The 576716-nt window shown below is 48.4% G+C and overlaps 5 protein-coding genes and 2 long non-coding RNA genes across 9 annotated transcripts in view; 5 read left to right on the forward strand and 2 right to left on the reverse strand.

Annotated features, from left to right (window-relative positions):
- Positions 1-347, reverse strand: part of LOC128073814 (uncharacterized) — a 9970-nt gene extending 9623 nt beyond the window's left edge. The window contains exon 1 of the long non-coding RNA XR_008202898.1: positions 116-347. This is a non-coding gene — a long non-coding RNA (uncharacterized LOC128073814). The remainder of the gene's footprint in view (positions 1-115) is intronic.
- Positions 348-15728: 15381 nt separating this feature from the next.
- On the forward strand, positions 15729-188318 carry PAPPA (pappalysin 1). Its single transcript, XM_052669628.1, has 22 exons — positions 15729-16144; positions 40561-41629; positions 67477-67622; positions 71786-72079; positions 75871-76063; positions 81941-82062; positions 87361-87868; positions 102218-102346; positions 103855-103946; positions 114839-115035; positions 133315-133428; positions 133846-133981; positions 137793-138006; positions 146356-146524; positions 152307-152490; positions 155270-155480; positions 156060-156231; positions 159554-159701; positions 162633-162742; positions 168947-169018; positions 172656-172754; positions 182720-188318. Exons 1-22 carry the CDS (start codon positions 15748-15750, stop codon positions 182825-182827), a joined length of 4884 nt encoding a protein of 1627 aa, XP_052525588.1. The 5' UTR covers positions 15729-15747; the 3' UTR covers positions 182828-188318.
- A 5352-nt stretch (positions 188319-193670) lies between these two features.
- On the reverse strand, positions 193671-451298 carry ASTN2 (astrotactin 2). Of its 2 annotated transcripts, none has more exons than XM_052669629.1 (23): positions 450962-451298; positions 414085-414272; positions 394837-395221; positions 381962-382111; positions 376496-376603; positions 365912-366058; positions 354421-354588; positions 345811-345895; positions 345577-345651; positions 345340-345477; positions 320018-320168; positions 311482-311648; positions 309911-310099; positions 297411-297535; positions 297227-297331; positions 295665-295844; positions 275580-275845; positions 266066-266199; positions 264912-265060; positions 221216-221357; positions 201827-201927; positions 200483-200666; positions 193671-194582 (listed from the first exon to the last, which is right to left on the reverse strand). In XM_052669629.1, exons 1-23 carry the CDS (start codon positions 451296-451298, stop codon positions 194345-194347), a joined length of 3912 nt encoding a protein of 1303 aa, XP_052525589.1. In that variant the 3' UTR covers positions 193671-194344. The 2 variants fall into 2 exon arrangements, with proteins under 2 accessions (XP_052525589.1, XP_052525590.1); XM_052669630.1 differs by lacking the exon at positions 450962-451298 and adding an exon at positions 414493-414563.
- LOC128074097 (uncharacterized) lies at positions 200745-203046 on the forward strand. The gene is made up of 2 exons (XR_008202978.1): positions 200745-200920; positions 201580-203046. It is a non-coding gene; the product is annotated as an uncharacterized LOC128074097 (long non-coding RNA).
- TRIM32 (tripartite motif containing 32) lies at positions 283852-290874 on the forward strand. 2 transcript variants are annotated; one of them, XM_052669632.1, is made up of 2 exons: positions 283852-283938; positions 286135-290874. In XM_052669632.1, exon 2 carries the CDS (start codon positions 286202-286204, stop codon positions 288143-288145), a length of 1944 nt encoding a protein of 647 aa, XP_052525592.1. In that variant the 5' UTR covers positions 283852-283938; positions 286135-286201; the 3' UTR covers positions 288146-290874. The 2 variants fall into 2 exon arrangements, with proteins under 2 accessions (XP_052525592.1, XP_052525593.1); XM_052669633.1 differs by lacking the exon at positions 283852-283938 and adding an exon at positions 284207-285288.
- Positions 451299-520537: 69239 nt separating the features above from the next.
- LOC128074095 (CMP-N-acetylneuraminate-beta-galactosamide-alpha-2,3-sialyltransferase 4-like) lies at positions 520538-529206 on the forward strand. The gene is made up of 11 exons (XM_052669634.1): positions 520538-520634; positions 522204-522258; positions 522716-522796; positions 522928-522984; positions 523693-523820; positions 524437-524500; positions 525312-525407; positions 525943-526135; positions 526483-526611; positions 528055-528201; positions 528574-529206. The coding sequence occupies exons 1-11, from the start codon at positions 520538-520540 to the stop codon at positions 528679-528681; spliced, it is 1155 nt and encodes a 384-aa protein (XP_052525594.1). The 3' UTR covers positions 528682-529206.
- A 5076-nt stretch (positions 529207-534282) lies between these two features.
- TLR4 (toll like receptor 4) lies at positions 534283-539187 on the forward strand. The gene is made up of 3 exons (XM_052669631.1): positions 534283-534462; positions 535365-535531; positions 536504-539187. Exons 1-3 carry the CDS (start codon positions 534358-534360, stop codon positions 538761-538763), a joined length of 2532 nt encoding a protein of 843 aa, XP_052525591.1. The 5' UTR covers positions 534283-534357; the 3' UTR covers positions 538764-539187.
- The last annotated feature ends 37529 nt before the right edge of the window (positions 539188-576716 follow it).

A 576716-nucleotide genomic window follows, 5' to 3' on the forward strand; every position in this document is an offset into this window, starting at 1 on the left:
CAAATTGGGAGGAAATTATGTTGTATTACCCCTTAAAAAAAAAAACAAAACCCAACACAACAATCCAAACAACCTCACAGCTGTTTCAAAATGAAACTCTCAAACTTCCACTTACACAGACTTGATGTTGGATGACGGTGGGGACCTCACTCCTGTATTGCTGACGCGCATTTTACTGGAGCTGCATTTGCACCTCGTGCCCTGTTGCATGGTTTTGGAGCTTCTGCACCTGAGCTACCAATGCATGGCAAAGGAAGAGCTCTCTCTGTTAATCTGTCTGTACTCTCGTGCAAAAAATACAGCTTCATTTTCTCTCCAGTTCATTCCTGGAGCCAGGATCTGTGTGTGGAGTGAGGCAGAGGTAAGCAGCATGTGATAAGGCAGCACATGATCACAGCGTTCGGGAGGTGGCTCTTAGAGTGTGTGCATATGGGGAACAAATTTTGATTGCACAATCAAGCATAATTCAGGGATTTCCTAATCACTGAAATCTTGACTCTGCAACCTTACGGATTTTCTTCCATCTGTGCTGGTGCAATTCATTGCTATAATTGCAACAGATGGCTGCTTAAAAAAAGAATGTAGAAAACATGATAAGGCGAAAAACTGAAATAGTAAAGAAATGGAGTGACTTGGCATGTGGGACATCATACACTGTGTGAAGTGTCATTTCTGATACAAACATACATTTAGCACCCACCTGGCTATAAAATGCAATAGTCCGAATTCATCTTAGAAAATTCTCTGCTCATTTTTTTGATAGTGTGTAGGACACGAAATTTCTCCTGGGTAGTGGCAGGTAGCAGGAGCACTTGTCACTGTTACAGCTCATTCAGCTCAGCTTCATGGGATGCATCATCATCTCAGCCTGTTTACACAGAGCAGAGACAGAACAAAACTGGTATGAATGTATGTCTGTCTTGTCTGTCTTGCAGGCTGTGAGGGATAGGTGACACCATTTTGGAGAAAAGACAAGTAGCTATATATATGTAATAGCTACAGAAGAGTATTACTGGTAATGAAGCAAAACAGAGCTGTTTGCAGGATGCTGGAGGGCTGGTGACATTGATACAGCATGCCAGTTCCTGCCCAGTGTGTACGGGAGGGCAGGAGAAAAGCTGTGCTTGGTCTGAGCTGGAGGTAGTGGCAGGTTGAGAGCCAGCAAAGGTAGCCAAAGAAGCTTTGGTGAAAGACAACATAAGGGAAAGCCTGTATACCTACATGACTGCCCTGTTTGGCTCTGTGCTGTGATGTAGCATGGTCCTGTGGACTTCATGTTCCTCATGGTTCTTTGGGGGCTTGGTGTTTTGATGGCAATTTTTTTACTTCTGTTTTTCAAGGAACATAAATCCGTCAGCTGAAAGGTTTCCAAGTCTGTGCTACTGTAGATTTTGCTGGCAATTTTGGGCTCCTCTTGTACACAATTTTTTGAGCATCATTCAATAGAGGTAAGACAAACTTTGGGCCACCATTACCCACCTCCTGATACAGGATGTAGAGCTTTCCTAACTTTCCTTCTTACCTGTAGTGCATACCACAACCACAGAGAATAATGCCAGACAACTAACAGTAACACTTTCAGATTTTCTCTCTTAATGCAATCTCTTGAATTCATAACTGACACAGTCTGTGACATCCTTTTAATCTAGTAATGGTATAACTCTATAACAATATATTTGAAGTGCCAGCGTTAGGGAGGGAGAATGAGCTGGATAGCCGGAAAATGCGCTCATCTCTAATGGAATTATTAACATTTTTAAAATAAATTGTTCAGAAGGAGTGTGAGTGAATTATACAGGCTGCACAGCCAAAGCTTTTCCTCCACCTAGGGATCTGTTTTGATCCCTGGTGGAGGTGTGGAAGAAGGGAAGCCAAAGCAGTGACTTAGCTTCTGCCTTCAGCCATCGCTAGAAAAACATCCTGTTACACCTAATATCCTCCTCAGCAATCACTTCATTGGCGAGGACCCAGAAAACCTTCCCTCTGATGCCAGAGTCCTCCTGCTTAACAATATCAGATACTGTTGACGGCCACGCGTGAGGTGTGGTTCTGACTCACGCTTCGTGTTCCTCCTGCATGTCCACCCCAAAACGCAAGTGGCCTTTGGTCACCTGCTCTCACAGCCGAGCCTGGGGCCCATTCCAGCACTGCCGTCTGCTGCTGGGTCTGCACTTTTTCTGTTTTGCTTGCTTGTGTCACTTCTGGAGGCCTCGATGCTCCCTCCCTCTCATGTCTGATTGAAAAACAAGGCGAACGTCACTCAAAGGTGCCCTAATCCGTAGCAAGCGTGCAGCCCATGTTGCAGGGCAAGGTGGGCGCTGGCAGTGCTGCAGCCACTCCCTGTGTTGCTCAAGGGCTGCTAAGAGCTTGGTGGATGCAGCAGGAACTTTCTGTGCTTCCCATCACCTTTCCCATTTGGGCATTGCCCTTGAAACCTGGGGTGGAGTGCTTCTCCTAATATGTTGATTTTTCTAAATAGGTTAAGAAGCACAGGCGGAAATCAGTAATGCTGGGATTATTTTCAAGCCATGCTTTATTCTTAGTCAACTATAATGGGACTGCAGGAGGCTTTATGATGAGCAGTAAAAAACTCAGCTGAGTGAGGTGCCTTAATGGGCACGGGGACTTTCAAAAATGAATACAGTTTATTTTTCTGTAGCATCTCTCTTTTTTTTTTTTATTATTTTTTTTTAAGAGAGAAAGAAAGATCAGGAAGTATTTTATGGAACAGCAGTAAAATAGGCACTGAATGCTTCCAGGAGCTGGATGCCGCTTTGGAAGGAGAAAGGATGAAGTAGAATATAAGGAAGGACAGGTACCATTCACAAGTGGGAAGGATGAGAGGCAAGAATGGAAAGTGAGAGTAATGGGAGAAAGAAAATGAACGTGGAGGAGTTGGACAGTAAGAGAGGAGAAGGATGCAATTATAGACAAGGAAGGAGGAAGTGGGGTGAATATTACTTTGGAGGCTAGAAGTATAGGAACAAGTTTTAGCAGGAGGGGAAGGGATAGGTTTAGAAAGAAGAGGCTTCTGGGAGGGAAGGGAAGGTGGTGGGGGCTGTAAGTAGAGGGGTGATGGGTGGGTGAGATGTTCATAGGCCGCTGGTTTCTGCATAGGAGCGTACTTTCCAGGAAAAGCCTGTCTCTGTATGGGGTTGGCATTCAAGGAAAGGTTGCTATGTGTAAGCATCCCAACTTATCTCAGGCAGACTAAGCATCCAGACTCCTCTCAGTGGTAAGATTGCTTGATGTTAGTACTGTCAGAGTCCTTTGTGATTTTAATCGTAAGTGATAATCTGGCTTCTGCCTCTTGCCCTGTGGCAGCAAGCATCAGCAAAAGGTGAAATCCCATTGGAGGTAGGATTTTCACCTAAATTCTAGTCTTCATGTCTTCAAAATTAACTAAGAACACAGCTGCCATAAGCCCATCAAGTGCTCAGGTCATGAATGCTTGAACAGAAAGACTTAGCATGTAGTGGGGTTGGAAGGGCGTAGAAATGTGGTACCAGTCAGTCAGCTCCTGCTGCATAGTACCTCCAGCCAAGCACCTCCTGCTCTTCTGACAGGAATTTTAGAACATTTTTTGAGTCAATATCCAACAAGCAATCAGAAATGACTGCTGAAATCCAGCTCCAGAGTATTTCAGTTGCAACCCATGTTAGAAGCCTGTTGTTAACTCCTGCTAATGCTAACTTCATTCCAAAGAGCCCATAGGCAGATATGTGGTGAAAGGGAGGTCTGGAGCCATTAACAAGTTGAGGCAAGGAATAATTTTCCTTCCCTTGCATGTGAATGAATTTTATGTGGACACAGTATTTTGTAAAAACAAAAACTGAGGATCTTTGTGACTGGAGAAGGAAATAGTGAGAGAAAATATGAAAGAGCCTGAAGGCCATAGAGCTTTTACTCCTCATTCTGAGTAACTTAGGCTTAATGGTCCCAGGAGAGGGGATAAGGAAGCTACAAGCAACAGAAGTAATTATAGTAAACTGTGTAGAAAATTAGTCTGTGTAAATGGGGATGCATCACGGACATTTATCAGTGAGTAATCTTAGCTTCTGCTCTGGATGCTTCCAATCTGAGTTTCCTTTTGAGTGACATCCTTGGAAGCCTGGAGCTTTCCTTCGATGGGATGGGAGGCAGAATGGATGGGCAAGGAGTGCCCTTTGTGCAACTCTTAGAAATCAACCTATGGCACAGCAATGGGAATAGCACTGCAAATTGCTGTTCAGTGTCTTTTTACTTGAGATGAACCACTGAGGGAAAAAAATGCAAGAGAGAAGTACTCTGTTCCTGTGACCTGCTTCCTACCCAGGTATGTGTGTGTTGCCTACCAGAGGCATTAAAGCTGTAAAAGCTTATTGTCAAATCAATTCTGCTCTTACTGAGGCCTGGGAGACCAGGCGTGTGCCTTGAAAGACTTTAAAACTTGCCCCTCCCTGATGATTTGCAAAGTTTAATTTCTGTAATGGGCTCTGGTGACAGAGGCATTCACTGTTTTTTTTCCAACAGGAATTGCTGAATGTATGAATGAGTCATTCTGTAGGCGGGAGATATAATGGCAGCCTTCGATATCCTGATCTAAGGGTGGGGAGGTTGTGTGGGAAGGGAGGAATGGGGTACACTTTAAGTTAAATTATCCACCTTGCTTCCCTGCATCAGGCTGCCCCTCCTTCTTTCAAAGTCCCTTGCTGGCCCGGTGTCAGGATGATGCTGAAAGAAGGAAGGAGAAGACTGAGGGCTCTCCTGTGGGAGATGGAGTTTATAATATATGCATTTGCCTGGAAATGCCATAAGAAATTAATATTTGTTACAGAAACAGTGGGACTGCATTAATATTTAAATATTAAATGAATATTTAATTTGAAAGCTTTGATTTGAAAGTGAATGAGACAGCCATGACATGAACAGTTGTGCTGTTCCTGTTAAGAAATGTTAATGATTTATTGACAATGTCGGTAGCAATAACTTTACACTGTTTCAGTTACATAATGCCTTCGAAATTTTGGTAAAGTGATTACTGAGAACAGAGAGCAGGCTGGCTTCAGCAGCCGTTTTGGGAAGAAGTAGTGTTGGAGAGAAGTGCCATTTCCTCCTGAGAGAGGTTCCCACCCATTCCCCAGGATGCTGGCCAGCCGTGCTCTCCCCAGTTGTGTTCATCTCTTGCCCACAGGCTGAACATGGAGCAGCTGAAGAGCTGAGACCCTCAGCCAGCTTCCCACAGTGCCTCCTGCCATGGACCTCCAAAACGGACTGCACTTGAGTTTCTTACAGCTTTTCTGGCTGAAGCTGACTTAGGGGTATATGCTAATTATCATGCATTTAGTAATCCTTAACGTCGAGAATGTCTTAATCAGCGACCAAGTTTATTCTGTACCCTGAAAAGAGTTATTGAGGCTGTACCCACAGTTTCAGGGAGCTCTATTAGGATTTTACTCCTGGGTGTGGTGGCAGCGAGTGAACAGAGAAAGGCAAACAGGTTGTTGCTGTTGCCTTGTGAGCATCCTGAGTTTAATCTTAAGTTGCAGCTGAAACTGGAAGGCGTTGGCTGAATGTGGCTCTGGTGAACCTGAGCTGGGTGCCTCCAGCCCATAGGTGTTGGTTCTGAAACTCCTCTGCGTGTAGTTTTTAAACCCCTTGAAAACTTCGAGAGAAGGTTCTTTGCTGAATAAATAGGGATGTGGAATGTTCTTGTGACATGATCTGTCATGGGAAATTCATCTAAAAAATAACTAAAAAGGCACTCTGGCATGGTATATGGAGAACTGTACCATGTAGTAGGTTCCCAATTCCAGAAATGTGTTTCTTCTTAAAGCCAATCTTTGCACAAAATTGAGAGAAAAATGAAGTCTAAATTCACAGTGCGACCCAAGCTAAACAAACAATACGTGTTTCCTCTTTTACCCCTTTTCTCTTAGTTTTATGCCATTGTTGCAATCAGCCTTATTAAAAGTAAGTTATTGGAACAAGAATACCAAACAAAAACAACATAGGATGTGGTTTAAAGTTGTCTTGTTGAGCCTGTTGCTCCTCACTTTTTATTTGTGCTCTCCTGATGGCTGTCTTGGTGATTGTATTCATCACTACTGATGGCAAAAGAATCTAGACGTGGAAGGGTGAAGGCTGGAGCCTTCTGTGTGCTTCACCTCTGTTGCGGTCCCTCTGCTGCTCCTGGCAGCATTCTAGGTAAGGTTCTGAGGAGTGCAGGCTCATGATGTCTTCCAACAAACCATGTCACTGAAAGCCATCGCAAGCAACCGGATCAACTTACTGACCTTGGCTGGAAAACAGTTGAGTGTGTAAGCATCAACTCTTCATTAAATCCATTGCTTGCACTGAAATAATTGGAAAAGTAGGTGCAAATACGCCTAGATAGCTCTATATTTTGTTGGATTTGCCCCAGCTGTACAGTGGAGCTCATCACCTCACTCACCTTCAGTGCTGCCCACACTCCCCGTGAAGTAATTGCTGTCGACTCCACATACATCATTTTCTATTAAAGCCTGGCAGGATGCTATTTGCTACAAAGCATGCAGTGTTTTGGTGCACACGACATTTTAGGAGCTGAAATATTGTGAATACTCCTAACAAAGTTGATTTCATTTGCGGACATAAAGCCGTTCTATTTTTCGCTGTAACTGTTCAGAGCTCTTTTCTGAAAACAATTCCAGTCTGATCAAATTAAAATCAGACCAAACTGTTTTATTCTTTTTTAAAAACTGATGCCTGAACTAAAGATTTTGGGATTCTAGAAAGAGTTACTAACATTTCTGGGTGGGTCATATAGCATTTAATAACAACGGGTACCTTTTTGTATAAATATCATGAACTATGGAATTTAATGAGATTTGTATTGCACTATAGAAATGTACTTTAGAAAATTAAGTTTAAGTCTGTAGGTTTCAAGGTTTTCTATGAATATTATTGAATTTATACAGGGCTTTGCGATTCAATGCCTATTTAGTTTAGGAGAATATTTTCATGTATTATTTGGGTTTTCATTTGATACTCTTTTCTTCTTCCTCGTTCTTTTTTTAAAGCATTGGTAGCAAAGAAGTGAAAGGAGGCTATTTTTTGCTACAGGATAAATTTTGATATTTCAATTCTAGTTTTTGCCTCCTGAGAAATTCTCTGTTTTCCTGAGATTCTTAACCAGGTCATTGCCATGCTCACTGGTTGTTACCTGACTGGGCAGCGTATCTGAAGTGCAGCTACCATGGGTCCCACATTTCCACAGTCCTGTTTATGTCCAGTTCTGCACACAGCTGTCCTTGTGCAGCAGCAAGCAGTTTTAAAAGGAAGATTCATGAAATATCCTCTGCTACAAACAAAGTTACCCTTTTCTCAGATGCAGTTCTCTGCAGCTTTTATAGCTGTCCTGCAGCGTTTTCTGTTTTCTATGCTGGTGGGCAAACAGGGTTTGACACTCAGTAGTGAGCAGTGCTGCATCAGAGATCTGCTGCCTGTCGCTGGAGAGCCGGGTATCGCCTCAAAGAGCAAAGGCAATTTTTGGAAATCCCATTTAATGCCTTAACCATGAACTGGGGATGAAGTCAGAATCTTGCTTAGACGTTTCGATTGAGAGTTGCCATAGCCAACTGTAGCCAGTGGTGGGTCTTGGCTGAAAATGTATTTGTACATGAAGGCAGATAGAGATGGATTTCACTAGCTTAAACTTAGCTTTAGTGCAGACGAAAGCAATAGGGGGTGGCTGGGAAAGCACAGGCTGCCACCACCCTCACATATGGCAGTCGTTTCCTATAATGCTTGCTATATTGTATTATGTCCCGCAGTGAAATATCACAGAAAGCCACCTAGGCCAAATTCTTAACCAAAGAAAACACACCCAAAACCCAAAAAACTACAGCTCTTAGTGAGAGCTGCCCTCCAACTTATTTGTGTTTTGTTGTTGGTTTTCTTTTCCCTTCTGCTTTTCGTCTGCCTGGTTTCTATTTCCACCCTTTCTGTTCTTTCCTTCTCAGTTTTGTTTTGTCTTGGTTTTTTTTTGTGTGTGTGTGTTTTTTTTTTTTTTTGAGGAATCTCAGTTGCACCAAGAAGCCTGGGAGGTATGAGTGGAATGTTTTGATTTAATACATCCTTACCCAAACTTTCTTTTGACAAATCAATTCATATCAGTGGATTCTGGTGGCAGAGCACTCGAGGGGCACAGGAAGGTGAAGGCACTGGGTACAAGGCAGCTGGGAGAGCTTCGCTTGGGCGCAGGGGGATGACAGAAAGTTGTGAAGCGTCACTTAAGCACATGACTGAAAAGTGCCTATATCTTCCAGGCAGGCTGATAACTGCATTGCTCTGTGATTTTGGGGACCCACACCTGGGCGAGGAGCAGGTTCTTTTTCCAGTTTGGGAGCATTGGAGCCAAGGCACAATGCTGGGCCTGGTGCTGTGCTGACACACCGGGCTGCTCGCTTCAGAGCTGCTGAGGGCTGTGGGCCTGGCTGGAAGGGTTCCCCGCTTGGCTCCGTACCCCATGTGCATGGGACTTCACAGCTGTGTTTTTCAAATGCCATTCAAATGAAAGCAGAAAGGGGAAATCCCGTTTCGCTGGGAATTGCTCTCAGATGCATTTCTGCTGAATTCTGTCTTCTGGCTTTCTTGTTGCAGAATGACACACAGCGTCTGTCTGCTGATCAATTTGTTTATCATTTGCTTGATTATCTTCTTCAATAGCAAGACACAACAGGTTTCTCTCGTTAATCCTGTTAGTACTGGCATTGAAGCAGAAATTTGGTTTAGGAAAAACATTTAGGTATGTTGAACTTTCTTGTAGATGATGCCTGCAAATACCAAAACATGGCCCGATATGTTTGGATTTTCTAGATTATTCCTAGGCCACATATTCCCATACGAGTTCTGCTGCTTGTCTCTCCTGACACATATGTATGTGCCAGCACCTTGCTTTCCTCCTGGCTTTCAGGGCAGTTGGCTGGCTCTTCCAATGAAGTACCACAGCATGCCAGCTGCAGTGAGCAGTAAGCAGATCCCCTTCTCTGGCTCCTTGTCCACCTCCAGCATGTCACATCGGGTGAAGGATGCTTGGTTTCTCTTAATGCTTCCTGTATTGGCTTGATGAAGATGTCAAAGCAAAGCACTGGAATAGTGATAGCATCCATGTATCTTCTGAACAGGTACTCGGGTAGCAGAGGCCCTGTTTTCCTTCCCAAAAAAGCCCCCTTCCCTCTCTGCACCTGTGCATGTTATTTATCTTGTGGAAGAAAAAGCATCAGTAGATCTGAGAGGATTGTTTAGGCTCCACAGCTTGTACAGTACTTGACCTCCTGGCTGAGACTTGCCCACGGGACAGCAACTAATTGCCAGCAACTGCAGCCATGTTTTGGGTTATGGACACTTGCTTATTGGATGGAGCATCTCTTCTGATGTCCCGTATGTTTACAAAAGGAGACCCCAGTGAAATAAGGCTGTCTTTTCCTTGTTACATTTGTTTAACGGTGCAGTGCTGATATTTCTTTGGTTCAGTGGGATGGTCCTTCCTGAACAAATCGAAAGTGCTCAGGAGTGAGTAAAGCAATGGCCCCGTGCTCTTTTTGTCTGTAGGTCAAAACCCAACCACCAGAATTTACAAATCACTGGGAGATGCCAGTCTCTTGGCTTCTTATCTTTTTCCCCTTTCCTTCCCAGCTGGGTCCCTCAGATAACTCAATAGAAACTTGTGTTAGTATAACACAGGATTTTGGGCAAAATACCTGAACTCTTCCACCAGCATTTAAGCCAACTCCCCAGAATAGCAGAGAATACTTGGCTTTTGAATGAGATGGTTTGAAAACCATACAGCACATCTTACATTCGGTAAATCAGGATGTCTGTGTCGGTACTCTCCTAGGTTTTACCTGTCTTTTCAAGGAAAATGCTGCTAATACTGCATCATCATAGCCTCTCAGAAATTTCTCATTGGAAGTACAGAAGCTAGTTCTGCAGTTCTAGGTTTCAGCACCCTGATTTCATCTGAGAATCCTAAATCAGTGGGTAAAGAGCCTTTTACAACAGGCATTCCCCTTACATGAGGGGGAAGGTGAGGCAAAGTGTTTGTGCCCTTGTTGAGTTTCAAACCCCTGAGAAGAGGAGGCTTTGGGTGCAGAGGTGATGCTAGGAGGTTTGGGAGGGTGCTGGGAGCTGGGTCCCACTGAGGGTAGTCAGGGAGCCGCTGGGTCTGGGGACACTTTTGGGACCCAGGAGGTCCTTCCTCCGCTCACATCTCCTGCTATAGGCTGGGATTTTGCTGCCCCCATCAGTCCGCCGGGTTAGGAACCTGCCTCCCTCACCCTGCGATGCTCTCTGGGTGGGGACATGGCCCCACAGACCTGAGTGCGCACCCGGGGCCACGCCATGGACCTTAGGGACGTGGCTGAGGGGTATTGGGGTGCACCTGGCCATGCTCTGTGGTTGTTGGCTCCTTGCACCCACCGAGGGTTTCAGTCACATGATCTGACCCCAACACCCAGCTTCTGGCATGCAGGCCGAGTGAAGATGGGCCCGTGGCATTAATTAGAATTTATGGAGTTTAATTCAAGGAGGAAGGATTTGCCCCATTGTTTAAATCCTCTACAGTGAGAAACATCACTTTTTGCTCTCCTTACAGCGCTGTAGAATAGAGATTATAGCCCAACCCCCGAGAATGTATTTCAAGAATGTGGTGAAAAAAAAATAAAATACAAAGAATATGTAACTTTTCTGGAAATACGATATTTCATGTGGGAAATTTGGAGGATAAAGTAACCGAATTCCAGGCGAACAGGTATCAGTATTGTTAGGTAATACAGCTCTCTGCAGGGCAAAAAAGAGTGGCATGCCAGGTTTAAGTAGGAATTTATAGCCACTGACTGCAAATTACTTTATAAAATTACTGATACCTTTGTAAAGCCATCAATTATGTGTTTAGTCTTGATTGTCATTTATTGCAGTTCTTTCTTTATTGTCCAGGCAACTTTTCTGGATTAAATGGCATATTTCAAATTGACGTGAGGCTGTTTCATTGACGTGAAGTAACAGCATGTGTGTTTCACACGTGGGGCAACTGGGGAACAGCAGTTGAGTCTCCTGCCCACTAATAAAGGTAACGTAGCGCTGGTGTTTTGGTTCCTGTGTTAGATGGCATTGTGAAAACACAGGCAATAGAAAAGCACTCAGAAACTCGGGGTTTTTGTGAGCATGGAGTGCGACATTTAATTCTCCGTCCTTTTCAAGACACGATGAGAAAGGACAGATAGAGAAAACAGCAAAAAAAAAAAAAAATTGGCAAATTTTCCGAGTCCAAATGAGGTCTTCTGTTAAATCTTTTCCAGGATTCAGCATATGTGACATTTGTTTTTTGTTGTTTCTCCAGTTATTAGCGTTTGTTTTCGTCGCGAGGGGCAGAGGCCAGGTTCCACGTCACGCCTGTCTCACCGCTCGGCAGCCGAGTCCATGGCTCTGTGTGCATGGAGGTGTTGGGCCGTGTGGGGTTGGCAGCCCGGAATGCCCAGATCCCCATCGCTTTTGACGCTGCTCTCGGCTCTTTGGGTTTCATTTCTCGCTATTCTGTGGAGGCAGCGTGATTCCTATCATACCACTGTTGATTGCATAAAATATTCCCTGAATCCAACACGTTGCATTAAAATCTGGTGTCTGGGCCCTGTCTGATTCTGAGCAGCGTCGCTGTTGGATTGCGCGTCAGCCATCTCCGACCCAGGCCAAGTTCAGAGAGACTTGATTGGGATGTCGGTGAGGGGTAAAAACCATATAAACCTCCTCTGTGATTGATGGAGTTGTGCGCAGCGAGGACGACGATGTACAAATACTTGCTCAGAATAGTAGGGCCTCAATTCAGCCGCATCTGGCAGACTTTTCAGCTTGCCTTTCAAGAAACATTGCTTTTAATTGACCTTCACATGAGTAATTCGAAGATTCAACGCCGTTCTTGCCGAAGAAGATTTCAAACTGTGGAGTCTCCCGTCATATGTGTAATTAGTAATTTTACTATACCATGAGTGATTAAACCTGACCCCCAGGGAGCCAAGAATAATGCTGTGTGACTTCCTCGCCTAATTGCCGCAGAACAAATGTGAAAATGTGTACATTGCGGCAAATTGTGTGCTAATTGGCCTTAAAGAAATTCTGAATATGAGGGAGAAATGGGCATGTAATTTCAAACATATTTGCGAGGTTCTGCAGTCAGCTTGCAAATAGGAGGGGGAAAAAAGTCAGAATTTGACAAAACCATTATTTGTTATGATTTATTCACTCAGCTCTAGTCTTGAACCTGGGAGTTATTGGCAGCTTCAGCTAAGATTCCTGCTGAGTATTTCTACTTATAATGACTGCATGCAGCATGTAGCTCAGTGCTATTTTTTTGGCATAATATCATAAATATCTATTTTAATTCTTGTCTCTATATATGTATCTAGGGTTTGGTGCTTTTTTTTCCCCGTTTTCTTGTGAAAATCTCTGTACATGCAGGACAATATCCTGCTCCCTTTACTTAAGAGAATACTCCACTCGAGTTCAACAGGAGGATTATTCTCCTTGGGTAGAAACCCCCCTGCCAGAAGGCCCGTACATCACTTAAGTACTGGCTTAAGCAGAAAATAAATGTCCATCTGTGCAGGGTAGAATTTCATCTGTTGTCAGGGAAGTTAGATCTGACCCATGGACTTAAGGAATCCCAGATTTACTCCCTATTCTTAAAATCACATCACTCTTCTACTCTCTGTTCTTTGTCGTTCAGGACTCGGGAGTTTATGCACCACTTTTTCTCTACGCTTTTGCAATGTCTTGGAAGTAAAACTGATTGAACTTGTAATTTGTCCTTTAGAAGTAAATTCCATCTCTTCATACTTCCTTCTGTCCACCATACAGGAAGTTGAGATTTGAGCATTTTGCTTGTAGCAGAAACGCTACTGAAATTGTTACAGGAATTGTCATCCGTTGCATTGGAAAAGAGAGCATGGTCTCAGTGAAGGTCTTGCTCTTGCCGTTGCTGTTTTAAGAGCAGAAGGTCAAGTATGTACAAAATGAAATGATGCAATGCCATCAAACTGAAATATTCCAACAGTTGTCTTTGATGATTTCAGCCAAATCGCAATGCCCCAAAGAAACATTCTGATTTTGCAGGATTAACTTTCTCCACGGGAAAAACTGGAAGTTGTTGAAGATGCAGGGCCTGTCCTACCAGCCAGGGCAGAGTTCCCCTGGACACTGGGTTTTCCAATGAGGAAAGGAGTGTCTCGGGCATCACAACTCTTTCTGGTTTAGCTCTTATTTGAAGTTGAACCCGTTCACGTTAACTTTTTGATTTTCAGCATCCCTTATGTGCTGAATTACAATAGTAAAGTGGAACACACGGGTTCTGCTGAGTGGACGTGTGTGTGTGTGTAAGTGGCTTTTTTGCATCCCTCTGAGTTCCTCGGGGTGTTTGTGGGGGTTTAGACCGTGCTGTCGTTTGTTTGCTACCTAACAATTTCCTCTTGATTGGCGAGAGGCTTGATTTCTTTGAGGTCTTGTATTCAAAACCTCATAGATGTTGCTGGTATTTTTATCTTTATTGCCATTAGAGCTGCACAGAGGGAAGTCATGCGATTGGAGGGGCTGGGCAGCTCTGATTCTTGTTGAGTTCTGTGGATCCTTGTGGCTATGTGCAGCATCGCTGAAAATCAGATGGCAGCTATACATTCCTGAGTGTTTGCACACTGGCGAGGAGCTGGAAAACCATCTGCTGGAAGCCTTGAAAATATGCAACAATTCTTCCACATGACAGTATTTACTTTCATTAAGTTTATCAGGTATATTTCAAGTGCAAGTGGCCATAACAACTTGTACCAATAGGGCAGTCTGCAAAAGCAGCGATGTTACAGTCCCAGGAAAACTCTTGAGAGATTGTCTGTAGGAAAACAAGGAGTGACAGCAATGAAGTTTGACATGAGAGAAGAGGGTGATCAGAACTCCTGGGTTTGAGGCTGAATTTGCTGTAACTCAGCTCCATTCTAGTGGGCTTCATCTGAACGGAGTAGTGGCCAGTAGGTTCAGCGTGCTACTATTTCCACTTATGAAGTACTTAGAAAAATACTTTTTGTTGCCATCAGGGGGAGCTTTTGAGATCTTTCAAGAGTGAAAAAAATATTATTTAAAAAAAAAAAAAAAAAAAAAAAAAAAAAAAGGAAAGGAGGAAAAAAAAAGAAACGTCCCAGCTCAGAAAGAGATCTTCAAACCAGCAAGCAGCCAGAAGCTTACCTGTGGCTACAACTAAGCCAGGGAAGCCAGGGGAGCTGAATTCCTTAGACTGAATAGCTAGCAATATTGAGAGAGGATTTTTTTTTACTCAGTCCACCAACAAAATTATAATTTTTTTTTAATTACTTTAAAAAAAAAAAAAAAAAAAAGCCAACCAACCAACAACAACAGGAGTCTTTGGGAGCATTCAAAAGCCAAATCCTGCTCTGTTGCTGCAGCTTCTGGAAGGCAATTGCTCTCCACCAAGCTTCTCTCCTTTTAGCTGCTCATGACTCGATGGGGACCTTTTGATGCAACATTTGGATTAGCTGCACACAACCGCTCTGAGGGGGACCACAAAAGGGGGAGCCTGGCTGATTGCATAACTTTAAGAAAATAATAAGAGGAAAAGAAAGAATTAGAGAAAGAGAGAGAGAGAGTGAAAAAGAGAGAAAGAAAGAAAGCAATTAAAAAAATATCTGAGACTCAAGTTTCAAGACTCTTTATGTGCTGCAGAGGAGCATAAGGTTTACCAGCAAAGTGCAACGGGGAGTCTGAGAGGAGAAATAGCTTTCTCTTTTGCCAAGAAAAAAAAATAGGAATGTGTGTTTTGGACTGGACTGAGAAAGAAAGCTGGGGAGACTGCAAAAAGGGGGGTGCAGCATTTTTGTCACATTGATCCATTCCTCTTGATTGTCTCCTTGAAAAAATAAAAAATAAATAGGAGAGGAGAAAGTGATAGGGGGAAAGAGGAAGAGGAGAAGAGAAGGGGAAAGAAAGAAAACAGCAAAATTGTTTGAACCTCTGGAGCTATCTGCTTCTTCAAGCTGATTGATTAGTCATGATCCCTGCAGTTTTAATGGGAATCATTCAATTGGGAAGGTGGAGCACCCTAGAGTAGATTAGCATATTCTTGTTTACTCATCTTCTGAGGGGCTTTTTCTCTTTTCTTTCATTTTGTGGAGAAGAAGGGAGGGGGGGAGGTTGGGGGGAAGGAGGGGGTTGTGGCTTATGTTATAAAGGAGGCCAAAAAAATAAATAGATTAGAGCATCTTTTGGGGGGAGGGAAATCAGTGGGTCTGAGTCTTGGAGAAAGCTTGGGGGGTTGCTTTGGGTTTTTTTGTTTTGTTTTGTTCTGTGTGTGTGTGAGTGTGTGTGTGTGTTTTTTTTAAGAAGAAAAAAATAAAGGGAAGAAAATCCAGCAGAGAAAAGAAGAGAGAGGAATTCCAGCTGTGGAGGAATAGAGGAGAAGAAGACAGATAGAGGAGGAAGAACAGAGAAATACATTTCAACCAAGAAGGAGTTTTGATTTATTTTATTTTTATTTGTTTTAAGGGGAAAAAAAATCTATAAGCAGGAAAAAGAAAGAAAGAAAAAGAAAAAAAGAAAAGAAAAAGCAACTGAGAAGGGTTATAAAAAGAGCAAATACCAAGAAGGGTGAACAAGAGAAGAAAGTCAAGGCAAGGAGGAGCCCAAAGCTGGCAGATCGGGAGGATTTGCAGGGGAGAAGGGGGGGGAAGATTGGAAATGCAGCTCTGGAGTTTGCTGCTGCCTCTTGCGCTTCTCTGTACAGCCCTAGCCAGTGGACCCGAATGTGGGATGGACGAGCGCTCCCGCAGGGCGAGAAGGGACACCAGGCACAGCCGCCAGCTCCTCTACACTGCCCCGGGCACCTGTGCCACCAGGTTAGCCCGAGGAAGGCGCTCCACTGCTGGGCTGGAGCCTGGGCATGTCCCCCGCAGGAGGCAACAGCGGGAGGTAGAGGACGGCGAGGAGTCCCTTACCCCGAGCAGGGCGCTCTATTTCAGTGGACAAGGTGATCAGCTGCGGCTGAAGGCAGACATTGAGCTGCCCCGAGATGCCTTCACTTTGCAAGTGTGGCTGAAAGCTGAAGGAGGACAGAGATCTCCGGCTGTCATTGCAGGTAGGTCGCTCGCCGTGCCCGGGGCTGCAGCATCCCTTTTACGTTTCGGGAGCCGGCAGAACAGCCAGCTGTAGGCGTGCGTGTGTATAGGATACGTGTGTGTGCATTTAAATGTGCCTGTGTGCCTTGCAACGTGCGGACGTATGTGAGTGCATGTGTAAACACGCACGGGTGTGTTTATTATCCATATATTCTGTGGAATACTGGAGCTCGGCAAACTCTCTGAAAGTATATGCTGGCAGGAAAAGTTATGTAAACTTTTACACAGGGAAATGGCAGTATCCGGGCTAGTTTCTGTATTTCTGTGTGTATGGATTGAGATGCAGACAGGAGGGAGAGCTCTTACGGTGGGTTTTTAACTCATTTGCAGGTCAGAAAACTGTAAGTAGAGCATTTAAAAGTAGCTTATACGTATGTATGGAAAGAAACGTATGTCTAGCGTGTGGCTGCAGAGAAATGCATGTGTAAGGTCCCTGTACGATTTCCTTAGTTTTATGAGCTCTTTAGCGTACTTTCACTGTTACCTTTTTAGATGCTATGTTAGCATGTGGTTTCCAAAAAGCTATAAAGGAACTTTTGGCTATTGTGAAACCTCAAATGAATCAAATGAGTTTATAAAGTTCCCAACCCCTCGGCACTCAGCTGGGGCTGGGACTCGCGCTGCAGCTAGAGGATGTCAAGTATTTTCGTCTCCCCTTAGAAACGGCAAGTGTAACACAAATGATTGTAAGGTCAAATAGCCCTATAAAACCATTTAGTACTGAAAGCAGCTACCAGGCTGAGCTGTCTGAGCTGAACAATAATGAGGAATATTGCACTTTTCTTGCTGAAATTTTACGAGCCCATCGTGGATTTGGGTCCTTTCCCCCCGCGCTCGCTCCCGCTCCCCCCCCTCCAGCCATCTCCCTCCCTCTCCCCGCTTTAGTGATAAAGTGCAGCAAAGTTGTCGTGAAATCGGATACTTTTTGGAGGGTTACAAACCCTTATAAATGTCGCCACATCCATCTTTGCTCCAAAGGAAGTCATAGAAAATGGAAATGCCCTTAAAAAAAGGAAGCAAGTCAGAAAGAGAAACGGGCCGGGCGGGGAGGGGGGGGGAAGGAGGCGGGGGGGGGTGAAAGACATGTTTTACAGCTCTTTTGGCAAGGAGATTCCCTGAAAGCACAAAGTTTCCATGTCCTAGGATGCCTTAAAGAGACAGGGAGGATTTCCCCTTTCCCTTTAACTGGAGGCACTTCCTAGAGCAGGCGGATGCTTTTGCTGGTGGCACCGCTGCCCGCCCCGCTCGCCCGTCCCTGCTGTCCGCTGCCATCTGCTCCATCCCCGCTGCCCCGTCCCTGACCCGCACCGCTGTCGCCTGTTGGTGAAGTTGCTTTGTCCGAAGCAAAACAAAAACTACGATGAACTCAGCAATGCATTTCCTTAACTTTCCCCAGTCCCAGCTGCTCTGCTCGCGGTGGGGAGAGGGATGCAGCGTGTGTGGCTGCTGGGGTGGGCAGGAGGTGCCGGGACTGGGATGGCTTTCAGTAGGGCAGTCAGACGAGTAATATCATAGGAGAAGGCATTCTCGTGCTCCGCTCTTCTGTTTCCCAATCTTAACTTAAACCCTGGGCTCAAAGCGCTTCCCTTTCAGCTTAGTGGAGGCAGAATTTGGGTTTGCACAGATCTCATCAGTGGCAGAATACGATCTGTGTTTTTGTTTGCATGTAATCCGGGATCTAAGACCCCATGTCTGCCTTTGGTGTGAGTATCTGCAATTCATACAATAGAGGACCTAGACAAACACACACCAAGATCATTTGTAGTAAAATACTTTGATTGGCTGGGGGAGGTTGGGTTGTTGCCTGTATAAAACACTTGACCCATTTTATGCACGGAAATAACATTCCGTGGCGAAAAATGAAAAGAAATGCCCCAGTTTAGCACTGTGGAGCTTGCAGCTCTGCTCGGGAGGACTTTGTGATTTTTATTTTATTTTTAAACTCCCCCTTCCCCCTATCACACACTCTTGAAGAGGAGCCAGGTTTGGCTCTGTGTGTAAACACCTGGAAGAAGTCCAAGAGGAACTCACTCGGAGTATCCTCTGCACACCACAGCCTCCCAGACCTGCAGCAAGCTTAGGGAGAGATTACGCTTCCCTCCGTGAGGAAATCAAGGGTTCTGGCTGCCAAAACGTTTGGCTTTCTCATTTTCACTGTTTTGGGATGTGACAGACTCCGGAGCCCTGTTCTGCTGCCGATGTTACATCTGTAGTACCTTGCTGAAAGCCAGAGCTCTTCTGGGTGCTGGGTGGGCAGGGAATGACTCTAGTTTACAGACAGTGAGTTTCTCCCCAACTTCTGTTGCAGCTGCAAAGTGGGAAATTGTGTTTGCACAGATCTGAAGGGGAGGGCAGGGCTGGCTGGAGAGCGCCTCATTTACAGAGTCCTGCCTGTATCTTCATCTGCTTTCTGCCCCTATCCTCTTCCTGTGCTGACAGCTCTTCTGCGATCCCTCTGTGCCGGCACAGGAGTAGTCGCCACAAGTCATATAGGAGCCACACACCCACACGTGAGCCTATAAGGAAAGCCTGTCTGTTAAAAATTTCATGTAGGACTCGAGTTGTTATCAGCTTCCATGCCTGAGCCCTGATATGAAGGAGCTCCTCTGCTAATCCTGCTACAGGAGTTTCTGTTTCTGTCTGGAGCCAACTCTCCTTACGTCACCCTCTGCTGCAGTATTCAATTTGTTTTCATAAATGGCTAATTTTACAGCGCTGTTAAGTGGGTTCGTCATTGCGCCGGGCCGTGCCCTGTCTCTGATCATAGGCAGTCCTCAGTGCCAGGCTCTGCCAATTTTCACGCTGGTTGGCAGTGATGTTATTGCTGCCCTGTTTGACTTCACTCATATCTGTTCTGGCATTTCTCAGGGAAAACAGTTGGGAAACTGGAAGTCTGACCCATTGATCCGTGTTACGCAAATCCTCAGCAGTGTTTTGGGAGCCGGGCCGTGCCTCATTCGCGTGGCTCCCGCCGCGCGGCTCTGGGTTGTGCGTGCTTGGGTCTGTCCCTGGGCCACACTGTTCTTGGACAGACACTCCTTGGAAGTGCACACCTATTGGCACAGTACATCTCTCTTACAGATGCACGCATGGGCACATGGCATTAATCACTCGACTTCGTGTGCTTTCTCCTACAGTCTTTGAATATATCTCCAGTTGTCGACGAAGGAGTTAAGGTCCGGGCTGTAATCAAGTTAGATAACACGCGTGCCATGCAAAGTAGAACGCTTCAAAGCACCACTGACCTTGCTTCTGTTGTAATCAAAGATATTTCAGTTCTACTGTGGAAACGCAACCGCATCGTGAGAAATAGGATCCTCCTGAGTCCCTGTCAGGGTGTTTTCTAGCGTATGGCTCAGGAGCAGGAGCTCATGTTTTTGTAGGAAGGAGATGTTGACTCTTTGCTGTCTGGGAGCTGAGAGGAGCGGGATGAATGATCAGCGGCGGGAGCTGGAGTAGGAAGGCGTGCCTGCTCTGAAGAGGGAAAGTTATTTGTGTTTTGTTTTTGTTTTTTTTTTTCCCTTCCCAGTTTCATTCTCCTCTGTCTCTCTATTCCTCTGCCTGCCAACAGAGAGCATGATCCCAACTTAATAAGGCTTCATATGTAAGGGAGTGCCTATGTTTTCCCAACTTCGGTCCTTGGTGAACATAAAACTGCAGCAGAATCCAAAGAGAAGGAAACGCCAAAATCAGCACAGTGGAACTCACTTAAAGCCACAGCTCTTGCATGTGAGAGACTGAGAAGCATCTATGTCGGAGACCAACCATTGGGCAGTAATATAGATGTGTAACTGACACTGTGTTGGTCTGCTTCCTCCTCAGGGCTTCAGAATATCTGTTTGGAGTTTGGTTTCATTTGGTCGACTTCTGGAGTTTTGGAGTCTGTTACTGAATTAATACACATCAGGTGGGCGCAGTCAGCTGGGTCTCATCCCTGAAGCCAATGCTTATAGCAGCTGCTCAGGATGCTCTTTGACAGTGAGTTTACACTGAATTTCACTGGGTAGATGGATAGATGGTAGATGGATAAGGCATCATTTTTTTCTCATCTTCACAGCCTGTTGCCTTTTTATTCCACGGATTTGCTTGTTTTGATCCGTAATGAAGTACTGACATGAAGGACTAGAGAATGATTCAGTCATAAAGCTCGTCGTTAATTAGCTCTGGTGTGCGCCAGGTCCCAGGGGATGGGATGGCAGGGGCTCAGGTCTGCATGGATGCTCCAGCGTAGTGACAGCCCCCAGCACTGTTCCCAGGGGACACAGGTCACCGTGCATCTCTGCGTTCCAACGATTCCCCACTTCACAGCTACAGCTCTGGGTAAGCAGTGACTGATATGGCCACTGAAAAAATATGGCGTGGTTTGTCCTTTACTAAATATTCGTGAGCAGTTCACTTCCTCCCTCCTGCAGAAGCCCGGACGGGAGAAATGGGAACTAAAAAGAGATTTTTCTTTCCTTAAGACTTCCAGTTTCAACCAGTGTCATTCTTTCAACCAGCTACACACTGGAGTCAGAACCATACAGTCTGAAGAACATGTTCTATTTTTTTCAAGGCACTTCCTTCCAGGCTGCTCTAATCAATAAAATGGTAGTAAAGAGGGAAGTTTGCTTTTTGACATGCAATGATCGGGTTAGATTCCTCAGTGATGTGTGGCTGCCTGCTGTAGGCACCAAGCTGTGTCCCAGGCTGAGCTGGCCGCGCTGAGCTTCACTTGGGCCTGATTTACTTCTGGGATGTGCCCAGAAATTCCATGTCCACGAGGTCTTACTGAGTGCTGGAGCAGATGTAAAGAGGCCTATTCTGCCTCACCCCAAAGCCTTTCAGCTCTTTTGCAAGAGGGATGTGTGCCTGGGTGACCCGAAGGCAGGAGGACCCTTGGGCCAGCAGTGCTCAATGCTGTCAGACTGTGGGGTTAACTGGGTGTGTTCACCTTGGATTTCTGGAGCTCAGGTTGGTCTGAGCAAGAATGCAAAGCCAAAATACAGCATCTATTTTCAAAAAAATGTATTTGAGAAAAAAAATTAAAGCCTTCCGCGAGGGGTCAGCTGAGATGTTCCCATATAGTAGTTTTGCTTCCAATTTTAGCTGTTGTTTTTCAGCCACTCTTTTCTTTTCTCTGAAAGAAATTACAGGAGCACAGGCAGAGAAAGGACCTCCTGGGTTGCCAAATTTAGTCCCCCGCCATGTCAGGGATGTAACAGTAGATAATTAGTTCAAGCATTCACAGAATATCCACTTTGTTGGTTCTGATATAGCACAGGGCACAGAAAATTTCCCAGCACTCTACTGTAGACCAAAGATCTTTAGCAAAGACCCGGATGTAAGGCCGGAAGACAGACAAACAAACTGACAACATCTTAAGTACCCAGAAAACCTAGGCATTGATTTAGAAAAGTGTTAACTATGTCAACTATGAGAAAGAATAACATCTTCTGGTGTCAGATACTGGCTTTCTTATTTTTGGAAAGTTACAAACGAATCAGGTGTTTTGACAGTTACAAAACTTCTATTGAAATTTTAAGTTAGAATATCTGCCAGATCTGATCCTTTCCCACAGATGATCTGTTTTGATTAATTTCCCATTTTCCTGAGAAAAATATTTTATCAACCATTTCCCACCCTTCTCTGATCGTCATCCGTACAACAGTTCCTATATCTCATCATTGCAAGAGTGAACACATTCGCTTTATTACATTTTTGCTTCTTTCCCCAATATTCTGAATGTGGATCTGAAAAGTCCTGCTTGATCAAAACCCTCTGCGTTTTTCTCTAAGCTATATCAGCCAGTCTAATGTCATCCTTCCCTTCATTTAACCATTATACATTATGTATTAATCTTTCATTATATATTAATCCTTCTATTTCAAATAGAGAACGGGCGCTAGATTTTTCTATTCCCTGGTTCTGGGCATTTGTTAAAGTGTTGTAGGCACAGGGCAGTTGAGTACATCATCTTTTTCTTTTCGTTTTTGCCTCAAAATGAGACTTCTAAAAATTAAGGTGTACCTTTCTTCTGATCTTATGTTGCTTTTTGAGCATTTCCCTACCTTATGATAACTGGCATCTGACTGGGAATCTTAGTTTTATTTCAGCTTTCTGTGGAGGAGAAATCCTTGGTTGATCTGCTAATTTCTGCTTGTCCCTAACCTCTTTATTTTCTCTGGTGTGAGCACGCATGCACATACACACACAATTTCCAAAGCACTTTTGATTTTTTCCCCAGATCAATAGAGCATTTAAACTCCAATGATCAAGGAAAAGCAGCTTGTTTATTTCCCTATGTATCCTGACACAGGTGGCAGATCTTGTAAACTGCTTTGATTTGATGGTAGCGCCTTTCATATAGTTTGCTCTCCCCACAGCCATCCATAAAGTCAAAGCGCTCTTACTCTGAACAAGAGAAGAGCACAGCTCTAGAAGGCAAATAAAAAGAAATTAAGAAGAGAATAAGTGAGGATCTCATCCCAGGATGTTTCTGCTATCATTCTTCGTCGCAATCCGAGCAATTTGCTTAGTTGGGAACTGCTCTGTGTCCGTAAGGTTGCAGCACCAAGTGAAGCTGCAGTGTGTATCCATAGTTAAAACTGTGAACAAGCGTAAATACAAGTCAGCTTATCCCTTAGTGAGAATGGAGATGTATTCATGTTGCTAGACTTACGCACGCAGCATGGATTTGATCCTAAACCTATCCAAAATCATGAAAAATACCGTTGACCTTGGCTGACTCTGGTTTAGGCTCTGATTTTAGAGTCTTTTGCATCCCTCCTCTACATCCCAGAGCGTTTCATGGTCCTTGCGTTATCATCTTTTATTTTGCTGTCCTTTCTTGCTTTGGATACCAAAGAAGAAAAATTGCAAAGCTCTCACGTCAGAGAAATTGGCCAGGGGAAGGGGACATGTTTATTTTAGTTGTTTTTGCTATACTCCAAATCTCACTTTGGCCTTCGTCTCTGTCAACCTTTCTCTCTTTTCTTCAGTGTTAAAACGAGCGCATGTTCCAAACACGCTGTCTGATTTTCTGTTTTGCTGGGTGATGTGTGTAACTTTCCCGTCCAATCTCTCCACCCTCTCTTATCACCATTGTAGTCTCAGTTCTTTCTCCACTATCTGATGTCCTTGATTTCTCCATCTTTCCCTTTTTCCTGCTCTGCACAACTGCTGTTTTCTTCCTCCCTGTCAAACCCATGTCATGCTCTCTGTAGTTGTCCTTTCCTGTCTCCATGTGAGGTTGGTGTTCCCTCCTTGCAGACTCCCATGTTGGGTGGCTCCCATGTTGTTGGCTGCCGTGTTGGTGGCTTCAGCCACACAGTGTATGAGCGGTGTGGGAACACAGGGTAAGCAGGCTTCGTGTTTGTGTGCTTGGGCAGGCAGATGCTCATGCATATTTTCTGGGAATTATCGGTGTGGTTCTGTTTAATATCTATTGTAGTGGTGCACAAACAAGGAGCGGGCAGTTGTTCTTGCAGTGAGGGAGGGAGGGTGAAGTGAAACTGAGACGCATCTGGAACTGGCCTGGGGAGGCAGCATCTGAGAGATATGACATGACACCAGCTCAAGAATTGCAGTGTTGGAGAAGAAAACCAGCCTGTTCTTTGCTGATCAGCTCCTGGGGTCTGTTAGGCTTTCCTCGAGTCTTCTTTTAGAGTGATGCTTAAGGCCCTCTGCTGTGATTTTCCTCCTTTTCCTTATGTAGCTTATTATTTATTTGCTTTAAATCACTTTCCCATATGGATTTCTCTCCTCTGACCGATCTTCCCCTCCTTCATCTGATTCCCCAGAGTCTTCTATTGTCATGGAGCTGGGAGAAGAGCAGGCCTGCTCCCAATGCAGAGCATCAGCTGCAGGCTTCTCTCCTCCTTCCTTCTCTTCCTTGCCTATTCTCTGCTGTTAGTGTTGGAAGCATACTCACGAAGATCATCCATTGGATTGAGGAAAGAGATCTTATCACCGTTGTTTTGTTTGTTTTGTTTGTTTTAAGACAGTGAGGGAAAGGATGGGCCTTCACTGTTACCAGTGTTACTTCGTTTTGAATGTAGGTTCATTTTCTCATGTCCTAACATATTTTGATGCAGTTGTTTTCTTTGATCTCGCAGTAAGATTGCAGTTTTGTGGTCCTGGTAACATCCTCAGAACATTCTGCTAATTGTGGTGATACATTTGTCAGGTGGGAGACAGCACCGCACTTCAGGAAAACTGAGGAACTGCTCTGATTTGTCTGAGTGTTGCTGGGTGTTTGGGTCAGAGCTAGAAACTGATTGCAGCAGGCTTGGCTTTTTGTTAACCCCATTTTTGGTGATGGTAGCAGGTAATCTTCAGCCTAAATTGTTCTGCATGTGGAGCCAACCTTAATTCCTGTAGGCTGGCTCCAGTTGCTGTTGATGATTCTTTGCTGGGGGGCTGCTTTGCTGTGCAGTGGTTATGAAGCCTTTCGCTTACCAACAAGTGACATGAGCTCTTGGCACATGGTGGAAGATGAGACAGTCTTGAGTTTATCTCTGATCCCGATGTGCTGGTGTGGTTGGCATGAGCAGGAGTTACTGTGTTTCTCAAATGCAGCAGTGTATGCAGCCCGAAATGAGAGAGAAGAGCATACATCAAAGAAGCCCCTCTGTTCAGGATACTTCTTCTCGAGCTTGAATGCTTTCCTACTTTTGATACATCTGCACATTGGTCAGTAGGTTGACTCAGGAATGCAAAAAGCCTGGCCCTGGATAGCTGAGGGTATTAATTAAGGTCAAAACCAGCTAATTTACCCCACAGTTACATCTGAAGCAGACATGGTTGCAGATGGAGTTTTGCACACAGTGTGTCAGTGCCCCAGTAACTGCAGCCTGTTTTTGGGAAGGGTTAGCACCCCCTCATGTCTTAACAGCCTGTGCCTCCATTGGAACTGCCAGCAGGAAGGCTGTGCCTCGTGTGAGCCACTCAAATTGTATTTTGCTCTGAATTCAGCAGCATCTGTACTTATAAAGGCTGAGGTGCTAAGGTTAGAATCTGGAGCCTGCACTACTACTGTCTTTCTTTGCTTCTGCCTTGCGGATAAACCAAGCAGCCTCTCTGAGCTCAAAACAGCACCTTCCACCAGTGATAATTTAATAGGAATTATTTTCAGCACAAACTAGACGAGAATTGGAAGCCTCCTGTGCTGTAGCTCATGAATGGAGATGTTCAGGGAGAAATGCAGTACCAGGAGAAAAAGCAAATGTTAACTGAATGTATTACGCACACGGTTTTGAAACATGTACTTGGCAGAGGCAAGAGTAAGTAGTACAAGCCAGATTCTGCTGTTGAGCACACCAGTGCAAACTCAGAGTTACTCCTTTGGAGAGGAAATCAGGGGGCTGCTGCAGGCTGGCAATCGTGTTGAGAGTGGGGCGGATACAATTTGTGCAGTGGGGAAAACAAACTAGCTGAGAAGTGGATGTTATGGAGAACAGCCTCCAAGCACCATTGCTTTGTGTAACGGTTATGATGCAGTGGGAAATGTTTGTACAATGTGGGGTTGTTTTTACTTCTTGGAGCACTTTCTACATACACCTAACCTATTCCCTTTAGGCTGTAAAACTAGGCCATATACCACTTTTACAGTGAGTCCTTTGTGTTTCCAGCAACAAACACTTCTCAGCTCTGCTCTCCAGTTTTGTGGCTCTAAACTCCTTCACCCCTTCCCATACTCTTCCATCTCCAGCAATAATATCCCCTCCTCTGTTTATAAACAAACACCCTCGGAGGAAGTTCACAGGAAGACAAGTTAGTTAATGAAAATCAACCGTGCACTCAGGTCCAAGCTGTGGGCTGGAGCCAGCAGGGTTACTGGATGTTTCCTACTCTACATCTGCTTGGAGGAGTTTCACTGATGAGATGTCAGCCTCTCTATATGCGCTTCTCTTCTTTTCCCACTGTCTTGAAAAACAGAAAAAACGATGGAGGCAAATTATGGTGGCAATTTGCTTTAAAGCAATGCCTGGACAGTAGGCTGAGAACTCCAAGCAAAGAGACAGGCTTGAATGAACTTGTTTTCACATGCTCCAGAGACCCCCCAGCACAGGGGACAGCCAAACAAAAGGTCGTTGTCTTGAGGCTTCTTCTGGCTTGTGCTTCTAACAGTGTACCTTGGTGGTCTCAGATGGGAGGTGAGGGAATTACCTGTTTGGTTCCATCCAGGAGACAGTGGAATCCTCTATAAAGCCTTTCCAGCTCCTCAGGATGCATGGGAAAGTGATGGGATGAAGAAAGGCTCTGTGAGTGAGGAGGTTGCAGCAGTAGGGCTGTGGTTCCTCACTTGCACAGAGATGTGGTAGCTGTGCAGCGTTCCTGTCCCCAGGAGTGCATTTCCAGGAATTCTAGGTGTGAAAATTGTGATCCCACTTTTAATTCTGAGCACCTTGAAGATGTAGATGTGTTACAAAAGGTCTCCAGTGTTAGCAGGATCTCTGTCCCTTAAATTGCGATGGCTTCCGACAGTCTTATCTGTTGCTTTTTGTTGAAAGAGAAGTTCTTCTTATTGCACAAATATTTTCTGGCATGTAATTAATAGCTTTATCTGTAAGACAGTTCCAGAGTGGTCTTTCCACCTCCCCCTCTCAGACAGTCAGAAATGGGGATTTTGCACTGCAGCGTGGGCAAAGTTTATCAGACGTTGCACAATCTCTTTGTCCGTGAACAGATTAAAAAAAGAAGGGAGAAAATAGACCTGATTTATACTGGTGAGCTTCCTCCAGGAATTCCAGGGTAACCATCAACAATTTGTCCCATGAGGAAAGTTGAGTGCTTCATTTTTGCCCTTTGGAGAGCTCTGAATTAATGAAGGATGGAGTACCAGCGTATCTTCTGCTCGTCTTTGAGCTGGGAAAGATTGGAATTCCCCAGAGTCCTCTTGTTAGGGATGCTTTAATCAAACAGACTGTTTACATTCTTTGTCTCACCAGAGGCAATGCTCAAACTGGGGTGGTCTTCAGCTATATGCCATAATACTAGGAGTTTATTTTATTTTATTTTAAACATCAGCATGTAACCAGTTTTACTGGGAAAGGGCCGTATCCAAACACCTGCAGGCTCCATGGAACAAGCCAGAAAGAAGCAGCAGCTGCATCTCACATAGGTGAAATGATCCAGGAAAGGGATCTGTGTTTCTTCTGCAGCTTGCTGTCTGCTGGGCTGAGGCTTCTCAGTGAAGGTGGGCCAGGAGCACTTGCACTGAGAGAAAGACACCTCCCAGCAGTAGGAAGGTGAGCAGCAAACTCTTCCCTTTGCCTCAAGCACAGAGGGCAGAAAAGCATGGGCATTTTTGCACCAACCATGTGTTTTCTATCCCACTTGTGATGGCCAGACAGTGAACATCCACTCTGACAGTTTCTGTGCTCTGGTACTAAGTGAAATGGGGGCTATGTGTTTCCTGAGAGAGAAGGAGGAAGGAACTGAGATGGGGATAGGTTTTCCTACTATCGCCTGTCTCTCATCACATTTTTCTCAGGGTGAACATCTCCGTCAAGAAGTCAACACTTTATTGCACAACTGTATTACTGTAATGGGCCATAAACCTTGAAATGGGATCTAAAATTCTCTTCAGATACAATTGAAAAAAAAAAAAGCACAACCTGTGGTATCTTCTGGAAATGATGTATTTCTGCTCCCCACGCTCAGGATCTTCAGTGCATCGCTGAGAAGTACGCACGTAAACGGGTAATGCGGACAACATTCTTCTGAAGCCAAGCGCTCCAACCAGCTGTTCAGCAGCAACGTGATTTATTGAGAGCTGTCAATGTTTTCCACACATGGTGTCCTTTGCACTGATGAGCTTGCAGCCTGGCTTTTATGGGGTTTCTCTGACAGTTGTCAAACACTGGGGACAAGGCAAGCTTGACGAGACACACGTTTTTATGGGAATGTTATGGGCATTGCAGCAAGATGTTCTGGAAGGGAAGGACAGTCTGAGAGTAACTGGCAGAGAGAAAAACAAAGGCAGTTGCAAAAGGCTTCCTTTTTACTGGTGGTTTCAAGAAGAGAACAGCAATTTCCTCCAGCAATAAATTAGATGTTTTGGGAGAAAGAAAGGGTGTTTGGTTAGACAGTGGTGACACTGCCTAGAGATAAGTATGCTCCCTCTCCTGCAAATTCAAGTTTCTTGTTTTGTGGCAGAGTAGTTGGGGGGGTACAGGTCGCTGTGGAGTTTTAGTTCCTTTAGTACTGCAGCTGCTCTGTGGTGTCCTCAGCTCAGTCCTTGGATCGGTGAGGGTGGGAGATTGGCTCTCAGCAGCTCTCAGAGAGACACTGCATGTGAGGAAGCGGTAATTACACCAGTGCAGCTCTTCGTTGATGCAGTTCATGGCGAACGCCACACTGTTGTACAAAGAGAAAGAAATGCTTGGCCAAGAATTCCCATCAGCCAGGGTCACACTAGGTCCCTGCAGCTCTAAAATGGGAACTGAGGTTGTAGAATGCTGAAGAGACAAAAAGGCAGATGCAGTTCTTGCCAATCTCAGCTTGTCAATTTGTCTTGACTTGTGTAAGCTTGTACTCGTGAATATCACAGGTATTTGTTTTCCCCCCACTGAAAAACAGAGCTGTTGCCTGAACAGTGACTCTGGCCACGTTCCCTCCTATTCAGCACAATGCAATCTTGGCTCTTTACTAGTTAATATTTTCTGTCAACAACCTGCAAGAAAACATAAAATCAGTGCTGATAAAATTTGCAGATGTTGCAGAGTTCAGGGAGTGGTAAACAATGACCAAAACAGGACTCTCATTTGGGTGTTTTCATAAATTGAGAACATGCAAACAGTATGCATCAGAATAAAGCCAAATGTGAAGTCATACATATAGAAAGACAGGAGGCAGGTCATGCATAAGGGATGGATGGTGGGGGAAAGATCTTTCACCTGGAAGCTAAGCGTGTTGGAGTGACTCTGTGTCAGAACAGATAAAGCGTCTGAATGTGAACTGCCAGTGTGATGCTGTGGCCAAAGGTTTCGAGTCATCCTTAGCTGTGTAAACAAGGAAATGCTGAACAGGATCAAGGAGGTTGTGTTATCCTCGTGTTGACAATGGAGAAGCTGCTGCTGAGGCACTTTGTACAGTTCTGATGTCCGTCCACAGCTTAAGGATGTTGTATGCGAGAGGATTTAGAGACAAAAAAAACAAACAATCATGAGCATGATTATAGGATTTGTAGCAAGTCCTAAAGCATTTGACTCGAGAAGATTAAGAGGTGAGTTGGTCATCATGATCTTTAAGTATATGTTTAGGGAACATTAATCTGATAATTGGAGTTTGGAAATCTAATAATAGAGGATATGAGTAAATCCAATGAATGCACACGGAAACTAAGTAACTTCAGAATAGAGAGAAAATGCACTGTTTTGGTGAAAGTATTCAGTCATTGAGAAGCCTTTCTGAGTAGAACGGTGGAGTGCCTGTCACCAAGTTCTTTTAAATGAGAATTCAGTGTTTTTTCAAATTCTTATTTAAAGAGGAGTTAATTCAGTCCTCACCCCCTATTGTGTCTGAGTGCTTCTAATGTCGTATCACTCTGGGGTTTTCAGTTATTACTGCAAAAACAGGAATGGCATGAAACTGCGTCAGGAGAGGTTCAGACTGGATATTAGGAAAAGGTTCTTTACCAAGAGGGCGGAACAGGCTCCCCAGGGCAGTGGTCATGGCACCAAGCCTGCTGGAGTTCCAGAAGTGTTTGGACAACACTTTCAGACATATGGTTTGATTTTTAGGTAGTCCTGTGTGGAGCCAGGAGTTGATCCTTGTGGGTTCCTTCCAACTTGGGATACTATACGGTTCTATGATTGCAACTAATTGAAGCAAACAGTAGGATGCTGACTTCAAATCCTGTAATATTCCATTGTAACTATGGATTTTTCTTGACTCTGGGCACTTTGTAGGGATTCCTGGGCATTGCTCTGCTTGTCAGGCTTAGTGTGACTTGATGTTCTTCATCTTATTTAGGTTTTGTCACCCTTAACCAGGAAAGGTTGCCTCAAAACATACAAGTGTGTTAGTGTGAAGGCTGGCTCAAAACTAAGACTAAAATCTTTTCTCATTGAAGGTACTGAAGGCTGGATGTGGCTCTGGGCAGCCTGGTCTAGTGGTTGGCAACCTGCCCACAGCAGGGGGGTTGTAACTAGATCATCTTTGAGGTCCTTTTCAATCCAGGCCATTGTATTCAGACTCGTAACTGTTATCTTCACTCTGACCAAGATCTTACCTTCAGAATGCGACCTTCAGGGAGCAAAATCAAGGGTGCCCACTGCAAACTGGAGCACTGACAAAGTCAGGACCGTGAAACATCATTTAAAAAGAAGAAGTGGATGAGAAAGCAGAAAATAAGCTTGGGGTGACTTTTGCTTGTCATCTCCTTGCTGGATGGTCTGTCTGTCAGTCTCAGGGCAGAACAGCAATCCAGAAGGACATGTAGGCTCTATGCTGAAATGACCTGTTCCTGTGATCACCTATTCCTGTGATTTTGACCAAGTTGAAAACACAAATACAGAACAAAGACCTAACCAAAGTAATGAAATTCTGTTTCAGAACACTAATTGTGTGATCCAAACTCATTTGGAGATCTTCCCTTACAATAAAGAACGAAGCCCAGTGCTCAAAATGCCCCAGCCTGCTCCCTCACTCCCATGTGCGTGTGAGTGCGTATGCACACAGAAGGTAGTACATGTACATGCTTTTTGGTTAGTCTTCATTTCTTTGGTTCCAGATTTAACCGAAAGTGGAAGGGCTGAAATAACATAAGAAGGGTTGAACATATGATATTTCCTGCTGCTCAGCTAAACACAAGAATTGCCAACAATCTTCCAAGGTAGCTTGTTTCTTTTACATTTTTTTCTCCCAGTTCTGCAGACTTGAGAAGGTCAATTACTTTTGAGAAGCATTTGACTTTGGCAACGCTCATGGAAAGTGAACTAGAATTATGACCTTTTGGAGGTTTGCCCATCGCTGTCCCATCCTGTCCTTTAGGAATTAAGGGCTGCGTGTTAAGCTCCAGCCGTCGGTTTAATAGGTGTGAATTTGCATCTGTACACCTCTAAGACGTTGCTACTATTTACGTGAGAATTTCTTGTTAGATATCCATTTAATTGTGCTCACAGATCAAGGGATCACTACTATTTGTATCACAGAAATACACACTCAGGTATTTCCAGGAGGAAAATGATGCCCAAACGAGTGACCCCGGATTCAAACTGAGCAGAGAAAACAGAGCTCTAAGATCATGTACTAAAGTTAGTGTGTAGTGACTACAGCCTATCTGGAATGCATACTATAGTAGTTATATCATGTCAGGCAGATTTTTTTCTTCTTCTTTTTTTTTTCTTTTTTCTTTTTTTTCCTTTTTCAGCAGGATGTTTCCTAGAAAGCAAAAATATCTCTGTGGTTTGTGTATGGGTTTGGAACTTATATGCAAGTATGGAGAGGGGAATTTGAGGCCTGAAATAGTCGTGATTAGAGAGGACCCGGATCCCTTTTAAAAGGGACAGCATAACAGAGGCATAGTGAGCTCTGCTCCGCCTGCTGATACTGCACGCTGTTCTGTACTGCATCTGCAGCTTTCCTGTAGGGGTGGTAGGTCCTTTGGTTGCTTCTATGAGTATAGGAAAGATGCAGTCATATGGGAAAGCCAGATGCGGTAAGACATTTGAGTCTGGATTAGATCTAAGATACTTTTGCAATAAGAGATTTAATTCTCACAGAGGCCAAGATCTCGCATGGTATAAATCAGTGCAAATGCACTGGAACCACTGAGTTCTGTGCTCACAAAGTGTCTGCCCAAGAATGTTCTCAAAATCCAATTAAATAACTAGAACTGTTTCATGTGGAAATGCCCCTCAATTACAAAGACATGTCTAAGCTATCATGATGTGATTTTTACAGTCTCCTTGCAGGGTGCCCTAGTTTGCATTCATGGAATTTTTTGTTTTCGTTTTGTTTTTGTAATATTGTGGATATTGGCCATCTGTCTGATCCCAGAAAGGTTGTAAGGTTGTTCCCGCTCCCCAGGTTCTCTTCCCTCTCACTCACTGATCATAACGTTTGATTTAGGTGCCACTAGATTTCCTTCTTTGTTCTCCAGCCCTAACCTGCCCCCTACAAACACACACGCATTGTGCAATGGTGTAAAAGCTCTTCTCTCTGCAGCTGGGAGTAGTAACAGCTCAGCTGGTTCCAGCGCTGCCCTAAAGCTGCTGTAAAGGTCAGTGACTAGGGAATTCTAAAAAGCAAAACAAGCTGTGTTGTTGTCCCCCTTTCAGTTCTTGCTATGTATTTTGATCAGCACCACAAGCAGTCTCATGCGCAGACCTCCCCTGCTTGCCGCTGCGTTTTGCTGGCTGTGGTGAGGGCTCTGCAGGGCAGCATGTCGGGAGACTTTCCAGCACAGCTCCAGGCTCAGCCACTGCTGCAGCTGATTGACTTGCAGTGCTTGTCAGGCACAAAGCACATTTTGAAAGGAAATGCCATATTGAACTCCCAGTGAGCTGATGGGTATTGTGCGCGGTCATCTGATGGCACAGATGTGCCCCTAATAATCCTTCCAGGAGAGCGTTTCCTCCTGGGATGCTCTGGCCATCTGATCTGCTCTGAGGTATACTGACCTATCTTGACCCAGTTTATGATCAATTCTCTCTGCTGTTTTCTGAAAGGAGACCAGAAATACCACTTTATCATTTAGATTGCTTGGAAGTTGTGGTAATTAAGTATCTGTCCCTTCCATGGAAGACATTCTCTGTTTGCTCTCAAGCATTAACTCTTACAAATGGGAGGAAAGTCGCTCCATGTTAGCATGCTCAAAAGTAAATTTGTCAATAGAGCTTGATATCTAATCAGTGTGTGGCTAATAGCACAGAAGGGAGGAGGAGACCTGGAAGCAGAGGTAGCGGATGATGCTAGGGACAGTTCCCTGGCATGCCATTGCATTTATGTCCTTTTTGTAGGTTTTGTGTGATTCCAGTTCATTTCTACGTGCACGTGTGAAAGATGGAAAATGTTCACGCATGTCTCTTGATGTGTACCCATATGCTTTGCAATATGCACTTACAAAGGGGGAAAAAAAAGCTGAATTTCTCTAAAGGTGAACACACTGCCTGAGCTACAATGGGATGGTTAATTTGTAACCCAGTTCTGCTGATCAGTGAGTGCAGGTAAGCTTTGAAGCCAAGAAGTTTTCAGATTGCTTTCAGTTAAGCCAATAAACTGTTGAGGGTTTTCCATTCCCACTCTCTACTTGAAGTTGGGTTTTCATCAACACCTAACTGCTTTATTATCAGTGGGCCACAGCAGTGTGTCTGAAGCTGGCAGCCATCAACCTGATTCTTGTCCGGATCAAACCTGGAGAAAAGTCTTCCACGTTCATGACATACACCATTGATTCTCTGAAGGAGCGTGGTGATGACTGCACTTGCAGTGGTATCCCAACAGAGACTGCCTGTGCCATCTTAATTACTATTCCCATGTGTGCTCTCATTGTGATCATCTCTAATAACATGGGCACATACAGGTTTTCCAACCTCATCCCAAAAAACTTGGTTGTTTCTGAGAACAAGGCAGGAGAAATAAATTATCCTTCAGGTATTAGAAAATTCTTATCCTCATTCTATGGAATGTGTTCCTATGCTACTGGGCTTTATAGAAGAGCCTAAAGTTTGACCCTTGTGAAGGATGTGCGTTTTCCATTCATCTAAAAGCCTGCCCAAATGTAGTTATTGGATTACAAGCAGCCACAGTTTGTTAACCAAGTACCAGTCTCCACTGGCTCTGCAGCTTTATTGTGAAATGCTTAGGGAGATCTAGATAAGAAGGCACCCTTCCTGCTAGTACTTGTTTATGCTGATCCTATATACAGAGCAGCCCTTGCAAAAGCAGTGCGCGGTCCAAGGATGACCCTGTTACGATGCTGCCAGGCCTGGAGCTCACTCCTCTGTGCCACATGGTTATGCAGTTTTGTGTGTTCGCTTACACCTCAAAATCCCCCACAATCTAATAATTTCTCACCAACCCCAGCCTACCAGATCTGTTTGCAGTAAGCTCTTATATACTGTTAGTGGGTATATTCTCACAATGGGCTCAGCCAAGTGTCACTAACATGATTGTCCATGCCAGTGGCTGCTCGGCTGCAGCCTACATGATTTTCTTATCAGAAGGGAAGGATTTATGTATGTTCATAGCTAACCAGCAACTACAAATTCATGTGTTGCTGTTGCAGCCTTTCTCACCTCCCTGTTTTCAGGCTTCTTGTTGGGCATATGAGTGTCTGGGAATTTGAAAAATGGTACAGAAAATATGTGTAGTTCAGTGCTAAATGGCAATGATATTTATATTTTGATACTGAGAAGAGCCTTGTACCAAATTCTCAGCGTTAGATAGGCATGGCTGCATTAAGGCTCTGTATTTCTACAGAATGAAGATCTTGCCTTTCACGTCAAAGAATTCCATCCTTCTGTCTTGGATCTGAATCCTATTGCATAGCTTGGAAATGTTAATATCTTGTCTGAAATTAGTTGGATTGATAGCAGTGGCAGACATCCCCCTTTTCCTCGCTTGGTACATTGCCACCTGAGCAAGTCTCAGGTGGTTTGCTTGAGACATTCCTGGGCTCAGGGGATGACCTCAGGAGGCCTCTCAGCTGCATTGGAAATAGTATAGATAGAGATGTTGCCTTAAGTACTCCAGATTCTGAATTATTTAACTATCGTGGAAGGAAGCTGGGGGCTGGGAGAAGCACGGCAAAGGAAAGGAGAGATTATTTCTCCCCTTTGTAAAACTGTATTGGGTTCAACATCATACCATGAAATATCCAGTGCAGAACTCAAGAACTGCTCCAGTGGATCTTCGCTGACTTATCCAATTGCATGGAACATGGGGATACTTAACCCAAATCTGTCGGTTTTAATTATTTTCCTCTGGACAGATAAAAGCTTTCTATAGGTTCCTGTAGAATATTTGCTCTTTCAAGCGTTCCTCTGTGCTTTGATACTAAACGATTAAAGCATGCTAAAGAAAAAAAACAGCCCCAACCTTTAGCTCCCTGTTCTTGGGCCCCCTGACTGCGGCTTTGATTGTTGACCTAAATTCCCCTTTCATAACAGTCCTGTCACCTCTGGTTGTAGTCTCCCAGCAAAACAGGCACAGCCAACTTCCAGAAGTGCAGAGCACCGCTTTCTGCTCCGTGCGGCCGGGACGGCTCTGCAGTGCGCCCGAGGTGGTCAGCATCGAAGCAACCTCCTCCTTCCCCTTCCCCCAGCCTCAGCTCCTGGAAAGTAAAGCAAAACAAAGTCTCAGTTTTATTCCTTCCCATTGCTCAGCAAAGGGGGGAAGCTTTTTTTTCTGCGTAGAGAAATAAGTTCTTAGGTAATTCTATGGCTGGGCTGATTACCGGGAAGCATGCTGTTAGCAAGATGCAAGAGCTGGCACTGAAGGGGCCGAGGGAGGCCTGGAGTCTGTTATTGATAATGTTAAAACGAATTACAGCAGCTTGCACGGGCTGCTCTGGCCTCTTCTTTCAAACTCTGCCCACAGAGAGCTGCTTATGACTTGCAGCCTCAGCCTCTAGCTGTGAGTTCCCGACTCTGCGGCTCCTGACAGCTCCTGGGAGCTGTGAGCTCCTGTTGGCACCACGAGGATGCAGTGCCCTGTGCCCAAAGCCAGATCTTCCCTCAGAGTTCAGCAGACAGTGTTGCTCATTGGCCTCATGCTGCCCCATCCCATCCAGCACACGGGGCTCAACAGCACGGCTGTAAGTTTCCAGTGGGATCCTAAGAACAAACTAAGGTAGAAATCACCATAGAATCATAGAATGGCTTGGACTGGACCTCTAACCCATCCAGTCCCAACCTTTGCTGTGGTCTGGGACCCTCCCCAGCTCAGGCTGCCAAGGCCCATCCACAGCCTTGGGCACATCCAGGGATGGGCACCCGCAGCTCTGAGCCTCACTGCCCTCTGAGTAAAGAAATTGTTTAATGCTTCCTTTAATGCTTGCTTAATGCTTCCTGAATGCGATCAGGTTTGACGAGCAGTTGTATTTGGGAGCAGCTGTGGCTTGGTAGCCAAAGAAGTGACATTTCACTTCAGAAATAAAGGGAGAAACTGTACTACTGGTTTTCCATGTTTGACTGTTGGCATTGGGCCTTCGGGGTTCAGTTTTCCAGCAGCACCCACTATCTCGTTGCCTAAGAATTCACTTTTCCTACAAGGGACAGGTATCGTGGGGCTGGAAGGAGTCCGGTGGGCCTTCCATGCCCTGGCTGAGCACAGGAACGTGGCATCATGGTGTGTTCATGCGCTCCTCACTGCTTGTGGGGAGGGACGGTTACCAATGACTCTTACTGGAAAGCTGAACTTGTGCCTCTTCTTTTTTTAATGAAAGATAAATTCGGTTTTAATCCCTTGGGCTTCAGGAACAGGAGCTTTGCAGGGGAAGAAGTCCCTCAGACGAGGGGTTAGCAGGGCTGTCAGTGTTCTCTCAGCTACCGCTCCGTCCCTTTCTAGCAACTCAAGGCGAGCAGAAGTGAGGAAAACTGTTTGCTGCTGTATGAAACTTGTACATATTTTTTTAATCTAATTGCTGTGGGGAAAACAAACATCAGTTTTATTTCGCACCATTTCTTGGCTCAGGAACTTGAGGCACATTCGCCAAATTGTGGTTTTGCAGTCATTGGATTGAGTCTCATTTACCATGAGGCCTCTTTACACCGCTCTTGGTTTCTTGAGGGACACAAAGTAGCTAAAAATGTCCTCTGCGACGTTATTGTAAAGAATTCTCTGTGTAAATGAGCATCTACACTCTGTATGTTTTTCATGTAAATGTTGGTTGCGGTCACAGCTGAATTTTGAAATTCAGTGTGAGCCATTGTGAGGGGGTGATTTTGCTCAAAAACAGCCTTGTTTGGGGTAAAAGAGGCCTCTTCATGTTTAAAGTGTTCTTAATTATGTCTAAGAAATAACTCATGGCTATGGAACCTTTTACTAAATTGAAATAAATTGTGAAAACATCAAATTATTCAGTTTTCAGAAGTTCTGGCAATTATCTGACATGTCCCTCTTCCAATGGTTTTGCCCTTATTAGTTGTCACAGAAGAAGTAATAAATTCTTTTATTATGACATCCAAAGTCCCAGCTGAAATGAGTTTCATTGTGCTGGGGACAAAACGGAAAAGTGACACTCCCTTAGCCGGAGGAGTCGTAGTCTGAAGCCAAAAGTAAGTGAAGGAATGGGAAAGTAGGTACAGCATACAGGCAAAAGAGGGTCATAAAGAAGTGGTACAGCTCTGCAAGTTATAGGGAGTGTGTGTTTCTCATCCCTATTCTTATTCTTTTTCCTTTCTTTTAAGAATAAAACGAGTCTTTCTGCTGAAGGCATTGGGATCAATCCATCTTTTCATCAAGAGTTGAATGTCTGTAATAGTAAAAGTTTAAGAAAAGAATACTGGATTTGGCATATGGGTTCAGTAATGACCTTCGCCCTAAACTAGAAAATGTAAGGAACTGGAATAGTAGACTGTTCAGTTCAGCAGCTTTCATACTGGCATGTTCAGTGGTGTCCCTATTGTCACTGCTTTTTTTCTTTCTCTGCCCTCCTTTGGCTCCCTGTAAATCTCGAATTGGTGGCAGCTGTTTGAGCCAAACTCAAGACACGTTGCATCACATCAGGGTTTAAGTGCTCAAAGGCAAGGGAGGATTGCTACTATTCCGTAGTATTCCTCCAGCAGCTCCATCTGTTCAGCTGAGGTCAATCACTAGCATCATGCAGCACTTCAGAGAGAGGGGAAGATGTTCTTTAATCCTGGCCAGGAAACTGAATTTCCATTCCATGATAATTTATTCATTCTCTGGGGGAATATTTCCAGCCAGTTGGAACAGAAAGCCCCAAAAACTCAACCCTGGCAGACTGTGTGGTGGACTTCAGCCCTCCACCTGACAGTGGGGATGTGGGGCACTTTGAGAACCAGGCACTGGGCTGCAGAGGTGGCGAAGATGGCATTGGGTGCAGTGCAGCAGGCTGACTGCTGCACCAGGGTCAGAACCCAGCAGGGCCTTGGGCCAGGCTGAGACCCACAGCTTCTGGGGGGCATTTGTTAGGACTAGCCCATGTCTGCATCTCTTCTGCTTTCACCAGGTTGGTATTTGGTGGCAGGCAAAAACTCCATTACAAAATGTCTGACTGGTTCAAATGGCCTTGTTATAATAAAGAGAGACCGTGGCGTACCTATAAAAAGGTCTCCTTGTTAAGGGAGGTGGCTTTCTTTCATGCTGGGTTCCTTTTATATGATATGCTTTTACTCTTTTTCTTCACTATTTCCCACGCTGGAAAGAAAGATATTCAATAACAAAAAGTTATTGAAACAGAATGGACTCCCCTGGGAGTTTAATTTTGCAGAACTGGGTATATTTTGGAACATCCCATCTCTTCACCTTTGAGCCCTGGTTTACATGGATGCCATACCTCCATACAGAGCGCATTCAGGTGTTTCTCTGGGGCAGAGGGGAGAATCAATAGAAGTCACTGCCAGAAGAAGAGAGTCTCTCTTGTAATGCCCCCTCGCACCCAAGGACAACTGTTTCCATGCTTGCCCAGCTCTCAGGGACCTCTGCCTGCTATACTGGCAGGGCAACTTTTGAATAAAACATCATTTTTGGCACTTTTTTTTATGACTTACTCAGGAGAGGGACTTGACTTGCCAACTGTCTTCTCATTCATTGCAGTATTATCCACACACTACTGCTGGACAATACCTTCATTTGAGTTTTATAAAAATGCAGACCTTTATGGGCTGTCATACATCTCAAAAACGAGTGCCTTCTAAAAGTGTTTATTCCATTAAAAAAAACAGGAGGTCCCTGACTCCAGAAGGTCATCGGTAGCTTTGGCTTTCATATCGTGAGTTTCTCAGGTAAACATCCATCCCAGCAAATGTCGGGAGTCTTTTGGCGTATTTGTTTTTTCCTTTGCTGTTCCTCCTCCTCTCCTTTCCCGTGATCAGAAGTAGCAGCATAAACTAGAAGCTGGTCTCAGAAAGGTTTTGAACTGAGTGCGCCCTACAGATGAATAAACACATTACCTTCCGAACCCTGGGATCTCTCTTCCAAGGGAAACAGGAAAAGGGGGAGCTCAGAGTCCCTAGCAAAATACCAGCGTGCAGAAAAAAAACCCTGTTTAAATTTTTTTGACTTTCCCATCAGAAGCCTTTTTTGGAGGGGGGGGTGGGAAGGGGGAGGAGAAGGGAAGGGTGTGAGGAGAGGGGGGAAGGTGGGTGCTGGGAGAGGGGAGGAAAAATACAGTGAATGCTCCTGTAACCTTTGCTCTGTTGATACTAGACAAGACTGCACTGTTAATGAGTGATTGTTAACAGATGGCTGTTGAGCAACTTAGTCAGAAGCAGAAGATGTTATTTGGTTGTAGTGCTGGGAGGGTTAGGGTGCAGAGGTGAGGTAAGGGGATATTTAGTCTTTTCATGAGGACTGAACTGTCAGAGATTTATGATTTTTGGTTAGGTTTTTGGAAGTGAAGGCTTGGGGGAAGGAGTTTCTGTGAGCTGGCAGAGGAAGGCCATTGGTGCTGAAGGCTCTAATGATTATTTTTGCAGTCAAAGGGTCTCACCGCAGCCTGTGGCCTTTGAGAACTGAAAGATGGAAATATACATCTTTGACTTGCCAGCTCTCATGTCCCAGGCTGGGAGGAACGAGGTTCTTTCCATCTCTTGTTGGTGAGGATGTATCGAGAGAACTTAAGGTGTGGAACTGCACTTTGTATATGAGATAAATTATTCATGGACACCACTGTGTACCTTTTTTGTGCTGTTTTTTTTTTCTTTTTTTTTTTTTTCCATGGATATGAGTTTGAAGGCTGCCTGAAAATGTTACACTTGCTCTCAGCAAATTTTGGGTATTTGATCATACCAAGATTATTCCAAACTGTGCTGTTAGTTGGATTTCGTATCTACCTGCCTCTGGCCCTTGCTAGTTAAAGGGTTCAGGGGTGTGAGATATGAGTGAGACCGACAAGGATCGCTTCTCAGGAGCATTCTTGTTTTCAGCCGGTGATGTATGGCTTGAATGAAGACAAGACCAAATGCACAGTGCAACTTCCTACTGATAGGAATTTGCAAACAGTGTTTGTCTTCAGTCAGAAAAGGGGAATCCCACTCATACATGCCACTGGCAAATCTTTAATAGCGAATCTTAACATGACCTCCCACAGCTGTGTGCCGGATGATTTAATGTCTTTCTTGTACACTAACTTTCTAACGTGTATAGATGAACGTGTGTTTATACATATCTAGGGAGAGATTTATACAATATGAAGACTAATTGCTTTATTTGCTCTGTCATCCTTATTTATCCGTATTTCTCTTTTGGGGGCACGTAGGACTGTATGACAAATGTTCTTACACCTCCCGTGACCGAGGATGGGTCCTGGGGATTAACACCGTCAGTGACCAGGGGAATAGAGACCCCCGCTATTTCTTCTCTCTGAAGACAGACCGTGCTCGCAAAGTGACCACCATTGCAGCACATCGCAGCTACCTCCCCAACCAGTGGGTTCACCTGGCTGCCACGTACGACGGGCACCTGATGAAACTCTACGTCAATGGTGCCCAGGTAGCCACAAGCGGAGAGCAGGTGGGCAGCATCTTCAGTCTTCTGACATTGAAGTGCAAGGTGCTCATGGTTGGAGGAAATGCCCTGAACCAGAACTATCGGGGCTATGTGGAGCACTTCAGCCTCTGGAGGACAGCCAGGTCTCAGAAGGAGATCTTGTTGGACATGGGCCAGGCGATTCACAGACAAGACATGCCTCTACCTCAGCTAGTTCTTCAAGACAGTTTACTGAATGTGAAAAACACCTGGTCTCCCATGAAGGACGGCAGCAGTCCTCAGAGCAAGTCCAGCTACCATCACGGCTATTTGCTGGATACCAGCCTAGAGCCTCCTCTCTGTGGACAGACAGTCTGTGACAACACGGACGTCATTGCCAGCTACAACAAACTCCCCAGCTTCCGCCGTAACAAGATCGTTCGCTACCGTGTGGTAAATCTCTACGACGACAAACACCAGAACCCCACAGTCAGCCAGCAGCAGATCGAGTTCCAGCACCAGCATTTAAACGAGGCTTTCAGCCGCTACAACATCACCTGGGAGCTGGAGGTGCTGGAGGTGAAGAACTCATCCCTTCGGCACCGACTCATCCTGGCCAACTGTGATATCAGCAAGATCGGGGACGAGAACTGCGATCCCGAGTGCAACCACACCCTGACCGGCTATGACGGAGGAGACTGCCGGCATGTACGCCACGCGCTGTTCAACAAGAAGAAGCAGAACGGAGTGTGTGACATGGATTGCAATTACGAGAGGTACAACTTTGATGGTGGGGAGTGCTGCAACCCGGAGATAACAGAAGTCACCAAGACGTGCTTTGACCCATATTCTCCGTACAGGTAGGCGATTTTTTCAACGAGCTTTTTCCATTCATATTAATGAGCATCTGTCTAGGTATTGATCAGCCTGCTGGCTGCTGAACCGTTGTGTTATCGACGTTATGAGTTGGGTGTTTTTAATGCATTTATTTTTTTCTTGGTATTTGGCTGACATTGCAATTACTTGAGTGCAATCTCAGTAATGGTCTCAACTGTGTATTACCACTGAAATCTTAACAATGTTGGAAGACCCATTAGTTGTTGGTTCTGAACAGTATGTTGTAGCAATGCCTAGCTCACTTTGACCACAGACTAGATTAGATGCCATAGGAAGCTCATATGGTTTCAGTCACTGTCCCTGGGAATGTTCAAGAAATGTTCAGATATTGTATTAAGGGACATGGTTTAGGGGGGAAACATTGGTGGCAGGTGAGTGGTTGGACTGGATGATCTTCGAGGTCTTTTCCAACCTCAGTGATTCTATAATTGTGTGATTCATGTGTATTTACAGAGTGAAGAGCTCTACAAGGCGTGTAACATAAATATTCCCAAGTAGTCTTAAATTTCGTAGGATGCCTTTGAAGATGGGCAGGTTATTCTATGTTCTTAAAGCTGTGAGAGTGCAGATTACTGTAAGAACTGCTGTAAGGGGCTGCTGAGTCTGTGAGTTATGAGGAGGGAAGTAGGTACTCGGTTCTTGGGAGCGCCGATGCACATGGTGGGTGGATAACTCAGCTCTCCATAAACATGAAATCAGCAGTAATGCCACCTTCCTACAAATGAGGGAGCAGCCTTCTGTGGATGGATATGAGCTTATAAAACCTGAGATTCCCAGCTACAGCTTCCTCATGTTGTAGTTTAAAGGGGGCATTCCTGAGTTACTTGCATCAGTTGAGCACTGCATAGCTAGAGTTATTCCAACTGCTTTTTCATCACTTTCAGACAAGAATTAGTGTGTTTGGTTAGAAAAAAAGTTTCTTGTTGGTGAGCTAGTGATGTAAATGCACAGGAGATGGAGGTGAAGGATAAAATTCTGTTGTCTGTATCCCATGTTACTGTTTTCAAGGGCAGTTCATGGAGTCACAGTGAAAAGCCTTAAGACAGAACACCCTGTGTCGTCAACACTGAAGTTCAGGTTAAGAAGGAAAGTATGAGCTGTTCTGGAGTTCTAATTATATCAATTCAGGCTATATTTGTAATTTCCTTAGTAGAGAGAAGTTTTTAAACAACATTATCTTCTCAATTGGAGCTTAAAATACACATAATTAAGCTGCAAAGAAACTCTTCCATTCCTTTTTTTTCCTCCACTCTAGTGAGTTTTTTTTTTAAAAACATCCGTATAGCTCAGCTTGACTTCAGTCAGTTATCAGTGAACAAGGCTCAAATGGGAAGCTACTTTAAGCACTAATTATTGAAAATATAAAAAGAAAAAATGCCAGTCTTTTAATGCTGTTCAACTGGAGAGGAACACAACTGAGCAAATATCATCAAAGGCGCAATGCAAATGTGGTTGTTTTAACACTGTCGTTCTGAGAACTTGAGGTGTTAGTTATAACAGCTATGACAATTTTTAGAAAAATACATTATTTTTAATCTGATAGTACCCTTTTATCACTTGTACTGTGACCAGCATAATACCCATGCAAAATGAAACAAGAAATGCCTCTTAAATTGTAGTTTTCAGATTTAAAGCTGTGCCTTAATGTTATTCTGATGCTCCTATTGTTTCTACTCCAAATGAAGTTTCTTTGCTGCACAGACTGTACTAGCACAAGCCCAAGCTAGGAATTTAATTCCAAGATCTTCAGTTACCTTAAGACAGCATACTTGCTTCTCATACCCATGTGTATGTTGTTTTTGGAGACAACCACCTTGCTTGGCTCTTCTGGAGGATTTGTGTGCAGCACCTATTCTCCAGTGACACACATCAGTCACTATTGGAGGCCTTGAAGTTCCTCTTCCACACCACAGAACTCGAGTATATCTGTAGTCCATCTGCAGATTTGTTTGCAGCGTTTAGATTTATTTGGCTTTGCCTAGGAGTTGTAATGCAGCACTCACCGTTGGCAGTGAGACCAAAGGCAGCAGAAGGCAGCCCTCTCTCTGGAGCCTTTTCCTGCTGGCTGAGCTCCTGCCTACACGGTGCTGGGTGCTCACAGTCGGTGTTCCACAACACAGCACTTAGAACTGTAGATTTGATCAGTGAACTTGGTTAAGATTGAACTCTGCTCGGAGTGTTTGAGCTAATGGGTACAGTTTTAGGGCAGCGGCTTTGTTAGCAAAGATTTCATTGACTAAAAGGGTGAAGACTCAAATCCTGTGTTTGGCTGAGGGCAATCATCACCATCCCCTGAGAGAGATTTTGGTGCCAATTAGTGACTCAGTCAAAATGTGTGACTTAGTTGGCACCATCTGGGCCCATTTGGCATCACCAGCCCCTCTTGTCAGCACTTTCACTGGCAGCCCTCAGTCCCCTGTACTGCAGGCCTTGCACTGCATCACTGAGGGCACCTCCGCAGTGCCGAGAGCTCTCATCGAACTCCAGGTGTTTCCTCTGCCACAGTTCAGTCTAACAACAGCAGAAGAAAGAGAAATGAGCCCTTGGTTTGATACGGCTTCAAATAAAGTAAGATGGAACAGATGTTACCAATACAGAGTTCCCTGAGCTTTACGTTGTAGAGGCTCTTCAGCCTTCCTTGGTACTGGGAGTCTTGAGATGCTACTGGGTTTTGTTCTTCCTGCATGCTCAATGTCAGCAGTTGTAGCCAGCTGTTCACCGTGCGGAGTTTATTCCTGAAATAATTCTGCTCGTTGGAACCAACCAGAAAGTGCTAATGTTTGATTAATGCTGTTATAAACAGGAACCCTCTTCAGTGCCTCTTCATCCCCAAAAGGAGGTGGATTCATTTCCTGTCTCTTTCCTTCTTGTGTCAGTCTCAGTGTGACCATCTCAGCCCCAGCCCTTCCAGCCTCCATCCTGGGATCTCCTAATGTTGCTGTGGATATCTGTACAAAAAACTCTGTGTCTGCCTCTTGATGAGTTGTAACCCCAGATGCAATGGTACTGGAAAAATTGAGGCAACTCCAGTCTACATTGTAAGTTGCTTGTGATTTTTTTGGCACCTTGGACTAAGTTCTCAGGTGCTCTGGTGGTGTCCTTCAGCCACTGATGTGGTGCAGCTCAAGGGTGTTGTTTTTTTTTTCTCCCAGCCTCTCCTTTTGACACCTATGCAAAACGTTTTCTTCGAAGAGCTGAGATTCTGTGCCATATTCAGATAGTGGGGGATGTTGGGGATGGAAATTTAATCTGCAAAGATGTTTGCCAGAGGGACAGTTCAGAGGGACAGCGCTGATGGATGGGGCTCTGCTGCTCTGGGAGCTGCAGAGGAGAAAAGCTGTAAACACTGTTACCAACTAGATCATCTCTCCTCTTTATTAGCAGCCTGCAGGGCAAAAAACCCAACATGACTGGTTATCATTATTCACATAACAGGCTCTATCCGAGACATCTGCCTAACTTCTTTTCACTAATTTCATGAGAGCGGGACAGAATGTGTTTAGACCCAGCACAAGGTTTGCAAATACTCTTCAGCTTTTCTTTATTTCTGCAGTTCTGGAAAGATGAGAACATGCTAAGATCAGGCAGCCTGTCCCAGTACAAAAGCAAGGAGCAAGGATAGACGTAGTTGCCAGAGAGACACATTCCTAGTGTTGTTTGGGATACTGCTGGTTACAAAATAGGGAAGACTGAGCTCATGACACCTACTATGGCTCCTTTTCAAAAAACTTGAAACAAACAGCAAGGGATCATAGGAAATTATCCTCTGTAAGTGCCATTTGATGTGGTGAATTCTTGCACCATACTATGGTTAACTGAACCATTCCTTTTATGTAATATTGGGTTTTCACATCAGGCTTCACCACAGGATTGCATATACAGATAAGAAAGCCTCCCTCTGATGGCTTAGGAAAATAGTGATGACATTCCTGAAACAGTGCAAGCTACTCCCTCGATTCAGACAATGCACTGAATACTTGTTGGAAATCTCTTCCAGAATAACTCATCATGGGGACAGTTTTTCTCAATATCCACATATGTGCCCTGAAGGCTCCTGTAGACCTTCTGTTCACCTCAAGGAGGGCAGAACACCTGCCTGCAAGCTCAGAGCAACATGGAGCTGAAGAACTGGAGCCCGGTGCCCTGCTGGTCCCAACCCTTTCACTATACCCTCCAACTCTTGGCCTGTGCAGCTTGGCCAAGCCCTGCATTGCATTTCACCAGCTCAACTCATAATTGAGGACATTTCCAGTCATACACGAAACAGACTCTAAATACACATTTGAACCATTTGTAAAAACTTCTCCTGTGGTAGTTTTGAACTGCAGTAGCTGTGACAGAGCCTGAAGGACACAACGCGCTGTGCCATGTGGGACACATGAGAAGCAGGAGGGGTTGGCTCATCCTCAGCCTAGCTCAGCCTCATGCAGGTAGCGAAGTGGCTGCACGTCAGGGTTTTTCCATGAAGCTTCTGAATAAGTCAACCTCTTAACTGCCTTTCTTTCTTTTCCATTGAAAATCCTTTCACGAGGCTTCTTTGCAAAACACGGATCAATTTACTTTGGGGGAAGGAGGCACATGCAGTGCCTTCTTCTAGGAGCTGGGAGAGTTGTAAGAAATACTCCTTGATTCCCAAGAATGAATTAATTTCCACCTAATCCAAAACACTGAAAAGAACAGAAGAAATTCATCAAAGCTGTTCATTTCAAGAAGCTTGAGGACTTAATCCCCTGCCTTGAAGAGGCCATTGTACAGCTCTTGACATCAAGGATTCTCGCACTCACTCAGGTATCAGCAGAACTATAGCAAATATCTGAGTTTTTGTCTAGGGATTCAGTGCTAAATGTCCAGGTCTTTCCAAAGGGCTGTTTAGAAGGTGGAGAGATAATGCTCTCAAGGACAAAGTTGCTGTATCTTGGTAGTTTGCACCCAACAGCCAAGTCCCAACAGGAAATCCTCTGCTCTCTGTTTATTCTGTCCTCTATTCCAGATGTCAGGGATGTTAATCAGCTGGGAGGAATTGCATCTGTTCCCATGCTAGCAACTGACATTTATAAGTCTACTATTGAATTCTGATATAGTCAGGATTTCATTGCTAAAGAAACTATCCCTATGTATGCAATTGCACACTCTCAAATCGTTAGGAGTTTGCTCTATTTAGATTGTCCCACAGTCATCTTTTCCAACAGCTTTTTTTCCAGAAGCATTTTTTCCTCAAGACTCATAGGACTCACGGTTTCTTTCATGGACATTATCCATTATGTAAAAAGATCACTGTCTGGTCAAACTGCAGGATGCTTGGAAAGGAGACAGCCTATAAAATCTATGGAGTAAACTATCAGAGATGATGAAAAAACCTTGTAGGAGACAAGAGATGAAAGTCTTATACTCTCCAGTGCCAGTGCAGGCCCATTTGGCTCTGGAATCCTGGGTGAAGGTTGGTAGGGACCCTGCAGCACTGGCACCAGTGCTCTCCGTAACCCCTTTACCAGTTAGGGTTCATCCCCCCCACACGTTCTGGAATGCAGCAGTCTGGGTAAGGCTGGTTTGTTCCCTTTGCTGGTCAGTGCAGTTGATACTGTTTAACCCATCCAGTTTGGTCATGGCCAAAATGCCTCTTGGAATGCTGTGGAGCTCTGTGTTTATCACCATTTTCTCCCATACCCAATTAGGTACCACCTCTCTTCAGCAGGGTGTGTGTTGTGCCTTGTGTTTTTAATTAGCAGCAACCCAAGCCTTCCGTAAATACAGGCGGTTGTCCCTTTCACACCGAAAGATTCAAAGCACAGGTTATTTCTATGCCAAGCTTATCCTGCACTTCCATTTGCAATTCCAATCCTACCTTTCTGAGTTCATTTTTGATAGGAATTTAAATCCATTTAGTGCGAGCAGAAGCTGCCCACTGAAGAAACACAGAGCAGCCACCTCCACCGTGCTTTGTTTGCATCATGGAAGAGCACAGCGCCTTTGGCTTTGCCCCTCACGTGCAGTGCTGCATGTGGACAAACAGTACTTGCGCTGTTTGTTTTTCCTAGCAATCCCTTCTTGTCACTGCCAGTGGAAATGTACAGAAATCTTTCAGGAGAGAGGATGCTGACTTGTGTTATCCTGGGGGAGTTCGCTCTGTGCAGCCGCACTTCAGCATGCCTCGTGCCTTCATGTAGCAGTTCACAGGATTCAGAATTTTCTTTATGCAGTCTCGACTGTAAATGTTGATGCGAGTGGGGGCATTAATTCTGGCCCAGCAGCTCTGCCTTTGCCCAATATCTGTGAACTTCATGCCAGGGAAGAAAGCCAACCCAATAGCGTGATTACTCAGGTAATAGCAGTTTCTATGAGTAGTTTATATTTTGGGGTAGAAGAATACCTTCATGCCACAGAGGACTTGCCTGCAGCCTCAGTAGATGTGATGGCAAGACTGGGAAAAGGGATGCAAGTTCAGAGCAGAATAAAGTGCTGACACTGTGCGAGTGCTGCGATTCGCAGAGCAGCAAAGCTCTGACGCACTGTGAGAGCTGCAGCTCAAAAGTGAGACAGGGGGAAGGGCAGCTTGCCTCTTTTTTAAGCCCATCCACAGTGTAAGGACAGAAAGATAAGAAGAAGACAAAAAAGGGATTGGACAGCTGGACCTGATGATCTTAGAGGTCTTTTCCGACCTTAATGATTTGATGATTCTGTGATTCTGAGGGTTTACGAGTTTAAATTTTGTCCTTATTTTTTTTTTTCCCCAAATTAATCAGTCTATTGTTTAAAAAAAAAATAAAAAATGAGGTCACTTTCAATAAATCATTGCTTCTGATCTTTTTTCGGGCTTTCTGCTTTTAGTTTGCTGGCCTGTTGGAGGATTTCAGAGGTATGAGAAGGAGTGTGTGTGGCAGGGGATTTGGAAGAGTGTGTATGTTTAAGTTTGATAGCTGGAGCTGAGTGAAGAGGGGATTAGCTAAATGGAAAGGTGAGGGGAAAGAGGAAGGTCTTGGAAAAGATTGAAGGGGAAGGGATGCAGAGGCAGATCTGTAGGCAACAACCCGAAGCACAGTTAGTGTCTACTGGCCCTCGTTTGAACTTCTTTGGCACCAGTTCCTGAAGCTTTCAGTCCCTGTTTGCCTCCTCCACGTTCCCTCCTTGTCTCCTTCTTCCCCCCATTGCAGGCAGCCCAGCCCTTCAAGCTCTCCCTCTGCCTGCCCTGGGGCTGGAGGAAGCCCAAGAAGTGATGTCTCCATTCAGGAGTTGTTCCATTCCTTTTTCAGCCGTCCACCACAGGGAGAGGTTGTGCACGGAGATTGATGCAGAGGAGGGGATGCCTGCTCTGTTAGCTGTGTGTCAGGACACCCACTGCAGTCATCACACAGTGCTCCAGGTTCCTCTGTGTGCACATCTGAGATGAAGTGTGTGAGTTGCCAGTAATCATTTCCTTACAGCTCTCAGGAAAGGCAGCGATGCAGGGCCTCAAGACAGGTATTTTAGAATTTTGATACTGTGAAACCAGTTCGATATTTATAACACCTGCTTATGCAGGCTGTGTCATAGAACAGCGTGGTGCGGATAGCAGCGGTCATCATTCATCCATTAGGGCCGGATTTGTGGGCTGGATGTATCCCCATCCACAACCTGGAGGGGTGTCTGTCAAAAACTATTCCCTGTTTGCTGGCTGAAGCACAGTTGTGAGACCCACATAGAAGAAGACATGAGCATTTGTTCTGCTGATGTCAATGTAATCCCGTCCTTCGGTTTTGTTCTGAATAAATGAGCAATGTTGGAGTTTTTCAGAGTAGCCAAACTGCAGCTGCGCAGTGTGCACTCAGCCTCAGCCCCCAGGTTGGCATAAATTGGCAAAAAAATCAGGTTTTCAGGTTCATCAGTGAGGAATGGGTAGCTTCACCATCACAGTGCTGATGCTGTTTCCAAAAGGCTCGGGGAGAGCCGCACTGAGGAAACTTCTTGGAGTACTTAAATGTTTGGGGTAGGAAAGCCTAATAAACCTCCAAAAAGCCAGGAAATTTGGAGTGAAGGCTGAAACTCCATACCTCGTGCACCCTACCGGGACTTTGTATTTCAGAACCCGTTATGTTTGTTCGCTGAAATGTCTCCAGTATGAGGCTCTTTAGGGTGGGGTTTCACCTTTAACTCTAAATTTCCTGGCATGTGTGAGTTTGAAGCACACGCTTAACTTCTCCCCAGTGCTGTTTTTCAGTTTTAATTTCCTTTTTCTTTTAAAGGAGGGACCCTGCTAGAAGGACCCCTGCTAGAAAGGGACCTCGCTGAAATCAAGATTGGAGTTTCTGGCCTAATTTGATCTTTCTGAAATTCTTCAGGAGAACGAGGTTCAGCATTTGTTTGTTCCCAGCCATTGTTTTAAAGACTCCTGTGGCCAATCCACCCCGGTGAAAAAAAAAACTGATAAAATCTGCACCCTGCAGACCAATTATTTGCGAAGGTACCCAAATGTTTGGGTAGTATTGAACAAAGCGTGGAAACATGGGAGCATCTCATGGAAATTCCACCTAGAGATCTGGTCATGGCCACAGATACGTGTGAGCTGTTTCTTGTGAAATACGTTATTTCCTTTAATTCAGTAATTGCAGAATAAGCCCACTTGTCGAGTTACATCAGTGATAGCAAAATAGTGGAAATAGCAGTGGTTTGGAATAACAGCAATGGCAATTACCTGCAATGCTTTTAAAAATAATTTTGGCCCCAGACATTGAAAAGATGTGTCATCACTGATTTGCGTGAGGGCAGCTTCAGCAGTGTTGAATTACAGGGCTTGGGAGAATAAAATTCTTTCTGCTTCCTCAAAATTCATCTTTTGAGCTATACTGACAGTAGATAATATGGAATAAATTTGCTTCTCATGCCATGTCCTTGTAGTGTCAATAAATTGAGGACTTCAATGAGAAGCTGTGGTTCTCGTTTTCCTCGGCACAAGGCTTCATTTTCATATCATTCCCATCAGCTTTGCAGGAAGAATTTATCTTAGTGAAACATCCTAGGGAAATTGGAGAAGCACTGAAGTTATGTGGCATGGGCTTTTTGAGTGCCTGCAGCTCAGGCAAGGTGTGCTGCAGTGCTTGCAGGGCTCCACGATGGTTGTGGCATGGCATGGACTTGATGTGGCCATCCCTGAGATTCAGCAGTTCTGCAGTACTGTCAAGAGCTTCACTTCAGGACTTCATGCAAATGACAATTCAAAGTGCACATGATGCTCTGTCACCAACCAGCCTGCCATGGTGGGGACAGTACCCTGCAGTGCTGAGATGATGGGAATTCATGGGATCACAGAATCATTAAGGTTGGAAAAGACCTAAAGTCATCTAGTCCAACCATCCACCCACCGCCAATACTGCCCACTGACCACGTCCCTCAGTGCCACATCTGCATGTTTCTTGGACACCTCCAGGCCTTCCAGTACTTGAAGGGAGCATATAAACAGGAGTGGGAATGGCTGTTTGTGGAGGTGGATAGTGATAGGGCACGGGGAATGGTTTTAAATTGAGACAGGGGAGGAAGTTTTTCCCCCAGAGGGTGGTGAGGCACTGGCACAGGTTGCCCAAGGAGGCTGTGGATGCCCCATCCCTGCAGGCATTCAAGGCCAGGCTGGATGTGGCTCTGGGCAGCCTGGGCTGCTGGTTGGCGACCTGCACACAGCAGGGGGTTGGAACTGGATGAGCATTGTGGTCCTTTTCAACCCAGGCCATTCTATGGTTCTGTGATTCTGTGATGACTCAACCATCTCCTTGAGCAGCCTATTCAGTGCTTGATCACTCTTTCAAAGAAATATTTCCTAATATCCAGCCCTGTATCTCCTCTGCTGAGCTGAGTGCTTCTCGATCTGACACATGAAAGCCCTTCCTCACTCTACTCGGAGGCAATATTCCGCTCCTTCCACGCTTTCCAGTATGGCCCCATCACCATCCTTGTGTGTATTTGTAATGACTTTGTAATACGGATCACAGCTGGTCGGTTTGAATTTCCCCAGAGTTACCCAGGATGCCGCTGAAAGCACGGGAAGAGCAGAAACGCTTTAATCACTTAAATCAATCAAACAGAAGAAGTAGACTTAGACCTTAAAATGTACCCCGCGACCTTTGGTGCTGGCTGCGATGACGTCTTTGTTCTATTTCTTCAAGTGCAAGAGTTTGCGGGGACTTGGCAGGAGGGTGGAGCGAGGAAGACATGCGTGGGGGTGGGGGGGGGGAGGAGGCGGTTGAGTTAAAAAAAGAAGATGTCAGTGAGAAAATGGAAATACCCTGATGCTTCTGCAGCCCGATGCTGCAGCCGCTCTCCCCTCTTTGCAGGGAAGGGGCTCCTTTTCCGTTCGCTTGGCTGTGGCCTTATTTAATCAGTTTGCTCTGACGTGGAGCCAAGAAAGGGCTTTGCTGTGCGATGCCGGGTCCTGCATGCGTTCAGGCAGCCGCAGCTGCTCCCTACCAAGGACTGGCTGTTGACTACCGCCGTATTTTTTTATAGCCACAGAGGGCAACTATTAATAGATGAGATTTACCAAAACACAGAGCTACGCAGCGTGGTGTGGAAGGGAAGAGGGAAACCTGTGTGATTTATGCCAGGAAAATTCCATGTCAAAATTATGCTGAAAGACACAGTGCAAGCAAATGTGCCAAGAAGGGGATTTAGGCTGTTACTTGGGCCTTGCCAGCACTTCTGCTCCAATAACGATTTGCCCCGTCGCATGAAGCATGTTGCTGAATTATTTCTTCAGCATTCAGCAGCACAAATACTGGGGGCAGAGATAAGGCACGGACCGAAACTATCGACTTCTCTGAGATTTGATTAGGCTATGAGAGAAATACCAAAGGAAGCAGAGGCATTCCTGACCCCGAAGACATTTCAGTTTGATCAGATGCGGGATTAGGGGTAAAATGTGAAGAATTCTGCACTGTGTGGTAGGAGCAAGCTGATCAGAGCTTGCCTCTTTGCTTATTGATTCATTTCTAATTTCCATGATAGGATGTAATGAGACTTGTGCCCTTGTCAGGCTCGCGAAGAGTATCTGTGTATCAAAGCCGACAGGCTGGGGAGCATTGGGCAGAAGGGAATGAGGTTGTCAATTTAAGCTTCTTTTGCAGTCAGAGCTCAGACATTGATTAAATAACATAAAATCCAGAGGATAGCAATTAATAGGCCCATTACTGTAACTATCTACACGGCTTTTGTGCTCTTTCCAAAGGCACAAAAGGGAATTATTTGCTTAGAACAGGACTCACAGGTAGCATGTGGGTATCAAAAACCCAAGGCATTTGGAAAGTGTTGCCTTAAGTAATTTGGTATTTGTTTTTAATTAAAATGAGACAGGGAAAGATCGACTGGTGAGAAACAGTACGTAAATGAAGAATTAAGGATCTTGAAAAGGCCGGGGCGTAGTTTGTTTCAAGTGAGCATCAGAGTGTGAAAATATTTCCAAACAGCCTGAACTGCTTATGGTTGCAAAGCTGGTTGAGAACAATTGCAAAATGGCATTTTTTGCTGTGATCTCCTGATTTCCGTGAGCTTGGCAATGCTCTATTCCTGTCTTCCCTGCACAAATGGAGACAAACTAAGAATGTCTGAGGCATATTTAGAATAACATAAACTTGTGTTATTCAAAGGACCTTAATATGTCTGCATCGTACATTTCTAGCAAAGGGTTTTCAGCTTACCTTCATGTGTCTGTGAGGACTATGGGCTGCTGATTCCTCCCAAAATGTGTCGTTGCAGCTTTCCTTTAGCACTGGCTATTTGTGGCTGTTGCTCAGTTAGTTCCTAGGGGAGCAGTCGTGCCATCTGCTTGCAGCACAGACAGACTTGCAGCATAGGCACAGGTCAGAGAATTAAATCTAAAGTCTTCATAACTGCTGGAAGAAGGTAGGTACTTCCACTACGATCTGGAGCACCTAGGTTAGCAGATGGAAATAGGAATGTAAATGCCATGCACAACTTACATCAGGCTTCCCCATCACACTGCATTCCTTAACAGTCATTCAATCATTTCTATTTTTACGTGTGTAATATTGTTCCAAGTGTATGTTATGCTTTCTGTCTGGAGTAAGTTACGCATCCCAAGCTCTTTGAAGTCCCAAGAAAGATTGAACTCCAACAGACTTTGGCTTGGATCTCCACATCCAGAGCACGTGCAAGGTCGTGAGCCTTCCTGAAATGAAGGGCAATAGCTAAAAGGGAAGCTCCTACAGAACAGCACTGCACTGAGTAAGTGGAAGAAATGTTTTGGGTAAGGATTGATGGCAACAGTTCACAGCATTATGAAAATTACTTCCCTTTTGCCTCCAGCCTTTTTACCACTGCTGTGTCGGTGCCAAAAACCAGAACTCACTCACTAATTCTTCCAGAATTGATCGGTCATGATAAACTTCCAGACACAGAGTAAAATGCTTCCGTCAGACACATCAGAGTGTTTCTCCCACTTTGCCTGAAGATATTCATGTCGTTTGATTCCCCCTCTGCACCCAGTTGGATTCAGATAAGGGATAGAAGTTCCTGGCTTTCTCCTCATCTGCTCAGAATTCCTCTGATAGTTTTACTTCTCAGGATATGTTTATTCACATGTTTTGCCTCCGAATGTCTTGTTTTGCCATGAAAGTTCAGGCTCACCCTTGTCTTGATCAGACACAAAATTATCTTTTTATTTATATCTCAGAATGATATCCAAAGAACCTTGAGTTTTTGATATAGAAACCCATCAGTAGGAAATACTCCAAAAGGTGCTTCCAGGTAGCTTAGCAGGTGCCTTCAGCACACTTTCTGCTGCACCCAACTGAGTGACCAAGGTGGGATTTTAGACTTTAAAGCTCTCAAGACGTGCTCGGACTGGCCACAGAGGAATTGGAAAAGCAAGGAAGTTCTTCATCAGGCCTATAATGAGCAGTGTACCCCAGGGTGGGTACTGGACCTGGTCTTGTTCAACATCTTCATCACAAGCGTGGATGAAGGGATAGAGTCCACCGCCCTCGGACAGTGCAAAGCTGGGAGGAGTGGCTGACACAGCAGAAGGCCGTGCTGCTGTTCTGCAAGACCAGGGCGGACTGGAGAGTTCGGTAGAAAGGAACCTGATGAGGTTCAGCAAAAGCAATATGGAGCCCTGCACCTGGGGAGGAAGGACCACATGGATCAGTACAGCCTGGGGGCTGACCTGCTGGACAGGAGCTGTGCGTCCACATCTGGAGTACTGTGTCCAGGCCTGAGCTCCCCAGTTCAAAAAAGACAGGGATCTCCTAGGGAGAGTCTGGCAGAGGGCCACGAAGATGGTTAAGGTCCTGGAACATCTCCCTTATGAGGAAAGGCTGAGAGCCCTGGGGCTGTTCAGCTTGGAGAAGAGAAGGTTGAGAGGGGGTCTCATCTCTTTTTATGAATATCTTCAGCTTGGGAGTCAGATGGATGGGGCCAGGCTCTTTTCAGTGGTGAGCAGCAACAGGACAGGGGGTGATGAGCGAAAACTGGAACATGGAAAGTTCCATACAAACATGAAGAAGAATACTGTGGAGCTGACAGAGTCCTGGAATAGGCTTGTGGACTCATCTACATGAGATATTCAAGGCATGCCTGGATGCTTTCCTGTGCAATTTGCTGTAGGGCACCTACTTTTTGGCAGGGAGTTGCAAGACATTTCATGCTAGCATAGATTTATAAACTATGAGTTTGTATGATTTGGAGTCTGTGTGTAGGAATCAGTGGACAAAAATTATAACGTGCACATTTGCTGGGTGCTTTGCACAGCTAGATTTGTCGTCATCAAGATCTTAAGTCCTCTAGGAGCTGTTAGTGACATGTCACTGATAAATTACTGCAGAAAACCAGAGTGAGTGTTGATTGAGATGCGTGGTTGAGTTATGTAAGTTGGGTTGCAGCGGTGCCACTGTCATGGAGAAGACCAAAGTCAGACTATGGCCTGCTGACAGTGGTGATGATACTCATGTCGAAGGTTGGTAAAGAAATCTGGCACGAAGGAAAATCATTTTTCCCCCTTATCTTTTGACAATGGGTAACAGATCTTTGCATTCTCATAGCACTTTGTTAGGGGTCTGTATTTGATTCAACTGGATCCACGGTCCTGTGGTGCCAAAACAGGCAATTTCTGCACTCATGTCTGAAGGCCAAATATATGGGTATGATTTCCTCTAGTTTACTGTTACATGCTGGATCAGTATTGTACCTTTCATAATCTGCCAGTCCAATTTTGTAGGGTCTTGGGAAATGTGTCCTCCGGGGAATGCTTACAATCAGTCTTATGTTTGGGACTGACAGTGCCTGCTTTCTGGTGGACGTGTTAGCAGATCCATATGTGAGACAACAAAAACATCCTCCCATCCACCTAATAACCTTCCTTTTGATGTGTCTGCTGCCCGTGCTTATATAAGGGGTTGAAGACCTTTTGTGCTTGACATATCCTTCAGCTCAAGAAATGCCTGCTTGCAGAAGCACACAGGTACAATGCCTTTTCCTTTACCTCGTGTCTTTGTGGAAGATGCAGGTCCTGCAGGGGTTTAAATACAACAAAGACCGATAGTTCTTGAGTGCTTGGAAAAGACACATTTGCATCTTTCCTCCCACTGATTGTATCTGCCTCAGCAGAGAGAAATGAGAGGCAAGATTTTGATGTCAGGGAGTCAGTTATCTTTGCCGTTCCCATTACCGCCACTGCTACCAACATGTTCCCCCTCCCAAGAGCAGTTTCTTGACAAAGTCATCATCTGTGAAGTCCTCTCTCCCACACTTTTCCCTTCTTTCTGTCTTCCTGCTCAACAAGAATAGAAAATTTAAAAACAAGGAACAAGTCAGATTTAGAAAATACACTCTGCACAGCCTGTTCTTTCTCCAGCTCTGAACTGTTTCCGTTGCAGGTGTGTTGGTGTTTCTGCCAGATCACCTGGCAATATACTGTGGATTCTGGGAACTTCAAAGCTGAATGTTCTTATGTGAAATTTCTCTTTCAGATTGACATTTTCTCTTTCCTTGTAATCTGCTTATTGTTGGGAAAGAACAAGAGTAACCAGCTTCAACAGATCTCCTAACACTTAGTGGTTAGTAAAAACTGCATCCAGAACATCGCCATTGAAGAGAAAGACTTTCGGGTATGACTCACCAGTAACCCTCACAAAATAGAAGAGAAAACCAATAGATCCAACTATTCTTTATTGAAACTGTTCTTTATTGAAAGAGAACAAGCCTGTCTCTGGAAGGGTGGAAACCTGAAGCTTTTAGTGTCTGTGCATAAGGTTTTCTGAGCATCCCTGGAGTGAAGTCTCCTTCACCAGTATATTCTTTGCAGTTGTATTTTGGTGTCTCCTACTGTTTCCTGCATGAGATGGAGCTAGAGGAAATTTCAGCTAGACTCACTTGAGTCAGGTTTTCATTTCTTTCTCAGAAAAGAGGAAAATTGGGATTATCCTAACTCTAAGCCATTGACGATCTGCCCACTGCAGCAGGACCAGCTTTATGCACAGCACTGCCAGAAGGATAAGAAACGAGATTTGCAAGTTCATGAGTTGTAAAAACAAAAACAGAAAAGAAGCGGCATCTCCAAAGAAAAAGTGATGTTTTGCAAGATGCATATTTGGGCTGATTATTTTGGCCCATCATCTCCAGAAGGATCTGTAATAAACTTGCTGGGTCCTTTGTGGTTATATATGGTTTTATTTATTTTTTTGATGATGTCGGCCTGATTCCAAGTTTCTTTTTGTTCCAATAGCAATGTATATCTCACTTTGTGGCACAGGGTTTATGTGCAGGGAGGATTAGTGTCAAAAAGTGAGATGAAAGGAGCAAAGAATTTGATCTTGTTCTTTTTTTACCCTTCATTTTTTACTGCATGTTAATTAGAGAAGATGCTAACGGAGTAGCTAAATGTCCAGTCCCCTTAAAGTCCCAGCTGCACACCCCTGCAGGGACAAAGCAACGTGTCACCCTTCTGAAGGAGCTGGGACTAATTGCAATCTCATTACGAGAACCCTGAGGCTACAGCACAGTGTTCAGCTTCCAAGAAATGACAAATGTCCCCATGATAGGTGGCCCAGCAGGGCTGCTCCAGGCATATTCCTTGGCTCCTTGCTCTTCCTCACTGCCCATATGGATGCACGGAGGGCAGCAGTGGGTGCTGCGGAGCTCAGCATGGAGCAGGTGTACCCCACACATAGGCTTTTGGTGTTCTTTAAAGACAGGACCCAGTGAGCATCCCAGTGCTTCAGAAGTGCACAATCCTGGGTCACTCCAGCCATGACTCCCAAGGGTCGCTGTGGCACTGGTTGTGGCAAGGCTGTAAATGGGATTTCGAACCTCAGAGTCACTAGGATGGGACAAGAGCCACTGGGATGGGACAAGAGAGACAAGGCCGAAGTTGAATATTAACAGTGAAAATTGTTTGGCAGTCCTAATGTAGAGAGTTGCTATGAGCTACTCCTGTAATTAAAGGAAATTCTGTGTCAAAGCTTCAAGTTTCCTCTTGATCTCTAGCTTCAAGTCTGATTAACAGAGGCTCTACCTAACTCTTGACCTGATTCAAGGCAGCGATGACAGGCTGCATTCCTGGTCTCTGGTGCTTTTCATAAAAAATCAGGTTTGTTCTGGTGACGGAAACCAAAATGTCCTTTACTTGAACTGTTGTGCAGTGTGCTATGCACGTATCTGCTGGTTGTTCTTGGAAGCTCTTTGGGATGAGAGCTGGTATGTAAATGCCAAATATCATTAGAACGGTGGCTGCTCACTCATTGAAAGCAGAGCCCTGGTTCCACAAGTAAATCTGTTTATGAACTGAGTGTGCTGCATCGTCTTCAGAAACAGCCAAGGGATTCAGGAAGGACCGGCTTACTGTAGGGAGCTCTGATTTTCCATCTGCTGGGCGCCGGACCTTTAGAATGTTTTGGAGATTGTAAAATATGAGTAAAAGATTGTAAAATAAGATTGTAAAATATGATTAGTGGCCACCAGCAGAAAACTTGAAGGATCAGTAACACAAACCACCGCTTATATAAAAGAAAGATGGTCCATGCTATCAAGGAACGTAGACTAGAGACTGAGTTTCTAATCCCAACTGTCACACTGAGTGATTATGTTCCTTTGAACAAATTATTGCATTTCTATACCTCTGTTTTCTTCTTTGCATGACAAGGGAAGTTTTCTTGTCTTCCTATTTCATGGCTTCCTCAGCTGTAGGAGAAGTTCTTGTGGGGAGGCCCAACGCGACGGTTCCTGTCCCACTTTAGGACCACTTAAACCCTTGGATGGGATTTGGAGCAGTGCAGAGGGCTCGTGTCAGGGCTTTGACCAGAGTGGAATTTCTCTCTTATGTTTAGGAAGCATTTTGAGGCCCAGAGGGGAAGCACTGTGGAAGTGCCAAGCAATATAACTGATGGTTAAAATAGCCTCAAGTATATATACCTTCCTATACTGTTTTAAATTCACTATTATATGTGAATGAGGCTTGCTGCAGCCAAAAGGGGTTTTGGAAAAGCGGCAAAGGAAATCTGTTTTAACAACCGGTTCCTGAAAATATCCTTACGCCACTTCTTTCTTTATCGTTTGACTTTTCTCCTTGTTACACTGGTTCAGCTTGTAGAGTCTGGAAAAACATCAGGGTAACCAGGGCAGAGGGAATATCAGATGGAGATGAGGGATGGATAAGAGACAAATTACAGCACATTTCTCATGGGTCATTTGGCTTTAGGCTTGAAAAGGAGAGAGAGAAAAATCCCAAAGTAGTAAAAGAAAGAGAAAGAGGCAATCAAAACAAATAAACCTGCCAGTGTTGCTGATTTCAAAGGCCTGTGAAATGTGCATGTATGCTTCATAATGCTTTGCTATTTTAAAGATACGTTTCTTGAGATGTTCCATGCTTTCATCCTACTCACTGTCTCAGAAGTTGATTGTACAGTAAGATCACCCTTCTCTCTGCCAAGGCTTTCCCTTTGTTTTCTTTTTTTCTCCCTGCAAGTTGGCTGGCCGGCAGCTCTTTTCCTACTACTGTGGAGTTGGTTAGCTTAATTATTTTTTATGGTTGTTTGAGGAAACGGGGCTTTTTGGTTCTTGCTGCACGAGTGAACTCAAATGTTCCTCTGTTCTTGGATGTAAACCCTGCAAAGGAAGAAGGCTCAGTGATCACATATTTATGGTCTGTAGCACTGCAACTCTGTATAACCCTATAAAAAAGGTTATATAAAGATGGGGTCTCTGGTATAAGCAGTGGGCAGCGCAACCAGGGAGGATGAAAGGGAGAGTGGGGATGAATCATCTTCTGAGCATTAACAGCCACCCCAAACTTTTGCCCAGAGCTCAGACAGAACGTGTTTGACATTTGACAATTTTTGCATCATCTTTTTCCCCATTTTTTTTTTTTTCCCCCCTCGGCCTCTGCTCTTTCTTCTCCTGGCCAGAACCAGCAGCAAAAGTGCCGGGGAAAAAAAAAAAAAAGAGAAAAAAATCTGTTTTCACTGTATTTCTGAATCTGAGCCCAGGTTTGCGAAGGATTTGGCAAGGATTTACAAACCTTTGAGAGAATCCGTGTGGAGATCTGAGGAAACCCGCCTCCCTCCTTAAAAAAGCAAGTTGCGTTGGCCAGAAATTGGGCAAAAATTGGTTGTTTCAACTGAGGTTTCCTTTGAGATTTTGGATTTGAACCTGAAGCAGCACTTTGAGAATCAAATGTTGCTCTGACTGACTCTGTATTTACTGGAACAAATACATCACCCTCAGAGCTGATGCTCAGTGCACAGCGCGGTGTGGAGCTGGCTCCAAGTGAGAGCTTGTGTGACCCAAACCAGAAGAGGACCCAGACCAAAGTGCAGAGCAGTCCAGGTTTCCTCCAACCTGTTGTTGTGGTTCAGCTCATTAAACAAATTTACATTCACATTTATGACATCCAGAAGTTACCTATAGGCGATGGTGTGTAATACAGCTGTATTTATTAGTGGTCATCTTTGTAAGAAAGGCTGCTAGGGTTGAGCAAGGGTGGAGTGTTGGGTGGTATTGGTGTTAGTATTGACGTGGGAATTTAGCAGCAAATAACGTCCTTTAAGTAGGGGTTTGTTTTCCTTGCAGTCCTATGGATTTATAATGCTGGATGTTACAGTAGAAATGTACTTATTTCTAGGATTGTCTAGAAGTGCTGTTGGAAAGCCAACATTTCAAGGCAAATGAAACGAAACTGATGACTTCACAATTGTAAAAAATCCCTACTTTAGACCAAGGAGCTGCTCTCAGTCTCTGTTCCAGGATAAGGAAAAGCCAGACCCAAATGAGTCCCATATTTAACATAATATTTTTTTTCCTTTTTTCTTTTTTTCATGGGGTGTGTAAAGCCTGAGTCACCAGCATTACGGTAGAAGTAATTCAGGACATCCTGGGATCACGAAACACCCAGACTTCTGTACCACCATACACCCACACTTTTCATAGAATCCCAGAATGGCCCGGGTTGAAAAGGACCACAGTGATCATCTAGTTTCAACCTCCTGCCGTGTGCAGGGTCACCAGCCACCCATGGACTTTTATTTTGTACTATGTTTCTTAGGGATGGTCTTCACTGCAGGACACCTAGACCATCATTAACCAGCTGACATGGATGCATTCAGTGTCACCACAGTGATACGGGGTTCTGCACCAGCTACTGAAGTTACCCAAGAAGCTGGGTCTGTTTGAGCACTTGTGCTAAGTGTCTTTTCTTGGATGCTAAACATTATTTTTTTTCTTTTCCATAAACGCCCTCTTTCTTGTAATGGGAGATCAGACTCGGGGGCTGTAGAAGACGTTTTGCTGAAGCAGATAAACCAAAATTCTTTCAAAGCTGCCAAGCCTACATGTGCTGACAGTGCTTGCGATTTATGCCTGTGGACCTGACCTAGTGGCTGCCTGGTTTGGACGCGGTCAGAGCTGCAGTTAGACACTTGGATGTCAGTGCGGATACAGGCAGTGATCTGGATCTAAACTGGGACCAAAAACCTTTCACTTGTAATGTTCTGGCTCTACTCTATTTCAGGCTCTTTCCCAATCACTGAAAGATTTATACCTTTATCAATAAATTATCATGACTTTTACTACGCTTACACCAGTGTCTTAAATTAACACTAAACTAAATGTAGATGAGGCACACTTCCTGCTTCACATGATTTATGGCAGTCCGTCTGAAATGAGGAGTAAAATTAAATTTGCCAACAAAGGCAGATCTTTAACATGAGGTCAGACAAAAATTTTATTGCAAGTCGACTGCTAAGGAAGGTTTGTAGCTGTCCTTTTTTGTTCAGGTTTTTGATAGACCTGGAGCACTTTAGACAAAGAAGAAGAAAAACCGGTAGGAGCATTTGTAGGTCTGAAAGCTCTGCTGTGTATTTTATGTCAGGATGAAGTTGAATGTAGCAGTTATATAGCACTGATAATCTCTTGGCTTGAGGACTCTGTCTACTTTAATGACCAGCCTTTAGGAAAGATACAGAATGTAGATGAGAGCATCAAAAATGACCAGAAGTCTTCAAAGTAGGACCAGCAGGGACAGACTGAAGAAATAAGGCAGTTTTAACCCCCAAATGAGATAATTTGCAGGGGACATTGTAAGCTTTGAAATAGGTAATAGATTAGTTAAAGCAGAAGGAAATCATCTAACCTTCCTGTCTGTGGGGAATGGCACAAGTGGTCGTCACTTCTATTGCAGCAAAAAGCATTCAGGGAGATCTTATGAAAAGATCCCTGACAGTAAAGGAATCAAAACATGGAATTCTGGCTGCTGAGGCAATTGCAGAGCCTTTGTCATCTGTGGTTATAAGCGTGAGCTAGATAACCATTCCATAGAATCATAGGGCCATAGAATCATTGAGGTTGGAAAGACCTCTAAGATCATCAAGTGCAACCCCAACCCATCCCTCCGTGCCCACTGACCTTATCCCTCAGTGCCACATCTCCAGGGTTCTGGAACACCTCCATGTGACCCCAGCACTGCTGGACAGCCGGTGCCAATACCTCACCATTACCTCATTTGTTTGGTACATTGGGATGCTCCTGCTCTGGGTGGAGAGCTAGCAGTGATGGTCTCTGGACATCTTGTCCAGACTTGTTTTCCTCTGACTCCATGACATAAGACAATAGGCAGCTTAGAAACTGGCTTCAAAGCAACTTCTCCAAAAGAAGAGTTCTGTGTCTAACCACCCGGAGGAAAAGCTGAAGTGAGACAGTGTGTGCCTGCCAATGGGCAGCATTTCAGGGTCAGCTTTCAGCTCTGTGAATCCATGCATTTGCCATTTGCTTCAGAAGGAACATCATTTGTCTCAAAGCTATCCTTGCTGTTCACTGCAGATGTTTGAAAATCTCTAGGTGTACCCTAACGCCTTGGCTCACCAATGCTGAATGGATGAGATGGGCTTTCTCTGTGCCTCCTAAATTGAATGCCATGGTTCAGGCTGGGCTGCCAAATGGCTGCACCAAATGAAAGCACAAACAAGAGATCTGGGAAAGAGAGTGATACTCAATCCGTGTGGATCCACCAGATTTACTCTTCCCTGCCATGTGCTGACCCCATTTGGTAAGGGACAGGACACTGTGTCACAAGGCAAAAAGGGAGACTTTTGAGGCTGACTTCCCAAGACAATGCTGGTTTGCTTTTTTGTTTTGTTTTGTTTGTTTGTTTGTTTTTGTTTTAAATGGTGAAATGCAGTGCCTTTTATTCCTAACCAACCATCAGACAGTTGGAGACTGTACTCCATACTGAGCAGATAGCTGAGTTCTTACTCTTTGTTTGTGTGGGGTCTTGCAAATAATACCCTAAGTGCCCTGTTTGTTTTCTTGCTGCAAAGTGACATTTATCTTTGAAGGGAAAAAAAAAAAAAACACAAAACAAAACAAAGACAAATAGAGAATAACTCAGAGCAAACAGTAGAAAACATTTCCTAACAATGAGGGCTGGAGGACTCTGTCTTCCATGCAAAAACAACCACAAGAGCAAAAGCTGCACCTTGGCTGTGTTAAGGAAACACGGGCTGCTCTCTGCCTCTGCACTAGGAGAAAAACAGAGCAGGAGGAAGAGCTTCCAACCCTCTTATAAAACCAGATTTAATATGATTGGATCTGATACCTGATACATCCAAGTGCAGGAGCCCTTGGCAGCTGTGTGTGCAGTTAAGAGCAGGGGTCTGAGGCTGGTGGTGAAGCTGAGGACCCGTAGTAGGCAGCTTTGCCCAGCAGCCTTGTGGCCAGATGGGCTCTGGGGTGGGGGTCCAAGCAGAGCCCAAACAGAGAGGAAATGGGCTTGGCAGATGAGGCAGGCATGGGGCTAATGGCTCTGTGACGGATGGGGCAGGCTGCAGCACACTGAAGACCCATTAGACTGAAACTGGAGCACTGGAGAGGATGCATCTCCCTGATTGAGGTCTGGGCTTACTGGGTAAGAGCAGGCTGCTGTACAGCACAGCTTTCGGAGTGGATGAAAAAACAACAAAACCAAAGATTTGCATTGAACAGATAGTTCAGAGAAAAGACCTGGGTGGGAACGTGCTTGTTGTCTGATAGGATTCAGTGTCCTAAATGGCCTGGAGCAGACCATAGAGTTTCTATGTCTAAAACACATTCCAGGAAAAGAGACTTTTTATGATGCACTAATAGGCTCATTAGGATTTCTTGAGCTAGGCATGCTCACGGCATCGTATGTTTTTTCCATTACAGGAATTACACGTGTTTTGTTGTGCTTTGGGTTTTGTTTTGTTTTCCACCTAGACTTGCCCTGACAATTCCCCCCCATTCAGGTTTATATTGGAGGTACCATCTCGAGCCAGTGAATTTGATGAAATATGTTGCTGGCACTCACAGAGAGATGCATAAAGGAAATATTCTAATGACAGTTAGAAAGGCTTTGATCCCCTTCCAAGACTGCACTCATGTCTTTGAAATGCAAGTTTGGCAGTGTTGGAAAGGCTGGGCTCTTTGGCTCTCTTTGGCACAAGCCCATGTGACAGACATTATGTCCTCTATCAGGGGACCCACATATCCTTGAGAAGTGTAAGCAGTGCTCACACATTGCGTTGGGTCAGATAGTCTGGGCTGATAACAAAGCAGCCACAGCAGCAGGGGGGAGTCAGCCCAGTCCAACACAATAACTGAAAGCTGTTCTGACCTGGTAACTGTTGGGTCTGCTGCCTGCGGCTGCGAAGTTGGACATGAACTGCAAAAGTAGTTAATTTATGCCTCCTTGAGTGTAGGAATGTGGTGATGATGGATAGGGATGGGAGGTTATTAGAAACATGGGGAGGAAGGAGAAGATGGAATTCCAGCTCATGTTTTTATCTCTTACACACACATACGTTCCTCTGCATACATATCCTTGGCTGGCTTACATGTGTGCACAGTCCAAAGCCTTGCTTCCACTCACACCTCCATTCATGCACGCACATGCAGGCACATGTTCACACGCTTGCAAGGGATTTGCCTGAGATAAATGCTTTAGCATGTTTGCGTGCTGGGGGTTGCAGGGTGCTGTTACAAGGGGGTTTGCATTTACTTCCTCCCAAACTGTGAGCTGTTTACACTTACTTTTGTGCAGCACCTTTGCTAAAAATCCTCTTAGCATTCTGCTCTTACCCACTAGAATACATCCTGCTCCTCTGCAGCCTTTCGTTGGCTCACAAAGAAGTTGCAGACAGAGAAATACTATAAAGATAAGTCTGACTGACTTATTACAGTGGATTTACGTAGGGCACGAATTCAGTCTCAGTGATGCACTGACATCACTGGCCAATTAGTTAAATGCTGTCTGCAGTAATAATCCATATACAGAACAGCCCTAGATGGTGAAGCACATAGCCTGCATGCACCTAACTGAGAGCATGATTGTGGCCGTGCGTCGAGGATATAGATGGGGAATGGATTGTGTAAACAGCAAGAAAAAGGCAGCTGAGAATAAAGAACTATCAGCTTAAATAATTTGAAGCCATTAGAGAAGAATGGGAATAAAGCTGGTAATCTCAGGAGGGGAGTTTGATTATAGTAACTGCTACAGGCATTTGCACTGGCAGTAAAGCGTCTGCATCCAGAGTCAACAACTGCAGTCTTAAATACATACAGTGGGCCTTTCCTTCCCACAGTGATACCAAACACAAACATTTTTCTGCTCAGGGGTATGCAGTGCTTCTGTTCCTGTCCTTTTCTCTCTTGTCCAGAGTATCACATCACTCCCACGTTCTCTCTTACACTTTTACTCACTGCCTTTTACTGATGCTATCAGATGTACAGACATGCACATTGTCACCTCTGTACACACACATCTCCCATCACGTTTTCCCACTAATACATTTTCATTTGGAAATGCTCACTTGCTCTCATATGTGATTTCAAACTTTGTGCTTCTGGACACGTTTTACTGTGAGCCCATGTTTGGAAAAGATGTTTTCAAAAGCGCAAATAAGATCCTGGAAATAGATTAAGCACAGGCCCGGATCACTGTGCAGATACATGCAGGACAAGCTTGAGGAGCTAAGGGAATGATCTGTGTATTTTAGGAAGATGTGTTGGGAACAGTGGAGAGATGAGGAATGTGTAAAGGGTCACAGTGCTGACCTGTCCTTCAGGATGTCATCCACATTGACTGGAAGATAAACACTGTATGGAATGGAAACATACCCTTCCATCGGTGTCCCCAAAGAGTACGTCTTCCTCCATGAGTCAGTGAGGGCCTGGGGACACCCAGCCATGAGCTATTTTGGAGACAGTGACTTCAGCAAGTGGCAGGGGAAGCTATTGTGGAAATAAGAATGTGTTTTCCATTGGGGAGTCCTCCAGGGAAGGACAGAAAGATCCTGGTGCTGAGCCAACTCCCCTGGTTGTTTTTTTTTTCATCCCTCTGGGAGCGAAAGCCTTGTAAGATATGCAAGGAGCCCTGCTTACCGAATGGGAGCGTGTTTGGTTTGTGAACCTGTGTGGATTTATACATATCACATAGATACGGAAACGGGGTTTAAGCAAGAAGGAATCAACTGCTCAGGACCATAACGGTGTCCTTCCTAACATGCCGGCCAACCATGTTTGACTCGGTGTGCCCTGCCCTTCCAATATTCCTACCTGTCAGGTGGAGACAGCAGAACTCACCCATATTTTAGGTCTCACGTTAGCACAGCACTCAGTGTCAAGAGGCGATGTGAGCTGGAGACGAGGAACAGATGGGTTTCATCTTAGGCTGCAGCTCTGCTCTGAGTTAGAGCGTGACGGTGCCACTGGCACCAGCGTGGCACCAGGGATGCACTCGGGCAGTTCCTCCCGTGTTCTGGTATCAACAAAATCTACTTCTTTTAAGAGGTTCCAAAAGGAACCTGGAAATAGCAATTCCCAACCAACCAACCCGTGTGAGGGCTAGGCTGAGTGCATCTCAGCAGGAATAATGCCACTGGTGTCACAGGAGTAATGCTGGGAGCTGGTGCCAGGCTGAAGGCGTGGAGCTTCGTGTGGGGGAGAATAGCAGTGTAGAGCACCAAACAGCTTAGAAAAAACGTGCAAGGTAACTGCTGATATAGGAAGATTTACTGGCCATAGTACACGGTTAATTACATTCATAATAAAAAGATTCCTATACTTATCTTGGGAATATAGACAGCTTTATGTATTTACCTTGGGTTTTGTAGCCATAGTTAAGAAATGGCTGGAAGACCTCAGATGAGATTCACTGCATGAATGTGAAGTAATTGAAATTTGGGAGTGTGTTATTAAAATATTTCAGGTGACTGATACGCAGGATATTATAAGATCTTTGCTTGGATTGCAATACTTCAATACTTTGTTGCTTTTTGTGCCACTTTTAGAAAAAAAAGTGGAATTTTCCCTTTTTTTTTCTTTTTTTTAATAGAGCATACTTAGATGTCAATGAACTGAAGAACATCCTCAAACTGGATGGATCCACACACCTCAACATCTTCTTTGCCAACTCCTCTGAGGAAGAGCTGGCTGGAGTGGCAACTTGGCCCTGGGACAAGGAGGCCTTGATGCATCTAGGTGAGTGATAAAGATGTTTCTCTTTTGTAAAGCATTCTTTTGAGGCGCTAAGAAGGCAAGACAAATATGCACTAAGCTCTGGTCTGATTTCTTATCATTCCTCTAACATATAGTCAGGGGAAAAAAAGTATTTCATGATTCCCAGATACTGGCTCACAACCAGGAAAATATTAGGTTATAAACCCAAAGCATATTATGGTATTTGTAGATGATGTCAATCTGAAAGTATTTCACCTTTTAAGTGAAGCTACTTTACAGGGCATTTGCTCCATGAGAGCACTTTGCAAAGAGGGCTGGGGGAGATAGGTGAGGGAATGCTAGACAGACATGAATGTTTAACCTTAACCTGTTACGTTATGATCCCGAGTTCGTTACTAAGCGAGCATCCAATTAATTTTCCTCACAGATGACATTTTGTTGCTATTTTTTTCCACCACCGTGCAAAAGAACAAACTGCCAAGAGATTGTATTTCTGATGTTTGTTTGAGTGGAACGGGGAAGAGTTTGCTGCCCTGCAGATGGGCCTGCACACTTCGTAGCAGATGCTTTCTCCAGCCTGGCCAGGCCTCTGTAGGCAGATGATGCCCAATTTCAGCCATGTTCATTCAGCCTTTATAGAGGCTGCTTCAGCCATCTTTTGTTTTCATTATTTAAGCCCACAGTGAGCAAAACAAAGATGGGCAAACATAAAGCCCAGAAGAAGACAGCAAATATGGTTTTTATTACTCTGAAGCATACTAAACATACATCCCATAAGAGCTGAACTACAACTTCACTGTACTCAGAACTGCATTACTTCAGACACTGATGTTAACACTTATCTGTAGTGACCCATCTCTATGACTGAGAGGGACCGTGGTCAGAGCAAGCAGCAGGAGCTGGCTGCCCTACTGCAGTTGCCAGTGTTTCACTATGACATCCAGCTCTGCAGCTGCTTGGAAGCAGTGTGAGTGTTCCTCCCCACGAACCAGCACTGACACACATCCAGACATCACCTCCTTCTGAGCAAGGCTGGAAGTGAAGCCACTTCCACTGACTTGCCTCCAGCCCTATCTCTGTGGGCTCTGGCTGGAAGCACCCAAAACAGAGGGAGATGGGAATGTCTGCTGGTGAGCCTTCCCCCCGGCTACATCTTTTGGCAAAAACAAAGAAATTGTTAACCCCCAGGCTCCACCGTTCCCCATGCTGCTGAGATTTCTCTTTTTGCAGTACTACAACCCCATAGTCCTCCATCAGCCCGCAGCAGTTCTGGTTGATGTTAGGAAACACCACCCCTAATGTTACTGCTGGAGTGAAATAAGGCTGGAGTAGATCTGCCCCTAAATGAGTATTTTCATAGTTTCCCTTGGTGTTGCCATGGGAGGGAGCAGAGAACAGGGAAAGAGCTCCAGAAGGCAGAGAAGAACCTTCTGCAAGAGGGCTGGGGCTTGCCCAAAGCCCTGATGGGTTCCTCTGTCACTTCATTAAGCTAATTGCTAACATCATGCCTGAGCAAAACAATTTAAATGCAGCTCCTACAGTGTATTGGCAGAATCCATTGACGAAAAAAGAGATCATACCAAAAAGAAAAAGAAAGAAAGGAAGACATAGCCAACAGTTTAAAGTTAACTTGCAGTGGAAAAAAAGTAAAAATAAATAAATAATGGCCATAATTTCCTGTCATAATAGCCCTCCCAGACCTGTGCTTGGTCTGTAAGAATTCATCTTTAATCTTTTTTACTCTCTTCTATAAATCCAATATGTACTTAATAAAAAATATGAAATATGTCCTGTGGTGCAGATCTAAAGGCTGGGATAGAGATTGTCTGGGTGCAGGAGTTTATCTTTTCTGTAAAACTGCAATTGATTTAGATTCTTGACAGCTGTGAAAAATATAAATTTTCAACAAAGGCAAAAATAAAATCTCCCTCTCCAGCTGCCTCAGGGCTGCCCAATGCCAGAACCATTTGGCCAGCCTCTATTATGAAGGCTGGGGAATTTCACCAATACTCCCACCATTTAAAAACAAGCTCTGAAAGTACCTTTGAGAAAGAGAACAACCAAACAACGTGCCAAGATTCCTTCTGAGTGTGAGTGGATCCAGCTAAGTGGAACCCAAGCACTGGAGGGATCAGAATATGTGTTGTATAAAGGGGGAGAGAAGGATGCCAGGAGCACGGTGATGGCAGTAGCTGCGTACTTCTGTGCACACCAAGCTTGTGGAGAACTAGCGTAAGGACCAGCTCCGGGTTGTGGAAGGGATGTGCAGACTCTGAACGTGCCATAATAGGCATGATGTTGCAGTATGATGCGTTTTATTTGCTCTTTAGTGTTTATACTTAACTTTGCTATTGAGTTATTTGTGCTAAATATGTATTTATGCATGCACATGTAGCTCCACTGTGTGCATACATTCACATCTGCCAATGCACAAAGTGAAAGTCTTTTTTTCTCTCTCTATTTGTGCATATACCTTTGCAAGACAAATAAAGTGGTCCTCCTTCTCTTCAACACTGATACCACGAAAGCTGGAGCACTGCATTGTATCTGGGCACTGTATTTGGAGGAAAACGTGAGACAACTGGGTAAACAAAAGAAGAATGGTCAGGGAGGTCTAGAAGAAGAATTGAGCTGCATGGGAATGTTGAATGGATTATGGCTATTCGTACTAAAGGAAAAAAAGCCTGAAGTTGGGATGATAATAATTGCATAAAAGCTGATGAAAGGAGAGGAGAATCTTCTGTTCCTTGAGTCTGTGTGAGGCAGGACTTCAAGTAATGAACTTAAATTGCCAAAAAATCAGTTCAGATTAGATGTGAGTTAAATCCTTGCAGCCGTGATGGCTGCTGAAGTTGATTGCCAGGGTGGTCACATCATTGGAGTTGTAAGGAGACATCAGTCCTATGGGTGTGAGGGATGGTATGGATGTAACTGGTCCCATGTTGTTCTGAGAACTTTTTGAGGTCTTCTGAGTCTTATTTCCCTGTAATTCCATGGTGTTACAGCAAAAGTCTCCAAGCAGATGAGAATGAACAGCTTACGGTGCATCAGAAACCTGGTGACCTCATCTTCCCTATGCTGCAGTCACTGATAAAACTCCTCCTGTCAAAGTCTGTTCCCTCCTTATTGTCACTGATTTATTAGTGTAACATATCCAAGATTTATTTTCCCACTATTACTTTTTCAAAGCGAACTCCCATTCTCATGGAAGGTAATATATACAAAGAGTTTTAAATAAAAGGCTTGGAAAAGTTGAGGTCAACAAGCTAAATAAAGAAAATTTGATGCATGTCATAAATCCAAAGGTACATCTAGCTGAGCTAAAAATATAATGCTTATGATTAATTCAATAAATTGTCAAGCCTCACAAATTTACTATTTGCTCATCTACCCATCCCATAATTCACACAACAACAACAAAATCACCACTGCTTCTCTTTGCACATGTTTAACAGCCACGCAGTTCTTTCAGAATTACCACGTTCCAGGATTTAATATTTTTTTCACACATTAGACTTATGTATATTCATCAGTGGACTGTGTGGCTCCGACCAAACGAGGCTCATCTGAGTATCTGAGCAGTGTATTTCTCACTGTTACTGCAAAACTGTCTGCGGGATCAGAGCACACCCCACAGATACCTCCCTCTTTCCAGCAGTGAGCGCATTCCACTTTCTTCACCCAGCTATTAGTTTGCAAATATCAGTGCAACCTACTGCAATTTTTAGCGTGTTTAGCTGTGTTATATTTTTACCCTGTGGAATAATGAACTGAGGGCTCCAGGTATGTTTTGTTTGACTCCTGGTGTGAAATGCATTGCTTGCGCTTGTCTGGGCAAAATCGTTCCTTCTAAGCACATGAAATGATCTGAAATTGCACAGTATGAGATAATTGCATGTAGGATGTTTTTTCTGAGCTAAAAACACACAAACCAAATTAAGCATATTCAGTGGAAAGACCAGTTGTCACTGTGGCTTTGGTGCTGTGGGACTTTGTCCCATGGTTTCTCAACCTTAGGCAATCCCACATCACGGTGAGCTTAGACCATGCTGTGCGTGTGATGTGTCCAGCTGTGCAAAGTCAGTCTGCGTTATGGAGGATCCAATGAACAGCTGCTGGATCTTTCTCTCGCTGTTCTGAGGAAGGCAGATAAACGTAGAAGCTCTTTTCTTTTCCCCTTGCAGGTGGCATTGTGCTGAATCCTTCCTTCTACGGCATTCCTGGCCACACGCACACAATGATCCACGAAATTGGGCACAGCCTGGGGCTCTACCACGTCTTCCGGGGGATCTCAGAGATCCTGTCCTGCAGTGATCCATGCATGGAAACAGAGCCCTCCTTCGAGACCGGGGACCTCTGCAGAGACACCAACCCTGCTCCTAAGCACAAGCTGTGTGGGGATCCCGGACCTGGCAATGACACGTGTGGCTTTCACAGTTTCTTAAACACACCGTTCAGTAACTTCATGAGCTATGCAGGTACCTGGGCTTCCTTGGTTTGTTGCTGGGGTCTGTGGTTGGCTGGGAGTAGAGAGCAGCAAGGTTATCTCTGATTTCTGCAGTGCATTTCACATGGGGCTTTATGCTGGTTGCATCATGTCTAGATTTAGACCTGACAGTTCTAGGGCCAATCTTGATGGACACTAAATTTGATGGCCTCAAGAATTCCTTCCACATCTCCTGTTTTTCCTAAATTTCCCAAACTGTACATAGTTTTGTGTGGTGACTGGGTAGGTCATCACACGGGGGAGGAAAGAAACGAGTCGAGCATTAAAAAAACAGCACCTAAAAGCTCTTCAGCAAATCTGACACTCTATTTGACTGAGAGCTGGATGTCTGATCTAGGAATTCTTCTCTGAAAAACTCAAGTTCAGAGATTGTTTACACTCTCTCCAGGAGATAGCAAATGTCAGATGAATATTGACACCACCAAAGCTGTGGGATGTAGCTGTGATAGGCATCTAATGAGGCACGGCTCACGCCTCTGTGCAGCCGTTCAAATATCATGTTTGCTGTTTGATTTAGACTCTGCCTTTCAGCTACAGTCATTCCCATCAGCAGCTGCATGTGAATGCTCAGGTAGCACCTGGATCAGGAGTGTTCCTGTGGTCAGGGGCTCTCAGCACATTGTGCTGCTTTGTGCTGGGAGTGCCGCTTCTTGATCCGCTCCTGGAAGTTCAAGGGGAGGTGAAGGATGCTCTGTTGTTTCTCAGAAGGAGCAGAGGATGGCTGGGCTTGTATTTTCTTATTTCAGGCCTTGGGGTCTAGCAGTGCTGAAGGTCTATGGCAGCACGTTAGCAGCATCCACAGCACTTCAAATGTGACCAATACAAGCAGAGGCACTGAAGGGCACCTTAACAGTACAGGCAGAAACACAGATCGCCCACTCCAAAGGTTATAAGAGTGCTTGTTCTGTAATAAAACTGTAGGAAAGCAAAATGTTTAATGTCATCTGGGGCATGGACTGAAATGATTTATAACATAAATGCTTTCATGCCCTTCGTGGCACTAGCTGAAAGTGGTGCTTAGTTTCCTCTTTATTTTTCTATTCATTTAGAGGGTGTTTTCAGGGGCAACATACAAGCAGTGAGTCAAGTCCTAAATGTTGTTATGCACTTCTGTACATGTGGTAGGGCAGAAAGCCTTTATGTCTCAAGCAATCTTCTGTCTGTTCCACGCAAATAAGTCAGTAATACTTTGTATTTACAAAATCCCTCTGCCAAATCTGCTCGTGGGTACACGAAGAGGGGTGATGAATGCATGTTTCAAAACCCTGAGGTCTCATCTTCCGAAGAGAACTTGCACTGCCAGCCGTGTCAAGAGATGAGACAGAGCACAGCGATATCTATCTGCTGTTGGGAGCTACGTGTGTGCTGGTGTTCTGAGCAGAACCCTTTTTTTTTCCTTGAAAAATTAAGTGAAGCGACATGATAGGTATCTCTAGAGCTCATGCATGAATCTGTTTGCTTTTCTGTTGTTGCCAGCGGAATAAAAATCATATCAGGATATTAAATCACTGTGGAAATACCTTTGAAACATGTTGGTTGAGGTCACGCAGCCCTAAACATTGCCTTGCCTTTTTCTCTCGCTGCCTGCATGCAATTGTATCACATAGTGCTTGTCTATCTATCATCCATCTGTCCAGTCACTCCAAATTTTAGTGAAGCAGCAAACAAAACTTGACTTCTCATCCCCCAAAACACCAACTTACAAAATCTAGAAGATCAAGAAGTGTGAGGAATGCTTTTATTATTTTAAACATCCAACTAGCTGTGGTGCTCCTAGGTAAAAATATAGGTTAATCTTTTAGACCACTCTCCACAAAGTCAGCGGGAATTCTACCTCTGAATTCTGTTGGAATAATCATCCCAGCAAAGTGCATTCTGAATTCTGAAAGAACTGCGTGCAAAGTGCATTGAATTTCTCTAATTATAATTATATTTGAGGCTCTTCAGCCCTTCTTGAAATTGAGTGATCAAGTGAAACATCTCTGCCCTCGCCTTCTCCCTCCCCCAGGACACAGCCTGTGCTGCTGTTTAAACAGATTGAAAATGCAGGTCATCTTTCTCCTGTGCCATTGTCTCACTGCTTTGTCCTATATATGTTTTATTGTTCCTTTATGATGGCTATTAAGGGCCTTTTGTCTCCTTCTGGGCTTCCGTGAAGAGTATTTATGGCTTTTACAGCATGCTCAGGGATAGACCATGGGCAGTTATTGAGGATATGTAGAGATGTCATATTAAAGCTGCTTTTTGCATAACCACGGGGATTTGTGGAGGCTCTCAGGCTGGTGATGCCTGTCAGCCTGCTGTGCCTGTCTGGGCAGGGGAGGGTCCCTGTATCAGGAGGGAGAGATGAGGATGTGTAATCGGAGGTGTCCTGATGGGACCAGAAGCAGCAGGGCTGCACTTGGGGCTGCAGTCTGAGCAGGGATCCCAACCAGAGCCGACTCCTTTTCCTTGTGGTTCAGGGAAGATGCAGTAAGGTTTTAATTTAGCCACCAGATTCACACTTCTCTTCAGAACACATTCATATTCTGTGAGTTTCGCAGGGCATGGACTCGAAGACACGAGAGCATCTCGTAATGCTGTTACAATATCAAACTGCCAACTTGCGTGCACGCAGGCGATGCTCCAAACAGCCTTTGGTGACCTGCATCTTCTCCAAGAAGTGTATTACGTGACCTGTGCAAAACTGTCATTGTTTGTATTGTGGCAGCATGCAGAGGTCCCATCTGGGCCTGAGATTTACTGGGCTGGGAGCTCTGCAGTCATACGTGAAGAAACACTCAGGGCTTTCAAGAGCTATTCATGTGATGAGAAGAGTGGCAGCAAAACGGTTGAAGTGCCAGCACCAAGGTCTTCAGCACAGCTTTTCTGGGTGTTTGCACAATGCAGTTACTCTTTCTGTGATCTGCCCAATGGAGGATTGGTAATTTTCTGCTTCTCCAGGGCATTGCAGTTGTTAAACTGTACGATGTTCAGATAGTACGAGGCGTGTTCTTGTTGCCAAATCGTGTTTGTGAAATGCAGATGAAATAAGACATGAGAAATGGGTATTTATGGGAAATTATCCAGCAAATTATTTCTCCATGTTGAATGAAAAAGAAACCTGACATATCAAAAATGTTTCTGAAAAGTTCAGAGAGATGAGAATCTTACTGATGGGGGAAGGTTGTGGTACAAATAAAGCTATTCTGCTGCACCAAAAATATCCATTTTTAATCAGTATGAACTACTTTTTAAAGCTGGTCTTTCAGAACGTTTTCCTTTGCTCATTAGAAAATATAATAACTTGTAAAAGCTATTCAACTATTTTTTAAATTTGAATTTCTTTTAATTAAGAAAACTGTCACGCTGCATTGCACACAGTTTACATAGCTGCCAGTCAGTGCTTTATCCTAACACTTGCTATCCTTTGCCCTCCTGTATCGTCTCGGTGATGTTTTCCCAGGCACAAAGTTCTTCCAAATCCAGTGGTGCTGCACGGTGCCTTCACCTCCGCCCTGGTCCTGGGATGGCCTCTGGGTGCTTCACGCACATCCCAGTTCAGAGGGATGGAACGTGTATTTATTTATTTGTTTCCCCCATTTACCTTTTTTCCTCCCACCCACCTCCACAAGTGGTGTCTGCGTGAATTTCTTCACAGACCATTAACTTCTGAGGGCTGTGAGATCCCATCCTGTGCCATGCAGGAGCTCCCCTTCACCGGCTTGTAATCCTCCCACTGTCAATCCCATGCAGCTGATGTGGTTCCTGCTTCTGTTTCAGACGATGACTGCACCGACTCCTTCACACCCAACCAAGTGGCCAGGATGCACTGCTACTTGGACCTGGTCTATCAGAGCTGGCAGCCAGCAAAGAAACCGGCTCCTGTCGCCATCGCCCCCCAGATCGTGGCTCGGACCCCCACCTCTGTCACCCTGGAGTGGTTTCCACCCATCGATGGGCACTTCTTTGAAAGGTGACCACGCGCTGCTCGGTTCTCTTGTGCTCACTTGGGTGGGCAGGGGATCGGTAAGCAGCCTCAACATGAGCTGCACTCAGCCTGGGCTGAGGCTCCTTCCTAAATTGGTTCGTATTGAGGGGATTATTGATCTGTTTTCTGCTCTTCCCTCCTCAGCCTGTAGCACTCTGTTGAGAGTCATTGATTTGCCATATAAAGGGCAAATCTTTTTCCGTATGCCACGGGAGGAATTTTCAATCAGCAGTTCTGGCTTTGTGATTCCTTCTTATTGCTGCTCACAAATACCTGTTGGCTCCAGCTCTGCCCACACATTCCCCCTCCTATTGCATGTTTCCTTTGCAAGGTCATGGGGAATCTTGTTCCTCCCCCCGTGGCAGCACAGGGCTCGTGGGCAGTGGTGGTTCACAAGGGGAGGAGGTGGCAGCACCTGGTACAGAGCTTGGATGGGCTGCAGGAGAACTTCCTTAATAACTGACCTCACATTGTCATTAGCTCATGTCTGTGCTTGCATTTCCTCTCCCCTTCTTGCTTTAATACTTTACAGAAAACAAACTTTGAGTGTCCTTCAGGACTGGAGCAGTATGTATTGCAGGAGACTAAATTTACAGGCATATTAGCACCCAAAGAGCTGCCTCAGCACTGCTTTGTTCAGTGAGAGCACCTTGAAAGCCACCGTCTTCAGCATGGAAGAAACTCCTTCCAGCACTGTAAGGACAGCGTGGCCATTTCAGTGTCCAGCTTGCACTTAATTTGAGTGCTCAGAGATGTTCCCTTTTTATTGCAGGTTAATATGGGGAAGAGGGGAATCAAATTATATTAGAAGGTGATGAAGAAAGACAGGACTCGTGCTGTTTTAATTTCAGTTTTGCAACTGAATCCATTTATTCCCTACGTGTGAAAAGGACTTATGTGAAGTTTTGAGAATTAATTTGGAATTTTTTGGCCCATAATCGTTTTTAGGTAAATTAAGTTTCTCCAATTTAATTTAGATTTCAGAAGATACTGTCTGTGCGTTAAATAAATACCATCTGCCTCTTAAAACACACTGGTACAGAGTTAATTGTTATGTAACCAAATATGCCTTTATTACATATTTCTTATAACTCGATCAATATGTTCTTAATAACTCTTAGTTAGTTGCTTCTTAAATGACATACAGTGAATCGCTTGCTAAATCTAAAATTTCATAACAGAGTTATGTTAAATAGTGATTTCTAGAAAAAATATCCTTTGGGTTTTGAAATGTGTGTGCCCCGTTTTAGTGAGGAGATTTAAAGAGGCAGTTGCAAATGCAAACACAAGGCCAGTTCCATTCTGAAAGGAGATTCCCACTTCTAATGAATGTGGAGATGTTGCTGTGACTGTTTTAAAACTTGACTGACATGGATCAGTGAGCCTAGATAGATCAATAGGCAGAGCATGTATAGATACAGTAGGTCAGTGAGCATGCCTATGGCAGCCCATGCTCCTGATGTGTTAATCAAAACAAGTTTGATAGCAGTGTTGTGGGGACAAACTTTGGAAGCTTTCAGTGCCCATGTGTCCAGCACTGCTTTCTTAGGGATGCTTGCCTCTGTCAGCTCCTAAAATGAGGTCACTGTGCAAGACGTGTAGGAGGTAAAATTGGCCAAGTATAATCTTATCTGTGTGTGGGAATACTGTAAATCTTTGCAGATATTTTTACACAAAGTGCACACCATGGCCCACATTTTACTTGCCTCACTTGAATGAATAAACTCATTCACTTCAATGGCACTATTCATGTAAAAAACAGAAGACTGATACTCAACTGCTGAGTGCCTTGAGCCTGGTTTCTAATGCACGGAGGCCCCTTCCATGGTGTTTTGACAGTGTAAAAAGGCCTTAAAAGGATGAATGGTTCTGGCTACATTAGCAAGCATTGTGGCTCAATATAATTAGATCTCTAGTGCAAAACATTTGTTAATGAAGACCTGCCATTGGCACTGCAGGGGTGTCGGGGCGCTTGCTGCAGGCTGGTGCATGGCTGGGACATTGGTGGTGCTGGGGCACATCAGTGTGGTCCTGAGGCACAGCTTCCTCTCTGTCTGCAGGCTCTTCCCTGCTCAGATGCAACTGATGTGTCACAGGTGCTGCAGCTTTTGGTGCTTTTCTCTCAACGCCTTGGTTCTAGAAATTGCTTGGTTAGTGCTGTGAGCCTGAGCACAGAGTGCAGTGCTGACTCACTGTTGTGGATGTGTGGTGGCTCCCATGTCACAGAATCACAGAATCATTAAGTTGGAAAAGACCACTGAGGCCATCTAGTCCATCCAGCCAGCCATGTCTTCACACCTTGGCGAGCGTAGCTGCACAAGCTGAGCAGAAACTGAAGTCTTTCTGACAGACCCTCCTCACCTCCGTACTGTAAGCCATTGATGGACACTGTGTTACTCCATAGAGTCATTTACCTGCACATCAATTTGCCCATACGTGTTTGGCCCTAAACTCTAGCAGCTAGTTGAGCTTCTGGCCATCTCTAATTACCAAATATATAAGAACCCAGCATTTCTTCTTGCAGCTGCTATACATGGGGTTGCAATACTTGTCCTTCTCCATGTTACTTCAAAAACAAACAAACAAACAAACAACCATGAGAATGTGGCATGCACATATAATAATGTCTAATAATAAAATAATAACAGAGCCAACAAAACAAGGGAAAACAAGCAAGAAGAAGAAAACTATTCATTTCCTGACTGCATCTATGAGATGCCTTCATCTGCTGTCGCTAAGCATCCATTCATGCTCCTCCTGTTTGATATGCGGAGGCGGGATGTCAACAGTTATTGTCACAGAGCTCTGCAGCTAATTCTGCTTGGACAGAAAACTTTGAACGCCTCTGCTCCTCCAAGTTTTCATTGAGGTGACTGTATTAATTTCCATGCATCTGATGCTATCTCATTCTTCGCAAGTGAATATCTTGGCCAGTATGGTTCCCAGCTCTAGATGGCTGGGCTTGATAACTGCTTGCTTGAATCTTGCTGGAAAGTTTCGGTGACATCAGTGATACAAATTCCAATCAGGTTTTATACCAAGCAGGTATAATTTAGACTGGAAACAGGCATTTATTACCAAAAGGAAAGACAGATTTTTACTGGTTTTGGGTTGCCCCTAAACTGATGCCAGTACTGATGAGAATTGGTTTTCACTGGTATTCTTTATGTTTTGAATCCACTTTGCTGGGATATCATGCTGTAGGAATGAATCCCTCCTGTGCTCTGAACCTCACGAGTTGGAATTTCCCCAGTACTTGCCTTATTAGAGAACAGCAAAGTCCAGATTGTTCACTACCCTTCGCTTTCAGGAATCATGTGCCCAGTGTAGAAGGTGTCAGATATGCTATCATTCCTATTTAATGATGTTTTGAACCATTTTATGCTCATTTGGTCTTGATGTCATAGGCTTTGTAAGGTGTAAGGGTCTGGCTTAGATTTTCATAAGCCTGTATATGCAATTCTGTAATTAGTTTTGACATCCATGGCTGTTTGCAGGATTTATACTCAAGAAGCTGCAGATGAAAATCTTCAACCTAGGAGTCATCCCCTGTGTAACTCCTTTCAGCCAGTGCAGTTACATCAGGGTTGAGTTTGGCTCCCAAACTGGAAAAGTAAAAAGAGAAATTTTGCTCATAGCCTTTCCCACATGATGCTCCTTGTGATTCCTCCTACCTCCAAATCCTTGCTGGTAAAAGGAAATGTTTGTCCATAAGCCTACAGTTTTTTCCACCATGGCAGCCTGTGATGAAATTGTATAGCTGCTAATTTGAGTAGAAAGCAGTCCTAATTGTGGAAAGTTGGCTTTCAATTCTCTGTCCTCATCCAGGACTGAACAGTAATGCAGGAGTTTCTTTGTAGAGAAACTGAAAGATTATTATTGCAGGGATTTCTCTCCACTGTTGGTGGATGTGTCTGAAAAAAAAAAAAATATATATATACCACAACAAAAAACCTGCACAATAGTGATTACGTGTTTTTATTTCTCAATCCCATTTTTTCCAGATTCTTCATTTTTTTTTAAACATATATTATTTGAGCAAGCTGAATTAGGCAATTAAACCATTGCTGAGCAGCCAATTGCGAGATGAAATTAGCAGGTAGTATCATAACAAGAATACAAGTGGGTGAAGAGAGACAGAAAAAGTGGAGACGTGATTCGCAGTGTGCCCAAATGGATTCGGTATGTCTGGTACAGGGCATGCGGGGAAGGGGAGAGCACCTTTGCTTCCTATTTCTCTGCTCTTCCCCATTGCCACACTTCATTTTTCAAGTGTTTCCAGCAGGTGCATCCCTCCCCGCGATGAGCTCGGTCATTTGCTGTCTCTTGGCAGGGTGGCAGTGGGCCATACTGAAATGGATACGAGTTTTGCTACTGATTTCATTCCAAGTCCCCCCCGTTGACAATCCCTGCTTCCGCCTAATTAAGCCAGCAGAAAGCCGACTTTCACACAGATCCTTGTCAACAAATAGGAGATGCTAAGCCAGAGAGCAGCTGAGCGAGAGTTGTCCCTGGTGCCAAATGGAAACAGGGACAGCCTAGGAGAGCAGCTCCCCTGTCCCAGGGTCCTCTTCTGCCCATGGGTCACAACATGCTTTGCAAAGTGTGCTGAAATAAATCTCACTATGGGAGATGGTTGAAATTTGCATTTCTGGTGGTAATAATTGATGGCTTAATCTGCACTTGGGGCATTTAGAGAGTGCACAGTATTGCTCGCCTGAAGTTTCTGTCCTTTCCTAAGTGCTTTCCTTCACTTAAGATCAAGAATTCTTTATTCCATTTTGGGTGGCATCATTCCTTAAAGCAGAACAGTGAATTGTGAATGATGAACAAGTTTGGGGGATCAATAACCACACATTCTGGGTCGTATGTTGTTCCAAATCGTGTGACTACAAAGGAATGCTAGGGATGAACCGTGTGAGCCACATCCTCTGTTGATATAAATCAATTCAATGTTACAGAAGACATTAGAGCTACACCAGCTTAAACCCTCACTTTGTGAATGTGTTTGCACAAATGTTGGTGAAGCAGTGTTTAACTGGGTTTTCCTGTTTGGCAGTTTCTGCTGACAGTGCTGTAGTGGCAGTAGCTGGTTTTAGGCTTGTTGTCTAGGCGAAGCAATCTGGCACTGGGCAGCAGAGTGCCTTTCTCAGTGCCCTGTCGTGCCATCCCATGGCATGGGGCCAGGAGGGTTTCAGTTCAGAAAGAGCCATCTGCTGGTGCTGAGGATGCCAGGTACTGAATCCATTTTCCCCCGTGGAAAGGACTGTGGGCATGTTCCTTGCTGTATAATCACGGCCTGCCCTGTTTCCAGACTTCTGGTGATCTGGGCAGTGATCCACTCCAAAAGCAGGTCCTTGCACATGGAACTGAGACGTGCTTCTCCAAGCAGCTCTCTGATGTTTGTAGATCTGGGACTTAACTCTGTCTCTAATCAGTGGTAAGCCTAAGGCCTTTAAAGTCCTGAAGATGCTAGGAGTTCATGCAATAAACCCATGATGGGAGTAGCAATTGGTCTGATATTTCCTGAGGCCCGTTTCTCTGCTCCAGCCTCTAAATAACACGGATTTTCTTTAGATGGATTTGTGAGGGCAAAAAAAAACCCCCGACAACCTTACAGCTGAGAGTAGTTTCTAGGTTGCTATCATTTTGTATGGGATGATGACTCACTCTGATGCCATCTTCCCAGCCGTTAGCACAAACCTGCCGAGCCATGGCCAGAAAACACTCTCATCCATGCTGTAAGAAAAGAGGATTAAGTGGCACTGAATTCCACATCTTACTGTTTTTAATATAGTTGAATAAGCTGCTCATTCAGCTGTTACTAAGGTGGTGTGTTTTCCTGTTTTCCTGGCCTCCTAGAGAAGTGGGATCAGCATGTGATCTGTGCGTGGAGGGAAGAGTCCTGGTGCAGTATGCCTTCAGCGCCTCGTCCCCGATGCCCTGCGATCCCTCGGGGCACTGGAGCCCACGGGAAGCAGAAGGTAAGCAAGGGGCTGGGGCAGAATTGTGGCATGGGGGAGGTCGGGCCGGAGCAAAAGGAGACCACAGAGCAGGTGGGGACCTCTGGGGAAGGGTGGCTGGTTGTATTTGAGAGTAGCGAGAAGAAAACGAGAGGACGGGTGGATGCCCTGTGTTCCTGAAGTAATACCTCCCGTGTTTTGGTCCCTGTGTCCTGACCCTGCCCATGAGTTCAATGAATTTCGGGAGCTGAACTTGAACTTCAGAAAGCAGCAGAGTGCCAAGAAACACTGACCATTCACTTCTGCCAGATGAATTCCTCAAGGGAGCAGTTTAGTCCTTCTGCTCTGACTCCAGAAATGAAGAATTGCATGTTATTTCTTTGGGCTTGATTTCTGCTGCCTTCACTTATATTGAATTACTAACAGGCTGCACCAGCAGTCACACTGGAAGGAGCAGGGACTGCCTTTTGGGCAAGAACTCTGCGGGTGACTACATCATGTTCAATCTAGTGCAGGGTGCTCTGCATGCTGTGCTTGTGGCTCCTCTAGAGTACATTGGAGGAAAAATGGTCTGCAGAGACAGATGTACAATACCATTAAGTTGCCATCATCAACTCTACCCCATAGAATCAAGAAGTTTGGAAAGACCACAAAGATCACCAAGTCCAACCATCAACACATCCCCACCATGCCCACTAAAGCATTTCCCTCAGTGCCACATCTATCCTTTTCCTGAGAGCACCTCCAGGGCTGGTGACCACCACCTCCCTGGGCAGCCTGTTCCAGTGCCTCACTGCTGTTTCTGAGAAGAAATTGTTCCTAATATCCAACCTGATTTTTCCTAATATCCATACCTCCCATTGTGTACGTAGTTGGATGTAGTGGAGTGTTTAAATGTGATTATACCAGGCAGAGGTCAGTAATCACAGTTTACAGTTTGAGAAGAGCAGAATGTTAATTCAGTCTGTCCATCACAAGCTATTTCTTCAGGCACAGCATGCTCTGAGCCCAAACGTACAAGAGCTTCATTGAACACAAAGGTTCACACCTGGAATTTGCTAACTTTTAATACAGATGTTTTCTTATGTTAAGGGCTTCTCTGTCCTTCAGCTAGAATACATGGGAGTTAATCTACAAGGAAAATTATCTATTAGTTAATATGGGAATACGTTTAATCTTGGTACCAAGAGTCCTGTTTACTCCTCAGGTCAGTGTGTGCAATACATTGTTTCCCTGCTTTGTGATGGCACAAGATGTACATAATCAAAGTGTTTCTTGCCCTGAATGCCCAGACCCCAGGTGGGGGCCCACTGGGGGCTGCAGTTCATTCCAACCCAATAAAAATTTGGACATCCAGGGCCAAAGCTGCTGAGCCCAACAGAGTGCACCTGCCCCTTGCATGGAGGTTGCAGAGGAGCCCCATCCTGGGAAGCAGTGCTCCAGCCACAGGTGTGACCTGATTGTCAAGTAAACAGAATTAGCAAAATTTGGATGGCTTGCAGTTGTAGTGCAGAGTGGAGGACTGAATTTCCACTCCGCCAACTCTTAGAAGACTTTGAAACCTGGTTTTGTTTGGAACAAAATCTGAAACTTTTGAATTTCTCCATGAAGGAAAATTAAAAACAAAAAGTGTTTGAGGCTGGCCAGAATGTTTTATTTAGCTTATGTAATTTCTCTTTCATGAACTTCAGTTCAATTATGACATTTGAAAGTGTCTCCTCTTAGTATATAATCTAGGGCAAAAGCAACTTTTAATATCAAAGTGAAAAGTGTTTGAAAGTACAAAAGCTAAATGAATTCTTCCAAAAATGTCAAAACACAATGTTCTATTATTGTTAGAACTTTCTTGCCATTTTCTTTTCCAGAGTAAAATTTTGGCCAAATAAATCCAATTTTGCAAAGTGTTTTGATTTTGAAAGAACTCTGTATTCCATTGAGATGCTCAGTTCCATCAAAATTTCTCCAACAAGCTCTGATTTGAAAACTTCTAGATCTCGCACGTCTTGCCAGCGGCATCATTCCTAGAGAAACTAAGCTTCTCTAAGATTTATTACTCAGCTGCATTTTGCATTTAATTTCCTCTTTGTACAGTGTGTTCCTGCATATTCTTAACTGTGAAGGGTGAAGTCTGATCCTTATCTGTCTCATTCAATTGCTGTTTTGCCATTGCTCTGGAAAGAAAATTTGGGAATTCTATCTTTTTACTACATTAACAAGTTGTTTTTGCTTTAGGGTAGAAAATAGACCAAGTGTATGGTATTTGTTGCTCTCTAATTTTCTGTCATCTCTACCAAAGTCCCTGATGTTCAGGATTTCTATCTGTTTGCATTTGGTCTGAGTTAAGATAGCACAGTTAGGTCATTTTCTGTCATCTTCAATTGTCTATCTCTGGGTTCTCAAGCATGCAAGCATTAAATTCACTTTCTACAAATGTTCATCTATGTAAATCTCCACTGGTTGAGCATTTGTGGAAAGTGAGTACAAAAGAGCAGTAAGCTTGGCCAACATGAACTCATTTTAAAATCTGAGACGATACTCACGAAAAAGGACTTAAAGTACTCACAGAATCATGAAATCATTAAGGTTGGAAAAGACCACTGAAATCATCAAGTCCAACTGTTGACCACTAACCAACGTCCCATGTCATTACTCATCCAGCTTTGTACCAGCACATCACCTTTTTCGAGTGTCCCAGAAGCAGCTCTGGACCTGGTTGGTCTGACGGCGCTTTGCTGAGGTCCCATAGCATTGTTATGCTGCTCAGGTACTCGCGTTGATCAGGACCACTTGTGAGCCATGACTAGAGGTTGCTTTGTCTTGATCAAATTGGAAAGGTCAGGGGTGAGTTTCTAGCTGTGACAGCAACAGGCTCCCTAGAGGCTGCTGGTCCCGACTCACCTCTCTGTACAAGTGCCTCACTTCTCTGTCTTCATGGCAGGACAATGAGGGGACGTGGGTCTCTGCTCCCACTTCATAATGAGGGCTTGCACCGACACACCAGGCTGAGCATATACATATTTTGAAACCTCCCTCCCCACCTCCCATCCCTGTATAACTGGAGATGGGACTTGCCACATCCTCACAAACCCCACATTCACATCTTACTTGTGTTTGGCCAGATGGGAGGCCATACAAAATGTCATTTGACAATTGATCTTGCTCATGTTCTCATAAGCTAAAGGGTTTTTAGAACTTGAGAACACAAGCATATGATGTCCAATCCATCATTTCTTTTTATATATAATTATTTGTAATTTTCATAGTATGCACCCATGTCTGGAAACCTAGATACATGGAGTAAGGTTTTGATGCTGTTCCACAATTGAACAAACATTTCAAGTCTGAGTGTCTATAATCTTTAAGAAAGGGACTATTTATTTCAACTTTTTTTGGTTTTTAATTTCATTTTTTTTTATTTCAACTTCAGTACTTCATTTCAGTTTTCAGTCCATGCCAGACTATGGTCAAACTTCCATTCTTGCCAGGCAGAGCTGTTCTTACTCAGTAGGCAGCAATGATCCACTTTCAGCTCCCTGCAGTGCACACTGAGTTTGACTTAGCTGAACACAGAGGGTCTCTTCCTGTTCTACCAAAGTATGTAGGTTTATTCTCTACTTAAGTCTTACAGAGATTTTGAACAGGCAGAGGTGAATTTGCAGGAACCCAAGGGGAGCAACATCAAGGCTGTGAGCCATTAATCCACTCCATTTTCCTATTGGCAAGATGCTAGCATTAATGCAACTCTTTCAAAGCACATGAGATACTGGGGTTAAAACTCTCCTTCTTCGGGCTGCAGTTACAGGCTCACTGTGGATGTTGGAACACCATTTGTTGGCCAGCCAAGCACATGTGGATGGCAGCAAGCACTGTGGGATGATGTGGCTTGAGTGGGGTTCTCTCTGCTCACAGGGATTACACTCTTAGTCCTTGTGAGCTTGGCAGAAGGAACGTCTGAGGGTGTTCACTGGAATTCTGGCTTCCTGCATGGTGGATGGATGCTCTGGTCTGCCAGGTGCTGGGTTAGTGGCAGTGCTTTGTGCCATGTGAAGAGCAGGGGAGAGCTTAGGGGCAGAACATTGTGTTGGTTTTCTGAGAGGACTGCTGAGATACAGGGAAATCTTTCTGTGTCTGGGTTCATTTGGTATGAACAGGAGAACTCCCTGGGCTGTGTATCTTTGGCAGAAAAGGCACATTTCTATCACTTCATTGGATCACAGACAGTAAGAATAACCTTCACACGTTGCCCTTTTCTCTTTAAATTAGCAGTGATGTCCTGTTTGTCTGTGTTTGCCCAGTGCTTTATCTCACTTTCTTCCTCAGTTGCCAACAGCTGTGCTCTCCCTCCCTCATTTTCTCTTTCCATCTGCATTTTTCTCCTCTTGTTACCTTTATCTTTTCTTTTTCCTCTCTTCTTTCCTATACTTTGTCTTCTCTCTGTTCTGCTTGCTCCCTCTTTGTTTGATCATTTGGGAAGGAAGAGGGAATTTATAGCACTCACTGGATTCTGTTACCAACTGTTCCACCCATCTGACCTCTCTGGATCTTGCAGTCCACGATTCTGTGCCAAATTGTAATGTTACCATTGTATTTGGGATCCCAGCAAGCACTGTGGCTTTCATTAGTCCTTGGTAATATCTCCCATGAAGCTGAACATAGCCAGTGGTGAGACATGTAAAAGCACAAGTGCCTGTTGTTTCATCACGACAAGTGCAGAGAGCCAACTCAAACCTGTGCTCAGTGTGCTTCCAAAAAAGGGATCTTACACAGTGTACAAGATGAGCCTGTAAAGACGTAGGAGTGAGCTGAGTATTTTGCTGCCCCACAGCACAATGTAATGACTTCATGGAACCAGCAGAAGCTCTTGCCTTTGTCTTTGCTGAAGACAAGAGGAAAATATGATATTTTAGATTACAGAGATGTAAGAGGAACACTAGAGTGAAATGAAAGCAAAGTGGAGTCTGCTTATCAAATGAAGTACCAAGTGGAAAGGATAGAAAATATCACTGTTTGGCACTGTTTGGCACAGGGGAATGTACCACAAATAGGAAGTGTGGGACCAGGCACACTGTCATGGTGTGTGCTGTGTGGTGTCTGCTCCATCTGGGTGCTTTAGGTGGGTTTGTGTCTCACCCAGCCATGAGACACAGGCATTAAACTCCTCTCCATGCTGGCCATGCCTGTTCAGCCCAGACAAGTAATGAGCTCCCTGTAGAGATATGTTTACCTGCCACCAGTTTCTCTTTCAGTGCTGTTGCCAATGATAAGCCATGTTCTCTGCTTTCTTTTATGCACTTTCTTCGTTTCATTCCTTCTTTCCAGGGCACCCTGACGTTGAACAGCCTTGTAAATCCAGCGTCCGGACGTGGAGCCCCAACTCAGCTGTCAACCAGCACACGGTGCCCCCTGCCTGCCCCGAGCCCCAGGGCTGCTACCTGCAGCTGGAGTTCCGCTACCCCCTGACTCCAGAGTCCCTCACAGTGTGGGTGACATTTGTTTCCCCCGACTGGGACTCCAGCGGTGCGGTGAATGACGTCAAGTTGCTCACTGTCAGTGGGAAGAACATCTCACTTGGGCCGCAGAATGTCTTCTGTGACATCCCTCTGACCATCAAACTGGACGCAGGACAGGTGGGCGAGGAGGTGTACGGCATCCAGATCTACACTCTGGATGAGCACTTGGAAATTGATGCTGCCATGCTGAGCTCCATCCCCCACAGCACGCTGTGCACGGACTGCAAACCCATCCAATACAAAGTGGTTCGAGATCCTCCTTTCCAGTCCGGGTCTCCCGTTGTCATCTCGAACCTCAGCAGAAGATTCGTTGACATGTAAGTACTGCTTTGCAGAGACACCTGCAGATTATAGCCTCTTCTCAACCTGCTGATGTCTGGTATTGCCGTTGGGCACTGGACTTTTAAACTAGGTAGATGTATCAGTTAGCACCAAGAGAGGATGTTCTCTTTCTTTCTGGAATTTAGGAGCATTACAGTCAGGGGAAATCACCTGCTGGTCATGCAGAAACGTGAAATTCCATCTTCCTTTAAGCTGAAAGGATATTGCAAACTAGTTGAGCTTTGATAAGTTTAAGATAACCTGAGGGAGGACCTCAGCAGTATCATGGTCACCATTTCCTTAGAAATTTTTTCACAGTAGTATTTTGGTGAAGGAGGCAGCATTGCTTTCAGTGCCAGAGCATCGTAACTTCTAATTAGCTGCTTGAGAGAGAAGGCAGAAAGTAGAATTGCGTGTTCAGGTATGTAAATGTGTTTCAGCTGCTTTCATTTTCTCCTTTCATGTGTCACTGACACAGGCTGTATTGCACAGTAAACACATCATACGTGCCAGTTTGTTGTAGGGAGTGAATTTCATCTTAGCTGCAGTGATGCTCATCTGTGAAGGAATGTATGATTGTTGAGGAAAGCTCAACTTCAAAATATTTAATGATTTCGAGGAGATCCATGATCTACCCACAGGCATTCTCCAGAAGCAAGAAAAACATCTTTTGCATAACATGATTCCCTGGAAGTGATTCACTCATCTGTGGGAACAACATGAAGCTCTTTTGAAAATGAATACCAGATAAAAGGAAACCTGCTAAGAAAACTGCACTCTAATTTAGAAAAGATGATCTAATTAGTACAGCTAATATCAAGGAAGCATACATCATTATGGTCTTCTGAAGCATGTTTAAATATAATAAAAATGATTAATTAACAATTCAGTAATCATGAGCTACCATCCCTTTCATGGTGCAATTATACAGCTCAGAAGATGCAAATTGTCCCTGTGGGTTTAAAAATTCAAGGTAGCTAACAATAGTGAATATAAAAGCAAACCCCTGAACCTCGTGCTGAAAGTTAAGCATGTGCAGAAACGCTTTATTGGGTTGTAGCCTTGTTCCAACAACTGCTGGCACTTCACAGGAGATGAATATTGGCATATTGGAAACGTGGAAAACTGGTGAATTTTCCCATGGTTTTGCTGTGAAAGCATCTTTGCCTGAAACCTGGCCCACTCACACTGGAAAATGGGACTGGTTTGGTTTGAAATATTTGCATACCTTAGCATAAGTTCCCACAGAAGCAGGTCCAGTTTTGAGTTCATAATAAAGCGTGAAAAAAAAAAAGTCCAAAACATAACTGGTATTCTGACTGCTATTTCCGTGTCTTTTGGTGTAATTTTAGGGGTGACTTCTAGCCTGTAGCCATCTGAAGTGGGAAGGTGCTCTCGCTGTTCAGTCAGTAGCCAGGGAGTAATAACAATTTTCCTGTATGGCACTGAATAAATTACACTGCATAACACTGCTGTACCTGTCTGCATGTCTCAGTTATAAAGTCAGCTGAAAACCAGGCGAAAAATAGAAGGTTGTCTTTCAGCAGTCAGGAGACAGAAGCAGCTGCTGGCAAAGGCTGGCACAGCCAACCAACCAAAGCCTTTCATCTGGCCAGTTGTGAGCAGAGAGTCCTCTGAGGGTCTGCAGTGGAAATCTAGTCAGTGAGCTTTGACTTGGCACTTGGAAAGCTAAAATGCAGCCTTTAGCCACTGGGTGAGGAGCAAAGATGCATATTGCTTAGCACTTGGAGATGTTTTTTTTTAACGCAGGGCTCTGGCATGTGTTTGAAATCTTGAAAAGTGATTTTTTCATGTCCCAGTACTCACATGTGCATAGCACTGTTTCATACCCTCCGGAGCTGAGGGATCCTGCAGCTTCACAGCAAAGAGAAGCCGCAGCCCTTGAGCCCTGTGAGCAGGAAGATGTCTCATAAAGTCCCGGGTAGCGGTGCTGGGCAGCACTCCATACGTACATGGAGGGTAAATGCAGTATCTCACCCCTTCCTCATCTGCGTGTCTTACTCTGTGTACAGCTGGAATTCAGCATATCTGCACAACCAGACACTGCAACCCCTTTATCTCTCTGTAAGCCCCCCAGTTCCCCCTCCTTTTTATGCTTTTGCATGTTTTCCGTATTAAATAAGATGACACCCCCACATGTTCTACGGAAGGTTATTTTGAAGGCAGTCGCCTGTCTTTACTTGTGCCTCCTCTGACCTTGATCTTCACTTTCTCTTTTTCTCCCAAAGAAAATATTTGCTTGCGCTGTTATCTGTGAGCAAGATCCTTTCCCCAGGTGTGGCGATGCTGAAAGAGAAATTAATTTCTCCTACCTTCTTCCCGTCAAAGAGAGGGAACTTCTCTTTAAGTCTTTAATGGATAGCCCTTGCCTAGTCAGCATTGGGTGCTCCACAACGGAGAGGAAATAACTACAGCAGTGGAAACCTTTTATTAAGAAATGCAAAATAATGCCAGACCTTCTGTTCTCAAGCTGAATTTTAATCTCAGCTCTTGGCTCAATTGTTTCTAAGGGACAGGACCTTATCCTTGGACCTCCCAGAAACAAGGCAAGATGCTCTTGCTTCCACCGAGTGCGATTGGCCAGAATTGCTGTAATCTGCAGTACAGAATGAGGCTCGGTGCCTAGGAAGAGAGCAGAAAGCTGAATAAATCAATGGGGAAAAAAAAGGTCGGGCCAGGTGCAGCACAGAACTGCTGAGTCGTCGCGCCGCAGTCAGCGATAAGGGCAGAGCCACATCTGCAGATCTCAAAGTCTCAGCTCACGGTTTAATCCAAAGTTTGGGTTGTGCTCTTACTGTTTTGCTTTCGCTGTTCCCTGGAACATATTCCTCTCGTGGAATAACCCACGAGAGAGTGGGGATGGCGATGGCGGTAATTGTTTTGCCCTCGCTTTGGCCTTGCTGTAGCGCTTTTATGCTCACATGGATGCTCTTGCAATTGTCCGTGGCAGCCACTGATGTTTGTAAGAGTCCAGTAGAGGAGTGCCCCAGTGGAGGCTCTCCTGAGGATGTCAGGAGGCAGCTGGACACCAGCCCTTGGGGGGCATCATGGTGGGGAGCAGCCCATGTTCCCCACCGTGCTCCAGCTCTGACCTCACCTCTCCATCATGCCAAGCCAAGAGGTGCTGAGGTTAGTTCTGGAAAGTCGGAATAACTGGGAAAGTTTCTGCGAATTGGAATTCTTTCCAACTTTTCTGCCACGGACTTCATAGGAAACCTCAGAGCATGGTGGACTGTGATGGAACAGGTCATCTTTGTAACCTTCTTCTTTGTTAACCTGTAGGATTTTTCATGACAAAGACACTGACTGAAATAGCCTTAGAAAGAATCCCAGCACAAAGCCCAGCTACGAGTTTTGATTTTGCAGAGTTGAACATCACTGAGCAGCAAGTATGCTTTCCTGTGATATCTCCATCTGAGTTATTCTCACACTGACTACTGCTTTAGTACCTAAGTGACACCTAGAGATACTGCATTCATAATTCAAAATAAAAGAAAAAGAGACCAAGAGAGAAACCTGCATTTTCTCATATACAGAATATATTTTTCTTGTCACACTATTTTTTCCACCTATTTTCTAAGGCTACACTTTTTCTGTTCCTTGGAAATAGAGGGGACTGGTTGTCATCTATTGTTTAAGCAAGTACAGTATTTTAAAATATTATGTTAGAGTCAGGAGTTCCATTCAGTGCTAAGCTTACAAGCTCAATTTCACTTGAAGTGTTTTAACTGAGCACCTAAGAGAGTGGGATCCAGATCTCAGTAGGGCTTCTTGACTGCAAAGGATTGAGGAATTACATCATTGAGACTGCAGGTATTTGGAGAGGTTGCTTTGGTGCTGTTCATGGTTTCCTGGCATTTTGCAGGCTGTACCTGAAAGAGTTTGTTTCAAAATGTGTGTTATCAATAGCATTTGTGTTTGTTGGTATGCAGTCAGGAAGCCATGCATGTGATTTGTTAGAAACCCCTGATGATGTGGTGTTGAAGGAGATGGAAAACACTTCTTAGTCTGAATGCATATGAAATACATTGTAAACTCCTTCAAACATAGCAAGCAGAGAGGCTGGAAAATCAGCAGTGGCTGTTGGAGGTGAGCAGGACTCCTTTGGAAGGCTGCAGTTACACACAGCAGGCCCAGCTCAACAGGGCTCTGAAAAAATACAAATATCACAATGATGATATGTAATGTTAAGGCCCTGTTGAATGCAACACTAAAATTTCATGGCAACATCTGTCCTTGTTATGGCATTCCTTCCTTTGCATTCATCTTGAAGATCTATTTCTCTATTTTCTGAAGCTCTACCAGCCAGAGGAATGTATGATCTAAAGCAGCTGAAATGAATTGCCAGATCCATCTGTCATGAAGATAATTAACACCATATTTCCACCCAAACAAGATACAGATCACTGGGTGGATGTTCTCCTGATACCAAAAGCTGAAGCCCATATTATCAACATCTTCTGCTCCCCTCCCCCACAGTTGCCATGCCAAATCTCTCTTGATATGCCAGGAAATACTGAGGAGTATCTAAGATAGGACTGAAACATTAAGAAAGCACTTTACATGCCCAGATTTATCTACAAAAGCTGCTAGGTTTTCTGTATGATATCGGCACGCTACACATCTGGATTCCCAACAGGCCTTAGAACTGTGTCTGGTGTTCCAGATGTCCTTGTGCAACAGCATGAATACTTACAGCAAGCCTAGAAACGCCTTGCCTTGATGTGTGCAAGGACCTCATGCACTTCTTTGTGAATCTTTCCCACTGATGGTTTATAGTTACCTTCCAACTGAATGAGTGAAACCAATTACTTCTTGCCTTCTCATTTGCAGTGAAGAGCTCTGAGGTTATTCAGGGTTTCTTGATCCTCTGTACCAACATAAGCATCATTTTGAGACACCCAGTCCCTGTAAATTGTTGATTCCTGCATTCTAACTCCATCCTTCTCTGCATTGACCTATATATATTCGTCTGTATACCAATTCCATCTTAACAAACATTTCATTCCTGCAAATAATTAACCTCAAAGTGATAACTGAAGGACAAATGTACATTTCACTTCAGTGTTTCTTTCAACCCAACCAACTTCAGCTAGCAGAAGTAGGTGCAAAACAGTACATTTCTTGCTGAGTCCATAAGTATTTGATGCCTTCTGTCACCACTAGCATTACCCAAGACCTGTCCTTATTAAAAGTACTTGCTCTCTAGTCTGCATCTGGCTGATTTCTTTCCCCTGATTACCCAATTAACCATATTTTTTCTCTCCAGTAATGTATTAAAGAGATCCTTGTCTGTATTTATATGAAAGTTTACTGCTTATCTCCAGCAAAAACACTTTTACTAAACAACTGCAGCATAGGAAGTTCCACACAAATGCGCAAAGGAACTTCTTTACAGTGAGGTGACGGAGCACTGGAACAGGCTGCCCAGGGAGGTGGTGGAGTCTCCTTCTCTGGAGATGTTCAAGACCTGCCTGGATGCCGACCTGTACGACCTGCTGTAGGGAACCTGCTTTGGCAGGGGGGTTGGACTCGATGATCTCTGGAGGTCCCTTCCAACCCCTACAATTCTGTGATTCTGTGAAACTTCCATGTGAACAGATTCACTTTTAGTCTTTTTTTTTTGCTCATTCCTTCACATCTTCTGCACTGCTAATGCAGAGCAGTGTGTGAACAAAGCTATTTCATGCTTTCCCACGCAGCAAAAACCCTTCTATCCCTGTGTCCCACCAGGTGTCTCTTACTGCTGTAGTGTTGAGACTCAGGTACCTCTGCTCCTGCGTCCTTCTTACACCCATGTGAAGGAAGCTCGGGCTCTCCATGTCCCTGCTGGGCCGTGGCAGCTGGAAGCCACATCCTGATGGCTTTCCTTACATCTTCCTCTCTTCATCAGAGATGCCATGTTATCTCTGCAGATGAATAAAACCTACTTCCTGACCACACACGCAGAGCAAGACAGCAATTTTCCCTACCACCCTCTGCCAAATTGCCTTAGCCCTGCCTGAGAGAAGAGAAAGAACAATCCGGCGGGCCGTGCCTGTTCAGCAGGCAGCTTTTCTGCTCAGCCTGCGCCGAGATGCTGCTCGGTGCCAGCTGCAGTGATAGATTTGTGGTTCTTTGGTGTTGTGGTTTCTTATGTAATGCTGTAGCTATAGCTGGCACTTGGCAGAACCGTAGCTCCTGTTCTGGCTCAGCTGCATATGATGCAAGAATAAGGTAGGAAGGGCGGGTTCGTCTCTTCATAGTTCTGTGATGCTGAGCAGCAGCCAGAGTGATTTTTCAGCCTGGGTTTACTCTGAACTGGGACATGGCTCTGAGTGGTGCCCAGTTGCCTCTGTCAAAGAAATGACTCAAGAGCATGGGAATAGCCAGAAAACAGTGGCTGCCCCACTTCAGGAGCAGCACATTGCTTCAGAAGGGAGCAGCTCTGCTCCCACTAGGGACTTCCCACACACTGCTGCTGCATTGCATGGTTGTCCTCAGCATCCCACTGCCCGGACTGCAACGCAGCCATGTGCCAACGTCCCTCAAACAATGAGCCTTCACTGCCATCCTCTTATTAACCAAATAGATACTATTAGAAATGGATATATTTAATCACTCCCAGCCAGGCTGGAATTTGAACTCCCGACCTAGGAGTAGTAGCAGAGTTTTCAGCTGCAGGAAAGGAAAAAATGAAGGTCAAACAAGACTTTTCCTGCTGGGTGAAATAATTTATTGCAGGTGAAACAGTCTCAGAGACGTGGTAAATTAGGGTGTGCATTATCTCATAATTTCTCTCTGATGTTTGCCTTCCTGTGTGCATCTTTATTTTGAGCTCTCAATAAGATGAGGAGTACCAGAAATCTCCCAGGAATAACAAATGATTTTGTTGGTTTTGGGTGTTTGTTGTTTTTTTTTTTTTTGCTCGATTGGGGAAAGAAGCATTGGGCAGACACGTGTTATGCAACAATTTAAAAATAACTCTCTTGTAAAAGTTGGAGTGAGCCTCAAATACCGCAGCAGCAGCAGCAAAGTGCTACCTACCTTTTTATCAGCAGCGTCAGCCAGCACTGATTATTTTTCTCTGCTGCTTTCACCGAACTGTTGGCCCGTTTTTTTCCTGGGCATTTCATTTCAATATGTTTTCCTGCAAAATAAATTTCACCTGTCTGTTAAATTTGGAGCTGTCCTCAAGCAGGGAGTAATGCTGTGCTGTCGTGAGTACCTGATCAGATAGCACAGCAGCAGCCAAAGCAGAAACCCTTTCAGTGCATCATTGCTCATCAATGTGAGCCCAAAGTCTTCCCCCAGAATCGCTCTTTCTGGCCAGGATCTTCTGAAGCACATGCTGACATGGGCATCTCCATGCTGCTGCTGCCATTCCAGCACTTCCCTGTGTCTTGTGAGAGGAAGGCAGAGCGGAAGCAGCGAGTTGTGCCCACTGAGGATGAGTGGATTTGCTGCCTTCAGAGCTCAGTGCAGATCGTTTCCTCGCGGTGGTGCAGATCTTTTTTTTTTTTAGATGTAAGACCAGTTGCAGATGTAATGACAATAGAGGAAATTAGCTCATGATGGGATTTAAGAAAGAGGCTAGTGGAAATATGTTCAGTAATGTTCAGTTATTAAACCATTACAGATCCCACTGGAGACCAGCTAGTAGGATTTCTCATAATCTGAAGTGGCTTAAAGCGAAACGCAGAGCCCCTAAGGGGGGAAATGACAAAATGTTCCTCTGGAGGAGTCACCTCCTCTCCTCACACACCCCTATGTGCTCCTCGTGTGGGTCTGCACATCCATCTTTCCTAAATGCACCCATGGATACAGGCTGCTGCCTGGCCCCACACTGCAGCACCATGGGCCCAGCACAGCCCCAGTGCCCATCCCCTCCCTGCAGAGCCCCAGTGAGGAGCAGTGGAGGAGGTGGAAGCTGAGGAAACTGCAAACATCTGTGTGCTCGGGGCCTGGCCGAAGCCTTGCTGAAAATAGACACAGCTTCCCCGGGCTCCAGGAGCAGTCAGGTCAGGCTCACGTGGCTCTGTTTACCCTTTCAGGGGATTTCACAGACACAGGAGGGCATTAAGCTCTGAAAATCAGGTCTTGGCTCTGTTGAAAGGAAATGGTAGAGGTCAGGACTGGATGTGGGGAAGAGTGTTCCTCCTGCAGGCAGAGCCCCATAGTATGGCGTGGGGTAGGGAGAATGCTGCCATGGTTGGAGCTGTGGGTGCTGCAGGCACAGCCGGGACATCATTAGCAGTGTGAGCAATCACACGCTGCTCATCCAGAGGCACGATGCAACAGGCAGAGAGGTTCTTTGGTGACGGTGATGGCCTTTTAGCAACCAACCCGCCCCAGCCTGCCGCCAGCCCCGATGCTGTTTTCTCCCTGCTCCCATGCACCGCAGCGCTGTGTCCTCAGGCGCTGGTTGCTGGCACCGCTCCCTGGGAATGAACAGAGATGCACTGATTCCCTCCGGCTGCAAGTGGGGCTTGCTGTGGGTCAGGGCCCAGAGCTTTCCTTTCTCAGCTCAGGGCTGATTGGAGCAGCAAAGAACCCAGCAAAACAGATTTCCCCCCTCCTGCCCTGCTTCTAATAGCAACCAGGTGCTCCGACACTTAACCTGTGTACCGCCGTGAAATTGCCTGTCTTGTGCAAACACCCGCGTGAGGCCCCGGGCCCCTCGCATTTCCACTGCTCTGGTAATTGTAACCCAATCTCACGTAGATCCTGCATCTCTGTCTTCCACTCTTAAGTGTTCATGTGGTTGTTTTTGCTGTTGTTGTTCAACCAAGAAAGTAGAAAATTGACTGTTGATGTTTGATTTATTTTTAAGAGAAGAAAAAACAAGAATTATCTTTCAGGCCTTGGCTACAAAGTTGTTTTTTTATTGAATGTGCTACTGTGATTTAAATTGGCACCAGGGCAAATACTTGGACGATTATATCAAAGTCTGCTGGAATTAATCAGTTGCATATATATCTATAAGTTTGCTACTGTATAAAGTTATGATCCTTACATGAAGGACAGAAATCTTTCTTTCTGGAAGGAAAATCTGTCTTGCCAAGTGGGAGATGGTGGGGTCACCATCTCTGGAGATCTTCCAAAGTTGTGGAGATGTGGCACTGAGGGAGGTGGTCAGTGAACATGGTGGGATGGGTTGGGGTTGGTGATCTTAGAGGTCTTTTCCAGCCTTAATGACTCTGTGATTCTAAGGGAGAGTTCTCTCTTAAGGCAAATGCTTGACATGCTTAAGGTCCTGAGCAGAGCAAACATGCAGCTCGGAGAGATGGGCTGCAGCAGAACTGCTGTGTTTGGGATCTGGGTATGTTACTGAGGTCTCTGAAGCTGTTCCAGACTTACACCAGTGTGCACAAGCAGCACAGTAATGGGCCATTTGGGTTTTGTGATATCTAGAAGAGGTGGTGGTAACTTTTGTACGTGGATGGATATCGTGGAGCAAAGAATGTTTTTCTCTTTCTAAAAGATTCTGATTGCCCAACCTTTGACTTTAACCTCTGACTTCAACCACAAAGTCTTTCCGGTACTGTGTACAGTGGTTATGGGAGGTGTCACTGGAAATGCCTTCCTGATACAGTCGTGTTGAGTTGGGCACTGAATGGTGAGGCTGGGCTTCAGGCAGCTAAACCAGCCCTAGAACAAAACATACCCCAAAAGTATTCACCTGAGCTTCCCTCGTCAGACCACAGTCCAGGCTTAAGCTATGTTGAGAGCAGGAATCCAGCCTCCAATCCCCACCTTTGCATCCCACACATGAGTTCTCATTCCACTCCCCTGTTGGGAGCAAGGCGAACAGAGCAAACCCACTGCCCCCACTGGGACCCTGTTATGGGCAGAGGGAGAAGCTGCTCCAAGTTTGCTCTCCAGGTATTTTTGTCTTCTGAGTCAGCTCGCTGGTCAGGAGAGGGGCAGAGACTTCTTCTGAGGCCTTTGCACCTGCCATGTCGTTGGGCTTATCCAAACTGCCCGAGACTGGGCCACAGCTGAAAAAACAGCCCAGATTTTTGACGTCCTTTTGTTTACAGAATCTCGCCCCTCCTCTCTCCCAACTGCAGAGCCAGGCAGGAATTCTCTTCATTATCTTCTGCCGTGCTTCTCATGCCATTTTTATTAAAAGAAGAAAAGGAAAAAGCAAGGGGAGTGCATGTGAGAGAGGAAAAGGTAATAGAAGAGAATAATCTTATGTGGACAATGCAAATGGCAACACAGGAAAAAGGAGGGGAGCTGCGGAGCACATGTATCCACACTGTCCTAAAGTGACCTCTTCCCCTTAGTTTCTCTTTATCGATTGGTCTTGGGAGCTCTTGGAGAGCCTGCAAGTGTTGACTGTGTTGTAGGGATGTGGGGATGTCGCTCATGGACTGGGGCTCATTCTAGGATGCAGAGATCTGTTTGGGAAGCGCTGCCTTTGGGCACAAGACTTGGTGACTGTTGAAAGCCAAAGCAAGCTGGGTCCTTTGTAGGGTGCTTGCGGTGCAGGATGTGTCTGCTTCTCTTAACAGTACCTCTGACAGCCATAATTTAACTGGAGATGCCTAAGACCTCGTCATTTTGTCCTTAAATAACACAAACACTGTCTTCTTTCATTGCTTACGGCCATTTCTGTTTTCGTAGGACAGAAAGTAGGATAAGCCTTTTGGATATTTTCAGTTTTGTTCAAAACAGGAATTTGTTGTGCTAAAAAATAACAACAAAACAACAAAACAACTTCCTGCTATTATTTGTGGCAGGAAAAACAGACATGCCATGGTAGTGGGAAGAGGGAAGCAGGTCGCTGCTTTCCCTTGGAGCTTTCAGGGGCCGTGCCCCTAGTGAGGCAGTGGCACAGAGAAGCGGTGGATACCCCATCCCTGGGTGGGGACATCCCAGGTCAGGCTGGACCTGGGGCTCTGAGCACTGACAGAGCTGTAGGTACCCCTGTGCATTGCAGGAATTTGGACCAGATGGCCTTTAATGGTCCCTTCCAACTCAGATAACTCTATGGTTCTGTGCCCTCAGTCTGCAGCCCAGCTGTGGGCATCGAGCAGGTGTGGCTGGGTCACTGCTGGGTACCTGTGAATTTGGTGATCCTTCAAAACCACCTTGGTTTGAGTAGAAAACTGCTTCCCAATGATGTTTTCCCCTGTAAGTTATACAGAAATACCCGTTCAGAGAGCAGCAATCCATTGCCCAATGGATGTTTCAAGTTCAACATGACTGCCCCCCATACCCAGGATGACCAGGAGAAGGGAGAGAGGGCTGTACATCTCCAACCCTGGATCTGTTGCTTTCACCAGCAGACGGGCTAGGAGCCCTGGTGGCGTTCTGCACGGCACGCTCCAGTTCCCCCTCTCAGCAGAGCACTTGAGTCATTGCTTTTTAATACGAGTGCCTCCCCACGGGCGGAAGCCGCAGCGATCAATGCGGCTCACTCAGTTCTCGAAAAGGTCATTAAAAGACCATAGATATAAATTTAAACGAGTGTTTGTTCACATCCTCAGCGCTAAAGATGCTCTCCTTTCTCACCTCCTGACACAGCATGGAGCACTGCAAGGAGCATTGTCACCATCAACGCCACCAGCAGCCAGGGCCCCAGTCCTGTTTTTATCCCTGCTTGGAGCAGCCCTTGTCTTGCAGGTGACAGCATGGAGCAGCACTGCTGCCAGTGCCTGACGTCAGCGCTCCCCAGCGCGCTCAGGATGCTTCCCGCATACCAGATTTTGCATTCACAGTCAATATAATTAAAGACACCAGAGCTCTCCCCACGTAATAACTTTTCATTTCCAGTTTTCTGTCGCATTCACCCACATACGCATCCATCTCCAATCACCTAATAATTCATAAACACCATATTCTTTCCTGTGCTTAATTTAGTACTGTGTCTTCTTCCATTCTGTTCTGCCAGCTTCCCACCCTGTGCGTAAACAAATGTGAACTTTGCCTTGATTTTGCTTTGCTTCCCTGTGCACACCAGCGCACACAAACACTCCCACACACGCAGGCACACTTGCAGGGATGCACTTTTGCTGTTGGCTGGATGCCTGTCCATCACCTTCCGGTGGAAATCATGTGCAAAAATCACAACTTGAAAACTTCTGTCGGTGTTTCACGCTTTCAGCAAAAATCACAACTTGAAAACTTCTGTCGGTGTTTCATGATTTCAGCACATCAGAAAGCACTGTTGATCTGTTTATTTTGTAGATGTTGCAGCTGCCTGGATGGTTCATTGATAGCAAGGCTTTTCTAAGAACTGAACGTTTTTGTGGTTGGAAGATATCCGGAGGCAAAATCTAAATTTCTACAAATATCCTTGTTAATCTTAAATATTTTATGAATGGTTTTGAGAAACAATTAGAGAGAGAATCGCCCTTTAATATTCAAAGCTTGCCTCTGCTTTTTGTTTCATCAGTGTATATTGGATGCTTCCCATCTTCGTGTTGGATATTAGGAAGAATATCTTCTCAGAAGGAGTGGTGACGCATTGGCACAGGGGGTGGTGGGGTCACTGACCGTGGAGGTGTTGAAGAAAAGAGCAGACGTGGCACTGAGGGACTTGGGTTAGTGGGCATGGTGAAGGAGGGTTGGTAGCTGGACTTCGTGATCCTGGTGTTCTCTCCAACCTCAATGATTCAATGATCTTAATCAGCAGATTTATCTAGGAGTGAAAACCTCAGTGTTACACATCGGGGTGTGTTTGGCCATTGAAGTTATTTCATGTAATTTTTTTCTGGTTGGCTCACATGACAGTTTTATACAGGAAATTACTAGGGCAGAATTTGGATAACTTGTACTCTAATTAAACAACCACACTAATACCTAGGTAGGTATCTCCCCAGCACGGACAAATTGAGATTCATGCTACCTGAGGTCTCTCATGTTTAGCCAATAGATATTGCAGGCTGTTGCCAACAGGAATCAATAAGAAAACACTGGTGATATGCTTTGGTTCCACTGAGTTTTATCCGCAATTTGAAGTGTGACAGCAAAGAATCAAACCCCTGTGTGAAAGCACGTGTTTCATTCCGTGGTAGTTATGCTGCAGGCATGAGAAGCAGCTTTGTTGTAAAATATAATGTGTGGTATTGGACTTAAAGTCGTGCTTGTTAATTTAATGAGTGTTGTAAGGAGATAGTAATGTCACCAACCTGGACCTCAGTCCACCGATGCCTGCTTCAATGCCTTGGTGCTCTATAGAGGATAAATATCTCCCCTGCTCTGTGGCTTTGCAGATCAGCACAATGAGGATAACGGTAATGAGTTTCTTTGTGGAACATCTTAAGTTCTGCTAACATAAAACGTGCCATGAAAGACCTAAATATTCACATTAGGTTTATATTTTTCTATAATATATATAAAAAAAAAATCTTGTCTTGCTCAGAGATTCACAGGATTTAAGCAGTTAAGGCTCTGTATAAATATGGAACAGGTTGGTAATTCTTTTTGTGACTGTTTAGATGCTAATACCGTGATCCAGGACAATGGTTTGAATCCTATTTTTAAAGTGAAGAGAGCTTCCCTTTAACTCTGCTGGTTTAGTACCTGTACACAAAGTAGGTAACATATTTCTCTATCAGAGAAACAGCCCCAGTCCAATTCTGTCTGAGATCAATAGATAAATTCCCATTGGCTGCAGCTGCAGTTGGACTGAGCTGTCGAGGACGTAATCGGTGTTTGCAGAGCGTTTTGAGTTCCTTACGTGATCTGTGCCATCAGCTGCAGGTAGTGCTGTCCCTGAGCACGACAGAGCCCACGGCTGCTTCTTTGGGTGCCAGCAGTGCTGTGACCACTCAGCAGTGTGCACAGTTGGGGTCAGTGCTGGTGCAGTGCCACTTGTGCAGCAGGCATGGACCTCAGCAGCAACATGCGAGTAGTTCAGCTGTCAAACACAGGAGGTTCAGGTTGGACATTAGGGAAAATTTATTCTCCAAAAGGGTGATCTGGCATTGGCACAGCTGCCCAGGGAGTGCTGGAGTCACCATCCTTGGAGATGTTCAAGAAACGTGGACATGTGGCACTGAGGAATATGGTTAGTGAGCGTGGCGGGGTTGGGGTTGGACTCAGTAATCTTGGTCTTTCCCAGAACCTTAATGATTCTGTGATTCCATAATCAAGAGCTGCACCAGGATGTGCTCAGAGCTGTGCGTAAGTCAAGCATGGATTTACGAGGCTCACAAAAAAAAGAAGCAGCCAAGCAAAAATTATCCCCGTCAAAATGAAAAAATGTTCTGAGGGCCTGACGGAACCAGAACTTGCTTTCTGTTGGCCAGCCCTCAGTGCAGTAACACCTTCTCTGCCTTTTGTCATTGCCTTTGATGGGCTGTCACTCAATATTTCCTCTTGTGTTGCAGGGAGCTGAGCGACAGCACCACCTACACATACCAGGTCGTCGTCGTTTCCGGGGCAGAGCAGAGTGAACCCTCCCCAGCACTTGTCTACGTCTCTGGGAGTGGGTACTGTGGAGATGGAGTTATCCAAACGTAAGTCTGGAAGAGCAAACAGATAAATGTGAGCACATCTACCCAGTCACAATCTGAGCACAGAAAGAAAGTGATGACCACTGATGTCTCCTTAGCTTAGGCTACCTTTCATCTGCACGTAATGACTCATGTGCTTGATGATTACGTTTAATTGGAACTTAGGCCCTGCTGTCCTGGCACCAGTAGATACAGACAGAGATACAGACAGTGGAGTCCAGCAGGATTGATATGAAGCATGCTGTATGCTTTTTGTGCTGTTTGTTACATGTGCATGTAGGTGACATTTTCTATATGGAGCTCTTATACTGGAAGAATTCCCACTGTCTTTGATGCTGTCCTTCCACATGAAGCCCCATGTGCCTGGCAGCTGTTGGACAGGGTAGAGCCCCAAGTGGCCTGCTGGGTTCCTGATGCATCCTCCTGTTGGACTTGTGTGCACTTGGAAGCGTTGGACTTGCTGCTAGGGATTGCACACTTTGAGTAAGCCCCTCACTCTCAGCAGCTGCCAGCCCCCAGACCACTGGAAGTGTAAAACAGTCATTCACAACTGCTTTCAGGTTTGTTCTTTTACTGTGTTGGATTTCAGGGACACCTGCTTCTAAGCTTTGTGGTATAAGATTGTTTAATTATGATTACAGAAGTAACAACAAACAAATGCTTAATCCAGCCAGTGTTGTTGTCTTGAAATGTTATTGATCAGCAGTCACCAGCACAGCTCTGTCAGATTATATACCTGGCAGCAAGTATTTGCAGGATGAGGCCCAACAGGCAGGAAAATCAAACAGAGCAGCCAGTTGACTTATGAATCCAGGCCAGTCTTGGAGAAAGAGGTGGAGAAAGACAGATTAATTTTGCTTTCCATAACTTTTCTCCTACTGTTATGTTTGCACATTCCTCAAACATCACTTGTGGCTTTGCAGCAAGCGTCGAACAATAGCTGAGCTGCCTCACGAGCGAGCAGGAACCAGACTGTGTCACAGTGTGCTTAGCTGTGTCCCCACTTGCAGCTGTGGAGCCTCTTTCTCATCTGGTTTGCGCTCTACAAACAAGCAACAGCGTGGGCTGGAGCAAGGCAGGACCCCATCCCTGACACCACCCAGTGCCTGCAGACCGCTGTCACCTGGAATAGCCCCGCTGGGCTTTGTACCTTGTTATTCCATACTGGGGTCATAGACTGGCCTTTCCAGATTTAATACAAAGGGTTTCAGAGATTCCTGTTCTCTTTCTCCCCACCTGCTGAGCTGCAGCCGCACCAGCTATGAAGGAAGTTGCTCATATCCTCATCAGAGAACAGCAAGTGGTATCCACATGTGTAGGAGAGAAGTGGCCAGGCAAGTCTGTGAACCAGGGATGATGAAAGTAGGAGCTGAAGAAAGAAGGGAGAGGAGTGTCCAGGGTTGGAACACAGTGCAGCTCCATGGGATGTCAGGGCTTTGGGGTTCTGCAGATCATTGGGATGACGCCATTTGCCATCTGACTCATTTTTCTTGTTTGTGCCCTGCCTGTAGAGACCTGGGGGAAGAATGTGATGACATGAATAAGATCAATGGTGACGGCTGCTCCCTGTTCTGCCTGCAGGAGTTATCCTTTAATTGCATTGGTAAGTCTGGCTCAGAGCCTTTCCACTTACAACTGGTGGGCAACTGCTGTATGCAAGGCGCGAGGAAAAAAAATCAACAGTATTTTCAGCATCTCCAGCTGAAGAGTTGTCATGGAAGAGGAAAAAAAGTTGGAATTTGTAGGTTTGAAAGGCGAACATATCTTCCCAGCTTCTGGTCATTTTGATGGGAAATTGGTTCTGCTGGCTTTGAAACAACCTAGGACTTAGGGCTAAGTCAGCCATTGTGGGATTGATCCAAAGCCCATTGAAGTCAGTGGGTGGCTTTCCACCGCCTTCAATAGGCTTTAGATCTGGCTACGTGAGAAGACATGAACTGGTTTTTTTTCTGGTAAACAGGAGGAGGAGTGAAAGGGGAAGGGGCTGAGACCAGAAGCAAGTCCAGCTGAGGTCACACCTCCTTTGAGTTGCAAATCAGTATCTGAAGATCAAAGGTCTGGCTAATCCCCTTTTTGAGAGGTGAAAACTACTTAATCAGATTTCATTTGCAAGCCTGGTTTGCTCTGATTAGCAAAACCTGGAAGCACAATGGCCGGAAGATGCTCGGGCTATCTGGGATAGCAGGGCTGCGTTTGTGAGCTTTACATATTTATTAAACTCTCTAGGAATGCTGGGGGCAGAGAAGGGAAAAGACCAATTCTCACTGAACCTTGTGCTGGGCAGCCCTGCGTTGGGGGATTGCATTTCCCAAACAGGACTTGGAGATCCGGGAAAGGATGAGACATGCAGACCTTCTGAAACCAAAGTTAATGTTTATAAGGGATCAGTCTCTTCTCAAGAGGTTTATGGGATTCCTTATCTGGACTAACCAAGCGAATGCTCTGTCTGTCCCATCTTGTGATCCAATGCCTTCAGCTCAGGGCATCAGTCCTGAGCAGTTAATATAATGTTGGCAGGACTGAAATTTGCTCTTTTCGGCAATCTGATGATTATCTCTTGTGGCTGGAACAACATATAACGGACCTCACAGGCAACACGTTTCCCTTGGGTGGTAAGCTGGGAACTGCTTGTCTCATCCACCACATTTTTACTTCAGCATCCCACACAGTCATACTTGAGGCCTGATTCGGTGATGTACTTATTTCCATATTTACATATGTAAATAGCTCTATTGAAATATGAGAATATTTATGGTCAGGGCTAATTGTGACTATTGGTGGTCTTGAAGTGACATTTGTGTTTCAAGTGATTTGCTGAATTAGACCTCAAGCACTGAAATATATTAGTCATAATATTTTGAAAGCAAAATAAACACTTATGCAAACGTTTTGGGTTTTTGGAAAGTCAGGCATGACCCGAGATTGGTTCCAGCAAGGGCTGGAGACGGAGCTGTGCACCCTCGTAGGTCTCATTTCCCTGGTCCACGTCAGTTCTTCGGCCATAGCCCACCTTTATGTTTGGGTATAACCCTGAGTCCACTGTCTTTAGCCAAACAAAAGTCTCCTTTGAGGCTGGTGGGGTGTTTTCTTGGAAAATACAGACTGCTTGGGTCCCTGTTTGAGGAGTAGAGGGAAATAAGGCGTAGTTTATTTCTATGTTTATGAGGCTAATACATGTTATAATCTTGTAGGACAGCAACAAGTTATTTCAGACTGTTGTTTATGCAGCAATATTCTTGTTGCAGTGTGCAGCTTTTTAGTGCCCTGGGAATCACAGAATGGAATTGGAAGGGACCTTAAAGCCCATCGAGTTCCAACCCCTGCTGATGGCACAAACACCTCCCAGCAGAGCAGGTGCCCAAAGCCGCATCCCTCCTGGCCATAGCACTTTTCTGGGCAGCCTGCACCAGTGCCTCAGCACTGTCCTTCACTCCTATTCACCAAAGAACTCAGTGAGCCTCCCATGATGTACAGAGGCTTTGCATAATCAGGACTGTAGGACTGTATCATCTTGTGAATGTTGTGGAGGCTGGACGGAATCCTTGGAGGTCTCTGGTCCATGCAGGGCCAACTTAAAAGTCAGCTCCAACCTCAGTGCTGGAGCCCGTGGCTCAGGCTGCCATGCAGCTGTGCTGACATCCCCATGGACAGAGGCAGCCTGTTTGCAGGTGTCCCTCTCTCTCTTTTAGTCCCTTTGCCTTTTAGGATCACGATGTTAATGTGTTTTTTTTCTTTATTGGTCTGACTTTCCTTTGAATAAATGCCACAAGACACTTTGCTCCAGTGCCTGTAATAAAATTAGGCTATTTTTTTTTTTTTATTTCCTTCTTCTTGGTTTTGTTTTCCCTCCTCCTCTCCTCTCTAATCAGATAACAGCGGATCAATCTGCTCTGCTGGGAGGAGGGGGGAGGGAGGCAGGGACAAAACTGTGTGGTCTTTGCTGTCAGGTTGTCCTGGCCTTCTCTGCACACAAAGCCGACTCAAAGAAAACAGATAAGATTAATAGCATTTTCTCCCTGCAACATGCTGAAGAGCGACAGCGAGATTAATTAATTAATTAATGGGAGCATCTGGCAGCACTGCTTTATTTTGAAGTTCTGTGGCACGCTCGCCCATCCTCGTGCTGAAATTTATCACCTGTACTCTTTTTTGTTGTTGTTTTTTTCCCCCCTCGCAGAGCAGATTTTGCATCTTGTGTCTGCCCTGCACAGGGGCCTCACTTTGCCTTTTGGTTCGTGGAATAGGAGTGAACCACAGGGACTGACGTACCCCTCTCCTGTTCCCGGCTGCTTTGCTTTCACCTTGCTTGTGGTTTCACCCAGGACACCTGGTTTTTGGCATTGCTGAGCAAACTCGAGCAAAATCCCATGCAAAACAGGCCCCACTTGGAAGAGTTACAATTTGCAGTTGTGCAAACCCAGAGCCTTTTAGCGCTTGATCTGTTCCCACCAGGCTGTTGGGAAATGGGTGTCTAATAAGCAGCTGAGCACCTTGTCCTTGGTGTGCACTCTCCCACAAACATCGTGCACATGCTTCCAGATATATGTGTGTGCATTGAAAAAGAGTGCTGCTTTCATTTGCATTCCTTTTGTTGAGTGTGATGTGCATTATGCATTGATTTAGCTCTCCAGTGCTGAAGAAAGAGAAGGATATAATAGAAAAGATGCAGAGATCAATAAAAAAGAAGGGAGGGGGAGAGAGAGTAATATGAAAAGAGATGAGTAAAGACCGATAGACTCATTGCAAACCAGCTGGAAAGTGGCTGCAAAACTTCTATCTAGCTGTAAGTTTGCCTGGTAATTTATGGGGTTTTGAACCACATCTCACTGGTGTTATTATTGCTGCACTTTATCTCCTTTGCTTGGAAGGGCTCCTCACTGAAGCCTTTGTACAGCAGTGCGGGGCAGCACTTCTGCTGCCTTTGGCTGAGGGTGTGGGGTCAGACACACATCTCCCTGGGCACTGGGTTGGGACTTGGGGTGCGAAACACCACGAGAAGGCACAGAGTGGAAGAGAACAGAAAGGAAACGTATTTAGCTCTTGAGTTTGCCGCCGATTTCTGGCGTGCTTGCAGCATTAGTCACAGTGGCTGTTCGGAGAGAAGTATGATTTTAATTTGTCAGCGATCCGTTAACACCTTTTCTTTTGCTGCCGCTTGGCCCCAAGAGCTTGTTTGGTCCCTCACAAATCTGGATCTGCCCTCCTCCTCCTGGAGGCCTCTCCCTCCAGCTGTGAGCCCTACCTTTGTGGGAGCTCTGTCCTTTACCTCTCCCATTATCCATAAATTAAGCATAGCACTTTCCCCTAATCTTATTGTTTGGAGGGCTGCATTGCATTCAGGGAAATGATTAATATTCATGAGCTTGCTATCTCCGTTTGGTGCATAATCCTCTGGGGAAATTGCAGTGTTAAATGAGTGACACAAACTTAATTTTATATGTCTTTTCTTTCCTTCTTTCTTTTTCCTTTTTTTTTTCTTTTTCTTTTTTTCTTTTTTTCCCTTTCTGACACAGAAGTAATGTGCTTAAAACACATTGATGGATGACCATCCATATTCATTGTGGGCATGCTCTGAGAGCATCCCATTCCCTCCCCTCCTGTCCCCTGCACGGGAGCACGGCTGTGATGCAGCAGCTAATGGGGATTTCTCCCACACACAGCACTCAGGGCCTGGCGTTACCCCACCAAGGGCTCACAGCAGGGTACAGCATGGGAGAAGCAGAGTTATCTACCAGGAGAAGGTCAGCATCTCATAGTGCATCAATAGGAGTAAGGCAGTGAGGAAGCGGCTTGCCGTGGATGGAGAAGCTGAGGATCTATAGCAGAATTTCATAGCAGATAGCAATTAATTTACTGACTGGCGCTGTACAGATAGTATTTGTGTCAGTCCTTCAGCTTAAGGCAAATACTTTGAAGCTGACTGTTTCCTGCGGCTCATGGGAGTGTGGCTACATGTTCCAAAATGTCTAAGCACTCATTTGGCAAGTTAGTAATAACAACATCGTCATGAAGTCTCTGAAAGTGATTTTCAGACTGTCATCATTAATAGTGCTGTCTTAGCAGGGCCAGCCGAACCACAGCACACAGGCATCTCAGGCAGCAAAGCACAAAGGACAGTTGCTTTCTTGTGGAGGAGCGTGTGGGCTGGGGTGGCATTTGCCTGCATTTTTCTCTTGGCCAGTGACTCCAGCCCAGCTCAATCCAGCTTTGGAGTCCAGGACACAGCTGCAGCAAGAGCCCAGCAGTGGATTTCTCCTCTGCTTGCTGTGTCCCTCGTGCATTGCACTCCTGGTGGATCAAAGAGGCTTCCACAGCCGGTCATGCTTCCCTCCCTGGAGCACCCTCCGTGACTCAACAGCAGCTTGCTGTGCTCTGAGGGTGATGCTGGGCACAAGACCTCCCTTTGCAATAACATCCAACCACACGCACAAACAAGCTGTTTGTTTTCCTTAGTGAGTGGCAGCAACAGTTTTCCTCCTGTGCTCCTTCCCAGGCTCTCAGCAAGCGGCCAGGTGTCAATGGGAGCAGTTGCTGCCTCGTGTGACAGAAATCTCAAGATTTGCAGTTGAACGGGCTCCAAGTGCAGCTAATAACTCTGTGTAAGGAAATAACTCTGTGTAAGGAAATACAGCACTGCTTTTGCAATTTATCCAAACACCAAGAGAGGGAAACAAGGTTGGGTGGAAGAGGATTGCAACTGGGCTAGCTTCAAGATTCAGAACAATCATGGGGCTATTGTGTGTTGCATCAGATAAATGCTGTGAGTTCCATCTGTCCTTTCTTCTCAAGGTATTGTTGTGCTCCCCTAGCATGGAGGGAAGGCCACAGTGGCTCCTGTTGGCAACACACAGAACATGTAGGGTCTTTCCACCACTGCCAGCAGCACAAAACATTCCTCTGCTTAAGTGACAGAACTCTGCGTTCTTGGAGGTGAATATCGAGTTTCTGAGCTGGGCAATGCGAGGAAGCCAGAACCGTATCTGCAGCGTGTGGATCAATTGCATCACTGCACTCTGACTGCTCTCCCATCCCAATGTGATCAATCAAAGACCCAACCCAGGGACGCACTGCCACAAAGCTCACGTCGTGCATACAGCTGCCTCCTGCAAGGCCCCTGGATGCCCTGCAGTAGATTGCAACACCCGCCTTTACTTCATTTCCAAAGTGTCTGCTTTATTTCATTGAAGGAAAATGTCACCGTGTATTGATGGGCGACTTGATTTGGAAAGGTCTGCCCGAGCTCTGTGCAATGGTGTTGTGTCTTTTCCGATCAGAATATCCAGGAAGGAAAATAACTCTCGAATATTTTGCTGCAGCAGGAAATATCTCTGCCTCTGGCTTCTGCAGTGCTAAAGAAGAGATTAGCAGATATCCTGGAAGCAGCCACATTGCTCACCCTGCTCCCGCTGCAGCCAAAGGTGAAGCTCTCAGAAATAAACGGGCAGGTTCTGCGCTCCCTTAGCCTCCAACCATGTAGATCTGCAGTGGAACTGTTCCTGCTGTTGTGCTGGAAACCTCTGGATACATTTCTCCTCATCTTTGGACACCAGGAGCAATGCTGGAGGTGCCATTAAGTGACACGGGTCAGATCCCAGTCCTGCAGGAGCTGCTGAATTGCACTGAGGTCAGAGTGGACCTTCCAGGGGTTAACATGTGCAGCTTGCTCCACTCCAACAATTTGTAACTTTGAGACAATGCTTCTGCATTTTTGTGTCCCCCATTTTTTCCCTTCTTTTTTTCCTCTTTTTTTTTTAACTCGGACAAATAGTTATGTGGCATGAGGCTTGTTATAGTTGGAAGGATCCCCAAGTAAACAGCTGAGCTTAAAAAGACTTTTTTTATTATTATTATTATTCTGTCTGGCCTTAAAAAAAATAATAGTGGTTATTACACAAAAGAAGACTTAAGCTGAAGGCAGTCAGTGCATCCTGGCTGGAAACAGGAAGCCGCCCCAAGTGTCTGTCCCCAGCATGTTGGCCATGCAGCTTGGACATTAAAAGCCTCGTCAGAGGATGTGCCCTCTGCTATGAAGTGGATCTCTTTATGTCTCTATTTTTTAATGAGGTGGAAGGCTGCCTATCACAGATAAGTGTATATCCTGCATGTCTGCTTCCTGATGCGTGCCAGACTTGGTTCGTGCCGCTGGAGTTTTTCTGCCCTCGCTTTGAACAGGTGTTGGTGGTGGGGAGGAGGCACTGCCCTGTGCCCTACCTGGTGCATCCTTTTGTCTCTGAACCCAGGGGATGGGGCTGTATAAAACTGCGTGTTGCACTAAGCTTGAGCACCTTCAGAAGCATGGATAAATGGAGCTCTCATCATTTTGTGGTGCTGCACACAGTAGTAGCCCCATGGTTATTCTGGGTCTTGAAGTCCAGTTGCAATAGGCAAGTTCTAGGAAACATACCAGGTTTGCCAATCTGTTTCTCCAACAAACCCCCTTTGTGGATGTCAGAGAAATCTTCACTAAATCAAAGATTTTGTTTTCCCACCATCCCAAAACAAGGGACTTGTGTTAGATGCCCCATCCCTGCAGATACCCAAGGTCACGCTGCTGGGGCTCTGAGCACTGATGGAGCTGTGGCTGTTGCTATGCAGTGCACGATATGGGACCAGGTGCCCTTTAAGGGTCCCTTTCAACTCAAACCATTCTGTGATTCTGTGACTTAGATTTGGCTCTGACATTTTGGTGCCCTCAGTGAGGGCTTTGTCAGATAAAAGCAGCTCTGACTGCCTGAATGAGCACATGCTCCCTGAGTTCAGCTCAGTATCCTTGAGCATCTGCTGTCATCCCCCAGAGCTGCTGTCTCCTGCTGCCAGGTGCTATGCCTGCAGATATTTTGCTGTTCTAGGTTTAAGCTGGATTTGCAGGCAACTGCTTTTTAATTTTTTGAAGTCATTTTTCCTTGAGGAAAATCAGATTTACTTCATGTTCTCTTCCCCCATATATTATTTGAATCAGATTCCACTCTAAAGTGAGTGGTGTTGATGAATGAAGTCCATGGCACAGGTCCTGTTCAGCCAACACATCCCCGTGACCTTCATCAGGGCTTTGCAGCCTACAGACCTCTGTGGAGACAAAAATTAGATTATATTATCAAGGCCCTGGATGAATTTCATGGAACAGCAGCCAAGAACAGATCAGAAAAGGCATTCTGCACCTCTATGGAAACAAAGATGTTTGCTATTGCCTACTAGAAATACACATCCTGACACTGCCTTCCTGGGCTGTGAGCCTGAAGGGCTGTGGAGTTTCAACCGAGCAATGTTCAGGCACTGTGGAAAGGGAAAAAGCCTTGTTTGGTTTTTATTTTGGGAGGGCAATCACGGGAAGAAACAATGTGGTCATTTTCCAGTTTGCTTCTGAAAAGAGAAAGCCCAACCTCAAAGCTGCTGAGCGTCGCAGAGCATGCTGAGGGTCAGCAGTCTGAGCCACGAGGAGCTGGGTGCTGTAGGTCAGTGGGACCTCATCCCCTCCTCAATGGCTGGGAAGGGTTTTGCAGAAGTTCCTGTTTTTGCCACCACTTCCAAGTAGGAAACCAGGAGGAAGGAAACGTGCCCTCTCATCTCACCAGCGCTTCCTTCAAAGCATGGCTTCAGGATGACGTGTCAGCACGGGGACTTGCAAATCTTCCCCGGAAGAAAAATAAGAAGCTGCTTTCCCTCATCATTTTCACATCACGTCAATGTGAGTGGGCACTGCAGGCAAGGGACGCGCTGCAGAGGGGCTGGTGACAGTGTGGCTCAGTGAGACTTTGTTAATCATTCAGGCAGGCTCCACTGAATTCAGACATCGCAGTCTCTCCATTCGGTTCCTCCCTCGGGTGTTGCAGGCTCCGAGCAGACAGATTTATTGGGGTCTTAAGCATAATCAGGAACAAATTAGCCTCTGTTAGGATCACACACTGGCCTGGATCACAGCTATTCAAGGGCTGCCTTCCCATCCATGTGAGCATGAATTAAGTCATCTGATTGGAGTAGGTCTTGAGTATTCTTTTATCCCAAACACATGATCTTATCAGAAGCCCATTACGTTTATCATCGCATTAGGAGGGAACATTTGGAGCCAGTGCAGGACTGTGTTGGCTATATAAATGTTGTGCTTACTTCATTGCCTCTCGTGAAAAGAAGTCCAAGCTTCGGGGAGGCAGGGGAAGTAGGCTGTGAGATTCTGGCTGTGTTTGCATCACTGGGGCTGTGTAAAAGGTGTGTGCATGTGTCAGTATCAGTGTCAATGTTCGTGCAGCAGGATGTATTTGGGTGCCAGTGTGTCACTGCAAGTGTACGTCTGACTACTCATAGGCTGAAGATTGAATATTTTTAATACAGTAGGGTCCTTTTTTTTTTTTCCTTTTTAAAGAAGTAAGCCTCTTTTCATTAAATGACAAAATCCAAAAAATAGGTATTTTCGTGTATTTGGATTTGTTTTTGAGGCTTTTTGCTTGCTGACCACAGCCTTTCCAGAGCTGAGCCTTTCTCAGAGGTGTCTGCTGAGGCTCTCGCTCAAACTGGGACACAGTGCTCTGCAGCACGGAGCTGCTTTGCTTTGTCCCGCTGTTCTGGGGCATGGCAGAGATCTGTCCTATGCCTTTATACATCTCTACAGGGCAAGAGGAAAGCAGGTCTCCATTATGTGGAGCTCTACCCCTTCCTCGGGCTCACCAGGCACATGCTGAGTCTCTCCCCCACCTCACTAGTGTGGCATTAATGCACCCCATGGCAGAATAAGGTGTGACACGGCTGGGGCTCTCAGGGCCCATGAGCAGTTCAGCGTCACATTCCCAGCTGGGTTGGTAGCAGATGATGGGGAGTGGGGCCCTGCTGGCACTGGGGCCCTTGGGCAACATGAGAGGAAGGGCCGCAGGCCATTGCAGTGCTTCTGGGTTGCATTAGGGCCCATCTGCACATAAACCCCAGCCCCCTCCCACTGTGGTGTAATGTCTCACCCCAGGGAGACATTGTCATCCTCTTTCTGCAAAGCGCTCACAGCACTGCTCCTCCAAACCCTTTCAAGGTGTGTGCTACATGCTCAGTGGCTCCTGGCCACGTGAAGATTTTAAGATGTGACTTGTTAAGAAGTTTGGCCACCCCTTGAATATGACCTCAGACACAGAGCTGTGCTCGCACTGCTGAACAGCTTCCAGGCTCACTTTCGCCAGCTCCGAGTGCTGGCCGAGCAAGTACACACTTCCCCACGCTCACCTCGTATGCAAGTTGGCTGCAGAGGTTGTGATGAAATGAAACCACGGTGACATTGCTCCCTGACAGGCTTCTCCATTCTTTCAAACTTGTACTCTCTCAAAGACCTGCAGTTTTGCACAGAGGATTGGGAAGAAGGGGGTGGAAAAGGAGAGAAAGTCATTAAATAATTGAATCGCAATAAAATGATTTTTATTTTTTTTTTCTGGCTCATGATGGTATTTCACTGAGTAAACTATGATGAAAAATAAACAAGGGATTTCGTAGTTTGGAAGTAGCTCAAAATTGAGCAGCCGTTGGATTTTCTGACACCTAGCTTAAGATAGTCCAACGCTACCAACAGTGCTGTCCTTGGGGATCGTTTCCATCAGTCCAGCTTGCAGCTCTGGCTAATTTCCTACCATTTTTTCAGCAGGCTTATTTGCCAGACAAAAATACAACAGGCTGTCAGAACTGGATACCTCTGGGGACTGGCAATGATAATACAATACAAAATAGGATACCAACAGGTCAAAGGTTTCCATTTCACAGAGTACTCTAATGACTGAAAGTCATTATTGCTACGCAGTCTGTTTGAAAAGAGTAGATGGATCTTGATTCAGTTTTTAATGGGCCGGTGTTAGAGAAACAACCTCAAAAATTTGGCATCTTTGTTGGTAGTCTCATTAGAGAAGCCACAGAATAAATGGACAAGGATAATAAAGTCTCCTGCTGCTTTTGATCCTTTCAGGTCAGATCTGAGTTACGTTGGTTGAAGCCGTGTGCGTATGTGGCAAGCTCACCCTCACACGATGCATACTCTGTCTGCTCTTTGGACAAACTGATCTGCGTGGCCCTTGGTTGCTGTGGCTGTGATCCTGGCTGTTTTCACCATCTCTAAATTCACAGACGCTGTTGTTGTTTTGCGGATATCTTTTAAGAACAAAAAGGGAAACGTGGTAGACCAGACCTCTGCTGGCTTTTTTCCATCCAAGTCAGGGATGGAAATGGATGCCAATACCCACGTTCTGTTCTTGTGTGTTTTTAATCTCTACTTTCTTCCTTCCCCATCCTTTTAAATAGCGATAGACAAAAATAAGCAGAAAATCTCTTACTGTAAGGAATATTTTGAGGGTTTTGCCCAATAACAAAATGAGCTGTTCCTGATGAGCGTCCTTAAAATCACCTTCTATTGGCCAACGCTTTTACTTCCCAGTGCTCTGGACCAGCAGATGCACCACTGGTGTTATCAGATCCTAGCAACTAAGCCACAGACATGTAGCCGTGTTGTGACTTTTCCTCTTTGGTTTCTTCTGGCAGATGAACCCAGCAGGTGTTATTTCCACGATGGTGATGGAGTATGTGAGGAATTTGAGCAAATGACCAGCATCAAAGACTGTGGCGTTTACACTCCCAAAGGCTTCCTCGATCAGTGGGCTTCCAACGTCTCCGTCTCCCATCACAGTGACCAGCAGTGCCCAGGCTGGGTGGTCATCGGTCAGCCAGCAGCCACCCAGGTAAGGGAAGCAGACTCTGTTACCTCCCCTTGAAAGTGGAGTCCATCGAGGACATTGATGAATGTAACAAGACAGTCGACATTCATGTGTGCCCGCTAGCTCACCAAGGAAGTTGACAGCCATTGCCCTCTTTCTGAGTAGTGATGGAGCTGAAATTCTGTTCCAGTCATCCATCTGGAAACTGGCTGAAGTCGTGCTCTGCTCACAGTAAGCTGAGTAGCAGTCACCTCTAGCGAACTATCACCACCCAAAAGACTAGGCAGGCTCTCTGCTGCCAGCACAGGGTTCTATCTTGTGGCAGTGAGTTCTGAAGGCTAATGTAGAATAATACAAAAGAGTGTTCTTTCTTTTTTAATAGTTTTGTGTTTTCTGCCTCCCGGTTTCATAAAAGCACCCTATTGTTCTATTCTGAGAAAGGTCCCTTCCATTCCCAAAGCCATTCATTAGCTTTAACCCCTTTCTTACATGTCTCCTTTGTAACATAAATAGCCCCAGTTACCATAACTTTACCTTTTGTCTCCCTGAGAGAATTAGATCCAAATGAGTTCAAAAAGATGTTAGATAAATGCCTAGAAAACAGAGCTGTACACGATGCAGATGCAACAGCCCAGATGCAACCCTCTGATTTAAGAAAGCCGGCATTGCTTGTTTTTTTGGTTTATTTTTTTGGTTTTTTTTTTTTGAGACTACAGCAAGAAAAGGATCATTATATACAAGAGCTACTTTGTATATTCTCCCTTCAGCATCCACCATTGCCCCCTGCTAGGCAGAAAAGTGAATCAGATGGACTTTGGATTTGATGCAGCCAAGTTGTTCTTGCAGTCTGGTTATCTGGGAAGTGTTCTGGGTGGGCAGTGCAGAGAGGAATGCAATGTCACAGATACGACAAGCGGATTTCTCTGTGAATAGTAAACACCAAGCATTTCCCCTTGGCTTGCAAGAGAAAAAAATCTTTATCCGAGAGACGTGGCCTTGTTCACATTGCTCAAGTCTGTAACAAATTAATGACCAGGTCAGTTCTAAAAGTCCGAAGCATGGTTAGCTGGCACGGTACCAAGACAGAATTGAGCCCAGTATTGCCTTCTTATCACGGTCTCATTTATTATTTCACACTGGAAAAGGAACTTTCTTCTGGACCCCTACCAATGCCTTCGTCACTTTGTTCTGATTGGAGCTCTGTGGGCTGTAGTACCACAGTCTGCTGTCTCCAGTTCAGGTGCTGCTGAATGTGTGTGTCCCTGAGCCCTCTGTCCCCATCCCACTGTGATTTTCTGCCCTCATTTTCTCCTCGTGCTCTGGTAGGAATGCAGCCACTGTGCAGTAGGCAGCATATGGTTGCGCGGTGGAGAAAACACCACTGTGAACACATACAGCAGAAAGCCCTGCTGTGTCCCTACAGCTCAAGCATGTTTGTTGTACCCAGAAGAGATGAAGTTGTCACAGCCTTGTTAAGAAAAAAACAAGGAAACCAAGCTGTTGTATTTATAGGCAGAGCACTAGCATATCACACACTGGCGGAGTGAATGGGAACATGCCTCCTGTTATTGGCTGGGCCCTGGGGAGATAACAGTGTGCTATTTACTTCCAGCAAAAGGAATTTTTGCTTTAGCTCAGCTGGTTGTATTACACCAGGGCGGGCACATGGGGTTCATTGACCTTTTTAATCATACATGTTGGGAAAGCCTTTGTTTTCGCCAGGAACAGGGCAGACTTGCAGCTTGTGGAGGAGCACCTGACTTGTCGCTCTGGGGAGGTGAGGTGGGGCAGCAGGTCATCACTGTTACCTAGCGGAGTGCTTGAGATGAAAATTAACCCAGCATCTCCTCTAATCACCGCTTGTAATGATCACTGGTGTGTAAACATGTTTGGCTTCATTATCTGCGCAAGCACTGAGCCTTAGGGGGTTTTGTATTGATGAAAGGAGCACCTTTCTTTACCCAGATATCTGTCAGAGTAGGTTGTGTGCTTGCTGGTGTTGTGCAAACTTTTCATGTTGTTGCTGGGTACTTTCCTGATTAATCAGAGTGGCATTTGTGTTGGCTTCTCATCAGGAATGCCATGAAAGATATGTTTGAGTGCAGTGCGCAGTAATGTACAGAATACATAAGCTGCTTGTTTGTTAGCCATCCCTGTTTCTCATAATTCCCTGACACTCTCAAAGCACTTGAAAGCATTTTAAGGATGTATTTCCCAATTTAAAACGTTTTCTCATCCTTAGCTATCTCGAGACCCATTACTCTGCATGGCTGTATTTCTGCATTAGTTTTGCTCATCCTGTTTCTGAGCTCCACGTTTCTCACTGTGGTGCATCTCAGCCATATCTACTTATTTACTCTTATTTACTCTTGGAGGATGGTTTATGAGCAAAAGCTGGGATGGACTTTCTTGATGTCATAGGGTTCCTTCTGCAGGTTGAACACTCTGGCCCTGTTTGCACAGTTCCTTAAGACATCGCCTGTTTCTTGTTCTTTAGGAGCAGGACGTATGCCCTTGCTTGTTGTTTTGAGGTGGATCTTCATTACATGCTCATATGAGGCTGCAGAATGGCATCATACTACGGGAGGAGAAAAAAGTTTGCAGTAGAAGATTTGTTTTGAACAACAAAATGCTTACAAATGACACGCTCTTGGCAAACAGATACACATTTGAAAAATGAAAAGGTCAGAGAGCCCCCCTCCAGACAATCACTCTTTCTGCACAGGCAAGGCTGATAGACGGCCACTTCTACTTTCCTGGCAGCCACTCTTCAGTGCAGATTAAGAAATATTCACAGTACTGACAGCATCATATTTAAAGCCAGAGAGGACTAGTCAGCAACATCACGCCAGCACAGAAATGCGAGCGCCAGCACAGGGTATTTTTACAGCTTGATTTCTAATCTGACATCCTCCGCAGATCCTCAGTACCTGTTATCAGCTGCAGGAGGAATTCAGCAATAAGGGCTGTGCACGCTCCCGGGCCGTTCTTTTCCCTGCTGCTCTTGCAGTGAGTTTGTAAACAGCCTCTCCTTGCCATCCGCCGTGTGTGAAATATTATCGGTGTTGATGGACTGGTTGTGTGGGGTTTTCTGCAGCTCTGTTTATTTCTCAGGGCTTTTCTTGTGCTAAAGATTATTGATGCTAGCATTAAGTCATCAGCTGGTGTACGCTGGCAAGGACTACAGAAAGGCAGTAGCTCTGGGCAGATTTATACTAGCTGAAGGACAGATCCAGTCGGCATAAATAGGCAGACAAAGGGCACTCCGACTGATCTGTTTTGTGAATAGCTGCCACTACTGGAAGTCCCCCGGGACTTGTTTGTCCAACCAGTTCCTATCCAGCCAGGGTCAGGCTTCTCACCACCAGCAGGAGGGGGAGGATGTGGCCTTCTTACACCACGTAAAGCACTCCTGAGCCTGGCAAGGCGTGGGCTCAGAAAGCCAGCCATTGGTCTCCATGCTGGATCCCAGCTTTACCATTACCAGTGAAGATCCATCAGTGAGGGCTGCTAATTAGGAACACGTGGTGTGTGGGCACTGTAACAGGATGGCTGTCCTGTTCTTGCTGTGGCGTTGGTGGGCTCAGTTTCCATGATCCCACTGCACACTGGTTGGAGCGACTTGGGAAGAGATGCCATTGCTGCTTTCCTCTTGCTGGTGACCTCTCCTGCCTCTGCAGAATAGCTTATCTGTACTTTTCTCTATGGCATTTATAGCAGAGGAGCATAGGAAGGCACTGATGGATCTTTAGGTGGCTCATTGATGACCTTTCTGTACCTGTTACAGCAGCATGTGATCAAGACTTGAAAGCTGGTGTTTACATTGGTGATTCTGAGCAGCAGTCCCCAAGCAGCTTTGTCTTTCATTGTATTTCCTCCCAGTTGCACAGAAGCTGTTCAAGTCACTATATATATATATACTATATATATAGTTATATATATGTATATTTCTTCCTATATCACTGTCAGTACTGGCTTTTCCCCTGTGCAGGAAGAACTGCACATCTTAGGCACAGTTAATGAAAAGGGGGCTCTTTCCTGAGGCTGCTGGATGCACAGATCCTGGGATTCATTTTTCTTCCCACACTAACACACCCTGCTCTCCCCCTGGGTACCCCACAGGGCCTGCTATGGAGTAAGAAGCTGTGGAAGAGGATTCTTATTACATCTTTCCCACAAATAGAGGCCCCCTCCTGCCCCTATTGCAGTTCCCACAATTGCACTCATCTAGACTCACTGCAACAAACATAGTCTTCAGCTGTCCAGAGAAAGATGTCAGCAATTGCAGTATACCTGAACTTTCCAACAAAAGGAGAAGGCGAGAGCACAAAAATATTTTGAATACTGGCAGAAGTAGCATGGCAGAGCAAAAGCTTCAAGGCTGGTAAGAAAATACTGTGACAAAATTGAAGAGAAAAATGATGGAGTTCTCTGCCACACAGTTTTACTTTGACTAATAAATATAACGCTGAAGATAATTCCCCAAAGATCCGGCAAAGCCAGCAAATAGGGCAATCTTGAACAGGAGTGGGGAGAGAGGAAACCTGCAACTTTTAATGGAGAAGCCATTCCTTTCCTTTGGGGTGATCTTGCTGAGAAGAGGGAGGGTGTCTGTCTGTCGGCTCTGCAAGTGGCCCTTTTTGAACTTCCCCATTCACAGCCAAGTCCTGTTGCTCTTCAACGGTAAAGGGTTTTATTGTGGTTGGTGGAAGAGAAAAAGATCCCCATTTTTAATAAGATGATTTGCTTCGCAAATGTCTTTGTTATTTATAGCTGAGCCAGGCTTTGAACTGCTGATCTCTGGAGGTTGAGTACAAAATCCCGCTAAGAAAAACCATTAATGGAGGAACCATGAGTGATCAGAGACCAGTTCTGGAAAAAGATGAACTGGACACTGCACAGGCTGCCGCAAGAGGAATGTAGCTTTGCTGTACTCGTCTGAGCACATTTCCAGTGCTGGCTCATGCACCACAGTTCAGAGAATTTCCAAGTCAAAAATTAGTTCAAGGGAGCCCAAAACTGAGTCCTTCTTTCAGCCGTCCCGCAGATACTGCAGAGCCTCCTTCACCAGGAGCTGGGGAAGGGCATCCCTAAGCTCAAAGCTCAGATGACTTCAGGCAGGGGAACTCTGGGGAACGCACCTACCTCAAGCTATGGTATATTTCATATCTTTTCAGTGAATACGGATTAATTAAGCCTTTTCCCAGCCACATTCTCTGGTTTCCAGTCCATTTAATAGACTTTAAAATCAGGGAGCAGAAAGGTGAAGCAACTGTTTGAGTATTGAACCTTGCTTTCCCTAAGAGACATTGCAGGCACTGGGCATTGTGAGGCCCAGGTGTCCCCAGGACCAGGAAGTTCAGGAGATCTTGAAATGGCATTGCTCATATCTTGGATAAAAAGAAAACTGCTCAGGGCTGGCTGAGAGCCGTGTCTGTGAGCACAGACCTGAAGGGGGTTCTGGGATCAACACATCCATTGCATTTTAGTTCTTTCAGCCACTTCACATCATCCTGTTTGTGAATTAACCAGATTTTATCCTCTCAGTTTGGCCTTTTGTTCCCATTACAAAATTACTGGAAAACTCTTCCACCAGCTCCTTGCTGTAATAGCTAGAAACCTTGTTTCCCACATATATTAGTGGAAAAGCTGCAATCTTTTTTGCCAAACGAGGTGATGTTGTTTGCCTGGGGAGCTCCACTGGTCCTTCTTCACGTGTTTGCATTGCTGCTTTGCCTCGTTGGAGGATGTGGTCCATGCAGAGGGTTCATGCCAAGGTGAGGGATGCTGCAAAGATGTGTGCTCACATCTGTGCTGTGGCTTCTGCTCGGAGATGATCTCAGTTTTCTGAAGGAAGAAAAAAAAAAAAAGAGAAAAATGGGATAGCTTGACAAAAGAGCCAGCTGCAGAGAGATGGCTGAGAAAGAGTGTTACCCTTAGAGGCAGTCCAGAGCTGGCTGAAGAGCAGGGGATGCTGCCCATCACCTGGCTGCCTGTTCCTACTGGGATGGACAGTGGAATCCCTCCCTCTCACCCCTGCATCCCATCTTGCAGTGCTCCTGTGCTCATGGCAGTGGTACCAGCAGACCCCATGCCTGATGTCATAGCCTCTGACTGATTTGTGTAAGGGGAGGACAGAGAGAACACAATGAGATGTCAGAGGAGATTCCAAGCAATTTTGCCAAACACTCAAGGGATTTTTTTTTCTTTCCACTCCCCTCCCCCACTAGTTTTTAGAATAATTTTTCAAGAGCACATATGCAAGTCATCTAAGGGGAAAGAACAGTGAGTACCAGGGGCTGGTACACTGTGTTCCCTTTGTGTACAGTACAGAAAATAGATAAAAGAAACAAAGGATGATGCAGAGAGCAAAGCAGTGATCAGTACTCTCAGAGAGGTTCGGTCTGACCTTTTCAGAGACGAAGGTCAAACCAAAAATCCTCAGGTGCCGGAAATTGGTGCTGCCTCTTCCCAGGACCAGGAGACGTGTAGCATTAACTAAAGGAGAGCAGAATTCCATCCCATTTGTCGTTGCTAGAGGCGAGGAGAAGAAAGGCAAGAAAGGAATATTGTCCCGGATAATAGTAAAGGATTATGTGCTTCTTTAGGAAGTAACTTACCATTTTATGATATCTGCTGTGCACCCAGCCGCCCACCCAGATTACACGCTGTAATTGAAAACAGCTCGGACCCCCCGGCATCAGCGAGCTGGAAAGCCGGACCCTGCAACCACAGCAGTGCTCGTTAGCATGCACTGCTCTGAAAGGAGACCCCCCTCCTCGGCCCTTGCCCCTCAACCTGCCAGTCTCTCCGTCTGCTTCTGCTGCTCACCATCCTTTAGATGCAGAGCATGTCCAGCCATAAGCGTGGGATAGCTCTCCTGCATCCCATCCGGGTTGTTTGTCTTGGGTCCCTCTCCATTCAGAGCAGAATGATTTTGCATAAATGCATCGACACGTCTGCTTTGTTCATGCATGAAGGGTTCTCGGCATTTCTCATCCCACCCCCGCCCTGGCCGTCCTCTCCCTACCCCCCTGGCATGTAGCTTCTCCAGCTTTTGCATGATTTCCCCATGCAACAGCAAACAAACCTGCCTGAAGGATTGCCAGTCAATCAAGCACAGTTAAAAATACCCAGTCAATTATTTTGGATGGAATTAAAACGTGATTGGAAGGAGAGGGTGGAAAAGCGTGCGCAGGAGCGAAACCGTAACCTCCTTTACTATGTAATTTGGTTTCATGTTCTGCACAAGAAAACATGTAAAATATGTAAACAGAGCTCTCCAAGATTGTAATGTAGCTACAAAGCCACAGATAGACAGGCAGGCAGGGTGCTATTCTTCAGCAGAACGGAATGCCATCCTCAAAACCACACGATCATTTCTTTAAGCCTGAAAGTAAACTTTCTCATGCCAGTAGCAGGGAATTTATTTTTTCTTTTAAATGGAGGATTGTCTGCACTACTTGTTCGGAGTACTGTAGGCATTTTTGTCCACATTGTCATGAGAGGCCTCATATTTTGAATGCCACTCAATTTTGGGGTGTTCATCTCAAGATGTCTCTAAAAGGCATGATTTTTGGATGACAGTGCTTATCCAGCCCTGTCCTGAAGGCATGCCATGTTAGAAAGTCCCTCAAGTCAGTCCCTCAGTCCTCACCTGACTTTCAAAAATAAAAACCCTGAGCTGGGGACCCCTTGGATAAACTCCAGTGTCGCTTCAAGTTCCTGGAGCACGCTGCCTTAGTTGGAGCCATAATTGCTGAGGAACCCCAGTTTAACACTCTTCTTTTATAAAAATTGCCCATGCAGTTTAAGAATCACCATTTCCTCTGAGGTCTTCTCAGTGGTGAATCTGGTAAGCAGACACGATTCACCCACTTTGTACGTGGCTGTTTCAGTGATCAGCACACATGTACCTGCTCCCCGAGAGAAGCCCTCCTTTCAGCAGGACATCAAGCTGCCAGCCATGCTGGTCATTGCTTATTCTTAGCATTTGGGGCAGAGGTTCTTGTTGTCCTGTGCTTTGGTAATTAACATCACAGGTCCCTCTTCTGACACAGAAGCTGAAGCATGACTTGGGGATAACTTTAGTCAAGGTTGCACAGGGGATGCAAGGCAGGTTTGATTCTCTGTGACCTCCTGTGTCCCCGTCACTTGCCCACAGCCCCACTGGCCCTCAGCTGGGCCCCTCTTGTCCTGGTGGAGTGTATTAAAAAATAACTGTAATGAAAATCCTATGAGGGCAGCCAGTGCCAAATTCCAAGGTGTGTTTGGATGTTTAGTTGGGAAAGTCGTGGTTTAGTATTTCTGGAGATGCCTTAGCATCTAGCTGCTACTGGATTCCTAATGAGCAAGACGCTTTTGAAGGCTCTATTTAACCCCTTCTCTTCACCTTTCTCCATCCAAATGTATTTGAAAAGCTGCCTTCTAGCAAAGCAGACCTTTTGCTGAGCACTGCACTGTGTTCACACTGTGACCTTCACCTATTAGAAGAGGAAGGCCTCACTATATGGAAGCTTTCCTTTGTCCTAGTGGTTGTTTCTGGTGGGAAAGGCTGAGACCTGGCAGCTGTGAGTTCCTGACAGGTGGTGAAACTGAGGAAGCTGTGAGCTTCCCATGCAGGTGATGCTTGTCCTTCAGTCACCATGGCAGCTCAGTGAAAGCAGCTGGAGGACAAGTGGTTTCCTGGTTTGATCTGTTGGAGCTCAGGGGTCCTCCGAGCAACCAGGTCTGCACTGGAGTTAGAGGGAGGTGGTGGGCTTCCCCAGATCCTCAACCCATGGCTCTGCATGGCTGTAGATGTGTGGACTGGAGGAAGCAACGGTCCCTGCTCACCCTGAGAAATGTGACTGTGTGGCAGCAGCTCCCACTACCTCAGCATTGCAAGGGGAAAAACTCGGGTAAACAATTGGGAACCTTCTGATTTGTACACCACAGACTGTGCCTTCTGGTATTAAGCAAAGCAAGCTGAATACTGGTTTAGTCTCAACTGGAGCTGAGGAGATGGGTAGGGAACCAAGAGCCCAGCTGGAGCATAGGTGCAGCTCCCTATGCAGGCACCCTGCAAGCCCTGCTGCAGCCTTCCCATTGCTGCTACACTTGGAGCCTCTTCCCAATGCATCATCTCCTGAGATGTGACCAATTAAAGTCTGTGACAGGCTGGAGCAAGCCTCCACCCTTGGGATTGGAGGCATGTGGATGTCCTCATATAGGAGAGGCCAGCAACATGGTGTCTGGTTGGGAGCACAGCAAGGGGCAGCTGAGCTGAACTGAGAGAGAAAATGAGATGGGGATGGGGGGCTTGGCATCCCCAGTTCTTCTTGTCTGGGGAAGTGCTTTGTTGAGAAGGTTGTGTGTGGTTTGTGCAGTGTGTTTACATGTCCCTAGCCCTAAAGAAAGCTGAAAAACACAACTTTTAACTCTGGAAACAAAAGCGCTGGAAACCCCTAGTTTTCTGCACATGAGAAAGTTTTGTTCTTTAAACACACAGATGTTTTCAAATGAAAAATCACTCTTTTGACCTTTCCTGTATGCGATCATGTGGTCGGAGCTGACATTAGCCACTGCTTGGCTGCTCTCTGTGGCCACAGGCAAAGCTGAGCAGTGTCCTCGTTGCTTCAGTGGCACCTGTCCCACACCTTGTGGCAGCTGCTGCCTAGCTTTTTATTCCTGTTCGTCTATCTTTGTGTCAGAAACGCTGCCCGAGTGCTTCTAGGCATCTCTGTGTGCACATACTCTGAATAGGTGAAGCTGAAGTTCTCTGGGATTTGTTGTTGTTGCTTTTAGGGCTTTGTCCAGCCAGCTGCTTGCTTCCTTCATTGGAGTCAATTTATGGGACCTGCTTCGGGTAGCAAGGAGGGGATACTGTGGAGCAGATTGTAACAAGCTCGGTCCTGCTTTGCCTTGCAGGAATGCCAAGCTAGTGAAGCTACAATGGATCCAGCGAGTCAAATCCACTAGCACAACAATAAAAAACTGCACTGAAGATCCTCCCAATACGTGGCATACATTTTGCCTTTAAAAGCTTGATTTCTTGGTGCCAGCTGCTCTCAAATGAAATGCTGCCATCAAAGGGAGGAGGAAAAAAAAAGAAAGCCTTTTGCTGTACTCCTCAGTGGTGAAAATGTATGGGATGGGATTGTTTTTCCTTCACCACAGCCCCCCCATGAGCAGCCTTGCCCCGTAGCTCTGTGCAGCCCTTGCTGCAATGGACTGGGATGGTTCAAGTGAGAGACAGGCAGTTCTGGAACCAGAGATGCAGCCAATAATAATGTTCTGGCTACTGTGTTTGTTTAACCTCACTCTCCAATGGATGGATATACAGTCTGCTAAAGCACTTATCAGTCTGTAATGCCTTCACACATTGGTGAGCAACAACGTGGAAGTTGTAGACGGAGCTTTTGCTGCAGGTTGGAAGTGTCAATTAACTTTGATGAGACTGATGTTCACAGAAGTGGAGCATGAGGTCTTGTTTGTTTGCTGTTTCTTCATGCTGTTTGTCCAGCAGGTTGCGTTTGGCTGCTGTTTCTAACAGTGGGCGTATTTAGAAGTCTGAATAAAATAGGAGAGTGCAATTCAGGGCTAATTCTAAGAATTAATCCTTCTAGGTGAAATGCTGGCAGCCCTGGGAGCAAAGTGCTGTTGTTTGAGAGCAGCACCTGCGCGTCGTGTCGCTGTGCAGAAGGAAGAGCAAGCTCCTGGTGTGAATAACCAGGAGCACACGGCAGGAAAATGGCTCAGTTACACATTCATGTGCCTCTTACAGGGTTGTGCTCTGTGTTGCTGTGCACTGTGAGTTATCACTTGCCTTTGCACCCACTCATTGTGCATTGCTGAATAGAAAACAAGGCAAGAGCAAGTACTAATTGTCTCCCTGAGCTCCAAGTGGTAGTATATACTTGTGAGCCTGTGCAAAAGAGGAGTTGGTTGTTAAATCCCCTTCTTTTTCTTGCTGTTTTGCTATAGTTCCTGGCCCTGACTCAGGTGATGTGTTTGGGGTGATCCTTTGAACCAGAGATCATCTGGTTAGGGTTTTGTTGTAAAGTTAAAACTCCATATTGTTTTTCCACAGGTCCAGCTAGCATCCTCCGTATTTTGATTACACCTGGCTGCATGTCAAAGCCAGTGTGGGTTTGGGAGAGGGCCAGTCAGAATTGATATACAGGTTGTTGTTTTTTTTTCAGGTATACCATGTGTGATTTTGATTTTTAACTCATTTGTTTTAAATGAAGTTTGCTTTGAGTTTGGAGATAACAGAAATTCAAAGGAGAGCTTAAACAGCGACTGCTTGATTTAAAATCTGAACTACATTGCTTATACGGACTCTTTGGAAGTGAAATAACTGCGTTTTTTTTTGAGAGAGCTGAAGTTAATAACACACGTTGGATGCACATGCAATCTGGGCCATCATCTGATGGAAATCCCTGCAGCTCTCGTTTGCTTTCCTGAAATTAAGTCAACTTACATGACAAAATAAAATAGCCCTTGCATCTCCCACTCATTTTTGAATGGGAGCCCTGTGTTACAACCAGTACTCTACCCTGAAAAATCTCCCTTTGGTAATGAACACTATCATTTTTTACTGTATAAGTAGAGGAATTTATCATCCTGTCACACTGCAAGCAAACTACAGATGCCAGCATTGGTATTTCCACACACTTAAAGGTCATTTCTCAATTAATAAAAAATCCAGCCAGTCCTTCAGCTGAAAATTGTGGTTCTTTGTTAAGCAAACTGTAGTAACAGGCTAATTGAATGCCAGGCCTGCAAGATCCAGACACCATCAGCTGCTCCAGATTCAAATGGGAGGGGGCTGTGCTGAGACTGGAAGCAGCAAGTGGCAGTGGGGCTTTATTCCATCCTGCACGAGACACAGCCAGCCTCTCAATCCCACCACCAGATCCTGTTCTTCATTACACAGGTAAAAGGACAGATGCGATTTCCCCTTGTTTTTGAGCCAACTGAATCTGGGAGTAATACAGCATCAGTGTGTTACCTCGGGAGTTTCATCAGCTTCCAGTTGATACGGCTTTTCTGTTAATCACCTGCCTGCATGCCTTTGTCCTGGAGAAAAGCAACCACACTACAATTCTTCATCTTTTGCCTTCCGACCTCTAAGGACCCCAACCAAAATGGGCAAAAACAAAGAGCACAGAATTTAGGCAGGCTGCGTTTCAGACTCATTCCTTGCCACTTTAAAAGCACAGCTACTCAACAAGTGTATTGCTGCAAACAAATCAGGCACAGAGGACCAGGAGAGGCTTGGAGTAGAAGCTGCAGTTTATAAATATCAGAGATCAGGGAGAGTTGCTGTTTAGGATGAATAGAAGGCTACTGAATGGGAGAAGACACAAGTTTCATGATTTTACACTTTTAGTCTGTGCTGCTGAATCTGTTTTGCTTTTCTTCCTTGTGTTTACAATTACAGAGTGTTGTAAATCCATGGTTTCTGCACAGAAAAGTAATGCACAGACACCAGTTCAGATAAAATAACTTTGAATATTTTCCTTAATTTTAGGAAGCCGACATGAAATGACCCAGTACTGACTGGAGATGGAGGAACAGCCATTGCTGGAGGTGTTGAAGAAAAGGGCAGATGTGGCACTGAGTGGCCAGGGCAGTCAGAGGCATGGGGTGATGCTTGGACTAGGTGATATTATTGGTCTTTCCAGCCTCAGTGATTCTATGCTGGTCAGCCAGGTGTTGACCTGAATCTCCTGACAGGAAAATCTAGAAGAGTGGAAATACCATATCCAGAACACTAGCGAGGACATTTGTCCTACAAGCTGTCTGATTAGAACCTTGGAGAAAATCCTGAGCAAAGTTTCTGAAGTCCTGTATATCAAACTATTGGTGTACAATTTCCATCTGAGCTCTGTGGGCTCTAGAGGTTTGAAATGATCTTGGAAATTGGCTGATTTTTGTGGTGTTTGTTGGAACCCAAATGATGGCCTTTTTAATGGTCCAGTGCTCCCTAATATGGGCAATTTCTTTTTTTTTTTTTCCCTGTAACTCCAACCCAATTCCCAGCCAAAATGAGGAGAGCAGTGCAACAGCTTTCAGAACAGATTGGAGGTCTGTGCTGCAGCAGGCAAACTGGGGGTGTCCATGTGGCAATCAAGCTGCCTTGTAATACTGGGCAGTGAGCAGGCAGGAACCTTTCTGATATTTAGCAACCGTGCCATCAGTGGGAAGAATTGACCTTAGGTCTGCAAGAATAATAGCATACTGAAGAATAAAATGTCTGGGTAATGGTCAGCTCCATTTCTGGCAGTGAAGAGAGGAGGGTTTCATCTAAAAGGGATGTGTTAAAATGATGCATGTGTCATGGCTGAGATGCTCTGGTATTTGTTGAGTTAAATATAAATAACATCCTGCTGAGCTGAATGCTAAAAATTATAGGCTAATTAGGGTTCATTAGTACAGTCAAAATCTGTTCTTCAGCTGGATCTTCAAACAGAATGCCTGTTTGTGCCTCCACAGATCTCCTATCGGTGTGTGAGTGTTTCCATGTGCTTGTATAGCCTCACTTGGGACATGCTGTGCTCCACAAATAGATGCTACTGTGAGTTTTATCAGTGGATCCTCCTCCTGTTTGTTTTGGGGTTACGATTTTGCAAACGGGACAAACCCACAGCATTGTCTCAGTGCAGAAGTGGCAACAGGAATGGGGAGGGAGAGGCAGCAGTGTGGTGTTTGGGGTACGATAGCCACGTCCCCCCTTTGCTGTCTGATGGACAGACACTTCTGGTGGCCATTCCCAGCCGTACGTAGCCTGCAGACATGGTCTGGAGAAAGCCCTGCCATGGGGAACAGATGGGTTTGGGGAAGAGACAGATTTGCTGTGCTCAGCGCCTGCGGGCATGCAGACAGGCACGTCCGCTCCCACCGCGGGTGCCAGCGCTGAGCAGGGCAGCGTCCCAGTTTGAATAGCAGTTTTGCCTGTCTGCATTTAGGATTATTTTGATACAACGACGTGAGAGTTGAGAACTTCCAGTGTCTGCAAAGCCTGCGGTGTCAGGCTGTGCTTGCTCAATGGGAAGGACAGGGCCGGATGTCATTGATGCGTGTTTAACCCACTCCTGTGGGAGGCATCTCCTTCACATGTATGCATCTCTTCATAACGTCTGAGCACCTTTTCTGTGGTTATCATAGAATCACAGAGTGGCTTAGGTTGGTGTAGACCTTGAAGATCATCTAGTTCCAACCCTCTGCCATGGGTGGGGTTGCCAGCCACTAGGTCAGGCTGCCCAGAGCCCCAGTCTGGCCCTATATGTCTCCAGAGATGGGGCAATGGCATTTACCTTCAGGATACCTGTGATGTGGGGCAGTATCATTTTCCCTTTACCAATGTGGGCTGGAGAAGCCCAGTACCCAGGACCACGTGCCACGCCCTCAGGAATGATGATCCTTAACATGTGGTGTGCTGGCAATAGACCCTCCAACACAACAAAGCATTTCATGGCAGCAATGCAATGAGAGGTAATGGCCTTAAGTTGTGCCAGAGGAGATTCAGGTTAGATATTAGGAAAAATTTCCTCTCCAAAAGAGTGGTCTTGAGCAGTCTGCCCATGGAAGAGGTGGATTCACTGTCCTCAGAGGTGGGAGATGTGGCGCTGAGCGACACGGTCAGTGGGCATGGTGAGAGTGGGTTGGGGTTGGACTTGGTCATCTTAGAGCTCTTTTCCAACTTTGAACCTGTGAGGCCAAAGGCAGGCACCATTGCTCTGGTCTTGGTGTGGGCTTACAGTGGAACATCCTGCGGTGCTGTCTGCAATCTAACTGTTACTCATGGGATGGCTGGACCAATATTCACGAGGACCAGTATTCACAAGGCTGCCTTCCAAAATTTGGTCTTCAACAAATTTTCCCGCATTACCTGGAGGGAAAAAATGTTATGAGGAAATGAAGCTGGTTGCAATACTGAATGTTTTTTAGATGTGGCAATGAACTGAGCACTCCTGATATATCACTTTTCCCTTCCTGCTGACACATTCTTTGGTCCCCTTGAGTGAGAGAAGGAGAACAGGAGAGGCGGTTTGAAGAACATGCTGTCCCTGTGATTGACAGGGGGCTGTGTAAATCAGTCAAAGGGAATCCTCCAGGCATTCCCTCTTGTGAGAAGATCCCACAGTGCTCTCTGGCCACGCTCATTCTGTCTTTCGATGTTTGTGTACAAAGTGTGTGGGTGGGAGACGAGCTGGATTAGAACCTCTGAAAGGAACAGACATAAACTTTTTTAATTGAAAGCAGCTTTCTAGGGAGGGGTATGGCATGGGCTTCCAGTAAGTAGACACAAATAGTCCCCAAATACTTTGGAACAGAGACTGGACTCCTATGGTTCTCGTTGCTGTGTGGGGCTGAGAACCTGGATAAGCCCCAGTGAGTGAAGTTTTGAGTCTTGCCTGATTCCGTCATTCTTCAAAGCAAATACTTTAGTGTGTGGTAACACCCTGAAATGAAAAGTACATCTATCCCTTCTTCCCTCTGCAGCTGTCAGGTGCTTTAACTGCTGTTTTTCATCATTGTAGCAAATAGGAGGATGTTAGAAAATAATTTATTTCTCCTAAGCCTGAATTTGTAGCCATGAGGAGAAGTGATGTTGTCTTCCAGGCCATTGAAATGGACTGAGATGCTTTTTTTCTAATCTTTTTGTCTCCTAGTGCTCCTTTCTTGTGCGTTTTCTTCCCCCTGCATGCAGCTGTCCCATACCGCACAACTGAGGCTCAGGAGTGATGGCATGGCAGTAATAGATGCCTTCACACTGCTGACATCTTTAGGGATGCCCTGGAGGCAGAGGTGTGAAGGGCTGTCTGAGCAAGTGGTTCGGACTTTGCCATTGTTCAGTGACACTCAGTTGCTTGTTAGAATTGAAAAGGGGATATGTTTGCCACAAGTAGGTTATTGGCACCATTTATCTAATCAGGTTGTTACTAAAATCTCAAGGAATATGTTAGCACCAGGTGGGTTTGCTGGATAGCAGCTAGTGTAAGAGAGGCTCTCGAAGTCACTCTTACTATTGCATCTGTTGGACGTTCCCCATACTTGCCAATCATACTCTTCTCATGGAAGAACACTTTACCCCAGCGCTGTTTGGAATCCCTTGACTGAGGAGCAATGCATCAGCCTCAGCAGGAAGGAGCCAGTCGAACCTGCTGGAATCAGAACACTCTCCCAAGGCTGCACAGCCTCCAACACAGGCTCTTTATGCTCAGGTTTTTGCTGATAGTCTCAGGCAGAACCAGAAAGTGCTGGAGTTCACGCACACAAATCAAACAAGGCATTTAGAAGTTATCAGAGATTTCCAATCCACCTCAGCAGGGGTTTATTTTGGGTTTGATTCAAACTTTTGGTGAAGGTTCGGGTGAGTTTTTAATACAGGTTTTCACTCATCCATCCAGTGGCACTTAAAACACACTGAACGTCAGGAATCTTATTTGTTTCAACCACCTTTTTGGAGCAGTAGAGATGGAGGAGATATAACAACAAAATCACATAAAAGTAATGAGACCTTTGTTCATGTCAAAGAGCTCTCTGACCATATAAATTGCAGATGTGGGTAAGATAAATTCCCTAGCTGGAGAGGTATTAAAATAAAAACCACGCTCCCAACAAGAGACAGGCTGCTGAAAATGCAAGAAGGGAGAATTGCGAAATGGTACATGTCGAATTGCTGGCCTGGATTTCAAATGCCAAAGATAGTTTATGTAAAGCCTTGCTCTGCTGTAAAATGTAACACTATCCACTGGCTAGCCTCAATGAAGCTTGGTCACAGTTGTTTTAAAAAATAAATAAACTAAAAATCTTCTTCCAGCCCATTAAAGCTGATTTATGTTTTGCCCATAGATTCCTCTGTGCTGGATCTTGAGGGACTCAGATTATAGAAGTGATTACCTCACTCTTGGCCAATCTGGTTTCTCGTTCCCAGGCATCCCAGGCTCTCTTTGTATTGCACTGACTTTGCCTGTTGGGACCAAGAGGTCTCACACAGCTACCAAGCAGGCATAGGACTTTGAAAGATTAAAAGCACCTCCGTTAATACCCTCATTATACTTCAAGGTTTTCATTTTGTTTGAATAATCAGGAAAATTGCTTATGGGAATGGCTGTAATGACAGCACGTCACCATCAGGTTGCTCGGTTAATTCTCCAGCCTTGGAAAGAAATCTCATAATGTCCCCCAAAGTACGTGGCTTCACTTAGCACCTGATGCAAGTGCCTGTGCCCCAGGCTCCCCACGTCGCACACCCACCAGGCTGCCTGGGCCCCCCGGGTTGCACTCGCAGCTCTGCTGCCAGCACTCTGCGTGGCCATGAGGAATTGCCTCCCTCCCCATCCGCTACCCAAGTGATGCGGATGTTAGCAGGTATTCTTCTGATGAAAGCAGTCCTGGAGTGCAGCTGTTGTCTTTTGGATTGTGCATCTTTCCTTTCTTGTTCTTCCTTGGGGAATGAAGGCTTTATGAAGGCAGTGGCCATGCATGTTCCTTTTTTTTTCTTTCTTTCTTTTTTTGGGTTCAAGCAGTATCGCTGCATTGTGCGGTTTCAGGGTAAATCCTACCATTTCTTGCAGCTTTGTTTCTACATATTGATGGCACTGCAAGACTGTGGTACTTAAATTCAGGCATTCTCTCATTTGGGCTTTTCATCTGTGCCAGCATTTGGGATTCATCTACTTGTTCTTCACTGAAAAGAGAAATAATAATCCCATTGCTGCCTGCCATGGAAAGTACTGTAGATATAAGAAAACGATTCAAATTACAGAAACTAGTTAACAAAAAGAGAAACGAGTTTGCTGAAATTGGGTTGTACTTTCCTGGCTACGCCTCTTTCCAAGTTTATATGGCCATCTGTGGCTTCCCTGGGGTTACAGCAACATGCAGGTTTAAATAGGACATTGCTTGAGTACTGTGGAGAGCATCTGCAGACTGTCTGTGCTTGGAGTTGGCATGTTCAGAAGCGGTCGTCACTTCGAGTCCGGAGGGAAGAGCTGCGGTCTGTTTGGGTGGGAGCAGAGCTGGGCTGCACGCTGTCAAGGCCCTTGTTGTACCAAATTAAGAGGGAACTGTTGGCTGCCATCCGGCTGCTGTGAGCCTTTTGCTTCTTTTTATGTTTTGGTTTTTCTCATTGAGGTGGAAGACCTGGAAACTTAACTTTTGAATAACCTCGTGGTATTTAGAAATGTCACTGGTGTGTATTATTTTATCCTAGCAGTGCACCTGGACTTTTTTCCCCTGCTTTAAATAGTCACAGTCCTTCCCTGCTGACACCTACATCTGTTTGGATGTTTCTTCTTTCTCCCTCAGACGTGTCGCACGAAGGTGATTGACCTGAACGATGGTGTTTCCCAGTATGCCTGGTATCCCTGCACTGCCAACTTCCAGTACTCCCACATGGCACAGACCATTTTCTGGCTAAAGGTAAGCAGTAAGACTTGTGAACAACACGCGTCTCTTTGCCTGCTTGTATGAAGTTGCTCCACTAGACAGAATACCATGGGACTGCCTTCCCAGGGCCAAGCAGCAACTTTCTTTGAAGTATGTTTAGTGGGAAATGGCAAAACAAAGTCTCTGAACACCATCTAGGGAGTCAGTGGTGAAGTCCATTCCTGTGGCAGGTCTAGAGAGTTTCTTAGAGGTTGCAGCTCCAGCTGCAGGGCTTTTTAACTCCAGTTTAAGCTAGTTTGTGTAGGAGAGATTGGAAGAGAAGACGTCTCCGTGACCTGGAATGAAAATTGATCTTTTAAAAGTTCAGCATTGGCTCTTTGTATTTTTTTCAAGTACAGCACATCTGCACTTTTCTCCATCTAAACCCATGTGGGGCTTTTGTTTTCCCAGGCTTACTTTTCCACGCCGATGGTGGCTGCAGCAGTCCTTGTCCACTTGGTAACTGATGGGACCTATTACCTGGATCAGAAGCAGGAGACCATTGGTGTGCAGCTGTTTGACACCAAAGAGCAAAGCCACGATCTGGGTGAGATTGTATTGAATTTAAGGCCCTCTTTATTGCTAGTGTAATGGAAGCTCCATTCACAAATTATGACATGTACTCCAACTTAGTTTTTTCAAGGTCAGACAGAAAAGAACGCTTGCTTAATGCCCCAAGACCTGAGTTTGACTGGAGTCTGTGGAAAGCGATGGAACGTTTTGCCCAGACATTTCTCCATACATCTCCATTTTCAGAAGAGTTTAGTTCCCATTTAGTCATTAGAATAAGATCACGTTAGTGCTTCATGCAGAGAACCCCCCCGGAGGGACATTTACAGTGATACAGATGAATTGCTGGTAGCAGAGAGAGAGACATTAACCCCATTCTGTGGCAGCTGGAGCAGCAAATGCTTCTGTTTCACAAGGTGTAGTTGGTTGGATTGCCCAGTCAGAAGGGGCTGCATCTAGCCCTGCTCGCAGGGAGGTTTCCACAGCTGTTTAATGGTCTGGAAACTGCATCTTCTAAAGCTTCATTGTAATACCTCCCATAAGCTCTGGAAGGGATCCAGGGATGGCTGCTGAGCCAGCTGTGTGAGGGCCATTTGCTGGTGCCATTGTCCAGCGTAAGAAAATCATCATCAAGATGCTTTGATGCCTTACAATGGAAAAGCTTTATTACTCATACAGATCCTTTTCTTTCTGGGGTAACAACCTCTTCATGAGAAACATCAGTTCACCTAGAGCAAAATGTGCCAGGTTTGATGAAGGTCAAACAAGGTCCACGTGGGCTGGATGAGAGATGCGTTGCCTCAAGCCTGTGCCTGGCAGAAGCTATGGACCTGCTAGTCGTGGTGAAGTCCCTGGATAGACCGCTTGTACCTCTGCTTCGAGGACAAATACCTGGGAAAGTTGTGTCTCATGCTCTGATTACATCTGCTTTTGAGCTTGAGGACCAAGGAGCTCTCCCTGGCTCCCAGCTCTGTGGGCAGGGTAGGGCTTGTGAAGTTCTTTTCCAGCCTTCCTTTGCCCTTTTATGAACTGAGAAGAAAGCTGACAGTGCCATCTTGAAAGCTTTAAGGCAACTCATCCCCCTCTCCCAGCTTTCTGTGCCCAGAATTTTGTGGTTTCAACAAGCTCAAACCCTAAGAAGGGACACGCATAAGTGAAAGGTGTTGGATGACTGTCCAGTGTAATATGTAATGTTGGTGGGATGTAGAACAAAAGAAAGACAGTGTGTGTGGTGTCTCTTGTCAGAGAACAAAGAAATTCAGAGCAATTGTTCAGGTTGAGTCAGAATAGCTCCCAGTTGGCCAGAGCCCTGGATTGGTTTTTATCCTCCATTTGCAAAACAGTGGCACATAGCTCTTTCCCTCTGAGAAATAAATGACGGAGACACAAACGTGCCAACAAATACTTAATGCAATATTTTGTAAAGACACAGATTATGAGAGAAAGAGAACAAGAAAGAGGAGCAAAGAGGAAACTGAGGGTGAGGTTATGAAATCCTGGATGAAGTTGCGACATGGCTTTGGCACGGTTTAAGCCGATGCCTGCAGATCTCCCCGGCTGAGATGCTCCCTTCATCATAGAAAAGCCCCTCTGACCTTCTCAGGGAGGCTCTCCTGAAGCAGAGGAGAGGTGTAGGTAGGTTACCCAGTACTTTTCACTCAGACAGAGCTCCCATTGCTGCTTTCACTGAGGTCTCAGTGCAGCACAAAGCCCTTTTCCCCTATGTTTCATTTGATATTTTTGAATTATCACGGCAACAAGCTGGAAGCTGCAGCTGAGATTCAAACTTTGGCATACACTGGATGCAGGACAGTTGGCCAGCCCTAAACAGCTGCAAATGACAAGTCCAGCCAGAAGGTAGAAGCAGTGTTTTAAAGCTTGGTCAGTCCTCAGTGCACTAAAGCTCACACCCACGAGCAAAGTTTGCAGTGTATCCAGAAGTTCTGTTTCCTCTCTGACCAGAACGAGGTTTTTTCCATGTGGACTCCCAGAAAATAATGAGAAACTTCTTTTGAGCTTTGGTAGGAGATGGGATGGCTGGGATGCCAAACACCAGCATTGTTAATTCAGAGCATTTGTAGACACTGGGGTGCATTACAAGGGGCACTGAGGGCTCAAAAGGTGGACACAGAGCAATGGGGGCAAATGTGGACAGCTCTCACTCCCCTGCCATGGGCCCCTGTGCTGTCCTGGGTGATTTTTTTGCTGATGAAGTCAGGTTGATTAAATGAACTTGACTTGTTAAGCCTCTGTTTAAGTTGTTGGGATCAGAAAGCACCAGCAACTGCAGCACAGCTCTGAAGTCTGGTTTGTTGTGGACACCACCTGAGTGCAAGGAATGAAACTGAAGTGAATAAACAGCCTCATACCATAAGATCTTTTTTGGCTTTCCATCAGAGAAGGCAGAAACTTCCAAGGAATTTGGGAACTCAGGATTTCAAGTATTAACTGCACCTGTTTGTAAGTGAGAAACGTGCACCGTTCCACAAGGAGCTGATATCAAAAGACTTGTGGGAGGCAAGTAGACAGGGGGGTTATTTCAGGGTCAGATAAAGACCAAAACAATGAGAGGTTGGCTTTTTTTTTTAGTATTTTTTTTTATTTTTATTACAGGAAGATTGTTTTAAAGGAGAAGGTAGGAGATGTTTAAAGAGAGTGGTCAGAAATCTGTCTTAATTCACAGGAAATCACTTTCTAAGGAGAAAAAAAATGAAAACTTTTTTTTTTTTTTTAAATTCCTCCCCTTTTGAACCAAGAAACCTGAACTGGAAAAAAATAATAATAATAATAGTGATCCCTGAGCCAGTTAAACATGCAAATAGGATTTGTTTTATTTCAAAGTCGGGAGCGTATCGGGGTAGCCAAAGGGCCTGGGCCAAAGCCGTTGCTGGGGGAGCTCCAGCAATGTGAGTGGAGCCGAAGCCAAGCGGATCCTCGGAGCGGTGCCACGGAGCTGCCGGGGCAGGGCTTTGCTGTCAGCCACCCAGCCTGAGCCTGCAGGAAGGGGTGCTGAGGACAGGAGGCGGCTGTCTGTTCTCTCAGCTGCCCCCCAGGTGCGTTGGGCCCGTGGGAAGTCAGGTGGGGATTTCATCCTGATGGCCACGAGCACCTGCTCTGCTGGAAATGGGTCTGAAAAGTCCCCTCAGCACCTCTTTGGTGCTGCTGAGCACCTCAACCTCTTGAGATGCTTTTATTTTCTTGAGATGTAATTCTTGTCACCTGTGAAATCTTTAGAGGGTCCATCACCCTCACTTCTCTTTTCAGGACCACCTTTGCCCTTTTTAGGAAAGAGCGAGATATCCCAAGGCTGGAAACCATTAATGAAAAGCAAAACTGAGCACACTTGGCATACAGGTCATGCAAAACAAAAAAAAAAAAAAAAAAGAAGGAAAAGTTTTATGTTGGGTGCTAATGACATGCACAGCTACAAACAAGCCACTGGTGCACTGCCCATGGTGCACAAAGCCACCCAGCCTGCCGGTCCCATTTGATGCACGGGATAAAGGCTCCAACTGTCCCCTCCGACTGGTTTCACAATAGCTCAACTCCGCTTCCTCCGTGATGGTTGCTCCTGATTTAACAGAGCACAATAGAAATGTGGCTGTGGTCTAAAGAGAGTCTGCCGCGCTCACCGAGAGAATGGCAGCCTTTCTTCAGCTGTCTGCAGGGATATACTTCTGTGCTAAGCTCTCCAGAGCGATTTGGGAAGCCCCTCCAGGCAGCTTACCATAACTTTTCAGCTCTATAGGGCCATTCCTATGGGTGAAATGCTTCTGAAGTGCTCACGGCTTCGGGAAGTGATTGTGCTCGATCTGACCCTTCCTCTGATCTTGTCTCTCCTCTGGCAGGTGTCCACGTCCTGAGCTGCAGGAACAATCCCCTGATTATCCCCGTCATCCATGACCTCAGTCACCCTTTTTATCACACCCAGGCTGTCCTCATTAGCTTCAGCTCCCAGTTTGTGGCCATCTCCGGGGTGGCCCTGCGTTCCTTCCACAACTTCGACCCCATCACCGTCAGCAGCTGCCAGCGAGGACAGACGTACAGCCCGGCAGAGCAGAGGTGAGCCGCCGGCCCGCGCCCTCGCCCCCACCCACCGCCCCACACCGGGCAGGGAGGGCAGGGGGGCACCGAGCCTGAACCCTGCTGACCCCTTTGTGCTGCCGCTGAGAAACTGGCGCTGTTCTTATTGAGCAGGATGGATGGGACATTTAACCCGTATAGGATACCGCTAGTGAATTATTTCCTCTTCCTTTCTCCTCCCTCCTTTATCCTGCTCTTGGAATTGGGGCCAGTTAACACCCCGTGCATCCCCCCGCTTGCAGCCGCTCACACGTCGGCCCGGATCTGGCCGGCTTTGTGCTGCTGAAGCACTGGGGGGACCTCCCATGGAAGCGTCCGTGCGGGCACAAAGTGATGCCCTGCATCCTGCCTGGTGCTCAGTCCTGTGCTCCCAGCCTTGCGGTGCTCCCACGGCTGCAGCAGTGCCCTCCGCACCTCTCCGGATCCTTCCCGCGTTCTGAAAAGCTCAGTGGGACCCCCCAGGATGAAAGGTTTATGGCTGCCGTTTTATTCTTGTTGTTATTGCAGACACATCAATAGATCACCACCAACCCCTCTCGGTCTCTGCTTTACAGCATCCCACAGAGATGCTGACCTTTGGTGGCCTCTGGTGCGGCAGCTTTGCGGAGCCTTTCAGCGGAGCGGTGAAAAGAAGAGGGGAGAATTTAGCAAAACCCCTGAAAGAATCATTTTTTTTTTCCTGCTGTGAATTCCAAGTTGTGAGCGGTCGTCATAGCATAGCGGCAGCAATAGTAAAACAAGTCGCACATCCCAGCAAAGCTCTGCTCAGCCTCCTAAGCAGGCTGTCAGGTTTTTGATAATGTTCTGGCGTGCTTTTAGGAGCTGCTTTGATTCCAGGAAAGGGGGGAGGGTGAGAAAGGGGAGAGGGAAGGGAAAATAATAATAAAGAGGAAAAAAAAAAAGAAAAAAGAGTATATCTATAGCTAAATCAATCCAGTCAGTGTGTTCTGACCTAGATTCAAGGAGTCTGATCGTTCCGTGCAATAGGTTGTGTAAATGGAGAGGCCCAAAGACAGCAGCACCGAGTTGCAGATGAGAAGTGCAGTTTGTGCATGTTTGGCCAAAGCCCAGTGCAGGAGGGACAGAAAAAGAGGGAGAAGGACCCGTGGAAGGTGCAAAGCACAGGGAGCACACGGGGGCACAGGATCGCATTCCTCCCTCTTGTTTTGCAGTGGGGACTGAACCGTTTGTTCGCTTACGAAATTAGAAGTGCTCTGTGTTTAGAAAGTTATTTCCTTATTAAAAAATGCTTTCCCCTTAGGCAAAGCTTCAGAGGGCCTCTGCAGTGCAGCGACGCAGCCTTGAGAAATCTCCTGAAGAAGGATCACCCTCTCTTTGCTGCTTTTTTTTTCCTCCTTTTCCTTGAATTTTTGGGAGTGTTTTGTGTTGCCAGTGCAGCTCACTGTCCCAGCCCTTTGCTCTCTAACACATCAGCCACTGCTCTTCTTGTTCAGGGGAACATTGCAGGTCTTGCAGGTTGCAGTGCTGAGTTGGACCTTCAAGCTGCCCATGTCAGTCAAGGAACCAGAGACTGAAAGAGAGCCCTGATCCAAAGCCAGTTGAAATCAGTGGGGTTTTTTCCACTGAGTGCAGTGCTGTAATGGAAGATATGCATCTGGCCCTGTGGTGAGATCATTTGGGGTGACGGTGTGTGCTGTCTTCTGTACCATGAGCTCTAAGCAGTTCCAAGATGTTGTGTGTTGAGCTGTGCAGCCAAGAGGCAGGTGAGCATCAAGGCCCCTTGCTCCCTTTCTGCTTCATTGCTTTCCCCAGTAAGAACATAGAGAAGGACTTCATGTATTCATCTTAACCAGCTTAGGGGCTAGGTACTCCTTTTACAACTCATGTTCTTTGCCAGACCTCATCTGAGCATGATCCCATGCAGCCCACACTTCCTACTACCCTTTCCCTACTGGTTGCATTTGCCTGATACAATTTCTTTTTATTTAGTTATTTTTGAAAGGAGCTTTTCCTTCTTATGCACAAGCATTGACTTCACCGCTTTCATTTTCCTTAGGTAAACATGGATATTTTTGCCCGCTTTTTGGCTTCTCTCTACAAGAGATATTATTTCTCTCTCTTCAAGGAGAATTATTTTGGTTGGAGAGGATTTATAGGCAGATACAGGCACTTCTAGGCAAGGGTGCAGACTTTAAATATGTGAGTGAAAAGAAATATATTGGCCCTTAAATGTGAACACTGTTTTTATTATGAGGGTGAATGGATCTTTCCCATGAGTTAGGGGCAACCTAATAAATGATAATAAAACACGTGCTCTTCTTTTTCCTCCTCAAAATATGCATTACAGTTTATACTTTAAAAGAGAAAAAGGAGCTTAAATGTAAAAATCTCATCCAACTTTATAGGTAGCTGTCCTTAGCCATCGTTAGCTCTTTTTGAAAATCCATTCCATCCTTCTGAAGGCATTTATAGAGGATTTAAGAAAATTCTCCGTACTTTCCAGTTGTGTTTTTCCAGTTGTTGTTGTTGTTTTCTGCCACAGCTGACCACAAGCTTTACCCAACTGCTGGAGATGGGCTGTAAAAGCAATGAGTTTTATTTTCACATTGCATTCCTCAGACCAGATATGGCGACTAACTAGTTCTCTGGCACTGTTTTTGTACTTATGTAGCTGAAATGATTGCGCTTGTATTATTTCCTGTTCAGCCTTGTGGAGAAGATATAGGTCAGAGGGCATGGTAGAGATGGATGATCTTAGTGGTCCTTTCCAACTTTAATGACTCTATGATTCTGTGGCAGTGAAATGGGATGAGCAGAAGCAGTCGTATCGTTCCCCCCAACGCTGTCATTTGAGCACCATAGAAACCTGTGCATTCGGGCTGCCTTTGGCAGTGGTTCCTCACCAGTCAGGACTTTGACTTTGTCGCCATGTAGGAAACAAGAGCAGGGGCTGCCCACGCCTGGCAAGGCATTCCCTGCCTTCTCCTGGGGCAGCATTCCCCCGTCATCCCACCTGGTCCCAAGGAGAAGGAGCCCACTCCATCCCCTTTGCTCTGTCTTGTTCTCTTCTGCTGTCAGCTCCTCCAACAAGAAATTAAATCTTCAGTAGTGTAGCAAACGCAATTGCCCTTTATAACTGTAGTTATTTTTTTCCTTTTTATACCAAAAGAACAGGTCTCCTCATCTCTGTTTTTGTTATTTAATGCAGCTTTCTATGTACTGTGTGGGCCGCCTTTCCCCTGCCCCTTCCCCCTGCCCTGTGTTCTGTCATTAAGCACAATCTCTGTCAGCTTGGTTCTGGTGAAATTAATGAATTTCTCACAGAACTGTTAATCATAGGAGCTTTGGTCTGTGACATGTGTTATAATTCAGTGGGTTTTTAACCTTCGCCCCATTTTGGTAATTGGCAGACGGCATCATTTGGCTTTTATTAAAGTGGAACGCGATGCCATTTCTTTGTTTGTGGAGAGCTGGCGGGGCTGTGAGCACACAGGCACCCAGGCCTGCCCCAGTGTGTGGGGCCCTGAGTGCATTATGGGCTCCACAGGGCCCCTGGGCAGCACAGCTCACAATATGGGCTGCACCGAGCCCATCCCTGGGGCCATTGCCCCATCAAATGTGGGGACAGGCATGCCCTGCCTCTGCTCCCCCACAGCTCACCTGGGGCTGGATGGAGTGTTTTCAGTAAATCTCAATGTTGTTGTGCGTTCCTGACCCCACCTGTTTGCATCCAGGGGTTTGTTGGGATTGCTGTTGGGGTCGGACTGGGCAGCACTGCAGTCAGATTGCTGAGGGGATCGTGGCTGGGGTGTCTGCACTGTTGGTCGCTCTCATGGACCAGATGTGATGCAAACAGGGCTGCCCTGCTCTTCCAATGGCATGATCAGCACAGACTCACCAGTCCCCATCTTGCTCCAGGATTCAGGTAGATTTCTTTGAGTTTTTGTGTTCGTACAAGGAGATCAATTTGGGTTTTTTTGGAAATCCAAAGAAGATAAACTCATTGCCACCCTTGCACTTCGTACCTTTTTCACTTCTGAAGCTGCAGCAAAGAATGTGAAGGCAGCCTTTGCTTCTCCAAATGGCACATCTGTCTTTGGATTAGAGAGAGAACTTGCTCCTGTCTTCAGAGGGAGAAGACAAACTTACTGTAACCATAAATCTTTCCAGAAACACCCTCAGAAGGCCATATGGTGTGAGATATATGCATGGTGCTACTGAACAAAACCTCAGGATGCTCCAGGTCTGCAGCCTAGGTTGGCCTAGGCTGAGGAACAGGGACTTTGTGAACTGGATGATGGTTGAAGTTCTCTCTTACACAAATGTGTGCTGCATTCCTTTATGCTCACCTATGCATATATATGTGCCAAAGCTGTCGCTAAGGAAGCAGGTAATTGGGGCACTGTGTTAAGATGAGTTTTTGGAAAAGTGCTTGACCCCAAGGTTAAGGAAAAAAACATTTGGCTGCTGTAAGCTTTTCGAAGGAGGAAGTGCTGGTTTGTTTTTGTGTGAGGAAGGAAGAGTTCCACTTAATTGTTACAATTTTCTATAAACATGTTAAAATACAAATGTTTCTAGGATTGTGTCACCGAGACCCCAATTTAGCAAAGCCTCCGGCTATTTGCTTACATCCCCCTGTAGTCAAATCTATCACTGGGACTTAACCATGCTTTTGAAGTTAAGCACATATTTAAGTGCCTTGCTGAACTGGGGCCAATATTGGCACAGAGAAATAAAGATTTAGAGGCTAATGACTGAGCTCATTTAGATTAGGGATGGGCAGAATGGATTTGAGTAAAGTAAGAACTGGCTTAGAACTTCAGCTTGCATGTGAAACTGACACAGCTCAGGGCTTTTTACATCACTGAAATGGTTTGTCTTGATCTGTGTTTTTAACATACTGCGGGCAGTGGAACTACAAAAAAATTCTTGCACTCAGAGGTGCAAAAATGTTGTTTTAGGAAGTTGTTCTTTCTTAGAGCAAGAACAGGAACAGGTGAATCATGAGGTGGATCTGGTAAAATACACAACGTCAGAGAATAACCCAGGCACCAAAGCTTGATTCCTATTTATATCGGAATGTTGAGTGGTCACTTTCCTGGCTTTTGTCCAGTACTTTTGCAAGCAATTCCCAGATGCATCTGGGGAGTCAGAATAGACCAGGGATGACTTGGAATAGGCAGTGTCGATGAAGTCACCCAGTTTTGATTGCAAGAAAATGGGTTGAGCTGTCCCATGCCAGGAAGCAACATCAGTTATAGTAGAAGTGATTTAATGCTCAGATACTCTATATTGTTTCTTTCCAGAGTGCTTCACAGTTTCTGGAACATGTGATGATTAACCACTGTTAAATGACAGTACCCAAGCAAGAGCTTCTGTAACCCACAGTTCTGTAATACGGATGTGATGGGTTCTTTGTCTAAGTTTCCTACTTGCAGATATTCATTTCTCCTTTATTCCACATTTGCAGAACTCAATTCAAGATCGTGACTTCAAAATTCATTGGGATTTATGGCTGACAGTAGCTGATACCAAATTGGAACCAGTAGCTAGAGAACCAGAAATATTTAAATTAGAAACATTTGGTGGCAGTGGTTGTTTTTTTACAAAAGTGAATGGTTGTATTGTTTGTCACTGAAGTCATTCATATAGAGTTACAGACAGAGAGAGCTGCCCAGATGATCTGCTAACCAAGGCATAATCTGGAGCCTGGGGGGGGGTGGCTAAAAATGTTCCCTGGCCAGTTAAGAAGACCACAAGGGGACTTGTAAACAGAAAGAAGAACATCACAATAAGTGTTTCTTAATGCCTTTGTCTGTGGCGTTTCAGTTCTGTAGGACTTTTAAGCCCAGGCTTGCTCATCTGGTGTCCTGATCTGAACTCTAGAAATTAGATTCTTTCTCTCCTTTACATTGAAGGAAATGGAAAGCAATGCCACTTCTTGTGTTGCTCCCCGTTTCTCCAGATTTCTCTTTGTGCAAGTTGCAAAAGTTTTCTTAGGCTCATCCTTCCTTTGGAAGCCATTCAAGCCTGAATTCAGTTCTACATCAGTGCGTTGAACATTGGTTAACATGAGACATTATATGAAAGAGGTCTTCTGTTATTTTACTTCTCCAAGTTTTGTGCAAAAATGTTTTCAGATTTTGCATGTTTTGCAATGGGCATGAAGGTTTGCAATATTGTGCTTCTGAGAATGGCTTGGCGGCGATGTTCATGTTTTTCCTCAATGAGTCAACTTCCTTGTCTCTGGAATCTTGGCATGCAAGGAACTCATATGGCAGCTTCCCTGTCTGAGAAATGGAGGGGAATGAAATAATGCTTAGATTCCACATGTAGGTGAACTGGGACACGTGGTGAGGATTCAGTGAGGCATCATTCATCGGTTACGCTCTCTGAGCGTCCGTGTTCAGACACTCTTCTGATTAACTGGTGATGTACTCAACTGCTGACTACCCAGCTGCCCTGGGCAGCCTCACGTGCTGCATTTCACACTCTTGGCTGATTTGTATTGGGCATTTGATTCGTATTGGGCATTGTCTATTCTCACCTTGTTTCCCTGCAGGAGGAGGCCACCTGGGCTCTAGGTTGTACCAGCCAGTTGTTCTTCCCCTGTCTCATGCACAGCCTTACTCATCAGTGAAAAGTGAAATCAGTGGCAGTTTAAATTTGTATGTCATGCAGTGAGTTGCAGTGACTGGAAAACATGTATGAAGCCCTTGGTGGAGAGGGGTCCTATGAAAGCAGGGTCATTGTGCTCTGTGATGAGCACCACTAATCAGTCATACTGCTGCAGACCGCATGCTATGTGTTGTGTATGAGGGTACTGAGCTGGCCAGTGCAGAGGCAGAATTCTTCTTCCTCAGCCCCATTGATGTCAGTACTTTGTGCAGGGTGAGAAAATAAGATCTGCTTGAATGTAGGAATTGCGTACAGCCCATCACACTGCAGGGAAGGGCTGCCACTGAACAAGCAACCTTAAATTACAGGCAGCAAGCACTTCTCATATAGCACTGGTCTGGGACAGAGAAATGAGCTGTGGAGATCATAATGCTGTCATTTCACCTGGCACGGAACTCAGCAGAGACATGTGCAAAGGTGCTTCTCCATCGCTGATGTGGGCATAACAACACCAACCCAGGTGTCTCACAGGGGTGTCATGAAAATTAATTAGATTATGTCTGCACAATGCTTTGAACACAGCAAAACATCATGGACATGCTAAGTCCTGTGCTTAGTGAGGTGGATGGCTTTTTGGTGGCTCTTAACCTGTTTTCTAGGAGATAGGAATATCTGGCTTGTAATGAGTTTCAAGAGATGTGTGTTGATGCATTACTTCCTTCTGTAACTTCTGGTGTTTTGGGTTCTTCACTCATAAAGTTGGTGAATGATGTCAAGATTTTCCCTCCTCAGAATTTGCTGTATGTAATTTAAATTCAGTTTAACTCTCAGCAAAGGCAAATTGCTTTGTAGAAGACTTTAACCCCAGAAACTGTCACAAATCCAGCAGAATATTTTTGCATTTTCTTTAGGATTCTCAATACTTTCACTGACCGTCCCACACTCCATTTCATGATATGCTAAAATGTTTGACTCAGGTCATCAGAAATGGTTAAAGATCTGATGTCTGCTAGACATCTCCGAGTATACAGGAATAAAACAAAATGCTCTTTTTACAAGTTATGCTGAATGTTAGAATAATTCACTGCCGGGAGAGCACTGAGTTTCTATCTGGGGAAACATTTTCTGGATGGCAGGACAGCAACCAGAGAGATCTGAAATGACAGCATGCTGCTGAGCTTGATAAGAGCTTATCAACACAGCTACACGACTGATATTTGGTGTTCCCCGTGAAGTGGAATAAAGTGGATGTGTTGATTGCTATCGAGTTTCGCAGAGATAAGAGAAACCCTTCCTCACACGTACACACATGCACAGTTATCACTGGCAGTATCAGGCACTCCTGAATTCAGCAGAGACTGTAGCTCGGATGGGGCACAAGCACTGCTCTGGAAGGATTGCTCACATGTACAGATGCATGTTGGTACAGCGCATGAAGGCCATGCTGCTGTTGTTTGTGTTGTTTCTCTCTGAGAGTGTTGCAGAACAGAAAGCCATTCTGCAGACTTGGCAGGCCCTTCCCTTTTGCCACAAGACCCGTCATTTGCTCTCGTTGTCATCACCATTCCCACTGCCCCGGTCCTTCAGAAGATGCAGCTAAAGGCTGTGCTGGTTGGTCAGGAGCAATTTGCTGAGTGGGTCCGGCGTGCAATCTTATCCCTGCAGCCTGGCACACAAGCTTGCTTCTTTTTTTTTTTTTTTTTTGAATGAAGGAACTGAATGCAGATGCCACTTCTTGTCTCCCCACAGCTGTGTCCATTACTCCTGCGAAGCCACAGACTGCCAGAAGCTGGAGATCGACAACGCGTTGCTGAACTGCACCGGGGGCGGGTGGTACAACGGAGCCCAGTGCAACGTGAGCTGCAGGACGGGCTACATTCTGCAGGTCCAGAGGGATGACGATCTCAGCAAGAGCCAGGTTTGTGCTGCTGGTTTTGTGTGACCGACGAAAGATGGATGAGCAAATGGGTGTGGAGAAGTTGAGAAATAACCCAAAATCTCAGCTCAGCTTTGGAACAGGACCTTATCCAAATAGTTTTTGTCCAAGTAGGAGCCGTCTGACTGTGTGAAGAGGTTCTGACAGTGAGCAAATCTCAGATGTTGCCCAATTTTAGAGATTCTGGGGAGTTGAAACTAGATGATCATCATGGCCCTTTTCAACCCAGGCCATTCTATGATTCTATGATTTTTTAACCCAAAATGTTTAATTGTGTGCACAGGCCTTCTCTGATCTCACTGGCTTTACTCAACTAAATGGAGTTTCTTGGGTTGTTTTTTTTGGGAGTGGGGTGTTTATTTTTCTATTTTTTTTCTATTTTTCAGTTTCTAAGCAAAATTTCTCCTTTTGTTCCTAGTGTTGGGGCTAACAATGTCTTAACTCCTTTGCAGCATCTCAGTCCACCTGCTTCCCAGCACGCTGAAATGCATATCAGGGAGGGGGAAGCATGTAAATCTGTTTGCTTCCAACCAAAGCATAGAAAACTCATCCCAGTGGTTTGGGTTTCATTTGCTGTTCTCCTGCAGTAATCCAATCTCACAAATGCACATGGCCCAGTGCAGAGCACGAGGCATTCAGAAGAACTGCCAGTTTCCTTAAGCACTGGGAAAACGCACAGATGCATTATTTGGGGGCAAAATGTGCACATGGTATGTGGGCATGTGTCTGAAGCAGAGGTCTTGTCATGATGGGGTGGTGGTGGCCTCCATTGGCACCTTCCTGCCTGCTGTGGGACAGCACACACATCTGGGGCTGGGGGCAGGCAGCTGCTCTCGGCAGCTTGTCTGTAGTTGTGAACTATCGTGTTCTTCACGAGCTCCCAGAGAGGGGAGACAGAGAGGAGGGGAATGAGTCAGCCCTTTCAACTCAATTACAAAACAAATACAGGACCCTGCGAGCTGGGCCTCTTCCACCCTAATTGGCATCAGCACCAGAACCCCAGCTCCAGCTGAGCAGTTTTACAGAACAGAAAACAAGTTCTCAAACGAGCCTGAATGGCTGAACCAGGAAATAGTTGGAAATGATCTGTACATTGAGCGCACAGGAATCCAAAACCAAATAAAGCAGCCTAAACGTGTTTCACCAGCGCTGCGTTATTTAAATGCAAAAAGTACCTTTTGGGGAGGCTCAGCCAACTGTGTATGGTTTTGCTCTGAGAAGTTTGGTTTCGGAGCCTTGATCAGATTCATATGACAGGAGCGGAGTCTTTTAGCACCCTTAGCTCATGTGATTCACTGCTTATTACAACATCCTTCCTCTCTCTCTGCTCTACTATTGCACTTTTTGTCTTTTTACCACTGATACAATCTGAGAGCCCTATGGATTTGTTTGCTCTGTGCTGTGCAGGGATGGAGTGAAGCATCTTAGAGATGTCCCTGCTCAGCAGAGTGCTATCAGCACATGCTTTGCAAGTATATGCATGTGCTTCAGAGGTCTGTTGAATAGGAACAGACAGTTTCTTTCCACATCATCTTGTTTTATTTCTTTCTGTAAGGTGTTTCAAGCCAGAATTTGTGGAACGTGCATGCAAGAAATGAACTATCAGAGCAACTCCAGAATCTGTGGTTTGGACTCCTTGCATTGTGTTGTATTGAATTGCATGGTGCTCCTGCCACAAATCTTTCCCAGCTTCGGTTCTTCTTCTGATCACAGGCAGTTGGAGATGAGATGGGATACGTGGCTTGTTATCTCTGCTCATGGGACTTCATGCTTTTCCATAAAGCTGGTGGTTCTTTCACTGCTGTAATTCAGTTGGGTGTGTGTCCTGGTTAGACTGGTTGGTGGGACAAGGGCTGTGTTTTTCCTGCTTAACTGACAGTGTGGAGGGCTCCACAAGGAGGAGGAAGGAAAGGAGTTTTATACGTGCTGATACTTCATTCTTGAGGGAGAAGGAGACAAAGGAGAGGTGCAGTGCCTCAAAGAGCAGCCCAAACATTGATGGCCCATGACTGCAGCATGCTGATGATGACTGACACACAAGTGAGGATGCTCTGGTTTAGCATCTGAACCACATCCATCTTCTGTAATTCACTGAAAGGCAGGAAAAAAAATTAAAAGAAAAGATGAACAGAGAATTAAAAGCAAAGTTTTCAAAAGCACCTTGGAGATGGAAGGGCACAAGTCACATTTCAAATCAATCTTTTACTTCTAAAGGTTTTTTGAAAATCATCCGAACAGTTCCTGCACTTTCTGGCCTCTGTGTCTTCTTGAAGCCCCCATTTTAAAAAAGCTTGGGGAAAAAAACTTCATTCATCTTTGCTCTCTGAGAAGTTCCTGTTCCCAAACCCTGTAAAACTCCATAAAATCACCAAACCCTAAAACACATCAGCCCCATGTGCAGCAGAAACCATTTGCTGCTGTTAAAACGAAACAAAACAAAACCTGAGCTGTTTTCTTTCTCTGAGGCTCCCTCTCATCTTCATTTAGGGGTTTCGACAACAACAAAATGGGCTGGCATGCTGATGGAGGCAGAGCCATCACGTATCTTTTTCACAAAGAAGATCCCGGGATGTTTTCATTTTCCCCCAATGTCCTCCCACCCCCCTGACAACTCCATCGCTCTTTCTTCTTCTCCTCTCTCCCACTTCCCCCCTTTGTCTTTCACTGCCTTCCTCCCCCTTGTCCTTCACTGAAAGCCCCGCTCATTCAGTTCCTTATTGTCATCTCTCCTTGAAGCTACCACCACTGCTGCTCTGGTCAAGAGGTGTTATTTAAAACCCAGCAGCTCCCTAATGTTGTGCAAAGGCATCATCAATCATGCCAGGAAAAGAAAGCAAGGCTCATGTGGGTTCAATTAGAGGCACAGTAGTGGGCAGAAGTGGAAGAATACTTAGAGGGGAGGGCACAGCTGTTCATTTTTAAGGAGAGGAAACTTCACACGTGAAGCATCGCTTGAAGAAGGAGCCAGCTGGGATCTCGGGCAGCAGGAAGGAGACATGAATTCTCCCAAGCTCTTAAAAGTCCCGAGAAACAAATCTTTCTGACACTAGATTTGTTTAAATTTGCATCCTCTCCACTGCATTTCAACCTGTATTTTTTTCTTCTTCTTCTTTTCTCCTTCTCTCCTGCCCTCCCTCCTTGCCTAAACCTCTTTTGGAAGGCAGGACGCGAAGGGAAGCGGTTGCTGCGATGCCAGTCAAAGCAGCACAAAGTGCCCAAAGTGACAGCTAATAAACCAGATGAGAAAACCGAGTGCTTTGCGTGGGCTGCTGTGTGCAGGGTGACCTTGTCAGAGCAGACAGGCGAAACAGGCACATGCCTGCTCAGGCGTCAGGTGGGAGATCTGCAAAGGCAGGCGCAGATGCTGCCACAAAGACCCGACGTCAGATCCCAGGGCAGCAGTGCTTGGGCTGTGCTGTATGCAGGTAGCCCGAGGTGTTTCCTTCTGAGGTCCTGCAGCCAGGTGCTGCCGTGATCCCACTCTCCAGTGGCACATTTGGGAAGGAGAAGCTGTAAGCCAGTGGGTGCCATCTGCAATGCTTTCTGGGGTAGCGTTGTCCTCTGCGCTTAAAATCAAAGCCGTCGTCGTGCTGCATGGTGGGAAGCTGGCTCTGTTATGTCCTGCTACACACATGCACTCCTATCACTTGAAGTTACGCTGCTCTAAAATGTTTCATTATTACATCTGACCATCAGCTTCCATCATATAAAGCGTGGAATAAATCATTGGAAAAAGATGAGAAGTACGGGTCCTACCCACATGGGCTCTGCTTCTCTGCGTGGGAATGGCCATGCCAGTGTGCCAGGAGAAGAAAAAGGCATCTGGGTCTGCAAGGAGGTGGCTCTTCCAGACTGGTTAGTAGTTTCCTTGGGAAAGTGCCTGGAGAAAATGCCAGAGTTGAGAACATGAAGAAGACTGATCTTTTGTCACATCGAGTTCTAGGAGGCTGAAATAAAGCACAGTGAGGTATAGCTGTACCAGGAGATCACTTCCAAGGTAGGGTGGCCCCAGGGATGCTGCGTTTCCAAAAGGCTGTCATGTCCTGCAGCCTTCAGCTAACAAAGACCATGCCCTCACAAGTGCTGGCTTGGACAAGACATTCTTGCCCATTTTTGTAAGGTGTGACTGTTGTGCATAGATATTGCATCTGTTTCCATTTTTGTATTATATTCTGCAATTTGAACTCCTTATTTGGTGTTCTGTAGAGCAGCATCTGATAAGCAGTTCTGTCACTGGAGAAACTCCCTTATGCCCCACAGTGTGTTTCAACAGCAGGTATCAGCTAGAAGGAGCAATCTTTTATTCTCAAACTAGATCACACCAAGACTAAGCAATGAATTATTGGAGTGGAAGCTCCATCACTGATAGAGCCTCCCTGTGCTCTGTGTAGAGCTAGCATCCAGCAGAATACAGTCCCAGCCCCTTTTCCTTTATGTTTGGATAGCCCCTTGGGTTTATGCTTTAACCTCCTGCTGTTGAGGTGTCCTGCAGCCACAGTGCTGGAGCACAACTTGATAACAGCATCTGCTAAGGGGGATGCAGGCTTTGCTGCGTCCTGGAGCCGCCCAGCCTGGAACACAAGTGTGCTGCTGCTGCTATGCACGTGCAATATGAAGACATGGGAATATGCTGTCATCTCTTCTCCTGTGGCCATCAGAATTGCACAGCAACCTCCTGAAAACACAGACATCTTCAAGTCATCATCTAGCTACAGAATATATATATATATATATGATAGTGCAAACAGTCCACTGGACAATAAAGAATTAAGAGCCACTGGGGAGCAAAATGACTGGAATGAGAACACAGAGTGTCATTTCACCTGAGCATTCCATGAATCCCCAAATGTGCTACTCTAAATGTGTAGAAAAGGCATTTTTTTCCTATCAGCAGTGCTCCCTGTTTAAATAAACTGCATGGTCTAGAAAAGGGGTTTTGTGCCCACTTGGGAAGTGTCCAGTTTCTCAGCTCTGGGACTGCTTTTTCCATTCTGAATGCAACCATATATCAAAGAGAGACAGGTCTGAACTTCTGCTGAAACCATTAGGGTGTTTTTGCAAAAAGGGAATCCAGGTCTCTTTGATGTGTGCTAGAAAAATTTCCCTTCCTTTTATAAAGCCAGATCAATGGCTGGCGGTGCAAATCTCCTGCGAGCGTACCAGCCTGAATAAAATATTCCCCAGGGACAAAGGAGTGCTGCTGTACAGCTTGGTCAGATTCCTCGCTGGTATCTTCCCCTTCCACAATATCTTGTGTTTGTGTTTCTCACATTTCTCTTTCTCCCGTCCCTCTCTTTATTCTGGTATGGGGGGAAGAGTCGTGCTTTCAAAATCATTGCATCTAATCTGTGACCATTTTCCCTTCTGGGTTAGAAGGCAGATGTGTTGTTTATTCTGTACTCAGGATTTCGGTCTGCTGCGTTGTTGGGTTATTCCTCAAACCCATAGAAGTGTAGTTTTGATGTAGCTATTGACATTACGGTGGCTTTGGGGAAGTCAGAGCACAGTAACTAACTCTATTCAACCTCTCTTATTGAGAGTTTCTGCCAAGTAAACATATGGGCAGAATGCTCTTTGGTCTGTCCATTGCAGAATCCTACAGGAGGAGTCTATCTGTCAAGTGTGCATGGCCCTGGTGCCCCAAGGCACTCTAGTGACTTTGTTTTACTTGTGAGACACAAAATCAATGGTTGTTACCAGGCTTTAAACAGCTTTGGTCTCTCCTTTGCTGGCTGTGATGGCTTAGTTGTGTCTCTTCCTCCAGACGGAGTCCAGCATCACCATGACCTGCACGGATGGGAAGTGGAGCAAGCAGGTGACCTGTGAGCCTGTGGACTGCGGTGTCCCAGACCAATACCACGTGTACCCAGCCACGTTCAACTGCAGCGAGGGGACCACCTTTGGCAAGAAATGTTCCTTCACGTGCCGACCTCCTGCTCTTCTGAAAGGTAACAGGGGGTACCGAGCTGGGAAAGGCTGCACAGCTAGCACAGACTGATGCCAGTAATATATGGTACTTTTGCTGCTTTTTTAGAATTCTTTATGATGTTTTAAGTATGAAGAATTATGAGAGTCTAGGGAAGGTTTATTTATATTAGAAGCTAAGTTCCTTTGCATCTCCCTGTTACCTTCCTTTGACCTTTGCTTGATCGTGGCTGGCCGGGCAGGAACGACGCTGAATATTACTTCCATACAACCAAAACACAGAAAAGTCATGGGGATCAATCAAATTGAACTCTCATCTTTTCCCATGCCTTTGCTTTTTTTCTGTGCCTGCCTCCCTTCTATGCCTCCTCCACAAGCTTGGAAAGGAGGGAGAAGACTGAAAAGTTCCACATCCCAGTGGCACAGTCCCCCATCATTGTTTTTCCTGGTCCACCCATCACTTCTCTATTTTGCTCACTTGTCTTGCCCTAATTCTGACTTTCTCTTTTCTTCATGTTTGAGAATCTCTGCAACTTCTCATTCTTAAAAATGACATTCTCTCCTACATTCTCTCTTTTTCTCCCTGATCCTTCCTGCTGCTTTGGTGGTAGCATCCCCATCCTGCTCAGCACCATCCACTCTTTTGCTCACTGTCAGCTCACCTTTCTGATCCGGTCCTCAGGAAACAAGAAAATTTATCACTGTTAATTTGAAAGAACATTAAAGCCAAATAAACATGTCATCTTGCACTGAAGTAATCTTAACTGCCCTTGTTGACCCAGGTACAATTGCTGTATAAGCTCTTTTTGTACACTTGGTGTCACCTCCTCTGCTAGGATTCACTGCACATTCCAGAAGAGGTATGTGAAGTATTCCACGTTTCAGTGAAAGGATATGTTTGTTGATTTCTTTATACATAACCAAATTACTCAGTTCTTTTAACTCATAACCAAATCACTCAATTCTTTTAACTCAGACTTGGGAAGGTAACCACAAGAAGCCAACCCACAGTGAAAGCTAAGGCTCAAGGGGGAGATTTTTATCAAAGAATTCCCTTTTTCCATCCTCAGAGGATCATTTTCACCAACGAGGTTTTTTTAACTGAAAATCCTTGGAGTTTTTTCGAGGGAGAGCATGAAAACAATGTTCATGAATCATAGAATCATACAGTGGTTTGGGTTGGAAGGGACCTTAAAGATCATCTCATTCCAACCCCCCTGCCACGGGCACAGAAACCTTCCACTAAATGAACCGATGTTAATGAACTTGGAGGAATGTAAAATTACCCCAAGCATCCAAGTGGCTGAGCATCAGAGAGTAGAAGTCATGACCAGCAGGGGCTGGTGACTCTGGCAGGGGTAGCTGCAGGACCCATAACCCACCACGGGTCAGGGAGTACAGCTGTGGGTTTTAGCATCACTTCACTTTTGTCCAGACATTCTGTGAGTTGTAAGTTAATGGCACCACTTGGTGTTCAGCCATCGGTGATGACTAATAGATGTTGCCACTAAACTTCTGGAGAGTGGCGTTCAAATGACTCACTCCTAATTCAATCACTGACGTCATGACAGCACCGTCGGTAATGTCACAGCTTATCACATTGCAGTGGTAGTATGATATCACCATGACTGGTCTGCAGAGCTGCTGCATGAGTCAGAGGAGCATGCTCGTGCTCCAGAAAAGAGCTTTCTTCTGTTCAAAATACCTCTGCAATCATCCACAGCTGGGGAGGGGAGAGAGAAAGCCAGGGCTGATTTAATGAAACTTCTCTTATCTTTGTGGAAAGGGCAGAAGGGCTCCTCCACATAACTTCCTGAGCCCTCCAGAGCCTTTTGTTTTCTTCTTTGAATTCCAGCATCATGCCCAGGCTCTCTTCCTTTCGTCTCAAGGAGGAGGCATTGCTCTGGGGTTTGCAGTTTGTCAGTATTATTTTGGATAACACCAAAGTTGGCTGACTGCTGAAAATACGCCTTGTGGGTCGAGAAGAGTTCCTGCAGCAATGCTCAAGGATTTCAATAGAGTTTTAGGGATTTTTGAAGGGTTAGTGGCTCATAGCTGTGTTTTGTTTCTTAGGAAAAGCTTATTCCTTTTTAACATAGAGTATAAAATAACAAAGAACGTGAAGTGCACTGAGACAAAGCTACTCTTAGCTTAACCTTCTGAAGTCAAGTAGGTCACAGCAGAGGCAAGGAGATCTATCATACCTTTTACCTGTAAGGTGCTGGCCAGGAAAGCTTCCTCAGGAAAACAAGTCTCTAATGAGTATTATGAATCATATTTATCACAGTAGTCCCCAAGGACTGAGAGTCCTCAGCTGAGAATGGCTCCTCAACGTGCTGGAGTAGTGACTGTAATGCTAACAAACAGATGCTGCTCCAAAAGGCTTAAAATTGAAACAAAAAGAACTGATTTGGTGCACGGGTAGAACGCAGAAGTATAATGAAGAATGTAATGACACTGAACACTGCCTTAAGGTGGGTGGCTTCGTGGCTTTGGAGAGGAGGGAGCTGATGTACAAAGCAGGCTCTCTTTCAGAGAGCAAAATAAGGAAGAGAAATACAAAGCCAGTGAGGTTTCACCTACGCTATAGCATTTCCTGCCATAAGCACTGTCTGCCTGTTGTCTCCTGAAAACAGAGTCCTTAATGATTTAAAACCATCATGTAGAAAGAAAAGATGCATAGGACAGTTGAATGTGCCGAGCCAACTGAGGTGGCTGTTGATATATTATGGGTATAATGACATTTGGGAAATAAAAACGCTCCTGCTGATCGTTGTTAACTTTGCTTTTTGTCCTTCTCAGGGAACAACAGCAACTTGACCTGCATGGAGGATGGGCTGTGGTCCTTTCCAGAGGCTCTGTGTGAACTGATGTGTCGAGCACCCTCCATCGTCCCTAATGCAGATCTTCAGACCACTCGTTGCCTGGAAGATAAGCACAAAGTGGGCTCATTTTGCAAGTACAAATGCAAACCAGGTTACCATGTTCCTGGATCCTCCAGAAAAGCAAGAAAGTACGTAAAATAGCACTGCCACACAGTCAGCATGATTCAGAAAGCCACAGGTCAAAAAGACTTTGGGAAAAAAAGATGAGTAATTCATAGCAGGGTGCTGTAGGGAACACCACTGAATACTTCCTACATGAAGACAGTTGTGCACTTTCAAGGGGCCATTTGGCACCTCACTCTGTAAATCTTTGCCAGTGCTCAAAACAGACCTTACCTTAGAGGTACTCTTTGATATGCAGACTGGAGAGTCCCCTTTGAAACCGTATGGGAAAGTTGTACTGTTGTGTCCTTCTGACTTGGCACAAACCCACTTCAAACCAACCACAGCCCACAAGGCCGGGAAGCAGTTTTTTGGGAGATATGTTCAAGGCCAAAAGAGGAGTTCAGGCTGAGTGTTGGCTTTACAAATAATCATTATTTTCACTCAGAGACCTCATGCTGCAGATTCACAATTTGTTCCCCAGGTGTTAAAAGCTCAAGCACTCTCATTCCCTGCACCTGCTAGCAGAGCTCAGAAGCTCTAAAGGCTCTTAGCTGACTCAGCTGCTCACTAAACGGTCTTGTGTTTTTTTTCTGCATGGGAAGGCGGGCCTTTAAGATCCAGTGCACTCAGGATGGCACATGGCTGCCAGGTGCTTGTGTGCCTGTTACGTGTGACCCTCCACCTTCCAAGTTCCATGGGCTCTACCAGTGCTCCAATGGCTTCCAGTTCAACAGCGAGTGCAGGATCAAGTGTGAAGATGATGACAGTCAGTCGGTGAGTCTTTCTTATCCTCACCATCTCACACCATGAAAGTGAGTTTTTATCTTGTGGTCCTTGAGGACTCTGATCTTGGAGGGATCAAGTGCCAAACCTCCCTTGAGATCACTTGAGACCAGAGGCAGAGAGATGGAAAAAGGAAATATGTAATTAAAGTAAAAGAAGAGAGCTACTTCAGAGAGCCTGGAAATATTTTTAAGACTGTAGTAATGGTATTTATTAACTGTTAACAATAGGGGAGTAGCAAGAAATGACTGGCTGGACGAGTAATTGGTTGGAAAATCTGTTCTAGTGGCTCTATGATGTAGGTAGGTGTAATCAAATATGGTTTCTGGTATTACATTAACACAGGAGGAGAGAAGGAATAATGAATGAGTATGAGGTGTGTGCACTCATCCTGTTTGTTCGTTCTCCTTCACTTTGCTTTTTTCTCCAGTTCTTTTTGCTGATGCTGTTATATATATGTCATATGATGTTTTATAGGGATTGTCACCGTACAGGTGAACTGTCTGACCTTTCATGGCTTTTTTTGGCTGCAAGGTGTCATTAATTGTTAGGGTCAGATCCTCATCTGGCATAAATCAGCATCTTGCCTTTGATTACCTAGGAACTTTGTTCATTGATAAAGTAGGTCTGGCTTTTAATATTGTGTTTGAAATACTTGGTTTTCCTCACTAGAGTTAATTATAGTTGTGAAGTAAGTAATTTCTCCCAGAAGTGCTGCTGCCACTTCATATGCTGGGGAAGAGAAAGTGGGGATGTAGAAGCTGTTCTTATATGCACTGCAGACAGCACAGTGCTCTGTCAGAAGCCTTGTAATATCACTCCTGAGGATGCACGAAAAAGGGATCAGCCCTGCTATGGTGTCAGTGATTCAAGACCCAACTCTGACACCTGTTCCAAATGTTAAAAGCTACAGCAGAAACAGCAGTGAGGTTTCTGAGGCTGGAAAACTGCATTTGTTCCCTGCAAAAGCTGTCCTGCCTACTTGATGGGAATGAGAGGCAGAGCCTAGGGTTGTGTATCAGAACACCCTAAAGAAGATTGTTTTGGCTGCTGTGACTTTTTGAGATGTAGGAAATGCACAGATGGGTGCAATTTGGGTGGGAAGCTCTGGGATGCAGCACCTTTGTGCATCTCTGCTTTCTCAGACTGACTGCACCAGGGCACTAACAAATGGTATGAGGGCCTTATGGTTGCTTTGGAAGGAGCTAGACGTGAAGAGAGGCAGGGATTGGAGTTAGGGTTACATCAACAAATGAGCTGTGGAAAGTGAGAGATACAGCTACATCTCTGTTCAGTGTAAGGAAGATTGTAGTGACTGCTTGGATGCAAAGGTACCTTGAGCAGAGAAGCAGATAACATCCTAAGAAGGGGATTTGCAGAGAAAGGTATTTCCAGATATCCTAGAAAACAGACAACAGAAGATGAGGGAGGACTCCTGGCACAAGCCAGAACCACTTGAGAGGTGTTAATTATTTAAGGATTAAACCCCACTAAGTCTCTCTCAGCTATATAAGGTGATAATGCACATTGCATCCAAGCAAGAAACCCAGCAGGGATTTTCACAAGAGATTTTGCAGGTCAGGGAATGATGGACAGGATGTTACTATAGCAATGGATATCCTGGGATCTCTGAGCACATAGCAGAAACTACACAATAGTACTCTAGAGCACAGCCAACTCTAGGAACATAAATCAGGTTTCATGGCTCACCTTTAGAAATCATAATTGAACCCTGGCATGCAAACTGTGGTGGAAGTGCAACACACTTGCTAAAACAGCAAATTGTGCTCAATTATCACTTAGTCGTCTCTTCTTGAACTCGTCACTGTGCTGAAAGATCATTACTCAGCCCTACAGATGGCATCTCTTAATCACCAGCAGTGTAATGGTCATTTAAGCAGGTACCTCCCCAGCATCCAGAGGCAGGGTCTTCCATTTCTGCACATTGCACAAATCAGTGGTCAGATCTAAATTAATTGCACTCTGCAAGACTGGCCTTTAGGTGGGAGTCACCAAACTGGATCACATCCTGAGTCCATCTGCTCCATTACACTTTCATAAGATTTTCTTATTACATCTGGCAATGGCCAGATGTCTAGAGGAGGGAATGCAGCTCCCATGCAATAGTCTGCCAATGAGACCACTTTGCATCTCACTGAACATTGTTTTCAACAACGAAGCTGAGCAAAAAAAGGATTAGGGTATCATACACAAGGCTAGCACTGAATGCAGTGCAGTTTCCCGTGTCTGTACAAGAGACTTGTGCAGATCCCTCTGCAACAAGGGGCATGGGGCGCAGGGAAAAGCTCCAAAGGCAAATTCAGCATCCCTGGTGGAATTGGGATCCAGTATACAGAGCACGTTACAGAATCCCCAAAGACATCCACCCTAGTCTCCAATAGCAGGGTGAGTAGGCTGAGGGCAGCAATGCAAGAGAAACAGAGATCCTGTCTGGTTCTTGCACTGAGCAGGGTCACTGTGGGAGGCTTGGAGCCCAACCCCAGCACCTTCCCATTGAATGTCCCCACTGCCTTGTGGCAGTGAGGCTCGCAGCTCCTGCAGAACAGCTTGTGCAAAAATCCCCAAAAAAATTGCCTGCACGTCGCTTTGTTGTTTCTAAAGGGCATGGTATTTCTCCCTGGACTTTGGTATTCATTCTCCAGTATTGTACAGAGAATCTTTTCTGTAAGAGAAATGTCATATTCCATTCCTTGCCCATTCCCACACCAGAGGATTTGTTTCTCTTTTACACTTGCCTCTGTGCATGTCTGTCTCTGCCTCTTTGCTTGCTGTCATTCAAGGCAGCCAAGCTCTAAAGAGCACGTTCTGCCCTGCTAAGCATCCCTCTCGTGTCCCGCTTCCCTTCTTCCTTCAGATGGCCATTGGGGATTCTTTCTTTTTTGAGACAAATATGATGCAACTAGTTAGAAAATGGAAGAGGGAAAAGGTTGTCTGCAGTCAACACGAACCTTTCAGCAAGAGGAAAGAGGGCAGATGGGGTGAACGCACCTTTTTTGCAGCTAGAGTGGATCCATTTTAATGTAGAGACCTTGCAAAGACCTTGTAAAGACATAACATTGCATAGAGGAGGCGTGCGTGTGCTTTTGTGTGCAATGCAGCCTCCCTTTTATTTATTATTCAGCAGGGAAGTCCTTCCTTGCCCCCCACTACCTGCAGTCCCAGCTGGGGCTCTGCCAGCTCCAGAACTTTGCTCCCAGCTCGGCTCTGCCCGCTTCTCCCCTCTCACCCTGCACCTGCTGTCCTTCTTGTTGTTTTTGTGACCATCCTTGTTATCTCCTTGTCTCTTTCCCAGGGCCGTGGAAGCAATGTGATTCACTGCCGGAAGGATGGCACCTGGAGCGGCTCCTTTCATCTCTGCAGGGAGATGCAGGGCCAGTGTGCTCTGCCCACGCAGCTCAACAGCCACCTGAAGCTGCAGTGCTCCAGTGGATACGGCATAGGTCTGTGGGCATGGGGAATGAGGAAGAGGATGAGAGGGAGGGAGGAGTCTGCAGTCCTTGGGGTCACTTTATGCTATGGAGCCATTTACCTGAGTGGGGGGCTGCTGAGGGCAGGAAGCTGCTTTGAGATGATGCTTTGAGCAGCCAGGTATCATGTAATGTGCTGACTTCCTGCTCCTTCCAGCATTCCCAGTTTCATTGTGTCTCTTCTTGGCCAGCAAGTCAGGCTGCACCAGAGACACATCCAGTCCTCAGAGTAAGGGAAGAAGGTTGTACCTATACTTGTTCTGACAGTTTTGTAATGTCCTTGAACTACACACACACACACACACACACACACACCCCTTTGATGCCAAAAAGCAGTGTACTGGTAGGGAAGCACAGCAGCAGGAGCATTCAGCTATTCCTAGGGAATGAGACCAGCCAAGCATCCCCTTTGGTATGGCTGTTTTTCAGAAGCCCATGTGAGGATGTTTGCCCCTTCCTTCTGGGGTCACTCTGCAAGGAGTTTGGAGTTTTGGGGGATGTTTTGAGCTTGGCTTTGTGTCACCCAGGCATACATTCCACACTGAAAATACACAGCATTATACTTTCAACCCTTGCTGCCCGGGTTGCAAGGGGAGCAGCCCCGCGAGGCCCCTTCTGCAGCCCCGTACCAGCCCCCCCTGCCTCTGCCCATCCCTTTGAACTTGGAGAAATTTCCTCATTTTGCAGCTCCCTCATTATATCTCAGCCGCGCGAGGGACCACGAGCTGCCTTGTGTTCCCTCCCCGGGGAGGAGAACACGACCTGGATGAGATCATCGCTCTGTAATGATGCCAATTACAGATCGTATATCAAAACAATTCAGACCCGCTCCTCTCCGTAAGTGTAAATAGCGCGGCGGTGAGCAGGCTGTGGCAGCTCTTAATGTGGCGAGGTGTTTTACCCTTGAGATGAGGTTACCTACCAGGGTTTTGCAAAGAGAGAAATTCGGATTTCTGGTCTGGAAGAGGGGGAGCAGCTGGGGGCTGGGAGCAGGAGAGCCCACAGCTGCCCTCCGTCCTCCACCAGCCCCGCTGGCTTGGCCACCAGTGCTGTGCCTTGATGTGGAGTCTGGTGGCCCTTGACCTTCAGGAGGGCTGCAGGACAGGAGGTGGGGGGGGATCCTCATGGAGATGTGAAGAGCAGCTCTCAGAGGGCACAGCGGCCATTGGCTCTTATCCTCAGCAGATGGAGACATACCACACGCTTTGTTAGGTTTGTCCAGCATCACCTTTTGGGAGCAGGTTGTTGGGATTTTGATGGGGTTTAACCCCACAGGCAGCTCAGCACCATGCAGCCCCTTGCTCTGCCCCAGTGGAATGGGGAAGAGAATCAAAAAGGGAAAAGTACAAGAACTCACGGGTTGACATAAAGACAGCTTACGAGATAAAGCAAAAGCTATGTACATAAGCAAAGCAAGGAATCCATTCACTACTTCCTGTCAGCAAACACACGTTCAGACACTTCCAGGAAAGCAAGGCTTGTCATGTGTAGTGATTTATTGGGAAAACAAATGCTGTCCTTCCCAGTGTCATCTCTGCCCCACACCCCCAACTTCCTCCTCCTTTACCTTGGTTCTGTTGCTGACTGTGATGCCATATGGTATGGGATGACCCTTTGACCAGTCTGGGGCAGCTGTCCTAGCTATGCCCCCCAGCTTCTTGCACACCACTGGCCTTTCTGCTAGCAGGAGAAGCAGCAAAGTCCTTGGCTGTGTGTAAGCACTGTTCTGCTGCAACTAAAAACATTGGTGTGTTATCACTGCTGTTTAATCAAAAATCTGGAATACAGCACCATGTGAGCCTCTACATAGAAAATTGACCTTACTGCACTTACCCAGCAGTCCACGGAGCTGCTGTCACATGTGCTACGAAAGCAAAACAAACCCCAAGTGCTGCCCAGGCCTCCCTGGCTGAGCAAGGTCTGCTTGCTCCCACTGACTCCTCCACGAGGGAGGATGTGAGAAGGCAGAAGCAGGTGGGGAAAATAATAGCATCCAGTCACGGTCACTATGAATCCCACACACCTTTGGTAATTCCTCAGACACCTAATCTGCTCTTCCAGGCTAAGGTGTGTGTTCAGCCAAAGGTTCAGCTCTCCAAACCAGTGCAGAGATTAATTCCTCCCCCAGTGCTGATGGGAGTGCAGAAATCCTAATGACATGTTTGCAGCAGCTGTGCCATTCAGGAGTGATTTTCCAGGGGGGAAATGGTAATGGTCCAACATACTATGGCTTATGGTTGTGTCACCACAGGGCTCTGGGATATTGCTGCAGAGGATCGCAGCATGTTTTAATAAAGAAAGGACAGGATTCCCACTGGGTATGACAGTTAATCAGAGGAAAAGCAGGTTTATGTGTGAAGAAAGCCATCATTACCTCTCTGTATTCTTCTTATCAAGTATGAGATGTAGGTGATAGCTTGCCTGCAGTACCATTGGGCTTGGTCACATCTAAAGGGCTGTTTCTGAAAGTCCATAAATGTGACAGATGAAGTGAGGGGATTATGTCATGTCACAGGTGAGATGAGTTTGGCAGCTTTACCTTGATCAGCCCCATCACTTGAAAGAGCAGTCAAAATGGAAAAAAAAAAAACCTCCACATTTTCTTGGTGATCCGAAAGAAAGAAACTTGACCCCTTTCCCTGGAGTTAATAGCCAGAGAAATACCTAGATATGCAGCTCATACAAAAAGGCCTTGGTGTGTTTGCCACCCCCACAGTCTGCTGAGATGCAGGGTTGTACTCAGCATTTCACATGTGGTTAGAAGATATGTGATAGTTACGGTTGACTGCTAATTGCAATTTAGGAAAAATGAGCCCTAATCCTGTCCTTCAGCTGAAAGGATGCTGGAAGGGTAAGGAGCTGCATGCTTTGTCCTGTAGCTTTATCATCTCCTTTTTTGTGCAGGCGCAGAGTGTACCACCTCGTGTCTGGACCACAGCCATGAGCCCATCCTGCTGCGTGTGAATGAGACCGTGCAGGACATCCAGCACTGGATGAACCCTCAGAGAGTGAAGGTCAGTTCCTGGCAGTTGTGCTAACTACATCCCATGCTACATGTTTATGTGCAGCGAACAAACTGTCAGCCATGGTTCATCCAGTGAGGGGGAATGTGTGGGAAAGGTCTTTTGCCCTTTAGAAAATAATTCCTGGGTTTTGTAGTGCCTTTGCATGCTGTTCTAGCAGTGTGGTACCATTCTCTCCAAGTTGTTTTCTCTCTGTGATTTCCCAATGAAAATCCATTCAAGGTAGAGGCCCCCAGTCGTCATGCTGAGATCCACCCAGGACTTCCAAGGGGCTGATGCAGGGGTTGTGATTCATTATACAGGAACATGTGATGGGAAATGAGAGAATGGGCAGGTTTTATTCTCTTCCTCCTCTTCAGTGTTTCGCACACTTTGGGTGGTAGGGCTGGATTTTTCTGCACTGCTTTTGGCTGACGAAAAAAGCTGATACAGGGGGTATTTCATCTCCCAGAGCAGCAGAGCTGGCTGGGTCCTGCCTGCCCCCCCCATTCACCCGCATGTGAGAGCTGCCAGCTCAGCACAGCCCCTTCCAGAGGTCACCACTTCTCCCTCTGCCTGCTGCAGAAGCACAGCAGCATTAACCACTTGCAGCGTGCTGTCCTGGGTGCCCTCCAGCTTATGAGTCAACCCCCATGGGGGCACACACACCTATACACAGTGCTTTACACACACGCTCAGCCGTGTGCAGGCAGCAAATAGCTGCTTGGTTTCACATTGATATCAGTGGGAAACACACACGCATGCTGTGGCTGCGGTTAGGGAGATGCTCTGAAAATCTCTGCTGCTTTGTATTTCCCTGTTTCACATGGGGCCGTACAGAGCAATAGAATAAATCCTGGAAAGGGATGAGGAACATAAGTCCACAGAATACAACAAGCTCACAGTGTCCGTCCCCGCTTCCCACTCCCTCCAGGCAGCGAGATTATATTACTGCCTAAGCCCGGGCCTTGCCAAGTTTCTGGCACGGAACATAAAGAAAACCCCTATCTGTATTAGGGGCAATTTCTCACTGGCCCTTTCCCGAGTGCTAGACTTTAAAGTGGTTTTGTAATTCATGGTGAAATAAAGTGACAGCTTCCCTCCCGTTCTGGGCCGTGCGCCTTCGTTTATTGATGCGGGTGCGCAGAGGGAGCTGTAACGAGTTTTATACCTTCAGGTCTCTGGAGGGCTCATTAGGCAGCAGGGAAAACACAGAGTGCTAAAGGGGGGATGAGGGGAGCAAGGGAAGGAGGCAAAATCGCAGTTTCCCAGAGTACAGTGGTAAATAAGATCTTGTTTGCCGTTTTGGTAAAGGACCTTGCAATTGGATAGTGGATGTAAGTATGTCCCATAACACTTTGTAGATAGTGAGATTTAGCAGGAACATGTGCTGGATGATGGTGGGGAGGCTTTGGGGGCGTGCAGAGGAAGTGGCTCTGCTCTCATGTCTCCTTGGAACTCAGAGCTGTGTCCTGGCAGCCCCCTTGGGTCGTGCAGGGCTTTCTGCTTGTCAAGCAGCAGTTGTGTGCACAGTGCTGAGAGGAGGCCCATAGGGTAGGCAGCTGGTGGAGTGATGCTGGATGGGGGGGTTTGGTAGCTGTGAGACATCCATCTTGTTCTGCTCCCCAGACAGGGGATGTCACCCACAGCGAGCCGTGCCTCGCAGGGAGCGTGCGCTGTGGGAAATGCTGCTGCCAGTGGGGACCCTGGAGAGATGGGGATTGCGATGCTTTGGGGGAAGGTCCCCATGGCCATATGCTATACATCATTCATAATATGTGTCTCTGTTTACGTTTGCTGACAGCTCGTTGTTGTGCCATGCGAGCGAAGCGACCAGCTGCTTGCATTTACAGGAGTCTTTGTTGGTCACAAAGTATTTCGGTGATACAGAGAAGCACTTTCTGTTACTTAACTTCAGGCACAAATAATGTGCAGATCAGTGCGGTATGAGCAGCAGATAAAGGTAGAACCAGTCTGTGGGACTTGCATTTGAGAGGACATGTGCAGATAAAACACAGGGAGAGCCAGCAAGAAAGAAACACATTTGTGTGTGGCTGCTCAAGCAACAGCTGTTATGGAGGCAAAGTGGGAAGAGGGAACCATCCCTCCTTTGGGAGTTATTTAGAGCAGAGCTGTGCAAATCACTTGATTTTTCGGTTCGCTGGAAGTTCTGTCAAATTAAAACATGAAAAAAATGTTTTCTCCTAACCAGAGAGATATTTTTGTTGTTGTGATTTTTGGTGAACCAAAAAATTGGAGGAAAACCATGTTGGGTTTGAACATAACGTAGTATTTAACTTCCAACTATTTTTGTGTCGTTTAAGAAAAATGAGTTTTTTTTATAGCTTTCTGCTTAAAAAAATTGAAATAAGCTTAGAAATCAAGTGTCTTCTCACAGGAACAAGAACCAAATGTCATCACATTGATGTGTTTTTTCGGAATTGGTTGAGGCTTTGAGTTGCTTTGCTTGGTCTGAAACTGATTGCTGAAATCAGTGCGAATTTGCAGTGTCTCCCAAATCGTTTTCAGCAGGAACAAAAAGCCACCTGCAATCTGCTGTGTGTCTGCTGTTCTGTGGCAGACTGCATTTGGGACAATCATTGCTCTTCCTGTGATTTCCCATTTGCTGCATGTATGCAAGGGGCAGCGAGCTGTTGAAGACACCTATAGATAGAGCTGCCAAGGCTGACTACAAGGCAGTGAAGAGAAAAAAGTGAAGTGCCTCAGAAAGACAGCTTGACAGCTCTTTCCCAGTGAGTGCCGATACCTAATTTCCTAGATTGTCTGAATTTGGATGCTTGCCTTTCTGCCAAATACTGTCTCAACACGTGTGATAGCCTTAAATGGGTTGGCTGGCAGTGGGGCTTAGTGAGTAGGGACACTGCCCCAGTGGTGGCAATGTGTTTCGCTCTATCCTTGCACCTGAACACCACTGTTCCTGAGACTTTGGGTGCTCAGAAAGATATAAAAAATGATGTGAGCAACCAGCATCTGTTCTCCTTCAGGTAGAGTTTGCAGTTTTCCTCCTTTCTTCCCTTCCAAAGAGTGTCAAGCTTGTTTTGCAGACTGGGAAACTGAGTCGCAGCTTAGGGCAGTGAGGGGGCTGAGCCCCAGAAGTGTGGGAGCTGCCACCCATCTGCAGCCCTGGGAGGCCACAGCCACGAGCCACATCTCCCTGCCCTGTCAGCAGCACCGATCCCCTCACCAGCCCTCATGGTTAATTGCCGTGCTCATTTCGTGCCTGAAGAGAGGGTTTGCTGAGACCGGTAGGTGCCAGTCCTCATGCTTGGGCTCCAGGGGACACTTGACCCATCTAAGGTGGAGGAGAGCTCCCCAGGGCCTCTCCTGGGGAAAGCTAATCCCCTCTGTGGGCCACAAATGGTTGACATCATTGTGTTAGTCCCACAATGGGGAGGGAAGCGCCGTGACCAGAGGCGCTAGGTCTTCCCTCACAAGGAGAAAATGACAGCTTGATTTGCTTTCTTGGCTCTTTGTTACCTACTGTGGGAGCGCATCCCGGCTTCCTCTCTGTTCACAGCAGATGGAGTCACAGCCACCAAACCGCAGCTGGAGCTGAATGGCATTTCTGGAATGGGGACAGACCAGGCGGGAGGGCAGCTGTGCTGCAGGAGCTGATGCACCAGGGCAGCGGGGCCATCAGGCAGCCATGTGTCACCACAGTGACCCAGGGAGGGGTGAGGCCGTGCTACATGGGCTTCCTCAGCACCGCCTGGCATGTGAGGCCTTCCCTTCTGCGTGCGCCGATGCCATCTTGGTACAGTGCTGCCTGCACCCCTCCTTCCTTTCCATTCACCTCATTGCCCCACATTGCACTCTTGCACCTCTGGACTCTTGGCACCACAAGAATCTTCTCTCATTCCTCAAATTCCTCAAATTTCCAGCCCAGATTATCCCTTTTCCCGCTCCCCCTCAGCCCAGCAGCAAGCTGAGGGCACAGACAGGACTTGTGGTGTAAATCTGGGTTTGGCAAACCAGCAGGGGGACACAGAATTGTAATCGAGGGCCTTTCCCAGCTGTACCCTGCTTCCAGCTCAGTGGATGTCAGCAGGATTGAACTTAGTTGGAGCAGCTCTAATAGTCCCTGCTAGTAATGAGTCATCTGAAGAGAAGGCAAAGTAACTGGGATTAAGCCATTGGCACACTATGCAGGACTGTCCATCTGAATCCTTTTGGCATATCCTGGCTGCTGCGGAGAGAAGAGCTGAGTGGTGTTTGTGAAGAAAAGCTCTGGTTATCTGCTTGGACCCAGCCTTTCCTAGCTGCCGTATGAGTGTCCCACTGACCCAGTGATGGTTGTCACACAAGGTCAGCTGGCTCTCTTGTGCTACAGCCTGAGGCTGCACACCCTTTCCTGGAGGTTGGCCAGCCAAAAGTTGTTCTAGCCACTGGGATTCAAGGCAGCCTTGAGCGAGAGCAGAGATCTGTGCTTGAGGAGACTTCACCTCCCATCTCTAAGGGAACGACAAAATTCAGTAGCTGCTGGATTTTTAAAACTGGGAGGGCCTGGAAAGTAGTGCATTTTCTGCAAGGGTTTGGTCTCGCTTGGAAACCTCCTTTCTTAAGAGCCTATTGCAGGGCTGTTTGGCTCCTTTTGATAGCTCCACATGCTTGCACACATCAAGGGGTTGTGTAGATGTTGATGCTTCTTACCAGGAATGTGAGGTGCTGAATGGAAGTGCACATTTTCTCATTGGCTGGCCTCAGATACGGAGGCATATGGCTGAGTTTTTGTTTCAAAGGCTCTTGAAGGGCTTCCCCCTCCCAACCTGTTGACTGGTCTTGTTTATTTTGAAACCTGGAAAAGTTTCTTTTCCTTTCCCTCCGAAGTGCAATAAACACAAGAGTGGGGAAAACAAAACAAAACAAAAACAAACAAAAAACCCCCAAACAAACAAAAGACCCCAAACTCTGACCATTTGTGGCAGGCAGCAGGCTGGAAATCTCCAGCTGCCTGTCTGGAGCGCATTGGGGGAGCGTCTGACACCGCAGGGCCCCCGCACCTTGCAGCCTCCCTGCCTTGCCCCGCTCACACAGACGGGCCCTGTTGTGAGGCAGGTGGGGCAAGCTGGGCTTGACTAATAGTGGAAAATCCGAGAGCATCGGAAAGATAAACAGCCCCAGTCAGATAGTATAAAAGTCCTTTTTCTAGCACACGCCAGGTAAGCCTCGAATGACAGAAACTGTAAAAACATGCTGAGGTTCCCCTGCAGATGGATTAAATTAGGCCTTGGATAAACAGGGGGAGGGATGGCTTGTACGTCAGGTCTTCCCAAATGTTAATCCCTTCCTTCCCCAGGACTCCGTCCAACCCCAGCCCCTGTCCTTTGATGAGTACCCACGTACTCATGTTGGCCATTGTTTCATCTGTGGAAGGTAACCCCAAATGATCCTCATCCTGGTGAATGTTGTGGTGTATGGATGGTTGTCCCATCACCCGGACCTCCATGGTACTGACCTGCCACCGCCGCTGACTGGCCAAGCCTCTTATTCTTTAAAATCTAGGTTTCGGTATCTACAGGCAAACAATGAGTGTCCATGTTGTGTCTTTGAGTGGGCTGGTGTTTCATTTTTCTCCAAAACTAAGCAGTTCAACTTTTTTCTTACAGAAAACCTATAAATGTAGTCAGTACCAAAATTATTATTAAGCTCATACAGTGTAACAGATGATGCTGTCCTTTCTGAGTATTATTTTGAAGGTGTGTGGTGGGAGGTGCTTCTATTTAAGATCTAAAGGATGGTGAGAAAATGTTTCTGAAAGTCCACCTTTAGCTGTTTGCATCTTCAGGAAGCACAGATATGACAGGTAGCAAAACAGAGCAACGCTTTGCAGCACCAAAGAAATCCTTAAGTGAATTCCTAAAATGCCTCCCCACTTCCCATGATCTCGACAGTGGACCCCTTCCTTTGCCTTTTTTCTGCCACGTTCCCCCACCTTGAGTGAAATATTGGACATGACATTTTTGGGAAAATGTTAAATATTATTTTACTCTCAAATGTTCTGTTATTGCAAGTGTCAAGTCCAACACTTCTTGTAAATACCTGGAGGAGAGCCAGGTCCTGAGAGCACAAGAGGTGTTAGGGAACTAAACTTCATTGCTTAAGTACAGTAGGGCCGTAGGAGCCAGCACACCGACTTTCCATACACTGATTTCCTTGTCTTGACTTGATGTTTGTTTTTTCTCTTCTCTCCTCCAGAGCGTTGTCTGCACAGCGGGACTCAAGTGGTACCCTCACCCTTCCCTGATTCATTGTGTCAAAGGCTGTGAGGTGAGCATTTGCGTTCGCTCAGGTGGGCCGTGCTTACTCTCCTGCATGTTATGGTAACAGTCACTGCAGCCATATGGGCTGGAAATGTTTTTCCAGTGGTGCAAACAGGCTTTTGCCCTGGATGTCCTGTCAATTAAACAGAGATCTGCACCAGTTCTAACACTCAGTGGTGAAACTGGTGGTTTTTCTAGAGCAGATGGTTGGGTGACTCTTGCATGAGCAAAATGATCAAACGACTCGATATAATTGGCCGACCTTTGGAATTTCCCAGGATGTGGGACTTTCTGGAAGACTGCAAGAAGCTTCAGTTATTTTACTTGTTTCTGACATCTTACTGGAGGACCAATTCTTTCTGAGGCCAGCTAGACTTTGAAACTGTGATGTGGAGATTAAGAAAGCCAGAGGAAGGAATGATGCCATTTGCTGGACAGCACAGCTGAACAGTGAACAAATCGTGCTCACTGTCCTCTGTCTTATTTGCAATAAGCAATTATTTTGAAGAGTGATGTTTCTGTTGGCAACAATCTTTGTGAAGTCTGAGAACTCTTAAAATACTGCCAGTGCACAAGCAGCACTGGATCACAGTGGTCACACAGTTTCCATCATGCCAGCACTTGAGTGTCTCACCAGGACTGACATGAAGAAGCCTTGTGGCATCACTGTGAGGCCGGGCAGCTTCATGCCCATTTTGGAAATGGAATAACTCACAGGCAGAAGCTTTGGCTGCGTGGACGTGCTCTGGAAGAGCTGTCTCTCCAACCCAGATCCCCCGACTTTCTGCAGCACCATCTGCACTCTTGGCACTCAGTAACCCAATTTTACAAGCGCACTGAAGTTATTTGTCCGGAGTGGTAGACCATGGCACAGAGCTGCTAAATCTGAGACAAAACACAAGGCCACACTGCTGTGCAGCACGATTTCTCTTGAAGTGAAAGACAGGTTTCCTTCGCATACAAATGTTGAGCCCAAGAGGGTAATAACTCTCCAACAATGTAATACTTTCTGTCTAGTTGTTCCCTAAATGAAAAGCATTCTGCTGTCAGTGCTTTGAATGTCATAAGCCATCTCACGCATTGCATTCATGCAGGCTGGCTATGTGCCCCTATTCTCCAAAGAGAGCTAAAATAACATCCAGTGGCCATTAAGAAATGCCATTCAGGTGCTGATGCACCATCGGGTATCCATTCTCCTGCTGTTTAAGGATAGTTGTTACTGACGCAAACTTTGCAGTGATGTAATAATTTACCAGCAGCCATTATTACTGACACGCTTTTTCTCGGCGTTTTCTTTCCTTCCATCCTTGTTAATTGCCAGATCTCTCCACATCAATAGAAACTTCCTTCTTTTCATCATTCATTCAGCAGTGTCACTGCATCGCAATCTGTCATCGTGGGAGGCTTTGCCCAGACAATTGATAATGGCCTCTAGCATCATTTTCCAGGATCCAAGAATGGGCCAGAGCTTGTTCTCTGGCAGTAAGATTTCAGAAGAAATGGCGTCTTCACCAAACCTTTCTTCATGACTATGGAAACAGGAAATAATAAGTCAATAATACTGGGCCATTAGGCTGATACAATCCCTAATGTATTAATATCCTTAGCATTAGGGAGGGTTCCCTGAATAGCAGGCTATAAGCAGGGCATTATTTCACTCTTGACACTCAGAGCAGTAACCCAGACTGCTGCAATGTGATTTTTTGTCGCTCCCTAGTGGCTGGAATAGAGGTTTATGAATCAGCCACGTACCTGGAGGCAGCTAACTTGGATGTTTTCATGAAAGCTAGTCTTCCCACCCCCTATCTGTATAGTCAGTGGAGAAAACAAAGTTCCTCCAAAAATGTGGGAGCACTAAGATATGCATGGAGACCTCTACAGACTTCGGCACCCAGTCCTCCAAGGCTTCTCAATTGAGGATTTGGGTACCAAATCAGAATAGATGTTGTTTGTCCCATTGTTTTCCTCCATAAGATGATCTTGCTTCCTTGCGTGCCAGTGCAAGTAAAAAGCAAATTCTTCTACAAGTTCTTGTTAGTAATTTTTCAGTGTTCATAGATACAGACGCAGGCATAGGAAATTGAAACAAAGCCTTTCTTACCGAGCAGGCACAGCCAGGCAATACAAGGGAAGCACAGAGAAGCCTATCAAGATGTCTCATTAGGCTGAACAAAGTTCGTTTTTAGTATGACCAGATTGGCATTAAAATCTCTCCATCGATTTATGAATCTTTTCCATGCAACTCATTTATATTATATTAATGAAATTGGAATGGCTTTTTCAAGTCAAGGCCTTTGTCTGTATAAGTAAGCCAATCTCTGTGGAAGTCAGTGGAGTTCAGCCAGTCCGAAGGGGTTGGAATCTCACTCTGTAATTCTGCATTCCTTATTGGCATTTGCAGTATTTGCTTGTAACTAAAGCAGTGATGCTCAATTAGTCACTTCATGGGAGTCCTGCTCTCATCCAGCATTGCCATTATGGCCTGGAATTCATATACCCTGATAGAAATATGTAAACTTGCAAAACAGCAGCAGTAAAAGCATGCATCTTCACCAGTCCACAGAGTCTGTCTCAATATGGATGGCCATGGACTTTCAGGTATGCTCTCACTGCTGCTTCCTTAGGTCTCTATCATCAGGAACATTTGGGTACTGCAGCTGCTGTGAAATCCTCCCCACCCACTCTGCAGAGATGACTTCTTGTAGGAAACTCCCTGGTGTGATTTTCTCAGTGCAGAGCAAATGAATTTTCCAAAGAGCAAATAAAATGGGAATGGCCCCATGAGCCCGTGAGTGTAAGAAGTACTATGGAGGTATGACTGTGCTCTGTGCTTAGCATCCCTTTGTCTGAGCTTTCAGAGCTGCCTGGGTTCCTTGCACCTGGCACAGCCACTTCTTAGCATCAGGCACGCTTTGGATTTCCAAGAAAGATCCAGACCTCAAGCCTTTTCTTCAGAATGGTGATTATTATTCAGGTGCTGTGCAGCGCAGAGACCACATTTTCTTTTTCAAGGTGATTTATGAATTTTGCTTAATAGCTCTCCTCAGCGTCCCTCTGAATAATTTCCATTATCCCAGCTCTGAGCAGTGGAGTGGAGGAAGATTAGGTGTCATGGCCAAGATCAGACACAGTAAGTGCTAACTGGGGAACGAGTGCGTGTGGACCCCGTACTTAACTCAGACCACTTCCACTTCTCCTTGAGATGTGCTTTATACCCTCCTTGCTGACACTTGTTGCATAGTTAGGAGAGCTGTGGTTGAAAGTGCAACTATTAAAAGCATGCCAGTTTTGTTGCTATGCATTACCTTCTTCTTATCCCACATAGTTTCGGAAGGTTAGCTTAAAATTGTGAAAAGGTGACACAATTTTAGATGCCTTGATGCTGTCTCTGGGCCTAGTCGAATTAATATTCCTGAAGCATCGTCTTATGTGGGATGTGAAAAGCCAACACGGGCTCTTGTGTCCTTCCCTTTTCTGTCTGCTTTGAAGAGAGAGGGGAATAATCATCTCTTGCTTTTCAGGGCAGTTGGTAATGTTATAAACTACATGGCTTTTTCAAGGCTTCATCTTCTCCTTCTGATAACTGATAACTGTTACTGTTAATCCATGCCCTTGTCCTTAGTCTCTGCTCTTTTATTTTCCAGCCTTTCATGGGAGACAACTACTGTGATTCCATCAACAATCGAGCCTTCTGCAACTATGATGGTGGGGACTGCTGTGCCTCAACAGTCAAGACCAAAAAGGTAGGGATGTCCCTTCCTGTTTTCTTTGGGAATTCCTCGGGGAGAGTTGTTTTGTGTCCAGGGAGATTTTATTTTGTCTAGAAGAGGGGATCCAAGGTCCTCAGAAAAACCTTGAGTCTATGCATCATGTCACTATGGATGCTCGGTTCTTCTTGGTCCATTTTGCAGTTCTTTCTTGATAGGCATGTGCATTTCTCATCACATCCTGCCTTATACCTGCACAAGACATGTCCAGTTTCAGGCCATCATTCATTCTTGTTGTAAATGAACCCTTACTGATCTGTAGGCAAAGACTGTCTCCCTCCAGAGTGCTGGGGCATGTTCATCAGAAAAGCAGTTGGTCATGCATTTTGCATGTGGTGCTCAGGAGATCTTCCATCAAGCACTCTGAGAAGGGTGTATTTCCCTGTCCTGATATCCGCCCTCAGTGCTCAAAAGGGAAACTGAAAGTTAGGATTCATGAGGAGAAGAGCAGAGAGCAAAACAAATGCATCAGTAGGTCTGAACTTTGACCCATTCGCACAGTGTGTATTTGAATGATGGGATGCATTCCCATAGAGCATTATTAACACCAAAATATATTTGAATTCAGAACAAGAATAGGCACATTCATGGACGTTTAGCCCATCAGTGGCTATTAATCACAGTGATCTGGATGCAGTTTCTGGCACAGGAATATCAGAAACATGGACTGCTTGAGCAAGGGAAGGATCCCTCTATACATCCCCATATTTTAATGCTTTTTTTAATACTCATTTCTGGCCAGTGTTGCAGAGACAGCAGAGTGATGAAGCTTGTGGTTTGAAGCACTACGACATTTCATATATTTCTAACCGTGATAGATTTTGAACTTTTTTTTTCCCAAAGAAAGGAAAGAAAATCATAGCCTCTGGCATGTAAAATTTTTACCTTGTCTTGAGGATTTGAGCGTAGATCAGACTGAAGAAAATCCAGCTATGTTAAGTATCTGATGCACATTAATAAATTTGAAAGCTTCAGAGTAGACAGGGAAAGTGTGGATTTAGTGTATGAGATGATGCAATTTACCAGACTGAGGAAAAAGCTTCTCTACGTACAGCAGCTGAGGGACTGAAGTCCTCTTTGTAGGGAGCAGTCCTTTCGAAGGCAGCTGCTGCTGGAGGTTTCTTTTCCTTGGCTCAGTCAAAACTTCATGGCAGTGCAGTGCTGTGACTGCCTCTGGCCCACTTGGGAATGCTGAGGGATGTGTTTTGTCACATAGAAGGGGTTATTTTCCTCGCTATCCGGGAGCTAGGGGAAGAGGTAGTTTTCCTAACCTCAAGAGGCACATTAGGACCAGCAAGGATGTAGTCAGGAGAGGACTGACCCAAACCAGCCCCACTGGGACAGGAATGAAGGGTACAACATCCTACTGGGGCAGAAACGGGACTGGGGCATGGAGAGCGTGGGGCTGAACTGTGGGGAGGGTTAGGAGTAAGATTTGGGAGCAGAATTTATTGCTTCCCCAAGCCTTGCCTCTCTCCCTAAACCCACCAATGAACTGGGAAGTGAGAAATCTGCCTTCTCCTTGGACCTTGGCAGGTCAAAACCAAGTCCCAGTTTATTACATTTATCGGGTGAAGAGGGGATAACAGCCCTGCAAGGTAGGCTGGGACACCTGCGGCAGTGGCGGCGCGGCCCTGTGAGTTATTTTCCTGTCTGAGGTCTTTGACTGGAGAGCAGATTTTGGGCAAGGCTGTTCAGACACAGGCCTGCCTTTGAAGAGCTTTATGAGTAGAGCGTTACAGGAGATATTCCAAGGGGAAAAACAATGAAAGGTGTGAGAAAAGGGAGCTGAATAAAAATACTCCGCATACCAACTTCTTCCAGCACAATTTGCCACCTACTTAAGCAGGCACAGTTTTAAAATACACATTGGGTGTAAAAGCCAAAAACCTGGAGGAGACATAGGGAGGGGTGAGTCCAGCTCTGCTAATTCCAATACCAGATGAGGATGTATTTTCATACAGTTGTAGAAGGAGCGAGACACATGCAAGTGCCTGCTTTGCTCCTTTTCTTTCAGGGTTACAGACTATGTGGCAGATGTGTCAGTCTTTCAAAGCCCCTGCTAGTTTACCCATAAATGTCTAACATTTATGCAACACCTGTTTTTCTCCCAAAATGTCATAGGACATTTTACAAGCTTTAGATTTATCATCTTTTTGCCGTCGCAGCCATTGCTGAGGTGACACATGGTTCACATTTAACAGAACATAGCAACTCCGCACGTTATTTTAGGAAAGGGCTGAAGATTAGCATTGCATCATGTGAAGATTCAGGAGCTAACAGGCAAGTAAGAGCTGACTTCAGATCTTTAATGTCCGCAAACTGTCAAGACTTAAGTTTCACTGCATTCCCACTCCCCTCCCAAAAACACTTTCAGCTGCACACAGTGCTGTGAACTGGGTTGCCTGAAAAACAAAACAAAGATTCAACCCACATTCACTTTGATCCACAGTCCTCTTACTTAATGTCTGATTCTGCACACTCCTGTTTTATTAGCCTGAAAAAACGCAGGAGGCTTCCATGTGCCATTCCATTGGGGCACGTTTTTGCTTTGCATTTGAGCATTAGCAGCAAATGACCTTGTGCATTTCTGCAGAGAGAGGGGAGCAGGGTGGTGTGGCTTATCTAGCCAACCACCGACTAATCAGTGCTGCTGCTTAGATAGGAAATAATGAGTATTTGCCCTGCGCTACTCACAATCAGTCCAGGGAGCTTAAAAGAAATCATTAAAGGCTTCTTTTGAATGCTGCAAATGGCAACAAATAAATTCAGTCATATTCTGGGCATGAATTTGAGGCAACGGCCATCAGCAAGCAGGAAAAAGAGACACTCATCAGCTTAATTATTTGTTCTGTGCTAATTGATCAGCGTGCCCTGCAGAGGAAGGGAAGCTGAGGCTGTGCAGTGGCACCCAGGGCAGCAGGGACAGCCGTCTGCAGGGCACAGGGAGCAGCAGGGAGGCACTGGCAGTGGATGTGGCTGCACAGCTTGCCCTGTGCATGACCCAGGAGCAGCTTGGGGAGACAGGAAGGCCATTGCCAGCCAACTTCCAAGAGAGAGGAGGCTTCTGTTGTGTATCTGGAGGGGATAAAGTCTTCTGTGAAGGACAAAACAAAAGCCCGTCTCCTTTTCATCTTCCTCTCCTCCTGACCCAGCACAGGTTGCCAGCTCCCTTCCGCCTGGCTGCTCCAGGAAGCTGCTTCTTGCTTTGTGTCCTGCCGCAGATAAAAGAAGATATTATTTTTTAAAGCATTAAATATTTGACAGCGCTTGAAGTGGGGAAAATAAATAACCTGGGCATAGCTGGCTGCCCTGAGCTGGCAGCAGCTGCATGGAGCTCCTGGGGCGTGAGATGTGCCAGGGAGAGCCGATGGCTCTTTCTTTCCGATTAGTTTCAGGAAATCTTCTCTCCAGTCACTGCTCCCCTTCACTTCTCTTTCCCTTCTCTTCTACAAATTTTCCCAGTGCAGGGCTGTCTAGAAAGGCCTCACAGAAATCAGAAACGTTTTTCTCCAGGCTGCTTGCGTACTTTGTTCCAGTCTCAAATAGCAGATTTTTGCACTGAAGTCCCTGCAGTCTGATCTCTGCAAATTTAAGCGTGGGGAATTTTGCTGCTCTAAATTTACCCCAACCTAAGCCATTTGAAAGGGCAAACTCATCTGTCTTTCCTCTGTGCCTTTCCTTTTCATCACATAAGGGGTAGAACTACAGCCCCCGTGAGAAAAACCCATGTCATTCAGTTATCTCTCAGATTTTCCCTCAACCCCTTTGCCCCAGAGCCCTGAGAAAAGAAAAAGGAGAATCAACCTGGCAAAAACTCCCATCTCAAATGCTGCCCCTTCAGCCTCTTGACATTGCTGTCCAACACCTTGGAGAGGAAAACCAGCAAGTGCCTTGGCGGAAAACAAATGAGGACTTGCGGTAGATAGAGAACCGCGTGGGATTCGTCCAAAGCTTTGCTTATCTACGAGATATGCAACTTATCAAAACCTCTTCAGAGACTTTATGGCCAAGAATTCAAGGCCTAAAGAAAGGAGCTTTGAACTGAAGGGCTGCTGCTGGCTCCAGGAGGGATTTCCCAAGACTGTCCCTGTCTCCCTAGGAAGGGGGGTCTGCCCCCTCCCACCCCTGAGAAAACAGAAATAGTCATTTCTTGGGATTTTGGAAAAATAAGAGCCATCTCTCTGCTCTCTCCACTGCACAGACCTGTCCTGGGGAATCACAGGCCTTGTTCCTTTTGCAGAACATGATTTTGAGGCAGCGTGCACAATTAGCAGCCTAATGACCACCCCAGCCGAGGAAATTTTGCTTATCCAGAAGAATCGATGGCTGTGACACGGTGCTGCTCCCAACAGCTTAGAACTCCCCAGCCGGGTGTGTTTGTCAGCTCTGTAATTAGCTGGCGAGATACAATGAATGGCGGGTGAGCACGGAGGAAGGCCAGACACAATGAGGAGCGTTGCTTCATGCCCCTGGAAGCGGCTCGGCGCTGCTGCGTGCTTTGAGCACACTGCTTCACCCAGGCCTTTGGGTGAACTCACTTCCCCAGGAGCTTTTGATCGCAGTGTGAGTGGCTCACTGCTTGCCATGAGAGGAGCTTCCAGTCATGGTTGGTTGGGATGGGAGCTTATTTTGGGGCTCAGAGCCGGTTTCATAATCATTCGGGGAGGCTTTCCAGGCGGCGATAAATTAAAAGCAGGGATGGTAGTAGCACATGTTGCCTATCCTGAGAGAACATTCTTGGCTTCAAGGGACGTGGGGCTTCCCACAACATACAGCGTTCCCAGGGGAAGTGCTCGTGGAGGGTGTTTGCTTTGCTATCCGACCTCACTTCATTAGCAAGTGTTACAAAAACCAGCGAACAAACCTTCTCTGCTCCACCGCCAGCTATTTGGCCTCTGGGTGGTCTGGCTGCTATTAAATCTTCGGTGATTATTTAGACTAATTACATTCATGTTTGCACAATCAGTAGCGCAAGGGTAGGAAGCACAGCTGATGGCTGAGCAGCTGAGCTCCGTGTGGTTTGGCACGAGGGCTCCTTTGCTTAGCTCAGCCCCGTGAGTGCAGGAGCTTGGTGAGGATGTGGGCGTTCGGCACCCAGCACCCTGTGCCACCAGAGCTTTCGCAAGCATCTCAGCTGGCTTTGAGCCATTCTGGGTTCATCGATGGGGCTGCGTCTGGTTGGGACCCAGTGGACATTGATGAGGGTCGTTTGGGCTTAGGTGAGCTGTGTCTTATTACGTAGGGCTTGCTGGCTTTGATGAGGAAAAGCCCAGTTTAAAGAGGTGCAAATGAGAGAAATTCAGTATGTTCCTTACAAGCTTCATCTTCACCCTTCCCAGACCCCCTCGAGAGGTGCCCTAGGTGTGACCCTGCATACCAGCCCCCAGAGCTAGAAGGGAGCTCTTTTTTTTTTCTTTTTTTGCTCCATAATCTCCAAACAGCCCTTGTGACCTAAATGACAAAAAACACTGGGGAGAACGTTACAAGATGCATTTTTGTCCTGCAAGGGCTTTCACAGGGAGCATTCTCCCCCGCATTCAAGCTGTGAGGGTCTCAGGGCCATGGCACTCAGCACCACCTGCCACGCTTATCTCAGTGCCGCGTTCACTGCAGAGGCTCCGTGTGCAGCGAGGCCTTCATAGCTCCCATTCATCTCGCCTGGGAAATTTTGCAAACACTTCAGAGCTGAAGTCTAACAACAAGTTATTTCCCAACACTTTCCATGCCTCCTCCCCTGTTTCCCCCTGCCTCCAGCCCAGAGCCAATGCTGCCCACCCTGAATGGGAGGTGGAGCTGGGTCAGTATGATATGAATGTGTGCTAGGGCTAAGCTGTGCCCCTCTGCAGAAGTGTTTCCCACCCTTCCTTGTACCTGTTGGCTGTTTCTTCTGTCAATGTTCCCACACTGGACTTTCTCAGCAGGAATCTATCTTGGGATATTACCAGCCTCTTTAGATAGGATTTATGGCTCTTGACTCATTTCATGACCTGGGTCCCATTTCTGCACTGCTATGTTTCATGGTTGTCTTTGCACCCAAAGTCTGGAACGTGGCATCAAGGGCAAATGCAACCCTGCTTCCAAAGGCTTTGCAAGTTTTGGCCGTGGTTTCATCACTTTGCCTGGGAGAGGATACTTAGGGCTCCTATGCCTTCATAGAGGACACAAGTATCACCTCCAGGAGAAGTGCATGTGTAGGGGGAGCGTGTAGGTGTGCAGAGCTGTGTTCTTCACTTCTGTCTTTCTCAGATTATTTTAGGTAGCCTGTGGAGACAGCATCCTGCAGTACTTCATCCAGTAATAAGCCAGGCCCTAAGTTTGAATTTCAGCTTTTCTTCCACGCTCTCATAGGTATTAGCCAGGTTTCCTATGTGGGAAGAGATAGGGGAAGACAGGACTTGGCAGGTGGAAGGAAGAGGAGACAGTTCTGTAATACTGCTTTACAACGGATATATCTCAGAATTTCTGTGCAAATCGTACATGTTGTCAATGAGTTGGGCTTTCCCCAGTCTATTAAAAAAGAAAGGCAGCAATTCATCTTGGAGGCAGTGTATCTGGGCTCCACACCTAAACAGGCCATCATTCAGAAAAATGCTCAGTGCTTATTATTTGTAGCACATCCAGCAGTTTTGTTCATGGATCTGTGCTCCACAGGGCTGTCACAGAACAAGCCCAAGACAAAAGACAGTTCTTGTTCTAAGGCGTTTTATGGTTTCTCTGTGCTGGGCACTTCTGACAGTCCCAGTAGATGCTGTGTGTGGGTTTGATTCCCTAAATACCTCTGGAAATCAGGTCCTTGAGGAAATCAAATGTTTAATTGTTGTAGATGATATTTAAAGTGGAAATCCCACATCACTGTTTAATGTTTGGCAAATTTTATCCTGTCTAATTTGACTGTGGATGTGCTCACTACCCATAAAAATCTTTGCCTTTTCACATAATAGAAAACTGATCTGTGGAGCTCATTGCCATAGACAAAACTATTCATCTCTCTGGACAATAGCACTGTAAAAATTAAACTGCATACAAAATCTGTAAAGGTCATAAAGTGAATGAGGCTAATCTGATCAGTAAGAAACCTCTTCCAGTCAGGCTCCCCACTGCTTCGACTGCTGCTGGGCTGTGCAGCTCTGCTTTTGGGCCCTTGGCAGTGCCCCAGAGGGATGGCTTCTGTTTCTTCTGTCTGTGACCGCTGAGGGGAGACCAGAGGGTTTTCAGAGGACAGCACATGGGAAGGCACTTCCTTAGTGACTCCTTCCCAGATATTTGCTGCAGTGGAGTAACAGTCTGTTCTCTTACGTGGAGCTTTTGTTCAGGTAGGGAGGAGAGGGGATGCAGGAGGTAGAGAACTCCAACGCAACACCAAACTCATGGCGATTTGGGTTCCTCAGGTCACAGTTTCAGCACAGCCCACAGAGTTAGGGGAGTGAGAGCCAGCAGTTTGGAGATACGGTCATGCAGGGCTTTCACTCTTGGCTCTTGTTCCTCCAAGTGAAATGTTGGCATTTATGGGATGTCTGTGCCAGTGAGAGATGCTGCAGTCCTGCTTATGCGTGGAGAGAAGCAGAGACAAAGAGCAATTAGATGATCATGGCTAATTTCAGCCACTTTACTGAAATGCCTTGTTTGCTGTTCCTGTGTTCAGTGCAAAATGTGTATCCATCTTCTCTATGAGCCTCTTTCTCCACTGAATGCAGGGACACTGAATTGCTTTTGTTAGGCTGTTAGAGACAAACGTGAATCTAGGCCAGGGAGAGGAAGAAGTTTGATCAAGACAAATGAAAGAACCAGGAGCCCAGATCTCGCCTCCAACCAGTAGCTCTGTTGTACAACAGGAAGGATTTTTTAAGTCAAAATCATTGCCAAATCCAGGCTGAACTGAATGATTCAGGATAAAAAATAAAAGTAAGGGAAAACTCCAGACATATCTACATGTTTTGTTTGAGCATTTTCTAAGTGAACTAAGCTTTCATTCCAAGACATAAATTTTGCTCTGAATAGCCTTTTTTATTTTCATGTCTTGTAAGGAAAGGTCGAACCTGAACTGCAGCAGATAATCTAAACCAAAATGTTTCCCTCTCTGCTGAACAAAATAAGTCAATTCCTTTCATGTGTCATTTTATTCTCTGCAGTATTTTAATTCAGTCGTTAAACAGTCCCTCCTGAACCCCACTGTTTACAGACTTCTCCATTTTCCTATGGAAGAATATTCATAACACTGTGATATGGAACAGTCCTACTGTGGCTGGCTTCTGTTGGATCAAGTGACCCGTAAGCTCCCATTGTTTTCTGCAGTTTCTAAAGCTTCTTTGGTATCCGGTTACTTGAATCCATTTGTTTTTAAGCTTTTGGACTCTCTCTGCTTTGCACCCTCCACACTGACACATCGGTAGATTCAGGTTATTCACTGCTTGGTTCTTCAGCTCATGAGTCACTGAGGCCATAGGTTGGTGAGGAAGGTCACGTCTTCTGGGAATAGAAGTCAAAAGCAACAGGAGAAGGCTCTCTGAAGCCTGATGTGGCGGTGAGTGTTGGCTGTTTAACGTCTGTGTCAGCACGTCCCTGCTGTAGGCTCCCCAGTTGTGAAATAAAGACCCACACCCCTCTATCCTGTTCTCATATGTCAGGAGAAAAGCACGCTGTGATGGACGTGCAGGGACACGTATGGAAGGTCTTTGGGAAATGACAGCTGTGTGCTCATGCGCTTGGGCTCACGCATTCCTAGGTGTGCTGTTGATGCACAGGGAACAAAGGCACCTTCATGGCCTGGAGAGATGCGTTTGTGAAAGAGAGAGCAAACGTGTGGCAGCAAAGCCACGGACAGCAGACGTCGGGAGCACTGAACAGGTTATGGCACTGTCTGGGAAGGAGTGTTAAGGAGGGGAATGAGGTCATTCTCTCAGTCTGTGCAGATGGGAGAAATTCTTGGGAATGCACTTCAGGACAAGCAAGACACTGTTCCTTTGGCACCCCCTTTTCTTTATGTAAATGTGATGATGCAGTATGCCAAAATCAAAGTCTGCTAGCCAAGCACTGCAGTCTTCTTTCAGCTCCTTCCCACGCTTCTGCAGAGATCATGGTCAGATTTTGTCTGCATGTAGCAGCGACTCACTTGTGTTCCTTTGCTGTTTCTCAGTGGCTGTTAGCTGTATCTTTTCCCCTTAAACTCAGCAGGTATTTAGAGAAGTCTGTTTGTCCAGTTCTGTTTTCACTCATCTGCTAGGTAGTGGTTGGTTCAGTTCCTGCCTGGAGAAACTGAAACCAAAAGCACTCGTAATTGAACACACAAATACACTTAGACATGGAAACAGGACCCAAGCCATAGGGTCCTACTGCAGTGTGGTGCCTTACAGAGGGGAGGTTATGGTCCAGAAGCAGGGCTCACCAAATCCTCAGGCGGGAGGTGGATGGAAATGCTGAGCTGGGAACTGTTAGGCATAACATTCAGTGAGACTTTAAGCTGGTCACGTGCAATGGGAGTTTGGTAGCTTTGCCATCACTTCATGTCTGCAAGCTTTGGGGGAAGGATAGCCCTTCAGAAGAGGCTGGCAGCATAATGCATTCCAGCATTTTGGTGACTAAAAGCCCCAGGGTTGCTTGAGCAGTACATTTCTCCTTGGACGGCTGTGTCCACATGCCTGACCGAGCAGTTAAAGGAGGATCTGCTGACCAGCAACTGCATGAGCTGAGCAGGCTCTTCTTTATCCATTTCACAGCCTCGCATAGGGACAAGTGGCTCATCTGAGGCCTCAGTGTGCCACTGAAATAAATCACTGTAGAAAATAATGCAGTTGCAGACTCCAGCTGATCTCTGAAGATATCACTCCAGAGGTCTCGTTTGTTCTCCACAGTGCTGCACTAGGTGATCATTACGGTCCTTTTCAGCCCAGGCTGTTCTGTGATTCTACGATTCCTTCACATGCCTGTGTTTCCTTCCCCAGGTTACTCCCTTCCCAATGTCCTGTGACCTACAAGGAGAGTGTGCTTGCCGGGACCCCAACGCCCAAGAGCACAATCAGAAAGATCTCCGTGGCTTCAGTCTTGGGTAACGCCGAGCGACGTGGAAAGGAGGACCACACTGCTCAAGGCAGGCTAGGAAAGACACCACATCCCTTTTGGTATCATTTTTAACATTTAGCTGCTCAACTGGATGGCATTTCTGCACCAGAGACCCTTAGAATTCAACCAGTCTGCCTTTAATTTTTGTCCAAGGAGAACTCAAAGTAGGGGTTTATGTATTAACTATATCTTAAATAGCGATGACAAGAAACAACCAAGAGTCAAGTTGAGAAGACATTCATGTATCAAAACAGCATGTTATGCCCACCTAATTTGAACAGTTCATATCTAGATTTAAGGCGAGAAACAAGCTATTTATGTACACGTATTTATAGAAATAAGTAGAGAAAGAGAGAAAGAGTGAGAGATTATGATCAACGCAGAAACACTTTCCCCTCTCCAGCACTCACAACTCAGACCATTCATGGAAGAGGCTGTGCTCTTGGAGGACTCCGGGCTGAGCCTTTTCTGATGCTGAATGCCAAGGTATCTCATGCTCGGGGCACTGATGCTGGGGTGGGGTCTCTGCAGGGCTGTGCCTCTTGGCAAGTGACTTGCCAGGTGCCCAGTCGGCTCGAGACTTGGGACTCATCTGCTCCTCACAAGAATGCTACTTCCAGCCAGAGAGCTCAGCAGCCTGCAGTGACCTTTCTGTACAGCTCCTCCTTCTCCCCCCTACCCTCAAAAAGCAAACAAAAAGCCCCCTTGTCGCCCGGCCAGAAGGCAGAGGGCTGCTGGGATGTTTCTCTGCAGAGGTGGGCAAGTGGTCCCACTGTGGAGCCAGGGAGTGGGGAGTCAGGACTGGCATTGAGGAATGTGGATGATTGCTTCTGAGGAGCAGAGAGGGTAACTCGCCCCCGCACTTGTCATTTGAGCATGTCTGCTGCTGCTACTGCTGCTGCTATGTCCCATACAACTAGTTTCCTTACTGTGTCAGGACAGGGTGAAAACAACCCCATGCAACCAAACAGTCTGCCTTAAAGCTTACCTATAACCTGCCTTTCAAACCCTCTGGTCTCTTCCTCAGCATTGGGGCAAGAAAACAGGACACCAGCCAGCCAAAGGAATCTGCTTTTTGGTCTCTGCCCACCCAAGGGGTTCTCTAAACCTCCTCCATCCCACTCTTATGGCTGTGTATATTTAACAACTGCTTCACGCTCTTGTTTTCCTAGGAGAGGGGAAGAGGAGGAAGTATGTACTGTGGGGAGACAGTATTAAAATTTTGGTCATATTTGTCAGTATTAAGCATCCAGGCTTGTAGGTCAGATATCTTTGAAAGACCGGGAGCGTAGCTGCTTGTAATCTTCCAGCAGGAAGGGCATTAGCTGCAGCAGCTCTCATAATTCCCTTTCATATAGCTCCATCCTCCTGTTTCAGCCCAGAGGAGCTCACGTTGTGCCAGACTCTTGTGGGGCTCATTTTATCGTAGGGTTCATCATCACATTGAGTCACTGAGATGCCCAGAGTATCTTAGTGCTATTGCTGCTGTTAAAACCATCCCACATAAAGCCTAGAGATGTCTTCAGCGTGGCCTGGACTTGTCTCCTGCTGCTTTGGGTTCCTGCTGCAAGGAGCACACATCTGAAAGAGCATCTTCCCAAATGTTAATTCTTCCTGTTCCTTGGGACTCTCCTGCTTTGTACAATCTACTGGGAAAAGACAAGTTGGAAAGATATTTTCCTTCTCCTGCCTTTTTGAATATTCAGGCACTACAGCAAGGCAGAAATGTTAAGGGGCATCATTTTGCTCGTGGAGATGGATGTAAAGATAGATAGGAAAACTAGAAATGGAAAATTGACAGTTGTAGGTGCATAGAGCCAGGCACCCACCATTGGGGTCATCTCTATGGGAATAATCCAGAGAATAATCTCACAACCTAAAATCTGGAGGCCTGGAGAGCAGATGAGCATAAGAAGGTGAGGAGCTGTCTGTTGGGAAGCTCTTGGAGAGGGCCTGGCCGTGGGAGCCATGTGGATGGCTCTGTACCCACCGTGTAGGGCTATGGGGGAAGGGTGATGCAGTGGGATCAGGGCTCCTTCTATGGAGCAAAGCTGAATGGCTGCCAGTGTAGAGAGCATTAGCAGAAAATGGCCCCTGGGCAAACTTCCACTTACTCTTCTTGCCACCTAATTAACAATGGAAATAAGTAATTGGGAGAAGGTTGCTTCCTTCTCAGTCGTTCATCCTCCTTTCTGCTGGTAATTGGTTCACGTGCCATCCAGCCTATTGGAGGAGCACAGCACCTCCAAACCCTTTCAGGCTGCCAGCACATCAGCACCTGAGGCGTCCTGGCAGAAACTCTTCCATCCACACCACCCCGATTTCACCCCTGTAGGAATCCCCACTTCAGGCCCTGCATGCATCCTGATGGCAGACCAGTTTACAAAACTCCTGTATCAGTTCTGCAGCTCAGCATGGAGGAGATTTTCCATCTGCTTTTCCCACCTAGGAATTGCCCAAGAGAGACAGGTCTGTGTTAGCGTTATTGCCACTTGCTGCTGTGGCTCAAGGCCTTCTGAGTGACTCTGTCCTGCCAGGGCCAGCCTCTGCTCTCGGCAGTCTGGGGACGACCAGGTCCCTTCCCCGCACGGAGGCTTTCCATGCTGCTATTTGATATATATTTTTTTTCCATTTTTGGCACTGTCCATCTCCTCCAGAGGGGCTGAGAGCACCGCGAGCAGAGATGCTGCTCTGAGTCACATTAACTCATGTTACGAACGCTACGTTTTGATTTTTCAAGGAGATCAGATTGCTTTAAGGGGAACAAGGAGAGGGGACTCGTGGGATCTGAATACCTGACCAACTGGATGGCCTTGCAGCATCTACTGCTGTAAGGACCTTGACTGCCTGGTAGAGTCCTGGGGAATGAGCCTTCATGATGGTGATGGACATCCAGTGCGAGACGAGAGGGACGCGGGGTGAAACTGAACAAGAAAATTGGGGGAATAGGAGAAGGTGCTCATGCTGATGAAATTTAGCTGCTTATGAAGTCCAGGTCACATCGGTGCCAAGAGCATCTCTGTCACAGACTGTGAGCCAAGGCTGCACTCAAAGGGCCACCAGTGGTCTCCAAGGCCAGACGGAGGGCAAGCTGGAGCAGAAAGCAGTGAATGGTGCGGGATGGGGTGGAAAACTCCTATCAGCTGCTACCCCACTCCCTCCCCACCCTCTCGCAGATGGGCTGAGCTGGTGTCATCCCGCTTTTCTTGCATCTCCTGCTGTCCCCTCCCAGGCTGAGAAAGGAGGATGGCACCAGAGGACTCTTGGAGTCGGGTTCCAGCTACCTCCCTTCCGGTTTCGGTTTCACTTGGTTGTAACTGTCGGTTTGTTCTAGGTTTCACCTGTGTTTAAGAAAAACAAAAAAGAAAAAAAAGAAAAAAAGAAAAAAAAAAAAAGAAAAAAAGAGAAAAAGAAAGCCAATAGCCAACAAAAGTTTCTTGCTACAAAGGATTCAAGTGGGAAAAAAAAAAAAAAAATAGGAGAAAAGAAAACCCACATAATCCAAATCCAAGAAGAGAGAAGAGCAAAGCCTATTTTTGTGAGTTTGAAAGGAAAACACTGATTCTGCCAGCTGAGTAGAGGTAGATACTTAAGTGTAGATTTCCCTAGAAGTACTGTGAGGTTTTATAACATTGTCTGGTTTTGTTTTCCTTGTGCTTTGTGATAAGTCCAGGAACTAAGACTGAGGTATTTTTTTCCCCTGGTATATTGTTGTCTGGGGGGAGGGGGGAGTTTTGTTTTGTTTTTGTTTTTTTTTTCCAGATTATTTTTGTTTCGTTTTGTTTTTAAGTGAGTATTTGTGCTCATTTTTACATTAACCAACTGTACACAGACATGTAACCAGTATTTCAGTGTGCTCTAATTACTGCACTCAGAAGCACTGCTCAGTCTGAATCCCGAGGAGTCGCAAGAGGTTGGGAATGAGTGGGAGGAGAGAGGTGATCCCATTAGCGGCGCGCTGATGTCCCCTTTCTGCACCTCTGCCCCGTCAATCCCAATTGAGGCCAAGCTAGAAAACAGGAGGTGTTACGGTGAGGTCAGGTGAGGCTGGGATGCCCAAGGGTATTTAGAGCTGGAGATTTGTCCTTTTAATTTTTTTGGATGCCATGGAAATCGCCACCTCTTTGGCCTCATCTTGACCTCCCCTGCTCAATCCATGATGCCTCAGTGACACTCGGTGGGTGTGTTGGTGTCCCTGGGAGGAGACCTTCTGCCCAGCCTAGACACCGTTTCCATACCGTCACGGTTGTGATCTCAGTGGTCCCATGTAAGTCTCAGTGGTGCAGTGAAGGTGATGTCCTCCACGTTTGTTCTGTGCCATCCCATCCTCCAGCTGCGGCCATCTCCCTTGAGCGGGCAGCTGGCCTTGTGTGTTGTGCACCTTGAAGGCCAGGGACCAGTCCTCTTGCCTCTGGAAGTTGCTGACCACCGAGGTCAATGGGAACATGACTGAAGCTCTGGTAACCAAGGCTCCAGCAGGCCCAGGTGGCCCAAATGTTTTTTCTTGGAGCTATGGCTCATTTGGGCGATCGGAGTTTGTATTGGGCTGTTCTTGCCACCTGGGGAACCAGTGTCGGAAGGTCGTGTCAGCAGGAGCAGAGCAGGGCCTGAGGTTTTGTTTCACTTTTAGTTTTGCAAGCGGATTTTTTCCCCTTTTCACCTGATCTACACATCCAAGATTCACTAAGAATAATAATCGCTTCCTCTGAGGCCAGAACCAAGACTTGCGTTGGCTTCACGTGACGGACGAGGATCTTGGTGCTACTCGGTGTTGTTAGTCCTGTGAGGTCGAGATGCAGAGCTATGAGTCCAATTTGTCTTTGGTTCCCATTCTGGCTTGGGTTGGTCTTTTGTTTTTTTCATTCGTTTGGTGAGGCCACAATTCAGCCACCAGTTTCCATCTTCTGAGTGTGAAGAACGAGGGCTTTAATGAAACATTTCACCAGCAATTAAAGAGGGAATTGGAACCATTGTGGAACTTGCATTGTACGGCCTCTGTAATTACGTACCTGTCTGCAGATGATAGGCTGAATTTTGCTTCCACCAAGTCAACAGGGGTTTTTGTTGTTGTTGTTGTTGTTGTTGTTGACTTCACTGGGAGCAGGATTGAGCCGTACTATATATATAAATATATATATATAAATATATATGATATATATATAATATTATATGTGTAATATTATATATATATATCAGTGTAATATTTACAAATAAAACTGTGATCTCGTCTAGAGAAAAATGTATTCATATTACCAACTGCTCTTCCATATTTATGTATCATATTGTATCTTTTTATTATTGTTATAATTATTATGATTATTATGGTTATTATTATTATTATGGAATCTTTCTTGGCACCTTTTGGAAGCGACGTCAACCAATACTCCAATGAAGTGCTGAGGATCTATTTTCACAAGAATTCTACTGGTCTACTGTATAAAAGAGAAAAGAAAAAAAAAAAGAAAAAAGAAAAAAAAAGAACCAAGCAAAATACAGTTCAACCCTTAATTCTGTACCTCACGCCTGTACGTTTGCTGCTCCGATTTTGGGTTTTATTTTGCGTTCGTTTGTTTTTAACGGATCTAATTTAAGTCTCCAAGCAATATATAAAGATGTAAATAGTAAAGCTTATTTATTAAGATTGTCATCTTTTTTAATTTATATTTACACAGTTGTTCATCTAATTTATTTTATTTTTTTTTCAATACAGTTTTTAACAGTTGTCCTTTTTTTGGTTCATGAGGTTTTTTTTTGAAGTCATTTTCACAGAATTTCTTTATACAGGTTTTTCTCTTTCTTTTAATAAACAACAACTTCCTCTGGTCTTTCAAGAACAGGTCATGTTTCACTCAAAAAAAGAAAAGTTTTGTCAGACTCATCAGAAATATTTTGCCATTGTTGATTCCTATACCCTAAAGTTCTATATTATATAAATATATAATACCTTGTATGCTTAAATATTTAACTGTGTGATTTTGTATATATCTTCATACACATGCTCACACACATATGAGGGTTAATGTCCCCAGATGCTGGGAGAACAGAGAATCAGAAACACAAACAATATAAGCTTGTATTAAAGAGTTCTGAACTGGACTGCTTGCTTTTGCCACGTCTTTGCTTTCGGTCGAGCTGGCCCCGAGCATCGCTGGGTGTGGGAGGGTGAGCGTGGTCCCACATCTGCATGCACAGCTGTACGGGCTGCCCTGCCACGTGCTCCCCTGCCTCAGTTTCAGGCAGGGTCTGCAGCACTCACAGTGCTCTGGCAGGGCTGGTGGAGGGAGGCAGCCCCCCCGGGGTGTGGTGTGGTTCCCTGCCACCCAATGGGTCTGGTTCCGTCGTCAGACCCTGAGGCAATGGGGTCTGCCCTGAAGAATTCCACTTTGTCTCAAACCTTTAGAGAAACATTCAAGCCCGTAAGTGTGCCTAAATAGTGCCCTCATCACTTGGAAAAGAGCGCTCACATGTGAAGGCTTGCAGACTGCGCTCCGTGTGAGGGGCTTTGGCCTCAGTGACAACCTGGGGCTGTGCCAGGCTGCAGCTTGGCACTGCCGTGACCTGTCTGCCACCCAGCACACCTCAGGACGCCGTGCTCTCCCCTTGCCCTCTGCTGCTTACCTTCTCCATCAGCTGCACAGCACTGTCATCCAGCAGATGAGTCCCAACAGGAACTCGCCGTGACTCAGGAGTGTGACCTAAGCGGGGAGGAAGGCTGGAAGCCATCTGCATGCACCCCGGGGCTGAGTGTGCCAGATGCAGAACCCTGTGGGCACTGTGGAATGAGGCTCTGTGTCCCATTTAACATCATTTTGCTCAGCAGAGTGATGGATGAGGCTCAGATCCATGCCCATCCCGCAGCAGGACCCCGTGGTGCAGACCTCAGCCCACCTCCCAGCTTGGAGCTGCTGCAGCAGGCAGGGGAGGGATGTCTGTGCTGCTGTAGCTGGGAAATGCGTATCGACTCAGCATTTACAATGTGAATTGATTCAGCATCGACGCCTCCAAACTGGGCCTGTGCACGCTGTCAGGATAGGTGCCATTCAGCCCTGACAGTTATTGACTCCCTATTGATCCTGAAGAGGGTCACTGTTAACCCAGTTAACTCTCACCCTCATCAATGATTTAACTCCCCAGGGAAGCCCAGACAGGACAGGGAGGCTGGAGAGAACCTGGAGCATGTGGGTAAGAGCCTTGATGATGGCTGTGCTGCACCACTTGCAGGTCCTTTTGCTTTTGTTGCTGTTGGACTATAATGGCAGACAGCTCTGTCTGCCATCCTGATGTATGTGCACTACTGAAAAGCAACACTTTGCCCGCTTTTAGAAATGTGGCATTAATACTGACTGTCGTGTGTAAAGAGGCTGTGGACTGAACAACAAATGAATTCCACACCGCAGTCTATGGGGCGCTTGGGGGCAATAAACTGAAGGGCAGCAATAAATTAATTTTTTTTTTTTTACACTGACATAAGTGAGTCACTAAAAAAGATGTTTTGCATTTCAGCTGTCAAAATCTACTGCAATATATCGAGTGGGGAGAGAGAGTGACAGCGCATGGTGCCTCTATAGCATCCCTGTCAGTGGCCAATGCATTATTAATGGAGTATAAGCACGTTGAACGGCCCTGTCAATAGAACACACCGTAGCTAAAAAGGTCTGTAAACGGTGTATTAAACGGTTTGTGTCTATAGCAATACATAAATCAATTAACTGTGCATTGAAGGATCTATTAAGCATTAATACAGGCTTTAAGACAGGAGCAACCTACAGAGGCAGCTCCTGCTGGGCTGTGCTGCAGCCGCTGAGCGATGCTCATCTCCATTCCTCGCATGTGCACAACCACACGAGCACAATCAATTGCAGTGTGCGGCCAAAACAACCATTCCTATGGCCAGTTCATGTGTCTGTCTGGAAATCAATTGCTAAAGAGTGGGGGAAGGGAAAACATACATCAATACCTGCATTGAGAGAGGGCTGAAGGCACTGCTCAAAGAGTGGGCCACCAGCTGATGTTAAAAGTGGCGGAGGGAAAGCAAGGGATGTCACTTTCTGATCAGCCCCAAGCTGCAATGCCAGCCAGCCTGTGCCACCAAGCACTGTGTGGCTGCAGACACTCGTGTCACCCGCTGTGGGTCCTGTGGGCTGCCATAAACCAAGGGAGCTGACTGCGTTCGCTGCATGCGACAGCAGGGAAGCTGCTCCTGGTTCATACATCCGAGTCGTCACCTGGCTGAAAGCCACAGCTCCTCCACCAAGTGTGGCGCTGGGAACTGTAGGAATGGGAAAACGCAGCTGTTGGCAACATGAAGCAATGTGGACAAAAGGATGTAGAGACTTCAAGAAAGGCTTCCAGAAACTGGAGTGTAAGGAAAGCTGCTCACCTTTCCCATGTACTGAAGGCACCTGAAGATGAGCATCCAGCTGTGCCCGTTAGCAGATGGTGCCTATGTGTGTGCTCCCTGTGCTGCCCAGTGCACCTCCTCGGGTGCCATGGCCTAAGGCACAGTGAAGGGAGGTGAGCTGTTCCCATGCCTCTTCCACTCACTCCCTGGCCCAAAAGTTTGCTGATAAAACGCAGCCAAAGGATCCTAAAAACATTACGCTCAGGAGGGGCAGTAATGTATGCAAATAGTTCTGAAGGTCTTGATGATCTTCCGGGCGACTCAGGCCTAGTGAGGACCATCCGTGGTTAGAAGCTTGCACAAAATAGTTGTGGTTTTTTTGTTGTTGTTGGGTTGGGTTTTTTTGTAGATACCAAGTCTTGACAACTGCTATCCGCAGCCTTCTGGTCATTTTACTTAAAGTGAAAATAGAACTGGTGCCAGCAGCCACTCTCACCCCCTTTCTACAAAGATCTACCAGCTTACCTTATGGAAGCTACCCCCAGCCTCCCAGTTGTACATTTATTTTTAAGAAGCATGCAAGCTTCCCATCTCAGCTGGAGCCCACAGCCCTTTGTTAGACTACAGGTGTTCATGAAAAAAAAGTAAAGGAAAAAACAGGGCTGGAGTGGTGTGACAGGAGTGAGAGCACATGGAAGATGCAGGGAGAGCAATGCCTGCAGACGAAGCCCCTCGTGCTGCTCCTTCCCACCAATGTACCCAGGAGGATGGGGATGGCTGCAGTGCACACTGCATGCGGGCACGCATGCGGCAGAGCGCGAGCCCATGGGCCAGCATTGCTGGGCTGTGACTGCAACTATTTATCTTGAAAGCCTGATGGTTACATTCTCCAAAATTTCCACTTAGAAAACACAGAACCTTCCATTCAGCCGCGAGCCCAAGCATGTGTAACCTCGACGAATTCCTCGGGTTTGTTTGGCTTGGGTCGGCCGCGCCGGGCAGCATCCGTGGCCACAGTCTGCCTGGGGCTGGAACTGAGATGAGAGCTCTGTGTGCTCCTCGACAGCTGAACGGCTGCCAAATGCTCTCTGCCACTCTGCCCCAGCACATCCGCCTGCTGCATTCCCCCCGTGCTGCCACCAGCATCACCAAGGATATGAGTGGGCTTTGGCGTGTGGTCTCCATTCCCAGTTCCTACAACACTGCACTCGTGGCAGTCAGGCATCCCATAATAGCGCTAGTCCTGTAACCACCACCACATCCCCACCTGCCGTGTCATTGGCATCGCAGAAAATGCCAGCAGTGTCACTCAGGTCCATCAGGCTGGGACCATCAGCACATTCGCAGTCTGAGGGTTTTTGCTTTGTTTTGCTTCGCACAATAGCCAAGCTGAGCAAATAATGCTGCAACACCTCGAGCAGAGCTGCCCGCTTCCAGAGGTGCAAGATTTGGGAGCTGACTCTGGATGAGGCCAACAGTTGCACTTGCAGGATAGCACTGAGATGCACTGGGGCTCATCAGACCCAGGCAAGGAAATGCAAAGTGTGCATTGGGCTGCAGGAAGCTGAGGTTGTCCCCTCCATCCCCAGGAACACCAAATCAGGAGAAGAGATTTTAGCTTTAAAAAAAAGAGCTCCCAAACAACCTGTGGTGCTCTTGTTCCAAAGGCTCCCCCGTGTGCTCCAGCAGGACACTGACCAGGTGCTGGAGGGCTCCCCAGCCTGCAGCGTCCACGTGGGTCAAGACAAACGAAGAGACAGGACAAAAGGAAAAAGGGAAAAACAGGAGCAATGTGGGAGACACAACCACAATTAGCCAAAGCAGGCAAAGAGGTTTATCTCAAGAAGGATAAGCCTGGCTGAACTTCCTCCACATCAAATCCTGCATCTTTGTTTGGTTTCAAAACACATCCATTTTGAAACTCACCTCCTTCTTGTTTTCTTTACTTTAAAGGGTTAAATAACCTGGAAAAAAAACAAACAGAACTGTTTGCTTTGGGCTGACTGAACTGATTCATTCAGCCCACAGTGTTTCCTCCCCCTCCAGCCCCCCTCCAGGTTTGTTGTTTTGCTTTAAGAAAGAAAAAGCAATAGCTTTGGGCTGCTTTGATTTTTGTTGTTTTTTTTTCCTCTCACCCTCCTGCACTCATTGGTTTGGCGACCAGACTGAAAAATCCATTACCCACACAGATCCTGGGCCAGCCTAACCCACATCTGACAGTAAAAGAAACCAGATTCTCCATGTCTTTTTAGCCCCTGGCTTCCTTCTTGGGCTTTCCCACATATCTGAAGCTCCCAGAGGGGCTGCGATGGGTGCTGGGCAGGGCCAGGACCCTACACAGAGGCTGCACTTTCCCCTCCTCTCCCAGCGCCTGCTCTCGGGGTCAGCGCCGGTCTCTGGTCCTTGGGGTTGGCCATTGGGGAAGTCCTCTCCTCTCAGCTGAAGCAGCGGCGAGACAGCATCAGGAAGAAACACCAAAGGAAGCACGGAGATGGACTTAATATGAACCTTTAATGCACAGAACGAGCTGCCGGGAGCCTTGCGAACGAAGGCACGGAGCCATTCTGCTACCTTGGAGTGGTAAAAAACCCCCAGCGTGTCCGCAACGTCCTGGCACCTGCCTGGCATCCACCTCTGGGCCACGTGCTCACAGCTGGGATGCTCCTGGCGTCCTCGGCCAACGTGGCACCAAATTCCTGGCCCCACAGCTCCGGGTGGGCAGGGGATCCCCAGGCCCAGAAGTTCCCCTGCTCAGGCTCTCGCCTCCAGTGGGTATCGCCTCCTCCCAGCGTTTCGGAGTGTGTAGTCCAGGAAATTCAGTAAGAAAAGATTAAAAAGGAGAGACTTTTGCGCTGAGTCAAATCAGGTGTTGGGTTTTTGTTGGTTGGTTGGTTGGTTGTTTTTTGTTGTGTTTTTTTTTTGTTTGTTTGTTTGTTTGTTTCCTCTGGAAAAAAATTAAAAAACGAAAGGAAAGGAAATTAAAGTCCAACTTGCAGATTTCGCGTTTCTCTGCCATTGATGTGAGAAAGTCCTGCTTGGCCTCGCTGCCCCCTTTCACCCCTCCGAACACCTCCCGTCCCCGAACCCCAGCAGCACTCAGCACATCACGAGTCCTCGACTCCTCGGAGTCCCTCTGCCTCCCACAGCTCCAGGCCGGCACCGTCCCTCACCGCCCCTTGGACTCCCCGTAGGTGTTGCGCAGCATGGAGACCATCTTCTCCTCACACGTGACTTTGGTGTCCTTTAGGATGCTGTACCACACCATGCCAGGAGGCCGGACCTCCTCGCTGCGGCAGAACAGGTAGGGCATGGTCTCGGTGCGGCTCTGGATGTAGGAGCTGCGGAGCAGCGTTGAGCAGTGACTGCTGACTTTCTCCAGCCTCCGCAGGATCAGGTGTGCCTTCCTGGAGGGAAGAACCAGAAATAGGGGCAGAGGAGTCCCCAGGGCACACCTGGCTTCCATCACTGGCTCTGTCTCATGGCAAGAATCACAGAACCACAGAATGGTTGGGTTGCAAGGGACCTCACAGCTCAGGCTGCCCAGGGCCCCATCTAATGGCCTTGGGCACCTCCAGGGATGGGCACTCACACATCTCTAGGCAGCAGTGCCTCACTGACCTCTAGGTAAGGAATTTCCTGCTCACATCTGACCTAAATCTGATCTTTTTCCTTTAAATCCATTCCCTCTTTTGTCCCATCATTATCTGCCCATGTAAAAAGTCACCCTCTCTCTTGCTTATAAGGCTGCAGTGAGGTCTGCCCAGAGCCTTCTCCAGGCTGAACACCCCCAGCTCTCAGTCTGTCTGCGTAACAGAGGTGCTCCAACCTCCAACCATCTTCATGGCTGGCTCATGCCCAGCTTTTATACACCAAACCCTTCTCCGTGGGGCTGCTCTCAGTGAGTTCTTCTCTCAGTGCATACATATACCTGGGATTACACCAACTCAAGCACAATACCCTGCACTTGGCTTTGTCAAGCCTCATGAGGTTCAATGGATGAGAACCACGACCCGAGACATCGCCTTGCCTGTTTTAGGTGGAGAGCAGCTCTACTTTGTGTCAAAGTTCATACACATCCATGCATGGGGCTGGAGGGACCTCAGGCATGAGCAGCAGAGCAGCTCGGGTGCCCTGAACTGTGCCAGGTGGTCACCAGAGTGCCACATGTTCCACAGCACTCCGTGGGGACCCCCAGTACTGCCAGCCCACGAGTGCTGCCCTCCCTGCTCTGTTTGCCTAAGTCTCCAGGAGGCAAATGGCCCGAAAGGACTGACACTAGAAGAGCGAGGAGAAAAAGCACAACACATTAAGACAAAACAAAATAAACCCGTTAGAAACCAAGAATCCCCTCGTGGGAGTCTGCAAAGTGCTAAATCAAACAAAGGGAGGGGAAGAGGGTTTACTTCAGTGGTCTGAAAGTCTCAAGATCACAGATTATTTCCTCTCCCTCTGGTGCCACAGGAAAGCTCTGGATTTGGGGTTAGGGGATTTCACAGTTCCTGGAGGAATGTAAATTCCTGATAATGATATGTCAGAGGCAGCGCTGTCAGTCAGTGAGGCATAAACATGGGGATTATTTGATTATGGAAGCTGAGCGGCGTTGCAGCCTGGGCTGTGAGCTCCTAACGAGGAGCAGCACCAGCAGCACCCAGTATGGGATGCGGGGAAGGAGGGCAGATGAGGCACAAGGGCACATCAGCACCTCCTGATGTGCCACCGATCCCCCAGTTCACACGTGTGAAATTCCACGGTGGCATCAGATGCTCTCAGCAAAGACTCATGGATTAAAGCTCAGCTCAGAGCAAACCAAGATCCACAGTGCCTGGTGCTACAATGAGGCCAACAGATCTCACTCAATCACTCTCGCTGCTGGTGGACGGGACCAAAGGGGATCATGTGCAATCAGCCTGCCCTGATGAATATGTCCAACCTGCTCTTTAGTCAAAGGCAGAGCACAGTTTGTTTCCACAAGCAGTCCTTCAGTTTATCCATCTTAATGCTGAGAAACTGTTTCATAACATCTGCTCTTTCTTGAAGGGGAGGTTGGCCAAACGTAGAGCCCACATACACCCTGTAAGATGGACATTCCTGTAAGCAGACCGTGCTCGGGAGCAGAGCACTGAACCAGACCTGCCTCTCTCTCAATGGGATAACTATCATCTTTCCAGGGCCACAGCTCTGTGGTGACCCTTATTTACCATAAATCATCTCTATTGCCAAAAGTAGGTTCTGCTCCTTTCCCAGCTTATCCCTGCCCATTGGCTTGTACTGGTGCACGTGTCCATTGGGATGAATGGGATTCACTGACATGGAGAAGTTGTCCACCTGAAGGCCAATCAAGAATCCAATGGCTTTTCTCCCAAACTGGTTCCTAGTCCAGCTCACCAGGAGGCCTTCCCAGGCTTGCACAAGAGGAGAGCACCAACAAGTGGATGCGGCCAGTCTTTGAGGTATTTCTCAGTGGTAGGTAACAGTGACTTGCTCTTAATCAGGTTGAGGGCTGGGCACCCCAGCACATGCTCACACACATCTGCTGGCCAATCTCTTCCCTATTCCTCCTCCCATCTCACCAGCTGTCTGTCTCCTCCCCTGCACAGCCCTCTCAGCCCATCTCTCACTTCCCTCCTGCATAACCTGACCATTTCCCTCCATCTCCCTTGGTCTTACCTACTCTCCCATTTTCATTACATGTTCCACCACCCCAGGATCACCTGCATTTTGCTAAAAATGACCACGTTGCCTTCTTTTCCTGATAGACATATGGGTCTCTTGGCCAGATAAACACTCTCATTTGTGAATCACAGAATGGTTTGAGTTGAAAGGAATCTTCAAAGGTCATCTGATCCAACTCCCCTGCAAGGAGCAGGAACATCTACATCTACAGCTCAACAAAGAGCAGCAGGGCTGAACCATGCAGACCTGCTGGTCTCTCATTTGCTGCAGGCAACGCTTCTTGGGTTGGTGGTCTCCACATCTGCAGCATCTGCAGTTGTGCTCGGTGCAATCAGCCCCAAGAAAGGGATGTGGCACACGATGAGCTGACTCTACAAGGATGCTGAGAAAGCACAGCACCATGGTCCAGGTGATGGGAGGGAGGGAATCAGGTCCCTCACTTCTGGTTTCCGGCACCAAAGCCCCAGTTTCGATGGGTTTCACTGCTTTGAGACTGAGTCACTTATTTTAGTGAGGTAATGAAGTCATGTGTAAATATTAGATTTAGCTTTTGGCTGTCAGCTGTTCCCTCTTAAAAAAAAAATAAGGAGCAAGAGAGACAGAGCGGGTGAGGGGAGGGGTGAGAAAGGGAGAGAAGCTTTCTGGTGAAGGCTGGGTAATAAATTACAGGAGCAGCTCTTGGGCTGCCAATTTAACACCATAAATCAAGCGCTGGGTATTACCCAAGTGCTCCCTGCGGAGGGCTGTCGGGTCAGAACGACCACCTTTTCAAATACTGGAAATGAAATCTTCCTAAATGCTGACCAACCTCATCCCTGCCAGAAACAATAATTTATTGCCTTATTAAAGGGCAGGAATCAAGAGAGGACAGCAGGGGAGCGAGGCGGGGGTCATTTTCATGGCCAGATCCCGGCCCTCCAAAGGATGAAGCAGCCCCTCCTTGCTCCCCCATAGCCCAGCTCCACTGCAGGGTGCCTCCACTCTGGGTGTCCCCAGGGACCGGTTCTTGAGTGATGGATTTAGGAGGTCATCACCCACATCATAAATGGTGGAGAGAGGGATTCTGATAGCGATGGCTCCGCACGGCTGCTCCCCTCTTGGTGTGGGGAGAGGGGTGGGAGGGGACGAGGGGCTGCCAAGGAAGGTGCCAAGTGAGAAGGAGGACGAGCTTCCTCGGTCTGCTGCAGGACAGGCTGGTTGCCCGTCTGCTCTGTTCCCATATGGGACGATTTTGTCATCAATTCAGATTTTTCCACTCTACTGAGAACTGACCCAGGTCTGTCAGACCCTCATCTGAGAGGATAATGAGTCCGGGACTCGATGGCCTCTTATCACAGCCTCCCATCGGTACATTGCATTCCCCTCGGTTCCAGAAGGCAGCTGCTCTGGGGATGCACTGATCTCATGAGGCCTCCCCGGCTGCTGCCCGGGGACCTGCCTGAGGGAAGGAGAGCTGTGAGCCCCACATCCTGACCCTGCTGTTCCTGGTAGCCGCAGGCAGGGGCACAGAGGGAAGATTTTAACCTAATTCTTTCTCCCGCCTCCTCCTAACAGCCAGGCTCTGTTTGCAGTGGTCACAAGGATTGTCCGAAAATACAGTATGAGAAAATAATAAAGAAATCTCCCTGTTGCCATGTCAGGAAACGCTCTTGCTGCACCGATCCAAAGGTCTGAACACACAGTAGCATTAAACCTTCACTGCTTTAGACAGATTCTCTGTTTTGTTGGAACAAATTAACTCTGCGAGACTCATTTGGTGTTTGTAGGAGGAATGGGGGGAGCAGGAAAGGGGTTGTTGTTGCTGAAGGAGACGAGCAGGATGAAGCAAGCCAGGTGCCAAGATGCTGCTGACCACAGAAAGTCCTGGTTTAGGGCCACCTATGAGCTAAGTTTTTAATGTCTCCTTAATGTAAACCGTCTGGTTGGGACATCTGGCTGTCAGCGTGTCTTCTCGCGAGCAGCTGTTTGCAGTAACCTGTGGCTTTCATGGAAACTGGGCTCACGAGGACTCCAGTGTGATGTATTTATTACACGGAGGCAATCAACTTCCCTCTTGTCGCTCAGTTTTATGAGCGAACATTTACTGCGAATCTGAGGCTCATCTGATAAACATTTCAAGGTATGAAAATGAATGTTCCTCTGGGAAGGAGAACAGCCCGTCAATTAAAATCGCGTTACGAGATGGCCTCCCTTGGCAAATCCTCCCCACGTCAGTGCCTCCGCTTCTGTCCCAGCTCCCGGCGATGCTGGGCGGGATGCAGAGCTCTGCTCTTGTCAGTCTGGCATCGACTGCTGCTGCATTTCCCCTTGGCTGCAGGTCACACACTGCTCAAACATGGAGTGGGGGCACACGAGCTCTGCAAGGGATCATCTGCCTGGCGAGGAAGGCAGACAGCAGCCGAATCGACCACTGGCTCCAGATGTAGCTCAGTATGGAGTGCAACAATGCGGGCTATTTAAATGTCACCTTGCAAATCTGGCGGCTCAGTGTAGGTATCAGGGTAGCTAACATGCTGCAATAAGTTGGATCTCAAGTAACAAGGGAAATAAGAAGAGTAAGAAGAGTGTAAGAAGAGGCTGATGGACCCCGGGGGCTCAGTGCAGTTGGAAAGGACAAACGAGTCTGCAGTATCATCAGAGAAAGAGGAAGGCGGTGGGAAGGAAGAGTGGCTCAGCGTCAGGCGCTAATGAGCTATCAAAGAAATTACGACCAAAGTCGTTTCTGTGGGAGGGCAAGCACCAGGCCAGCCTGGATTTATGTCTGTGAGAGGAGGAGCTGTTGTGAAGTGCTGTCATCCTGGTATTATGGACGGATCCTTGCTCGTGTCCAACAAGCAGACAGAAGTCGAGGAGAAAGAAGGAAATTCTTATTCACGGACAGCCCAACCCCTCTCCTCCATCCTTCCCTGTTCCAGTTTGTCAGAGAACAACAAAGAATCATAGAATGGCTTGGGTTGGAAGGGATCTAGTTCCAGTGGTTGTCAACCACCAAATTCAGCACCAGAAAAGACTGCCTAGGGCCCCATCCAAAGTTAGATGAGGATGATTCAAGAGCAGTGTCTACAAAAGCTTCAAGGCTACTTGAATTCTGAAGAGATTGTAACTTGTCCACAGGGTTATGACTTTCTTCAAACACTCCTTGCATGGTACCAGGGACACCACAGCAATGAAAATAAGGACAATCTTCTTAGCACCTACATCAATGAATTGAATTATTGTTACGGGAGAGTGAAGATGGAAAAGGGAACTTTGGAAATATTTACAGCTTGTACAGCAACCATATGGCACAGCGAGGATAAAGATGTGTCAGGTCCAATAGAGATAGAAATCAGCAGAAGGGAAAGTCCATGAAAAATACCTAGCAGAGACAATTTTACCACTTAGAATTTTGCTTAGTTGTTGATCCCCTCTGATAACATCCAAGTGCTGGCTTACACACAGACCACGCACTGTCCCTGATTAAGACCCTCTGGTCTCCCCATGGTGTTCCCAGTACCCTGCAGTACCGCCCACTTCAGCTCTCCCACAAGCATTTATCAAAGACCAAGCAGGGCCTGGTCAACACCATTGGATGGTTAATAACAGGAGGGGACTTCTCTCAGCTATGAGGAGGCAGGATAAGGGTGGGTACCTGGGCCCCAGCTCGTCTTCGCTACGCCAGACAAAGTCTCCAAACTTCTCATAGTGGGAGTTGTAGTGGTGCTGGACTCGGAACAGCATGGAAGCAGAGACCTCCATCAGCGTGTTGTAGGCTGTCTGCTGCTCCTTCCCACTGGTGTAGCCATTATAGAGGTTGTAGATTTTGTCAGCTATTTCTGGAAGAGAGCAGGGGACAAGATTTAATGAGCACAAGTGTAGTGGGAATGCTAAGTTACGGCCTGAAGCAGTGACTGAGCACCTGGTGGGAAGGCAGGGCCAACCCAGGAGAGCTCAGCTGCATGCAATACACCTGAGTAATTGGAAGGGGTGGAGGCAGGATCTATTCCTTCTACGACCTCATTTAAGGGTTGGTAGTGGAGGCAAGGGCACCTCTTGCTGTGTATCCCTGTCTACCTGAGGCCTGCTAAAGGTAAGTAGTTATTTTCTTTCATTTCTGAGGCTGCCGCATTTGGGCTCATTCTTGTTTGCTGGGCCCAAAGACTTTGCTACCCTGCCATTATCATGGTACTTTCCATCCCATTATAGCAATACAACAGGGAAAAAGAACAAGCAGAGAACTCTGAAAAGGGCTGGTGGGAGGTGCTGGGATAGCTGCAAATGAAGCTTGATTTATTGAGCAAGAAGGTGTGTGCTTTTGTTGTAAAAAAAGAGTATTTTTTAAGAAATGAAAAATGTAGAAGACTCTTTTTCTTTCCTCTTCTGTAAAGCCTCTCATTTGCTCATTTTGGAAGTGCTTATCAATAACACTAAACAAAGCATTAATCAAAGCTTTCTTTTGTTTGTTTCCCAAAGTAGAAAGAAAGGAAATAGGTAGCAGGCCTTCTATTCTTTTTTAGACAAGTAATTTAAAACTCAAAAACAGCAAAATGCTTTGGGAAGGAGAGAATGAATTTGACTGATTGGTTTCAAAACTGGGAAATGAAACTATGAAAGTGGTTGATGTCTCCATTTCAAAGTCAACACAGCTGCTACTGCTGTCCCACTAAAGACCCAGAGTTGGATCCCATTCAGGGCTGCCCTTACTTTGCAGGCAGCAATTGCCCTTTTCCATAGGATGTTTGCTGGCAGGTCCCCAGGATCATACGGGGAGCAGACATGATGGCACTGAGCTACGCAGGACCATACAGCCTCCACTACAAGATGTTTGTGATTTGCCATCCATCCCAGCCCCATATCCCTGTGCCCAGGGCTCACTTATAAGAGCTTGTGGTCTGGAAGAGGAGACTGGAGAGGGTTGCAGGTGTGTAATGGATACAGGAGAAGCAAAATTAACAGGAAATGGCTTCTGTCTTGGGAGATGAGGTGCCAGACTGACCTTCTGCCTTGCTGTCATCTACCAGTGGGCAGGCTGTCCTCAGGGTGACCGTGCTCAGCTCAGAGTGTCTCCCTCGTGTGTCCACTGCATACAGAGTGAACCTGGAAAGCAGGAAGGGAAAGAAAAATGTCTTTATCTCCTGGTCTGACACCACCAGATTGTTATGGGAGCTGACTTCATGAGAAGTGAAAAATGTGGTCCTGGCTCCCATCAGTCACTTCTGGCATCTCAAGGGGATGCAAGATGTCTCTGGCTAAGAATAGGAAAGCAAATAGCAAGAGGAGGCATGGGGGTAGGTCACAGCATCCCCGTGCACCAAGGGTGGGCTGCGTGCCATGAGTTGGAGAAGGATGCACACAGCTCTGCATGAGGTGCCGTGCACCCATGCAATGCAGTAACATTGCAGTGCTTGCACCTCCCTGCAGTAATTCTGCCCTAAGTAGGATCTGTGCTGACAAGCGACAGCTCGCACACATCCTGCAAAAGGCCCTTGAGGTTGTTTTCTAGATCATTTCCTCACCAGGGTGTGGCTGGTAAAAGGGTGGGAATGATAATTTCACACTTGAAGCTAATGGAGAGCATCTGACAGTAAAATACAGCTTTTGTGCTGGATAGAGCACTGCATAAACAGGCTGTGGCTGCACGGGATGTCCTGTGATGCTAAGCTCAGAGCTGTGCTCACAATATCAAAGCTCCAAAATGAGAATGCTTCTTTGCAGTGGGGGCAATAATTTTTGCCCACTCTTCCAGAAGGTATAGAATGGTATTTACCCAGCCCAAGCCAGGCATAGAAACCAAAGCTGCTTTTGGCACAGGGTGGGAGCTGGGCACAGAGGTCCCTGAAACAACACAGCTCTACAGTTGTAAGCTGAAAGGGGATTGAGACCCCAAGGCATGTTTACTTAAGGAGTGATCCTGACTCTCAGCATCCTCATCAGGGACAACAGTGATGCCTGCCTCCTCCTCACTCCCAATCAGTGGGCTGCTCCCACATCCCACCAGCAGCTGATAAGAGCTGACATCTGCATGGTAGCAATTCCCACATGGGATGTGCTCTCTCCAAGCAATTAGCATTAGCTCTGTAACAATATTTGCTGACTGAAAGGATGCCAGCAGACTGCCAAGGAACACACTTGTGCATAGGGACAAAGCTGGGGCAGGCAGGAGATGCAAATGCTGCGCTTGCCTAAGGAGATGCTATTTAATTCTTTGGCATGACATCATCTTCCTTAATTTAGAAGGAACGTTGCTCAGAGTGGGAGCATCTCACAAGGATGTCCGTGCTGTGCAACTTCACAAGTACCACACACAGGCTGTTCTCCTGCTATAATTAAGGGACAGCAGCAGAGCAATAGGGGAATTCGAATCCAGGTCAAGAGTGTGAGTGCCAGGCTCTGCAGAGCTGCCATCTCCACTTCTACTGAGCAAGGAGTCTCCTGTGGGCAGATAAGCAGCACAGATTGCTCTCTCTGGGTCCACAAAGCAGCAGTAACTGGGGCACGCAGTGTCAAGAAGGGCACCCCAGGAGTCCTGCAGCTCATCCAACCACCCATCAGCAGGCATTGCTCTTAGAAGAACAGAATCATTAAGGTTGGAAAAGACCTAAGATAACCAAGTGCAACCTCATCCCACCACATCTCCAAGGTTGTGGAAGGCCTCCAGGGACAGCACTTCTCCCTGGGCAACCTGTGCCAATGCATTACCGCTTTATGAGAGAAGAAATGTTCACTAACACCTAATCTGAATCTCCCCGGGAACAACATGAAGCCATTGCCTCTTATCCTATTGCTGTTACTGGATGCAAAGGTTGAGCCCACCTCCCCACAACCTCCTTTCAGGAGTTGCAGAGAGTGATACAGTCTCTCCCAAGCCTCCTCTTCTCCAGACTGACCCATCTCAGCTTCTTCAGCTGCTCCCCATTGCTCTTCTGCTCCAGCCCACTCACAGCCTTGTTGCCCATCTCTGGACACACTCTGTAGTTTCTATGCCTTTCTTGTAGTTAGGGGCAAGCCTCTGCAAGCATGGCAAGCTCTCAGGGGGCTCAACAGGTGGGTTTCTGTTGTGAGCTGACCTCTGTCCCCATGCTGGGTCATTGGCTTAGCTGTGCTGGTTGTGTTTTCCTTTGTAAATGGGTGAGCACAGCTAATGTGCAACCTCTGCTCTGCCTGCGGCAGCTTCATCAAGAAGGCTCCATTATCTGCGAGGTAATCGGTGCCAGAGCACTTCCCTTGAAAACAGCAGACTTTGATGAAAACAATGGTAACAGTCAGCAATTAGTGCCCACGTCACCTATTCCAGCACCCGTGGGTCAGGAGGGATGCGGCTGCCTGGCAGGGGTCACAGTGCATCCCCCATCTGCTGGGGGGGAAGGACCCTTTTGGGCTCTGCTTCTGCCCTCTGCTAACACCAAAGCAAAGAGTGACAGCATCCATAATGGTTCAGGCTGGGTTAAAAAACTGATCCACACACAGGGCCTTCATTTCATCAGATGAGATTGGGGGGGGAAAAAAATATGAAGAAGGCACGCTTAAATGGGAAATCATCAGAAGCAAAATGATTTTGACTCGGTCAAAAGAGAATGCTTTAACTCACATGAAACCAATCCTCTCTGAGTTCCCAGAAGAATGGCTTTGTGCTCCATTCCTTTTGGTGGTGAGGCAGTGGCTCAGGCTGCCCGGAGGTGGTGGTGCCCCATCCTTGCAGCTCAGGCAGGACGGAGCTCTGAGCACCTGACTGTTCGGCGCAGGGAGTTGGATGAGATGGTCCTTAAGATCTCTTCCAACTCAAATGATTTTATGATTCACTCTCAAGGAGAGCTGTTCCGGAATGGGCACCAACAACTTCAGCTCTGGTGGCAGCTGGCAGCCCCAGCAGCACACAGCCCTCTGCCCCTCTCCATTTCTACCCAGCATCTGATCTCAGAGGGCTTTGCCGTTAACATCCAACAGATTGCTCTTGAAGCACTGACAGCTCTGCTTTAGTGATGGCAAACAGATATTTATGAGGTGAAGCATCTCAACCAGGAGAGCCGCAGCAATGTGAGCAGATCGCAAAAGTGGGAGATGATGGTTGCCCACCTCCTTCTCAACCATTTGTCCACCCATCCTCTCTGTGGCAGAATGATCTCAGAGCAGTTGACAGTCCTGCTCAGTGTGCTGGTAATTTTTTCCCTTTATTTGTGGAAATGGATAATCAAGAGAAGAAAGAGCAGAGATCTGTGTCTCTGCTTGCAGTGTCCAAGAGAGACCCATGGCAGCTGTGGGTGAGGTGGGGACATGACCATCCCTGCACAGCATTTTGGATGAAGGCCTCGGCAGGCAGCGAGGCAGCCTGACAACGATGGAGCTGCACCCAACAATGCCAATGGGGCCCTTTGGGAGCCTCTAAGGAAAAATGAGACCAACAAGTGGTTCTGAATTCCAGGCTGGAATGCCATGAGGCAGCTCTGCCCTGGCTCTGCCTCCCCCATACCTAGGAGGTTGGTTTGTGCAGCAGTAAGCATTCCCTGCAATGCTCCTTCATGTGCTCCCTGTGCTCTCGTGTCCTCTCTCCTTTCCCCCAGTGCCCTTAGCATGATCATACATGGATGCTGCCTTTGGAACAATACTAAGACATATTCTGCCCAAAGAGGTTCCAAGGAGCGTTTTACCACTGGATGCACAGATGCTTTTGGCAGAGAGCAGCCCTGCATGCCTGGAAATGCAGCCACCTCAGCAGAGAAACAGCACATCAAGTCCTATAAAATAACACTGCTTAAATGTTTCCCACTACACTGACCAGAAGGAACTTTTAGAGAGAGATAGAAAGCAATTAACATGTGGCCTCGTGAAATGTCAGCAACACCTTCTTTGTAGATACTCCACCCAAAGTTGGCTAAAGCAGGGATTTTATCACTGGGCTCAAGATAGTTCTTGGGGGGAGGAAGAGAAGGCAGGGAAGGGGGGGGGGGGGGGGGGGGGCTAAAGCTTCAGTTCCTGGAATCCAATGATTGTGGAAGATTGTCAATTGAATTTAAAAAAAAAAAAAAAAAAAGAACAATATGTTTCTTGCCTTTCTCAATGCAGAGGAAAAAAAAAAGAAAACAACACAAAAAAACAAAATTCTAAAGGCCCAAAACCACAAGGCTGAGAATGAAACTCCAGAACATGTTCTTTATTTATAGACAACAACGCTGGCTCATAGTTTTTTTAACTCCATCTCACGATGCTGACAATGTTTGAGTGCTTTACTCATCATCCTTATTTGTAGGAAGGCAGATAAGGACTTCTGTGCTGACCTTCCTGGGCTGGCAGTTGATTTCTTCCCATCCTAAGGAGATAACAAACATTTCTGCTGTTCTGTGAAGCTCCACGAGATGCTGAACCACTACGATCTGGCTGGGCTGCAGGGAAAAGGGTCTGAGTCCAATAAATACTACAGCATCTGCCAAACACCCGTGCAAAGTGCTCAAGTGCCTACAAGCTGCTGGCTGCACACACACACAGTGGCTGTGCAAAAACCCAGCTGTGCCACATGAATGGGGGACAGGGCAGGGTGCTGCTCCAGGGCCCAGCATCATGCTGAGATACGGGCCCAGCCTCTGCAAAGTGGTTCAGCCATGATGTGCTCTTGCCAACACTTCTCATTTCCTGGTCCAGCTGAAGGATTGTATTTTAGTTAATCAACTCAGTGATCAGAGAGAACTTAGAAAGGTAAACAAGAGCAACACTCCTCTGAAGGAAACCATCACAGCATCATTAAGGTTGGAAAAGACCTAAGATCCCCACAGCCAACCCCAACCCATCCCACCACATTCACTGACCACATCAACTCAGTGCCACATCTCCACAGTTATGGAACACCTCCAGGAATGGTGACCCCACCACTCCCTGGGAAGACCTGTTGCAGTGCATTACCACTCTTCTGAGGAAAACAAAAGTTAGCTAACGTCCAACCTGAACTTCCCCCAGCACAAATTAAAGCCTTCACCTCTCAATCTAAAGCAAGCAGACATTGAGAAGAGAAGGCTTGTGTGGAAGAAGTGACTTTCCCTGTCCCTTGCTGGCCCCATTTCATGCTGAGAGCTCACACTGTGCCTTTTTGCAGTGCCCGTTGGCAAGGTGGGCTCATACCTCTGCTTGGGGTTAGAGCAAAGCTTCACAAGACACTGGGTGATCCCTGCTGTACCCTTCCACCAATGCCTCCCAGAGCACAGCTGTCAGATGGAGGGAAATAAGTGTCCCTGCACCACATGCCTCAGGTGCTTTTTGGAAGCACATAAAACAGCAACCATCAGATGCTGCCAGCAGGTGCCCGGCTCATGCTTTGGGGCTTTACACCATGGATGGAGGCAGAGCAAAACAAGTCCCATGGAAAGAAGCGCTGCTGTGCTGGACAAAACTGCTGGTGGGGATGAAATGTGGATGAGAGAACAGCTCCCTGGCACTGGAGAGGGACAGCACGCCCAAAGCATCAGTCCTGACATAAAATAACATTCATGCAGTCAGTGTCACAAGTCTGGGGCTTCTGCTCCCATGCTCACACCAAGGACCAAGGGAACACATTCTTATTTTACCATGAAGATCCACAGGAGACCCTCGGGGGTTGGCACCCAAACAGTGCGGATGAGATGATGACGGAAAAAACAGAATCATTGGGAAACTATCATCATAGTAGGAGAGAAGGGAGAGGGGAGTTGGGGATCTGGATTTCTTGGCAGTTGTGTCCTTGCTTTTGTCCTGCAGGCTGTGGAGATGAGAATTAGCAGATGTGCTCACAGAAGCAACGCAGCAAGAACTGGCCAGAATCTTCACCACTCCACTGCCAAGGCCTGGGCAAGGTGTCCCCTCCACCCGGCAAAGTCCCAAACAGCCCCAGCTCACCCAGGAGGGGAATCCCAGTGTTCTTTGGTAGACACAGGCACTTCTGCCTCTAACTAAGCACAAGCAGTTGGCATTCATCTGCCAAATGATCTGCCAAAAGTCAGGTCCCTGTTTTGCTGGGACTCATCCTGAGATGCCACGTAAAGCCCTGGGCACCCCACAGCCTCCTGCCCAAGCTCCACCAGTGTTACACACTTGGAGGTAAGCCATCACTCTGAGGTTTGGCTCTGTTTCTACACACAGACCTGCAGCTGGACACCTTTCAGCTCATCTGAAAGCATTCGCACATGAGTTCAGCACACCAGGTGGGCCTCCAAAAGGACACTGCTTTGGGTTCCTGTGCCTTGGGCTACGTTAGGAGCACAGCCCTCCTCCTCCCATCGTGACTGCAGCTCAGGACATGACAAGGCTGTTCAGAAGGAGAGGGGGAATAAATCAGATTCTTCCTCCCATTGTGCCAGGGAGAAAGGAGAAAGAGGCGGCCTTGGACCCCTGACGAGCTCCACAATGGAAATGTTCGCAGCTCACCATCCCAGCCACTTAACCTACAAATGCTCTGCAAAGCTTGGCCATGGCCAGCCCCGGGGAGATGGGGGGAGAGGGAGGTGGTGACCCTTGGCAAATTAGGAAACGTTCCCCCTCCCAACCTCACAGTCCTTCTAAACAAGAACCAGACACTCCACAGCTCGCTACCCCAGGAGTTCCCCTTGGTGGGGCTTGTTCTCATCCTCCTGGGGGCTTGGCTTCCATCTGGACCGCTGGTTGAAATCCAGCCCAGACTGGTAGCGACTTCAAAAGCCAGTGTCATCTGAGGAGTGGTGGGTGGTCTATGTCAAACGAGTTGATGGCTCTCTGTTCTTATATAAGCCACCACAATAGGGCCTCCTAGTTGAGAGCCCGAGAAGAAAGGCGACGGGTCGCACCGACCGCCGCTGGTCGGCACGGGGAGGCTGCGTGCTCCCCGCCAGCACAGCCCATCTCCACTGGGTTTGTCCCCCAGCATCGCCTGCCCTAGGCATCAAACAAAGCCAAGGCTGCCAACAATAAAGGCACACAATGGGGCTGGGAGGTGGGGGATGCCTCCGTTCACAAAACCCAAGGCAGATCCAAGCGAGGGGAGGCTGTACCCTGCACTGCTCTGTCCCCACCGTGCACCCAGCAGAAGGATGCTGGCCAGGTCCCGGTCCCTGCTGGCTGGAGGGGACACGGTTCTCACAGCTCCAGTGGGGCCGGGGTGCTGGTGGGGGAGCAAAACAAATAATAAAAACAAAATCCCAGTAAGTACGTTAGAATTCGTTTGAAGTGCAAGGGAGCTTTCAGGCAGGGTTATGTACATCTCCCAGCCCGGCGTGATTTACACATTCCTTGCGAGCAAAGGAATCTTACCCGATTTGAAGTAAAACAGATGTTTTGGGTTTTTCTACACCACCCCCCACCCCCTTTTAATCATTTCTTTATTGAAATGGTGGCTATATGGCCGAGCAGCCCTGACAGCGAACTCTGCTACCCCCAGATGGCCTCTGAGGGGCTAGACCCTGCTTCCACAGCACAGAGCCACTGCACTCCTGTGACAGAGCATGCAGTAAGCTGGGTCAGTGAAGTGCCCAGAAGCGATGCTCCAGAGGCATCATCCCTCCTGCAGGCCTCCTCCCCTGCTTTTTGCTGCAGGAGCAAGGATTGCAGCTCCCAAAAGCTGTTCTGAGCTGACACCCTGCTCCTCCATCCTGCACATGAGCTCAGGTAAGGGCTCCAGCACTGTTTCCATCAGCCCCAGCCCAAGGGATTTGCTGTGCATGGTGACCCTACACCCTAAAACCACAACTCACCCTGGCTGTGATCTATTCACAGAGGTATTTTGGAAGCAAAGCCTGGATGATGCCCAGCACGATCAATGGGAGGGAAGCACACGAGCTGTGATCCTCTCACTTCCCAAGTGAAACAGTCCAGCACAGGGGATGGAGCTTCTCTCTTGGTTTCAGCACTGTGTCATCTCAGCCAAGTCACTTTTCCCCTATTTTTGTCCCTTTTTTCCACCCAGTAGTCATTTGGGGAAGCAACTTTGTTTTCCCAGGAGGATGCCCAGCACTGAGTGCAATGGGGACTTCTGAGCATCGACTGACACTGTGAACTACCAGCACAGCCATGCCCTCAAATTTACACTCATAACAACTCATGGTTGGTAGCAAACTCATCCAGCTCCCCATCTTTTCTTTCTCTCTCTTCTTCTCCCTCCCCCTTCCATTTTCTCTCAAATCCTGTTGTTATTTCTCACTACTTCGTTGGTGGCAGGGTGGGAAGGCTTTTTGTGACACATTCACGTACCGTTGGGACTCACTCCCATTCCCGTCTGGTACACGCGATTGCACAAGAGAGAGAAACAAACGGGGATGAGGAAATGCATGTTTATGAGAGGCAGTGCTGTCATCGTGAGTAAGGGACCCCCCGCAACAGAGTCGGCCTGGGAGCCGCTTGAGAGTTTCCATTCTCTCCTAACACTCCATTCATGCCTCATTTCATACCTCCCTGGGGGCTGCACGACTGGCTGTGGTCCCACTGCATGGCGCAGGGCTCTCCCCCCACTTCTGGGGGATTCGCTGCAAGTGGGGAGAGAGAAGTAGTTGTCTCGTAAAGATAATGAATTGAGAAAGAGCAGCACCCTTCGCTGTTGCATGAGCTCCTTGTTCCCCTCCTGCAATGGAATGAGCTCTCCCTGCAGCATCCTCTATGCCCACTCCTCACAGTGCAGAATCATCTAAGCTAGAAAAGACCTCCAATATCACCAAGTCCAACTCATCCCACCATGCCCACTGATGTTACTGCTCAGTGCCATATCTCCACCATTCTAATGCCTTCAGAGACGGCGACTCCACCACCTCCCTGGGCAGCCCATACCAATACCTCCCCTCCCTGCTCCCCTTCTCCTAGCCCTCCCCATGCACGGCTCTTCATCAGTGAAAGGCTTCACATTAGCACGGACCTTCCCTACTAAGTGTGCTGCAGTCACAGCAACAAACAGCTCCTGACCCATCAGGGAATCCTCCACATAATGCTGTAACATGACGGAAGGCACAGCAATGACAGAAGGGCAGCAAAGTCCCAGGCAGCAACAAGTGAGGATTTGCTCAAACTCAACAGCCATAGGCACAGAAACAAAGGAAAGAAGCTGCTTACCTTCAGAAGGCCTCAGGTACACAGCAATCTTCGGAAAAAAAAAAAAAAAAGAAAAAAAAAAGAAAAAACAACAAAAAAACAGAACTTCAACCCTCCCCCTGCCAACCCTTAAATGAGGTCTGGGAAGGGGGGTGGATTCTGGCTCCACCCCTTCTGGTCACTCAGCTGAATTGCATACACCTGTGCTGCCCTTGGTTGGCTCTGCTTCCCACCAGGTGCTCAATCACTGTTTCAAGCTGTGACTTTGCATTTCTGCTACAAACACAAACCATATTGCTACCTGATCAGAGACAGCCACTGGTACATAACCCTGACTGCAGCCATCTAGAAGAGTGAGAGATCCTGTAACAGTGCTATTAATGATTCAGGGACACACTTCATTGGTGGATGAAACCCCCAGGAACGTCCCTGCATGCCACCAGGACGGCCACCACACAAGGCTGGGACGTGTTCCCCTCCCAGCACGTGCTGCAGAGCTCCCAGCAATGTGGTTGGATCCCTCTCCCCAAACAAGTGGGTATTAACGAAAACAAAAGCAATTGCCTGTGCGTGCACACTACAACCCACTTGGATCCCCCTCCCTTCTGTTTCTGTATCCCCCTGTGTCTCCGCACACCTCAATTTCATTATCTCTGATCTTGAGCTGCCTGTTACACACTTTTTGCCAACATAAATATTTAAACCCTGCACATTGCACAGAAAGGCCCTTGTGGAGTTAATGCTTCATCTCGAGTTTCCTCTTAGAAAACAATCCCACGTACAGCAGGTACAAAGTATGGGTAGAGCTGAAAGCCAGAAGGGGGTCTGCAAGGGCTGGGGACTGCAGGGTGATTTTACGTGGTGTGGGGTTGTGCTAAGCTATTCATTCCTGCTACTGGTATGGAAAAGCTCCCAGAAAAGAGGTGCCCCAGTTCCGAGCTGATGGACTGGACAGACACACCACCAGTCCTTGTCACACATCTCCACGCATGTGGGTCCAGGACAGATGGACACCATGCCCCATGGGGACAGAATACTGAGTTTTACACGAACCCTAGGGGCTTCCACCAGCCTCCCACATGTTGCCTTGATGGCCATGAAGCAGGTTGAGCCAGTGGACAACAGACAGAGTCCAGCTTCTGTCTCAATTTACTTTATGGGCACAAAAGCAAGGAGAGCAGCACTGATGCGACTCTTGGCAGCAACGCAGCCTTATTCTGGTCCAGCTAAGATCACAATTAGGGAAGAAGCTGCAGCTATGGAGACAGCAACTGGCACTGGAGAGCAGTCTGCCTGTGCTGGGACACTCCTCAGCCCTTGGCTGTGCATGATGGATGCTCCGGGAGGAAAAGAAATACTGCGCAGGACAGAAGCACAACTTGTGGCAGCCCTAATAGCTTGGAACACTTTCCCTCATGCCTTTAGGGTGACGTGCTGAGGGGCACTGAAGAAGTGTTCTGGTTCAGGGTGCTTGTTCCTGCCCATCACTTCCCGGGGAGTGCGTGCAAGGCGCATCCCAGCATCCTGGCTCCGCAGCAAACACAAAGCTGACACGGAAGGGCTGGAAGCCTGTGATGTTGCAATGACGCAAACCAGACAGAAAAAAAAATAATATGAAAGCATCCCAGCCCAGCAGCAGGCATTTCTGCTTGGGGTTGTGCAACAAGATTAAGAGCTGAGGCTGTTTCCATAAATACGGGGCAGTAGGAGATGCTCAGAAGGAGAAGATGATGCCAGGGGTTGGTGTGTACAGATGTCGCTCAGGTCCCTGCTCTATGCACAGCCCTGGGGCTTCCCCAGCAGAAATCAAGAGCAGCAAATATGGAAGGAAAGCAATAGATTCTGATTCAAAGGTTGAGCACCCCAGAAGGTCTACAGCCCCATGGGTCAGCAACAAGCTGCCCAAACAATGGCCTCAGCCATTTGGCAACCATCCACCAGTGAAGGCAGCCTTCTTGATCTGGGCACAACTCCTATGGTGACAGATCTCCACAGCTCCACCAGCTCACGCAGGGACGAGAGGACCACTGCCCTCCTATGCCTTACAGCCTTCACTCCCTGAACAAAGAGCAGTCCTCACCCTCTATGTCTTTTCTTAGAAACATTTAAATTATGACATAAGCTTTGGCTCCAAGGGATTTCAGTGAAAGCCTGGGTATTTTCTTTCCTCTTTTCATAACAGAAACCATATTGCTGTATAATCAAATTTATCTCAGTCCTGATGAGAAGAGGGAAGTGTGTATGTGTGTGAGGTGACCAGCAGTGATGAGGACATGTGTAGCTGGGGACTCTGCTCCTCAAGGCAATATACCTGTCCTTGGCAGTCCAAGGTGGCAAAGGACTGGAGCAGTAGGCAGCCAGGATCTGCCAAGCTCAGATTACGGGACAGAAAGCCAAGAAGTAGCATCCCTCATGAATCTCATCCTTACCTTCTGCTGCCACACTGGGCTTCCTGCCATGGGCTGCAAGGGCATCATCTGATCAATAAGGGAGGAGCAGTTTGCATACAGTGACAGGGAGACCACAGTGAATGATGTCACTCAGCCCCAAGTGAGATGCTCTAGTCAGTGCATTTCATCTCTTCAAGCTCTCTGTCAACAGCTATTGAAGCAGCCTTCTGGACACTTAGCAAAGGTCATTTTTAACACTTCTCTTCTACAGGTGGAAAAGCTCAGGAAAAAGCAGCTATTTCCAGGGTACTCAATGAATTTGAGTGTCTCCACTTTACGCCAATCAAATCCATCACAAATTCAGCAGAAGTCAACAGGAGTTTTGAGGATGATGCTCTCAAATTAGAGGTGCCCAAATTTTGCAAACCTAGTTTCAGCAGTAGCCACTTGGCTACTTGAGCACTAACATAGCCTGAGACAGGCAGTGAGGGCTCTGAACCCGTGCAGCGGAGAGATTCCTGTTGTCTTAGCACATAGTGAAAGAGCTCCCAAAATGTGGGATCTGCTTTTAAGCAAGAGTTAAGCTGCAGCTGAGGGGTTGCAGGCTATGCCTTATGACATTCCTGCTGCATCATCTGAGCCCAAGGCTAACCACGGTCTTGGAAAATACTACATCCTATCACTGCAGAAGGATCTGGGTCAGGCCCAACCAGCCTGGAGATGCCCAGGTGCACTCAGAACCTTCAATATACCCTGCTAAGGAGCTGAAGAAAGGAAAAGCTGAAAAGAGAAAAATACAAAACTCGTTGGTGTGAAAGAATCACCAAACCCAAGGAACAACTCGAAGGCCACTTTCAAAGACCTACTGCGAATGATCCAGATCCTAGAGGCAAAAAGCCTCCAGGCTGTGGAAAGAACGATGCACAGGTAGGATATTGAGCCTTATGTTTTCACTTGGATCAGTGTCGTCTTTTAAGCTTGACATCTCCAGCCTCTGGGAGCTGATTTAGTCCGGGTACAGCTCTGCCTTCAGATCAACCCTGTGGGTGCAGTTGTACCCGAACAGCAAAGTCTCAGAGCAGCTTGTCATATCCTTCCTGTTGTGTATTTATGGGTAAAGCTGAGCTGCTTTTTGTTTCTCCTGAGGCTGGAATTAGGCTATAAAAAACTTGAATTATCTGCAAAGATCAGGCTGAGCTGCTACAGGGCCACTGAGCCCTGGCAGCAGAGGGGGAACTGCAGCTGGCAAAGCGGCACTGCTGCTGTGCAGAAAGGTCATCCTGCTATCAGATTGGCTCTGCTAGGGAAAAAGAAACACACTGAGGGCAAGAACGAAGGAGAGTGTGAGACATCAAATAAGTCTGCAGCGTTTTCAGGGACATGCCTCGACTTCCTTGATGTCAACTCTCAGATCTACAGCCCAGACCACCCAAGGACGTTAAGAAGATGAGGCCCCACTTTTGTGTATGATATGTTGCACAGCCTCTGGGTAAAGAAACAACTCTCTGACGTGCTCTCCTGAAGAGAGGGGCTTGGGTGAAGTGTGAGTGAAGGCATCCCGTGGCTCTCCATTCAGCTCTAGCCCAAGGCATACTGCTGCTTCCTGCCTCAGTTTCCCCTGCTAAGAAATGGTCAATAAGAACAAAACCTCTTGTCCATGTCCTGACTCGCTTCTCCTGTACAATATAAAGGAAACATGCACTGCAAGCAGTACAATCCTTCTGTCCTAGAAGGGAAGTGGGTCCAAACCCCAACACTGCTGTAAGAATCAAATCAACACTGTCCTCAGCTTTCCAGTCTTAAGAAAACAAAGTGCTATGCAACATGGAGAACTGAAGAACAAACCAAAGGGCTCCAACACAGCAGCACAATGCAACTTTTGCTAGCTTAGAGGCAAATCAAAGCCAGCAGTATCTGTGCTGGTATTTATATTGCATCTCTTGTAGTTGCTCTGCCATTAGTCATTAGGATAAGACTTGGACAGATCTATGTTAGTGGCATTAGGTTTCTACACACAGGGAGATAAAAATACTCTCCAAGTCCATAACTGTAAGGGGTGAGTAAATTCATGATGGGGAAGAGGTGGAACAGCAGAGGTCCATTTGCTTACCAGCAGACCAACAGGCCAAACCCCTCCTCTCCACCCCACTGCCATTTCCAGGAAGAATCCCCCATTTGCACACTTCTCCAGATGCAATTCCCTACCAACCATCAGGCTGTGGCTCCCCCTCCTCCTCCTCGCTCCCTCCACCCGCCGTCCTCCCATTGCCCAGAGGACAGATGCAACTGGGCCTGGGCCCAGCCAAGGCTGGAGCTTGGGTGCCAAGAGATTTCAGAACAAAACCACCAAGAATGTTATTTCAATCCGGATGTCCTGAGGAAAGGGTGGGGAGGAGCTGGCCGCAGGAGGCAACAAAGGCTGTTCTGTTTCTCTTTGTGGCACGAGGTGGGAGCAAAAGCAGAGAATTTGGGAAGGATAATTTGGCTTTTCCAACAAAAAGTGAGGAGATGTTCATGTGCTTGGCAGGTCACAGGGAGAAGGCTCCACAGAAGTCAGCAGAAAGGCAGCTCCTGATGCCAGATCTGTCCCAGGCAGCTGGACACCGTTAGGAGATGGATGTGAAGAGGATTGAAGGACATACCCAACTTTTAGAATGGCAACGGCAAGTGTTGGAACAGACACACTGCAGTAGCTCCTGGAGGCCCTGCTCTGAGTCAGCCAGGCTGGGGTGGACACAGACACAGTCATAGAACCGTCTGAGTTGGAAGGGACCATTAAAGGCCATCTAGTTCAGCTCCCCTGAAATGAACACCTACAGCTCAATCATGCTGCTCAGAGCCCTGTCCATAGCAAGAACAGCTTCTAACCTGAGCTCATAGCCCAAAGGAACAGAAAAACAGAGGGAGTGAGACAAAGGGGATCTGCTCACATCACCCCACGGAGCAAATGGTAAAGTTGGGAAGAGCCTCTTGCACCTTGCCTGACATGATGGAAGCAGGAATGTCTTTCACATGGCTCCCATACATGTATGCTTCCACACAGGGTGGTAATAAAAGACATCAACGTCGGAAACTTCAACAAGAGTCCAACATGCATGGGATGTCATTGACATTAGCAGAGACTGTCTCCTCACTGTGCTGAGCCTCTGTCCTCCTTGTACAGACCAGGTCCCAGGGGACCAATCTTCCTCCACTACAGGGATCTGCACAAAGTCCACGTGGGCTCAGACTGCTCTGTGTTGGATTTACTTCAGCAAAAAAAAAACGCACATCCAAGCCAATGTGTGGGCAGCCTGGTTCTGAAGTAACCCTGGTCTGCTGAGAAAGGAAGAGCCAGAAGTCAGAAGGTGGGATTTAGCAAGCACTTGTTCAACTCCTGAGTTGCCTGGCTTGAGTTTCTGCAAGCCAGGAATGCCTGAGAAGAAACTACAGCCATACATTGCTTAACTTCAGGAAGCTGGAAAGCATGTGGAATAGAAGAGGTAGATTCAGTGAAGCAGCACAGCTCCTGTGCACGAGGGACTCAGCCAAGGGCTGTAACAGATGTGTTTTAACCCATGCCACTGAGCTATTTGGGATCTGTCTCTGATTTCTCCAGCACTCATTCATGTGTCTTCCTGACGGAAGACCAACAATAACAATTAGTATCATATAAGGAGCAGCAGACTGTTGCCAGCATTAGCAGACACTTGAGCACCAAGGGTTTCCATTCCACTTTTTATCCCAGCTATGCATACGGCAGAGGTCACTCAACATTAATCAGTCTTGTTCTGAGCCAGCTCCTTCAGTGCGTTCAGCTTTGCTGAATTGCAATCGCTGTCTCTCAGTGCTACAAAGGATCCCAACATTCAACCACTTTGTCTCCTTCCTTACACCCACCCAAAAGAAGTGTTTTCACTGCGTGATGACAGGCTAAGCCCAGCCATGCTGGAGGTGGCCTCCAGGCCAACAGGCATCCGTGCTGGCTGAGCAGGGCATGTGGGTCTTGGCCAGGAGCCTTGCGTTGCTGCTCTGAGCTCTAAATCCACCTCCATCCCATTGGAGGACCTGACCTTCATCCACCTTCCCAACATTTCTGAAACTCACTCTCCCAGATTCCCTGGGCTGGTTTGGGATCACACATGGGAAACCTATGTGGGCCAGCAAAGGGAAGGTAAATTTGAGCTCCTTGTCAGCGCATGAACACACTTCCTAAGAAAGGCTCTGGGAGGGATCCTGATGACTTCCATATTATTTCCAGTAAATTTTGTGCTGATTCTTGGCACAAACACCGGAAATGAATAGGCTAGGTCAGGAATGTAAATAAAGCGAAACATTGGGATTTAATCTAATCTATAATTATAGTATCTGTGGTGCAGGGAAGAGGTTGGTGACTGCAGCTCCATAGAGGAGCCAGAGGGGGGGTTTATTTCCCTTTCCAAATGTTCCATTTCTGGCTCTTGGTGTTTCCCCAAGCATCTGAAACAATCGTGCTGGGTTGGCAGGGCTGCTTTCCGGCAGCCCATCAGGTACAGCTCAGCAAAGAGGCATCCCCAGGCACCCAGGGGATGGGGAGGCGAGAAGCTGAGATAGTTGAGCTGGACTGGAGGCTCAGGGAGGCTGTGGGACGCACAAGGGAAGCTTCTGTCTCAGCAGCAAAGAGCACTGTTGGGTTTGTAGGCTGTTGATCTACGTAAGGACCATGCGCTATGCAAGGTCAGTCCTCCAGGCTGAATTTAACCTCCACGTGTGGGCATCCACATCAACCATATACCTCAGCCAATGGCTACATATAGCCTTGATGAAGTGGACTACTTTCCATCATCTCAACCCCAGTGTCCTACAGGCAGGGGAAAGAAAAGGGCTGACAGGAAACATATGTCTGTCAGTCTGAAACTGCAAAGGACAAAGAAATCAGTTCTCCTTTTGTTAGTGCGTGTTTTCAAATTACAGAAGTCTCAAAAGCAGAGGAATCAATCCGACTGCTTGTTTGCTTGTTTGTAGAGCATTTTTTTGGATTTGTTTTTCATGTGCAAGCCCAGCTTTGATCTCAGGGTGGTAATATGCCAAACAAGTGGCCAACAGAAGTGAAACTGCCGTAGGTACTACAGAAGAAATGGGACAGGACATCAGATGCATTTACAAAGCAGAAGAGACTCCCATGATCTCACAGCCCCCCGCCTCAGTGGTACCCTCAGACTACTGAACAAGCAAAAGCATTTGCTTTTGAAGAGCTCCAATGCTGCAGGATCTGTGTGCTCGCCTACCAGCCTGGAGAAAAGCACAGATCCCTGCCGAGCTGCTACAATCAGGATTAATACCAGCTTGGAGCCTTCCAACAAAGCTATTTTTTTTTCCCCACAAAAACAAATGAAACAAGCAGAAGAAATTCAATTTCAGAAGTGACCTCGTGCCCGTGTTTCTGTTGTTGTTATGTCCACGCGGGCTCAGAACAGAGTGTTAGCCTCACATTTCACTGTTCTGGCTTTCTTCATGCTGTGTCGCAACTGTATGGACATCTGAACAGAAGAATATTTAATGTGTGTACTTATGTATCTGAGAATGCACAGATGCTAAGTAAACACGTTCTGGTTGGCTCTCAGGCTGGAGCAAACGTGTGTGCACTGGATGTGCAAGCACAGCAGGGTTTGCAAACACATTGAGCATAGGAGTGTTGGTCCAGGCAGGTGTCCTGGTGCACACAGCAGCAGATGCTGAGCAAAGGGGGATGTGGTGTGTGTGTGCACATGTTTTGCATGGCCAAGAAAGCAGGTCTGTGCCCCACACATGCCAGCACATACGTGTGCCTGTACATATGCATGTCAGCGTGAACAGTCCTGAAAATTGGACGCCAAGCCCTGCTGAGCATGAGCTAGTGGACAGAGCCAATGCATCTGTGCATCACCCTGTCCTCTCCCAGCAACTCTGCCCTGTCTCTGCAGAAGTAATAGGGCCAAAGCCTTCAGGTGCCAGGGGACTGATGCCTGCTGGCTCCCCATGCAGAGCTGCTGTCCCTCGCCTTGAGACACCTGCCAGGAGCAAACCCAGGACACAGGGCATCGCCAAGCCCTGCTTGTCCCCACCACAGCAGTGTGACGCAAGACCTTGAAGCAGAAGCCTGGCTTTGGCCACAGGGATGACACAACCCTGAACAAAGCCTCCCACCCAAAGCTCTCCTAGCCCTCTATAGCCATCAGGAATTAGATCACAGAGCCCCCAAAGAGACGAGTGAGCGCAATTATCCCTGCCCAGCAGATGGGGAAGATGATCTAGCAGTGTGGGCTGCCAAGCAGCCAGATCTCCTGGCTCCCAACCCCACACCCCCCATCCAACCCAGCAGCTCGTCCCGCGCCTGGCGCTTTGGCAGCTGCAATCGCTGATAGCTCACAACCTACTTTATGGGCAGTGGGTCATTAGCGAGCTCTGCACTTGTTCCAGGCTTTCCCTGGCACCTTTTCAGAGCGACTCAGTTCCCAGTGATATTAATAATTATATTTATCCATTATAGATATTTAACAAGAAAACATTTAAAATGACGAAATGGAGAGAGGAGCCTTCTCCTGGACGCCACTCTACTTGAGAGATACAAAATAAAGGCTTTGCCATCTTTGGAGGCTGTCAACATATTTAACTTCAGGGCGGTGGAGGGGGAGGCAAAGGGAAAGTATTAATCAAGATCTTAAAAAGTTCTCGCTGACAGACCATTTGCCAGCTCTTGCTTTAACTGCTTTTGTGGTCCCATAAAAAGTTTCATTACTCACTGCAAAATGTGTTTTAATTATTACAGTCGCTCTGACATTAAGCTCTGGATGTTTCTCTCTTGCTTACTCTGTCTCTCCTTCATCTCCTTGCCTCCTTTTTATTCCTCTTCTTTTTTTCTTTTTTTTCCTCTTCTCTGACTCTCCCAACTCATGCCATCCCCCACAGGACAGAGGATGCCACGGCTAGAGAAGAGTCTGAAGATCTCAGCTCTCCAATGGGAGAGAGCTGACTGAATTCCTTGGCATCGTCCTTCCCACAGACTTCAGCATTTTGGGACCTCTTGGATAGAATCATTAATAACAGAAACACAAAATGGCTCCAGTTGGAAGGGACCTCAAAGGCCATCCAGTTACAACAACCTTGCCAAGGGATATAGGCTGCAAAACTCCTCAGCATCACAAGGATGCCATGGCTGCAGCAATGAGGACAGGAAAACATGGGTGTGCTCCAATACAGCACGCACCTGCTGAGTGTCCACTGTCCCGTTCTGGGGGATTAAAAATATAATGGGGAGCATGCTGCTGCGTCTGCCTCATGGCTCTGCTCTGCCTCCTCCACGCCGTCAGGTCCCTGCCTTCAATCATCTCCACATGCTCTTCTTTCCCATGGAAACTTACTCCTACTTTCTTGATCAGACACCCTTCAAACTACAGTGAAAGAGAAGTCAATACTTGGATGCTGAAATTATCCCTTTACTTTGGATACGAGTTACTTTGTACGATTCAAACAAAAAATCCAGTCTCATGTTCTCATATGTGTTATCTCAGATGAGCCAAGTGATTAAGAACATCAGCATAGGTGTGACCATGCATCCCTACAGAAGTGACTGGATGGTGGGCAGGTGAACTTGGTGCTTGAACTCTCCAATCTGGTACACGTGTCTTAGTGAGACAAACAGCAACTGATGTGAGCAGCCCCTCTCACATCCTTGACATCTTGCACTCTCATCTGACCAGGAACATGACCAGTGTGTGCAACATCAGCTTGGTTTGTCCATGTAAGACAAACTCATCGCACCTGGAAGCCCATCACACTGGACATGTAAGTGGAGTCTCCCACAGGCTCCCAGTGCCTCCAGTGCTGTACTGGCAGATACTGGTTTTCCATTTCACTGTTTGAGCCCAACACCCAAAGCAACAGCCTCACTGTTTGTCCACTGTCTGGTGTGACACCGTGTTGACCAAAAAGGATAATAACCATCAGGTAATCCCATTGCCCAGAGGACCTCCCCACATGCCTTTCCTTACTTGTAGAGACCATCTGGTTCCAGGCACTTGAAAATAACTGAGTAGAGGCTGGTTTCAGGGACATCTCCATGGCTTCGACCCGCTGCCACACAGGACGTTGCAAGGCCAGAAAGCAAATCATCTGCAAAGCTTAAAGATTCTCCTGGAGAACAAAGAGACGAGAAAGACCAACACATCAGTACAGGGGCAAATTATCACTGGACATTGACAAAATAATGCAGGAACATCTCTATAGAGCCCAGCTTAAGGGGAAGCAACAACATCCAGCTGGAAGGAATGGCCCCACGTCTATGTGGAGAACGTTGCTTGGGCACAAAGCAAGTAGAAAAGACATTCAGGCCAAGAGCTGTAACTGGGATCCACAGCAGAAACTGTGCCCAGTGCTAAGTCAGAGCTTGGGAAAGTGTTCAACGAGCACAGCAGCAACACATGTGGGACCACCACCAAGGAGGGCCCCATGTCCCTGGGACAGCACAGATACCCACGCTCAGTAGGGCCCTCCTGCCCTGAGAGCACTTCCAGTTCTCAAAAAGGGACATGGCCTTTTTCAAGAATTCCCTGTCACTGTGAAATATGTTTCAGCTATGTGAGATTATCAAGCAAGGAGACGTTTATAGAGCTTGGATGTAATTGCTTTCAATGTGCTGTTTATTTTTTTATTCATTCAGTGGAAATCAGTAGCTTTGCACTCCCTTTCATGTGCTCTCCACCGGCTCCTGGAGCTGACTGCTGCAGCGCCCGGCTCAGCCGCACTGAAGGACATTCGCCCCATTACAGGCATTCAAAGAAAAAGAATAACAATTAAAAAACCACTGAAAGACTTTTTTTTTTTTTTGTCTTCTGGTTTATAAAGCTTATTAAACGCTTAGATCACGACCCAGCTGAAACTGAAAATGTCCCATTTATTAAGCTCTTTGGACCTGATTATTCACTGCTGTGCAAGCTGGCTCCTCGCACTGAAGATGCTGAGCATTCCATTCCCATTTTGCATCCGTGTAACTGAAAGCTCAAGGTACCCAGCAGTACAAATCCTGAGCAGCTGCCCTGGTTGTGCCCTTGGAGAACCACAGAGAGGGCGGCTGCAGCTGCTGGGATCAGCAGAGCTGGGCCCAAGTTGCAGCACTGGGTACTCGTGCACGTGTAAATGTCAAAGCACCGCAGAAGAGATTGGAAAATTCCCTTCTCAGCACATTTCTCCCTTTATTCTTCTGTAAGCAAAATTAAGTGAGGACTACTGAAGTGAAGCACAAGTCTAGTCTCTCGGTATAGACTATAAGAAATATCCCACTGGTATGCCCAGCCCAGAAAGCCTCATTGTGTGGCCGGATTACCCAGGTAGAAGAAAAAAACCCATCCTCCTCAGCCCCCCCAGGCTGTGTTTGAGTCGTCTCAAGATACACAATTCAGTAACAAATGTCCCCCTTGGCTAGAGAAAAGAGCAGCAATAAATACTTTTCCTCCCTAAAGGAATCCAAGCCTTAATTATTCATTTTAATGCTCCCAGCACGACTTGTTCTTTCCAAACGTTTTTCAGGCAGCTGTCACCAGGTTCCAGAGTTTACCCTGGCTACCAGAGCTGGGGCTGTACCACAGCCCAGGTCAACTCAGCGGGCAGGTTGGGTTGGCAGCCCAAAAGTCACTGCCTGGAAGTTGCACAGCCTTCAGCAAGTCCCTCAGCGCTGGGGTGATGGTTTAAATAAACAAACAGCACTCTACTGCACATCTCCAATTCTCATTTCCATCCCTTCCCATTATGACATCGGGTTGGGCTCGGGAACTCCTTGTCACCAGAAGTCACTGAGGACACTGTCACCATGGATGAATCACTGACACGTAACGAGAAAACAGCACCAGAGTGTGCTGCTGAACTATGGAAAGACCTTTTGATCCTCTTCAGACCTCAAACAACTGCTCTTTGGATGAGAAAGAAACTTCATGGAGGGCAGACAATCCCATGGGTGTCTCTGTGGGCATCCCACATCTTCCTCTGGAGCACTCATAGCCATCTACCCTGCCCCTGGGTCAAGTCTGTCTGGCAGCTCCTACAGCATTACTAAAGATGTCGGTGTTTGTTTCATTTTGTTGAGTTTTCATTGCAGCACTTTCTTCATTTCCTTTCCTGGTTCCCTTGGACCCTGCTCTTTGCAAGCTGGTTATTTATCTGACCCAGTCACTGCACTGCCCTGGGACCAAAAACCAAGTCAGCCCTAGACGCAGACCAGGAGCTTGTCAGCTGGATATACCTAAGGCAGCACGTGTGTTTGCCAGCCTTGCAAGAGGATGACAGACCATGAACCTACCAAGGGAAAGGACCTGGGGTGCTGCAGCAAGAGAGCAGTGCCCAGCTGGCTGCACAAAGCCCAGACAAGGGCTCAGCAGGAGGGCACCGCGTTGCATTGCTCCGCCACGCTCACGAACAAGGCACAGGAGAAAGCAAGAGAGGAGGCTTCACAGGGAGATAACAAAAGGCACAAGTTTAGCGTGTATGCGGAGAGATAAAAAGAGCAAGAAGAGGAACGCAGCCCTGAGAATGCACCACCAGGGCAGGGGCTCAGATGGAAACTAAATATTTAGGCTAATGGGCGGTAATGGCACAAGAAAGTAAATTGGAGATGAATAGATGGTCTACTCCTGAGAAGGACAAATAACCTAACTATCTCTTCGGATAGAGTTTGATCATTTTATAAAAGGGATTATATGGATAAGTAGCTTGTGATGGAAAGCAATGGAGCTTCTCTTTCCCGTCTGGACCTGTGTTCTCACACACCCCGCCAGCAAATATAAAGAAGGATTTCAGCCTCCCAGAGCAGCCCTGGAGCGCAGTCCTTCTAGACTGCTGGAGTAGCTTTGCTCGCATTATTAAATTTCAGTAAGAATTCAGAAAGATTCTCTGCAGAGTAAATGATAGCTAAGTAGATCATCTCTGTGGAGGAGGAGATATTTTATTGACCAGACAGACATCTGTGCCCTTCATTAATAGCAATAAATAATTGATGTCACACTAAATAAAGCAATGAGCTGTTACAGATATCAAGGACAAATAACCATCTCTTGTGAGGATGCCTCACCTGTGTTCACTTCTCAATGGCAAGAAAACCAAACCAGAGCTCAGTGCCACTATATTAAGTGCTGCTCACAGAGCCAAAGAAGGTACTTCACACACTGATTACAGGCAGTGGAGAAATAGTGCTCAGCACTGGGCTAATCATACACCAAATTCATGCCAGAATCTCTTCCATGCCATTGCCTTCCCAAGACCGGTCAGCCCCAAAGCACCCAGTTCCCCAGGCAGCTTTAGAATACCAATCTCTGCTCTGCTAATGACCCTCAGAAAGATGCAGCTCTCTCCAGGCATTTTCCTTCTCTCCAGTACAACTCCTCACTGTACCTCATCCTCTTCTACAGATGGGGCTGTGGAGTTTGGCAAACTTCCTCTCTTCTGTTTTGTAAACATGACTCTTATACTAGCTGTGGTGTCACAGTGAGTCAATGTTCTCCCCAAAACAGAAGGAAATAACAGCATGCTTGGAACCTGCTGGGAGTTAGCTCCACTGCGTGAAGCTTTGCAGTCTAATGGCCCAAAGCTGCTCACACCAAGGCATGCTGTAGGTCAAGCCACAGTGATGGCTCTGGGAGAGACAACAAGGAACCCAAAGGATGCCTGTTCTGGTGGACAGTAACCCAGCTTCCACCCACTGCAACCTGTGCCAGCGGGCCAGCAGCCTCAGGCAGCACGTGGGATGAACTGCTCACCATCCATCCCATTGAAGGCAATGGAGTTATGGCACTGAGCTCCACCAGGCTGAACTGAAGAGAGCAGGGCCAGGAGCCTTGGTGAGGCTGGAGGAGCAAAAGGGCCCTTCAGAGATGCTCCCACACCTCCAGGGAGGTGCTGTGAATCCAAATGGCAGAGTAGAAGAGAGGAGACCTGTGCTGAGATTGACCTTGGAGATTCCTAGAAAGATCACGAAGGGGAAAGCAGAAAGGCACCAACATCTCTGTCTCGACAGCTTCTTTACTAGACTGAATTGAACCAACCCTGCAACGTTACCAGCCACTTTCTTCTGATTGTGGTTTTCTCTCTGTCTTTCTGCCTTTTGTTTTTTTTTCAACCTGTTTTCAATTTACTCTTGTGGCATCTCTGACTGTGACCTCATTCTGGTACTTAGGGGGGAAAAAAAAAAAAGAAAAAGAGAGTGTCCTTTAGAAAAGAAATGAAAGAAATCATATTTTATTTAGCTTGGTTGGTTTTGAAGCTTTAGCAGAAGAAAGATTAACCTTTTCTGCCTAACTTAATGAAAACAAGGAGAAAGCCTGTATGGATAAATAAATATCTGTGTGGGTATGGAGCAGGCATGATCGTGTTACAGCCCCGGTGGAGCTGTAATAGGGAACAGGCGCGTTCCTGCACAGCGGCTCCCAATTCCCTATCCATTTTCAAGGAAAGAAAAACAGAGTAGAATGTCAGAGGCCCAAGTGGGCATGAACGAGGAAGCCCAGGGAAGGCAGATGGGGCCCTGCGAGGACTTCTGTCCCCGGCTGTGACCTCCAGAGCGAGGCCAGCAAAGCAGATGGAATAAAAGGCCCTACTCCACTTTGCTCTTGCCAGGTTTTGTTTCCTGAAATGAGGAAACAAATGGCACTCCGAACCCTCCAAATCTGTCATGTTTTGGGGCAGCTCATCACACTCTTTTCTTGCTCCAGGGCTCTGCCCCTGAAGAGAGGAGGATATCAGGAGGTCTGTGAGCAGAAGGCCTGGAGCAGTACTGGGGAGGGGAAGGTGGGGAGCAGGGCTGCTCCTTCCCAGCACGCCATACCTGGGCTGAACGAGCTCCGGGTCCGGCTCCTGTTGGGAGAAATCAGTGAGAAGTGGTTCATCTTGGAGGCGAAGGGCTGATTTAAATCAGTGTAACATAACTTCAGGCATCAGAGTTGCTCTTATTTACATCAGCAGATGGCCTGTCTTCCGCCTTGGAGAACACTAAAAGTAAAACGTCCCCACTGATGCTGGTGGAAGGATGTCAAAATCTCTTTCCCTGCAAGGTGTGCCAGACTGTACTTTAGTTATTACTGAAAAGCCTTCTGCCCACATTCTGGGAGCACCCACCCTCGCTGTCCTCCTGTGTTACATGGAGCATGCCTAAACCCCCATGCCCAAAAATCCAAGAAGTCCCTTCTTTGTGGTGACTTCTCCAATTTCTCTGGCTAGACGCAAGTTGTCCACACTGAAATGGAAAAGCTAGTGATTACTCTGTGCAACTTCAGGCACAATTTGTGCCTTACTTGCTAACTTGTACAATGGCACAAATTACAGCACTTCTCTGAATGACTTCACTTTGCCTAAGCTATGAATTTGGGGGAAGTTCCTTCACACATCTGTGCATTACTAGATACATCAAGAATGATGAAAGGTTCTCCTCTGGGCTTCCCAGTTCTTCTGCTGATGCTTCATTTGTAGACAGCTGAATTTAAGGAGCAACATTTTAGCTGAGCTAAGAGTGAAAACTGCATTCTAGTGCCACAGAAATCCCATGAATGGCTTCACTGGTTCTCTCCAAGGCCACAACTTACTGCATGAGCAGCAACCACGTGGAACTGAAGGATGGGCTGTCTTGCACCGTTCTTGTCAAGAGCAGCCAGTTGCACAGAAAGAAAATGGTCTTAATTTGGATGAGCTGCAACGTTCTGAAAACATGATGCACAAGGTTAATCATGAGTGTATTCTTCCTTTAGGGTCATCTTAGGAGTCACTGCTCTTTCACCTGAGCTCTCCACAGACACTGCTTATCACAGTGCTTTCACAGTCAGTCTCTAAGACCTTGGAAAAACTCCTTCAACTCACATAAAAATGCACTGCCTCCTCCATCTCCCCCAAGGCAGTATGCTGTTGGAGGAGAATGAGAATTAATGCATTTCACTCTGTACTGTGAGCCCTCCAGTATTTCTCAGGGTTCACTGGGTTGCTAAGGGTCAACCACAGCCAGACACAAGCAGTCTCTGCTTTGCTTGGAGCCATCCAGACATAAGCCAGTTCCAATCTCAAAGCCACGTATTCATGTATTCACATTAGCATGGTAGAGAGTCCAAGTGAATGCACGTATTCCCTTGGAGTTAGTTTTGGACTCTGCAACATGTTAAAAGTTACTTGATTTCAAGGCAAAGTAGGAACCCATTTGTACTGGGAGTTGTGGAGACACAAAGAAAAGACACGATGAGCTCTGTCCTCAAACACTTCTTGTCTGGGAGAAGATTTTATCCACCACTTCAGATCTAATTCCCATCCCCATTCTTGCTTTCCTTTCATTTTTAGCTTCTTTTGAGTTAGAGGTTTCTCAACAACAGACCAGTGGCCTAGAGTCCCCAGGGCCCATGGTCAGCAGTCTGCAGATCATCTAGGGACTGCATGGAGCCTTATGTCCAACAGGAAGCCCACCTGCCCCGCTACAGCCCAGTCACTCCTCTCCTGCATAAACTGGTCTTTCAGATATTTCACAGACAGCAACTAGCCCTGCATCATAACATCTCAACACGAGTCAGCAGCATGTCATGACAGCCAAGAGGGCAAACTACATTTTGGGGTGCATTAGTCTGGAAGGCATGTCCTATGAGGAGCAAATGAGAACACTTAGGTTGTCCTTAGTCTAATACTTAGGAGGAAAGCAGAGGAGGCCAAGTGTCAACAAAATAGCTCTCTACAATCCCTCAAAGGGGGGAACGGGAAAGGGATGAGGTGACGAGATGAAACTGCCTAGTTTAAGTGGCCCTAGTGATATTGAGACATTATGTCCTACATACAAACTTGTCTACTACACAATCATCCTAACTCGCCTTGCATATTATGGTTTATGCAGAAATCGGGGGATATCTGCCAAACAGGAAGGGCTGCTCCTTCATTTCCAGCTCTGCTGAACAGTCCCTAATCTTTATTTTCAATTCTTTATGACCAAATGCTACAGTAGTTCACACGTAACCACAGTGGCTGACTTTGTCTGCTGGAGATGAAGCCTTTGGAGAGGACACACATGCATACGTGCATGAACACTGACACTCCACCAGCCTCAAATACCAGATTAGCAGGAGAGGTAAGAACATTTCCTGGGAAGAAGTTCAGGGTACAATTAACCTCTACAAATATGATTATTTTGGGTGATTTGTCAAATCAAATTATTGTAAGCCTATGCTGAAAAGCCATCAGCTGATCTGTGCTTCAATTCATCTTGCACATTTTGGACTTGTGAGTTCAGCAGATTCCTTCCATATCATCACTGTTTCCTATCCTTCCACCTGGTCCCTTCTTACGCTTCTACTGGGAAATGGACCAAACCGTGCACTGAAGTTCACTGCCTGAAGTGGCAATCAATTTAAAGAAACTATTCTTCAGTTAGCCCCATTTATTCCAAATAGTGGCAACATGCACAGATGCAGATGTTCACAGACAATTAGTGCTAAGACTTTGGACCAGTATATTTAGAAGGGCTCAGCACACACAGCTGCAGCCAGATCTGCAGCTTGTTAGCCAACGAACACTTACAGAAATTGGTCCTGATGGAGAGACCTGCATGGAAGCAGACCTCTTACTTGGCCCTAATGTTCACTTTTGAACATTTGAGAATGTGGGGGCAGATACTCAGTTCATAAAATCTCCTGTAGCTCCCTTGAAGTCAATGGAACAATAACAATTTACACTAGCTGAGTTTCTGCATCCTGGCTGTGAGCTATTTGGAACAACTACACCATAATGATTATTACAGATATTTCAGATCACTTGTGTGAGATGGATAGGAGAACACCACTGCACAGGAAAATAGAGTTGGTTTGCTATGATTTCCAAAGAATTATGAACCCATATCTTGCAAACATTTACACATGTTTAGCTCTATTCATGTGAGTTGTTCCATTACACCCATGCGCCAGATAAACTAACGTACATGTCTGAGGAACTGAGGTTAAACCTTGTGAAAACACAAGTGACTTCTAAGCATTTTTGTAGATTTGTTCAGTTGCCTCACATTCAGCCTGGAAGGCATGTCATTTCACCGTGCTTCTTCTATAACTTCCCATTTATCCAAGCAGCATCACAGGAGAAGCCAAACATGATAAAAGTCAGGAAGAAGCGATTATCTGACCAAAGTCTGAATCTAGAAAACACCCACCTTTGGGTCTAATGCATCCAAGAGCTGACATCTGCTCATGAACAAGGAATTACCTGGGTAACTAACGTATATATTCACAAAGACCATGCAAAGAAAGGGTGTTACTTTTTAAAGGCAGCAGCTTTGGGGCTAGAACCCAGACATTCAGTCCAGGCTTTCGTCTCTGAAAGACCATTAAATCCTTTCTATGATTAAAGAGAATCCGGGCACTGAGGATGCCTGCCACAAGCACGCAGCAGGGCACTGGCACAGAAGGAAGGAATTCTGCTCTGAATTTTAAGTCACAATTCCTAGAAACCAAGACAAATCAATCCTGGCATCCACAGGAACAGGGAGCTGCTAGTAGCCAGGACAGCCCTGATGGATGACGTCTCCGGGAACCCATCTCACCATAGACCTGCTCTGGTGGGAAAAATGCTTTGCCTCCTAGATGTCCTTGGCAAAGGCAGGTATTGGGCATGCTCCCCATCCCCAGAAGTGCTGGGTCCGTGGGAGACACGTCATCACCAGCAACTGTGCAACATCTTTCAACTCAAAGGACAAAAGACAGATTCCCTGAATAAGCAGAGAAGGATTAAGCCAAGTGGCAAACGGATTCCAGGGCTTCTCCAGGATCTGTGCTGACAAGGAAAGCCAGCGCCAGGTAGCCAACCAGAGTTTGTATGGAAAGGTTATCACTTCTCTCTTTTCTTCAAAACTGTAAATAGAACCCAAACGTTGCTTGGGCCATGTTAGGAAGATAAGGTGAATCTCTCCCATCCCTTGCAAAGCCTGAAATAGAAGCCCCACCGCTCCCCATCCTGAGCATCAGGCATAGCATGCTGACATTTAGCAGTAGGGAAAATTACCCAAACAACAAACCATCTTGGTCTCTCTTCCTCCCTTCCTTTCCCTGATCCCCTGGAAAACATTCATAAAGTGAAGAAGTGGAAAACAAAACAAAACAAAACAAAAAACAACACCCAAACCCCAACAACCGAAACCCAGCTCTCCTTGGGCTGTGGAAACAACATGTAGAGCAGAACAGTGAGTCAGGCTCTGCAAACTGAGCAGTTCTGAAGCAGAGATGATTCACCAAAGCAACGAGAGCGAGAAGGTAGAAGAGACCAAAGAGAGGGTGGGGAAAGCAAGTTGCATCCAAAAAGGGGAGGAAATTAGAAATGAAACAGTTCCGGGTGGCATGCACCTTGCTCTTCATCAAACAGCACTCAGCTGGAAGTGAGTCAGGGTGATTCACTTGATAATGGCGAAATTGTTCCCCTGGTGCTCTGTCCAGCCTTTTTTTAAGAGGAGGATAGAAGAACAGATGTAAAGCTTCAATTCATCCCCATCCCCTGCCCTTCTCTCTCTCTGCCGATGCTCAGTGCAGCCTCCCCTCCTTGCTGCCTCTGCATCCACCGCTCCATCCCCTGGAACTGTGGCAGCAGTACTCTGTTTTCCCCATAAAAGATGCTTTCAAGGAGATGAGAAAAGCAGGACCTGTTGAGGAGCACAGCATGCCGTGGGGAGGCCCTGCTGGATGCCACTGGCACAGAAAGCACACTGTCACAGAAGACAGGGAGGAGGATGCCTGGGGGGAGACTCTGCCTGCCAAAATGGTCTCCTGCTATCCTCCCTTCATCCTTCCTCCTCAGCTGTCCCCTCTCCTTCTATCTAAAATTCAATGGTAAAAATCTTGCTCTAAAAAAAAACCCACTACATAGATATAAATAAGTATTTTTTTTAAAAAAAGGCAACCCAAAAACCAAAAAACCTCCCTCTCGAGCTCACAATGAGAGCTGTAAAACCTTTTTCAGCTTGGAAAATTCTCCCGGTCAGTTTTTCCTACTGTTTAATCCCCGCTTTGAGTTACACAGAATGAGTAAACACATTTTATAAGGTTCTAATTCATACCTAGCCCATACAGTTTATAGCTTAGCATAGTAAAATATACAGAGACACACACTTTTTATACATATATATATATACACGCTCACACACACGTGTGTAGAACAGCCTCTGTCCCACTCCTGAGAGCCTCCCAGCAGCAGGTCTGATGGCTCCGACATGTGCTGGGCACTGAAAGCAGCCTGGCATGCTCAGGTGTGAGCGGGGTGGCCTGGGGAGCCGCTTCCACTCCAGCCTCCTACAACCTCCTTTGTAATAAATAATTACTCTGTCTCGTTAAGGAACCAGCGCGATTCACCTCTCTGTCTGCTAAGGAACACGTGGCATCCCAGGGACAGAAGATGTGGACCCAACGGCTTTGGCACCTGGCTGTCACCCGAAGGCAGGAGATCTTTACTACTGTTGGCTAAAGAGTTCTCTCTAGCATTGGTCTGAAGAAGGCGGCTTCTCTTGAGCTTTTGTGCTCCCAATGAACACAGGACGAAGCAATGTGTGGCAGCTGGGAGGCTCAAAGTCATCCCTGAAACCCCTGAGCATGAAGACAAGATGGCACCACAAATACCTTCCAACAACGATGGCCACAGTTGGCTGAACCCAGGGGAGTAATGCCGTGTCCATTTTTATTTCTCCTCATTCTTTCTGCCTGCTGTTGCTGTCAGAACCAAGGCTTCAGTTTTTCAAGCGCAGACTTCGGTTTCAAGACTCAGATTATTCTGGGAGTTTTTCAGCTACGCAGTCCTTCCAAAGGTGTGGAAAAACACTGAGGGTCCCCAAGGTGAGGACCTCAATGCCATCAGCATAATTCAGACCCACCTCAGTCAGTTCACTGATAGCTTGCAAAGACAAAGACAAAAGCCATTGTTCAAGTGAGTGGTTGGGAGCTGCTTCCAGGCACACCAAATGTGAGATGTGGGCTCTGGGCCCCATCATGCTATCCTCTATTTTCCTCCTCCTCTGAGAAAATAAAACGAATGTTTATTTCCTGAAAGTTCTGCTCGGAGAAAGGGCAAAACTCTCCTCCGGGAGCCAAGTGGCTGGAAAGGGATGGCAGAGGCAAATATTTGCTGAATTTGTCAATGAGCTCTTATTCCATTTTTCTTATTAATATTTATTTAGACATAATGTGAGGGGAAACCTGCTCAGACCACAGCAATGTGGGAGATTCTGCTGTTATTCTCCTCATGCCAGCTTCTGGTGGGGAGGAGGAGGGGAGGAAAAATGGAGAAAAAAGGAGAGTGTCAGGGGGGTCGTGCAATCCAGAGAAAGCCACGGGCTTTTGTGTTGACTTAGCAGAAGATCAGATGCCCCAAGAAAGTTAATGCATCTCCGGACCACATGATGGGGCAAAGAGGCTGAATAGCATAGCCCTCTGTGCTGACATTCAAGGCACAGGTGTAGCTCTGGGAGAGAAATGATCTCATTATAGATCGTTTTTCTTTTGCAGTAAGGAATCACTAATGACATGGAGACAAGCAGAATAAACTGCAAGCCCAGGTTGAACAAATTGTGTGCGACGAACCTGATGCATTTCTTCAATGAGACAGTTCATTCCCCAGACATGAGGAGCATGGTACCATTTAATTTATCCGGGTATCAAGAGGCACCAGCCACGACACAACATGGGTAGTTATTAGCTAAGCTTGAAAAGATGGGAATTAACAGAAGAATTATGTGTTGGGTAAGGAACTGAGTAAAGGACAGACAAAAACAAGTTCTGCTGAAAAGAGAGTGATGGGAACTGAGTTACAAAGAGTGGAGTTCCTCAATGATCAGCTTTGTAATCAATCTTATTTCTCACTGGAAATACAACAAGGATTTCAGCACCAATGAAGTGGAATGCGTTATCAGCGCCCGACAGATCAGCGTCAGCCAAGAGAAAGTAAAAGATCTTGAAGACTGCAGTAATAAAAGTGAAATGAATTTTAATATTTACAAATGCAAATTAGCTTGAAGATGGACATTAGCATAGTTCTTTTGTACTAAGAAGCTCTGCAGAGAGGAAGAGGAGAAACGCCTGGCTGAACCGGTTCATTGCAATAAAAGCAGGTGTCGCTGGCCAAGAGCTGGAGGAAAGGAAAGTCTTGGATCTATCCAGCAAGGACCTTCCAGTTGAAATAAAGAACTGAATCCTTCGGTAGCGAAAGGCTAAATGTGGTGGCCTAATATGTGCACTGCACTCAGATGACCATGAAGTCCCTGGGCCCACCCCCTCCTCGGAGTGCGGCCAACCTCCAAAGCAGGTTGCTCAAAGCAGCTGAGAATCTCCATGGTCTCTTCCAAGAATGCTAAGAGCTGGTGTACAGATAACCGCTGCCTGGTAGCAGAAACCCCAGCTGACTGCAGTGATCAAGCTGAAAGCCTTGGGTGCAACTCCACATCGGCCCAGCTCTGCTGGCTCCCAGACTGGAGGGCTATGGGCTGTAAGCACATCCCCTGTTGCCCTCCACTGGATAGAAAGAGAATGCCATGCTGCTGTATCATGTCTGGGGACATCACAACCTAGAAACGTCTCCTCTTTCAGCCCAGGGAATGGTCTGTGCTCTGGGAATAGAGCAGACGAACTCGAGCTCTGTTTTTGCTCTGACTGTCTCTTGTGTAGCAACAGCTGCGGGATGTAGGTTTGCTCAAACCACAGCCAGACGATTGGAAAATAAAAATGATATTCATATATTAATTAACATCTGCTTGTCTAATTACATGCTACAATGTGCATGCGATTTTTGTTCCCTTTATATTTTATGCATTGAATGAAAACTAAACAAACGCTGGAAAAGCAACACTACTACAGCAAATAAACAAATGCTGCCCAAGTTTGCGCTTATAACACTTAGTGACACATCGACTTAATTAGCATGTAAGGAGGGGGACATGGCTGAACCGTGACGATGAAGATGGCAGTGACACAGCTGGGACTGGCATGCTGCCTGATCCAACCTTTCTCATTAAACTGGGTTTCCCTCTACATATATTCTTCAAAAAAAAAAAGGCATAATTTGTAAAACTGAGCAGCTCAGGACCCAATTGAGCCAATGAGGGGGCAGGAATTACCAGGTGAATTAGGAGAAGTCAGCACTTGGGCTGCCTGGTGGTAGCACACTATCCCATATCAGCATGTGTGGCTGTCCCCATGCGGGTGGCACAGATAGGAGAGAAACATCTCATGGCCACCAGGGAGGTGACAAAGGACACCATGCATCTGCAGAGAGACAGCCCTGGGCTCACAGCCTCCTCCCACCACTAACAGTGGAACAAAGGGACATCCATGGAAGCAGCCCTGCAGGTAGCACGGTGTCGGCAGACGGCCCCATGCACTGCACTGAAAGGCCCAAATGTTCTGCTCCAACAGTGCTGCCAAACCTGAACCATTTGGGCTGAAATTTTCCACACTGGGTATCTGCCTTAGGCTGAATTTTTTTTGGAAAGTTTCAGATCAAATAAGTCCAGGCCATTCCAAGAAGGCAGCTCGGGAAAAATACAGTTTTCCTTCTGTACAAAAATGTATAAAGAAACTAAACCAACTTACAACTTTGGTTGTGGAGCCTCAGTGCCTCTGTTGTTCAGAGCAGAGACTCAGCATTTGGCTGAGTGCTCGCTGTGTTGAAGATATGGCTTCGTCACCTCTGCAGAGGTTTTATTAGAATGGGCAGTGTTACAAGGCCACAACACTGCAGGCACTCATCAGAGGAACCTTGGCTTTTCTTGGCTTCCCAGAGATGCCCCAGCCCCTCACGACTCCAGCAGCTCCAGCACTGGCCCATGCCACAGACACATTCATCCCATGGGGTGTCTCAGCCAAAAGCAGCCACACAGCTCCATCACTCCCTGCTCAGGAACCAAAACACATCAGGCTCTGTTTCCTGATGAGGTGATTTGGACATGCAAGGGACAAGGTTTAGTGATGGGGTTTAGTAGGACGCGCTGATGGTTGCACATGATGGTCTTGAAGGTCTTTTCCAACCTGCATGATTCTATTCAGATGAAGATAATGTGTTAGTGTGTCCAGGCCCACTGCTACAGCTAATATGTCACAGAAACAACCAGCACATATTGAGACTCTTCTACTGTATTCAAGGCCAAAGAGTTACAGCTGGAATGTACACGGGACTGAGCTACAGGGAGAAGCATGAGATGCCATCCCAAGCCCACACTTCCATTCAAGCAGTTTTAACTAAACAGGACAAAACTGCAAACCATCAGCACGTCTTCCTCAGAGCCATGGAGCTATCAGTATGTGATACGATGGGCAACAGCCCATGGGTACAAAAATATCAGGTAGAGCAAAAAATTACATGCTCATCTGCTAGCTGATGATCTCCACTTTCCTTCACCATAATCTTAATAGCACTTAATAGCACCATAACCTTCTAGCACTGAGAGAAGCTTTAATCTCACTCCCTGTGTTGGGTTGGGACCCTCAGTAGACAGAGATTGCCTTGTATCTCTACCTGCTCTGTGGCTCAACAGATGACCCCAATCTTCAGGGCTATCATGTGATCCTTTGCCAACAGCAGGAAACGTGCTGGGAGGAAGAACAGAGAGAAACCCTGGAATTCTGCTGTGACCAACAGTCATGTGAACCTCCCGAGGATGGCGCAACTGGTTGCATGTCAGGGGTTTGGGAAGGGGCAGTGGGAGCTGGCAGGGTGGGCCGCTGCTCAAAGGAAACCACAGAGGACTGCCTTGAAGGATTCCATGCATACCTCCTAGATACGCCGGTGTGGTTACAAAATCCCTGCCTGGCACCCGGGGTGGTGGGGGAAGAAAGAAGAAAGGGAGAAACAAAACCCCAAACAACTCTTGGTGGGACACATAGAGGGCTTCAAGTCCTGAGCTTTAACGAGACGCCGCAGGCACTGCTGCCTTGGAATTTGGGCTATGCTTGCGGTCCGCGAGGCGACTCGCTGAAGCCTTTGGTCACATTAAGCAACATTACATGATAATGCTGCAGCTCTTTCAGGCTGAGGGAGAAGGAAAACAAAACAGATGACTCTGGATGGAAAGGCACTGCTGTAAACCTGGGAGGGAGAAGAACATTCCTTCGGATACTTTTCTTGGCTGGTCGTGTCCTCTCCTCCCCGCCTCCCACCTCTCTCCTTTCCCCCGCTCTTCCTCTTGGGGAACTGGTGACAGCAAGTTTTTGTTGTTGTTGTTGTTATTTTAATAACGGTTCCATATTAAATAGAAAGGAAGAGTGTGAAAGGCCATGCAGAGTGGTGGCAGCTAGACAGCGGAATCTGTAACTGAAGGGTGGAGCGCAAGCGCTGGAGAGGTGCCGGTTATTTATAGGGTATGAGAGAACACAAAAAATGTCTGGCCCCTTTAAGGCCCCTTAATCCAAACAACCAATGGAAAGAAAAAAAAAGAGGGGGAAAGAAAGAGAAGGGGAAAAAAAAAAAAAAAAAAAAAAAAGAGGAGAAAAGTCATCTCTGCACCCACGATGGGAATGTGGGCTGGAAATTCACTTTGGTCAACATTCGTGGAGCAACCAGGGATCTTCGCACAGCAATCCCTGCAGAAGAGCCTGGGAGATGCGGCTGCTTGCTGCCTGCACTCTCACTTGGGCATGCACAAACAGGAGGGGCCTCTCAAACACAAAGGGACCTCAGGGCAAAGAGGTGCCAAGCAAAGCCACTGCAGTTTTGCTCTTTGAACAAAGTTCCTTTTTCCTTTCTTTCCAGAAGAAATGCATGAGGTTATGCCTATGTCCTTTAAGCAGTCATAAGGGAATTGCAAAGAAGTCCTGGAGGACGCTCAGCACTTAGGTGATTTAGTGTACAACAAAGTGGATAAGTCATCAGCTTCAGTGAGTGTACACCTGGAACCAGAGAAACTGAAGACAGACAATTCTTTGGATAGAAATGGGTTAGTAAAGAGATTCAAGAGCTTGAGTGGATGACAGTGACACTAAATCCTCAGGTCTTTTCACAACCCCAGCTCTTATTCCCTAGGATCCTGTTGAACCCATGAGCCTTCACTAATAGGTTTCATTCTTCTCTGCCAGTATCAAATAACAAATGTCAGATCTCATATGGGAACCACTAACAACATAAAAATAAGATTTATATGGAAAGATGAAGTTCAAAAGAACAGTTACAAAACAGAAAGCCTTTGTTTGTACTCAATGACAAACAAATAAAATAAAGTTCAAAACACCCCTGGTCAGGATTGGGCTCACCATTGCTCACGACCTTCTCCCACCATCACTGCAATTTGAAGTGCTAGACACCAGCTAAAATTAATTCACTGAAACAGAGGAAAATGTTTCCCTGATGTGTAAATAAGAAAGGGCTCAACAGCATTAGCTAATCCCAGACTTCAACCGATCGCTTCTGGTTCAAACTCTATGCTAACACTCCCTCTAGCTCTCCTTTCAACAAAGACAAGAGCTCCAAAGTTTTAAACCTGCTCACCTTCCAACCTCGTGAGAAAGACGACAGTGTCATAATGCCAATGTTGTAATGTCAGCTGTCAATTAGTGCTGGATTTATTCTTTTGTTGCTTTTTTTTTTTTTGCTTGTTTGTTTTTCTATAGAAAAGCCTAAAGCATCTCAGATCTGGAAAAGTGGAGGAATGGTAACAAGACTTGGCCATGGGAGGGAGAAGCAAATCCTCCAGAGGCGTAAATCACTGCAGCTCTTTGGATGGGAGGCTGGACCAGCACCAAGCAGAGCAGCAAGGAAGAGGAGGGCTGAGCCTCTTCCTGCTTGTCCCAGTGTGAATCCAGGAAACCCGCACCCCGGCTCTCCTCCTGCTCTGGACTTCAGCCACCAGTTCATCCTGCTTGGAGAATCTGTCAGCACACCTCAACCCTAGAAAACTGGGGCTCGAGCCAAGGCCCTCAAAAGGGAGCAAAGAAAGCATGGGAGACGGAGTCCAAAAGTGTCTTTCCGCTCTAAAGGTGAGCCCTCTGGAACAAGCTGGAGTCGTGTTGGCTCTGGCGGGGGATGGCCTTCCAGGGGCTGTTTGATATGTGGAGTGAATGAAAACGTTACCCCTACATGATGATGTTCCAGCACCTTTCAGCACCAACTTGCCTTTTCCTTTATCTCTTTTTGTTTTAAACGCAGACTCTCGGGAAAGCAACTTAACAGACCAAGCTGCAAAGCAGAGACAGAATAGAATTGTCTTTTCTTTGGCTTCCAATACAAGAATGCAAAGCATTGTCTCTCTGGGAGGAGAATTAAGTATGGGCAAGTGTTTTGGCAAGAGAGCCACAGAGGAGAATGGAAGGCGAGGATGAGGCGGGGGAAGAGGAGGGGAGGGAGAGCTGGGGGTCAGATGGATGGTTTGGTCTTTTATAAATCTTGGATGGGGAAGAGGCACACAGATGGCTTTGTGTTTTAAAATTATTCTAATAAATCAACTCCATAATCATAATCAAAATGCCCTTGTCTCCTTCTTCCCCCTCTTCCGTGTATCACAGCTGAGCAACGAGGCTGCAGTGTGCGTCTGCAGGGGGAACAGTGAACGCTCGGGACGAAAGCTGGCTGCAGGGAAATGGCAAGGAGCGGTGTGCAAGTAGACGTGCAAACATGCATGCAAACGTGTGTGCAAATGTATATGCACAGGACCCGTCCCAAGCACCTCACGACTTCAGCATAAGAGCAAGCAAAAGGCAATGCACAGGGAGGAAGGAGCACAAGGGTCATGAAGCAATGGGTGAATCATTTTCAGGGCAAGGGCGGGCAGATCCCTGCAGTCCTGGGACCACTTCTAAGCAGGAACACAGAAACGTGTAGGAAGAAGGTCTGAGAGCAAGCCTGCAGCCATCCCGAAAGCAGGGAGCAATGCCGATGGCGGGGGAAGGAATGGGAAGAGGCAAGGTCCCGACTCTCCCAGGTGGGAGCGGACGTGCCGGGGAGGAATGCAGCGTCCCCGTTCCAGTGCTCAGCTTGGCTGAGAGGAAGGCGCAGCCTCTCCTCCTCCAGCAGGAGCCACTGGGCCTGGGCCGTGGGGGGAGTGGAGGCTCCCGCTGTCCGGGTTTTCCATTCGGAGCTCCACGTGGCACAGAATCCCATCGGTTTCCCTGCCAGAGGGAGCCAGGTGGAGAGAACAATAAAAAGCAGAAGGCGCGGGGCGGGGCGGGATGGTCCAGAGCGGATGCAGAGGATGGAATTAATCAGCTGTCCGGGAGGAATATTAGAGCTCTTCGGCTTGTCGTCAACGCCTTCTCCTCCTTCCCAAAGACAGACACAATGAGAGACCAAGGAACATTTCCTATTGTTACAGGGGATTTGTCCACAAGGTCCGGCCCCATGTGGAAGTCATTACCGGCTGGGAGTGGTAGGTATCTTGCACAGAACATGCAGCGAGATGGGATGGGGGAGGGCAATGGGGAAAAGTGGAGAGACTAGAGATGTTGTCCCTGTCTGCTTGATTTAGGCATCTCGAGGGAGACTGTCACCATAGCAGCCTGGCTCTCAGTCCACAGATTGCTGTGGGCTGAGGTACGCAGTGTTTTGCTCCATGTCACCCCTTGGGCCAAGCCAAAGCACTCCTACGAGAAGCTATCAAGGGCAGCTCCGCGCCAACAGGAACGGAATTTCACTGCTGCTACCGAACGGGGAAGGGAGGGACAGTTACGTCAAGGTTCTCTCTTCCCTGCCTCCAACCCTCCCCAGACACAACAGCGAAGAGTGGCTGCGGCAACAGATGTCCGAAGCAGGAGGTGAGGAGCGGACCGCTGCCCACCTGCACGTCCTCCCGCTCCAGCAGAACTTGGCCTTTGAGACCATCCGTGAAGAACGTAATTATCCGTGGGTGAAAGCCCAGGACTGAGTGATCAGAGGGAGCTGACACCTCCGTGCTCCCGTGGGAAGCAGATCCTCTTAGACACATGTTACATCTAAGCTCGGTCGTTTCACACTAAATCATACTTAAAGTCAGCAGCATCTCCAGAAGTGGTGATGTAACGCTCTCCGGACAGCCAGCACCATGCTCGGAGGAAAGGGGTACCTTGGAAATCATGGGAAATCAACATCTAGGCAAAACACAGCCCGCCATGGGACAAAGCTGCCTCTCCAGGCCTCCCAAATTCACTCACAGCTTTCCCAGCCTTGGAGAAGCAGATAAAGTCAGTCATAATAATAATCTCTTTAAGCCTAGGTTGGCCATCTGGCCTGACAGAAACCACATCGTGCACTGCAAAGGGGACCGAGAGCTGGGGGCCAGGAATGTTTGTCCCAGGGATCTCAAACCACGTTGAACAACCAGCATTCAGGCTGCCAGGAAAGGGAGGTGCCACTTTAACCTGGACGACGCTTGGGGCACTCATACAACTCCTTTAAATGCTTGCCTTTCTTGAGTCAGGCTCTCCAACACCATTCAACACCCAAATACACAAGCAAGGAGCAATCCCAGCTCTGAAAGTTGTCCCTCGATACCACAGCCGATTGCGTTCCACCCTTTTTTCTCTTTCACGTGGTTGATTTTCGTCAGGTTTTACCTCTGAGGACAACTGCCTCCCCAGAGCCTCCTCTGCAGGAGGGATTGAACAGATTTCTTTCTCCAACCCACGGTTTCAGCCCAACCAACACACCATTACTTGTCTGCACAGAGTTTGGCGCAAAGAGAAACCCTGCCAGAAATCAATGCCAGGATGCTGGGCTGCTCTTTTCAATAAATAAATTCATAGAAATGCTGGTTGGACTTCCATGGAAGACGAACACTGGGAAGATCAGCAAGCTCAGCTCGTCTATCTCTAAGAAATTTCTTCTTAATTGAGCTGGGCGTCCCTCCCCACAGGACAGCATCCAGCTGGGCACTTTTACAAGTATGAAGACTGCAGCTTTTTCTTGTAAATGGTGTGAATGTTCTCCTCTATTTATGTCCTACAAGAACTCATTTTTACCAACATTTATGCATCATAACACATTGCTCTGATCCTGCAAAATCCCTACACGGACACAGCTTTGCATATGCCTGAGATCTCCCTGGCTTCAGTGAGCTATTCATCTGCAGCTCACTGAAGAGGCTGAAGTTGTACTTATGTTTTATGTATGTGGAAAAATTATGACATAGCAATAGGGTTCAAACAAGAGCCCCCAGATTCATCTGATGTCTGATCACAGCGTAAAATGGAAATAGGGGATGGGAAATAAAATAAGACACAGTAAAAAAATGTCCTCAAACATTTCAGGTTATTAAAAAATCTCCCTTTGTAAGCTCTGAAACTTTTAAAATCGTGACCGTTATGAAGTTAGACTTAAAAGTAGCTCATATTTAATTTAAAATTGCATTGTTCCAATTATATCTACAAAATACACACAACATACACATGTACAAAAGGTATTATTACGTTGTAAAACGTATATTTACATTATTTAAATTAAATTTAAAATTGAAGTCATACTAAGACAAAAAGCACTTGTTTGCCATATGTCTTGGAGGGACGCGCCACGCTCATTCCTTAAGACCAGAGAACACACAAATGAAGAATAAGTACTGAACTTTTGCATCTCTTTTCTCTTTAAACTTTTTTTTCCCCCCTTTTGAAGTTCTTAGGCAGCCTGTTTAATGCTATGCATGTATTCACTATGGCAGAACCAAAGCAGAGGACAGCCCCATAGGGACGGCACATCGCCCCGTCCACGCGGCGTGAACCACAGACGTCTGAAGGCACCAGGATGCACAAAGGCAGCTCCAGGGCTGCCTGGATGCTCCATGCTGCAACCTCAGTGTCTTGCACGTGGCTCTTCTATGACACCAATGAGGCAATGTGGGAAGGGCAGGTGCCAGAACCCCATCGGCACCCAGACACGAGGCCACACTTCACCCCATGCAAATGCCACTGGGGCACAGCCTGTCCCCAGCCCCGAATGTCCCCTACTTCTCTCCCTTGTGCTCCCCCTGCACACTGAGTTTTCCTCTCTGTTGCCTCTCTCTCTCTTTCACTCTCCTACCACAGCTGGTTAAAATTACGCTGGAATTTTGTTTTTCTGTCAAGTGAATTTGGACCTGGTAAATCCCTCCCAGCCATTCCAGTGGCCTCCCAGCGAACATCGAGGCTGCATGTAATATACATGATTTAAGAAAGGTGCTGCTGGAGCTATTTCCGAGCACGTTCATGATCGAGGGCCTGGGGCAGCCAAAGGGGCTCCTGCGCTTGCAGACACCCAGGGCCCATGAGGGACTGTGGGGTTTTTGCATTCAGAGTGGGTGGGGGCAGGAGGGGAGGGATGCAGGCATGTCATGTCAGCTGGAGCGGCTCACCTTGCAAGGACGATGCACGAAATCACAGCAAAACAAAACAGAAACATCCCAGGCTTGGAGAAATCCCAGCGCTTTTGTCTTGAGAGACCACAGGAGCAAACATGAAAACCCTCCGGTGAGCCAAGCCAATGGGGAGCTGTGGTACAGCAGGAGCAGGACACGTTCTTGGCTGACCGAGGAAGTGAAGGTCTTTCATAACCATATAATAATAAATCAAGGGTACTTGTGCACGTAGGCGCACACGTGCACCTGTGCACGTGCTGGGCACAGGACCCTGGTTCCCTCTGTCCTCAGTGGTGTTGGAGCAGCTTTGGATTCAAGGCAGCAGAGCAGAGTGCACAAAGCTTGGCTGGCATTGGGCGGCGGTGGTGGGAAGTGGCCCAGGGAGGTGCCCCAGGCACCCCGCTGCTCCCCTCTGCTGCTCTGGAGGGGAACCAAAGGCTCCCAAAACTGGTGGCCCTCCACCAATGAAAGTTTTTGGGCCACCCTCACTGAGCTTCAGCAGTTCCCAAAAGACCAGGCTGCGATTATGAGCAGGACTGGTTGGGAATATTAGGTCAAAACGAGTTCTCCAGCAAAACAAATCCCTTTCTGGTTAAAAATAACAGGTTTAGAAGTAGTGTAGAGTTCAATGAAATTTTGGTTCGAGGGAAACAAAGCAAGGCAATGCTTTTGATAGTGTTGAAACTGCCCCATTACAACATCATTGGAATGGAACAATGCAATTTTAGCCTTCAGAGTGAGTTCTTTTAAACAAAAATCACCAACCATTAACAATACTAGGTTTTAAAAAGGTCAGGAAGAGAAACGCTTCTCACTTTCACTCAACTAAATTAACTCTAAGCGAATTTTACTGGGGTGCAGGGAGAGGAGGGAAGAGGCTGTAAGGGGGAGATTTAATTTAAGGAATATTTCAAGTGACTACAGTAAGGAAAGAAGGGGAACTGTTCCTTTTCGGTGTCATTAAATACACTTTGTGCATATAGATCAGTGCACACAGACACCACCCCATCTCTAGAGGTTTTATCAAGGACGTGGCACTGAGCGACGTGGTGTGGAGGGGATGGGTTGATGGTTGGATTTGATGTTCACTGTGGTCTTTCCAGCCTTAATGATTCTATGATTCTATGCACCCTCCTTCCCTCAGAGCAATACCCAGCTGCCTCCAGGGTTCACTAATCGTGCTGGGCAGCAACAGCCCCTGAGTAAACCAAAGGGCAAAGGAGGATCTAAGGACAAAACACCTCACCTCAGGTCCCACAAAGGGTCAGCAGCAAATCTGCAATCAGGATTAGCTCTGTGCATCACGCCAAATACGGGAAAGGAACAGGCAGTTATAAGGTGATGAGTGAACAAAGAGCTGTCTACACTGAGCTGGGCAGGATGTGAGAACCAGAGAGATGAGAGAGCCTGCATGTGTGTGTCCACATACACACACCCATACCCTCCTCCCGGGTGGGGTGAGCAACCATCAATGAAACTACCCAGAAATGTAATGGAAAAAAAAAAGAAAAACAAAGGAAAACAAAGACTGAACCTTGTTACCAGCCTGTGTTTCCTCTCCCTGCCCCAAACACAGCAATAAAAATAGTAAATGAACTTTGAGATATTTTTTTCCTCTTAGTCTAGTATAAGCTTCAGATGATACGAGAGGCTTTTATATATAATCTAGATTTATGGCTTTTTTGTTTTGCAGCTGAAATGCTGGGTTATGAAAGAAAAGGAAGTTGTGTTTTGGTCATAAATAGAAAACATGCAAATAGAAAATCATTTAGATATTAGTTCTGCAAATTCGATCCATGCATTTCTGCACAGATACACATACACGCCTCCACCCAAAGACAGAGAAATAAACTCCATGCTTGTACATCACATTTCTACAACATATCTATGCATACTAAGAGAGAATCCACTTACTGGCTCTATTTGGTTTGACAACCCGCCAGTAAAAAGCCAAAATGTCAGTAAACACGGTGGATGCTGTCACTGTTTTCTCTTTGCAGGTTGGTTTCCCTGGTGTACAAAGGTCAGCTCCAGCTCCAACATAAATTACTGCTGCCTATTTGACTCATAATAACATATCCAAATAATAGCCAACACATGCTGGATGCTTTATGGATGAATAATTCCGATCCCAAAGAACAAGCAATTCAGAGCTCTTAGATGCAGAGAAAGTGGGAGAAAAGCGTCCTTGCTCGGGTAGTGCAGAACGAACAACGTGCACAGGGCAGCACAGCACGCCTGCAGCATGCATGGCCCCGTGGCATGAAGAAGGGTGGGTGCACGGAGGCACAACCTCTGCTCAAACCGCGGATGCTTCCCCACCTTTGGGACACTGGGTGGGTGCAACACATGGCTACGCACCCAGCGTAGGTGATGCTGCTCCTGCAGAGATCCTATATGCAATGTTTTCTACATTCTGCACGCTGTCAGAAAGTTTGAAATCTCCTGTCTGCCCTGCAGGACCTGCAGCTACCGAGCTGCCCTGCATCCCTCTTGCACGTGCTGTGCACAGCCCTGCACTGTCCCACAGCCTGCCTGTGCTCTACACTCGCTGGCTCCAGCCCGGACATGTAAATAATGACAGACCATTTCCACGGCTTTCCAGCCTATTACACCGCTCTTTGGACCTTGCCTCCAATCCGAACAGCAAACCTGTGTCCCTGCGTGACCCCCCTGGCGCAGCCAAAGCAAACCAACGTGCTATATTTGTTTTCCAAGCCTGGGCCAGGAACGATTCCCGTAAGGCTCAGCCTGGCTTAATGGAGTTGTGTCTGTGCTGTGCCTCTAAGCCTACATTTGGCAGCGGGGCTGCCTGGCTGGGGCGGGACGCAGCCGTGTTTGCTGAAGGTAACTCCAGTGATGGTGGTGGGGAGGGGAGGAAGGAAAAACAAAAGATGAAGGAAAACGAGGAGGAGGAGGGGCAGCCCGGAGGGTGCTCCCAATCTTCCCAACGTATCACGGCTGTTCGGAGACAACACTTGGCTGTACAGCAGGTTTCCAGAGGACAGCTGGGGCTGCAGCCCAGAGCAGGAGCTCCTCGCCCGCCTGCGTCACACCACCGTGCTCACCCCGACAGCCTCTTGCTCAGTGCCCACGGCAGCCAGGATGCTGTCCTTGGCTGTGCCCAAATAGGGCTGGGGTGCCCCCCACAGGGGTGGGGTTCTGCTCCTGGGGGTCCTTTTGTGTCCCCGCTGCCATGGCAGTGTGTTGCTGCAGTGTGCCCAAGCGTGGCAGAGCTCTGCTGTGTGGCCCCACCAGCCTTTTCGCCATTGGTCATGGTCTTGAGGTCTTGGCTACCTGCCCTCCTTTCAAAGCACACCCAGCCATCCAGAAAGCACTTCTAGGTCCTTCTTCATGCAGCCAGGTAGCACAAGTCCTTCCCTACCCCTGCTCCAAAGTGCAGTGAACAAAATCCTGCCCTAAGATACACGAGATCCTGAGATTTTTTTCCCATCGTAGCCACTGCACCGTGCTGGTGAAGCCTCTTACCCAGCACCTGTTTTAGCACAAAGGTCTTCAGTTTGTGGTGCAATAAGCCCCAGACACCACCAGAAAGCCACAAACATGGACCCACACACTGATGCCCTCTACACCAGGGCACAGAGGCAGACTGTGCTCAGTGTCTTTTCCCAGCAGGATTTCCCCACTGCCAGTGCTTAGCAGAGGAACATGCAGGTTCCAACACTTGAATGCACGGTCACAGCCTGCACTTTGTAGGTGACACCAACTAGTTTTGCAGCAAGTCCCACTAATAGCAGCAGGGAGGTGCACAGACAGATGGACACTTGCTGCTCTGTGCCTCCCAGGAAAAGTTTTTGGAGGATGAGGAGAGCATGGCTATTGGGAAGGTCCTACTGACTGTTGAAATGGGCCCAGAGCAAAGCGGTAGAAGGAAGGAGACACTGAACCTGCAATTTTTGGCTCGAGCCAGAGCAGAAGCTGAGCGTGCTCAAAGCTTGGATAGATTTGGCTTGGGAAAAGATTCAACTTATTAGGAAGAGAATGGCCATGAAGTTGGGATCTAGAATTGAAGTGCTATTGATATGTACTGTTTGAATTCCAGGTTTTGCTGGACATGTTGGTGGAGCTGTCCCTGTCCTCTGAGAAAGGCTCATAAAGCTCCCATGTGGGCCCTGAGCAGTCGTGCCCCCGCACCACACCACATCCCCAGGGAAGGAGACGAGCTCCTAGCCATGCCTCTGGGACATAGAGATGTTCTGTTATTGCCTGGTGCCAGCAATACCCCAAACCAGCCAGCATCAAGCCTGCAAAACCTCATCAAGGCTGGCTATGAGCAGGATGACATTTCCTCAGTGACAGTCCCCAACAACAGTAAGCAAGCTCCCCCAAAAGAACACCAGAGAAAGACATCCCAGAGGTCTGGGTGCATCCCCACATTGCAGCCTGCCCTGCTCAGGATTTGGGACATGCTCTTTACCACTACATGGACAACTTTACAGGCAAGCTGGTGGCTCATGGAGCAGTTTCTGTGCCCAGCTGTTCAGAATGGTGCCCAGCAGGGAGGTGACCACCAAGCCCTGGCAGGAAGGGTGGGTAGGCAAGAACTAGCTGAAGGAGCTTTGGTCAGCCCAGTATCTTCTCAACCTACCCATGGCATGGAACAATCCAAACACAGCTTTTTCACAACAAGCTGGGAATTACATGGCTTTACTCTGGGAGTGGAGCACTTGCTATGAGTGGAGGGCTTTGAGCATTCCAGAAGGACCTCTTCCTCCCAGGCTTCCAAGGGCTGGGGTTGGGCAAAGGAGCATCATCAGGACAGGCCTGTAAGCTCAGTCCCTATCCCTCAGCAGCACAGGCCAGCAGGAGGAGGCTCCCCAACTTTCCATGCTAAATTTACAGTGTTTCTACTCAAACAAAATCCCTGCTACAACAAAGTGGATGTTTTAGTAGCTATCCCCAGCGTGGCACTGGGTGAGCAAAAACAAAGCCCCCACCACCTCTACCTTCTCTGGTCCTGCTGCGGGAATGGGGCAGCGTGGCACTTCCTGTGACCCTTAAAGGATGCTGGGGTGCAGCTCCCCGAACCCCAGATGGGCACAGGAGCACAACTGCATCCACCCACTGCCAGCTGTGGGGAACGAGGAAGGGACGCATTGATCCCGGAGCCATTCGGCACCGCACAGCCGTGAATGGCAGCGCTGGGGCTGCTGAGTTCAGAGCGACCCAGATGGGGCCCCTTCAGCTTCCCGGCCAAGGCAGGACGCAGCAGCCCAGCTGCTCAGGCTTGGCTTCTCCTTGCATGGCAGCTGGGGGGGAGAGCCAAGAGTGGGGAGAGACGGGAAGCGCACGCGGGGGGCTGCAGGCAGTGCCCCCTCCCCATTTCTGGAAATAAATAAGATAGAAACGAAGAGCGAGTAATGAGAAGGTGAAATCGGGACGTAAAAGGAGCAGAAAATCTTCTCAAAGGGTGCTTTTTCTTTTTTTTAAAAAAAGGTTTCACCAAGATTGCTGCTTTACCCCAGGGTGTCCTTTGCAAATCAGGCCTCACTGCAAAGGCTATTGGATACGACTCTGACGTCAGCAGGGAAAAGGTCCCCAGACTCTCATTAGAAAGGGGAAGAAAAAAAAAAATTCTTTTTTTTTTTTTTTTTTCCCCTGACCAATTTAACCTTTTCAGAACAACAAACGGGCTGGTGGCAGGAGGAGACCCAAGGAGCAGGGCTGAGCACAGCGCTGGGTTCAGCATCCCAGCTCAGCGCTGGGCTGCTTACAATGATGGGTCAGCATTTAACCCATCACTGAGCAGTGCAGAGCTGTCCTGCACCCCATCCCCAGCACCAAGACTGCAGTCCTGAGTGCTGCGAGGAGATAGATGAAGGGAAGTGGCTGAGAGTACCCAGCAGCAGTGCCTTGGATCCCCACACAGATATCCCATCCTTTACAGGAGATGCTCGGATGTTCCGCTGGAGCCTCACAAGTAGGTGCTATATAGGAGGAGCACAGTTACCAGCAGCCACGTGTGCTGAGAAGGGAGCAGCTGTGGGTGCCCCATCCCTGGAGGTACCCAAGGCCAGGCTGGATGGGGCCCTGGGCAGCTTCATCTGGTGGGGACAACCAGCCCACAGCAGGGAGCTGGAAGTAGATGATCTTTGAGATTCCTTCAAACCCAACCATTCCATGAATCTGTGAAAACAGTGGCACTTGGTTTCCAACCTCAATTATTCTATAATTTTATTCTGGGTGAATATTAGGAAAAATGTCTTCTACAAAAGAGTGGTCAGGCATTGGAAGAGGCTGTCCAGGGTGTGGTGGAGTCCCCGTCCCTGGAGGAATTCAAGAACCATGCTGATGCAGCACTGCGGGACACAGTCAGTGGGCATGGTGCGATGGGCTGGGGGTTGGACTTGGTGATCTGAGTGGTCTTTTCCAATCTTAATGATTCTATTATTCATTCAGTGCCCTAGATTGTCATTTTGGGGAACCACAGACATGGAGAGAGGCCCTAAGGTGAAGAAACTTACGGAGACTGAGCCCAAGCACAATAACAAATTTAACTTTCAAGACGGCTCAGAGTCACAGCTCAAGGACATGGATTTTTTCTGAATGTGAAAGACAAGGCTCAGTCTGCAACAGGAGGGATGGCAACAACCCACAGCTGCCCATCACTGAGTATTTGGGCCACAAGCAGGCAGCTCACAACCAGAAAAGCTGCTGAGAACACAGAGCTGCCAATGGAGACGGAGGCGGAGGGGGCTGGACTGCAGTCCTCACTGTGTCTGCCACCCCTTGCTCAGGGTTTGGGATGCACACAGCTCCCTCCAGCCCTCCTATGCACCCTGCATCCCCCTCTCCTCTTTCTATCCTAGTTGCCCCTGCTCAGCTGTGCTGGCAAGCGAGGATGGAGACTTAGCCAGGTCCCACCCTGCTGCATCCCTCCCCACCCACCTACTGCAGGGTGGAGGTGGAGGAAGCCAAGAGGCTGCCGGTGCCGAGCTCGGCTGGGTGTGTGCAAGCAGAGCTGTGAGCTTCTCCTTCCCATTCTGTGCTGGAGTAAAGCCTTGCTGTGCTTTCTGCCTCCCCAGCATCATGACATCGGCACTGCAGTGCTGCCACCAATGCTCAGCCCTTCCCTGAGGTGCAGGGGGCCCTGCTGGGCTGTGAGGACCTCATGAACACATTCATTCGGGGCCATGCCTAAGCCCAGCTCGGACGTCACCTTGGTTTTACCCTGTAGAGGCACACCGAGAGGCTTTGTGCTGCCAGGGGTAATCCTGGGGGGGTGATAAAGATCTCCTCATCCCCATGGAAATCGAGCCATGTTCCCCACATACCTTTGCTAATTTAATTTCACACAGTGTGAACAGACCTGCCAAGCCTTTATTATTCTTTCTCCTGCAGAAGTTCACTGTGGAGGGGAGGGTGGGCAGCACTGTTGTGTCCCCTCTCCCCATCCCACTCCCTGCCACCAGCAGCCATGCTCAGGCAGGTTTCACTCTGCTCTCCTTTCCAACCCCTGGGCTGAGCATGGAGGGGAAGAGAGGTCTGGGGCAAAGATGCAATTGCTTAGGGACACTGAGGGCAGGAGGTTACCTCCAAATGGCTGGACCTGTGCATGCTATGTAGTTGCAATATTCAATAGCAGAAGAGGCAACGGCCTCAAGTTGCACCAGGGGAGGTTCAGGGTGGGTATTAAAACAAACTTCTCCTAAAGAGTAGTCAGGCACTGGCACAGGCTGCACAGGGAGTCGTGGAGTCACTGTCCCTGGAGGTGTTCAAGAAACATGGAGATATGGTACTTAGGGACAAGGTTTAGTAAGCAATATTGTTGGTAGATGAACAGTTGGACTGGATGATCCTGGAGGTCTTTTCCAACCTTGGCAATTCTATGATTCTACCCTACCATTTATAACTTATCATGGCTATTTGAAATGCAAAACAACAAGCTGAAGTGACTTACTATTCACAATCAATATCTTGGGCTTTTTCTCCTTCTCTTTGCCCTTTTTTTCCCTAATTTTTCTTTGAGATTACCCACTAGTTTTCTTTTAAACCTAAAATTACTCTTCTCCATTCTCCACATTAGTTCTCACCAAAGCTATTTGTTTGGGATTAGTTATACTTACCCGGCTGGAGGGGTGCTGGGAGGATTACTTGGAGTTTGCCAAGGGAAAATGAAAGCACTATCTAAATGCTAAGTGTTACGAGGACAGATGAGCTATTTACTGATCCCAATTGGTAATACTCCCCAACTCCAATTTGGGCTCAGAAATTGAAAGAGCAGAATCCTTTTTCTGGAGAGACAAATAGTGGGAGAAGGCCAAGACAAGGTCAACAAATAAAAGAAATCCTAAGGCATCACTTAAGGTCAAGAAAGGGAGGGCTGGCTTTATTCCCACTATGAGCGAGAGCCGATGATGCTGAAGGACCTGGAGAACAGGTGGGTGCAGGAAGGAAAAATCATCCCAAATCCCGTTGGTTCCCATCATTTTCTACACACACTTATCTGGCCTGGCACCAACACACAGCCTGGCTCCCAGAGATCTGAGCTCCTCCCATTTACACAGATGAGTTTTAGCAACGCAATGTGGCATTCTGCTGTGCAACAGAATTCGGCCATTTCATCGTACAGTAGCACCTCAAGGTCCCCAGTGAGGTCAGGGTCTTGTGGTGTGAGGTTTTGTACACACACATCAACAGACAACAACTGCTTCAAATGCTGTTTCCAGCGTCACCTGCATTGGCTCCATACAGACACAGACAGGAAGATGGACAAAAAACCCACAAAACCACCAATCAGCCCTCGTTTCCTTGAATTCTCCATCACTTACACCCTGTAGCCTTCCCCATACGATGCCAGAGGGAGCAATGTGTGAGATGAGCATGGCCACGGGGTGGAAAGCAGGTTGGGGAAGTTCTGGTGCCAACACAATGAGGGGATGGGGATAATGCAAGGATCGTTATAACAAGCCTATTAAGTAGGTCGTAAAAACTACAATTTAAATTGGTGAGAAGAAGCTCAATATAAGCAAGAGGTTAACAGCAATGCTAAGAAGTGGTGCCTGATGCTTTAGGCTTCAATATGGGCTCCGGGGTGGTATTCTTCAGTCCCCACGCTGGGACAGCCGTGCTGCACAGGGTGCTGAGGCAGATAGAGACCACTAATTTCTGCCTTTCATCTTCATAGAATCACTGAAGTTGGAAAAGACCTCTTAGATCACCAAGTCCAACCCGCCCCACTGACCCACTGACCAGTCCCTCAGTGCCACATCTCTGCAGTTCTGGAACACCTCCAGGGATGGTGCCTCCACCATTCCCTGTGCCAACGCTTGAACACTCTCAGACCACGAATCTTTCCTGATATCCAATCTGCACCTTCCCTGGCACAACTTGAGGCTGTCACCTCTCATCCTATCATTAGTCTCCTGAGAGAAGAGGCTGAACTCCACCTAACTACAGCCTCCTTTCAGCTCATGGGCTGCATGTCCAAAAAAGCAGCATTCCTTGACCTGTTTCTTTCTCCTACCGGTTGATTTAATAAATGATGTCCCTTCTCTTAACAAACCACGTCACACTACATATCTCCATGAAGCACAGCTGAGCACAGGAGCACTGCTGAGAGCATCCTCAGCCACAGACGGCAGAAGGAGAGGAGACTGCACCCTCAGCCCCCCCATGTCACCCAGAAGAGACTCACTTCTCTGCACGGTTCTTTTCCCCAGCCAAAAGTATTCTATGAATGCGACCCTTGCTTTTGTAATACCTTGGAGGTGACAAATGTGTCAGTTTTGATGTTTGGGGGGGTGGGGGGAGGGAGGGGAAAGCAAGCAAGGGACAAAATAAATAAATAAGCAGACACCTGGCTTCAGAGTGTCAGAACGTGCTGGGAGGTGGTGCAGCTGATGCGCCCAGAGCTGGGGTGCCACAGGGTGCCCACAATGCAGACATCACCAGGGAGATGCTGAGGTTCCAGAATGGGGCACCTCTTCTCTGCAGGTTGTCATGGCAGCAGGATGTGCTCACCTGGCTGGAAATGCACGGAGCAAGGGCTGGGGTCAGCCCTGAATTCCCCCTGCAGAGCTGCAGCCCAACTTTGGGCACAGCCCCTTGTCCCGCTCTGCTCAGTTCCCCCCAGCTCACACTTCAACACCCACCATGCTTGGCCCTGCAGTGCTTCACACTGGCCCTACAGCACCAACAGACCCCATGAAGCCCAACAGAGGCTCCTGGGAAGTGCTCACTTAATTATTCATGAATGAAGATAAGAATCTTAGCTGAGAAAAGAAGATCTCTCCAGAGATCGGGCTGCTCCAGCTTGTGCTTTGCCAATATAGCTCCTAAGAGCAGAGGAGGAGGGTGAGCTCTTCTCCTCCCCAGGGTCCCTGAGCATGCAGCATGGCACAGGCGAGATAATTTGGTGGTCACAGAGGATTGGCTTTTATTTCTGAATTGAGAACTGGCTATTAAACATCATTTAAAGAACAAAATACAAATAAAACAGCAATTTCTTTTTTTATTCTCTCCCCGCTATCATCATTAACCTTCTTTCTGCATAATATCCCTCTGCCAAGGATCTCCAATGGAGTAATAAAATTTTAGTACGCAAACCTTATCAGTGCTCTGGAAGGGCGTATTCTTCCCATTTCAGACAGGGAAACCAAGGCAGAGGGAACTGAGGTGACCTGCTCAAATCACACTGAGCATCGTTAGCAGCCAGGAACAGATCCCACCAGCACAGAGCCCTCGGGACGCAGCGCCCACCGGTACGTGGCTCTCAGAGGCCAATTAGCTTTTATGGAATCGTTTAAGGAAACATTTCCTTTCAGAGACTCTGCCTGCTAATTTACTCCCAGGCTTTGGCATCCGCGAGCGACAGCAGATTATTCCTTGTAGGCTGTGTCACAGCACAGCTCAGAGGGCTTCTCCCTCTCAGCGAGCAGAGCTGTCAGGAAACGCAGAGCACCCCACAACGTGCTGGGTACACAAAGGGGCTCAGGGAGCGCGTTCATGGTTGTTAATTAGATCTGATTGCAGAGGCTTCATCAGAGCAGGCGGCTCTGCATGGAGCTGCAGTGCTCGGAGCTGTGCTTCCCAGCACAATGCTGCTCCATGTCTGCCCCATCCTTGGGGCCAAACCATCCATCACCTCAATGCCCAACGCTGCCCTCCAGGTCTTGCCTCTGAAGAAGCCAGGAGAGAAGTGTGTGTAGTCAAAGAGGAGGAGGGCAGAAAGGATGGGAGCGGGCGAGCAAAGCACACCCTTGTTTGCTTTCCGCTGAGAAACAGTTAATAGGTTGCAAGGTTTCCACCCTTCCAGGACGGAGCCTTTTCCTCCCCTTTCGAGTGCCCCCTGCCTTCCTCCTCCAGTGCCTGGGAAGCTGTGACTGCTCCACACCGCTGACACCTCGGCTGCTCTGGAAACCCATGAACTGTTTGAGAAAGGTCAGCTGGCAGCCTGCAGCCCGCTCCGCCTGCAGCCCAGCTGGCCTCGGGCAGTGCAGGAGCCCCCTCTGTAGGCAGAGACCCTCACTGACCAGCAGCCCCCGCTGCTTGACATGTTTTTTGGTGACATCTCTTCTTGCCCACCCTCACCCAAGCCCCTCAACGCAGAAAGCGTGGGGTGGGGGTTCCAAGCCAAGCAGGGAACAACTGCTCTGCCACCCACTGGGGCTGCCTCATTCCTGGTGATGTGAATCCAGGCAATGTGCACCCAGGCTGGTTATCCTGCAGGACGGATCTGCCATCAAAATAGCCAGCTTCTTGCCAGCTTGCTGCTGGCAAAATTAAATAAGCATGTCTGCATGGCTCCAAGCTTCCAGGTCCAGTGCTGTCGTCTCGCCAACCTTTCTAAACAGCCACCTCCTTTATTCTGAGCTCGGCGATGTGCATGAGCACAAAGGAAACCATCCACGCCAGCTCCACCCTTGTTCCTGAACATAATACTGTACATCACCCAGCTGAGACCCCCCCAGCACTGACAAGGTCCCCTTCCCCTGCCCAAGAGACCCCATTTCACTGAATCACAGAATCATTGGCATTGGAAGGGGCCATCTGGTCCAAACCCATGCAGTGAACAGGGACATCCACAGCTCCATCAGTGTTCAGAGCTCCAACACTCTGACCTTGGCTGTCTCCATGTTTGGATGGTTTCTAGCTGGGACGTTCAGCCCCTCTGCACAATGGCCCAAGACTTGTTATTGCTCATGCAGACAACAGCCCCATGAGAAATGGGAGGGAACACTAGGAAGAAAGACACCGAGGATCTAAAGCCAATTTGCAGGCACCCTGAAATAACTTGATTTCTCTGGTGTCCCAGGAGAACTTCTGTCCGAGACGTAACATTACTCATTCCCATTTGGAGAAGTTTCAGCATGCAACAAAAATATCTCAGGCTCAGTAATGAGGCAAGAAATCATGCTTACGTAGCTGAGCAAGTAACATCATTCAACTTCCCTGTCCTTGTGGTGGAAGAAAAATGATTGGAGAATAAATTAATCCTAATAAATGTAGGATTCTGATCAGGCACATATAACCAGCCGTGCGTCTGCAGGATGAGCAATTGATGAAGTCATTGCTTCAAAGGTGCCTTGATGCAATCAGTCACTTGTAAAACACGTAGCAGAGGAGAAAATCCTGCTCCTTTTGTGGAGGAGCATGAAAACGCTCCGCGTATCAAAGTGATTAATGGGTTACAGTGCAGCAAAATTAAAGAGAGCCACAATTATGGGCGTTCTCATTAACTACAGGGATGAAAAGCAGAGGGGAGATGAGGAAGAGGATGGACAAGAGGCAGAAGGGCCAGATGAAGGGAAGGCACCAGTGCTGCATTTCTGTGCTGTTGTTTTTTCACAGACTATTTCCCCTTTGCACAAACCATTGCGGGGGGGGAGGAGGGGAAGGGGCTTCACACATCAAACCAGTGCCACCAGAAATGAATCAAGCCATTAATCACAAGCATGAGTATCTGTAATTAGAGCTGCTGGGAGTTGCAGGAACAAGAGTCAAAGGCTCTAACAGGATTATGGACAGAACCGGACTGTTTTATGACTAATATTAGCAGATAAAGGGAAACTACTACGTGCCTGAGGAGAGCAGCTGATGAGAGCTGGGGTGTAGGGAGGAAGGAATTTCCCCATCTCCAACCTCAGCTCTGCTGTGCTCCGCACCAAGGCTCAGCCATCACCACACCACCACCCCCTGGTGGGGTACCCCAAAAGGAACAGATCCAAGGTGCAGGATCAGCCCATTGCCGAGAGCCAGAGCAGGGCAGTGCTGCTGCAGCTCAGGTTGCTCCTAAGAAACTCAGCAGCTGCTCCTGGCTGCAGGACACAGGCAGATGCTGAGCAGCCGACCCTGCAGAGCAGAGCACGCCTTCATGGCTGCCTGCATCTCAGCTGCACTTGGAACACCCAGGTGACTTTCTTATAGCCCCTGCAGCTTACACACTGCTCTCCTGCCCTGTTCCCAACCAGGTCTGGCGTTAGGATGCAACAGAGCAGCTGGGGCCAGGCAGAGCAGGTACCAGGAGTGCTCCCTACATCCCAAGGAAGGGAGCATGCAGCTGCCCTCCAGGTCTGGAACCCCCACTATAAGCATTGCTGCTTCTCTTAGCTCATCTTTGAGGACATTCAAAGATCCATAGCCTGAAAAAGAATTACAGACTCGTTAAGGTTGGAAAAGACCTCTAAGATTACCAAACCGAACTGCCAATCCATCTCCACCATGCCCTTCAGTACCACACCTACCCTTTTCTTGTAAACCTCTAGGGATGGTGACTCCACCACTTCCTCAACAGCCTATTCCAATGCTAGATCACTCTTTTAGAGAAGAGAATTTTCCTCGTTCCTATAAGCAACAGGTTCATGGCTTTGCCTCGAGGCAAAGAGCCCAGGTCTACTGTTAGACCCCATCCCAGAGCTCTGGTAGAGGAAACTCCACCAACCACAGGGCCGTGAAAGGACCTCAGGTGAAACCAGAACACCAGAGGGCACAATCCCCATGGTTGCTGCACGTTGTCCCATCATGGCCCCTGAGGGTGGCCCTCTCCCATCCATGATGCTGGGCTGCAGTCTGCCTTGGCCACAGCACAATAACACACTTATCTGGGCTCAGCATGTTCCATCTCCCAAGACGGCACCAAGGTTACCTGAAGGAACTGGAAACTGAGATCTGAAAACAGCCTGAAGCCAAATGTGAGCTTCCGTAGCTTGGGAGGAAAAATCACGGTGAGTATTAACTGCACATGACTTAACACCATTTGCTCTTAGCTGGCTCTTCTGGAAGCACAAACAACTCCTGGCCATTACTGCTAACTGCCTCAATCTCCCAGGCTGCACAGTGAAGTCAGTGAGATTCACTGATATCCACAGATGACAGAGAGGATAGAAGAAAGCCAAGCACTGTCTGTGTGGTGCTAGCTGCTCTGCACTCCTGCATGCAGCATCCTTGGGAGCATGCAAAATAGGTGTGTGCTTGGAGGTGCAGATGCTGCATTAAAGCCAGCTAATTGACCCAGCTGCACAGGACCATGCACCTCTGAGACTGTAGTTCAAGTCTTCCCAGTGGATGTAGATGCTCTGGTTGGGAAGGGCACCCAAAGATGGCTGCAGGAGCTGGGCTGCACATAGGCAGAGGATCCGAAACCAGGACCCAAGGAGGTATTTCCATATTTCCCATCCCAACATCAGCCTCTTTCATCCTGATGAGTTATCAAGCAGCCATGAAGAACCTCGGGATTTCACTTCAGCAGTCATAACTGGAAGTTTCCTTTATTGAATCAGTGGCCCTGTCTGCCATTCCCCATTAGCAGAAAAAACATGGGCTGGAAGCAGTACAGCACTCCTGATCAGTACAGCTCTGACACGCCGGCTTTGACTGGACCAACACGGCATCCCTCATCACACAGCTCTCACAGAGGACACATAAAAGCACGCACTTAAACACTCACAGCTCTTAATGACTCCCTCTGGAGCATATCAAACCCTTCACTCCAATCAGTACAACATGGGCTAACGAAGAGAAAGTTCTCACTTGGTCCAAATGGCACAGCTCAGAATATGAAGCTGTCTCTGTCCCAGGGTTCCTCACGCCATGATACCTGCTTGCAAAGAGGTGTTTTCTACTCTGCTAGCAAGGCACAGCAGCAGGTCATCCCTGCCTGCCCCTCCCTATGGCAAAGCAGAGGTCATGGGCCAGGTATCTGGGAAAGCAGGATTACTGGGGTGGAAAGAGTTCAGAGGCAGTTGCTCCCAGCAAACACCAAACCAACATGATAGTGTGATAAGACTGCTCCTTGACCCTCCATGCAGCTCCATCAGTGGGAACCCAGCAGGGGAATGCTGTAGAATATCCACTATATCCCTGAAAAACCCCTCTAGCCATAGCAGTATTTCCTATTTTGTCTCTGTAACCTAATCTGACCTCCTCTGGGGTCTCCAGATTAATATCTGAAAAAGCTCACAAGTCCAATCACCCAATTATGAAAAGGAAAGGTTTATCCTATCTAAACAGCATGAAATGTAACATAGACCCAGCTGCCCCCTCCCTCCTGAGAGCCAGATCTCAATCCCTAGCAAGCTGAACAAACTGGGAAGGGGTCACAAGGGAGATGGGGAGGGTCTCTCCCTACTCCCATATCATACGAAACCTGCAGCAGGAGCAGCTATTTTAATTGGCAAATCCCCCGACTCAAGGTTTAATCCTTCTCCATTTTTGCTCAACTTCCCTCATGCCAAAGCAACACAGGAAAAAGATGAAGCGCTCCACCTGGAGCCACAGCTCAGCAGGAGCAGCCCCCAGAATCTCAGTGAGCGGGGAGGTGGAGGACAGTGGGACTCAGGGCATGCACAGCACACACAGAGATGCCATGACAAAGGCTGGCACCACCAGGGGCCATCTAGCACAGACCCACCTGGGGAATGGTGTGGACTGGAGCAGCCTTGGTACCGATGTGGCAGAGCAAGATGTGGCACAGCTCAGGAGGACTGCAATCTCCAAGCCAAAGCTCACTTACTGTCCTCGCTTCTAGGGCAGTCCCCAGAGTACGTCCTCAGCCTCCAACAGGGCTGACTGTCCCAAGGCAGCCTTTGTGCCTTCTTGTGTTCCTTTCCTATCCTGATTTCCTTCCAGAGAAGTGTGAGGGGATGCTACCGAACTTTTGGGATAGCATTTCAGCCACCTGACAGAACTGAACACACATGGGAGGCCTCAACAGCAGCCAGAAGACTGGAAAGCAGATCTGCCATCCCATTCAGGATCCCATCTCACGCTTTGCTTGGAAAGGAGAACACGCAAAACCTTCAGGAAAATCCCAGCCTGGCAAGGAACGCCAGTTTGGGTGTAACTCTGAGCCCATCCTAAGGGAAGATCTCTGTGTGGAACAGCAACACACCCAGAGAGGGGCCACACTGCATCCATGGGTGCCCACAGCCCCAGTTTTCCATGTTTCTCCAGGCTGCACTGCCAAGCATCAGCTCTGCAAACACAGACTGAACCTCCCTCCAAATTTCAGGCACAATTTATTGACTGGGTAGGCTTTTCTAATCAATAACAGCTCCTGTGAAAAAGTTCCACTGCAGTGCATTCATGTGCCACAATGAGCCCAACCATGTCAGCAGCCCTCTCTCATTTGATGCTTTCAGACAAGACGGATTTGCGGCCTTGACTTTTCCAGATTGGGAGAAAGTTTATCCTAAAAGCTCAAGTTACACACCAGTAAAACACTCCATGCCTGGCCTCATTAACTGCCATTTAAGACACTCAGAGCCTCCTCTGCTAGAAGGGAGCATCCACAGCTGTCCTTTGCATGCAGGGCGAGGTAGCAGACAGCACACAGCCCTTGGCACACACCGTGCTCTTCAATACTTGCCACGCTCCTGGCACCACCCAGGGAGCCACAGCAGGAGCTGCAGCCAGTTCCAGCTCTCCACCTATGAAACGATTCAGGAGAAAGCAAAGATAGTGCCCAGTTCTGTCCAAAAGGTGTCTGGGTAGATAAAAATAGACGCCTGGAACAACCATATGGAAATGTGAATTAATGAAATATTTCAGCAACTGACTCAACTCTAATTGAGAGCTGAGAACCCTCCACCTCCCTTCTGCTTTCCAGGATACAAAAATGACACTGGTAGGTGGAAATAACTACAGCTGTCCCAGTGGGAGAGAAATCAGTGCTTCACAGTGAGCGCAATGGCCAAAATTAAGCACTAGCTTGGTGTTATTACACAACACATCCCAGGAAGCAGCTTCCAAAAACTTGACCTTCTCTTCAAAGGCTTCTTTTTGAATCAACTTTCCTGTTGCTAACAAGAGAAGTGGATGCAGTGCTCGAGTAAGGTCCTCTGGGATGGAGAACAGCTTTGTTCATGCACTGGTTACTGGGGAGGCAGCAGCAATGACACGTTCATGCAGCAGCCCTGCCCTGGCCAGGCTCCTGCACGCAGCCAAAGCTCTGCTGCATTTCCAAGCCCAGCACTACATAAACAACACAGTGCTCACCAAGGGGCTGCTGGAGTCTGCCAAGTACCTGCCCAGCCTGAAACCCACTGAAATCTACCGCAAGAAACAAGCAGGCAGGGACAACTGAGCACTGAGCACAAGGCTGGTTCAGCCCCCACCCACCATCACATCTTTCTCCACACCAGTGATGTTCAAGGACCCCTTCTGAATCAAGTCCAATGCACAGGTGACCCCTGAAAGAGCTACAGAAGAACTGCTTCCTGAGCCCAGCAGAGCCCTGGCTTCTTGTTCCAGCCTCAGCTTGTGCCCCCACCAGCTACAGAGCCTCCATCCCCCAGGCCAACACTGAAATCAAAAATTCACCTACAAACACAGCACCTACGTCAGATACATAGAGCTTGGTCTCCAAAGGTCTTCACAGAGGCAGTCAGTATCATCACCCACACTCCAGATCATCAGCATCTTTAACAACAACTGGTTTAACCATTGAAACCTTAACACCTGCTATATTGTTGGCTTTAATTGTAACCCTAGATATTAACACATCTTCTGACCTCAACTCCTACTACCTCGTAAGGGCAACATCATCTCCTTAGTGTCAAGCCTGTATGGAAGTCAGAGCCCTAAAGACTATTTTGAGACACATAACGTGAGTGCAACTTGGTCGTAAGGAGAGCACATGGGCTCCTTCCTGACAGGCCCAGGATTTGTTCTGGCCAAAAAGGTTTTTCTCTCCTTCCTCCAGCCTGTGACTGGCTTCCACATGACTAGCAGCACAGCTTGCACACACAGGGTGTGGAAAGGGATGGTTACCATAGCTTTATCTATCCAGCCCCAGCCATCCAGGCATGTCAGAACGATGCCTGAAGAACACTGACAAACTGTTATAAATAAGACACTCTCGAGCCTCTATTTGGAGAGCAACTTGCAAGTGTGCAAAACGCTATAGCTTCTGGTTTGACCTATTTCACTTTCTTTTACAGGCATGATGCAGATTCAGAGAGTCCTCTGCAGAACAGCAGTGCACTGGAGAAGCCTGCAGCAGCAGCACAGACTATGGATAAGCACATCTTCAGTGTTTGTGGGTCTGAGAGCCTGTCTGAGATCCAAACAGCTCGAGCCTGCATTCTCCTGCTCCAAGGTCGATGTGAACTCCAACAAGCTCATTCTGCAGCCTGTGTTTCTGTTCCCATCCTTTCTAGGGCTACAAGATGTTCTGGATGAAGGGTCTCTTCCTACAACTGCAATCAATGTGACTTGCAGCAGGAACCATGGCCCCAGGGACGATCCGTTTTTGGAAAGGCCCATTTGTTCTGTTTCCCTTTGCAGGAGCTCCCTCTGGAAGCAGAACAGCAGGACAGGCCAGCACCATTTGCTGCTGGCACCCTGCTCACAACTCAATGTGCTCCCATGGGGAAGGTCAGCTTTCATTCAACAGGAGGGAAACGGGTGTGAGAGGCTGTGCGATGGAGCAAGCACCCTCAGCCCCACTGGGAAAAGCTGCAACCCACAAGAATACATTGGATAACAGCTTCTCTGTTGAACAGGTCCTCCGACTTCCATGTTGCAGCCATTTGGAGGGGCTGCAGGATCGGTCTCTGAAGGCAGAGGATGCTGACGTGGGCTGTTCTGGTGCTGGAGACCAGAAAGTTTGGGCACAGGACTCTTTAGGTGGAGGCAGTCAGAGAAATCACAGAAATGGCAGAGGAACATCAAGAAAGGGATCAAAGAGCTCCCCCCCCCATCATAGCAGCAACACATGCCCCAAGAGCAGCACAAACTCCACTCTACTCCCACCAATGCCCACGGGTTTGACCCTTTGCTGTTTGGATGTAGTTTGAGGCAGGACGCGCTGGGTGATGCGCACTGACTGGAGATGAGGAGAGTCACGGAGCCAACCCTCGCCAAGCTCTGCCTCCACCAGCTTGAGACTCTTACAGAGAGGTTCAAGGCACAACAAGGAGAATGGTCAGCAACCAGTCCCCCAACCCCAGAAGTAGGGAAGCAGCCTTCCATCCTACCCACCCCAATGGGGGATGCAGCGTCCCATCTACCACAGCATCTCACGTGGAGGGCTCAGCTCTCCCAGGGACCTTCTGAGCGGGGCCACCACAACGAGCACCAATGACACCCAGGCCATTGCCTAACACAGGCAGGGACAGCCTGGCAACAGCAACCAGGACAGAGAAATAAAAAGCACTTTGCACAGCGGTCACGTTATCCCCTCATCCCTCCCCCTCATCCCCTTCGGAGCTTCTTAACTTCAGAAACCTTTCTCCAGAGGAGTGTTGGAGTGACAGAAAACATTTTCCAAGCCTAATATCAGTTCCAGATGTTCACAGCCATTTCAGTTTGTACCTCACCCTGTAAAACACATTTCTCTCTCTCCCTCTCTCCAGCGCAGCGCCTGCTTCAGCCATGACATCATGCGCTGGCGGCTGGGCCGCGCACACACACGCGCTCGCACCCTCTTCGAGAGCCTCATGTTCAAACAAAGAGCATCACTCAACTACAAAGCCATCGCACACATGGAGTTATGAGTAATTTCCACAAGTTTTAATAAACAGTTTGGGATGTAATTGCTCTCTGTCTTCTCCGCTGGCTCCCGAGTGGAGAGCTGCTCTCTCCCTGCGCTCTGGTGTTGAAAGTGTGGTTTGTTTTGTGCACAAGTTCACCTCGGGAACTGCTCCTATTCACATCAGCTGGGCCGAGGGCTGTGCATTTCCAAGCACCAGTAAGAAGCCTCTTTAAAAACCACGTCCAGCCAGGGGGGCAGCTGACCCACACAGGCTCCTGGCCCCTTCCACCCCACTGCAGGAGCAGAGGACGAGTGTTAGACCAGCCCCAAACTCACTGCTCCTGACTTAACTCCAAGAAGAGGAGAAAATATTTTCTGGCTCAAGGGAATGTCTGCGTCCTCCAGTTGCAAAGCAAGGAGAGGCCACGGAATTTTGCAAGTGGGAAGTTTTTGCAGAGGGCAGAAAGCAGGGCTGGGTACCATCTGGAACTGAAGCTTTCAATGGAGCTGGAGAGCAGGTTGGCACAACCGCAGGCCAGAGTCAGAAGTGGCTGCAACTGTAACAACGCCCAACCTGAACAGCACACATGCTTACACTCAAAACATGCAAGGGACCAAACAATGGCATCCTCAAGAGCCTTCTCACCTTGCAGGATTCTGCCAACCCTGCACTGCCAATGCTCTGCAAATGCATGGGTGCACCTCCTAACAACAGGAAGAACTTGTCCCTACCTACCAGCAGCCACAGGACTGGTGGGGGAGGAAGATCCAGCAATATTCACCAAACACCCTTAAAGATTCACATTCTGCAAGGCTCCTCTCTCAAGGATTCCCCCTTCTGGGGTTGAATTGTTTTTAAATGTTTTTCTTGCGAGCACTGCCCAGTGGGATGGAGACACAAAGGCAGTGAGGGGATACCTATGGTGGGATTTTCGGTCAGGTGAAGCAGGGCACCAAGCAAAGCCTTTGAAAGCTGCAGCAACCAGCATCTTAGTAAATATATAAAGGTAAGAAGGAGAATCAAGTCATCTGGCATCAGAGGCCTGCAGGGTAAGAAAGGAATGAAGCAAGGAATGTTGTTTGGTTATAAACAATGCAGAAAAATAAGGGAGAGTTTCAGGATTGGCTTTTCTCTTTAACTGTTAATGGGGTCATTGTGTCCTGAATGGTCCCCCAGAGCGGGGAAAGGGGAGGGCAGCTCCTCACAGTGAATTCAATGGCCTGTCAAACACATGGCAGTCATAAAAAGAAAAAAATAATAATCTGTGTTTCCTACTCTGGCTGCCAGGCAGAGCTCCAGCCACTTCAAAGGAGCAACCCCATGTTTCCCTGGTCTGGCCTCACCTGACCGACGTGTGAGCAATCTGGAATCCCCATCCCAAACACAGCACTTTGGTGGCTTGTTTTCTTTCTCCATTATTGGAATTTGCTCCTCTGAGATGAAGAGCAAACCTTCTTCCAGACAAGGAAACTAGAAACACAGTGCTGGGGGCTGCACTGGGCAGCTCTGTAAGCAGGTGCTGGCAGGGAGTGCGGGAGAAAGCCCCACTTTTAACCAAATGAGGTTTTTAATCACAATAGCCATTGGGCTTTGCAAACTCTCACTTCAACCACAGGTGGAAACCTTCTCCTAATTCTCCCTCACCAGAGATGGGTGGAATTTGGCAGTGCCAGCACCTGGGGCCCTTTGCACAAAGGCAGATCTCTGCTTCAATCAACAACCAGCTGCCCCTGGCCTCTCAAATGAACCACTTTAATGAGCTAAACCCAAAGTCCTTGAGTAAGAAGCAGTAGGAGGTTTTGCCTGGCTTTCTAAGCAGCGGTAGCAACACTCAAGGCCTCCAATGGTATTTTCTGAAATAAATCACTGATTCACTGAGATCCACCCCATCCTTCACATCCCTCCACCTCACCCAGCAGCCCCTGAAGCACAGCCGAACCGCTGACAAAGCCTTCACAGGGCACACAGCACTCAGCCCAGCCCAGAGCTGGAAACTGAGCTCCAGCCCAGGGAAGTTTCACATTTCCCCGTGCTGCTTAAGTGATCCCTCCAAAAATTGCAGGCTTCACGTTGCTTTGCTAACTGTGCAAGGTAATTCCAAGTGCCTTGCCAAAGGCCGGAATGCAATTCCCACTCACTGGGAGGAACCAGTGCAGCCCTTCAGCTGCTGCACGCTGACCTTCCCCTGCACCCACCATCCTGAAGCATTTCATGCTGATCAGATCAAACACCAGCTTCATTCAAGAACTCCAACTCACAGCTCTCCTACCCAAAAAGTGCATATCAGTTCAGTCCACCACAGTGCATTTTTGTTTTCCTCCTTCCCGTCCTACACCCACCTCTGCAGAAGCCTTCAGAAACCCCTCCTGAAGGTTTCAACACCACTCCAACACCTCTGCTCCTTGCACCTTTCTTCACAGAAGCAACAGCTTTGAGGACACCCAGCACGGCTCAGCACAGCACACACCTCCAAAGGGCACAGAGTCACCCCGCAGCATCACCCACCTGTGTAGAGGTCTGTGTCTGTGTACTCATCCACCTTCTTGTGGTGCAGGACGTAGTCAGACACCTTCGTCCCAATGGCAGGCTGCACATCCAGCCACTCCAGGGAGACCACAGTGCTGGAGGGCTCCACACTGGGGGACAGCCGCAGGCTGGGAAGGGCAGAAACCAAAGAACACATCAGCTTCAGCTCCTTCTCCGTGAGGAATTCTCTCTCTGAGCAGCACAAGTCTTGAATTGCCCGCCTTCATGCAGAGGAGCATGCACAAAGAGCACAAAAGAAGCTTGCAGTTGGGTACAGCCTATTTGTGTGGGTGTCCTCACCCCCCAGCTCCTGGTAGAGCTGAGGTCTTGTAATCCTACATATCCCATCTGCAGGAGGCTTTGCCTCCTGGGAGAGCTGCTAGAGCTCAGCAGCTCTATGGGGAGCTGAGGACTGACTGCCCAGGAGCAGGAAAGGACCCAGCTTAACTGCAGGCAGCCCAGTGGGGCTCAGTTTACACAAAGAGAAGGTCAGGACTGTGCTATGAGAAGTGGCAGGTGTGGCTGAGAACTTACCCAGCTGCAAAGGAACAAGTTCTGATGGGCATAAGTAAAAATAAAAGCAAAAGCTGGGCAGTAAAACCCCGCCTGGGTTGGAAACTGTGGGTGCAGCAGAGCAGCCCCAGGCTCTGTGCTAACACAAAGGCAACTGCCTCCTCTGCAATGGGGCAAGCAGCTATACAACACAGGGCTTGGGAAAGTCCAGCTCCACATGTATGAGTGTGTTAACTCAGAATTGGAAATGAATCCCCCTTGGAGAACACTGGCTCACTCAGGTGTCCTTGTGGAGCTCTGGAGCCAGTCTTCCTGCTTTCTCAGCTAATTCCCCATCAGCTTGCTCCTGATTTGCTTTTGCTCTGACAAGCCACAATGAATTGCACCATAATTCCATTTCTTTCAGCATTTGAAATCCCCTTCTATGAGCCCTGCTAATCAGGTGATGAAAATCTAGAAGGAAACCTTCCAGGGCCACAGCCAGAGCCAGGATCTCCTACAGGCAGCAGCCAGGCAGCGAGGCGCCCTGGAGCACGGCAGTGGGCTCAGTGGCACACGGCAGGAGGAGTCCCTGCATCCCTTGGGATGGGGACAGCACTGTGGAGCAGGAGGATACATACACAGGCTGAGGGAGGGGGCTGCAGTTCGGGAGCCCGTTCTCGTCGAAGGCGTTGAGGTCACACCTGCACCAGTCTTCGATCACGTCGCCTTTCCCAGAGCACCAATATGAGCTCATCAGCGCGCCTCTGAAAGCCTGCCGTGAGAACGGAGAGCGTGAGGATGGGGGGATCGTGGCCAGCGGGCTGGCTGTGTGCTGCTGAGTGCTGCGCAGAGTCCAGGTTTGGGAAATACTGATGGGGTTCTACGTGGCCCGGTGTGAGTCCCCGCAGCTCCCAGGGCTTTAGTTCTCTCGTAACAGTGATTTGGGTTTACCCATGGGTGCTGATGGGGTGTCTACACAGTGCCCCGCATTCCTGTCCTCTCGTGAAGGAGGATCAAGCTGCCCCAAGAACACAAACATGAGCCCCTGGGTGACACAAGACTTTGTGTCTGGGTACCTTTATGCTTATGCTGCAGGGAAACTTTCCACAACTGTCCATTCCACAACTGCTTCTGACCCAGCGAAGCACGAAGTGATTCCACAACACTTCTACTATTCACAGAACCATTAAGGTTGGAAAAGACCACTGAGATCATCAAGTCCACCCCCAGCCCATCCCACCATACCCACTGGTGATGTCCCTCAGTGCCACACCTCCATGGTTCTACAACACCTCCATGGACGCTGACTCTACCACTTCCTGGGCAGCTTGTTTAATGCTTGAACCCTCTTTAGGAGAAGAAATTATTCCCAATATCCAACCTGACCCCCTCCCCCCACACCCACACAACTTGAAGCCATTACCTCTCACCCTAACGCTATCACCTGGGAGCAGAGGCCAAGCCCATCTCACCACAACCTCCTTCCAGACAGCTATAGAGAGGTCTCCTCTGAGTTTCCTTTTCTCCAGACTGACCCACCCTAGCTCACAGCTCCACTCCCATCCCTCTCATATGGTATTATTCCTGCTGCACTCCTGCATGCCAGTCAGTGCTTGATGCATTTGCATAGGAACGTTCACAAGAACAAACTGTGGTATGTTGGAAGAAACCCAGCACGCAAAGTTCCACGGGTGCTCCCCCAGCTGCAGCCTTCCCTCAGCACCGCCCCCATCACATCAACCAGTCCCCCAATAGCAGCACCAACCTGCTGCCATCTGGGGCTGAAATGCACTGAAATCCCTCTATTTGACCCAGGAGCTCAGCCCACGGTGCAGGACAGGGCTCAGCATCACCGCAGCACCTCCTCCTGTGCAAAAATACAGCCAGAGGCACAACAGACTGCAACAACAGCCACACAGCCACCATGAAACGAACATGTCTGCAGCGCTTTTACTGTCTTGGTGCATTTTGGGGCCATAGTGGCCTCATTGCCCTGCCCATGCCTGGGCTCAGCCCACACCCCACAGCCTGAGGATGCCTGGCCCTGCTGATATTGCTCGTACCCCAGCTCACCAAGATAAAACTCGCCCTTAGAGCGGACAGGGACAGCTGCAGTGCTGTGGCATTTAGCAGAGAACTGTAGGAAAAGCTCTGTCCCAGGGACATTAGTGAAAAGAGGAGGTATAAATAGAGCCTGACGTCAGGCTGCTATTGTTTGGGGCTGCGTCGCTCTCCCCAAACACAGCAGCACCTTTAGCGAGGTGCCTGCCTCTGCAATCCTTCTGCTTGCAGACATTTACAGAACAGCACTGTTCCAGAAAGGGGGGGGGGGAAGGAAGAAAAAAAAACACTGAAAGGGAAAATGTGACCTGATTTTGTTCTTTAGAATGTAATTATGGCACTGGGTGAGAAAGGGCACCTCAATGTAACAGGAGAACAGAGAGGACAGAAAAGAGCTTACTGAGCACACGGATAAATGTGGGTGCACGGCTGCAGGGATTGCTGGGGCTGTGCAGGATGGAGCACCACAGCCCCCCTGGGAGAACACAGGCTGCAGAGAAGCCCCATGTCACTGCTGTCACACTGACCCCAGCCTGCTCCCTCCCTGCCCACTGACCCCACACAACCTGCAGGGGAGAAATCCCACCTCCCCATTCACACCCTTCCATCAAACCCACCATGCTGCTCTTCTGTTTTCTATGTTTGTGATGCTCAGCACCATGCTGGATGAGCAATCCGCTGTGCCTGCCTGGCCTTACCCCACGTTAATTAGATCCTGCAGGTACGCAGCAGTCATCTGCCTTGTGTCAACCTTTGTGCAAACGAGGTTAGCAGATCGATGCGTCCTTCAATTGTGCTCGTTAGGGCAGCACACCTACACGCAGCAGCAGGGCTGCAGCATCCCACTGCCGGAGGTTTGCTATGGGAGAAGCAGAGGCTGATGGACTTGCAGAGCCTCCCCCACCAGTCAGAGCAGGGAGTCTGGCCAGAAGGTATGGGACTCTCCTGTGTAGAAGGGTGGGGAAGCAGCAAGAGCAAACAGATGGAGGAAATAGGTAAGGTCATGCAGAATCACAGAACCACTGCAGTTGAAAGGGGCCCTTAAAGGCCATCTGGTCCCACTCACTGGAATGCAGGGACACTCACAGCACCATCCGTGCCCCAACCAGCCTGACCTTGGCTGTCTGCAGGGACAAGGCACCACCACCTCTCTGGGCAGGATGCTCAGTGATAGCAACCACACCAAGGCAGCCAGCAGAGGCAAACCATTGGACTCTGCAAGTGGGAAGGGCTTCCCAGCACCAGCAGTGCCCACTGGAGGTGATGGTGGCCATGCCCCACTCCTGCCTGCTGCTCCCCAGCCCCTCTCTGCCCCCCATGCCCTACAGCAATTCTCTCATTTATTTACAAGTATCCAAATTGTATTGTTTCCCTGTGAGTCAGCCCATTTAGTTTATGTCCTTCAGTGCCAGAGGGGAAATTTATGAGATGAGAAACTGGCTTGAAACATTTATTTTCTAGATGACGAGTCATGCCATTAGATATATAGCATTATGAATCATAGGAACAGCATCTAATTTGCTCTTAAAGGTATAATAGGTCTGACTCCCCACACCCATACACACACATATACTGGATTGATAGTTCCCCTGTAGGATGGCTAGTTCATTTGTTTTGACACGAGCAAGACTTACAGGACCATAAAGTCCCATCTTACCATAAGCTAAGCCTATTCATAAAAAAAATATTAAGGAAATGAATGATCAGCTAAGCACATTTATCCCACACTCGATTGCATATGGATCTTTCTCCTGTTGTTATTTGTGCTCAGGGGGAGGCCATTTGGCCCCGTTTTATAGCTCAGATGCTCTGCAGCGAACAGAGAAGAACATTTCCTCTTTGTCCTCTGTTAGACCTGGCTGATGGAGGGAGAAGCATCGAGTTCTTCCTGACTGTGGGTTTTCTGATGACATCCCCAGAGAGAAAAATTACAGGACATGGAAGAACATTGCGGAGCAGCATTGGCAGGAATCAGCACGGAGGCTGCTGCTTTTAGGTGGGGCACAGCAAGGGGTGTGCGCTGGTGCTGAGCTGGCTTTGGAGATCTGGTCATCTCCATGGCTGATGAGCACCTGGCCCAGCTGCACTGAGTGCCACCAGGGGGATAAGAGCGTGGGATGCAGGCAGAACGGGACGCTATGAGAGGGTGGCTGGAAGAAAAGCTTTCCATGCCCTTCTGCTGAGGCTTAATGCCGCTCACAGGAGATAAATGCCGCTCCTTAGCAGTCTAGACATCTCTAGGAAGAGGAAAAAAAAACAAAAATGAGGAGGAAAATGAAGGATTTCCCAGGCCAGAGACTCTTTCCAGGATCACGCAGCTCGCGTCTGAGTGTCTGCTCCAGGTTTGCAGCAAAGGAGGATGAAGTTTCCCCGCTGCTGCTGTTGGCAGCTGATCTCATCTGCGCCGCTCCCACCCTGCTGCCTGTCCCCAGAGAGCAGCATCACCTCATCCCAGGAAGCGTCCGCCAGAAAGGTCAGGGCACTGGCAGGGACCCAGGGCGGGCAGCATCCTGGATTCTGTTATTTATGGGAAGCAAGAGAGCAGCAGAGGACACTGAAACCTGGTGGTGCAGGGAGCATCCCGGCCCAGAAAGCTCCACTTTCACACCTCGGCTCCAGAGCTCCCCGTCAGCACAGTCAGGTGGTTACAATGCCTCTATTCTTCCCCCAGCTAACATGAGTTGGATGTGGGGCAGGGCTGCATCGGGATGCACAAGTGCTGGGCTTTGGCGTGAGGAGGACAACGGCCCATTAACAGATGTGAAAATAAAGCGACAACAACAAAATCCAGACCAAAGCAACAAAAATAAACTGCACCTCAACAATTCAAACACTGTCCCCCCTCGCCCTGGCTTCCTTTCAGATTTGGCAGTGGAAAAAGCAATCCCTGGCACCAGCTCCCCATGCCTTTGAGGCTGCTCCGGGGAAAGGCAGGGAAGGACCTGCGCTGACAGGGCACTTCCCCTGCTCTGCCCTTGGAGGGCACTGTCCCCATAGCAGGGACACGCAGAAAGTGCCTTGCTCAGCACCTGCAGAGACAGCACTGCATAAATCAGAGTGGGCTTCCCACTGCCTGGTGGTGGGTGGTGACAACAGGGACAAGGGACGTTTCACCACGTGATGTGCTGAGCTTGTCCTGGGAGTTGAGTGCTGGCTGAAGTGCACAGAAGCGCTCCCAGTACACGGCCCCATCACACACCAGCAGCAAGTGCCATGTAACCCTGACCCTGAGATCTGACCGAACACCACTAACAGGAGATAACAAAACCCGTTATCAGTGCTTTGCACTGCTGCTGAGATACAACCAACAGAGCAAAGTGTGCCTCCAGCATGAGCATGGAGGAACTGGGACACTGCTCTCCACAGTGCTGTCAAATTGCTGCCACACCATCACCACCACCCATGCTCCTGTTCTGGACAGTTTGCTGTCTCCGCTGGGTGTGCTGTGTGGAGGCTACGTCTGCAGATTAATGATGAAATTACACCATTTGCAGATTAAGCAAAGGTCCTAGGGGTCTTCTAAAATCCAAGCTCAATGTTCATTTGTCTCCTTGCATAACAAGCAATGGGGTTTCAAGCCCATTTCCCATGAGGGGTGGGATTAATCTCTCCTGCCTGCCACCCTCTAAGCACTTCTGCAGCTGCTCTACGCAAGCTGTGGGGCTTCTGTGTTTCAGAGGGGAAGAAGGAGGGAGAACAGCACACTCTCCACCTCCCCCTGCTCAGTGTGCTGCTGGACAGGGGCTGCTCCAGGGCAGGAAGAACTGCCTTCACTATCCCATGGGGTGAGACAGGCAGGGAGGTTTTGATGGGGCAGCGAGGAAGAGGAAGGCCACCACCCCCAGCACTATGATGATGTGTGGTTCTGCTCTCCTCCAGCTTCACGACATTCAGCAGAGGGAAACCATGCAGCCACTGCCGTGACTTAAGCTTTCTTCCACAACCCTGCTGTGAAGAATCTCCTTCAAAGTCATCTGGATGTGGCAGTACAGGGATCACTGCTTTACCACAAACTGGTGCCTGCTATAGAGCACAGAGACATGGGATTAGCATCCATAAGCTGAAACATGATGCAGGATCCAGGGACCTCAAGTGCAGCCACTGCCAAGGTCACATCTCCTAAGCATCTGAGCGTAGACTGAAGGGAGTGGTTCTGCAATGGTAATGCTGCCAGAAACCAACCTGTGTTCATCTGATCTCACCATTTCACAAAGCCCTTCAGAAGGTACCTGGATTTAGTACTTCCTTGACCCTTGTCTATTTTTGCCTCCCTCCCCAAGAGCTCTGAGCTCCTAGAAGGGGGCAACTGAGATTGTCCTAGAAAACACTTGCAAAATGAGAAATCCCACGTGTCCTAGGATGGCAGGAACAGCCTGAGACATCCCCTGCTCCAGCACAGATCCTAGGTATACCCAGTGGCTGCACCAGCTCCCTGACTAACAATACTGAACCACAGAGGCAAACAGGGGCACCCCCTCACAGAAGCTCAGTCTGCAAAGCTTTCACTGCACACCAGGAGGAAAAGAGGGGCTGCCATACAACACCCAGCCTGGGGCCCCCAACGAGCCCATCCCTTTGGTGCTGGAAGCAGTGCTTGGCCAGGACCAGCTGCAGCAGCACCAGACACTCGTGGAACTGCTCATGCACATTTACACTGCTGGGGGCTGACAAGAGGCTTTGAACAGCACTGCAACCATAAACCAAAACTCCTGCTGAGCATCCACAGCTGGAAGCTTACAGCACAAACAGCCTTGGACAAACATTCCCTGGGCAGCAAGAGGCAAAACCTGACTTCTGGATCTCTTCTAAATTCCAAGTCCTTGCTTTGAGACGAGAAGAAAATAGCCAGTCTCAGTGACATGGAAATAGTTCTCCAGCTTATTTCATATGGGCGAAGCAATATATTTTCACCTAATCTCTCTCTTGCAAATGGTCAGTTTTAGCTGAAATCAAACATACACACATACAGAAATCACAAATCAGCCCAAGGCAGACAGACGCTCCGCCTGGAAACATAAACCCAGCACTTAAAAGTCTGGCAAGGTCATCAGAAACTGAGAACAAGGCCAGTACGTGTGGTAGCTGCAGATATGAAGGAATGCATGGCTCCCTTTATCTTTTCATCTTAGGTAGACGAAAAGACACCTCCTAAAAACTGCAAGCAAAGTTTCTTTACCTAATCTTACCTATATTCTTGCTGCTAGGCCTACAGTGGAAAGTTTCCAGGGAACATGATAGATGTTGCATCCATGTTATCAGTTTTACCTTCTTGGTTCCCTGTTTTACCTTACCTTCTTCCTGCACACATACATCGTTAGCTATGTATAAGCACACACAAAGAGAAAGGTCTTCATTGTTTATCTTTTTTTTTTTTTAATACTATGAGATAATTGGGATCTGCTTGCAGTCCCCACACAGTCAGCATTTGCTTCATGGATTATTATATACAGAAATGGGTGGCAGCAGGCAGGGGAGCAGCTGCTGTATGCGGTGGGTAGGGGTGGGTAGGGTGGGTGGGTAGGAGGTGGCTGTGCAAGCCATGTCCCCAGACTGCCACCACAACAGCCACCTCCCTAGACAAAGGGAACTTCCCCTGCCCCAAACTGCATTATCCAAGTGCTCATCCCAGACATTTCCACATCTTGTTTATGCCACAGGCAAATATCACTCTCCTAGTGCCTGGGACCACCCCCAGCCTTCAAACTGATGCTGAAAAAGGATGTTTCACTATCCAGGCCTTGTATCGGGTGCTGCTTGCAGCACACACCCCTTGAGCATCGATTCCCAGGCACAAACCAAGGAAGAAATTTAAACAAATGGCTTTACATCGTGTTGGCACTATAGAGTTGGTGGCCTCTAACAGCACACAGCCTCCTACCCTCTCCTGGGCTCTCTATCTCAGAGATATCTCCATCACTGAGCCTGCTGAGACTCTAGTCATGGCACAGTCCTAGCTAGTAAGGCTCTGGGCAGGCACTGGAACTTTGCACAGCAGCTCCTCCTGCAGTGATGGACAGCAGGCACTGGGCTAGCACAGCCCTCTAGAAGATGGCCAGGGCTTCCCTTGTTTGGCTGCATCTTCAGGGTTTTGTTTGTCTGTTTATTTTTTTTTCCCAGTGCTTCAGCAGAAAGCACAATGCAGGCTGATCTCCAGCTGCAGCTGATGGGAGCAGCTCTCCAGTGAGCCAGGGTGGGAGGAGGAGGCTGCTGCTGGGGACAGGCAGCTCTGGCTCCCCAGAACGAGGAGAACACCTTCCAGCCATGGCAGGGTGGCAGTGCCATTTGGGAGAGGGGCTGGGAAGAGGAGCTGGTAGTGAAAACAGTGGGTGCTCTGACTCTGCTGAAATACCTGCTCGGTTTGCAGAGAGAAAGAAATGATTCTGGTCCTTGCTGTGGATACAGCCATGCCAGGTCTCTGGAGTTCTGGAAGGCAGCAAGATAGGGCTGCTGGGAGGACTGGAGGAGCACCAGTGTGGCCATGGCCAGGAGGTGGGGGACCAGTCCCAAGCAGGCTATGGAGAGCTTCTCAAGTGAAAGTGGAACAAGGGAAAGCAAAAGACAGAAGTGGGAAAAGCATGAGGAGAGAAGGAGAAAGGGTGTCTGGGGATACTCAAAGGATAGAGGAACAGAATTAGGGAAGTCAGGCATGGCTGTATGGAAGAAGCAGAGGGGGGTTAATAGATGGAAGAGCAGAAACAAGATCAAGGTATGGACAAGAAAGGATAGTCCCTATAAGGGTGCCAGGAAAAGAATAGGAGCTCTTTTGCCCATGGATCTGGGGGGAATGTGGAGGGGAAGTATCATTCTTGGTGGTCACACCTCTATTTGCCAGGATTGTTTCCAGACCTGCAGCCCTCTCTGTCCCACCCACAGCTGCTGCACACTGGCTCACTCCAAGCATCTTAATCAAGTGCAGGCTCAGTACTAATAAGTGACTTTAAGCAGGTCTGTCATTTCTGGGTTTGGGGGGCCGCACAGAGAAGTGGGGGCTTGCAGGGAACAGAGAAAGTGGGAAATAAATCTACCAATGATTAACAATGGAGCTCTCACAGGAGGAAGAGGAGCCGAGCCCCAACAAAGGGTCACCTCCAGCTCTGCTAGTCCCTCCTGGAGTAACAGTGACCTCCTGTGGCTGCGGGCCTGTCCCGAGGGGCTGCTTATCCCTCTGCACTTGTGCTGTGCAGAGCCCAGCAGGGCTTTGGGCTTTCCTGACACAGCACATCCCAGAGGAAACAGGGGCTTGAGGCCCAGCTACTGTGACCTGAGGGGCAAAAGGAACACCTACAGCACCAGCTCACAGCACTGATGTTGCTGCAATGCAGGCACCGAGAAGCACATTTGTGAGGGCTGAGGGTGACACAAGGACATCAGCTCTAGCACTACCCTGATGCTGCTCCAAAGCCCTCTCTGTAAAGAAATGTTTCCTAATATTCAATCTAAACTCTCCTGGTGCAATCTGAGGCCATTTCCTCTCATCATATCATCACAGAATCATTAAGGCTGGAAAAGACCCCGAAGATCTAGTCCAACTATCCACCTACCACCAATATTACCCACTAAATCATGTCCCTAATTGCTACATCTACCTTTTCCTTAGACACCTCCAGGGTCAGTGAATCCATCACCTTCATAGGCAGCCTGTTCCAATGCATTATCACTCTTTCTGGGAAGAAGTTCTTCCTAATATCCAATCCAAACTTCTCCTGGCACAACCTAAGGCCTCTGCCTCTCATTCCATCGCAGTTACCTAGGAGCAGAGGCTGACCCCTCCTCGCCACAGCTTCCTTTCAGGTATTTGTAGAGAGCAGTAAGGCCTCCCCTAAGCCTCCTCTTCCTCCTCTGAACAATCCCAGTTCCCTCAGCTGCTCCCCATACCACCTGCTCTCTAGACTCATCATCAGCTTCTTGGGATGTGCCCCAGCACCTCAGTGTCTTTCTTGTAGCAAGGAGCGCAAAATCGAACTTGAGGTGCAACCTCAACAGAGCCTTGTCGATCCCTAGTGGTCGGTCCCTGCCCACTAAGACTGAGGAAGGCAAGCTGAAGAGGCGGTGACTGGAAGGTTCGCAGCGGTCCCTCATCAGCTCACTCACCTCCCTGGTGTCGTTGTCCTGGATCAGGGCATACAGGGGCACCACGCGGTTGATCTCCAGCAGGACCGGCGTGGGGCTGAGCTGCTCCTTGCCTGGGCGCCGGCACAAGTGGCACGTGGACGGGCAGCGCCCTTTCTCCTCGCAGTGGATCTCCACACCTGAGATGAGGTGGTCGTCAGAAAGCATCTGTGCTGTCAGCAAGCCCGAGAGATAGGTGATGAATGGCATGGATTTCAATTCCTTCTTGTTCCCCAGCTCAGTTGTTTCTGGTTTAGAAAGAGAATAAACAGCGTTAAACAAATCACAGTGCAGTCCTTTCCCCAAACCCAAACTTCACTGCAGCCGGGGTAAATGCAGCTGCTGAAGGTATGGGCCAGGTGGGAGCAGGAAACCAGAAAGGTCAAGGAAAGGAGGAAAAAAACAGGACTCGCAGGTAGGTAGAAAGTGAGAGCATTCCAGCCACACACTTGTAGAGTGATGGAACCGACTGAGTTCTCTTTCCTCTTTTTCGTAACTTGTGTCTTCACTTTCTACACTTTGAAATGAAACAAAACCACTGAAGAATATCTTTCCTGTCAAAGAGAACCTTCTTCAAAGGAGATGGGACAGGGAGCCAAGTGTCCTCGCGCTGCCCTAACATCAGATCCCTCCAGTGCCTGCAGTCCTTTGCTCCCTCGTCTGAGTGACACATAAGCCAGGGCACTGAGAACTGAAGCGGGCTGGCAAATGGGCTCAGTGTAGGATGAACACCCATGGCAGGGAGGTAAGAGACAGAACAATCTCACTGCAGAGGGAACAGGCAGAGTTATTTCTAACACCAAGCTGTGACGGTGCTGTTTTTGGGAACTATTCAAGACTTTGAAACCCACTGCGAAACTTACCAGTGGTCTAAACCATAAGGAAACAAACTCAGAGCCTGACTTTCCTTGGCCTGAATGCTTGCTAAGGTCCAGGAAAGCATTGCATCTGGAGGTACCTGACAAGAAGAGTCAAGATTCCCATCTTGGTGCTCTACACTGCTATTGAAACTGTAACGGTAGAATCTCCTCTTGGGTTGACTCAAGAAGGAGAGCTGACCTTCATAGCCTGGAGATGGGCCTACAGAAGGCTACCTTGCTCATCCTGTGCCTAAATAGCACACCCATCACCATGCATTGGACAAGGAGACAGCTGTTGCCTTCAGCAGCAACTTCCCCATCCTTCCCAAGAAGGAGCTGCACAGGAATGAGCTTTGTCTTAATACCCTTGGCTTGCACCGACATGCAGCTGATCTGGCAAGGCACTTTATCAATTAGAAATACAAACACAGTATTCATTCATTATTCTTGAAGCCCTTCAGGCTAGGGACAGCCCCTCCTCTTCTGTCTGGCTGTCAGAGAACACTCACATGCACAGGATCAAAGCTGCCATGGAAGAAGGAGCAAATTCCAACCAACTCATCTTCAATGTAATTTGGGGGGATAGTTGCTAAGATAAACTAAAACAAAGCTGTGAAGGAGGTGTCTCAGTATCTAGGGAGACACTGGTGTACACAGACATGGAAAAAGAGTCTCAGAGCTGGTTCTCGGACAGATTATTTTCTGGGAGAATGGCTCCAGGCAACTTCAAGCTTCATAAACCATCAAACTGTGCTCAACTGGGTAGCTCACAAAGAGGAAAGCTGTGAGGAGAAGTCATGAGCCTCTTCCTGCTTCTGGATAATGCTAACTCTGGTTTTAACACAGCTACTAAACCACGTTTAGAAGAAGGAGACAACAGTAACTATTCTGGGCTGCAAAGCTGATTCACCAGAGGTCAAGCAGTTATTTAAGAGATCTTCCAGGGGAAGCAATTTTGAGACATGCTCTAAGGAAAAACATGATAATAGAAGAGAAAGTGGAATCATTTATCTCTTGATTGGCAATAGGATATCGGACTTTCCTTCCTGAATTGTTGTCTCGACAGCTACAAAGTGCTGGCACCTACTGGCTGGCCATGTAGGATGGCCAAGCTCCTGACCACATCTGACTGCTTTATTTGAGGTGCCTAAGCTCCCTGCTCTGTGCTTCGCAGCCGGTGTCTCCTCTACTTCCAAGCATGGGGCACACCATACATCTGCACACGGTGTTTCTGCTCTCAGGTGCCCTGAGAAGTCAGGCGTGTGGACTGGGATGGAGAAGAGGAAGAGCAGCCTTCCTTCGGCCTCCCCAGCTGTTTGCTGCTTCTGGAATGAGCAAGCAGAGGTAAGGAGCAAAACAACCCTGAGCAAGGAGAGAATTAATTCCAAGGGAACCCAGCCTGAACACGAGCTCGTCCAGCATGTCCTGCACTTCCAGACCCCTTGTTTGTCCATCGCTCCCAGAAATAGCTGCTGAGGCCAGCATGGTGGACGTGGTGGCTTAAAGAGCTCCCCAAAGAGGCTGGCAGGGAGGTGAGGGCTCAATGGAAACACAGGTTGGGTAAAGCCATTTCAGGAGCAGCAGTCACCAAATGGAGCTGCGTGGTGGAAAAGTAGAGGTCTGCAAAAAAAGGTAGAAAACCAGCAGCTGATCAGGGAGGCTGTGTGCACAGCACAGCTCCCCTCGCAGAGCAGCCAGGCTCTCAGCCACGGAAGATTGATCGTGGAGCCAGGTTACTCATGGCAGACTTGTCAGCAGTGCAGACTTCATAGCTAAGGTGGAAACGGGTGTCTGCATTTAATCCTCTTTATTGCAGTTGAAGCTCCAGTCACTAAGGGGAAAAGGAGTGCTTTGTAGATTGGGTTCCTGGGGACGTAAGGGGTTACTGCAGCTGAAGTTAGCAGTTCAATGTGCTGGGAACTAATTCATAGTGCTCCCTTGTATCGAAAAGGCTCTGGGTACAACTCCAAATAAGGAAAATGAAATAGGACATGGCTCAGCAGAAGGAAATAGGCTTCACTGCCAAATCACCAGCTCTCATCCAGACAAGTCTTGGAAGTCATCAGTACTGGAGTGCAATCCTTGGTAGCTTTTGTGGAATGAGCTTTAGGGGCTTAAGTACAGTCCTAACAAAATTAGGTTACTGAAATCTGGGAGATATTTTCCCCTCAAGCACATGAGATTATTCCTGGACCTGCCACTGCAACTTAAAGCAAAGAAGAGCTGAAGGGTCCCTGTGCCTCCCTCTCCTGTCCCTCAGAGATGGCTTTGAGGTATCTGCCTGGCTGCCTGCATGCACGGATCCACTCCCCATAGAGAAACCCGACGGGGAGCTGCAGAAGCCCCACACACCACTGGAGGATTGCTCTGGCATTTATTGCCTTGTTGCTGACACAACAGCTTGCTGGTTTCTTCTTAGGCTCAAAAACCTATGGCCCAATTCTACTCCTGATGAAGTCAAGGGAAGGTTCTGTTGTTGGGTTAAAGAGAATCAGAACCAGAACCAAAACATAACACTAAAATGCCATTCCCAGTTACCAGGGAAGCCAACAGAAATGCTCCTGTTGTCTTCACTGCAAGCTGGGCTAAGTCCTGAGTATCTTCATTCACCTTCATTGCTTAGGTCCACATTGCACAAGCCCCGTGCACGACTGGGTGACCTCCTGGAGCGCTCAGATCGCTCTTCCAAAGCCCAATTCCCAGGGACGGGCCTTGCAGGTGATGCGATGGGTGCTGCCCTGACCCAGTCTGCAGGATGGCAAGGCTCAGCAGTGCAGGGAACGGAGGGCAGGGGGATTCCTTATCAGCCCCTGGATCTGAACATGCTTTCACTAATGCTGCTGGCAGCTCAGGGAGTCCTGGCAACATCTGTTTGGAAGCACAGGGCTGCGGATGTGGTTAGATGCATCACGGCAACTTGTGGGATCTATTAGTTTGTTTGTTTGCTTGAAATATGTATTTAGAAAAAGAAACAACAGCAGCACAACAAATAAAATAGCCTTCTGCTGTCAAACCTTGTGTAAGAAAGGAGGGTGAGCAGCACAGAGCGGGCAGAGTTCTGATCGCCTGCTCCAGTGCACAGCTCTGCCCTGTGCTTCACCAGGACTCAGCTACAGGGGTGGGGAAGTGCTCACAGCATTAACAGCAGCACCTCCTAGTGCTTAGACCAGAGGGAAGCACAACAACGCTACTAGAGCAAAAACCAAACACAACACATAAATCTTTTGTACTGGAGTGTTGCTTTGCCTTGAGAGCTCCCAGGAAGAGCAGGTTTTGCTAGCAGTCCAGCATTCTATACTGCACTTTGCCAAAAGATCCCAAGTCATTCCAGAACTGGGGATCACTAGGCTTCCCACAAGAAGCATCAGGAGAAGGATGTGGCAGCTCTTCAGCAGCAGGAAAGCTTGGAACAAGCTGAAGCTGTACACAGAATTCACAGCACAGATCCTGGTAGGGATACCTCCAAGTTAACCCACTGACACCAACAGGATGCTCTGCCAGGACAAAGCTGGTAGCTGGGCTTCGCATTTCCTAACAAGGCTGAGTTATTTCTGCTCCACCTGTCCCTTCCACCTCCCCCTGGCTGTGCAGGCCTTGCTGCCATGGGCAGGGTGGGATTTATGGCTGATACAGATTCACTGGCACAGGCTGCTGGTTTGTTACCGGATAGAAAAACAACCCTTCTGTCGACAAATCCATCGAAAGGGAGCTAGAAAAAAAATCAATAGCTGTGTTTGCCTGGGAATTTCTCTTGCAGTGAGATATTGTCATTGCAGGATCCAACAGGTCTGTGAGGAGCTCAGCCAGCTTTATGGCTGCCCAGTGCTAGTGATGGGCACTGCAAGGAGAGCGGGGGTGTGAATGCTGGGGGATGCAGCACCGCACTGCTGTATGCAAGAAGCACAGCACCAGTCTCTGCTGCCAAGCAGGGCATGCTGTAACAGCTGAACCCCAAGCAGTGCCTGCGTGCACCGTGCACATGCACGGGTTGTGAGGAGCATGGGATCCCTGAGAAACCACTCCCCATCTTGTGGGATCTGCTCCGTATCTTTCAGGCCATGCAGCCACCCCGTGGCACGGCATCCTGCAGCTTAGGTCTGAGCATCAGCACGGTCCGTCCAGCAAGGAAGCAGCACACGAGGGCTGCCCCGCTGCTGCTGGCGGGTGTCCGTGGGAACCCCACGGCGCCGGGCTGCCGTCCCCATCCCCGCGGGACAGCGGTGGCCGGAGCTCCGCGAGGACCTGCTGCCCTCTGGTGGCACGGAGCAGGACGGCAGGCACCAGCCCTCCCCTCCAGGGAGACCCACGGGTGCGGATCACGCCCTGTCACCCCACGGGGAGCTTTCCTGAATGGCAGAGCGTGTTATGGCGGTGGCCGTGAACCCATTCCACCCCACCGCATCCACACAGCCCCGCATCACCCAGCAGCACTGGCTGCCCACCCAACTTTGGTCCCCACGTCAGCATCCCTCTGCGAGCACCCGGCTCTGACTGCTGCTTGCAACCCACATACAGCTCGATTAGCACAAATGTAAGCTCAGTGTCCAGAGATTCTTCCAGTCCACGGGCTTGAACGAGCCTCACTTGATGAACATGATAACAGAACCCAAAGATCCAGACAGAACTTGCTGCACCCAGACCCACAACTGCATCCAATCGGGCCCCAGCTGCACCACCAGGCAGCCCTGGGAGGTGGGAGCAAACCCTTCCCCATGCTCAGCTCATCCCAGTGACACACTGGAGCTCAGCAGGTTCATGCTGAGGTTTGTCACTGAAGGCCTGCAGCACAGCACAAAAGATGCAAACATAAATCTCATTCAAGTTCAGGTTCGCATCTGCTCTGCTTCCAAGTGCCTTCACTGCCTGCTTTGCTCTCTCTGCTGTTTCCCAGTTGCTGCTCAAGTGAACAAAGTACATAGAGGATGCACTGTGGTTTCCAGTACAAGGGTTGGGCACAGCCCCGTGGCTGCCAGCATGGCACACATGTGCCATCCTCCCCATGCACAGGCAGGCTGCAAACAGCAATCACGGCAAATGGCTGAACTGATGGCTCACCTCTTCCACAGATGGAATTTCTTCATGCCACAGTTCTCCACCTGTGCTCCCGCAGAGGATGCCCCAAACCTAGACATTCCTATCAGATACAGTCTGGTTGCTAAATTTCACCTCTGATTACAGCCAGCAGAACCCATCAGATGGGAGAAGAGAGGCCAGATAGAAAGGTCAGAGGGATGGAGAGGAGGAGGGAAGAGGTAGGAGGAAAATGACTGATTATATGATTAATGACTTTGCTCATTAGTCCTGTGCCTGGGTGATAGAACCACCCTCCTCTACTTCCAGGCATAAGCAGCAGAGGGATCTGAGCGAGCACACGTGCTGTGAGCCAGTTAAAATCTGTAGAGCAAGAAGGTGGTGGCAGGAGCTGCCTCCAAGGTGACTCTACCCTTCCTTGTGTTTGGGAAGGGTTACAGGGCCTGCCCATTGCACAGCATGCATTTCCACTGCAGCAACCAAGACTGCTAAAGAGAACGATGGAAAGATGGAGGGCTGGGCACAGACGTGACAGATGTTACAGGAGTTCACACAGAAAGCTATGCTACCTTCTCTTTTTATTGTTTACGGAGAGCTTCACAAACAGCAGCCTCCACCCTACCTGTGCAGCAATGTCCTTTAGAGGCCTGGTGGGAAGCAAAAAGCTGCACTTTGCAAGAATCCTGCATAACGCTCTCAGGGATGCAGTCCCACCAGCTTCCCACCCCAAACCACCCCATGGACCCGGGCTGCTGCTCAGAAAGGCCACCCATCACATCCCATCTGCACTGAGACTGAAGAATGACCGGCTCGCTGGTTGCTCAAGTCCTGACCAGGGAAGCAGTGGTGTTCAGCAGCCTCACTGACACACTATGGAAAAGACACTGCCAAGCAATTCTGTTTTCCTCTGAGGCATTCAGATGTTACGACACATAAAAAGGAGAGTAGTGGCCACAGGTTTTGCTGTAAGCTCTATCTGTTCTCGGCATGGTGTGGCAGAAAAGAAGGAAGAGGAGGGAGGTACCTCAGCAGCAAGCCTCCTTTCGCAGTGCTCCATCCTCCAACACGCCTTCTCCACCTCATCCACCTCCACTCTTTTAATCTTGACTCACCAACCGAGTCCCTAAAACACAGCACAGAGCCCGCAGCGCCCATCTCTCACTTCAAGAACAAGGCAAAGCATGCTCTCCCCTGGCTGAGGGGAAGCACAATGCCCCACAAACCTTTCCTTTTCCACTACTGCAGCTGCACCACTCTCAGCCACTGCCCCAGGACCCAGACTACTGCGGGAAGGAATGAATGCCAAGCAGGACGTGCCTTGTGCGAGTCCTTGAATGTGACCACAGCTGCACACCTATTCACTGGTGATATTTGTGTGCACTGCCCAATCGACTGATTGCATTTGCCATTCTGCATCTAAAAATAGGCAGTTTTGCACTGGGAGTCTGCAGGCTGCTTCCAAGTGAAGAAAAACAGATTTGTGGCATGAGGCAACACACGGCATGCGAGCAAAACCCGACCACGGCACAGGGCTACCCCAGCATGAGGTGGGACCAAAGGAAGGCTGTGGCCTCATGCCACGTGATAACCATGACATGACAGCAGCCTACAGCTCCTTCATGGTTGCCTGTACCTCATCGTGGCAGCCTGCAGCCCCTCATAGCAGCCTGCAGCCCATCACAGCAGCCTGCAGCCCATCACAGCAGCCTGCAGCCCCTCATAGTAGCCTGCAGCTCCTCATGATGGCCTGCAGCCTCTCATAGCAGCCTGCAGCCCCTCATGGCAGCCTGCAGCTCCTCATGATGGCCTGCAGCCCCTCATAGCAACCTGCAGCCCCATCACAGCAGCCTGCAGCCCCTCATAGCAGCCTGCAGCCCATCACAGCAGCCTGCAGCCCCTCATGGCAGCCTGCAGCTCCCCACAGGGAGCGGAGCAGCACTCAGCTCTTCTCCCTGGTGAGAGCAACAGGGCCTGATGGCATGGAGCTCCACCAGAGCAGGGTAAGGTGGGCGTGGGGTGGGCGCGGCCCCCGGGGCTGGCTCTCAGAACAGGGTTGGTGCTGCGTGGAGCTGCGGGGTCCTTTCCCACTCGCGGTGTTTTCCACGTTTCCATCACCGCGGTTCTGTGGCTCTATGAGCCGCGCAGGGACCTCAGTACAAAGTGCTGCATAATAAAATGAGGGACAAAAAAAAAAAAATAAAGGCTTTTACTTTTCTTGAGGGAAACATTTCGAGTGCTGTTTGGTTTTGGTTGTTGTTATTTTTTTGACAGAAACACGCGGCACGCCAGCCCGCCCGCACAGCACGGACCGCTCTCGGCGCTGCCGCCCCTTTTCCCGCTCGTTGCGGGGCCGCCCCTCAGGACTCCACCTCCCAGCGCGCCGCGCTGCACACGTGACGGCGGCGCGAGGCATGCCGGGGAGCGGCGCGCGGCCCTGGAGCGGCGAGCAGGTAAGGAGCAGAGCGGGCCCCGCGGCGCGTGGCGCCCCCTGCAGGCGGGGCGGGGAGGGGTGGGCCGGGCGGCAGCACCCCCAGCACCGCACCGAGCGCCGGGGTCGCACCGGCGCCGCTTCGGGCGGCGCGGCCGGGCCGGGCGGGAGGAGGCGCTCCTCCAGCGCTGCGGGGCCGCGCACGGGGCCCGGCCAGGCCTCGGCCCCGCGGGCAGGCGAGCCCCGGGCTTCCCGTTTTCTGTGCGGGAGGAACGGCCCGACGTGGGGTACAACCGAGGGAGGAGAGCGCTGAGGGGTAACAGCGCTGCCAAAGCATCGCGGCGCTGAGACGCGCGCTGGCGTGCGATAGGAGGGTTGTGCATGCGGTAGGTGGGCTGTGCGTATTAAAAGAACATCACACAAAGCGCCCTTCTAACCGAGCCTGAGTTCAAAGCAATGAAAACCCCGTGCTCTATTTCACATTGATGAAAACACGCGATCTGACGGCAGCTCTCTCTGCAACCCCTCGCCTTCCCCAGCAGCTCCTCCTGCACTGCCAAGGAAAACAGCAGTAACAAATCCCGCATCCTATGCTGAATTCGTAGACCTTGTTTTAAAACACCGCTCTCCACCCCTCAGAGCAACGTGTCTGATCTGCACAGCAGTGCCCAGGCTCCTTTCTCTACAGCTGAGGTGCTGCTCAGCAGGAAAGGAAAGGCTGTGAAGTGCTGTGGAACTCCAATGGTGCCACCTGAGAGCCAGACAGCGGCTGTGCCCCCATTTGGGGTCAGCTCCCAGCCTGGGACCCCACCGGTGGAGATCCTGGAGCGCTCATCCCTGCAATGTGGGCTGATAAATTCAGATTTTTTTTTTTCTCTGTATGAACATAAAGAACTTTCCTTCATTACAGCTGTCTCCTTCCACTTGAGCAAACGCTAAACTGAAATACACTGAACCTTTCTGTCTGAAATGCTCCTGAGGGCGAAGCAGGCAAACGCAGCAGGGAAGCAAGAGTGCTGCGTGCATGCAGCCATTATTGGGAAGAAAGCTTTCTGCTTGCTTCCCTCTGTGACCAGCTCTTCATTTTAAAGACTAACTACTTCCTTCCCCTCCTCTCCCCCTAGAAGAAATGTTTTCTCCCCATTTCTTTTAACGGCTAAGCAATGCAGTAGCAGAGGTATTGAAACTCAGTCTGCTGAATAATAACTTAATGATGTGAACCCTGTTCTGTTCCTTTTGAATGGATGGCTGCTTCAGCAAGGAAGCTGCTGGGATCTGCTCCCTGCTGCGTGGGATGTGAGGATGAAGAAACTGGACTGAAGTTGAATGGCAACCACGGTGGTACAAAACTGAACCAAAATACAAGAGTGAAGTCAGTGCTACAAGATTATGGAATACAGAGAAATTATATGCAATTAAGCTAAGTTCAAGACCTGAGAGTGAACACATGCAGCCTGTATTATCAAGCATTTGGAGCTGTCTGGTAGCTCCATTTCTGCTAATACCTGATACAACGCTGCTGCATCAAGCTGTATTTATTTGCATGATGCAGCATGGCAGAGGTTAATGAAGTACACTGGTTTAAAGACATCAGCGCATGTTTCCACTATAAACAGTCAATCACAGACCAAGTGGAAGCTGACAAATCATTCCTTCTAGGATTGCCTCCTGGCAAACATATGAAACCTTGAAAATTTATTTTGGCTTTCTAGAAAAGCAGTTTAAACCAACCACATTTATTTTGTTCATGTCTGATGTCTTATCTGAATGCAGGTCTCCAGAGGTGATATATTAATGTCCTAAAGCATTGCACCATCTGGTTCTTCTTTTGATGCGCAACATTTGAACGCTTGGTTTAATCTCTCTGGATTTCAGAGTAAATTATGTAAACTCACAGGCTTGGCAGCCAGGAGATGGGCACCATGAGGAGATGATTCAGTCATCAATATATATTGGGCTTCCTTATTGCTGCCATTACACTTCTTTCAGTTCTACTTATAAATTTTGCAAGTGAATAATTCATTGCATTGGAAGCTGCAAGTTAGTTTTAGGATTTGCCCACTCTGAGACTAGCGATGATAAATCTACCCTTTTCACATGTGGAAAAGCCAACTGGGTTTCTGTTTTCCACATCTGGGAGATAAATCAGAAATAAACTGCGTGTACATGTAATGCTGTTGATGACATAAATCACATTTTCTTTTTTCTTTCTGGACAGAATTGGGAAAACCTTGGAATACATGCGAACCAGATTCTGCACTGGCTAAAGCTGACTGTGGAAAGCCATGGCTTCTGCCCCTCAGCTCAACTCGGACGCACTCCGAGAGGTCCTGGAGTGCCCCATTTGCATGGAGTCCTTTACTGAGGAGCACCTGAGACCCAAGCTCTTACACTGTGGGCACACCATCTGCAAACAGTGCTTGGAGAAGCTCCTAGCAACCAGCATTAATGGGATTCGCTGCCCTTTTTGCAGCAAAATCACTCGGATCAAAACCTTAGCTCAGCTGACTGACAATCTTACTGTACTGAAGATCATAGACACCACAGGGCTGGGGGAAGTGGTTGGTCTTCTCATGTGCAAAGTCTGTGGGAGAAGGTTGCCAAGACACTTTTGCAAGAGTTGTGGCTTGGTTTTATGTGAGCCGTGCAAGGAGACATCGCACATGCCCCAAGGGCATAATGTCATTGCTATCAAAGAAGCTGCTGAAGAGCGTAGGAGGGAATTTGGGACAAGGCTTGCCAGACTTCGGGAGCTCATGGATGATCTGCAGAAAAGAAAAGCATCTCTGGAAGGTGTTTCTAGTGACCTGCAATCTAGATACAGAGCAGTTCTGCAAGATTACAGCAAAGAAGAGCGCAAGATCCAGGAAGAACTGGCCAGGTCACGCAAGTTCTTCACCACTTCTTTGTCTGAAGTGGAGAAGGTAAATAATCAGGTAATGGAGGAACAAGCTTATCTGCTGAACTTAGCAGAAGTGCAGATATTGTCTCGCTGTGATTATTTCCTTGCCAAAATAAAGCAAGGAGATATAGCTCTCTTGGAGGATGCAGCAGACGAGGAAGAACCAGAACTAACAAACAATCTCCCAGGGGAGCTGATACTTCACGAGGTTGAACTCCTTAAAGTGAGCCATGTGGGACCACTGCAGATTGGGCAGGTGGTGAAGAAACCCCGGACTGTTAACTTGGAAGAATCGCTCATGGAAACTGCAGCATCCTCATCGGCATCGTTTAGAGAGCCTGACTTGGTGCAAGAAGAAGCCAGCTGCACGCCGAATTCCTCCCCAGCCAAGCCGAGGATGCCCGAAGCAGCTGCAAGCATCCAGCAGTGTTACTTCATCAAGAAGATGGGCTCCAAGGGCAGCCTGCCAGGGATGTTCAATCTGCCCGTCAGCCTGTACGTCACTCTCCAAGGAGAGGTGCTTGTGGCAGACCGAGGCAATTTTCGAATCCAGGTTTTCACCCGCAAGGGCTTCCTGAAGGAGATCCGCCGGAGCCCTAGCGGAATCGATAGCTTTGTGCTGAGCTTCCTTGGAGCAGACTTGCCCAATCTGACTCCCCTTTCTGTCACCATGAATTGCCATGGCCTGATAGGTGTGACCGACAGCTACGATAACTCTGTCAAGGTGTACACCATGGATGGGCACTGTGTGGCATGTCACAGGAGCCAGCTAAGCAAGCCCTGGGGCATCGCAGCTCTGCCCTCCGGGCAGTTCGTGGTGACTGATGTGGAAGGGGGGAAGCTGTGGTGCTTCACCGTGGACCGCGGCGTGGGGGTGGTGAAATACACCTGCTTGTGTAGCGCAGTGCGCCCCAAGTTTGTCACTTGTGATGCTGAAGGGACCATATACTTCACTCAGGGGCTGGGGCTCAACTTGGAAAACAGGCAGTACGAACACCACTTGGAAGGAGGCTTTTCAATCGGCTCTGTTGGCCCGGACGGGCAGCTGGGACGCCAGATTAGCCATTTCTTCTCTGAGAACGAGGATTTCAGGTGCATTGCTGGGATGTGTGTAGATGCCAGGGGAGACCTCATCGTTGCTGACAGCAGCCGTAAGGAAATCCTGCATTTTCCTAAAGGAGGTGGCTATAATATCTTAATCCGGGAAGGACTCACCTGCCCGGTTGGTATTGCCATTACTCCCAAAGGACAGCTGTTGGTGCTGGACTGTTGGGATCACTGCATTAAGATCTACAGTTACCATCTGAGAAGATATTCCACCCCTTAACGGCATTTCTCTGGGGAAAGCCCCTGTCACTAGCAGCAGTTCTTCCAGCCTCACTGCAATCTGACAGGAACCACTGAGAAAACTGCACCACAGCCCAACGGGGTTTGGCACGGAAACCATCACGTTTTTTGTTTAGGAACAAAATAACCAACGTGGTGGCGGTCTGCATTTTCTCATTCTGAATCTGTACAATAGAATAGAAGAGCATGAAGGAAGAGATCCTTCTGGAATATTGTTTTTTTGCTAAAATGACCAGTCGCTCCTTAGCCCTTCTCACCTCCTTATTCTGCATTGACTACGTCTTCAACCACTGTACCTTTCTTTGTGCCATAAACACTGACTGACTGCCCTAAATCACCTTCCTTTAGGGGACTAGAGAGGCAATCCTCTCTCGCCATGGTACTCGCGAGGAACTCAGTAGCAGTTGTCTGGGCAACTAGTACAGAAAGCAATTTCTGATTGCAGCACTGCATAAAACAAAATAGCCCTCTTAAACTGCACCGAGATGGAGCTTTACTTTCAAACTGAGGGTTTTCTCTCTCCGTTTTTCTGGTGTTCAGGAGATCGCCCCTGTCGTGCCATTTGTGAACCGTGTCTGTTCAATGTGAAGTGAGTACAGTGCAATCATGGGAGACCGAGCTGAGCCAGAAAACTGCCCTCTGATGGCAACAGGGTTATCATTACTGCTAAGAATTCTGCTGGGGAGTTGGGAGGGGGAGAAGGGTGGGGGTTGGAGGAAAAAATCAGGGGAAATCTGTTGATATTCGGAAGCGTGCTGTTATTAAATGTGTCTTGGGAACTGTCTTTGGGAGGTGTGTCTGCTACCTTCATCTGGGGGGAGGGAAAGGCTGGGGGAAGAAGACTGGGAGGTGGGAGTAAATGAGATCACGCATAACTGTATGTTCACCTGCACCTCACTACCTGCATTCCGGATCGTCACCTTTGCAAACAGGTTTCCACGTGTCTGCACTTTGTATCCCACGATGAGGGTGGGGGGGATTGCTTCATTTTAATTCTTCTAGCACTCCAAAGCACATCCATTGGTGCGTTGCCTTTTTCTCCTTGCACAGCAAATCACAACATTCCTCAGCTTTTTTATGGCACCAGCAGGCCCCAGAGTTCGTGTTCATCACGGCTTTGGGCCAAATGAAGCACAAAACTGCAGCTGTGTGAACCAAGCCCCCACAGTGCTGCTCTCCTCACTGATAAATGTGTACCTCAGTGTGGTGCTGCTTGCCTGGAATAGTTTATTGAAGGAAGGACGCATTCAAATCGGGCACAGTGGTAGCATGTTAATCTGCCACAGATAATAGTTACGCTGCAGTGCATTTATTTGTTGCTATCAACAACATAGTTGCAAATTTGGGGCCATGGCAGACAATATAAAAGCTGATTTTATGGTGGCTGCCATGCGACAGCAAATTGTTTGCTGCTTGTCCTACAACATGTATGCAACAGGTGATTTTTTTTTTACTCTCTCATATACTTTTCCCTGGTGAAGCAGGGAAGGAAAACAAGCCTTCAGAGCAGCTGCTGCTCCAGCCTGTTGCAGGGCAGCAATGGGGTTTCCAGAAGCAGCTCTGGGAGCAGAACCCTTTGGCAGAACTTGTTTTTTCCCTCTCCCTGTTGTGCTCAGCCACAGCACACAGCACAGCAGGAGCCCAAGTGTGTGATGGAGCTGCCCAAAGAGCAGGACAGCATCCCGTTCTTCTCACTGTGATGCACTGTAGAAAGATATTTGAGAAGAAGGTAGGAGCTAAGAGGGGATGATTAGCAGGGCAGATGATGGAAGACACTAAAGGAGCCCAAGGGAATTGAACCCCCCTCCCTCCTGCACTGCTCTGTGTATTTGCTGAGGCTGTCGATATGCACACAACTATTTACATTCCCTGCTTCTCTTTCTGGATGGGAGGGGGCAGTTGCCCGAGGTATGTAACAGCAATTTGGGGAGCTGATCTCATCTTGCATGTATGTTTTTGGGAGATGACTACTATTACTGGCACCTTCTGCAGTTAATTACACTGTAACTCAAGGCATTTTTTCCAGTATTATGGTAATGTCAGTTCCTCTCCTACTGATCTCTTTTAAACATCTCTCCTGTTTCTAAGAACTGCTCCAAGCAGGAAGCTACTGTGGACCTGAATAATTGAAGCAATATTATCTATGATAATATGTACCTCTGTCACTTTCTGTTCCAATGGAATTTTTTTTTTTTGCAATAAACATCACGCTGCCAGCAAGAACGTTTCCTGGTGTGCTTAAAGGGACATAAAAGCTTGTCCAGCAAATGGGCTGAGCTGTTGTTTACCCCGGTCTGTTACTGGGCACGTAGCTCAAACAAAGCATTTGTCATCTGCTGCTTGCTCAGAGACTGGAAAATAACACTGCTGTGCCATGCATTGGTGGGACAAGGCAGGGCGAGGGCTGCCTGGCTGTGTTCTGTCTGCAGCTCTTCTGGGCTGAGGTTTCAGGAAGGGAAAAAGGAAATCTGCTGTCCTTAGCCCTTTCCCTGCCACAACCCGGCTGACTGTGAAGTTGATGCTGCAGAGCTGTATTTCTTGCTGTGGTGCCCCCAGTGTGATGCTGTGATCGTTTGCCGGATGAGATGAAACGGGGCAATTAAGGTTTGTGATGAAATAGTTTTGCTTCTGCTCTCTACCTGGAGAAAGAACTTGTCTGGTTGTACGTATGTGTTCAGTTTTTAATAAAGGAAAAATTGATCCAATTAACAGTGCATTGCAGACGGCTCATTTTGTTATTAAAAGCACTTTGTCTTCTCCCTTTGGTGGCAGGTTGTGTTTCATGGCTGGTGGGAATGAGCCTCGCTAACACAATGGCTGCTCGACCCCTCCTGCGCCGTCACAGTGGGGAGGACAGATCTGATCTCTTGAGCAGCCCTCACGTAACTTCATCTAACACTTCTCCTCCCACCCCATAAACAAGGCCTGGAGTTTCTCCCATCCAACGGCAGCGGTGCTCCTGCACTTTCTGCCTCAGCACTGCACGGCTTTAGAGGCAGCTCATTCACAGGGGGCAGGAGGAGAGCTCACAGCTCACTGGTGGTGATAAACACTGCAACAGCTCTGCGTTCACACGGAGCCAAAGGGGAGCAAAGCAGTGTTGTACTCAGCTTTCAAAGACCTCCATGTGTCACCAGCACATGCAGGCTCCCCCCTGCCACGCAGCACAGCTGCTGATCTGCGGAGAGGCTGTTATTACCCGTGTTCATCTCAGATATGGAGCAGCTCTTTAAACGGCGACGGGCTGCCAGTTTATCAGTTACAGCTTATGTGTGCTGTAACATTTGGTCTGGGCAGCAGCCGACAGCCACGGTTTCGAACGGGGACGAGTGGAAGAGTGCTTCTTAATCAAAGGGGACAGAGCTACAAAAGTAAAACTCCAGCCAGATGCTTTGAGTTGTTTCCATTCTATAGCTGAAGTGATTTTTCTGGGTCATTACTCCATGTGAGGATTTTAAGTTATTTCATTTTGCACAACTAATTACTCGCCTGGTAATTCTGGATTACAATGAGCAGTGCATAAGGTCGCTTAGCAGACTGAGTCACAGCACAGACTTTAGTCTAAACTAAATTTCATGGCAACCAGCTAGATTGTTTTTTCCTCCTCTGAGCAAAATGTCAAAATCTGAGGGTTTGAAATAAACATAATGATCTAAACCACAAGCTGGGAGAGTGTTATAAAGGTAACGGAGTGGTGGTTTGTAGGAGCTTATCTCAAGGATTGGGCAATTCAAAGTGCTTTACTTCTGACCAAGCAGTATAAGGGAAGGCCATTACCACCTTTAATAGGTGCAAAACTCACCTTTCTTCATGCACCTGATTGTGTGTAGGAACTAAAAGCTAAAGGTTCCCATGGACAGTTCATGGCAGTACCAGACCTGAAGGGATGAAGGATTCAGAGCATGCAGAAACAGGAGGGACCCACAGACCCTGCTCTGAAGGATACGACTGCTATTCCAGCAGACCCTTAGGCTGCATCCTATGCCTTATTATGTTTCATGAAGATCCCTGTCTAAACTGCTCAGTTCACAAGAAAGCATGAAATCTGTAACCTCTTACAGGGAAACACATCCAGAGACACATGATCCAAGGGAGATAAGCGAGCAGAGGGTGATGGATGGTCAGGAGGCCTTAGTGAATGTGACAGCAGCTGTCAGCACAGCCCCTCCTGCGTTAGTGAGCCATCAGCTGCCGAGAGGGAGCATCTCTCAGTCCTTACACAGCAGTGTAACACTCTAGTACTGAAAACCTCTTCATCTGTGCCCATGCACACCCCAGGCACCTCAGCCCCGCTCCCAGATCCCTATGGCACAGGAGAGGTGAGCTCTTCCCAGCTGGAGAACACACATCTCCCACGCTGAGGCTCAGCTCAAGGCTGCAAGGTGAGAAGGAAAAGAGTTGTCATTCAAATGCCTGACAAGACGAGACCCTCTGCATTACGGCTGATAACGTCTCCATTTTCTCTAAGTGCCAGAGCACTTACAGACATTTGTTCTGCATTTTGTGTATCGCAGTAGGAGCAAGCGAGCAAGGAGAACGACGCTCAGGAAATCCCACTGGGGCTGTCAGATGGTGCTGCTGGAGCAGCTATGTCCTTTTCCTTGCCAAGCTCTGCTCCTCATCCAGCCAGGGAGCAAGCAGTTCTGTGCAACGTGTGTGTTGGTGAACAAAGCAGCCCCACGGGTGCAGCCCCTCTCTTCTGTGCCCTTTGGGATGGTGTCTCTGTGACTGCTCTACCTCCAGTTTTATTGCTGAGTGTGACATTACTGGGCTTGGCTGTGCCCTCAGAGAACTACAGAACCATAAAATGGTTAGTTTGGAAAGGATCTTACAGCTCCCAGCACCACCCCTGCCATGGGCTGCCTGCCCCCAGCTCAGGTTGCCCAGGTCCCCATCCACAGCTTTGGGCACCTCCAGGGATGGCACACACAGCTCTGGACAGCAGTGCCAGGGCCTCACTGCCCTCTCAGTAAGGCATTTGCTCTGAAATCTAACCAAAATCTCCCCTCCCAGCCTCTTGCCTAGCCCCAGACTGCTCATAGGGAACAGGAAAGCCCCAACACTGTGCAAGCACTGCTCAGCCCCAGCCAGAGCACTGCACTGTCAGCACCCCACATTAGCCAGATGGCAAGCACAGCACTATGGGGCTTCTGTGAAGCTGGTTTGCCCCATCCCAGGCAGACCTGGCCCAATCAAACACAACAGGGAATGGACTGGGTTGTCACATTGGCCTCAGCTGCCAAATGAAGATGTTCTCACAACTGGTGAGAACTTAATGAGGTACCGTCAGGACTAAGCACTGCCTTCAATGACAGGAAAAACGGATGCAGGCTCCCATGGCACAGATCGATGGCCAGGTCGATCTGCAGGTCCCTGCTTGGAAGCCCCTCTGCTGAGCCAAAGCACTGCTTGACTGCACAGAGCCCAAGCAAACAAGCCCTGAAAACAGGATTTTAATCGCTCAGCATGAAATAAAATTTGGGTTTGGTTTGCTTTGCTCACACAGTTCCTAGAGGAGAGCCTGCGGAAGTGTCTGCATTTGTCTGAGCAGGGGCTGAGCCAGCAGCCCGGCCTCCCCACCTCTCATGTTTGCAGGATTCACTCCTGCAGGCCTTTGGATGTGGCAGGCAGCTCCACAGCAGAACAGGGCTCTGCCATCCAGGAATCCCCACAAATCGCCCCACGTAGGGCAGTGTGGTGCCACCCTCACCATCTCTGTCCCCATCCCTGTCCCCAGGCTGCTCCCACTGCTCCAGGAGGAAGCTTCCTTTCGGTCCGCTTGAATACTGTCCCTATTTCCACAGGTAGAGCAGCCCACAAATACTGGCAGCACCTGCAGCTTGCTTGTCCCAAGGACACAAACCTTCTGCCAGCCCCACAAGAGCTGCATCCCTTTCTCCTCCACATGGCTGCAGAAATGGATGCCCAGATGCTAAGCCATGTCACTGGCCGTGTTTTCCATGAGGTCTCAACACACTGATCATGTTCTTTCCTGGTAGCAGCTTCTTCCTAAGGCCCACGAGTTGATTTGTGAAGTTGATTACAGTATTAAAATAATTCAGTACGATGCTGTGAGCATGCCACAGCATGCATTCTGATCATATTTGGTGCCGTTTCAATTAGTTCAAGCCTCTCCTCTCCCCCTGCTTTGGGAGGGGGGAGGCTTTGGGAGGCCCTCACCCTGGCTCTGCTGTCGTACCAAAGGGAGATGATATGCACACACACTTGGAGCAGCACTGGAAGGAGCAGTGGGAGAACGGCAGGACAGAGCTGTTTCTGAGCTGAGACTGCATCCAGAACCATCTAGCTGGGGCTGTTTATCCAGATCCTCCATACAACACTGCTAAAACAAGGACAAATCAGGGGAGAAGCTGAGGATCAAATCCATCTTCCATCAGTGGTGAGCTCTGCCTCTTCACTGGGGTTTCTCCAGGAGAGAGCCCTGGGCTCCTCGTGATGCTCTGCCCATGGAGCAGCATCCCTGGTACCTCTGCAAGAGCCCTGAGCATCCTCAAGCAGCCAATTACAGAACTTGTTTCTTCCACTGTAGCAAAGACGGCAGAGATGAACCTCACCAATCCTGCTGGCTGCCAAAGCCCCATGTCACAGACAGAGCCGTGCACAAAGAACATCAGTGCCAACACCTAGTACCTAAATAACACAGCACAGCCAGAGATTAAACACTCAGATGCAGAACAGGACTGTCCTCCATCCCCTCTGCATCCTTCAGGATTTGGAACAGGAGCTGCTTGGGATCCTTTCCCCATGGATACATCTGCAGAGGGCTGAGCGTGTCTGAGCGCATCACCACATCAGCAGCCATCAGCACACCTCCACTACGCTCCTTCCTGCTAAACAGGGGCACTGCTTTGGCAAACTCCATTTATCACTCTTTAAAAACAAAACAGATGAGTACTGGATGTTACAAACACACTTACAGGAGTGCTGCGCTGGGAAGACAGAGGGAAAATGAACCAGAACGCACTGCAGGAGCTGGATTGCACTGACCACAGCAGCACACAGGATGGGATGGATGCAATGCAAGAGATGGAAGTGATGGAAGCACCTGTCAGCTCCTGAGCCCTGCAGCGTGCCCTAAGGAGCACTGCAGACATTTTCAAGAGAAAAACATCAGGAATATCCCGAGCTCCCTGGAGGAGGGAGATGGATTGGCAAATGGAAGGCTACAGCGATAAGGGAGTTTTTATAAACATAACCTAATTGTATTACTTCAAAGTCCTGAAGTTTATTGCCCTGTTTAATGATGTGTCTCGTTATTTATAGTGTAGCACAATGAGTCTGCTATTGATTTAATACACTTCCTTAAAGACTGTCATTGTCACAAGCAATAAAACGAAGCTATTCTCAGACAGCTCAATTATGTCACATCTCCATAAACCCACCCGCACCCCCGGCTCGGGGCACGGCAGCAGGGCTGGGGGTGAACCATGGCAAGGAGCAATGGAAACACGCGGCGCTCAGGGCACTGCCCTCCTCACCTTTCTGGTACTGGAGCCACAGCTGCTGCTGCACCTTCTTGCTGGGGAAGTGGATGGTGCAGCTGAACTCGGAGCCGTACAGAGCCTCAGCGATGTAGTGGGAGCCAAACTGCTGGATGAAGGAGAGCAGCTCCTCCCGGCTGCTGTCCTTGCTCAGGATCTTCAGGATGTTGGCGAAGCCTGCAGGAGCAAAGCATGGGATGAACAGGGAAACTGCAGCACACAGCCCCCACAGGGTGCAGACATGTTCCCCCTTGCTCTGCTGTGGTTTGCATCAGCTGCTACAATGCACAACCTGTGGCTTAACAGGGCTGAGGCTCTGCCATCCTGCAGTCCTCTCCCCAAGTCCTTTCCCCAAGTGATTTCTCAAGCAGATTCCAAGGATGCACGTGTGTACACACAAACCCTCCTGTGAGCCCAGGCCATCCTGAGGGATGCAGGGACATGGGGCAGTGCTCTCCCCAGGGATGTGCATGGCCTTTGCCAGACCATAACCACAGATGTTGTCTTGATGCAAAGATGGACTTATCACAGAGGGCACAGCAGATCACCCCCAGCACAAACACCCCGTATGACCATTCATTAGGCTTAGAAAAGCTGGGGGCAGCCCAGGGATCAGTGGAGTGGGCTGTGGCAGCTTTGCACCAAGGCAATACCTCCTGCAAAGCCATGCAGACAGCTGGGACATTCCCAGAGCAGTGACACCACCCTGACTGCTCTGCAGAGCCCACAGATCACAGAGGCACTGCTGGAGAGGGCCCCTATTGCTGCTGTGCTTCAATGGTGGAACTGAAAACACTGCAAGAAAATATGTTGCATCTGTCACCCAAACGAGGTTATCTGCCTGGCTGGTTGATTGAAGGAGAAGGGTGGTGGAAGGAAAAAGCTGGAACAATTCATTGTGAGCTGACCCCAAAGACTTTGTTCAGCTCCAAGCAGGCTGCTTCGTTCTGGGGCTGTGCAGCCTGGCTGTGCTAAATCTTCTTTTTTTTTTTCCCCACTTAAAAATAGGTTGATTTCTTAAATAAAAAATGCTGTTTTGAAATGAAAAAGCAAAACATTTCAGGTTACAACAAAACGTTTCAGCATCTCTGAAACAAAACGTGTAGTTATAAAAACGTGGAAGTGAAATGTTTTGACGGCTGCAGGATCCTCCCGCCTGCCCCTTCCTCATCTGCCACTCCCTGCACGACGGGACCTGCATTCACAAACAGTTTGGGTCCCTGTAAAACCACAAATGTGCTTTTTGTCACAGATGTGTGTATACACGTGCTCATAGGAATCCCCCCGCGGCGAGGCTCAGCAGCTCATGCTGGCTCTGCCTCCAGCCCTGTGTGCAACCAAGTGCCCACCTCCCTGTCTCCCTTCTGCCAAAATGAAGAGGTTCCCACACCGCCCAGGGCCGCTGTGGGGTCCTCATCCCTGGAGGTATGTAAGAGGGACGTGTGTTGCTGATGGGACTCAGCAGGGTAGGCTGATGGCTGGGCATGGTGGTGCTGGTGGAGTTTCCAACCCGAACGGTCCTATGATTCTCTATCTCCTGTGCACTGAGCATCTCTCACCTGAAGAGAGGGTGATGGAGCTGAGCTTCACGCGGTACAGGTTGCTCCTGACCCGCCAGTGCTGCACCATGGGGTAACCCATCGCCTCGTCGTACTTGATGTCTCCTGCAAAGGAACAGCTGGCGTTCAGCCCCCACGGCCAACTCTGGGAGAACGCGCTTTGGCCACAGGGCCGGGCTCTTACCAGTGAGGAGCTGGAGGTCGGGCAGGGGCTCAGACAGCACCCCACGGCACTGCTCCTCCACGGGCAGCGGGATGACCAGCAGCCCATCAGCCAGCTGCGGGAAGTCCTTGATGAAGTTGTTCTCCCTGCGGAGAGAAAAAGACAACTGCAAAGCAAGGATGCAGGCTGCGGCCGGGCGGCACGGCCGAGGGACACCTCCAGGTGGGTTCCTGGGAGCAGTCCTAGCAAGGATGGGGTTTTCTCTCTGCCCCGTCTGCAGGCTGCGAGGTGATGCTTAACGAGCTCCCCAGAGCTGCAGCTCTCTGCTTACAGCAGAACCGCCGCCAGCCTGGGGACCTGCCTGCTGCTTTTGGCCTGGATTCCCAAAGTGTGCTGTGGGAGGGATGGCAGGCAGCGTTGAGAGGAAAGCAGCCTCATTTGCTCACGTCTCATCATGTGCAGCTTCGTGCTGGTCACCCAGCAGTGCCACGGGCACGGCTCTGCTCCAGGGAGCATGGTCACAAAAAAGTCAATGTACAGGCAGATGCCAGAAAAAGCCAAAGAGCGCAGCTCAGGCTGCAAATTCACCATTTGTGGGATCTTTCCTAACCTTAGCAGGTGTAACATTGTATAATAGGCCCCTAATGAATTGTTTCTAGAACAACTATAGCGCAGAAATTATTTGAAATGGTGAGCAGACAGGGCTGTGAGACGAGCCCCTCCTGGCAAAGCCTGCACTTGCGTAGGGAACGCAGGAGGGGAGATGTTCAATATTGATCTTAGAGACAGAATATAGGCCAGGAGGCTCTGCATCCTCCCAGAGCCACAACAAAACGAGGAGGTTCCTGCAGAACCAGGTCAGCCCTCAGGCTGGCACTGCTTGCCCTCTCCCTGAGCTGATTTCCTCCCATCAGCTCCGGCTTTGGCCCCTACCAGCCCAACCCAACCCTCCTGCACCCATTCACACTCAGGGGATGCTCTGACATCCTGATTGGAGGGACATGTCCATCTCCACAGGTGCTGGTATGGCACTGGTGCAGCACCTCCTGGAACCTCCCGACTGCTCCAGGTTGGATGCAGCCAGAACAGCACACAGGGATGTAAGAGGAGAGCAGGGGATGCACCTCCCCACCCCACATCTCAAAGCTTCCAGCACCTGATGGAATCTCAGGAGCTTCACTGCAGTCACTGCCAGGGAAAAAAAGTGTTTTTTTTGTCTGCAGGGAAAAACCTTTTGCTCACACATGCACTCACAATCTCCCATTGATCACACAGGGGATCCCCAGTGGCAGAGCAGTGATTTGCTGTTTTAAGCCCTGAGCAATGCAAATGGGGAACTGCAATCCCAGTGCATTTTCTACACCTGGGAGAGAAGACATGCTACGTGTGGGACACAGCTCAGCCTGCAGTGTGACAGCGTGTGACCCACAAGTGACAGCAAGGGACAGGCAGCAGAGGTGTGCCCAGCCCTGTGTGTTGCACAGGGAGGAGGGGACATGGGGGACACTGTCCCAGTGGGGGCAGAGGCTGTGCTGAGGAGCAGGAGCAGTGCAAGCAGTGCGAGGCCCATCTGTATGCACAGCTGCTGGTCACTGCTGACGCCTCTGCAAAAAGGTATTTACCAAAAAGCCGTGCTCTGCAGTGCTGCTTGCTGTAATGCCATTTGCTTTAACTGCTCTGCAGTCAAAAGGTTGGGGAAAAACAAGGGCCAAGTGCAAGTGGGTCCTGTGCATACAGCCGTGGGTGTGCACATGCTCACAGCAGTGTTCAAAGCCCAAATTTCAGCAGTGCAACGGCACTTCTCTGCATCTGCTCCCTCCCTGACCCAAAGCTGCTTCTCTCCCGGGGTGCAGCTCAGCACCACTGCACACATCCTGCTGTGTGCCACCGCTGTGACCACGCAGGGTGACGGCAGGCACCGCAGAGCCACCGTGCTGCCACCTCACCCACCGTGCTGGGGAGGGCTGAGGGGGGAACAGCCAAAAGCACTCTCTGACCACAGCAAGCTGGGCAGTGTGCTGAGGGCCAGCAGCCGGCAGAGGGCTGCAGCTCCTCTTCCTCTCTTCTTTATTAATAACCCTGCGGTTACCCTCGCCCTCCATGCACAGACCAACAGTTTCTGCACCCGCTGGAAGCATGGAGCAGAACCACGATGCTCTGGGCTCTGTCAGAACCACAGGGGAGAGCTGGGAGGGATGCAGCAGCGCTGTGCTCGTGCCCTCTGGGCCCGCAGATGCCCACCAAGCCCTGTGTATTCCAGTGGGATCAGGGGAAGAAGCAGCACACTGAGCTGCTCCCAGGTCCCTGCAGCATCCTCCTGCCTCTCGTCCTGTCTCCAGCACCTCACACCACTACTGCTCAGGAATGCACACTGACCCAAGGCATCAGCTCACAGCATTCCTGCAAGGGAGATGCACTGGGGCAGCTGACAGATCCTGAGTCACTGCAGAGATAAATGTTTCTCCCTCGCTGCCCCAATTCCCCAAGCATGCAGCCCAGCGTGCTTCCCTGCTGCATCTGTGTCCTCCTGCCCTTCTAAAAATGCACACATGCACTGGGGATTTTTGGGGGGAACCTGACCTTAAACAACAGCCCCAAGATCACGCCATAAATCTGAGATACAGTGCAATGTAGAGCTGCAGCCCTACAGCACTTATCACACAGCCAGCGGGAAGCCAACAGAGGGACCAAGGGCATCCCACAGGGTCCCACGGATCTGCAGCATCCCTGGGGGCAGCCAGGGTTCTCTGCCTGTCTTGGATGTGGCCACGGCCCCCAGGTCCCAGAGCAGCCACATGCTGAGGAGCTGACAGAGGATGCACACAGCGCATCATGGTGGATGGGTAAATAAATTCAGGAAAGGGCAAAAAAAAAGGAAAAAAGTTATAAATTAAAATGACCCTGCGAGTGATTAGCTGATGCCCTGAAGCATGAGATTTAATTACCCTTATCTAAGCCAGCACAGCTACTAATGTTAATCACATTATCATCCAGGGTGGCTATGTTCAGCACAGCAATGATGAGAGGACTGTGCTTTTTGCACAGCTCTGCTATGGAAGTTGGGAAGGATGCCTTCCCCTGCAATGAGAATTTGCTCATCTTGCTTCGTTCTGGCCTGCAATGGCACAGCAAGGGTGCAGTGGATCTGAGGCTGCTCGATGACAGCTTTTGAGCCAACGTCCCTTCAGAGAAGAGTTCTGGAGCAGCTGTGAGCTCACCAGAGCCCAGCTTGATCCAGGGATGGTAGGAAAGGGCTCCTTGTAATTGCACAAAGTATGATCTATGGAGTTGCTATGAGACAGACACGAGGGTGCCGTGTTTCCACAGCCACTCTGGGGAAGGTAAGCAGGCCGTAAATCTTCCCACATTTCTCCCTGACCTCAGGCACCAGTGATGATTTATAAACCATGCCCAGTGCTGTCCAAATGCAGCTCATTATGCCAGTGAGCCCCCACTCCCATTAACGAGATGGGACACAGTGGAGACCAAGGAGGCTTTGCCTGGCCTGGGGCTTTCCTCTAATTCCCAAACTTGGCTGGTGGGGCTGGGGGAGTGCAGACAACTGTCCTCACACTGCCATCCTTCCTGGCCGCACAGCCTGCACAATAACCACCCAACACCACACACCAGCTGCTTCGCCTTTCAGCACGGGGAGAATTAGCATTTAAATTGAGGTGCTGCAAGGAGGTAAATCACGAAGCACTGGGAATGCAGCACGCTCGTGGATGCTGGTGGGCACACGTGGTGCTCCTCGTCCTCGGGCACAGTGCTGTGCTCAGCACCACGCTCTGCCTCGCAGCATCCTCTCGGAGCCACAGAACCATCCTGTGGGAGACTGGGACCAGCAAGGACTGTGGCAGGCACGTGGGCACCTAGACATAGCAAGCAACAAATGATGTCCACGTGTGGGGCCTGAGGAAGACAAGAACACTGACGTCACTTCACGGTAAGCCAAGCCCTGTGGGTGCATTAGTGCTGCTGTTGGTCCATGACATGGATTCTCCACACTGCCCATGCCAAGCAGCATCACATCTCTCCTGCACTGCAGCCACCTGAACCCCATCCTCCTCCAGGTGGCCCCAAACTGTCTGAACACCCACCAGTCCCCTCCTCAGGCCTAGTGACCCCACAGTGGGTGACGACACCACAAACCAGCAGCAGCGCCCACCGCCATCCCACTGCCAGGCATGGAGAAGTGCGGCAGCACAGGGCACAGCTCCCTGCTGCCCACCACTTCCAAAACTGCAAATCCCCCATCACAACCCCCAGACCCCACCACCAGCACCCACATCCTCACACCCAGCACCGCCTGTCGGTCACCTCCTATTATTCCCTCCTCCACCCACTCTCCCCCTTGCTCCCCATTACACAGCTATTTATTTATTCACTACAACGCATCTCCTGGGGGTGAGCCCTCGCAGAATGCTGTGGATCTTTCTCCCACTGGAGCTCTTGTTGGGGACGTGCTGAAACGGCGCGGAGTGAAAACGAATTCGGAAAGTTGTGGTTCCCACAGCAACACGTTGTGCCTACAGAGCAGGCAGAGCGAAGGTCTACAAAGCTGGATTTATGCCTTAATGATGGAACCGGGGCTGGAAGAACATTGCCATGCAAAAGCTCTATTTTTCACAACTAATATACGGATGATTCCCATCGGGTTTGAAATTCCCAGTGCTTAACCTTTGCTCGAAGGTGATTTCCTGCAAGAGGTTTCAAGTGGGGAAAAATAAAATAAAATTAAAAAAGTGTTTGAGTGAGAAGGCAGTGAGGAAAAGTGGACACATCCCCGGCCTGGAGAAAAGCAGCAGAGTGCCTGTCCTGCTGCACGGCAGCCCGGTGGCAGGGCCTGGAGGTCCCATTGGTGCCAAACTCATCGCTACCCTCACGTGATGGGAAGGTCCTGGGGATGTCCAAAGCTGCTGTGGCTGATGAAGAAAAAGCCCATTGGCAGAGGGCTGATGGGAGGATGCTCTGCTCCATGGATCTGCTGCTCCATGGGATCGGCCGTGGCTCACAGTTGCAGGGCTGACCTTGCCGGCTCCACAGCTCAGCCAGTTGTGGCTCACTGAGTTGGGTGGAAAGGTGTCGTGCAGTCAGACAGACGGACAGACAGCCATCCTGCAGCAGCATGGGGAGGCAGTGCCATCAGCTGGGGTTTGCACGCCTCGCAGCTCCCCTCCCGCCGTTTGGTTTGGGCGCTGTTTGCAATCATCTCCTGAGTGTTGCTCAAGCAGCTCCAAGCCTGCTGCTTTCATTAGGCTTATTTGTAACGAGGCAACAAATAACAGAACTCCCACTGACTTCACAGGAGCCAGGACTGCACGCTGGGACTTCCCAAGGAGCCGGAGCGAGGCAGGTGCCCAATGCACATGCAGTGCCTGCAGGACTGGGGTCAGAACCCCGAAAGGCACAGCCCCACACTGCTGCAGCCTGCCAGGAACCACACACGCTGCCTTCCAGCCTTTCCAATGTGAATGCAGCCCCAGCTCTCTGCCCAGTGCACACATCCATTTCTATAACAATTGATCTTAAGCATTTTTTTCTCCTAAGCTTCATCATTAACCTTTAAGATGGAGATAAGGCGTAAGTGTTTGGAAAGGAATCAGAAGGGCCCCTGGATGTGAGCCAGGAGCAGCGCTGAGCCCGGGCTGCACATCCTATCTCTTCAGCTCTTCTTTTGCCCTAGGGTGACTCGGACTGCTCTTGACTACCACCGCAGTATTACAAACCCTAATGAGGTTTGGAAAATAAGAAACCCACTGCAGCGTGGGAGAAACTAATAGAAATTGTTTCGTCTTCTCTCTATTAGTCATTAGAAGCAGAGGAAAAACAGCCACAGGCAGCGGCAGGGCTGTAATATCACCATGCACTGCATATGTTGGCACTCTGACAAAGGCATTTCAGTGCTGTTCAGTCGCCCGTGTTCCCTCCATGCAACGGCTGCTGTGTGCCAGCACAGATCCATGTGTGGGGCCAGTCCTGGTGCCCACAGGAGCCCCATCCCTGTGGGGCAGCCCTGAGTGCAGGATGTGGCCCAAAACAGTTTCTCCCTGGCTCCACCAGGCAGCTGAGGCCATATGGTTAATGAGCTGAAATTTGCCACTGTGTCTGCAAAGTTGCATCGCTGTATGCAAAGTTAATTAGTGAAGCCATGAAACAACGTGCTTCTTGGGTCAGGTTTTGTGCCTCATCTTCCCAGAGCAATGCACAAGGACACAGCACAGCCCTGCACCAGGCTCTGGGAGCACCTCTTCCCTTCTCCCAGCTCCTCTGTGTGCCATCACACCTAATGACAAATGGCAGTGCTGTCACACCTGCCAGCTGCTTGCTGCTGCCCTCTGGTAATGCTGCAGCACTGGGGTGCATGCACAGAGCTGTGCTTTGTGCTGCTCTGCATGCAACAGGTGCTTCCACAGCTTCTCCAATCCACACTGGGGCAACGAGATGGCACAAATACCCCGAGCTCCTGCCTCCAGGAAATGGTTATAGAGCTCAGCAGCCCACAAGAGGCTTCATTCACACACATAAGCATCGCTGGAGGCTGGGGATGAGGAGCCGGGTCCACTATGCTGCTGGCAGAAAGCAGGCATGACTCAACTTGGCTCAACTCAAATGTCCCCATGCTGCTGCGTGCATTGCCTGCAGCCAGGAGCCACAGTGGGCTGATGTAGCCCCTGGGTGGGAAAGCTCCAGTGTTGTGCTGGCACTGATGAAGAGTAGAGGTGCAGCTGCAGCAATGTCCATGGTGCAAGCAGGAGCCTGCTCTTGGATGTGCCTCATTCATGGCTGCCAAGGAGCTGCACACAGTGTGCTGGGAGCCTCAGCTATCACAGCTCAAAGCTGTGCAGCTGCCCCACACCCAGGAGCAGCTGTGTCCTGTGTCAGAGCAGGGAAGAAGAGCGATTCCTCTCTGCACTGCTGTAAGGCTATAAAGCCAGCAAGGACCCCCTGGGACGCACTGCACTCTATGAATCTGAGCTGTTATTATTGTAAAACCAATCTCCACCCCGTCTCTTAAGAAAGCAGATTAAGTATGCAATAACACCAACCATAATTAGCGTCATAAAAGTCAGCAATGGGAAAGTCAACAGGTCAGCGAGGCCATCTCCAGGGCTGCTCCCCACCAACCTGTGTGAGGGGAGCTCCGGGTGCTGCAGCAGCTCAGGATGGCAGTGCCAGCACCAGTAGGGTGCCCTGGGGTCGATTCCCTCCCGTATGGGTTTGTGCCCCTTCTCTCCCATTCTGACCCTTTCCTCATCCACAGCTCCGCACTGAGAACCCTCCCAGCACACAGCCTACTTCCAGCCCCTCTCCTGGAGCTGCGCTGGCCGTGCTCCCCGTGGGCAGGGGCAGCAGGAGGGCTCCTGCCCAATTAGTGCTGCTGGTGGGTGACGGGCTCTGCTCTGCGCTGCGTGATTAGCTGTGAAAATGCAAATCCAAACTTCCTTCGCCACAGCAGCTAACAAGATAATGAATATTTTCATCGGCTGCAGATAATACAAACATCTGCACAGACTCAGACGTGCTGCAGGGCCGAGGGGAGCGGGATGGCAGCAGCTCCCTGGCACCCCTCGGGATTGGCATCTCTGATGGCAGCCAGGCATGAGCTGCAGCTCCACCAGCAATGGCCAAACAGCAGACAGGCACTGTGCTGGGTTAAGCTGCTACTGGTGGGACGCAGCAGAGCAGCTCAGGGACATGCCCAGAGAGGCAACGCGACAGCAGGAGCTGCGTCAGCCGTGCCCACGCTCCCCAAAGTTGATCCACCCCACTGCTCAAGCCCCATTCCCACCAGGCACAGAATGAGTCTGAAAAGCAGCAGTACACAAGCCACACCTATTGCTGACATCTCAATCAGTATTGTTTAAAAACAATTTGCTCCCTCCTGCCCAGCCCCCTGCGTTGTCCATAGGCTATCATTTGCACGGGGCTGGCTTTTGTTTTGCCACAATAATAAAAAAAATGCTAACAACCCCATGTGAAAGCATGTGGCTGCAGACTGCTGGAAACACCAGCTCCGAGCAGCACAATCTGTTCTTCTGCTCTGTGGGATGCAAACTTGGAAATGGAGTGGGGCTGATGCACACAGGATGCAATAGTAAGCTAACTGATGGGGTGCTGTGCTAATTGCATTAGTCATTTATATCTTGAACTTGACTAAATCTCAGTGCTTATCCTTTTGAGTGCAGACGCACTCAAAATACGTAATATTTGTCTATGTGCAACCATTACAAGCTCTGAAAAGGGATTGATAGGCACAGGAAAGCAGCTGGGATTTGGCCAGTAGGGTGAGGGGTGGAAAATAAAAGAGCCCAGTGGGGGTAGCAATGCCACCGCGCGTAGCAGCACACAGTGATAGGCAGGGATGCTCCTGCAGTGGTTCCCAGGCACAGAATCACAGAGACAGTAAGGATGGAAAAGATCTCTCACATCCCCAAATCCAACCCCAGCCCATCCCACCACCCCACACATCCCTCAGTGCCACAGCTCCGTGGTTCTGCAATAGTCCCAGGGAAACTGAGCCCACCGCTCCCTGTTCCAACCCTGATCACTGCACCCTGGGAGCAGGCAGTGGGGCACAGAACAGAGCACTGCATCCCACCTCAGCCTCGCAAAGCTGCCGAAGCCCTACAGCCCCGCTGCCCGCTCCAGTTGGCACGGCGTGGTTCAGCTCCATAGGAGCGAGGCCTGAGGCATTAACCTGCCTTGGAGAGGCATCGTTGCTTCCAACCAGCATGTCTCAGGCTTCAGAGTGTGAACAGGTAATGGAACTGCGGCAACAAATAATAAAAAGAGGAATGAAATGGGAGGCAGCCACTGGAAAAGAGATCTATCCGTTATCCCGGCCTGAAGGGTAATGGGTAAACACAGCTCTCAGGCACTGCCTGGCACACAGCGTGCCAGCACGGGAATAATAAACAGCACAATTATAACTGCTGCACTCCGAGGTTTCGAAGAGGAGGAAAAGAAATCAATAGCGTTAATTTAACTAGTTATACACTTAATGTCTGTGGTGCTGCAGGGCAGCACGATGGCCTCGCTGGGGCTGCCAGGTGCTCCCAAAGGGCCGTGCCAGCACAGTCCCCGCATGGCCATGGTGCTGTGTGTGCCTGCCTGGTCCCACAGCACCCATGGGTGGGCACTGGGTGAGCCCTGGCTTGGGGATGTCTCCAAACGCAGCTTGTGTTGTGGCTGCCAGCACACCCTGCTGGTTTACTAAAGGCTGAGAAGTGGAGAGAGGAAGGAGCGACGGATTTAAAATTAACTTGCCAAACTCCCATTAATATTACGACAATTCTCTGCATCGGTTCAGTGACCCGGCGTGCTGCCTGGCAGCAGCAGTGAGGCTCTGCAGCAGCACACACACACATGGGCACCCATCTCTCTGCAGCCCCCAGCCAGCCCTTCGTGTCCCTGCCACCCTGGGGCACATTGTGGTTCTCTTTCCCTTCTCCAGAGCAGTGAGGAAGTGCAGCTCTGTTTTCCATGCAGGATTCCTGTAGGCTACACGGTTGGGTTTGCAGAGGGAATGGAGCTGCAGGAAGCTGCTTGGCATGGCACAGCTTGGCCCAGCAGCCCTGCATCCCCTACAGCCACCCTCCCTGGCTATGAAAATGTGAAAGAACTCAGTGTTTAGGATTTTGTTTTGCAGCAAGGGAGCATCGCCACCAATCCTCTCCCCACTGCAGCCACTAAATGTGTACCCTTCTCCTCCCTGGAGCCATTTCAGTCACTTCTCTGCCCCATCATGTAGGAACTTCAATGCATCAAAGCTTAGGAGGGCTCACTGGGGGACCCCCATGGCACGACAGGTGGACAGGAGCTGCTCCCTGCTTTGCAGGGTGATGCTCTGGGGCAAGAGCCAGAAGCTGCAACAGGCAGGGAGCAGGGCAAGGCGCGTGGGCTCCAGCATCCCGTTTGTCATGCAGCAATAAGCTAGCAAGCAAAGCTTGCTCTGCGGGTAGTAATTTGGGTTTTCTACATATTAATGGCATAAAAGCAACAGTCTGAAACTGCAAACATCTCTTAAACAAAAATCTCTATTCCCCTGTGGCAAAGAGATGGCACCAAGCAGATAAGGAAGTAACAAACAATCCATTTGGAAAATCGTCCCCAGGTGATTTGGGCACCGTGTGGAGTTCAGGCTCTGCCCTGTTGGGAGGCAAAGGGGGGAAAATCGCTCTAATCTCATCTTTAGTGAGTTGGAGCCAGTGCTGAGCTCCCGGCTAAACCCAGAGGTGTGACTGGAATAGATCAGCTCTGATCCCGTGTAGTTATGAACACTGCACAGCACTTGGCCAAAGAGAAGGAAATGCTAAAAATAGAAAAGGGTGCCCAGAAGTGCCTGCAATAAAACAGCAACAGCAGCAGCGATGTGGAGAACTCCTCCAAGCAGAAACCTCTACTCTCGCTTCTCCAACAAGTCTGCTGAGCAACTCAATCCACTATAGGCAAAACAACCGCCAGCGGCGCTCCCCAGCTTGGCATCTGGATCGCAGTGATCTGCACAGTCCCATCCAACCCAAGCCATTCTGTGCTTCTATGATCTCTGCAGGCTGTTGGGTGGCCGAGGGACCACCCAGCCCCGATGGGGTGGAAGTGCTGCTGTAATCGAGAGGCATTGCTCAGGACACTCTGCGAGAGGCACCGCTGCCTCCAGCACAAAGGCTCCCTCCCAGCACCACGCTGACAGGCCGGGCGGATCCAGAATATCCTATTTATTAAAGACACTGAAGATGGAGCAACATGGGAAGCAGACGCCATTCAGAGAACTGTCACATCTGCATAGCTAAAGGATCCCGGCGGTTATAAATCCCTCTAAAATACTCAGCCCCTTGTTCTGATAGCAGGTTCTTGCTCCTACTTTGCAGAAACAGGCTTTTAATCCCTGGTATTAGGCAGCTTCCTGCTATGTTTCAAATGCACCAAATTAAGGGCTTCTCTAACAGCTGGTGTCTTAATGCTCAGAGAGGTTCTTGAATATCTATGAAAATCAGAGGCAAATTACATCTTTTAGTTAATAATTTCTTCTCCATTAACCTCCTTCTCTTCCCTTGTTAGGGGATGATGTAATGGTGCTCCTAGCTCAGAGCCCTCCGGCACGCCGGGCTGTGGAGGGATGCAGACATGCAGGGAGGTGAGCCCTGCTCATTGCCCCCAGAGTGCTGGAAGCCCTTTGGAAGCAAAACTTGTGGCCTCAGAAACAAGGATGAGTCTCCAAGAGCCCTTTCTGACCAGGAAACCTGTATGTTAGAGCCACAGGGCTGGGGTTGGGGTGCCCCATCTGAGCTGGGCAGCTCCCCGATTTGGGAAGCTTACGGACCCCTCACACCCGCTCGACCTTGGAGCTCATGAAACATTTCAGCTCTACAGATCTCTGCTCTGAAGGACCCACAGACCTGCAGCACGAGAGAGGGAGAGAAAGCAGAGAGGAGCCTGCAGGGAAAATTGCCTTCGCGTGCTGTCAATTCTCACTTCCAGCAAAGGCTGCAGCTCTGTTGGCTCCCAGCACTCTGCTGGCTGCCGCTTTCTGCACGCCTCGCTGCTGGTGGAGCCCGTAATTCATCTGCCATCCCCGGAGCAAAAGGGCAGAGTTCAGTGTGAATTCATAGCTAGGAAGGCTTTCACTCTCAGCAGGGAAAGAAGTACCCAGCAAAGCAGCAAGGCCAGAGGCAGTAAGCACCCACAACTCAGCTGAAATCACAGGCACATCGAGGTCTCAGTGCCCGAATATGGACAAAAACCTTGGTGTGCTGCAGATGCTGCACAAGAGTGAGGTCTGGGCAGAATATGGGCTCAGCGCTCCCAGCTGAGTCCTCTCCTGACACTGCTCAGCACAAGTGCTATGATAGGTCCACTTAGGTTTGCACCCACTCAAAATGTGGCTACATTCAGTAGAGGTGAAAAAAAAACACATGGAAGCCCTTCTCTGCTCTCCCGACACCCAGGATCACAGAACCATAAAGGTTCAAAAAGACCTCTGAGATGCCCAAGCCCAACCCCAACCCACCCCACCATGGCACTGACCGTGTCCCTCAGTGCCACATCTCCACCATTCTTGAAGTCCCCCAGGGGCAGTGAGAGATACTGCCTGAGGACACCCCGTGATAAGTGACACTCATCTCACTTCACTTTGTCAGTGCTGTTTCTTGTTAAGCCACTGCCACAGCTTCTCCCAGAATTCACTCCCATAAGGCAATGCTTTTTCATGGCACGTGTGATTACATGGCAGAACTCATTGCAGGATGTGGTGAAGATGGAATATATCAACACTCATGGGACAACAAGGCAGAGAAAAGTCCATCAAAGCACTTGGCCAAAGGGACATCCACCAGCACAGGGAAATCCTATGCAGGAAGAATGAACAAACAGGAAAACCATGCAAGCCTGCTGCCCTCGTGCTCTCTTCCCCAAATATCTGCTGGCCAATCAGTCAGAGCTGCTGCCCCTGCACCACCAGACCTTGGTCCCATCTGCCCACCTTGGTGTTCCCCTGGATGAGAAGCAGAGTGGGGCCGTACCTGAAAGTCATCTGGAACACCTGGCCCTGGTTGACGTGTTGGCTCCTGTTGTTGTAGCCGTGCAGCATCTCCCCAAAGAGTGTGTCGTTGAACTTGGCATCCGACTTCAGGCACTTGGGGCCCTCGCAGATGTCGGACAGCATGAGGCAGGACTTGCCATCAGGGGCCAGCTTGTACTCCTCCACACACCTGCAAGACCATGAGCTGCATCAGAGAGGCCCTGACCTCAACCAGACCCCAAGCCAGGATCCCTGACCTGGATCTCAACCTCAGCCCCTGGGAATCACTCCATGCTGCCGAGCAGAGCTGAGCACATCACTCCTTCCCACAGCCCCCAGTGCCCTCTGATGCTGCTACAGTGCTCCCATGCTCCCCAGCCAAGAGCAAAGCCAAACCTGGAGCTGCTTCCCCTTTTTCCTCACATCAGTGCCCTCCTGCAAGGACGCAGCTCTAGCGTGGCTGCTCCCTTGTTCCTTGTTCCTGCTGTCAAGCACTGTGTGGGTAAGGCAGGCACTCACCTCCCGCAGTGAAGGAAACTGAGGGGCAATGTGATTCAACTACAGATACCTGCCTTGAGCAGGGATTGTGCAAAACCAAGGGAAAAGATCTCTGCCCTTGGGGACAGATGTCTGAAGTGCCAGCTCTGCCCTGGTGCCCGCTGTGGGCTCAAACAGAGGCCCTGTCCTGCACTCAGGCTCCCTGACCCTGCAGAGGTGGTGCCCATATGGCTTTCCAGCCCCCTCTCAGGCACGACAGAGGCAACGTGCTTTCTGCTGGTGACTCAGCTGCTGCGTGATACCAAACAATAACAATAAAAGAGAAAAATAAAGGGGGGAGGGGGGTGGGGGGAAGAACAGCCAAACAGCAGCTTTTTGACAGGGCCAGCTCCTCCTCAGGGAGCTGTGCTGCACCCACAGGTCACCATCACTTTCCCATTCCCCTCTGTGCTTCTGTCCCACTCTCCCATGAGAAACTCCTTTCCACGAGACCCTTTTCCCCCTCCTTCACCCCAATCCCTCCCATGAAGACAGGGACGAGGCCGCTGCCAGGTGTTGGCACAGGGATGGATGCACAGCCCCAGGTGGGACGAGATGCTGTGGCTGATGGATGGCGGCTGCTGGGGCCATGCAGAGGGAAGGCTGCTAAGCACCACGCTGCCTTCAGAGCATCCTGCAGCAGGAGAGATTTTCCTGAGAGCAAATGCTACGTTGTGTAGGATTATAGGATCGCGGCCAAAATCAGGGATGAAGCTCTATTTTAAGACAGTCACAAGAGCAGGGGGGAAAAAAAAAAAAAAGGAAAGAAAGAAAGAAAACGAATCCTCCATCTTCCCCCCCCTCCCCTGCAACACGCAATGTACAATTTCTGAGTATGTTTGCAGTGAGTCACAGATCCAACCGTACCGTCAGCAGAGCGGGGTGCATCTGCTCACCCCGCTGCCATCGCTTGTGTTTGCTTTTCCCTCAGGCAGAGCAGGTGCCCAATGGAAGTGAGCCCTGCAAGGAGCCCTCCTGCTGGGCATCCACCTCCTGAGAGCACCCGCATGGGAGCGTGGAGGGGGGGGGACTCACCCGCAGAACATGAAGATGGTGCTGGAGGAGGGGTCGTGGGGCAGGGGGAGGGTCTGCTGCAGGCAGAGCTGCTCACAGCCGCCGTTGAAGCCGTCGGAGCAGTCGATGCCTTTGGAGTAATCGTAGCAGCCAGTGCCATCCTTCATGGGCCGCAGGTCCTCGGGGCACTGCGGGGAAAGGGGACACGGTGATGTTACCCCCAGATCCCCGTGTTCGTGTGGTGTGGCCATAACTGCCCTGCGATGGAGGAGCGGGGAGGACGGGACAGCAGCCCCAGTGACTCAGGAACGCTGGTTCACACAAGCAGGGACCCGGCTCTGAGTTTCAATTTCAGCTCTCCAGCTGGCTTTCCTTGTCCCAGAAGATAAAAGCCAGCAGGCAGCAAATGCTATCAATAAATTGTCACCCAGATTAAAGCACTCTTCTGCTCCGCTCCCGTTATTTATCCCTTCTCACCAAACGTGCGGGCGCACAAACAACAACAAAAAGGCCAATCCTTGAGAAAATACATAAATCTCGCCGAGGAACAGCTCGCAATTAAAAATGCATTATGGAATTTCTTGAAGATGAGTTAGACTGGAGCTCGTACAGGTAGTGATGAAGGCAGGTTATAAATGGCCTCTGTCAAGCAGAAGAAAGGTTACAAAACCACTATGCTTTGTGCTTAGAAAAGAAAATCAATTTTCCATGTGAGCAAAACGCTGTACATATTAATAAAAGTTCAGGAGCCCCTGCACCCCGTGTTTGCTGTCATGGGAAGGGGCCAATGGTAGCAATCTGCTGGCACAGGGTGTGGGGGAAGTGCTTTGGGGGGAAGGAGGCAGCTCCTGTCCCCTCTGAACACCCGCATCGCTCCCAAAAAGCTGGGAGCAGGAAGCTGTCTGGCTGCATACACAGAATAAATATGAAGGAGGAGAGGATACTCAGAACAATCTGTGCTTTTTGCTGCTGAGCTGCCTGGGAAGCAAGATCGAGATAAGTGTGGTTGTGACTCCGTGTACATCATACTTATCTACTGCAGGCTCCCCTGCATCTGCGGCCCCAGGGTACAACGAGAGCTGTGCAAACTGGCAGGGACGCATCTCCACCGGGACACGTGGCACCATAGCAGTGTTCCTGTTCCCAAGCCACTTGTGTGATCCGGCACCTCCTGGGGTGCCCTCAAGGATGCTGATGGGAGCTGCCAGGAGCTGCAGTCAGCAGGCTGAGCTCTGCACCCTGCCCAGCCCACAGGGCAAAGCCATGGCTCTTTCCCTGGGACTGGGTTAGTGGGTCATGCAGAGCCCTCCCTACCTCACCCTGCTCTGCTCAAGGAGACCCCTTGGGATGTCCCTGTTCGGCTTTTAATCACTAGCAATCATGCTTGGCTACTGTTTGTAATTGTGCATCCTAATATGCATTAATTATGGCATGCTAATAGCTCAGCACGAAATGTGCAAACGAAAGCATCCCTGCATCTGTCCCCATCCTGGCCATCCAGCAGCTGCTAATGGGGCTCCCTGGGGACAGAAAGCTGTGCTCCTCTTTGGGGACAAGGAAATGGAGGCAGCATGCAAACCAAGCAGGCACAATGCAGGGGGTGAGAACCAGCCCCAGGGCTGGGAGTTTTCTCCTGCAGGATATCAGCAGCTCCAGCAGAAAACAGTGGATGGAAAGCAGCTGGCACAAGGAAACTTCCTGCAGGTCTGCCTGTCCACCAAGCAAAGGATTTGCAATCAGGATACCCTGCTGTTAGAACTGAGAACTCCAGAGCCCATTTGGGTGCCTCTCTGCTCTTGCCCACAGGCTGAGAGAGTCAGAACTACCCAGAAAAACACTGTGTGCACCAACCTGGCCTCCCTGTGCTCCTTACAAAAACAGCACTTGCTCTGCGTGTTCTGGGCTTTTATAAAGGACCATATCTACTATTGCTGACATTGATTTGTCTGGCTTGGGCAGCAGAGAACCAATAATTACGGAGAGTTTTAATCAATCCCACATCAATTCAGCTGCAGTTCAATTTGTGATCTGCCTTGGCAGTGACACAGGATGGGGGGCTGTGTCTGAAAATGATTAGAAAATCAATAAGTAACTCGGCCAATAATTCTGTCTGTGAGCTCAGAGATGACACGTCCCACCCCGTTCCATTGGGGAAGCCAGCATGGAAATTGAATTTTCTGTTGGATCCAGGGAGTCATAGGGATCCCAGCACCCACCAGCTCCAGGGATTCCCTTGTTACATCAGCATGGCTCATGACACAGGCGCTGAGCACCCTGACCTAGCTGTGTCCCTGTTCATTGCAGGGAGTTGGACCAGATGGCTTTTTGAGGCCTCTTCCAACTCAAATGATTCTAGGATTATGATGGAACCAAGGGATCTCACTCCAGTCTGTCAGTCCATGCTTCATGGGGATATGAGCAACAGAAACCTCGCAGTGGTGCTTGGTCCAGGCTGCAGAAAGGAAAGAGGAGATGGAGAGAGACTGCAGCTTGCCACTGCCTTGGAAAGCCACAAAGGCATCACTGTGCCAATGCAATTCCAGTGTCCTACAGATCCACGTGGGTCACTACAGGAATCACAGAGCCACTGAGATCAGAAAAGACCTTTGAGACACACATGCATGAACACACTGGTTTCTCTGTGATGATGGTTCACTCTCGAAATTGCTCTTGGGATTGGAAAGAAAGCTGAGCTTCTTGTTTCCTTGTGCATTCTCAAACAGATAACACAGATTCTGCAGACAGAATGTGACAAAGCCACAAAGCCACAGCCCAGCTCCTGCCAGTGAATTTGGGAAGGCAGAGCCGAGGGCAGCTTGGTGCGTGCTCTGCTGATGGCACGGATGGACATCAGCCCACTGTCCTTGTTTGCACCAGGCAGAGCCCGAGGTCCTGCTCTTTGTCACGGCTGTCAGCAAAACAGACTCCAAGCACACGCAGGGAGCACAGATGCTGAATAAGAACACGCTATTTTTACCTGGTTATCAGAGCAGCGTGCTTTGTTCCCTTTGAAATGATGTCACCAGGGTGCCATGGAGCGGCAGCGGGTGCAGGACCGTGTGGTTTTGGAGACCCCAAGCTGCTGAATCGCTGGCCCAAACCAAACGGGATCCCCCTGACCCACACTGTCACCCCATCAGGACCTCGCCAGGTGACAGGACATCACTGTGTGACACCACAGAGCCACGTCCTGCCAACCAGAGCCCCATCCTCAGCCAAGGCAGGGCAGACGCACTGCGAGGCGGCCCCTTCCCAGTGTAAAGGCAGCCAGCATCCACCACAATCTGCACAAGACTGTTGCTTAGGAAAACATCTATCTGGATTGTTTGTGCTAGTGAGCAAAGGCCCTTTCTTTTCTTTCTCTTTTACAAAGATCATTAGCAGCGAGACGGGCGATGGGGTCACTGGAAACAAAACGTGTGTCTCATTACCGACGCGATTCCTCCCGAGAGGAGCCAGCTCTGCCCAGCACTGCCTGCTCACAGCTCCGCTCATCTTCTCTGTTATTTTTAAAAAAAAAGAATATTTAATAAAGTGTTTTGGTCAAGAGTAAAGCGTGCTTTTTATTATTCTGCTCTGTTTTCTCAATATTAGCAGCCTTTTTGTCAGGCACTTCTCCCACACGGGCTTCTGCTTCTGCCTGACTTGACATGAGCTGGGGATCCCGTACCCGTGGCGTGGAGGTGAGGACCCAGTCCTGCACCCAGGGGGGCGGTGGGGTCAATGGGAGTTTAATTTGCAATGCCAAACCCAACCACAACATGCTCAGATAGTCAGAGCACCAATGGAACAGATCCTCTATACTGGATGGACAGACAGACAGGCAGTGCACCAAACCATTATCATGAGGTCACAGCTTTCCCTCCTACCCCCCAGAGCAGTGTGGGGCTCCAGCGCTGGGTGTGAAAGAGTCCAACAGCACTAATGAACTCACCTTCGTTAGACACATTCTTCCTCAGCACTGAAGAACTTCTCCAGTGGGAAACAAAACCATTAATCCAGGGTACTGCTGAGGCACCAGCAAGTGCCAGTGTTTTAATGAGCTCTGAACTATGCGCTGGCATGTATTTTATTTGCTTGCTGGAGCTCAGAAATGATACAAACACATTAAATCCCTTTGTGTCCATATATATATTTAGTCAGCTTTGGCTCGCGCTGCTTCTGCCTCTCTGGATCTGAAGGGGCTTTGTGTGCCCCTTTCTCTCTGGGGCCATCCTTCCATTCATTACCTCCCTGGGCAGCAATGTCCTCACCCCCCCAGAGCCTCGCTGCAGGGAACATCCTTCCCAAAGGGCAACATTACAACCGTTTGCTGAAATAACAGTCATTATCTTCCTACTCTTTTCTCCCTGCTTCGTTTTCCATCTCAAGATCATCAGTCATTATTTTAGCTTCAGAAAATCAAACCCATCTGTTCTGCAGGTTCTAAAGCATGTGCAGTGGTAGATCACATCCTCAGCGTGCCCCCAGGATGCCTTGCCAGCATATTTTGGAGCACACTATCAGCTCCTGCCCACTGGGGCGCTTGCTGCCCATGACACAAGGGAGCCTGGCACCACCAGAACCCTTTGGGAGACCAGAAATTCAACTACAGATTCATCTGACCTCAGGAAACAGCCTGGGCACAAAGTTACACACCAAAATCAAGGACTGAAACCAAAGGCAAGGACCCAAACCAAGTGTGATACGACCAGAACACAGAGCAACCCAATCTGCCGTGGTGCAGAGGGAAGAGGTGCCAACTGGTGACCTCTATGGAATGCCATTGCAAAAGCCAACACAAAAGATGGCATTTTATCATCTCAGTCACCTCCTTTCAGCACTGAGACCTCCAGCTCACCTCAGTGCCTCCATCTCAATAGCACCAGGGGTTTCTGCTCCCACCCATAATATACATAAGTAGTAATCTTCTGCTTCGAGGAGCCAGCAAAACTTTAGGGGGATTAGAAGAGAATGGTTTCCTCCTCATCTCCCTCCCCTGCGTGTTGTGCATCTCCACATAATTAGCCAGGTGCCTCTTAAGGCAGGGACGGATGAGTTTTTATTTTTCAATGAACAATTGTCTGTCAGAAAATGCAGATTTGATGAAGCTTAAGTGCTTTATGGGATTCCATCAATTACATCTCAAAATTCACTGGGAAATTAGAAAAGCATTTAATTTTGACAAGGTTGAAATGTTTTGGTTTCCACTGCTTTATTTTGTTTTTATTTCAGGTTGAACACTGGGATAATGTAACATATGACATAAAACTCCAGATGATAATGCTGGAATGAAACATTTCCCCCTCCTGCATAGGACAGAGATGTTTTGAACCAACACAGTCTGGAATTTGCAGACGTGGGGCATTTCTGCACAGGTTTTTGGGCTGGAACTGCCAACACCCAGTGTCCCCAAGGAACATCAGCTCTCAACCCCACTCACTTCATTTCCAAATACTCCCATGCTCTTCTTCATCCCAGGAAGCCCCAGGACGACTTGGGCTGGCAGCAGGAGAGCAGAGAGTCCACTGGCCTTCTCTCACTTCTAATCTCACTTCTCTGTGAATTGGTTACCCTCTGAAATTAAACCATTTCTCTGCAGTGCTTTGCAGCAGCTGAGGAGCAGCCCTTATTTTGGTGTGGAAGGGAGCAAAAGGGGAGGATTAGATCCAGACAGCCTGAGCTCAGGCTTATACGCCTGTGTGGACCATGCCAAATTCTCTTCTTTCTGTGTCTGAAAAGGCCAGGACAAGCACAGCACAGGTGTCACAGTGTGGGCCACAATGCAATTAAGAAACCATCCCCCTTCCGCACACTGTGGAGCCAAACGTTCTCCTAGCTGATGGGTTGTCCCCATAGCCATGAAGAAGATCAGTTTATATTGTGCTTGCAGCCAAATTGTTTATATTAGAAACACCTTTCTGCTAGCAGGACTTCAGCCTGAAATGATGCTTGATGAGGCATGGTGCAGGAACCATGCACACCATCACGGTCACCTTGCTGGGGTGGCAGAGACGAGTAATGGGAGCATTGGCATCTGTGAGCAAACCCCAGCCAAGTGACAGGTGGGGAAACCTGAGTTTTAGCCACATTGCAGGTGTTCCCTTCATTCCCTCAGGTCCAATTCACAGCATTTCAACTGAAATTATAAATGAGCAACATGCAAGGGTCAGGCCCTCTCCCTCCTCCTGCATCCCTTCCCTCCTGGCTAGCAGCTACCCACGTGCTGGAAGGAGGGCTCAGTGATATACATTTCTCTATCAGCAATAAACAACCTGTCTTGTTCCTCCGCTACGGTTCCTCCTGGTTTGCTGTGATCCTGGAAGCTCGCACAGCTGCACTCAAGACCCACTGGGTCTAGAGATGCTCACTGGAGTTTTGTTTTCATTGGGAAGTGATTGTGGCATCCCCTGACTGACAGCAGCTCTGGGTACAGCAAGGAGAAGTGGGATGTAAACAGACACAGAGTTTGGGGGTTGCTCTGCTATTCTGCAAGGTAGAGCTCAGAGCCAAGGCACCATTTAACAGCTCCAAAGGTCACAGCGAGGTGGCAACCCGTGCTTCTTGTAATTACCCAAGCAATAAAAAGCCTCCGATAAGTAAAGAACTGCAGAAGAGCATTATGCACGAATGCCACCTACTGGGTACAAGGAAAAATAACAGAAAAAAAACACGAGAAAGGTGAAAAGATCCCTGTGGGAAGCGGGTTCAGAACCCTGGGTCCGTGCACTGAGGCTTTAATGAAACAATGTGCTCGGGTCTCATTCAGAAACCCAAAGAGCCTCAACCAACACCTGCAGGCAACTGCCCCGACACTTGCCCATGTCCTCTAAAGGCCAAGCAGTTGGGTAATGGCAGGGAACGTTCTGCTGAAAGCCCCAAGATAAATGCATCCTCCATCCTTGCAGAATTACTGGAAGCTGTGCTAAGGGCATGAAGGAACTGGTAACAGATGATGATTATAAATAAAAGGAGTAAGAAATCTTTGAGATTTGTGCTGTTCCCTGGTCGAGCTGCGAGGCTCCAGCTCTGCTGTGTATTAATTGCTTACAAGCCCACATGTATATTTTATGCTAGGTACCTGCCTGGAACATTTGTTGGATTTAGCCTTGATTGATGAACCACTGATTATATACTTCTGTGGTCCTCAGCAAATTAATAAACTGTTGACTGGTAAAGATTAACAACATGTCATGATTTGAGAAACAGTGTCCAGAGTAAAGCTGAAGAAAACCTAGCGCTAAAATGAGCAGGCGAGTGCTCCCTGAACTCTATAAAAAGGGGACAGTTTAATTAAATTACATCCCGATATTGCCCATAGCACTCACCAAATTGGCAAATTGAGTTCACGGCAGTTCAGCTTTAAAACTAACTGACATTCCTGCACATGTACAGCAAATGAGCCCATCCCTCCTGGCACCGCGAGAGATGCTGTCACCAAATGACTGTGGCCGAGGGGACACGAGGGTGAAGCTGGGTTACCAACCCAGCTCCCATCACCTGCAACCTCATCCCGTGCCATGAACACAGCCCACAGGGGAGCCTGGGTGGAGGAACCATTGGTTTATGCTTTTTCCCCCCCCAGGGAATGGCCACGTCTCTCACAGCGCTGCAATTCCTGGGCTCCTCGGGAGCAGGATGGACCTTGAGGTGATTTCCCCTCCTTCCTGCCGGATGTGTTTTGTTCCCTTTAAAACCAGTCCCATTGAGCCATTACAAAAGCCAGGGGGGCTGTTTTCCCTGAGTGACGTGGTTTTCAATTTCTGCCTCTCCGTGTGCCGCCGTGGTGAGCGCTGCGCCTGTAATTTATTGACAATTTCTATCTTAATATACCCTGACTTTTAAAAAGAGGCGTCTCTTCCCAGAGGCACAGGGCAATCAGAGCCCCGATTGTTTCTGACAGCATCTGCGAGGCACAATTAGTTTGCAGAGCAAAATAACGGTGGGAAAAAAAAAAAAGGGGGGAGGAAAAAGAAAAAAGATATGCCAGAAACAGAGCCCCTCCCTGGGAAGGGGTAAAGGAAGAGAACAAAAGGAAACAACGATCGGAAAAGAAAGCAGAAAAGGGAGAGGAATAGGAAGGAGGAGACAGCAGGCGCTGCGGGGCCGGGTGCTGCCGGTGACACATCAGGCTGTCGTGCTAAATGGCCTTAACAAGCAATTGGAGAAGGGGATAATGAAAATGCCGCCCCGGAGACGGCACCACTCCAGTCTGACCTTTCCAGGCTGCTGCCGTGTGTAAACATCTTCAATAAATAAAGAGACACTTAACTCCTGCCTCGGAGGGGGGACGGGCTGAGCCTGCAGAGCCAGGGCTGGGACAGCAGGTGATGCCCCTTCTGCTACAGGCACAGCGGGCAGCCCCACAGGCACCTCCTCAGCAGGCACAAATTCCGCCTTATCCCTCTGGCTTTTCCACACCCAATCCCCAAATCCCCAGCCCCAAAGTCCCTAAGGCAAACTTCCCACCTGGGATTCACTGCCAAGAGGGGACGGGGCAGCAGCCAGCACCGCACACATCCATCCCTCGGGGCATTGCTGTAGGCAGCAAGCAGCGCGTGCCCCCAGCTGTACGTACCACGCAGCCTGTCGAATCCACCTGGCGATCCGAAACGCACTTGAAGTTGCGGGTGCAGCCGCCGTTGTTGCGGGAGCAGTCCCGGACCGGCCCGAAAGAGGAGAGCAAATCATTGATGGTTTCAAAGTAGGTGGACAGCATCGCTTCTTCCCTTGGAGAGAAAAGGCACCGTTAGAGGCAGCAGGAGGGGCAGGGAGCGGCAGCACGCAGCGTGGAGCTGCCGTATCTCACCCACAGAGGTGAAATCATGGCGTTGTGATGGAAACCCACCTAGAGGAAGTTTGCCAAGACAATGAGGAGTCTACGGTCTTGCTGTGTGTTTACATAATTTGCTGTGTAACTTTGACATCCTTGACCAAAACCAACCTGCTCTGAGAATGCCTACGTCATTTTCACGCAAACAAGAGGCCTTGTTAGCATCACTGATGTGAATCCAACCCCCTACTAACCAACAGTAAATCCACAACAGCGAAACTCCTGGCTGTGCTACACCTGAGCCAAGCCTCCCAAGCCCCACGCCTCACCCAGCACACGGGGATTCCCTATAGGAATTAAAGCCACACAAACTCAGCTTAGTGTTTCCTGGGATGTGGCTGGGGACCTGGGCTCTGTCCCAGAGCTGTGGGCTGCAGCTCTGTGCTGCACACCCCAGGCACAGCCTAAGCGAGCACGAAGCACAAACCCCAACGAATTCAATGACCGCTGAAAGACTTGAGTTGCTCCCAGCCCTGCCTCGCTGTGCTGCGCACACAGCAGATTTTGTCTGTGACAAAGCACTCCTGCACTTCTTTCTGCTGGGTTCCGGCAAAGGGAATGCAGATGCTTATTGAGAGCTTTGAGCATCTCCAAGGTATTTTTCATCTTCAAAGCACACTGTATATGTTAACAGATTGCTGCAACGCACCGTGGGCTCCAGATCCGGTCCCCATCTCACCAGCAGTGCAGACGCACAGGAGACAAAGCATTTACCCAAGGTCACAGGACAAGGCAGTGATGGAGACAGACCCGACCTCCGCAGGGTATTTATGAGATCGTTATACACTGAAGGCTGCAAATAAACACTGACCCTTGCGGCCTTAAAGCACCCACGAGGCAGTGTGGGCAGCCACACAGCACAGTGAGCTTCCCCTGCAGCATCCCCCAGTGGCACCTGAAACCCACGCAATGACCCAGTGCCCACTGGATCTGGGGTTTTACTGCAAAAACCTGGCAAGAAAACAGCAGAGGAAGAATATTCAGCAGTCCCTGAGGATCAGCACCACGTTCCTGTCGGAGGAGGGACTCGCGCCGTCACGCTCACGCACGCAGCCCCACCAACACTGTGCCTCCAAAAAACCATGAGTCAGGCATTGAGAAAAAAAAATGGTAAATAGATTGGCAGGAAAATGATGAGGTTTTAAAAATAAATCAATCATCAGGAGGGCTCTTTTCTTACTTTGCTTTCTGCTTTCTGAGCCTTTAGGGTGTAACCAAGTTTCTTCCTGAAAACAAGACGGCTTGAAATTATCCGACGACAAACCCAACATAATGAAGCCCTGCGCTGTTTTCAGGTCAGATGTTCAGATTTCCCTTGGATTCTAGAAGGACTCACCACCTGTGCTGCCCACTTTCACCCCAATTAATGTTTCCCAATTAACTTTTCCCTCTCAATGATCATGTTTCCCATATTCCCCCTCTCTTGGCCCATTTCCTAGATTTTGCAGCATATTTGGAGCTCAATCTCCCTCTGTACTTTCTTGGTCATGTTTCAAATGTCTTTAGAGGCCCTTTTCTATTAGCACTCTGTTCCCACTAGAATTTGCAGCTCCTCCAAAGTGAGGCAGTGAGAAAGGCAGAATACATTAGATCAGGGTGCGTGTATCGGCGGAGGGAAGAGGGAACAGAAAGGCCATATTATTCAAAAATGCTGCTTGTAAACATAGAGAGATATTTTCTTTTTTAAATAAAAATACAACAACCGTGACAACTCTCCCTCCACCCACCTGGAAAGCTCAGCTCCATCTGGGGCCAGATGCTCAGCCCACATCGATGAGGTGCTTGCATAATGCCAAGCTGGAAGCCCAAACATAATGCTGCTCGTGCCCTGGGGCAGTGGGAATCTGCTCTTTGACATGGGGCCTGGCACAGCAGATCCCCATAGGTGAGCCCCAACGAGTCATTACACATCTTAACATATTAGCTGCCCAAGGAGGCAGGGAAATACAGATGGAGGTGCGTGTTGCAATGTTACCATGCTCCTCTATCTCCCCCAGCCCTGTCCTTGGCACTCCTGGGGTTCCCAAATGGATGCTGCAGCTTCCTATAAGGGAAAAGGGGTGAGTTTTGCACGGACATTGCATCCCCTAAGCTGGAGGCCTGCTGGGAAGGAGACGGGGCTGCTCCCCACCAGCCTGGAGGGGACATCAAGTCCTCTAGAAAAGGGTGCTTAGGAGTGCGTGAGCCCATTCCTAATGCCAGCTTCTCCCCACAAGCACATTTCTGAGCCATGCGCATTCCTGCTCCAACTCCCAGCCCTCCCAAACGACACACACCAGCCAAACACACTCTCCTCTCCACCACAACCCTCTGATCGTACGCCATGCCTTGGTAAAACCTGCTCTTCTGACGACTTATTTCACAGGTTTGGTCCACGTGATGCTCAGCAGCTCTGCTCTCCATCACCACACAGCTCCTGCACCCACCCCGTGCCACTTCCCATCACCTGCATATTGAATCACTCGAAAAAGCTTTTGTCTTCAATCCCATCACAGCCCTCTGTCCTTCCCCTTTGCTCCAGGACCTCATTAATGAAGCAGATTCAGCGACAAATATTGCTGTGGGTTATTTATTCATGAAATATCAACACCATGCAATTCTCAAGGCCTCCAAAGTACTCAACTCTGAATAAGCTCCTGAGCATCACAGTGACTCTTCTCTCCAGCTCATTCTGGAAGGGGATTAGTGGGTGTTATTCAGCTTAGCTGCCCCTTTTTAGTGCCTGCTAATGGTTAAAGGCTTCAGCTCTTACAGGGTTAAACATAGTTGAGAAAAACAAGGAACAAAAGGATGCCAGTTGGAACTAAGCTTGTGCTTTGCAATCATGCAAGCTTTGCCCTTTTCCCTTTAATCTCTCATTTCCTTCAGCCTTCCTCCCTTGGGACATCTCACCTAAGGACAGATTTACCCAGAGCAGTAGCTGAAGTTCCACCTGGGCCAGGGGACTTCATTCCCCCCAAGCAAAACACTCTCAGGACCTCATGTGCTCTCAGACCCACTCCCATCCTTTCTGCTCCTTTCCTCTTTCCCCTCTCATCTCCTTTCCCTCTGCTAAAGCAGCCATGCTGTTCCTCTGGGGGCTTCCCTGCTCTGGAGCTACAACTGAAGACCCTGAAGCCTCACCCGCATCACTTTGTTTCGCAGCTCTACTCACAGCCCTGTGTTTTCTCTTCTTCTTGCTCAAGCTGAGGAACCAAGGCAACAAGCAATGTGAATTAAAGGTGCTTGCCACTGCTGGGTGGCCAACTTCAGATGCTTGCAGTTATTTTTAGTGCTTGTAGCACTTCAGACATTCACAGACCGTTCCAGTAAAGCTGCATTGTAGCACAGGCTCAGCTTTCTTTATAAAGAGCCGTGCTGTTAAACCCCCAAATTACAACAAACGTGCAATAAGTAATCGCCTGCACCCCAAGCCAGCCCCACAGCAGGGACAGCCCCACACTGGTAGAGCTGAGCTGCACTGGGAAGGCATGCATGGTGCTGGGAGGCCACAGGGCAGCCCCAAAGGCATTGGCAGCCTTTACCTTACGGATTTGTGGTCAAGCAACGTGTAGATGTTGTACAGAGGGACACGGGCTCGTAGGAAATGTTGGTGATAGGGTTGGACTGGATGGTCTTGGAGGTCTTTTCCAGCCTTGGTGGTTCTGTGATTCTCTGACTTTGCAGTTCTGAACTTCAAGTGCTGCATTTCCTAAAGTGGTGCACAACGTGTGGCTATGGAGCAGATTTATTATTTTATGTAAAGAGATGAGTTTCTCACGTACCCACGGGCATTTTTCAGTCGTTCTAACAGTGGTGGGAGGTTTGAAGACAAGCTGTCATCCAGGCTAGGTCCTAAACTGGGAGAGCTCCTCCTTACTTGGGTGACACCAGAGACAGCACTCAGTGGAGCTACCTGTCACACATTGCCGAGGAGCTGCTTACTATCAGTTTTCCTGATAGCACATTTCTTGCAGTAAAGCTATAATAAACACTTGCAAAAAAAAAAAAGCAAAAAAAAAAGCTCTCCAAAAAACCTTGAGGTTGAAAGTGTGAAGCATTTCCTACCACGCTTCAATAACTTGCTGGAGAGTCAATAAAACCGGCGCTCCATCGGAGTGTTTTGAAGCTCGCCTTGGCAACCACAAGGACCAGAAATTTAATTAAAGAAAAACAAAACAAACAAACAGCACACAATAAAAGCAAGCTGACAAAGCCCATCCTGCAATACACATGTCCTGGGGCTGCTGGGCCATGTTGCAGGGCTCAGCCCTTCCACACCGGGCACACATCCCTGCTGGCTGTGCACCTTCTCTAGGTTCCTTGTTAGCTTCACCAGGTGCTAATTACTCCAGGCAGGGAGATGACTTTCCCTCTTTTGAAGGTGCCCAACACTTATGAAACTATTTTCTTCCTTTCACACAAACACAGAGCCCCAGATCTCAGTGATATCGGTACAATTGCTCCTAAAACCTCAGCTACTGCTCTCAGTTGGCTGTTCCAAATTACTTCAGAGCAATCCGATTTCCTCGGTTGACTGTATCAGCAGCGAGAGACATACATACCTAATTTAGTCGTATTAGCTTTTGTTATTAACTACAAGGGCACCACAATTATCCAAGATGAGCCTGACCCATTTCTTCCCTTCCCTTCCCTTCCCTTCCCTTCCCTTCCCTTCCCTTCCCTTCCCTTCCCTTCCCTTCCCTTCCCTTCCCTTCCCTTCCCTTCCCTTCCCTTCCCTTCCCTTCCCTTCCCTTCCCTTCCCTTCCCTTCCCTTCCCTTCCCTTCCCTTCCCTTCCCTTCCCTTCCCTTCCCTTCCCTTCCCTTCCCTTCCCTTCCCTTCCCATTTCACCTACTCTCCTTCCCTCTCCTTCACTTCCCCTTCATTCTTTGTGCAGCACTATTCCAAATTTCACTTGCCAAGGAAGAAACTTTCTAACACGATTTCTAACAGTTCAAAAAGCTGCAGCACACCAGAAGAAAAGCACAGATTCAACATCTTAAGAAATCAAATGGCAGGAAATGGTCACACTTGGAGCACCAGGACAAGAAAGCTGCAGGCAAAACGAGGAATGCAGATGACATCCAGGACCCCCAGCCCTGCAGGACCCCCCCTACCTCATGCAATAGGGTTCCAAACAGCTCCAAGTGTTGATAAATGAAACAATTAGCAGCGGTGGGATCTGCCTGTTTAACATGGAATTGGTAGTAGTAATACGTAGTAATTGATAGTAATTGAACACTAATTAACTCACAAAGTAAAATGTTTATCTAGCAAAATGGATCACACTAATGGTGCGGGGTTATCAGTCATGGAAGCAATGCATAATTAAAAAATACGTAAATGAAAATTATCAAATGATTTCTCTATGCTAATTAATATTTTTATTAGCTCCGTTTGCCTAGCAATCCCTTCCATCCCATCCCCTCCACAGACTCATTTCAAACTTTCCAGCTTGTGAATACATTTCAGGCTGGTATTTCCAACTGAGCCCTGGAGGGGCACTGGTCCCAAACCCAAACCCACAGGGCTGCATGGTGGGACCTCCTCCAGCAAAGGGATCCTGCCCTCCTGCCAGAAGGGACGGTGCTGAGCAGTACTGGGGTGTCTGCAGCACTGGGGCATCCCAAAACCCACCCCAGGTTCTGATGAATGCCTGCTGGATTCTTACTGCTCTACAAACAGCTCCTCTGGCAGCTCCCCGGTGCCTTCATTGCTCCTCACTGGAGAGCACACAGCTCCTGCTTACTCTGCTCTCCATGGCAATTACTCAGCTCCTCATGAGTGCTTATTCTTTGCTCAACACCAGAAAGCAGCAGTATTTCACAACCAATAAAGTGATTAAGTTCCCAATCTCGCCGTTATCATCCCCATTTTACAGATGGGGAGCCAAGACCTGGGAACAGTAATGCAAGAAAATATCCACTACATTACATGCACCAAATTTGTGACATTTAGACTTGATTTTTTCAGAGTACTTAGCATTAAATGACACTTCCTCTACTCGCAGAGTAGCTTTCAATGACTTAGGTGGAAGTTTTTACTGCTCCACATTAATGCAGATCATTCCCAGAGCAGGTTCATTGCCTGTGCTGAACGAGGCAAAGGTGAAAAGCCAGTACATGGCCATGCCATTAAAGCAGGCTTCATAACGCATCCACACCGAGGGGCTGCCTGGAGGCTGCACAGTGAGCTGACCCTGGCAACTATTTGCTTTGGAGCTCTGCAACCTTAATAGCACTTTTTAAAGGAGGGGTCACACACAGTTTTACACTGGGAAGAGAGGAAGGGGAAGGCGTTGCAGGTCAGTTTAGGTAGGAAAAGAGGGAATTCATCACCCACAAGTGCTGGATGCAGCACTGCTCAGCCCTTCTCACTCAGCCTGCAGGAGCAGGGACCTTCCTGCTCCACTCACCACCGCCCTCCCCTCTCATCCCAGCACATCCCATTCCCCCCCCAGACCCCAGCCTGGCACTTCTGGGAGCTGCTGTGGGGCAGGGACACAGGCTGTGCTCAGGCAGGGAGAGCACTGCCCACTGCTGCTTAAATTAAACAAGACCTCACTCCGTCTGTAGCAATTTGAGTTATTCGGGAAAGCCTTTAAGCTGGCCAAATTAATTAGGGTTTTGGTTGTTGTTTTTTTTTTTGCTTGTAAGAGCTCCACATGTCATACAAACATCTGCCTCCATCCTCTACAGCAGTTTTGCCTGGAGGAGCAAAGAAATCTTAGAAAAGCAAGCAATCGAACAAAACCCCGGACAGAAGGCATGAGATGTCCATAACAATGCCCAAATTATTAAAGGCTGAACACGTGAGATGGGTCAGCCCCTCCAACCCCCACCCCAAGTACAGCAACAGCAGCAGGTTGCAAACCTCAGCCTGAGGATATGTTTAACTCAGCCTTCAGTGTTTGCTCAGGCACAAACCCATTGCTTTTTTCCCTTCCATTCCACAGCCTTTGGGCTGTGTAGTCTAGCAGGTTCTTCTGGGTCTGACATTGCAGTGATTTGTGAGGGTCAGTAGGGGAAGCTGGACATTGTGAGCAGGATCCCATTTGTTCACTTGCACACAGGCACCAGGACAAGCCCGCATCCCAGGCTCACATGCCCTAATTACACAGCAGCTGTGGGTTTTTCCAAGATACACATAAAGTGCTTAGATGCAGCGCCGAAAAGCACTTTAGAAATGCCGACAGAATTAGATTAGATAAATAGGAAATGGCCAGGGTTGCTAGACCAAACACTTATCCCCTGATTTTTCGCAGTTGCTGAGCACCTGCTGCTCCTATTGATCTCTTGGGAAGCGATGGGGTTGAGCCCTTGGCAAACAGGAACATCCCCCTGCATCTCCTCCTAAACCCAGCACAGTCCCAGGCCCCACTGCGTTCCCTGGTCCTGCTGCAGCTGGCTGTGGTGCCGCCCAGCACCCGTAAGATGCAAAACCGCAGCTGTTTGGAGAGCCAAACCAGCAAGCAGCACTTAACAAAACCACAGGGTCACTTACTAGGGGTGTCTCTATAAATAAGTATACATATATGCATAGCTTTGCTGCTATATATAGCACCTTCTATCAGCAACACTCAATGATTTTGAAAAAGCCAGGTGAGCGTCCGCAGACAGAGGAACTGAGGCACAACTCGGTTATTTAGAGCTTGTTTCCCGAAGCGGTCTTTGAAGTTGGAATCCAATTAATTTTATACCTGGGGAGAGATTTGCATAGGGATTTTCTGTCCATATGGATGGGCTTTTTCAAAGGGCCTTGGCTCTTATCTAAGGCACTCAATGCAGACTGCGTTATGCAAGATGCCCAGTATTCATTAGCAGCTCCTGGGAGCACAGCCGGGCTTGTCGCAAGGCGCAGCACACACTGGGAAGCTGGCTGGTCACCCAACCCTTCCAGAGACTCCACACCTGTGGGTCTGGTCCTTGGAGCACTCCAATCTCTCACTGCCTTTAGTAAGGATACATCCCACTGCTGACTGGGTGAGGGCACCCAAAGAGCAAATCCTTCCTCCCATGCAGCAAGGAAAGGGCTTTCTGTTGGTTTAATTCCCTAAAGAAGTGCAGTGCGGGATTGGAGATGCCATCACTGGCATGGGAAACAACTGACAAGTGGCTGAGGAGCACCAAGAACTCCCCTGTGCAGCACCCATGCCCCATCAGACCACCATGGCTGTGCCTCAAAGCTGCCCACACCCTGCCAGAAGGTTCACCTCCTTTGCACCTTCCCCATGAACGCACCACAAGCTCCTTAATCTCTGACCACTGCAAAACAGAGCACTGTCAGCACATCCCTGCTGCTTAAAAGCAGCTGTACCCAGCTTGGAAGCTTTTTGGGTCAGCTGTGTTTAGACCAGTGCATGGGACAGCTCTGCTCATTTATTAGTTTTGAACCTCTGCTGACCTGCACTCTTATGAATACCCAAGCAGAGATGCAAGCTCTCTGTGGACAGCAAGCAAGCTTTCTGCCATCAGACACAAAACACAGACCTGGACAGCTTGCAGTGCAGTGCCTGCACCCCTCTAACCTGGGGAACAGCTGAAAAGTGTGGCCTCCAGACTTCAGAGGAAGATGCAGAGCTTAAGATGTGCACAAAGCCCGCAGATGTGACCACTTCGTAACCAAACTGCGTGCACCAGCAGGCAGTGGGCAGCCCCCAGTGCCCATAATGAGCAGCCCTGCAGGCATCCTCCCAGCTCTGCAGCCCCAGGGGCCGCGCATTTTTAGCCTTGCTTGCAGCTATATCCTGTAGCAAATGCTGTGTCCAGGGCCAGGTGTGTACTGAAAAAAAAAGGATAATCAGCATTTAAAAAAATAAGACGTAAGCTGGCACTGAATTCTGATGCAACCGTTTTTGCTCCTGCCGACCCAAATTGGCTGCCATCAGTGCAAATGGCAGATGAAGAAAACACTGACTTTCTGTTTGGGTCAATACACAAGATAAACTGAATTCAGTGTTGGAAAAAGGAACATCATCATTCACCTGAGGAGGGGAGAGGGTTAAAAAGGCAAGGAACTGGAGCAGCCAAGCCCATACCTCAGGTGGGGACCAACTGTCCTGTTTCCTATGGAGCCCAGCACTGGAGATTGGGATTTCTTGGGGCCAGGACTCAGGACTCCACTGTGGCTCAGCTGTGGTGCCTTTAGAACAGGGCACCCCAACCCCACACAGAATCACGGAATCCTAGAATGCCATGGGTTGGAAGGGACCTCAGATACCACCCTGTTCCAGCCCCTGCTGTGGGCAGGGTTGCCAACCACTAAATCAGCACCAACCAGAGCCCCATCCAACCTGGCCTTGAGCACATCCCAGGATAAGTACACAGGGCATCCCATACACATGACTGAGCATCATGAAGCCCCACTCAACAGGCAGCACTGTGCTCACACGCCACGTCTGGGTTTCCTCGGAGCTCCTCTGGACGCAGCCATGTACCAAACACCTGGAGACATCCTGCCTTTGTACATCTCCATGAGATCTCATTACAAAGTGCAACATGAAGAATGCATGTATTTATTTTAAAGGCAGAATGCCCTGTGCCTGCTGGCAGATTCCTTACCCAGGTCAATGATTGAAAGCATCCCACACCAAATGTGTTTCCAAGAGCCCTGCTACAGCAGAGCTTGCATGGGATACAAGGGGCTGAGCAGCTAATGGCAGAGGTGCATGGGATGGGAGCATCCCTCCCTTGGAGCCATCCTGACCTCAGACATCAGCTCTGCCAGCAGCCAATGGGAGCGGGGACGCTCAGTGTGAACCACAGCTACATGAGGAGATGCTGACACATGGGATGTGGCCATCAGCACTCCTGCCCGGATGGATCTGTCAAAGCAGATCAGGAGAAACTTGCTGGGGAATCTGCTCTCTGGATGCACATTTTGCAACTGGAGACTGATCACAACGGAAGAGGAGAAGGGGAGAAAAGAAAGGAAAAGAAAAACCTTTGCGTGCTGCAACACCACCCTCTTCCTGCCCATCACATTCCACCCACCACCTTTATTTTCATGTCTGTTTTAATGAAAGGGACTAAATGGAAAAATTTCCATGCTAATCTGAAGCCTGCTTGCATGGACGTGAGGGGACTACAGGGAATACAGTTTGCTTCCTTCACCAGATACGAGAGAGAGAAACGTAAAATCCAGCGCTGAGGAGGCAGCAGCGGGAACCTGCTCAGTACAAAACGGGCGTTTGTAGAGCACAAAGCAGCAGCTAAGGTCGGCAGGGTGAGGAGAGAATACAAAGGAGGCTGTGAGCAGTGAGACTGCAGGCGCTCTGCAAGCAGCTCCAGGCAGGGGCAGCTGTGGGGCTGCAGCACGGCTGGGGTGTGCTGGGAAACGCCTCCAGAGGGGGAAGCATCCCTGCCATGCCAGGGGGTAGGAAACGCTCAGCCCTGCAGGTGATGGGATGCTGGGAGCCCATCAGCAGCCACGGGACGTGGGGTCCCTGCAGCACACGGAGCCTGGGGGGCTCCTATGGGATGTGTGGCACTCGGTGGCATGCATTCCATGCCCGGTCATGGGCGATGTTTTGGTCACGGCAGTGCCCTGGTGCATTCTGCACATGCAGTGCTGCTGACCCAACGTCTCCCAGACAAATGCCCTTTCAAAATACTGACCAACACTTTGGTGGCTTAGGGACAAAACTGATTTGCAGTCAATGCGGAGCATCCCTAGGAATGGCTGCTAATGTGACCCTTGGAAAAGGAGTTAACCAAGAGATTTTGGAGCTCACCAGAGAGGCAAACCCGAGCTTTTACAAGCACGAAAACAGCCTGAATTTGAGGCTTTTTTCTTTGTCTGTTGCCATTTTACCAAAACAGGCTTATGGATGCGTATTTGTGAAAGAACAGACCAAGGAGAACTTGCCTCTCCAATTTTTTTGTCTCGATGGAAGGAGGAAGGAGCCCAGCAAAGCTGAAACGACCGCCGACCGCCAGCCTGGGGGCATGGAACTTTCTTCCCTTCACATCACAGGAGCCCCCCTCAGCCTCAGTTCAACTCCAGCAACATCCCCCTCTCTACCCGACGCTCAGTTTAAGAAATGAAGATGACTTTAAATCTCCTAAGGGGCTGCTCTGCCAGAGGAATGAGGAGAGAGCGTTCCCCAGAAATAAAGCACAGAGCAGGAGTTGGCATTTCTGGATTTACTGCCTCTCTGATGCTGAATTACTGCACAACCGCGAGCAACTCCAGATATGTCACTGCTCCAGACTGTGAAATGGGGACAACAACAGTTACCTAGCTCCCACGGTGCCGTGCAGTTAATTAATGCTGCTTTGAGTCGTGAAGATGAAAAGCGGTATATAACTGCAAAATAGTGCTTTATTATTATTATGAATGAAGCTTCCACTCGTTCCATTAGAGTGAACCTTAAAGCAATGCTGTGGCAGATACTGTGAATTGTTCCTAGCGGCTGTACGACTGCTGGCATTCACAGGAGCTGCATTGTGAGCTCGCATGTAAGAGCTTTGAATGAGTCGGGGAAAGAAGAAGAAAGAGAGGCAGTGGGGAGAACAAACAGAGCGAAATTCCATCGTATCTTGTGCTCAGCACCCAGAGACAGCGCGCCCACCTCCAGGAGGCAGGAGCAGCAAAAATAACAGGGAGAAAAGCATCTCCTCACCTCCTGCTCTTTGTGCTCCATGTACATGGGCTGAGCGCATCACATCGGGCCAGATCAGACCTCCAGGATCTGGAACAGCAAATTTAGATCACCAGGCCACTCTGTGACAGCGTCGTCTCACTTTGAAAAGACTGCAGCACGAGATAGGAGTGCAGAGAGCTCTGGGCAGGGCCAGGCACCCCCAGCATCCCCAGCACAGCCCACTGGTCCCTTAAGCCAGCGTCCCAATGTCAGCACCCAACACCCTGCATGACCTCCATCCCACCTGCACTGCTCCCCTCCGCACCGAGCGCAGCTGAAGGACTGGCTGCCCGCAGTGCACAGCGCTGCTCCTCATAGTTACCTTCCATGTTTAATTCAGAGGCTAGTTTAGTTAATCTATTTTTTAATAATTCATCCCTTCCATCTTAATTTTGGTAGTTGTTGAAAATCCCTAATAAAACATTTAAGGGTTCTTTTACTGAAGCAATGGCATGATTTACTTGATGGAAGCCAGTCTTTGATGTCCTGCCTTAATTCCCTCCCTCCTGCCGTGCCTCAGTCCCACTTATCGCCGCACTGGAGGTAAGAGGTTCTTGTTGAGTTTTGTAGCATCACAACGCCTGCTCAGTATTAATAATTCTGCCACCCTGCCCAGCTTGGACAAAACATACAGCACATGAGTATCTTCCTTTTGTCAGTGTGGCTCATGGCATCAGCAGGGAGCAGAGCTGGGACCAGGCAGGGCACGATGACCACCGAGCGTGAGCGAAATGCTGCAGGTGCCAACTCCATTGTTCAAGGAATAGACACCCTTTTATAGCGCTTGTATTTCATTCTCTACTGCCGGAATGGAGAAACATGCTGGGTTTTTGCATCCGTAATTGGGGAAGAACAGATGGTGGAGGCACAGTTGGAAGTAATACCGCCATTAAAATAATCTATACGGCTCGTAACTCTCCAGCACGTGAGAAAGAGCAGAGCCTGCCTTTGCCAGAGCGCCTTGCCCAGCCCTTCCCCAAGCTGCAGAATAGCTGGGAACGTGTTCTTGCAGTTGCTGGGGTATCCAGGAGATTGGGTGGTTTTACTGCCAGATGACATGGATCCAGTGGGTCTCTTCTGCCCTTCCAGCAAGGCACCATCTTCTACAGCATAACAGAATTACTGCTTTCCCCAAAGCATTCAGCTAAAGGAACTACTTACTTTGCATTCACAGAATCACAGAATTGTAGGGGTTGGAAGGGACCTCCAGAGATCATTGAGTCCAACTCCCTGCCAAAGCAGGTTCCCTACAGCAGGTTGCAATTCACCCTAATGGTACAAAAAAAAAATAAAACAAAACAAGAAAGAAACACAAAGTCCCAAGTACTTCAGGTAGGCAGGAGTGTCTCTGAAGTCAGCTTAAACTGGGTGTGATGGGAAAAAAAGGATGCTACCAAACCCCACTGACTGATGAAAATTGAAACTTCTCATGGGAACAACCAGACCTGGACCTGGCCTCAATCAATCTATTTCAAAACCCAAGAGCTTCTTTGCAAAATCAGCCCAAGAGGAACGCACAGAACAGACCGGGCTGCTAGCTAATATTTGGAAAGACATGTTCTTGTTCTGCATGACTTAGGCTGTGGTTTCAGAAAGCTCTGTGCCCTCCAGAAGCCCCAGCCATGTTTGGTACCTCCTGATGGGTGAGGGTTTATTGGAGAATCAGAGAATCACCTGTGCTTTGGTTACTGCTTTGACCTGGTTTGTTTTTCAACACAGACATGCTACAGAAGAGGTCCCAGTCCGTCAATACAAAATGGAGGACACGTCTGAAGTCTCAGAGGAGCACACTGGAAGGAGCAATCCTTTCCCACGCAGACCCGGAGGCCAACATCCTCATCCTGATTTAGTGAGCAGAGTAGGAAAGTGAATCACAGCAGGAACCATTCTCTGGCAGGGAACCCCAGGCCTCCTACAAACACCTCTCCAGGCAAAGGCAATGATTTTCCCAGCCTGAAAATTCTTTGTTCAGCTTAAAATCTTCACTGCAATCATGCAAGCACCTCCCCACATCCTTACCCCATGCCCTGAACACACTGGAGCCAGCAGGACATTACCTTGACAGCTGGCTTTGCTTTATGGAGCTGTAAATACATTTTTTAATAGGCTGGCGGCAAGAAAGATGTGTTTCAGACTCAACAACATCCCAAATTAACTGAGATTCATTTCAAAAAGGGTGAAGGGGGGGAGGCGGGGGGAACACAAGCCTGAAACCCGCAGAACATAAAGCCTTGGTAGCAACTGCCAAAAAGCCCCTGCACAGCTGCTTTCTGGCTCTGCAAAGAGATTAAAACCTGCAGCAACATCAGGCTGAAGGAGGCCACTGCAGGCCGTGCGCATGCTCAGAGAGGAGCTTTTTGGTGGGTTTTTTTTTTTTCTTTTTCATTCTTAAATTGTGATTTTCCTAGAGAGGAGCCAGCCCACGGCCAGCACTCTGCTGCCCCATCCCCACACTCAGAGTCCCGCTGCACCCCAGGGGCTTTTAGGGCAATGCCCCACGTAGGGCTTGCAGAGCTCTGCACAACCTCTGGCAGCGTGGAGTGACCTCCTGCCTCCATCCCCTCCTCCTTCTCGTCCTCCCTGTGCTGCAGCATTAAGCTTGACGTGCCTTCGTTCGCCCCGCCGCTGCTCTCTGACGCCTAATTTGACTAACCCTTTAGTGACTAATTTAATTACCCCGGCCCACAAACTGACAGACAGCTGTTAAAAATGGTTATTGCATTATTAATATGCTCCAGTAATTTCCCATTAAAACTATACTGTTAATAATTTTTTTTTTTCCCCTGTATTTCTTCCCTCTTAATTAGTCTATTTAAAACTTTGAAGGAATATTCTCTTTATGGTAAATGGGAGCGTCGAGCAAATTACATTTTTGATTGAATACTTCTGTGATAGGCCAGCAAATAAGACCATTGAGTTGTTAATTATTGTCAGAGTTTCACACGATGCCTGCTAATGAGGCAGTCAATCTTCTCTGCCACTCCTGGAATATTAATGGAAGCCTTTGGTATTGGTTTTGTCACTGGGAGGAACCAGGAAATCCTTTCTTGGGCAGCTCTGGGTGCTGGGAGGCAAAGAAACTGCCAGGTTGGATGGGTGATGGAGACCAACAGGGCTTGAAGGCAGGTTGAGCTCAGGAAGATCTTGGGCATGCTAACTGGCTGGCTCAGCTTGTACACCCAATGGGTGAGTTGCCATGAATCAGATCACTCCTCTCTCTGTAATAAAGGGCTTTTTTTTCTCCTCTGAGCCAAGTGAAACACCCGATCTCTCAGGCCTTTCCATAGGATGATGCAGGAAAGTCATTAGCAAAGCAGACCCACGTTGGGATTCACACTCAGCTGCAAGGCAGTGAGAGATCATAAAGCCACTGTGAGTTGTGCTGGATGGTGAAAGGGCAGGTTTCAGCAACACTGCTCACGCTGCTCAGGAATTGATTAGCACTAATGTCAGGTAGTTCTCATTGGAACAAGGAGGAGCTGGGAAGCAAAATCTGCTGCTGTCAGGTCTGCAGGGCTTGACTTCCCAGCTTGGCTCCCATTGCCTTGCTGATGTTCAGAGCACTGGTCTGGTGGGCACAGAGAACCATGCTTGACCATGCCAAAGCCACTGCCATCCCAAAAACACCTCTGGCCATACCAGAGGCTGCCCAGATGAAGAAATTACCTTACTTTAGGACAGAGGAACTGCGAGAGGACTGGGCTTCATAATCTCATACATGTGCTCCCTGTGCTGCCAGTGACAGCCAGAAGCAATGAGACTTTCCAAAAGCCCAGAACTGCTCACAAACCAGTGCTCTGCTGGGTCAAAATTCCACCGAGCTGCTCACACAGACGTGCATTTAAAGGATGATGCACGTGTTCCTCCCTCAGCCCCGAAAAAGCAAACATGAACACAGAAACTGCTCCACTGCACTCCATAGTGCAACCTCCTCCACCTATGCGTCCTCCTCCATGTTTTGCTGGCACCTGACCTCCTGCAAAGTAAAGGCAGCAACCTTTGCCAGCACAGAGCATTTCCAGGGGTGCATGTGGGGCTCTGCAGGGCAGCTCACCGAGCTCATCATAACTGGAGATATTTCTCAGCATAGGTGAGGTTAACCGAGACACACAGGGCACAGTCTTACCTAGCACATCAGTGGAGTAGACACAGCAATGCCTGTGCCCCATGTGTGAGATAAGAGAAAAGAAGACAAGTGCAGACCAAAGGTAACTGATTTCCAAACGCAGATGAGTCTAAACGGATTGTGATTTCAGCTGTGGGCAGAGGACAAAGCAGCAGATTTGTCAGGACTGCACAAGCACAAGGCAGAGCAGAAACGTGCCTTCCCTAAATAGGTCGCACAGCGTTCTGCACTCACTTTTATTTCTGTGGATGAGCTCTGAGGAAGTGGTTGTGTGGGCGCCTGACCCAGGGATGGGCAGAACCCACAAGACTCCAAACAGCTTCACAGATGGCTCCTCTCCCTTCAGCCTGCTTCGCCCCCCTCCCTCCCCAGCCCTGCTCCTGCCAGTGAGCAGGAACCCGCTGCTTCCCCAAAGGAGAGCATCAGCACACATCAAGAGGAGGAACACCGCTGGGTACCAACACCCAACCACACGGGGACCTCGTGCACCAGGCTCTGCCACCGGGAAACTCAGCTCTGGTTCTAAGAGCCTGCAGTGACACTTCCAATGAGAGTTAATAGCAGATGACAGGCTGTCAGCATGGGCACGCACAGAATAAACAGGGGCTGGGTTCAAGAGCCTCGCTGCAGGTTAACTCCATCCCTTTCCACAGGGTTTTCAGGGCACCCCCCTGGGGAGCTGGCGCACAGCAGCTGCTCTGCAGCATTTACTCAGGTAGCTGAGCCCTGGCAGATGTCAGGGCCCATTACACACGGATCAGCCCTGCGATAGATGGTTATAAGCAACGTATTTGCCTCTCGGACTCTACAGGTCAAGGAGCTCTTTATTAAACCACCCACCATTTCATCATTAACCCTTTACAAACTACTCCGCTACGGCCCAAAGCTGCATCCAACTCCAGAGCAACCACATTTCAGAGCCAACACCTTCAGCTCTGCCCAAGTGTGTCTAATACACACTAATTAAGAAGAAAAGAAAGAAAATGTGGACTGAACTGAATAAAGAGACTTCTTACTGCAAAATCTCAGTGCATATTTACACAGTATCCTGCCTTAATTCTCAGCTTCTTCATTTGTGTCATTTTAAGCCCTGCACAGTAGCAGGGAAGTATTAGCTGGTGTTTAATTGTGTGCTTCTGAGTTAAGGGCTGCTGCAGGGAGGGAGCCCCTATCCACAGGTGGTCGGAGCAGCACGATTAGGATTAGCTAGGACATGGGCAGGCAGTGACGTGGGACATCTCATGGCCCCAAGCTGGGGTGAGAGCTGCCTGAGAACATCACCAAAGGGACAGCCTCAATGGCATTATGGGCTCTCATCCACACTAATGATATTTACATAGCCCAGATGCAAGCAGGTAGAGAGAGCCTCAGTCTAGGGGAATTGGGTACTGCCAGAGAGCTTGACAAGGAACATGAATGTGGCCTTGCAGGGTACATCCCCTTCCCCTGCAGTCACTTTGCTGGCTCCTCTGAGTCAGTTACTCAGGGTTCCCCCGGCTCCTGGAAGGGCACTGCTCAGCCCATCCCACAGTGTGCAGGTAAGGCAGCAGGACACTGGCACCAAGCATGTTCTGAGTGACACACGGAGGGCACAGAAAGCCGCAGTGCCCCTGCCTGCACCCTGAGCTACAACAACAGGCTCTTGGTTCAGCCGCCAGCACCTCATTATATCAAAAGCACTGGAGGAAATGTCTGGAGCTGAATTGATTAGCAGACAGGAATTCTTCAGGCACTGAAAGCAGGGCAATTCCCAGGATGGGATTATTATTTTGCAAAGCTTCACCTAATTTTCTTGGTGTTATTTTTCCTCCTGCTTGCTCCCCAGCCCTCCTTCCCACCCTCTCCAGCTTCGCAGCACTTTGATGTCGTCTCTCCAAACAATATTCTGCCTGATGTGATGCAGTGTGCCACTCAGGAAAGCACCACCGCCCACCAGAACCCCGGGCTTTATATGTGTAGCAGCAAGAAAAAGTTGAGGGTGTTTTTCATTCTCACTTTCTAGCCAGCAGCCAGACCTGGGGAGGCCACAGAACCTGTGGAGGACTTACCATCAGATACATCATGGACAGAGAAGTCAAATACACGGTGAATAAGCAGATGAAAAAGGGCAATGATGCAGAATCTAGACACAGCGGAGGCAAAGGGCAGAGGGTTTGCAGCTGTGGCACAGCACAAGGAACTCAAGGATTTTCCATGCCAATGGGCAATGCTGGACACAGGACACTGATACAGACGCAACACGCATGCTAAGCTTTCCGGGCTTTACATCTGGGAAGTTCTGCACTGTCTCTCCCTATGGGTATCTCAAGAGCAGAGGGAATGACAAAGCACCCCGAGTGCCACAGAGACAACCTGGAGCAAAGCAAAGCCTATGGGGAATGCTGCAGCTGCGGGGCTGCAGTTCTTTACTATGAGAGTAACAGCTGCCCAGAGAGGCTATGGATGTCCCGTTCCTGGAGGTGTTCAAGGCCAGGTTGGATGGGCCCTGGGCAGCCCGGTCTAGGATTAAATGGGGAGGTTGGTGGCCCTGCATGTGGCAGGGGGTTGGAGCTTCGTGATCCTTGAGGTCCCTTCCAACCTGGGTCATTCTATGATTCTGTGGCATTGCCCAGCACATCAGGGTCAGTGGAAACATCTCCTGGCTACTCAGGAGCTCAGCTGACATTAATTAACTTCATCTATCTTGGGATACCTCAGCCTCTTCTGTTCACCAGCTGCAGCTGTGGTTGCTCTGTGGTTGAAGCTGAATGAAGGTTTTCCCAGGCAGTTTTGTCAGTGAGCACAATTCCTCCATAGCCACGTGTGCATCCACCATCCCTTTAAAAAACTACCAAGAAATCAAATGAACCCAGGGGCTGATTTTCTTGATTTTCTCCAAAGGTCCTTTCCAAACCTACAAGGGATGGTGTCCTCCCCGAAACACCCCTCAGACAGAAGGACAAGCCTCCCCAGCTCATGTCCACCTCCGTTCCCATTGCCTTCACTGTGAGGTTGTTTCTCATCCTCTGGCAGCTCCGAAACCCATTGCTCCATTGCTGGCACGCTCCCAGGAACATTTCAGCTCGGATGCATTTTATTAGTTTTGTCCTCTGAATGAAGTGATCCAACAGCAGTCATGGGAGATAAAAACCAGAAAGGAGGAGCAGAAATGGACCACATCGGGCAAGTTTATGGCACCTGAAATCTCATCGGAAGCAGCCAGTTGATGGGGCCAGTTCCTTCCAATTGCATTTTAAAATAGCTAAAGAAAAGGTATTCATCTTTTCCCAATGTCACAGCCCCACACAGGACTGTAGCTGCCACTCACACAGCTGAACTGGAGGGGAGGCATACAGCCAGGTGGGAATGGGCCATCGTCCCATCTGCTCCTGCTTCAAAGCACCGCAGTGCCTTCAGGACAGGTTTGCTCCTGGCAGCCCTGGGAGAGGGAGCACAGGCTCAGGTAATCCTTCCCCAGGCACACAGGGAGTCCTGGCCTCGTGCTGCTGCACTGTTCTCATTCCTCAGCTGTCCTTCTCCTGAACCCACCAATGCCATACTGCACAACTTGGCTTGTGATGAGTGATGTCAACCTGGGTCATCAGGGTTGGTAACAGATAGCAAAGCTGACTGCAAATTCTTTGTGTTTGCTGGTGCTCGAGTGCCTGCCCCACACTAGTTGTGCTGCTGCTGTGTCCTTTCCCAGCAACTTGGTGTTCTCCAGAAGCACAGCATTCCTCCCAGCAGCAGCCATGCCCTGTGCTCTGCTCACAGCCCCACCATCCCCAGCAAGCACCTGCCACTCCTGCTGCAAACCCTCAGCATCCCACCCTCCCCAAGCAATGCTGTGGTTTTTAACTCATTTCTCCTTCATGTGCAATTGCCAACAAAACGAAGCCTTCTCCTTTGCTGCAACACCAGCTCAACAGCCCAGGAGCACTGTGTCCCCAGCTGCCTCCTGCCTGCCCCAGGCTGTCCTGGATGACACCAGCACATCCTTATGAAACCCCAGGCAGGCTGCAGAGCTCGATCATTCACTGCAAAACAAACAACAAGGGTAGAAGAGAAGGGAAAGGAGGAGAAAGAGGAAAAGAGAGTCTCCCAGCAAAAGCTGGATGCAGCTGCTACCAAGAGGTGATCGCCCAGTTTCCCAGTGCCCTGCCCAGGCTGCAGACACTCACAAAGGACAGCTAAGAAAACTCAGATGCAGGGAAAATATATAATTAGAGAAAAATAGCACAGGCAGGCTGGACAAAATGAGAAGCCATGGGGCTGTGCTGCTTTTGAACTTGCAGCTACAAAGCATACTCCAGCCAATGTTTAATAGGAAACAAAGGCAGGGATGTAAAAACAAATACTGCCATCAAACAGGGAAGGGAGAGCTCCTTTCACTAAAGCAATCCTAACGCCTGACTTAGCAACCTTCCATCTCTCTAAGTGCATACACCCGTGCTGCATTTCAAATCCACTGCCTGCCCTGCAAATCCCCTATGTCCAGGTCCTGCTTGGATGCCAGTAGGATACTGCTGCCCAGGGCTGAGCTGCTCTGATGGACAGATAGACAGACAGACACAAACACACAGCTACCAGCAACTGAAGATCTGTGGCAAGGAGAAGCTGCAGAGCTCAGTGCCAAATCCTGCTCTGCGATGGGAGATCCCAGCTACATTAAAGGGAACCATTCCGGGTGTGAGACAGCATGTGTGTATTTGGCAAGTGTTGGGGGTTTTAATTGTCTCAATAAATACATAAACAAAATCTGTTTGTGCATTTGTTTGCTTTTCCCTCCCGGGCTCTGTGGCACCGTTGATGAGAGGAGCAGCAATCACTCAGCTGCACAACTGGTGCGTGCTCTCTGCAACGGATTTGCCTATGAGCTCGGCTGAAATTTACAGGCATTGCCCCTAAGTGGTTTGATCATTTTCTGTGTAGTTTTATGGAGCAGTATGAAGAGCTCAGGAATCACACAAAAAGGGAAATTCAGCATTGCTGTAGCAGGGATTATTGCAAAGCCCACAAAGAAGGAGGGCTGATATCCCTCTGCCTCTGGCAGTGCAGATCCCACTGCTGGTGGTGGATCACAGAGATGCACAGAGCACAGTGAGGTCTCTGCACCCTCCCAGTGTGAGGGAGGTGCTGCTAGGCACGGGTTTGGCTCTGACCTAACCAAGACATTCCCTGGGTGATTCCAGATTGAGTTTAATTCTTTTCCCTCATTTCCTCTCTGCTGTTCATTTCCCCATTGCACCGCTCCTGCGATTCCTCTCTCCTTCTGCTCGCAGCTGTCAGTGGCTGCCACAAGGTTACAGCCCCATTTAGTCATCCTTTTGCCAAATGAGACAGAGTTGACTCCTCCAATCTGCTCAAGGAAATCAAACCGGGAGGCAGCGAGCAGGAAAATCCCACAAGCACCAGGACGATGTGGGGTTGACATACGCAGTGCAAAGGCTGGCAGCTGCCTTTCTGAGCAGCATCCGCCCTTTTCCCCAAGGAAGATGAGGCCGGGGGCTGCCTTTATCCTGTGTTAAGCACCAGGAGCTGCTCCTCTGAGCTGGTAGCACATTGGGGTGTTAAGAAGCCCAGGCCAGACTCTGCAAAGCATGCAGTAATGGATTGCCCTCCATCCAGAAATGAGTAAGTTGTGCTTGGTGATGGAATGATCAATTTGCTCCATCACGTTAAGCCGTCCATTCATCACAGACACCTGCTGTCAGCCACTCACAGCCGCATCACTGGCACTTGTGGCTGCTGTTATCATCAGGGAAAGAGGTGGAAGGCAGCAGCCCAGGGTCACTGCTCCTGCTGAGAAACAGCCCCAAAAAGCGCTTCCCTTGCACAAACACATCCCAAGGCTCGGGAACAGGTGATGCTGCAAGGACAGACAGACCGTGAAGGCAGAGGAAATAGCAGGAGTGAACCCAAGAGAAGCCCTTTTGCACCAAATTGGGTGGTGCTCGAGATAAGCACAGAACCCACCCTGTGCTGGAGCAGAGTGCTCAGCAGAACCCTCCTGAGCCTTGGCCGGGTTTGCCTGAAGCAGCGCTCATTTCTCTGTGCTCCCACAGATGAGGTGTGAGGCCCAGGTGTCAAGGAGACGAAATCTGCTGATGCTTAACAAAACCCTCTCCTGGCCCATTCCCTCTGCCTTTCTCCTCCACTTCTCCTTCCATCCCCCTCCACCGGAGAGTGCAGGGAGACTCACAGCAAGGTGTAAAGCACCCAAATTGCTGCAAAAGCTGGTGCCACACTGGTGTTACTGGTTGATACAGAGAGTTTCAGCCAGGTCAGGCCACGTGTCATGAGGATAACACAGCTCCCATCCTCAACACAGGCCAGCCCCTGCTCCACGGGACGCACAGGCTCAGAGCTGGGGAGCATAACCAGCTCAGATGCAGTGTGTGCAGCACTGGGAGAAATGAAGATAAAATAATAATAATAAAAGTAACAAAAAATCTCACTGATTGTACTTTGGCAAAGAATTCCAAGAGCAAAGGGGCTCGCTTGGGAGCAAAACGAAGATGAATTGACAGAGAGTTCAAGAGAATTCATTCTGCCACTGAACACTTGTCTCTCCATCAGGACATCTCAAAGCCTTGTCAAGCGAAGGCAAAGCTTTTATTTGTTTCTATGGTTGCCATAACAATAAAGCTATATGTCATGTCAGGCAGCAGCTGAGGCTCGCTCCTCTGATTTATACCTGCTCAGGAGAAACTACAAACTTTTCTGCAGAGCTGGTGGCACAGATGGGCACAGGGTGACACCACCAGCACAGTGACAACAGGGCAGGAGCCCCTGCATCACCTCCAGGGGACACCTTCAGCACCAGTGCCACCAGCACCGGTGTCACCCCACACACCTGGAAAGCCACCAAAGGCTGCTGCTGCAACTCAGCGCTGCATTGGGAGCAGGAGCTGCATGTCCTCCTGATATATACACAGAGATACCCACGGGCTGAGCAGCCCACGCTGAACAAACACAGCAATGTTCCATCCCACAGGACAAATGATACTCCAAAAGGACCAAAAAGAGTCCCTTTCCCTTGTCCAGTGCACACCAGACAACAGGCAGCATCCCACCTGCCACCCCTACCTGCAGGGTGGGCTGCAGCCATGGCAGAAGGCTGGAGGAAGCCTCAGCAGGGAACCACACGGAGAACAGCATCTCTGTGAGCCACAGGGAGCCAGCACTGCTCCGGAGATCTGCTGATGGCACAGCCCCACCCGGCCTTTCTGCAGTCCCCAGCGTCTTCATAAAACCACAAGGCCGTGTTCAAACCTTTAACCCTCCGTGCTGTAAAGACTTCATCACTTGTTTCCTCCAAGCCAGGCTTTCTGCAATTTTCCTCCATTAAACTCTTCACAAGAAATGACCTCAGAGTGAAAAGGTGCCAGACTAATGAAAGGTCTGGAGGAATGCAGTACGCTTGTTACTAAAGGTACAGAAAAAATACTGGACTGAATTATCATCGTGGTGTTACAGGACAGCACACGGGACACTGCGGGAGCTGAGACACAGCCGTGCTCCAGCTGCTGTAATACAGCACAGGGCTGATGCTGGTGTGTGGACATGGAGGGGGTCACAGCTAAAACACCACAGCACACAAGCAGGAGCTGACAGCGTGCAGCCAGCAGTGCCACCACGGCTCCAGAGAGCAGGGCTGCAGGAGGGCAGAGGGATGACTCTTGAATTGCTGTGTGCTGGACAATATGTGTTCAACTCCAATGGCAGGTCCAGAATTACCAGACTCCATTCAGACACCTGGACCACCAGAACTGCTGCATTACCACTCCCTTGACTTGCTACCAAAGTACGTCTCAGTCCAAAGGAACAAAGCAAAGATGAACAGCCTTATAGTACCGTTCTCATTTTGTAAAACCTCCTAACAGCCTCAATATGGAGACAGGACAGGCAATGCTCACAGGTGCCAAACACCACAACGTCCCTCCTCATGGGCTGCACACTGAGCATCCCGAGCACAGCTGCTCTGCACCAGCACCTTCAGCAGCCCCTGTGCAGCACCATCTCCACCCCATCCTTCACAGGGTGCTCAGGAACCTGAGCTGCCAGCCCGATCCTCCTTTGAGAAGCATTTAGGTTCTAATGCAGGAATAATAACACCTCAGTTTGGAGTTTTCACTGTATCTGTGAAATCCTCCATAATTCAGCATCAAATATTTATTATTACGTTTATTAAAGTTTTAATAATTTAGCATCTCCTTCACGTACGATACAAGCACCATGAACTCACCTCTTTTATTCTACCTGGGTCACTCTTGATATTTATATTAGGAATTCTCATTTGGGGTTTCATTTTGGAGGGGAGCAGACAACAGCCTTTGGGCCAGAAATTGCCCTCCTGCCCCAGCACTCCTCCACCAGGAGCCCTGCCAAGACTCACAGTGATGGGACAGAAAAGTGGAAATCCAATATCCCATTGCTCTTAGAAAATGAAAGAATATGGGCTGGGGAGACAGGGATTCCCAGGAATACGACACACAGCACAGACAAGAATTAGCACATCAAGAAATTGTCTTCATTGAATAGGAGAAGGCAATAAGCAGGAAGGCAGGGAGGACTCCTAGGGAATCCCTGGCACTCTGAGATCACACACTTAATCTAGATTTAAGCAAGGAGAGGAAATACACACCGATACCTTACAAATCAAACAGCTAAACCTCTGCAAACCAAGCAGAGGTGAGCAATAACAACACCACCTTCCAGCTGGGGCACAGAAGACAACTGTTTTGCCTTGACTCTCTTTCCAAGCCCCAAACTTTGCCCACCTTCAGCCCTGCTGAATGAGATGTCAAAGGAAGTCTGGCTAAAGCACAAGCTAGTGAGAATGGGAGAGCCACAGAAAAATCTGGGCATCTGCTGAACTCAAGGGAGAAAAACAACCCCTCTAATTGCGTAGTAATTGAACAAACAACACAATCTTTCACCAGGCTCTGACCCTGGCCTCTCAGGAGGCCCGAAACAGAAAATCAGCGGTGTAGTAGATGTGATATACATCAGCACCTCAGAAAGATGATGACATCCTCTGTACCTATAAATGCACTAACTAAAGCTATGCAAACAAACATTAGATTAAAGCCACTTGAAAACAGCCTTGTCACAGGCCTGACCAGTTCACCTGATGGGACTGTCAGGCTTCAGTTACATGACATACCTGGCCTAGACCCATAACAACCAAAAATCACATGGAAAATAACCACATCAGATCTCTTATTGGAAGAAAATTGATCAAACTTATTATATAAATTACTGAATCCTCAGTAGCAATTTAAAGACCAGCCTAGCCACTTAAGCACGAGTAAAATGAGAAATCTGCTTCCTACCTGACATCTGCCGGATCTTCCGTCACCAGAACATCTGTCTTGCAGCTGGCAAGAGGATTGATAGAGAGCTCCACGGGGGGCACCACGAAGCTCTTACTGACAGGCAGCCACAGGCCTTGTCCCAGACTATACGTGGACCTGAAATGGGGACAAACACATCATATAGGAATAAAGAATCCACAGTGAATGGTGGACCTCCAACTCAAATACAGACAAGCCAAATGCTACCCAACCCACCTGAGTATCTTCTCCGGAGCTTGCTCTCCTGTGACCAAGTCGTATCCTCTCTCAAGTGTGGTGTAGGGCCACGGCCTGGGAGACCAAGAGGGAGAGAGAAGCTGCGTCACATCCCCAGCAAGGACAGCAGCACCGCCAGGTGCCGGATCTCTGGTGATAATGATGAAAGTCACGAGGAAAGGAGCTGAGCCCAGCATGAAGCCAGCTTGCTGTGCACAGGCAGCTGCCACTCACCCTTCGCTGTGTCCCCAGTCAGTGCGCACACACAGGTGGCGATGCATGGGGTCCGGGGCATAGCCTTCATGACAGCTGCACTCCCCTGCAAGAGACCAGGGACATGTAAAACCTCCCTGTGCAGAAAGCACCACATTGGCTGCTCCAGTGAAAACGGTGTAGAGCTGTGTCAGCTGGGAAAAGGTCAGGAAAAGGTTCTGCATCAGAGAGCGGTGAGCATGGCACAGCTCTGAGAGCAGTGAGCATAACCCCAAGCTGCCAATCGGGGAGCATTGGGACACTGCTCTCAGAGGGTTTGGGATGGAGTTGTCTGGAGCCAGGAGCTGGGCTCGGTGATCTTTATGGGTCCCTTCCAGCTCAGGATATTCTATGACTCTATGACTTCTCTGACAAGGTTATGTGATGTGTTACTGGAGCTGGAGATGTGATGCAGTGAATCAAGATGTCTGATCCCAACCCATGTGCATCCCTTCAGCTCCCCAGGCCCAGCCAAGCCCAGCCTTATGGCCTCCAAAGAAGCTCAATATAACACCAGCATCTCTCCAGGACTGCAGACATCCACCCCATAGTTGCAGTCCCCTCTGCAACCCCCCAGCTCACTCAGTGCAGAAGAATCAAACTCCTTCCCCTCCTGGCCTCCAGCCTCTGCCATTCCAAGGGGCTCCCACCTCCTGTTACACCCTGCTGACAGCAGGAGCACAGACCTGAGGTTGGCCCAGATCGATCTTGCTTTCAGTATGAATATATAACCCGGAGCAAGAAACAGCAAAATCAAAAGATGAATTGGATTTGCACGTGGAATTTTCTTACAAGCATCTGTCGATTACTTCTCCCACTCCCTCTGCCTCGCTTTGTGCTGCTCCTCATTGCTGGGCTTTAAGCTTTGGGGCAGAGCCAGGGGGACCACAAAGAGGGGGGAGGCAGGGAAAGAGAGCCCCCAGCACCAGCAAGGCTGCAGGTGGGCAGAGACTGTGTGCACCTCAGTCCCCAGCTGAGCTTAGCGTGTCTTGCAGGGATTACAGTAAAGAGCTTTATTGTCAGGAGGGAACGAAACGGGGGTGCAGCCCACGAAATTGTAAGAGATGTCTGGAAAAGGAGAGGTAGGGAAAGAGAAGGGAGGGGCAAAGAAAGAGACAGCTAATGATGTGCTAAAATACAACAGCACCTTCATGAAATATTCACTGCTTTAAACGCGTCTAATATTAAAGACTAAATGTCCTGGGATTTGTCCTAGCAACTTCCAAGCACTGATTTATGATGTGTCAAAAGCTGCTAACCTCATGATTCATAATGGGAGAGGCAGGAGCATTACTTCTCCAAAGGGATGGAGCTGGGAAGGAGACGGTGTGAGCTCACCATGCCGCAGCCTGCCTGGCCCAGGGCGGTCTCATGACAAGAACTGCACGTCCTAATGGCTCCATCAGTGAGTTAAAAAAGAAAGAAAAGTTATTTCTTTCCTTGGGTGCTTAGTACACAAGTTCCCCCAGCCACGACATGGATCATTAATTCCCGGCGCTTATTACACAACAAATATATGATCTGCAAATGAGAGACATCTCAGAGTGCTTGCAAAGCACAGCTGGGAGTCTTGGGGCACCGGCTCACTTTCTCAGCCTGCCACAGAAATTAGAGCAAATAAGGGGAAAAGGAAACACCCATAGAGGTTGGCATCCAACAGCCCGATCACTGCCTTGCTTATTGATGGCTGCAGGTGCCAGGGCCGTTAACCCCTTTCCCGCAGCACGATGTGTTTATTTTGTCCGCCAGTTTGTTTACAGTTGAGGCAGCTCGATGTCGGAAGGAGGAACTCCATCAACCTGTGGAAATATTGATTTTATTGACTTCAATCCTAGAGCTTCAACAGCTACAGCCAGTGCTGGAGGCTTTACTGGGAGGTTTATAGGGAGGTTTGTGTCGGGAAGCGGGAGCGCCACGCAGCAGGGATGTTGTGCAGGGCTGAGAGAGAGTGGTGAGCTGCTGGAACAGCTGCCCAGAGAGGCTGTGGATGCCCCGTCCCTGGAGGTGTTCAAGGCCAGGTTGGATGGGGCCCTGGGCAGCCTGGGCTGGCATTAAATGGGGAGGTCGGTGGCCCTGCTTCTGGCAGGGGGGTTGGAGATTCGTGATCCCTGAGGTCCCTTCCAACCCTGGCCAGATTACCAGCACCCTCCTCCTTCAGCCACCCAAAATATCCTGGAATTTCTTCTGTCCTCAGCCCTGCTGGTTGTGATGCTGAATCAGCTGCTGCTGTGGCCTGTGGGGTGAATCAGCATGAGCTCAGTGCGACCGTGGTGGGGCCCCTAATTCCTCCTTTGAGCAAGTGTATTTCCTTAAGAGCAGATTTCAACATGCTGCTACAAACTGCCACCACCAAAAGCCCAAACAATAATGCTCTTGTTCAGGGCTACAAAACCTTTTGCCTCTGCTGAGGGAGGACAAATGAACTGGGATCTCCAAAGTGCTGCGACAAGCAGCCCATTTCTGCAGACACCGACCCGTGCTGTGCACATGGTGCAAACACTGATACTGAAGCCATTTGTCTTCTTTCAAATTCAGAACCCACGAATCAGGCCAGATCAGACTGCCCAGCCATGGCTGACAGCAGGGAGCACAGAGTCTCCAGGGCTGCAGAAGCTGCAGGGTGCATCCAGAGCCCCCAGACACGTCTCACAGCCTCCTCCTGCTGTGCTTTCATGTCCGCAGGGCTGGCGGGGAGATGAGCAAGCACAGAGATCAAAGCAGCACCGAGTGGCACACAGAGCCCTGCCACAATCCAGCACTGCTGCTGCAACTGGGAAGAGGAGCAGGACCCAGAGCATGGAGGAGGTGGGCAAACCAAGCACACATCTGCCTGGTGGCTTCACACAGGTGGGAGCTTCCTCTGCCTGTTTCCAAGCACAGGGCTCCATATGGCACACCATGCAGTACGGGAGCACTTTGCAGCCCCACTCTTCTGTACCATCAGCTTTTAGTTCAGGGCTGTCCCACGGCTCGTTTGTGCCCAAAGGACAGGAGCCTGTCTGAACCCCCACTGTGCTCCTAGGGCAGAGGGAAAGCATACAGGAGCTTGGTGCAAGGGCCTACAGCACCTTCCAGCTGCATCCAGACCAGTGCAATGAGGACTTCAGCCCTTTTCTACACATTTACACAGGAAGCTAAAAGGTTTCTCCTATTTCACTCATCACACCACATTTCTGCTCATCCTGAAGTAGAAACATCCCCCAGCCATCTCCTTGCTTATCCACAGAGCAGCACAGCCAGGCTGCATGAGAGCCATGCAGCCAAGCGTTCCTGCGCCAGTGTGCTGGTAATCCTGTTATCCTCGTTAGGGCGAGGTGATCTACTGTGATAATGCTGTGGGATTTCTCTAATCCTCCAGTTGGCACACAGCAGAGGCTCCCAGAGTCCCTGCGCTCCCGGAGAAGCTGCTCTCTGCAGGCAGCAGCACTTTTACTCACGGAGCCAGGGACTGTGCCTCTGCCCTGGGGACCCCAGCACAAGCTCTGGCCCTTTGGGCACCTCTCCCAGAACCACAACTTGCACCCTGGGTGCAGGCAGGAGGCTGCAGGACTCACTCCAGGGCAAAGCTTAGCCCTTCAGTCCCTGCCACCACCCCAATACTGCACACATTGCTCCTGTCCCTGGCTAGCAGCCACGATGGAGGGGATGAGCAGGCCAGAGACAGGCACAGTGCACATGTGCACAAGGGTTGGCACAGAGTTTCTGATTGATACAGGTGCGGATGAGAGGGATGCTCAAAAGGCACCTCTACAAAACCCTTCTTTAAATGGGTTGCTGCAACCCTGTGGGATGTCAGAGGAAGAGAATCTGAGAAAATTCAACACAGAAAGGACAAAAATGGCCTTAATGAATCATTAAATTCCTAAATTCAATGGACAAGTGAGGGGTCCTTAGAAAGCGGATGCTGCAGCCAGGACCGGCCCAGCTGAGGCCATGACTCCGCAGCAGCTCCCAGCTCTGACAAGTTTCTCTTCCACCCTCATTATCTGCAGCTCCTGGCCTTTGGGGATGGCGTTTTCCAAACTCTCTCTGCTTAATCCTGATGAGAAATTCAGTTTCACTAAAAGCTGTTGAGCACTCAAGGAACAAGAAAGGAAAGCTCTTTCCTATCAGAACAAACTTTCTTTCTCTTTGATTATTTAATTCCTCTCTAAAGGAACACAGCCACCACAAGGCAGGATGACCAGCAGACCCCCAGAGATCCTCCACTGCAGCAAATGGGCAGCATCAGTCTGATACAGGCATGAGGGACAGCTTGAAGTGGCTGGGAGCAGAGGCAGACAGCTCTGCTCCGCTGTGAATGCAGAGGGAAAATCTGGAATCAACAGTACAGACACGCTCCTCTCCCCCCACTGCAAGTCACTCTCCTTGCCCAGATGCATCAAAGCACTTGAGAGCAAACCTAACTTGTGAGGATTGTCTCTGGGTTTACGCTCGACACAGATATTATTCTCATTATCATTTGCTAAGCTCCTAAGCTGCACTGCTGAGGAAGCTCCCCGCGGGCACACGTGCGCGGCTGCTGCAAGGTCCTGAGCAGGCAGCACCCAAGGGTGCTCTGCAGTGCCCAACTTCTGCTCTGACACCACCAAAGTCAGCCAGCAGGGCTGGTAGGATGGGCCAAGCAGGCAAAATGTGTCCAGGAGCACCTCCAGCCACAGCGCTCCCCTCCCTTCCCTCCTCTCCGCAGCCTCTAGACAGGCTCAGAAATGCCATTACAGGAACATTAGCAGCTGCAGGATTAAACACTCTAATGGCAGAAAATGAGAGTGCCAAGACAGCACAGATAACCTTAACTCAGCCCCCTCGCGGGCATGCATTTTGATTGCTGTTTATGTCTAACACCACAGCCCCAAGCAGTTAGCTTGGGAGTTAACTGCCTCCTGCCCTGCTTGGTGCGCAAGGCAAGCTGCGCCGCCGCACGAAAAGCAATTGCACATTGTGTGAGTTCTGACCAAGTTATTAAACTACATACCTTAGAGAGACAGAACCTCATCTGATGAAAGTCAAAGTCAATAAAGACACCGGGATCTTCCAACAGCGAAAACAGCACAAGTTCATGAGAACAAACAAATATTACTTGATGTGCACAAAAGCCACATGATATTAAATTGAACTATTGACGAAAATGGCTGTTTTCATAAACACAAGTAACCCCTCACCAAGGTTGGTCATCTGCTGATTTACATGTCCTGCTCTGCAACCCCCTTTAAAGAATGGGTACATTTAACACCGACTTCCATCTGTTTCCCACCCACGACTCCTACCAGGCCAGCAGAGCCATCTGCGGCCACAGTGACAAACTCACCCATTTGGAAGATGATGGAAACCTCTTTTTCTTTTCCCCCTGCCAATTTCTAGAAAAAGACCTTTTGCTACCACACCTAATTGGGTTCTTACAAGCATGTGCCTATTGTTTTGTGGGTGCAATCAATTGTGAATGCATAGAAGACAGCTTTAACGGGTAAGTGCCTGATTTATGGATGGGGAAAAAAATCAACGCACTTGCACCTGCTAATCAAGGTAGCGATCCATCTCATTTATGCCACTGCTCTGGCAAGCCTGACAGCACAGAATCAGAGGCTGTTTTTTCCAGCGTTTGGCCCTAAGGGACCAATTCTCCAGCAGGTCTCTTAAGTGATGCCCACAGAATGTGCAAGTGAATCAGTTTTGTGCATACAAAGCAGGTAATTGTGCTCACAAATCAGGATTTGCATATGCCACCAAAAAAAGGATGCCCTCATAAATGTTACTGGCACCGGTAAGGGAGGTGAATGAAAAAGCACTCCTTGATTGTAGGAAAAAGCATCTCAGAGCATGGCATGAATGCTACGTCCATTGGAAAACCCAACCGAGGTGCAGCTCTGGAGTGCGTCATCCACACTGTGAGGATAGAGTCAGGAGAGGCACCCGGCTCACTCGAGGCCACAGATGATATTCTGCTCCTGTGCAGATGTTGGTGCTCTCCTTGAAAAGCTCTGATGAGCTGGTGCTTTGCAGAGAGGGCTTGAAATTTGTCAGGGGCAGCAATCATTTAATTAAAGAATGAGTCACACTGTGATGACACAAGGGAAAGCAAATTAAGGTCAGGCAAGCAAGATGTGTTTTGGTGTTTCCTAGCGTTTCCGAGCCATGGTTTTCAGCGTGGATTATTATTCATCCTGAAGCAGCACTTGTGGCTTTGCTTACGAATCAGCGCATTGCACGGACAGATATTCCACAAAACTCCAACCCTAAAGAGGTCTTCAGCCCAGGGGAGTAAGAGGCTGAGCGTCACCAGACCGCATGTGCAACATGGTGACTTCTGTCCAAACCTGTGCCAGCAATGCTGAGGATGAGTCCTCTCATAGAGGTGGAGGAGGTCTGCATTCAGCTTAGAGGGAGAAAGCTTTGGGACAAGGCATTCAATGAAGGAGAGAGCGGCCTCCAAAGGGGACCGAAGGCAGAGTGGCTGTAAACACACTGAAGCACCTCAGGGGTTGCCCTGCTGCTCCTTATAAAGGAAACCTTCAGGGCATTCATGCCCTAGACAGGACAAACCCTGGCCCAGCACCCCTCTTCCCCCATCCAGAGAGGATGGAGGGCAGGGAAATCCCCCGCACCCGTTCCTCTAGATGCTCACAGCGATGATAAAATCCCTGACCTGGAAAGGTTGAAATCTAGAAAGGATTTATGTCCCCTTGTAAAACCACAGGCCTCTCTCTCTCGTGGTGATAAAAATAAATCACCCTTAAAAATAGAATGACATTAATAAATATAAATCTAAAAATACATGCAGTGCATCATGGAATTACGATCTGCTCCCAGCCTGGCATGGAAACTTCTCACCAGCTGAAGGCTCATCAACAGCAAGGATTGGAAGCGATGCTGGGGGCTATCTCCCAGGGTGGGAGTCCCATAGGTACTTCCAAAGGACTCAATGTCAGCAGGCAGTTAATTGTTCGGCTCTTGGTAAAGTCTGGAAACTCGTACTTCAAATCCACAGCCCCACCAGCCAGTCCTGCCCTACCCCTGCAATAAAACTGGCATAGACAGGAGAAAGGTTTTGCTTTATCCATGTGCAAATTCCCAGGTTGAAGGGAGAAGAAAAAAGCTGGTGTACAGATTTGAGGTAAGGAGCCTGATGGTTCAGTGCATGGCTGTTCTGCCCTCACCTCCATCACAGAGCTGAAGGCACAGACAGACACACAGACACTGCCCGATGTGCCCAGCACTGGGATCACAGCCTGCCTGAATTCATCACAGATTTTCCACCTTGCTTCTCCCACTCTGAGCAGGTCACAGCCCCTTGAACCTGTTTCCTTCCCCCAGGCACATCCGGGACACACCATACTTCAACCAGTATCAGGTAGACTCAATGCTGCTGGGTTTTGGTCAGATGGGAAGCAGGAATGGGAACTGTAAAGCAGCTGATGAGGTTGGGATTCAGCACTGTGCTGGAGCTGAGCTAAAGAGCATCATTCCCTTCCCTGCAAATGAGATCTGACATGTCCTGCTCGAGCATGGAGCATCCAGCAAGAGGGACAAGCTGCTACAGAGAGCTGGGGATGCAAAGGGAGCAGCATCTGGGCTGCTGTGGAAGAACAGCCAACACCACACAGGGCCTGCATCAGTGCCAAGGCCAGCACAAGACTGGCAAGCAGAGCATCGGGGCTGCCTCCATTCACCCTCCTCATGTTTTCTGCTGGAGGCAGGAGCTTTTTCTTCTTCCTCCCCTGGGTAGAACTGAACTCGTCTTTCTTTATCTCAGAGGTGGCTGAGAGTTGCTGATGCCTGAAGTGATCACGCCGTGCTGAAGCACATGCTCTCACATCACCTCCATCTGCCAGGGGCTGCTACCTCAGCCCTCCTAGGCTGCAGGTGATGCCCAGAGCTACTCAGCATGGGGAACTCAGAGTGACTATTCTGCTGTGCATACACCTGTCAGTACCTTCGCACAGACAAGACCTCAGGACCAAGCGTATGAAAAGAGAATACTGTCTTGATAAGCAAAATGGATTTAAGGAACTTAGTTTAGTATTTGCTGGAGTCACACACTCACGTGTCCCACTCATGCAGACCCCCATCGTTTCCTTGTTGCACCTTTGCTGTTTTCTGGGTTCCCAGCTCACTGCAGCTGCTCCCCATGCATTAAACAGGAGAATGGGGCCAGAAGGAAGGTGGCACTTCTTCTCTCCTTGGCCCCACACACGGCTGAGCCACAGCACAGCAGGTTGCAGATCCACGTGCAAGCAGAGCACACAGCAAAAAGCTCATCTATAGGTTAGGAAAGATAAAGGTGTCTGCAGCTCCACAAGAGAGGTGGAGAAGAGATCAGCACTAGGTCACACTGGGCAGAAGCACTGAAGGGAAAAGAAGTGACAGGTCCACCTGTCACTTTCTACTCTACTACTCAATTTCTACTCCCCATCCTGGCACTCAGCTGCTTAATGCTTGCTAATGGAGGTCACCAATACGTACCCTGCTGGTACTCAGCCCTCTGCCCTGATGCCAGGCATGGGTGAGCCATGCAGGTATTGACATAGCCAGAGACAAACCTCCCACACACCTCCAGCCTCTACAAGGTTTCTACTCTCCCCAGGCTTCCCTTACCTGTCTCTTGGTCACACAGCTGTTCACAGGCATCGGTGGTCCTCTGGCCACAGAGATCTCTCACCCAGGGAGACGTGGCATTGATCTGATAATAAAGGGACAGCTTGGCTGGGTTCAGCCAGTCGGAGATGTCCAGGTAGCTCCCCTCGCTCACAACGAAGCTGCTGCCTGAGAGTGGAAAAAAAGTGTGTAAGGCAAGTATAAAAAGAAAATGAAAAGCATTTTATGCCAAAAGGTAGCATGTCGCAAGAAGGAAAAGGGTTATCTTAAACTGCAGCCTTCCAGGACCTACAGGGGAGTCAACTCTTTGAAAGGGTATAACAGATAATAGCAGGACAAGGGGAAATGGTTTTAAGTTGAAGGAGGGACCATTTAGGTTGGATATCAGAGGGAAGTTCTTTACTATGAGAGTGGTGAGGTGCTGGCACAGCTGCCCAGAGAGGCTGTGGATGCCCCGTTCATCCCTGGAGGTGTTCAAGGCCAGGTTGGATGGGGTCCTGGGCAACTTGGTCTGGTATTAAATGTGGAGGTTGGTGGCCCTGCATGTGGCAGCAGGGTTGGAACTTCATGATCCTTGAGGACCTTTCAAACCCAAGCCATTCTATGATTCTGTGATTCTAATTAAGGTACAGAGGAATCTATACATGAGGCAGCAGAACTTCCGATTACTGACCCACTGCTCTCCACAGCACAGCCAGTTTGTTCTTGTTGCTTCAGTACTAAGGAAAGAAACCTTCCCTGCAAAGGCAGAGAACTGCAGTTGCAGGCTCTCCTCCCCTCTCTGATAGATCAGTCAATCTGCACTCTTTCGTGCCTGCTGCACGCATGTGAAAATGCCCAGAGAATGGACAACCCCTGCAAGACTCTCCCCTATCCTATGAGTGTCACAAGTTGCTGGTTTTGATTCCTGCATCTCTGCAGGAATGCAGACAAAATGCAATTATTCTGATCCATAGGATTGGAGCATCACTTTCCCAGCTCATGCAGATGATGTCTAGCAGTCAGTCAGATCCCAGGACCAGGATGGGAGAGGGCAGCAGTCCATAGGGCTGTTTCTGCTTCATGTCTCCCAGCTCAAGGCAAGTGAGCTGACCCAATACAACTTCTACCAGAAAAACTCCCCTTCGCTCTCCCCCCTGAGAGTTAAAGTAAATTCCTGCCAAAAAAACCTTTTCTTACAAAATCTTATGTTTCTTTATTTTGTGAAGTGTATTTTTCCCCACTAGCATCTGGGAATATGCATCATCTAATTAGCCAAATAGATTTTCAGTTCAGCCCAATCATTTCCTTATCTAACATCTGAGGCCCAGCATCGCTTGGGGGATTTTGCAGACACAGAGGTCCTCATTAACTCTGATCTTCAATTACATTGATTATAAGACTGCCTCCATAATAGTGCTGCACAGATCAGAGGGGAGCCAAAAAGCCTCTGCCATTAAGTGGTGTTTTGCAAAAGTTACCCAGGTAGAAGCCTCTAAGAACAGGGGAGAAGAAACCTTCAAAGAGGAGGAGTGGGAAGGTAAACTGCCAGGCAGCCCAGGAGCTAGCAGGCACCCTTCTTTTAAGCACTGGGACTGGAAATAGGGGCAAGCTTTGCAAGCACCATCTGAAGATTCAAATCCTTCTTTGTGATTAGTCAAGAATGGCAACTCTGCAGATCCTGGATATATTTTCTTGAAACCTGAAGGCTTGTATCACTTGGAAAAATAATGTCTCAGTGCATTACTAGGCGCTGCAGAAGTTCTCAGCTCAACGAAAACCAAGGGATTAAAAAAGCAAAACAAAAAATACACAGCAGCAACCACCCCACAAGAATCTGCTTGAACACACACTCCAAATTTCCTTTGGAATGAGAACTGATGATGCTTTAGCAGGAAGGAGTTTGCCTCAACCTCACGCTGTGCCACGTTATCTTCATGGAAGATAAAGAAGCAAAACCTGAAGTCAGGCTATTGAGTGAACAACCCTGTTTCCAAGCATCCTGAGATCACAACACCATACAAATCCAGGCCCTAATTTCACATGAATTAAAATCTTTCACACTTATACAGATCACACAGATGCATCTCTACATCCACAGCCGAGGGATGAAGCCGCGCTGCTGGGCGCACACACAGATAACAAAGAGCTGCAGCACACAGCTGCACTGGGGACCAGTGAGGCAGGGGCTGGATGACCAGGCTGCAGGAGACACCACAATGCACCTGCAGAAAGCACTGTAACACCAAGCACAAACAAGAACCTCAGAGCTGCCTAACCTTTCCTGTTAGTTCTTTTCCATCGGTATTTAAAGACAGCTTTAAACACCAGTGATAACTACTACTGGCTGTTGGGTTTGGTTTGGTTTTGTACCAAATGGAAATACATCACGAACCCATCGGGAGGGTTTACATCTATTATAGCGTTAGTCTCGGTTGCTTACTTATTTTTATAGCTTCTTAGTAATGACTGTGGCTGCAGAAACACATCAGTGCATTTGGAGGTTCAGTGACAGACAAGACCCTCCGTGCCCAAAGGCTCAAAAGCAAAACCACCGGCTCTTGATTAAACCCTTCATGAACCCCACTCCTATTTAAAATAGAGCCAGGGTGAAAGCAACAGAAGGAAATCAGACATAAAAGAGTATAATTGGTTTTTGTTAAAGACAAGGCTGACTTGAGCCAGCAGTGCCCTGGCACAGGACCTTGGTGGAGGGAATCCAGCAGGTGACAGCAGGGCGACTTCAGAGGTGGGACGGATCGATCAGATCCAGGTGTAAATTCGTTTGGGAGAAAGAAAAAACAACATAGATTTGGGGAAGGAAATCGTGTCGTGTCACATTCTATTCTGTACACAGGGAGATTTACAAACATAACAGAATCGTAACTGAAAGGAAATTTAAAAAGTGTTCTTGCATTTTCATATGAATTAATTTTGATTTCAGGACATCTTCAAGAGAGATCATCCTCAAGAGTCAAAGAAAAGGAAAAAAAAGTGAAAATGCTTGAACCCAAAATCCCTGGATTCAATGCTTAGTGAAAATAATGGGCACTGCTCCACCTCAGACAAGAAAAGAAGCAAATAAACAATTAAAAAGCAGGGAAATTGAAAGTTCTAGTTAAATGTAAACACTTTCCTCCCTTCCCAGGAGGGGGAGGAGGGAACTGCTTGCAGCCAGGACACTTCTCACTTCCCAGCTCAGCTGGGTACCATTTGAAATGCATCACACACACCTTCCCCATCGTCACTCTCACTGAAAACACAAACAAAAATCCCAACCTTGATCCTTCAGAAAAAAAAAAAAAAAAAAAAGGAACAGGAAAAGGAGTTTTACAAACATTTTGAAAGCTCAAATTCCGAAGATTTCAAAGGCTTTCCACACAAATTTTCTTTTTGTTTTCAAAGAATCCGCACACATAAAGCAGTTTCCACAAGACACCAGCGCGCACTTATCAAAAACATCTTGAAAAGCTACGAAGGGGCAGGAGGAACAGCAAATCCTTTTAGCAAGCGACAAGAACAAACATTTCCTAAGCAAGTGTCATCTCCAACACGGTTTGCTTGTCAGAAAGACCCGTCGGATCTGTCTTGTGTAACGCCTGGTCCCTCAGCAGAGGTAAACAAAAGGGGATGGCAGTGGTGATCAGATGCTGCTGCTGTGATGGGGGGAAGCCCCGGCTCCCAGCTGCAAACATCTTTTGGGGAATGGGGCTCAGCCAAACCCACAGCTGAAAGCGCTCCGTGTGCAACACAACCCACAGGCACTGCGTGACACTGAAAGCTCAGCAAAATCCTCTTTAAACAGAGAGACTGGGGTAAAGCAACCAGGGTGAGACGTCACAGCAACAGCAGGATACGGCCTGGCAGCTGCACAGCGCTCAGAAGCCAGGCCCTGCTGCAGGTCAGCATCACAGCCCTAAGGAGAAGCTCAGTGTACGGCTGCACAGCGCTGGTGCTTCAGGGGATGGCGTTGTTTGGGGTTTTGCATGTGTGTTTTTCCCCCTTTCCTTCTCAAATGTTGATCAAAGCCAGGCCAGCTAAGACAGCAGCAAAAGTTCACATCTCTCACGCTGAGGTCTCCTTCAAAGTTCAGTGGGACTGCTTAAGCCATGACAAAAAAGGCTTGAAGTTTTGACATTTCAAAAATCATTTGCCAGAACAAAACAGGATAAAACAGCTCAGAAGAGATGTATAACAAGGGAAAAGAACAAAGAGCCCAAAAGGCAGCCAAAAGGGTTTGGTTTTTCCTTTCCCTCTGTTTTTTCTTTCTTTTTTTTTTTTTTCTGAGGGAAGAGATCAAATATTTTTGTGCGTGTGTGAAGAATTTCTGTTTCTTCCTCCCTCCACTCCTTTTTTCTTCTTGGGTCCATTTGTTGTATCTTGGACAACAAAACTCCTTGTCATCTAAAATTAGTATTTGGTGTTAGAACCCTGCAGGAGGTCGTACGACAGGTTGCTAATAATGCATCCATCCCTATACCATCTCACAATTATAATCCTGTTACACATTCCTCTTTTTTTTTTTTTAAGACCACAGGAAGGATTATCCCCTATAGGCACAAAGCATGATTTGATTTCTTAGGAGACTTTCTTCTTGTAAAACTTGAAAGAATATTTCCCATAGAGACAACTCCTCCCCTATCGGCTCTTCCTGTTGATCAGCTCTTGCTCTCCCATCCTTGTACTGGAGGATAAAGAACTCTGTTTCTTAATTTTCTTCCAGGAAATTGAACCAAGAGCCATGCAAACATTCAGTTCCCAGGACACACATGCAGTGAACCAAGCAGCAGGGGCAGGGCTGCACCCACGGACCAACACAGCGCCCAGCTTTCCAGCTCTCTGCTCAGCACAAAGCCTGAGAATTTTGGACTCATTTCATTTCTGCCAAGTCACTTCTGTAATTTTTTTCTTCTCGATTGAAACTAAGGACAGGATCACAGCGTGTTCAAACCCACCCCAGACGTTCCCTTCTGTTTATCTAACGCTTTCTCCCAAACAACGCCTAAACAGAAAGTTGAGTAAGCCTTTAAAACCACACAAGCTTCTACGTACGCCTTTCCTGTCTTTATTTCTCTCTCAGCCAAGCTGAAGGCAGCTCCCACCACGCAGGGCTCGGCTGCAGGAGGCGTTTTTGGCACCTGAGCTCCATGCACACCGTGGGCTGCCCAGCCCATGGCCACGCATTACAAATGCCATCGATCGGCTCAGTGTTCACCTTGGTGCAGCAGAAGCACATTAGTGATACAAACCTGTACGCAATTACAGCAAAGGCTACAAGCATCTTTCCTGTGGGAAGAGCAGGGTTACATTTTAATTGTTAAATTGCTACTTGCTTGATAATTCTGACAGATCCTTTCTTTGAGTTTTCTTGGAAACCAGTCCAGATTTCACCAAGGCTGAACTTCTGTCAAAGAACGCCTGTGTTTCATTTCATACAGCAAGCCATCAGTCATACAGCCTTCTCTCAAACCCAAGAGGAACCCAAACGCCCACATGCAAATGTGCTGTGCCCTCACTTCTGCAAGACTCGGGCTGAAGCCCACAGCTCCAACAGCTAAGGAACCAGCCTGCCTGCTCTGTGGTGATACCAAGACACCGTAACTGCCCAGTACCAACACATTTGTGTCCTCAGCAGGCATCTGGGCAAGCAACAGCTGACAAAGATCAGATATCTAAATGCAGCTCTCCCTCAGCACTCCCTATCTCCCACTCCCACGCTCCAGCCAGAGGCTCTTCTTCAGAGACACTCAAGATATTGGACGAGAGTTCAGGGAAATCCTGCCTAAATCTGATCGCTCCACCACGTATCTGATGGATGAGTTATGATAAGCTTTAAGAAACATCAAGTGTGTGTGAATGCAAGAGATTTTTCAGCCAGTGCAAAGACCAAACGTCCCCTCAGGCAGAAAACACAGCCAAGACGCAGAACCTACGTGCCATAGGGCCACAGTGAGCCACCAGCTGCTCATCACGAGATTAAGCAACACCAATGTCACCACTTGGGAGAATGAGAACACGGCGCAGCATGCTCCTGGCCATGCAGCCTCAGAAAATCCTATCTACATTGCTGCTTTGCTGCTACTGCAGGTGTCCCATATTTACATAAGCAGGTGTCCCATATTTACAAAAGCAAGCATGACCTAAGCCAGGTCCCCAAGCTGACCTCAGTCAGCTCCCCAGGCCCAACTCACCGCCACACTGGTGAGACCAGGAAAGGGTCATCCTGCAAATACAGATGCTAAGATTTGCATCTCTCCTTTCCATGGAAGAGTACTAGAGGCTAGATGGTCAAGGGCAGTACATCCTATTGCACCCTCCCCTTGCTGTCCCTCCCAGACTAGAGGGCAAATGGCATTGGTGCAAGCTCAGTATACACTGGGAGATGCCATCCTCCAGTGATGGACACACTCTGCCTCTCTCAGGATGTCACAATTCCCAGCAGGCCCCCGCTGACCTCAGACAAACACCAGCACCAATCCCCCTGTTCGGCTCCTACACACCCTGCTGAGGACTGAGGAGGAGGCTTTGCCTTCCCTGGCAAACAGAGCTGCCCCAGCACAGGGACGAGCAGAGCTCAGGATCACAGCCTGTCAGAGGCACGATAAAAACATGATGTACTTCAGCCTACAGAATCTTATTAGTTCCTCATGCAAAGAGTGTTCACGCCGTAAAACCGTCTCGGAATCCCTTTGATCCACGCTGATACAGTTTATAAATTGATGTTAATATTTAGAGTTCATGTCTGGTAATGCTGCAGCCATTTGCTCACATTTTCTTGCCAGCCAAGCAGGCGCGGGAGCGAGAGCAAGCTGTAAGGCAGGCAGGAGATGACCCAGTGATTAAGAGCTGATGAAATTAAATGTAGTCTGCAGAGCTGCCCCAACACAGCCACCTCGCCAAAAGATGTTACGTCTGGGGCAGGCAGAGCGAGGCTGCAAGGGGATGCTGCAGCTCCTGCCCAAGCACTGACCCACATCTCTGTACAGCATCTCTAAAGAAGAAAGACTCCAGGCTGAGCAAATGGTCTGATTTCAAAGCAGCCCATTCCCCCATTGATTTCAGGGGGGCTGGTGAGGCGGGGACCAGCTGGGGAGCACAGCAGCCTGGTTGCTCCCAGGGGATGCTGAGGGATGGAAACCTTTGAGACTGGAGCCTTTCCTCCATTCTTCTGGTGCAAAGTGGGGATGCTTCATTTGTAAATCAGTGAGCGTCTCCAGATTTTCCTCACTGCAAAGCAAAGCCCAGCACTGGGCAATTCCCCACCGCCCCCATCTCTCATACTGCTCATTTCTATGCGAGCGCATGCGCAGCACGTGCTGAGCCCACACGAGCCAGCACCAGAGGAACCAACCTAATGCCTGGTCACCTCTGAGGGCTGCACAAGATTGAGCAGGAGATGTCAAAAGCAAACAATTTAAAGCAACAAATTTAATTAAAACCAAAATGAGAAGTTGTTGCAAGCCCAACAATTGCAGACTGCAGAGCTCTGTCGATCTTTGGGGAAAATTAGCAGAAGCTGCTAATAGCAGCATCCAATTCCAGTGGCGTCTTGAAGGAAACAGTTGTGGAGGAAAAGAAATAAATAATCTTCAGACAAAACAATTACTGATCAGGTGCGTGACAATCTCACAGTGTCATCATTCAGGCAGGCAGATGCACGAAGCTTGGAGAAAAACAGCCACATGCATGGCTCCCTCCACCTTACCAGCCCTTGGACTCACTGTGGGTTTCACAGTCACAAGTAGCAACGCCCCATTCTGGTGCTCACCTGGCTTCGCCTGCCCCATGAGGGCTGTGCACAGAGGTGCTCGGTTTGCGTTCCTTTCCCTCTCCTTGCAGGAGCTGGAGGAGGACATGCCCACATTCACCCCCAGGCTGGAGCTGCAGCAGCAGCCACCGGTGCTCTCAGCAGAGCTGGCTGCATCACAGCTGCACAGGCTCTGCTCTGACCTCCATAAACCACACTGACCTGAGCTGCATGACGTCCCAGAGGCATCGCCACATTTTCTCTGGCACACGTCTCCCACAAGGAGGGGAGAAGGCTGTAAATGCCCTGAGATGTCTTTGAAGTGACAGAAGGCTGCTTTATGTCCTTTGCTTTATTTCCACTTACAACATGAAACCCTACAAGCCCCTGGCTAAATGTAGCTCTTCCTTCCTTCCGTACGCAGCGGTGGACCTCGCTTACCTCTCCCACTAAAGTATCCAGATACAAACATCCACCCACACCATATATAACCCCTTTGCAGGCTGTAAAAACGGGAAGCTTTAATTGATACTATATTTCAAACTGCTGTGCAGCAAGGACATACTCCAGGCTAAGTCCTCCAGGGTATCTTTCTCCATCCCTGCTTTCCCTGCAAGCAGCTCCCATTGCTCTCCTTCTCTATTTTTTGAATGATTACTTACAAGAAAAAAGTCCCCATGAATGCACAGAGCTGAGTGGCTAACATATTCCTAAGGGGTTTTATTGCTCAGATGGAGGGGATTTCTTTTCTTTTTCCCCACTTTGATGCTGCTAAATGTTCCTCTAAATAATGCTTTGCATTTCCAAATCCTCATAAAAGCCACCATGAGCCTTCCCATCAATTCAGGCTTGCTCTGAAGTGGGCATGGTGCCTGCTGCTGGGTGCAGCCAGAGGATGCCCAAGCTGCTGCCATGGGAGGGACAAGATCCCCTCAGCCTAGAGAAAGGGGAGGAGGATGCTGCAGAGGATGGGGCACTGGGCAGAATGATCTAGTGACTGGCAACCCTGCCCAAAGCAGGGGATTTGAGCTCAATGATCTTTAAGGTCCCCTCCGACCTAAGCCATTCTATGATTCTGTGGATGCTGCAGAAGGGGGCAGATGATGCTCAAGTCATTTTAGGAGGAAATGGAAAAGAAATGTTCCTATCCTTGCTGGTTTAACGAAACGTCTTGCAGCATGAAAAGCAGGAACAAAGCAAGTGCCTTCCTCGGCCCCACAAAGCAGTGTGCTGCAACTGGGGACTGATGGGCACAGACGTGTTCCTGGGAGGCCCCCAGTCTCCCCCTGCCAGCACATGGCAGAGTGCAGCAGCTCGTGCCAGGTCCTCGTGTAGCTGGCTGCCCTGGAAAATGAAGACAGAGCAGCTGTACAAACCAGGCAATAATTGTTCAGAGGGGAGAGGAGAGGGGGGGAGAACCCATCAAATGAACAAAAGGAGGAAAATGAACCAAGAGAGAGAAATAAGGGCAATAGAGACAGGCTGGTTATTAATACTGCCGCTGGTAATCTGTTCTCCCAGCCTTTGCTGCCAGTTGGCTCCTGGTCCCAGTCCTTCCCCCCTCCTCTTTCCATTAGTGACTCCAACAGGCTTGGGAGCTCCTTTTCCCATTGCTGCTGCTGGCTGCAGGAAGAGCTTCTCTCCTTGGGAGCTGCAGACATGCTGGGGCCGCTTCCCTCCCTCCTCTCTCTTGGCTTCGGATCCTGGCGCGCCAGAGCTGGCCCGTGTCTATTTCAAGTTTCCTTCAAAGCTGAGCCTTCATCTGTTAGAAGCAGGATGGCTTTCAGCCTGTCTTTCTTTGGCCTTTCCTGCAGAGGTGCTGGTGGCCTCTTTCTCTGTTGTGAGATTTTCCTTGGCTGCTGGTATCTATTGCAATGCTGTCATCAAATGGGAATTAGTGGGCACCCTTCTGTCATGCAGGAACATCTCCAGACAATGTGCCGCCCTGCACGCTCACCCAGCCTGCCTCACCATCATGCAAATACAAAGGAGAAGAGCTTAAGGATCCGGACTGTTTAAGAGCACAACAGAATTATGAGCTGCTAGGTGCAGCAGGCTTCAGCCTGACCCAAGCTCCCAGCTTTGCTGGGGCCGTGCTCCTTCCAGCTCCACGTGGTGATGCCCATGTCCCCAGACCCAACATTTGGCAACCAGGTAAAAAGCAGCCCCACGTGTTTGGAAATGAACCCAAAAAGTCACTCAGGTTTTTAGAAAGGAGCACAGCCCCTGTCTGCCACCAGGGTAGGATCTCTGGTGCCGAGCTGCACCCCATCTCTGCAAACACAGCCAGCAATGTTTTCCTGGGTGCCATTACAATTTCCAAACCGGGCTCAGCTCAGTGATGCCTTTAAATGTTTCACAGTATTTTGCTGCCAGTTTGGTGCTGCTTTGGGATTTGTTGTGATTCAAATAGAAGGGACAACTTTAAGAGCTTTTCCCTTCCCAGCGAAGGACTCTGCCACCGCATTAAATGATGAGATTTCAGTAAAACTGATGGCCACTGCAAAATGTCTTCGCTGCTTCTCTGTGAAGAACTTGACTGTTCCTCATAAAGAATATTTTTAAAGTTTTTGCAGTTTGTAATTATATTTTACAGTTTCATTACAAAGCTCATTTTAATTCTTCTCCAAACCGTTTTTACCAGTCCTCCTGCCACTTTCTCTTTAGAAAAGTCATTAAGTCGGAACTGGAGATCATCCCATTTCCCCCAGTTTTGAGGATATTAATCTGTTTTATTGGTATTTCACTGTCGTTTCCATTTGAGTGTTCTCTGTATTTGCATAATTTGCACTGCCACTCCCTTCCTGGTGACAAGCACAGGCTCAGCTTTTCATTTCAATTCTAAGCAGCCGCATTACGTTTTATTTCAGCTTTCGAGCCCACAGTGCCTTTCCTGGGCTAGAAGTGCCATCCCAAAAGCATCCTTAAAGGCACAGACACACGGATGTGGTGAGGCTGAGGCTGGGCAGAGCTCTGTGTTACAGTGCAGTGACTTCCTACATATGCATACTAACTCCAGGAAGAAACCAACCTTAGTAAGGATGAAACCCATTTTAAAAAGATTGTGGAACTCCTCTATGTCATGGGGCATCGCTTTAAGCCCTGCTCCTTCCACCACCACTGCACCTCTTCATGTACACTCCTATCCCCAACATATTCATTCCCTGCCCTCCTTCCTGACCCCAGTGTGGGGCTGGGTGCTGTGGGTTCCTGGCAGGGAGAAGCTGCACCCACCTTCAGCATGCCCTGAGCAGCACGGCAAGCACGGGAGCTGAGCAATTGGAACCGACTGAATAATGGCTTTCGTTGGCTGGAAGAAAATGAAATTTGCCCTCGTCTTACTGAAAACTTGCACTTGATGCTCGCTGCACATTATAAAGAAAAGGTCAGCGAAACACAACAAATGCAAGGAGCCCAGTCAGAGAAGGCAATAAATAGTGACAGCAGCCCTTGTCTGATTTTTCAAAGCATCTCTGCCTTGGCTCAAACACTAGCAATTCCACTCTGTGCTGCTGCAAGGGGCTGAGACGAGCAGCTCAGCTGCTGCAGGACAGGAGTTTGTGCTGCTCCCAGGGCTCATTGAGAAGCCCAGGGGAAAACAGGAACATCCACCAGATATGTACAGTGATAACAACAATACAGCTGCAATGTAGAAGAGGCAAGTTCAGCTCCACGGTGCGGTCCTCTTGCTGAGTGCATACTTAAGGAGGTTTTAGCAGAGCTGTGAGGAGGGGTTAAGGGGTAGGGGTGCCCATGGGCTCTCACCATCAGCAATGAAGTGCTCGGGGACATGAAGCGTCACCTTGACAGTCAGCGGACAGGAGAGCTGCGAGCCACACACCATGGCCAGGATGCAGGAGCTGACGGCAATCAGAGTCAGGGCTGTCTTGTTGACAGGGCTTTTCATCGAACCTGGAAGGCAGAAAGAGAGGTGGGAGCCACAGGAGGGACTGACTCGAGCCTCAGCCCCAAAGCTCCCCAGTTTGCACGGCCAGGACCAGAGCTCCTGGAGCCTTCCAACCCCATCCTTCCCATCACATTCTACCTGTGGTCCTGCAGGGCCCACCAGCCAAGATGCAGGCAGTTTTCATCAGCCTGGGTTTATGTGGCAAATTTTATCAAGTCACAGAAACACCCAACCCAAATCCAAGGGCAGCCAGCACCAGAACACCATTTCTTCTCACTTAGCACCAGGAGAAATCTATGCATGCAGATTTTACATAGCATCAATGAGTGTTAATTATTTACACAAGCATGTATAAACATTCAGTCATCACACAGGGACTGGGATGAACAACAAAGCAATCTACAGAGCCAGTCACTTTTTACAGGCAGCAGATATTACAAAAAGAAGTTTTATTTTGTCAGTCACAGAAGCTTATGGTATCTTCAGAAAAGCAGCTCACAGGAGGGTTTGCTGCAAGTGCCAGCTTAATACTTCCTGGCACAAAGAGGAGCCTCTGAAGCTGGCACCTGGATGGGATGTGGTCACCTGTCCCCAGCTCCAAGGCCACGTGCTGGACATCAAGGCTAAGGGACAGCTGCATCGAGAAGCCATCCATGGGGACATTCCTTAATCTCTCACTGCTCTGTGCATGCCTCATACCTGCACACGTGGCCAGCCTTGTCTGTTGCTTTGTGTTTTGTTCCCTTTGTTTTTTTTAAACCAATGGAATTACAGAATCAGAGAACCAAGTTAGCTGGATAAGATCTCCAACAGATCACCATGGCCAACCAGCAAACTGACCTCATGAGACTTGCTGTGGGGAGGGCTGTCAACCACTAACTAAGATCAAGCAGCAGATCAGGCTGCCCAAGGCCCAATCCAACCTGGCCTCGAACAGCAGGTTTAGAGAGTGACAAAGTCACCAGCAGCATCAGGATGAATGAATCAGGTCTGTTACAGCATAGTGGGGCAGACCCAACCCCAGGCAATGCAGGGGAAGGATGTGAGACCAGGTAAAGAAGCCACGCATAGGAGAGACCCAGCCATCCCAGGAGATGCTCTTGCTCTGAGCAGACTGGGAGCACATGAGCCACACTCTGCTGACGGAGGGGACCAGGAGAGATGTTCTCCAGCCAATGCTACCCACCCACAAGCACAGCCCCAGCATCCTGGCTCCAGGGAAGCACCAACCCGAGATCTGCTCCATGCTCTCCTGGCTGCACCACTGCTCAGGATTCAGGCGAGGACGCATCTTTATCTTTGGAATCAGATCCAGCTCCCTGCTCTCACTCTTTCATCAGCAAAGTGAGATTTAAAAAGCATCTGCTTGAAAATTGAACGGGAAATGCATCCAGCGAGTTAGCACTCGTGTGTTTCACCCTGTAATTTGATCAAATCCGCTTAGAGATGCTGGTGCCAGAGCAAGGAACTGGCGGAGCCCAGGGCACAGCCTGTGCTTTCCAGGCAAGCAACATGCCTCACCAAAGCCTCCCTGCCCCTGGCATTTGCAGGACAGGAGGAGTGGCTGATCTGCAGGAAAACACCCCGTAGCCCTGTGACAACAGGAGTAGCAAAATGATTATTTATAAAGCATCTTCTACTTCCCTTACACATGCAGCATCCAAACAGCTTTCCCACTATTTCACAGCTTTAACACCCATCTCTGCCCTTCACCCCTCAATGCCCTTTTTTCCTTCCCAATCTTTATTTGTATCATCAGCATAAATAAGCACCTCCAAACTCATTTCCTCCCAGGACATACTGTGCCTGCCACAGACCCAGCTTTTGGTTGGAGTTATGATACTCATGCAAGAAGAAAAAAAAAGATGGAAAAAAGCTGCTATCGAGATAATTGGACACAGTCAAGTATACAATAGAACAGAGAACACTGGATTTTACCATTATAAATCACCTTTCAATCCAGGGTCTTAAAGTGCTTTGCAAACATTAAATCACAAATCCCTTATGAGTTAGGGGAGTATTATCCCCTTCTCACAAAAAGCCTGAACCACAGGTATGTGTGGCAGCCTTCAGCACCCTGCTGCACAGCGGAGCTGGATTAGGGCTCCGGAGCTTCCCACCCCCATCCCATCCCCATCCCATCCCCATGGTTGTTTCTCTCCCAGTCACTAAGAGGAAAGGGGCACAGGAGCCTGAGCCAAACAAAAGCCTTTTCCACCCCCATGAGCATGAGCTTGGCTGCCCAAGGGGAGAACCACTGCTGCAGTTCTCTTCCAGCTGCCTTCCCAGCTCCTCCCCCCCTCCCTTGTTTCCATCACAGCACTGATTACCGACCCCCAGAACTGCCTGCAGTTGGCTTTCACCAACTGAACCAAGGCTATGGGACTTCTGCTCGAGCAGCACTGTGCTTTCCAGCTCAGCTCTTTATTGCTCACAGACAGTTTGCTGCCAGCTGTAAGACAGCCTGATGGAAAAGCAGCTTCTTCCCTCGCTCCTTCAGCAGAAGGACACTCCTGTTTTCCATCCCACCACTGATGCTCCAGCATAAGCACTCCTGCACTGTGCTCAAACACCCATCTGGAGGTAACCAGCTGAGCGGCAGCCCTCTAGCAACACAAATGTATTCTTAACAACCCACTGCTAACTAAACAAACCTCAACAGGTTCAGCAGGGCTGCGGCTCCGGCTCGAGATGTGAAACAAAATGAATAATTCCTCCCTTGTCCTGGGGGTGGGATCCAAGGCGGCTCAGCGCTGCAGGAGAAGCTGTGCTCGGGCACTTCCCTCCTCCCCCTGTGATCTCTGGGCTTCCAGGAAAGTGTTTAAATTGCAGATTTGCAAACAGTGCTTGCACAGAACAGGCTGCTATCAGCCGTCAGCTACAGGAGAAGGTGTGGAAGGGAATGCACAACCTCCCCAGGTGGAAGATGGGACTCAGGAGCTCCTGAAACCCCCAGTGCACAATCACAGTTTCAGCTCGTGGTCCAAAAAGCCCATGATGACGATTGCTGTGCTATGTCTGGGCACAGCCGAGACCGAGCTTGTTCCCTAGATTCCTAGCAAATTCTTGCTATCCTGAGATGCTCGTTCCTTATTTTTAATTAATCAGCTTTCTGCTGTGCCTTGGGTGGTTTTGGTGGAGCTCAGCCTTGGTTTTAGCCTAACTTGCAGGGGGGAAAGCAATGGGGGCAGCTCCAGGAGCCCAACACCAAGCAGTGCCCACAACCAAAGGGGGACGAACCAGGAGGGTGGGCAGGAGGAATCACATCCTATCAAATGGGGAGAATCAACCTGCCAGGCTGTGCGAGGGAGAGGTAGGAAAGAAAAGGGAACTGTGCTGGTGCTTGCAAAGCACCCCCTCCCCTGAACACTGTGCACCTCCTGCAAGATGAAGATAAATTCAAAGCCACTCTGCAAGCAGCCCCTCCAAATGCACCGTGCCTCCTATGAAATATCATTTGCTTGTGCAGTTAATTACTCACTGCTTTGTACACTTTCCCTTGCTCATCTAATGAACAAGGTGGGGGAAAAGTACAGTGAAACTCCAGGCTCTTTTCTGTCTGATAGTGGCAGCGCTGCTTAAATCCAAGAAAGGGAGAAAGAAAAAAAAAAGGTAAGCTCAGACCACGTATGGATTTACAAGCAACACAAATATCCCGTGCTCTCCGTAATACGATGTTTCTAAATCAGGCTCATAAATACATACTTGGGAGATTAGTCTATAAAAAAAAATAAACTTTAATTACCCCATCTTTATCAGCACACAGCCCTTCGTGTGAGCCACATGTGGGCGTTAAACGCCGAGAGCTTCGCAATCTTCCCCGCCCCCCCATGATAACAGCATAATACAGCATGCTTCGAGGCTACTCGAATATTAACATGCATTTCTGCCACCCGAGAAAGACAAGGATAGGGGAAGCATTGCAAGAGCTGGGACTGCTTAGCAACACACAGCACAGCTGCCAGCACGGGCATGCCAAGCTGCGTGCCAGGAGCCACTGCATCCCAGTGCCTGCTGCATCCCAGTGCCTGCTGCAACCTGAGAATCCACTGCATCCCAGTGCCTGCTGCATCCCAGTGTCTGCTGCAACCTGAGAATCCACTGCATCCCAGTGCCCACTGCATCCCAGCGCCCACCACATCCCATCCTGGCAGTGCCAGCAGCAGCCCAGCTGCAGGCATCTGGGCCACAGAGCTCCATGCACGGTGTGCCCATGCTGTGCGCTCCTTTTTGCACGTCAGACGAGTTCAGCACTCCTAATGATGCTTCTTTATGTTCCAGCAGAGGCTCATTAATACAGTACAACAGCGTTTCCAGGACAGCCTCACACACAGAAACATCTCAAGGTGTTTTACAAGCGGGAGATCATGTTAAATCAAATCAAATACCAATCAAGATTAGCGGCAGTGCTGGCAGGCTGCTCTCAGCATCCAGCACCCCACTCTCCAGTCTCATCTCCCTGCCCCCCACCTCTGCCCCACGCTGGGTCCCTCGGGATGCACCTCTTCCCCCAGCCCTCCCTGCAGGGACCGCTCTGCCCCAGCACCAGCATCCAGCAGGGGATGCACATCACTGCAGCAAGGTTCCCCACCAGTGTCAGCAGCAGATGGGGGAGATCAGATGCATCTGAATTTAGAGAGGATTTCATCTCGCTAAGAACACGCTGAATCACATTAATGCTATTAACACTTATGAATTACCCGCTGGCAATCAGCCAAGTGCAGGAGGCCACAGGAAAAGAAAACCAGGCTTTCAGGTGCAGGGGAGGCAGCAAGGGGAGGTCAAGGCTGGGTGAATGGGGCCAGTGAAATCGTGGGCCCAGGGCTAAGCCTGCACCCCAGCTCCTGCTCACCCCAGCAGTGCTGCAGCTGCTGATGTGCTTCTGGAGCGTTAATGCTCCTGCACTGAATAAACGCGTTTGTTTCGTATTTATGCATTTGCTTCGTGTTTATGCAGTTTCCAGCAGCGCTCCCACTTTGCTCAAAAATGCAGAGCCTGCAGCTTGCAGCACTGTGAGCTCATTTCAGCTCTGAGGAAGAGGAGGAAGGGGGAAGAGAAGGGCAAAAAGGAGCCCTGCAGGTTGGCACGGACCAGGACAGTAGATGAGAAAGAGAGAGAAAAGAGAGAGGCAGCTCAGGCTGAGGGCTTGCTGGGTCCCAGCAGGGCTCCCCATGCAGCTCCGTGGGGAAAATTCCTGCAGCCCAGTTTGCTCTTCAGTGCTGCCACTTCTCTTGCATATCTCAGATCACGGACAATTAAAGGCAATGAAGTCAGCTTTGCTTTCATGTTCTCTGTGCAGAATCAGTCGAGATAAAATCACATTAAAGAAGCAGTTACATGCATAACGTCAGAGATTGTCTGCACTGGAATTTTCTTTCATGCAAATCAATGGAAACATTTCGCTCAGAATTAAGGTCTCATTTTTGTGCTCTGTTTTGAACTCCAGTCCCAGTTCTACACTATTTGAGCACTAACACAAATCTAAGCGGGAGGCTTCAAGGCAAGGAGGAGGGAGAACAATTTTCAATCCAGCACCACAAAAGCATATTTCCTACAGGAAAAAGGAAAAAACAAAGTAATCAGTATCTACTCAATAGCTCGCATCGTGTCACAGCCCTGGGAGGATTGCTGACAGTGAGCCGAGCTGGGATCACGGTGCACACGGGGTGATGCTCAGCCAAGCTGGGCTGCTTCAATACCAGGCATGCAAAAAAACAGCCCCAAACAACCACTTTTCCTTCTCTCTCTATTTCCAAAGGAGACGCACAACACGAATCCCTGCTCTGCAGGAGCTCCCAATGGGTTGGAGCACGGCTGTGCCTCAGTTTCCTCAACGCAGAGCTTTCCCACGCTGCCTTCCAGCACTCTTATTGCTCCGGGAAGGGATACATCTCAGCATGGGCAGAGTGAGAAGCAGCTCGCCGTGTGCCATCCCCTCTGCCCTGCCGGACTACCTGGGGAGCAGAGCCTTGTTACCATGCGGAGGGCGACAGCGCAGCGATTAGTGAAAATTTGTTACCCGCATGCTCGGAACAAAATTAAATTAAAAGCGCTGCTTTGCTGTCAAGATAAGGGCCAAGCTGGGGAGATAATTTTTCACTCTCAAACACTCAATTACCGGCGGAGGCTGCATCAGATACCATCACAAATAAATAAATAAAGGGAGAGGCCCGTGCTGCCTCCGGGAGCGGCTGTAACTGCGTTATCTGCGGCACAGCCTGCGGAAGTTAAAGAGCCTGCGGCTGCCGTGCACTGCGACCGCTCTAATTGCCGGCCCCTCGCTTTGCAGCTACTTCCTGCATCGGGTCTTCTCCCCTGAGCTGCCCCAGCACGGCTTCTGGATGCCATTGAGCTGGGAAGAATGAGGGGCTGAGGGTTTATCTGCTGATGCAAGGCATGCGCGCTCTCTCCGCAAAATAAGCCATCATGCAAAAAGCAGCACGCTCATTAGCTTGCTGGGAAAGTGGCATCGACAGTGCAGCCTTGGTAGCTGAGCAGGAGGGAAGTTGCAGCAGCCTGCATCTGTGCCCAGTGTGGAGCTGAGCACGGGGCAGGAGGCACCAAGTGGGGATGTGCGTGGGGCAGGAGCACTGTGTGGGGCTGTGCGTGGGGTGGGGGATGCACACCAGTGCTCCAGAGGTAAGGACCTGCACTACAATGTGATACATGTATGATGTCCTCTCTCGGGTGTCTGTCCCTGCAGCCAGCAGCATTGCTCTGCATGCCATAAACCAGCCACACGTGCAAAAGACACCACCTCTGCTCCATCCACCTGCAGCTCCGTCCTTCCTTCCCTGGGAAACCCCCTCTGCAGGAGCTGGGGCACAGCACAAGGCTCAGGACACGCCGATAATTCCACTTTCTGGTGCAAGTATTAAAACACGACATGCTTGCTTTATCACCTTCTGTCTCCTGTTTGATCCCTGACAGGGAATCACTGCACCGCGGGCTGCAATGGCACAGAGCAGGGATGCAGCACACTGAGGCCAGCAGCAGGGTGACACGGTGACACGGTGACACGCTGCCCCACCACCACGGCTCAACCCTACTGGGGCCAGCACGCACCGAGAGCACTACTCAAATTTCATTCTGCATTTCATTTAGTTCCCCATGAAATAATAAGTGTCTGCCGCCTCTGGAGACAGGAGAGGATCAAAGCGAAGCTTCCTTGTATGTAACAGACTCCGAATACCTAATATTCGCTTATAAAAGGCCTTGTTTTAAACACCAAATACAGAGGCAGATCAAAGCTCGGCTTCTCATTTCTCTAACAGCCCTCAGAAGACTTTGCCAGCCAGCAAGGCACACACATGCGTGCACACACGCGCCTGACACCAATCCAAGGTGCATAATTGGGCTCTGCTAATTTGTGCTAATTTTCCACAGCACCGTGTGTTATGGAAACAGTTGGATGCCTTGTTCAGGAAGACCTCACCCAACAGCAACCCACACCACAGTGCACAATGCATCCCACATCCCTGCATCCCACAATCCCCAAATCCCACGTCCCTGCAGCACCAAGGAGCTCTCTGGGGACAGGTAAGCAGCACCCAGCTGACAGCAATGCACAGGAATTCAGTGGGATGTTTTCCCTTGCACCAGGCTGCAGCTCAAGGTAAAGTGACCCAGGGTGCTCGTCCCCTCGGGTGGATGCTGGATGCATTTTGCAGTGGGGGTGGACAAGGAGCTGTGCATCGTGCAGAAAGAATTGGTGCAGTAGGTCCCATTTTCCTGCTTTGCTTTTTGCTGCTAATCTTTTCCTCTCAAACTCAGCAGCAGGACCTGGCTGAACACAACCTGTGCTGCTCTGGAGAAGGGAGGAAGTGAATATGCATCAAAGTCTGATCCCTCCCATGATAGGTAGCTGAGGATAGCATCACTGCCAGGCGCTGGGCTCTCCTGGAGACCTCAGTGCTCCTGTATGATGGCCTCAGATGGGGACCTCCACGCACTGCAGCTGCTGCACCTGCTGCAACTCCCTGAGCTGGGAAGGAGCTGGGGTGTTCCCAGCTTCCCCAGGGCTCAGGGGGAAATAGGGGAGAGGAGGGAGCTCTGGCCATAGGGATGGAGAGATCAGGAGGGCACAGAGCTGCCGAAAACAAAATCACAGAACCATTAAGGTTGGAAAAGACCTGAGATCCCCAAGTCCAAACCCAACCCACCCCACCATGCCCACCAACCACGTCCTTCAATGCCACATCTCATGGTTCTGGAACACCTCCAAGGACAGTGACTGCACCACTCCCTGTGCAGCTGTGGCAGTGCATCACTACTCTATCAGAGAAGAAATGTTTCCTAATATCCAACCTGAACCTCCCTTGGCACAAGTTGAGGCCATCACCTCTTGTCCAAACAAACACTTTGCAGGGAAAAGCCAAAATTGGAGAATCCAAAGGAGTTGGGAATGAGGGACAGCATCTGTCCCTACAGTCAGCCTCAGCACTGCTCCTCTGTGCATTCCCACATTGAAAAGTAAATGTCAGTGACTGCTGCTGTGGAGATACCAAGCAGGCTGACAGCTCACACAGCTGCACACTTGCCCTCCTTCAGCATTTACCTATGGGAATGTCCCGCTCATTTACCTTGTCAAGCACACCCCTGGGCCCCATGAAACCTGCAGCTTTCCTTCTGCTGCAGACAAATTAAGCCTACGACCACTTAACCAGCTTGCTTTGGCGCAGCACGAAGTCACAGCCAACCTGCACGGCGCGGAGCAGAAACTTGCCATCACACCGGCTGGGATCAATGATGGCGTTGGTAATTGAGCTCAGATCTGCAAAAGTGAGGAGAGGAATTTCTCTCCTCGGACCCGATAACTATTTGCAGCATCATCAGTGACACACAACCATCACAGAATCGATAGGGGAACATCACTGTACGAATTAACCGCATCTGACCACGCGTCCTTCTCCATTAGAATTATGATCTTGTCCAATTATGGATCTTTCTGAACCTGTAATTATGAGTTTGGTACTGTGACTTCCCACTAAGCTATTGCTTCACTTCCACGAGGGAGAAAGAAGTCAATGAAAGGATAATGGAAAATTCCTTTCAAGGACGCAGTGATGGCAAAATTTAGCTAGACAGGAAGGAAAATACAATGGGGACTTTACTCAAGACAATTCCCTTGCTTAGCCATTACCAAACACAAACAAAGCTGCTTTCTGCAGCATCACTCAATCCCTAACCCAGATCTAACAGCCAGCTCTGCCTCCTGAATTCCCTTCTAACTCAGCCATCAAAGCTGCTCAGGTGAACAACTCTGTATTCAAAGGAAAATAAAGCATTCTTCCTGTTTATCTGTTCCCTTCTCCTTGCTGTAAAGGAAGCGTAAACAAACAGCTCAAACAAACACACCTCAGATGTCTCTGCAGTAGCTACAGGGGGTTTCAAGAGACTGATGGAGCACTTGGCCCAATGGGAAAGGTGCAGAGGCAGCAGGAAAGCCAGGCTTTATTTGCTTTCCCTTACAACACATCTTTTCCCCTCGCTTGCACCCAATGATCCCCCTTCCCAACAAAACAAGAGAGAAAACCCAACTTCAGCAACTTTCCCAAAGTACCCATGGGCTTGCACACAAGCACTGCAGTGTAACTCACAGAACAAAAGACTTGGGAGCATTTCCCACTTGTGCCACCAAATTTCAGCACTGTTTCTGCTGTCACTGTGTGCCACACAACACATTTCTTCCTTGTTTTCAAAAACAGGTCTCAAGAAACCATTTTACTCTTAATCCAGCTGCATTAACACTGCAGTGTAACTCCACCTTGATTTCTCTCCTGGCCTTCCATCCAAAGCTCCTTTTAAACCCAGTGGTAATTTCCCGTGGCTCTAAAACACACAGGAAAACATGGAATCCCCACATTTCAGCAGGAACACACACAATACATCCATGTATGCACACATTTATTCCAGCATGCAATCATCGAGCTGATCACAGGTGCTGAGGTAATTTCACATTCAAATCAACACATTGCAAGCATTTATCCCAGTGCCTCATCACTGGAACAAAAGGAGGTGTGTGCTGTGCTGGGTACAGGCACTGCTCTGGTGTGCTGCTCTCTGCTCGAACACGGAAAGCAGAGGGAGGAGGCCCATGGCACAGCTCTGAATCTGCTTCCCAGTGAAGCTTTGTGGAGGAAGCATCCCCAGCATTCCCCATAGGGAAATGGAGCTTGGAAGCAACAACCTGGCCTGCTGAAACAGATGACTGATACCAGAAACCAACAAACAATGAACTTCAACAATATCACTGGATAAAGCTATCAGCAGCTCCCGCACCCTGCAGCACCACAGAAACACTGCACCTCAGGATGCTGTCCCTATACAAACTACTATCATCCTTACCTGCAGTCATTCACTACCCAAGGGTGCAGTCAAGCTGCTCAGCCCCTTTAGTCTCTTCTAGCCACGTGCAGCACAAGTGGCTGCTTTATTCTTACCTTTGCTTCGCCTCCTGCTCCGGTACTGCTCGGTGTAAAAGGTGAGCTGGGTTTCATCATCCGCCTCTGAGCCAGAGTTCCCTTTGGCGCGACCAAAGCCGATGCCACCTGAAGTGACAGAGAAGAAACGATCAGAGAAGCACAGAATGGTTGTGTCAGAAGGGACCTCAAAGCACCCCCTGCCCCAACCCCCGCAGTGGGCTGGTTGCCCCCCACCAGCTCAGGCTGCCCAGGGCCCCATTGACGACTTTGGGCACCTCCAGGGATGGGGCACCCACAGCTCTGGGCAGCAGTGCCTTGAGGCCTCCAGAGGTGGCCAGGCACTTTGATCACTTGTGATTCTGCCAATACCTAATGGCCCTCACGCCAATGGCAGCATGAGCAAATGCTCACGGCGTGCTTGCTACCACGAGACAACTGCAACGGATATTACAAAGAAAACCTCCGCACTCGAGAGCTGCTCCTCCCAGAGACACCCACACAGTGCAGCACAGTGAATCTCAGGGGCTCACTGCACAGAAAAACCACAGCAGAAATAAAAGAACAGATCCTGCACTTAGGAGCAATCAGGACCCCCCAGTGCAGGGCTGGCTCCCAAGCACTGAGGTCTGCCTGCTCCTCGCACACAGTGGGGACGCGGGAGTCACAGACACCTCTGTGCGCCACCTCCGTGTGACACAGAGGGAAAGACAGATGAGAAGCAGCGCTGGCAGGAGGCCTGCAATCCTAACAAAGTTTCAAGCAAAGAGGCCCCTGGAGGTTGACAGTGGGCCTTTAAACCGCCATTAAAATATTTTACTGTTTTTAAAAAATCCTTTATTCTAGGCAGCAGCGCAGATTGTTGGCAGGGGAACAGAAAACGAAAGTGCAGCCTCCTGCCCTGGGAATTCTCCATCACTGGGATGAGAGGTGGGTGGAAGAGCTTTCAGATCCGGAGCTCCATGGGATGGGCTGGAGCAGGGGCTTGCTGTGCTGTGCTCAGGCCATGCCCAGCAGCACCGAGGGCTGGAGCCGAGCAGTGCCCAGGGTGGGAGGCACTGAGGAGAAATGGGAATGAAGGGCTCTGAGGTGATTCACGCCGCTGTAAACGCTGCCTGGTGTTTGCTGCTTTACTACCAGGTGTGATTTAGGGCCCTTAAGTGTGACCATTAATTACCTGGTGTTACCGAGATATTTCTATTAGGGTCCTAGAAAGCAGCAGGAGGGCATTAATACAGCACAGAGCTGACAACAGCATTGATGTCAGTGGCTGTGGGGCTGGGACCCCATTCACAGCTTTGCCTCCAGACCCCCCAAACCCAGAATCTGAGGGTCCCTTCCATCCCACCACACAAGCTGCAAACCGCAGGGCCAGCAGCTAGCAGCCGTGCTGGCACAGCAGCAGGGATGGCTGCAGCAGTGCTGCCTTACTGCACAAAAGGCACGGAGCAAAACCCCACGCTTTTTTGCAGGGCAGAGGGCCAGGTTCAGCTTGGCCCAGTCTCGTGCCAGCCCACATCCTGGCCCCCAGCTGCCCCGTGTTTGCTTGCTGCCCGCGTCTCCGTGATGGATGGTGCTGACATGTTACATTACTCAGGCTGGATGTCTTCGGAGAACTGGTGACAGCGATATTGCATTTTCTGATTACCCAGAACCGTGCAGGATGCCAAAGTACAGGAGGTGGGGACCCAGCGCAGCTCCCCAGCCTGTGGTGGAAACGTCTGCTCCAATCCATCAGGGCAGGGATGCTTTTATCCCGCCCAGCTGCCGCGGGCACTGGGATTCATCTTGGTGATGGTTTTCAGGGTACAGGGATGGAGCAAACCCCGATCACCACCCCAATCCCGAAGCAGAATGAGGTGCTGTGGGTGGAGATAAGGTGGCACAGACACAGCCCCCCTGCAGCAGTACTGCAGCAGCAGAGCTGTGCTGGCGCAGCACAACGCCAGCGCCATGGGAGTGCTGCAGCACTGCACTGAAACTTTTAGCAAGTGGGAGCTGACACCACAATTACTTTGCTAACCCCCTCCCCCCCCCCCAAAAAAAAAACAAAAAACCCCACAAAACCTACAAGACTGCGATATCTGTTTTAAAGCACAGCAAACAACTCCCAAACCCCACTGCTGGTGTCCCCCCCAGCACCCACAGATGAAGCCAGCCCCAAAGGACGGCAGAAAGGTGCTCACATTGAGCACTTGCCAGACGTCTCAATAAGGTGCTCTTGCTGCTAATCCTGTTTGCAGATTGACAAACTCATTAATCCTCTCAAACAGCCCTCAAACGCTGCTGTGCTGGGCAGTGTGTGCTGATGTGGGTTTTCAGTCTGATGCTCATTTAGGTGGGAGCGAGGAAGGGATCCAAAGCAAACACGTCCCATGATCACACAATTAAGGATCCTATCATTAACAGGTGCATGCACTGCAGCCCAGCTGGGGTTGGGCAGGCCCTGTAATTTGGGGATTTGGGGTGGCCAAGTGCATCAGCACAGATCCCAGGGCTCCGGACAGTCCCACAAAGCCCACCTGGTGGCTCAGGAAGGTGGCAATGACCCCACAGCCCCTCTGCTGTGACACGAAGACATCGGGTGGGCAAGAGAGGCAGATTCTCTGGAATTTTGCTTTTAGGACTGCTGTCAGGAGTTGCCAAGACCCCAACCTTTACGGCATGGCAGCACTGCATTCTGCTTCCATCAGGAGAACCCGACAGGAGCAGGATGTGATGCTGTGACCTGGCTGAGGTGAATGCCCTGAGTGAGCCACAAAAAGTGGGATGGGGGCAGAAGGGAGGAGAGCAGCAATGGGGACAGCCTGTCCGAGCTGCAGTTCTGGGGTCTGTAGCTTTTGGTCAATTATGGCACAGAGGTGACCTCTAAAATACATTAAGACACAGCCCTGCTCTACACTAAATCATGCCTCGGATTGAACAGTCCATTAATCACGCATTTATTTTAAAAGAGCAAAGCACCTACGGACCTTTCCCACTTACCAAAGCAGAGGAGAACTGCGTGTGAGCACAGGAGCTCTTAGCCACCAGCCTCACTCCAGTGCTGCATTTTGGGGACTTTTTACAAATGCAAAGGTGACTTTCACCAACACACCGATGGCCAGGGTGCTTTTAAGCTCCTGCCCCAGGAGAGGGCACCAGACCCCTCTCAGAGTGTACCCACCTCCCCAGGGCCACCTCCAGCCCTCTGTGTTGAGCACCTAGCCCAGCTCCTGGTCCTGGAGTGGCCTTGGGGACAGCCTGGCCCTGGGAGGGGGGGCATGGGGACAAGCAGCATGGCAACGGGCACGCAGCACAGCGTGTTCCCATCCTGGCAAGTGTAGGGCTCCTAGTGCAGCCCCAGCAATGTGGAGCCGACCATCACCTGCAGCCAGGAGCCACCCTCCTGCACCTGCACTCACACCATCCTCCTTCCCTGTATTATTTATAAAGCTTAAATGCACTCCACTCAATAAAAGCGTCTGGGGAGAAAGTTTGTATGAAAAAGGCATTGCACTCAAAGAAGTTACGTGGGACTGTAAATGGAGAAGGTTTGTGCTTTCTTTTTTATTTTTATTTTTTTTTATAAAAGCACATCTTGGCAAAATATGACCTTTCTCGGAGCTGTTAGAAACACTTAGAGCAGAGTCAGATTTAATGACAAGCAATAGGCAGCAGTTTAAATGCACTTAGTGTGGGGACACGTAGCAAGGAAGAGCTTAGCTGAGATTTGTTTTCCTAGGGCTGAGGTTTGGGACTGTTTGTTTTCTGCTGCTGTTTGGTTCAGGCCTCCCTTCTTGCCATGGTGCACTCAGGGACCTTTTGGAGCCTTTCTGCAAAGGAGAAAATCCTTTGGCTGCGAGCAGTTCTTGCACAGAGAGCCCTCCAGCTGTAGGACTCTGATGAGGTTAAGCATTAATTAAATCGAACCGCAAGAAAATAATTACACACACGCATCCGTCAGGCCAACTTGTCACTACCCAGTAACAAAGTTGGATGCAAACTCCATCAGCAGAACTGTCATGTGGCTGTTAGAGGGAAATAAATGCATCCCAAACGGACAATTTCATTTAGAGGGAGGAAGGAAAAAAAAAAGAAAAAGAAAAAAAAAAAAAGGATTGCAAAGGATTAATGAGGCGAAGGGTTTGTGTTTGCAATCGGATGTAAAATGCAAACATCGTAAGTTGTGATATCATCATTTAACCTTAATGCTCGGGAGCGCTCCAACCACTCGCCGCCGCAGGGACAATTAAATGTGGGCTGTAAAACCCTCACTCCCAGCACAGAGCAGTGCCCAGAAGAACAGCAACAGGAGAAAAAGGAGAGCTTGGGACCATGGGGAGCTCTTTGCTGGAGCTGCCTTGGTTTGCATGCTTTTTTACAGCATGGGTCTCACTCAAATGTGCCCCTTGGAACCTTCTAGAAGATGTCCAAAAGACCTCCTCCTGTCTTGGAGCTTTGGGGACCTTCTAGAGGACGTTCAGAAGGCCTTCCCCTGCACTAAGGACCTTCTGGAGTACATTCAAGAAGACCTCCTTTTGCTCTGGTGTTATTGGAGAACACCTGGAGGACATTCAGAAGGCCTCCACTTGCCCTGAGGACCATTTGGAGGATGTCTAGGAGATGTCCTCCCACCATAAGGACCTCCTAGGGATCTTCTAGAGGATTTTCAGAAGGCCTCCTCCTGCCTTTGGGCTGTTAAGAACCTTCTGGAGGATGCTCAGAAGACATCTTTTTGCCTTGGGGACCACCTGGAGTACATTCAAAAAGCCTCCTCCTGCCCTAGAGACCATTTGGAGGACGTTCCCCCAACAGCCTGCGGCACAAGTGGACACAGAGCACGGGTTTTGTAGGAAGGAGCACCAGCTCAGTGTGTTGGGATGGAGGAGACATCCCCCAGGGATGGGTGCTGGGGCAGCTGGCAGCTGGCTCATGCTGTGCTCCAGCAGCAGGCATCACGCCTCTTCCCAGGTTCAGCTGAAAGGATTCATACAGCTGTTCTATTAGTGACCAAAAGCCTCTTGCCTACACGTGCTTTAAAGCGAAATAAAACCATAAAATAAACAACAACAACAACAAAAAGAAGAATTTGGAGCAGGAAATCAGGGAAGTTTCAGCAGGCAGTCACTGAGGACCCCAAAGCCTCCCCCCTTGGCCACACTAAAATCCAGCTACACGGATTTGAATAACGACGAGAAAACATACCAAATAATTTAAACCAGTTAAAGAGTCAGAACGTTTTCTTCACACTGAGTGAATAATTTATGGACAGCGCTATAAAGAAAGAAAAAAAAAGCCCTCTCCAGGCCTGTATCGCAGCAAAATGTATCCAGAATAAAAGATCACATTTCAGACTCATAAATAAATGAAAAACAAACCCAATAGTAAACAGAAAGCACAGTATATCCTGCCCAGCTTCCCACAGAGCGCTGGGCAGACACATCTGCTCACCACCCCAGAAGAAGAGCTCCATCCCCACGCACACACATCCCAGCACCATCCTACCTCGGGGTCGGCTCCGGCGTTTGCGCCTCCCCACAGAAGTGCTGCGCAGCGCGGGCTGGAGCTGCCCGATCTCGATGGGAGTGTTGGTGCGGAAACTCTCCTTGAACTTCTGCATCAGGGACTCCACCGTCTCCTGAGTCACCTCGGGAGCTGCAAGGCCAGCAAAGGGAGAGCAGTTAGAAGGGTTTGGAGGGAAGAGGCGTGAGGAGCAGCGGAAGTGCCTGGGTTTGTTTGGCCAGGGGAACAGGAGACTGCGGTGAGGCATGATGGCATCCTGCAGCCCCCCATAGCATCCTGCAGCCCCTCATGGCATCCTGCAGCCCCTCATGGCATCCTGCAGCCTTCATGGCATCCTGCAGCTCCTCACAGCATCCTGCAGCCCCTCATGGCATCCTGCAGCCCCTCATGGCATCCTGCAGTCCCTCACGGCATCCTGCAGCCCATCATGGCATCCTGCAGCCCCTCATAGCATCCTGCAGCCCCCCATGGCATCCTGCAGCCCCTCACAGCATCCTGCAGCCCCTCATAGCATCCTGCAGCCCCTCATGGCATCCTGCAGCCCCTCATGGCATCCTGCAGCCTTCATGGCATCCTGCAGCTCCTCACAGCATCCTGCAGCCCCTCATGGCATCCTGCAGCCCCTCATGGCATCCTGCAGCCTTCATGGCATCCTGCAGCTCCTCACAGCATCCTGCAGCCCCTCATGGCATCCTGCAGCCTTCATGGCATCCTGCAGCCCCTCATGGCATCCTGCAGCCCCTCACAGCATCCTGCAGCCCATCATGGCATCCTGCAGCTCATCATAGCATCCTGCAGCCCTCACAGGGAGCAAAGGGGCAGTACTGATCTCTGCTCTCTGGTGACAGCAACAGAACCCGAGGGGACAGCATGGAGCTGCACCAAGGGAAGATCAGGCGAGGGTTTGCTCTGCCCCATCATCCAGTAATGCCAAAAAAATAACTCCAAACAGAATTGTCGTATGAAACCCACTGCACGCCCACACAGCAGGCAGAAGCAATGAATATGTTTGCAAATGGCAAAGATGAAATTTGGGATCAAAAGGTCTGCCTTCTAGAAGGCCACAGAGGTCGCCCAGGTTTAACAAATAGCTTGGCCTCTGTCAGCAACTTGAATAAACTCATTAGTGGAGCGTGACCTCTGCCTCCATCAAAAGAGTCCTGGAGCCTCAGATCAGCTCCCGGAGCTCCCCATGCCCACAGCACACCTGTGCCCATTTGGGGCCATAGGGATTCCCTATGCAGCACATGCAGAGATGCACCAGTGCAGAATGGGGAGATGGACATGCAGGATGGGGAGCCTGTAACCCTACACGAGCTTAAATGAGGGGATGGAGAAGGCTCTGAAACCAACAAGGAAGGAGAGCCCTGACCATGCAATGCCAGCACAAAGAGCCCCCCACTCCTCTCTTCCTCCCCACGTGCTGAGGGTGGGAGGGGAAGGGAGCAGGAAGGGTGGCAATGCTAATGGGGAAGGCTTCTACCTTACATTCCTGCAGACAGGCAGCATGGTCTCCCAGCACCCACAGCCATGCCCTCTCCATCCCAGGATGCTGAAGAAGGTGCTGAAAATCCACCAGGGCCATTGCATGGGGATAGAGCAGAGCAGAGCAGCTGCTGCTCCCTGCCCATGCAGGAACTCCAGGACCTCAGCCTGCAGGCACATGAGGAGGGTGCTGCACAAATCCAGCAGCTCAGAAAGGAAAGGATCAAAATCACTGCCCAGTGAGTGCTGGAGTTAGGAAATATTTCAGGAGAGCTGTGGAGAGAGGGCAGCATCAGGGACCATGCACACTGCATGCTGCAACTATTCAGCACCAGATCCCCCCAGACATCACAAATCAGAGTCCCCCAACACCCTTCAACAGGAGAGCTTTCAAATTCAAGATTTAGGGCAAGCAACATATGACTCTGCAGTGCAGGATCCCCCTCAGACGTCATCATTGGGGAATTCAAGAGCATGGAAGGGTCTCACAGGAGCACAGTGCCATACTGAGAGCACTGCCCATCACCTCTTGTGGGGCTGCACGGGGACAGAGGAGTCCATGATCTCATAGAATCATATCAGCATAGAATTATTTGAGTTGGAAGGGACCTTTCAAGGTCTTCTGGTCCAACTCCCTTGCAATGACCAGGGACACCTACAGTTGACCAAGTGCTTAGGGACCTGTCCAGCCTGTCCTTGAATGTCTCCAGAGATGGGGCATCCACCACCTCCCAGGGCAACCTGTGCCAGTGCTTCACTACTCATCATAAAAAACGTTTTCCATCTGATTTAAATATTTTCTCCTTCTAGGAGGCAGGGCTGTGCCTCCCTTCATCCCCCAGCCTGTACTGGTTGGGGATCGCCACCAGCCAGCATTTGTTGAACCTCATGAGGCTCTCCTGGGCCCACTGCTGAAGCCTGGCTCCCATGGTGTCCTGCCTAGGTCTCTCCTTCAGCAGACACAATCTTGGCATTCATGTGCACAGGGAGGTTTTGACTGCTCACAAAAGTATGGGAACATCACTGTGATGGGGCAGTGCAAAGCTTCCATCAGAGCAATGCCCCAGGATTACCCTGGGATATTAATGCTAGACACTGCCCTGCTGCTTTCCATTCCCTACTCCATCCTGATCCCACTTCCCATCTTCACCCCCAGTGTCCATCCCCATCTCCATCCCCTCCTCACATTGGCAGCATCAGCCCATTGGGAAGCAGCTTTGCCCACAAGCCGACTGCCCCCTCATTGAGCACAGCCTCCCAGATCGCCTTCCCTCCTGCCTTGGTTTCTAAGGTAAAGGAGATGAATGCATCGGCACCATTGAGCTCACATTTTCGTCACCACGTGGGGCGTTTCTGAAGCCAAGCAGAGGTGGTGGTGAGATCCACCCCAGCCTTGGCACGGCACCACCACTACCTCCATCTCACCCCAACCCAATAATGCCTTGGCAGCACAAAGCCACCCCCCCGCCAAGCTCACAGAGGAAACATGAGGCTCCCAACCTCCTCCAATTCGGCTTCCATCCCCGTCAGTGATTTGAGGACACAGCTGAAGGTCACCATACCTTTGTAAAGCACATTACACGTTCCCATTGCACACCTCCTTCCCGTCCACCCCCATATGCTATTTTGAAAGCGATTTGCTCTCCTTATGGCTCCCCTATTCGTTTGCACATCTCCCACAAAACAATTCCACTCAATAGCCTTTATTTCTCCCTTTCTTTTTTTTTTTTTTTTTTGCTGGCACAAATTGCAGCAGGAAAATACGTTGTTTGGCTTAAAAATCACCAAGAAAAAAAAGCCATCAACAGAGCAGTACGAGCGATGTGAGGACAGAAACCCTTTGCTACCAGGATGAGAAGTGGAAGAACTCATTTCAGTGTTTGTGGGACTTACAGCAAACCAGGAGAGCTGCATCTTCCTCATCTCATGCTTTGGGGAGACTGCAAGCAGCGCAGTGATTCCTCAGCTCTGTGCAGAGCAGCTCCAGAGCAGCACAGCTGAACGCACCTTGATGCTGCGATCGCAACGTTTCCCAGCAGCACATCAAACTCAATTAGGGATTAAACAGAAACGTCCGGACGCAATTAGAAATTGAGTTTGAGGTCTTTTTTGCATCCTCGCTCATTCTGACTTCTGCATGCATTTCTGCTGCTCCTGTGGCTGCGTGTGCCACGCAGTCTCATCTCAGAGCTAACTCCTCTCCAAGAGCAGCTCCTTCAATCTCACCAATGCCCCCACTATTTCCAGTATAGCCCCCACTTTTGCCATGGACAGAGCAGGGTGCTCTCCTGCAGTGCTGACTCTGCAATCCCAATGCACCTTTATGGCCATCATGCACTGTGTAGGTACGTGTCAGACCCCTACAACACTTCAATACTGTCACAATTCCTCTGTGCAAACCAACTCAAGGCTCTGGGCAGCCCAGTCTGGTGGTTGGCAACCCTGCCCATAGCAGGGGGGTTGAAACTAGATGATCATCATGGTCCTATTAAACCCAGGCCATTCTATGATTTTATGAACTCTCTGAGTTTCCACACGCTTACTTTAACGGTTTGGGGTCAACCTTTTGGAGACTTCTATTTCACAAAGCATTTAAAAAATCAACCTTCCTATTCTTTTGGGGATAGGCACAAATTTCACAATGCTGGAAGTTCTTTGCATGGCGGAAACCCTGCTTTCTCACCAGCTCTACATAACAGGTGTTTGTTGTTTTCCGAAGCATGAAATAAGCAGCAGTGTTTGTTCTGAAACTGGGATGTGGACTGATTTTCAACAGTGCCACCCTCAAGGTACTGAGCTCCAGGAAGCAGAGAGTTTTACAAGCATAAAATTGGGTAATTATGCCATAGCCTTTGTGATGAAGGTGGGAGATTTGTACAACTGCTCTACACTGATTGGGAAGAAAACACAGCCAGATAGCACAGAGTTTCATTTCAGGGGACCAAGCAGCTCCTGTGATGCACACATCTCCTTTTCCCTAACATACATTAATAGATCATTATATCCACTAATAAATCTCTTGCTATATAAAAATAGATTTTTTATAAGTAAAAAAAGAAACCTAATTGTAATTGCAAATCGGAGGGGGAAGGAGGCAGAAGAAGAGATAAAACTTCCACCGAGATGTCTCCTTTGAAGGAAACCGAACAAATGTACTTTCCTCCTTCATATATTCATGAGCTGATGCTTCCCTACCCCACTCCCTACCACCCTCGGCTCCGGGCTCCGAGCCAGCACTGTCCTTATCTGGTACGAGGCAGGAAGGAGTCCTGATACGATCACAAGTTTTCAGCAGTTCAGCAAACGTGGAGAAAAGTCTCCGCCGGATGTTAAAACAGCCTGGGGAGGGGGGATGTGAGTGGTGATGGGAGCAGTGCTGCCCAGCGTGGTCCCACAGCGGGCACAGGGGAGAACCCGCAGCCCTTTGGGTTTGGAACCAGCAGTTACCTGCTGGAAAGCTGTGACCCCTACACACGTCTGGAGGTTCCTCTCAGTGCTCCTTCTCCTTTGGAAAAGCCAGAACTGGAGGAGCTCGTAGGAGCCTGTGATGCCCAGGAGGGAGGCTGACTTCAAAAACACCTTGCTTGTAAGAAAAAACGCACCCCCTCCCCAGCACCCAGTGCCCCCATCTTCCTCATCCTCTCTCCAGTCACGGCGCTCAATCACTTGCCAGCTAATTGCCTCCACTCATGTGTGCAAACTAACCGTTTACTGGAAAATGCCACGGAATGTTAATTTCATTTGGAATTGGGTAATTGCAAAGAGCTCCCGTTTTTTTTATTTTTATTATACGAAATGAATAAGCGTGGTATTAATAGCATCACTTCCAGCTCCGACCACAATCGCAGCCCCATCGACACAGGCTGTGAGTTATTTGTCACCCCTTCCCTTCCCTGCATTTCTTCCTTCTGCCTTTCCCTTCCCTTTGTCACGCTCCTGACTTTCCATTTTGGTAATTAAGATAATGCAGGATAATTATAAACACATTGTGAAAGATCAAAGCTCGTGTGCCACGGTCCAACAGCCCCAGCTCTGTCTGCTACAGAACCACCATCTCAGCCTATCTGACCTCCCCAAGGGCTGCTTCTCCATAGGAAATCCTCAGCTCTTCCTACTGGGCAAAGACTTTTTTCTAGCACAGCCCTCCTCTGCCACTAACACAGCGTTCATCCCCTTGGCCCATTTCTCCTCCTGATGGAATCACAGCAAAGAAAAGCCCTTGGCAAACAGGATGCTGCCCCTCCAAGCCAGCTCCAGCTCTCTCTGCCCCAGCACTGAAAGATCCAGGCCACCAGGTGCTCTGCTTCCCACATCTCCAGCCTAATAAAACCTTTCACTTACCTATTTTACGAGACACCATAACTTTTTAGCTTATGCAACGAGCAGAGAGAGGAGCAGGAAGATGGGCAGACCCTCAGCAGCAGCTAATACTCCTCAAGTTATAAAATAATTGAAAAGTTAAATAAAAACACTCTGGAGGAAGCTTCCCCATTTGGTGCTAATGGGCACACGAAGCAGCCCAGGTTAATGTTGCATAGCAGGAGGGAGAACTGACAGCTCTGAGCACACAGCACTGAACTCCAGCAGCCCTCCTTTCTCCTTCCAGCTCCCTAAATTAATGCAAAACCGAGGGCAAGATGAAGCTCATCCCCAGATGCCCAAGCTCAGCTCTAGGGCAGGAGGAAGGGGAGTTCTGGGGATCTCAGGTCATGGGCAGCAGGCATGGGTGGGATATATGACATGGCAACGGAAAGCACGGCTGGTAGGAAGGGGACATGGCAACAGAACCAAGGGCTGCCACTGCAGCTCACGTTCCAAGCCCATAACCATTGCTGGGGTGAGCACCAGCACACCAAGCACCTGAGCCATGATGTCTGAAGTAGCAGCTGGCAATCCTGCCCTCAGCAGCAGGGTTAGAACTACATGACCTCTGAGGTCCTTTCCAATCCAAACCATTCTATAACTCTGAACACCAAGGTAACTAAGTGCCCACGGCCATGCACTCACATCCTGAGGCTGAGAAAACCCACTGCTCCCACTATGGCTGACACAAACCAAGCAAAGCATCCCAGGGGCTGCCTGAGAGCCCCCAGCACCGATTGATTTCCATCAGAAATGGGAACACTGCATGTTTTCCTCCCTCCTTGCAGCCCTCTTTCCCTGTTCACTCCAACCTCAGGAGCTGAGGGCAGGTTCTCCCATGCCAACATCACATTACAGATGGAAGGACAGCACTGGGGACAGATTCCAGCTCCCAGCAATGCAGACACAGCACACCATGGGGCAGACCCAGCGTGGAAAGCCCTAGAGGGGAGGATGTTCAGGTCTCAAGGACAATAAAAAGCCACCACATTACTTTTTATGTTTCGCATCAGGCAAGGAAAAAAACAATCTTCTTGAAACTTATTCTGGTCAACAACTGGTCTACAACCCAGCTATGCCTTTAATAATGCAGCACGTTATCAAACATTCATAGTTATGCATAAAGTGATGAACAACGCGAGCCTGGCATTTATAGAAATATAGTTCCTGATGGCTTGTTTTCCTTGGACAGCCAGAACTTCACAGCTCATCTCCTGCGCGCTGGATGAAAAGCACTTTGGACACCTGGGGAATTCAGGGCTCCTGCACACAAAGCTGTCACGGCATCTCCAGCAGCACTGAGGGGCTCAGACAGCCCCATAAAACCAACATAACCCCAAGCTGAAGAGCTGGGGGACCAAAAGTCACCCAAATTTGGCCCCCAAAAGGCCCTTCCCTTTGCACTTGGTAGCCGTGGGTTTGGGGTGTCACAACACTGTGATACAGACATCACGAAGCTGCCATCCCTCTGGGATGCTCAGCAAAGTGATGGAATATTAAAACACCCCTTTTCCTCTTCCATTCCCCACAGCACCATCAAGAAGCTGATTTTCCATCTGCTTCTCCCCTCCCCTGTCTCATAAAATCAGTCAGTGGCATAGAGCAACAGCAAAGGCAGGGGTGGAAAAACAACACCGTGTCAGGAATCCCACTCTGGGAGCCTGCTGTCATTGGGCTCTCCCATCCCTGAGCACACAGGCACACTGTGGGCATGGAACCATCCAGCTCTCCTTGGAGTGAGCCCTGGTGGGAAGAACCCATTTTTGAGGCTGATCCAATCCCAGTGAAGGGGTAATCAGAACAATCTGGAACTCCAGGCTGGCAGCCATCCTTAGGGTTCAAAAGGCAATTAATACATTAATTACGACTATGTTTATCTCTCTGGAAAGCAAAGCTTTTCCCTGTCAGCTATATGCATTTTTGAATTAGCATTAAGATACAGCTGGCATCACTAATAAGCCAAAAGATCCAGTGGCACACTCCTTGCCACCTCTGCAACTGGGTCGCCCATTCTCTCCATTTCTCTTCAGCAATCCACTCAAATCAAGCAGAATTAAGCACGCTGCACTTAAAGACATGCTTAATTGCTCTGATAACAGGAGATGCTGGCTAAGCACATGGCAAAATGCTCTCCTGAATTGGTACCCATTTCCTACCCTGTTGGGCCCCATATATGTTGAGTTTTTCTGAACTGGAATTTGCAGTGGGTTTTTGTTTTTTGGGTGTTTTTTTTTTTGCAGTCAGGAATGAGCAGAGTGCAGGAAACCTTCTGCACCGTGGCCACACAGCCTGCGTGAATATACATTTGTCAAAGGTCTCTGTAAATTACACAAGGAGCTGGCGGGAATGAGATCTGGGAAAAGCTGATCAAATACAGAGAGGGTCACGATCCCATTAGGTCACTGAAGACTGGATGCATCAGATACCAGTCTGATGTACCATTTCTTTTTGTTCCCAGCTCCAGCTAATGGTAAGCCATCATTTTATTCATTGAAGGCTCAGGAAGCCTCTGGCAGAGTCATGACTCGCAGAGCTTTACAGTTGCCAGCAGGAGCAAACCTCTAGCCCTCAGCCCTATGGTGGTGGGGTGAGCACCACAGGGTAATCCACACCATGGAGAGCAATGTCCTGATCCTGGTCCCATGGGCATCACCTCCAGTTCAGTCCCTGTCTTTAAACTCATCTCCAAGACCCCACAGCACGCACCCTGGATTGGGTCTCCATGGATTAAGGAAGGGAAATGTCGGAGATCGATCACGTTACTGCAGCAGGTTAAAAGAAAGGCCACGAGCTGTAGGTTCAGGATGGTGTCATGACCACACCTCTGATCCATCACGGCACTGAGCACCAGCACTGCTGGCAGCCAGCACTGCCCAGATTTCACCAGGCAGGATCCTGGGCTCTCACTGCCCCTGATCCTGGTAAGGCAAAGTCTCCTCCCCATGGCCAATCACTGGCATCCCTCCCCACAAAGGCCCCAGGGAATCCAGGACAACCCGACAGCCACACTTGCTGGGCTCTATCCACGTTCATTCACTGCTGTCCACTGCAGAGTACTTCATCCACATGGGGTTGGTTTGGACACATGGGTTTGGACACATGCTATCCAGGAGGTACAAACCCCAAGGAGATTTTCTAATTCACAGAATCACAGAATGCCTTGGATTGGAAAAGACCTCGAAGATCACCTGGTTCCAACCAGGCTCCATAGACAACCCCAAAACTGCAGGGAGACCACACAGCTCCCTTTCCATGCCAGCACACAGGCTTCCTTTCAGCTAATTAGAGCTGCCTATTGCCCTTTCTCTCCCTCATATTAATATGTTAATAAAAAAAACTACTTTCCCTCTTCCTAAACTGCCTTAGATTTTTCTTCTGTCTAAATTCATCAGGGCTCTGTGCAATGTCATGAGGTCACTTTGTGCTCCTACTGCAATTCTAATTCTGTCAGTTTTCCATTTTCCAGGCAGTTGGGGGAATTTTTCTTTCTACTTTTTTTTTTTTTTTTTCCCCCCCCCAAATCAAAAACGATTTTGCATAACAGCAATAATGTTAATGTCCCCGCTCAGTGCATCCAGATTACAGGCTGCAGCTGGGGAGAAATAAACATCTCATCTTTGCCCTGCTGTTTATCAACCCGCTGCAGAGCCTGGTATCAGGTCAGAACCTGTAATTTCATTAACTTTATCACTGCTACACGCTTGTTGCTAGATGTCATTATTCAGCACACTGCTCCCGTGTTTGTTTGCACTGTGCCAGCTGCAGCGCATCGCCTGAGCAGGCAGGGGGACATTTGGTGCTGCGTGTTTGCACCGGCTGCACCCATACTCAGCACAGCAGATATCTGTGCTGCGGATCCACCGGCTGCTCCGCACCCATTCCTCAGGGCTGTAACATCACAGAGTTGTCCATCCAGCAGGGAGCACAGCACTCCTCTGCGTGGCAAGGGCAACTGAGCGTGCAGGAATCCCAAGGGATGGAAAGCACCAGCACCTGCAAATCAATCACTGCCCGGCACGTGGGAGAAGCGAGTGGCACAGGCAGGTGAGGGCGAGGCGAGGCACTCCATCTTCATTGCATTTGCCATCCCTGGTAATTAACGTCGGGAACTGACACTTGAAAGAGTCTTTGGTGACAGCCCCAGCAATGATAGCATTTGGAGCCTGCTGACAAGCCCCAGCTGATGTCTTATCACCACGTTAGGCACCACACGCAGCTTCTCCCTTGGGCGCTGCCAGGCTCACAGGCACAGCTCCGCAGCCAAGCCTGATGCACCCATACAAATGCAGCCCCGGGCCAGGCCCCAGCTGGGACTCCCTTGACACATCCATCTCAAAGCCACCTGTGAAACTGTGCCTCAACAGCCCTGATTTCCCCCTGGGGATCGGTGGGCACATGTTATCTGCAACATCCCACCTGCACATCCCCAGGGAAGCCCAACTGCACCCACTGCCTGCTGGCAGGCAGCACATCCATGGTACATCTGACACATCCTGAATTTGTGCAGCTCCCAGGCATGTGCAAAGCAGCTGGAGGGCTGAGTACAAAGCACATGAATAGCACCACAGAGAGGTTGGGTTGGAAGAGAAATTAAATATAAGACAACTTAAATATCACCCAGTCCCAAACCCTGCCATGGGCTCACTGCCCCCCAGCTCAGGCTGCCTAGGGCCCATCCACAGCCTTGGGTACCTCCAGGGATGCCACTCACAGCTCTGGGCAGCAGTGCCAGGGCCTCACCGCCCTCTGAGTAGAACATTTCCTCCCAGTATCTCACTAAAATCTCTCCTCAAGTCCAGGTGTGACGCATGATGGTGTCCTGATGGGAGAACTCAGCACTGAATGGATAGCAGCAGGCCTAGGGCAGCCTGTCCCAGCCCGCAGCCCTGGTTTGGGTCTTCTGCATACAGCACAAGAATTCCTTTATTGCCAATTCCTGAAGCCCTGAGATAGTTTAATATTCTGCCCTAGATCTTGTTTACTATTATGTTTTGAAGAGCACTGAAATGCAGTTACTGCTGTCTCTCCCTCTCACACAACTCTAAATAATTTATAGAAAAGCAAAACAAAGAAGAGAATATGAAAGAATAAAAGAGGCAGCTCAGTTACAGGACATGAAGGCCTTCATTTGTTCGCTCTCACCGTGCAGAGGGTTGGGGGAGCACCTCTTAACCCCACAAGCCGATGAGAGCCACAAAGGAGGACGCCAACAGGGATGCTCCAAGCAGTGCGTGAGGACAGCAGGAGGATCCCTGGGTTGTTGGAGCTATAACCATCCCTGCTGTAACAGCTCTGCCTGGAAGAGGAAGGGGGAAAGAGCTGTAAGGAGCAGCCTCCAATGCCATGTGTGTGGGGCTGCTTTCCAGGAGCCAAGCTCTGGGGTCCCTGTCCCCATCTCTGCTACCCAATGGGGACAGCACAGGAGCAGGACACGCTCCCAAGGATGGATGCACACTGTGAGCAGAAAGCAGAACCACTTCCCTGTGCCCATCCCCACTCCTGCTGCAGTCGCTCAGCAATTAGCACCAACGCGCTTCGCTTTTGTTTATTCCAACGCACTTCACCACGTTGCAGGTTAACTACATCAAACTGCTTCTAATGATATTTCAATAAGCAGAGGTGGGCGATACGCTTTCCCAGAGACAGACTTTAAAAAAGCAAGCAATCAAATCTGCATTAGCCCAGACACGCTGGGGAAAGCGCTGCTCTTCTCCAGGCAGGAGCCCGTGGCACGAAGCTCCATGTCTGTCTGTCCTGCTGCACCCAACCCCAGCACCACACTGCCTCACCTGGAGGGGAAGCCCAAAGGGACCTGAGCTCCAACCCATTCCGGCACCCTAAGAACTCCAGGATCATTGCTTGATGGCTCATAGAATAAAACACAGGGAATGTTTTGGTGCCCCTGGAAAATGCAGCGTTGTGGAGCTGCTCTCTGAGGTGCAGCATTGCTCAGCAGGGCCCCACTGACATGCTCTATGCTGGAATTGATGCACTACCTGACAGCAACGAAATGAGCATTTCTGCCACCTAGAGAATAAAGCCAGGCTGATTGATGCCCATGTGCCAGTGCTCACCTACAGCAAGAAGTCAGCAGGGATCCCAGCATCCCCAAGCTGCTTGGAAGCCTGGAGCACAGACTGAATGGGAACAAATGCTCATCAGCACTGACGGAGTAGTGGGACTGACAGTGCTGCTCCATGCAACACTGCACAAACCCATGGCAAAAGAGCAACTCTCCTTGGTGGGGAAATGCTCCTCCTGCTCCCTAGCCAACTCCTCATTTCTGGGTGCTTCCAGAAGTCACAGTGTCAATGAGACAGACAGTGGGATTGAGGGCATCCTCAGCAAGTTTGCTGATGTCACCAAGCAGAATGGTGTGTAATAGCTGATACAATGGAAGGGATGCCATTCATAGGGACACGGACAGCCTGAAAAGTGAGCCCACAGGAACCTAATGAGGCACAACAAGGCTGAGTGTGAGGTGCTGCACGTGGGCTGGGGTAACCCCAGATATGGGAACTGTTCAATCTGGAGAAGAGAAGGCTTTGGGGAGACCTCACTGCAGCCTTCAAGCACTTGAAGGGAGCTTATAAACAGGAGGGGGAATGGCTGTTTATGAGAGTGGACAGTGACAGGAAAAGGAGGAAGGGCTTTAAACTAAAAGACGGGAGATTTAAGTGAGATGTCAGGAGGAAATGTTTTACTCAGAGGGCGGTGAGGCCCTGGCACTGCTGCTCAGACTGGGCTCCCTGCAGGGGCCCAAAGCTGTAGATGGGGCCCTGGGCAGACAGAGCTGGGGGGGGTAACCTGAGCTGAGGGGCAGGGATGGGTTCTGCGTGGTTGTATGGCCCCTTCCAACACAACCATTCAATGGTTTTATGGAATCAGCTGGAAGATGAAAGCTCAGGACAAACCAGCAGATCCAGGACCCCCTCATCAGGAAGCCCCATGCAGCTCAGACGCTCTGAGGGCACAGGGTGAGGGGAAGACCAGGCAGAACAGCCACCAACCTTTCTTCTCGTAGTCAGGCTTCTCCTCCCCACCCCGGCCCAGGCTCTCCAGCGTCCGCGTCACCTGGCTGCCAAACTCATCCTCCCTGGTGCTGGGTTCTGCCCGCTGCGGCGTCTCCTCCTCCTCCTCGTCCTCGTAGTCATCCAGGATGGGGGTCTCGCGGATGGGCACGCCGATGACCGAGTTGTGGGCCTGCAGGCGAGAGTTGCGGAAGCTCTCTCGGGCCTGGGGGCCCAGCAGCACCGAGGGGATGTAGTGGATCTCGTGGGTGGCCTCGGTGCTGGCACTCTTCTGCGGGATGCGGCGGCGCTTGTGCCAGCGCCGCTGGGCGTACAGAGCCACTGTGAAGACCAGGAGGAGCAGGAGCAGAGCGATCAGCCCACCCTGCGGGACAGCAAAGAGACACGTCAGCAGACACAGGGATGGCTGAGGAGCAGCATCCACCAGCGCTCTCTCTCCTCTTACACAAAATCCTTTAATCAACTCCAGGCAGGGTCCTGGAGGAGATCCTTAACACCCCAATGACATCCCCAGCTCAGCTCTGCCCACTCCAGGAACTCTTTCCTCATCCCCTTGGTCTTATCAGGCAATGTACATGGATACCAAGCCAGCCTGCCCTGCACAAGGAGATGGGAAAGGATCTCCCATCTGCATCTCACTGCTCAGGAGACAAAAAACTCATTAAAACAACCCAGCAACCAACAAGGGAGCCATAAAGTCTCCGCAGAGACACAGCATTTTGTGCAAAAGACCATGTACCAAATGTACCAAATGGCATCACCCAACTGCCACCCTCCAGGGCACAGAGAACCAAGCCACCCATCGATCCTGAGAACTAGAGGATGAGGCCACCCAGCAGCATTGGCAGGCCATGGAGCAGGGCTCCTGCATGGCTCCTCTGGATGCTGCTGCTCTGAGGAGCATCCCACAGCTGCATCCTGCACCCAAATCCTCAGCTCTCCAAAACAACTGTGATCCCATCAATCGTGTTAGAATTATTTAAAGACTTCCCTCTTGCTCACATGCTTAGGGAGCTTTGCCAGAGTCACCCTCGCAGCAGAGTGCAGCCCCCCATGCCAACCCTTTGGGTGAACTGTTGTGGCTACATGCAGGGGCACAATACACCCTATCCCAGACCACAACCTTCAATGCCAAGCTCTCTCTTCCCACACCTCCTAATTAAATGAGCCAGCAGCGTGCCCAGGTGGCCAAAAAAGCCAGTGGCATCCTGTCAGCAATAGTGCAGCCAGCAGAACAAGGAGATGATTGTCCTGTGACTGGCACTGGTGGGACTGCATCTCAAATGCTGTGTTAGATTTTGGGCCTTTTACTACAAGAACACTGAGGCCCTGGAGTGCATCCAGAGAAAGGCAAGAAAGCTGGGGAGGTTCGGCCTGGATATTAGGAAAACATTTTGTCTCAGAAAGAGTGGTCAGGCATTGGAACAAGCTCTGCAGGGAGGCAGTAGGGTCACTATCCCTAGAAGTGTTCAACACACTTGGAGATGTGACACTGAGGGACGTGGTCAGAGGGCACGGTGGGGGTGGGTTGGGGTTGGACATGGTGATCTTACATGACTCTATGATTCTATGATCAAAATCATAGATCATTACCTAAAAGCACAAACTTCCTTCATACCAACGTCTCCATGGAAGTGGCCTCCTCCATGGGGCAGCCCTGCCTGCTCTGGAGACCAACACAACCACAGCAGGAGCTGTGCATTCCCCCACCTTGGGCCCCTCCATCTCTCTGCAGCACCAAAGCAATGTTACCCCACAGCAGATGAGCAAAGCACGTAAATCAGGAGCAGTGTGAGCAACTGATGCTTTGCAGCGCGACATGCAGCAGCTGGGGCAGGGCAGGCATCTGTTTGGCACAAAGAATGCCATAGCTGGGAACTTTACAGAGCATGCAAGAGCAGCGTGAAGACATGCAAATATTTCTTCTGCACAAAATACAAAGCACTGCGCCGTGCAGAGGGAGGATCATCTGTAAAGAGGCGGCGTGGGAAGTGAGTGTGCTGGGGATGGAGCTCAGGGGATGCAGGGGGATGGTGCTGGTGGTGGCAGTGGACAGTACTGCAGGAGGATCCTGCTGCTCTGCCCTCTGCCTCCACTGACACTAATGGGAGCCTGGCTGGAGGGTTTGGGGTGACATTGCTTAGTTTGACTTTCCCAATTCAGCTTGCACATGGGATGCAGCGGGGCTCTGCCACACTACTTGCTGCCCCGTGCTCAGCCTCATGGCCCTGCTGTACGCTGGGTGGCTCTGGGTCAGGTCCACGTGCCCAGGAACTGTGCCAATCCCTGGCGTTCAGCAGCAGCTCAGTTTCATGCTCTGCCCACATCCCTGACCCCGCATCACAGCCGCTTGTCAGAGCGCCGTGCACACGCAGGGAGAGCTTCCCAGGGAAAGAAAAGTCAAACTTAGGAGGCATTCAAACCAGCCTCATTTTAATCTATTTTTCATGTTAAATTATCCAACTGAGGGAGCGGGAGAGAGAAAGGGGAAGGAAGGGATAATATGAGAAATGTTTTATTTGACAATGTGTCATTCGGAAACTGATTATTTCTGTCTCAGAGCTTTTTAATATTCCCAAACAATGGCCGAGCCGCGAGGGGATTTGGTATGCTAAGGCTGGATTTATAATACTCTGTTCTGCAGTGATAAGAACATGGGCCTTTAATCCTGTGAGCTGTGAACATGCATATTCTCCTGCGTAATGTCCTTCCTCCCCACTGCTCTCCCGAGAGCCCCGGGTTGCATGCAGCTGTGACACCCCGGACACTGTGGGGACGTGGACACATCCCAGGTGTACAGCCATGGTGGTGGGAGCACAGCAAAGAGGGGATTGGGGTTGGTCCTGCTAAGGATGTGGCACGAGGGAGGAGAGGGCATGGGCAGCACTGCAAAACTTTGCAGTCAAACACAGGAATATGGCTCAGGTGAAGGAGGAAAGCAGCAAGGGTGTGAGTTATATGGTAAGCACCAAAGGAAAGCTGCTGGGGGAAGCTACCTGCAGACCCTGCCAACTCACAGAGTCATTAAGGTTGGAACTGATCTGTAAGATCATCCAGCCCAGCCACTAACCCACCCCACCATGCCCACCGACTGCATCCCTCAGTGCCACATCTCCACATGTGCTCAACACCTACAGGGATGGTTGACTCCACCACTCTCTGGTTCTGCTTTTATAAATGATGTGGGCTGCAGAATTGCTGACTGCAGGGCAATGAGCTCCCATGGACCTTCCCACAGTGCTGAGCACCCCTTCAACAGTGAGAGCCCCTCCAAGCACTGCCCCAAACCAACTCTTGACCCCATACAGGGGCTGTGCTGTGAGCCAAGTGATGGCCATGCAGTCCTTCCAAGCTCTCCACACTGTAGTTTTTCCTTTCTTCCCTTTCTGACAGTACAGGTAATTAAACACTAGAACTATTTACCACGGGTTGTAGTGGATTATCCATCACTGTCAAGTTTTATTTTTATTTTTTTTTAATACCAATGCTGGATGCTTTCAGAAAAGTTATGCTTTACTCCAGTGAGAAATAAAAGGCTCCAGTGAAGCCCTGAGGTCCAACAAGACCCCACAGCCCCTTCTGGTCCTTCAATCTGTCCCTGAAGGTATTGAAGACCAGGTTGGACGGAGCCTTGGACACTCTGCTCTAGGGCCAGATCTGGAAGTTGATGGCCCTGCCTCTGCCAGAGGATTTGGAACCTGATGATCCTTGGGGTCCCTTCCAACCCAAGCCATTCTATGATTCTATGATCTCCTCACTTTGTCCTTCCTATGTTTCATCATGAGTTATGCAGCCCTCCAGCACCTCTTCCACCCCAGTCTCTTCCAGCCTTTTCACCCCATTCCAGCTCAATGCAGATGCACCAAAGCAGGGAGGATGCTGCAGCACAGACCAACTTCACACCTGGATGCCCAAACCTCTTCTGGCCCAAAACTATAATAATGCAACTTCAAGGATCAGGTGCAGCAAACACTTGCACCAGGTTTTTGCCGAGCTGTAATTCCAACTAACAGATTTCTAATTAGTTTAACTCAAAGTGATGGCAAACTGCAGGACGGAGACCCTGTGAACATCATTCCACCAGGCAGAGGCTTGTGCTCCATCAGGACCCCCATTCCCTCCAAATTCAGTGCATGCAGCACAGCCTGGGATCAGAAACCCCCTGTCCCACTGGTGCCAGGGGAGGCTCACGTTGGATATTAGGAAACATTTCTGCTCAGAAAAAGTGGTGATGCACTGGTACAGGCTGCCCGGGGAGTGGTGGGATCACCGCACCAGAGATGTGATCAGTGGGCATGGGGAATGGTGGGGGTAGATGGACAGCTGGACTGGATGATCTCCGAGGTCCTTTCCACCCCCAGTGACTCCATGCTTCCATGGCACAGGTCAGTGCAGGATCTGGCCCTGGTGTTCCCGCAGCATCGCTCTGCCAGCCCATGCATCTTTGCATGCTGCTTGCTATGCTGTACATAAACACATTGGGCATAAATCTAATAGCACACACAGTCCTGCAAAGCATCGCAGAGGTACAAGAGATGAGAGTTACAGTTGCTGTGGGAACCATAACTTTAAAATCTCTGACTCTTCCACATTAAAAAAAAAAAAAAGAGTCAGAAAAAAGTCACATTTCCATATAATTTTACTTTTTTTTTTTTTCCTCCAAGCCACACTGAATTTTGTTTTGCAGTTCCATTCGGGAACAGAAACAAAAAGAAGGAGTGGAGCTGCCAATCAGCTCAGGCACACGGGAGATGCTCCAGTGCTGGCAGTTGGAACGCTCCCCCAGCACTGCCCCGATGGCACCGCACACCCGCGTGCCCCACGCCCGGATAACAACTCCAAATGACTCCTAATCCATTTTTATCATGTAAAAAAGGCATTTATTTCCAGCGAGCCAAAAGAGGAGGGCTGTAGGTGATTTTATTAAGCACCTGATTGCCAGCTCTTCCTAACACTCGAGTGCAGATTGCATAAATTGTGGTTTTAATGCGCTCTAAACGGCTCACCTAGCTGGGCTGACCTGCTAACCCAGGGCCTGCCCTCGGAGAGGGAAGATTTTAAAATGCATGAGATCTCGTGTTTCCCTAACGCAGGCAGACTGAGCAAATCGCTGAGAAACACAAAGGCTCGGAGCTCCCCAGCCCCTTCCCTGCTGAGTGATGCTCACGTGCTCCTCCCGCTCGGCTCACCGAGACCTGCTCAGCGAATTGCATTTTAGTCAGATTATAAAGCGGAGGGGAAAAAAACACCCACTTGAGCTAAGGATCAACGGGAAAGCTTTCAAAGGAAGGGCCACCACATCCCCTGTGCTAAGGGGACGTCCGGTGGGCATCTTCCAGCATTCTGTGTCCTGGGCTGCTGGGTGACCACACGGCACATCCCAAGCCCTGGCAGAGAACCTGGATAATGGCCCAGTCAGGGTGTGCTGCTTCCTGCCCTTCAGCTGGCCTGTACTGGCACCTAGCCCACGGCAGGGATATGGACTGGATGGGCTTTAAGGTTCAGGTTGGATATTAGGAAACATTTCTTCTCTTACAGAGCGATAATGCAGTGGCACAGCTGCCCAGGGAGTGATGGGGTCCCTGGAGGTGTTCCAGAGCCATGGGGATGTGGTCAGTAGGCATGGTGGGGTGGCTTGGGGTTGGACTTGGTGATCTTAGAGGTCATTTCCAACCTTAACGACTCTCGGTGATCCCATGATTCTATGATTCCAACCCAAGTCACTCTGCGATCCTACGATTTTACTGCACCCAAGCTTCAACTGCTGCTCCCAGAGCTTCTGCCCAAGCATGCGCCTTCTCCCCCCAAAAAAACACACAGCATTGAGGCACCTGATAGAGAATCATAGAATGGCTTGAGTTGGAAGAGACCCCAAGGATCACCGAGTTCCAACTCCCCTGGCAAAGGCAGGGCCAAACAACCTCCAGATCTGACACTAGACCAGGCTGCCCAGGGCCTCGTCCAACTCGGTCTTGAACACCTCCAGGGACACCCACAGCCTCTCTGCGCAGCCTGTTCCAGCATCTCACCACTCTGTCTGTGAAGAACTTCCCCCAGACATCCAATCTAAACCTTCCCTCCTTGAGCTTCAGAAAAGAGAAAACAGCCCTCGCCCCAGTGCACCAAGCAGCGCTGGCGTCAGGCACAGCAAATGGCCTGGAGTGGTGCAACAGAGAAAGAGAGATGTGGGCAAGCTCACCATCCTTCAGGAGCCATGCAGCAAACCATGGCTGCTTCCAGCCACTCTGCAAGGCCAACCAAACCTCAGCATCCCCACTGCTCGCAGCTCCTACCATCCACACTGCCACCCCTCCAACCAAACCCCCCGCACCGCAGTGAGCCCTCGCACGACTCGGATTATTACAGCATCTACCAGCAGAGCATTTGCTAGCAAGTGATGGAATATAATTAAAAGTAAAGAACACTTGTCAGATAAATGAGTACCATGTACCATTGCAGCAAACAGCGTCTTTTTTGTTTTTGTAATAATTGTGTTTATCCACTTCCCACTCATTTACAAAAAAAAACGCGGTTAATTCTCGCTGGATCTCACAACCATTAGTGCGAATTAATACCGTTCCCACTGTATATTCTGCATATATTAAAAAAAATTAATCTAATAAGAGATGCACATCTCCGGATGAGGGAACATTAACACAACTCACATTGTGCCTCCAGCTTCCAAGTGCCTGTGAGTGGCACGTTACAACAGCGCTTCTGCTCGATTAGCCAGCCAGCTCCGTGGGGCTGCCAGCTCCTGCACACTCGTCCAGAGAAGGTAGCAAAGAAGAGGGAAAAATTCAGCATCACAGAGCAGGGTTACAGAGGAGGACGTCTTAGGATCACTGTTGTTTGTATCCTGAGAGATCCATCAGCAATGGGGAAGGGGAGCTGGGATGCGCCCTGCACTTGGCCCAGCGCTGTGCCTTGGCTCCCCACTGCCTCCAGGTGCACTGCATTGGGGCACGCTGTCACTTCTCCCCACACATGGGACAAAGCAATGAGACATGGGAGGATTGTGAAAGGTTCTGCGGTTTATTTATGGACACTTGAAAACTTACAGAGCTGAGAGCTGATGGGAAGATGCTTTTTTGCGCGTAGGGAAGGAAAGAACGAGCTCCCTTCGCTGCCCGTGGGGTTTGTTAAAGGTTTATGACTGAGCCAACAGCTGGCAGCTGCTTTGGGAATGATCCAACCTATTGTGTAAATATGGTCAGGCAGTTTTCTTTAAGTGCAAATATTTCAGCATAACGAGCATCTTTCTGAACAGAGGCAGCACGAAGCACTGCTCTGCTCCAAGCGCCACCGCTGCTTTGTTGGGAGCTCAGGCACTGCAGCAGGGACACACACCCCACACACAGCAACCACAGCATCCGACTGTGCTCTGCAACCCAGCAGAGGACAAGGCAGAAATCACAGCTTCTGCCCACACCTTTCCCCTGTTCCGACATGCCTCTTCCCCCTATGGGATGCTACAGGAGCTGGGCAGGCATTGAGACGCTTGCATCTGCAGATGGGCTGAGTGCTGAGCAGTGATCTGCTCAACAGGTCTGGATTTAGAGCACCCCATCTGCAAACCTGTTACTGTTTCTGAGCCCACAGCAAGCAAACTTGTTCTGCAGCACAGCTTAGAGGAAGGGACCTGGAGGGGCAGCTCAGAGACACCCTGTAGCTGTATCCCTTCTGGTGCCACCTGAGGGGGATGCTCACCAGGGTGAGCTGTCACTTGTGCTCCCATGCAGTGCAGAGCAGTCTTTGCATCCAGCTCTAATTACAGCCACGTCCTTGCGATGAGGAGACAGACCTTTAATTAAGGGAAGCTGAGTTTCAGCCTGCCCAGCGCTGCCTGGGCAGAGACAGCAGCAGAGTGGGGAGGAGGAGAGGTAGCAGCGTGGCTTGAGGACACAGTGACAGCTCTGTCCCTGCCTGCCTTGTGCTGCCAGCACAGTAATGTGCTGCTGCAGCTTTGTCCCTACTGTGCCCCAAATTTGGAGACAGCACAGCGAAGCCACCTCATATCCATCCATCACCTCCCCTTGAGCAGCAGGCACACTGAGCTCCGTGTCAAACTCTGTGGCCCACACTGCTCTGCACTCCTGGGGACAATTTGGGGGCTGTGTTGCCCAGCCTTGCTGCAAGCAGGCAGCCAAGCAGAGCTCCACGCTGCAGCCTCTGAGGAAGTGGCCATGTGAAAAGAAGAAAGGATTCATTTCAATTAAACCTGCTCAGCACTATGAATGAAAGCAATTAATTCTCCCCATCTGAAAGCTGATTAGCTGGGATATCTGGGTAAATGGATAATAACAGGCTCATACCCTCTCCCAGCCCCATGTGCATATTGCTGCTGCTGGCCAGTTTTGACATGGTGTCACCAGTGTAACTGCAGCACCTGTGAAGGAAGGCAGTGCCCATTCAGCCACTGGTGGCACGTGGCAGTGGGTGAAGCAGGATGGGATGCTATGGTGCCAACCCAGGGCGTGCTGAACAACCTCTTTCTCTATCATCTGCTCTGAACATTTCAAGGTCTTCCACATTGCTGGTGGATTAACCCCTATTTTGTCACATCTGGCTGCACCTCAAATGCTGTTGTTTGGTGTTGGGTCCCGCACCATAAGGAAGGCAGAGAGGCCGTGCAGCATGTCCAGAGACAGACAGCAGAGCTGTGAGGGGTCTGAGCACAGTGCTGTGGGGAGCAGCAGAGGGAACAGACGAGCAACAAGGCTCAGCTGCTCTCTGCCCCTGCCCCGCAGCAGACACAGAGCTGCCCGCACACCGGTACAATTTCTGTTCTGCAGAAGGGCACTGGGAAGAAGCAGATTTATCATTTTAACATTCCCAGCATCACCTGAGGGCTCCCTTTCCAGAGGACACTTGAGATACAAATCTATGAGATGGCCAAGCAATTGCATCTGGCAATTTACTGTAATAGCCCCGGCGGCACGAGGAGAGGAGGGCCCGTCCCAAGAGCAGCGGCAGGCAAAGCTACACCCTGCTAATGCCCACACAGAGCAGGGCTGGGCTGCACGGGGGCTTTCACACTGAAGGAAAGGAGGAGCACATCCTGCAGCAGCCAGCTGCACGCAGCCCATTCCGTGGGACAAGGACGCACACAGCACTGCAGGGAGCACTGGGGCTGTTAAACCCCGGGAGCAAAATATTTACAGGGAGAAGATCTCAATCAATCCCTTCCAACCACCTGCTTATTTAAATCCGTGCAAACGGTGTAAAATCGCACTGAAATAGGAGCAAACTCGAGCTGCAGGCAGCGTGCTGGGAGGCAGCGCTGTTTGTCACCATCAGTGCTGTCCTCCTGGGTCAGCTGCAGCCCAACCCCAAACCTCCATCCACCCGCAGGGCCGAGTAGCAGTGCAGAACAGGATAGGGGAACATCCATCATCGGTGACAGGGGTTTATTAATCCCGCTCGGGGCACAGGGATGGATTTAATGATGTCTCCATATCCTCCATATTCCACCGCTGAGATGCTATGGGAAAGGAATCCTCATCCAGAAAAGCCCTACGGAGATCCATCGCTCACTGGAGCATTTCAATGGGTATTGGTGCCATCGTGGGTTATGCATGGATGTGAGGTTGGAGCACTGAGAAAACAATTTCCACTCTCAAAAACAACCCTTCAGTCCTAAACCAGCGAAACCACGTCAGCATAAAGCTGACAAACTTGCTTACAGAAGTGACTTTGAAATGACACCTGTGAGCTGGCACTGAGCCCTCTCGGGGTGAAGCTCCGTGTGCACCAGGTGCCAAAGCAGGGGGAGCAGAGGCAGCTCTGCAGGATGGGTCAGTGCAGAGAGAGGCATCGATGAGCACAATCAGCCGTGGGTTATCCACTGCCTGTCTGAAGGATTTTGCACTGTCAGGATGTTCTCCAACACAGATAATCATTTCAATCTGAAACTCCTCAGGACAAAACTGTACAATTAGCAATTCCCTTACCGGTTAGGAAAGGAAGAAAGAAGCCCAAGGCACAGTTTAAGCCTATGTACAACAGAAGGAGCCCAGAGAACAAGGTGCAGTGCTGATGTCAGGGAGCATATGGTGGGCACGCTGGGTGCTGGATGGAGCAGGAAGACCTCAGCATCATCAGCCAGGTCTCCTGCTTGGACAGGGGACAAGGCAACAAGGACAATTTTCTCTGCTACTAAACACTGGCTGCAGGGCCAGTCCTGGGGCTGACTTGGTAATGGTTTCAGACCCCAGAGCCCTTCCCCACCACCACCGCCAGGCCATGATGTTGCAAAGCCTTTCGTGCTCCCACACTCCCTATTTACAGGTGGCAGATGATTGGTCCTTTACAGCAGCTCCAGCCAGAGCCCCACATGTTGCTGTAGGATGCATTTCTATTTGTGTGGCCAGACAAATGCCATCTCCCAGCCCATACCGCTGCAGGGGGTTAAGAAGCCATAAGTGCTTTCCCCAACTGCACACACCTCCTTGTGCGCCACTGGGAACGGACAGCAAGGGAAGGGATGGCTGCCAGCACCTCAGCCCAGGCATGGCAGCATGATGATCCATCCCACCCAGTCTGCCAGGTGCAAAGGGTCTGCATGGCAGCCCAGAGTGCTGAAGGACATATGGAGAGCCCCTGAAGGTGACATGTTATTGGTTTTTGCATGAGCTGCAATCCTGACCCAGACCCAGAACTGCTGCCTGACATAAAGGGCTGTGCCAAAGTGGAAGGGGTGGGAAAGGATTTTCCCATGTTTCCAGATTCCCTCTCTCATATCTCCTTCGCTGAGGAGCAGGTCAGGCCATCAGCTTGCTTCAGCAAAACCACGCAAGTGGCTGCTCATTCCAGGAGGGGAAACCAGAGCCCCAGAACTTTGCAAAGCAGAAGGAAACCCAAAAATACAGGAGAACTCTGGTGTAGTCAGTAACTACAAAGCTTCTCAGCTTTGGGAATGACCATGGAATAAGTTGCACCATGGTGCAACCCCTCACCTGCAAAGCAAATAACATCTGGCTGAAGGGAACACCAGGCTGCATGTGTGCAACTCCCTGAGCTTCCATGCCAATGAGGGCTTATGTTACAGCTACAGAGAAGCAACACAGCTATAGGAAGGCTGAAGGAAACAGCCCGAGCCCTGAGACATCCACCTTACAAACCCAACAAGGTGAAGTTTGCACCAACCCAGCATGAGCACATCAGCACCATGACCCCAGGAGCCCAGCAAGTAAAGAAGGGAGCAGGAATGCCCCAAGAACACAGGGTTCCTCCAGGAGAGGAACAGCTCTGGAGATGCACGACTCATTCACTCCTCTCTATGCTTCAAGCACTGACTCCATCACACTTCCAAATTCCAGCTGCCTAAGCAATTTTTTTGCAGATATTTCCCCTTCTTCACAATCATTTGGCTAATAAGATGAGCAGGTTGGGCTCATTTATTTTGGACACAGCTCGTGGGTCATTAGCGGAAAGGCTAATCGTTAGGTTGGCAGAGAGTGTTGCTTCTGCTTCAGAGCTGGCTGCAAGGTACAGAGAGAGGAGAGAGCAGGAGCCTGAGCCCTGAGAAAGATGACAGCAGGTGCCTCTGGAAGTGGAATTTTCCTTTGCTGTTTCCTAAGGTACCACTGAGAAAGCAGGTAGAACGTTGGTGCCCAAGGCTACCATGCACAGCTCCCGCTCCCTCCATGCGCCCTGCTGGCACTCAGGGCTGCAGGCTCTCCTTCCTCCCTGCAGCAAAGCCACGGGGACCTTTCAGGGCCCTTTTAGGGATGGTTTGGAGCCCCAGGAAACTTTAAGCACTCTACAGCCCTATGGAGGTTGAGGCACCGCATGGCTCCTGGAAGTTCAGGGCATCTCACAGCCCCAAGGAAGCTCTGGGCACTCCGCAGCTCTCGACTGCCTCCGGGCAGCCACACACTTCCCCTCCCACTCTCTCAGCATCGCAGCTGAGGACCTGAAGGCACTTGCCAAGGCAACATTGTAAAGCCATGAAGGGAGGGGGGAACAGCCAGGGCAGATGCCCATCGTTTGCCCCTTCCTCTCATGGGATGCTCCGAGGGTCCCCTTGGTGTCCCCACGCTCTCTGGGTAAAGCCCCTCGTGCAGGAGGTGCTGGGGAGGCTCCACAGGGCTCTTTTAGCAGAGAAAAAGAGGAAAATTTGGGAACTAATTTAGAGCTCATATTTCCTAAGCCCTTTCAGACACTGAGGCTATTGGCAGGCAGCGTCCCAGCCCCTGCCAGTCTCAGCAGCACTACAATGTCCTTTCATTGGCAAGGGCAGCAGTGGAGAAAAAATAACACAGCAAAACAAGGGACATGTGATGGAGAGCTTGGCTGAGGGCTCCCTCCCCTTCGAGGCCCTGCATGCCAAGGAGGGAGAGCACAAAGGATTGAAAAGTGGCCTTTTAAAAAGGGAAAAAGCAAAGAAACAAAGCACACGGCTTGTTTTGCTGAGGGAAACGTGGCCAGCACGAGGCGGTGGGGCAAGCATCTCTGAGGGTCTGCATTTCACCCAAACCCATTGCAGGTCCTGAGTGGGGCACCCCAAACCCAAGCAGTACCCTATGGTAAGGGCAACCCCACGCCTCCATAACCAGCCCTCAGCCACGAAGCTGAGAGGCACCTTGCAGCTCATTTACTTGATGCTGTGAAGCCAGATGAGCCTCTGGCACCATTTCCAGCTGTAGGTCGATGTATGTGTAGCTTTCACTTCATTTCTGTTTGTTTTTGGAAGCCTTGCAGCTACCGTGCCCTTTGTTTGCAATCTGCAAGCTAGTCTTGTCTTTCCCAACCCCACACCACACGTGACTGTGACCAGCAGCACAGCCCCTCCAACAGCTCAGAGATCCCCAAAAGCAGCATGCAGCACCCCAGGTCTCACAGGGTCCTAAAATGGCACGAGAGACAGCATCCATACGACCATATGTCCCAAAGTGCACCCAGCTCTGACACACCTGTACCCCACCACAGTGCTCCCTGCTTTCTCTGGAGCTCAACCATTCTCCCAGACCTCCCCAATGTTTGCAGCAGCATTTCACCTTATCAGCTGCTCCACGCTCCCCAGCAGCTCTCTCTGCAATTGCTGCCATCGGCACGATGGTTTCACCCCAAATCCTCCAAGTCTGGTGCAGCAAGGAAAGCTGGGCTTGGGGCAGTCACAAAATCACCGAATGGTTTGAGTTGCAAGGGACCCTTAAAGGCCATCTGGTCCCACTCCCTGCAGTGCACAGGGACACCCACAGCTCCATCAGTGTTCTGAGCCCCAACAGCCTGACCTTGGCTGTCTGCAGGGATGGGGCAGCACCACCTCTCTGTGCAACCTGTGCAGTGCCTCACCGCCCTTACCATAAGAAGCTTTTTCCTTATATCCAACCTAAATCTCCCCTCTTTTAGTCTGAAATCACTTTGTCCTATGGCAACAGCCCCACAATCAGTCCCCTTCCTCCTAACAGCCCCATCAGATACCAACAAACTGCTCCCTCAGCCCCCCCCAGAGCCTTCTCTTCTCCAGGCTGAACCAGCACCCGCTCCCAGCTCACGCCTCTCCCTTAGAAATCATTATTTTCCTGTGGTTTTAGGTAATTGGATTTTTAGAATAAGCACCATTAGTTTATTTTCTTTGCTGCACACCACAGAGACCTTGCAAAGGCTAAAAAAGAGCTGGGTCCTGCTGTCTGGGGGGATGAGGGGGAGGCAGAGCGGGAGCAGGACAGGTAAAAATAACCACACATGGCCCATGCTGCTCCCAATTACACCAGTGGGAATTGTGCCCAATTTCCTGCAGCAGATCCAGACATGCACGCACACATTTTTTCCCCTCAAAGAAGTTCTCAGCTATATTAGCAGCCCTGCAACAATCAGAAAAATCACCCATGGATGAGCTTCTTCCACTGCTTCGCATCAGCACGTTTTGGAGCATCCCTTCCCAACGGAACCCAGCCTCAGGTTTGGGTTTATTTCCAACCAATCCCAGCTTCCTGGGTGATGCAGGTGCTGACGGCCGTTCATCAAATATTTTTCACCCATGGTTTAGCTGCAGTTACTCAAAAAAAGAGCCTGGCAAGATGTTCTACAAATGGTTTATCTGCTCAGACAGTTTCACATCAGCTGAGACGAAAGCGTTGTGGGGAGGATATGGAAAGTGCTGAAGAGGAGAAACATTTCACTCTGACACTTTCCTGAGCACAAAGCGCTCTGCCTTTTCACTTTGCAATGCTGCCGTGTGAAACTAAGTCCAATTTATTTTTAAATAGGAAAAAAAAAAAAAAGAAGCTCCAAATGAAAGCAAACATCATATTTCTTGGGGCAAATAAGACATTGCGTTTCATCCTGTCATTAAGACTTATTCCAGGTCGCAAGATTTGCCAACAAAACATTCCGTCTTTTGTACAAAAATCTCTCCCAAACATCTCAAAGCAATCCTACATCAGGTTTGTCACGGCTCCCGATGCTGACAACATTTACCTGATAGAAGCATTTCGAAGCAGCGCTGCACATATATCCAAGCAAGGACAACCAGTGAGAGAAGGCAAAGCTGCAAATTACACCGAGTTTGAGCAAAAGGCAAGACGAGGCACAGCGAGCCCATATGGGGCAGGGATGTGCCTTCCTCTCCCCTACCTGGCTGCCCAGACAGCTGTGGGTGCCCCATTTCTGGAGGCGTCCAAGGCTGTGGATGGGGCCTGGGGCAGCCTGAGCTGCTGGGGGGCAGCCAGCCCACAGCAGGGGATGGAGTTCAATGGTCTTCAAGGGCCCTTCCAACCCAAACCACTCTGTGGTTCTGTGATCTGCAAACTCCAAGCACAGACCAGGGCACCTTGCTACGAACACACACTTGATATTTCAGCAGCATGGAGGCGCACATGGACAGGGTGAGGGCAGATGCACACAGTGCCTTCCCTTTTGCCCATGTTCTCAGCCATGCACTAATCCTACTCTCACCACACCTCCCCCAAAATCCCTATGCTTTTCCTTTGTTTCCTCCCTTCAGCATCTCCCTCCAAGCTCAAGCACTCTCTGTTTACAACAACCACCTATCTAACACGAGCTCATGCTGTTCCCCCTCCAACTATTCTCCTTTTTCAGCATACTGAAGATGGAAAATATCTACGGCAGCAGATGCATCCCACGCGTTCCATGCCATCTGCAAGGAGCAGCCCCTCCCATGGCTGCTTTTCCCCTAATATCGCCTTGGATTGCCCTAGGGATGACATCAGAAAGTTGGTTTGCTGCTCAGCTTGGATGAACTAAGAGTGTTTATTCATCCTTACTTTATCTGTGATGCAAATCAAGCACTCCAGTTACATATTTTAACACAGGGGGTTCTGGTTCCCATTTTATCCCATCTCTGCAAAGGTGGAGTGGAGGAGAAAAGACAGAGGCTGCCTGTCCCAGACCAGAAAGAGTTGGTTCATGGGCAGCAGACACAGCCATAGCCCCACCAGCACCCTCAGACAGCTCAGGACCAGACCAAGGATAGGGACAGCATGCAGGACCTCCTAGCAGGACCATCAGAGCTCAGCAAAGCTTGGCTGTCCTGACCCCACAGGGCAGGAGGGGGGGGACACAATTCTCGTACAGATATACACCGATTCCATTCCTCTTTTCTTTTTATTAAAAATAAAAAAAAAACCCAAACAGCTCATTGGAGATCAATTTAGCTGCTTAATAACTTTCAGATAAGGAAATCTGCTGCTGCAGCATTTTTTTTCCCTACCCTAATTAATTCCTAAACATATCACAAGCTGGAAGTGCATGTTTTATGAATCCGGTTGACCTCCTGGTGCAGAAATGATGACACAGATGTTGTGCCTCCTTCACTACCTCATTACTCATGTTACACCATTCTTCTCCAAATGAGCTGGCTGCCATCAACAAGGCACACTGCAAGGCTCCAGCAGCATCCCACAGCCACCAGAGCACTCAGCCCCTACACTGCAGTACATTGTGCAGCCAAACCAAAGCTGGGAGCCCAATGGGAATGGGGCTGTACAAGAAAACACAGGCAGTGCAGAGAGGCAGAGTCGTGGCGTTCCTGACAGGAAAAGGGGAAAAAGAGAGGTTAAGGATGGATGGACGATGGCAAAGAAGCAGCTTCAGGAAGGAGGTAGCAGTTCCTGAAAGCCCTCCAGCTCCTGGATACAGATGCAGTGCTTCTGACCCTGGCGATGGGAGGAAGGCATTGGGCTGCACATCCCACCCGGCTCCACTTCAGAGCAGGATGCTCAATCAGAGGGAAGCGTTTAAGAGCACACTTTATACCCATCTTAGAAGCTGACAGAGCACAGCACAAGCAGCTGATCATTAGGGACACGTCGGGATGCGTAAGATCAAGAAGAAAAAAGGAAACTTGTCTAAATAAGAGCTGAAAAATCTGCCGGGAAACCGAGAAACCAGCAGCTAACTGCTGCCAGCAGAAAGCAGGAAGTTACAAAATGAAGATCAGCTTGATGATATCTGGTCACCTTTATTCCAGACACCCCAACAGTCCCTCGCAGGGAGGTGGTACGAGATGAAATGAGGCCTTGGTGTGTTACCATCCAGGGAAGGCGAGAGGTGGCCGTCCCCATGCGCCACCCACCATGGGCACCAGCCCTGCCCCTCCATCTTAGGGGCACAGCAAAGGGCAACGCAGAGCTGCCAAGGAGTTCAGCCGTTCAGGTGGTGCAGAGCAAGGTGAGATGTGCCCATCACACCAATGCCACGGCTCTGCATCCTGCAATTGCACACACAGCTGCAGCAACTACTCGAAAATGTGGCTCTGGGCCTGAGCCCACAACAATGCTCAACAATAACTGAACAGGCATAATATGGTGGAGAAAAATATATCTTATGTTCTGCTAAATTCAGCAATTTACAAGGCTGGAATAATTAGTGGTTTAAAATGTTTTGACACAAGCAGCCCCAATAATCATGATAAATCATATCAGGCATATGCCCAGATCCTCAAAGTGACAGACGACAAACAGAGCAGTGACAAGACTCTCTATCATGCAGGGAATCATTGAGTTAATGGAAGAATTATTGCTTCTGAAATCCACTCCAGTCCTATTGTGGGGAACATTCCAATTTATCAAAGCCAAATGAACATTAATTGCTGCAGCCTGGTAAGTTTTCGAGCTGCTGTGACCTCCATTGAATTTTAATCCAAAACAGATAAGATTTACTTCCACACAAGAGGAAACAACACAATTAAACCCAAATAACAGCTAAGATTATGGGGAAAAACACAACAGATGTAATGACAAAAATATTGATTCCTTCCTACTTGGCGCTGCACAAAAAATAAAGAGTAAATAAAATCTAGCATTTACATAAATATATTTATATATATATTTCCTTTCTTCCCTTTTCATCTGGGAGACAAATCTTAGTTGCTCAAGCCAAGAGGAAAGGGGTGGCAGACAGTAATGGAGACTGAATTCCCTTTAACTGCAGTAATTAATGTGTTATGTTTCAGTGGGGAAAGATTAAGACAAAATGGTGAGAAGAAAAAAAAAAAGAAGAAAAAAAAAAGGTATTATTGTGCTGTTACAGATGTCCTTGAGCTTGAGCAGAGATGCAGAGAGGGTCACAGCTGCCCCTGGGACATGAGGCAGAATGCAGAGGAATGATGGCACGGCCATGCCAAGTGAACAGCACAAAGCAGGACATGGGAGGGCAGAGCTGGGCATTCAGGTGGCACACAGCAGTGTGGGCTGTGCAGAATGCAAGGACTTGGGGTCGGGATGGAAGGTAATAGCACGGGAAAGCAGCCCAAAGCTCAGGGAAACGGATGGCATTTAATCCAAGAAACAAAGACTTCCAAGTAGTTTTGCTTTAGCTACACAAATCCATGTGGTTTGGAGAGAAACCCACAACAGGCATTTATCTTCTGCTAGTAACTCCAACCTTGGCTTGGGTTCACTCAAAGAAGTTCATGAATCTTCCAAGAGATGGGCAAAGCTTCCTGCTGGTGGGCAGTCCTGGCCCAGGGAGCTCTGCAGGTCCCCAGCACCAGGACTTGGAAAGAAAGTAGAATTACAGCCGCTGTGCAGGAGGAACTCTGGTTTCTCTCCTGTCCTCACCTCGCTCATCTAGAAGCTGTCACCCAAAGCCACGGATGCTCCCATGCCATTGGGTTCAGTGCTGCATGGCAAAGCCTCATCTAGCCAACCTCAGCACAGGATGCCCTGACACATGTGTGCCCACTGCAGCCAAGCAGGGCTCAACGTTTCACACCCCAATTTGTGTTTTGCTGTCTTTATTCTTCGCTCTCTCTCTCTCTCTTCTGGTTTTTTTCAGGCTTATTTTCTAAGTATTCCAGCTCTACTGTTTTCCCCCCCAGTATTCCATCACACTGACACTGGTGGCAGGATGTAAGAAGCATTCCCTGCCCAACCCATTGAGCTCCTGCCCCTTCTGCCATCCTGTTATCACACTGTGCCTTCTCCCACCCAACAGCCTCAATGCAAAGCCTCTTTCTGCATTCACTTGCACTCAGTGCCCAATCTAAAGCCTTGCTGACAAGGGTTGAGACACTCAGAAAAAAAACACCAGATTTAGGTTGTAGAAGCCAAATAGCTGCTTGTTCAAGCAGGAAAAAAAAAAGTCACGAAGCCACCTCTGCTCTGCCTTCCAAAATGAAAAAACAGACGGCATGGAAATGGCACACAGGCTGTAAAACACGAACAGATGCACCTCGTGCAGAGGGGTGCTGCAGGATTCCCATATGCAATTTGTGCAAGCGATGTGCAGGCACACAGTGCTCTGGGGATCTAGACGCCTAACTTCTAGACCACCATCTCATAAGTCACTGAATTAAGCACATTAAAAAGCACAGAACACTTACACAGTATGTTAGTGACAGCCAGAATCTAAGATGAGAAACGTTCAAAGCACTGAGATCATGTTTTCACTCATCAGACTGATCCTCTGAAACAGGAGGATCGTGCTGCAGAACACAACTTCTCAAGACAAGAAATTCAGCTTACAGAAACTCCAAAAAATAGCAGTCAACCCAAGATCTTGCCTTTGCGTGTACCATGAAGGCCAAGGAGATTTCCACCAACACCTCAACAGGTGCCAGCAGAGGCTCGAGGGCTCCCACATTCCCACCGCCCCGCTTTCATTCTCAAGACCAGCCCCACTTTGCCTCCCAGCCCCTTCATACACACCTCTCCCTCTCTGGAGGCACGAGAGGACACACACCAGGGACAAACACAAGGCACATCAGACTCTCCAGCCCGTCCTTTTCCACCACTGTCCCCACGCCCTCCCACTCACCATGACGGAGATATGAAGGATGTGCATCTGCTCCTCCACGATCTCAGAAGGCTCCTGGAGGCTGGGAGGAGTGGCCCTGGAGAGCTGCTCAGCGCTGCTCATGGAGACATGGAAGTACAGGGTGCCGTTTTCCAACCACTGCTGCTTCCAGTGCACCAACGAGATGTCTGCCACCGTCCCTGACATCTCTGCAGGGACAAAACATGCAACCGAGGGTCAGTTTGTTCCACAACATCAGGGCTTCACCACCATCTGCATAAAGAATTTCCTCCTAATATCTAACCTACATCTCCCATCTCGGGACTGGAAGCCAGGATAACAGCATTCCAACACACCCCAGCACAGCATGCATCACCATCCACCACCACCACAGCACCATACCTGACAAATGAGAAGCTGGCACCATACCTGACAAATGAGGAGCTGGGACAATTTGGGCACCATGCAATCGAAGGCGAGCGCAGTTCTGCGCTCAGCACTCCCAGCAGCTCCGATCTGCAGCTGCTGCGTCTGGCTTGGCCAAGCAGCAGCAGAACAGGAGTGCTGACAGCTCCACAGCTGCCTATCAAGTTTTTAACAGATCTCTGCAAAGAACCGATTTGTCAGTTTGGCAGCCAAACCAAAACCGAAAAGAAAAAAAAAATACTACCGCTAAATAAGGCACAATATTTCTCCTTCCACCACCTCTCTTTTTGCATTTGTTGCTCCATTTGCAATACAAGCAATGGGAAAGAAGTCAGGTTCCCACAGGCAGTCCTCCGAGTCACTGGATTTGGGGTGTCAGCAGGCAGTCACAACATGGGGAACCCAAACCCAATTCCCTTCTGTTTGGGGAGAGCAACCTCACATCCAATTCAATGGGTTGCAACACCTTCAGAATGATGTTTTTAAGAGGAGTGGAGATGTGACACCGAGGGACACGGTCAGTGGGTGCAGTGGGGATGGGTTGGGTTGGAGTTGGTGATCTTAGAGTTGTTTTCCAACCTTAACAATTCTGTGGTTCTAATGGAGGGAGCAGCCATGGCATTCTGTATTCCTGAAAGCTACTGGGCAAAAGCACTGCCAGCTCTAGCTTGGAGTGGGAACAATGAAGTGAGGCCAGCTGAGGGCATCCTGAGAGCTCCCAACAATGTTTGGGTCAAGGTCCTTCAAGGTGCTGGATCACAGGTAGCCCCACGAGCCACAAGACCAAGCGCTTCCACTTCTACAGACCCACATAGCAACCCCTCCTGACCCAAAAACAAAAGTCTATTTTTCAGGAAACACTTCTTCCCAACCCTGAAACCAGCACACTGTTCAGCAGCAGACTCCAGGCTTTGAACCACAGATTAAAGCAGACAAGTCCCCACCGTGCCATGGGATGGCTCCATGGGGCTGCTGCTGTGGGATGGCAACACCCCACTGCTGCTATGGGGCTTCAGTGGGACTGGGGCAAGGACAAGGTTACCCTGCTGCTGCCAGCCCCTTATTCAGCATCTCACTAATGACACTGCAGGCACAACACTGCCAGCTGAACCTCATCGAGGGCTGTGCTCATTAGTGCTGCCTCCCAAGCACAGCACTGGTCGTTATCCCCAATTTCTGCGCACATCTGAGCACTCAAAGGAAAAAAACTAAACAGCTTCTGACCATGCATGGGATCCGTAAGAGCCCACGCTCACACTTTGGAGGGGATGCATGAACTCACTGTCATATCTCTTGTCATTGCAACGAGTCGTCTCCTAATAATCCCTTCTCTCCTTTAATATAAATAGCTGTTTGCTGGAGCAAAGCAGAACCAAGAGGAGCTGCTCGCAGCCTTTGCCCTGCAAATCACGTCAGGTCTGAGGCTCACGCTTCAGGACAGGAGCTGGTGCAGGCTGCACAGTAAGGAAAGGAACACGGCCATCTCACCTGCAAAGAGATGAGAGCAGAGGGCCGCTTACAGTGGTAAAAGTAAGGACAAAGAGAAGGCAATATCAGGGCTGTTTAATCACAGCTGTCTTCACACCAATACTTTAAAGCTCAGCACTGACAAGCATCTACCTGTCTAATTAAAATTGCAACAAAGGTCACATCGAGGAGCAGGAGCACTGCCTCAGCTTTGGGACAGATAGCACAACCCCTCCTACGGAGACAAGGAGGGAACAGAACAGAAGCATCACAAGAGAGGGTCCTGCTTATTTAAAGCCACGCTAACTCAGCTCAGAGGTGCCATCACCCACGGCACAGGGCGATCTGCGCTACTGCTCACGGGGCATGAACTCTTCCCACACATCTCTGCAGCTTCCCAAATGGTCACAGCATCAGAAGCAGCATTGCCTGGAGCACAGCAGGGACCCAACGTGGTGCTGCCAGGACCCCACCACCACCACTCCCAACATTGCACCACACCACGGCGGCATGGGAAGAGCCCCAGGAGCAGCCAGAATCCTCCGAATTTCTTCCCTTTCCACGCACGTCCTTTTGCATGGGGTGTTTAAACGGATCACAGAGAACATTTCTGGGGAGTTCTGAGATTCAGGCAATTTTTTGGATTTTAGCCTAGACTGGAGATAAGCCTGTTTCATGTTCAAAAGGTCTCTTCCAAAAGTAGAAACTTCAATTTAACATTCATTTCGCAATGTTAAGCAAAACCCAGCAGCGAAGCAATTCCTGACGAACGCCGGGTGCCATTTACCATCCATTTATAAATATCTGAATGCTCCCCAGCCCTGAACCCCACCATGCAAGAAACCTGGCCATCACCACCCCTAGCACTGCCAGAACACCGCGAGCCTTCCAGCAGATTTGCTGCTCGGGGAGAGAAAGAAAAAAGAAAAAAAAAAGCAAGAAAGATGCTCTCGAGCCCTTTTAGCTGCTGAACCCTTCAATATCCAAATGCGGGGAAGTTGCTTGGCCTCGAGCACTTGACATGAATATTACACTGCCTGTGTTTCGCCGGACACGCATTGTCACCCCGCTATCTACACGGCAGTTACAGCAGCGATACGCCGTCCATCAGCAGGAATGCAATAGTCTGCAGCAAGATTGCCTGTTATCAGAGCTTTCAGATACTTTTGGAACAAATTAAGGGCATTCCTGCACTAAAATAGAATGAGATACAGCGAGGGTTCAAAATGGGCAGCAATGGAAAAGCACTTGTAGTCTGTAGCTATTCAAGAACTCAAGCTATTCAGTGTTTAAGCCGGTCCTGCAGCAATGGCCACAGCTCTGTGGGGGAAACAAGGAGAAAATGGTCAGGCTGACCCACAGATCCAGCCCTGCCTGTGTTGGCGATGATGCTGACTGCCCCCGGGGATGGATGGCATCTGCTAACGATGCTCTGAATATAAGAAAAAGCACATAGAGCAACTTTCTCCTTCTCTGCCCTTCCTCTGAGTCCCATAAGGCTGCAGCTTCGTGTTTTCCTTGGAAATCAAAGTTACCAAACAAAACCCTCCCACTGCTCAGAACCCAAACGGCTCATGGCAATGGGACAGCCACCCACCCAGGACAGGTCAGGGAGGGATGTGGGACCCCAGCAGGGCTCCTTCCAATCGATTTGGTAATTCCATTTTTCCTCCGCCGTTCCTACAATCCTCACGCACAAACATTTTGAAGGTCTTCGGCTCTTATTACAATCAAACCTAAAAGCAAGAAGGCCTAAACGCACTTGGTTGGGAACCAAGACGATTCCCATAAAAGCAGATTATGCTGACATGATGAATATAAAATGAAACAGCAGATATTAAAGTTGGAGAATTGTTACTTCGTGCCTCCCGGCTGCCAGGCGCTCTGCCTCCCCCTCCTCCTCCTCCTCCTCCTCCTCCTCCTCCTGGCTGTCTGGCTGATGGCACGAAGTGTGCTGATAGCCTTTTCACCCCTGCCTTCTCCAAGGCAGGCTGCCAGGCTTGAAATATTCAGCAGCTCCCCCCGCCAGCCTTTATGCAATGCTTCAGCGTTCATCGGTTATCCGGGAGGTTGCAGCCCTGCCTTATCTGCCACCAAGTTTCACAAAGCGTGTTTTGTATTTAATTGCCTTGTTCTCTGCTAATCCACCGCCACTGCCGACGTTTTGTTTCATCCTTGAAGGTCGTCATTAAAACAACCCACCCTGCTTACAGCCCTTCACCCCTGCTCCGTGCCCCAGGCCCAGCCCACAGCCCTCCCCATCCCCAGACCTGCTGGGTGCACCCATAGAAGCAGAAGGTCCCCGGATCCCTCACCCTAATGCTCAGCACCACTCCTGCCTTCAGCCACGTGCTCTTCCCAGCTCGTGCTCTCCAAAGCCACCACTCATTGCCCAAGTGCTGGTTTACAGATTCTCTGGTTGCTAGCTACTACCACTTATGCTAATGAACCAAAATTATGCACAAAGTCATAAACAGAGATCTCCCCAGTGCCCTTGCCAGCACACGATTGCTCCCTGCAGAGCAGATTAGAGCAGACTTGCTCCAAAATGACTCCAGTAACGGGCTTCCCCCTGCTCCCCAGGGGACAATTCTGCAGTCAAACAGGCCTTCACACTTCTTAGGGGTTGGGTCTTTTGTTAGCAACTCGGTGTTTTTTTTCCTCCTCAATCATTAGCTCACTTCATTATTTCTTCCCCTTTCCCTCTGCTCGATGTTAACATGTTCCTTTCCTTCTAAACCCGCTCCCCTCGCAGTACTCCCCAGGGCAACACACAAACACAGCTGCACGTCGTAAAAAAAAAAAGGAACAGAGAAGCTCAGAAGTTTAAGAAGGTTGACAAGCTCCCTCTGATCATCTCTTTTCAAAGCATGAGATGCTCTGCACCTGCAGGGAACTCCACGGGTGGCTCCGGCACAGCACGTCCCCAGGGCTGGGACTGGGAGCTGCTGTGGATGCAGGAGGACAGCAGGGAGCCTTGGACCTGAGGGAGCCCATGGGCAACAGCCTCAGCACTGTAAAAGTTTGAGTTCAGCATCTCCTCTGCTCTTCCTGATGCTGGATGGACCAAATGGCCAGAGCCCAGCACAAGGCGAGGTGGGTTTTGTTGCTTTGGGGCTGTCTAGAAGAAGAATGAGAAGGTGGGTTCGTGTATGTTCTGGAGAGCGGGCACCTCAAAGATTGCATAGGGATGGTAGATAGTTAACTCACAGGCAGCTCTGATGGACAGCTGATAGATAACTGACAAACAGCTGAGCCACCACCAAGGATCCCCCAGCTGGAGCCCTCATGACCAGCACACCCCCAGTTTCTTAATTGCTAAAGGTCTGCACCCCAGCTTGTGGTCTTCAAGACGTACATTTACCAATAAAGCTCTCATGCTACAAACTCATGGGTACAGCAGAAACACACGTGTGCAAAGGGCTCTCCAACACATTTCACCTTCAGGCCAGGGCTGTGCAATGAATGTGTGGCACACACAGGTGCCACAGCCTGGTGCTGCTCTCGCTGTCCCACTAACAGAGGATCTCTTCCAGTTGACATCAGGCACAGTGAACCCAACCAGAACATTGGGATTCTTCTCACTCTCCCACCAAATTAATTCATAAACATTCATGTGTGCACTGTGCTCTTCTTTCAAAAAAGTGCATATTCCAGACAGACGCAATCATGGTGAGGCACAGCAGGAGGCCAGCAGCCTGCATCACCATGCAGACAGAGCTGAGGACCAAGAGATGACATGGGACAAGCGATGAGGACAGAGCCAGCCCCTTCCCACCATGCACCCTAAGCCCCTCCTAATGGCTCTGCAGCCCCCACGTCCCCTCTACCTAAGGCTGCAGAGGCTGACGGAAGCCACGAGCAGGTATTGATCTGCCTTCACTGCCTGCAGATCACAATCAGCCTCCACGCATCTTAAGGAAGCTCCATGTACGTTCCTCTTTCTTACAGTTGCTTTGATTGCAATTCAGTCCTTAGTCCATTACCCTTATTTATAATGCCAGGGCTTCAGCGCGGAGCCTCAGGCAGTCTAAAATTATTACAGGGCCCTTCTGACTTTCAATTCCCTTCCATTCAATTCCATTTTTATTTGTCAGCAGAGACTCCCACTGACCAGCCATGGAAGCCAACTGCACACAGGCAGATGGTGCTGCTACGTGTTAAACCAGCCCTATGGAGACAGCTGGCACGTGGCTCGGCACAGCAGGGCACTGCTGCTTGGATGGGGAACGCTGAGCCCAGAAGGGAATCATGGAATCATTGAGTTTGGAAAAGATTGCTAACATCACCAAGTCCAACTGCCAACACATTGCCACCATACCCACTAAACCAGTGCCAGAATAGCAGAGATGGAGAGATGCTGGGGGCAGCTTCCTCATCCAGTTGGCCAACATGGCCATCACCCACAAAAAGGCAAAGAAACACAACTTTAAGCATCACAGCTGCTCCCGTGTGCCCTCCAGAGATGGAGGAGGCCCGCAGGAGGGATGGTGTACAGATGTTGAGCTGCAGCCCTATGCCCTTTTTGCACCCCTACTCCCAATGGATTCACAACAACATCACAAGGACGCTTTGAGTTCTCACTGAGTGCCATACACAAAGCCAAGCAGATACTGCTGATAAATGGGAATAGCTGATAGTCTGAAGAGGCTTTTGCTATTTCAAAGGCACAAGCACCATTTCCTTTTTGTTAACTCAACCATTAATCCCCATGAAAGAAACCGGTGCACGTCTCTCCAATGGGGAAGCCTTCCTGCAGGTAACAAGCTCTCCAGCAGTGCCTCGTGACTGTGCTAAGGCTGGGTTATGCGAGACAAAAGGGACATGGAGGCTGGGAGTTCAGCTCTCTGCAAGGAACTGCTAGACCAGGGCTGGATGCTCTGCCCCAAGCCAGGCAGTGCCCATGGCTGCAGCACACAGTCCACAGGGTTGGGGCAGCTTTGTATCCCCAAATTGCTCCTCCCTGCAAGCTGCCACGGGAGGGAAGAGCAGCAGGACCTGCTGGGGTGACTGGAAGGGCACTGCAAAGCCAAGAGGCTCCACCAGAAAGCCGAGCATTGCAGCTGACTTACAGCATCCACACGTGTGCACAGTGCACCGCTGGAGCAACGGAGCAGCACTCCAGGGGGCGAGCATCGCCCAGAGCTTGATTACAACTAGGCAAGATCTTTATAACCTCCATGCATTTTTAAACGTCTCTCTTTGGGAAACATACCTCTTAAAACGATAAGGTAAGATGATAGCTCACGGCGCTGCTCAGGCAGTGAAGCAAAGCAATTTTTACAGCACGGTTCCCCCATGGATCCTCCCCTCCCGGCGAGCGCTGGCACAGCTGGCAGCCAGTGAACTGCAGGAGCTGCCCATGGGCTGACAACACCGGGACAAGAGAGCAGCAAGCAAGGATGGGATCACCTGGAGCAGCAGCATGAGCAGCCTGCAAAAGTCTGGGTTTGTCCTTGCCCGAAAAGCAAGAAGTATTTGATACAGGGCAGAACGTTTGCCAGAGCTCCTCCACGTACGTTGTAATGGGGATCCCACTCAAACAGGGTCCTGCCCCTGCTTTCAAGGCAGACTTCAAGCAAGGATTAGGATTAGTTGAGCATCCTGGCCCTTCTCTGGGAGATGCTTCTGAGTTCTTGCTCCCTAGGTGCCCACGTACCAGGAAACATGGTGGCTGCTCACAAATCCCCTGCCAGGAATACATTGGCTGGTGGAAACAGAGCTATGAAAACTGCCACCTCTCCCCGAGCTGAGCTTGCTGAGATGAAGCAGACTGAGCTAAAAGAGCTAAAAGCACAGAGCAGCTGGAGGGCTCTGCAAGTGGCATTAGATGACAAGGAGGCATTAAAATCCAAAATAAAGTAAAATAAAAGCAAATGAATTTATTAAGACTTCTCAGAGCCTGTGGGTAAAATATTTTTTCCACATTTAGAAGTGGATAAATCAAAACAGAGGCGAAGCAATTTGTCAGAGCTTAAAAGCACCTAAGTGGCAGAGACACATGCAGCCCAGAGCAGCGATGCTCTCACAGTGACATGATTGCCACCCTGGGCTGGGCACAGCACAGTCCATGCATACAGCATCGGACCTGTCTCGCAGCAAGCCTGCTGCAATGAAGAGAGCAGCCCACTCACTGGAAAGGCTGGTCCACATCCCCATTCACCTCGGATCCATTTCTCCCACCATCATTGCACCATTAGATCCATAAGCAGCACGGTCGCATTTCTGTATCCCCATCTGCTGCCCTACAAGAGTCCTGGGGAAAGTCTTATGTCGCCGTCCCAAAAGGATCATCAATAATAAGCCAAAATGCAGAGCACTTCCAGCCCTGTTCTGTATACACAGAGGTCATGGGAGAGGCAGAGGGGGATGAATCCTTGCAGCCTCATTAGAGGGAAGGAAACTGTTTCTGCAAATAATAATTGATTTCTAAATTTATCCCCTAATTAAATAGGTTCCCTGGATGAATCTGCATGCAGGCTGCAAGGTGATGATTTACAGCCCGGCTCCCTATGGGAACACATCAATGCATGTTTGCAAGTTGTCCCTCTTGCAGCCCCAGAGGTGGGTGATGGTTCCCCCACCCAGCACACAGGAGCTGGGCCCCCTCCTGCCATCTGAACTGAGCTCTCCCCACACAGGTTTATCAGCTGCACATCAGGGAAATGGGCATTTGTCACCTGTCTCATCACTGGTCTCTGAAGGGATGCTCGGACCCAAGCAGGGCACAACGAAGCACCCCCCATCTATACAGGAGGGGTTTTTGGTGGGCAGCAGCCACATAGCTACAGCAGAACTGGGACTGTGCTGCCAGAACTCAGCACACAGCAATGATGAGAATGAGAAACGTTATCTCCAAAACACGTTCTTGCTTCCGACATCAATTCCACGGCTGTTCCTATCTGGTCGCTTTGACTTTTTCCTACAGTCACCATCAGCTAATAAAAACTCAAGAGACGGATCCTGGGATAAAACCAGGCTACAAGCTCCGCAAAAATTAAACACATTTATCACTCTTCTGCTGAGAGCTCTTTTGGAAGCCTGTGCGTGCCGATGCTCTCAGACAGGCATCAAAGGGCTCAGGACGTGAGAACACCGCGTCAGCTCCAACAGGCACCGAGCAGTGCTGGCCCATTCAAGCTGGGCTCATTAAGCACTGCTGCCCAGGATGGCTCTGCCAGCTCAGGGACACTGCTGGGCACATGTGTGAGCAGGTGTGCATCCCAGGGCTTGCTCAGCACACGTCTGTGCGTGCCCTACGGGATGGTCAGAGCACATCTTTTCTCCTGCTGCCCCAAATACCCTTCCAGACACGCAAGGAGCAACGTGGGACCCTGTCCATGTACAGAGCACAGAGCTGGCTCTAAAAAATCCCTTCCTGGGAAATGCCTGCACCCACGCACCACCTCCTGCCATCAGCAGCAGCAGCAGCACATCTCACCTCCTCTCCTTTCCTCTCGCCCCAGCACCATTTGGGCTCCTCAGCCCTTTGGTGTCAATGTTTCAGGATGCACAGCCACAAATCGTCCTTCCCCATGTCCCACGTGTTGGGTTCCTTCTCTTGCCACCAAGTGCTCACAAGGACCAGCCAAAAACACAGCCTTTCTGGGATCATTAAGGTTGGAAAAGACCTTTAAGATCGCTGAGTCCAACTCCAACCCCCACCATACCCACTGACCACAACTCTCAGTGCCGTATCTCCACCGTTCTGCAACATCTTAAGGGATGGAGACCCCACCTCACTACCACCTCTTTTCAGGCAGTTGCCATTTGCTGTATAGCTATACTTCAAAGAAATGCCAAAAGATGGCATTTCCTTCCCTGCCTGCTCCCCAAAAAGTGTTCAAAACTGGAGCATCTCCATGGTACTTTGGATTTATCAACACTTCTGGATGAAAAGTATCTCGTTAAGTGAGTTCTCAATCAAAACTCACAGCCACGGACGGAGCTGGGGCCCTAACCTACTTCTGCACTCAAATATAAAACAATCCATCAGGTGGCTAACTACTTTAGGAACTGCTTCCCTTCACCTCCCCACTTTGGTTCTATGTCACAAATTGCCTCGGAGAGCCTCAGATCTCTTCTAAAAGAAAACAATATTATTCACAGGATTTAAAAAGAAGAAAGAAAAAAAAAAGAGATGCTGGAAAATGAATTAGTCCTCACACAGCAGAGTTTGTGATATACAGCATCTGAATGAAGCCTGATTTGCAGATCGCAGTGCTAACGTCTTTGCATTGCGTCACTAATTTCTTCTTCCAAACATTCCCTTTTTTGCTCACCTTGAGCATTTTTAAAGGCAAAGAAATTCCTTCAGGTACCAAAGCAAAGTCAGAATCCAGCTCTCCACCGCTTCCCAACTTGAGCACATTACAACTCTGTTAAAAGCAGAGCAAGATGAGTCCTTGAGGCTCCGTTCCCCAAGGATGCGTGCACATAAAGCAAGGAAAATGTGTGGTTATTAGAGTTTAGCTTTATTGTTTTCATAAAACACACTGAAGATTGTGTTTATGATTCTGGAGAAAATAAAATCCTCTCTCCAATTGTTAAAATAATGAACATAGGATACTCCAGTGACTTCTAAACAATCAAACGCTTTGGACTTGCTTAGCACCCTCCATTCCACTCAGATTTTGGGAAAGTCTTTACAGGAATGAAAATAGGCAGGATAAGACCATCACAAGGCATTCCTTAAGGGCCAGCTTTGCCAGTTGGTGTTGGGAATGGCAGGGCTGCCAGATGAACTGCGCTGCTCGAGGAACCCCATCACTTCTGCTGCTCTCCCTCCAGCCTGCAGGAAGGACAACCCAAATGGCATCTTTAAATATTACAGAGGCGACATGAGGCTATGAATTATTGAATGGAGCTGTCTCTTTGATTTAGAGACACAATGACAGGAGAGGCAGATGGCACAGGAGCCGTGTCCCCACCACAGCTGCACCACGTGGGAGCCACCAAGGTCCTCACCCTGTGCCCACTGTCTCCCCACGGCCATCGCTGCCTGGCACCACAGCGAGGAGCAAACTGCCTTGGAAGGAGCAGAAGGAAATGCATCTTCCATGCCCGTCCACGTCCCTGCCAAAAATCCCTTCCCCAAAAAACTGAGCTCAACCATGAACTCTTGGACCTGGGCTGGGAGCAGGGAATGGAAAAAGCCATTGAAGATGATGAGATGGGGATGCTGAGCTGCTAGCAGAGCCTCGAGTTCAGCTAGTTTTGCACACACTTTCTAGAAGGCATTACTGCCAGCTCTAAACCAAGCTATTAGTATGAGCCTTTGGGGCTTGTAATAAAAACCAAGATGTTTTTCCCGGAGCCAGGTTAGATAGAAGGCATCTGAAAATTAAAGCAGCAAACTAAAAAAAGATTCCAATTCCATCCTTCCTGTTACATATATTTATTTGCAGGGTCCTTGGAGACAGAGGTCAGCTCTGGACCACGGAGCTGCATTTATTCTCAGAACCAGCATAGCATGCAAAAGCACCACCTGCCCCTCAGACCCACCCAGCTGCTGAATGGCCTCATTCCATGGCACACAACAGGGCAGGGCTGGGACTCGTCTGCTTTCAAAGAACCACCAAATGCAAAACACACGGCTGGATCTTCAAGTTGAAGGCAACGCCAGGCACCTAAACTAATGCCACATTCTCAGGTTCATGTTGGACGTTAGGAGACATTTCTTCTCCAGAACAGTGGTGATGCAGTGGCACAGCTGCCCAGGGAATGCTGGAGTCACCATCCCTGGAAGTGTTCCAGAACATGGGCATGGTGGGATGGTTTGGGGTTGGATTTGGGGATCTTAAGAGGACTTTTCCAGCCTGAATGATTCTATGATTCTCTGCACGTTGTGCCCCAACAACAATTCCTAAAATCAGTGAAAGTGGAGTCATTTCCAGTCACCCTTTTCTATCTCCTGCAAACTTCTGGACACAAAACAACGCACTGGAAGATCCGAACTTTATGAACCAAAGTTCTTCTACTTGGAAAAAGCTGAACATCAAGTTTTTCTGCAAGAGATTTGCCACCGTTGGCTGCCCTTCATCATCACATCACACCCAATGGAGCCACCTGTGTTAAGATGCTCTTTTAACAGCAGCAATGACAACTGGTGCCTACCCAGGGAAGCATGCAGGAGTCCTGCCAGGTCCAGCTCTGCCCTTGCAGCACGCAGCCTCCCACAGCTCGACTCAGGAATCCTCTATTTGGCTCTGGATATTAATGGAAAGAAATCTCTGGATCCATTTGAAATGAATTATACTCCAGTAATTGCAGCTGCTCTAGGGCAGCATTAGGTCAAACTGCCCTCTTTCTGTGCTGCATCTCCACCACCAGCTATGATGAATGGGACTCATTTGCAGCAACGGCGTTGCTTCCAGCTCCAGGTGGACCCACTTGAGCCACAGGCTCTTGCTACCTCTATGCTGCCCCACCAGCACTCTCTGCCCTGGAACAGCTCATGCTACGCAAACACAAATGCAGCAGGCTCCTCCTGGGCATCATCCTGCAGTCACCCCCACGTTGCTCTCTGCAGTCAGTGTTTGATTGCTTAAGAAATCTGTGTTACTCTCCACCCAAAAAGGACCTTCCCAGCCCAAAACAGCAATTCTCCCCCTCCCTGCTATTCAAATTCTCTGTTAATTATTAAGATAGGGTGGGATTCAAGGGACTAATTACCATTGTGAAGTTACTCTCACGAAGGCTGATAAGGGAAGTAATTAGGATGGACAAGCATGGATTACAGAGCTCTAAATCTCTCTCTCTCTTGTCAAGATAAAGCTGCTGTCCAACCTCAAAACTGACAAACGAGGCCATTGGCAGTCATGGGACTGACAACAGGGAAATGGAGGTTGCCACATAACCCCAGTACTCCTTCATGCCCCATGTTTCTCCAAGTCACCACGCCAACACCCTTCCCCCCATGCATGCTGCACTTCTGGCTGCTTGGCATCAAATCATAGAGGCTGGAAAAGCCCTCCAAGATGAGATGAGTCCAACCCATCTCCACCATGCCATGTGACACGTCCCCCAGTGCCACATCTCCACAGTTCTGAGCACCTCCAGGGATGGTGACCCCACCACCTCACTGGGCAGCCTGCTCAGTGCCTGACCACTTTTTTGGAGCAGAAATTTTCCATGAGGGTAAAGATCACATTTCATAGAGCCACGACGTGGCACTGCCTGGAGGATGTGGTAGCTGGAAGTGCTTCCAGGGCTTGGAAATCCCAAGAGGACCAACCCCATGCACATCTCCAGCCACCTCCATCTCAGCTGTCCATTCATAAGGAAGAAGCAGGACCAGGGACATGGACTCACCTACAACTTCAGCAAGGACCATCCTACACGACCTCACATGAACCATTTCAAGCTTCACAACAACCAACACACCATACCTGCACACCCCTCCAACCCTCTGCAGTTGTGCAACACACTGCCAGAGCCACCGGAATAAACAGCAGCTCCCACTGCCACATCCCCCACATAGATCCTACACACCCACAGGTTACTTTCTTCCAACAATTTCAGGCACTCAGCACTAGAGCATTTATAACTAATACATATTCTAATGTCCCTGTTCACCTGAGACATTCAAAACTTTCCTGGCTCATTTGTCAGATTACTATTTTTTTTATTATTTTAAAATACCTTTTTCCCCTCAGGCCAGTCAAATCAGTCCAGTTAATTTTAATTTCCATGGACATGGAAAGTCATTTCAAGGTCACTTTTTGGTTACTTTCCAGTTTTAAGACTTAAGGATTTTGCAGGATTTGCAATCGAGGCTTCTGATTAGCTGCTCCACATGGAAAGGAAAAGGAACCGGCTGAGGAGAGACAGTGATGAAGCACCCCATTGACACCCAGGTAATTAAGGAGAAACAAACATGTTTGTTGGCTGAAACAAGGGGGAAAATCATGCAAAGCACTTTATTCTAACAAGGACGGAGGAGGGAGGAAAGAAAAAGCAGCAGCTAATAGGTTTCCATTGGAAGGGCACGCTTTGCTCAAGCCAAAGTCTTTCCAGACTACTTGCATTTTAGAGGAAAGGCTGACAAGTGCCATACGGAGACTCTTGTCACTCCTTATCAGAAAGAGAGCCAAAGAAATAAACCTGCCTCATGGCAAAACACAACCTTTGGGATGCCCAAGAGAGGCAGACTGACAGAGCCCCATCTTGAAGGGGAACAAAAAACCCCCCAAATATGACACATGGGCTCAGAACAAAAGCACTATGGGATATTTGTCTCCTCCCTTAATGCCCAGGACATGAGTTCTATGATGGCGACACGGTGCTACCTCCCTCAGGGTCCCAGTTACATCAGGAACCTCAGCAGCTCCTTCCCAAAGCAAGCACAGCGCCGGCACATCAACGCACACCCAAAATGTGTTCATTAAATGCTTTTAATATCACGGCAGCAGACAGTAATACAATCAAGTCTGAGCCACGCATCTCCCCATGTCCGCAGGGACCGCGGGTACAAGCCTGGTTTTGTTCCCTTCCCAGGGAGTGATGGAGATACAGGACGCACAGCTCTGCTCACAGCCGCTCTCCAGGGGCAGCCCATGGTAATTAGTCTGTGTGTGTCACAGGCACTTTTGGTTTCCAGCCCTGCTCGGAATGCCTGGCACAAATACTCACACTGCCGAGCAGAGAAATCCCAGCCCAACGTGCGCCCCAAGCTCTCACCACACAGCCTCGTCCCTGCAGTTATTTGCTGCCTATAAAGCACCTCGCTCCAGGCTGGTGCTCCTTTTCCCATGAGCAAACACCTTCCAGACAACAGATGAAGAAGTATCCCTGTGGTCCCACGCCCATCACACACGTTCGGATGACTCCTCCATACCTGAGCATCTATTTTGCTGGTGAAGCAGCATTAGAAAATCCCTCTACTTGCTTTGGCCAGAATCACACAACCACCGAGGTTGGAAAAGACCTCTAAGATCACCCTGTCCAACCCCAACCCACCCCACCGTGCCCACTGACCACATCCCTCAGTGCCACATCTCCACGTGAGATGAACACCTTCATGGCTGGTGACCCCACTGCTCCCTGTGCAGCTGTGCCACTGCATCACTGCTCTTCCTAAGAAATGTTTTCTGATATCCAACCTGAGCCTCTCCTGGCACAACTTAAGGCCATCACCTCCCACCCCTTCACTGGACATGCTCCAGGGCCTCAGTGCCTTCCTCGGTCCCAAACTGAACACAGTACCTAAGGTTCAGCTTCAACTACATTGAGATGCAGAAACCCATTATGACCATAACCCATAATGGCCCCATTACGAGGCCAACAAAGCCCTAACACCACCAGGACTCTCCCAGGATGGAGCTCTCCTTACTCACATCCACTGTCCCATCACCCCACGGTCCCACCACCACTGCCCCAAGGAATGTGGGATGAGGGCTGGGAGGAAGATGAGGAACAGCAGTCCAGGATTGCAGCATCCTTACTTTTAGCTCTATAGACTCAGACTGCTTCCGAGCAGCTTGAGCACAGCACCCCAGTGCCACTCAGCCTCCATCCAGCAGTAAGTCCATTGCCCTCCTGCTGCAGGGAACCTTGCAAACCCACTACTTGCACACGTCCAGTTGCACGGCTCAAGTCCTGGCAAGATGCTAATCCTGCAATAGCACAGCTGAAGTCAGGGCTGTTTTCCTGCTGACTGTGAAATCGAGAGAAAAAGGAGAAAGAAAAAAAAAAAAAAAAGAGGAACGTATTGCCACATACATCTGTCCAAATATAGCACAACCAAAGGCAGATTGGACATCAGGGCACAGCCATGTGATTAAATCATTTTGCTGTTTGCTGAAAGCACTGAGGGGAAAAAAAAAAACAACCACTTAAAATGTTTTGCTGTCAACTTAATGTTCATTTGACAATTAGTTCAGAAACAAGGAGTGCTTGAGAAGAAAAGCTAGCTAGAAGAAAAGTACCATTAAATCAGCGTTGGACAAAAATACTTTTTAAAAAAATAATGTTTGAGTTAGAAAAATCTCTGCACTTTGCAAGAAGAGCACAAAGACAGCTTGGGACATTACCAGGCAAATGCAGAGAGCTAAAGGGGAAGGCAGCAATTGGCATGGGGGGGGAAGGGGGGCCTTTTTGAGGAGCCTGGTGCCTGACCCCAGCAGTGAGCACACCCCACGCTCAGCCCCATAACCACAGGCAACCCCACACGGCTCCCTACACATGAAGCAATCTGCAGTCAGCTTCCTGCATGGTGTTCAGTGACCATTGCCAGCATCCCCTGCTCTGCCTTCAGCTACGTGGGATGGACAGAATAACTTCCGTGAGGTGAATGGAGGCTGTGGGGTCACAGCATCCCTCCCTGCACTGCTGCGTGAGCAAAAGCACTGCACACAGAGCACGGGGTGGGGAAGGGGAGCAGCAGGGAGATAAGTGCTCGCTTCTGCACACGGTACAGGAAAGGATTAGATACTTACAAATATTTTATCCGAGCTAAAGTAATTGCACCACTTGTTCTTATGAGTCAGAGCTATTTATTTTCATGCTTCAGGGCATCAGTTGATCACACCAGCTGAGGTCAGGCAGAAATTCCCATTGCTCCTGCAAGTGTTTTGCATATTGCAGGGATGTGTGTTCTCACCAGCACTGCAGCTTGGATGCCCAATCTGGGCCCCTTCTTTCTTCATGCCAGGCTCCTTAAACCCCTCAACACACCACAGCAACATCACTGTGCTCCCCAGCAATAAAGGAGGTTGTGACAAAGTGGGGGTCAGCCTCTGCTCCCAGGTAACAATGAACAATCTGCTCCCAGCAACTGGACAAGAGGGGGGACAGCCTTGAGTCGTATCAGGAGAGGTACAGGATGAATACTAGGAAATATTTCTTCTCCAAAAGAGTGATAATGCATTGGCACAGCTGCCCAGGGCGTGGTAGAGTCACCATTCTGGAGGTGTTCCACAACTGCAGAGATGTGGCATTGAGGGATGCAGTCAGTGGGCAAGGTGAGATGGGGCTGGATCTTAGTGGTCTTTTCCAACTTATGATAAGAGCACAGGGATGGGAAGAGGCAGGAATAGGCAGCAGGATGCAAGAACACAGCTGGAGGCGTTGGAGCAGGGAGAGATGCACCCAGCCCTGCTCCCTCCCAGGGCCAACAGCAAGAGGCCTGTGGGCAGCTCCACTAATTCAGGAGCATTTAACAAGGATCTCAGAAAGAGGCAGCCACCAAACTCTGCTCCCAGCCTGCCGGGATGCTGCCTGCCTGCGCCATGTCAGTGAGTACAGTGCTGCAGCACTTTAATTAAAGACAATTCCCGTTCCAGTCCCAGGGTTTGACTCACTGCCCCCTCCCCTTCCCACATCCCCTCACTCGGTCATCTCAGAGGGGAAGCCATGCAGATAAGGAGGAGTTGGAACAATTAGGTGTAATGATAACACGGACGCTGCTTCCATGCAGATGTCTGAACACTTCTTCAAGGGCAGGAGTGCAAAAACTGCTTGCTCTCTCAGCTTTGACATTTCACATGTCATCAGAAAGCAGCGGGATCGTTTTTCAGGAGCTTGCTTTTGTTTGTTTTGCAGATGAACAATGTCATTCCATCCTCTCCCAAGCTCCCAGGCAGCCTCCCCCTCCTGCTCAATACAGGAAGGTGAAACCCTACGGCTTGAGGCCCCAAAACGCAGCTTTCACCCCCAGATCTGCAGCTCAGCTCACCCAGCAAAGTCACTTCACCTCTCATCCTCCCGCCTGTCACCGGGGATCACATTCTTTTTTCCTGACATGCTTTGTTATTCAAAGATGGAAGATTCTGTAAATGCTGAATTATTATCATCAAATTACAATACTCAGAACATTGCCTCCCTTTGGGATTCGTGCTGCAGGAGGAGAGAGCACAGCACAGCGCTGGGAGCAGAGATGTGCCACGTTCAGCTCCCTCGGAGGGATGCTGCAGCACTCTCTCTCCTTCTCAGCTGTCCTGGAAGAGTCTCTCTCTGACAGGTCTTCTGTTGGAGAAGGATTGAACTATATTTGAAAGGTAATTTCGGAGCAAATGGTAACAGAAGTGTCAAAGTTGTCACGGGGAGAGTTTTGGAATTTCCTTTCCATTTCAGGGAGTGGGGTGAAATCAAGACGTTCGGCGCCTCGTGGCTTTCAGCATGCAATGGATCCCACACACCTCCCTGCAGGCTGCACCCCTGCATGAGAGCCAGCCCCCAGAAATTCTCACCTATTGGGTTCTCTCCTATTTTCAGAAATTAGAACAGGGCAGATTGCAGACAACGCATGGGCAACAGGACACCCGGACAAGGATCCTACAGCAGAAGCCATCATGTAGTTCTCCCAGCCCTATGCTGATTGCCAGCATTAATAGGGCATCAAGGCTTCCAGCACCTTGCTTTGGGGTACATCTCCCCAGAAAAATGCCAGCACTCACACTGTTGTGGCTTCTTAAAGTCACAGCTCATCAACACACAGCCGGCAGCACAGGAGCGACTGAAGGAGGGCCTGCTCCCATCCCTCAAGACATCAACCCCCAAAACCCTTCAGCAAATCCCTGCCTCTCCCTGGGAGCTCTGACAGCAGGTGATACAAGGCCTTGCACGTAATTGCAGTGGGGAGAGGGGAAAAAAAAAAAAAACCAAAAAACTCACAGTGTTCTGAGTGATGAAGGACCCCAGTCACAAGTCACATTATTGATGTCTCTTCTCTAGAGATTGTTAAGAGTTCGCCTGGGGGTTGGTTGGTATTGCGCAGCTCAGGGCTGCAGCAGGCACAGAAATGAGAGCTATGGGTGAGCCACGCTCCCACAACAGGTTGGGACAGGAAGGTGGAATGGGGAGCGGGACTGATTTGACCTTTAAGGGTCCCTTCCAACTCAAATGAGTCTTATGATTGCCAAAGATTCTTTATCTTGCCAAGATCACCGCTGGGCATCTCAAGCAGATGGGAGAATGCTTAGAAACAAAACTCCCACACCCTTACAAGCTCCAGGGTTAAACCTGCTGGGAATGCCATGCGACTTGCTAGTTGACTCACATCTAAAAACACCATCAGGGCTTCCCATGCTCTCTGTGGTCTTTGAGGGCTTCCCCTACAGACAGCGGGATGCCACAGGGCAGCCATGCTATGGGGTGCCATGGGGAGGGCTCTCACCTTAGCACAGGGGGGAAGAAGAGCAAGGCAGAAGGTATGGAGCTCCTCCAGAGGGCGAGCAGAGATTAAATATTTATAGATTTTAATGCATTGATTTGTTAAGTCGGGAAACAGTCCTTTTAAGAGTTGCAAGTTGCCTTTCAAGGCAGCTCTTCATCAGACTGCAGCAGAGAGGAGCTCAGCACAAAGACCCAACAAAGGAAGGAGCAGGGATGGAGCCGAGCACTTGCAGGGCCATGGAAGAGATTTATGTCTCTTTCTAATTAACTTTCTTCTGTCAGAGACTTATTTTCAGGCAGTACTTTTGCAGGAGAAAATTAAGTGATGCTGCTAAAGAAGAAGCAAAACTACAGTGTTTGGTGCCATGAAACAGAGACTCCACATCCCTTCCAAAATCAGCACGAGGTGATGGAGGGGAGCTGCTGCCTGTGCTGCATCTGCAGCCCTATCCCAGCCCCCAAAAAACACAACAGTGCAGAATCAGCCAAACGATGCCCAACAAAACCTCTTGGAATCCAGACATGGAAAACAATATCTCCAAGTAAAATTACCCTTTTAATTCTAATCCAGCCAGCCCAAGGGTACAAACGGAGCATTCACCCCTTTCCTTCCCCCATTTCCTCAGTGGAAATATACAGCCTGAGTGGCAAACAGTGAGGAAAGCTTTGTTCATTCCTCTCTGGCTGGCAAGCACTGAACAATCCCAATGCTGCCCATACAACATCCCATAGTCCATTGACTCCATTAGCTTACTTATCAATATGAGATTAATTATTGCAGTTCACCAGGATATTTAGGTATTCCTGGTATGCTCCAGCTGCTGCATTCTGAAGAGCTGAGATGCTCTGCTTTGCTTCACTGCATTTGCCAGTCCTCGTGGTCACTGCCAGCTTTTAAGACACAACCCAATGTCTCTTCTGGGCTCGCCAGCAGAATGGCAAATAAAACTCATTTCAGGAGAACCTGCTGATGCTTCCTTTGGAAACCTGTGTGTTTTCCTGCATCAGAAGCCAGGAGCAAAGCTCGGACCCCACAGCACAACCATGAGCTCCAGCCCACCCCGGGGACAGCGAGGGACAAAGGCAAGAGGTTGCTGTCATCTCTTTGTAAGAAATGTCCTTGGACTTTGGGTTGTTACTGCCAAATTTTAACAGAAAAAAAAGGAAGGAGGAGGAGAGGGGGGAGAATAAAGAGGAAGGAACACACAAACATGGGGAATACAAACTTGCACGCATTTTGTTCCCAAATCCTCCATATGTGACTCACTTTGCTCTATTGTGACAAACTGAAACGCCTCTGAGGAGTTCATTTCACGTCTCATCCATTCTCTGAATAATGGGAAAATCCCTCTTTGTTTCTCTAAGATATCAGCACACACTACGCACCACGTATACCCAATTCCATTAGACATAATGGAACGAGATTGTCCCAGAAGTTGTTTTCAATTGCTTGAGTGCATCCTTCATTTAGAGAAACAAGGATATATGAGCTCCTCCACCCGGACTGGCTCATGGCCGTGATCTGAAGCTGGATTTGGGGCCACGCGCTTCCTGATGAGGCTCTGGAATGGGATGAGGGCTGGTTCTTCCGTCATCTGGAAGCCATCCTTGGGGAAACCCCAAGTGGGAGCAGCATCATCCATTCATGCAGCTGAGGATGCTGCAGCATGCAATGAGGTGCAGAGGGGATGCTGCATGGATGCCCGTGCTTCCCCAGCCTCTACCCTGTTTCCCAGCTCAGTCAGGAGCTCCCCAGGCACACGTGTCATCCTGCAGCCCATAATCACCAGCTGAACAGCAGGAAGGCTGGGGAGCCTGCAGAGACCTCAATGCCTAACAAAATCCTGCTTATCTGCCGAGGAAAACGGATCCCTGAGGAAAGCACGTTCTAGCTGGCTGCCTGCAATTTACTCTGACTTCTTGGGACAAAGGAAAGTTTGAAAGCCTCAGAGACAAAACAGCCTATAGACAGCCGATAACACGGCTGTGACAGCTGAGCCCATGCCCAGTAGCCCCTGCTGGGGCTGGTTGTGGGGAGGAGGATCACAGAGATGGGCTCTACTTTTGGCATTCCAGCTGACTGCCACTCTCATGCAGCCCTTCTTTCCAAAGGGAGGGAGCACAGCAAAGCCAACAGGCCCTGAAGCCTACAGGATGCTCTTCAGCACACGCTTGCTCAGAGCCTTTGCAGCACAGGTCCTTCACTGCAAAGGAATTTCCACCCTGCCCTTCACACCATGGACCTCAGGCATCTCTTGCTTAACAAGTTGGAGATTTCCCCCTTGGAAAAAAAGAGTACAGATAGAGCAACAACAAAAAAAAAAAAAAAAACAAAGCTCAAAGCACAGCACCAAGCTGTTCTTTGTTGAATATTTCTTTTCAGATTTACCACCCCAAACCCTACAGGGAGAAGAGGAGCAGATCCTGACAGCAGCCAGACCATAGCTAAGCAGAGCAAGGCTGCAAAAAGCTGCAGGCACGGGGCTGCAGGAGGAGAGCAAGGCTGTGTGCAGCCTCAGGGCAGCCCCACATCCCTCTCTACACCCTACTGTGCTGGAACTGCCTCCTGCCCAGCCTTCCCCCACTATGGGCATAGCACAGGGCTCAGCATCACCTCCCCAACACCTCATCCCAGCTATGGGCACGTCACAGGGCTCAGCATCACTTCCCCACTGCCTGCATGTCCCAAAACCTATCACCATCTCCAATCCAGCCTGCAGATGGATGAGCTAAGGGCCACACTGAATCATACTTTTTCCCTCAAGTTGGCACCCAGCCCTCCTTCTATAGCTTCTCCTGGCTCGGCTTCAACAGCAATAGGTTTTATTATTATGCCTTGCTGCCCTAATTCTCTCCACACTCAATTTTCCATTGACTTGCTGACCCTCAGTGCATCGGCTCGCTCTGGGCAGACAGCATTGGTCCCCAGCCCATGGCAGGGACCTCAGCATTTGGATTTGGGGCAGAGGAGCAAAAGCATCTCAGGAGAGAGGGAGCGGGCTGGGAGGAACAGGAGGAGCACAACTGGAGGCAGCTGCCTGCTGGGCAAAACATGGAGATGGAGAATGGCTCGTGATTACAATCTGGAGGGCTTCTATGCACTGAAAGGGAACTGATTCAATTGTGCCACAACTCCTGAAAGCTGTCAGCAATCAGGCGTGCTCCTAAATGAACAATCATCAGAGGTGGTGAGCACGGCGAGGTACAGCCATGGGGGTCACTGCAGCTGTGCTTTCCTTCTGCAGCAGCATGGCTGGGGAAAGGGGCCAGCACCCAGGGGGACAGGTTTGGCAGCGGGTGCCCCTCAACTGCAGCACTCACACACCTTCCCAATTCTGAGGGCTGGACCAACCTACTGCACTGGATTCACCTACTGCAATATGCATTGACTCAAAGTACAATTCACATCCACCTTATGAGCCAGGTCCTTCCCAGTGTCCAGGACACTTCACAGCAATATTTCCCAACCCAAACACCACAGGCTCCATTCTCCCCCTTCCATTCACAGAGCTCCCATCGACCCAATCAAAGTTGATTTTTTTTAAGCTCTACAGAACTACCAACTAAGGACAGGCAGACTGGTGAAGCTTGCTGAAATCACCACATGCCCGCTATAGGTAGAAGCCATCCCATTATCCAAGGAGATTGTAATTACCTCATTTGCCTATTTAAAGGATACTGTGACAACGTTTAAGTTGGAATGCTTTAGTTATTTGCTAAAAATTATGTGCTAGCAATCAAGTGAGAATTTAAGCTGTAATACAGTCACAGCAATATTGCCAGTAATTTGTGTAACCAATAACAATTACTTGCAATGGATTAACCAACATGTTTAAATACGCTTTTATACACACACACACGTATATAAAGGTATAAACTTTTCCTTCAGTGGTCAGAGCCGTTGTTCCAAGAACAGAACGACACTCCTAGAACGGCCAGAGCACATCAGATCATGAAAGCAACAGCTCTGGTCTAAACAATATAAAACATTAACCCTCACTCTTGATTCTGACCTTTCTAAACTCCAGTTTTCCAACTGGATGCAGAAGGTGATGTCCCCATCAGCTGAGAGCAAAACATCCCAGCAGGGAGAGCTTACCTCAAGGAGACAAATGAGCAGCTCTGCCAGAAAGGGGCTACTCTGAACCACAGAAGAGCAGGTGATGGCCGCAGTCACACAGCATGGCCCCATCCAGCAGCGGCCAGCTAATTTGTGCTTCATTTTCAGCCTGAATTTAGCTAATTGCAGCTCCAGCTGCAGCACAGACTCATGCACTCAGAGAGTGGTGAGGCACTGGAACAGGTTGCCCAAGGAGGCTGTGGATGCCCCATTCCTGCAGGCATTCAAGGCCAGGTTGGATGTGGCTCTGGGCAGCCTGGGCTGCTGGTTGGTGACCCTGCACACAGCAGGGGGTTGAAACTAGATGATCATTGTGGTCCTTTCCAACCCAGGCCATTCTATGATTCAACCTGCTGGGTTGAATCAAGAGCTGAGGCTGGGGGGCTTTGCTCTGAGCAGCCTTATTTGCCCTCCACATACAGAGAGGTGGCCAAGTGATGCTATCTTCCACATCAGGGAAAGGCTACAGGTGTGTGCCTGGAGAATGAGCCTCATCCACAGCACGGGAAAGAACAAAACTCCCAGCACAAAGCCAAGCTCAACCCTTCACCAGCTTTGTTGCCCTGACACACTGCACATCCCTTCCCCTGCACACCCATGGACTCAACAGCTAAATATCAGCCTGCAGGAGAGAAAGATGCAGCCGGGATCAGTCAAGGCAGAGGTAACACAGCACAACCTGAGCAGCACCACTTCCATAAGGAACGGCAGAGGAGAGGCACCAAGCAGCCTGGTGATACGGGCTGCCAAGGAAAGGCTTCAGAACAGAGGAACATGATGTAGAGGGTCTAATTTCAACGGATTTTCAGAGAGCTTATGGTAAAATGCTTCATGAAAGATTAAGGAAAATAAATGTCCGCCCTGTAAGGGGCACAGCCAGGCACGGATTATAGCCAGTTAAGACCAAAGGAAACAAACAGAGTGCTTCCTAAACCAAGCAGGGGCAGCAGGGCCATCTGCATTCAGGGGAGGATGGAGCACGGCAGGGCTGAGAACATCTCGCATTGGGTGGGGAGCGCTGTGCATAAATAACATCCCAGATAACCCCACAAATCAGTGAGGATGAGGGAATTGCACCCCATGCACTGTCCTTGGAACTGTGGTGCCACTGGAACCCAGGACTGCATCCAGCTGGAAAAGCAGGGAGAAGCCAGAGGTGGAACAGAGGGAGAATCACCAAATCCAACAACCAAGCCCCAGCACACCCAGTGACCACATCCCCCAGTGTCACATTCTCTGAATGCCTCCAGGGATAGTGACTGATGCTCCATCCCAACAAGGACGAGATGCATGGCCAGCACGGACTGTCCGTGCACACTGCATGGGAAAGCCCCATCAAATGGGATTTCTCCCCATCGAGGGTTTTTCCTCCGGCACAAATGTATTTAAAAAGGAGATAAAGCATCTCCGGTTTGAGTGAGGTTTTATTCAGAGAAATCTCTGGCTCAGAAATAATTGCCATTTGCTGTAATTGGTGAGATGCAGGAAGGGACTAGATACAAGTGGAGTCTGGTGCAATTTTGGGAGATTTGTTACGCTTAGCTCACTTCTATCAATTTCAGTGGCTCAGACGCTTATGACCTGTTGCTCAGCTTATTGTGAAAATGGCTTTTATTTACTGCACTTCCATTAAAAGATGAAATCCATGCATAGGGCTCACAGGGCAGAAAATCACAGTTTACGTCTCAGCTTATCTCCCTTCAGCGGCCTCGGCTCATTTTCGCCCTGGCTCACTCCCAGCTGCTATAAAAAATAATAACAAAAAGGAAGAAAAAAAAAAAGATTTCTGAGCAGCATTTGGAGTCGCCAAAGGCTACTGCCTGCACCTATGGGATGGGGTGAGCAAGGCTCCTGCAGCCCACAATTTTTGCAGCACTCCCTCTCTCACTTCTCCACAAGACTGCAGCACCAGGCGGTGCACCCAGCCCCATGCATCAGCAAGGAAAGCACAAGCAGCACAGATGCAGCTGCTCGCATGCATGCTGCTTTGTAGGGTGGGCACTGCAGTGACCCCAGGGACAGAAACACTCCTGGGGTCCTATGCAAGGCAGCTGCGTGCATCCCCACACCTCCTAAAGCAGAGTTGCTAAGGTTACCCCTCAGCACAGATCAGGAGATGCTGTGCACATGCTGGGGAGGAGGGGAAACTTGAAACAATGCAGAGCAGTTTTAGTACAGGAAAAGCAAAGAAGCACCCTAATTACTAATGGGACTGTGCCATCACAGCCAGACCCACCAGCCCCTTGGGGAGCTGCTGCCTTCAGATGGGCAATGGGCACACCTCAGGATGCTCCGCCATGTAACATCTCCCCCCACTCACATCTTTCTCTTCCTGCCGTGCACTGAGCAGCACACACTGCTCACTCAGTCAAGGTCACCTTGTAAGCCAGTAGCAAGGGCACAATGCAGAGCCCAGAACCCCTTCAAAGCCCCATTATTCACCAGATGGATCTGAACAAGGCCAAAGCTTCCCTTCCCTCTACCTTCCAACCAACATGCTGCCTTCACCTCCTTCAGCCCCCTCGCCCCTCTGCTCTGTGCTGCTGAGACCTCACCTGGAGTACTGCATGCAGACGTGAAGCCCCCAGTACAACAGAGACATGAATCTGCTGAAGCACATCCAGAGGAGCATTGCAGAAGTGCACCCAGGGCCGGAACAGAACCCTAAGAGGACAGGCTGAGAGCTGGGGCAGTGCAGCATGGGGAGGAGAATGCTGTAGGGAGAGCTGAGAGCAGCCTGTCAGTATCTACAGGGCTGTGAGAAGGAAGGGGACAAACTCTTCAGCAGGGTATGCTGTGACGGGATAAGGGTGAATGGATTAGTTTGGATACAAGAAAAGTTTTTCACAATAAGGACAGTGGCACAGGCTGCCCAGAGAGGTGGTAGATGCTCCATCCCCAGAGCCATTCATGGTGAGGAAACAGGACTCTGAGCACCTCGCAGGTGTCCCTGGTCATGGCAGCAGAATTGGACCAGGTAGCCTTTCAGGGTCCTTTCCAACTCCAAAGACTCTATGATTCCCAGCCCCAACCACACTGCCAGTGCACTGCATCCCACCACCAAGCGCTGCTTTGCAAACCAGTCTCTCCACTTCTCCACTCTCCCCTGCTCCAGAAGCCACCAAGGCAATGTGTCACCATGCTGGTACACGACACACTCTCATATGTGGCAGCAGCAGGCACAGGGAGCCCAGGGCTGTCCCACCCATCACAGCACAGAGGTTGGAAACAGTGGGAGAACATCAGGACCTGCCCAGGTTCCATCACCAAGCTTTCTAGGAACAGGATAAGCACCGTTCCTGGATGGTGCTGCTTGCTGCTGGGGTGGCACTGAGCTGTTCCATAGAAGTTGAAGAGCAGCAGGAATAAAAAAAGCAGCTGCAGCCAAAAATGCAAAGAGATCCCTGGAAATGAAGCGTTTGCCAAGCTTCTCCCTCAAGCTTCGAGGCACCCACTCATCCTCCCCGAGGGCCTGTCAGACTCACATGGCAAAAAATACTCACTGCACACCCACCCGAACCCAAAAGAAAGGACCCTGAAATAAACCTGGAATCCAGGACTGGCAAGAAGACAAAGATGGGGGTGGAAGAAGAATTTTCGGTGCCTATTTTCTGCTGAAGGAACTGCCTGACAGCACTTCTGCAGCGGGCCAGGGCTCGTGGCCCTGTAACTAGCACAGCCCCCTCAGACATCATAATAGATGGCTTTTAATTACAGGGCACGGCCTCAGAGGCACTGGCTATCTGAGAGCACGCAACAGAAAGTGGAGCTTAACAGCAACACGAACCCATCACCCCACGGTGATGCATTTAGGTCAAGGAAAAGAAAATGCCAGGAAGAGGCACAGATGGGTGTCCAGCTGCGCTATCCGACCCATCAGACACCACAGATGTCATCTTCTGTCCTGCATCCCAGCAGGGTGCACCCAAGGGGATGGCATGGAGCTGCCAGGGGAGGGCTGGGGAAAGGCTGTACCCCAAAGGGTGGTGGACACAGCACAGCTCCCAGGGCAGCAGGCCTGGAGCTGAGGGAACACTGGGACACCACTCAGACATGGGGACAGGGTTTGGATGGTGGTGCTGCGTGGAGCTGGGAATTGGACCCGGTGATCCTTATGGGTTCCTTCCAACTCGGGGTATTCTATGATCAAGCTGCAGGTGTCCCTGTTCACTAAAGAGAGTTGGACTAGACAAGCTCTAAAGGTGCTTTCCAGCTCAAATGATTCTAGGATCCCCAGTGGTCCCTTCCAGTTTGGGGCATTCCATGATTCTATGACCTGCAGCTCAGACAGGAGAGGCAAAGCAGAGGCTGTGGAGATGGAGAAGTCTCAAGAGAAGTCTCTAGAGAAGGCTGTGAGCTGCTGGGAACTCCCCATGCTCTGCCCCTCCGCACCTTGCGCTCACAGCCAGCCCCTACCCCAGCTAAAGCAGCCCAGGGCTGCAGGAGACCATTTCCAGCCTCCCCCCTCCACCCACAGCCCAGATGCTGTCCTTTGGCTAATCCATTATGCAGATGCTTGCTAAACAGCTGTGAAAAATTTGTTTGCATTTGTCAGTTTTCAGACCAGCTTGAACCACAATGAGCACAGCTGCTCCCACCGCTCCTCAGCTCCAGGAGCACCACCAGCACCATCACATCCTTTTGGGCCACAGACAACAGCCAAAGCCCCCACGTGGGCTCTGCCCACCTCTGGGGATGGCCTCGACCCATTCTGGCCAAGGAAGGTTTTGTCAAGAGCTGTCTTTCATGCAAACTTTTTTTTCTTTTTTAAACGTGTCAGTTTAAATTTGCTCTAATACTTTCATCTTCAAAACAGTGTCACGATTCCCCTACAGCATTTTCATAACAATGCTGCCCTTTCTGCTTCAAAATCTCTCTTCTAACTTATTGTTCACACACACACACAACTCTAAAGCCCTACACTGAGGAGTTGCAATAAAACTGGAACACGTTGCTCTTTGAGTAACGACAACTATTCCTTTCATCTAGCACTAATTAACACAAACACCCCTCCCTGCACACAGACCCTCAACCAGCACTCAGAACGGCTGGGAGGCACGGGATGGATGAGAGCCAGAGGGATGGATGGAAAGATGAAGAACTGGAGCAATGGATGGAGAAGTGGATGGCTGTGTGGAAAACTGGAGGGATGGATGTGTGGGTGATGGAGAACTGGGTGCGTGGATGGAGGGATGGAGAACTGAAAGGATGGATGTGTGGAGGGGGAACCAGGGGGATAGATGGAAAAGTGGATGGATGGGTGTTTGGATGAAGAATGGAGGGCTGGAAGTGTGGATGGAGGAAGAACTGTGTGGAGCTGCTGTGCAATCCTTGCAGCTTATACAAGAGGCACAGATCCCTACCACAGCCAAGCGCAAGCAAGCTCCACATCCAAAGGCAGCAAACTCCTGAGAGCTGCACAGAATGGACCTGGTGGCCCCAGTGGACCGTGCTACAATCCTTCCCTTGGCTACAGACGCTGGTCCCTGAGCAGCTCCCTGACCCTGCAGATATCAGGATGGATTTGCAAGAAGTAGAGCAGGCTGAGCAACACACTCCCAGCCGTCCCAGGGAAGCTGCAGCTCATTCCCGAGCACCCATGCCCTCCAGCTGCTACAGACAAGGTGAGAAGCACCATTACAAACAGCAAAGCTTTTCTTCCATCCAAGCCTTCCCTCACTCAACAACAGCAAAAGAAGAATATCAACACCTCCTGCTTTGCCCTCAGGTGCCTTCAGAACCGTTTTACAGAGAGGCGATCAGAACAAGCAGTGATAACTGCAATCCCATGTTAACAGGCTAGGTTTGCAACTTGAGCCGCAGCCAGGGCACGGACTTCTTCACTTCCCAGCCACCCTATGGGGTGAGGAGCTGCTGCCCCATGCCAGCTCCACGTAGGACACAGCAATGTGGGACAGCACCCCGCAGGGAGGTGACGATGGAGCTGCTGCAGATGTGCACCATTCCTGCTGTGGGAAGGGGAAGCTCTGCAAACCAAGGTCTGCTGAAAAATGAGTTTAAAATCACTCACAGCACACGCACCAAGGCTGCGCAGCAACATGCCAAAGAACTGCAAGAGCCAAACGTAGGTCCCCACCAGCAGAGCAGGGGCAGCGGAGGAACACCGAAGGGTTGCTCTACAGAGGGAGGGCTCTCACCAAGCACAGCTTTCCTGCAGCATCCCCCTACGCACCCTGCATCCCCACCTTGCCTCAGGCTGCCCAGCTGGGAGCAGTGCTGCAAACAGGATTTTTTCCCTGTTTTGCCTTTCAGTGGCTCATTGAAACATGCTGTAAAACCCCTCAGGAGGGGCAGGTTTACAACAGCCTGCAAAGCAAGCCTGAGCAGCAGAGACCATCTCCCCAGGCACACACATTCTGGGCAGAGCATTCAATTTCGGGATGCCACGGGTATCCCCACACCCTAACTCAGCAAAGCCCAAACCGTGCCCTGATGATCTGATCACTGTGATTCTCAGCCCCATTCCCACGCGGCACAGCACACAGTGTGCTTAAGGCACAGCCTGCTGTTCGGTAGCACGGCCAGCTGCTGCAAGAGCAGAGCAAAGCCCAGGACGGTGCAAGCTGCCGCGCAGCAATCCCCCACGCTGGCTGTGAGCAGCCCCTACAGGCAGCGGCCCAGACCTCCCTCCGTGCTGCACACCACACATCCTCCATCTCCCGTGCACCAGGATGCCCTTAATGGGTACGAGAGAAGGCAAGTTCGGATTTTACACTTTTACAGCATACATTGGAGGAGCGACACAGGATGGGAAAATGCATCCCATAAACTAGCTGCTAAACAACGCAGGCTAAGTGAGCACCACTCCAAACCGAAATAGATTTGAGCTAACTTCAGCTTTTCAAGCATATGCCTCTGATGACGGCTTCTTTTAGAGCCATTTCTCCCACTTGCAGTGTGGATTTTTGGGCGCTGCCACCAACAACAGAGCTTTAAACACCCACCACTGCAGTTCTGGGGATGCCAGGAGCAGGTGTCACCTTGGAAGGAGATGCAGGGTGACAAGATGTGGTCTCAGCCCCCAGTGCTGCCCCCAAAGCAGCCCCACAGCTGAACTCTGCCCTTATGGCCAGGAGCCATTTCTCAGCACTCCCACCTTCCTGGGGCCACACAGAGGGCACGTTCCCCTGTGAACTCTTCTGCTGCCGACATCCAAAGCTGTTGAAGCCGTGCAAAAAATTAATCCCCACCCACTCCTACTGCCCCCAGGAAGAATATTTCTTCACTGCTTTTGCATAACAAACAGCTGCACCGCTCTCCTTTGACTCCCAGGAAACTCAGGGAAAAACAAGCAGAGCGTAGCACTGAGCTGAGACCAGACGCACACAGCTCCCAGGGTGAGGCAGGGAGCATTCGTAGCCATCACCAATGGCATTCCATCACCTGCAGCACAGCACATCTGCAAAGCTCCTTTGGAACTCCTAGAGATGAAAGCTGTGCTGCAAGAGGAGTGTGTTACATCTGTGAGTTTTGTTACAGCACACAGCTCCCAGCTCAGCTTTATTGCCGGAACACAAAGTTCAGCCAGAGCCCAGGGGCTGTGTGTGACCACCTCAGCATCACCAGGGTTGGGGATGCAGCACCCAGTGGGCTGCTTGTGCACATGAGACCGATGCCACCCATCTCGCAGCCCTCATGCTGTCTCCCTGCCATATGCTCCTGTCAGGTCCCCAAAATGCTGCGAGCAGCTCCTCTGCAGCATCCCTCCTCTTCAGCTTCAGAGCCTCATAGCCCAAAGCCCACTGCAGGTCAGGACCAGGGAGCTCTTTGGGAGATGAGAATGAATTGAGACCTATAAATGAGTCTGTGGGTGTAGCTGGAGCCTGCTCTGCCCAGTTTGGATGGGTGAGGGAGGGGAATGCACACCAACCCACCACTCTCTGCATCGCCTTCCCAACCTCACCCATGGGCACCTCCTCCCAGAGCACTCCATCTCTCTCCCATGCCTTGGGGAGACACAGAGCTCCACTGCAAAGTGACACCAGCAAAAGTGCTGCAGAGAAACCCGGGGAGAAACCCCCCAGACTGCAAGCTTGGCAGGAAGGAGCTTAAACTCCTTCAATTTACACAGCAGAGAGTTACAGGAGACAAGAAAGAACTATGACTAAAGCAGGCACTGCAGCCTCAGCCCAGCCTGTCCCACCAAGAGATAAGGGAAAAAGAATGTGACCCAAAGCCTCAAAGACAGCAGTACAGCTGACTTCTTCACTTCTCCTCCTTGGAAACTGCCAGCCTCCTGCATCTCCCCATCCCACACCATAGGGAGCTGCTACAGTCACAGCCAGGCATCCCCAGCCTCGAGCCCAAATGGGACACAACTGAAGAGAACGAGTGTGGAGAGGTGGTGGTTCTGCAGGTCAGCACCAGATCCACCACTGGAATCCCTGGACCCACTGCTTATTCGTCTGCCATTTGCTTTGGGGAGGGTCAGTTGCCACACTAAGTTTACTTTAAGGTCTTTGCAAGCACAGCACCTCCCCACAGGCACATCCCACCAACATCACAGAAAGAAAGGTCCCAGATCCCAAAACCACTGCTCCCCATCCCTACAGGACAGCTGCTTTGAACATGCCTAGGAGCAGCCCCATCAGCACCATAAGCTTCCTAAACACAGCAGTTACCAGGTGACTGAGAAATCTCTTTTACTGCTGATGCTGCTAATGGAAAATTTCTCCCCTTTCTGTGCTGCTTTCAAAGCCAGTCTGGTTTCACGCAGACTTTGTCTTGCACGGAGACAGCGGAGCTGGAGGCACGGAGGGAGGGGTGCAAGACTGGCAGGGAGCTGGTAATGAGAAACAGAGGGACTCGTGTCTCCCCCAAGTACGTGCGCCTCCCTCCCTGCCAGCCCCTATCTGCCCCATCTCCTTGCCAGAAAGCTCTGCCCAGCAGTGCAGACGCAGGAAGCCGCGACTGCTGCTCACCCCCTCCGCATACCACTCTGCTTCTTCAATACCATTAAGTGTCTCCATACTGTCTGGACACTGGAAACCTTAACCAAATTAGCCGGGACCCGAGCAGCAGCACGAGCATTCAATTCTTTTAAGTGGCACCACTTTTTCAGCTGGTTGCACACAGGCAGATCCCTGCTCGATGCCGGCACAGCGAGGAGGGCTGGTCGAGGTCTCCCACTGCCCAATGCAGGAGGGAAATTCGAGCTGTGCCATGGGGACAGCATTGTCAATGAAAGGCTTCAACCAAAGCATTTCTATTTCCTCCCCTTTTCCCTCCAGCCCATCTGCCCCCATGCTCCACCAGGCATTTTGCTGTGCTGGGAGGTGCTTCTCCAGCCACCTGTGACTGCTAACATATGTGCCAGCAGCATGAGATCAGCCCCTCACTGCTCCCACAGGTGAAATCAATCTGTCCCCATCCTGGCTCACACAGACCTGTGCCTGCATTCCTTTCCCTGGCACCAGCACAGCCCATCAGCTCAGGGGGTTCCAGTAGCAGCACCCCATCACTACGGCAGCCCCGAGGCTTGTTGGCCAGCCATCCCAGCTTCACAGCCATACCCAGGGCTTAGAAAGGCACAGGTAGCGCATTTTGGAGGCAGTTCCCTTCCACACTGAGCACAGGCTGCCCTGGAGGACACTCACCCCCCATCCCAGCCCCAGTGCGCACAAAGAAACATCCCGGAGAAAAGCACATTTCTCCCTGCAGTAACAAAGCTCACTCCTGGCACACCAACATCCCAAACCCCGCTGCTGCCGTGGGGAGCAGGGGATCCCAGCACAGCCTTCCAGCCGCCAGCCCCGCCGCGCAGCGCTGCCTGCTTTGCTATAGTTAATCTTCTGTTGCCACTAGCTGGTCAACATGGGTACTCTTGGAAAGCAGCAATTCCCCGAGTACAGCTTCCAGTACAGCTACAGATTCCAGTTTGAGCTGGGAATTTCTCTCCTGGAGACAAAACCAAATCCATGCAAGCCCACCTGACCGTGCTGGATGTGCCACATCTGACTCCGCTTTGGGGTCAGCACTCATCTCAGGGCTCACCCACTCCAAGGAACACCTCCGTGCCCACAGCCCTCTGGGTGCTATAGGGCTCGCTCCCCTGCATCCACTGTGGAGGGACCTTGAGCCCAGAACCCCCTCCCAGGGCTCACAGGGATAAATGCAACTGCAGCATTCAGTAGCACTGCAGTGCCACTGCCCTCCCCAGGTTGTCCCCATCCATGCAGATCTGACCTAAACCTCAGGTACTGCAATATGAAAGAAATAAAAAATAGAACTTAATTGACTACACCTCTGCCCAGCAGGCTGTGCACCTGGAGGACCTGCCCTCCTTTAAAGCAGCACCAAAAAGCTCCATTCCCAGCAGGGTTCCAGGCAGCCCTCAGTCTCCCCACCTGCTCTACAAAACCCACAGCTGTTGACAAAAGCAAAGAGCAGCAAAACCCTGCTCACGTCTGCTCAAAAGAAAAAAGAAGGAGAAAAAAAAAAAAAACAACAGTAAATTCAAACAATCTGCAGGGAACTAAGTGCTTTCCATTATTTTAATGCATTCTTATCCCGGAGAAAAAGAGAAGTTCCAAAATGGCTTCGAGAAAAGTTCAGAGGAAAAAAAAGAGAAGTGCTGGAGGAGCTGCATGGCTCCAGGATGGAGATACCTGCACTGGGATGGACGCAGGTGATACACAGCACCACTCCGACAGCCCCAGCACTGCACGCGGGGCACGCTGCACCACCAAAGCCATGTAAGTAAACCATCCTTATGTAAGCCACAATCGGCTAAGAGCAGCAAACGTCTGCCTGCCTGCTTGCCTCTTCCTCCCTCTATATCTATGTGCACATTGAGCTCATCCAAACGAGGCGCAGAAGCGAACTGCTCCGCTCCCAAATTGCACTTCAGGCAGAGTGCTGCTATCGCGTGGTGCACGGCACGGACTGCAGCACAGCACACACCTCACAGCCTCGTCGTGCAGGAACAAAGTCAATGGCACACTGCGCCATTCGCAGTAACACCAGAGGAATGAGAGGTGGGGGGGGAAAAAAAAAATAATGCCGCAAAGCATCGGTTGTACCCAAGGTTAAGGAAAGGGCAGGAGGCTGTTTCGGGAAAGGGGATGCGCAGCAATTCATAATGCGCTGGTGGCGAAGTTACATTTGTCATCTCCTGCCATCACCGCGCTTTGCTGTGCGATTTTCAAGTAATGCAAGCATGGGGAAAAGGGAGAACCATCCTTTGTGCATCCACAGAGGGAACACATGGCTCAGACCTGGAGAGAAAGGCCCCAAGTGCTGCCTGCAGGCACTGCTGTCACAGCCAGGAGCACTGCGAGGAGGGAATAAAGTTTGGGGCCACACCGGGCCCCCACCACCCCTTAACAGCACAGAGCCACCTCCCACCCAGCAGGGCTCCTGGCTGTGCTTTGCAGCACCCACCAGCTCCAAGCAGCCATTCCCTCCACCCGTCTACCTGCAAGTCCAGCAGAAGTTTTGCACTGCTGCAGACGAGGCTCCAGCTGCAGACCCCCATCCTCCAGCAGCACGCCAGGGCTCAGGACCCAAAAGAGAATAGGTCACCTCCTGCAGCTACAGCACTCAAACCAACCCATACCCATGTCAGGGCAATGCTTTAATGCCTGAAAGAGCTTTGGCCCCGGGATGGAGCAGGCAGTGTGTGGCAGCAGCACTTGGCAGGGACAGTGAGGGCAGTGCCCAGCAGCCGCCATGCTGCACATGGACAGGATCACATCTTTATTCCAAATAATTTCACTTCTTCGGAAACCACAATGCCAGCACCGGGCACAGGTTTTAAGAGAGCTCCTTACCACAGCCTCACCCACTGAGCTGCCAGCAGCCCGTGCTCATGCCTGGTCTCAGAGGCACTGAGGAGCCTCTGTCACACTGGAAAGCAGTGGGACTTCAGCCCTTACACATCTCCCTCTGTTCCAGCCTAGACACCCAGCAAACACATCCAGCAACACACACACAAATGTCAGAAATTTACCATCAATGGGGACTACCAAAGAATTTGGCACAGGGAAGTATTTAAAGCAATCCCAGCTTAGCAATTGCACTGATCTCCCACCAGCAGCACAATTCTCACCTCCAAGAGCCCACTTTGAGGCAGCAGCAGCTCTCCAGTCAGTCCCCAACCACTGCTCAGTTTAGATGGAGACGGAGCAGCAGGAAACAAGCACAAAACTTCACTGCCAGCAGCCGAACAGCAAAGCACTGACCCATAGCACAGCTAGGCGTGAGCCTCAGTTGCCACTCCAGGAATGGGAAGAAACACAACAGATTTGAGATATCAGAGCATCCACCACAATCCACAAGACAGATTGTAGGGAAGGATGAGGGCTTTCCCTTCTCAGGATGGCATCCCACCGAGTGCTCTCAGGCCTACCCCAGCCACCCCACTGCCCCATTTAGCTGCACTACACCTGCACAGCCGGGGTCTCACATCCGCAAAGTGACAGCAACAGAAACACAGCTTTGCAAGAAACATGCCTTGTATTTCAGAGAACACCCATAACCAACACCCCGGGCAAAAAGAAGGGATTTCTCAGACCAAGCTGTGGTCTCTCTACCAGCAGTCAGTCACAGCAATAGGATTTGCACGACAAGATCACGTCTCCAATCTATCAAGACACATTTCTCTCCTCCAACTTGAGCTGTAACCTACACTGCACACAGAGGGGCTTCTCTGCCTTCTGATATATTTAGATCAGTGCCCAATTCACCCTCAGTCCCTGAAGAAACCATGCTCTAATCGGGAAATTCAAGGCAGTGAACCACAAAACTTGTTGTTACTTTTAATCACTGTAAGGCAAACGTCATTCCTACTGCATCCAGCCTTGGGTTCCCACTTCTATTACTTGAAACAGAGCAGCTGGGCTGTGGGGGATTTCGGCAGTTGCGTTGAAGGGAGGCACATGGCAAAGGCAGGAAAAAGGCTCAGTTTGAGAAGTGTCACCAACTCATTTATTGCAGGGATTTGCTATGAGGCTTCACAGGAGGGGGGAAGGAAGGAGCGGGAGGCAAAGCCGGCTGATCTCCCATTGCACCTGGCGGGCAGCGGTCACTGCACGAGGGGACACGGTGCTCAGTGCCCACACAGAGCAGCTCTGGGCACCCACTGCACGCAGCCCAGCTGTGCCGAGCGGCAGCTCAGACACAAAGTTCAGCAGGGATTACCTTATGTACAGACACCAAAAAGCAAGAAAGCCGGTGGCTAAAGAGATCAGCAGAAGCCGTCGGCGCTCTGGCACAGCGCACAGCCAGCACTCCACGCAGAATTCCGAGCAGCTCGCTCGGGCTGAGCGGCGCTGCTTACGGCACACAAAGGGCTGAAAGGGACCGAACGAAGCCGGGGCACCCCGACCCCGCGCACCGACACCCAAGCACGGCCATACGGCTATCTGCAGCGCAATCCCCCTCCCCACAAAGGCTGAAACAGGGAGAAAGTCGGCAGACGTTCCGCAACAGAGCCTATCAAGGGAGTTGGGCACGAAGCAAGACCGAGCTGAAGAGCACCGAGACGAAGCATTCAGAAATGCGGGCTGCCGAGAAGAGATCCCGGCTCCGCGGTGCCTCCCCCGGGGCTGAGCCCGGAGCTGGGCAGGGAGCGCTGACTCGCAGGGTGAGCACGGGCAGCGCTCAGGCCCCGCTGAAATCCCTCCCCATAGAAAATAACAGCGATATTTCTGCAAGAACAGAGAGCGGAAAGCCGCGAAGCAACGCCGGGTGCCGTTGCGGGCTGCGGGCGCTGCGGGCAAAGCCGGGCCGGGAGCGGCCGCCGCTTACCGAGGGTGAAGAAGGGCAGCTCGGTGTTATCCAGATCGTCCTGCACGGCGACGCGGCCGGGCAGCTCGCTGCGGACGAAGAGCAGCAGACGGGAATCGGCGGCGGCGGGCGGCGGGGCTCCGCTCCAGCTGATGTCGTTTTCGCGGAGCACCGGCAGCGTGGACACGGTGACCGTCTTCACGCGGCACGGACCGGGGGGTTCCCGCGACGCCGCCGCCGCCGCCACCGCCGCCGCGCCGGGCCCGCCGCCCAGCAGCACCGCCAGCACCAGCAGCGCCGGAGGAACCGGCGGCAGCGGGGCCGGAGACGCGGAGCGGCGGCGCGGCGGAGCGGCCATGCCGGGCCGGGCGCGGGAGAATCGCGGCGAAGCGACGCGAGGCGAAGCGGGGAGACGCGAGCGGCGCCGGGCGCACTGAGCCGCCCCAGCCCGCCGCCGCCGCCGCCGCCCGGCTCCACCCCCGGCTCCGCCCCCGCCCCGCCCCGGCCCCGTTCGGATCCAGGCCCGTCGCCCACCGGTCCCGCTCGCCCGCCGCCCTCCGCAGGGCCGCCCCCGTTTCGCAGCGGGCTCCGTTCTCGCCGTCGGCTTTTCCTCGCCGTAAGGTTAACTCGGGCCTCGGTTCTTTCGCTACCTGTAGCAGCCTGCAGGTGGGATCCCGGGCAGCCCGATCCGAGTGCTTGGAGACCGTGCTCACGGCAGGGCGATCTTAAGGCCCCTTGAGCCCGGCTGTGGTCTTGTCATTCTCCCTAGCGCTGTGCCACACCGTCGTGCCTCTCCTGCCATCCCGCTCCAGCACTTCATCCTCTCCCTTCTCCCCATGCCATCACATCTCTCTCCCGTCACCACCGCCCTTTGCAGACCATCCTTTTCTTACTTATCCAGCTTTTCCTTTCCATGTCTGCTTAGTTTCTGGATGTAGCTCATTGCTGCATGTGCTCACAGGCTTATCTTTCCCTTTAGGCTCAGCCTGGCTGCAATAGCACAGAAGCTCCCTGCGAGCTTTTGCTCATTAGCTGGTTACAGGTGAACAGCCATCAGGTCCCATAGCACATGGAGGTGGCTCTCAGTGCTGAGCCTGGGGCAGCCACAGCGCTGACTTATAGCAGATTTTTGACCTGGTCTTTAACAGCCAGCACTGAAATGGGAGACAGAGGCCAAAATGCTGCTGAGGTCTGATCACAGGTGCCCATATCCATCCATCACACATGTGCCCTGATACCATCCGAGAGCTGGATGTGTGCTTACACCAACCAGAAGAGCTCCACAGATGTGTGGTTTTGGCTCACGCTCTGCCTTGAGCCACAGCAGAGCCAAGAGGGATGGGAGGTTGGAATTGCAGGGGGAGATGCTGGAACCACAGAGGCCAGCTGGGAGGCAAACAGACAATTCAGTGGGGCTGAGCCCTGCCCAACACCAAGAGCTGCCCACGGGTGGGCAGTGACTCACGGCAATGGGGACGGGCAGCCCACAGCAGTTGTGAGCCAATGACTCACAACAACAATTTCCGAGTGACTGCTAATCTACCTGATTTTATTTGTAGATGTACAGATGAAAGAGGATGTCAAAACCCTAACAAAGAGCGCTTAATGCTCAGGCTTATATTATTTCCACAAGCTAATTAAGATCAATTCATCATATGCCTATTGAGGCAAAACAGCCTTCCGAGATACCCAGGTCACTGAATGTTAAAACCACAACAAGGGCAGAATGGCAGAGACAAAATGCAGCAAACAAACAGCAGGAGCTGCGCCCTGTTCCAGCTCACAGCCCAACAACCACAGCCCCCATGGAGAGCATCCACATGTATGCAGGGAGCGTTGGGTTGGGAGATCTGCAACCACGGCAGAAAAGGTTCCCCCACCCATCCTGTTGGTATTATTTTTAAGGGGAAATGGACAGGTTTGGGACTGGCTGAGGATGCTGTCACTACACACACAGATTATTTTTTTTCCTCGTTTTGAAGATTCTAGGAAAGAGCGAGCAAAGGAACAGCATTGCATAGGCATAGAGAATGACACATGGTAAGACAGTCTGTCTAAAAGGAGATGAGGAGCACTTTTATTTTTTAGAACTGGAAATCTTGCAAAAAAGAGGAACTATTTCTCTGTAGGGCCGTATCCCTGTTGCTTAGGTCTTCTATGTAGCCACTCAGTGTATACCTGCAGGCGTCCCATGCATAGCAGAGACCTTTCTACACTGCTAGGCAAAGGGAAACCAGGGGAAGGGAAGAGGAAACTTAGGCGAAGGCAAGGAGAAGCCAGGGGAAGGGAAGCTGCAACCTAGGGGAAGGAAAGAAGTCAAGGGGAAACCTCAAGGAAAACCTTGGGATAACATGTGAAGGCAAGATGAAGGCAAGGGCCAAACTAAGGGAAGGCAAGGCAAAAGCAAGAGGCAACCTAATGGAAGACCAGGGGAAACCTAGGGGATGGATGGGTGCAACCTAGGAGAAGGCAAAGGGAAACCTATGGGAAGGCAATGGGAAACCTAGGGGAAAGCAATCTAACCCATGGGGTCTGGATGGAGCCAGTGGGCACTGTGCATTGATGAGCTGGTTTATTCCTTCAGATTCGTGCTTGTGGCTGAACTGAAGAGGGGAATGCATCTTCTAGCTTAATCCAGCTGTTCTCTGCTGTAGCATATGGCACTGGACAATGAATGGAATGGATTTTAGGGTGCAGAGTTGGAAAGGGAAGGTTTGGAGACATGAGTTCATACGCTTACTTTCCTGCTGACTGTCCATCTTTGAGCAAGTCATGAGATAATAGCAAAACAGAGCTGGGAGGGACCTCAGGGGGATGTTCTGTCTGTGCCTCTACCCAGAAGCCAGATCAGCACTGACTGTCTTACACCCTGTGTGAAATCCTCTGTACACCCGTTTTATTTTGCCTTAATGCCCACATCAGTAAAGCACAGTTAGCAGCTAGCTGAGATTTCTGCAAGCTCTCCTGTACAAACATGGGCATGATGATAAAGGGGAGCTTTCCTCAAGCCACTGCCTTTAAATAGGCACATTCAGCCTCAATGCAGCCCCAGTGTAAGCACACATCTCAGTTTCTCTGTTGCAAAAAAAGGATTCCACCTGCTTTTTAGTTCTGAAGAATGGAGATAAACACAAAACTGTTTGAAAGCCACCGGTAATATTTGCAAAGTGAAATATTTCTGTCCTGGTTTATAACGGAGGTAATGGATTTCTATTATCCACCCTGAGCAGCATTCAATAGGAAAGCAAATGCTATGAGCAAAGGAAAACACACCACGGCAAGGAAGTTCCTCCTGCTAGGAAGATACTGAGGAGCACTTACTGAACTTTGCTTGTCTTGCAGGAATTGCTGACAGGCCTCATCTGCTGGGGGTGCAGGGGAGAGTGATGGGCTGTCAGGAGGCCGTGGCCCCATTCACACCCAGTGTGCAGCTCAGGGCACATCGGTGCTATTCCCACCCCTCCATCAGCACATGGAGGCTGGTGTCAGTGCCTGCATATAGCAAAATGCAAGAAAATAATTCGATGTTGCTGTAACAGATATAAAGGGTTGCAGAAATGGTATGTGTAGCATTCCCAAACGTGGGTTTTCCAGCACGAAAGCACAGGCTGAGTGAGCTGGGCGTTCCTCAGCTATTAGCTGCACCGGTGGGATGCTCTCAGTGCAGCAGGCACAGCGTACGTGCCGTGCCACCTCCTGTCTGCACCTGCCCACCTTCCTTCCAGCTTTTCACCCAAGCAGATTTCTTTCAGCTGAAGTTTCAGGCGCTGCCTTTTTCTTATTCCCAAGCTGAGCTCCGGGGTTGGTTTCATCTGTATGATGATATCCCAGGTGGGATTCAGAAACCCGTGATTCTGTTGCTCTGCGAGGAACTTTGTGCAGACATTTTACTGGAAAACGCTTAAAATGCTCAAACTTTCCAGGCATAAAAAAGGATGAGGAGGGAGAAATCATTCGAGTTAAAGGGTCACACATGAAGCACTCTTCGACTTCCAATCCCAGGCGCTGGGTTTCTGGGCACGCAGAACTAATGCATCTTTTATCGGCTGGCAGCGGGGAGGTTATTGCAAAGCTATCAATAGCAGCTTTCTGAAGTGGCTTTCAATTGGCTCTATTACCAAAGAAATGTGCATACAGCAACAGCCATTAAAATGCACCTTGTATTGTGTTTACAATACACAGAACATCTTCACTGCTAACACATCGCCAATCAGACTGCCAGCAAGCGGAGAAGAAAGTCTGAGCTGTGGTGTAATCATAGGGCTGTGTTTTGAGTCCCATCAGCATTGATAACTCAGCTTGCCCTGTTGGGAAGGTGAGCTGGTGCTCATAACCACAGCACTGGTGCACTCGGTGCTCTTCCTGCCACGTGCTGACATCTTGCAGCCACCAGCTCCACACAGCTCACCCTGCTGCCCCTCTCCAAGCAGCCCCGTGGGCAGAGGGAGGCAGGGATAGCCTGAGAGAGAGCCTCACAGAGACGACTGGAAGGCAACCAACCACTGGAACCAAGGGGGGTGAGACAGACGACAGCAGGAATGCTGCACACTGTTGTTCCCCTCCCTACCAACCAGCCAGTCCATCACTGCCTGCCCTCCGACACCCGTGAGCAATAGCAGCCTCCGGCATAGCTCCCCTCCTTCCCAAGATGAAAGAAACTTTAAATGCACGTAACTCTTGCACTCTACTTAATTAATCAGGTTTTGGTTTTTTTTTTTTGTTTTTTTTTTTTTGCATTACAAGTGAAACTTCTTTGATGCATGAAATATTAAGGAGCAGCCAAGGGAGGGGAAGGAGAAGGCTGTGGGAGGAGGGGCCAGGAGTGGCTGCTGCTGCCCGGAGATGGATGGGCAGAGGGACAGAGGTTACACAGCCAGCAATGGGTCTTTGCACGATGCTCTGCCCAGGCAGACAGACAGTGAGAAAAGGGTTCTCCCTACATTTCTTGCCTCTCAGACAACAGTTTTTAATTCCACGTTCCAGCCCTGTGTGCTCATCCAGGTTGGCTCACACAGGCGCTGGAAGGGGACAGCGCCTCATTAAACTTTCATGAAAAATAATCTCTGGTTGATTCATTGTTTTTTATCTCGTGATGGCTGTGAGAGAGCGAAGTGAAATGTTTCTTTGGGAACAAAATAAAAATAAAAAGACAGCTCTGTTCCGGAAGAGCCGGCGTGGCTTTTAGTCAGATGATGCTCTCCCCAAGGATGCGTGAGTAGTTATCTGTGTTAGTGGTTGGCAAGTGCCATTCCCACACTGAGCTGTGGAGGAAAGAAAGCAGAAATCTGCACACGTCAGTGTGGATATCTCAGCAGCCCTTGACAGGGCACAGTGAGAACTCACTGCCACAGCGCTGGTGTACGGCAGAGACACTCTGCTCTTAAAGAACACCAGCAAAAGCCTTTTGATCCCAAAGCACCACGCTGTCAGCCACCTGGCAGCTCTGCCCAGAAGTCCAGAGTAAAATCCCAATGAGCGTTTGGTAGGACAAGCAGAAGTGGTTTCAAATTAAAAGAGGGGAGATTTAAACTGGATGTTAGAAAGAAGTTTTTTACAATAAGGACAGTGAGGCACTGGCACAGGTTGCCCAGGGAGGTGTTGGTTGCCCCATCCCTGCAAACAGATCAGGGGATGGGGCTCAGAGCACAGATGGGTGTCCCTGTTCATTGCAGGGAATGGGACCAGATGGCCTCTATGGGCCCCTTCCAACTCAAACGAGCCTATGATTCTGTGATACCAATGGACAACCCAATGGGCAACCCAACAGAGCCAGCTGCTGGGCAGCCCCAGCCCAACACTACACAGCAGTTTCTCCATCAACAAATGGTGATGGTGCAGCCTGCATTAGCTGTATAAAGGGTAATAAATGAATAAATGGGTTAATTATATCCACCACAGAATTTAATTAGACCATCTCTGTTCACTCCGCTTCAGCCAGAATCTCAATTATAAATCTTTATTTTCAAGGTTTTACAGCTTGGACATAAAATGTTGCTCTGGGCTCAGACACAACACACAAGGTCTGCTGTACAGGGACTGCTCTAGTTTTTTTTTTTTGAACCAATCTTTTTAAAAAAGGTCAGGCTGGGGGACCAGATGGCTGGAGGGGAAGGTAATGAAGACACGGGGCTTTTCTGAAAGATGTGGCTGGCTGAATGCAGGCAGCTTTACAGTGCTGTGCCATTATGACAATCTGTGGGTGAAACCACGCTCGGCTCACCTGTCCCTGCCAGCTGCAAGCCCTCATTGCCACACGGCCCCAACGCTGTGTTAATTGGCATCCCAGCACCCACAGCAAAGAGCAGAGGCTGCAGGGTGAGGGCAAGGCATCCCCCAGGCGCTGCATGGTAGTGCAGGGGAAGCTCACACAGCTGCTCCAGGAATGCGCCCTGGGGCTGCCAGGTGTGTGTGCTCACTGCTTCCCCAGCATCCCAGCATCACACCTGCCCCTGCCTCCTCCTGCTGCGCTCTGCTCCCAGGAGAGGCTGCAGAGAGGGCTGGAAAAGTAGAAGGAGAATGAAGAAGTAATGGCACTTTTCAATTGTGATTGTGAAGGTAATTTAGGGCCTGCCTCCTGCTTTCTGGAGCTGACAGTATTGAAATCCGGTACTTCTGTCTCGTTAAACGCGCGCTGAAATATTCTGATCATTCCAAAATGTCAATAGTGTTACAGCAAAAACAGAAAACATGTTTACCAGCAGCAGAACCACGCAGTCTCAGGTCACATCCTCGTTCAATCTGAGGCATGTTCTTTGTTTCCTCACTGAGTTAATCGGCTGATTTGCTTTCCCTGCCCTATGCCAAAGCCTTTACCTCCCCCTGCATGGAAGCAGGGCTGAGGACCTCACTGCTAATAGTCATCCTGGCAAAGCACTTCATTTCTGCTCCTATTCCAAAGTTTGGCCACTCTGGCACATCAGCTCCCCCCTCAAGCCCAGTACATCTGCACATAATGTGTCCTAAATACACAGCCACTTCATAAACTAGAACAAATCTATCTGGTAAGTCAGACTCCAGCAGAGCTGAATGCATATTTAACCAGCAGATCACAACAGATTATTGTCTGGTTGGTGCACCACGTAATTTAACCCTTTGGAAATGTTGGCGTGCATCCGCCAGCCAAATCACTGCTCAGAAGGCGATGACGTATGGGGTGAATTACCGGTAATAAAGAAAAAGATGTATGGGATGGATTAATCAAATCATAAATTTCTTAAGTCCCTATGGCAGTCCATAAATCAGTTTGGGCTCTCTGTTCCTGGCCCTCATTCAATGTATAATGTGAAGTGCAGGTGACCTACATGTATGGGGATTTTTAGGTGCTCAGTTGGACGCACCCTGGGTAAAACAGAGAGAAAACCATTTCTAAAAATGTCACATCCACATATTTCAAGTTATACCATTGGAAACGTGCTTTTGGGAAGGTAAAGAGTATATGTTCTTGTACCAAGGGTTAAACCAGACCCAGGGTAGACACAGCAGAGCTTTGATCAGCTGCAGCTCACTGAGACAGGGCTTGAAGTATAGGAAACTACCCCAGGGCAGCCTAGCAGCCATCCTGAATTTTTAGATTTTTACCCCATTTTTTGTGTTTATAGCATTTGGGAGCCTTGCAGCAGAACGTAGTGCTGGGACTGCAGCAATCGACACTCGCTGCCCTGCTGAGGTTCTGTAGGACCTGCAGCCATGCTCCATCCACGCTGATGGAAGGGAAACGCATCACAAGGGGAGCAGAACCTCACACCCTATCATCATTTCACTAGGAGCTTGGAATCAGCCCTTTACACCAACTCAGCTCAGACTGAGCCTTGCTGTCAGCCCACCTGTTCCCAGCACAATTCCCTACTCTTTGCACCCATTAAACTTGTGCTGGTTTTACATGCAGGAAGGAAATCTCTGATCGGGCTTCTGTCATTCCTAACCCTCACACAAGCCCTGTCTCTACCAGCAGTCCTTGCCTCGGGATCTCTGCAGCCCCAATCAAGCCTGCATTAACGAGTGTGCCTTTGTACCAGCTACATGGCCTGGGAAGGTCTCTGCTGCTTCAGTATGAGGTCCAAAAATAAGAGCAGCAGCACGCTCAGAGTGAGCCTAAACATCAATGCGTGTCTACCAGAGGGAGCAGCAGACTTTAGAAGTTCGATTTCTTTTTGACTGTCCACAAGAGAGATGAAACAAGGAGATTAAACACCCGGAATAAACACCTATAAATAAAACTGACTATTTAAGCCCACAAAAGCCAGGACATCAGTCACAAAGGCTCCCGCTCGCCTCCAACCCCAGCACAGAAGTGTCTCTGATTTTGTTTACTGCTGCACAGGACAACATCAGAGCATCCACCTCCCTTTGAACCTGGCTGCTGCTCAGCACAGATCCGACTCTGACACCAATTATCAAAGTGCTGCCTTGGCCAAGGGACTGCAGCTGGGAATTATTCTTTCCTTCTTCCTTCTCCTTTCTCCAAAAGAAAGTGAAAATCACCACAGACAAACAAAGAAAAACTCAGCCTGTTTGCTTAAAAAAAAAACATTGGCAGAGCTGAACCTGAGCTGTAGTGGGAGAGGGTTAAACTCAGCTGCTCTTGATGTGAAGGCAGGCAGAGGGGCTGCAGCAGGAGCTCGCAGGCTGCGTGCCTGGCAGCGGATGCCCTCTGTTGGCATCTTGCAGCAATATGATTAGCACCGAAAGCTGGCTGCTCCCAATCGCTGTCATTTTGCTCTTTGTTTGTCCCGGGCCATGCGGAACAGCCACCAGTGCAGGGCCCTGAGCTGCGAGCATGAAGCAAATAATGGCAGCCCCTGCTCTGGTGAGCCCACATCCTAAGTACAGGTGGGAATATTTGCACACCCTTTGCAGCACAGCAATGCAAATGTCGTCCACGGGACTCTTCCTGTGTTCCTGCTGTGGCTGGGAGCTCGTGGCTCACTGTCTGCAGATGTGTGCCCCACTGATGGATGCAGCAGCTTCCTACAGCAAGCAGCTCTGCCTGCAGCCCAGGAGGAACCTCTGAGTTACAGAAGAACACTTGTTAGGAAAAAAAAAACCATACTAATTACTTTATATATCTACTGCAGCCAGAGTTTGCTCTTAAGCATAGACCAACAAGTTGAGAAGCTGCTTCCTTGGGAGCTGCTCCATGCATGGAACCCCCTGGGGTCATAAAGCAAGGTCAGCTCGTGTCTCCCGGCAGACCTGAGGAAGGGCACAGCTCAGGGAGCCTGGCCACGGCACCAGTCTGCTCTTTATCAACATCCTGGAGATCACTATGGTAGGTACCACAGTGCATGGAGAAGGACTGCAGATAGAGATGGCTTGCAGAGCTTACACCACCTCACAGCACTGACCTGCACCTCGTGGAGATGCCACCAGGAGCCCCAGGGTTGGTGATCCCACCACACTGGAGCAGGGCTGGCTGCTGAAAGGCCCAGGCACCAAGGAGATCTGTAGGAACAAAGCAGGCCTGAGGTCCAGCCAGGAGAAGCTGATCCCAAAGGACAGCACACCACAAATGGGTTGAAAGCAGCCCTCGCCATGCACGTACCCAAAAGAGCATAGCAACTCATCTAGGCTTAAATACAATCCATCAAAGCTGAGACAGGTGGCACTAATTAGGGCTTGTTAGGGCTCATTAGGGCTCTCCTGGCCTAACAGCCTTTCCCAGGTGTGGGGGGAGGAACCTGTCAGCAGGTGGGACTAGAAATGATGTCTCCTGTTGCTGGGCTCTGTGTCAGAAAGAGCTAAAAGTAAGCTGTGCGAGGAAGGTCTCATCTTCAAAATTGCCTTTTGCAGCAGTTCATAGGGGCAGTGCTACTGTTCACCCCATTCTCAAAACTTTCCTCAATAGAGAGCAAGCACAGCCGTGCGTGTGATTGACTTGTGGTTGTTTTATTGCCAGAGGAAGCAAAGAAAACTCTGAACCAAAGGAGATCATAAGCAATAAATGACGATTATTCCAGTTACAGTCTCCTTCGTATGTCTCTCTGAGGAGACTTTATAACAGAGATTATATGGTAAGAGTGGATTTACGCTTGGAGGGGATCTAAGTGCATTTTTCCTGCAACAGGCTGGAATCTTGTTTTAATGGTAGATAAAAAACAAGGTGCAGAGAGGGCTCGTCTGTGTGTGCGTGGGGGGAGTCTGTTAAATCCTATTTGGTATATCAGGGATAATCTAAACAGCTGGTAATAAGAAACAGGAATAATCTTGAGTAAACCCTGTGAAGCCAGTGCAAATATTTAAGTCACTTATTCAGAGGGAGCCATAGCAAGATCTGCCTTAAGAAAGACAGATCAAAGGGTGTGGAGGTTTTACAGCTGAATACAATCACACCATCGCGCTCTGTGACCCAAATTCAGACAGGCTCCCAGTTTCTGGAAGTTGCATTCGAGCTGATCTGGTGCCTGGTGGAGAAGCTGACAACACTGTGAGTTACGGAGGCATTTCGGGACTGCTTGAATCAGCTCAAAAATGCAAATAAAACATTGTGGTGGTATCTCGTGGCTCTGTCTTCTCTGGCTCACCATTGGGCAAAGCAGGGGGTGAAGGACGCAGAGCTGAGCCCACCTCACCCCTCTGTCCTATGAAGGGCCGACTGATGGCCGCCATCCCTTCACCTGGCAGAAGGACCTGCTGAAGCCTGCAGCTCAGGAGTTTGTCATCTCCAGAACGCACTTCTTATTGCCTTTGTTCAGCAGTGGGAAACTCTCAGAGCATCCGATGAGTTTCTCTTTTGTTCACTCGGATTTCTGAGTCACTCTTTTAGTTTCCTCAAGGCTGAAATTCCGCTTCCAATAAGTCCACTTACTTTTATGTACAGAAGCCTCCCGGTTCTCAAAATAGCCTTCTTAATTTAATTAATTCTTAAAGATTGCCTTTAAAACTCGAGCAGTCATTAAAGACGTTATTGTCCTTTTTTTTTTCCTTAACAACCTTTCGTGAGGTGCCTCTCCACAGACAGCTCATTCTCCAATTAATGCAAATATTCAATGCTTCAGCTCCCACTGAAGCAGTAACCAACTGCAGCATCATCTGACCTTGCCGTGTTGCACACAAAGCACCTCGCTCAGCACGTAGCAAATGCAACAGGGAAGTTGTTTTGCACAGATGCACAATCCTTGCACCGTGCACCTCAGGAGAAGCTTGTCATTGCCAACAATCAGAGAGCCAACCATGCTTTGCAGCAACAAGAGGAAACACGGGTTGAACAGCAGTGGCGAGCACCTCCCCACATTCCCATCCTTTGTTTTTGTTTGAGGTCTTGAAAGTGCTTGTAGAAAAAAATCACTTTCGGTAAGAATAATGCATGGCCTCTCCGGGCTGATTTAAAGCAGATATTTTATCCTACTGGGAAACAATAATGAAAAAAAAGCCTGATTTTTACCAAACGCCTTATGAATCTCCCGACACATTTCTCTTTCTCCTAAATTTCACGAGAGGTTTATTTTTTTTGCATTAAAACTCGTGTCTGTTCTACACTACCACCCTATACAGTATTTTTTTTCTCTTTGATGAAACGCTCTTGTTTGCTGTTGTGTGTTGACCAAATGGTTTCTGGCTTTACAATCTGTCACTGGTTCTACATTTACAGCTTGCAATTAAGGGCTTTGATTAAATATTTTGCACAAAGCTGCTTGTTCCAATAGCCAATCCTTATATATTTTCCAAAACACAGAGAAAAAGATAAGAGTACTGGAAATGAAACAAAGATTGAAGTTGTAAAAAGAGCCTTTAGAGTCTGGGTAAATGCACACCGTGCTTTATAGCTGGGAATGTTATCTCTTTTGATACTCTGGCTTGCCCTTGGGTGGCAGAAAGCAGAGTCTTTCCTGGATTTCTATAAATGAGGCCAAAAGTCTTTGGTAAAGCACATACATACCATGTGCGTGCAGGAGATTTTTAAAATGGTGTGTTTTGGTTTTTTTTTTTAAGGAAACATAAGGTGCCAAAAGCCATTCTTTCCATCAATACAGACATGGTGCTCTTCTTGCAGTGACCTCCATGCCCTTCTCTCCCTCATGCTGGGCTGTGCTCCCCATGGGCTCCTCCACCACCCTCCATGGAGCAGCACTGTGCTCTGTTTTGTGCTCCCTTGACATAAACCATTTCCCTGGGTTGGCTCTTGGAAGCAGCACAGGGCTGGCACGAGGCCTGCAGAGCACTGAGAGCCTCTCTGCTCCTCTTCTGGGCTCCTGCCCACTCAGAATAGCTGTTGCAGGCTCCTATTGCTCGATCGAACTGGGATTCTGTAAAGGAGAGGGAAGATAGTTTCTCTCCCCCAAGACACTGATCAAGGAGGGCATCCCAGCTGGGCTGCCTGTGAAGGCTGCTTGCTGCTGAAGGCTTCTCTATGGAGACAGTGAGCCCATTTGGGATGGGAAAAAAGGGTTTTCCCTGCTGGCTGCTGTCCCTGTGCTGGTGAAGATGTCGCTTTGGGGCTTTCTGCAGGATTGGCATCTCTTGTGCTTCTTCACCTCACATAGAATCACAAGACCTCTAAGATCCACAAGCCCAATCCCAACCCATCCCCTCCATGCCCACTGACTGCATCCCTCAGTGCCACAACACCTCAGCACAGCGCTGCACGTCACCCCCTGCTGACGCTGTGTGGCACTGAGTGGCACTGTGACCGAGTGCCTCCTCCGACACTCCTCCATCCCCACACCCCAGCAAGCAGCAGGAGGCACTTAGCAGAATGAAGAAAGTCCAGTTCAGCATTTCCCCAGCCTCTCTGCTGTCCCCTCGCAGCGCGGCAGCAGATGCTGGGGGCCATGCAGGGCACTTTCCATTGATGCAGAACTAGGGTGTATCCTAAGAATGGCTCGTTTTGTTTACACCTACTCAGTCCTCGAATAAATCTGGAGATTTCTTCTTCTAGGGTTCCCTGAGCTGCTATTCCCAGGCTTGGGCTTTGGCTAGAGCCTTCACTCCAATCCAAGTTCCAGGCAGAAAGGAAATTGCAAAACTGGTTCTATGGCTCCACGGCAAGCCTTGTCCTACCCTAACAGGTATTCCATCTTCTTCTAGACTGCTTTTTTAGCTTGCAGACAGTTTCTCCCATCTCTCATCCCTGGAGGCATCCAAATCCAGGTTGGATGGACAGCCTGACCCATGGCAGGAGCTATATGATCTTTAATGTCCCTTCCAACCTAAGCCATTCTATGATTAATTACCCCTGTTACTTCCCTTGATCTCTGTCCAGTTGTCCCACCTCTTCCTTTCCGTGTGATAACCCCTGTAGCCACGGAGCTCCAGTTCAGCATCCCCAAGAACTGCACGTCCTGAATCATTTGCCATTTTTTACAACCTGGATGATGTTTGCTATTTCTGTAGCAGATATCACTGGCTTACATTCTTTTCGTGGAACAGAATAAGCCCCAGTTTTCATTCTGTTGAACTAAAGCCCAGCTTGCTTACACAGCCTATCATCCCCAGGCTGCTCCAGCTGAATCTCAACCTCTTATTTTCAGTTCATTTCTCCAATCTGTCATGGAGGTGTTTGAAAAAGGGTGTCCTTGATAAATCCGTAGTGAGACCCTCCTCTCCTTGACACCTTCTAGATACCTGCAAATGGTATATAAGTGTCTTTTTTCAAGATCTGGGGGGATTCAAGTCGAATTGGTGGGTCTCTAGCTCCCCACTCCTGCTCACTTTCCCAATACTTTTCTAAATTATGCATTTTTTGTCCTTTTTCAGTCTTCTGACTCTCCCAGAGATAACCCCTAATGACTCTGAGACTGCCACAGCCAGTTCTGCAAGTATCCATGGCTTCAATTCACCAGGTCTGGAATAATCTTCCCAGAAGGGTTTTCCTCCTTGCTTCTGTCAGTCAGCAGCTGGCTTATCACCAGGAACAGAAGGGATTATATCCCTTGTAAGCATTTTATCCTCTTATCTATGGATGTTCATTATCTGTCTATCACTCTCTGAATCCTCTGGAGCCCTTGCCCTCCGTGGTTGGTTTGTAGCACTGAGTTCCACCAGTCAGCCCCTTCTGCCCATTCAGATTTCAGTGCAATCAGAGCCAGGCTCCTCTCACAGCGAAGGATGAGCAGCAATGGTCACGAGGAGTGAGGAGAAATTTAGGCAAGATATGAACATCCCAGGACTCTTTCTGGCTGCACAGAGCAGGGATAAGTGGGATGGGATGGGCACAAAAATATCCTACGAGGATACCAAAGGATAAAACCTCGTTCTTTAGTTTTTCCTCAGCATTTCCCTTGTGAAGCATAACCAAACCCAGCCACAGAGGAATATCACAGCTGTCCATCCTGCAAGAGCCTCTGTGCAGGCTGGAGCACGTCTGTAGCAGCTCCTTTCCAGCACCCCAGGGGTACGCCCACAAAACCACCAGTTCTGCCCTTGTCTGAGATGTCTTTGCCTTAGAAACAAGTGCCCATGTTCCTTTCATCTTTAAGAAGCAAAAAAAATGGACCAAGATAAGGGTGAGGCTCTGGATGGGTCTGGGCAGGATATGTCTCGTCCATCCAACCAAGTAGTTACAACCTCAATGTCATCATCTCCCACTGAGATAACTGAGAGAGTTCATGACATCTTGTCCTCTCCAAGCACCCCATTGCTGGGTCTCTGGGTCACACAAAGGGCCCAATGCCTGCTCTTGAGCAAACACCCACACTGTGCTTTGCTGTGAGCACCAGGCACTCAGCAGTCCTGGATGACCTGCTGCTCTCCAACCCACAGAAGGGTTTAACCACTTAACCACTCTAGGAGCTGCTACACCACTTCATCAGGGCTCGATGCTCTTCAGGGAGGTTTGTTTTTTCAGCAATTGGCTTTGTTCTAATAAAAAAAAAAAAAAAAAGGAAAAAAAAAAAGGAAAAAAGAAAGAGGGGGGAGAGTGGGGAGAGGGAGAGAGAAAGCAAGAGAGAAAAGAAAAGAACATTTATTTGAAAAACTGCAGCCTGGCTTTCGTTGCTGGAGAAGAGCTCCGTCTCACAATGGAGCCTGCCTTCTCCTCGTGTGAACTGTGCTCAGCTTGCTCAACAATAGAAGATCAAAACCCATGTAAGAAATGATTTCTAAGTATCGGAGCATCTTAATGGGAAATTCTCTAGCAATTGCTTGGCTATTTTATCTGCAATTAGATATTAAAATTCCAAACCAGAGTATTTTCCAGGTGAAAATGTAAAACACGGCAAGGTCTTGTCATCTTCGGTTTCCCCCCGCCCCATGCATAAAATTTGCTTTTTTTTCCCCTTTTATCAGTCTGATCAGGGACCTGATGAGGAACACAAGCGAGAGAAATGCCCACGAAGGGCTGCAGGCAGAGATAATAGGAGGATCTCTGCACTCCAGCATTGCTTGCCTGGCCTCTTATTGACAGAGCCTCCAAGATACTCAAAGATAGCCTTGCTGCAAGTTACATTACCTTGAGATTTATTTCGGTGCAACGGAAAAGAGAGAGGGGTGAGGGCAGGGGGAGGGGGAGCTGGAAATGTTGCTGTGGGTAGAGTGATTATAACCAGAATTTCTTTTTAATGCAAAAATCTTTAGCCCGACAAAGGATCCATCTCTGGGAGAGGTTTTTCACCATCTGATCTCCCACCCCTTTGCATCAGAGCGTTGCGGAACGTACTTGGAAGAGTGGTGAGTGCGTTTTAACCGATAGCATTCAGCGCTTTTTACTGTGCTATTCATCCACATGACAAAGCTGAGAGGGGAGCCCATACTTCTTCCTGACTTTTTATTGCTTTTCAGCCCAGTGGGAACCGGTCGACATGAAAAAAAAGTGGTTTAACCGCAAAATATGTTTAAGCTGCTTTTTTTTCTTTCTTCCTTTTTGCGTGTCAGACAGAAGGAGGACGGGGAGGCGGAGTGGTGGCAAAACAGTCGCAGCACAGCGATCAGGAAAACAAACCTGAAATCAACCCCAACATCGGCCTGCGTGAGCCTGGAGGGCGGGAGATGGAGAGAGGCGATGGCAGCCTTCAAGTGCCGGGACCTCCGTGCTGTGCGGCAGGAGATAAGATAGAGGATCGCTGCCGTGTGGCTTAGCAGGAGCTGCAGGGAGGCTCTGAGAGAGGCTGGATAAAACTTCTGAGGTCTTCTCCAGCCCCAACCCATCGCGCCGTGCCCACTGACCGCATCCCTCAGGGCCACATCTCCACAGCTCTCAAACGCCTCCATGGATGCTGACCCCACCACACCTGGGCAACCGTGCCAGTGCCCGACTGCTCTTCTGGAGAAGTGTCTCCCAATATCCAACCCGACCCTCTCTGGGCCAGAATGAAATATCATGTGATTTACTTTGGAAGTAATTTGTTTTTTAATCTATATTCAAACTCCTGCTTTTTCTAAATTAGAAAGGAAAAGAACCCTACGTTTAGCAGAACTATTGCTGAAGCATGTCACACCAGTAAGACATAGTAGTGAAACAGTATTTATACAGCCCAAAATGTTCCTTTTTGTGTTTTTTTTTCTTGAAGCTAACCTGCTCATTGACCTGCAACACAAGCATTTAATTACCTCTCTGAAAAATCCATGTTTTATCAAAGAAATAAGAAAAGATCATTTCTAATTTGGGAACGCCGCTCTGCGAAGCAAATGGAGTTTTCTCAGCTCTCTGTCAGTGCATCCCTATGAGGTTCACAGGGTTGCAGTATCACCTCTCCATGCCCCCATCCTCAGAAGCTGGGCTCAAAGCAATGAGCTCCTTGCACCAAAATCTGCCCCTGGAAGAGATCAGCAGAGGCTCTCTCCACATGCAATGCTCCCAGCTCCAAACAACACGACTTTTCTTCCCAGCTGCACGGTGTGCTGGAGAGTCTTTTAAGAGTTTCTTTTGCTCATAACCTCCTCTAATAAAGTGAACCTCTCCAGCTGAGCCCAGTCTAGCTTCAATCTCCCTCGTGCCAGATGAGCGTTTTAACTCCTTCCCCACCAGGAACCCAGCCCAGCCCTCCCAAAGAGCAGGTCAAGGGCTGTGGTTGGTGCTGCAGTTGCTGAGGTGGGCTCAAGGCACTTTGTATCAAAAACAAGAAATGATTGGGCTTCTGCTGTTCCAACTCCTATAATCCGCGGGCTGCTGCAACATAACCTCAAGTTGCTAAGAGAAATACTCCTGCTCCAGCTGCACCAATGCCCATCTGGGTGGTGTAGCACTAACTCTGCTCCACCTACATCACCTGAGGTCCTCCCAAGGACTGCAGCACAGCCTGCTGCTGGATGGAGGCCATGGAGCGTGCTTCTCCGTGCTCACCGTCCTCCTGCTGGCTGGTTGCTCTTGGCTCCAGAGATGGAATGCCAGCTGGGACACTGGAGCAGCAATGACTGGAATGGGCTGCCCAGGGAAGTGATGGAGCCTCCATCCCTGGAGGTATTCAAGAATCGTGGAGATGTGGCACTGAGGGATGTGGTCGGTGGTAGGAGGACAGCTGGACTGGAGGATCTTGGAGGTCTTTCGCAACCTTAATGATGCTACAGTTCTATGGCTGCTGCCTGGTGCTCTGCAAAGGTGTTGGGAATTAATGTAGGGAATGAAGGTCTATCAGCACCACGTGGATTCCTCCGTCCTTGGGTGGCGAGTGAGCAAGAGTCAACCTGCCAGGTCTGTAGGGAAGAACTGCTCACCCAGCTTAAGCATGGCCAAAGCAAGCCGTGTAATGCGCGCTAGCTGATGAGACGTCAGGTGAGCCTTGGTAGGGAAAATGAATGAGTGTCTTTGGAGAGGCTGGATGGTGGAAGAATGGACTCATCCAGCTTGACAGTCCACGAACAGCTCCAGCTGAAAGTCTCACATGCTGAGTTTCTCTTTTGGCAAAAGACCAAGCGATCGTTCCCTGAAGCTGTCTGCAAAAGTGCTATAGGATTTAATGGGAATAGAGTTGATGGAGTTTCAGAGAAAATTAACAGAGCTCAGTGAATCTCATTCCAAAGCCCATAGAGTGGAACAGCAAGGGGTGATTTTCTGACAATCCCAAAGGGAATTACAGAGCCTCACAAGGGCTCTTGCTCCCAAACCTCCCATCCTGTGTCCTCTTTTCCCAAATCCTTCTTCCTCCTGGAGAGATCTCGAAACAAGAGGCCATGTCCCCAGAAGCCATCTCACTGCAGCTCTAGTCCAGACATTCCCCACAACTCCTTCCTTTCTCTTGCTGGTCTTTGCAAAGTTCCATGGTGACTGCTTTCTTGAGGGTGTTCCATTCTTCCTTCTTCTCCTCCATAAGTCACTGAAATAGGAAGCTGCCTCTTGCTATCTCCTGGCTTCAGGGCTTTGTTGGGACCAACAGTAAATGCTGAAATGGAGACAGCACACATGGAAAAGCATTTTGACACAGCCTTGGTGCCAGAGATATCTGAATAACCAAAGAGGCTGTCCTGGGGCAGACAGGCTATTTCTGACCTAACTTTCTGATGTCTCCATGTCCATGCTGCTGTCTTCCAATAGCATCCAGGAGAGTTAAGAGAGCTCCTCCAAGGTCTTCAGCTGAGATTCATTATTGATTTGTTTATTTTCTACAAACATCCATCAAAAAGCCTTTGGTTCTCATTAAAGCAGTGCTGTGGCAGCCAGGTTGGTGGGGAGGGGATGAGGCCAGGGCCAGGCTGGGCAGCATTGCTCAGTGTTCCATCCCAGAATTGCAGGAATCCATCTGGGGGTATTACCCTGGGTGCATGTATGGAGGGCAGGGCTGCTCTGCTCTGAGTGACGCTGGGTGACCGTGGCTCTCACTGACACCCATAAGCATTGCTCTCTGGCTAATGTTACTATAAAGCTGGCCAAGAACAGCAAGATCCTTCTGGGGTTCTTCATTCTTGTGGGGGAAAAATACCAACCCTCCCACCCCCAGGCTGCAGAACAACAGTAAACAAAGAATAAATTGTTCAGAGATCTATTTTGGCTCAGCAACCTGCTCAGAAACTTTCTTCCTAATGCCTTCTCCCCAGTGCAGGCAGCGCTGCTCCAGCCTGCTTCCTAATGACCAGCATTAGTTTGCATTAGATGGATTTGTGATGATTTTTTTCTGCCTGGCTGCTAAGCCTGCAAGCAATTCAAATGAAGTTTGCTCCCCGTGCCCCATCTGGCAGCAGCAGATCCCCCATTGCCATGTGCTGCTTTCTCAGCTGCTCTCTCTCTCACGCATCTGATGGTGGCTGATCTCTCTGCATTTTGCAGGCCCACGATGCTGCACAGGCACCTGCTGGGGCTCATTGCATCCCAGCCTCAGTCATTTTCCACAGCTTGTTCTTGGATGCACGATGGGGACTTGGGGGAAGTTGGCAGGGGAGAAGGAAATTGGTATTCAAGTGCTCTGCGCCGTGGCTGTTTGCAGCAGCAGGGAGCGATGGTGCTGCAACTCTCCTGCTGGAGTGGTACCTGCAGCAGTGGGGATGGAAGGGAAGATGTGGGGAGAAATGAGGAGGAGGGGTTGGAAGGAGACCTCCAGCCCCAGACTTGGCCTCCACCTTTCCCATCCGGAGTGAGACAGAAGGGCTCGGAACGGTTCCTGCTTTTTCCTTGAGGGATGCCAACAGCAGAACTATGGCAGCTCATCACATTCCCAAGTGGTTAACTTCATGTTGAAGATCTAACTCAGAAGCTGCTCTGTTCTGGACCTGTTTGCTCACAAGGGGAAATGCCAGGGTTCATCCTGCCCACCCACCGAGGTGTCCTGTCACCACCAGGATCCTAACAGAGGTCCGATGGCGCACAGTTCCAACCATCCTTTCATTTTCTGGCAGTGGAAAGAAAGCCATGTGGGTGGGCTAGGACAGAACTGACCTCAGCTTGGTGTCCCCAGTGCCCCTGAGGCAACCCCCAGATGCTGTCAGATCCATCTGATGGCCAGAGTTGGCATGGGGAGCTGCAAAGAGGTGTCATAGCTTGCCATTTCCCTCCTCATCCTCAGCACTGAGCTAACCACACTGCCAGGCACCGAGCAGTGGAGAACTGAACCTGTTGTTTTTACAGTAAAAATGACTGAAAAGTGCCTGCTGGGTCACATAAACCTGTCAAAAGAACAGCTGGGGCTTTCTGCGAGAGGGATAATAGTTAAGGAACCTGAAATTCTTAGAAGAGGGGGTTATGAATCATCAGCAATATTTACAGTGCAAGCCCCCATTCCTGATTTTTCTACCTGTTTCTCCCTCCTTTTCAGGAGCAGGGAGAGACCCCAGGCAAGCAAATGAGCCCTGCGTGGCTGTGGGGCTGCCCAAGGGGAGCAGAGGGGCCTTGGGACAGAGAAGGCTGCCATGTGGGGGAGGGAATAATGCAGGGATGGGGGAAAGAGTGCAGCATTTTGTGCTGGGCGGGTGCCAATTGGAAATGTAAGAGCAGATCAAACACAGGCGGGTTAATGAGAGTTGCCGTTCCCTGGGCCTCTGCAAAGTGGGGAGAGCAGGGACAGGCTGGACGGCAGGCATTGAATGATATTCTGTAATTAGCTGGCAAATAGAATATGATATTTAGTGTAATTGCTCGGAAGAACGTCTCGCAGCCCCGCTGCATGCATTACGCGCTGAGCGCTGCATCCCAGCTGCCACAGCAACTTTGCTTCCCTTTGTTTCCCCTTGCCTGTCATTTCTAATCACATCGTTCCAAAATTTGATTGCATCATCTCTGAGATGTAGTTGCTAGGGTAACACCACACAGTCATTACATGCGTGAGACAAACGCGCAGCCCCCTCGGAGGACCAGGCATTTGGCCACCCCTGTGTGCCCCGATCCCTTTGGCTGGCCCTTTCCAACCAGATCTCACCGTGTTAAAGCTGGTGAGAGGCTGCTCAGTGAGCAGAAGCAACAGGGGAATGGTCACCCAAACGTCTGACAAAAAGACTCTGACAAATGGAGCAACTCAGCGTGAGAAGTGGGGCGTCCAGCACAGCCATACTGGCTTGTAAAGCCCAGGGCTGCAGCAGTTGACCACTGCACAACGTGCCAGAGCAGAGCTCCCTGTGCACCTTCCCTCTGGGGAGGCAGTGGCAGAACAGGCACGTGAGCATCCATACGTGTGGCACAGGTGTGACACAGCTCTGTGAGCAGCAAAGTGGTAGCATGACGAATCCATCCTAACGCAGGCGGTGGCAGTGGTGAGGACATCATGGAAGGGGTTTCAGAAGTCTGGTGCAGAGTCTGGTAGAGCATCCTGCAGCTCCAGCATCCCCTGTGCTGTGCAATTGGTCCCTGGGCTAGGAGGGGGCAACCAGTACAGACAAAGGTGGACGCTGACATCAAAAGCTTGCTCTCAGCATGCAGCCCATGGGTGGAGATGTGAAGGGAGCATAATTGCTTCTGGGTACATCCTGTGTGCAGCAGGCTTTGCCTTCACCCCACTGCCCACCAGCATGGCTAATCCCTTCTCTTCCAGTGTGGGCTGCAGTCCTGCTCTGCACACCTCAGCCTTTCAGCATCCCCTCTGCACACAGCGAGGGCCATCTCTGCAGCGGAGCCAGCTCCTTTCCTTTCCACCCCACTGCTGCCTGTGGAGCCAGGACAGCCGAGCTCCCAGCCCCCAACAGTGCAAGGCAGGGAGATGAAAGATATTGTTTTTCAGGTGGAATAGCTTCCAAAATGGTACATTTGCAGTCAAAGTGCTGTTTGGAATGCATATGAACCACTGCCTGCAGCAATAAGAAACAAAGACATTAAAGTTTAGATAGCAGTGTTTTTATTTTTAAGCAAATGAGTCAGTCTCCCCTCCAGCTCTGAGCAGGGGAGAGAGAAACTCGGGCACTGTGAGTTCAGCACGCCTTAACCCCACTGGGATCCTCCTGCAGGGAAAGTTCAGACAGCCTGCTCAGTGTAATTGTGTCTGGAAAAGGTATTTAAACCAAGGTTGCTGCTTTGATACTGCTGTGCTTGGGTGGATTTTTTGTTTGTTTCCCTGGATTTTTTTTTTTTTAAGAAGAGATTTGAGGACACTCATTGCTTTCCCTTTCCCTTTCCCTTTCCCTTTCCCTTTCCCTTTCCCTTTCCCTTTCCCTTTCCCTTTCCCTTTCCCTTTCCCTTTCCCTTTCCCTTTCCCTTTCCCTTTCCCTTCCTCTTCCCTTGCCCTTTTCCCTTCCCTTCCCTTTCCCTTAATGAAGGAGTGACCAGGAAGCCAGCCTGACACATAGAACACCAAGGTATTCTGCACCATGGTCCAGTCTGATCCTCAAGCAGTTTCTCTCTCCATCCCACCTGTTTCCAAGGCTCTATCCCTGTAGCATCTACAAGGTGAAGCATTGGGATGTTCAGAATTAACAGTGCTCTTGCTGTCACCTTGGGTTGCAGAGCAAAAAAAACCCAAAACAAAACAACCTCAAATACGTGGAAAATTACAGAATTACAGTGTTGCCTCTATTTATTCCTTTTTCTGTGCCATATGGAAATTTATGTTAATGTACAAATGAGAAATGGGCCCTGGAGCACTGGTGAGTTCGCCAATGTGCCACCAGTGGTTGAAATGTTGGCCGTTCTGATGCTTCAGGAGACCAGAGTGAGACAAACAAATTCTGTCTCCTCAAGTTGTCCGGAGACATGGCTCCATTTGTTTCTTTCAATGCAGTGCCCACTGCTCTCATGAACAAACATCCCAGAGTCCCCCGGCTGCTCCAGACAGAGCGGGATGCCCCGTCTCAGCCAGAAAATCAATATTGGCTCATTGCGTGCCTGGGTTTTGAAGGTTTGGAACCACAGCTCAGGTTGGATATTAAGAAAATGTTCTTCTCGGGAAGAGTGGCGATGCAGTGGTGGGGTCACCATCCCTGGAGGTGCTCAAGAACCATGGGGATGTGGCAGCAAGGGATGCGGTCAGTGGGCACGGTGGGGTGGACTGGATGATCTTAGGTGTCTTTTCCAACCTTAATGACTCTGTAATTCTATGTGTTCCTCAAGGACACTGAGGTGGTGTGAAAACAGGGGTGGTAGCTGCAGGCAGGAGGGGAAGCCAAGGCACCGACGTGCATTACGGCCACCTGCATCTATTCCTGAAGGTACGAGGTGATAAAGCCTGTTCCCTTTGGAGCATCTGGGGAGATGGGAAATGTCACTGCAAGCTGTGTCCCCATTATCTGAGATGAATGGAGCTGGACTGGACCAAAGGTTCACATCCAAAGTGCCAACTTTTGTGTTTTATACACATGCAGGCATTTATACACGTATATAAAATATACGTGTCTAACACACTCGTGTCCATTTAGCTACAAAAAGTGGTCCACTCACAGAATCACATCTCCCCCTCATTTTCTTTGTTTTCTTTTTCTAAGATTCAGCAGCCTTTTTTTTTTTTTTTAATTGCACAGGGAAATTGTTTTTGTTTTTGTTTTAATTATTTCTTAGCACAGCGCTGGGAGGAAAGCTGGTATCTGCAGAAAGCAGGGAGAAGTCTGAGCAAAGTTTTCTTGGAATAAAAAAAAATCAAAACAAGCTATTCCTTGTGAATTAAGGCTGGAAAAACCTCCCAGCTCTGCAATTTCTCTGCTTGTTAATAATTATTGGAAGTTCAAACCTCTTTGACATAAACATTACCGCTTGTGCTTTGAACATTTATAATGCTTTATATGTGCTAAGTGTTATTATTATTTCAAAAGACTTATGTCTTGTGCAAATTGCCATTTGGATAATTGCATTCTGCTTTGCAAAATCCATCCTGCAGCTTCAGTGGAGTGTGGAATCTCCGCTGCTCCCTGGCCTGCACCAGTTTGCTGTGCTGTGGTGTGTGATTAAACATCTGCTCCTCACTCCCGCTGGGAGCAGGGATGCATTTCAGTGGAAAGGTCAGAGTTGGTGAGGTAATGCCACTCGATAGAGGTTCTTGCAGCAGGGAAAGCAAGAGAGGTGAGGCCATAGTTGATGGAGAAAGGATTTGCTTTTCTGTGCGTGCTCACTGCTTTGGAAATACAGCCTAGTGCTGTGTAGAGCTAGCTAAGAGTTTCAGAAGAGCCCCTGGATTTAGCATGCCCTCACACAGCCTGATTGCCTGATTGCCCTCTGGGAAGAGTTGTGAAGCTGTGTGGCTGAGAGAACCCAGGGAGCTCGGACTCCTCTCTGTGCTTCTCTTTAAGATTCCCAGCCTTCCCAATGAGGTCAACAACGGGATGGCAGTATGCAGGTTGCCCTGAAAGTAGTGCCTCCCATTTATGGAGGAAAACTGCAACAGATGCAGAGAGCACATTCTCAGCTGCAAAACACTCTTTTTCAACATAGTCACTGCCATTAACTGTGCATTTTCACCAGCAAGAACATGATGAACAAGAGCCTGCATGGCATGCCCATCAAAATCTGCACCAGCAGAAGCAACCACTGTTTCACAGTGCTTTGGCAATGAAACAACACTGACCTCTCCCTGTGCCAACATCCACTGTTTGGTCTCCACCAGTGTTCAGCAAGAGTAAGTGAAAGTCAATAGGTGCCATTTTTTTCTGCACAGAGGAATTCAGTGACAGAGTCTTATCTCCATCTGCACTGCCACTTCAGACGCCATTCCGTCACACAGCCCCTCTGCTGCCATCTGTCACAGAGCAGCAGAATGGAATAGGGCACTGGTGGGAAGATCCAACCCCTACTGCCATCCCACCGACATCTGCCTGTGATATCATGGGGCAACATCACAAAGTAGGAGGCGTTACTTTTGGAGCGGCAGCACATCCAAGGGATGCCCTCAAGTGCCTGCAAGCCAGGGCAGCAGGTGGAAAAGCAGACAGCAAAGCTTCCCTCAAGACAGATTTCTCTCCCCGGGGTTGTTCCACTTGTGGTTTGAGTGGAAGCAGCGCGTCCCCACTTCAGTCGACAGCTCTGGGAGGCGGCTGCTGCTCAGCGAGCGCTGGGGGATCTTTTCCAGCACAAACCATGGGTGTTGCTCAGAGCTGTGCTGCGAACCCTCGGGTCCCAAACAGGGAGGAGAACGGTGCTGTTTTTGTGCTTTAGTTCTGAGTAGGCTGGGAGTGGGAGCGGGAGCAGGTAGGTGGGAAATGGAATTGGATGTTTGCTTTTTATTTTTACCATCGTCACTTGGGTCCAGAGCTCTGGAGGAGAGATGAGATGCTGCTGATAAAAGCAGGATTGGCCCTCGAGGACTCTGCGGTGGGGCAGGGCTAAGATGAGTCATCAGCCACAGCACTGAATAGGGATATTAACATACTTCTGACTAGCATGTGCTAGCATGAATGCAAACTAGAATGAGTCTGACAAACCTACGAGTCATTAAGCCTCCTGTGCTCCAATGCATTACCAGTCTGCATCACTTGAGAGCTCTGATGTGGCAGATTTCTTCTTCATATGCACAGGGTATTTGCAGACCAGCGTATCCAGCATGCATTGGGAGAATATTTTGCAGAGCTAATTGACTCACAGGCAATGAGCATTACTCCAGCTTGGATTGTTTCTTAGCTGGGGGTGACAGGCGTTCATAACGGGGCTGCGGATGTGTCATAGAATCACAGAATCATTGAGGTTGGAAAAGATCTCTGAGATCACCTATGCAACCACCCACCTGCCACCAATATCGCCCACTCACCTCCGTGTGGGAGCTCTCTGCATTGCAGTGGGCATCCAACAGTGCCTATGGAGCTGATCTGAGTGCGTTTAGACCTCCGTTGTTGTTACCCCAAGTGGGTGACCAGCCAGAAAAACAGCCACAGTCCTCACATACAGCCCAGGTGAAGTCCTCAGGTGGAAACAGATGACAGATCTTGTCATTCCTAACATAGGTCAGCACCACAACCAACCCATCTTGGGGTGCAGGTTACCTGCTGCGCTTCTCAGCTGGGGGATGGCAATGAAAGCCTATGGAATCAGGGATAAATAGGGAAATGTGCAGACTCATGCTGAGGCATTGTCTGCTGAGACCTGGCTTGTTGGGCCTTGTTCTGAATGTGCTTCTTCCACAGTTAACACCTGTAAATAAGAATTCAATTTCTCTGCTTTTAACCACAAACTTGTTGTTTTTTTTTTCTGGAAGTGTGTGAAACAAAGCAGAAAATGATGATAGAAAAAAACAAGGGGAAGGGTGGAGAAGCCTACTGACATGGAAGGAAAATCTTCATTTTCCTACCTGTGCTTTTGCTCTCCGGTCTGTGGGGCTAACAGTCCTTCCTGTTCAGTATTTTTGGGGATAGGAAGTGCAAACTCACTATACACACCAAAACCTGCTATTTTATAAGAGCGTGGATCTTAATCAACCAGAAAAACTCAAAATGACAAACAAACAAGAGACAGCTTTGCTATCTGAGGTTCATTAGCTCCCAGTGACCTTTGAAATCTGCAAGAAACCAGAGAGAAATGTTTAGAAAATGGGAGGGCTTTCAAGGCGCTTTGCCTGTAATTTCCTCCTGTTCTGCAGTTCTCCCTCATAATGAGTGGCATCTCTTGTTTTTCCAAGGTTTCCATTCGTGTGGGCAAACGTGGAGCTCTGACCCCCCAGGTGTGAGGTGAAACTGGGATGCATCCCACAATGGGGAAGGCAACAAGAGGAACAGAGGCGGCAGATGGAGCTCTTCGTGGAGATCATCTTCATCTCATCTTCAGCTCTGAATTTTGCCACCTGCTCCAGCCAGAGCAATGACCAGTGGAGCACTGATGGAGTGGAAGGGGCTGTTTTAAATGTGAGGAAAACCAATGGAGGCCTTCTTGTATGTGTGCTCTTCTGTTGGGACCACAGCTGAGGAACCACTGATCGTAGGCAGAGAACAGAGGAAGGCGGATGGAGCGTCAGCAAGAGATGAAACGTTCACAGCAGTCAGAAGAAGGGGCCCTAAGGGTGTTTTACTGATGTGTTTTAGTGGAGAAAAAATAAAAAGATTTTTTCAAACATGAGCTATAAGAGGTCACACATGTATTTACAAGACTGTAGTCCACCTTGACAACCTCTGTGAACTCCCTCCACTGAAGAAAGAAAACGAAGAACTTCTGAAAAGAGAGAGAAGCTGGAAGATGGGAGCACAGCCCAGAGAGTGGAAACTCCCTTTCCTCATCGCTGGGACCTGTTCTCTCAACCTGAAAGTAGCTCCTGCTGACACCAATGGGAGCTATTGGGAGTTACTGGGACCCAGTGAGGATGGAACCCATCCCCCTCATGGCACGGAGATCCCTTGGCAGCACAGAAGAAGAGGAGCCCAAGGATGAAGAGTGATGAAGCTGGAAAAGGTCCCCATTACCCAGGAGCAGCTGGGAAGGATAATTTGCCATCTGTGCTAAGTGGTCTCACCCCAGTGCTGTCGGTCACAGCAGAATGCAGAATTGCAAAGAGACCTCATTTTTATTTCGGGGAGGGGAGGTGAGAGAGGGGGAGAAACCATCTGTGGAAGGGCAATGGGCCAGTGAGTGGCCTTGGAGAGTCACATCCAGAGGGCTTCGAGCCAGAAAGCACCTGTGACACTGCAGCAAAGATGCTGAGAGCAGCGTGTGGCTCAGGGTGTGCAGGGCCAGCAGGGACAGGCTGGTGGTGTAAAGCTTTGCAAAGTGGATCAGACTTCTGTTGAGTTAGATGCTGTCTCAGATTCATGCTGGATGGGGTCTCAGGGAACGGAGTCCATTGCACGTTCATCCATCACTGACGTTTGTACAGGCTCCCTTGAATACTCAGTGGATAATTACTTTCAGTTCGGGTAACTCAAACAGGGAGAATAAAGTAGAATCTGCTTTCAGAGTCACTCGGATGTCTTTGTGATGTGACACTCTTTAAAGTTGCCCGTTAATTCCTGCAGAAAGCCCCACTGGTCTTTAATTTTTAGGTCCACCATTCAGTGCCTCCCCTCATTAACCTCCCAGCCCGGACAAGCAGTGAGCAGAGGATCTTACAGCCTGAAGTTACACACTGCAGAGCACTGGGGGCAGAATCCTGGATGGGATGTGCCACCTTTTTCTCCCTGCAATCTGACAGCACTGCAGTCCTATAACAAACCAGAGGGGAAACCAAGAAGGGTTGAACGGCTCCTTCTCTCCCGGCCTGTTAATTCAAATCTGGCTCTAGGCCATTGGTGTTTTCACACTATTACCTTCTAATGGCTTCTTGCTCTTGGCTCAGCTCTGCCTTGGCGAGTCGCAGCTGTGTGCATTGTCAGCCGTCGCCTCCCAGTTAGCCTCTTGCTGGGAATCTCAGTCAAGATAATGTCTTGTGTCCGTGTTATGAAAACAGCCTGTGTGTGGCAGCTGCTGTTAAATGCTGCTCCTTCCAGCACTCACCCAACAGGTGTTAGGAGCTGTGCTCCTACGGCCGTGCATGGGATCAGCTGTTCCAGCAGAAGGTGTGCTTGTAATCCATACCTTCTCACTGTGCTCTCTGGGTCACACAGAGCTGCTGATGGACCTCTGGCAGTTTTGGTAACTGAGCTGTATTCAAATGCTGGAGAACTGCAATGCAGATGCTTGCAACGTGTTGGCGTTTCACCTGGAGCTACAGTTTTGTCTCTGAAATTCATGCTCTACTAAATGGGAAGGAGCACAGTGCTATGTTTTCACTCTACTTCAAACAGGTATGAATGCAGGGAAATCCCATGGCCCCTTAGACCAGAAGGCAAACTATCTCTCTCCTTCAGCCTTAGGACCCATGTTTCCATGGGGAGAGCTAAACATGACCCAACCATTTCCAGAACCCTCTGCATGAGGATGGATAAGCATCAGTGGTGATGGATTGATGGCTGGACTTGATGCTTTTAGTGGCCTTTCCAACCTTAATGGTTCTATGATCCTATGGTCAGTGTTCAGACAGAACTCGGTAGTTTTAGGTCATATCTGTAGGACATGTGGATTATGGCTCAGCCCTGCTGTCTCCTTTCTGTGCTTGTTCTGAGGATAGCACAGGAGGTTTCTATGTGCAGGCCCAGTTAACTGGCATGAAGCACATTTAAAATTCAAAAACTAAATTGGAAAAAAATAACAGGTAAGAGTTTCATGGAAAATCAATTACCCAGCATGCAAGGGTGATGCTGAGAACGCTGCTCCACAAAAAGGGCAAAATTCCTAGCAATTTTTATCTATTCTTCCTGCAATTTCCCTCCCAGTTCTATTGATATTTTAAGAGGTAGATGAATTTCTTTCTCTAGTTTTAGATATACTTATTAGGACGGGAGGGTGGAGACACCAAGAGAGAAAAGCCTGTTCAAAAGAATGTATCTAAGGTGATATTACTATGTGAATTACTCATTATATTTTGTTTAGAGCTATTGTTGGCTGGAATGGCTTTGAGACTGAATTGTGCTGCAGAGTCCAACCTGATTTCACCCACTCTCATAGCCAGGGATTGAATTAGAACTGGAGAAAAGTAAAGTCTGGATGGAGGAGGGGAACCAGCTGGTGATGTGGGGCTCTGTAAGTAATTACTTTCTATGCAAAAGCTTTAATCAGACAGATTAGGAAACCACATTAAAAACCATTACTTACACTATTAAGCAAAACTGACTCTGCACCTCTGGCCAGTTGTGGGGAGAGTGAGGCCATCTTGCTGTCCTCAGTCACACCATTTGTGGTGGAAAAACTTCTCAAGTGTTTGGGAACAGAGAGATGCCGTACAGCTGCTGGAAGCACTGACTCTCCCCTGCTTTCAGCCAATGCTGCTCCAAGATGGGCTTGAAGCTGTGAGGGAGGAGCAGACAGTTCATCTCCTCACTTCCATGTCCTGGTGTCCTTCTGGAGATGCAGTGATGGACCAAAGAGTTGTGGCATCTCCACCAATACCTCACTTTCCTCTGAGCAGGGCGTGCTGGGGGTACGAGGCTTTCACACTCACAGCTGAGGGATGGGCAAGGTGAGATGAGGATGTATAAAGCTGCTTTGCATCAACATTTGTGTCGCCATTCTGCTGTTCCTTGTTGCAGGGTTTGGGCTTTTGCCTTTGCTCCCTTCTGCACTAAAGGCAATACCTCTCTCTTCCTCTGCCTTGGCCTCAAGATCAGCTGTACTTTAGTGGCTGCAGAACAGGGTGCTGCCATCCCGGGGTGGAGGTCTGCTGTGTGATCCCACAAGGGGTGGCCATGGGCAGCTGCTATCTGAGAGAAGGCAAAAGGGAGGATATTTCCTACCTCCCCTTTCCCTAAATCATCTCTCATCTGAATAAAGTGAGGGTATTAGAAGGGGATTATCTACCAACAGGAGAGGTGTAATTCATTTCTGCCACTGTCCGCATGTCAGGTTTGATTTTAATTTCAGATAATGTCAAGGTTAGATTTAAGCCCTATCATCCAGGTGGGAAAAGAGACCCATCCTTCCCACCCATCTCACTGAGCCAGCGGGATGGTGACTCTCAGAACTCCCTCCTCTCCCTTTGCATGCATTTATGTGATTCTAAGGCTTCTGCATGGGAGCATAGGACATTCCACCAAACCCAGGACATCCCACCCAATGTAGGGCTTGCCACCCAACAAAGAATATCCCACCCAGTGAAAGACATCCCACCCAGAGTAGGACTTTCCACCCAATGAAAGAAATCCCCCACTCAACACAGGACAACCCACCTAACAAAGGACATCCTGCCCAATGCAGGATAGCCCTCACAAGGTAAGGCATCCCAATCAACTGAAGGACATCCCACCCAACATAGGACATTCCACCTGTTCTGGCCCTGGGCAGAAGAGCCCCCCTGTCCTCCATGTGTCACCCACTCCCAGGATGCTCACATGGTGCCACTGTGCTTCATCTATGGACAAGGAAGAGGGTTGGGAGGCATAGACAGATGTAATTCATGGATACGTGGGAGATGAGGGATGGTGGGAACAGCATACATGGAGGGCACAACTGTGCCTGGTCCACAAGTCCCTCTTGTGAGATGTCTGCAGAGTAAGAAAGGGTTATTGACTTGATTCTTCTGGAATCATACAGAAATTAGGAAACTAGCATTTGCAGGTCAATGCTTTGGTTTCTTTTCCTGTTAAAGTAGTCTACCAAAGTGGAGCCATTGTGCTGCAAAAAGATGCTCTCACATGCACTGAGCTCTCTGGGCATAAGGAGTGGAAGTGCCTGTCTGTCTTCTTCCCTAAGCGAATGCAGACACAAGTAGTTCCTGCTTCTGCTCATCCAACATTTAAAGCAAAGTGCTTCTGACAAACAAGGGGGAAGGTGGACTTTATTAAAAATAAAGAAATCTCTTGAGATCTGATCAAGCACTGATAACTCCTTCTCGCTAGAACGAGGATTCTGTTCTATTTCTCAGTTATTGCAGAAGGCGGCGATGAAGAAATGCTGCTCTGATACTGACACAATGCTGTGTGTGCGTGGGGATGGGTGATGCTGATGTTTATCATGACAATTAATGTGCTAGTGAGCTCTTTTCATTACAACTGTATTGAATCAGAGACAGAGTCAATCCAAGCAACCAGCTGGGTTTTCCCATTGAAAATGTATACATATATTGGAAATGTGATTTAAAAAATAATAAAAAATAAAAGGATGGGCCTGGTGCTCAGTGTGTCCCTTCAGCCCTTTGTTCTCACTCTCCATCATTCTCAGCTGAGATTCAGCTCTGTTTCATCCTGCCCAGCTGGTGTGAGATTTGCATACCCTGCTGCAGGATTGCAGAGAAACTTGGAATCCAGCTCTACTTTTTTTCTGTGCTCTCTGTGCTCAGCCCTTGCTTCTGCTTGGCTCTGCCCCCCCCCCCCAGCGAATCAAGTGTGCTGTTGTGGGAGCAGGAAGTCCAGCTTGCGGTGCAGGCAGGAGATGTGGATTATCTCTGCAGGAGATGAGATCTATGCCTCCAAGCTATGCATAAATCCAAGATTTTAGGGATTATCAAGGTCTGACATGCCAGGGAGACCTAAAGCCTGGATTTGGGAACAGCAGGGGGTGGCTGCTGGATGCTTCACTGCGCTGAAGAGATGCTGGGTCTGCTTAGGGTGGCACTGCCTGTGTTCATGGACAGCAGTGGGTCCAGGCTCACAATAAATCTCTACAAAGTCTTAGGCTCTGCGTGTGAATGTGCATATGGACAGATTCCTGTCATATCCCAACTCACACAGCAATGAGTGACACCACACCGCTCAGTGCCGGACTCCACCTGAACACATACCTTCAAGCTGAGGTGCTGTGATGTGGGCCACGGGGACACAGCAGTCAGAAGGCACTGATGGGCATCCCAGGAACATCTGGTCATGAGCTGAACGTGGGTCGAGTGCTGGGGACACAACCTGGGCGAGGAGGAGCTCAGTATGAATTAGTCCAGTAATGAGGAAAACCCGCTGTGGGACAATACCGTATTTCTTATCTTCGGTGTTTGCAAAAATCCCTTGCATGCCAAAAATCTAGGAGCTCTCAGAGAGACAAATCCAAACCAAAGCAAACCCCTGCGTTACCTGCACACCTCCTGAACAAAATTGTTCCATCTCACGAGCAAATCATACGGAGGAAACTGAGGCATGGCCAAGCACCCACCCCCACTCCCCAGCCTCCATCATCATCAACTGGCACAGCTGTGAGAGCAGCGATACACACAGCAGCACTGGGAAATGTTCCTATTGATCGGAAATGAATAATTATCACCCAGTCTCTGTTCCAGGGCCTCGCGGTGAGCGGAAGAGCGGAAGCACTGAGCGGGATTAATAACTACTTTTCATTACTTTTAATGCAAACTATTGATTTTAAAGTGTTGTAGGGTATGACAGTTTATTACAATAAGACAATAAAACAGACTATATGAAATAATTGAGAATAATCTCTTCCCTTTTCCTGCACGACGCGAGGACATTATGTTCTGTGCATGCAGAGACATTTATGGCAAACTCTATCCAGCAATGGCAGCTTAAGCACTCTATAAAACAGCACTTTGGAGCTGGAGTATTATAAATAATAGGCAATAAAACTGGTAAATGGGGCTTTAATTTGATTTCATTATGTCACCGAATGACAGGAAGGAGGGGCAGAGCAGTGCGGGGATGCAGAGCATGTGGCTCCGGGAATGCTGGATGCAGGGATTGCTGCCAGCAGGATGGGCTGTGCCAAACCCAGCCCAGGAGTGAACTCCATCCTCCTTTTGCACGCTTGCTGCCCCAAACTGGCCACCATCCAGCAGCCAACATGGAGGAGTTGCACTGTCATCGCTTCCCAGCAGGAATGCCCATGGTGAGCACCTGGGCAGGGCTGAGCTTGATACATAGGGTCCTTCCCTCTCCCACAGGTCCTGCTCTGATGGATCCCAGAAGTGCCAGAAGGCCCTGGGAGAGAAGAGGTGCAGCTCAACCCATTCCTGGAGTGTGAAATGAGGTGGGTCAGGATCTCCATGTCCCAGTGGGATCACACTCAGTTGCTGGCCTAACTGAAATGAAACTGGAGAGGACTGGAAAAGAGCGAAGGGCCATCGCCTTGCAACACAGCAGGATCTGGATCAAGTACTGGGGTGCAGCCTCCACCAAAGCAGCCCTCCATGCCACACGTGGAGGATTGCTCCAGACCCACCCGCAGCAGCCTCAGATCCTTACACAGATCATTATTATTTCTCATCATTATTGTTGTGAAGATTTTTGGTTGGCAGGAAAAAATGGGTCAGTGGCACATCTTCACTTTGTTGTCCATTCCAAAAACTCAGCTCTCCTCATATTTCTATGTAGAAAGTCTCAGTGTCCCTGGGGCTTTTCCAGCCTCTTGCCTAAGCATACAATCAGGCAGGGCTGCATCATAGGGAGGAGATTACGCACACAGTAGAGCAGAGGAGCTCCACTGGAGCCATTCCAACCTATTAGGATCTGCACTCTACCCAAAATAAACAGCACTGGGGAAATTGCTGCACAAACTTGTCTGCACGTGCTGTGTCAGCAGGGAGGAAGCAGGGGCTGTGAGTTCTTTTGGTCCCACATCAGAATTTCCCTCACCCGCAGCACTGCTCATGAAAAATAACCATTTGGATTCATTTGGGCACCATGAGAGCTGGTGATAATGAAATGCCCCTCACAGATCCTTCTTCGGCTTATTTTATTTTGCTTGTTTTCTTGCTGTACCCAAAGAAGGGTTGCAGTGGGGCACGGACCTCTCTTCACACCCTTTGGACTTCTTAGTAAGTCTATCAGGAACAGAAGTGTGAGATGCCCTGACCACACAAATCCCTGCACACATGACTGTGTAGACTTATTTCAATGCAAGGATAAATTGGTTTTGGCTCATGACAGGAAGTTGCTATTTGAGCCTAGAAACAGCTTTCCACACCTTTTTGCTAGTGCAGCTCTGAGGGTGCACCCAGAGGAAAATGAGAAGTCATCTGTAATCATATGGTTAACGAGAGATATTGATTAAGGAAGAGAGTGGGGATAGGAGAGGGCTGAGCACAAACAAAGCAGATAGGGCTTTTGCCAACTGGAAGGTAAGGCAAAGAGAGAGAACTCAGCAGGAGATGCTGCCAGAATCTCTATTTGAGAACCAGGCTGTGAAGGCAGTGAGAAGCAGGTGTGATGTTGTCCTGCCTGCCTCAGGAAGAACTTGGGGATGGAAAGCTGGGGTGGTGCAGAGGAAGGGATGGTTCTGCGTTTAATGCCTCTCCCCTGCATGCTGGCTCCAGGCCACCCAGGCTGCACATTCACAGTTTGCACTGAAGTGTTGAAGAACTGAAAGGGCCCGAGGCTGTGCTGGCTGGTCCCTGGCATCTTGCATTTCAAATGCCTTCAGAAAGATGGATTTGATGCTTCCTCTTTTATTTATTACATTTAAAGCAGCTTTGCCAGGGGGGAGCCCAAGAGAAGATACAGCTTATTGTCCTGGGGATCCCAGGAGCTGGGCTGCATGCAAAGAGGAGGCAGCACCCCACAATGCATGCAACAGTCTGTGCTCCTGGGGGGCAGAGAGGGCCAGGGGAAGGCGGGGACCACCTGGCTCAGCAGCACTGAGTCGTTTGCTGAGCTCTCCTCCTGTCTGCTGGGCAGTTATTATCGATGCCATGCAGCTGTAAATGTTCTCTCTGCAGCTGGGACCTGGGAGCAGAGAGTGCGGCTCAGCTGAGTGTGTTATTGGATTAGCAGCTGATTAGAGCTGTTAAGAGTCCACTCTTGAATAATCAACATGGTGCTTTTTGGCTGCTGTGTAGCAGTGGGAGGAGGAAGGAGGCAGAGCAGCTTGGCTGACTGCTGTTGATTTACAGCTGAGCCCTGGTAGTCAGCAAACCCTGTTCAGAGGGGAGATGTGGTTCCCACCTTCCCCAGGACCACTGGTGGAGCTGCAAGGGGACCTCCTATTTCTCTTACTCATGTTTCAGGCTATGGATTTTCTTGCCAGAAGACTTGAAATCTGCAGTGTCTCAACCATGTGGGAAGACCACTGTGCAGCCTGTGGTCCATCATGAGCCAGGGTAAGCACACAGTGTAATGGAGACCGTGGCTGCCTGTTTGTGGCACTGAGAAGGAAAGCCAAGTGGAGAATGCCCTGACCTGTAAGGAGACCATAGAATCACAGAATCAGGTTGGAAAGACCAACAAGATCATTGAGTCCAAGCATTAACCCATGCCTGTGTGGTCTAGACCACGCCACACAACGTGATGTCTACTCTTATGAGCAGGTGAATCCCTCCGTTGGGCTAATGTAGTGGGTGGAGACATGGGTGCATTGGTGTCCTGCTGCTTGCAAAGTGGACCCACTAGCAAAGGTAAAGAGCAGGGGACTCATCTGGTGATATGAATAGCAGTGAGATCAAAAGCTTGCCAGGAGTATGCAATGGTGTATTTCAGTGGAATCCTATCGAGGCAAGGCAAGACAGAGGCCTAAGGATGTAGATGAGTTGGCAAAATGAGATTAGGAGCACTTCATGTGAAGAAGACGCAGCATTCCTTTTACTTTGCCTCTCCTTTGTGCTGATACCCAGCAGCAGTGTGCCTGCTGGTATCTCTTTTCCCTTGTTATGATGTTCCAGGTTGATGTGACCTGTTGTTCAGCCACGATTTCCTACAGCCACCTTGCGGTAGGAGTCATCCTGCTCTGCTTTGATGTGCGTGTTTGTTCCCTGAGTTGAGTCCTTCTGGTGCTCTCTGGTCTGGAGAGCACAATTCACCAGCAACCTTATGGATCATGTTTTTCCTTCAGGCACAGTTCTCTGGTTTCCACTGATATCAACGTCATGGCAACTGTGTGAGTGTGGGGAGAATTTGATATTACAAGGAATAATGAATCACAAGTGTATCATGTGTGGCCTGATATTCAAGGGCACTGAGTGATAAGGGCCAAGGAGATCCCTTGCTCATGCTTTTTCTCTCCCTGTGTGTCTGACATCAGTATTCTCCTTTCAGAGACCTCTAGGGGTCACAGTTGGATTGTACAACAGGTTGTGATCCCATCCTAGGGATAGGAAATCAGAACACACAGTGCCCACCTCCTGCCAAACCAACATCCAGAAAGCCAGTAGGATGCCAGCTGCCCACAGCCCATGGTCACCAACCCCATTCAGAAGTGGGTTCCAACCCCTCCTCTGCCTCTTTCTGCCACTGAGATCCAGATGATTGTTGTAGGATGCAGTTCATAACTTCAGTGCACTGAATCCAAATGTATTCCAGGCTGGAAAAGCCAGAAGTGCACAGAAAGGGTGTGAGAAACAAAGATTTTATTGAGACAGTGCCATCAAGGAGGAGGAGGAAGAGAAGAAATTATATAATGTGGTTTATACATACACAATGCAATCAAGGGCAGAGACAGGGACCCATCACAAAATGCTCATGCTGAAGATTTCCACTTGTGCCCAAACTTCTTGCTCATGTAAATAGTGGTGATCCATTAAGGTTGATCCAAATGGGCTTTGTTTCCTCTTTGTCTAACCTGATCTAACTCAAAACCAGGCAGTGCAAACCTCAAAAAGCAAAATCCAGGTGACACAGATTGAAGAACTTTGGGATATAGGCAGCATCCCAGTGAAGTGAAATGGATGAGGCAGCTCTTCAAAATCTGACCTGGTTTTCTTTGAGACCGTTACTCATCTCTGCAGCTCACATATGGGCTGTGTGTGCCCATCTTGGCCCCCAGGTTCAGCAGAGCCCTCATCGAGAAGTTGCAGGAGACATATAGGAACAGACAGCAGTGAGCTCGACGGAAGACCCCTGCCTGGATGGATTCATCCTCCCCATATGAAAGCAGTTCTCTCAGCAGGGTTTTCTGCCACAACTCCACTATTCTTGTCCTTCTTCCTTCCACTAGGCAACAGAAAGTCTTCAGATGAACCCAAACCATTTCTGTCATGAGTAGCAGCCTACAAACAGCATCACCTATCTTCGTTTTGTGAGCTCCCTGCGGATGCTCACCCACAGGAACATCCCAGTTGCTGTCAGAGGCCCCCCATACTGGTGCTGCACCACAAAGCAGGATCTGCCCCGATGCTCAGCAAGATGGAGCCCTTCCATTACGAGGTAATTAAACTGCCTGTAATTATGCTCTTGACAGTGAAATAAAGGTGGTAAATGATCCTGATGTTCTTTGCTTCCTTCTTCTTCCCAGGACCCCCCCAGCTGCCCCTCCCCTCTAAATGCTGAATTATTTTACAGTTGATAGTTCCTTAGAATCGCCGACCTTTAAAAGCTGAACACTACATGCCTGTTGAATTTTAATCAATTTATTTTTTTCAACTGGAAATGTCAGACTTCTGTACGGAATTACTTGGTGCCGGCTGATGTGACAAAGACTCAAAGTTCAGCATCTGAAGCCGCGGAGGAGCAGAGAGTTGCGTGCATTAGCACAGATAATTTGCAGGATGTGAAAATGAGAGCAGGAGTGAGGGAGCATATATTTTTCATTAGCTTTGGTTTAGGAGGTGCGAGGACCTGCATTTATTTAATCCGGTGAACTCTGGCCTCATTAAATCCAGACCGTGGCCAGTAATGACTGGAAGTAAGAAGCTGTGGAGGCCACTAAAGGGCAGGAAGTGAACTGAGTTCTTCACAGAGTGGAACACGGAGCGTGCATTGACAGTGCAAGTGCACAACCTCTGCTGTGCCCACTCTGCAGCGCCAAGCACAGCAGAGAAGGTGCTGGCTGCCCAAACCTTCTGCCAGCCCATGCTGGCGCAGTTCCTGAACGTGCACTGTATCACCCACTTTAGTCCAGAAGACCAGCAAACATTTCACCTCCATGGGAGCTTTTCTCTGTCCAAACAAGATGACCGACTTCTCAATTGCATTGAGTTTGGCTGCCACTGTCTGGAGGGGTTAAGCATTCCCTAACCAGAGTCTATCCGCAAAGAGGGGAAGGTGTTACCTTGGGAACATGGTCCTGCTGCTGGGGAAGCCCATGGCACTGAGTGTACACCAATGAGGAGCCCTGTAGTCCTTACTGGGATTTGCTGGCCTTCTCTGTAACTTCAGCATCGTGTTTGTGAGCAACAACTACAACCAGGGTAATGCTAGGAGCTGCTTTGCCCTCTTTCCAAGAAAGGAATATCTCTGATGTCATCAGAGAGCACATCCATTCTGCTCTGCATCACCTATTCCAGTACCATCAGTCACTTCAGGAATAAGTTATCACCTCGTTTTCTTCTACCAGCAGCCTCCGGTGTTCCCCTGCAGTGCAATAATCTGTTCCAATCTTGGACCATGACACCTTACAAACAACTTTTCTTCCCATTAAAATTTAATTCCTTCTTTGGAATAGAGACTTCTCATCACACAGAACCGGATGGATAAATGTTTGCTAAGGTGACAAGGATTGAGTATATTTAATTTTCCTTCCTTCTCTCTAAAAAACTGGACCCGCTGTTCCCTCCTGGCACAGATCCATTAAATCAGTAATGAATCTTGCAAGTGGACCTGTGGTAAAATATGTCCTATGCTTCTCCACTGAACTATGATAAGCACGTACCTATGTGCAGCAAGAATAACCTGGAGATTCCATGTAGGTTCAAGGAAAGTTCTGGTGCCTTGGTCCTCCTGGAGTGGAGGTGCACCTCAAATCCAAGTATTCTTCAAGTGGCACAAATTACATTTAGTAAGACATGTAACTTTTGGAAACTTGCCATTGGAAAGGGTCACTCTGTGCACTGATCTTAAACCCTCTCTGAAGCTTTGCAGCTTGCTGTCCAACACTGAGTTCAAGGAACTTTTGGTCTTGCACAGCACCATAGACCCTTTATTAAGCCCTCATTTCTCTGAAATGGGTTTTAATTGCAAAATTAAAACCATGGGCTGACATCTGTTCTTTCTGGGGGAAATGAGCCAGGTGAGATGAATTCCCAACTGGAGAAGCCCAACAGGGAGATGCAGAACTGAGCCACAGCAGTGGGGTGCACAGGACTGCCACCAAGAGCATGGGCTGCAATGTAGACCAGTCTTGGTCTGAAGCAGGTTGATGCAAAGAACTGAATTTGTCTTAGGTGGCTGTGCTAATTATCATTATATTGACTCATCTGAAGAAATGTGTTTCCCATACTACTACACTTTTGATATTTCATTGTTTTTCCCCTCAGAAGGATGGAAAATTCTTTCGAGATTCTTTCGGAGTTCTAAGTTTTGCAAGCATGGGAATCATTCCTGCTGTGTAGCTTCTGTTCTTATTTTTACTTCTTTCAGCTTGGAGGTCCTGCTCCTCAAACTATCCTGTACCATCAGCCCAAAGAGAAAACAGTGGGTGCACAGAAAGCAGCCCAGCCCACACTTACCAACTAACTCCTCATCAGTATTCCCTTTAAAGAAGGCAAATGTTATCATCCTCTTTGCCAAGAGGGAGTGTGAACACATCTGCTGCTCCACCCACCTTCTTGGCACCCCCTCCCAATGCAAACTCCCACAGCTCACCCTCTGTCGCAGCTCAACAGCCCATTACAAATGGCTGCGTTTAAGCAAGGTCTTGCTCTTCATTTATAGCCCTCTCAGTCACTCCATGGGTTGCTTCCCTGCCCTTTGCAGCCTCCGTTTGTATCAGGTTAAGAAAATGTCAAGCTCATTTGGAAGTTCCTCACCCTTCCTTGCTTTGCTGCAGCCATTAGTGGTCCTCTCCTTGCTGCTGGAAGCTGACATTTACATCACAGGCTGGGGCGGAAATAATAGTAATAAAGCCAGGCTTCGCTAATCAGCAGTTATGACCACCTTCAGAAATGAACTCAGGTGGCCAAAGCTTATTTTCCTCATTTCCTCTCTCTCATGCTCCCATCTGTCCCTGCCTGGTCCCCCACCTTCCCACCCATCTCCACTTATTTATTGACTGTGATGGTAAAAGTGCCATTTGATGAAATAAAGGTTAAAAAAAAATGACCATAATTCTGGGGACAGCATTGGATTTGTGTGAATATGCTCTTCATCAAACATGATCATCCCACTCAGCTCGTCCCATCCCTCTTGACCCCGATACAAAGATGCTGAAGCCCATCTGTGGAGCTGGCAATGACGAGGACCATTAGTAAAGAAAGCAGGCTCTGCCTGCTGCATTTTGCTGGTCCAAACACAGAGGTGGACCAGAGAAGGGAGCTGGCATTTCCTGCTGCTAGTGAACCTCATGCACATGGTGCTGTCTGACACGGGGATGGATTAGGTGACCTCTGGGAGTCCTGATGGTCCCTAACCTCCCATGATTGCACAAGGTTGACATTTAAGGATGAAATCAAGTCTAGAAACCACGGCTTCTGCAAGGTTCTACTAATCACAAGCTTCATTCAGATTTGAAAATGAGTTTTGACCAGGGCTATTGATTTCCCTTCTCGCTTTGTTTTTTCAATGTGCGTGCATATGTGTGTGTTTGCAGTTTTAACCCGAAAGGCTGGAGGGCCCCTCTCCCCCTGCTCTTCCTGACTTCTGTACACCTCCCCTTTGAAGCCCCAATACAGGACTTCATTAAAAATAAAAAGCAAACTGCAGCAATCAGGAAGCACGAGGGGAGGAGAAGAAGGAAGAACTGATGAGGACAGCAAGTGTTTGGAAGCTGGAGAAGGGGAGGAGCTGCAGCAGATGTTGCCAGCTGTTGCTCCGCGCGTGGGTGTCACATCAGCCCTCAAAACAAACCCACAAATCAAGTAATTGTGCTGTGGCCCTGCTGCTGTCCTTCTCTATTCGAGCTATATAGAGCTCTATTCGCTCTATACCTCTCCCCAGCCCTCTTTCTGTCCTGCTGTCAGAGTCCTCATTCACCGCCGCCACTTCTGGATGCTCTGCTCAGTGCTGTGTGTGATCACTGCCAGCTGTTAACGAGTGGGAAAAGGGAAGGGAAAGTGTTCTTTATTCATTTGATTGAAGTTCTCTCAACACATGAAATCAATCCTGCCTTTGTCTTTTGTGTATGAAAAACAATCTGCTGGTTTCACAGCCTCTCCTTTGCCTTCTTGAAATTTGGTTTTCCTGGACTGGCACTGCTCAGTCATCAGAAAGGGAACGTTGACATATAACCCTCCTCCTCCACGTGACATCGCTCTCTGTGTGAAGTTGTCCTCTCCTGGCATCCAGAAGGGTTTCTCTGAGGTGCCAGGGTTTCCTGAAGCTCTCCCAGGCAGAAGCAACATGACCACAACATCCTTGCAAATTATTCCAAAAATCAAACAGATCCTTTTCCTTCCCCTTCCCTTTTTCCCTTCTCCTTTTTCCCTTTTCCCTTCTCCTTTTCCCTTTCTCACATTTGACCAAAGACTATTCATAATGGTAAAAAGGAATTATCAGCTAGAAGTAAAAGACCAGTCCATCTAGCCTTAAATCTGCTGCTTGTTTAAATTCATTATGCCATCTTTATTCTTCTGATCACCTCATATTTCTCCCCAGGACCTTCGCCTTAGTCTGTGCCTAATACTGATGCCTTCTGAGAAGGAGCTGTAATGGAGGAGATGTTATCTGGAGGACTGTCACTTCATTTCAGAAGGTGATCTTTTCACTTTTAATCTCTGCCTCTTCCTCCATGACCCCAATGCCCCAGTGTCTATTCGCACTCCTTCTCCCAAAAGTCAGAAGAAGAAAATGAAAGCTCTGCTGTCCCTGCAGCAAAAGGTGTGCCCCTGTACCTGCCAGCTCTCCAGTGACCTTTGCACCACATGCACATTTCTATAGTGTATCAATAAAAGGATCTTGGTGGCAAATGGAAATCCAGCCGTTGCCTGAATTGCTGGAGGGCAAAGAAACCCATTCAAACAGTTTTTTTAATTATTATTATATTTATTATAATTATATTACACATTCAAATGAACAACCTCAATTCTAAGCCTCTTTCTTCTGCAAAATCTTTTCGGGAATGATTCTGTGCCCGGCTGCAGAGTGGCAGCTTTGTCCTGAGGCAAGCAGGTGCTGCTGCTTGGTCATCTTTGGGTCACTCTGCTCCCTCTGGGGTTGTCATTCTGGAGGGATGTTGGGGAAAGAAACAAGTGGGACACCAGAAGGGCTTCTCCTCAGCCTGTGCAAGCTCATGGAGTATTTGAGTGCTGCTCTGCCTAATATTGGCTTTGCATAATGTGATTAATGTGTGGGTTTTTAGAGCGTGTGACTAGCACTGAACCAGGCTTCAGTGCACGACTGCTTTGAGGACTCTATCCAGAGAACCTCAGCCTCATCTCAGCCTCATTTCAGTGATCAATATTCCAACCAGAGCAGGGCTAAGCCAGCTGCACACCTCTTGCAAAGCCACATGGGCCATACCTCATCTTCATTCTCCTTCGTGGTTCCTTGACCGTTCACCTCTCCAGCAGCAATCAGCCTCCCTGGCCCTGTCATTATCCCTGCTGTAATGATGAAATAACAGCTTGCTGCCTCCAGCCTGCCATCAGGATTGCCCTGAGTGTAGATGGCCTGGTGTGCTATCCAGACACGGGGACGTGCCAGGGGATGCATCCAGTGTCGGTGGTGCAGCTTGGATGTCCTTCCTCAATGGCATTTCTGCAGAGATCTGGGGGGCAGAGATGCAAGCGGTCTGTGCTGTGCTTCAGAGGCTGTGTGTATATTTTTGATTGTCTTATCATCATTGACTGCAAACTTTGTTACACTGAGGTTGCCTATTAGAAGCACTGAGCCTGAAGAGACACCTAGGTGCTGCACTGAATGCACTGCCTGAAGGATACAGGTGTTCAGAGGATAGAAACACAGAAACACAGAATCATAGAATCATTTGAGCTGCAAGGGATCCCTAAAGGCCATCTGGTCCCACTCCATGCAATGCACAGGGACGCACACAGCTCCATCAATGCTCAGAGCCCCAACAGCCTGACCTTGGATGTCTGCAAGGACATCCACCACTTTCTGGACAGCATCACATGCTGCCTTCCATTCTGAATTCCTTTCTACAGATTTCAGGGGTTAGACAGACTTTTTTTACACCTAATCCCACCTCTTAGGAGCCAGCATCCACTGCAAAACTCAGACTAAAGTCCCTGCCCATCGCCTCTTGTTTGTTTGTTATTTTAATCTCCCTCCCTGGTCTACACTGTGAAGAGAAAGGGCTGATTGACAGCTTAACTGTTTCAAATCAATAGAAAGAGCACTTGGAGATTAAAGCAATTTAAACAAGGTGTTTATGTGGTTTGGAGCTAAAACTGCACTTGAAGGAAACAAGCGAAGGAGATGAAGGAAGTGGGTCAGCCAGGAGACACATAGAAAGTACATGAGCAGAGTTAAGATTACGACAAGAGGCTGGGATGGCTTTTTCATCAGAAAGAGATCACTGCTTTCCATAAAGGAGGTCTAATCTCAAAATTGCTTTAGCCTCCGCCTGATTGTTCCATCGATTTAAAGATGCTGGCCCTGTTCCTCTTTCCATCCCCACGCTCTGTAATCTCTGGCACATCTCTCTCTCTTTCAGTCTGCGATCCCCAGCTGTTGTAGTGGGGCTACAGAGACACAGCCCCTCCCAGCCAGGCACTGCCTAAAAGAGGTCCCCTGACCACGTTTAGTTTGCTGGGCTGGAGGATAGGTGCAAAGCCCCAGCAGCGCTGCAGCTCCTGCCTGGAGCAGATGAAGTAGCTCAGGGGCAACTCCAAAGCCATTGCAAAGATCCCATTATATTTTTAATCAATGCAAAGGCCCTGTCCCCTTGCGAAATTACTTGAACTCCTCCCCTCCCCAGGCTTTTAGGTAATTGCTGTAGATGAACGCGACTGCATATCAAGGATAGCTGAGCCAGGGCTATTGATCAAACCAAATGTGCTGTTGGCATGGTTTAGAAGAGCTTTACTAACTTACTCCAGGGGCAGATCAGGTTTTTTAGCCAAATCAAGGTGAGCTGCATGCTCTTTCTGCTTTACATAGCCCTAATGAGGTGGTAATCCAACCCTTCCTTCCCTAGATACTCACTGCCCAATGGCTATAATTTGCCCTGGGACGTGCAAATCTTTTTCCAGTGACCACAGAAAGCATCCAGACCATCGGTTTATACTAAGCAGTGGAGCTTTGGTTCTTCCCACACTGAGCATCCAGCCCTACACAGATGAAACTCTGCAGAAGACACACAGATGCACCGAAAAGCAGGAATTGCAGAAAGCAGATGCATGAAGAAGCTTGTGACAAGAACATGTGGCCCTTCTGGGGCCACCTGGCCACCTTTACAAGCAGACTGCCATGGTGTCACTCCTGACTTCTGTCTGTCTTTGGGGGATAATGTCAGGTCCCAGTTCCTCAGCAAGGACTTGAGAGCAGAGCAGGTGGTAAATTACTGTTTACTTTCCACCTCACTGAAACGTGCAGCGGGATTCTGCCTCTCTGGCTTCACAAGAAGAGCATCAAGTAGAGACACCTGCTTTGGAGGTGGGGAAACCGAGCGTGCTTCAAAGGCCATGCACATCATTGATGTACCCTGTTTCTAAGTGTTTATTATTTTCTTGGTGATAAGTGTCCAGCTGACAAAGTAATTCACATGGTGCCACAAGAGCTGTCACAGCTCCATGCAATTAGAGTGAGCCTCACAAAGGCACGCTCTGTCTTCCTGGGTGATGCGGTGCTTGCAGCGATGCTGAGCGCTGTTAGGTTCATCAGCTCATTGTGAAACCTTGCAGTTCTCCTGCCCAGTGCACTGGGAACTGCTCCAGCACGCAGCCTATAATGCTCCAGGAATTTCCAGGAGCAGGCGTGTGTCCACGTATCTCAATGTGGTACATGATATGAGTGCAATGTGGGACTGGACATGAATGCAAGAATTCGGGTTTGTCCTACCACACAGATTAGCTGTATTGCTTTGTGTGTCTAGCTCTGATCTCCACGACAGGGATCACCATAATTACCTGTCATAGCATTCTTTTCAATGCGTGTTTTTGAAAGCTCTGCCTGCTGTTCGACCCATGCCTTTAGAAACAGACAGCTTGCCCTTCAGGGAGGGCCTGGTGGCCCCATGGGAAGGAGCAGGACTTTGGGTTATGGTTAATTATAAGGAGCTTTGTTTAACAGGGAGGTGAGGGAGCTGAGCAAGGTGTTGGCTGCCACGCAGAGCCTGGAGATAGCCAGGAACAGACAGGGATTCACAAGCTGTGAAACACAGCCTTAGCACGGCTTGTCACAGGAAGATGATGGCCAGCTGAAGCAGTGCCAGCTGGGCTCCTGCCATCAGGGTGCAGCCCAAGCCTGATGCAGATGGGGTTTGGCTGGGGACTCTGGGGGGAATGCATACAGCTTATGGGCTTAGAGCACCGGATTGACCTGATAAGGGAATGCTATAACTGCAAATCTGCTCATCCACACTGAGAGCTGCATGGAAGTGCTGTCCAAATTCACCTAGGAGAGTAGGAAATGTGCTCCTGGAAAGCACCCTGCTTTTCTTTTTCTGGCAAATGTCTGCCACGCAAGTTACCCGGGGGCTATTTGCAGGGAGACAGTGAACATTTGGGATTAATTTGGTATCAGTAGTTGGCTGCTCCCCCTGCAAGGGGATGGGGAGTTTGCTGGGAACAGGAAGAGAAAAGTATCATGCCTGCAGCTTTTGTTCCTCCTCTCCCCTCTGTGTGTAAATCCTGGGTCTGTTCCATCCCTCCCTGCTCACCTCTGAGCTGGTGCACATACATTATCCACCAGCCGACAGATACAGCAGTGATGGATTGGCTGAGCTGGAGAAAGGCCACATGGACCCTGGGAGGCTGGTGAGGCAGGTGGGCACAGAGCAGAAGGCTGTGCTTGCTTCCTGCAGACTGAGAGCACACACCAAGCACAGGGAAGCTGGAAGGAGATGCATATCTGACTGCACAGGTTGGGAGCAGTGTTTCTGAGACGTGTGAGAGCAAAGCAAGGTTAGCTCTGGCACTTCTTAATGCAGGGTCGGTGGGTGCTTTTGCATTGCCAGCCACTGCTCGGTGCCAGTTTGTACCAGCTAAGTGCTTTGGCCATGAGTTTTATGTGCTGATGGCATACAAAATGTTTGCATTTCTTTGTCTCCAGCTTCTAGAAAGAAAAAGGATTGTATTGGCACTATAGGAAGGATGCCTTCGTCATATGTGCAGAATAAATACTGTGCCTTATTTATTAGGCTTTATTTCTTCACCAAATTAGAACTTGACTAACACAAGAATCTATTCCCCAGTTCCACACACCACACACAAAACAATGCCAATTTAAATTCAGATTAATTCAATTTTTGAAGATAAAGGCAGGTGGAGAAAGCCCTGGTTTCCCATGTGTGGCTAATCCGTAGGAATGCAACAAACCCAACAGTCTCCATTTGGCTGCTGGGAGGAAGGCGTAGCTTGGCACCTGAAGGTGCAGATGAACCACAAAGTGGGGGAGGTGGAGAAACATCACCCAGAAAAGTGTCCCATGGGCTCACAGCGTGCTTGCCACATTCATGACAACCTTTCTGGACCCAGGAGGCCTTTCCATGTTAGTTTTCCTTGTCCAAATATGAGAAGCTGTTAGTATAGAGAGTGGGGGCATGGCATTGGCTATCTAATGTCATGTTTCTTTTTGGGCAAAAGAAAATCGTGAAGGAAACTCCAGATTTACAAGTAGTCTGATCTCATGGATCTGTGAAAATCTAGAGGACAAACTGACTTAGCTAGGGAACTCTGGCTGCTACTGATACTGTTTGCCACCACAGAAAAACAGTTTCCTCTGGCTTCCAAGTACCACAAAAACTGCATTCCCTTCCTTTCACATGCCCCTGGACAGACTCACCAGAGATGAAGGGGATCTGCTGATGGGGAGCACTGTGGCTGATGCATTTCAGGGTGCGGGCAGAATGTGTTCCCTTAAACACATACGTGGGCTCTCTGATCCTGCAAGGAAGCACAGTGTTGTTCAGTAAACTGAACGAGACCATTGATGTGCCTCACTGCACCAGTGCACAGCTGCATACATTATGGAGGCTGCTGGCTGGCAATTCCAAGGGTAATGGCAGTAACCCAGTCCAGTACAGCTCCTCAGTAGCGTGAGAGGTGATGGGAGAAGATGAGGAAATTTATTTCCCAAGCCTGTTCTTTCTCTGCATTCTGAAGTTTGAGATTTCTGTTCCCCCATTCACAGATATAATGACATGCTCTTAATGGCTGTAAAATTACTGAGCTCTTTTTTAACTCCAGCAACAGCATATCACTCTCTGACCTCCCGCAGTAGTGAATTACATGAACTGACTACACAGTACATCAGGTGTGGGTTTTTTTTTCCTTTTAACCTGTATTAAATTTACCTAACCATTAATCTAATGGAATAACACCATAGTTTTCATATTATGGGATAAGACAAGGAGAGCGAGAAATTGCTTTTCACTATATCTCTTATAATTCTAAAATACTCCTGCCATTAACATTCCTCCCCAGGCTAAGTATCCTCTGAGAATTCTGGCCACATGGGGTAGTCACAGACAAACCCCATTTAGGCCTTCAATAGCCTTTGTTTCCCTTCAATTTTTCAATCTCAATTAAACGTTGACATCTTCCCCGGTGTGAAATGACCCAGAACATACAATGATACAGTCTAAGTATATCCAGGCTAAATTTGGCCAGATCTTTCTGTACAGATGGGAAGCATGGGCAGTGGCTCTTCACCTGATAATTCAAATCCCAATTCCCACAGCTCGAATGTCTTTCTCTTCCCTGAAATGGTAGCGTTGTACTGTGGCTGTCCACTCATGCCGAGGTCTGTAGAGACATTTTGAAGTCCCTTTTCTGTCATAATATTGATAATCTATTGCCGTGGAATCAGTAAAGGTTTTCTTTAGATTGAATACCTTGCAAGATGTCGCAGGCCAAGAGTCCAGGTACCACTAGGGATGTTTCACTGCTCCATAGAATCAAAACCAGAACACCCAACATGTTTCAGTAAGCAAAAAATGACCCCATCCCTTTGTTGGAAAGATTGTTGGAAAGACCATCTCTGATGTCCGCATTTGCTCCTCACCGTGTTCTTGGGATGCTGCAATCTTTGCTGACTCCAGCCTCTTATATCCCATCTCTTGATCTTCTACCCTTTGGCCACCGTTCTACTTCAGATCAAAGCACAACCAGACCTCAGACAAACATTTTTGCATCAGGAAAGTCCAGAGGGGTTGCTACTATAATACTATACTAGAATCTAGAAGCGATCTAAAAGGAGGCAGAATATCACTAGCAATGTTTTACACAGAGCAAGCACAGGGAAAGGAAGTGATTTATTTGAAGTTGTACCTCAAGGAAGAGGTAAGCTCAGAAAGGGAACTCAGAGTCCATTATGGAGCATAAGTGGAAACCAACAGAGTGCTTGCAAGGCTCTCTAGGTAAAAGAAACACCCAGGCTGCTCCAGCAGACCTGGCTGCCAGCCAGCTGGAGAAAGAGAGGCACGTAGGACCCAGCTGAAATAAATGAAATCCTCTCACGGGAGTTTCAAACTTAATTGGCTGTTTTAAGACCAAGTAAGCTAGCAAAAATCTCTGGCCACATCTCCTTCCTGCAGCTCAGTGGACTGTGAAGTCCAAACCAAGTCCTATAAGCACTTCTTGAGCTTCCAGAAATCCTTCTTCTTTTTTGTGCTTAGAAAAACCTGCCTCTCCTTGCGTGAGATGAGCCTTTCTGCTTTCTGGTACGAACTCATCTTCGTGGCACTGGCAAGAGAAACCATGAAGATAAAGATTTGTTCAGGCCGCAAGCCTTCTGTGAAGGTAAATATAAATGTGTTTCTTCAGCACTTCCCCTGTTTCTCTAACCCTTCACCTCTGTACTGTGAGGCTTTCTAGAGGCCAACACATCTAGGCAGGCTTTTGAGAAGCACTGCCGTGAAACCCATTGCTCCCTAGGAGTTAAGAACAGTGAACATAACAGATGCCTATGGCTTGCTTCTTTTTGCCTGTATCTCCTGCTTGCTTCTCAGTACCAGCATCACTTTAACTTTTTTTCTTATTGATTTCTCGTTTCTTTTCCAATCCCCCTTTTCCTTTCTCACTCTCCCCTCCTTTCCTGGGATAAGACATAACACTGTTTTGCCTGGGCGGTTTGGCAAACTGGACAGTTGGAATAAGTTAGACACAAGGACACTGAGCTGTTTTTAATTAGTAGCATAATTACAGCCTTTGGAGAACTTTGGCTGGGGGTCAGGGTCCACCTCCAAGCAGAGCAGCTGCTCCATTTCAGGGAGAAGTTGGAAGCACCACGGTGAATATCTGACATAGGTGACAATATAATGAAGATAAGATCCAGAAAACAGCAAGCAGATATGGGACGTCTCCCTGGAGCCACCTGCTCCCACAAACGTGTCAGCCCTTGGTTAATATGGAGCTCAGTGGCCTATATTTGCAAAAGCAGGTGGCAAAAGGGAGAAGAAAGCTCTCAGCATTTCCTGGAAGACACAAACTGTCCTGACAGAGATGTGCAGAGAGGCAGGAGAAAGCACACACAGTGGAGGGCCGTGTAACACAAGAAGGCACTACAGTACCGACTCAGAGAAAGCAGATATCCAACATGCAGTCCTTTAGGGATCAGTCTATGCTTCTAGCATAATGATCACTCAAACCGTGTGCTCCTGTCACTAGCCTGGAAGATAACCTCTTACCATCCTCCCTTATAGTATGTTTTAGCTAAAGGCAAGATGTAACCCTGGTAGTACAGCCGTGTTGTGCTTATGCTGCCCAGTGCTTGGCAAAAAGATGCCGCGTGGCAGCTCCTCGTACAAAAATATTATTGAAGACAGGCATCCAGCTGGCAATAAGAAAACACCCTTCTTTTTCTTTTCACCGTTTTTAGGGCTGCAGTTAGTGAATCAAACCTCTTCTGAAGTGTGGAAGAGCAGCCTGCAGAGTTTGGTGATGGAGAGGGCAGAGCAGGGCCCTGCTCCTGCAGTGTGTTTCTAGCAGTTTGTTTTTGGTTTGCTGCTCTGCAAATGCCTTGACTGTTTTGTTCTTACACTGTTGCAGGAGGTGGCAGACAAGTCAGTGCTGTTATTCTGCCAAAGGAGAGGCATAGAAATAAAAATAATAACCATGTGCCTTCACTTTGGCTTAGAGTCATGGGAGGGAGTACAGATTAAAGGGGGGACCTGGGACCTGGCCTGCCACCAACCCATCCCAAATCAAAGGACTTCATAACATTTTGAATATCAAATATAACTTCAAGTAGTCTGATACTTTCCCTGTCAAACAGCCAAGATAACACAAGAGAAAGTTCTGCACAGTGCTGAGTTATGTTTTGGAAGTGGGTAATCAGCTGGTGCTCCTCAACTGTTCAGAGCCTCTAATCTGAATGCTTTAGCACTTCTGGATACCGTGCACAGAGTTTGCTTCATCCAGCAGTGCAGGCACCTACAGCAGAGTGAGCTGTTTTGACTTCTGTAGGCATGGGAGAGAAGCAGACAGCTCTGGGGTACAACTCATCCTGTGCTAGTGTGTAAAACAGGTGAAATGAATCATGCCTTGGATTTATCCCTTGCTTGGTTCTTTGGGCTGGAAAGTGTGATAGAAGAAGATGAACAGCACAACAGACACTCAAGTGGAAGAGAGGAGGCTCTCAGGGCATCTCAAATAGAACATCCGAAATAAAAGCAACCAGCAAGGATTATCTGGGAGCCCTTACCCATGTTTGGGTACGGCTCCAGCAGTGCCATTTTGGCCTGGGTTCCAGAAAAGGTCCTCCCATCCCTGCTGGCACCTTGGCAGGCACATTTCTGCCTGCCTCATGATGGAGCCAGAGCAGCGTGAGGAGGTGGCACCGCGTGCCAGGGGACCCTACCTGCCATGGAAAGGGCGTGAGCATCCGTGCAGCTCACTGTAATTTCTCTAATGGCTTTCTTTGGCTTGATAGATATTGAAGGAAGCTTGTTGCCGGGGCAATTTCCATGGAGAGATAATAAGAGATCATTTTCAAGTGAGCGAAACTTTAATGGCACATTCTGGTAATGAGGCAGCAAAGAGAGTAATGACCAGAGACCTCAGAGTGTGAGCACACCATGAGAAGGGGGGAGGACTCACAGCTCACTGCTCACAGCAGACACTGGAGGTCTGATCTTTGTCCCCTTGAAGTCAGACTGCAGTTGTGCTGCTGTCTTCAGGAGGAACAACATTAAGATGTACTTGTCCGTAACAAGGCTGGGAGGCTCCATAGAAATGCCTCAGTCAATTCCTGGGGAAGCAGGAAGGTCCTGGCAGGGCTTGGCACCAAACCCTCCAGCTTCTTCCTCCTGCAGAAGGCAGGCTGGAAGCAAAAGCCTCCACCTTCACAAAGGCATGAAGCTGCTGCTTCTCTCTCCATTTCTTGAATTCATCTCTGCAGCCTGGTTTTGGCCTTGCTCTTAAGGTGGTCCCTCAATCTGCTACTTCATAAGGGCAGCCAGAGCCAGTTGTTGTTTACCTCCTCTCAAAAGAAGGAAGGTGAAGGGTCTGCTTTCCTCCAGCCTCGTTAACAGTTGTTTCATTAATCACAGCTTTCTCTTCAAAACCAGAGACAATCTGTCCAATTAACATTAAAGCTCTGGCAGTCGCTTGCAACTTTGCAAGCAGCACTTTGACAACCATCGCTAATAAGTCTAACATTTGAAAAGCTGCTCACAAACAAAACAGCCCGGTCGCACCTCGTTAATACCCTGTGCTGCCTGTTTTCATGAATAGCAGAGCCAACCTCCTTTCTACCCACTTCAATGCTGGCTTTCAGCAGAAAACAGGTCCCAGATTGCTCCTCCTGCCAACCTCTGTCCATCACATGCAGCGCTCTGCTGGGTTACCTGGGCAAATCTTTCTCTTGCAGTGTATCCCCAAGAAGGCTTTGACACCAGCCCACACCTGAAACCACTCAGATCCACAACACAGAGCTGTAGGTCACAAGGAATTAGCACACTGAAGTGACGGTCCACCACAAAAGATGATTCGTCACAGCTTGTAGGGGCTATGCCATATTGGCAGAGAACAGCAGAAATAGTAAGTTGTGGATAAAAAGTTATCCTGCTAACTACACGCCTCTCAGTCTAACCTTGACTTGAGATTTCAAAGTGAATTTGGAAGGAAAGAACAATTAAATACCCAGAGATAAAGAGGAAATGAGATAAGATGCAACATGGGTTTACAAAATGTAGATTGTGTCAGACGAACACGATAGCTTTGTTTTGATAAGATACCTGATTTTCTAGACAAAGGAAATGCTGCTGATCTCCTTTATCTAGACTTCAGTAAGGTATCTGATAGGTGCCATGCGGGAAAGTATTAGTGAAGCTGGAGGAGATGAGGATTAGTAAACTGTAAGGTGAGGTGCAACTCTCTGGAGGGAATTTACTAGAGGAGTTTCTCACAAAACAGTTTGGGAACTGATCTTCTTTTCTTCTTGCGTATGATCTTGGCAATGAAAGCAGAATCCTGAAGCTGAAATCCCCCAGTGACACAGAACTGGAAGTTTTGTTGATGCAGAGGAAAGTGAGAACATGAGTCGGAAAGAACGAAATGACCTTGAGAATACGAATAATAGAAATGAGATGGAAAACAAAAAGTCTCAGATGACAGGTCGCAAATATGAGGACTTGCAACAGCCTCAGATGTAGTATAGGAGATTATGAGCTGCAAATGATCAAGAAGATCTGCATGGTCTAAGTGAAAGCTGGTTTCAGACACAGAAAGGCAAATGATATTCTTGGATTTATCTGAAGAGATATTTCAGCAAATGGCGTCACTGCCTGTGGGCCTTACTTTTCAGGGTCAAGGTAAGCTTAACCTTGCAGAAGGAGAGAAAGGCTGGAAGATGGTGTAGAGGATGGAAAGAGATCAGAGAGAGAAGAGCAGAGGAGTCAGGAACAGCATGTTTGATTTGGTCAAACACAGGTTGCTGTAGGAGAAGCTCCAGAGTGGTAAAACCTCAATGATTTTTATGATCCTATGAAAAGAGCTATGTGAGCTGATGGGATTTTGGTCCTGAAGCACCTAGGGCAGGAACACGGTCAGATTAGAATTAGGAAAAGAGATTCCACCTGCTTACTGGTGGAATCTCTTATAGGAACAGAACAGAAAGTTATGAGGTCTGAGCTCTTCCTCTCACATTTGCAATGACACGGACTGGCCTTCCTAACCCTGTCATCACTGTGCTCCCAGGCAGGGCACTGCTCCCTTCAGTCCTTCCTGTATTCTGGCCACCTTCCTCATTCCTGATGCTCCTGAAAATCCCTTTGGGATCCTGCCAGAAAGTCAGTACATCTACGCTGGAAAGTAAAGCTACGATTGCAGCCATATAGCTCTAACGTGGCCAGGGAAAACACATTAGCAAATGTAAGAACCTGAGCTATCTGCCCGGGGTCCTGGTGCTATCGTATTTTCATTCCTCTGGGTTATCGTTTCTTTCTTTCTAATTTACATCAAAATATGAAATAAACACATCTCCATCTTGCTGTCTAAAGATGCCTGAAGAGATTAAGCTGCCATTTGGAATCTGGCTTGGTGATACAATTTGCACAGAGCATGTTTTCCCCTCCTGTCTGTTGCTCCTGTATCAGAGACATGTTAACCAGCACTTGCTTCTTCCCTTTTGCTTTATATTTGCTTCATTCTCAGGTCTTTTGTGAAACTGGGACGAGTGCTTTCTGACAATCTGACTATGGATTTGAGGACTTTGCTGGGAAGGCTCTTTACCAGTGTGTGTGAGCTGGGTTTAAATTTAAAGGAGCCATGAGTGCTTTGTCTGGCACAGGGCTACCACACGTGTCACAGCTTTGATTATTGCTGCTTGCCATGCTGGGAGGTGAATATGAGATGAATTAAGATTGGGGAACAGTCAGATCTAGGAATCAAGGTGATCCACACCTGGAAGTGGTAGGGAGTTATGGTTATATGTCTGCATTCCTGACTGCTCCATCACTATGACATGCATGCTGGAGCAGCTCAACTTTCTCATGTACACAATCACTTGTATGTTGTCTGAAGCTCCTGACTCTTTGGACCCAAATTATTTTCACATACAGCATAGGAGAGAAGCTGGTGAGCAGGATCTGGCCTGAAAGGTGGTGGTCCTCAATCCACCCTTACCATAAACCCTAAGAAACGCTGTAATCCCTATTTGTGAGAACAGGAAACTGAAGCAAAGAGAGTGAAAGCGGCTGCCCCAAACTCAAGGCATAAAGGCATGAAAAATATCTAGGAGTTTTAAGCATCTGGTGCTTTATTCGAAGTGATGTAAGATTCAACTGCTGAGCCTGAATGATGGGAGGATCCTTCCCCTGCCCTGAATAATGGGAGCATCCTTCCCCTGCCCTAACCCATGCATGCCCAGCCAGCACATAGGTATGTGCTCAGTGACTTACATGTCATCCCCTCCTGTCCTTGCCCCTCTCCTTATCCTGGCAGCTCAGGAGACCAACCTAGAGCAAGTCTGTATGGGGAAGACAAGCTCTGCTAAGGCTGAAGTCCTCTTTTGTTACATACGTAGTGTGTCAGATACAATTTCCCCATCTGTGTTGAACCCCCTCCCCTTCCTGTAAGATCACCACGCTGGAAAGCTTACAGTGAACCTCTGAGTATCAGTATTTGCTTTCTCCAGAAAAGGTCAGAGCCCAGCACTTCTGGGCAGTGGCACCATGACCTTTTCAAAGCACAGACAGATGGAAGTGGCTCTGTGGAGAAAGGCCAGGGCAGGAGGGCAGCTGGCAGCCTTTCCAGGAGTCTGTTTTAGTGGCAGAACATGAAAGTCTCCCAAACATAACTCACATTTGCAGCCAGCTCCTCAGCTGTTCTCAGCTGGTTTACAGCCAGCGACTTCAGAGTGCTTGAAGCAGCATGAAGTCAACCTCCTTCTTCTGCACTGATCCACCTATCTATAAGATGCTCCTCTAGTTCCTCCCCACTCTATGAGATCATCCAAGCCAGCATGCTGCAAGCATCTAGTCAGAGAGTTATGCAGCGGGAATAAGGAATGGAGCCACGTCTGACTTCTGGGCCATCCACATCCCATGTCCCATGTCCTATGTAATAAAGACAAAAGATGGAGTCCAGGGTTCTGTCAGCCACATCTTTGGTGTGATTTTGGAGGTCCTGGTTGCAGAGTGAGACACAAAACTCTTTGCTCTCTATTTTAACTCAATGAAACGCCTATCTCACTGCCTCGTTATCTCACTGCCTCACGTTTAGTGAGAGGTTCATGCCCAAATGCACAGCTAAACTGGGACCCAAATCTGGAGCTATTCCAGAGATGGAGAAAATAGACAAAGCAGATGCAGTGCCCTCAAGAGAGCACAGTTGGGTAAAATTGCCTTACTGGCCAAATGAGATGAAGCGCGGAGTAAGTTTAATTTCTGTGTTACGTTCTTGTTAATAACAATATCTAATTAAGGCATCTGGCGACAAGTTAATGGACAGTAAAGGAAAAAATCAAGCAGGCATTATTGAATTTTTCTTTTAACTCCAGCTCTCTGGGTTTGAATGAATCCATCATCGGAGACAGTGCCTTGTTTGTCTGAATCTGACTTCAGCCCAGAAGTGTAAGTTGTAGCTTTATTGTCCAGGTCCTATCCCTTAAAATTAAACTCGTCATTCTCATGAAGATGATTGCTTGAAGGGGAGATTAACCTTTACGATGTGATGATGGAAGTTGTTGTTCATTTCAAGAGCCCATGAATATTATCAGGAGCTGGAAGTGATGAAAACTGGACTAAGATTTGGGGACAGAGATGAGAGGAGAAAATAGAGTTTGCTTTTGATTGGGCTCTTCTGATCCATTTTTTTCACATCTGATTTCACTGTGGTGCTATTATTAATTTAAGAAATTATTTGAAGGAGTCTTAAGTCTTATTCATATGTGTGTGCAGCATCTCATGCAGAAAGATCACTATCTCTGTCTAGGAACTTCATGTGATCCTTAAATAAAACATGGGTGTTTATCAATAGCATGTTGGCTACTTTTGTTTGTTATGTGCTGCACATTTCCTTTTCTCCTCTTCCTTCTATCTTGAGAAAGAGACAACCAGGTTGTCCACAGGCTCTTGCAGCAGAAAAGCCCTTTGCCCTTTTCTTCCTGTTATCTTTGAAAATGGAAGACATCAAGGCTGTGCATATCAATATTGCAAGCCCTGGCCCCACGGATTGTGCCTACACCACCACCCAAAGGCAAAACACTGGCCTGGGCAGTCCAATCAGGGTTGGCTCCATGCTGAGGGAAGGAAGCGACGTTTCTAGGACAGCTCAACCGTGGCAAATCTTAACCCTCACCAAAGGTTGTCTGAACCCAGCAAGGACAGGAGACTTATAGCCCTGACTAAACAGTTCTGTGTAAAGTGACACTGAGCTGTTTTTGAGCTCCTCTGTATGTGATTGATCTCCTGTAACAGGACACGTGCAATTAACCAGCAGCTTTGCTATTAATAAATATCTCTGAGTATATGGATAAAATGAATTGGGGTCTCTGCGGATTATTACCTTTCTCTACCTGACACTTCTTTAGATGAATGACACGGAGAAAAAAGAGAATCCTAACAGTATATAATTGAGTGTGTATTAGGGTTTATGAAGAGATTCTTACAATAACTGTCATGTTCCACCTGATGGAGTAGCTGTTATGTGAACATGCCAAAGTACCACTTTCCTTGCTGTGATCTTTGTTCTCACTTGCTTTCTCTGCATTAGCTTAAAATCTCCTTTAGCCAGTGTCACTGAATGCAACCTGAGTAATGGCTTGAGTGGAAAATAAGGATGGGAATAAAGAATGAGACGAACATTTACTGTCAGAGGCCTCAAATTGGGCACCAAAATGAAAGGAGACCCACTGTTCCAGAGGCAGAGAGCTCCTGCTGCTTCCACCAGTGACAGCTTCTCTGGAAATCAGGACACATCGATTTATATCCTGCCGCTGTGCTAGGCATTGTCAAGCCTCTGCTCCAAAGGGGGCAGCTAGAACAGGTGGATGAAGCACCGGAAAGAAATGAAGGCACCAAACACAGAAAGAACTGAGACCACCCTGTGCCAAGGGAGAGGGGAAGATTTGCTTTCACACTCATCGAGGCTGTGCTGTGTGTCTTTGGCTGCTCCAACCTCCAACAGAGATGTTTGCTGCTATATATTAATAAAATATATTTGTGCTGATAAAATGAACTCCTATTTGGATGTGGCAATGTTTAAAGAAAATGCACAGCTCACCCAAGTAGCCCAAGTAGCAGTCTGGGAACAGGGCTGATAAACACAGACACAAGCCTTTCCCCTGGCCTGGCAATGGTTGGAGTTACAGGCAGACTGCTTCCATCTCCCTGTGGACACACGTCCCAAGATGATTTACAAAAGGATTCACTGCCTTTGCAGCTCTTCTGTCCTTTCACATCCAACAGCAAGGAGGACTCTGCCTGTTCATCCCAACCATCCCTTCCCTTCATTATCCCTGCTCTCCCTCTTCACCCCAGCCTTTTTTTTCACTGCTGCCCAGCATCTTTCCATCTTGTTTTCCTTCTCTGACCTCCCTTTCTCCCTTTCCTCCTCATTCACTTGTCTCACCATCAAGCCTCCCACAGCTACAGACCTGCCAGCAGGTCTTGCATGCAATGGGGCTGAGGGATGCAATGTCACTTTCTGCCCCTCCATGTCCCCCTGCCTACTCCCCACTGATCTATTGAGGAGGACAGGTAACCTCAGCCAGAAAGACAGATGCCATAATTACATTCCCCTTTCCAGCAGCTTTTTCCCCTTACTTCTTCCTGATGGAAATCGTGGGCAAGAAAAATCTATTATTACTCTCCAAATCATATCAAATATTTATCAGGGTAATTCTCTAGTTATCACCACCGATTGCAAGCTTAGTCACGTAGTAAATCTTGTTAGTGTCATCTCTGGGAACGTGTCTCGTCTGTCTCTGCAGCCGAGTGCTGCATAAACCAGGTTGCCCCAGGGGAACTGGGCTTATGGGAAAGGCAGTGGAGAAGGAGGTGGTGAAGGCGATCAAAGATGGTCACAGACTTCCCGACTCCTCTCGCTCCTAGGATGCAAGATGGGGGCTGATAAGGACGGGGCTGAGAGCAGGCAGGATGTGTGTGGGAAGGGGACACTTGCTGGTCTGATGACTCCCTGATTTGTCAGTCTCTGGCAGTAGGGCTATTGGCTCAATTACATGATTATTCTTGGGGGTCCTGTAAGTCAGGGCAACCTTGACATCTCTGCCAGGCATGCCAAGGACTCCCTCCTTCCACCCATTGCAGAAAGCACTAACAAATGCAGCCCCTCTAGCTGCGCTTTTTTTGTTGCCGTTGTTGTTGGCACCAAAATGTTTCCAGATTGCACCTATTTTTAAACTCTTTATTGGGTCAGATCTGGACAGCTTGGAGACTTCAGCTCTTCCCTCTTTTTACCCCTGTGCACATAACTTATTCCTGCAAAGGCAAGAAAAGAGCAACAAATTTCCTCTGCCAGAACCAATCAATCTGGCACCTGTCATCAGCATCACAGCAGCTATAAAATATTTAATTTCTTAATGATGAATTGGCAGATTGTTTAAAAAAGACAACAAGGAAACAAAGAAAAGGAAGCAGACACTCACAATCTGCAGTCACACTCTCTGCCAGGCTGAGCCTTTGGAGCTGATAGCAGGAATGTGTTTTTACACCCAAGCTACCTGAGACTACTGCCTATTAATAAAGCTCTACCGGTTGTTCTGGGGACGTTTCTGCTGATATAGGCAGTCACTGAACCCTTGACTTGCTGTCCCAAAGTCCCACCACTGATTCCTGACAAGACTCAGTCTTCAAAGGAATCTCTTTTTCAGAAAACAGAAATCAGCTCCTTAATGGCTTTCCTTCCTCAGGAGCTGTTGCAGCAGTATAAATAAGGGAAGGAAGTGACCAGGCTGGGTCAGAGCACAGGTCCATCTAGCCAGGTATTCTGTCTCCATCAATGGCCAAGAGTGGATGCTTTAGGAAACATACAGGAATAGGTCAATCATAGAGTGCTATTTCTCTAGCAGCCTCCAGCAATCTGCAGTCCAGGGAGATCTGTATGATTTCTACCTCCAACTGGAATTTTCTTCCACAAACTTGCCTAGTCTTTTTTTAAACTCATGAAAACTTTCAGCATCCACAAAATCTTCACTCAGTCCCACAGTTCTTCTGAATGGAGCTGTGTGTCTTATTTTGTTTTCTGCATATCACCTCCTAATTTTACGTGATGCTCCCAGTCCTTGCATTAAAGGGACAGTGAAAAATCATCCTCTCTTCAACTCCCATCCTTTGGACATGCTTGGCTCACAAACCAGGGAGCAGCACAGGGATGCCTGGAGTCTGGAATTACTAAGCCTGATTTCACAGGGAATGTCAGCTGGAGTGTGCCCATGGACACCTTGTGTCTCTGTATTTCCAATTGTGAGCTTGGAGGAGATGCTGAGCCCATACTCATTTTACAGTCTCTTTGCAAACATGGGAGATGGTGCTGGAGGTAGTTAGTCATTCAGCTGATAGAATTGCTCTGAAGAGGAGATGGCACAAAACCCAAGTCCCTTGGCTGAAGTTATAGGAACTAGTTACAGGACTTAAAAATACATCCCTGCCCCCTTACGAATTTATTCCCATTTCTATGGCACCACAGTAAATCCTCTAAATACACAGGCAAGCAAACTGCCTGCCCAAAGACCTCCTTTCACTGCAGCCTGTTCTAGTGGGCTTCATGTCAAACACAGTGTTGTTTTGGGGGTTTTCTTTGTTTGATCAACTTCTAAGTCCTGTTCTTGGAACCTTTTAATTACAAGAAACATAAGCTTTCACTAAGGCAAACACAAACTTTTCTCCATCATAGCAGTGAAGAAAAGTTGAAAGCAGGAGTTCCTCCAAAAAACCTGGGGAAATGAAGAGGATGTGAACATTCATACTTCTCAAAGCTTATTATTTTTAAGTCAGTCCCATGATTCGAAGCAGTGGCGTGACCGAACCTACACTGTTCATCTGGGCTGGGGGAGCACGCTGGGAAGTTTGGCAGACGCAAGTGGGTGGCTGGCAACTTGCACAGAGAGCCTTCGTGCTTTCTCCTCTGCCTCTCCTTGCAGTGGGTGCGGAATGAGGGCTCTGACAGACATCCACGGTGGGATCAGCCAGTTGTGGTGGGATAGCAGTGTCTGTTAGATACTGAGTGGCGTGAAACGTCTTAGCTAAAAAAGCTCAATTCACCAGATTTCTGGCAGAGCCTTCAAGCTCTGTCTGCTCTGATGATTTGTTTCAGCCCTCCTGCAGACATCCTGTGTAAATACACTGAACAAAAGCTACCACTTGTAAGGCAGGAGCTTAACCTGCTTTCAAGAGGGGTCAGTGCAATTAAGAGCAGCACCCATCACTGCCAGGTGTTCATGATGGCACACTGCTGCTCCAGACCTCCCCCATCCCAGTTAGTGTGGGTCTGCTCTAGGGCAAAGTGAGGTTTCCCCCAGCTCCTGTGCAGAGTCTCTGAACCGCAGAAGGATGTTTCGCTATGCACCAAAGCACACTGTGCTCCTAAGGGCTGGTTGCTTTGGCACAGGGATAAGACAAAATCAAAGGCCTCCACTTTTGTGTCAGACAGCTCTTTTCCCCATTAACTCTGGATCTGTCTTCTACAGATGGTGTTTAAAGAGAAGTTTGCTCCATTGATCCTGCCTAATATCTCTTTGAGAGTTTTGAATGGAAAACATGCCGCTTATCTCTAATCAAAGCTGTGTTTTTATCTGCCTCTGGGCCAAAGCACTGCAACAGGCTTGCTCCTTACATAGAACTTGACTCTGAGCAGATGTGGGGCTGCCTGCTACCTTTTTGGGTATGCAAAAGGTAATTTCCCCACTGGAAAACTGTCCTCAGGGACAAGGGAGCAGAGCAGAGCCAGCAGATCAATAAGGAAGCTTTACTTAGGGCACAAGAGCTCTCCATACCCAGGTGTAGCAAATCAGGAAAGGAAGGCATGAGTCTGGCATGGCTGAACCAGGACTGGCTGGTCAAACTGGAGAGCAAGAAGGAAATGCACAGGCAGTGGAAGCAGGGACAGGTAACCTGGGAGAAATACGGGGATGCTGTGAGGCTGTGTAGGGATGGGGTCAGAAAGGCCAAGGACCAACTGGAAATGGACTTGGCAAGGGGTGCAAAGAACAATAAGAAAGGCTTCTACAGGTACATCAACCAGAAAAATAAAATCCAGGAGGGCATACCCTCCACACTTTGCAATATAAGCAGGTAGTAACAATGGACATGGAGAAAGCAGAGGTACTTAACTTTTTTGCCTCAGTCTTCATTGGCAACTGCTCTTCTCACAGCCCTCAAGCGGATGGGTAGAAGGTTGGAGCAATGTCTGTAAGCGAAGATCAGATTCATGTCCACCTGAGGAACCTGAACATCTGCAAGTCTATGAGTCCTGATGAGATGGATCCCAGAGTTCTGAGGAAATTAGGTGATGTAGTCTTCAGGCTCCTCTCAGTGATATTTGATGGCAGTCAGGTGAACTACTCAGTATAGGAGAGACTTAAACCTGTTGTAGCATGTTTAGAGAAGGGCCACCAAAATGATCCAAGGAATGGAATACCTCCTTTACAAGGGCAGGCTGAGAGAGCTGGGGCTGTGCAGCCTGGAGAAGAGGTGGCTCGAGGATGAGCTGAGAGCAGCCTGTCAAGGGGCTGTAAAAAAGAAGGGGACAGACTCTTTAGCAGGTTTTGTTGTGACAGGACAAGCGGAGACAGTTTCAAACTAAAAGAGGGGAGATTTAGGTTGAATAGAAGGAAAAAGCTTTTTATGATAAGTGTGGTGAAGCACTGACACAGGTTGCCCTGAGAGGTGGTGAATTTCCCATCTGTGGAGACAGCCAAGGTCAGGCTGGATTGGGCTCTCAGCACCAGACTGAACTGTAGGTGTCCCTGTTCATTGCAGGGGAGTTGGACCAGATGACCTTTAAGGGTCCCTTCCAACTCAAATAATTATATGTTTCTATGAATTAGAAACCAGCAATCCAGCAACTCTTAGCTACCTCACTGCAGCACAGTAGTCTGAAGAGGGATCTCTTTCCCATCTACTAAAATAGACACCACCGCCAGCAAAAAAAAAACTGGGAAGAGTGACTCAAAGCGGGGGAAGGAAGAGGGATAGGGCTGATGGGTAGCTAGACACCCACATCAGGAGAGCATCTAAGCAAAACTGCTTGCATCCTACTGTTGTCAATGTGACTTCAAAGCATATGCTTAAGTTGAGAAGGGACCGAGAGAATGGTTAGTCGTAGGAAGCTTTTGGCTCACAGCAGTAGAAGACACGTTGAGGGTGTTCTTGCACTGGGCAGTCTCAGTACCCTTTCTATCACTGTGCATTTCCGTAAAGCTTTAGCAAAGAGCAAGAGGTTAAAGAAACCCTCCCTTTCTTTCCCTCTTGTTCCCCCTACTCAGCCCTGGCCTGAAGGCATCTCTTGCCCTTGACTTCTTGCCAGGCTGCCTAGCTGGAAACCTTCCTCCAGATGGAGCAGGCTAGGAGAGGTAAGGAAATGCGAAGGGAAAAGAAATGAAAACATATGGATATTTCTAATTTTGCTAATGTTTTTGATGTCATTTAAACCACCAGAAAAAAAAAGAAAAAAAAAAAAAAGTAAGGAAAATATGATTCCACTCTAATACTTTTTACATTCATTTGTATTTGCATAAATTTCTTCTCAGTAGAATTTTCTTTCAGGATCTGGATGAGGTAGATTCTTTATTTTATTATTTGATTCAAAAGAAGCTACTTTCTCCCAAATACCTTTTTTTTTTTCATTAAAAGTAATAACCAAACACGGCCAGTCAAAGCCATGCATTGCAGTGAAAATAGAAAGATACACAAATACACAGCCTGAAAAAGCAGCTTCCCAGGAAAGTAAATTCTCTCCCTCATCCACCTCTGTGTGCAAGCTTCATCACTGCCAGGGATTTTATCAAGAATCATAAAGCTCCTCTTTGGGAGCCACACAAAGCACAGGGTGGAGCATGGCGTGGGATTGCAGAGCCCGGCCTGGAGCAGGTTGGCATTTTGGAGGCACGCAAACCTCTGTGACTAACACAGCCTGGAAGGGAGCTGGCTGGGGAAGGAGGTAGGGATGGCAAGGAGTCAGAAGTCACCTTTCTGCCCCCAAAGGCCCTTGCAGTGCTGGGGTGGGGGGGAGCAAAGTGAGGCTTTCCCAGGGGAAGCCATGGCCTGCAGGGCCGCACGCTGTGAGGGGAATGGCAGCAGGGCAGCCTGCAAGGAGGATGAAGCAGGGGCTGAGGGCCTCTGCCAGGTGGGGTTACAGGTGAGCAAACGTTCTTTGGGGCTGTGGTTGGCAGGGGGGTGGTGCAGCCCCTCGGGGGGGCTCACAATGCCTGGCCAAGGAGCAGGGCTGCACCAAGGGCCGTGTCACACTGCGCCGTGTGACTGCAGGCCTCGCTTCCTCCCTCACAGGAGAGATATTCCAGGCCGCAGTTATTACAGCACTGTAACCCAGACCCCGCTGGTACGTACCCCACTGCTTATCCTTCCTGCCATCAGACAGCTTCATTTCCCTCTCCTCTGGTGATTTATTTTACTTGTATTGTATCGTTGTGAAACCAGGAGCACGCCGTGCTGCTGCTGGCTCTGGCCCTGCAGTGGAGCTGCTCACAGCGTCCACTTTTCGGCCCCAAACACGCAGGGCTGGACCTGGGTTCAGCAGTTCTTCAAAACACACTGTGCCATATGAGGTTTTTTTTCCTCTTATCACTCTCCAGTCCATTCCTCCTGCTTCATCTTCCCATGGGCTTAGCTGGACAGTCTGCCCCAGGACATGGTAAGGGCAAGCAGGCTGGCAGGAACTCCAGGAGGGGACTTTTGGATGTGCACAATGTCCCCTCTGCTTGTGTCAGCCTGGGCTGCAGGCAGGGACACGTGGGAAAGCACGTGCACAGCCCAGTGCTTCGAGAGCCAGCTTCTGCCCCAGGGTCTGACAGTGCATGTGGATCCTTCCTCCTGCCCTGCAGGGCTTCTGCCCTGAATCCTTGGGTTAGCTCATTTTTCCTATGCAGCAGCTTGTATTTTTCTTTTCTGAATAAGCTGTGTCTAGGTTAGGCTCCAGGGCCTGCCTGTGTGCCTTGCTGCTTTTCCAAGGTTTGGGAGAAAGAAAGGACAGAGCCGCAGAGGGCAGGATGAATTGCCACAGTGAGGCTGGCAGGCTGACATCAGAGCAACGGGAGAAAACAACAGCTCTGAAGGAGGGTCTCCTTTGGAGCTGTGCCCTGGAGGGAGTAGGGGAATGGGAAAGAGCAAGACAGCAGTAGCAGTGTGGGGAGACAGGAGTCATGCTGGCTGCTGAGGGAAAGCAAATTTGTCTGGCTGCAGAGAGACAAGGCTGCAGCACCCTGAGGTGCCTTTTCCCAGCAAGGAGCCAGTCTGGAGCCAGCTAAAGAAACACAGCAATGCCAGTGGCCCCAAGGGCTGCCAGCCATGTGTTCTGTCCTCTCTATGCTGTGCATAGTGTAGATCTCCTCTGTTACTAGATTTACAGCTGGATGTCCCCTTCCCAGATCTCCTACGGAGGCCATAGACCACGCTGTGCATGCTGCTTGCTGCTGCCATCACTGATTGGGGCACTTTGTAGCTGTCACCATAGGTGCTGTCAAGGCATCGTTATGCCATTTGCTCACATTGTTAATGAGTGCTCTCGTCCATGGATGCGCTCAGCAGCGTGGCACAGTGCCTGCTGACAGGAGCTGAGGACATGGCACAGCTGGAACAGGGCTTCTTCAGCAGAGAGGAAGCCCTGCTGGGACATATGGAGGATGGGGAATTTTCCAGGTGAATCGGAGGGCAAAATTCCCATTTTTCACTCCTCAACTCCTTTTCTGGTGAACTCCTTGTTATTCCCCTCTGAGATCTTGGTAGTCTTTTGATGGTCTTAGGAGATGTTGGGCTGATTTCGGGGCCAGAGCCAAAGGGTGCTGAGACTGCAGAAGCATTTTGTCTGGAGCTTTTACTCACATTTTCCCATCACACCTCAGCTCTGTAATATGACATGCTGGGATTCAGGGGCCTCATTGCAGAAGGGAGCAGGGCACAGATCCTGCCTGCCTTCCTTCTCCCCAGCCCTATGCAATTCTCTGTAGGTTTTCTGTTTCATATTTTAATAATGCAAAGCCAGCAGAAGAGTGAAACCCAAGTCAGTGTAGGGTAGGTGTGGCTGCTTTCCTGCCTCTGTACATGGGTGTCTGCTGGGAATGAGAACCTGCTCAGGGCAGGTGCACTGCACTGATGGGGTGCTCCCTGCAAAATCCCCCAAGAATGCGTCTGTGGATCCTTCCAGTCTCCCTTTTCCTTTAGTAAAACCTCACTTTAAGACACAGCAAGCTATAATAAACCTGTGCTGGCCATGGCACCCTCTGGTCTCACAGTCTGATCTACAACACAGGCACCGAACTGACTTTCTGCAGCAGGGGGAGCAGCTGCACATCGGTGGGAGCATCGCAACGCAGGACTGTCCTGAGACAACTCTGGGTGCGGGTGTTCATATGTTGCAGCAGCCACAGGACTTGGCACTCCTGGGTGATCAGTGCTGGGAGCTGAGCACACCCGGGAGCGCTGGGGTTTTGCTCACCGTTTCCTCACCCTCTGTGAGTTTTGGCAGCCGGGAGATACTGCAGTGCACACTTAAAGCACACGATGGCACTGCAGGAGCGCATAACTGCCTCGGCCCTCCTCTGCAGCTCAACTGGTTTTCTTAGCCCTCCGAGGAGGCAAAACTCCGGCAGGTGCAGAGACTTTCCAGGGACGAGGTGCAGAGAGAGCTCTGGGGGACAGCCCAGCGCTGTCCCCTGCTAGGGCAAAACTTGGAGTCCAGGCTGCTGCCTGCCTCTACATCATCACTCCATCACCATGGGGCAGGAGGAGCCACAAGAGTACACAATGCTGCAATGGCTGTGACTGACATCTTCCAAAATGCAGTGATGATGACCCAAACAAACCTTCCCCAGAGAGACCTGCTGTGCTTAGGTGACCAGACAGGTGCAGAGCTAATCTGGGCTATAGCATTTAAAAGCTAATATGCACCAACTGTACTCACCTGGGTGCACTGAGGGTTTCTATCCTTGCCTTGAGTCCCTATAGCTGCTTTGACTTTTTGAGCTCATGCAGGTGGAGAGGTGGTCTTCAGATGCACAATGGCCAGAAGCAAGCCCTGGTGCAAGTCTTGCATGATAACGTCCTGCTGGCTGGCTCCTGAGGCTTGGAAGAGAGTGAGCACGTGTTAGTTCATTGGTTCCTTAAGCTACCAATCCTCCAGCCAAAAAATAGGGAGAGGTGTAGAGAGGAACAGAAAGGCTGTAATGGTGTTGCCACAGAGCATGTGCTCTTTCCTGAAATAGTCCTTTAAAAAAATACTTGCATGTGACAGTTCTGATATTTAGCTGTTCTTTGCAGACAAGACCTTCCTGCTGAACTGAAGAAGTATACATGCAGCAAGTTCTGCCCAGATCACATAAATACGTGAAACAGTGTGGTCACCTTTAGGTTTCTCGAATTATCAGGTGGATGGCTTTGCTTTTCCTCCTCCTGTTATCCCTCTGTGAAAAGAAGTTATCCTCAGAACTTTTCCATAAGGGAGAAGATGTGTACCCAGAATGAAAAGCACAAAGTCAGCATCAGAAGAGAAGAAAGCTCTTCCATGAGAGGAGAGGGATGGAGAGGTTTGGTTTCTACAGCTCTCTGGATGGAACACCCTTTGCTTGCTATCTCCCTGCTTTAAATGCAGCTGATTGATTTACCTTCTCCTTTTCTGCCTGTTTATTTTAATAGATTTTTTTTTTTTAACTTAAAGCAAAATGTTCCACTCTCTCCACCCACCCCCCTGGAACTAAATGTTGATGGGTTTTTTTCAGTGGTTATAATTTGATTTCTGCCTCTCCTGCTGGGCTGATGTGAGAGAAACAATATTTAGAGAAGTAGATTTAAATACAAAAAAAAAATGGAGCAGGGGAGGTAGAGGCTGGGAGTGGTGTGGGAAGAAGGAAAGAGAATCAACGAGAATGAACTCTCGTTTTCTAGGCCGTTTTCTCAAGTTTGCGATCTCTGATGGGCAAAAATCCCAGTATAGCTCAACTAATCAATTGCTCTCTGAAGAATAGAAAATGCCTTGTCTCTTTAGGTATTTTTGCGTTATTCTTGGCCTGCTGCAGTGACTCATTGTAGCTGCTCTGTGCCAACGATTTCAGGTTTGTAGCCTCTTTCAGAGGTAGGGAATTGTGATCATCTCCACTTTGCAAGCGGAGAAACTGAGGCAGGCGGTGTAAATTGGTTCCTTCTCCTTCAGATCGTGGGACAGTGGTTCAATCAGCACACACAATCCAGGCGGCATTTTCAGCAGCGCTCAGCTCTTTCCTTAGACAAAAGGAGGTTTTCAGGCTTAGCAGCGTTAACACTGAGCAGCAAGTTTTCAAAAGAATCCAGCAGCTCCTCCACTCTTGGAGTGCCTTAAGGACAAGCTCCTGCTTTTGCAAACAGGAACGGCTGTTTTTCCTTTACCAAAAACCTGACCTTTCATTCCTAGGCACGGAATTAAAGATTTCATCATATTTTTTTAATAGTTTTTTATTAGCATCTCTCCTTTTCTTTTTTTCCTCCTTGTTTCTCCTGGTTTCTGGGGACGTGGTTAGTGATTGTTTCTGTGCATATCTGAAGTGAATAGCTTTTCTAAATATTTTTTTTCTTCCTCTAAAATACATAATCGAGATCGTCTGCTGCAGTTTATATTTCCTGCTGTGGAGACAAACACCTTAATTAGAATGGAAGGGAGGAAAAAGAACATCATACAGAAAAATAAAGCAGCTCTGTGAAAAGAAACCTGAAAAGCTTGAGAGAAGTAGAAATGGGCAAATGAAGCCCCTTGGCAGGCAGGAGGCATCTTGCACAAACAAGTGCGTGTACTCACACCAGCTGTGGGATTGCTTTGCTCAATGCAAGGAAGGAGGCAGAGGTGGAAGCCTGGCTGCACTGAGTAGTGCTGAGTTTCTGTCAGGCAGTGAGAGCTGTCCTCAAACTGCTCGACCTCCTACAGCTCCTGCTCTGTCTGCAGGGCAGATGTGTGGCTTGGTTTCAGTAATTCTGTTGGGAGAAGGAAGGGGAAAGGGGATCTTCTTTCACTGTCATACCTGCCTTGGCCGTGCCTCTTTCCTGCCTCTTTCCTTCACTTAAAAGGGAAGGGTTACATTAATCCCTGGTGGTTTCTGCAATTCATTATGGGATTTCTTGTACATGCTGGCCCTCCTTTACAAGCCTTGGGGAAATTACAGCAGAAGAAAGCAGCAAGAAATGCCTACATGTACCAGGCTGGTATTAACTCTAGGGATGTATGAGAGGGATACACATACAAAGTTGTTTCTTAGTCCTTAAGATTGTGTGAACAGGAGAAAAGTCTACCATCTGTATAACTCAGAGCACAATGTGAGCCTGTAGGGAAGTAGGGTAAGAGACCTCTTGCTTTCCTTAGACTTTGTAAGCAGCAGCCTGTGAAGGGCATGCATTCAACCCACTCCCTTATCTGTAGCAGGTCTGCAGCCAGAGCAGATGAGCTGGCTCTCTCTACATCCCTGTCTTAATATCTTTATGGGAAACCCTCCCAGTTCCCTTCCCTGAAAGTACATCCACCCAGAAAAACACCTTGCTGTCTCAGCACAGCGTGCTGCTGGGGCTTCCCATTTAAGGCCAGCCCTGATGCCCTGCAGATGCTGCCCACGTCAAGGAGGACCACAGAACATCCTTGATGTGTTGCAGGGGAGCAGCAGCTGCCAACTCTGGAATTTGGAGGGCAGCCTTGCACCAGCTAGCTGGCAACCTGCAGAAGGGTCTGCTTGGATGGATTAATCAGCCTTACAAAGGTCTCCTTCCAAGCCATAGAATGGGGGAAAGAGGATGGGCTGAGAACATCCCCAAGTACTTCTCTGCTGCCCAGCTGAGATTTGTATCCATCTCGTTGAGGATAATTAGATGGTCACCAGATGAGGAAGCTCAGCACTCACTTTCTGCACCATCCCTCCAAGAGAGAAGTGTATTATTCTTGTTTTTCATCAGCCTGAGCAGGTAATTGTCTATGTGAACTGTGCTGCTGTCCCTATATAATTAAGGCTGTCATTCAGACTCTTACATCTAAACACTACAAACTCCACAGCTTAGGAGGATCGATCACAGGACTTTAATGGCAGTCAAAGCGGCACTTTGTGGACTCTCTTTTTTTGTCAGTGGAACAAACTGTGGGGCTTGAGGCTGAAACATCCTTGGGATGGTGGTGAGGTGCTTCCAGTCCTCACTGGACAGCTGTGATGCCAGGCCCTGTGCAGGCGGTGGGAGCTGCACTGATCCTGATCAATGTGATGTGGGTCTTGTGGGTCACCCAACAGGGCATGGGGGTACCTATGCTATGTGAACAGAGGCATAGCATTGGGAAATCTAGGCTTGTGAGACAAGCACACAGCCTGCCTAGCTGTGCAAAAGTACTGCTAAATGAAAGCTCATTAGTCTTGTTTGACTGATGTCATCTGCTGTTTTGCAGGATGTTCATGAAGGCAAGCATGAATGCCATAGCTGTAGTCAGAAGATTCTTCCTTGTCCTCTTCCAGTGCAAAAAGCTGCTGTTCTTGCTCTGTGTGGGTAAGAAAACCTCAACACATGCTAAGCCCTGCTGTTTCCCACCAGCACTCATTGCTGTGTCTCTCAACCCCATGGCCTTGCTGGGTTGGGGCTGTATGGAGTGAGATGCTCCTCATGCATGTCTTCGCTGGAGAGACTCGAATCATGGGTGTGACATAAGGGAGGGAGGGAAAGGACATCATTCCATAAATCCCCCCCACACAGCCGTGGGTATCACCACAGGCTGAGATGAAGATCTGTGAACTTAAATTCCAAGGCATAGGGATCAGCAACAGGGACGTGGGCACAGTCATAGTGTCTCCCTTTCACTTCATGTACATCTGTCAGCTGTGCTCCCAAATGCTGCGCCCCATCCTGCAAATTGGACCCACCATGTGCAGCTCTGTGTGCAGCAGCTCTGCTCTCCTGTGCGTGGGCCTTGCATTCACATTTGTCACTTGTCTCCAAGAGAGGCATGAGCTTTGGGAGAATTTTGGAAAACTGTGTCATTCTGGATGTCTCAGGGGAGGGGAGAGAGCAGAAAAGCATCTGACAGGTGAACTTTTTTCCCCAAGTATGAAAGTTCCTCTGTTGTTTTGCACTGGTACAACCAGGTGTTGACTCAGTGAATTCTCCCCTACATTAATATTTATAAATATTTAAAACTCCAGTACAAGGCCTGCCTCCTGTATGCTATGTGTGCACAGGGCTGTGGAGGCTGGGGCAAGGTTAATGTGCTTCTGTGATACTCGGACTGAATTCCTGGGGTGAGGGGAAGGTCTGGCAGTCACCTTTTGATAAATGCTGCTGTGATCTTAGCAAGATCATGGTCCAGTAGTGGGTGTTTACCTGCGTTGTGTGTATGCATGTAGCAGTGCAGAAATAACTGGCTGATGAAAGTCTCTGTGTGGTGAGTGTAGGGAGTCTGGGAGAGACCATGTTGCAGTGTCTATATTGAGTGTATGTCATTGCTTGTGTTCTCCTTCCAGAAGAAGGAAAACTAATTCTAATTTCATGCCATCGTTGGGAGGCCAGTTGTTTGTCACAGAAAAAAAAAATCACTGCTGCTTAATGACCAAGATGAGACCATTGTCATTTTCATAAAAAGGAAAGAGCTATCACAGTGCACAGTGATATAATGACAGTTTTGTGGTACAATATGGGAAGTGCTGAGGAAAGTAAAATTAAATGTCTTTTATCTACGATCAGAGTGGATTCTTTACTAATGGTGAAAAGAAAAAAAGAAAAAACAAATGCTGAAAAATCCTTATCCTTGTGTGCCAGCATGAGCACAGCAGCACCTTTGTGAAGCCATCAAGAGCTGAGCACAACAATGGGCTAGGAGAAGGGTCAGACCCCAGAGCCTTTCCCACATCAGAGACCCACCAGGGATCATGGGGAAATCCTACCCGTTCCCCAGGTCTCAGAGCAGTGTCTGTGGTGTTCATTCTTGCCCATTTTGTGCTTTGTGTCACATCAACAGAAGGGTGCAAATGATGGAGGAGCCTTTCCCTGCTGCATCCACTGTCCCAAATTCATGCATGTGGAGCAGGGCATTCAGAGCAAGCCAGGTTTCATTGCCTTCTGCAGGTCTGTGTGTGAAGAGCCTGTACAATGTGACAAACACACTTGGCAGGCATACTGAGTAAGTTACCTCTCCTTTCATTTTCTGACTTTGGTGCTACTTGTGGTCTGTGGTGGGGCACAATTCAGTATGCTGGGAAGCAGATTTATCCTCTCCTCCCAGGGTAAAACCTGGATGAGAAGCAATTCCCCAGTAAGGTCTGAGTTGTTGGGGACTTGGAGGACTGTGTTCTGCCTGGCAGTGGCTGGAGAGCAGGATAAAACAGCATTAGTGAGCCTGGAGATGTCATAGCTAGAGCACAGAGATTCCCTGGTGTTCATGGTCACTGGCAGGGTGTCTTGTGGATGCCTCATGGTGTTCTTTGTCTGCCTCTATATGGAGGAAAGAGCAATGCTCGCTAATGATGTTCTAAAATTCAACCTCAAGGCTCTAAGCAGCTTGACCTAACTTTGGTATTACCTCTCCAGAGATCTTTTTTTTTTTTCCATCTAAATTAATCTGTGTTTCTGTTGAACAGAAATGGAACCCTTTACATGGTCTTTGGAGGGGACCTGTTCATGGACACCAGTGGTCAGGAGCTGGGAGACAGAACAACATGGTCAGGAGCTCAAAACCCTCCTTTTGTAGACACCTTTAGGAGGCCTCCTGAACTGTCCCTGATCCTCAGGCCATGGTCTAAGGCTTGAGAGCCTTCAGGAAGAGCTAATAAGAACCTTGTTTCTTTTGCAGGAGGCACGTTGGTGCTTGCCGAAGACGCTTTGTGTGGAGAAAGCCTTTTCTTAGAAGGTTTGTGAGCTGTCTCATTTGCTTGGGGAATTACTGTAACATGATGAATCAGTGTTTGAGTGGCTGTTTGGTGGAAACTGGCAGTTTGGGGTTTATGGGCAGATATGCAGAAAGGGAAACAGAGCTGACTCTTGCACAGTTGCATCTTGGCACCATAACAAGTGAGTCAAAAGACCAGCAGGAAGATGCAATGGAGATGTGTGTGCAGAATGTCCTCCAAAGGGCAAGCAAAGAGAAAGAGATGTGCAAATGAAGTGGTTGTGTGCAGTCAGGCTTTGTCATGAGTGTTGTAAGAGTTTGTCGTGGGTGTTATGAGTTTTGTCATGAAGTGAATGAATAAATGAAATTGGAAACCTAAATGAAATTCTCCCCTTCTCACCTCTTGTAAATAAACAATGAAACGACAAGTAGGCATTCCCTGAACCTGTACAGAGAGAAGAATGACTGAGAAGGGAGAGGAACTGGGAGGTGGGGCAGAACTGGAGGGGAAATGAGATTTTTGCTGTCACTGCTGCCTGAAAGATGACGTAGAAACAGTGGTAGATTTTAAAAATGTGGGGCAGTTCTGGGAAGTACTTCAGGATAGCTTGGTAGATTTCCAAAGCTCTTCATTATTCAGCCTGCTTCAGCTGTACCAGTCCCGTGTCTGACACTGCTTTGACAGCTCTACTTGTCCATAAACTGCTGTCTGTCTGTATCTCTCATTAGGTTTAAATCTCACTGGGAGCCTTTCTTGACCAGCAAATCCATATACTCACTCCTGGACAGGCCTTTTAAACAGGAGCTTGAAGAAGTTCTGTGGCTCCATAAACTTCCTTTCGGGCTGCACAGATCAGGTATTGAAATACTCTGTCCTTGGTGTTGCACCACTGTGTGGACTCAGTGGAGCTGGAGAGCCTCTTATGCATGGAGCAGCCTGCAGTGCTGCAGGGGAGATGGAAATTCAGCTGAGAAACACACCAAGGGAAATCTGGACTGACTGGATGGGGTTGCATTTGAGAAATAGTGGTCTTAGAGAAATGGGGACAGTGCTTTAACTCCTGGCTGTAGCTGTGCCAGGAGAGATGGAAAGGGGAAGGCTGACAAATGTTATTGTGGATGGAGCAGGAGGCATTGCAGAAGTTATCAAATGCTAATAGAGAGAAGATATTGGGTGAGTTGATACCTGTTGGCTTTTCCCGTGCAAGGTACTACATACCAGCTTCAATAGCACTGAAAAGTGCATGCCTTTCATGTGGAAAGAATGCCTAGTTTGGACAGTGTTGGGTAAGTGAAGATTGCAAGAGAGGTGTTTGAACAGGCTGTCCCATGTAAATTGTCCTGGGATTGTATATAGGGATGAAACCTGTCTCTTTAGAGCAGAAGAAAGAGCAGGTTAGTCTATTGGTAGTCGGGGGGGGGGGGGGTCACAATTTTTCCCTGAAGATGATTCTTCAACTTTTTGTCTTCTAGTTCTCTCTGCTTTTAGCACATTGCAGCTTCTTCCAGAGCAGGATTTGCCTGGATCCTTTGGCCGGTATGAAGTCTGGGCTGGAGATTGAAGCTGGGGGACACGTTTGTCAGGGAAGTGATAGCTAGATTGAGAGTCATGGTCTCTGCAGCTATTGGAAATTCTCTCTCTTGGTGTTTAACTTCACAGTCTTTCTGCCTCTTATTCCTGCCACTCTTCATCTCCTCTCTCAGTAGGTTTCTCTTTCTGTCCCTTTTAAATGTACCCTTTCAAGCAGCTCTCATACTGATGAACTTAAGCTGCTAGCTCATAGCTCCCTCCCTTTAACTTCTGTCATACCCTGAGTTCTTTTCTCCGTGTTGCCCTGTCCCACCTATTTTCTCTTGCTAACTCCATTCCAAGCATGACAGGCTGGGAGTTGGGTGAATCCCTCAGGTGCACCTGCCCACATTCAGGGGGAGCAGGAACTGAAGTGTCCTGTCTGCAGCAGATGCTTACAAGCACTTTTATTTAGACCCTTTTTGTGACCTTCCTCTCCCTGATACACTCCGTGCCTCCAGCAGAGGTCTGCCCATATTACTGCTCTGCAGGGTATCCACACTTGACTTTCTATTTCCTCAGTGCTTTGTTCACTCCAGCCAACTAGGGGTCCCACCTCTAGCATGTTGATGATATCCCATTGCCTTTGTGAATGTGTAAGCACATTCCACTGTACTTTCCAAGACAAACACCATCTGGCTAGGAAGTATCCAGAGTCGTACTAGTCAGGGCTTCTCTAGTATCACCCTCAGGGATGAGACTCTCAGGGGATGCTGAACTAACCTGGTGGAGAAATTTGTCAGAGAACTTTATCTCTTGCTGTCTATTATTTTGCCAGTTTATGGTGCCAAAGGTGCATTGTGGTTGGCAATGGCTACTCTGTCCATGGGCAGCACTTTGGGAAAATGATTGACTCTCATCATGTTATCATAAGGTACTAAATCATTACTAAAATATTAATGATTAATCAGAGAGTGAAGAATGATAATATGTATGTGATGTTCTTGTTTGGAAAATATAGCATCTAAGATCTAGCTACCCAGGTAATCACATAACTTTCTTGCAGTTTGCAGTCAGGCACAGGCATTGCAGAAGCTACAAACTTTGTACTCCTCATTCACAAATGTTGTACCTGGGACTGGATAGCCATCCCCAGTTCAGTGGAGTGGCAGGGAATCTTTGCACTGCAACCTCACATTCAGCTTTGCTCTGACTTAAGCAAATCATTTCGTGTGCTTTATGTCCCTCTCTGAAAAACAGTGGTTGCCTGCCACTATCATCTGCCTTTTTATTGCAAAGGAGGAACTACTGGGATATCTGATGAGGTGGTCCATACTGTGGAACTAGGCTGTGAGTGAACTCCTCATGTGAGTTCACGTAGTCAGTCTTGCATCTGACAGCAACTCTCTACAGTTGGGAACAGGTAATACTGAAATGATACAGATCCAGCTTCTGGCTTTGATTCTCAGATTAAATGATGCTCCAGTAAAAGAGTACAAGAAGGATGTGGGAGAAAGAACCAGCATTCGTCTCTTCTTCCCTGAATCAGCTCTGCCCAACCCTCTGGAAAACAGTGACAACAATACACTGATGGTGTTTGTCCCATTCAAGCCTTTGGATTTTTTATGGCTGAGGGAAGTATTGCTGAAAACAAAGAACAAGGTGAGGTGTCTTTAAAGATGGATGGTTGAAACCAGGTTATTTGTAGTCACATACTCAATAGCTCTCATAATCATGTCTTTCAAATATTTAATGAGCCACACAAGGCACTCACACAAGGCACACCTGAGACCTTATTTGTTACCAATTAGACCCAGTCACACCTAGATTGCAGATGGGTGCATGAGAACGAGTGGAAAAGACCAGGAGATGCTTTATTCCTCCAAACTCTCAGTCCTTCTGAGCATCCAGCCAGGGCAACAGGCCACAAATAACTCAGGCTTCTTTATCCTGGCAGGGTTTGGTGATAATGGACACGTCTTGAGTACCTCTCTGCCTTTCTCCTACAGACAAAGGAGGGATTTTGGCGCCAGCCTCCCCAGGAGTGGAACTGGAACATCTCTCAGCTACGTATTCTCAATCCATATGTCACCTATGAGGCAACATTCAAGCTGCTGCAGCTGAATGCATCAAGTAGGGTATGAGATTGTGCTGGAGAGCAAACAGATGACTATCAGTGTTTGTTGTCTTGCCTAATATCTCAGTGCTTCAGTGCCACATAAGGGGAAGGAAAACATATTCGTTACATCAGCCGGTCCATTTCCCTAGTAAATGTGTATCCATCTTTTACTTCAGGATGGTGTTATGGGTTTTGAGCCCTGTTTCTTCAAAGAAAAGAGCACTTTTCCTGCTTGTCACAACAGCACAGTGTTACTCTAATTCCAGTCTGCCCTGTAATCCTTTGCCACTTTGAATTCAAGTAACTTTTCAGAGTTGAGTTTCTGGCCGTAATTCTAGACCTCAGGACACCTGCTTCTCTAGTGATTAGCAGCTTTGTCATAAAGCTCTTTCATACATGTTCCTGTGATTTTCCTGTCTCTAGACCATTACTGATAATTAGCTAGCATATTGAGAGGAATTTTGGTCGGCATTCCTTAAAACATTCAGGTCTTGCAGATCTCTGGCCTGAGGCTGGCTGTTATGCCCACTACTTTGGGAATGCAAATTTCCCCTTCACTGCACAATGGAGGATTACTTCATTAATGAATCTACTTTGTCTTCAGTCCCGACGATCTTTGTGATGGTGCTGTGCAATCTTTAATTAACTTTAAGCCTGCTGGGCACCACCAGGATGTTTATAATCTGCAACAAAAGCAGGAGAAGCTTGAAGGCCTGGTGTGGTGAAATAACCTTGTCCAAGGTCATGCACTTACTTGGCTGGGGCTGCAATTAGGTGCCAAGTCTCTTGACTGCTGAAGCAGTGCTGTAAAAAAGTACATTTCCCTGCTAAACTGCTTGGAAAGTGTGAAGTGGAGAAATCCAGAGGAGGAGTGCTAAGTGCTCAGCTAAGCTTGAGGGACCAGCTCAGCCACTCACAGTTTGGTGGCTGTTCTGCACCATCACAAGATTGTTAAGGCAAGGTCTCAGCTGGTTCATGGCCATGTTAGTTTTATGTGAGCAGAGGGAAGTTTTGTAACACATAGGCCAGTGACAGGAATTTAATGCATGGATGAGAAGTGAGGTTTCACACGAAGGCCCCCAGCAGGGAACACACACAAAGTGGCACACAGAAATGAAAGAGATGTGGGGACTTAGTGCAGGCTTAATTATAGATGTGGTCTTCTTAAAAAGCGTGCTTCCATCCAAAAGCTTTTTCATTTCCATGGAGCTCTACGTTTTATAATCTCAGAGGCTGCACACTCCTGAGTCCCCATCTTCTGCAGCATCTCCTCGTATGATGCTCCTTGTTTGAGTTCTGGGAGTGCTATCCAGGCACCTGTTCTGGTTTATTTATGTATTTTTTTCCTGCGTGGAGTGTGAAGGAAGCTACTGGTCCCAGCTGCAAAGGTGTTGCTGATGTCAGTTTTGTAAAAGTATGAGTTTGAAATGCTAAACAGATGTTCTCTCCTTTCCCTTCCCAGAGATATGCCACCACGGGAATCATTGCTTTGAACTTAGCCCTCCATCTGTGCCAAGAGGTCAACATTGCAGGCTTTGGTTACCCTGGCAACCATGACACTACTACACCAATACATTATTACAATACTGGTCTCTCACGGAAAAACGAGGTAGAAAATGCTTTCTCTTCAATCTAAGGTGTTCTCCATAGGGGAACCCACTGGAAAAAGCTGGGCTAAAGGAGCTGTGAGCTTTGGTAGTTATCACCAATGTTATGGAAATTAGAATCATAGAATCCTTAGAGTTGGAAGGGATCTTCATCTAGACCAACTCCTCTGTAAGTGCTGGGGTATGTTTTCTTCCCAAAACTGCTTGAAAACAGATGCTGGCTCCCTCATGGTGCCTTTCATCTGTCCTAGTTTGCTGACTAGTGTCCTGTGCAGTGGGGCTGCAAGTTGGGTCAGGCAGGATCAGTGCATTTCAGGGAGAATGAGAGGCATTGTAAGGATTAACCTGTAACTTTGGCTCTCTCGTCCCTACAGCTCTTTCAGCATAATCTCACAGCTGAGAGGAACTGGCTTCTGAAAATGATTGAGTGGGGAGTGATTGCTGACTTAACCAGCCATACCTTCCAGACCCAGAACGACTGAGAGGAGGCCATGCTGGTTGCTATCCCCATCCAGACACCTCAGTTGGGCTTTGCCCTTGTTCCATTCTTGTTCCAGGTTGTTTTGAGCATGTCATAGTACATTCTTTCCCAGGTAGGATGGGAGGTTAAACCCTGAGATTCAGAGCACTTTCTTCATCCTTCATTTGCCTCTAGCTTCCACCACTGCCTGCTATAGTGGAGGATGAAGAGTGTTGCACAACACTTCTTCCTTGGGTAATGTCCTCCTGCTTTGTGATCAGCCATCCTGTACTCACTGAGCTGTTTGTGAAAAGCACAAGACTTAGATGCCAAGCTGGTCTGCAGGCCCTGAGAAACTCAGGAGCGAAGGTGCAGTGCTTACCCTGAGATTTCAGACTCCTTCATGCACAAAGTGGAGAATAAAGTTACACCCATCGCTTTGGAAAAGGACTAGGTTGAAAACAGAGAGTTTTAGTGTCTCACTAATTGTTGGGAAATGTTAACGTCTGCAGTAAACACCAAAAAAATTGTTTCTTTTATTGTTCTGTTAGAGAATAAATGCACTTCTGTTTTCAAGGAGTTGGCACTGTCTTGTGGGAGGGGGATTCCTCATAGGGACAGGTAAGTTACCTTAGTTACCTTAAAATCCCCTCTGAGATGTTACAGGTTTGTGGACCCAAGTAGCCCCCTTTATCTTCCTCCCAGCACGCTGCTCAGAGCTTTGCGTGCCTCCTGCTGATCATTCAGAGAATAGAGCCACCCTGCCAGGTCTGCTTTGTGTGCTGAAGGTCTTCCACATGTAAGAAACCTCATTAAAAGCTGCACCTATCTGCAGCTGGCTCCTATCCACATCCTACCTCTGTGGCCACATCTTCTCACTACAGCTTTCTTCCAGGATGATGCTACACCGTATCGTCCTTTCTTTACTGCTTTCTTCCTGACCTTTTATCATCAGGGATTCACCTCAGGTGGTGACTCCCCAGAATGTTACTTGGAGAAACAGCCTACAGCGTGAAGTTGAGCTGATGGTGATATTGGTATAACCCTTTTGTTGCAGCCATTTCAGCCAGGTCCACATTGAAAGGCAGCTTCTCCTGCACAGCTTTTAAGAATAAGCTCTAAGGGCGAAATTGGCTTAATTTGTATCAGGCTGCATGTGTCTTATGCTGAGTTTTCAGCATTACTACACTACCCATATAACTGCTGACACTTCCTACATCAGGCAAAGCTTCTGTTTTCCCTCCCACTTCCTTCCTTCCCCTCTCTGCTGTGGTCAGGCTTTCAGGGTACTTTCCATGCCATTCAATTCCTGTGTAACTTCCAGTGTCTCAGCCCTCTTTCCTGAAGGCTTTCTCTAACACCTTCTCATGATCTCATGAAGAGTTGATTCCCTTCATGTTGCTCTGGCTGCTTTTCCCTTTTGCTCAGACCGGTTCCTCCTCTGAAGCTGAAATGGTTTTGCCCTGGACCTGCATGCAATTATGGCCAAAGAAATGCTGACAAATATCTCCCAGAGCTGCCTTGCCTTGTGGAAGAACTGAGGCCTCGCTGCAGCTCAGTTTGAGAAAAGGCACTTGAAGGCTAAAGGGGATGACCTAATCTTGCACATGCAAACAGAACGGAACTGAGCTTGGGAGAAAAAAAAGCTGTTTCAATAAGTTTCTCTTTACTGTCTAAACATTGGCTTCGGGTTATGTTCTGAAAACGTATAAATCTTTACTCTCTACCTAGCACACAATAACCACACAGATTCTGCTGGGTTCCAAAAATACGATGTTCCTGAATGTTCACAGATATGCATTTGGCTCTGGCTCAAACTGTTCCAGAAGTTATTGCTCTGTATGCAGTGGCAGTGGGCTCTCAGCTATATGGAAAATTGCTACTCTGTGTTCTTCTCTTGGTAAAAGGGCGTAGAAGTTTGAGTGTCTATAAGCTGGTGTATAAAGCGTGCTACCAGCCAACCCCAGGAGATGGCTACGTTTTCTCTCTAGGTAACACACACAAGAACCTCCCAGTGCTTCGTAGGAGCTGCGTTTGCACTTTGTGCTGCAGTCATTGCAACATTTTCCTGTTGTGTAGTGACAAGTCATGGGAGCAAAACCATAAACACCAGGCTCAGGAGTCTTAGTGCTCGACACAGTCATCAAAGCTGAGAGCTGCAGTCCTCCATGCCTGGTAGTCTATATAGATCCCTGCCCTACAGCTTGCTTGTTATTATCAAGAGAACTGAGGGAAAGGAGGTGGAATAAATAGGATAAATCAGAGCCACGGTAATACAGAACATATGTGAATGAGGCTACCAGGTACCATAAGGATGTAATGGACGGGGAAGAAAAGGAAAACGAGTCCTATTATTACTCAAGTAGCAAAAGCTAGCATCCTTCTCAGGGCTGCAGGAGGGCACCTGCACTCCCTCCCAGCACAGTGCATTCATGCCAGGCATTGCAAACAGCCCTGTATGGACAGTGACAGCGAGTCCCCAGCTCTGCAGTCAAGGGATGACCACAGCAGAAGGGCTGGGAGCTGCTGGGCTGTGAGGTGCCTGCCTGCCCGTCCTTAAGGAACAGGGGAGCTCCCAGCCTCTGTCATGGCTGCCTGGCAGCACTTGGCAGGTGAGTCTGCATGCCTCCACCATCTGTGTGAAATCCTTCCAACCATTTCAACTGAACATTGACTTGTGTAAAATGTAGGGCTCCTAAATGACCTGACATAGTCCATATGGAGTACCTGCCACAGATAGTGACTGCCTTGACACTGATTAATCACTTCCTTTAGTCGTATATTTGTCCCTGGTTACCTGACACAGTTCTTCCCTAATAGCTTTTGAATAGATCTGGGGTATTCATATGACCTTGGCTTTGGGGAATAGCCCATCTGATGACACACATTACCTACTTCAATGTAGGCTCAGCTGCTTTCAATCAAACTAAGTTGGACAGTAGTTTTTGGTTTTGTATCTTTCCTCTCTGTACACCCAGACCTGTCCTCTTCCCAGTAGTAAAGACCTTAGCTCTACTGGATCATGCTTTGTTTTGGGTGGCCCCATTTGCAGTTGGCTTGGTCTGTGCCACACAGCACATGCAGACCATCTTTGATCCCACCTTCACGTCCTTACCTGACACCTACAGGCACACAGTTTGCACCACTGATGCCCCTTGCTTTGATCCCAGCAGTTAAATCACCTGCAACTGGAATCAATCATTGCTCAGACGGAGAGAGTCCAATTTTTCTAAACCCCCAAACTAAAAGCAGATTTTCTCTCAGTGTGAACGTAGTTCTTCAGAGGCACAAGATGCAGAAGCAAAGGTAAGAGGTCTTTCAGGCTGAACTTCCATCGCACCCATTCCACGTGGGAAAGCATCCCAAGCTGCAGGCACCCAAGCTGTGAGGACCCTTTCAGTAACACCCCTCCTCAGCCCCTTCTCCAGCCTTGGCACAGGGCACAGCTCCGTGCTGCCTTTACCCATGGCTGCCCAGGGCTGGCTGCAGGAGGCACTGACTCACCGTTTCCAGGAAGCAAGATATTCTCAGCAAGAGGATCTTATAGAGCCATGTTTGGATTTCTTTTTTTATTTTTCATCGTGATTTAGATAAATTGTTGTCGATTTGTTTTCTTTTCCCAGCAAATAGCCAGTGAAATTCAACATTTTGGATTTGAGATGTTTCCTTTTGCTTTTTCTATCCACTCAGCCAGCCTTCCGTTGCAGGCAGATGACTCAGTTGCTGTGCATAAGGAGGGACCATGCCTCAGCTGAACCTCAGTGACTCAGTAACTGTCTAACTAACAGTGTGCAATGTGTTTTGCTGGTTGTGGCCATCTTGTGCTGGGTAATATCTTCCTTCAGATGACAGAGATTGCACGTATGCCGTGTGCTGCTGCGTTACAGATATTATAATAATCAGGGAAACAGAGTTTACCCTGGCAAGTGTTTTTAGAAACACTGAGATTTTCCATTAACACCTCCTTCCTAAGAGATCTTTGATGATCCTACCAGAAAATTGCCAGCGCAGTGAGTCGTGTTTTATTTTAGATGTTATTCTTGTCACTTTAAAGGATTCAAAATAATACTTTTGTTTCTTGTGAGCTGAAAGAGGAAATTACAGAGGCATTATGCTTTCTACAGTCACTGCACATTGTATGCAAGCTGAAGAATGTGAAGTTAACTGGCACTGACTTTCTAAACTGGTGGCTGGGTTTGATTTGCTAGCTGGTGCGTTTCCTGCTTGTGCCCATTCCTTGCAATTTCTGTACAGTTTGCTCTTGAACCATTGATGGTATGCATTGTGAAACTGTCCCCTGTGACAGGAGTGGCTCATTTCTTGCATGTCCTTCACATCCTGCTTTCTACTTGACCCCTAAGCGTGGCTGCTGGATGGATTTTGTGATGCTCCCAAACTCTCCAACGTCTTCAGCGAGTCTCCATTGAAATGTTAATGTCTGGAGCATACTTCAGGCTCATCTCAGCTTTAGATAAAAATTAAAAGTGGATTGCTTCATTCTGCATATTGAATACTAAAAGACACTCTCATTCGTCCTCTCTGCAGACTCATGATGCCCTGCCAATTTCCTTAATCCAGGCACAGAAGCAGTCAGCGATTGTTTCCATTCACTTTTGATTCCATCTGCAAAAGGAAATACCTGCAATCACAAGAGGCTTTTCAGAACAGGGATTTTGTTGAACTTGCCCAATTTCAACAAACTTTTTGTCTGCTGGCTTAACGGGTTCTATCTGGCTGCATATCAGGGTGTCCCATTTAGCTCCCATTGTGCTGCCTGTGTTTTTTATCGCAGGGATCATTAGTTATTTTAGGATTTCCTCATCCCTCAGTGGCGCTCTGCTGACCTTGCCAAAGACGTCCCATGTCCATCCCCTCTCCTTGAGATGTTATCTTTATAAGTGTACTGCTGCTCACCTGGTATAGCAGCTTATATTATTTACTATCAACTTTCACAGTTTCACGATTAGCCGCTCCCTATTCTATCTTCTTCTAGACTCATATCCTGCCCTCATTTCCCATTCTTGCCTGTGTCAGTAATATCCACCAACCCTACAGCTACATCCTCAGTAACAACACTCAGTTATCTACAGAAACACACGAGTAGATACAATAAAGCACCACCATTTATCAAGGTAAATGAAGGCAAGGAGCTTTGTTAGAAAGCTCACAGCTGAATTAAATTAATACTACAAACGTCTCCTCCAGAAACAATAGCTGTGTCTGTGCTTTGAGTTAAGGATGGCATCGAGACAGCGCTCAACAAACTCAATTTTGTAGCAAGGCTTTGAATACAGAGCCCAGCCAGGTGTGGGCATCCCGGTCCTGGGGCAGTGCTGTGTCCTTGTTATGGCTGTGAAATCTGGTCTTCTGGAAACAGGGCTCAGAGTTTCACAAAAGTTTGCCTTTTTTTCACTAATGTAGCCTGATTAATCTGAGGCAATCAAGAGACATCACACTGGTACAACACAGTGCATTTCATTATTTCCTTTTTCTCCTTTTTTTTTTTTTTTTAATGCACAGCACTGCTAGAAGAGCAATTCAGTGCAAGCATGTCTAGAAACTGGGCAGCGACTGCTTTCACTTCCCTTCCTGCCCTGTGCAGCCCGCAGTGACGTGCAGTGATGAAGCATGCAGTGCTTGGGGGAGGGATCCTCTGCTCCACATCCCTGACTGCCACCCATGGTGCTTTCTCCCAGAGATGCCCAGCAGAGTGGCTCCCATTGCACAGACGCTCAGGGTGCTGCTGCAGCTGCTGCTCGTGCTGTCCCTGCTGTCAGGATGCATCCCCAGTCCCTGCCTGGAGGTATGTGATCTGTGAACCAGCACAAAATCCTTTTGCTTCTCCCGTGCAACTTTCTCTTCTGCTTGACGTTTGCGCATCAAAACTGTCGTGTGTTGGTTTTCCCAGGAAAGCTCTTCTTTCTTCCAAGGCTGTTACCAAGGCAATTGAAATATTTGAAGTAAACACTGGTCTCAGAAGCACCTGAGAACCAGAACAAGCAGCTTTAACTGTTCCTTATTGTTAGCTTATATTGCCATAAGGACGGTGAGGTACTGGCACAGGTTGCACAGAGAGGTTGTGCTGCCCCATCCCTGCAGACAGTCAAGGTCAGGCTGTTGGGGCTCTGAGCACTGTTGGAACTGTGGGTCTCCCTGTTCATTGCAGGGAGTGGGACCAGATGGCCTTTAAGTGTCCCTTCCAACTCAAACTATTCTATGGTTCTATTCCTTCAGGAAGAGATCCAAGCCCTGCCTAAAACATCTGCAAATCATGCCATTTTTGCCTGATTCACACTGTACACTGACTTCACCTCTACCCCAAACCCCAAAAAGGCACCAATCAGTAACAAACTTTACTTACTACTTTCAGAAATTTCTGTTCTCTCTGCTGGCTTGTCTGCAATGTCACCCAGCTGAGAGCTGGTCCTGGGCACAGCACACATCCCTGTGTGCTTGTTTTGCTCTCTCAGAGGTTGCTGCTGGGTCACCTTTAGCCCAAGGGAACACCGTCCTGTTCAATCAACAATAAATGCAGCTCTCACTGGGAAGTAGGATTGGTCCTATTAGAAACAGGACAGGTGCTCAGATGTATGAGCTTATTTCCTGAAGCTCAGGGCAGCTCATTTAGAAATGAGCTACAAGGTTCTGCTTTCCAGTATAGCTGTATGATTTCTGACATTTGGTGCTGACTGAGATCTGCCACAGGTCATCCCCAGCAAAGCTTTCAGATGCACAGGACAGAACATCTCTGGAGTTCCTGCTGAAATCCCAAACACCACGCTAGACTTGGACCTCAGTTTCAACAATCTGAAATTGCTGAGCTCAAATTATTTTTCATCAGTACCTGAATTGCAGCTTCTGGATCTTTCAAGGTAATTAGCCTTTTTATCTGGTTATTGGTTTGTCTTCACCATCTCGGTCTCAGCAGTTCCTTATTTTGGAGTCTTGTGGCTCTTGCCTGTTTCCTGTTTCGCTCTTGCCTCCATCCCCCTGTCTCTCTGCCCATGCCCTGGCAATGATGTGCAGCTTTCAGTCCAGATACTGAATGCCCATAGCTGAGCCTGTCAGTCTGATCTTGTAGAATGGGATGTGAGATGGAGGAAAGAAGATGTTCCACTTCCCTCTAAACGAGAAAAAATGCCAGACTTTTCGCTGTTACAAAAACTCCAAAGTGGAACACGTTGGGTGGACTGTTTTTCTAATCACAAGTAAAATAAAAAATAAAAATGAAGGTGCATTAATTTTTTAAAAGATTGCTTTAAAATATCAACGTATCCTCTTTTCCTTTCTACTCACACGTCTGGGGGAGGAGGTGGGGGAGGCCTATGAACAGATTTGAACTCATATACAGTTTTCATTTGCTTGAGACAACAGTTCCTCTGGGTAAATTGTTTCACTCCATCCCATGAAAATTACAGCTCTGAAGTGACTGAGTGGCAGAGCACGTTGGCTATAAGGCCCATGAGTTCATTGCAGAATGGATTTGGGCCTCAAATTTCAGGTCTTCTTCTGTCTGCATGAGTTCTGGCCTTTGCCATGGCTCTAGGTCTCTTGCTTTGCAATTGAGTTTCAGATTTAGGGAGGGAGGAAGGGGTGAGAGAAGGTCTCTTGCTATTACATAATTATTTTTGTTTTGTTAATGGTGTCCCTTACTGGGAAATGTGAGTTCACCTGTAGTTTGAGGGGCTGGGTTCAGGGGTACTGGTCAGTGCTGTAAAGCCAAACCAAACCTCAGAGTGATGCTCAGCCTGATAACATTGCATTCGTAGTGCGGTAGTGTTAGTGAACGTGGGGCAAAAGGGGCAGTATTTCATCCACATTTATCCTCTTTTCCTGCTCAACAGGTGCCACATCCATACAATTGAAGATAACACTTTTGTGGATCTTCATAACCTTTCCACCTTAATTTTAACTGCCAATTCCCTCCAGCACCTGGGTCTTGCAGCCTTCTATGGCTTAACATCGCTGAAAAAACTAGTGTTGGTGGAAACCAGCATATCCTCTCTGCCTGACCTACCCATCGGACACTTGAATACCCTGCAGGAGCTGAATCTGGCCCATAACAACATTACTTCATTGAAGCTTCCTAAGTATTTTGCCAACCTGACCTCTCTCAGGCACCTGAGCTTTTCCTCCAATAATATTACATATATCTCCAAAGGGGACCTTGATGCCCTGAGGGAAACAAACAGGCTCAACCTCACATTGGTACTTTCTCTGAACAATATAAAATACATCCAGTCAGGATCCTTTGCGAAGATTCACCTTGGTGAACTGGTTCTGAGATCCTCTTTTGAGAACCTCAATGTAATGCACTCTTCTCTTCAGGGCCTGGCAGGTTTACAGGTCAACAGACTAATAGTTGGAGAATTCACTGACATTCTGAAAATGAAAGCATTTCAGAACGGACTCTTGAGCGGACTGTGTCAGGTACAGATGCAGGAGTTTGTCTTAATGTGTTTCAGAGAGTTTAAGAATGACACAGACACTCTTTTTGACTGCATAGGTAATGTCTCCACTATTAGGTTGGTAGACCTTAATCTTGAAACCTTGTCAGAGGTTCCTGTGTTTTCTCAAGTGAAACATCTGGAATGGAAGAAATGTAAGTTTCAGGAATTGCCTGCTGAGAAGCTCTCTCTTTTTAAGGAGTTGAGAGTGCTTCGTATTACCAAAAGCAAAGACCTAAACATCTTTGAGCAAAAATTTGGGAGTCTGACTTACCTGGAGGTTGTAGATTTGAGTGAGAATCGTCTCTCCTTCCTTACTTGCTGTTCCCCCAAATTTCCCAGCTCTCCCAATTTGAAACACTTGAACCTAAGCTTCAATTCTGACATCAGTTTGACTGGAGATTTTGCTAATCTGAGAAATCTGCTATACTTGGACCTTCAACACACAAAGTTAATTCATCATGGCACCTACCCTGTCTTCCTACTCCTTCAGAAACTCATTTACCTTGATATCTCCCACACCAAAACTCATGTTATATCCCATCATATCTTTCATGGCTTGAACTCTTTGCAAGTGCTCAAGATGGCAGGCAACTCCTTTGAGAACAATACATTGGCCAACCACTTTGAAAACGTGAGACGCCTCCGCATCCTGGATGTTTCAAGTTGCAAATTAGTATGGGTGGACCAAAGTACATTTAGTGCTCTCTCTGAACTAAAAGAGCTAATCATCAGCAACAACAAGCTATTGACTTTTGATCCTGTAGCATACAGGCCGCTCCAAGCCCTCACAGCTCTGGATTTCAGCAACAACCAGCTGAGTTTCCTGTCGGACTCAGCCCTGGAAATCCTGCCTGACAGTCTGGTCTTGCTAGATATTTCTCATAACTTGTTTGAATGCTCCTGCATACACTTGAACTTCCTGAAATGGGTCAAGGAAAAGCAGGATCTTCTGCACAACAAGCATTCAATGATATGCCACACACCTGCCTACGTGAAGAATGTGAGCCTGTTAAACTTTGATGTGTCCTCTTGCCATCCCAACCCAACCACAGTAGCGTGCTCAGTGACTGTGTTGCTTGCTGCAGGAGTATTTCTGTTCCTCATTTACAAGTACTACTTCCAACTATACTACTCATTGGTGCTGCTCAGTGGGTGTAAACACTCTGCAGAAAGGGGAGATACCTATGATGCCTTTGTTATCCATTCCAGCAAAGACCAAGAATGGGTGATGAAAGAGCTGGTGGAACCCTTAGAAGAAGGAAAACCTCCCTTCCAGCTTTGTCTTTACTACAGGGATTTTTTACCAGGGGTACCCATTGTCACTAATATAATCCAAGAAGGTTTTCTGAGTAGCAGAAATGTCATTGCAGTCATCTCAGCTGACTTTCTGGAAAGCAAGTGGTGTAGCTTTGAGTTTAACATTGCTCAGTCCTGGCAGCTTGTTGAAGGGAAGAGTGGAATCATCATGATCATACTAGGGGAAGTGGATAAGACCTTGCTGAGGCAGAGGCTGGGACTGTTCCGATATCTGAGGAGGAACACTTATCTGGAGTGGAAAGACAAGGAAATAAGCAGGCATATCTTCTGGAGGCAGCTGACGTCAGTCCTGCTAGAAGGCAAAACATGGAATCACGAGGAGATAAAACTCATGTAAAGAGAAAGAAACATCACTTCTGTCCTGTCTCCCACCCTGGCCTTGGTTGATGCTTGATGCAGAAGCTGGATCTTCTGTGGCTGTTCAGCATTGGACAAAGTGAAGAGAGGCAGTATAAAAGCACTACAGAAGCACCTACTTTCATGATTGCCTTTCCTCCAGGCAGCTATCAAGATAAGGAGTGGCAACAGCTCGAAAAACTGCAGATGCCTGAGCTCTGTGGTTGTCTGTAGCAGTCAGCTGAAGCTGGTCCAGCAATCCACGCAGGGGTCAGTGAACAGATTTGAGAATGGATGGGCTGTTCTTACCTCTGAAACTCAGGATGGGCCCAGGGGCCGTTTGCTTAGGGGGATTTCAGTCTGACACTTTGAGTGGACCCTGGGGTTTCCAAGGAAAGTGAAGGTACAGAACTATTGCTTCTAAACTCTAAACATGATAGGAAAAGAAACAAGATTTAGGTCTTTAGGTCTGGGTTAGCAAAACTAAAAGTACCACATCACTACCGTGACTAAAAGGAGGGAAAGTTTAATGCCATTGAATCATAGTGCAGAGCAATTTATTGATGTGTTGGATATTGAATACTGTTGGAGTATTGCTCTCTATTTACAGAAGGCTTTGGTTGGGATTAATCACTGAATTAGTCTAGTCTTAAACTTGCAAATCCCTCTGTAATCAATGCCGTTCTACAGAGGTAAAACAGAAGCAATTGAGGGGTGAATCAGACTTGATATTTTCTCAGAAGAAAGGGCCTGATCCATCTCACTTTTCTAAGCACCAGATAGCAACATCTCTGTGCGAGCCAGCAATAGGTGAGATTGACTTCAGACATTATTTGCAAAAGAGGGAAAGCTAATTTCAGGGCTTGTGCTGGAAAAAGCTGCACCACAGTCCCCTCTCTGTGTGTTCTTCAGTAGTGTATTGGGATAACACTAACAAAAGCCTCACAGCCCTCTCTAAGGTCTTCTGTGACCCACGAGACAAAGCTTTAATAAAACCAAGCTGGATGCTGCATTTGCTTGCCTGGACAGTTTGTTTTGCACTTGTTGAGCATTGCTGCAGTCGGTTCCGAAGTGCAGTGCTCCTCACCTCTGCCTTGACCAATGTGCCCTGAGCTCTGCACCTCACAGCACCACCAGGCCCTCACCCAGGGTAGGGGTTGGGGTGGGCTATGGGAAGTGGAGCTGGGACACAGGCCCAGCTCTAGGTTCCTTGCATCAAGAGTTATGGAGGAAAAGCAAATATTAGCTTGGGTATCATCAGGTACATCAGAAAAAGAATGAGGTAAAATGAAATGGGGTGAGAGTTACTGCTCCTGAGTTGAGTACTTCTCCATCCTTCTTTGTGTCTCTTCTGCAAGCAGTTCAGTGCATACATATTTCTACACATTTTTACAGCATCCTATGATTCTTGATTGTAATTGTAATAATGGGCTTCAGAAACTCTGCAAGTGGTTCTGAGCATCACAATAAGGGTTTAGGCCAGTACTGTTTAAAAAGGAATGGTTTGTTGAATATCAAAACAACTTTAGGAGGAGAGCAGGGGTGATGCAGAGAGGAGGCTCCCACCTGTACAAAGTAAGCAGAAGGCAGTCATGTGGCATCCTTGTCCTCTTCAAACACGCTTGGGGTCTCCACAGCAGAGGCAGATACGTGAATTGCCCTGGGCTTTCTTGCTGCCCAAGAGAAAGAACAAAAGCCAACACAGCTTCAGGAAAGGGTGAGAGGGGAGAGATTGCAAGGCAGAGACTGGAGCAGAGACCCTTGTTCAGAAAAGAAGGGAAACAGATGAGGCTTATCCTCTGTCAACACTGTACCTGTTTCCCTTGATACATTTAGATATTTCCTTTGGCCTCATTAATAGTCAGTGCTTAGAAGACACAAGCTGATTTATTTTATTGCCAAATCTTCAGCATCAGAAGCAGGATATGCTTTCCTGCAAGGCATGATGCTCAACAGAACAGCATGGCAGAAGACAAGAACAGCCCATGTTGGGGTGCAGTGCCAAGCTGCTGTGTGCTGTAGGCGTCCACCCGTGCACCACAGGCTCTGCTGGGTGAGATGCTCCCAGCTGTTCTCTCTTCCCAACCCAATCTGCCACCAAAAAGTACTTTGTGGTTTATGAGCAGAGGAGAGAAAGGCTGAGAATAGTTGTATTTTCTCTATTTACCTGGCAGAGAAATAACAGATTTGGCTTTCCTAGAATCATTAAGCTTGGAAATGACCTCTAAGATCCCCAAGTCCAACCTCAGCCCATCCCACCATGTCCACTGACCACATCCACTACTCCCTGGGCAGCCTGTGCCAATGCATTACCACTCTTCTGAGAAGTGTTTCCTAATACCCAACCTGAACCTCCCCTGGCACAACTTAAGGCCATCACCTCTTGTTCCACCACTGTTACCTGGAAAAAAAGGCCAACCCCTCCTTTCCCAGAACAATTTTCTTTCCCCAATAAAATAAAGGCAAATCCTTCTCTCAAACCAAAACAGTACTATACAAAAAAATACTGTGGCTCACACTCACATACATTTGCCATTGTTATTGGAAGCAAATCTCCAAAGGAAAACTGGACATTCTCATGTCTTCAGATGTACTGATGTAGTGGAAATGCTGTCATAGCTTGAAGCAGTGACTGAGCACCTGGGAAGGCAGGACCAACCCAAGGGAGCTCAGGTGCACAACCAGAAGGGTTGGAGCCAGGATCCACCTCTTCCCAGACCTCATTTAAGTGCTGGCAGTGGAGGCAATAGTATTCTGCTGGAGGTCCCTGTATACCTAAGGCCTTCCCAAGGTTAGTGGCTTTTTTCCTTTATTTCTGTGCCCATGGCTGTTGCTTTAGAGCAAGTCCTTGCTTGCTGCAGTCTAGCATCTTGCTGCTCTGCTGCCATTGCTGTGCTTTCCATTGTGTTACAGTTCACATGAGTTTTTGTTGCTCAGTGTACAGCAGGTAGCTTTGCTATTATTATTTACTCATGTGGGTGAATATGTGAACAGATCTGTATTCATCTCTCATGTAAGGAGCCAAGCATGTTCCAATTATTAAAGCAAATGTGGCCTAGGTCATAAAAACAGATGGAGATGAAGCTCCAAAGGGCAGCTGCAGCCAAGATAATTTCATCTAATCTGTAACAGGGATGTGCTCTGTTTTCACTATGTGCTTAATCTGACACATGCCAAGCACCAGAATAGACGTAGCTCTGGTTTTACTTGCATTGCAGAGATCAGTGTCTCTGAGGAAGGCCACCGTGGCATGCCAGCATCACCACGAAGATGTAGTTTGCAATGAGGGCTCTGAACAGAGCAAGCCCTTGTTAACACAACTGTGTTTGTGGTCTCTACGCTGCAGCACAGGCCTTCTGTAAGAAGGGAAAAGGGCCACTGGTGTTTCTGCTGCCTGGATCTGGGTGGCTGTGGGAGCAGTGCTGTGTGAGGACTCCCTCAGCCCCCCCAGATATTGGCACAGGATTCTGATGTCAGAAGTAACGATGCGACGAGGAAAAGCAGCTGCTGTCTCTGAGCTGAACAGTGTTTGACAGGAACGGGTTGAAACTTTTAAGAGGAGTGTTTGCCCTTTGGGAGATGCTATTTTGTAGGTGGCTTATGTAATTGAATGAGGTAGGGCAGAGAATCTACAGAACTGAAATAGCCATAGTGGGGTTTCTGGCTCCATATTGGATGGGGGAGTCATCTTGGAGCAGATACTTCCTACGGAAACAACAGTGTCAAATGTGTTCTGGAGAGAATGGAAAAAATGTTGACGTTGCTCCACAACATCACTCTTTCAGTCTCACGCTGATGTTTTTCACCAGAGCTTTTCATTCTGAGATTTCTTTCAGGTAATATAACCTGCCCAGCCTTTCATAACAAAAGCAAGAAATACAAATGCTTCCACCTACCCAAATTAAAGAGCATCTATTTGCTTTTGTAGAAAGACTTGTGATTTTATTTTAATTTCTTTTTTTTTTTTTTTTCTGTTTTGTGCCATGCTGGGAACTTTTAACCAAATGGAAATCCCATTTCCATGACAGAGCTCACCCCAACTCTTTGAATGTTAAACCATCACCTGGCTGCACCGTATGTGTGTGTGTGTGGAGGGGGGGAGAGGGGTTGTGAAAAACCCCTGATAGATCCATAGAGTGAATTTCACTCAGTGCCTTTTGCAAAATAACTCAAGTAAGTGATGTCAATACACGCTCACTGCCTGAGCCTGGGAAGGATGGAGCAGGGTGGCAGGAAAGCAATTCCTTCTCCAGTTGTCTGAGCTCGTGTTGGGAATTGTGACAAATGACAGCTAATCGTGGTTTGAAAAAGAGCCTATCTACCTCTGGTACTGACCCTCAGCTCCAAGGTTGCATAGAGGGTGAAGCCACAATGTTATCAGCCAGCATTGCCCTCCCCATGCAGAGACAGAAACATTGCAGTAATCAGGGATGTTTCATAAAAGCTGTGAAAATCATGGAAAAGGAATTGAAAGGATAGGAAAGGGAATGGTGCAGCATCCCAAGGAATGTGGATGTAGCTCAGTGCTGGAGGTGGTTTGGTCCCAGGGCTTCCAGTCCTGACGAGGCAGGTGGGGAACACGTTTTAGCAGCATGCTGGACTCGATGATCTCCAGAGCTCCCTTCCAACACCTGTGATTCTGTATATAAAGGCAGAGGTTTTGTGATGAGTCTGTTTTAAGTGCTTTCTTCATGAGTAATAGCAGAAGGAAAATGGTTTGAGATCAGTATCTCTGAGAAGATGGGTTTAAATCAAGGTTGGAAAAGTCATCCTGAGCCATCCTGCATGAAAATGGGGTTGGACTGTTCCTTCCCTTGTCTGCCCTGTACAGGTGGTTCCCAGGGGGGCCAGCATGCACCTCCTGCACTAATCCTGCTCCCACCAGCTGGAGGAGAAGGACTCATTCACCATACATTTTAAAGTAGCTGGAACTCTGGCCTTGAAGTCTGTAATATATGTACCTTTCTGTTCATTAGGGGAACTTTAAACCTGTCCTGCAGTGCTCTCCACGCCTTCAGTCTGCAAAAGATTTGAATTTAGTTGAAGATTTTAGCAGTTACCATCACTGCATGTGATTTCAGACAAGCATGACCTGCTCCTTTAACCAGTTTTTTTGCACTTAACCTTTATTTTTTGCAAATGAGACGTGAACCTGAAAGTGTCTGCACATACCAGCTGCCCAAATCTCATCTGCAGACAACTCCAGATTTAGCAGTGATATTAATATGGCAAAAGAGATCTAATTGCAGCCGATACTCCTGGAGAGCAGAGCCAAGATAGACTTTTGTCCAGATCTACTCTGCAACCTTTATCCTTTCTTGTCCCTTTCTCTCATCCTTTTCCTCCCCTCTTTGTGACCGACACATCCCAAAACACGTGGAAGAAGGAAGGCTGGAAAAAGGGTGTCCTTTTCTAGCATCTTTTAAACAGTCTTTAAATCCTTTGGAGTGCCCAGGCAGCATGGAGGATGAGCAGTAATTCCCCTATTGTCATTTCCTCTGCCAGCTCATTGCTTGGAGGTCCTATTGCTCACTGCTGGAGCAAGCAACCCTACTGACCCCTGCCTTGCTTCCCCTGCTTGTTGGGTTCACGAGTTCATTACTGCATGTTGGGATGAACTGAAGCATGGAGGGCTGGGTGTAGCTTAGAGTCCTCTACAGCTCTCTCCCCTATGCCTGAAGCCAGACCCTTCCAACCACTTTCTTACCTCTGGTTCTCCTGACAAACACCCTTCCTGCAGCTGCCTCTTGGTTGTGTTCCCCTGCTCCATGCTTTTCCCCATCCCTCCGGGTTGGTGCCCTCCTGGGGCTCTGGGATATGGAAGGATGAGATGCTGGGATGGAGCTGTAACCACGCCTGGGGAGCTGATTGCCCTCTGATAGCTGCTTCTCATGGAAAAAGGGAATGTTTTATAAAAAGCCTCATGAAAGCAAAACAGATCGTGATTTTGGTGCGAGGAGACAGCAAACGAGATAGGAGCATCCTCTTAGATTTGCCTGCCGGAGGTTATTTACCTTCAGGAAACTGCTGAATAAAAGATACAAGAATACAGCAGAAAGTAGTATTATTTGCTCCTTTCAAAGCATGACGGGAGGCAGGAAAGCATTACAAGGGGTATCTTTGAGCCTCGCCAGCCTGGTTTGTCAGGGCCGAGTTTTCACAGAGCTCTCTGGGTGACCCAGTTTCCAAGGCACACTCGCATTCACACGCGTACACTGTGAGCCACAATCCACAACTTTAATAACTGTGTGACATACAAAGGAGATTTTGATGCAAAGTGGAGCTGACAGAGAAGTGGAAGGAAGTATCTGCTTTTCTGCTTTATTTTTCTGTATCCCGTGCCACGCCAGGATTGCAGTCAAGGTGGTTTCAACCTTCAGCAGGGCTGGTGTTATTGTGGGTTCTGCTTTTAATGACTCTTAACAAGAAGTGGTAGCTCAGGGAGGGGGGAAACAAGGACTTTCTTTTATTTTCAGGAAGAATTTACTAGGGCTGTCAGGATTAAATGCATGAAGTGAATGCATATGGGGCTGCAAAAGGGGCTTAATAGCTTCACTGCTGGTAACCACAGAACAGCTATGAGACAGGATTTGCCAGCCCTGTCATGCATCTGATTAAACATCTGTGTTTGCGGAGGTGTGGATCTAAGAGTAGGTCACAGCTCCGTTGTCACACTGCTGTGACTTTGCTGTTGTCTGTGGTTTGCTGGTTGTGGGTAAAGTGTGGGTGACATGAGAGGGAGGGCAGCAGTAAACTGTGTGTGCTGTGATGAAGCTGTGTCTGCCTCACTCCATGTGATGAATATTAGTTATTCTCCCATGATGTTGGTCTGCAGGGTCCTGCAGGCACAGATGCACCCAGGCAGATTTGCCAGGGCGAGTGCTGACTGGGGGGATGCTCCAGGTTGGGTACCCAGATGGATGGGCATGGATCCCAAATGCTCCCATCCTTCTCTAGGTCAGGTCTGAAATATACACATCATTCCCTGTTTGATCACAGAATCATAGAATTGTCTGCATTGGAAGGGACCCCTGGTCCCACTCCCTGCAGTGAACAGGGATGCTCAGTGCTCAGAGTCCCAACAGCCTGACCTTGGCTGTCTGCAAGGTTGGGACATCCACCACCTCTCTGAGCAACCCGTGCCAGTGCCTCTCTACCCAGGTGACTCCAGGCTGCAGGATCAGTGCAAGCATGCTCTAATCCAAGCTGGTTCCACATGTCATCTTCCATGTCCTTAAAGCGAAGCAAAAACTCGAGTTGCTTTAATAATGCTGGAAAAGGCCAAAAATGAAACATCCTCATAAAGTCTGGGGCATAGAAAATGTCTGTACATCAGAGAGGAAGGAACAACAGGCAGAGCAGCCAATGGGGGGTGGATGCTGTGCCAGGAGTACATCCTTTCTCACAACTTCCCCAAGGTTTGTGGCAGGTACAGTTTGTGGAGTGGGGTTCTGGCTTGGACCTCCATTAGGAAATATTCTTCAACCATGAATCACAGAATCATACAATGGTTTGGATTGAGAAGCAACTTAAAGATCATCCAGTTTCAGCCCCCTTGCTCTGGGCAGGGTTACCAACCACTAGACCAGGACACTCAGAGTCACGTTCAGCCTTGAGGCTCCTGTGCGTGGCCAGACTCAAACTTCTGAAAGCACAGCAATGGAGAAATAGGGAAGGCGGAGTTACCACAGCCCAAGTTGTGTGAGCAGACAGTGAGCACAGCTCAGCAGAGACAGTGCCAGATAAAGAGGAAAACAAAAGGAGAAGATGCCATTGTCTGTGCTGTGCTGGTGATGCAATTCCCACTTGCACTGCACTCAGCAGATGGCGTTGGCTGGATCAGGTTGAGAGACCTTGTCAGAACTCCCCCATGCCTCGAGGCGCCCCGGCTGCTCTGCAGAGGGGATGCAGATGCTGAGCTCTCCTCCTCCCAGGGGCTCTTGGCTCTGCAGTGAAGGGACCTGGCAGGAGCTGCGTTCAGCTGCTGGCATGGCAGTGATGGAGCCAGCAAGAGGAGCCAAGAAGGATGCACACCTCCAGCAAGCTGGTGGCAACCGGATGTGCAGAGAAGCGTGCTGATTCTGACTAATTTTGGGGAAAAACCTTTTATTTTACAGCATGGGGGATTTTTAGCAGACTCGGGTGGGGCTGTGGTGTATCATTGGGAAGAGGGGAAGCTGCATGCATCACTGCCACTCTTTGCATCCGATACCCAAACACAGCACGAGGAAATGACAGCAATATGCGCTCCCCTGACACCCAGAGAACATAGCGATATTGCTGTGAAAATGAGGCTCAACTCTGAACCCTTCCCTCTGCGAGGGAGCTATGATTAGAATCTCATCTCGCTCCGTATTGCGCAGCACCTGCAGAGGAAAATCCCACCCAGCGGCACGGAACTATTTTTAAAGGCCTGTTTCTGTCGGGCTGGGAGATAGAGCTGGTGAGAATCCTGCTGGTGCCACGGATTGCTTTCAAACCCCGTGTAGGAATGGAGCTAGACTTGGGGAATGTGGCTTAAAAAGGAAGCGTCAGGATTGTTGTGCCAAGGCTGAATCTCGTGCCAGCTCTCCGCCTGCAGAGCTGAATTTCAACAACTTGTGTGTCTTTTTTTGGGTTCGCTGTGCTGAAGTCAGTGAGATGCCTCCAGCTGTAGGAAACTCATGTGCAGAAAGAAGAAGGATGCCACAGCAAGCAGGCACAGGAGGCAGCGAGGCTCAAAGAGCTGTGCCCTGGGGGTGTGAGATGTGGTGATCTTGAATTTGGGGCATTTTGTGGGTGAATGAAGTCTATCACCAAGCCTTGGCAGCACCTGGCAATGGAGAGAAGACGTGTGCATGTAGTCAGATTCAAAGCTACTTTCCTTTTGATATGCTGCTCGTGGACAGAGCCTTCTGCTGTTCAAACACAATTCTCTCCTTTTCTGAGTGCAACTAGAGAATTGGATTACATTTGTTTTAATAAAGCAGGTTGTCTTGCAAGCAATGGGACAGGAAGCCTGGCTTCCTATGGTGGGCTTCCATGGGTGACCTTTGGTGTCAGCCAGAGTGGCTGAGCCCACATCACAGCCTGGGAGTGGGGTGGGAAGTAGAATGATAACAGGGAGAAGTGTCTGTTTGGATACATCTTTCCTTATAAAGTCTGATAGAACTTCATTTCTTTGAGACCTGTATTCTTCTGTCAGCCCTGATTGCAGACCAGCAGGTTTAGAAAGCTGACATGCAATGCCTGTGGGCCAGCTGGCCCTATCACATGAGCCTTGTTCCCTGGGAAATGGAAAAAAATAAACAGAGGTGACCTGGAATCTCTGCAAATTATTTGTCTTTATATCCCACAGCCTTTGACTCTCATACCTGTGCTTTTCATGGCTGGCATTTGTCAGCAGGGCTCTGTAGCCATGATGGGGATTAGCAGAGAACAGGTCTCACTTAGTATATTCCATTGACTGTGCAGTTTGCAGATTGAACATGCAGCAGTAAATAGATGTACCCAGCTACAAAACCACTTCCCATTTTGTATAATACAGGCCAACAGAGATTTGAAAAATGTTCCACTTCTGTATAGAAAGACTATTTTTAAAATTGAACAGTAAGTTAGTCCTCTATTGACTTTCAATTTCCATCCTCTTACATTTCCATAGCAACTCTGGCCATTTATGCATTTATCATCGTATTTAACTTTCCTCTTTCATAGCATTTCAAGAGGACTCAAGTGCTGTGAAAGGGTTAACCGGCCTCTGGAAATATCTCCCCTTTTTTAAGCAATTACTTGGAAAAAAAAATAATGTATATTTTAGGCTAAATTGCCAAGTTTGTGGTTTAATGAAAACCGTCTCTGGAATATTTGCCCTGAAGAATCCTTCAGGGTGATAACATGAACGAGTAACAACCTCTCTCCTCTCACTCTGCCTTCTATTATTACCACGTTCAAAGTTTTCATATGTCACCTGGACTCGCTGTGATAGCTGTGACAGTCCAATTGCTGGGTATTGGTTGGGCTTCCACTTTGGCTTCCTTTTTTTTTTTTTTTTCTTGTTTTAAAAATTTGCATGTGTATCTGGGGACCGTGGGAAACCAAGTGTATTTTATAGCTTCCTGTGCTTCAGGGCTTGGGGGCAGAGACGTAGAGCTCAGTGTGTGCATGGTGCAGGGTTAGAGTACCCCTCAAGTAGCTGGAGGGTGGTGGTGGGAGGTCATGCTACCTGCTTTTAGTGCAGTAAGCCCAAGTGGATTTGGCATGGCATGGGCAAAGTGCATGGGTCATGCTGTTGACAGCAGAGAGCCCCAGATGTTCTTGGCTGAGCAACTTGGAGACCAGCTTGGTCACGAAACCTTGGTAATGTCTGCATGGGGCACTGCAGCAGAAATCCTCTTCAAGGCCCACAAGTGCCATTTCCATAGGTTTAATGGTTGGAATTTCTGCTGGGGGTTTCATCTTGGCAACTTTCAGTTTTCATTGTCAGTGCTACTTGGTCTCTAATGTCTTCCCACCCCTTTTCTTTGGTAATTAAAGTCTTCCCGTTCTTCCTCCATCCACAAGGACAGTTGAGTGATCTCACCACTCAAAAGGGGAAGGGTGTCCCTGTCCTCAGGAAAACAGTGGGTGACTCAACTGTGGCACGTGGAAATATGGGATACGTTTCCTCCCATCCTGGTGACCCATCCAAGTGACGTACAAGGGAGAACATGCTGTTTTGAGAGCCCCCCTCGCCGTGTCTGTGTTCACCTTGGATTCTGAAACCCCACAGCCCCTCTGCATCGCAGACTTACCTAACAGACCAAGGTGCTGAAGTACCAAAGGCATTTTTAAATTTTTACTTTAATGGGCCTGGGAGTCTAAATCTCATTGACTTTCAAATCGACTGTGCAGATCAATGCACAACGCCCTGACGAGGCAAGATGGTTTCCAGCAGAACGTCCTCTTGCACATCAGCCAGCCCTCTTCAGTGCTGCTCCAGCACTGTGGGATTCAGCTGTAATCTCCTCCAACCCTGGAGTTTCTGATGAGTCCTCGAGCCAGACCTTCAAGTTACTTTGTGGAGAGATATAAGTAAGCATCTGATGAAAGTGAAGCCTGACTCCCATTGAAATCTGGTGCCTAACCTGCTTAGATGCATCTGGAAATCCTATTAAAGAGCTACCTTGCACCTTTAAGCACCTAAATGCATTTGAAAATGCTTTCTTAGGGACTTTCTTAGCGACTCAGGGATGGAAGGCCAAAACACTTCCAGAGGATTTGTACTCCTGCCTCACCTGCAGCTCCCTCAAGGAATCTCCTTCTGTGTTGTGCTGATGTCCCATTAACCTTCCTCTTTCATTCCATCTCGTGTTGTTCATCAGTGAAGGACTCTAAATAATTCCTCCCCCTTCCTTACTGTTGACACTTTTCTGAGTGTTTGCAGGCCGTTATTAAATCACCTCTTTACTCATCCTTTATCTGAGCTGTACATAATTAGTTCCTTTAATCTTTCCTCATAGGTCAATCCTTCTAAACCCTTAATCATCTTTATCTCCTTTTCCTGGAGACCCTCCAATTTGCTGACACTTTTTTTTTTTCCCTTTCATTTTATTTTGCATGGAGCAGCACAACACATGCCACAAACCCTGGGTGCTTTCTGTAGGCTGCTCCCTGGGGCACTGCCCCTACTTGGCATCAGCTCTGTTGGCACTGGATGGGGAAGGTGAGAAGCAGCACTTCAGCTCATGCAAGCCACAGCACCAGGCTGTTTCCCAGCTCTCAGGCACGAATCCCTGTGACTTCCCACCTGGGGAGCTCCATCCTTCTTGCTATGAAGGATACTGCTGGCTCCCTTCCCAAGCACAGAAACGCAGTGCCAGCTCCTGTCCAGCTCAGCAATGCAGGACTTTGGCATGTGCAGCCCAGAATAGCATGGCCTGCTTTGCTTTGCTCATAATAATGCTATTTCTGCTTTTTCTTTTTTTTTTTTTTTTGTATTATGTTTGTCCTTAGCCCTTCCCTCTAAGGAACCTTTCTCAGCTGCTATTGCACTCACCTTCACAGTACCCTTGGTTGACTGTGGAAACTGAAGCACTGCAGAGAGCACAGCCCTGGCCCCCAGCCTATGTTGGGGGTCCTGCCTCATTTCTGGTCTGAAAGTACGTGGCAAGAGCCCCACAAGGAGCAGGCTTAGTGGGCAGTGTGATGGAGTAGCAAAGTCTGCCCTTTGCTTGGCTCTCTTATCCTGAATGAACACTTGCAGTTTTCTCTCCAGGAAGCAAACCTTCATCTTTCTCTTAAGCGTGCTCACCGGGGTGCTCCCTATCACATATTTTGCCTAAAACCAAAAGCCACCTTCATCTCCCTTCCTTTTATTAATTATAATTTGCCTCTGGATTAGACTGATTGCAAAGCAAAATACAGAGGGAGGGAGGCAGCGGAATGTGTCAGCTCAGCTCTGTTTTGCAGCACTCCCAAAATACCAAACCCTAAATGTGATTCTTAGAACAGGGAGCTGTGATGACCACCAGCCCTGGGGCACAGTCTCATTTACCAGCAAAACTTTGCAAATCTTGCATGAGATCACCCTATGTCCTTGGAGAAGGGCTGCAAGGCTGATCTGCTCTGGATGCTGTAAGCAGGAAGGGATCATGCCTGCCCAAAACGTCCCTGGCTGTGCTGTGGTGTGTGTCTGTGGTTTGTGGTGGCCACAATATGCTCCAGTTGTGGTGTGAGCAGATTCAGGCAGCTGCCCTCAATGGATGTTAAGCAGTTGAGACTGTTAAACGTGCCTGGAGGCACCCACTTGTGCATAACGAGGACGCAGAGCTGTATGCTTACGCAAGGACTCCTGGAAATGATGGGAGATGCTGCTGACAGAGATGTTTTTGCTTGACTGGGATGTTAAATACTTGATCGATGTAGCAAGGGTCACCCTGAGCTCAAGCAATGGGGCAGCATGACCTTAGGAAGGAGCACGGAGAGGCTCTGGCATTGCCCTTCCTGCAGCAGCAGGCAGCGAGCCCCCCTGATGCACTGCTTCACCGAGGGTCTCCAATCCTGTTCCCTAAACCCAAACCTGCTAACTAGGAGACTTCCAGGCTATTCCCAGTCTAGGAGCCCCGGAGGGGCTCGAGAAGGTTGGCTGGAAATGCTCTACCTGGAGTGTTCTGCATAGACCAGGGCAGGTGAGCACAGAGCTCTGCCCTAAAGCACAGTGCAGCACTCCGTGCTCTTCCCACAGCCACGCTGTGTCCTTTCCCCATTTCTGATGCTACTGGGGATGGAGGCTGCCTGTGTCACATCCTTGCCATGGCTTTTATGAAGCCCTACACACCCATCTCCTGCTGCTTGGAATTACCACAACCACTTCCAGCCCCCTCTGAGCTCTGATGTTTCCAGATGGGACTATTAGACTCCCTAGGAGTGCAACTGTAAATATCTGCAGAAATGCCACGCAGCACAGCAGTGTGGGAGCATCACGAGCACCGGAGCTGCCTTCCCTCTGCACAGTCATCTTTGCTCATGAAAAGAGCTGCACCTCCCATGGGCCCAACATTAGCACTGCTTTGCAGCAGCTCTGTTATCAAGACTCACGGGGGAAGCAAATAAGTGGATGCAATTACTGCATGACAAACCTAGTTTGCAGCCAGCCCCATTAGCTGACTTCCTGCACCCCACTAGCACACACTCTGTGGTTTTCCTCCTCCCTCATGCTCTCCTCTGGCTGGCGATTGCAGGTCCCTTCTGAGAAAGGGTGAAATCTCCGGCTGTACTCAACGTGGTTGCAAAACTCCCAGTGACTTCAAATCTAAACACTGCCACCAGCATTTAAAGAACTCAGCAGGGAGAGCCAGGAGCAGATGCCTCGCTCTGGGAGCCATTTATTTGGAAGCATTTAAACTATCTTGTTATGTTTCTCTCACAGTGCTCTCTGGCTGAACACTTCCCACACAGCATGCAACCCCAGTCCCTCCCCTGCCCTTCGTGCATTGTGGCACAGAATGGGGTGAGTTTGTCCTTCCCTTGATGGCTTCTCCCAGGCTGGAAGTGCAAGCAGCCTTCGTAGCACGTGTTGCTTTCCAGAAGAACCAACACTCACTTGTCTTCTCCCCAGATTGCTACCACCTAAAGGCACTTTATGTACCTGCAAATAGGTGGGACCCCAGACGTGGCTACTGGATGTGAGTCTACGTCTCCTCTACCTGGAGCTTTACTTGTTATTGAAAGTTTTCCTTTAATAAGAACAAATAGATGGAACTGCTCAGAATCAGTACTTTCCTTTTTCTTTCTGCACATTGGGAAACAAGGTTGACATGCTTCATAATTATTCAGAGGACAGATTATTTCTGGTGGAAGGAATACTTTCCCCTTCCCCCTAGCCCCTTTTCCCTTTCCTCTTTTCCTTTTTTCCTTTTTCCTTTTCCCATTTCATTTTCCCTTTCTCCTTTCTCTTTGCTCTTTTCCCTATCTTTTTTTTTCCTCTTTCTTTTTCCCTTTCCCTTCTCCCCCTTTTTCTTTTTCCATTTTTTTCTTTCCCTCTTTCCTTCTTTCTTTCCCCTTCTTCCTTTCCCTTTCCTCTTCCTGCCTTTCTCTCATTCCCAAACCCACCCTGTGCAATTGAAGTGCCTTCAGCATGGAGACAAAGTTTCTAATTTTGGCAGGCAGATGACTTTCCAAAGGGCACAGTGCAAAAACACTGTCAGAAATCTTCAAGGTGTAAATGTTTGTGTGCTATTTGTCAGCAGTGCACTCCCCATATTCAAGATGCCTTTGGTCCCAAATGCACTCTGTCCCTCCCGGAGCTGCATTTCATTACATATCAAGGCAGACATTAGGCAGCAGATGGTTCAGCAGAACAGGCATGGAGGATGTACTTCCCCAAGGGGAATGCACTTCTCACAGTGATGCTCAGTGGAATAGCATGATGGGCAGAAGTTTAAGACCCATTTAAAAATATATACCAGCATCAGAAGTTTATCAGGTGCGCAGTCCTGAGGAGATCTGAGACATGGGCACACCAAATCAGTCCCATGGAGTAGATGGAACTGGAGCGTTTTCTTGCAGGAAGCCCAGAAGCTGTGTGTGATGGTGCTGAAGCTGTCACTGTCAGCATAGACAGCCCTGGGTTGCGTGGGGCAGGACAAGTGTGTCATCACTGCCACTGCTCTGCTGAGGCTGGTCCTGGGGGAACGTCCTGAAATCAAAGTGACACTGTCTAGCAGCCCAGGTCTGCTGCTTCTGTCTCATGCCTTGGTTTTGTTGGTGTTTATTTCTTTTTTTCCGCGCACCTTGGGGCAGGGAGATGGCAAAGTGCAAAGTGACCTCCTCTGTGTGCAAGTACCTTAGAAAGTCAAACAAGGACTCCCGACTTTGTTCACAGACAAAACTTCTCAAAGTAGCCCCTTTCCAAATCGGCTTCCATACAACAGAGCTGCTGCACAGCTCTGCTTCTCTCTCTTTCGACAGCACAACTCTAAGGAAAGGCAGAAGGCAGCGACTGTTTTACAAAAGCCAAAGCCACCGCTGAGAGCCTCGAATCCCTTTGGAGAAGGACAGCAGTGATGTCCCTGCATCCCTCTGCCCCCCGACAGCGACTCCCATCGCACACATCCTCGAATGGTGAAGCAGGGAGAAGCTCTCAGCCAGGAGATGTGACAGAGCAGCGCGTCCCCTGCTTCTGAGCGCTGCTGTACAAATAGCGGAGAAGAGCAGCGCCGAGCTGCTTCCTGCAGACTCTCAGCTGCACTTAGAGGGGTCCCTGCGGGGAGCAGCACGTCAGCAGACCCTTGCAAAGGGCCCCAGATTAGCAAACGATGTCTGAGATGGGCTTTAAAGCCAACAGCCCCTTTCAAAAGGCGGCTTTCAAACCTCCGTCTCCCCCGACGCCGCGGACTGAAGAGAGACACTTTCACACCCTTGAAAAAATGGTTTATTATACATATACAAGAGAAGAAATACAGGATAGGGAATTCTCTTGGCTGTCTCCCTTTTTTTTTTTTTTTTCTTTCTTCCTTTTTCCCCTTTTCTTTATTTACCAAAAGTACCTCCAAGGCTAATGGCATTTTCTTTGGCCGCTGGGAGCGGAGTAAGATTGAAGTCTGAAATATGAAAGCTTTTCTCTGGGTTTTTAACAACTTTGGATCACTCTAGTTAACTCTCAGCCTCAGTTCAAAGCACAACTAGAAACTGCAAAGCTGGTTCTGTTTTTCTATTAGAAATGAGCAATAAATGTTTTCTCATCTCAGAAAGAAACATGGAGGCTTAAAATTCCTCGTCCTGGAAGAAAAGTCAAAATCTCTGAGACTTTTGTGAACTGACAAAGAAAAAAAATTGCCTGCAATACCTCATTTTGATGATATCAAAGTGTTTCATGTGTGACCTCTTTTTCATTTAAAAAAATGTTTTTATTATAATCAGCTTAAATTTCAAAACAAAGTCACTTTGAATAAAAAGTTAAAACAGGTTGTCTTCATCTCAATTTTTTTTTCCCGACAGAAGAAATTCATCAAACCGGCTCTTTCTGTGAAGCATTTCAATTGAGATGAATCAGCCTTTTTCAAACTGAAATAAATGTCTTAACAAGATATTGCTGCCTGCCTTTTGCTGTTCCAGAAATGGTGAATTTTCTTGTACAAGCCTAAATGATGATGGGCAGCACAGAGGACAGAAGTTTTGGGTAATGTGAGGCTGGGGTTCAAAACAGAACGTACATCTGCAGGAGTTAGACCCAAGATGGATCTAACAAGGGTGACAATGACAGTGATTGGGAAAAATGTGTTTCCAGGGAGTAGGGATGCATTGGCACAGCTGCCCTGGGAGTGGTGGAGTCACTGGCCTGGAGATGCTTGAGATAAGGGGAGATGTCGCATGGAGAGATGCGGTTTGGTGGTATGGTGGTGTTGGGTTGGTGGTTGAACTTGATCTCATTGGTCTTTCCATCCTTAATGATTCTATGATTTCAGCTTTCCTAAAATTCGAGAACTTGGAGGTCCTAATCGTCCCTAAAACTGAGACTGATGCATTAGTGGTGTTCATGAGACCAAAGCTCTGGAATTCCCAGCTTGCTTGCTCCGTAGGAAATTGGCTGTGTATGGCCTTTGGAATGTTATTTTGGTTCTCACTCTTGGCATGAATTAAGTCAAGAAACAACGTTGTGGAAAATTTTCAAGTTCTCTTTAGACTCTGAATATCTCTGTTATTCCTTGAGAGCTGTCTGTATGTTGCCCTTGCTGGAGGCGTGGCTCAAGGAGCCAGGATCTGAAGGCAGGAAGAAGCACCTTGCTGAACCTCAGTGCTGCTGTGAGTAGTCACATCTCTGCTTCTTGCTTTCCTTCTGCAATGCCAGAGGGTAACAGGGATGTGCAGGCAAGATGTGTTTGGTGGTTGGAGGATCATAGACGTGTGCTTCCCACCAGCTGATGGTATTCCTGCTAGATTTCCAAGTGTCTCTAGCATGGAGTGTCATGGCCAAGAGCCATCCAAGCATTCAGCACTAGACAGAGAATTGACTTCATGCTCTAATCTTTGCTTTTCTTCTGACCTTAATTTGCTCCACGATCATGAGCTGCTCATGCAGTCTCCGTTGGGCACAGGCTCTTTGGAAATGCAATGAGAACAATATTCAGTTGCAGGGGAGAGCTGGAAGAAATATCCCTGCAGTTACCCTATCTGGCCAAACAGTAGCAAAGATGGAGGAGATTTATCACACCTAAACCAAGTGCCCTTTGGGTGTACAGCTTGAACTTCTAGTAGGAATTGACTCATTTCTTCGTTGTGCTCCTTTTTCAAGTGTCAGGTTTCCAAGGGTTTCTTAGCTCCTGTGCATCACTTCAGCTTTCACAAGTCTGAGCCCAGGCAAGTGGACATCCAGCTGGGCTCCCAGGTCTCTTGACCATGCATGACTTGTTCTTCTCAACAGCATCTTCAAGAGGAGTTGGATCTGCAGTCAGTGCAGGAATTTTTAGCTTTGGTTGAAATTGTGGATGATGCAGGTGATCTAGGCAAAGTTATTTTGAAAAATGGGATGAAAGAACCCCCAAAAATATGATGGAGAATTAGTTTCCTCTTAAGGGAAGTGTTATGTTAGGAATAGCAAGGATGGCGGTGCATGGAGAGACAAGAAAATACAAAGGAAAGGAAAAAAGAAGACTCTTAAAGAATGAAACCTTAGCATAAGCCATGGAAAAGGCTAATTTCCCTGGATGGATGGATAGTAGAGATGAGGAACCAGGGAGCTTGGAAGCTGGGTCTGTATAGTGACGTTCAGCCCATTGGGCTGACACCTATGAGGGACCTTAAGCACTTCGCCTCTCCTCACCTCCTCCTTCCCCAAAGTTGAAGATTTACCTGGTAATTCCCTTATCAGAAGTTTGTGCTAAGAACGCTTATCTGGATTTTACAGGTGCCTCCTGGCACCAGACCAAGCATGGAGGAAAGCATTTCATTCTTCTTCAGTTGTTAAATGAAAGCAACATTATAAGCCAACAATATTATTCTCATTAATGGGAAGGGACTGCTAATGATGGGAACACATGTGTTTGGCTTTCAAACGAGACTTGCCATCTATCCCTGCTTCTGACCCCGCTGCAGCTTAGCAGGGCTAAATGGCTTTTTAAAGCTGAACGGAGTGAACCTTAATTGAGGCATTAAGGGCGCCTTCGCTCGTCTTGCTGGGACCTGCTGGCTGCGGCTGCTCTGCAGGAGCGCTCCGGAGACAGGAGCACAGCTCCCCAGCAGCTGGGTCTGCCAGTGGTGGGTTTTTTGTGTATTTTTTTTTTGCAGCCTCCCCCCCAGTCCCCTGACATCTCTCCCTCTCTCTCTTTTTTTTTTTTCTTTTTTTTTTTTTTCCCCCTTTCAAATGTAATTGAAAGTCATTCTTTTAACTTTATTTATTTATCAGCTTGATACATTTGAAATTGCAGGCGCCTTCATCTCGGCATTCATTTCCTTGCCCTTTAATGTAGACCAGAGTCAATTCCCCATCCCTTTTAAAGCTGTTTATTAGTTCTGTGCCACTTCCCCCCACCTTTCCCTTACCTAATTTCTCCTCAGCTGTCAGCTGCAGTAGAGCCCCAGCAGCCCAGGGACACCCAGGGACACCTGGGCTGTATGAGCAGAGGAGTTAGCATCACCCTGAGCCTATTGGGATGCAGCTGAGGTTCCCTCCCAAAAAAATGTCCCCACAGTGGCTCTGCCCAGATTGTGCTGCTGGTGAAATCACCAGCACACTGCATGGTGGTGAGCCCTCCTTCCCCTTAAAAAAGTTTTGGGAGAGTGCCTTCCCTGGGCTGGGAGCATTCTGGTTTCTCTCCCCCTCCTGTCACGTACTGCACCTTCCTCACTGGGTGCCCTTCAGGAAGGGATGTTTTTTCTCCAGCTGGCAGTGCCTGCACCCAGAGGACTTCAGCCACACAGGGCAGGCATTGCAGCTGGGAGGCCACCAGCAGAACAGACTGCAACTAACAAAAAAGGTCATTTGTCATCATCTTCCTTTGTGGAGAAGGACAGGAGCCAGCTCTGCTCGTCTCCCAGCCAGGGGAATGGAGGCTCTTGCCAGGCTCAGACAGCCTGCCTTGGGTTTACCTTGCTGGGAACTGAGCTGCTTTCTTGCCCAGTCACAGAGATGTGGCGATTATAGAGATCCACTGCATGGCTTGGGGCACAGTGAGGGACCTGGTCACATTGTGAGCTGTCACCACACAGCGCTGGGACAAGCCGGGTGTGCAGGGAGCTGTGATAAGGCAGCTGCTCTGTGGGAGATTTGCCTCAGGCTGCAAGAAAGAGTCCATGAATCTCCTCTTCCTGATGAAAATTACTCCCGTTTTATATTTTATTTTATTTTTTCTCTCTCCCCTCCAAACCTCTTCTGATCCCCCTTATCGTCACCTGTAGTCGATAGATTAATGCATGTCTCAAGAAGATAAATGTACTTTCAGATCTTCAAAAAGCAAGGCAGCTTCTGAAACCTGTGCTTACAACCGCTTGTGGCTGGCAACAAGGCAGGCAGGCAGAGATGCACAACCTTCAGCAGCACCAAGATCAGGCTGGGCTGAAGGTGCTGGGACCCAGGGGCTGCTCAAGGACCAGATACTTGTTACCCACCTTCCATGTGGGTTACCTCTGCACTCCTTTGGGCACCAAATGAGAGTTATGAGGTGGAGGAGGGAAGCAAACTCTCCAGGATTCAGCACTGTACACAGAGACCTTGGCTCAGCCCTATGTCCAGAACCTGGACCCATCAGTTAGGAAAGAAATGTCTACAATGTGCAGTGCTATGGAGAGCCACACTGCACCAGTTCTTGCACTCCAAGGAGATTGAAAGTCCAATATAAGTCTGTCCTGTCTGGCCACCCCTGGACTTTTTGTGCATTAGGACAACAACAAGGGCCTTGTGATTCTGACTACCACTAGTGTTGCATGCACACTTATCTGGGAGCCTTAGCCAACATTAATTCAAAATAATAAATTGGTGGAAAGTGCAACATTTATTCAAAAACTAAATTTTATATATCTCATGAATCCCAAGATGGCTTCAAAATATCCATCCTTGCATTTGCACTTCTGGAGAAAGTTTTCTTCCAGCTTCCTCGCAGCCATCCAGAGACACAGTCAGCATCCCTGGCTGCCTGACGCTGCAAAGAGGAGGAGGAGGAGGAGGAAGGTTATGCAGGGTTGGAGGAACAGGGCTTGTGTGTACAGAGCTTAAGTGGTGGCTCCAGGGTAGGAGAAAATGTAATTCTGTTTGAGCAGTTCACAGGCATTTTGAAGCTCATCCTTGTGAATTAGGGGCCGAGTGAAGTCATTAAACCCTAATCAAAAGCAGCTAATCAGGAATCAGTGGGAGATCTTCCAATTAATCGCGGCTGGAGCTGGCGGAGCTGCAGTGCTGGCAGCAGGGGAAGGAGGATGGCAGTTAGGGATGAGCAGGAGCCTGGTGTCCTCTGCCTCTGGGACCTGCTGCAATGAAGGGGAAGAACCGCTCTAATGCACGTTGTTAGCAGAGGTCCACTGCCTCACATATGTTAACATGTTAACATCTGAGAGCCTCCAAATGCTTCATAGATCTCGCTGCTGTGTGTGAAGGTGCCTGGACTCCTTCTACACCATTGGTTCATAGAGTTATAGGATCATTAAAGTCAGAAAAGACCTCCAAGATCCCCAAGTCCAACCCACCCACCGTGCCCACTGACCATGTCCCTCAGTGCCACATCTCCACGGTCCTTGAACGCTTCTGGGGCTGGTGACTCCACCACTCCCTGGACAGCCCAGTGCCCAACCACTCTTTCTGAGAATAATTTTTTTTTCCTAGTATCCAACCTGATCCTCCCCTGGCACATCTTAAGGCTATTGCCTCTCATCCTGTCTGGAACACAGTCTTACTTCGCGCTCCTTTCTATTTTATGATTTTAAAAATACCTGAAGGATACAGCAGACACCTTGCACCACTGAAAGCATCTGGGGAAAGAACAGAATTATTCTGGTACTTTGGAAGTTCCCTCACTTCCTGCTCCAGAGAAATGTCTCCCTTCATAAATCTTATTGTATCCATAAAATTCCTTTCTATTCTTTTGCTTCTACTTGTCTCCCTCTAACGTGACTGTTACACTATTGCATTCAGGCTGCACTATAAAAAGACTGAAGTGCATTGTGTTGGATTGAGCATGGCTGTAAATCCTTGCCACGTTGGAGTCAACACAAATTGAATTCTATCATGGCTCTTCATTGGCAGGTTTGCTGTCTACCTTTTAAATGTGCCAGGGCTGAGATGCAATTCAGCTTAAGTAACTAAACTGAAAATGTGCACAGCATTGTTGTAGAGCATTAGCTGCCAAGGGTCAGGTCTGTAGGAGAAGGAGCATTGCTGTGTTCACAGTGCTACCCAGAAATGCAGATGAATGCAATCAGCAAGTCTGTGTTCACATATGAATATGTGTGCTTAATACTGAAACCCCAAGGGACATATTCTGTGCAGAGCCCACCCTTTACTGGATATCAAAGTGACAGCAAAGTCTGCTGCAATTCCCCAACGTCTGATATATCGCTGCCCGTGTGCTCACCCCTGTTTGTGGCGGTGCTGCAGGGGGAAGCTGTGTTTAGAGAGATTTTTAATCTAGATTCAGATGAAGGTTTTTAATCCAGGTGACAGTTTAGGCCAATCCTTGCCCTGCTGCATGGCCCCACAACTAAGGATGCTGGCAAAATTGAGGAGGGAGGTAAATGAGAAACAGGAGTGAGAAGCTGCAGGCTGGATCTCTTGTACTGAGGACTTTGCCACGGAGCTGCAGCATGAGAAACCACCGGAGACCAAAACCTTCCATGCAATCTATGTAATTGGGCACAAATCCACAAGCATCCCCACTAAACTTGCCTGTCCTCCTTTAAACACATAGGCAGCAAACCTGCAATTCTGCTGATGGGGATGGGGATTCCTGGTGTTCTCAGGACTTCTTTGGTACCAAGGTCACTGGCCCTGTGCCCTGAATGGCCAGGGCTGATGCAGGGCTCTTAAAACTGTCTCACTGAATAGTGTGAAGAAGGAGGTTCAGCATCACCAGGGCACATAAATCCAGGTGTTATCACAAGGACAACATCCTTGAGTGTCCTGATGTCCTGTCCATCTGCTGCTCTCCTCTCCATCTCTGTCTCTGTGACTGCACTCAGCTATTGATTTCTGCCTGGCTCATTTTATAAGACTGGGGAAGGGGGGAGGGATGCCCCAAGGGAAGGTTGGGATAAATTGGCAATTTTTCTCCACCTTGCCTTCTACATCCCTCACTTGAGGTCTCCATTGCATCCTTGTCCTTGTTGGAATTTTTCTGCCAAATGCTACTTTTACCCTCTTCACAGCTCCCTAAAGAGCTGTTATTTATGGCTGGTGGAACAAAACTGAATGATACAAGCTGGTTCCCAGCCCACAGGAGGATAACCGTCAGTGGGAACTTTAAAGAAAGCCTTTGGTTTAATTGTGGGATCACGCAGGTTCTCTCCAGGCCCTCTGAGCCTCCCTTTAAATTGCATCAGTGAGAAGGCTATGAGCTTTTTTTCTCTCATCTGGAGAGTGGTGGTTTACATGAGCTCAGATGGCTTCCAGGTCTTCATATTCCTGTTGGTGCAAATCCTTCTTCTTTACTCAGAGTTCTCAATGTTTGGGGGAGGTTCATCATAGTCAGTTTGGGAATTGTAAGTATTATTCTACAAATACTTTTTCCAAGGGACATACACCATCTCTGATTTTCATCTTCTTCCTTCCATATGTAATCAGAATCTTTTTTTTTTAATGAAAATGCAAAACAAAGGGAAGTCACTGAATACGAGAAATAATTCTAGCAAATCTGTCCCTGTTCATTCTCTTTCTTCTATGAGAGAAGGCTCAAAGTGTTGGTGGGGTTTTCTGGGGGGTTTGTTGCAAGGAGGAACAGTAGATATCTCTTCTCTGCATCTCTCAAGGCCAGAACAGTGACCCACACTGGATGGAGCGAGGACACTGAGTGAGCTGTGACACCTCTTGGATGGCAACATGAGATGTTGGGAATAGAAATGCATTTTATTAGCATAGGGAAAAGCCTGTGAGTGCGGACTACAATAACTCACCTGGCCCTGAGCCCCAGGAACCCTTCCCAGCTCTACTTTGCATTTTGCCAATTGTTTCTAGAAATGACCGCTTTTCATGGGCACGTCGCGCTGTGATGAATGGCCGAGGACGTTCTGCGAGGATATCTGTCTCCACCGAGGCTCTGCGAGTCAGCTACCCCATGTCTAGCTGCTACTTTTCTGTCTTAAAAGCCTCAATATTCCCCACTCAGCTCACCTTCCTGCTCTTTCCTGGTCTCCAGATCCATTAGTCTGTCTGGGCTGGTACCCATTAAACTGCTGAACATGGGCTACTCTGAGCAATCTAATCAGTGCTGCAGCTATTAAAGGCAGAAATAATCAGAACGCCAGTCACCAGAGCCAGCAGTCTGGCACTTGGGCAAAGGGAGAAGTTTTGTGAGCAATCGTCCTCGTTTGTGAGGAGCCAATGAGGACAATGTTTGGTTGCTGTGACAGTGGCTATTAATAAACAGTTTGCTAACGAGAAGCAGAAGTCTGGGCTTTGCAAGGTGCTGGTGTTATCTGTGCGACCTCCCAAACACAGCAAGACAGGGGCAATAAGGGAATACGGCCGCCTGCCATCCCAGTGTGGGGAAACCATTGCATGCAGTGGGAAGATGTGGGCTGTGACACCAGCAATGCCCTAAGAGCACTCAGTAAATCAATACGTATAGGTGTGCAGGGCTCCTAGGTGCAGTGGTCCTTGCTGAGCTCTCCTACGAAGGAGCTGCAGGCTGCCATGAGGGGCTGCAGGCTGCCATGAGGCCTCCCCTCACCCCCCTCTTCTTCTTGCCAAACAAAGCAAAAGAGACTTCAGCTGCTCTTCACACACTGTGCCCTCCAGACCCATCACCATTTTTGTAGCCCTCCTTTGGGCATTCTCTAATAGTTTTATGCCTTTTTTGCACTGTGGCACCCATAGTCCTGAAACTCCCAAGCCACTCTTAATCCTGTTTGGATAAAGATTTATCGCAGCTTAGACCCCACTTTTCCTTAGAGCTGTATAAGAAAGAGAAACTTAGTTGTTGTCTCTGAAGTCCTGCAGATCCCAGCTCTGCCTCTGGGTAATGCTCCAAGGTTTGCCTGGATGGTCGTCCTAGAAAGCAGTTCTGCTACCAGCTCCTGCTCCTGGAAAAAATAATTGCTTTCTCAGTTTAATTTGCTCTCCATTCAGCCAGCAAACTGTGGAAAACTAGCCAAGAGTTTTATTGGCACTTTTAAGTCATAAAAAATAAAATTAAATAACAAAAAATGTAAAAAGCGATTCACCCTTTATAGTGATAGAGCTCAGGCTGGCCAAACTTTTAAGTGTACACTTGGCCTTTCTCTGGGGAAGCTTTAAAAATGTAATAGCAGAGTGTTGAAATGAAGATGTTGGACAAGAGGTGCCCTGCTTGCTTGAAAAGTGCCCAGGTGAGAATTTATTCAGTGGTGACATCCCATCCATCAGAGACATCGAGGTTTTGTCACAGTTCCCAGTGGAGCAAATTGTCACATAAATCAGGAACGGTGGAGCCAGTCAAGATGTGGGATCCAGACGCACTCACTGTAAAACTACAAGTCTTGTGTTGAAAATTTCTGGTTTCTGCACTTCATGTTAATTTAAAGAGAAAAGAAAACAGTTAATTCTCATTTTGGGGAGGAAACCTGCTGAGTGTGTTGAAGTGACTGGAGATTTTTTTTCCCCCCTCTTTGTTGTGTGTACATGATTTAGTTTTGTCACGCTTGGCCTTTGGGATTTCTACCAATAAATCCCTATGCACTCTGTGGAAAAACATAACCCTGGAAGCCTGAAGACACGTTTTGCTGGCCTCCCAGATGGTACATGAGCAGTCCTGCTGGGTGGATGGCATCTTTCACAGCATGCAGCCACAGCCCTAAGAGAGTCTTACTAGGAAGGATGCTAATTCCTGTGACTCTTACTTTTTGTTTTTAAGCACCATTTTGTGTATGTGTGTGTGTGTGTTCAGTGTTTTTCTTAACCCCTAGAGAAAGGGCTGCTTACAGCTAATGGACTGCTAAAAGTCTTCACCTCCGGCCAGAGAAAAGAGCATTAGAGATGTGTGAAGGCCTGTGGGATCAGAGTGCCCAAGGAACCTGGGGCTGCAATTCCAGGTGCTTAAAAACCACCCTTAAAGCAAGGAGTTCGAGGCGGTGACCAGGTTGAATCCAGCATGAAAATCAGCTGTTAGTTCAGGAGCCTTAACGAAAACTGGAAACCTGCCTAAAAAGGCTCCTGGTTGGCGAGAGGACCCAGACTTTTAATTGGTGCTTGTTCAAGACCTTCTCACTCTTTGGAGAGTTTGCTTTGAATGCATATGAGACGTTGAAATTTGGAACTTTCCTGCGGAACAGAAATTGTCACACTTGCAGACTCAGAACAGCCAAGAGTTTCATCCAGCCCATTTGTAATCCCTTCATTTAGATGGAATGAAGCGTTTCGCTCTGATAAGGTCAAAGCATGAAAATATGAATATATTAAAATACGTGTCAAAATGAAGGTAATCAAAATGAGTACTGGAGCAAACACTATTGAAATAATTCACTCTGATTTTTTTTTTTCCCCTACGATAAATTTCAGCGCTGTGGACATATCTTTATGAAATGTTTTCATGGGAAAACTCTATTTTGCTAGTAGATAGCTACCCTGACCGAAATAATAAGATTTTGATCAACTCTTGGAAAAATACAGGCTTTGGGAGGGCGATGCTCGAGATCCCCAGCGCTGCCATCAATCACATCCCTGCCTGCAGGCTGGTTGCCTCAGCAAGACCTGGGAGCACGGCTGCTGCTGCTGTGACTCACAGGACCCTGGTGACCCTCAGCTGAGGGTTCATGCTCAGGGCTGCCTGAGAAACTGAGATTTAATCCATAACTTTCCTCCCATGTCTTCATAAAGACCTGCTGGCATCCTTAGAGCCGTAGAGACAGGGCTGTGCTTGCTGTCCTGTCCCCTGTGGAACGAGACGGTCGTTCAAAAGGAGTGAATGCAATTGCAAGTGAACACCTGAACATTGATCCAAGCTACAATCATCTCATATTATTTTAATTGCAGGTCCCTCTTTCCCCATTGCACAGCAGTTAATCCTTCTCCATTGAGTTTTCTCCCCTACCCTGTGCAGAACACAAATACTGCATCCTCATCCCATGCTCCCTGGCCCTGGTCCCCCAGCACTGCCACCGTTTCTCTTTCAGTACAGTCTTCTGACAAAGGGGGGAATCTGTGAAACTTGGCTCATAAAGGGAAAGAGATGGGGTTTAACTCACGAAGAGAAGGCAGTGGTGGAAAGGTGAAAAAAGTGGATGCCCCCTCCCCGAAAAATAAAGAAATATGGGCAGAAAATGAAAGAGATTTAAAGCAGCTATCAATCGGTGGCTGTTCCAGCTTTAAGAGCTGTTGAAACAACATAATAAAAGGCAGTAAATGGGGGATTTATGGCCTACCTGCTGGAAATAGCTTGCTGCTTCTACTGCTTGGGGCGAGAGCACTGTGCTGGACTGGGTGTAGGGTGCTGGGTGCACATGGGGCCAGGTGAGCACCCCTGGCTGTGCCTCCAGTTCCCCCCATCCACTCTCCAAACCCCACATCCATAGGCTGGGTACTTTGTGCTTTAAAGGCGCTGCTTTGTGTAGTTTGAGTTGTTAAACCCGACAATCCTCTGCAATGAATGGCAGTAGGCTGGAATTTTAAGGGCCAGGTATTTACCACTGGAGTTGGACCCTCCAGCTAAATCTTGGTGGCAGGTGAAGACATGCAGCACTGCCTATGGCAGCATCTAGAAAGGCTTGTAAACTGCTAGTGCATATTTAAATCGCAGGAAAATCACTGGGGGAAAATATATCTACAAAACCAAAACCAAACCGGGAAGAAGAAAGTGAGAGACTGAACATGGAGATTTCTAATGCCCTCTTCAGGGCTGAAAGTGTCCTTTTAAAGAAAAAAAATAAACACAAAGCAACTTTCACCCCTGCTCAAAGCCCACAGAGGGGTGGAACTGAAACGCAGCAAGGCAGCGTGTGTTTGGTGCAGGATTTGAGTAACAGTGCAGATTTGGGCAGGCTGAGGACTGCTGGCATCTCACTCTGTAGAGAAGGCACTGTAGGAAGGAGTTCTCTGAGCCTGGCACTGGGCATCTGCCCTCCTAATAGAAAGCATCCCATTTTTCCCAGTCGTGGTAGCAGGAGTGAGGTGTGCTGGGCCTTGCACTGCCTCATTTCCAAGCCTTGGCATGGAGCCTTCCCCTGTAATTCCTTTCCTCCCCTTTTCTCAGACCCAGTATCCATCTCCTGCTGTCACTCTCACTCTCTGGCCACACGTACATGCTTTTGTTCTGCATGGCACAGTAAATCTCAGCGGTGACACAAGCAGCTCTGGCATATCTGAAGCTGTTTGTTCTCATAGAGCAAAGTGGGATGTGGGAAGGGGACATCACTGCAGTGCAGGAGGTGAGCTGCAGAGTGACACAATGCCATAATCCAATGGGGCCAGCACACACCAGAGAGACAGATCTGGGACAAGGAGACAAGGAGGGCACTAATCTCATGTCCCTCCAATACCCCACACAGAACAAAGCCCATCTTGGCGGGGGAGTGGTAGTGATAAGCTGAATAAACACCTTACATTCATCTGCAATGAAAAGCTGGGGGGCTTGCACTGCAGCCCTTGCATACATACTTGGGGGGGAAATATTGTTCTGATTATAAAAGCCCAACCAGAGGGACCACCAGGCATGAAGCTGGGGATCAGCTGAGCCGCTTGGATGCTGATCCACAGCAGAGAAGCAACGATGGCCTTTTCCTTCCTCCTGCCTCAACTGTAATCCTTGCTTGGCTTTTCTATATGGCCGTGGCTGGGAAACTGGTCTTGCTGATGGAAAGGGGCACAAGGACCAGGGGAAGTGATGGCCTCGGTGTGCTTGCAGGAGCATCATCCTCCGTTCCCTTGCCGCTTTCCTCCCTGAATAGATCCTCCAAAACTACAGTGACAGGAAAAATAAAATGTGAAGTTCTGAGAGCTGCAGGAAGGGAGCCGTTCTTGGCCTTGGACACCTTGTGCCTGGTGCAGGCCATGCAGGAGGGGACTGTTCTTGTCCTTCTTACCCAAACTTTTCTCCATTGTGGCCCATCTTCAGCAAACCATTTTTGGATTTTTCTTTTTATTCGCAAGAAGCACGGAGTTAATGGGAGTTCTGTGAATTTACAAACAATCATTCAGAGGGGAGAATGTGCCCATTTATCTGCTAATACAGTGGTTAAAAAAAGTCTCTCTTTAATTGCATTTGGAATCTATTCTAACGATTTACTCAGGAGAGTGTTAAGATGTCAAGGCTTTTTCATTAGTAATATATTCCCAAACAAAATCTTTGTTAAGATAGGTTAAGGCAGTAAATAGACCATTAATTTACAGGAACGTAATTAGTACCTTGCAGTTATTTGTGAAAAAAAGCAGGACTTCTTTTGTCATTACTCAATGGAAAGATTTAAAACAAATGTAGATTCAGCAGGTCAAAAAACACACGGGCCAAAAAGCAACAAAGGTATTGATTAAAGTTTCAGCAATAACTTTAACTCTGCCCCGGTACCAAAACCTTCATAACTTATGGCAACAAAACACATAATTGTTTGAAGGGCTTTTTTTTTTATATCTCCTTATGAGAAAGCTTGGTTTCACGTGGTACAGAAATTGAGTTTGAGCCAATTTTAGCTGTTCCATGTGTATTACTGCAACTTGCAAAGCAAAAAGGAATTTTCAGGGGTCAGTAACTGTACTCGCAGGACAGTAAGGCTATAAATCATGAGCATTGCTCAACAGGTAAAATATCACAGTGTATTAGGCAGTGGTTAATGTTCCAGTTATAAATAACTGTGAATTATCAAACTGAAAAAGAAGAAGTAATAAGGTTATCTGGTGCAGTGCAAAAGAGTTCAAAGTTCAGCAGCATCATGAGATGAATGTATCACTGCTCACCAGCCCAGACCTCTTCCTGGCAACTAAAGGCAGAACAAATCTCACTTAGAGTCCTTCAAGAGAAGTGACAGAAGCCATTTTCTGTTTTCTTTTAATTAGCTTCCCTTACCTGTTTGCCATTGCTAACAATGTGGAGGTGCTGCACAGGGGTAGAAAACAGATGCAGAGAAAATAGAGAAAACTATTTTATGGGAGATTTGTGAGGGAGTTTCTGTTTTAAATATAAAAAATTATTTCCCTCCCCTTCCTTCCCCTTCCCTTCCTCTTTTCCCTTCCCCTTCTGCTATTGAACAAGACCAAAGCCATGAAGCAGCAACTGGGGAAACTGAGGCAGGGAGCGACATGAGGAGGCAGCACTGGCACTCCAGGGCCACGTCCCTCAGGGCTCCAGCACTCTTGTTCACCAGGGTTCCTATTTCACCCTATTGGGCTGGAAAAAGCCCAGGGATCTCTGGCCTGTTGAGTGGAGGTTGGTGGAGATGCTGGGATGCAGATCTTGGTTCTGCCTCTGCTGCCTCTAATCTGGAGATGTTGACAGCCGGACAGACTCCTACTGGGACAGGGCTGCAGTTTGACCCTGCAGATGGTGAGGATCTCACAGACTCTCCATGTCGTAAAGCTCTGCTGCAGGGTGAAGAATTTTAATAAGGAGTGGGGAAAAAAAACAACAGTGAGAGACAGAGAGAAAAGGGATACATTGCAAAGAACCTGACCTTATTTCCTCAGTGTGTGACTAAATCACACAGCTAAAAATAGGTAAGTGATTTGCTTTGATGCTGTAGGATTTTGCTGATACCACTTTTGTTACACATATAAATATAGAGATTTAATATAATATTTCCCTTACTGCAGTGTCTTGTCTTAAGGCAGTGCTGGAGTCCTGAGAGTTGCTGTCTGTCTGCTGCTCTAAGTGCAGAGTTACAGGCAGGGCTTCCTGGTTTCTTGGGGATGGGCACAGTGATGTCCCACGGGTGACAGCAGAGAGGACAGTCCCCACAATGGGTCCATTTTGGGGCCACGGCTGCTTTGCCCATAGCCGTGTGCTTTATTCCCTTTCTGACTGAACAGGGAGCGTCGGCTCTGCCAGGCGTCTGCAGCTTGAAGAGTACAAATGGAGAGAGCTGTTTGATACTAAACAATTATTCTGTTGCATAAAACTCTCGTATTTGTTTACTGAGGAGTCTATGCTGAACACAAAGCCCCAGACAGAACTGTCAGGGAGCAGGAGAAAAGAGATTGGTTTTATTTAAATTCGGAATGGAGCGTCTCACCCGTGCTCATCTTTCTTTTTTTTTTTATTTCCCTTGTTCTTTCCTTTCCCTCATTCCCTTTCACTTTTCCTCTTCTTTGGCAAATTCCCTGCTTGTACTCAGGGTATCAGGCTGCCCAGCTTCTGGATGCACTCTAAGAGTGTTTATAGAGAGGGAAACTGAGGAAATGGCCACACTCAGAGCATTTGGTTTCTCAGACCCCAGGCTTGTCTCTGCTCCTGGCTACCTGGGCTCTCCCACGAGGATGCTGCTGTGCCATTAGCCCCCCTCCTACTCTGATTCATCTCATCAGGATCCCAAGCACTGCAAACATCACAGCTGTGAAGACACGAGCATGCTGCTTTCAGCCTGCAGCTGTGAGCCAGCTATCCAAGGAAGAGCATTGCTTAAACCCAGAGAACGGCTTGTCAGCTGCATCCCTGCCCACTGCATTCCTTCCCACTTCATCCCTGCCCATTGCATCCCTTCTCACTGCATCCCTGCCTGCTGCCAGCACAGTGCCCCCATTTGTGGGACAGAGCATCCCACTGCAGTGCTGAGCATCCACAAAAGCACTAAATTAATTTTCCTAAGAGCCTTTTGGACAAGCAGCTCAAAGCCTTTTATAGACTTTAATTGAAACTCAGAGTTAATGAAGCCTCACTAACATGCCTGCCGGATAAAGGAGTGTTTATTGTCCCCTGTTTTGCAGAGGTTGTGCAGAAGGCTGGTGGGGTGACTGTGTGTGTTGGGTTAGGGTTGCTTTCACCCTCAACACTGATCATAGAACACAAACTGTCTTGTCTTAATAAAGGAATATTCCCAGGAAGGTTCTGAATGTGACGTTTTGCTTATTTTCCCTCGGCTTCCCAAAGAAATCACAAAGAATCTCTGGGGTTTGAAATTTACCTGTTAACTCTGGAGATTTTCTTCATGCAAACCGAGCAAACGAAGGCTTCTCAAAGTCCCTTGGAAGCAGCTGCGCCCCAAGAAGAGCAGAATCTGCCCTTGGAGGTGCCCAGCCACTTCTCAGTGCTGTACCAATAAGAACTGAAGGGCTCCCCAGAGCTGTGCTGTGAGAGGATGAGCCGCTGTCCCCCAGACCACCCCCATCTCAGGGCTTTTCCTCAGCTGTCTTTGGAGCTTTGCTTAAAGCCAGCACCACGTTCCTCAGCCAGCCTGGGGTGCAGGTGACTCCATAATACTGTGAGGTGGGGACAAGACGTGCCTGCTTCTCTGCTTCATCCTTACTCACGTCGAAGGCTGACCCTTGCCAGGCTCCCGGTGGCTCCATTTTCAACATGGGCACAGAGGACAGCAGCGGGATGCTGGTGGGCCACGTTAGTGCAACCTGTGGGCTTGGAACTGGGTGAGCCTTAAAGTCCCTTCCAAGCCAAAGCATTCTATGATATTGAGATATACTTGAGGGCTGCTCCGAAAGTAATGCCTCCTATTTTATGATGTTGGCCCACGGCATCAGAGGTGGAATGAACGCAGACACTGAATCTTTAAAAAAAAAAAAAAAAGAAAGAAAAGAAATTAAAAAAAAGAAATCCATTGCATTTTGTTGCTGTGCTACAGATGGCAGCAGAGGGGCGGTCTGAGGAAACGGTGCCTGGCGTGGAAATGCGTATGAAGCAAAGGTGTGGAACTGAATTCTTCCATGCAGAAGATATTGCACCCATTGACATTCATGTTGAAAAATATCACTTTTTTTGGCCGACAATTTGCTCCATCAAGCCGCGTCATTGTGCTCTTTGTTGCAGTTCCCGCGGAAACAACTAGGAGGCATTACTTTCGGAACAACTTTATCTCTACCTATCGGTGCACAGAGAGACAGATGGGTGCCGATTTAGATACGCACACGGATATATCGGTGCGTATCTCCAGGTACAGCCACGCCGACACGAAGCACAAGGCGTGCAGCGCAGCGCGCCCGCTGCCAGCCGGGTGGGTGCAGAGGCGGCGATCTTCCGCCAGGGGGCGCCACCGCTCCACCGCCGGCGGCCGAAGGCGCGCTCCCGGTGCCCGAGGGGCCGATCCGCGAGGAGGGCTGAGTTATTTGGGGATGCTTCAGTTAAATCCATCCGTATTCTGCAAAATCACCGCCGTTAGTGTGTTTTAGCTGCTAAAGCATTGAGGCTTCCCAGATGTACCCCCTTCCCTTGGCGCTGGCCCTGTTTGCGCCTTGGCTGTGCGGCATTCTCGCGCTGTGATTGGCGGGGGCAGCGCAGGATGCGGCGCGTTCGGCTTCCTTTTTATTTATTTTCGCCGTGCTTTTAAGCGCTGTTCAATTTTCGACTTCAGAAGGGCTGCGGGGACGCTGCCAGAACCGCTGCAGCAGGAATCGCGCTCCAACTAAATATAGAAATGAAATTCTGGATGAAATACAGGCTCGGGTCCGTTTTGGCAGAAGGCTCGATGCTCTCCTCGCAGCGTTGGCTCTGCGTGGATTCGAGTAGTCCCAGGAATAGACACGGATGGCACTTGGGGCCGGCATTACGAAACAGAGGGTGGGATTGCATCGCTGTGTGGGGAGCAGTGAAGAACAGAGCTCAGACTTTATGTTCTGTGATATTCCCAGGGCTTATTTCATTCCAAAGGAGAATAAAAGTTATTTTTGCTGGAGAAAAAACACAACTCCCTCCCTTCCCCCCCATCTCCCAAGCAAAATACCCACGCCAGAACAATCTGGAAAGAAGTATTTGCATTTAGAATAAAAACGCCATCAACGCTGAAATGTTTGGGCTCTGGCGGTTGGTGGCTCACCCTGAGATTTCCATTTTGACTTTTGGAGTCTTTTCCAAGGGATGATCTGCTAAGAGAAGGAAAAGAAAAAAAAAAAAACTGAGAGAAAAAAAAGGCCAAAAAATGGCAAAGAAGAACCGTATAGTTTTGATATATATGTATTTTAAATAGCAATAAAATGTAAGTGGAATTGTCATCCTCCTGCTAACCACTTTGCATTCATTGAATAGCATCCGCTGCCTGAAAAAATCTGCTGCAGAGAAACTTTTGACCCAGCTGTGCTCAGATTTCCATTTGCAAAGTAAAGAGCAGCGTGCATATGCAATCCACAGGTCAGGCTGCATTGTAATTTATAATTTTACTTATAAATTGAGCTATATTTATACGTGAGCATTTGCACATAGACACTCGTATATTTTTATATGGATTTATAGGTTTGTTTTCCAGCTCCGATGGCTGCGGCCACCCTGCTGCCCAGCTCCTTTACCTTTGGAAGGCAGCAGCAGAGGAGGAAAGGGGCAGCAGAAGGGGTGCAGGGCTGCTTTGCTGGGGAAGCCCTCGCTGAGCTGCTGCCTGCAGGTGCACGGTGTGTCGGTGCTCAGATGCCATTAGGCAAATCAGCTGTGCTGAGCTGTGCTGATAAGGCCAGGGCCTGCGAGTCTTCCTGGGGTGTTGTGCTTTGAAGGAGTTGTGAGGTGTTGATACTGCTGGCAGGAGATAGGAAGGACTTGGAAAATGAGCCAGCCTGTCCCTAATATCCATAAGGTACGTTTTATTGGGGAAGTTTTTGTGCCTGAGGACTGCAGTAACCACTCGCTGCAGGGTGCAGGTGGATGGGGCCAGGGCTGCCTGGCGCTGAGCCCTGCTTTACAACACTGCATTTGTGTTGCCTTCCTTAGAATCATAGAATCACAAGGTTGGAAAGGACTGACCAGATCATCTAGTCCAGCTGTCCTCCTGTCCCCATTACTACCACTGAGCTACTGAACCACATCTCGTAGCTCCTCATCCAGATGATCCAGACATCATCATCCTTCGGGGGTTCGCACTGCGAGCGCCCAACCCTGAGCCGTGCATGGGAGTGGAGTGAGGCTGATGAGCACACCAGCATGCTGCTGTCTGTGCTGGTGTTTGGGGATCTTGTTTCGCACACCTGGCAGTGAGGTTTGGTGTGATGAGGTCAGGGGTTCTGAGCGTCCTGAGCTACTTGTAGGTGTCCCTGTTTGTTGCAGGGAGGTGGACCAGGTGACCCTCAAAGCTTACTTCCAACTCAGACCATTCTGTGACTCTGTGTTAGTTGTGTTAGCCCACACAGTTGAGTCTGCGTGGGATCAGCCTTTGGGCACCCAAGGCTGTGCCAAGCCATCAGTGGGGCTGTAAGGTTCTGTGTGCTTGTGTGGAGAACCCCTGGGAATGCTTTGAGGTGGGTGAGAAGGTTTCCTTTTCTCTGAATGCTCCACTTTTTCCCTTACAGTGCTGTAAGGGAACATGGTGGGCTGATGGGGACCCTATTGCTGTCACCAGCAGCAGCCCCACCATGACGGGGATGGATTGATGGTTGGACTTGATGATCTTGGAGGTCTTTTCCAGCCTTAATGATTCTGTAATTCTGTGACTGAATGGGGATTTCCTGAGACTGCAGCTCCCTCCTCTCCTCAGTTCTTTGCTTTTTCTGCAGCACTTCTGCTTGGAATCACTGTGACCCCTCTGAACCAGGGCTTTGATATTAAGAATGCACCACCTCACCCATCCCAGAGTTTTCAGTGAGTGGGGAAAAGGAACCCAAACTGAATGAAACTGCACCAAATGAGGAGAGAGAGGGAGGGCTGAGAGCAGAGGTTGGGGTTGGGAGTCTTCTTTGGCATGATGGTTCCCCACACCAAACAGCCACCGTCAACTGTGTGCCCAGGTCTGTATTGCTGTGCTGAGATCCTGCCAGCCAATAGGATGGTGAAAAATGTGAGGTTCCTAGGCCCAGAGCTCTTAAGGGACTCTGTCTGCTTTCATAGCTTCTTACTGGAAAAGTTTTTTGGGGTCTGGAGTTAAACTTCTGTTAAATGAGAAGAAAGAGGGAGCGAAGTGGCTGAGAAGCTTTGGAGGGAGGTGTTCATATGGTACAAAAGAGAACCTGCTCCAAATCCTTGGCCTTAATTAGGAGAGGAGCGGAAATGAATCTGAAATTTTCAAAGCTCAGCCCATCCCTCCCTATCACCAGTGGAGATGTGATTGATGCAGTATCTGTGCAGTGGACCGGTAGCATTGACAACTCTCCCTCAAGTGTTATGAGAAAAGTAAAACTATTTCATTATTAGTCATGCCAGAAACAAAAGAATATTGTTAATATTGATAGTATTACAGTACATATAGTACGTTTAGTATACAGAAGCAACCTGCTCCCAGCTCGTCCAAGGCTGCTTCTTGCAGGAGTGATGCTGGGATCCCAGGCTGTTCCACCTTGGATGGTGATACTTTGCTGTCCCTCAATGGCCTCTGAGCTGCTCAGTGCTCCCCTCTGCTCCCAGGGGAAGTGGGAACCCCCCACTGCCCTTGACCTACCTCCAGAGTGGGACAAGAAGCAGAATTAACTCGGTTTTGAAAGAGCTTTGGGTTCCCAAGATTACATATGCTCAAGAAGTACACATCATGATTAATATTGTTATTACTTCTATAAGTTCCCACATCTGATTCCTTGGAAAACAGGTTATTAGCAATGCCTACTTGAGGGGGGGAGGGAGTAGAAAGGGCAGAATTGTGGCCTGATTCTCCCCTTTGCTCATGGGTTGGGGCCATGGGGTTGTGCCCACTCAGCACCAGTGTGTGGGATGGGAATGGGAGCCCGTGGTGGCTTTTCCCTGCTCTAATGGATGGTGCTGAATGCTGCTGGGCTGTCCCCAGTGTGTGCAGGAGGCAGGTTGGGATGCACCATTCCTCCTGTTCTCCCATGTTGGATTGGAAGGTTTAATTCAATCATATCCTTAAATGGAAAATAAAAGTGCAGTGAGGAACACAGGGATGTCAGTGAGAAGAGTTTTGTCTTGGGTGAGTTTTGATGTGGATCCTGAAAGTGCAAGACAGAGCCCTGTGATTGACACCCCTGTTCTGCACCAGGTGCCTTGGAGGGAACTTTCAGAGCAAAAGGCTTCCTTTGCTGGAGGGGGACTGGAGAAAGTCCACGTTTCACAGCTTTCTGAGGTATTTTCCCTCTCCGCTGTGTGAAGATGCGAGACTCTGTGAAGTTTTATTTTCCAGCAGGCTGCAGAAAGATGAGGATTTAAGGACAGAGCTGTTCTTTCCAGTGCTGGGTTCCATCTCCATGATGGGAAGCTTCTCCTTGAGGGACTCCCAAGCACTTGACCCCTCCCCAGCAATCTGTGGATCTGCAAATCCCAAAAGCAGAGATGGGATGAGGCCAGGGGGCTGTCCTAAAGGACCCCCCAGCATCAGCCCACTGTACGTGCAGAACACTCAGCCCCTGGGCTGGGCTCCCATCTGGGCTGGTTTATCCATTCCAATCTTCAGCACTGGGAATCCCATGACCTTCCTCCAGCACTGAGTGCTGGCTCTGAGGGGCAGCAGGGATGCTGTGCCTGCAGCTTGCCCTCCTCATTCATCACTGAGAGAACGCTGCCGGCCAACAGCGAGATTCATTTTGGTGCCAGCCGACCATAAATTTATTTGCTTGTTAATGCAGCTTCCCCCAGTTCATGTTTTCCCTAACTAGGAGCATCAAAATGTCAACCTGTCCTCAGGGGTATATCAGCCTCTCGAACCGAAGGCATAACGAGATTAGGACCCATGCTGTTCATATGTGCCACCTCTCCCTTGCTCATGCATGCATATTTTTTTATTATCTGCTTTTTTTTTTTCCCACTGATATCTTTTGCCATCCTCTGTGTTCCTGTCTTCCTCAGTACTCTATGGAACAAATGCAAGCTGACACGCTGGCAGTGCCGTCCCTGTAGTGTTTGCTTTTCCCCCTGCTCCTCCCAGGCAGTCCCACTGAAAATCATAGAACCATAGAATGGCTTGAGTTGAAAAAGACCTCCAAGATTATTCAGTTCCAACCCCCCTGACCATGGGCAGGATTGCCAGCCACTAGGTCAGGCACAGCATCATTATTGCTCAGGATCCCATCCAACCTGGTCTTGTACACCTCCAGGGAGAAAATCCCAATGAAGCTGTTCCTTATGAACATGAAATAAGACAACGAGCAGCTCAAAATGGAATTAATGTGAAAGCATGTGGCAGCTGAGTGAAGGACAGGGTGGCTGCAAGGAGTACAGGATGTCCCACTCAGCTGGATGCAGCTCAGGGGTGCCAAATGTTAGAAGGAGAACCTCTGGGTAGGACGAGAGGTAATGGCTTTAAGTTGTACCAAGGAGGGTCAGGTTGGGTATAATTCTGGCTTCAGGAATAATTTCTGGTCAGAAAGAGTAGT

Source organism: Tympanuchus pallidicinctus, unplaced genomic scaffold (assembly GCF_026119805.1).
Source record: "Tympanuchus pallidicinctus isolate F22 unplaced genomic scaffold, pur_lepc_1.0 scaffold8, whole genome shotgun sequence".
Taxonomy (NCBI): domain Eukaryota; kingdom Metazoa; phylum Chordata; class Aves; order Galliformes; family Phasianidae; genus Tympanuchus; species Tympanuchus pallidicinctus.

Excerpts from the sequence above, each read along its gene's own strand:
- PAPPA (XM_052669628.1), top strand. The coding sequence starts at position 15,748 with ATGCAGCTCTGGAGTTTGCTGCTGCCTCTTGCGCTTCTCTGTACAGCC. Across the intron at positions 72,080-75,870 it reads TAACTTCATGAGCTATGCAG|ACGATGACTGCACCGACTCC; the intron begins GTACCTGGGCTT and ends CTTCTGTTTCAG. Across the intron at positions 87,869-102,217 it reads AGCAGAAGATTCGTTGACAT|GGAGCTGAGCGACAGCACCA; the intron begins GTAAGTACTGCT and ends CTTGTGTTGCAG.
- TRIM32 (XM_052669632.1), top strand. The coding sequence starts at position 286,202 with ATGGCTTCTGCCCCTCAGCTCAACTCGGACGCACTCCGAGAGGTCCTG.
- ASTN2 (XM_052669629.1), bottom strand. The coding sequence starts at position 451,298 with ATGGCCGCTCCGCCGCGCCGCCGCTCCGCGTCTCCGGCCCCGCTGCCG. Across the intron at positions 345,896-354,420 it reads GCTGTGTGACCAAGAGACAG|GGGAGTGCAGCTGTCATGAA; the intron begins GTAAGGGAAGCC and ends GGTCTCTTGCAG. Across the intron at positions 200,667-201,826 it reads AGATGACAGCAAGGCAGAAG|AAATAGCTGACAAAATCTAC; the intron begins GTCAGTCTGGCA and ends GCTCTCTTCCAG.
- LOC128074095 (XM_052669634.1), top strand. The coding sequence starts at position 520,538 with ATGTTCATGAAGGCAAGCATGAATGCCATAGCTGTAGTCAGAAGATTC. Across the intron at positions 524,501-525,311 it reads TTGCCTGGATCCTTTGGCCG|TTTATGGTGCCAAAGGTGCA; the intron begins GTATGAAGTCTG and ends TTATTTTGCCAG. Across the intron at positions 525,408-525,942 it reads TCTCATCATGTTATCATAAG|ATTAAATGATGCTCCAGTAA; the intron begins GTACTAAATCAT and ends TTTGATTCTCAG.
- TLR4 (XM_052669631.1), top strand. The coding sequence starts at position 534,358 with ATGCCCAGCAGAGTGGCTCCCATTGCACAGACGCTCAGGGTGCTGCTG. Across the intron at positions 534,463-535,364 it reads TCCCCAGTCCCTGCCTGGAG|GTCATCCCCAGCAAAGCTTT; the intron begins GTATGTGATCTG and ends GATCTGCCACAG. Across the intron at positions 535,532-536,503 it reads CAGCTTCTGGATCTTTCAAG|GTGCCACATCCATACAATTG; the intron begins GTAATTAGCCTT and ends CCTGCTCAACAG.